The sequence below is a fragment of the Eschrichtius robustus genome, chromosome 15 (assembly GCF_028021215.1).
Source record: "Eschrichtius robustus isolate mEscRob2 chromosome 15, mEscRob2.pri, whole genome shotgun sequence".
Lineage (NCBI taxonomy): Eukaryota > Metazoa > Chordata > Mammalia > Artiodactyla > Eschrichtiidae > Eschrichtius > Eschrichtius robustus.
The window spans coordinates 11,031,530-11,608,245 of record NC_090838.1 but is presented as its reverse complement, the minus strand read 5'-3'; the positions used below and the strand labels follow the sequence as shown (position 1 = coordinate 11,608,245).

Below are 576,716 nucleotides of genomic sequence, written 5' to 3'. Positions count from 1 at the left end.
GACTCTTAACACAGGAAGGAGTGTTTTGCTTAAGTGAGCCGAAGGTACAGGAGCACAGAGAATAAAACCAAGGCCAAGTCATAGCAAGGAGCTCACCCAGCAGTCCACGATCTGCCGTTACCTGGGTGCTCTTTCATTGGCCTCACAGAGCGGAGGGCACTGGGGCCTGGGGTCTTTCTAGAGCTCCACGCTCCACAGATGGCTGCCTGCTGCAGAGGTGGTTAGTGCTCACCAAAGAGCCAAGTGCGCCTCTAGATTGCCCAAATCCCCTGCAGTTAGGTTGGGAACTGGGACTGGGGTCTGGCCAAGGGCATGCAGCTTAACCTAAACATCCTGAACAGCCCTCCCTCGACAGCTCCCTGGGAGGCCCCAGGTTCTCAATGGCATGAAGACAAGATGACCCACATCAGCCATGATCTTCACCAGGTTGTGAGCAGGGTCAAATGAGTGCCTTGGCATGAAAGAGTTTCGTCAGCTAGGAAGTATTATTTAGATGTGAGCAGATAATACAATTAAGGGTAATGATGGCGTCAGTTACAACAGTACTAGTGAAGATGGCAGTGGGATGAGTAACGGTGGCAGTTGGGTAGTAAGTCTAGAAGTCTCGGTTACGGGGGTGAGAGTAGCTAAGATGGCGGTGGAACCATGGTGGTGACAGTGGTAGCAGTGGTGGCGGTACAGTGGTGTGATGGTGACAACAGCAGGGGTGGTGACATATTTGCAAATATGCTAACATCTGTACAACAGTGCTAATAGCAATCACAGTGATGAAAGTAGCAGCAGTTTGAAACCTACATACATTCTAAGCAGTCAAGGAGAGGCCAGCAGGGCAGTGCTTGTGTCCTGCCCAGAGCTGGCCCTGTTTCTCCCATCCTTCACTCTGGACAATTATTTTAAGCATTTCATAGGCCTGGCCACTTTGACTCTTAGAAACCCTGTCCCCTTTTGAAAGAAACTGTTTGACATAATTCAAAATAAGAAAACATCTAGAAATCATCAGTGTTTTAGTCCATTTATGCTGCTATAACAAAATACCACAGACTGAGTGGCTTGTAAACAGAAGAAATTTGTTTCCATGGCCGACTTCTTGTTTTCTCAAAAGGTGGAAGGGGCAAGAGAGCTCTCTGGGGTCTCTTTTATAAGGCCACTAATCCCATTTATGAGGGCTCCACCCTCATGACCTCATTACCTCCCAAAGGCCCCACCTCTTAATACCATCACCTTGGGGGGTGGGGTAGGATTTCAACATATGAATTTTAGAAGGACACAGACATTTAATCTCTAGCAATCAGGCTTGCCAAAGTATATAATTCTAAAAGAACTGAATTGCAGCTATTTGTTTTATAGACTTCCGATTAAATACTTGTTAAATTCAATTTGGCTGTTTTCTTTACCTATTTGGGAGCAAATAAATTTTTCAGGCCTCAAACATTTCCATAGGCTCTTAAAAAGCCGATAGACCCTAGGCACCGTACCTATAGTGGCTAATGGTCAAAGCCACTCCGGCTCTGAAGGCTGTCCAATAAGGGAAAGAATAGATTATTTCTGCACCCATCCCAGGCCTTGAACTTGATTGACCCTAATTTGAGGAGGGTCCCAGAAATACATGGTGATAAAGGAAAAGGCCAAATATGGGCCCCTCTCAGTAATAACCAAGGTTCAGGAATGCCACAGGTGTGCACATGTACATACACGCAGGTGTACGTAAACATACAGGTTCCCACAGGCCCAGAGGTTGGAAGACCTGGCCCAGGGCTGTCATTACCTGAGACTGGCAAGTCAGGGCCTCCTGGGACCTGGGGGCACCTGGGTCCAGCCCGAATGGCTCAGGCCTGCCAAAAGGTTTCCAAAGCACTACGGGTCATAGTGTCTTCCTTGAGAAACAGCAACAAGTGTTGTCTTAAAGAGCAGCAAGAGAGAGAAGAGGCAACAAGTGGCAACAAGAGGTCTTGATCTCTGGCCTGAGCAGATGTTTCTGGCAAATGTCCCGCTGGGGAAGGGCCCCTGAGCCCTGGAGCCAGTTCGCAGATGGAGTCCTCAAGGTACGGAGCTGCTCAGGAGTCCAAAGGCACCGGAGAATTCAGGCGAGGTTCCGGGAAGAGCAACGCTCCAGTCAACTGGGAGCTGTCAGCCTCAAGAAGGTGCCGGCCTTGGCGAAGAATCCTCAAAGTCCACAGTCTTGTGACACCCCGAGAGAGTCTCTCATGCAAGGGGCCGCTGACAAGGGGAGCTGAAACACCTCTAAATGGCCAGCACAAGTGCTCATCGCTGGCCCGGAAAGTGAAGAAGTGAAAACTTGCCAATGGCGCCTGTTTCCTGCAAGGCAAGATCCAAACTCCTAAACATGGCATTCAGAGATGTCTGTAATTGGATACTTACCCTTATAAAAATTTTTAATCCAGCTTTCCCCAGGGTCAAGGGCCTCCCACTTATCCCTTTGCCTTTCCTCCTAAATCTCAACCACACTGAGCTATGTGTTCCTCCCACGACGAGCCCTGCATCTGTGCCTACCCATTCTTCAAGGACACTTCCTCCTTGAAGCCTACCATGATCTTCCCTTCTGCTAGGCTGTCTGCTGGGCATTTTGGGCATCTTTACATAATGGCAACTATTTTGTTGAACTGCAATTTTTTACTTATGTGTCTGTCACCACACAAGTGTGTGAGCTCCTCCAAACGGGAGTGTGTTATTCATTGAAGTGTCCTTTCCCTATGGTGGGTAAATGTGAGAGACATGAATGAAGAGTAAATATATTGACTGGTTAATACATGAAACTCTGAATGAATTATTGAAAGAGTGAGTGGAGGGGTAATTTATTTCAATAAGAGATGTTACTTTGTGCTATTAAGTCCCCTAAGAGCTCCCTGCATGAAAGGATTCCCCCTGCCTCTGAAGAGGGTTGGGAACACCCGTTAGAATGGCCAGAATCCGGGCACTGACACCACCAAATGCTGGCGAGGATGTGGAGCAGCAGGAACTCTCATTCACTGCTGGTGGGGATGCAGAATGGTTCAGCCGCTGTCCAAACTTCGGAAGACAGTTTGGCAGTTCTCACAAAATTAAATGTACTCTTACCATATGATCCAGCAGTTGTGCTCCTTGGTATGCACCCAAAGGAGATGAAAACTCATGTCCACACAAAAATCTGCTCATGGATGGTTTTAGCAGCTTTCTTCATAATTGCCGAAACTTGGAAGCAACCAAGATGTCCTTCAGTAGGTGACCAGATAAATAAACTATGGTACAGCCAGACAATGGAATATTATTCACCACTAAACAGAAGTTAGCTATTAAACCAAGAAAAGACACTGAAGAACCTTAAATGCATATTACTCAGTGAAAGAAGCCAATCTGCAAAGGCTGCACACTGTGTGATTCCAACTATATGACACTGTGGAAAAGGCAAAGCTGCGGAACCAATAAAAAGATCAGTGGTTGCCAGGCGGAGAGAGGTATGAAGAGGTGGAGAACAAAGGACGTTCAGGGCAGTGCAACTGCTCTGTCTGATGCTGTAATGAGGGAGACATGTCATTATACATTTGTCCAAAGCCACAGAATGTCCAACACTGAGAGCAAACCCTAATGTAAACCATGGACTTTTCGGGTGATTATAATGTGTCAATGTAGGTTTGTCACAATTAATTGTAACAAATGTGCCCCTTGTGTGAGCGATGCTGATAGCGGGGGAAGCTGTGGATGTGTAGGGGCAGGGGGCATATGGGAAACCTCTGTACCTACCTCTCAATTTTGCTGTGAATCTAAAACTCCTCTAAAAAATGAAGTCTTTAAAAAAAAAAAAAAAAAAAAGGAGAGGAGAGGGGACTCTTCTCCACCGGGGAGGGCCCCGGCGGGGCTGTGGAATGGCTTTGCAGCTGCCGCTAATTCTAACCATGTGCGGCGTGCTGGGCGGGCAGGCGGGTCACTTCATTACTTCGTGCTTAAGGAAATGCCTCCCGGCTCTGCACTTGCCTTTTTAAATTTCACAACCACTAAATCCACTCCCAGCATTTTTTTTTTTTTTTTATAGCGAATGAAAGTAGTATGGGGGCCCTGCCACAGAGTCGGTTCCATAGAGCAGCAGGACACAACTCAGGGGACCCCGGGCCACCCAAAGCTGCCTCTCCAAGGAGACCTTGAGCCATCCGCAGCAGCAGCCAAGCTGGGGTTAGAAAAAGATTCCTTCCGTAATTAAAGCCTGAGTCCTTTAATAGGTGACATACCTAAGAGCCCTCTACTAGAGACCACATGAATGTGGGCTGAAATTCTAACTTGGCCACTTGCAAGCAGGGACCAGTGACTTACCCACCACTGCCCCCAGCCCCCAGGCCCCGGTACTGCATGCTGGCTTCTCCTCTGTGAGTTCTTGGAGGGCTTTTTCTTCTATTTTGTCTTATATCCCCCAGGACCAGGCACAGTGCCCAGCCCATAGTTAACATGTAGTGAAAGCCTCTGGGCCATGGGTAACTCACAGGGTGGGAAGATGAAACGAGACGGTGGAGGAGAAGAGTCCTGGGGGGAGGAGGTGAACTCTGGGCTCAAGGAGACAGTCTTTGGAGACTCTTTTAGAGCCTAAAATCAGGCCACTTGGCTGTCCCTGCCTTCTGCCATGCACAACACCAGCACGGGCCACCATCCCCCATGCAAAGTGCAGATCAGAGGTCAGGGGTGTGGCCCCCATGCTCCACCTTCATATGACCCGGTGACTTCACGAAGCTCAATATGATCGCTACCTGGCCCTTCGCCAAAGGCTGGACACGGATTACATTGTCTAATCTTCACAGCAACCTCTAGAGCGGGGACCACGATCCCTATTTTACATATAAGGAAACTGACCCTCCAGAGGCCAGGCTCCCAGCAAGGCAGCCCAGGAAGCCGGCGGGCAGAGACAGCTTTTCAACCCTGTCCTCCTGGCCAACCCCAGGCTCTTGCTCTTACCAGGTCATTTGTGGGCTTTTCCGAATTTCCATCCCACATGGAAACCTACCTTTCTGGGAACTAAGTGTCCTGGAAATCACCTGCCCAGGGCCCTCCCAGTGGTTTACCTGAGTGACTGATGAACTGCCATCTGTCCAGCTCGCCCGGCTCCCAGCTCCGCAAGGTGGCCCAGGGGAGGGAGCCCCCGCGTCACCAGCAGGGCCTGGGTGCCGTGGGTCAGAGGGTCAGAGGCTGGTCCAGCCCTGGAGTGACCCAAACAAGAATGTCAGCTTGTAGCGTTGTTTCCTGGGCCTGGCCCCTGGGCTGGCAGTTCTACAAGCTGTGAACTTCCTTTGGTTTTAAACAGAGTAAAGAAGGAAAGGGGTTTTGCAGGTATTTACACCCCCTGGCTTAGCACCAAAGGATCAGCTCTGCTAAGTGCTCAGCTTTCCAACTTTTGCTCCCATAGCCCCCTCCGGCAACCGCATCTCCAGCCTGCAGACGAGGCTCACGCTGACCTCCATCCCTCCTGGGACTCTCTTCCCTCATCTTCTCACTGGACAAAACTCCTCTGAGCTTTCCCTGCTCAAGGGACTAAGGATACCCAGGTAAGTCAGACATGGTTCCAACCTCAAAGGAGGTCAATGTTAAGGGTTTCTCAGTCACAGGGCACTGGGCTACAACGCAATCTAATGATGAAACCGACTGCCTGCCTTCTTCTCTCCCGACCCTGCTGCCTTCCCAGCATGAAGTTTAGAGAGACTGTGCCGGATGTGAATGAGGAATGAAGGGAGAGGGAAGCCCGGCTTGGGGCAGACTTTGGCAATTTGGGAAACCGAGGGGGAGAGGGGCGTCATGAGTAAATGGCACATCTGGAACCAGGACCGCTCTCCAGAGAATGAGGAGTGGGGACCACCTGGAGGAGCTGCCGGCGCTATGAGAACTTGGGGGGCCATCAGCTGGGCCCCTTGAAGGCCACCACCCTGGATCTGTCCACCTCTAGAAAGCACGCTGGCCCACAGTGTCATAAAAGTGAGGCTTCAAGAAAAGGGAAGCCTCCTACACTGTTGGTGGGAATGTAAGCTGGTACAGCCGCCATGGAGGACACTATGGAGGTTCCTTAAAAAACTAAAAATAGAACTACTGTATGATCCAGCAATCCCACTCCTGGGCATATATCCAGAGAAAACTCTAATTCGAAAAGATACATGCACCCCAATGTTCATTGCAGCACTATTTACAATAGCCAAGACAAGGATGCAACCTAAATGTCCATCAACAGATGAATGGATAAAGAAGATGTGGTGCATATATACAATGGAATATTACTCAGCCATAAAACAGAACTAAATAATGCCATTTGCAGTAGCACGGATACAACTAGAGACTACTGTACTAAGTGAAGTAAGTCAGAAGGAGACAGACAAACACCATATGATATCACTTACATGTGGAATCTAAAATATGACCCAAATGAACTTATTTACAAAACAGAAACAGATTCACAGACATAAAAAACAAACTTATGGTTACCAAAGGAAAAAGAGGGAAAGGGATAAATTAGGAGATCAGGATTAGCAGATCAAACTACTATATGTAAAACAGATAAACAATAGGGACCTATTGTATAGCACAGGGAACTACATTCGATATCTTGTAATAACCTATAATGAAAAAGAATACATATTTATATATGTATAACTGAATCACTTTGCTGTACACCAGAAACTAACATAACATTGTAAATCAACTATACCTCCATTGAAATTTTAATTATTTATTTTCATAAAAGGAATTTTTAAAAAGTCAGGCCCCCAGATTCCAAACATAGCCGGAAGCTACAGCTCAAGGAGGATAGGGAGCCAGATCGCAAAGAGCCCCACCCACAGACCCAGGCTGTAGGGGGTCCCTAGCCATTGAGAGTGGCATCCTCTGGGCCAAGGCAACTCGCTCACCCTGAGTCTCGGCCCTCCCTCGCGCCCTAGACCTGTTCAAGTACCCGAGGCTCTGGGCTGCCCCGCCAGCCACTTAGCTCTGAGCCTGTTCACAGAGCCGTTCTTCCCAGGGCCGACTGGACCACTGGAGACTCACTCCAGGACCTAGGGTGTTTGGGGGGTTGCGGTGGACGGAGCTTGGACTTGATATCCGGAATGTTCGATGAGATGCTCTCCCATGGAGAGACAGTCAGGGTTGTGGGAAGAGAAGGGAAGCAGGCTGCAGGCCTGGGGCCTTCATTCTACTCTGACCGCAAGCCCCTTGAACCAGAGGAGAGACTATCTGCACAGCCCTCCTCTCCCCCCACTTCCTCCCCTCCCTGCTGGCTGCCACTTGCCAGGCAGCCAGCCCTTGCTAAGCAACCAGGAGCCGTTGGGCTGTTTCTCTCAGTTCCCTCCGGTTGCTGTGGAAGCTGTTTTAGAAAACCTTTCCTGCCAACAATCAGGGCTTTTTCCTCGGAGCCTGGTGGAGAGCGCCTTGCCTTTGGGGGGAGGGGCAGAGGCCGCAGAAGCACAGGCTCTCAGCTACCACCCTGCAGCTGTCAGTCCTCCCCAGCCCCAGCCCTTCCCCGGTCTCTACCTGATGCATCTGTCCTTCCCCAGAGGGACCCTGTCTCCTACCCCGTCCCCTTTGCCCTCTGGTTTCTAGCCAGGCCGTCTGTCCCTGGACTCCATGGTTTCACCCCGAGGGTATCAGATCCTCTGCCCGGAAGAGGTCGGGGATGAGAAAAACCTGTCCTCTGTCAGGCCTCAGGGTGAGATCCCTCCAAGCGTTCAGTTCTGTCCTGCTAAGATGGGCAACTCCCAGCACATCACTGCGCTAAGGCTGCCTCCGTCTCGTCTCTCGTGTTGTTAACGGTCCCTTTCTGCCAGCTGAGCTGAGCAAGCGCCAAGGCCCCAGCATGGGGAGGAGCACGTGGGAGAGTGTCCATCCCACCGCAGGGCTTCAGCAGACCCGTCTCACCAGGTGTTCTGGAAGACAGCGTCCTCTTTCCTCAAGAAGAAAGGGAATGCTTGCTGCCAGAGGGACCAGGTATTCCACAGAGGATCGGCCTTGGAGGGCAGGGAGGCTGAGACACGTGAGCATGTGCCCTGTGCCTTCTTCCACCCGGACGGCGAGGGGGACTTGAGAGCGTGGGATTCAGCGGGGGTTCAGGAGTGCCTGCCCCCGGATTGGGGGCACCTGCTGTCTCTGTGATCCTGGGCGAGGGGTTCCAGGGCGCTGAGCCTTGGTTTGCTCACATTTGAAATGGCAATGACAATTCCCACCCGATATTGCTGTGAGGGTGAAAGGGAGAGATCCCCAGCCTGGAGGAGGTACCCCGTCAGTGTGGATGCCCGTCGCTGTGAGAGCTCTGTACCTCTGGGCTGTCTGCAGTTGTGGACGGCGAGAATCAGAGCGGCCAGTGACCTGGAGCTCTAATCAAGCCTGATCACTTTATCTGTTCAATTAGAATGTGTGCTCGCAGAGTTAGTGAGACTTGTTCCCTTCCCGGCTGAGCTCTCAGCACCGGAGAGGGCCTGGGGTGAGGTGATGTCCAATGAGTATTTGTGGAATGGATGAATGTCATCTCAGAACCCAGCACAGAAGCCCTCCCACTCTGGGTCCTCATGCCCAGGTCCCCAAAGGCAAAGATTCTTGTTATAAACGGTGAAATTTTTTCAAAGATAAATAGTCCCATGGACCCATTTCTGAACACAGAATTGCTCAAATGAATAGAACAGCAAACAGAAAATAAAGAATAAAGAGTCAAAAGAGAAAAGGCCAGATGATATCAGGCTCCCTGGGTATCAGTTTGTGACGCTCCCTGCCGGCACCCCAAGGATGCGTCCCAGCACGAGGACAGATGACCCCACATGTGTAGCGGGGAGCTCCATTAATCACACCCGCCCCCTTCTTGGGTCATTGTGATTTCGGCCAAAAGCACCTGTTGAGGTCCGTTTTTCCTTCTCAAAAGAAAAATCAGAATTGCCATGCAAGAGAAGTAAAGCATGCTTGTTACAAAAAAAAAAAAATACTCCAATAATTGCAAAGTGGCTCAATTAAAATAACAAAAAGGCGATTGCAACCTATTTCTGGAAGAGTTTATTGTTAGAATTTTGCTTTGAATTTGAGATTGAAAAGCTTGAAGAGGGAAAAACCATAATGAATACAGGCTTTAAAGGGTTTCTTCAGTTTTAAAGAAACAACTCCGCCTCATATCTCAGATCCTAAAAGACCCAGTTGACTATTTGAAAAAAAAAATTTTTTTTTAAGACCCAGCCTCATACTCCTGAGAATCTCAGATTTTCAAAGCTGGAAAAGCCTCAGAGACCTCAAAGTCCAAAACTTCAGCCAATTCTTTAGTCCTCCTTGAAGTGATGAGAACAGGGGCTTTGAATTCAGACAGGCCTGGGTTCAAATCCCAGCTTTACCACTTGCTCGGGGAGCGGCTTCAGGCAAGACACACAACTGCTCTAAAACTCTAAGAACACTCCTCTGCAAAATGCTGATGACAATTCCTACCCTGCTGAGTTATGAAAAGGATCAGCGGACACAATATATACAAACCCGTAGAAAAGTGCCTGAGTGTTTTCTTGGGAAGAGTCATGGGGAGATCATCGGCGACAGGAGCCACAGAAGTTCCCAATATGCACGGGAACTGGATCTGGAGAAATAAACAAGAAATGGTATTCAACCAAGCGAGGCTTGGTCCTCTCTCCGATCCGCCAGGCGTATGGGTGTCCAGGCACAGCCCTGGGTCTGATACCAGCCTGACCGTGCCTATGCAGCCCACGCCCCACACCTGCCTCTCCTAAAGGGTAGCCCAGGTCCCACGTTGGTCGTGCAGGACCCTCACTGCCCACCCCCAATCCATTGCTTGTTCCTGCCCTCGCTACCACCTAGTTGAGCTCCCGACCTTGAAGCCCACCATCAACCTCCCTTCCTCTGCTCTCCCCGACCCTGCCCATTACCCATATGAAGGACCTGGGCTGTCCTCTAGGGAGCTCAGCTTGGCTCACCCTTCTTCTGCCAGTTTCCCCTGTGGCTTCAGGGAGCATGCCCTGTCCTAACCCAGCCTCGCTCTCACCCAACAGAGGCATTATTTTTTTGTCCGGTTTTAGTGTTTTCTCTTTTTTTTTTACTGAAGTATAGTTGATTTACAATGTTGTGTTAATTTCTGCTCTACAGCAAAGTGATTCAGTTACACATATATATGCATTCTTGTTCATATTTTTTCCATTATGGTTTATCACAGGATATTGAATATAGTTCCCCGTGCTATACAGTAGGACCCTGTTGTTTATCCATTCCAAACAACAGTTTGCATCTGCTAATCCCAAACTCCCCATCCATCCCTCCCCCCAGCAACCACAAGTCTATTCTCTCTGTCTGTGAGTCTGTTTCTGTTTTGTGAATAAGTTCATTTGTGTCATTTTTGGATTCAACATCTAAGTGATATCATATGATATTTGTCTTTTTCTTTCTGACTTACTTCACTTAATATGATAATCTCTAGGTTCATCCATGTTGCTGCACATGGCAGTATTTCGTTCTTTTTTATGGCTGAATATTATTCTATTGTATATATGTACCACATCTTCTCTATCCATTCAACAGAGGCATTATTGAATTTCTGCCTAGGAGGGGTAAGGGGTGGCAGTTTGTTGGGGGAGAAGGGGGTGACTGAGAGACTTGCCTTGAAGTGTCACCTACATATTTATGGCAGGTTTATTTGAGGGGTTACGGAGAAAGATGAGAGATTAAGAGGAGGTTGGACCCCACCCCCCACCATCCCTTCTACCATCATTGACTCCTGTCTGCCCTAGTCTTTAGAACCTTATTCACAACATCACTTCTGGATTGAGAGACTCATCCATTGTTCCTCAAACAGGAATGACAGAAAAGAAAGGAGCTAATACTTACCAAGCCCTAAGGAAAGAACTAACTGGTCCAGGCACTCTTCTGGGTGCTTTCATATTTGAGTAGCTAAAGAATTTGTCCCATGTCAGGTTAGCAGAGCTGGGATTGCATTGCCCAGCATTCTCCTCCCTACACACTTCACATTTAGGGTTGTCTACAGAAAACATTTTCAGGAGATCTGGAAGGTGGATGAAACCCCAGCCGTTCTGTTTGGCTCTGAAGGTGGTGGGACCAGACACTGTTGCTGCTCCCACGCTTTGTCACTGATCTGCGCGTCCATCTTGGTGGCCAGGGGTGGCAGCAGCTCCTGCTCCTCCAGCCTCTAGCGATCCCGGGTCAGATGCACGTGCCGTCATGTGGTGAAGGACACCAACTAACCCTGCAGGTCACCTGTGTCACCGAGGATGGAGCAGTGAGGCTGAGACACGGACCTACTTTCCTTGCTGGTTCCAGTTTGGCCTTATTCTCTCCTACATCACATCCATCCCTCCTGGCCCTGTTGGGGTCAAGCCCAGCACCCAGACTGCTTGACCAGCTCCCACAGTTACACAAAGTCTAATAAAGTCTAATTACTAATTTTTTTTTGAAGTTCTTATTCTATCTTCCTTACGGTGGCTCTGCTTTTTAAAGGAACTCCTAACTGATACAGTTAGTACAGTGTTATGTTAAGAAGGTGCCTTCTGGAACTTACCACTCTGTGTCTCAGTTTCTTCATCTGTGAAATGGGAACAAGTACTGACCTCATAAGGTGATTGTGAGGTTTAAATGACTTAATATGTGTAAGCCGCCTAGTATTTACCACCTCAGTGAGCGTTCTTATTACCATCACCTCAGATTGTCTTTAAAAACCCATGGTGAGGGGGCTTCCCTGGTGGCGCAGTGGTTGAGAATCTGCCTGCCAATGCAGGGGACACGGGTTCAAGCCCTGGTCTGGGAAGATCCCACATGCCGCGGAGCAACTAGGCCCATGAGCCACAATTACTGAGCCTGCGCGTCTGGAGCCTGTGCTCCGCAACAAGAGAGGCCGCGACAGTGAGAGGCCCGCGCACCGCGATGAAGAGTGGCCCCCACTTGCCACAACTAGAGAAAGCCCTCACACAGAAACAAAGACCCAACACAGCCATAAATAAATAAATAAATAAATAAATCCAAAGTTTAAAAAAAAAAAAAAACCCATGGTGAGATAGGAATATTGTTGTACTCGTAGTTCAGAAAGAGAGACTCAAAGATTACCTGACTTACCCAGGGTCACTTGGATGAGAAGTGACAGAGCTGGCATTCAATCCCAGGTCAGTTTGCTTCCAGACTGCACTAGACAGAATGTTCTCCCTTCCATCTCTTATCTCTAATCCACATGGGATGGTGTCTCTTTGGAAAGCTTCCAAGCCTCTCCTTTCATAAGGACTCAATCATTTTAATCAAGAATGAAAATATTCACATGAAAATACTCTCTTTAGGCAGATTCAAAGATTTTCAGAAGACATAATTTCCTTCTCAATATTGAATCCTTTTCTGAACACAGTATAATCCTTTTCTGAGCTTCACTCATGACTAATTTGGAATTTCAATTAATCCACAAATATTTATCAGCACTATTGTCTGTCCAATGTTGTGCTGTTGAAGAAACAGGCATCTGTGGTGTAGTGGGGAATCTACAGGACTTGATCTTGCAAGATCTACACTTGCCCATTCCCTCTGCAGTTTCCTCTCTGAAAAAAGAGTGATAAAGAGACCTACTTCTGTCTTAGTCAATACGGAGACCTACTTCTGTCTTAGTTATTTCAGCAGATTGAATGGTGGCTCCACAGTGATATGCCCAACATCTTAATACCCAGACCCTGTGAGTGTGAACAAATTTGGGAAAAGGGTCTTTGCAGAGGTAATTAAATTAAGGCTCTTGATATGGGTGGACCCTAAATTCAGTGACAAACGTTCTTATACGAGACAGAACAGGAGGAGGCATAGATAAAGAGGAGGAGAAGGTGGTGAGAACAGGAGGCAAAGATTAAAGTGATGCAGTCACAAGCCAAGGAACACCCAGAGCCACCAGAGGCTGGAAGAGAAAAGGAGGTTCTTCTCCAGAACATTCGGGGGGAGCACGACCCTGTCAACACCTTGGTTTCAGACTTCTGGCCTGTAGAACTGGGAGAGAGTAAATTTCTGCGGCTTAAAGTCATCAAATTTGTGGTGATTTTTTATGTCAGCCCTAAGACACTAATACAGTTATCTCTGCTATGCAACAAATCACCACAAACTTAGCAGCTTAAGACAACTTCTACTTGTCACGTACAGTTTGTCAATCGGGAGTCCAGAGACAGCATGACTGGATTCTCGTCTCAGGTTCTTGCGAGGGTGAAATCAAGATGTGAGCTGGCTGCATTCTCAGCTGGAGCTTGGGGTCCTCTTCAAAACCAGTTGTTGGCAGAGTTCAGAGTTCGACTTCTTGTGGTTGTAGGACTGAGGTCCACGTTCCTTGCTGGCTGTCAGCCAGGAACCACTCTCAGCCCTCAGAGGCCACTTGTATTCCCTGCCACCTGGCCCCCTCCATGGTCAAAGCCAGCAACGGTGAACCCTCTTCATGGCTAGTCCCTCTCACACTTCAAATCTCTGACTTACCCTCTGTGACCTCTAGACTCAGATGTAAAAAACTCACATGATTAGGTCAGTCCCACCCAGATCACCTCCCTTTTTTAGAGTCAATTCTGCCATATAACATATATGTGTCATAATGTAACCTAATCATCGGATCAAAAGCCATCATAATCAGAGGGCATTATGCTGGGTGTACACATCAGGAACAGGGATTTGGGGGACTATTTTTTCTTTTTCTGGGGGGCTACTTTAGAATTCTACCTACCACAGATAGGTATCAAGATTAAACATGATAATGGCTATGAAATTACCTTATAAATAATGATATGAAACAAATGTGAAAGATTATTACTTTTTAAAAATCTACACATTTTAAATAAGAAAAAAAGTCACATGGCATGGAATCTATTCTCTGGAAGAGACATGAGAACATAGAAGGAAGGAAAGCCTGGGTTAGGATCCAAAAGAGGCTATGAAGATGCACTGAAATGATAACAAAAGTCAACGCTAGGGACTGGTCTGAGTGTATCAACTTGATCCTCATGACAACCCTGTAAGGTGCTATTATTACAAACTCATTTTATAATATATTTTATAAATAAGAAAACTGAGTGCAGGGAAGTTATTTGTCCAAAGCAACGCACACTTAAGCAGTAACACCAGGAGTTAACCTCAAGGAGTCCAGCCTCAGAGGGTGTAGTCTTAACTGCTCAGCTGCACCTGCCTCTCTCGGAGGGGAAATAAACAAGAGTGAAGCTGGGAGTTTTGGGGGAGACACACCCAGCAGGTAGACAGGGAACTGGGTATCAGAGGGACTTAAGAGGACAAAGTAATGAATGGGATCGTGGGAGACAGGGAGTGTTCCAGCTGAGGGGTTCAACTTCACATAGGTACACATGCCTACAGATAACATAATGTACAATATTTGTAGAGTTGACAGAAAGCTGGGTCAGCCTATCTGAAATGAAGTTATTTTTGAAACTATGGCCAGTCAGCTCTGTGGACCTATGCATCCTCTGAAATCGATCCGGGGTTAAGTCAGCTTCATTTCTGGGGCACAAAAACATTCAGGAATCATGAACATAATGATTACATGGGGGATTGATCTAGTCACAGCTCCCCAGTGGCTTTAAATAACAATCCAAACCTCTAAGAGCAAGAGTATTGTGGGAGATTGTATTTCCTGAAGATGGTCACAGCAAGAGGTGCCATCCCTTGTGCTCTTCTTACAGTGTGACTTTGGGACCTGTGTTCCTGCTCCTGAGTATTGCTCTGTGACTGCTTGACCAAGAGAAACTGGTAGCTTCCAACCGCAGTCTTTGGGGATGCTTGTTCTTGAAACCCAGCCACCGTGATGTGAGGAAGCCCAATCTGCCCCGCGGAGAGGCCCAGGAAGCAACCCTCAGCACCAGCTGGCCAGCATGTGAACAAGTCGTCTTGAGATGAATTCTCCAGGTGCAGTTGAGTCACCCCAGCTGATGCCACATGGCACAGAGTTGAGCTGTCCATGGTGAGACCTGCCCAAAACATAGACATTAAACAAGCAAAAATCTTCTCTTGCAGGTCCCCAGGGGGCTTCAGTTATGTCTACAATATTCTACTTCTTTTTAAACATGAAACAAGTATAGAAAAATATTTGGATTTGACAGAGTTAGGTAGAAGACAAATATTTGCTATTCTTTGCACTTTTCGTATAAAAACCTTCATTAGCTCTATTTTTTTCTTTCTTTTCCTAAGACTATTTCATAAACCCTAAGGAATCAGATCTAATATACTTCATGTTCAAATGATTTCATTCAAAGATCATAATGTAGACAAGTGGTTTCTTGGTTTTTGGTACACTGACAAGTAATCTCAGGAAATCAGAGTATTAAAAATAGAATTGCTGGGGCTTCCCTGGTGGCGCAGTGGTTGAGAACCTGCCTGCCAATGCAGGGGACACGGGTTCGAGCCCTGGTCTGGGAAGATCCCACATGCCGCGGAGCAGCTAGGCCCGTGCGCCACAACTATTGAGGCTGCGCTCTGCAACAAGAGATGCCGCGACAGTGAGAGGCCCGCGCACCGCGATGAAGAGTGGCCCCCGCTTGCCACAACTAGAGAAAGCCCTCGCACAGAAACGAAGACCCAACACAGCCATAAATAAATAAATAAATAAATAAAATTATTAAAAAAAAAAAAGAGCAATGGGAAAGACAGCCAGCTGGGAAGAGAGGTAGCCCCTGGCATCTTCCCCATCACCACCAGGTGAGGCCCCCATGAGGAGAATAATTTACCTCTAAGAGAATCTGCAGCAACACTTTTCTTTTTTTTTTGCTACTTTAGGTAGAATAAAACTTAATGGAGACTAAGAATGACCCCTTGGATAGGCAGAGTTTCCTAAAACATGTCTTCCTGGTACTGAAAGAAGTTTAGGTCTATTACTCTCCTTGCAGTATTTCTCCAAAAATTCTCAAACTCATTTTAAATAATTTGATTACTTCTAGGTATCAGATTCCTAATGAATCCAGCCACGTTTTTCAAAAAGTAATAAGGAAAACCTAAATTTCTCTGGCTAGAGTTCTCCCAGAGGGGTAGGATATGGAATTCCTATGACTTCAGGGTTAGGCAAGGGCCCTGCAGGTCTGCCCCAACCTCCCAGCACTGGGATAATGGCAGTCCTGATGAGTGGGGCATAGGGTCATAGTGGCCATCAGACTGGAATGTGTCTGAGGGTTGAGACTCCTGCCCTAAGAGCTTGGAGTCCAAGCTCCCATTTTGACCCCAGCTGCTGCGACGGGGGGTAAATGACCTCCCTGCTCTGGGCTATAGTTTCTCCATGAGTAAAATGCAGTTGGTAAATACTGCCCTGCTTTCTTCCCTAGGCTACTGGGAGGCTCACAGTGACACGGGTGGCAAGTGTTCTGTTAACAGCAAAGAGATGCATAAATGCAAGCGGTAGTGATGGTGATGTTTCCATATTTGTACAGAAAACCAAAACACTAACATCTTTTGTCAGATAGAATGAAAATGATTGAAAGAATAAATGTATTTTTGACAAGCGATACCCCGCTGAGAAGAAATTTTAAGAGTAAGGCCTTGAAAAACATAGCCTCCCAGAGACATGTCCCAGCTTGGTGGTACACCAACTCTGAGATATTATGAACAGCTCTGCAAGCCATTAGCAGGGCTATGTCTGTGTTTGTAGTCACAATTGCTCTTTACTATAGATTCAATGTTTTGTAAAATATCAAATTGATATTTTTATACTACTACCAGATAAGACTAATATGTGTCTCTTTTCCTCCCTTTCTCCTCATCCTCTACCATCACCATTGCTGAATTGTAGAGTCTGAGATGTCTCACTGTGGCCAGAAGAATGAGAAGAAGATGGGGGAAATGGTCCAAAGCTGAACCCAGGGCCAGAGAAAGTCACTAAGGACCTGAAAGGTCACCATGGGCTAGGTTTGATGTATATTAAATTCAACTGAACAGAATTTATGCAGGTCACAATGAAGATGTTGAAGAATGATCTGATGAGGGCTCTTCCAAAAGCTCACAGTCTAGTGGAAAACACAAGATAAGTTACAACAACATTATATTTGCATTATACTTGCAAAGAGTCCTAAGAAAACTGCAGGTGATTCTTATTGCATGGAGATGGTATGGAGGGCTATTGGAAAACCACCAAGAGAAGGTAACATCTGAGCTGAACTTTAAACACTGAGGCAGCATATGCCAGTGAAATAAGGGACAGTTGAGGGTATCCCAGGCAGAGTAAACAGTATGAGCCAAGGCCTGGAAGCCTGGATGTGCATGGGATGCTTACATGAAAGCAGATGAAATATGTGTGATAGGTACAGGGGTGAGAGTGAGGGGTATATTGCTTAGGAATTATTACATTATGCTGCAGTGACAAAATCCCTCAAATCTCAGTTGTTTATAAGATCAAGAATTGGACAGGCTACATGTCCATCCCGGTCTGCTGTGGCCCTCCATGTCATCTTCACTCCAGGACCTTCACTGAAGGAAGAGCCACTGCCTAGAATTGCCCGTCCACTCTAGTAGGAGTGGCCACCTCAGGCTCTGTAATTTTCAATGGACACAAGTGGCTAGTGGCTACCATATTGGATGGCCTAGATATTATAGAACATTTCCATCACTGCAGAAGGTTCTACTGGACAACCTGGTCTAGGACAGGGCTTTGCAGACTATGGTCCATGAGCCAACCCAACCTGCTGCTTGTTTTCATAAATAAAGTTTTATTGCAACACAGTCATGCTCGTTCACTTGTGGATTACCTATGATTTCTTTCACATGGCAATGGTAGAGTTGAGAAGTGCCACAGAGATCATATAGCCCACAAACCTGAATGTATTTACAGAAAAAGTTTGTTGACGCCTGGTTTCAAACATTCCTCCAGTTGTCATGGCAGAAGGACAAAGCACTCCAGCCCATAGGTACCTCTGCTCACAATTCATTGGCCAAAACGAGTTGTTTGCCCCCAGCCAACCACAAGGGAGCCAGGAAGTGCAATATTTATCATTTGCCCAGAAGGAGGGGAAACTGGAAACATTTGGCACATTGCGACCACCACAGGGGGACAGGGCTGGAGGTAAGGCAGAAAGTAAACTCAGTGTAAAGGGCCCCGAGGTTTCAATGTTATGCTGAGAGGGACAGGGCATCGTCAGAGGAAAGGGCTGGCTCCATGAAGCAATCAGTCCCAGGGGGCTGTTGGAAATTGATGGGAGCGATCAATACTGGCAGAAAGGACAGAAGGACAGAAATGGGAGGAAGAGCTCAAGACACGATGGCTCCAGCTCTAGAAACTCTCACAGGTGTGGACTATTCCGCAGGAACCACAGCGCTGCCCTAGCCGGGTCGTAGCCCGTTCCCAAGGCAGCAGAATAATGACAGCAAACATTTATATGAGTACTTCCTGTGTGTCAGGCACTGTTTTAACCATTTAGCATATAGTCCCACATTTAAGCCTCTCAACAAGCCTATGAGGTTGGTATCATTTTATCCCCACTTTCCACACAAGGAAACCGAGGTTCAGAGGCTTAAGTGACCCGCCCAAGGTCACACAGCAAGGGAGCAGTGTCTGGCTGCTCAGGGGTCCCACGCTCAGAATAAAGTCCACCTGCAGCCTTCACTGCACACTGATCACTGGTCCAGCCATCCTTTGGGTCCCCTGATACGGCTCTGTGGACTCTGTAGAAAACTGCCCAAATTTACGGATTATGCGGACTGTTACCTTTTACTCTCCAAAACACATTAAGTGATTTCGTCTGGAAATGTTTTACAAGCCCCAATTACGCCTCCTACATCCCCTCCCCGGTACAGCCCAGGTCCCCAGCCAGGACTGTAAAAGAGCCTTTTCTTCTTTCTAAAGCCTCTTAACTCTCTGGCCCCGGAGCGGGCTGGTTCTCCCCAAGTCTGGGAAAAAGCAAAGCTCCCGTTCTGGCCCACGGGGAGATTTTAGACGGACCGTCATGTCTCAGCTCTGCTCTCCCTCTTTTCACGAGACTCTTTAATTAGGTTCAGAAACATGTTTATGATCCTGAGAACCAGCCCGTGTTATATTAGGCAAGTTCAAAGCTCCATTTCCCCCAGCAACTCTCAGAACATTTCAGTAAACTCAGAGGCCTGGCTCACAGCCAGCCCTGAACAAAATCAGACTGTGGGCGAACAGCACTTCCAGTACCCCCTGCTCTGGGCAGAAAGGCGGTGGGATTCGGGCTTGGACAGACGTAGGTTTTTATCCCAGCCCCTCCCTACTGGCCCAGTGACCTTGGACACATCACTTAACCTCTCTGAGCCTTGGCATTCTAATTTTGAGAATACAGGTTTATGTAGAATTTAGAGTGGGAGTCATCATGGCTATGGAGAATATGAGGGCTAAATGATGGATAAGGTTAGTTGCCTTCCCTCTTCCCTGCTGTGTGTCTTCCTGACCCCTCTAGGGGCCTGATGGGGCCAGGCCCTCAGGAGAGGTGGGCTGCCATCGTGAATGGGGGCCCAGATCCCACTCCCAGGTGGCTGAACTTACATTCTCCCTCCAGAGAGATGCTCTCCCCTCCCCCATGAGGACCTTGTTTCAAGCACGGGGACCTGGCACAGAAACCTCCGTGGTGTCAGAAATGTGTTTTTGCAGCCAGGGCACAACCCACATGCAGCAAACCCTGTCATAAAGTCACAACAGAACAGTGCACAGATTTCACAGACATGGTCTCAGCTCATCCTCAGTGCTCAGAAAAAGGGGCATGAGCCTTACTCTCATTTTACCCCTGATAAGACCAGGGCCCAGTGAAGAGCGAGAACTTGCCTAAGGTGTCCCGGTGAATCAGAAGCAGGACGAAGACTAGGACCCAGGTCAGAGCCAACCTAACCCCAAGCCATTCCTGGTCGTGGGACAGCACCCCCCCACCCCCTTCCTTCTCTGAGGTGGGAAAGTTGAGCAGAAGCGTTGGCAGTCACCTCCTGTGCAGGTCTAAGGTGATGTGCTGCTTGGTTTTGTTTTGGTTTTTTTTAATTTATTTCTTTATTTATTTTTGGGTGTGTTGGGTCTTCGTTTCTGTGAGAGGGCTTTCTCTAGTTGTGGCAAGTGGGGGCCACTCTTCATTGCGGTGCACGGGCCTCTCACTATCGCGGCTTCTCTTGTTGAGGAGCACAGGCTCCAGACGCGCAGGCTCAGCAATTGTGGCTCACGGGCCCAGTTGCTCCGCGGCATGTGGGATCTTCCCAGACCAGGGCTCGAACCCCTGTCCCCTGCATTGGCAGGCAAACTCTCAACCACTGCGCCACCAGGGAAGCCCGCTGCTTGGTTTTTATCGGCAGCCTCCCTTCCCTGGTCCCAAATGCGGAACATCCTTTAGGAACCAGAGAGCTCAGAGGGACCCAGCCTCTTGGACTCCTCTCCCCTCCATCCGTTTCCCCCCTAGAGCTCTTCCTCTGTCTCCCACGGACTGCACTTCCCATGAGCATGGGGCCCCTGGCTCCCCAGCCTGGGGTGTTTGGAGCCCCTCCACCTTCCTAGCACAGCCAGCAGCCCCCGCCCTCCTTCCCTGTCCCCTTTGGGCCTGAAGACGGCCACAGGGTGCCATGGAAAGAGCACTGGATAGAGGGTCCAAAGGCCTGGTTCTTAACTCAGCTCCACCACTGCTGACTTGCTGTGTGACCCTGGGAAACCGCCTCCCCCCCTGGGCTTCACACACCACATATTTCAAAGTAGATTCGGCCGAGGTATCTCTGAAGGCCCATTTAGATGTCATGCCCCAAATTACACAGCCAGGCCTCTTCGCCTCAGCCCAGGGGCCTTTCGTTCTGGCTCCATCACCACTGGACCTTGGCCCTAACACCCATCTATTCTAGAGAGTTTAGGAGGAAGAAGCCTAAGATGGGCTTTAGGGTTCTTTTACTGTACTACAGCCAAAACTCTCTTGGGAGATATGGAGATTTAAACCAAAAGAGTCCACCTGCATTTTAAGGTCATTTCTCGCGTGACGAACGCTGTGCAGGGTGGTGTGGCTTGAACTATTCTGTCGCGTAGGTGACTGTGTAAAGCACCAACACAGGAGGGCCTGGCACACAGGAGGGCTAGTATGTAGTCCTGCCCTTCCCTCTGCTTTGGGGACACGAGCAAGTCACCCAGCATGTCTGGGGCTCAGCCGTCTGTTCTGGAAAGTGGGCAGTTGGGCTTGACAATCTCCTGGAGCTTTTTTCCTTGAACCTGCTGTGTCTCTAAGACAAATACATAAAGTGGTGTGTGTCTTTCCCGTGAGTCTCTTTCCTTATTTTTTTTTTATAACAGTTTTGTTGAGATGTGATGCACATACGATACAATCCACCCACTTAAAATACATGACTCAGTGGTTTTTAGTATATTCGCAGAGTTATGCAAACATCCCTGCAATCAATTTCGATCATCACCCCCGAAACAAACCCCACACACATTAGCAGTCACTCCCCATCTCTCTCCAAACCCCCTCACCTAGGCTACCACTAATCTACTTTCTGTCCCTGTGGAATCGCCTCTTCTGGACATTTCCTATCAGTGGAGTCCCACGCTATGTTTTCTCTGGCGTCTGGCCTCTTTCACGGAGCGTAGGGTGTTCAAGGTTCATCCACGCTGCATCACGTCTCTCTCGCCTCCTCTGCCCCCGTTTCCTGGGCTCACCCTGCCTGCTCGCAGTAGGGCTGCAGCCTGTGGCCACTGGCTCACCTCTTTGTCAAGGCTTCCCAAACACCAGGCTCCCCTCCCTCTGGAATGTTCTCTCAGCTGCCCGTGCAGGCAGTCGGCACAAGGCCCCCTCAGCCCCCTGCCTCCTGCCCCAGGAAATACATTTCTCAGTTCTTTCCACAATTTGAAAGGTTTTAAGACAAACTGACCTGCTGTTGACAGCACTAATTCCTTTCTTCCTCTCCAATGCTCCTGTCTCTTCTCTCTCTTTTTTTTTTTTTCCCTCAAGGAATTTTTTTTTTTTTGATGTTGTGTGTATGGCTTTTCTCCCAGCCTCCAGCTGTCACTTTGGAATGGGGATTGATGGCAAGTAGCTCCTACTGGCTCCCGCTATATTCCAACTGCTTCATATACAGCATCTCGTGTACTCTCTGTGGGGCAGGCGTCAGCATTCCCACTTTATAAACGCAGACACTGAGGCTCAGGGAGACGCCGGGATTTCCCAAGGTCACCTCCAGCAAACAGCAGAGTCAGAATTGGACCCTTGTCTGTTTTGCTTATTCTGCCTCCCCGGGGAATAATGTTGGTGGCGGTTCTGACAATTTCTCCCGATGCCCTGGACACGACGGAACACACTGCAGAGTCCTGGGACAGTCACCACAGTGCACGTTCAAGTACATTGCTTGGAGAAGGCCACCCCAAATCCTCCCTGCAAGAAAGAGGCCACAAGAATAGCTTTACTGGTGTAAGTTCAGAGGGAGGTGTTTAAAGATCTGTTTCCTAGCACTCTGTTATAATCATCAGTGAAATAAACCATTGATACGCTTATTACTTATCTCTCTTCACTTTTTTCCTGGCTCCGAAGCCTTTGATGGTTCCCCATTGCCTATAGAAGCACTTCCAAACTTCCTTCACGTGGCACAAAAGGCCCTTCACGATCAGGGAAGCTACCATCTCTGACACAGGTTTCCTGTGATGCCCTCCCGCATCCTCATTTTCCACTTCCCAAAAACTTTCAAAAGAGTAACAGTAGGTAAAAAATATTTATCACCGAAGATTACGTACGTACATGGGAGGCGCTGGACTCTAACGTGGGCTCTAGGGGGAGCCAGGCAAGGAGGCTTCTTACCGTAGAAAATGGAGCCGAGGTTGTACCCTGGAGCCGCAGCCACAGAGGGATCCCAGGTTGATCAGGGCATGCTCAGATCCACGTGCTAGATCTGAAAGCATGGATCTGTGGCGAAATAGGTGAAAAGGTACAGAGGAGGTTGAGAAGCCGGGCCCTGCTGGTGGCCTCCATGTTACCTGTGAAGCAGCTGGCGACAGAGCTGCAGGGGGGATGGGGGATGTAGGTGAGGGTCAGTGAGAGGCAGCCCCAGTGAACTCGGCCCCAATTCCAGGGAGCCTAGACGGGGGCGGGGATTCAGGAGAACCTCAGAACCAGATCTCCAGCAGGAGAGGCAACATCTCAGCGGTTCTTCTGCAGGGCTGAGGCCTCCCACCAGGCAGCCGGGTCAGCCAGCCCTGAGGAGAAGACCAGGGAAAGCATTAAGTCATCTGTTTACACCATGTCCAGTTCTACCTCTGTTTTTCTCTCTCTGTATACAACTCTCGGCAGACGATTCCTGACTGTTACCCCTCAGGAACTTCCGGTTTCAGAGCCAGAGTCTCCGGCCGGGCCAGGGAGGAAGGACACGGGGCCTCATGAGACTCAGGGGACTGCCGGAACCCACACTTTGGTCAAGATCTTCCTTTCCAGTGGGGCCTGGAAATCCCCATTCCTGCCGCATCCCCAGCAAAGTCTTCTGCAGGCCTTCCGGGCCAGACTTCCGGCTGCCCCGGGGCGCCCCCAGCTTTATCTCCCCTGCACCCCTAAGCTTACCTTCTGGCTCAATCCAGGCAGCCCTTTCTTCATGGAACAGTGGAGAGAAACGTGGGCCAGAGTCAGGCCAGAGGGCTCGAGTCTCAACCCTGCCACTTACTAGCTATGACTTAGGAAATTAATCTCTCTGAGCCTCAATTTTCTTCTATTACAAGTAAAAAATAACCCTGACATTTGCAAAGTAGTCTCCACAAGTGGGGTGGGATCTGATATCTTGTCCCACCACCTACATAGAGCAGCAATCACCTGGGTTATTTAAAGGTGAGGAACAATGCGTGTGAAGGCCGGCTCAGGGCAAGCAGGGTGTGGTCGTTTTCCCATCCTTGTCTTCCTCCTCCCACACGTGCCTGTCCTGGGTCGTCACTCCTGGTTGGTCCCAGAACACCAGCTGATTCAGTCGCCTTGACGTCCTGGGGCTTTTCCAGGACAGGGAAAGGCTGTAAGTCAGCAACATACTGCCCCGACTTGTGTTTCTCTCTATATACTTTTTTCATAGCAATTGGTGTCCCTAACAGACTTTGCAGGTTTCAGAGAGAGCATTTGGCAAAGAGGTTTGTGTCATTCTATTCTCCTGTTAGCCCTGTGGGAAGATCGGGACATCAAGTGTGTGTTGAGTGAATAAATGAGCATAGACGCCTTCAAAGTCCTTAGAAGAGCATCAGATGGGCTGGCCTGGGGCGAGGAGCAGGAAGCCAGCCAGAGCTGGGGTCCGTTGGTGGTCTCTCGTGTTGACTAAAAAGAGCCAGCAAGCCTGTCCTCTGCCCTCCCTCTGTCCCTTCCCTACTCCCCCCCTCCCCTCCCCGCCCCATCCCGGTCTCCCCATTCCACCTCCACACTGGAGCCCCAGCCGTTTCCTACGGGGCCCCGGATCAGTTAACCCCAAGAACAACACAGCCGACAGCCCATCCTCATTTCCACAGGGGGGTCTGCCACCCAGATACCCTGCCACGCTCAGAAGATGCTCACAGCTGCTTTTATATTTTTAAACGATGCCCTGTCCCCACACGTTACTCCGAATGATGCTGCTTTGGCTGGGTGAAGAATTCTTTCTTTTCTTCCTAGACGGGAATTTGCAACGCCTGTTCTCAACCCACCCCCATCAGACTCGAGGGAAACGAATTCTGGGCATGCCTGCTTCTTCCAGCAAACCTCGCCTGATCCGAGGATAGTCATTAACTTATTTTTCTAAGTAATCCTCTGCTGAAAGCTGCGAGCCGCCTGTGGTGGACGAGAGCAGTGGTTTGCAAGCACAAAAGTACCGGAGGTGGAGCTTACGCCAGGACTGACAGCTTCCTGGGAGGACGGAGGGGCACAAAATGGGGTCTCGCTCCCAGAACAGGACACAGATAGCCATTTCGAATCAAGCTGCGTCCACATCATATGCTTTTGTCACCGCCTAGGGAGCTTTTCATCAGCCTGCTACTCACTCACGTTCAGATATTGGCTGTCAGCAGAGGCTTCTGCACTTATCAAATCAGATTAATGGTGGAAGCAGCCTCTAACCTATGTTCTAAAACACACGTCTTACTACACACCCTGCAGAAAATCCTGAAACCCAGTCCAACACCTAGAGTTATTTGACCAAATCCTTCGAGGCCTTCTTGCCCATTCTTTGCCCAAGCACATCCTCCAGTTTATCATCGCCTAATCCTATTAGGCTCCTGAAAGGCCAAAATACACTTGCACCAGCTGTTCCTTTACCTGAAGCATCCTTCCCTACTTTTCTGACAACAAATTCACACCAACTTTCACATATCCTGGCCAGAATTTGCTGCTCCAGAACACCTACCTCTGCCCCGTGACTTAGCATGTTGAAATTATTTGTGTTAGAGCTGACTCTCCTCCCACGCACCACCTGCCCCAATGAAACTGGCTCCCTCATCTCTGTTCCCCTAGAGCCTGCACGAGGTAGGTCTTGAGCCCCTGCTTGTTTGGTCATCGGAAGACTGAATGATTGAATGTGTCTCCCTGATCCGGGCACTGTGATAAGATGCTGTCACCTACAACGGTGAGAATAGAAGGTAAGTTTCAAGGCCCCAGGCCTCAAGGAGCATATGGAGATGTGGATTTATCAAAATTAAATAAGGATTACCCACAGTCAAAACAGAATACAATAAAAAATACAAGGGGATATGGGGCAGGTCTCCAGTCCTAGGTAGAGTTTCCAGGAAAGGACTTAATGCACACGTGCAAAGGAGTCCCACTTCACACAGAGCGCGTGCTCCTGGCCAAGTGGGCACCCAGATACAGTGGAGGAGGCCATCCCTGTGGACCAGGTGGTCAGGGAAGTCTTCCTGGAGGAGGTGGGGCTTGAGCTGGATCTTGAAGGATGGACTCAGAGACAGAGGACTTACAGCGACGGGGAACAGACGGAGCAGAGCAAACAGGTGGGAAAGGCAGTTGAGAAAACTACCCCCCAAAAGAAAAATACAAAAAACATTCACCTTAGTAGAGGGTTCTGTGAGCTGAGAAGCTGTTGTGGGGCTTTTCAGATCTTATGTTTTCTTTTTTTTTTTTAATTTCAAATGAAGTATGCAGAGCCTCAGGCCCCGATCCAGGGCCACTGCCACCAACCTTCCTGCTGATGGGCTGATGTAGCTGCCCTGAAACGCAAGGGGTAAAGCAAATTGCTTTTTAACATTTTGGTTTCAATTTAGTTTGAGCTATTTCTGCTTCACATTCTCCAGCGCCCTTTGCTAAAGTGTAGGACAGTGTAGGGGGCAAGGAAACAACATAAGCCGGCAGTCTCAAGTTCAAAACCTGACTCCACTTTTTTCCAGCCATGAGGCCTTGAGCATTACCATCACCACCATGACCGTCCTCATCACCATCATCCTCACCCTCATCATCAGTCCCATCTACCTAGTGCTGACTCTGTGCCAGACACTGTTCTAAGCCTCTACGACACCCCCGTATGATTTATTATCCCCATTTTACAGATGGGGAAACTGATGCACAGAGAATAAATAACTTTCCCAAAATCACCTGTAGTTAACAGTGGTAGAGCTGGGGTTTGAACCCAAGTGGTTTGACTCCATGGTCCTCATACTGAAACATGACGAGCCTCAGTCACCTCAACTATAAAGTGAGGATAACAATCAATAAATATTCATTGTCGCTGTGGCGTGACAGGAAGTTGTAATCATTCCCTGGTGTTCTTGAGAGTGAAAACAAAAACCCCTTTAATGTTTCCAGAAGCATCACCTTCTCCTGCTTCTAAGTGATTCAGATCGAGTCTCAGCATGAGTGGAATTTTTGGAGGGAAAAGTCATCCTTCGCATTCGCCTGTAACATTTTTCTTCTCAAGCATGCTTCTCAGAAGCCATTCTGTGCGTTCGCTGATTCCCTGCTACCCACAAGTTCTTTTCATCTCCCAACCCTCAACTGTCCCGACACGCAGCCTTTGATGGGCAAACATGCAAACAGCTGCTGCCTCAGAGAATTCCAGCCCGGAAGCCTCAGCGTGCCTTTTCCGATTTCTCCCTTTCGAATGTAGAAAAGCTTCCTGGAAGAGGCAGGGACTGTTTTAAACTAATGAGGCCTGGAGTTTTTGCTGTGCCTTTGCCTCATAGAGGAGGTGGTTTATCTTAAGACCACCAAGACTCTCTATTCTAGATCTTACCTGCAAAGTCCCCCTCTGAAAAAATGATGGGAGCAAGCTTGGCAGGCATGGAATCTTTTGCAAGCAAAGACACGTTCCTTCCATGTATGGAATTCAGTGCCTCCAGTAATAACAAACATGCAAATTGGTAGCATTTTCTTCTTGTTGCCTCCTAGGCACTGAGCACTGTTTGAGGTCATTCACAGACATTTTAATAGCATGATTATAATCTCTCTATGGATGAAGCACTCTTCCGAAGCCTGCCCCACCCCCATTTCACATATGAGGAAACTGGCATCTCCCTTCATTCAGTGACCCTATAAATAAACAACGCTCGGTGAATGGTCTAGGAAATGCTCTGCGTATCAGGGAAAATCATTCACCAAGACAAGCACGGATGTTACGAGCACTTCGCAGTAGAATATATTATCACCAGCTCAAGCATGACAATGCTCAGCCGCCCCAGACAAGGAAATATAAGCACAGGGATGAATGGGTAGTTTTCCCACGCCTCCCTTGCCTGCTCCCAAGGGCTGAGGCTGCCCAGAGAGAGAATCTGACCTCCTCCTCTCCTCCCTGGGGAGAGGTCGCTGTGTGGCTGTGCCTATAGACCACAAGGAGAATGGGCAGATGCAGGGCAAGCCTGGAGGGCCAGCTGTGGAGCACTGACTGCAGGGATTTGTGGATGTGTGGTTTACTACGGTATCCCCAGTGCCTAGATTCATGCCTGGCACACAGCAGGCACCCAGTAGATACTTATGGAATGAATGATGAATGAATGAATGGAGTTAAGTAACTTGCTGTCAGCTAGCAGAGTTGGAATTTGAACCCAGAATTACCTCTGGAGGTTTATCAGAGCAGCTATCTCCCAGGGATACCCAGGCATGGATGATACAGAGATGCCTGAAGACCCTTCACCTGCAAAGGAGAGACAGTGAGCAGATTGGCCTCATGGGAAGCCCATGGTCTTGTGACCAGAGCACTGGACGAGGTATCTGGAGACTCAGGCCCTGTTCCTGCCACTCCCATGCCTGGCTATGTGCCACTGGGCCAGTCTCTTCCCCTGTGTGGTCCTCACTTTACCCATAAATGGAATTCTTAATGTCTGCCTGCTCCCACAAAGAGAGTTGAACAAGATAAGGCATACAAAAGTGCTTTATTAATTGCAAAGGTAAATTAAATACCTATTGAGCCAAGCCCCCCTGGGCCTCAGTGTCCCCGACTCTAGGGTGACTCCATCACATAGGCAGCATAGTCTATATGAATCCCTGCACCCTCCAGGAATTGGTCAGTTCCCAACCTGTGCAACTGGACCCAGCAGTTCTAGATCAGGGTCTATTTTTGGTGGGAACATGAACTCAGTACTAGGGTGGGCAAGAAGATAGAAAGGCTGCCCCCTATCCCCAGGAGCTCTCAGGGAGGAGACACAGATTTCCAGGGAGTAGGGCTGGAGAAGTCTCCCTGGACCTCACCTGGTGAGCTGCCTGAAAAACGGTCCAACAGATCAGAGGACCAGAGGGAGGTTCTGCACCAGGAGACAAATTCTAGGGTATAGACAAGTTCTTCTCTATCCTCCAAACCCAGAGCTTTGCCTGCTTTTCTTCTTACCGAAGGATGGCTGAGTCCTTAGGTCAGTGGGAGGATGTGGGAGAGGCTGGGGAGGAAAGGCTCTCACTCTGCTGACTTCTGCCTGGCTCCCCCCCGCCTTCCAGCCCCCATCCCCACGCGCACACAGCCTCACAGTGTGGACGGGGCAGCTCAGAGTCAACCAGTCAGAGCCTGAGAGCCTGAGAGCAGAGGGGCCCACCCAGGGTCACCAGACTTGCAAGACAAGCTCTCAGCGCCAAACCTGGCTGTCATCGCTCCTGGTGATATCCTTCCGCTGCCCCATAACGGATTCTTGTGACCACTGGACGTCACTGGAACGCCCAGGGAGGAAACGTCACCCCCTGTCAAACCATCAAAACAAATTAAAACAGTTAAGAATCCTTTCATTGGCCCGTGGGTGAGATGGCTGGGATCTGGGAAAAACACTGCAGGGGGCTTCTCTGGCGACACCGCAGTTCACCCTGGAGGTCCCGGCGGCCACATCGTGCTCCCTGGGGGGCCTCGGCCCCGACACAGCCCATCACGCCTTCGGCCTCAGGGCTCGGTGCTCTCCATACCTGTTCTGACACCCACCCGTCGCTCTGATCACACCAGGCTGCTGCCATGTCACCTCCCGCACGGCGTCCGAAGGTCTTCCAGGGAAGCAGCGATTCTTGTTCAGACCTGACACCCGCTCCCGGGGCAGAGAGGTGAAGGCTCAGCTCCGCCTGCCCTGGGTGGCACCCCGCCTGTCTGGCCCGCGCCCCGCAAGTCAGGTGCAAACCTCGGCCCGACCCCCGCCCCGCCTCGCACCGGTGCCCCCCGGGCTGGCACGACATCAAGGTTCCATTCCAAGCGGCCCTCCGAGCCCCCGCACGTGGCCCCGGATCCCAGCCCCTCATTAGGCGGTGGCCGCTCTCACGTAAGCCCTTTAATGCGGTGCGATGGCATTTTTCAGGCTTCTTTTCAGAAGGAAAAAGTTAATAACGTGAAAGCTTTATTACCTCTCTCGTCCCTCCTGCGAGACATGCCCTTCGGTCCTGCAACGTGGGGCTAGTTAAGGCCACAGCCCGGGGTTTCCTTCTCTCTGGGAGTGAGTGTAATTACACACGTGGCCGGGCCAGGCAGTAAAGCGGCAACACACCCGGCCTCCGCCTCGGAGGCTGGAGGAGGCTGCCTAGGTGTCGGCCGCCCTGCCCGGGTCTGCAAAGCAGAAACATATGGGGAATCCATTACCTGCTCTACAAAGGAGGCGGCCTTGCTAATAAACGTATTTACTGGGTTAAATAAATATGCCGAGGGTTGTTAAAAGCCTGGCCTGTGACTTAAAGTCACCAACATTTTTCACTTGTCAGAAAGGGGCTTTTGGAAGCTTTCAGGCGGCCTGCCTTCCTTCCCATGTTTATGCATCCACTGTGCCCCCTCCGCTCCTCCTGACCACGGGAAAAGAAAGGGTCTTTGTCTAGTGGCGTGGAGACCCTACTGGTGGGGAGGCGGATACGCACAGGCTGTGTGTCCCGGGGGCCTGGGGAGTGGGGATCCTGCCTGGAGCTGGTACCTGGCGGAGCCGTGAGGCAAGACATCTTTCCATCTTATCGTCCGAGGAGAAGGCTCAGGCCAGATTTAGAAAACAGCATTCGGACAGAGAAAGATAAATAGCTTATGATAACACTTATATGTGAAATATAAAAAAATGAGACAAATGAACTTATTTACAAAACAGAAATAGACTCACAGACATGGAAAACAAATGTATGGTTACCAAAGGGGAAAGTGGGGGGGAGGGAGGGATAAATTAGGAGGTTGGGATTAACATATACACACGACTATATATAAAAGAGACAAACAACAAGGACCTCCTGTACAGCATAGGGAACTCTACTCAATACTCTGTAATAAGCTATATGGGAAAAGAATCTGAAAAAGAATAGATATACATATATGTATAATGGATTCATTTTGCTGTACACCTGAAAGTAACACAACATTGTAAATCAACTATACTTCAATAAAAAAACAAACACAGCATTCACCAACATGACACTGGAGTATTATAGAGGTTCATTGCTATGTCTTCTTTAACAAATAACATGGTAAAATTCACATGACATGAAATTTATCATTTTAACCATTTTAAAGTGTACGATTCAGTGGCATTTAGTACACTCATAATGTTGTGCAACCATCACTACTACCTGGGCGCAGAGCGCTCTCATAACCCCAAAAGGAAGCCTCGTGGCCATTACTCAGCCACTCCCCACTTTCCTCTCTCTCCCCCCAATCCTGACCATCACTAATCTACTTTCCATCGCTATGGATTTGGCTATTCTGGGACAATTCACATCAATGGAATCATACAATCTGTGACCTTTTGTGTCCTTCCCTTTCACCTATCATAATATTGTCAAGGTTCATCCATGGCAAAGCATGTACTTCATTCTGTTTTACGGCTGAACACTATTCCATTATATGGATAGACCACATTTTGTTTATTCATTCATCAGCTGATGAACATATGGGTTGTTTCCACCTTTTGGCTATTGTGAATAATGCTGCTGTGAATGTGTGCAAGCTTTGTCGGAACACCTGTTTTTCAATTCCTTTGGTGGAGACCTAGGAGTGGAGTTGGTGGGTCATATGGTAATTCTATGTTTAGCTGAGGAGCCGCCGAACTGTTTGCACCGTCCTTTGTACCCGGTTGGAAGCGGACGAACAAGGAGACATTTTTCATTCAAAATTTCCAGGTCTGAGAAGACACTGATGACCTTTACTAAGGTGAGAGAAGGCGAATAGCTGATGAGATCATACTCTGCCTCAGGCATCTAATTCCCACAGCCCCCCACTTGCTGTGGATTCTTCAGACTGTGGACTAATTTGCATTTTTTGCATCACCCCAGACATGAGGATGTAGAAGAAATGGCATGGTCCCCAGGGCCCCAAGAAGGTCTCTACAACCTGTTAAGTGGCATCCTATATAATGTCCCACAGCAGGGCAGCTGAGGGCCTGGTAGGCACCTGTCTGCTTTGCCTCCCAGGGAGCCTGTAGGAGAGGACATCCCAGGAGTCTCCACTGGGCTCCAGCCAAGGAAGTGCGTGGCTTCTGACATCACATACCCGTGGACACTGGTGTGAGCGTGGATACTGCGCTGGCCTATTTGTTCTTAACCAAAAGGGCTTATTATCCTCCAAAGGTGGATGTTATAACATTAAGATAATACTTGTTGGTTCTAGAAAGATGTTAAGTGGCGCACATATGCTACTTGTTCAGTGCTACTTGTTGTGTGTCTTTGACCTCACTTCTAGACCCTGTCAATGGGAAAAGAGTCCCAGTGAGAATTCTTGCTAGATCAAGTATTGGGTAATGGTTTCTATTTCCTGTTTGACCATATTATTTATTTTACCTTCTCCTCTAGATTTTAATGTCATACCCTCAGTAATTTCTCTCAGCATATTTTACCTTTATTTTTGTTTCTCGTAATCCTCTAGCTTCTTGTATGTCAGACACGCACACACACACCCCTCTGATGCCTGCGTGTGCCTCTGGTGACCAGACTTCACCTCTCTGACCACTAACCAGTCCCCACGGTCTGGCAGGTACGACGGCAGCAAAAGAAGGCATCTGGATTTTGGCATCACGAGACCTGGGCTTGAAACCCAACAGCAGGACTAACCGTGTCAGTATAGCTAAACAAGCTAAAAGACATAACCCATCTTAGTTTCCGTTTCCCCACCTGTAATGATAAGCAAATCGTGTAGGGTTCTTATGATAATTTAATTAAATAATGTCATTTCTAAAAGCCCAACGCCAAGTGTGGCACTTGGCTTAGTATGAGTAGTCGACATCCCATTTACTCGCTTATTTGGAGGAGAGAGAGGGTGTTGGAGGGGGGAGGGCAGTGCAAAGAAGAACAAAATACTTTAAACTGAAATTATGCCATGAAATTCAGAATGTGTTACTCCTGTATGTATATCATAGAGATCAACCTTTATTTAGACATTCTAACTTCATTACAACTTAATGCTATTGCACCCCAAATGGTGGATAATCAAAGGCACCTTTAAAGTTCAAGGGGGGTTGGCAAACTGATAAACTAAAAGTGCCACAAAATCTGGGGAGCTGCCTCCTGCCCTTAAGTCCCCGTAGGTGGGACAGAAAACCTTCAACAGCCTCCAGGCCATTGGGACTGGACACCACTTTCTGGCTTAGATCCACATTATTCTAATGCTCTCTTTGGAGTAAAACTAGTGAATTTTCTAAGGAAAATGCCTTCCTCTAGGAACAGAATAAGGAAAAAAGTAGAAAAGACCTTTTGAGATAATGAGCAGAAGTTTGCCATCAACTTGATGCATGTCGGATTCTCCAAAGATGAGCTGCATGCAGCAAACGCCCTTCTTTCAAGTCCTGTTTATGGTTGGTTAAGTGAGCAATGGAGTGATCTGTCACCTCCGCTCTCCAGCCCGTGAGCTGAGAGAGCAACAAGCCAATCTGATGTGAAATGATTTGGACAGTAAGTAAATAAATCCCACCTTGATAAGCTGGCCTCTGCCACAGCTCTTCCACAGGCCCTAAACATTTTGATGAGGGCTTCCCAGGGGGGAGGCCAGATACTCCTCTTCCCTGGAGGTCCCTGCAAAGAGAACCTCACCTCATCTGTGGACGATAGTTTAGGTGGAAGAGGGTAAGTGGGGAAAGGGGTGAACCAGGTGACCTTGTTAGGTCTTTTCCACCAAGGAGGCTTGAAGACAGTATTCAATTCCCATCAAAGGCAACTAACTCAACTTGGGAGTATGGGTTCAGCATAGGACTTGCACCAAATTTCTGGTCAGCTGATGCATTGAAGGACACACTGATTCATGGAGAGGGGGAGGAAGTTTCAAGGTTGCTTTGCCCAAGCAATTTTCATAAGTCTAATTACATGATCTCTCTGCTGTCTGAATGGCAGATTACTGGAGCAGGACATATAAACACCAGATCACCAGTTTATTGAGTAAGGTGTCTCTCTTCCTGTTTGGGGAATCTCCTGTGCTCTTGGTGGAAACATTTTTTTTTTCCCCAATGAGAGGTGGAAATGTTTTATTTATGTGCAGCTGTTCCTAGGTTTATACCTATTTTCTAATCACTAACCATTCTAAAACGTTGCCCCAAACCAAGAAGCCATTTCCTTTAAAATGACCCCAAACTAACTGCTTGCTTTGTTTTTTTTTGTTTTTGGTGGTTTTTTTTTAGTGTTTTGAACTACTCCAAGCTCTTTCCCGAGTTGAATCTCATTCAAAGCTGAGAGCTCTCCCTCGGCATAGTGGTTACGACCACGTACAATTCACAAGACAGCCAGATTGCCTGGATTTGAGTCCTGGCTCTATGTGTATCACTCATGTGACCCAGGGCAGGTTCTTTAGCTGCTCTATGCCTCATTTTCCTCATCTGTACAATGGGGATGATAATAATACCTAACTTGTTGGATTGTCCTGAAGCTTAATGAGCTCATCTATGTGAAGCGCTTACAATAGTGAGGGTTTGCTGTCTTTCTTGCAACGCACAGCAGATCAAAAGGTGATGAAGCAGATACAACCACTCCCTTTTGGCAAATGAAGAGACTAGAGATTTTCCAAGGCACATGATGAGGGGACAGCCAAGCTCAGGCTAGAGCCCAGGTGTCCTCCGCATCCCAGTGAGGGCTTTTCCCAGGCACCAAATTAGTGCTCAGCTACTACCTGATATTACCCAATATTGAGTAGGCCAATTGTGGTCCAAGGTTATTTATTACTGAAAATTCCAAGAGAGCTTTGCCTGAAAAATGAGAATTTCAGCTGTCAGGCAGGTCCACAAAGATGGGCCTCATCCCGCAAAGCTTTGGGGAGAATGGCCATGTCATACTCCCTCCTCTTCCTTTTCTGTTTGGATTTTGAATACAGTGGTAATTTTTGATATCGTTCTCTCTTTTTTTTTCCTTTTTTACTACTAAGAAATTCAGTTACTTTTCAGAAAGTTTGTTTCTTTAGATTATAACAGTAATACATTTTATAGTGTTGAAAATTGGTGAAGAAAAAAATTTTTTTAACTATGTACGATCCTATCACTCAGAGATAATCATTGTTTTGGTATATTCCTTTCATGTCTTTATTCTATGTATGTGATAAGTATACATGTGTTTGGGGTTTTTTTACGTAATTTGGATCTTGGTGGAGGTGATGGGAGTTGAGGGAGTGGTTTATGTAACATGTTACAAGCATTTTGTTTATTTACCTTTAATTGCTTTGGGGTTAATTCTTCAAAATATAGATAAAGTAGCAGAGTACAAGGGTTAAACACAAGGCAGCTTGGGTCTGAGTCCTGTCTCTGGCACTTATTAGCTGTGTGACCTCAGACAAGTTACTTAGCTTTACTGTGTCTCAGTTTTCACTGGGTAGGATAAGGATAATAATAGTACATGCCTCTGAGGGTTGACATGCTCATAGAATTGATTGAGTTAACGTTTGTACTCAAAAAATATTAGAAAGAAGTAATATAGGCATCAACTTGGAACTTGATGATTTTATTTTGTTAGTCTGGACTACAGCTACATTCCCTATAGGATTTTTTGGTTGCAAACAGCAGACACACAGGCCAATTTAAACCAAAAAAAAAGAAGCCTTAAAGGATATTAAGTAGGATACCCAGTCTTCCAATGGGAAGGAGGTTTAGATGATGACCACAACCATTGCTTGAGTACCTACTGTGTGCCAGACACAGTGGCTATTTTAGGCATGCTATCACCATCATTTCGTTTGCCCTAAGTTCCTTGTAGGAAATATTAGGTTCTTCTTCTACATAGTAGGAAAGTGAGTCTCAGAGGGATTAAATGACTTGCTCAAGTTCACACAACTGCGGAAATACTGGAACCAAGATTCAAACCCAGGCATGACCTACTCCACAGTGGAGCTCATTCATTCATTCATTCACTCACTCACTCATTCATTCATTCAGTATTATAGAGTGCTCCCTCTATGCTGGGCCAGGGGTTCTTTGTGAGCGCACAGAGGGGATCTCTGTCAGCATGGGGCTTACAATCTAGTGGGGGTGAAAGATGTTTGTCCAGTTATCACACGAATAAATGAGACATTGCAGCTGCAATGCAGGCTCTGAAGGAGAGGTCCAAGGTGCTCTGAGAACCTGTACTTGGGATTTGACCTTGACGAGAGGGCATGGAAGATGCCCTTGAGTAAGCAATGCTTGAGCTGAGATGGGAAGTGTGAGTAGAGTTCATGGGCCAAGGCCTGGCACCCCAGGAGGGATTCAGAAAGAGGAAACTGCAAAGTCTCTATGGGAGAAGGAAGCATGGAGTTGAGAGAGACTGACAGGTGGCGAAGAATGTATCCGAAATGGAGGAAAAGAGGGGAAGGATGGAGAGAGGGGAGATCAGTGAGAGGAAGGGGCAGCCTGTGTAAGGGTTCCAAGTTAATAAAGGAGCTTTGGCTTTCTCTTAAGGTCAACGGAAGTCATTAAAGAATTGAAAACAGGGCAATGGCACAGTTAGCCAAGGGATGGGGAGGGGTCGAGGATGATGCCGGGACTTTGGGCTTGTTTAACCGAGACAATGATGGTCTATTCGCTGACCTGGTGAATATTGGGGAGATTCAGATTTGAGAAGGGTGACTATCAGTTTAGTTTTGGGGTAAGTTTAATAAGTTTGAGGTGTCATTAAAATACCTCCCAAAAAAGATGTTAAAGAGGAAGATACAGAGGTGTGGAGTTACAAGGGAGGTCCGGGATGCAATTTTGTAAGCGGGCAGTGTCATCTGTGGATGAAGGCTACTGGCCTTTTGTCATTCTTTTGGGCTTTCCCTCATCTAAACCCACTTCTCATGTTTGGGAAATCCCTCGTCTTAGGAGGAAAAGCCCACTTCCCAGTGTAGAAGCTGAGAAGGCCCGCTTTGGGGATGACCTGCAATTTAGATCTAGGGCCATACCTCCCAGGACCTCTGTGGCCCTACAAGCTTCTGGTTTGGCTTGGCACTGAAGTAGCTCTTTCTGCCAGACAAGGGCAAGGCTTTCCCCATTTTATAGCTTGTTAAACCAAGGCGTAAACATCCCAAGAGAGGTGGTATGTGATTCACTAAGGAGAATGAGCTGGGGAAGGAGTCAGGAGGACTGGCTCTGCCACAGGGTGGCCATGTGGCCATGGATAAGCCGTCCCACTCCTGCTTCTGCCACGCCCCACTCCCACCCCTCCCACCGCAACCTACGTGAGGTTGTGGACCTCAGGGATCTCCAAGGCCCTTACTGCCGCTGGTAGATATGTACTCGCCCTTAGCAGCTTAAGGACAACCAGCCAGAGCAATCACCTTGTTAATTCAGACAGAGCAATTGTCTTACTGGTATGAGAAAGCAGATTTTATTTTCTGGCCCTGAATAATCGAGATTATTCATCCCCAAAGCTGTAAATACGCCACCCAAAATAGCAAAGCATTGAAAGAAGATGAGCTCATCAGCAGATTTAAAACAAAGTTCCCCCTTTTTTTTTTCTCATTAACAATAAGATTTTTTCTTTTATTCTACATTTTCCCTCAGTATGAACTTCACCTCATTTTGCTTACCTAAACGAATGTAATAAAACAGTCCCGGGGGGGTATGGTTACCGATAATTGAGACAAAGCAGAAGCAATTTGGGCCCTGAGAGGTTTTGCCTGCATAATAGACCAACGCTGTCCAATAGAACTTTCTGTGATGACAGACATTCTATCCTGTGCTGTAATTTAGTAGCTACTAACAACATGTGGCCAAGGCAATTAAACAACAGAATTTTACATTTTAATTAATATAAATGTAAACTGAAAGAACCACATGTGGCCAGTGGCTAATGTACTGGACAGGGCACTATATGTTTACAGCCAAGTGGACCTGACCATGGACACGCCTTCTGTCCCAATAAGGAGCCCCAGGGTAAATCTACATTTCCCGAGGTTAATCATTTGGAGCTTGGTTTGGGACAGGGGATCGGGGGACAGGAGCAGAATTCACTCTTTCCCAGTGCTGTGTGTGGGTTTATTAATTGTCTACATGATTGCTTTTGTGAAGGGACTACCTCTCTGAACCCAGAGTTAGGAGCTCTGAATTTGAAGGCATTTATTAGGCTTAAATTTATGTGGTGTGAAATCTGTTAGATCATTTGCTCGTCAGTGGGTTGTCTAGAAAAAAGGCCCATCTACAAAGGCTTTCCAGGGTGAGGGTCACTGGTGTAATAAGAAACATACCAACCCTGGCCTCCAGCGAAAGATTGTGTGCTTTCAAGTCAATTTGGAGTTTGTGAAGTGGCCTTTTGAAGACCTTGCCATTGGTAACGTTTCCTCTCTTATTAAGGAAAAGAGAGAGAGGCTGAGAGCACAATCATTTTTCACTCTGTTCAACTTAACCCAAAGGTAGAAGCCCCTCGTGGTTCACACTTGAGAGTGTGGAGCACGTGGTACAACCAGGCTGGGGTGGAACCTTCAAAGCTCATAGGCAGGTGCCGGGATGCAACGAGAAGGTCTGGTTAAAATGTGGACAAATCAAGCAATAGGACCGGTCAATCAACCCCGACGGTCAAAGGCATGGTGATATTCACTGCAGTTTATTAGAAGAAATAATCCATCTTGGTTTTGGAGATCAGCTCATTCATTCAACAAGCGCTGGCCATGGGCTACGTGCAGACTGTGAGCAAGGTGCTGGGGACATAAAGATGCAGAAGAGGCAGCTGCTGGCCCGAGGGCGGCTCCCGGTGCAAGGACAGGGGAGAAACCTGGATGAGAGGAGCTTCACCCCCAGGAGGGGCACAGACAGCCCAGTGGGGCATGTTATTTTTTATTTTTTTTTTACTTCATATTTCTGAAAATGTCCAAAACGTTTCAAGGGAAGGAAAATAGAATAAGGAAACTTTCTAAGTGCTCAGGGATTAATTGAATCTTTAACATTCTATACATTCACGGGGGGACAAGGGATCTTCATACCGATATAATTACCGAGGCCCTTCCCTCCAGGCTCAGCAATCCTGACTCACACCTTCTTCTGGGGCTTCTGCCTGATTCAAGAAATTGCTGCCCCAGGAGAGGACGGTGCCCCCCTCACGCTGCTGTGGGGCTGTGGTGTGCCCGGGACGCTCCCGGCCACGCTGGAGACATGTTCCTTCCACCTGATCGTGTAACGTGCTAAGTGCCAGAAGCACAAAAACTGTGGACGTTTCCGTGGGGTTGGAGGATGGCGTGTGCTGGGGAGGGGAGAGGCTGGACAATCAGGCCTTCGGTGCCCGGCCGGGGAGCCTGGAGGCCCCGGGAGGGGCACGAGCTCAGACTGTGTTAGGGGAAGAGCACGGTGGGCGAGCAGAGGCCACAGGCCCAGTTAGGGGGCCTTTGGGACAGTGCACGTGGGAACCTTGTCACTGAAGGCAGCGTGAGGCCGAGGGCAGGCGGAAGGAAGGAAGGGCGAGGACGCACAGGCCGAGGAGGCCGTTAGCGTCGCACCAGCTTTCTCCCAGCAAACCCCCAGCGCAGCCCCCCCGGCGCTGCCTTAATGCTAACCACCTGCCATCGGGGGCCTGATGCTGGCCAGGCCTCCTCGGGCACCTTTCATGTGACATTCCTCCCTCTTCAGCCTTCACAGGACGAGGGGTTACTGCCCGTGGCGCTGGAAGACGAGAAGCAGGCCCCGGGGGTGATGAGGGGGTCCACTGGGGACCCCGGCTTCCCCAGGGCAGGGGTCTCAGCTCCGGTTCCCACAGGATCCAGAGCTGCTGGAGCTGGATGGGAGGGGCGAAGGCCAAGGAGGTGGTTATTTGCGCTGTCATTTCGACGCCCAACCTGCAGCCACAGAACATCACCAAAAGGCCCAGAGAAGGTGACAACCGCCAGCTTTTCCGAGGGACCCCGAACAGACACCGACGGTCATGAGGCGTGAGCGGCACTGACGGATCCCTTCCGAGGATGCGCTTCACTTCTGCAGAGCACCTTTGCAAAACTGCTTGGTCTCCGGTCTCTCAAAACAGGGAGGGAATTCAACGTATTAGGCGTCACGACCAACACTGTCACTGTACAGGGAAAAATTATTCGAAGTTTATGGGTAATTTTAGGCATAAATCTCTTGGGGGTCTGGCAGTGCCAGATTCAAGTCCTAAGGCTGACACTTAAAGCCAAGTGACCTCGGCTTAATCATGGAACCTAATTCCTCAAGGGGCAGAGACAATCCTGCCTATTATCCGAGGGTTATGACGTTTCAGTGATGTGACGGCTGTGAAAACCTTCCTGGAGGGCCGGCGTGGGGAAGGGCCTCGCCTCTTCCAGGTGCCGACCATGCATCAGTGGGTGCCACACGCCATCCCAGCCCATCCCCAGACCACAGCTCAACGCCATTCTTTCCATCACTGTGTTACAAAGTGTGGTTATCTAACTTGCGATGTGCGGTCTCACATCACACAGCCAGGAAGTAGCCGCAAGTTTTGAATCTGAGGTCAGTCACCATCCACCCTTTCACAGGCCGCGTGCGAGTTAATTACTGTGGGGACCAGGTCCAAAGCTCCGCCGCAGGAGATCCTAGGTGGGGGGACGAAGCCTGGGAGGACTCAGTGTCTGGGTTCCCAGGCACCCCCCGAGGGCATGCAGGGAGGACCGGAGGGTGGTGTTGGATGTCTGTGGGAATTCTGAGTTCGCTGGTCACTTGGAACCGCCCCTCTCTGAGGGGTGATTTACACGTGGCAGCTCCGACGCTGCCCTGTTTGATCTCTGGCCTGAGCTCTGAGTGCATTTAGGCGGCCATCCTGCATCCACCCCGCAGGGCTCCCGTTACCCTCGTGGCCCGGCCCCGCAAAGGGAGGGGCCCTGACTATAGGCTCTGGTGGGCAGGCAGTTGGGGCAGAGGTAGGAGGGGGAAGGATGTTCTTCAGGACTATTTCCAGTGGGGCAGAAAGAACACAAGCTCTGAGTCAGATACCAAAGTTCTGAACTCAGGCCCAGACTTACCAGTTGGGAGGCTCTCGGGCATTTTTTGAAACGTCCCTGAGCCTCCGTTTCCTTACTTGTAAAGTGGAGGTGGTCCGGCCTGCTTTAAAGAGACCTGGGCTCAATAGGAATAGATAATGGGTCCAAGTCTCTGGTTCAGAGAAGCGCTCACTAAAAGGTGCCCATAATTTTGTTATTATTCAGTCAGGAAAACTAGCCCTGCGACAATAGCCCATCATCGGCCCCAGCTACTAGTTTGCACTAGTTAAATGAAAGGGAGTTTTCATTTAACAGGGCTTTTTTCGAGGTGGCAAGTCCCCAGATCCTTCCCGCCTGCCGAGGGCCACGCAGCCCAAGCTGGTTCTGGGCGAACTGACCTTTGGTTCTGACTCCGCCTCGGATCAGCGCACCCCAGCCCTCTGACCTGAAGCCCGTGCGGGAAGGTGGGGGGCCTGGGATGAGGCTCCCCTGACTCGGCTGCAGAGGTTCCCCAGGTCGGAAGCATCAGCGTGGTCACGTGGTGAGAGGCCTCAGCAATCCTCGCTTTTAATGCTTCAGGAGGCGACGGAGGGGCGCAGGAGAGCCTCACCGGGTAGCTGGCGAGCTGGCAGGGACGCCGCCTAGGAAGTTAGTCCTTTTCTAAAAGGAGGGAAAGCAGAGGCACGGCAGCCGTGGCAAAGCCGGCGCCATGAAACCACCGCTCTCTCAAATCCGGGCCCACGGGACTGGCTGGGAGACATCTGGGGCACGTGTAGCCCAGAGGGTGAACCTTAAAAGAAGGGACCCCTCGCTGTGGGAGGAGTTCGCTCCCAGCTGCCACCTCCCGGGCTTGGCGCACTCGTATGGGACACAGCACGCTTGAGCGCACAGCCGTCCTGAATACCTGGTCCCCGTCGGTTCCTTCATAGCCCGGTTTTGTGTCAGGACCCTGGTCTGTCCTTAAGTCCCTGCTGAGCGGACAACCCCGGCCCCCCAGCCCTTCTAAGTCTACGATTCCAGCTTTCCACGCTCTCCCAGGAGTTACCACAGTCTCCGTGTCCCCTCCCTGTGGCACATCCTTAGAGATGACACGGCCCTGCCCTTGAGCACAGGTTGGGGGCAAGGCCCAAGGTGGTGCCTGATGAGTGGCTGGGCGGAGAGAGGCAGAGGGAACACACGGGAACGGGGAGAGCGAGAGGAGCATGTGAGAGAACCACCACGTCCTACACAGGATGTCGGGCTCCGAGGGGCAGGCAGGAGAGAGGAGGCCGAGGTTCCAGGCCCCTCGGGCAGCTCCTGGAGGCACCCCGGGCAGCTCTGCGGCGAAGGGCGGCCACTCCTCAGGGGCCACAAGCTGTCGCATCTCCCGGGAAAGATGGGCCCAAGCTCAGACGGTCAGGACCGCTGTCCTTGGGAACTCCCTGGTGGCCTAGCTGCCAGGGCTTGGCGCTCTCACTGCCGTGGCCCGGGTTCAGTCCCTGGTTGGGGACCTGTGATCCCCCAAGCTGTGCTGCCCAGACAGAACAAAACGAAGTGAAGAAAAAAAAAAAAGACTCGTTGTCCTTCATGAGGGTGAGAAACCAAACAATTCGGGAGGATGGGAGCGGTGGGGACCCTGAGGTGCCGGCACCGCCGAGGTGCGCTCCAGCAGCGTCAGCCGCAGGTTTGGGCTCGAGATGCCAATTACCGTCCAAGAAGCGGACGACCTAATGGCTGGAACGGGGTGAAGGCTGAGGTGGAAAGGCGGCCGAGCTCCTAAGATTTGACGGCTGCCCCCACTCCAGGCCGCCCGCGGCTGCATGAATGGAGGTCCGATGTCCGGCTCCACGGAGGTGAGGGCGCTGCCTCGTTCCCCGCCAGCCACACCCCGCTCAGAGCACCGCGTCGGTCCTGGGCTCCATCTCCCATCACTTGAGCACATTCAGCGAAAAGCGACCAGGACGAGGAGGCCCTTGAAGTCACATTAAAGAGTAGAGGGGCCCTGGCCCTTTGGTCTGGGGAAAAGCCCAGTGGGGTGTATTTCTGAAGGACCTCATGGAGTGGAGAGAGACTTATCCGGTTTAGGCGGCGAGCCCGTGAGGAGCAGTGGAGAGAATGACAAGAGTCCACGTTTCAACGCGGAGTTAGAACTGGTCCAGCTGTGACGCCATGGCCTCACACAGAGCGAGATTCCCGTCCCTGGGAGCGTGCAGTGAAGATGAGCAAACGTCACGTGGAAGGCTGGGGAGAGTGGGCCTGCGCCGTGGAGGAGTGAATCCCTCTCCCTTTTCCGGCATCTTTGAGCTGAGATTCTGTGATTCTAGGAATTCTTCCGGTGGTGAACCCATAATGCAAGGTGTGCCTGTCTGGATGCAGAAAAACATCAGCCGCCAGGTTCTCCCTGCCGACCACGTGGACTGTGCAAGTTCACTGAGTCCAGGGAGCGGAGCCTCGGGTCCGCACCAGAGGTGATGTCACCCTGGAAACACGAGCACTCTAGTCCACACCTTTCCAGGTCACTGAGCTGTCCCTGCAGCAGGAAGAAGCATTTCCTGGCCCCGGTCTCCTCTCAGGGGTCCCCAGCTGGGTATCCTGTTTCTGGTGGGGCAGGGCATCCTGTGGCATCCCTGGGGCCTCCAGAGCCTCTTGGGGGGCGGGCCTGGCAGACCCCTCGGTGCCGGCTACAGACATCACAGTGTTTGCATAGCTGGGGAGTCAGGCTTCCCCGAGGACAACCTGAGGGGCTGCACATCCCATGCGGGGAGGAAGTGGAGCCCGGGTTCCAGAGAAGACCTCCCTGTTGTCCTGTCACCGCCCTCACTCCTCCTCAGCCAATTCTCTCATAAAACCCCTCTCCCAGTGTGTTTGACGCTGCCCCTAAAAACCTTACCCAGCGCCTGCCATCTGCCAGGCCACGCCATCAGTGGGAAGTTCACCACAGGGCAGGCTGGGTCTGTCCCTGAGGGGTTCTCTGTGTGGAGGGGGCTCGGTGCCCAGGGGCGCCAGGGTGTCTGCCCCCCAGGAGCCCGAGCACAGCAGCACAAAGCCAAGAGGACTGTGCTGGCTTGGCGCCGTCCACACTGGGGCCCCTCCTGAGGGGGATCGGTGGTCCCTCAGCTCTGAATTTAGGGAATTTAGGGCCTGAGTACATGGGGTGTGGTTTTTTTGGCCACAGGTCTTGAACTGACCAAAATCATAAAAGACAAAAAACACCTTAGGGAAGTAGGACAGACCGTCCAGATGATTTCGTCCAGTATGCAGATGGGGAAACTGAGGCACTGGTCAGGCTAGCTTTTTCTTCCTCTAGGTTCTGAAGCCCATTTCGGTCCCTTCCCTGAGCCAAGCCACCAGGCTCTGGGTGTCCATGGCGTAGGTCATTCCCGTCCCACAGGACATGCGGACACCCTGCCCTGGGGCGCCACCCAGCTCCCAGCTCGTCCTTGACAGCCCACTGGCAAATAACTCAGCTGAACGCAGGCAGATCAGACCCAACCACAAAGCCATGGGACTGAACGGGGTCCCGCTGTGGGATCAGTGAGGACAAAGACCACCAGCTTTGCCGTCAGAGAAGTCAAGGCTTCAGTCACCGGCCACAGGTGCTGGGTAAGTTATCTAATCCCTTTGACCCTCACCATTCTCATCAGTGAATGTCCGCCTCAATACTTACTACACCTGCCCATGCCTATTGTAGTGGATACTTGACGTCCAGTCACCCAGTCTTCATACCCCTTCCTCCTAACCACTGCACTCCAACTTCCCTTGGGGGACCATCTTCCTTCCTCATCCCTTTCATTTCCGGTGGGGGTCTGAGCTCTAGGGATGCAGCAAGAATGCAACCTGGGCCGGGCCAGCCATGCACCAAATACCCCAGCCACAGTGACTGGTCATGAGTGGGGCTATGATCTATATTGTTCAAATCATCATAAAATATCCGGGTCTTACACAAGAGCGGTTCTCTGCTTTGGCTGGACTCAGGGGCTCTGGGCCTGGGACCGATGGGAGGGGGGTCACCAGATGCAGCCTGAGAACGAAGCCACCTCAGAAAACAGCAGAGCCAAGGAGTGCAGAGAAACCGAGGCTCGTTGCCATCGGGTGAGCCCCAGGATCAAGTCCCGTCTGAGGCCACTCTGAGTCTGGGCTTCTTGGTTATGTAGGCTGGTACATTCCCTGTTAGGCTCAAGCCAGTTTGAGTTGCATTTGGTATCACTTGGAATCAGGAGGTTCCTAACTGATACATCTCTAAGTTTCTCATTTTCTCCTCATACCTTCTCAGCGAAGCAGGAATTGCTCAGAGGATATTTCCAAGGAGTTTTTGCTGTTGTTGCTGTGGTTCATGCTGGTATAGAGAACCGGTCGACACACACCTGCTTAAATAAGTAAACATTCCTATCTTGAAGTACTCACTCCTCCTAATCATCCTTCAAAATTTACCACTGTCACCTCTACCTAGAAGCTTTCCCTGAACTCTCCAACTTGCGCCCAGTGTTTTGGGCCCTCAGTGTTCTCTCTGCCATCATACTTGTGGATCCTACTTGTATTCTGTCTACTTGTCTATCTCCCGCACAGGAGGAGGAAAAGATCTGGGTATTAATCATTTAGGCATGCAAGGCATGAGCAGGTAGAATGAGGAGTAAGTGACTGATGAATGACACAATGGATGGGAAAAATTCACATGCATGGACACCAAAATCACATAACTCCACCATCAAATATATAAAGTGCATGTTGCAGAGGGTGTTAGTTGCCTCTCCAGTACCCAACTTTCCATTCTGACTCAGGCACAGAACCCCAAAATGCCTGGATAAGGAAGGAAAGAAGGAAGGAAGGAAGGAAGGGAGGAAGGGAGGGAAGGAAGGAGGAAAGGAGGAAGGAAGGAAGGGAGGAAGGGAGGGAAGGAAGGAGGAAAGGAGGAAGGGAGGGAGGGAGGAAGGAAGGGAGGGAGGGAGGAAGGAAGGAAGGAAAGGAGGAAGGAAGGAAGGAAAGGAGGAAGGAAGGAAGGAAGGAAAGAAGAGAAGAAAGGAGGAAAGGAGGAAGGGAGGAAGGAGAGAAAGAAAGAAGGAAAGAAAGAAAGGAAGGACGAAAGGAAAACAGAAGGAAAAAAGAAGGAAGGAAGAAAGAAGAAAGAGAAGAAAAGATAAAAACCTACTTGTTCTAGCCTCCCTTGCAGAGATGTGGCCTCTAGTTCTGACAGAGATGTAAATAGAAGTTGTTGGGTCAGACCTCTGGGAAGGCCCTTTAAAATCAGGTAGGGAGTTCCTTTTGCCCCTCCCTTTTTTCCCCCTTTCTGCTGTTCTAAGGGCACATGTGATGGCTGGAGCCCCAGCAGCAAGCTAAGCTCATGAGGCATCTCTGAGGTTGGAAGCTATGAACTAAGTATGGCAGAGCAGAAGGAACCTGGATCTCTGATGATGGAGGACCAACTATATCAGCTCCAGACTGCCTGCCTCCACATCTTTTTTATATTTAAAGTAAATAAATAAGTAAATAAGCAAGTAAGTAAGTAAATAAATATTTTGCGCTTAGGTCACCATTATTTTGAATACGCTACTGTATGTAAATGAACCTAATCCTGATGTACTATATCACCAAATTTTTACACTGATACTCATTGACAGTAGGTATTTCTTTTATTCTAATTATAAAAAGAAATTTTAAATCTATGTCCAACATTTGGCATAGTGCCTCTGTGCCAGATATCCTGAAGACACAGATATACAGAAGAGGAGAGGGAGATGTTTTATAATTGATTAAAATGCACGTACCAGTTCATCACTTTCCCTGGAAAAAAAAAAAAAAAAGGGAACCATTTTACTGATTTTATGGTGTGGAAAATTAGAGATTGTTAATTTTAAAGTTACAGTTAAAGCTTGTATTTCCTCATGTTAATTCTAGTCCCTTCTGCCCCATCGACAGCAGGTGGGAAGGCTCGGGGTGGTCAGAGTAATTCCTCAACGACTCCCTGCCATGGAGCCTGCGTGGATCAAAAGGCCAAGAGAATGAGGAGACTTTTCTCCTTCAAAATAGCTCCTCGGCCCCTTGAAATGAATGAGCAGCTTCTTTAACAGACTTTTCCCCCTGCCCCCGCTCACATTCCCCATGGTTGGTGAGGCAGAAAATTCACAAGAACAAAGCTCTTGCCCTAAAAAGATCTTCTTTTCACTTTAGGGTCAATTCCACATTGGAGGCTTCCAGAAGAGTCATCTTTAAATTAAGAAAAGGAAAAAAGGGGGCCCTTGCATAGAAGCCAAAAGGGAAATCACACACACGAAGGTGCCCAGCGCCCGCCCTCCTGCCTCGCACCACACACATATCCTTCGTGGGGACCCGTAAATAGAGCTCCTCAAGCAGGCTCCCACCACGCAGGGGTGCACCAGGAATCACTGAATCTGGGAGGCCAAAAAATGGGTTCATCTCCCTGCCCGCTGTGAGTCTTGGGCAACTTCTAGGGGCTTCATCTTGTCCTTCTGAAAAATGGGCAAACAGCCTGCACCCAGCCTTTCTCAGGTAGCAGAATGTCTGGCCAAAAAGATGTGCCATTTGTGAAGGCACTCTGCCTTCTCTCTGCCCCCCGGGACAGGTAGCCTTGTCACTCCAGCCTAAACACGTGGTAGCCTTCTGGCACATAATCTACCTGGGATCCCCTTCTCTCCACCAGCCTTTCAGGACGTATCAACATGCACTTGGGTTAATTAAAGTCAACATTCTTTACATTTCACCCCTTATAAAATGTCAGAAAGCCAGACTCCACCTGGAGCCCAGTCTGGCTCAGCTGGGGTGCCAGCGCCACACCCTTGCTCCTAATCTATCAGTCTGGGGACGAGATTCCACATCTGGGGCTCCCTGGGATCAGCTGCCCCCTCTGAGCTGGGCCGGCCCTCACCAGGAGTGGTACAGGATGGGGAGGGGTGGCCAAATCCTACTTCGCGCCCTGGGGCCAGGTCAAGGTGATCGAGTTTCTCACTTCAGTCAGAAACCCCATAACCCCTGGCTCCAAGGTAATAAACTCAATCTTGGGGCTTGAGCTGTAACACGGTTCATTTCTGGGCCAAATCCCTGAAGCTGAAAGGTTTATTTTTAAGGACAAGCAGTTTGCTGTTTTCAGCGTTTCTCATCAGAAATAGTGCAATTCAGCCCGATCTGCATTGGAAGCATAATTTATCATCTCACACAGATGGTTGACTAAGGATGGGGAGGAGGCTTACTTTCCATTTTAGTTCAGCAAACATTTCCTGAGCTCCTGCATGTGCCAGGCACAGAGCAAGGCACTGGGGATGCACAGATAGTAAGGCAGGCTGCTGGCCTTGAGACGCTCACAGTCTAGGTGGGAGACAGACCCCCAACCCCAGCTTTGGCATCAGAGAGTCCTATTGTCTATTGGACAATAGCCATTTACTACTGGGGTCATGCTGGGAAAATTACCTCACCTCTTTCTAGCTAAGGTTTGTCAAATTTGTCGATCTTTTCAAAAACACCAACTTCATGTTCTGTTCATTTCCTCTGTTGTTTTTCTATTTTCTGTTTCACTAATTTCCACTCTAATCTTTCTTATTTCCTTCCTTCTGCTTGCTTTGGGTTTAGTTTACTCTTTTTTTTTTCTTTTCAATGCCTTGAAGTGGATGGTTAGTGTATCTGTTTGAGATCTTTTTAATATAGTCACTCACAGCTATAAATTTCCCTCCAAGCACTGCTTTACCTACATCTCATATGATTTCCTATGCTACGTTTCCTTTTTCATTCATCTCCAAGTATTTTCTAATTTCCCTTTTGATTTCTTCTTTGACTCATTTGTTGTTTAGTATTGTGTTGTTTAATTTACACATATTTGTTATTTCTTTTATTGATTTCTAATTTTCTCCCATTGTGATTGAAGAATATATACAATTTCAATCTTTTTAAACATACTGAGGCTTGTTTCATGGCCTACTATGTGGTCTATCTTGGAGAATATTCCACGTGCACTTGAGAAGAATGTGTGTTCTGCTGTTGCTGGGTGAAGTGTTGTAGAGATATTTATTTCTCATCGGTTTATAGTGTTGTTCAAGTATCCTATTTCCTTGTTCATCTTCTGTCTAGTTGTTCTATCCACTGTTAAAAGTGGGGTATTGAAGTTTCCAATTATTATCGTTAACTATTACCTCCCCTCTTTGAACCTATGTTTCCTTAGAGGAAAATAATTATTCTTGCCTTGCAGAGGTGTAGAGACAAAAAAAAAAAAAAAAAAAAAAATGCAAAGCATGGTGGTACACCTACATGATGGATATTGCTGCTGTGTCTCAGAATGACTTGACAGAATAGAGGACAGTGGTCTTGAAGATTTCCTCCGAGAATAACCAGGTGGTTCTGGGTTAAGCCAGTACAGTCAGTCTGAAAAACATTAATCCTTCTTAAAGAGAAAGGTGAGGCTTGGAGTCTGTCTATTTCAGTGGCCTTGTATTCAGGATGGGCAGATCTCCTGTCCAAAAAATAAAAACTAAGTAGCTAACAAATGCTAACTTCTCATCCTTATTTTGCTAGCCAATGTCTAAAGTTCCTTCATAGAAATTTCTTGTGATAACTCATTTATCCATCCATCCATCCATCTTTCCTTCCTTCCTTCCTATTTCCTTCCTTCCAACAGAACAAATGTTTACTAAACGATCTTCTTGGGGTCACACTCTGGTCCAGGTACTGAGGATACTGAAATCAGACCTGCTGTAAAGGATCTACCCTATCTAGGAAGAGACCCTCACATGGAAGCAGGTAAATAAAAATGTAGGAATATAAATGTTACAATAAAGGAAGGAACAAAAGATTTGGAGGGCACAGAAGAGGAAGTGACCTGCCTAATGGGGAAAAGAGAAGAGGAGATCAAGACAGCTTCCCAACAAATGTTAACAAAACTGAAAAGAAGTTGTCGACAGAGGCTTGAGTTTCATAACCCTCTCTGCCCCTGCCAATCCTCTCAGGTAGGAGGGGACACATGGGAGGAAAAGGAGGAAGACAAGAGGATGTTACACAAAGTGAGTCATCCAGCCTCAAATAACCGAGAACTGCAAAGGCAGAAAGTTCTTGACTTGGAAGTTCGCCAACTTTAATGCTACAAAAATAACCGTGATGAATTCACATATTTCTCTGCAAGTATGGGTCCACCATAACACTGAAACCTCAGCCATAGGGTGTCGGAGCTTTGGGCCCCATACGTTCAAAATCATGCTCATGTTTTGGCCAAATTTTCTTGAAGAAATTAAAAGCTATCTTTTCCCATTGAAAGTGGTCCTGATCTTCTATCCTGTCCTGGCCATTCCTGCTCAGGGTTAAAAGTCAATAGAGGCCTTTTGGTTTTGGGGCTCAGTCTCCATAGAGTGGTCGTCACTGTCAGGTAAGTGGATAGACTCTTCCCCATGGCATGAAAAATAAGCTAATCAATATCTGTCATATGCCAACTATGGACACTGCAGGAAGAGAAAAGGGAGTATAGCCCAGAAACCCTTCCTGAGAAGTACTTTGGATCCACCTGAAGACACAGAGGGGGGGGAAGAGTAATGAAATCGTTTTTTAAAATTAAGAGCTATCTAAAGTATAAGGGCAAGACCAAGAGTAATGTACTGGAAGGCTTCCTAAAGGCAGAGCATAGAACCAAAAATCATAGATTCTGGAGCCCTGATTTAACCTTCTGGCCTCAGACTTAACCTTTCTGAACCTTGAATTCCTTATCTGCAAAAAAGAAAGAACATTGGCTCTTACATGAGGCTGCATATAAAATATCTGGCTCGTGGTTGGTATTCAAAAATGGGGTGTTCTCTTGCCCCCCACAAAGGAGGTAATAGTGACTCCGATGCCTGAGGCTGGGCGGAATCTGACAGGCAAAGGGAAGGCTGGAAGTCCTCCCAGGAGGCAATAGCAGCCAGCAGCAAGAACGACAGGGCGTAGTGGATACGCGCCTGCATTCCAGCGCTAGAGCCACTGCTCACTAGCCAGGTCATCTTAAGAAAATCACTCACCACTTGGAGCCTCAGTTTTCTCATCTGTAAAATGGAAACACTATTAGTACCTATCTTCTGGGGTTATGAGGGTTAATTGAGTTAAGATGAGTAAGCACTTAGAACAATACCTGGTAAATAGGGATGGGTCAATTAATGTTAGCTCTTGTTATACATGGAGGTAAGTGAGAAGACCAAGTTCAATGTGAATTGGTGAATAAAAGAAATAAGGCTAGGAAGGCTAGGACCAAATTTTAGAGGGCCTTAAGTGTCCAAGTTATTCTGGACTTAATTAAGGCAATAAAAGCCCATTTCAGGTTCTTGACTGGGGGTTGACACGAATTAATTATAAATTGAAATGGTGAAAATAAATGAATTCCTGTTGTGGTTTTAAATTATACCAGAAAAGGCTGTTCTTGAATAATGACTCAAGGCTCCTGCTTCCACCCCGCAAGATGTTATTCTTTGCAGAAAAGTAGAAAGCAAAGGACAGATCACGTTATCTGGTCATTGTTCCCACTCAGATCTCTCTTAACCTTCAATCCCATGAAGTCACTTGGTGGGCAGGGAGACTGGCACTTGGGGTGTCCGCTTATCATTTTGGCTTTTCAAAAAAGGAGGTGCAGCCACTTTCTGAAGTGACTAGGCTCATTGTTTGGGCTGCCTGTCTGAGCCCACACATCCTGCCCTCACCCCACCCCTTCCCACCCACGGGCAGGCCAAGTCAATTGGGGATCATCCCACAAATCTCCACCATGCTCTCAAAGGGCGATGCCGTTAATTCCTAGGATCACCGGATGAATGGCAGGAAGGTGAGTGGCGTTAACATGATACCCCATCGCACTGCGTTCAGATCTGGGCTTTTAGAGACAGGCAGAATCAAGGAAATGACTGAGGAAAAGCAGCCTGCGTTCTGGAGATGGTAATGAGAATGGCAATTAGAATAAATGCAATTCTGACACGTGTGGAAGTTCTTTTGTACAGAGAACTCCCGAATGCTGGGCCCAGGGTGCGGTGGTCCCATAAGTGCTTTGTAACAGGAGAAACCACTGCAGCACAAACCGTGTGAGGCCAACTCATGGGTAAAAAAAAAAAAAATCCTAATTCTCATCTCTTGGCCTTCAGGATCCAGAAAAAAAGACAACAGACTCTGACAGATGTAATGGGAAATAATTCCTTTGAATCTGTGATTTGCTTAGCAGAGAAAAAAAGGAAGTCAGGTAATCCTTAAGTGACCCCAAGTGGTAAAAATATCCCAGCAGAAGGGTTTAGGTCTTTGTGGGTATTCACAGTGTGACACTAACGCCACCTGGTGCACTTGGCTGGAAACGATAAGCCACGGACCCCAGAGAGCTGATGGAGGTAGAGGTGGGCCCTGCTGCCTTTGCGTCATTTCTCGTGGTGCTGGGTTGTGAGCCAACAGCGGGGAAATGAATAAAAAATTTATGGACGGAAGCATATAATAGAGTTTGTTATTACAACCAACAGAACTAACACCAATATTCTAAGTGAACGGTATTTAATGATATGGGTGTAATTCAATGTCTCCAAATTGCTAGCTTTTCAGAGCCAAACAAAATACCTCAAGCTTCCAGCCTGCGCGACTACCGCTGAGCCAATTCTCTCCCAAATATGTCTACGAAGTCGTGGGAGCGCCTGCTAAACCTGGTTGCCCTGAGCCTGACTGTCACCTTGCTGAGCTTTGGTTTGGACGACTGCTCCAGAGGGTTCTCTTGTCCCCTCCTGCCGTTACGTAACCATTTCCCACAGGACAGGGTCCTAACCAATTCCCCCGCCCTCCAGCGTCTCCCTGTCCAAACACGGACAGAACCCTCCTTTTACGACCCAAGTCATACTGACATACCTAATTGCCAACACCCTGAGCAATGCTTGAGGATTTCAGGGGAATCACATTGTAGGAAAGGAAAATCGAAACTCATCAGCAGACACAGTTGCTCCCACGAGACTCAGTTGATGCCGTACCTGCGGGCCATCACTCTCCACCTCCACACTCACCCTGGCGACTCCTATTCTGATCAGGGTTTCCCAAGCTAGACTCTCCTCCCTGAGACCCTAACCCACCACAAAAAGGAGAACGCCCTTACCATCCAATTATTGCCCTGCAGAGAGACAACCTCTGGCTGCCTCCTCAAAGTCCTACTTGGCAGTAGCAAGTATTTATCCTTTGGGATTTAAGTTAAGGCAACATAACAGCCAACAGCCAACCAAAGCCTTTTCTGGTGAACAGGATGAGTTACCAAGCTGGGGAACAAGATTTAAGGTACAATAATGAGTTGAGCCAATGATTTCCAGAGGCTTATAATGTGGCTCTGTGGAAAGCAGAGGAAATGGTTCAAATACAAACAAGTGGCAAAAAGAAAAAAAAAAAAAAAAATTAAAAGGCCAAATGGGTTTTGAAAAACTGAAGCATCCTTAAAAGATTTGTCTGAATCCCCAAAGTAACAATTTTGAAAGGAACTAAACTCATCTGGCGGCAAAATTTATTTTTAAAATAACCTTATTAGTTTCTCAAAAATGACAAATGGTACCACTTTTATCAAAGTTTTTCTCTACAATAACCTCTGCTGCATAGTATAATAGCAAGGGCTCCAGCATGAATCTAAACTATATTTAACTTTAAGACACGTATCAGCTGGGCCATGTGCAGAGGGCACACGATGATTTGCAGCAGGATCAAGAAACATCTGGCCAGGCCGTTTAAAGCAGCAGCTCTCAACGCATAAGCGCCGCCGGGGATACCAGGCCCCACCCCAGATTAATAAAATCAGAATTTCTGGAGGTGAAGTACAGATACTGGTATTTTCTTTTAAAGCTCCCTAAGGTGGTCCCAATGCACAGCCAGGGCTGAGAACCACTGACCTAAGGGAAGGAACCTCATTAAAGGCGGTGGACCAGCCCTGGAAGCCAGGCGATTCTAGTACTGCAAGCACCTCCCTCTCAGGTGTCCTTTTCAGTCATCTTGCTTGAGTCTTGGGGTAAAAGATTGCAGTGGGAATTAAAGATCTAAGAGCCATTTATCCGTAACAGCGTTTCCTGATGTGTAGTCTGAGGTCCATCTGCATCACGATCTTCAAAGGAATTTGTTAAAGTGCAGATTCCAGGCCCCACTTTAGACCTGGAGGTCTCTGCCTGTGACTTATAACTAGAAGTCAGGAGCATTGCTAGGAGCAGGTCCAGGCCTATCTGACTCCAGGTTCTTTCCAATTCCCTATCAACACTTTTGACCAGTACAAGTAGAATCTCTGTAAGAAAAATCAGAGCTTTAAATGGTTTTAATGAAAGGTAATTATTTAAATCCACAGGACGGAAAACAACAGTAAAAATTCCCCTGCCACTCCTCCCACCAAAGGAATCCTCCATCAATTACTCTGGAGTAGCAAAATACTATCCCTCCCTTTCCTTCCTGTTCCACTGCATTTTTTCCCTTTTAACAAATATTCCTTTTTCTCCCAAATAAGGTCACCTGGAAAAAAATTCCTGATAGATGTCAGCCTCTATAGGGAAATAATAAAAGTATTATATAAAGGAAACTACCCCAGATCTCATTTATATTTACCTACACATTTTTCATATTTTACATATCTCATTCAAGCTGCAATAAAGTATACAGCTCCCTCTTAAGTCAGAAGAATAAGGTGAAAAACTTGACTACGTAGTTTTGCCCATTTAGAATTGGCTGGGAACCAACTTTTATTTTTAAATCTGGACTGTTCTCGATCGCTGCCACACACACACTTCTACCTTAAAAAAAGAAAGAAAGAAGCTTTGCGCCTTATTTACAGTAAATTTGGATCCTTGTTTGTAGCATAAGGATGGCGGTGGGGCAGGAGCGGGGAGGGCGTGGAGACTAAGGAGTCATGTGCAAAGAAGCTGCCGGTCGGACATGCAGACCTCCACTCAGCACCAACTCACACAGCGCGTGGAGAGACAGGAGAAAAGCAAACTTTAAGTGCAACAAGTACTATTTCAGTTTGTAAAATAAGTTGTACAGAGTTCTTCCTATATTGTTAATGTGAATGTCGACCAGTACCACCCTTTCAGAAAGCAATCTGAAAATGACCCTGAAAAATCTTCGTAAGTTTCATTGGTTTTAATTCAAGAGTCCAGTTTCTAGGAATCCAGGTGAAGGAAACAATCCAAAAGATAGAACAAAGATGTTGACGGTAACACAGGACAACCGTAAACGGTGTAAATACCGTAAAATGTGGTATGAGTGCCTCTTATCTGCTGACTTTGGCTGAATGTTTAACATAATCCTGAGTGATGAGAATTATTTTCACCATTTTTATAAACAAAGAAACAAAAGCTTAGAGAGCTAAGGACCTCGCTTCGGTCACCCTGCTAGTAGGGTCAGAGCCGGATTCGCACCCGGGCTTGACATCTGAGATTCACGTCCTCTTCAGTTTCCCTCAAAGCTCATGAGTTACAGACCACAGCATTTTCAGTGGATTATGCAGCCATTAAAGTATTTATAACAAGAAAAATACTTACATTAAATGAAGATATAAACATTGTACATATGGTAAGATCTAAACTGTACACCAAAAAATTTACAGAAAAAAAGCAATGAGCCAAAATGTTGTTTAGTGGTGACTTTCTCTGCAAGAGGGAATATAAGTAAAAAAGTAGGGAAGGGTGGGGATTACTCTAACCTGAGTTCTCATTTCTGTTTATAATAGAAACATACGTGTTAAGAACCAGGTACGGAAAGGCTTTGGCAATCTATAACGAATCCCACTAGCTGGGGTCCATTAGAATCAGTTCTCTTACGGCAAACATCCCTGGGCAATGAAAGCATTTGGTCCTTCTATTTAGTATTCTGTGTTCTCTCTCGGGTGGCTCTGTCCGAAAAAGAAGCTCCCAGCATCTTCCAGATGAGCAATACGGTGGAGACATAACCCGGAGTTAGAGAAGCTCATTTAAGTTTATTCAAATTTGGATAGCAAAACAAAATCCCCAAACACAAAACCACTCCAGTCACTATGAAAAGTATAATTCTAACAGAGCTTGAAGGTAGCTTTGAAGAGAATGAATGGTGAACAGAAGACGAGATGGGTGACAAGGAGAATGTGCCGAGACTCATAAGACCTGAGGGCATGTCTATGAAGTGTTGAAGATGGGGCCGGTCTAGGCATTTCTGTGCAGAGGGGAGACTGACAGTAAGACATCTGTGAGTACACTCATAAATTCTTACACTACATAGTAGGCAGAGCTGACTCTGTGAGTCGGAAATACTAACATTTGCTGGTTAATATTTTAACATTTTCTGGACCTTCAGGTGCCTCTAGTGTCTGTGTTAACTGGGGACCTAAACATACCGTACCAGGCAGCCTCTGAGAGAGGGTGGCAGCTCTTCCGCAAGGCCACCCAGGTGCCCTCTGTCTCACTGCTCTGCCACTCCCCAAGGGTAACACTTCTCTCACGGGGGACACTGACTCACTAATACACCAGGTTCCAGCCTGAGGGGGGCGGGAAAGGGCAGGTGGAAAGGGCACGTGACACATCACCCATCTCATACCCCACTGACCAGAGCCTGGGAGGGACAGTCTCCAGCCAGGTAATCTAGTACCAACCGAAGCTCAGGAGGCTCCATTTCTAATAGGAAGGAGGGGCAATGAGCATCTCTCATGGCTCAGTGACCACAACATAACCAGAATTTAACAATCATTCACATCCTTAGCATTAATCGGAGGCTGAAGAATGGGCACCTGGAAGCAGGGACCCAGGGACTTCCCTGGCGGTCCAGTGGTTAGGACTCTGCGCTTCCACTGCAGGGGGCACAGGTTCAATCCTGGTCAGGGAACTAAGATCCCATGTCCCGTGCGGCGTGGCCTAAAAAAAAAATTTTTTTTAATTAATAAAAAATTTTCTTAAATAAAATGGAAGCAGGGACCCAGCATAAAGGGAAGGATTCATGGTGATGTGAGTGGAAAGTCAGGTCTCCAGGCAACCCCTCTACTGGTCTGATTACATGTCACTTCCTCTTTTAAAAACTCCATTGCCTGAGTAACGGCATTTAGACAGTACTTTGAGGAGAAAAACCAAATACCCCTCCCACGGACTCCCAGCTCTATCTAGAATTCCTCTCTAACCTCCCCATTTGGACCTGAGAATCTTCTTCCAAAGGGAGACCCAAGAGTAAAAGCTGAAACTAGGAAACCCAGGTTCTGGTCCCAGTTCTACCAACCGGGCTATGTGAACACGTACTCCTGGGAACTCAGTTTCTGTACCTACAACACAAGAACGTGAACAAGATCAGAAAGACCTCTTCCAGCTCTAATCATTTTTTAAAATTTATTTTATTTTTGGCTGTATTGGGTCTTTGTTGCTGCACGCAGGCTTTTCTCTAGTTGCGGCGAGCGGGGGTTACTCTTCATGGTGGTGTGAGGGCTTCTCATTGCAGTGGCTTCTCTTGTTGTGCAGCACGGGCTCTAGGCGCGCGGGCTTCTGTAGTTGTGGCGCGCAGGCTCAGTAGTTGTGGCTCGCGGGCTCTAGAGCACAGGCTCAGTAGTTGTGGCGCACGGGCTTAGTTGCTCCACAGCATGTGGGATCTTCCCAGACCAGGGCTCGAACCTGTGTCCCCTGCATTGGCAGGCGTATTCTTAACCACTGTGCCACCAGGGAAGCCCAGCTCTAATCTTAAATGCTCTAAATCTCAAGACTTTTCCTTGCCATTATATCAATTCAAAACTTGTTTCTAAAGCATTGATTAATGGGCATGAACACAGCAAGGAGGTGTCATCACATAGCTTTGAGATTGGTTATGGTAGTTCTAGGAAATCTCCAAAGACAGTGGTCTAATATGTATAAAATAGATAACTAATGAGAACCTGCTGTATGGCACAGGGAACTTTACTTAATGCTCTGTGATGACCTAAATGGGAAGGACATGCAGAAAAGAGGGGATATATGTATACATATAGCTGATTCACTTTGCTGTACAGTAGGAACTAACACAACATTGTAAAGCAACTATACCCCAATTTAAAAAAAAAAAGTTATGCCAAAGAAATATTATGCAAACATATGAATAACTGTGTAAAATTGTTCTCAGTATTGTTGAAACTAGTGACAAATTGGATTCACCCTAAGTATCCGGCAATAGAAGACTGTTAAAATAATATATGGAACACCCAAACAATAAAATACTATATAGCTATTAAATAATTTTTTTATAGAAATCTCTTTGCTTTATCTCTTCACTTGTTTTACTTCTGTATCAACATCTGGAAAATAATATATACAATGTAAAAAGTGTGTTTCCCTGGTGTTGGGATTTTGAGTAACTTTTATGTACTTCTTACTTACAGATAATGTATTATGTAATTTAAAAAAAAACTATGTAATATAAAAATAGAAAGATAACTAAATATATGGAAATACTTATTTTTAATAGCTGTTAATTAAGAAAAGTCACAAAAGTCACAAAAAAGCATTAATCTATTCTGTAAACCACCCCCGTTACTTGCTAAATAAAAGAAAAACTACTTGTTCTATGTAGTAGAAGTAAAACAAAAAAAAGCAAAGACCGTGGTCTAGATATAAGTGAAAGAATGGAATCCTCATAATCATTTCACATAAACTATGACTCAATATACTAGGTAATGGTTTTCCCACTGCTTACACAGTGAATTTCACTCAAGATTTTGTTTGAAGAAAATATCTCAGTGCTAAAAGATTTAAAAACCATCATATAAGAAATTGTAATAGCCTGCCTATGCTATTAAGGAATCTCTAGGGTAAGAATAATTTTCCCAAAGAAACTACTTTATAAATAAGAGTCAAAAGGTACAAAGCAACAATTCAACTGTATCTATATAAATTTTCCCTTTTCCTTCTGGTATTTTAGGCAAGAGGGTTTGAGGAAATGTATTTCAAAGAACGGCCTTTAAATTTAATTTTAAGACCTAGAGGGACATCAGAATAGTTTTATCTTTACAGTATGTATCACCTGGAAAGAAAGGTTCTTAAAAAGAAGATAAACCTTCAGAAATACATCTTCACTGTCACCATCACCAAATCAGTCATCAGTCCTTAGACACCGAACCTTTTCTAAGTCCCTAAAAAACTCTAGGGCTCCAAACTAACCCAGCTGTCCTTCCACCTTAGGATCATACACTTTTCCTTCACGTCACGACTCTTCTCTAGCTTCAGCATATACCGAGGCGACCGTGACCGTCTCAAGGCTGTCTCTATTTAGGACCACTTCTTGTGAAAATTCCACACAGGTCCTCTGCCGAACGCACATACCCATAAACTTTACTTCATAAACCCAGAGCTTTCTTGAAAAACTATAAAATAATTTTAAAATAAGACACAAACTTTCATGAAAATATAGTCATCATATTTATTATTTTCATTAGGTTGCCATTCTATGAAGAATTCCTAAGACTGATGTTTCTTGACATGCAAGAGTTATTAGCATTAATAGCTTAAGTTACTATAAATACTGCTGCTTGGAAGCAGTACAACTATTTTAGAGTTTTAAGACTATAGACTTTTATTATTCAAATCTTATTCAGTGTATGTTAAAATCAGAAGGTTCTGAACAACTGGTTAGGAAGGTAGCCAAGATGCAGGAAAGACGTCTGTGCCTCCTTTTCAAGGGCAGCCAGCTCTTGAACCGTAGGTGCCAAAATATCCACATGGCCTTTATAGTTTCCACCTGTATCACACGCACGAATCACAAAGTAATGTAAATGACATGCTTGAAATAACTTGTCAGCAATGCTTTGGCTCAATTATATCAATTTAAACGTTGCTCCTAGCAGTAAAAATGTACTACTGAGCAAGTTATCTACAAAACTGAGTTCTAAACGTGTTAAATCAATTAAAATAAACGATTAGGCCTTCCTTACTAACAGCTGTCCCAATACCCCTACCAACCCCTCCCCTATTCTCTTTTCCTTGGTTTAGAAACCACCAGTTTAGCCTGAATCTTTAAAAAATTTCAGGAACGAACGAAGACCATTGCAGGCAAAGGGAATAAATAGTATCCTGGGTTACCCCTTGTTCAAAATTACCATTATTCTCTTGTTTCCTAATAATTCCATAAATTTTCAACTACTCTTATGACATTAACACCTCAAGAGAAACAGCTAAGTTGCTGTCCATTCGCATAGAGATCACACAATACAAAATGCTGCAAGACAAGTATGAACAACGTGCTATAAGACTAATAAGGAGGGAATGATTAATATGCTAAAAATATACACTGAACATAAGGAAATGAAATACTCTCTTCTTAAACTGAAGCTCAAAAAAGGACACATTCACATTTAAAACAGAATTAAAAGTAATTCAAAGCTTACCACCAATAGTTCTTTTTTGACCATAGGTAACTTTCCCATCAAATTCATCCACTGGTACCTTTATATCTGGCTCAACCTGAGAAATGGTACAATTCAGATGTTCTTCTATCTCAGACAGCAACTAAGAAAGGGAGAGGAAATCAACAGAGCTGCGTTTTAACAGCATTAAATAAAACCAGGAAGGCTATCATACTTAGTATAAATGGAAGTAAGATTTCTGAAGAGATGAACTCACAAGTTACAATTTACGAACTACCATAACATAATCACTCATTAATTCTCACAATTCACAAATAGACAAGAGCTGATACATAACTTTTACAGATAAATGCAGTCTATTGCTACCAATTTTGATAAGACTCTGGGAGCCTTACCTGCATCTCATTGTACCATATGGTACAGCCGCCATCTTCCTTGAGTCTTGTGTTGTAACACCCTTTTCCACGGCTGCTACATACGTGGTACCAAACCTACGAAGGAAAAAAGATTAACGTGTACGGAGACTGAAACATGCTAGGTATCTTTGTTCTCAGTTAGTTTTTTAACATTTTCTGTCCTCAGAGCACAAGATAAAAATAGATTGCAGGTATGGTCTGTCACCCAGTTACTACCACTACTAGTAGCTCACTAACTAGGTCTTTTGAAAGAGTTATTTTTGAAAGGAATCCAAAAGTTTTCCTAAAACAGATGTCAATTATAGAAAGGAATTCTCAAATAAAAATAATGAGAAAAGTAAATACTGGAGAATGCTATATCAAGATTAGCATCAAAAATAAAGTTCAAATGTTTTCTATAAGATTTTTTTTTTGAATTTTTTTTAATAGATCTTTATTGGAGTATAATTGCTTCACAATAATGTGTTAGTTTCTGTTGTACACCAAAGTGAATCAGCCATATGCATACATATATCCCCATATCCCCTCCCTCTTGAGCCTCCCTCCCACCCTCCCTATCCCACCCCCCTAGGTCATCGCAAAGCACCGAGCCGATCTCCCCGTGCTATGCCGCTGCTTCCCACTAGCTATCTATTTTACATTCGGAAGTGTGTATATGTCGATGCTACTCTCACTTCGCCCCAGCTTCCCCCTCCCAGCCCAGTGTCCTCAAGTCCATCCTCTACGTCTACGTCTTTATTCCTGCCCTGCCACTAGGTTCATCAGTACCACAAAGCAAATAGCAAAAAGCAAAATGAACAAGTAGTTTGGGGAATGAGTGTGTGGGAGTTCCTTACTCTTGCAGCTTTTCTGTAAATCTGTATCAAATTACTGTATCAATTTATATCAAAATAATAAGTTAACCCTCTCTCCCATAAAAAGCCTACCATGGCATGATGCCAGAGAGGGTTTAAATACTTTTCACTGAAAATTATATGAAAGCTATTAGGGAAAATTACATTTCATATTTTTCCTTCCTAAACGTCATCCTACTAGTCGTCCATTCAATGAATAAAGGGAAAAAGATGCCATTAAAAAGCTCATTTATATTCCATACGCAACTGAATTCAATGTAAATGAAAAAATCAAACTGCTTCTATTTCCAACATCTAAAATAACGACACAAACAATGAATATAATACAGCACTGAAAAGATTACCTTCTCTTTTTCTGTTGCCACCAGGGAAATGGCCAGCCCCATCCTGAAAGATTTTAAAACTCTTTATTAGACTTTATTCCTGAAGCATAGAAGCTTAAAAAGGACAAAAAAAATGACAGAGTACCTTTCAGCTCTTCCTACTCTGCCGATTCGATGGACATAGTTTTGCTTTTCATCAGGCAAGGTGACATTTATAACTGCAAATAAAAACAATTACTACCAATTGACATTAGTTCCTAAAATTTTCAAACATATATGATGTTTGATGTTCTGAGTATTTCAAACATATTAAATGGTTTCCTTTGAATTCCATAAAATTCAAACTGCAAGCATAAAAACTTTCTTTTTACCATAAGGAACACCATGGATATCAATTCCTCTGGCGGCTACATCTGTGCAAATCAAGAATCTTACATCTCCTTTCTAAAGAGAACAGAGAGGAGAGAAAGGACTTTATTAGTATATATACTAAAAAACCCCCACAAATACCATCTTTCCACTAAATGAGACCTCTAATAACTAATGTATTCGTATCATATTAGTGGTCCAGTCATTCATAATTCACTGGAACAAGTATTGCATTTTTAAGTTATAATTTGCCGAAATATGACATTTAAGGTGAATAAATCAATGACTGGATTCATCTTTGCTTTTTTCACATAAAAGTTCTTAAACCATTGCTAAAATTTGGCTTCATCTTTAGAAATCCTGACTGGTAATTCAAAACATAAGACAGAATAAAATGTAAAAACATAAGCTTTACTTTTACCCTTGTATTAAAATAATTCAAAATACTAGATATTTTACCTCAAGGTTACACTTTTTGTGACAACAGATAAAATCCTAAAGAGACTGGGCCCCTGGTGTTCTCACCAAGAATATACCAATTAGCCTTCAGATGTCATTTGTGCTGCAAGGCACAGCAAAGTTAGAGATTTGGAGGGGGTTAGGGGCATACTGACTTCCGGTCCAACAAAATGCCAGGATAGAGAAGGGTGGCATAAATGCTGAAATGAGGCCATGTGATTTTTTTTTGTTTTTAATTAATTAACTTATTATTTTTGGCTACGTTGGGCCTTCATTGCTATGTGCAGGCTTTCTCTAGTTGCAGCGAGCGGGGGCTACTCTTTGTTGCGGTGTGCGGGTTTCTCATTGTGGTGGCTTCTCTTGTTGTGGAGCACGGGCTCTAGGTGCACAGGCTTCAGTAGTTGCAGCACATGGGCTCAGTAGTTGTGGCATGCGGGCCCTAGAGGGTGCGGGCTTCAGTAGTTGTGCCTCACAGGCTCTACAGCACAGGCTCAGTAGTTGTGGTGCACGGGCTTAGTTGCTCCATGGCATGTGGGATCTTCCCGGACCAGGTCTTGAACCTGTGTCCCCTGCCTTGCAAGGCAGATTCTTAACCACTGTGCCACCAGGGGAGCCCGCCCCCCCTTGTGATGTTTTAACATCCACACCAATTATGCTCAGCATGGAAACATAATCCAAAATTTTTAAGCCCAGTACTTCCTACCTTTTTTCATATTATGGGTCTGAGAGAAATGATATTTGTACTATACACTGGGTAAACACACTGTGATAAATGATGAGAATGCTTGTGGGTGGAGGCCACTGACCCTGAGTTCTAAATGGCTCAGCCCAACCCATCTACACCAAAAGCTATACAACCTGTTCATGTGCTGAAATCACTAAACTGTGACAGTCTACCCCAAATAATTCAAAATATATTTAATTCTACAAAACAGGTATTCTGATACCTGTCTCAATCTACAAATTAAGTTCCCTATGGGTATTGTTACAAATTATTTTAAAAAAAAAGGCTCACAGACATGATTTAACTATCTGATGGTACTTCTCTTAAAAATATCTACCTGAAAGAATTTAACTAAAGCTTCCTTAAGTTGGAAATTCTTATCAAGTAGTGTTGTGCTGATGGAGAACATGTAATTTACCATTTGACTGTTAAAGATGACAAAGCCCTGCTGTGATGAGGATATAAAAATAGGACAGAAGTATTTTGACATTTCTAGGACAAGAATTGCTTTAACAATATTAACTGGAACTGATTAAAACTAGATACAACTCCCCTCTTAAGTTTTAAGGAAATGCTGTCAACTAAATATCAGTACCTTGAATCTTTCCAAGTTTTGCTTCCTCTCATGAGGCTTTCTGTCACCATGAAGACAAACACATGAGAACTGGTGCCCCTTTTTATCAGGTCCTAATGAAAAGCACATTAAACAGTTAATCTTGGAAAAGATTACGACTAAGACTATGTCAAAAAACCCAGTAACATTTAGACTACCAGTTGGGGTATAATTCTATGGAAATCTATACCCCAACTTGTCATAAACCATGGTTAACACAATATCTGTCGTAGGTGAAATACCCTTAAAATGAACTCCATCAGCATTAAAACTGATTTGCTTTGAAGGACATTTTAAGTAACCTTTCCCAATCTGCAGTGGTAGTTCCTGTGTACACCAGGAACCTCACCTAACCCATGTAAAGCGAAGAACCAAAAAGTAAACAAAAGAGATTATTCTTGGAGGAACCAAAATAGGCATCAGGAAGTTCATGCCCTTACTAAAAGGCCATGATCACAAGCCTGCCCTCCTCGAGGTATTCTAAACAACTTAGTTACCTGGTTTCCTGGCCAAAGCAGATTAGAAACAGCAAACTGGAAGGATGGAGAAGTGGTATTTTAGAGGCAAGTGCAGTGGTAGCCAATCCCAAAAAAGAAAGTTTTCAAGTAGACACAGTAACAAAAAGCAGTGCAGTTCAGACCAGAGTAATAATAGTCACTGTGAGAAGTCTTTCAATTTTGCTATATGTTTGAGAATATAATAAGTGTTGGGAAAATATATAAAGTAAAAATAACCATTAACATTGACTATACTTGCTTTACCACATATCTATCCATCCTTCTATCAACTCACTTTTATATTTTTGATGCATTTCAAGGTAAACTGCAGGTATCAGTACACAGTTAAACATGCGTATCATTAACTAGAGTACAGTATTTGTTTAGGTTTGTTTTCTTGTTGAGGTTAAAGTTGCATACAAGGAAATGTACAAATCTTAAGTGTACACTTTCTGAGTTTTGACAAATGCATACACCCATGTAGCCCAAAGCCCTATCAAGATACAGAACACGAATATCATCCACAAAGTACCTTCATGCCCTTTCCCAGTTACCCACACTCCCACCTTCCTGGGGACAACCACTGTTCTGGTTTTTTTCTCATCATAGATTAGTTCTGACTCTTCTAGAACTTCACACAAATCAAATCATACAGCCTGTACTCTTGTGTAAGAATTCTTTCATTCAGCATAATGCTTCTGAGATTCACCCACCACTGTTGTGTCAATCAGCAGTCCATGCCTTTTCAGTGCTCAGTAGTAAGTATTCCACTGTACAGATATTTTGCATTTTGTTTAGCCATTCTCCTATTAATGGCCTCTTAGTGTACAGTTTGGGGCCATTATAAATGAAGTGCTATGACCATCTTGCACACATCCTTCATCAGTATATATTCTCACTTATCTTGGGCCAATACTTAGGAGCTGAATTGCTAGGCCATAAGACAGCAATGTTTAATTTTATAAAAAACTGTAAGACCTTTTACCTAAGTGACTGTACTTCAACAATGTATGAGAGCTCCGGTTTCTCCATATCCTCACCAAAATTTGGTGTTTTAAGTATTTTTGATCTAGTCACTCTGAGTGTACAATTGTACTACATTGTGATTTTATTTTGCATTTCTCTAATGACTGATTATACTGAACATTTTCTCAGGTTGGTTTATATATTTAATGCTAATTATAAGGAGCATAAAATTAGAATCATTATATCTTCATTGTAGATTGAATATTTTATTACATAGTGACCCTTTTTATTTCTAGTAATATTTCTGTCTTAAAGTCTATGACATCTCCATTAATACAGTTAGACCAATTATCTTTTAATTAATCTTTTAGCTGACACACACATATATTTTTTCATTCCCCTTCCTTTCAATCTATCCATGTCCTCAGGTTTTAGGTATGTTTCTTGTAAACAACATACAGCTATATTTTATCCAGTCTAACAATCTATGCTCTTCATCAGAAGACTTCAGTCCACTGATAAATACTATAGTGTTTACCCATACGCTCAGATTTTTCCACCAGCCAGCCGTTATTACTCTATAATTTCCAACTGCTCTGCTTTTTCTCATTTTTTCCCCCCTTCCTTTCTTACCTTTTTTTTTAGATTACGGGGTTTTTTTTCTCATTTATTGATTTAGAAGATATACATTCTATTATTTAATGATTACACTTGAAATTTTAACATTAATCAAAAACTCTACCCTTCTTCCAAATGATATAAGGGCCTTCGAATGCTGTGATTCATCTTCACTGTAGTGAAACTGTACCTATGTGCAAAATTATCTCATTGTTTTTCCTACATCGTTGCTTTAAAATCTGGGCATCCACGCTATACTGCATCAACATGAGACTAACAATCTATTAAGTGAGAAAATAAACACAATTTATTTCAAGCGAGGAAACACTACCTCCTCCCTGTTGCATAAAATACTGCTCCAAGTTATCACAGTCGATTTTGGTTCTACAGAAAATAATTGCTTGATCCATCTTGTGTTCCTTGATTGCTCGGACAGCATACTCCCCCTTCAGGATTTTAATAGCTTCAGACCACATCTCTTGAGTAACACAATAACAACAACAACAACAAAAAAAGAACAACAGAATTTCAATCTGAAATTGTCATGAACACACATAGTTACACAGACTCACTGCTTCACTCACCTAAAAAACTCTACTTTAATACAAGTATTACAGACAAAACCAAGAAATAAAAAGATAGGGTGAAATGGTGAGGTAATCCACTTGCTCATTTATTTTTGTTTCTCCTAATGTTTTTTATGCCAGTTTATGGGATACCAAAACACCTATAACCATACCTCTTATAAGGGAAAATGCACACGTACAAACACACACACACAAATAAACAGAAATACATACCCACAACAAAACTTTGTTCTTACCTCTCATTGAGAACTAATCATATTCTGCCTTGCATTAACTTCCCTAAATGCTCAATAAATGTTTACTCAATTACTTTAACCTCTTTAAAAAATAATAAATGTACTTTCTAAATCAATCTAAACACCAGAAAAAGTTCAAACTTCACTCTATGAAATAAATATTTTACGTCAAACCTAGTTAGTAACTTCTTAGTTGCCATCCTCCAAATGTCCATTTTTCAGTGTGAAGCTGGGCTATAGTTACTCTGCAACTATCTAATGCAAAATTTTCATTTTGTAATCCAACATATTTCTAAGGTCTCTCTAGTCATCTCTAATTGTAGTAAAAACTAAGCAAAACTTTTACAAGGAAAAATATATGAGGCAGTGAAACATTTTTATTTTATAAAATGCGTTCCCAGACAGTGGGATGATAGATTATCATTACTTTGACTATCAGTGTCCACTCCTCTCCAACAATAAGGCTGGCTGAGCAGACGCCTCATAAATTTGGAGCTACACGTAAAACTGAGTTCAAAGGAAGTGTCTTCAATCAAAATTTCAGACAATTCACCTTTTAGATACTTGTTAAAAATCTACCAATGAATCCAACTATGAACAAAATGCAGTCTAACCCTTGCCAATGATCCACTTGAGACATGTGATATCAGGCATGTGGCCTAATGGGTTTCAGGTCTCTTCTAGGTTCTCTAAACACGATCCTTGTATCATGCTGGATCTTCATATACCTTTGAAATATTATGTACCTGATACAAACTGTCTCAATTCTGCACAGAAGTATCTTCATTGAATCACTTAATTTTAGGCTTTTTAAAAACTGATAAATATTTAATGATATGGAGTTTCAGTATAGGAAGATAAAATAGTTCTGCAGATGGATAGTGGTGACGATTGCACAGTAGGAATGTACTCAATGCTACTGAATTGTACACTTACACACAAAAAGAATCATCTCAGGATCATTTCTGTATCTTTCACAGGGTTGTAGCTAAAGACATGTTCCTTTGTTACTCAATTGCCAGATATGAAGAATCTACATGACATTTCTCTTGGAATTCAGGGCTAAAATACAACCCGTAGCCAGAGAAATTTGCTGGCTTCCTGGAAAAATGAGAATTGTATAATACAAAATATTTGTGATTTGGATGCCAGGAGACTAATATCTTAAATTCAGTGATTAATATTCCTCTAAGTTGACTGATATCAGCTTTCCCCCCATTTTTAAATTATTTTTGTTCCTTTTATTTTCAGATTTCCTGTTCCTTCATGAGAGTAGACAGGGCATAAATTCAGTAAAACAGATCAATTCGTTTTCAAAACCTTTCCACACATTTTATTGACTCTTCTAACTTACCTGGACCGTTAGCACCAGGTCTTGTATTATCTTTTGCATGTACTTCATCAGTCTGTCAAAGGAAAGGATAAAAGAGAAGTGGGGAAGGGTTAAGTAATGATTCAGAACAGGTATATTTTATAAAGGGAGAACTGTATCTAACTTTAGATTGCATTTCAGACATACATCTTTATCATCTATAGGCAAAACCATTCTTCAGATTCAGAAAGACCCTTTATTAATTATAGGTCTAAGGCTAATCAATTTAAAATATAATAATAAAAAAGCAAAGGTGGTTTTCAAAACATTGTGTATTTAGAATAAGCGTACCCTTATTATATAAAGGTAAATCTAACAATGGTGAAAAAGTGAGATGATGAACTCATGAAACTGATATTTAGAAAAATAAGGCACATCAAGGAGATTCTAAAATACTACTAAAAATGGAAATCATTATATCAGAAATTAGACCTATATACACACAGGTAATCCTATTTATTTACAAAAACTATGTCAAGAAAGATGATCACAAAAGTAACTTTATATAGAGAGAAAAATAAAGTATGAGCCCATCACTTATTCCATACCTAATAGATCTAAACTCTTCTGGTCAATGTGCCAGACTGCTCTTTTCTTAAAGGTACAATGTCTGGTTGCTTTAAGCATCATGAAGAGCTCCAGGTTAAACTAGTTTATGAATGCTTTACTCTATACAAATGTGAACGTTATAAAGTACTTACCCTAATGTGGTTTTTCCCAAGCCTTTCCCAGAGTCTGTCAGCTTTGGGATTCACTGGGACAACAACATGGTGGACAGTATCTGGAACAGAATCTTCTCCTTTCAGATCAACCCAGGTGGGAAAGTGCATGATCTTCTCAGACAGTTTCTTCACATCAAAGGAGTGCAAAGTGGCTGAGCAAACAATCACCTAAGAATAGAAAAACCAAAATTTAGATAAGCTTTTATAGTAATAATGATTCTAGCATATGAATACAGATGTGGGGCACGAAGTACGCTAAGCCTGGAACCTAAGACAAGTTCAATACCTGACTCTGTAGCAACAACTAGTGGTGTGACTTTGGGTGGGTTAATCTCTCTGAGCTTCAGTCCCCTCACTGCCACAGAAATCATGCCAGCTATTCCTCAAGGTCCTACAAAAACTAAGTAAGATGAAAAGGTTTTTAAAAATCTAAAGCCATAAACTTGTCCCCTTCTCTTAAAAGCCTCTCCTCTTGAATTCTTCCTAAGAAAACAGAATGAGAAAGAGTAATATTTTAAGAAATAATTACTAAGGAAATAACTGTTTTTCAACAGTTCAAGACATTTCTCCTTCAAAGAGGAAGCAGTACTCAGAGTCTTGAATATAAACCCTAAATGCTCTGTAGAAAACAAAAATAACGATTAAGAATTTTTTACTTATAGTCTTCTGTTACACCTAAGTAATTTCCTCAAATTCCCTTCACCTTTATTTCTAAAAGCAGCTTGTAAGACTGTTTTCTTTGTGTGTACTACTTAATCAGGTAATGAAGAAAATGTTTCATACAGCAGTTAACGTAATCAGAAGACACTAAAATGTGAATGTAAAACAAAAAAAGTAAGCATTAATATGTAACAATTGTCTACATGTATTTTAAGATGCATTAGTTATTTCATACCTGAAGTCTTTTTCCATCAGAGGTAATCTGAGGAATCTGATTGTGAATCCTATTTATAAAATCAGAGTAACCTTGAGAAAGAAGCCCATCCTGCATGAGAAGCAAAGAAGAACATAAATTTTTTAATCAGTATCTAAATCTTTCTTTTCTAAATCAATTGCAAAATATAAGATATAGAAACTAATTCATACACATACATATCTCCATACTTTCAAAGTAATTATTTTCTACTGGATATTTAAAGACAAGTTGTAAATTCAACTTTAAAGCCCATGTGACTATAATATGAAAAAGCTGACAATAAATAACTCAAAAACCATACTCTGGTATTCTAAAATGAATACAAGAGTTAATAACTCCCACGTCTCCTTAAGAATACGACTCTAATATGAAAAAGCAAAGACCTTCAATGTTGAAAAACTACCTCATCTTGAAAATAACTTGGAACTATATCTCAAGAGCCCAAAACACATCAATGTAATTTGTAATGTGTAAAAAAAAAAAAAAAAAAAAATGTATGTACAAACAAGATAACTATTTGGAGTACAAAACAAACCTACATGTCTAGTAATAAGGGTGGTTAAATCAGCCATGAAGTGTGCATATAAGAGACCATTAGACAGCCTTTAAAAATTATTCATAAATAATGACATGAAATACTTATGTACCACATTTTTCTAAAAAAGATTTCCCAGATTCTACATAGCCTGACTGCAACTACATAAAATAGTATTTATTATAAATATAAGCAGTGAATGAAAATACACCAAACTGGTAACAGTATTTCTCTCTAGGTATCGGGATCATGACTAAATTGTATTTTTTCTTCATCATTTCACATATTTTATCCCCTAAAACATAAGCAAATATTTTTTTTAAAAGCATGAGTATATTTTAACATACAGCTTCATCCAGGACCAGGAATCTAACTTGGGATAAGTTCAGCTTTCCAGTTGACACCAAATCATCCAGTCTTCCTGGAGTGCCAACAACTATATCTACCTAAAAAATATCCAAAAAAAGCACCTTAAGAAAACTGAAGAACTATTGTAATCACCTTAGAATAGCAACCAACAATGGTCTACTTACAATAAAAACATGCATATTGAAGTAGTCATAGTCAACTTTAAATCTGAAAAGAAGGAGTTCTAGATAATGCTATATTATTAAACTTATATCTGGTTTGAAATTAATGTGAAGATTTTGGCAACTGATTGTAACATTTTAAACTGTTATAGACAGTCTAGTATATAAAATTTGTTTTCCAAGTGAAAAATCAAATGAATTTATAGGAACTCTGAAATTAAACCAGGATCCAAATCCCAGTTCCACCATTACCCAGCTGTGTGACCTCAACTTATTTAATCTCTTCTAGTTTCAATTTTCTCATTTTTTAAATGGGTAACATTTTGTGTTTTGGAAGACGGTTGTGACAATTAAGAGATGAGATATGTAGTGCAATTGATGCCCAGTGTGCCAGGTGCTTGATAAATTTGGTTATAATTAATAATGAAGATGACCTGACTAACCCAGGAAAAACAGCAATAATTACTATTTGTCAAGTGCTTATAATGAACATGTGCTGTGCTAACCTTTTACAGGTATTATATCATTTCATGTTACCACTAAGGAAAACACTACTATTATTAGTCCTGTTTTTAAATGAGGAGACTGAAGTTTAGAATTCTCAAGTCATAAGAACTTGGATGATACAGCTAGTAAGTACCCCAACTGGGATTCAAACTCAAAGTCCAAACATGAGAAAAGGTCTAATTCAAGTAAGAACAAGTTTTATTTAACTTTTTATTATAAAAATTTTAAGACATCTACAAAGAGAATATGAGCTGCCAACGCCAGTACACCCAATTAACCACATTTTCCATTCTCACACACACACATTTTAATCAAGTCCATGGTATAGTGATTAGGAACACAGGCTTTGAAGTAAGTTCCACCTATGAGTTGTAAGATCTGGGGCAAATTACTTAATATTTGGTATAAGCCCTCTTCCTAATCTGTAAAAATGGGGAAGAGGACCATCACAAAGGGCTATTGTGGGAACTGAATAAGAAAATGTATATAATGCACTTAGCAGGGCCTGGCCCATTTCTAGAAGGTAATCAATAAAGGATAAATATTTTTAAAGTGTGTATATGGATGTATGTGTGTGAGCACAATAAAGTATTATATAAAATCATTCAATAAATCAGACAATTCAAAACTTCTACTCTTTATCAACAGGCATAAAAAATGACTTCTTTTTCACTTGTGTTCTCCACTCCAGACTACAAACATAACTATCTCCTAACAAATTTATCACTATAGTCTCATTACTTCAATATCTCACCCCTTGAAAAACTGAAAAAGCACTGTGCTGAATGGACTTTCAATTTGATCCAGTAGAAGGCATTTAAACTCCCATAAAAAATGAAAGACATTTCTGAAGCTATTGCTTCAACTATGTTGATAACTGTAAGCAAGTCTCAGTTCAATCTAGAAAATACTGTCTGAAAATAAAACCCACTCAATGTATTAAGAATGTACTACGTGCCAAGCACTGTGCTGGACACAGCAATGAATACAATACCACTCTGGTTCTATGGGTAATGTCTCTTTACCAAAGGATTCTAACCCACTGTGTGAGTTTCCTCCCTCCTCAATTTCAGCAGGTAGTCAGCATGTAAACAGAAACTTGGTCTCTCAGGTTTAAAAAAAAAAGTCAAATTGGAAAAGCCTGAGAGAAACAGCTATATGACTTGGATAATAGCACCAACCACTTCTTCAGGCCTAACTGCACATGCTGCATAACTGTGCAACTTTAAAAGATTAAAAAAATTAAGTAGTTCTATTCTCTGACTCCAAAGCTGACTTCTGCCTGCAGCGTAAGACATAACACAGGGCTAACGGTGCCAGAGGATGGTGGGAGATAACAGAAGTAGAGAATGTAAGATGGAAGGAAGAGCAGAAAGAGAATATATTACATCCCCTAAGTAGAATGGAACTGAATCCTGCCAGGAAAGCTATGGAATAACACTCCCTTTACTTTGCCATTAGCTTCAGCCAGTACCAAATTTTACATCTGCCTGGCAAAAGCAGATCTAATTCCCTAAAAGCTCTGTAGCTGGACAATGTTTTACGTGGAAAATGAGTTTGGGTTTGAGGAACCAAGATAGGGAATGAACATATTAAATCTCTCTTACAACCATTAAAATATAGCAAATCAAACAAGAACATAACAAAGCTATGTTACTATCTTAGCATAGTATTAAGTACAGTAATGATTCCTTGCTCTTAATATGCCACACCAAGTCAAATCAAAACCATTCAGCATGAAATTTCATTTGACAGCAGCACCAAGGCAACTGAGGGGAGAACATATTTGCTCACCATAACCCCGTATCAAGCAGTTTAGATTAAATGATAAAATATTTAGGGAAGGAAATGAAAGAGAAGTTTGTAAGGACAAAGTTACTTCATACATACAACATATTTTATGAAGTGCTACCTGTACCTGAACTGACAGGCAGTTAAGAGTTTCCCCAGCTTCTTCCCCAGGAATGAGGATCACAGTCCGAGCTTCGTCCTCGGTAACAGCACAGCCTTTAAGACTTCCCCTCACACAAATCTGAACCCATCTCCCCTCCTACTAGAACCACTGCCTTACCATCCTTCAGCCTCCCCAAGGGATCACTGCCAAAACTACCTTCTCTGCAATCCACCTTATCTCTATTTCTATTCTTAACTCCAGCTGCTTCTTTTTCAATTATCCCCAGAGGAAATGACTCAATGCATGAAAATGCGAAGGAAATTCGCAGGTTCTCAAAAGATAAACCAAAAAAAATTCACATGTGTTGGAATTTTGCATGAGGTGCTTGGAAGCAACCACTATGCTGTACACTTTTGGGAAAAGAAAAGGCAGACTTGTGAGATGTTTCTGAACATGTATACACTCTCTTGACCTTGTTTAATTTCAGCCTCATTTGACTTTTCTTGAAACACAGCAGAACTATGTTGCCAAAATGACAACCCATAGTGTTACTTTTTAAAAATTAAAAGTACAACTTACCCCGTTATCCAAAACAGAGAGCTGATCCCGTGCTGCAACACCTCCAATTATCAGAAGCTCCCTGAAATAAATACCAGAATAATAATGTAGAAAAAGATTAAAGCCTGCTTTATTGTTTTTTATTCAGTTTTAGGGAGGTGGATATTAAAATTGAATAACTGAGGAAGAATCTACAATAAAGGTCTGGAGAAGGAAAGAAACAAGGCACTTAATGCACGGGAAAGTAACTGAGGAGAATGTGAAAGGTTGGAACCCAGAAAACATAAGTCCTCATCTACATACCTTTCTATATTAGGATAATTCCAGGTACCCCAAACTCTGGTTTCAATCAACCTTTATAGACACATGTGGTTGTATGTGTATAAAATATATACTCTGAAAGAATATATAAATATTAATTTTTAAAAGTTGCCTCCAGGTTGATAACCAAAAACTGGGGAATGGGGTGAAAGGAGACTTCCTTTGCACAGAATATCCTTTTGTGTTTGAATTTTTCTCACTCCAAATACTTCCAAAAATATGTTTAGATTAAAAAAGATTACTTTGGGACTTCCCTGGCAGTCCAGTGGTTAAGAATCCACCTCCCAATGCAGGGGACGCGGGTTCGATCCCTGGTCCGGGAACTAAGATCCCACAAGCCGCGGGGCAACTAAGCCCGCGTGCCACAACTACCGAGCACGTGGGCCACAACTAGAGAGCCCGCGTGACACAACTACAGAGCCCACGTGCCACAACTAGAGAGAAACCCGTGCGCTGCCACGAGGAGCCTGCGCCCCGCAACGGAGATCCTGTGGACCACAACTAAGACCCGACGCAGCCAAAAATAAATAATAAAATACACTCTCTAAAAAAAAAAAAAAAAAAATTGCCTTATGCCGAGACAATTCTATGGGGGGAAAGAACAGTCTTTTCAACAAACGGTGCTAGAACAAATGGATATGCACGTGCAAATGAATGAAGTTAAACCTCTTCCTTAGGCCACACATAAAAATAAATGCAAAATGAATCACAGACCTAAATATAAGACCTAAAACTACAAAACTCTTAGAAGAAAACATAAGAGTAAATTTTCATGATCTTGGGTTAGGCAAAGTCCCTTACAACACCAAAAGATGAACAAACAAAAAAGCAACAGATGAAAAAATAAATTGGACTTCATCAAAATTAAAAATTTTGTACTTCAAAGGACACTACCAAGAGAGTGAAAAAGCCCACAGAATCACAGAATGAGAGAAAATATTTGCAAATTATATATATCTAATCATAACACTACATGTATATATCTTACAACTCAACAATAAAAAGACAAATAACCCAACTGAAAAATGGGCAAAGAATCTGAACAGACTTTACAAATGGCCAGTAAGCACATGAAAAGATGTTCAACATGATTAGCTATTAGGGAAATACAAACCAAAACCACAATAAGATACCACTTCACACCCATTAGGAGGGCTATAACTGTAAAGACAGATAATAAGGTGAGGATGTGGAGAAACTGGAACCCTCACACATTACTAGTAGAAATGTAAAATAGTGTTGTCACTTTGGAAAACAGTTGCGTGGTTCCTGAAGATGTTAAACGTGAAGCTACTATATGATCCAGCAATTCCACTCCTGGATGTATATTCAGGAGAAATGGAAATGTATGTCCACACAGAAGTCTATATACTAATGTTCACAGCACAGCAGCCAAAAAGTGGAAACAACCCAAACATCCATAAACTAATGAGTGGATTAATAAATACGTGGTATATGTATACAGTGGAATACTTTTTGGCAATAAAAAGGAACTAAGTACTGATACATGCTATAACACTCATGAACTTTAAAAACATTATGGTAAATGAGAGAAGCCAGTCATGAAACAGCACACATTGGAACTGTCCAATTCCATTTATATAAAATGTCCAAAACAGGCAATTCTATATATGGAAAAGAGGTCACTGGCTGCCCAGGGATAGGCAGGTGTGAGGGAAATGGGAGTGGCTGCTAAAAGGTAGTGTTTCTTTTGAGGGTGATGAAAACGTTCTAAAATTGGTTTTGGTGGTCGCACAATTCTGTGAATATAATAAAAACTAAAACAACCTGTACACTTTAAAGAGTGAATCGTATGATATGTGAATTATATCTCACTATAGCTATTCTGTCTCCTTTTTATAAATAGCAGACAAAATTACTTCCTGAGGCAGCCAGACAACTTTCAATCAGAAGTAGCTATCAACTACCTTCGTTTATTAATTTTACTCTTATTTAATCAGTCATTTAAAAAATACCATAAAATCCTGGGAAAGTGGACGATGTTAACACTTAGTCTCATAAATTCTATGACTGATGAAAAGAAACAGCTTCACGGTTGCCTACTGTCATCTTAAGCGATTTATACAGTGTTTAAAAAAAAAAAAAAGGGCTTCCCTGGTGGCGCAGTGGTTGAGAGTCTGCCTGCCAATGCAGGGGGCACGGGTTCGAGCCCTGGCCTGGGAAGATCCCACATGCCGTGGAGCGGCTAGGCCCGTGAGCCACAATTGCTGAGCCTGCGCGTCTGGAGCCTGTGCTCTGCAATGGGAGAAGCCGCGATGGTGAGAGGCCCGCGCACCGCGATGAAGAGTGGCCCCCACTTGCCACAACTAGAGAAAGCCCTCACACAGAAACGAAGACCCAACACAGCCATAAATAAATTAATTAATTAAAAAAAAAGACTTTCTCTCTAAAAAAAAAAGCTTTCTAGCCTGTGAATGTCCATTACCTTGGCACCACTAGAGCCATGTTTCCTAAATCCGGTAACACCAGAGGCCAGATTGGTTACTTAAGAATCACCTGGAAGAGGAGAGGTGCCATTCTTCCTTAAAAAACAAAGAGCTCCAATTCCTATTCCCTGGAAAATCTGATTCAGTATATCCAGAGGAGGGACCAATAAATTTGTATTTTTAAATAAGGTCCCTTAGTTCCCAGGTTTGGTAACTATGGTCCTAAATCTATCATTTCTTCTATAAAACTTTACTCTTACCCACTTTCCTGATCAGATACATTTATTTCTACAAATCTGGCAGAAAACTACACATACACGTAACAATCTGTGCTTGTGTGCAAAGCACTGTAGGGTTGAGGAATGTAAAAGACCAGCCCCCCGTCTCATGGAGTGGAAAACTGAGTTGGGACGAGTAAAGCTATGCACATTTAAAACAAGAAACACTAACACATGACAGTGCATAGGGATTATGGGGAAGCAAACAGTCAGCCGTATCCGAGGAGGGAGAAAGGACCGGGCTGGCACCAACACGTTAGCTTCACAGAAAGACCAGGACTTGAGCTGGGTCTTCAAGGAAAAGGCTCATTTGTACTGAATACCGAAAGGAGTAACACAATTTTACCATCTTAGCAAATAAATTGATTTTGTCATCTATCTTCCCTTCCAGGCTTTGTCCAGATGCACGTTAATCTTTACACATAATTAGAGCACAAAAATCAACTTATATTAGCATTTTACATTCTTCCAAAAACACTCTCTTGTGAAGAGTTCTGAGTCTCTTCCACTAAGAAGCTGCTCTGGTGATGTACTCCTGTAGTGACTCTCCCTGTCGTATCCTTAAAGCATTTTATCACATTACTTTGGTTGTTTCTCTGCCTTCCACACTATCTCCACACTCCTGCACATAATTCTATAAAAGCAAAGATGAATTCTTGTTGTTATATCTTGATCCCTAGCCTAAGTCTTCACACATGGTAGGTATTCAAATAGTTACTGAAAGAGTGAAATGCATCAATCATCAAGACAAAATTAGGAATTATTTTACCTAAAAAGTTTTACTAAGTATAAATTTATCCCTGAATAAGTTTAACTTATGAGAAAGATCAACATTAAAAAGATGGGGGGCTTCCCTGGTGGCACAGTGGTTAAGAATCCGCCTGCCAATGCAGGGGACACGGGTTCAATCCCTGGTCCAGGAAGATCCCACATGCTGCGGAGCAACTAAGCCCGTGCGCCACAACTCCTGAGCCCGTGAGCCACAACTACTGAAGCCCGTGGCGCCTAGAGCCATGCTCCGCAACAAGAGAAGCCACCGCAATGAGAAGCCCACGCACGGCAACGAAGAGTAGCCCCCACTCGCCTCAACTAGAGAAAAGCCCGCGCACAGCAATGAAGACCCAACACAGTCGGAAAAAAAAAAAAGCTCAGACATCAAAATAAATAAGATTTTTAAAAATATAAATAAATAAATAGATGGGCCCACGGGACATCAATAATTCAGAGTTTCTGAAGTTAGATAGTGGTGATGGCTGCACAACCTTGTGACCATACACTAAAAACCACTGAATTGTACGCTTTAAATGGTGAATTTTATGGTGTGTGAATTATATTTCAGTAAGAAAAATTAATAAAAATCAAGTGTCAAATCAACTGACAGAGCAGTTTACTTATATGGTATGGCTTTCCTCAGATTAAAAGGGATTGCTGGGGCTTCCCTGGTGGCGCAGTGGTTGAGAATCTGCCTGCCAATGCAGGGGACACGGGTTCGAGCCCTGGTCCGGGAAGATCCCACATGCCGCGGAGCAACTGGGCCCGTGAGCCACAATTACTGAGCCTGCGCGTCTGGAGCCTGTGCTCCGCAACAAGAGAGGCCGCGACAGTGAGAGGCCCGCGCACCGCGATGAAGAGTGGCCCCCGCTTGCCGCAACTAGAGAAAGCCCTCGCACAGAAACGAAGACCCAACACAGCCATAAATAAATAAATAAATATTTAAAAAAAAAAAAAAAAAGGGATTGCTACTGAGCCAGAAGTTCCCCAAGATCACTAGACTTATGGTCCCCCCACAATGGCAGAAAGAGCCCTCGAACTGGAGTGACCAGTGTGAATGCCCACAGGGAAGATGGTCACCACTAGGAGACAGGCTAGAATTAACCTCACCAAGTCAGGTTTACCAACACACTAGACAGAGAGTGATACATTTTCTATGCAAATGAAGTGATGAAGCTAACATTAAATGAAATGTTCCCTTTAAAAAATTAATTTTTACTCTGATAACTGTTTTGCAAACCATGACTCTTATTTTATATAAGAGACACAGGAAAAATCTCAATTTACTTTTTTTTTTTTTTTTTTTTAAGAATATTTATTTATGGCTGCGTTGGGTCTTCGTTGCTGCGCATGGGCTTTCTCTAGTTGCGGCGAGCGGGGGCTGCTCTTCATTGCGGTGCGCAGGCTTCTCATTGTGGTGGTCACTCTTGTTGTGGAGCATGGGCTCTAGGCGCACGGGCTTCAGTAGTTGTGGCACACGGGCTCAGGAGTTGTGGCTCACAGGCTCTAGAGCGCAGGCTCAGTAGTTGTGGCACACGGGCTTAGTTGCTCTATGGCATGTGGGATCTTCCCAGACCAGGGCTCGAACCCGTGTCCCCTGCATTGGCAGTCGGATTCTTAACCACTGCACCACCAGGGAAGTCCCTCAATTTACTTTTTTTAATAGAACTCTTCTCACTTAAACAGTAGTTTTATATAGAAACTAATTGTTACTATATGTCAAAGTTAAATATATTTACAAACTCATACACATGCATATGTACACACGCTGAATTTCTACCTCATTTTTTTCCTACTTTACTCTTCTTCTGAAACACCTCAGACCTAAAGACAACAGGCATTTGAGCACAAAAGGAAGCTTTACCTTAATTTAGGATTATCGACATATTTCTTAAACTGCTTGACGTTATTCAAAGTTTGTTCAGCCAGCTCTCGGGAAGGTTCGACAATGAGAGCTTTTGGAGCATTGGGGAGAAACTTCGTTTGTGCTACCTGAGCATTACCTTAAGAAAATAAAGAAGATTAGAATACATTCAGATCACACCTCATGATACCTTGATTTGTAAAACACGAGCACAAATACTCCAGTATCAAAATTTTAAATAATTGTCAAGTGGTATAGGTGATAGTCAAACTAAACAAAATAAAGATTCTTAAAATGAACTACAGATTCTTTAAATCTACTTGCAGTAATTTTAATGGATTATATGCTTTGTGATAAATTAAATGAGCTATGAAATGTACTTTCTTTAAATAACTGGAAGCGATTAGGCAGCACAGTGGGGTGAGAGTGGGAGCTTTGGAGTCAGGCTGCTTGGATTTGGATTCAGTTCTACCACTTACTTGTCCTGTGACCTTGCGCAAGCGACTTCGAGTCCCTAATCCTCAAGTTCTTTGTCTATAAAGCTACCTTACAGGGTTGTTATGCAGACTAAATAATGCAGGTGAAGCACTTAACACAGTGCCATGGCACTTAATAAGCACACACATTATAAATACTGGATACCATCATCATCATGACCAGCTTCCCCAAAACACGTGAACTGAAACCAAATACTTGGGGTTTATGAATTAGGTTTTGAAACTGAATTTTACTGACATGTTCAATAAAGATGCATGACCAAACAGGCAAGGGGGGTATCTGTACCTCACTACAAGAAGCCTTACTTACTGGAGTTTTCAATACCCCATTCTTGAAATCTTTACCCTCTCAGGTGCTATACCTGTGTGCTGTGATTTGACAATGAAACTATCCGGTGCCTTGGAAAGGGCAACAAAACCATCTTTTGGTGGAAACTTAAATTCTTCTTCCCCGAAGTTGAATTTTAGTTCAGCATTCTAGCATTGAATAAAGGAGAAAATGAAAATGCTTAACCTAAGAGCAAACTAACCAATATGAAATAATGAAGATCAAAGTAGCTTATAATCACAGCAAAATGTCTCTAATTACCTTCAAAACACAGGCAGGAAAGAGGCCTTGGTTCTTCATATGTGGTGGTATTTCAAATGCCAGACCAAGGTCTTTTCCTTTAAGAAAAAAAAAAAAAGAGAGAAATTGCATTAAAACGACCAGAAAAGAACCTCCACACACTCACACCACCAAATCCACCAGCCTACACATATTCACACTCCCCCTCCTGTTACTGCAGATTAGCTGTGCTAATACCAACCTCTTCACTTTTTCACTTTACTCCTGAAATTGTCCCCTCTCCCCCGCTACAATTTTAATTATTCCCTTCCTACGGGATTGCTTCCAGTAGACACTTGAATTAGACAAACCTCCCTGAGCTCAAAACTTCCTCCATCTGTCCTTTATTTTTTCTTCTCCTTTTTGTAGTAAAACTGCCTGATTTCCATGTTGACTGTGTCCACCTCATTTCACTCCGTTCTCTGTTGAACTGATTCCCAATCAGGCTCCCCCTACACACCCCTCGCTCCACCGCAACAGCTCTTTGTCAAGCTCATTGATGATCTCCACTTGCCAAACACAGCAGTTCTCGTTCCTCATCTTTCTAGGCTAGACCCGTCAGCAGCACTGGACACCATGTGATCACTCCCTCCTCCGTCAAAAGCTTTCTTCACCTGAACTGCAGGACCGCAACCTCTTCTGGCTTCCCTCCTCATTCACTTCTGCTGGATTCTCCTCAATTTGCCAACTTCTAACCACAAGAATACCCTGGGGGCTTCCCTGGTGGCGCAGTGGTTGAGAATCTGCCTGCCAATGCAGGGGACACGGGTTCGAGCCCTGGTCTGGGAAGATCCCACATGCCGCGGAGCAAATAGGCCCGTGAGCCACAATTACTGAGCTTGCACGTCTGGAGCCTGTACTCCGCAACAAGAGAGGCCACGATAGTGAGAGGCCTGCGCACCGCGATGAAGAGTGGCCCCCGCTTGCCGCAATTAGAGAAAGCCCTCGCACAGAAACGAAGACCCAACACAGCCATAAATAAATAAATAAATAAAATTAAAAATTAAAAAAAAATAATAATAATTTAAAAAAAAAAAAAAAAAGAATACCCTGGGCCTCAGATCTCTCCTCTTCATTACCTACTCTCATTCCCTAGGTGCTCTCATCTAGACCTATGACTGGATCATAGATAAGCCAGTAACTCTCAAAGATGTATCAAAATCTCCAATTTTGATCCCTCCCCTGAAAGCTTAACTGTACATTTAACTACTTACTTGATTTCATCACTCAGATGTCTAATAAGTATCTCAAACTTAACTTGCCCCAAACAGAACTCTTAGCATCCAACTGGTTCCCTACTTATTGTCACCACCCAGTGTTTTCAACAAAGCAGCCACAGTGATTGTACTGTTAAACTGTTAAAGACAGATGATGCCAATTCTCTACTCAAAACCTAATGGCTTCCAATCTCAGTCAAAGTCTGTATCATAGCCTATAAGGTCCTATATGGCCTGGCCTCACCACCTCACTGACCTAAGATTCTACGACCCTCCCCCATGCTCAGTGTGCTCCAGACCCAATGGCCTCCTCACTGTTTAAATACCCCAAGCACGCTTTCATCTCAGGACCTTTGCAATTACTAGTCCCTCTGCCTGAAATACTCTTCCAAGATATTTCTACTCAAATGTCACCTTCTCAGAGAAGCCTTCTCTGACCACCCCAGAATGCTCTCCAACCCCTTACCCGGATTTATACTCTCCCTCTGTTCCCACCTAACATATATATTTGTCTGTCTCTCCCTATCAGTAGCTAAGCCCCACAAAAGTATACATAAATGTGTCTAGTCCATTTTCTGCTGTATCTCCAGCACCTAACAGCATGCCTGGCACACAGCAAATGCTCAATAAGTATTTGTTCAAAAGAAAGGCAGGGAGGAAGAGAAAGAAGACTGAAGATGGTGAGGAAATTTAAAAAATCACAAATAATGAATATCATATATACCCTCTAACAAAATGGTCCCTAGAAAGCTTACCATTTTTGGAGAATTTGACATGCCCTTTATCCATATCTAGGTAACATCCAATGGTATCATGCATAGTGAATTCCTAGAAAACCAAAAAGTCAAGTGCTGTTAATAAAAAGCAAAATTGAAAATAAGGTTAAAAGGTCAAATATAGCTGCATCCAAAGTATGTGTTAGTGTTGCATAATGCTTCCTTAAATTCTAATGTAGATTTTAAAAATGCCTAGTACAGCATATCATATACAATAGTAGAAGCATCAGACAGACCTTTTAGAAGCAACATGATATTAAGGCTCCTCCACATTACTAGAGATGTCGGCTACCACAACAAGTATATTTAGATTTAACATGATTCAAAATAAGAAATGAGAGCGACACAAGTATTAAAGTCCAAGCCAAAATCAAAATGGGGGGAACACAGAAAACAAAGTAATGTACTTTGGAGGGGCTAATAAATGGCACAAAAGAAAAATATTTTTCTCATTTTGTAACATTTCTTCACTGAAGTCCCAATCTGAACTTTCCATGGAAAATATTCAGAAAATTCACTTGAATTTCACAATCATTTCTATACCCTCAGTCATGTCATGAGTGATCAAGTAAGTATGCAGGAAAACTTACTAACACTATGATTATGTCGTTAATACAACTTACCTCTCCATAATTATCAAATTGTTTATTGTGAGATTTCTTTCCTGTTCCACCAAAGCCAAATCCAAACTTGTCAGTACCTAGATTTTAAAAGTATTTTATAAATGTGGTAAGAATAAAGTTAAAAGCACCATAAAAGTTCACAAGCTGAAGACAATTTGAAGCATCTACACAGTATTGTGTGGTACATATTAGTGCATACTAACTTTACTGACTTCATTCATACCCTTAACCTTATTCCTCCTGATTTTATGATGTTATAATATCTATTTTTTGGTACTTCAAATCTTTCTTGGAACAAGGAGGGTATAGGTAAATATTATTATTTCCATGTCTCTAAATATAAACTTTGTATGGTTAAGTTTACTATTTTGCTCCCCACTAAAATAAAATGTTAAAAATTCACAAATGTAAAACAACAAATTCAGTTTATTTTAGAAACACTTACCTAGGTCTAGGGAAGCCTGCATAGAAGACCACCCAACTCTGCACAATCCTTGGTCATGACACGATACTTCATAGTAGTGTTTCCCTGCAAGGGCAAAATACTTTGAGATTTATATAAATTATACACTTATGATTCATTTACCATGTAGCTACTTTCCCGTTGTTTCTGAATAACAATTTGTATCTTCCAAATGAAGAATTGTAGATCTTTTTGTAACATTAAAAATCTTTTCAGATCCTTGATTCAAAGCTACTTTAAAGAAAGTTCATGTATTAATACATCACCCCAAAAGTTCAGACAAGAACAAATGTTGTTTAAATACCTTTCGTTAATCCTTTAGTAGCTCTACATCCATGCCATTCCTTTACTTCTCTGCTCTGACAACAAAGACCATCTGACCCAATTGCTGGATTTGAGAAAAACACAGAAAACCATGTCAATACAGATTACATAAATCACGCATTCTGAAATAAGTATCGTTCAGTCTCGCTAATAAGATAATTCATTACTTGGTGCAATGTTCCAGGGACTGAGACTTGCTGATTCCTGAAGGATAGCAATGTCGTCCCCATGAGTAGCTGCCCTCATTCATCCCCTGGAGGGCTGTGGCTTACACTGAGGACTAGTTTCTCTACTGTTATCTGTTGGCTAGGACAGGATTTTACCACAACAATTCTAAAAAGGCATCAACAGAGCACCTAACCTGACTTGTACTACCGCAGCTGCATCACCAACACGTTTAGACAACTATTCTCTAGAGTCCTTTAAAGAAACGGATACTAAGGATGACGCAGCACCCACTCATCAATGCTTGTTGCTCTGATTTTATGCCGAAATTAGAGCTTGAGTGAATGCTACACTAAAAGAAAAACAGAAACTCTGGCTTGTTCCCTAATCCGTGGATCCAGAAACCATAAAGGGAAAGCAGGAAAAAGCCTGAACAAATAACCCTGTAGCTGTTATTTGCTAATATTAGGGCTCTAAAAGATGAAGTTCTATATTATACATCATAGTCAGTCATAGTGCTTATTGGTGCTTTTTGGCGTCAAGTAATGCATTTGGCTTTTGTCTGTACTGGAAACTATAACTTCTGTCCTGATTCAGGCTTGCAAATCATATTCGCCACCTGAATGCAGAAGAAATTTTTTAAAAAAGCATCTCGTCACACATTTTCCTTCACTTATAAGAAATTAAATTATTTATTCAAAGTATAAATTCTTATTCATGTGGGTACATTATATAAACCTCTGAACTTTTAAAAAAGTTCTCTGACAAGGGTAAATCATAAAAATTTTTGTATTTAAAATTCTTTATGCATATATACATATATAAACTTTTACATAAATTAGATATCACACGGTAGAGAGTAGCAGTATGGGGTTGTTTGTTTCTGTCATGATTCCTCAAGGCCCATTTACCTTTCTCTGCATCCTGATTTTCTTACTCATTGACACCTGGAGAAAATTCCTCCAAGTCAACTCTGCAGTTCTGACTTATTCTTCATAATGGCTACACAATAGTCCTTGGATACACCCTAATCTTTGTTTACCATTCTAGCAGTATCATTTACTTTGCTGGCAGTTTTTATCATTACAAATAATGTTGCATCGAACAGCTTTGAAAGTATATTCTTGCATACTGGCACTTTCATTCCAATGAGCTTGACCTTCCAGGAATATATGTTTTTTTAAATATTAACAGGTAATGCCAAACTCCTTTCCAGAGAGGCAGTAATCTGTAAGTCGGTTATCACCCTTTTGGATTCTTGCCAATCAGATGGGTATAAAACAACATTCACTGTAACTTTAATTTCCATTTCCCTGCTACCTGTAAACTTGACCTTTGTATGTTTATTGCCATTTGGATTTGGTTCTTCTGTGAACTGCCTATTCACATCCTTTGTCCATTTTCCAGATTGCTTATCTCTTTCTTACTAAAACAGGTAACACTTTATCTGCTGTCAACACAAGAACCCCTTACCAGTTTATAAGGATTCTTTATCTTTCCTCAACATTGCATTAAAAACAAGTTTCTGAATCACAAATGTGCTGCTAAAATCTATCCACTTACCAAAAGCAGATCCTCTATCATATGGGTTCATTTGCCATTTGTTCAGCACTAAGCAAATTAAAACAAGAAAAGTTAACCCCAAACAAACATAATTTAAAACATTCTACAAAAAATAAAGCAAATATTTTATATTTTATATGATATCTTAACTCCTCTAGATCCAATATGGTTTTACACACTATTTGGAATGTACGATTAAAATTGTTGCTGTTTTTATTAAAGGCAAAACTGAAACTGAAAACTGAAACAAGCCAAAAATAATAGTCACTGGCCCATCCAGGGCAACCTTTTCTGCTCACTTGCTTCAGTGCCTTTTTATTAGATGGCACTGATCTTTGTCATAACTATGAAAGCATTAATAAAATGAAGTTCTGGTGACTTCAATCATAACGAAAATAACCCACCAACATAGCAGAATCTAATTATCACTTTATCATTATCATTAAGAAAAGCAAGTCCTTTATTTTAAATAATTCATAAGTCACAAAATATTTTCCTCCTCACTTTTATGGGATTGGCATTTTCCTTTTCTAAAACATCTTAAGAGTCTGGATAATCAAAAAATCACAATAGCTAAAGAGAATGCTATGTGTTTTCAAGCCCAATTTCCACCCAAGGTAGAAATCTTTTCTAGGTTATTTCTGGTCAAATGATATCTATCATCTGCTTAAACACCTGAAATGATGGAGAAGTAACGTTCTCTTGAGGGTCTCTATCCATTGTGGGCTCAATCAAGCTACTAGGAATTAAACAGTATTTTCTAGAACAATTATTCTCTCTCCAGATCCCAACAATGATTTAACAATTATACCACCTCCCTTTTTTGTTTGTTTCTCCATGTTTAAATATCTAGCTTCCTTACTCCTAATAGGACATGATTTTTGGAACTACAACCATTCTGGTTACCCTTCTGTGGAAGCAGATAGAATCCTTCTCTTTCATCACTCTCTCTGATAAATGATGGTTTATAGTTGCTACAAATTCTGAGACTATTTTTAAACAGACTAATAGTCTAAATAGTTCATATCCATTATCTCACAATTCATTTACAAATGAGTTCATTCTACAAACTATGTAACACTGTTACTTTCAAACTACTGAGAAGAAAATGTTGATATGCCAGCTCACTCCACTTAAGCTTGCAATTTTGTCACAATCCTATTTTGTATCATGAAACAAAAGTGACTTAAAATATAACAAAACCATAGATTACTCAAGATAGAATGGAATTCAGAAACCATTTAATAAAAGCAACAAAATTTAAGGATGAGAAAACTAATGTAAGATTGCTCATGGCACAGACAGGACCAATCTCCATGGAGATAGGACTGAAAATAAGAAACTGACTTTAAAAGGTACACTTTACATTTCAACCTCCTGGGCTCCTTCTTTCTTACCTTAAAGGAAAATGCATGCCTCTTTTCCCTGTAGAAGGCAATATTTCCTACCACCATGGATTTATACTCTATCAACTATTTGTAAAATCTTTCCTTAATGCCTTTGTAAAATACTGTACCAATTTATCTTCAATATATGCATAAAAAGTTATCAGGTTAAGAAAAACATTAAAATAACTAAATATAATTTCTAAAATGCCAGTGTTTTCTCAAAGACAACACTGTTAGTATCTTAGGAGGGACAATCTTTCAGTGTTATGCTCTAAATGACATTTAGCAACGCTGGTTTCCAGGGCACCAAATGACAATACCATCCCCTGGATGTTGACAATAAAAATGCACACTCAAATTTCACATCTGGGGCTTCCCTGGTGGCGCAGTGGTTAAGAATCCACCAGCCAATGCAGCGGACACGGGTTCGATCCCTGGTCCGGGAAGATCCCACATGCCACGGAGCAACTAAGCCCGTGTGTCACAACTACTGAGCCCGCGTGCTGCAATTACTGAAGCCTGCGCACCTAGAGCTCATGCTCCACAACAAGAGAAGCCACCGCAGTGAGAAGCCCACGCATTGCAACAAAGAGTAGCTCGCCACAACTAGAGGAAGCCCGCACACAGCAACGAAGACCCAATGGAGCCAAAAATAAATAAATAAAATAAATTTATAAAAAAAAAAACTTCACATCTGTAAATGCCAGGAATGAGAATTACTAATTTATACAAAAGGAAATTAATAATATGCAAAAATTACCTGAAGCACCAGTTTTAATTGTCGTTTTTCCTTTTTTGCCTTCTTGTTGGTCTTTCAGAGTTTCATAAACTATCTGGATAACTGGAATACTGAAAGCCTAGCAAAGAAACAAGAGTTCTCTATATTAGCATTCAGATATCAGTGACAGTTCAATAATCAATATGAATTACAAAAATCATGCACGCACCTTAAATAATGACACATATTCCTGAGCACTGCTCCAATTTTCCCAAACCCAAAATACCAGTAAGATAACAAGAGTTGACTGAATGAAGGAAATAAGAACCAGCTGATAGCCCAAAACAATAAACAATCGGGACCCATAGAATGAACTAAACTAAAAAGGATAAATATTATTCTGACAAACCGTTTCTCTAGTCTAGGCCAACAGGAGATCAACCTCTATTTGCAACTTCTTTATCACTAGAGCCACTGCATTAAAATTCAGAAGTGAGTATAAATACTAAAGATACTGTAACTCTTTCTCCAAGACCAGTTTTAAACTATATTCTTAAAGCCATACTCTTATAAATCTTATTTCAGAATGAGCTGGCAACAAAAATATTGTTCTCTGTGGCAAGCAACCACTTTTTACATTTTGGAAGGAGGATATTTGATTAAATATTTCAAAGTAAAAACCACTGTTCAAAGTTGCTTTAAAAATCAACTCTTACGGGCTTCCCTGGTGGTGCAGTGCTTAAGAATCCGCCTGCCAATGCAGGGGACACAGGTTCAAGCCCTGGTCCAGGAAGATCCCACATGCTGCAGAGCAACTAAGCCCATGCACCACAACTACTGAGCCTGCGCTCTAGAGCCCGCGAGCCACAACTACTGAGCCCACGTGCCACAACGACTGAAGCCCATGTACCTAGAACCCGTGCTCCGCAACAAGAGAAGCCACTGCAATGAGCAGCCCATGCACCACAACAAAGAGTAGCCCCCCTTCACTGCAACTAGAGAAAGCCCACGTGCAGCAACGAAGACCCAACGCGGCCAAAAATAAGTAAATAAAATAAATTCATGAAAAATAAAATCAACTCTTACAAAGTAAGTCAATTTAAGTTTATTACTTACACCAGTTTTTCCACTTCCTGTTTCTGCAGCCTAAATGAAAAAGAAAAAAAAGTTTAAGTTGTCAGTTAAGGAAATCAAATTAATGTGATACCATATAGAAATCTTTAACAATTCACGAGCTACCTTTATTTCCACAGTGTCTCCAGATTATTCAGATTTCCTCATTCAACTTTATTGCCAATCTTGCCATTTCTCTTCCATTCCCTCAAAAATCTGTTCTCCCTTTTATTTTCCCATGGCTACCATTCAAATCTAAACCCTTATTATTCTAACCTAGATTGTTACAAAAGTATCCTAACAGTATCTCATGTCTTAGAGCTACACTACAAGCTGCTACCAAATCAGTCTTCATAAAAACACAATTCTAACCGTGCAACGCATCCCTGGTTAAACATTTCCAATGATCCACACTGCCAACAAACACCCAAATTCTTTAGTATGACACTTAAGAAAGGCCACAAATAATCTGACCCACTGTATACTTCCCATCTTATCTCAAGTTACACTCTCCACCCCAGACACATGTATTTTATGCTACCATTGAAGTGAATTACTCTGGGATCATATCCTGCATTCTCCTATTCACAGTTTGTGTTGATGTGCTCTCTACCTAGAGAGCATTCCTCCTTTATCTTCCCTTGTCCAAAATCTACTTCTTCCAAGCAGAGTCCTTTATGATTCCTCAAGCAGAAGGGTAACTGGACCCCACCTGAATCTTTTCATACTTTGCACCTCTCAGGCAGGTGTCACATTTTCCCTTGTATGACATTTATCCATGTACATGTCTTACTGTGGTACTGGGTTGAAGCTTCTGAAGGGCAAAGACTGCATTTTATTCACCTTTGTGTTCCCCACAACTTTTACCTAATTACTTCGAATGTAGCATAGGTATCTTAAATGTTTGTGAACAAATAAAATTGATTTGGTGAAAATACCATTTTTAAGCCTATGGAGTTCTTAAAGTGGGTCACAAACAGCCCCAGACTTGTGTTTCCCCAGCTTCCAACCACCTCACCACATTTAAACATACCATAAGGACATCACCTCCTCCTAGGATCAGGGGGATGGACTCAGCCTGGATATCAGTTGGGAGACTAAAAGAATCATATTTTGAAGAATTTTAGTTAGTTAAAAAAAAAAAAAAAGAATCACCTAAGCTAATTAAGACATGTTAAATTATAAACCTAAAAGAGAATTTTATTTGGTAAACACTACCAATCTTTTTCAGCTAAAAATATATCAACGTTTAGAAAGGAAACTCTATGATTTAAAGAATCACAGGAAAAAACTGAATTTCACTTACCCAACTGGGCCCAAAAATATTTGATAAAAACACTAACCACTATTTAAATTGAAAAACATTGTTGTCACAGGTACATTTAAGCTTTTAAAGATGGAGGTACTTACAGCCAATCCATCTCTTCCACAGCTTGAGCAATTTCAGGCATAACACCCATCTCTGAAAACAAAAATTAATTTTAAAAACTACACATACTAAACTTAAATCATATTGCTCTTAAAATTACTGTTCAATGGGGAAACAGGTTTGAAGCATAGCTCAGTTACATAGTATCTCTTGAGTATAAATTTTGGAGAAAGACTTGAGTTCAAATTCAAGCTCTCACTAGCAATGTGACCTTAGGCAAGCTATAAATAAACCTATTTCTTCACACAAAATGGAGCTAATATTGCTTATGTTGTAGGAATACAGGACGATTACAGATAATCATATGAATGCATCCAGCACATAGTTATCACTTAGTACCTAGTATCCACCAGTGAGTGTTTCCTCCCTATGACTGGTGAAAAATCTGCCAGAGTTGGAGAGAAAGTTCTAGACCAGTACCATGGTTGTTTCACCTAATGTGGAAATCATGTGCCTTGACTCTTTGAGGACCATGTGAATACCCTCAGCGATCTGAGAAAAATGAATAAGCAAGTAGAGAGAGCCCACATTTATAGGCAGTCATAATCAAAACTCTGGTAAACTGAAAAGGGAGGGGCTGCTGGTGAGAACTTGGGTTAACTGGAAATGTCAGCTGAAGAACTACTCTGTTCTTAGTTGTTCACATATTTAAGTAATTTACATCAAAGTGAATCCTAAATGAATAGATTGGGTTATTTCTGATTGGATTTTGAAATTTTATCACTTCTCAAATGAACTGTAGAGGGTACACATGGAATAATGAGTTGTATTACTTAAATCTCCTTTCCAAATAAGAAGTGATCTTTCTTTTAAGTCTGCATTTTTAAAATGTAGCTTTTATTATTGTTATCTTTACAAAAGTATATATTTCTCTTAAAAAATGAGCAACACTCAAATATACCCAAGCCCCAGAGATAATCTATTTGGAAATTTTGTATTTCTTGTAATCATTTGTGAAAAGGCATAAAATAAAACTACAATCCACTGCAAGAGTAGCTTTTTCTTTGCATCAGGTGAGAAGACACATACTAGCAATTAACAATAGACACAACACTAACATTTTGTATAGTAAACTAGTTAATATAAACATTGATGACATGGGAAAGTGTAAAAATCTTTTTCAAAAAGGCAGGCTCTCCTACCCCGAAGTCTCTGCAGAAAAATCCACAGATTGAAAATCTACTCGAGATCAAAAGTTGTATATCCAAGCTGACCTTTTTAAAAATTGCCCCCATTAAAGTCTAGGTGTATTCTCTCTCCTACAACGCAAATTGCTTAAAAAAAGGGAGTGATGGTCTTCAATATGCTGCATACAGAATACTGCAAGCTGAAGCTGCTTGTGAAACTATTCTATTGCAAGCAGCAACCACAGACAGCTTTCAGCAAACTCCAGGCAATTTCTTGTTCCATTCTGGTCATGTTTTCTGCAGGTTTGCTTTGAAACCATGTTTTCTTTAAACAGAACATTTTTAACACTCAAAAGAAAAATAGGAATATTCACGCTCTTTACTTCCACTTTTGTCTTTATTTCACATCACAGACTCTTCTAGTCCTTTACTCTAATATTCCTGAAATCTGTGCATGACTCCCAAAGAAGTGAACCTATAAAATGACAACCTGGAACTGCTCTACACACCTTGGCTCTGAAATCTTGTTTGAGGAGAGAGCTGGGGAAACAAAAACAGCTTCCAGGCTGAGCAGATTCCCCCTTGCCTATTATGAAATGCAACTAAAACAATCAGAAATCCTCTCTCACGACTAAAAAGTTGGAATTCCTAATGTTCTAATAGGAGAAAAATGAAGAAAGTACAATACTGTTATATCTGAAGTCATCTTAATAGATTAACAATATTAAAACATAGTAGCCCTAATTTGATACATTTATTGCTATATAAATGTACAACGTTTAGTCTGTAAGGCTTACTGCAACTTGTAAAACTGTGGATGTATAAAGGAAGGATGATAAAGGAAAAGAGAAAAACAACTGTCGGGTTAGGTAAGCCACCCAAAATTCCTGTTTGGAATAAAGGAGGGTATCATCCGCAAATAAACAACGATTTTCAAAATCTGTGATGGGCTCGTGTGTACGCGGACGAAAATGCTTTCCCTTTAGCTTAGATATTCAACGTTACTGTTGATATAATAGAGGTTAACAACAAATAAATATCAGGTTTGTGCCTGGAACTTTTAGTTTTGGAAGGGCCTGAAAAAAACTAGATGCACGATGGTCATTTCCAACTGACCCCTCCCCGCGCCCTGCTGCTTCTCGGCCAGGCCAAGCCCCTATCGGGCGCGGACAGAAAAGGGTTCGTGAGCACCACTGCCACGTCAAAGAGCAAGCGGCCGGGGCTCCGAGAGCGGCCGCAGCAACGCCGCCGCATCGCTCTCGCAGCCCCGGGTGTCCTGGCAGGACAGCCGAGTGAAGGGAAACTGGAAGGAGAGAAAGAAGAGAGCGAGCACGGGGAGGCCCAGCCCGGCCAGCACCTGGAGGGAAAGGCTCTCCCTGCAACACCGAGGCGCACCGATCGGGCCTCTCGCGCCGCCACTGATCCGCCCGCAGTGCGGGGACCGAGGGGACCGCCTTGGACAGCTCCCTCCTGTCCCGCGCGGCACCTGTCCGCCCCCGCCCCAAAGGCTCCCCTCCAGCCGGCCCAGGGCCGAGGCGTGCATCGGGCCGCCCGCTCCAGCCCCAGCTCCGCAGACGCACCGGAGAAGGCCGCCATCTTCGCCCCGTCCTCCGCGATTCAGCTCGCGGTCCCTCCCTCCGAAAGGACACGCGGCGCGGTAGCGGCCGGCGCTTCCGGCCCCCGCCCCCGGCCCGCGTGTGCCGCTTTCCAAGTCCCGGCAAGGACCCAGTTCCGAAAGAACTGTTCCGGCCAAAGAAAAGACCCGCCGCGGACCTCACGGCGCGGACCCAGTTCAGCTGCCCCTTGCTTTTCCTAAGTAGCCAGGACCCGTCATCATCAGACGTACTCAGAGTTACCTTCTATGTAGAGCATGCTATGTGTCATCAGGAGCACTTTTCCACATGCAAGGAAGCAGACGTTACGTGATGAGGGTCACACAGTGGCCCAGGCTGATCTGACAGCAAAACTGTGCCATCTCTGCTGCCTCACTCAGACCCCGCAGCCCCTTAGAGATAAGCAGGGCTTTGTGGTGTGTGAACAACCTGGAGAGAACGAACTGAATTCATCGCCCAGAAAACCAGCGCTAGTGAGCGCCTGGCACCCAACAGTCATTTACTAAATACTTTTGACCGATTTCGGTCTCCCAACCTCCCTTCCCCAGTGTTTGATGGAGTATTGATAATTTCACGTTTATTTGACGTCCTTACAGTTTGACTCTTCTCTTTGCAGAAAGATGGGAAAAGTAAATGAATGTTTAATCCTGCCAACAACTCTGTCCGATTGTATTAGCATCTTTAGACGAAGATACTAAGTTTCAGGAAAATTAAGTAACTTATCTAAAGCCATATAGCTATTGAATGGCAGCGTGGGATCTGAGCCACATCCGCCTAACTTCAGGGTCCGTGCTGTACCTAATGTGTAGCCTGCCCCAGAATGACATGAGAAAAGTCAAACCCTCAGGCAAGATGTTTTAGATGGACTTAGAACTACAACTTCTGGAGCCATACTCCCTGCGTTTGAATTCTAGCCCTGCCATTTGCTAGCTGTGTAACCTTGAACAAGTCTGGGCTTCAGTTTACTCATTTGTGAAATAACCATGAATAATAGTACCTATCTTGAAGGATTGGTATGAGGCTTGAATAAAATAGGTAAAGCACCACGTGCACAGCACGTGGTAACAGTATATGTGTTAGCTCTATTCTTATACTATTACATGTAATAGGATTCACCTAAAGTTCCAACAAGGACAATACAGTCAGGCCTGCCTGCAGCTTCGCACCTCCAGGGGGCACCATTCACATGATATTCTATATTCTCATTATATTTTGTATAAATTTATATGTGATACCCCCTGAGAGTTAGGCAATGTAGCAGTTCTGAATAGATGCCACGTACGCCGTATTTTTCCTCTGTCAAGGGACAAAGCATTTTCCAGGGGACTACTTGGAGGACTTTTGATCTCAGGAGTTTGGGAAGCAGAAGGCATGCTGTGAGAAGCTGTGACTAGAAGGCCCCAAGGCAGCAGGGCAGGAAAAGAGCCAGAGGGAAGAGAAGGCGGCTGTAGGAGCAGACCACTTTTCCAACAACTGTGGGGAAACATGTGTGACTTTTTCCACCCAGGGCTAACTGGACCTGTGGAGAGTGGACTTGAAGCTCTCTTCAAAGGGAACGTGCCCAGGACTTCCCTGGTGGTCCAGCGGTTAAGACTCCACACTTCCAATGCAGGGGGCGCAGTTTCGACCCCTGGTCAGGGAACTGAGATCCCACATGCCATGCAGCCAAAAAAAAAAAAAAGGGGGGAATGTGCCCAAGAAGGCTGCCTGCAGAAGCTAAATGATGCAGCAGACAGACCCCCAAAGGACCCTGTTTTATTCATACCTTTTAACCAGAGGACAGAAATCACCTGCTTCGTGGAAGTTGCATTTGGAGGATACCAGCAGAAGAATCTCCAAGAAACCAACAAAAAGTACCCCTGAGCTAAAAAAAAAAATCGACCTTGGGCATTATTGAGCCAGAGAGCGCCAGATTCAGATCACAAAGGCACCAGCCAAATAAAGGTGGGTCTCCTCCCTGCCCAGATTTTACCGCTCCCCAAGGGTCAGAAACAACAGCTAATGGTAGAGGGGAGAGCAGGAAAGAGATTGACTGCATCCTTCACCACATTGATAAACTGGGGAGGGAGGAAGCTGTCATTTTGGTTAAAGTTGTGAGTTATGATCATGACACTGGACCCAATAGTTTAATTACAGAAATGAGACTATAATTGTGATGAAAATAGCCAGGCAACATTTCGTTATCTGGGAGTGACCAGAAAAACTCTGGAAGATGCTGGAGATTCCATCTAGGTCAGAGGAAAAAATAGTCTCTAGAGAGGGTTTCAAGGTAACAGATAATGTTTTCTGCTCATTCCCTGTCAAGTTTAGCTTATTTAGTAAATATAATATGAGAGAGATATAATAATACCTTCAATAATGTGAATTGGGATATAATGTGATTGGCTCCCCTCTTTGGCAGGTAGGACAAGGCCAGGCAAAGAAGTGGCAGGCAGCCCCTTCATCCAACCAAGAGATAAATGATGGGTGTCCCCAGTCCAGTATCCTGCTGGTCCACTCTGCCCAAAACAGGCTGATTAAATGGGCACATACTATCAGGGAGACAGTCCTGGAATCCTTGCCTGGCTCCAGAAACCCACCTACATAAATCATTAGGTAGGAAGACAACCACCACTAGGTGGCGCCAAACTGCAGTTGATCCCGGTAAAGGTTGAAAGGGACGTAAAACTCCCAGCTGGGACTTTTCCCTGGACATTTATTTCTATAACCTCACAATAACCCAGCATCTTATTGGGTTGGGTAATTGGACCTTTTGGACCCATAGCCAATCACATATGGTGGAATTTTGCTGTATTATCCATACACCCAGAGAGATTGTGTTATGTATTGAATTTTCAAGTAAGCTGTACTATAGGCCACTGTAGACCAGATGGATTTGCAGCTACAAAGTCAGGCCTACGAAACAGGTCCTTGAGATACCCAGGCCCTTGAGAGTATAGAGAGGATTTCCTTAAAGAAAGAAAAAGAAAAAGAAAGATCTGACTGGCAGATACTCTTCGTGCTCTGCAATATGGACGTGGTACCTGGAAAGGCAGTGATGAGCCTTGAAGATGAAAGCTTCATGCTAAAGCTATTGAAGCAGAAAATAGGAGGAGCTTGGATCCTTGATGATGGTGGTGAGCTACCAGCCCAGGTCTGTCTGCCTCAAGACCTCTTGTGGCTGGAGAATGCGTTATGTAGTTGAGCCACTGTTAATTCTCTCTGGCTTGCCACCCAACACATACCTAACAGGTACAGAAAAGAAAGGAGATGAGAGATCCATCAGTATAGATTTTGTGTAATGAATCACTCAGAAAATTTTTTCAAATGTTCTGGAATAGAGCAATAAGAAACCTATCGAGGCTCCAAGATGGAGGCGACTTTGGCTTGAGTCATGAAGGCACCATCAAAAACAACCCTTGAGGAATTCTCTGGCGGTCCAGTGGTTAGGACTCCATGCTGCCACTGCAGGGGGCACAGATTCGATCCCTGGGCAGGGAACTAAGATCCCACATGCCGAGTGGCATGGCCAAAAAAAAAAAAAAAAATCACTTGAATTTAAAAAAAAACAGCCCTTGAATATATGGTCATTTCCTCACAACCAAAAATGAAGATGAAATGTGCCATACGTAATGGAGGATGTGAGCCTGAACCCAGCCTAGGGAATATAATTCAAATCAGGTTGTTTACTTTGTCCTTTCACTGGCACCCAGCCACACTCCCCAGTCCCTGTCCTGGCTCCTTCTGGGCCCTCGTTCCTAGCTCCTAAGGATCCAGCCACCACCAAGAGGGAAGCAGCAAGAGAGAGTTGTTTTAATGTAAAAGAAGTCAATTAGAAAATGCAATATCTTCATTACGTAGCCTCCCCCGCAAAATCCTTCCTCACGATACGTAATACAAACCCACTCACCATGCCACACAGGTAACCGCAACTCCTCCCTCCTCAAAGTTTCCCCAGGAAGTTTGCCCTCAGATCTATGTCTTAGGAGAACAGAGAACTTGGCATCACCTGCTCTGGATCTTGAATCTTGCTGTGAGCGGACATGGCCAACCTTCCATCAGGACACCCTCTCCACTTTGATATGGCTCTTGGTGGGTAAGACTCCTGATTCCATCTTCCTCAGGATGGCACACACCAGACCCTCCAAGTCTAGCCTCCTGCTTCCTGCCAGCATGTACCCTTGGGGTCATTTTACCCTCCAGCATGTCAAACTATATAGAATTCCTTGGGGATTCCCTGGCAGACGAGCGGTTAGGACTCCGTGCTTCCACTGCAGGGGGCACGTGTTCGGTCCCTGGTTGGGCTGCTGTGCAGCACAGCCAAATAAAAAAAAGAATATCAGAATTCCTCGCATACGGCAGGTTGCCTCTCACCGCTGTGTATTTCCAATGCTGTGTCCTCTCCCCAGAATAGCCTTCCCCTGTTAGTTTCACTTACCTATTGCTGAGTAATACCCCCAACTGAATACAACGACCAATTTATTGGTCATGATTCTGTGAGCCTGGAATGTGGGCAGGGCTTACCTGGCTGCCTCTTCTGTTCCACACGGCATGACCTGGGGTCATTCACTCGGCTGCATTCAGCTGGTGGGCTGGACTGGGAGGTCTGAAAAGACTTCACGCTCCTGGGTGGTGCCATGGGGCTCCCGGACACAGTCTTGCTCTCTCCACATGGCCACCTTGGACCTTCTCACAGCAGGATTAATCCCAGGGAAGACAGACTTCCTACATGGTAGCTGGGTTTCAAGAGGATAGGGCCCCAAAGTAGAAAGCCGAGGCTGCATATCTCAAGTCAGCTGTGGAAGTAGCCCAGTGTCACTTCTGCCAGATTCTATTGGTCAATACAAGTCACATGATCAGCACAGCCCAGATTCATGAGGAGCGGAAATAGGCTCTACCTCTTGATGCAAGGAATGGCAAAGAGTGTGCTGCCATCTGTAGTATACCACGCCTCTCTTCTTGGCAAACTCCTAATTATTATTCAGATTCAGCTAAGCTAGCAACTTGCAGCAAATCCTGCTTAATGCCAATCCCCAGCTAACAGATACTGCTAGTTTGCCCCAATGTTTATTTCTCTTTTTCCTTAAATTTCTGACTTTAAGCCAGATGTATGGCTTCCCAGAATAAAGACTCCACTTCCTAACCCCCCGGTAGCGGGGCCGTATGCCTGTGTTCTGGCCAGTGGCATATAAACAGAAGTGCCCTTAATGGAGTTGGTGCATCCTTCTTGCTCTTGCTTCGTCCTCTTGTTGGAATAGGGATGCAATGGCTGGGGTTTGAGCAGCCATATTGGACCATGAGAAGAAAGCCATGTACTGAGGATGGCAGAACAATAAGAGAGAGGTAGCTTGAGTCCCTGGCACCAAGGAACACCGTACCAGCCAGAACTGTGACTCTAGACTTATTATCACTCACACTTCTGTGGAGCAGGAATTCAGGAGCAGCTTGGCTGGGCATGTCCACTCAGAGCCATTCTTGCTGCTGTAGTCAAGCTGCTAGCCAGGTTTGCAATCATCTGAAGTCTAGGGGCAGGGGCGGGGTGGGAGTGGGGAAAGATCAGCTTGTAAAGGTCACTGGCTCTTATGACTGCGTGGTAATTAGCAGGAGGCCTCTGTCCTCCACTTGGACCTCTTCCAGGGCAGCTTGAACGTTCTCATGAGATGGTTGCTGGCACCCCCTACACCACCCACCTCTGCCACCGAAACCAGCGATCCTAGTAAACAAAGCAGAGCCAGTGATATCTTTTCCAGCCTAGCCATCAAAGTCACACTGCCACTTCTGCCATATCTCGTTGGTCACAGAGGGCTGTTCACAGGCATGAGACACACACAAAGGCATGAGGACCAGTGGATGAGGATAATTTAGGGACCGGCTTAGAGGTTGCCTTCCACACCCTCCCCCCGCTTCCCTAACAGACCCCTTATTTGTTCAAGTAGCAGGTGGCAATCCCTCAACAACAGGAAAAAGCCTGTTCATCCTCTGGGGTAAATCATGTTCCTTCCGGACCAGCCATTGTTGTCATTAATTTGTTGGCTTAGTCTACCCTGTTTTTCACAGTTTACCTGACTCAGAAAACAGTTTGGAGACAGCAAAGGCTCCTGTTTAAACATCCCCTTTTTTTCCCTCTGAATTTTCTACAGCTTCTGAGCTGAGCAACAATCATTGAATTTTATGCTTTTGTCAAAATAAGCTGTCAGAAACGGGTCCAGATCTATTAGAATGCAACATCATTCTCGCTGCCCCAGTGTTCACCTTATGGTACAGGGACCAGAGAGAGCCCAGCAAATGGACATAAATCCAGAGATCTATAATTCTCTATCCCCTGAAGAAGTGGCCATAAAGTCCATCACTCCAGATATATGGGAAGCAGAAGACAATGCACAACTCGGATGAGTTTCAGAGGGACTGTAAAACAGAAAAAGAGATCTTACTAACTGTGTCGGTCTCGTTATAAGCAAGCCAGGCGGGGACATGATTTATGGCTGGGTGCTGACTGGCCGGCAGGCGTGAACGTCACTCCGAACCCCCTGCCCGCCATCTCCTGTGCTCATCAGCTCCTGCCAGCGACGCCGATGGCTCGTGGGGAAATGGCTCCACACTTAGAGGCTGAGCAGGAGAACACAGCCTGGAGGTTGTGGGTGTTGAAGAACAGACTCTGCACCAGACAGATGTCCTGAATCCAGCTGCCCAGAATCTGCCGGGACCCCTGAGTTCTATTACCTGCAAAAGAGACACATTTTGCATCTGCACCCAGGGTACAGGCTTGCTTTCTCAGCCCCTCTCCCCGGGTCCTTGTTTTACTGCACTTCCTTCCTATCTGTGAAACTGATCACTTGTTAACAAGGTCTGTGATTTTTTTTTTTTTTTTTACTTTTTTTGGCCACACCACGCGGCTTGTCAGATTTTAGTTCCCCGACCAGGGATCGAACCTGGGCCCTCGGCAGTGAGAATGAGAAGTCCTAGCCACTGGATCACCAGCGAAATCCCCAAGGTCTGTGAATATTATTTGAAGCAGACTGAAACAAGACCACTTGCTATATTTAAAGAAGGAGGGGGTTGATAAAAAGGATGGTCAAGAATTCTTCAAAATGATTTATTCATATTGACAGACCCAGGGAGAAGATAAATCCATCTTCCTGTGGAATTCAATGTTCCACAGGGCCAAACGGAAGATTTTGGTTTGGAGTTCTGGTTTTGTGTTTCTGTTTGTTTGTTCTTAATAGCTGAAACAATCAGTCATTATCATAAGCCTGACATATTTTTTTCAGTTGCCTTCATAATAGAATTATGAAGTTCAAATAACAATTATGCAATTGCCAGGGAAAATCCAAAGATCTTTTTTCCGAGACAAATATAGGTTCTATATATACGTTACTCCAGTGGGCAAAGTCCATGTTGATGGGCAGGAGACATTCCGGGCAAAGTCCATTCTCCAAATCTTCACAGTTAATGACAGCTTTACTGTTCTTATTCCAGGTACATCAGGCATATAGCTAAATGATTGATAGATTATAGATAGATAGGACAGCATCCAAAGTGTATTGAAAATAGCTCATATTTGAGAGAGATTACCTAACAGGCTATTTAATTGCTCTGAGGCATATACTTTGAGTTCCTTTTGTTGCAGCTCTGTATCCTTTTGTGAAGTCATAACAGAAAAAAGAGGGCCATCAGAAAAATTATTTGCTCCAATTTTTTGTATTTTACAAAACTACGTTTGAAAAGAATATCCTCTTTGATTTTCAGGTTCTCTTATACAAAGACCTATAGGAAAAATTTCAATTTGAGTTTATTTAGCCTAGGTTAAAAAGAAAACATGCACAGAGCATATGCGACACATTTGCTCTCCCCAATCCCTTCTACATGCTCAGAACCCTTAGAAAGAAATTCACAGTCTGGGTAGAAAGCAGTTTCCTTTAGGAAATCAATACCATCCATTTTCCTTCAATCTCTGTACGGTCTCTGTTATATTATGATCTCAAATTGCCATGTTTTGTGTTATAGTCACCCATATAGATCTTCTTAAATCCTTTCAGATATAGCTCATAAGCAACATGAAAGCAAACGCTGTGATCTCCTAATCCCCTAATGCAGCACCTAGTACAAAGAGGGATTCTGTAAATATTTACTGAATAAATTAATAAAAGATATCAACATAAAAAAAAAGAATTCTTCAAAATGCCTGGAGGAAATAATCCTGAATATGGTGGAAATTTATTCTGCCTGGTCGTATAGTTTCCCCTGATGTTACAATAGCAAGACTGGGAATTCGTAAAGGCTGCTTCAAGTGTCTCTCTGAATAGTGATGTTCCAGTTACTATGACTGCATAAAAAACTACCCCAAAATGTAGTGGCATAAAAGCTTCATTTATTATGCTCGTAGATTCTGGGAGTGAGGACCCTGCACAGGGCACAGCAGGAAGGGCTTATCTCTGTTCCTCAGTAACTAGCACCCCAGCTGAAAGACTTGAAGGCTAGAGGTTAGAATCATTTGAAGGTTCCTTCACTCACGTGACACACTGATGCTCGTGACACAGAAACCCTAGCTGGGGCTGTTGGCCAGCTGTGGCCTCTCCATGTGGCCTGGGCTTTCTCATGACATGGTGGTTGTATTCCAAAAGCAGCATCCCAAGGACCCTGTGGTCTTTAATGACCAAGCTTCAGAGGTCAAGCAGTGTCACTTCCTCCTCTTTCTACTAATTGAGGCAGTTACAAAGGTCTGCTAGGTTAAAGGGGATCATAGATTCCACCATTTAAAGGGGGGAATGTCAACATTTCATTGTAAGAAAAGCACGTGGGACAGGGTATAAATTGGTGTGGCCAATTAGAGTTCTCCAGAGAAACAAAACCAATAGGATGTGTATATGTAGAGAAAGAGATTTATTTTAAGAAATTGGCTCATGCCATTATGGAGGTTGACAAGGTCAAAATCTACAGGGTGGACTGTCAGACTAGAGAACCAGGAGTTGCTGATAATGCAGTTCAAATCCAAAGACTGTCTGCTGGCAGTTTCCTCTTGCTTGGTGGAGGTCAGCCTTTTGTTCTATCAAGGCCTTCAACTGATTGGATGAGGCCCAACTTTACCCAGACAAGTTAACACATAAAATTAACCATCGCAAGTCCACCCCTTGTCAACTTGGCATCTCCTTAAACCACCCTTAATCTCAAAATAAAGATAATAACGAGGTCATACTTCTACCTAACATGATACAACTATCCTGTGTACGACTGAAAACTCACTAACCCTTTCTCCAGAGGAGGATGCAACATCCTTGCATGCTGTTTACTCTTGTTGATATCTTGTAACTTGAATACCATGATGTAAGGTTATCAATACTTAAATACTATGACATAAAATAAATACATCTTATGTTGCACGATAAAGAGATTTTACAAAGGGCAGGAAATGAAGCTATTTGTCGTGTGTGTGTAAATATATACATATGTGTATGGATATGAATCACACGTTCATAACAAAATAAGGAAGAAACACTCATGACAACTGTAGTCCACATTTCTGGAACTGGTCATGTGGCGGTAGCTGATATTTGTAATTACCTTCTTCCACTACCCATTTCATATCCCCTTGCCCTTGGGCCTCATGCCTTCATTATCACAATATCCCACTGATTAGAGACCAACTCTATTCCACGTGGAGGGAAATACACGAGGCATGAATGCAAGGAGGCTGGGATCATTGGAGGACAATTTTGGGGATGGGCTTCCACACCTGGAAATAACAAATATTTCTCCATTTTTCAGATGTCAAGTTCAAGTCATAAAGTGGATAGAAATAAGGCGAAAGTGTTCAGACCTGGACTAGATCAGGGAGGACTGTGTATGTCAGATTAAGCAGATTGGTTTCATCTGGTAGATGTGTGGCTTTCAACCTCAGTGTGCCCTCACCTGGAGGACTTGTCAAAATGAAGATGTGAGGCCCTCCCCAGAGTTTCCGATTCAGTAGGTCTGGGGTTAAACCTATCGTTTGCTTTTCTCACAAGTTTCCAGGCGACGCTATGCTGCTGATCGGGGGACTACAGTCTGAGAACCTCTGTTGTGGGTAAAGCAGATTTTAAGCAAGACAGTGATGTGACCAGATTTTTATTTTATTTTATGTAACTCTTTCTGGTGATTTTGTGAAGCATAGATTTGTGTAGGCCCCATAACAGGCTTTCAGCCATACACATAAGATATAACTGAAACTTGAACTAGGACAAAGAATGTCCGACTGGAAATGACAGGTAAGAGAAATATCATTAAATGTCCCGGTTTGATGGCTCTTTGGATTTGAGTGGGGTGGGGGGAGGAGGGAAGAGTGGAACTGGAGTAGACGGGAGAGGAAAAAAGGCCTTAGTACAACTCCCAAGTTTCTAGTATGGCTAAATGGGTGATGGCGTTAGCATCAATTGAGAAAAAAAGATGAAAGGAGGGGGCAGCAGGTTGGCAGGTGGTGGATATGCTGAATGGAGTTGGAAGGAAGGACTTCTACCGGAGGAGCCAGGAAGTACGTGGTTATATGAGTCTGAAGCCTGGAGGTAGAGACACGGATTTGAGGATCATCAGGAAATAGGTAGTGAGCCTGGGAATTGATGAGCTCCCCCAGAAAGTGGAGCAGGGAGCTAGGAGTGAGCCCTAGAGGGGTGCTTCTCCCCTCTACCATACATAGAAATCACCTGGGGATTCTGTTAAACTACAGACTCTGATGCAGCTGGTCTGGGGCGGGGCTTGAGATTCTGCATCTCTAACAAGCTCCCAGGGATGCCAAAGGTGCTGGTCTGAGCACCATTCCTGTAGTAACAGGGCTCTAGAGAACCCCAGCACGAGAGGGGCCAGAGCAGTGCAGAGAACTGGGAGAAAACTCTGAAGGAGATACGAAGTCAGAGAAGTATGAAGACAATTCAAAGAGTGCGTTATCACAGAAACACACTCTATTGTATTAAGAGAATAGACCTTCCAGGAGTTTACACAATTCTTAGTGTTAAATGTGTAGGGGAGGAAAAGTATCTGTTCCCTCTACCCATCTGAGGTTCATTGGCTGGGGCTCTGTCAATAAGACTGACAAAAGACAAATAAACAACAGAAAAGCAGCAACATTTATTAACACGTGCATCCCACACACAAGTGAGAGAACACAGAGAAAACTCAAAGGGATGGTTAGAACTTGGGTTTATATAGCATCTTAACAAAAGAGCAATACATTTTTAGAATAGTGACAAGACAAAGAAAAAGGACTTCAAATTTCTACGGGTGTGAATTGTAGGAAGGTAAATACGTGGGAGAACTAATGGAAGGTAAGGGCTAGTCAGCAAAGTTTGTTATGTAGATCCCTCTGGTGCTCTCTCTGGGCTGATAAGGGTCTAGAGTTGTCTCTGGTTATTAACTTCTGTTCTTCCTAGTAGAGAGGAGAAGGGGCCCCTTTTGAAAATGTATGTCCTGCTGTTGGGCAAATAGGGGAGGGCAGGGAGCTTCTCTTGTATCTACTTCTCCTCAATTGCCTTCAGCTCAAAATAATCCTTATGCCAAAGTGGCATACTTTGGGGTGGCATATTCTGGTCCCCTGTGAATGTTTGGACAGATTAGAAGAGGGTGGAATTAGAAGCCAATCTGCGGTAGGTTAAGGGCTAAATGGGAAGTGAGAACTTGCTATGAGCATAGACCGCTATTGTGAGAGGTTGGGATGAGGTGAAGAGAAGGTGGGTGAAAATTAGGAATGGATGTGGAGTGAAGAAACGGCTTTATGTTTTAATCCTAATCGTAGAAGAAACCCGGGTGGTTACAGGCTGAGGGTGTGTAGCCAGTAAAGAGGGGAATGTGGAAAGATGGGGATGCCCCCAAATTAAGCCCAGCTTCAGAGAAAGAAGAAGGGATTACGATGGATAAAGGGAATGGTTTTGATCAGGAGAAAGAGAGAAGCCTCATCTCTTTGCCATGGGTATTATCCCCACAGACCTGGCAGTCTGCAGTGACAGTGGTGTCCAGATGTGTACCTTGATTAATCTCACCGTCCAACATCCAGTTCTAGACAAAGAGAGACTTGCCCATGGGTCAGAGTTCAAGGATGATCAAGCCCTCGGGCCTGGCTTCCATTACTTCTTATCTACAGTAAAGTTTGAGGATCCCTGGTTTAAACGATACAGTATAAATATGCTTGCTATAAAGTTTTCTCCAAACAAGTGGTGATCTGGGCATAGCGCATATGCTCTGTCGACTGAAAAAAAAAAAGCACAACCAAAGAGTTGAGTATTATGTTTTATTTGGCGGACTTGCTGAGGACTTAAGCCCAGGAGACAGCCTCTCAGATTGCTCTGAGGGATGGCTCTGAAGAGATAAGGGAGAATCCAGGACATATAGGAGTTTTTGCAACAAAAACCAGGTAGTCAGAACATCAAAAATTACTGTTAATTAAGAAAAAACAAATGTCTCAAGTTAATGAATTTAGGGCTTTTCTGTATATGGGAAGATGCAAGAGTCTGGGCTCACTGAAATCATTCCTTTGATCTGCACCTTAACTATGTAGGACCAGTGTCCTGTTGTTTTCCATCCTGAATCTTCTCAGGGTGCACATTCAGAGGCAGCTGCAGTGGCTGATGGCTTGATGGCCGCAACATCCTTTGTTTACTGATACGGCAGGTGACATTCTTTGTCTACAGTTGTCTGTTTCAGCCTCTTTATGTTGAGGCATAAACATGATATTAACATCCAAAGAAAAAAAATGTCAAGAGAAGATGACATGTTTTGAACACAGAGTCGCAGGATTGCAGCCTCAGAGGGCTTTCAGGAGGCTGGGCTGCTGCCGGAGGGGGATGTGGAGCTTCTATGCTCCTCCATGTGGCCCCTCTGTCGCTTGCTGTCTTCTCTGGGGCTTCTCCTCTGGGCCTCTCTCTCTAGTAGGGTGGCCTAGCCTGGCCTTCATGGCAGCTCAGGAATCCAAGAGGGAGGAGAGGGAAGCTGCTAGACCTTCTTAAAGTCTGGACTCAGATTCAAGAGGAACCACTCACAGGCTCAGCACAGACTCAGAGGGAGGGGACTTTGCCCTATCAAAACTCATGACTGATTCCTCATCAGCTTCATTGAATCCATGTTCTCTCGGTTAATATTTCCATTGTAGGTTTCCATCGCAGGCAACTCGAGGATAAACTGAAGGACTTGACCATAATTTCGCTACAACCGTAGTAAAAGAAAAAAAGAAAAAATCATAGCTCATGAGCGGTTTATTTATTGAGAGAAATTTTCCTTGAGCCTGTATTATTTGCTGGAGAAAAGAAATGATTTCTTAAAGTTACAATCTCTCCTTTAAGCAAAAAGGGTTAATCTGTAACAGTTACAACATAACCATGAGTAATTCATGCAGTCAATAAAAATGTATTCAGAGCCTTCCTGCAAGCTGGGTTTGCAGCTGGATTAAAAAGCCATTGTCCCTGTCCTCAAAGAATTACAGCATTTTGGTATCATAGTTGCCTTTTGAATTTTTGAATTATCGGTGTTATTTGAGACTCCCTTGGTGTCCACAGTCTGTGGTCATGAATGGTAGTCATCATTGGAACATGAAACACTGTAATTTCACTGGTTTTGTTCCTGGTTGGTGACACGGGACCCTTCGTCATTTGTAAGATCCCCTACCAAATACTTCCAGGGAGACCCAGAGGCATCTTAAACATGTGGGCAAATGAGTCCATTCCTTTTGGATACTGCCAGTCACCTCCCCCTAGAGCCATTGTTGATCTGCTGTCTGTGGTCTGTGTGCCTGTGAGCTGCGTAGTTGTTTTTGGCAGAGCTGGGGAGAATGCCTTCCCCTTTGTGTTTCCTCTGTGAGGTTCAGAGTGTTTTATTTCAGGCAAATGAACAAACACCAAGAGTGCTTGCTAAAATACAAAAACGCCAAGAGTGCTTGCTAAACACCAAGAGTGCTTGCTAAAATATAAAAACAAATACTTAACTTTTAAAATGAATGGATGAGTTTGTCAGAAAGTAAAGGAAACCCAGAGTCCTGGCAATAGGCAGGAGAATACATGGAAGAAGCAAGCAGTGAAGTCGCCGGGTGCTTTAGGGACGCATTAGGGATGGAGCTCTGATTTCAGGGCTGACATAGAGGTGGGTGGGATGGGATAGGGGGCAGGGATTAAAGCCTTGGGCCTGTGAAAGGAGGGAAGTTGGATCACTGATCCCCTTGCATAAAAGTAGGACCCATGAAGAGCTACACAATTAAAAATACATCTCATAAAACGCAGACCGACAGCAGATAAACTTGTCTGTCCAGCCTGGAATATGAGTGGATATAAAGGTCTCTTTTGAGAATTTGTGACCACAGCCTGACCCTCTTGTAAGTCTGGGGGCTAAATTCACATTATTTGTAATATCTGAAATATAGATTCTTAAACCGGACCCAAGTCTCGCAGGTGCCTTTGCAAAAGTGAAGGCAAGTCTTCCCAGGGGGAAGGCACCCTCTAACCCAGGCCTCAAAAAATGCTCACAGATTGTATTCCAAAGCACATGAGTGAACAATCTCTCTCTCACACACACACACACACACACACACACACACACTACATAAGGAAATAAGCCACCATGAGCAAGACTCGGCAGGAAAAGAAAATCCTTAAAGGCTTCAGGTGTTAGAAATATCAGGTAGAGAATATGAATTATGTTTGATGTATTTCTAAAAGTAGGAATTGAAACATAAGTAAGAAATAATCAACTAACAAAATGACCAGCCTACTTGAATTTTAAAAAGAACTTCTAGAAATAAGATATATAATTGTTTATGAAAACCTTAGTGGAAAGATTAAATATAGACTAAACAGAGAAGTGAACAAGCGAACTGAGAGAGATGAAGAAATGATACTGAATACACAACACAAACACCCACAAAAATGTAAAGTGCAACATACGTCTAAAGAGAATGGTGTCCAGGCAACATTTGAAGAGGTAATGACCGATTAAAGGAGCAGGGAAGAAATTATATTCCAAACTTCTGAAATTACTCTTTATGAGACAAGGCGAGGTTGGAAGAGAGTATTGTGTGTGTGTGTGAAGTGCGTTGGGATGTGTATGTGAGTGTGTGGTTTTGTGTTAGCTTAATGATTATTGTACCATCTTATTCCAATGGGAGAATTTTCTCTTTATCCTCGTTTATGTTTGCTTATTTACTCTGTCCTTTCCTGTCTCAAATGGATAGTTTTCTTTATTTTTAAAATTCTATTCTATGGTTTGGAAGCTATGTGTTGTGTTTCTTTCAAAGAAAATATATAATTAACAGTATATTTTTCTATCAAAATTTGCAGTTATTTAGAATCTCCGTCCCGCTTCCAAATCAGAAAGGACTTTATCACACTATTTATTGGACTCTCTTTCCCATATCCCTTGATCGTGCTATCGAAAATTATAGATATATATTTTTTCCTAAAATTTTATTATGAAAGTTTTCACATATAGCAAATTTGAAAGAATTTTACAGTGGACACTCATGTACCCACCACTGAGATTCTATCATTCGTATTTTTCCACACTTGTTTTATGACGTCTCTTTCCATTTATTCATCCGATCTATCCATTAATTCATCTTACTTTTTGATGCTTCCAAGCACATTACAGATCATTTACCTTTGTTTTTAAACCAGACAAAAGAGCTATTCTTAGTAATAAGTCAATGGTTGATTAATTTACCTTTTTTTTTACTAATATTTTTGCTCACTTCTTACACTTGCTGCTCATTTTTGCATTTGTCACTGCATATGCCTCTGGTGAGGCTATTCCCCAGTTTGCTGTTCCATATGATTTGTGAGTGAGGAAAATGGGGGAAAGGGGCCTGTGTGAATTGGGCACTGAATTAGAGTAAATGAACTTTAAGCAAGGGGCTGGCGGTTTCTTCTTAGCTAATACCATGCTTGAACTTTATGACGTCTATTTGCCTGCCAAGAGATATTATGGCAGTCTTAGAATATTTATAGAAGGATTGACTGGGATTCTTCAGGCTTTCTGGAGGAAATAGAATGTCTTGGGTTGCTCTGCAAAGTATTTTCTTATTATGATGAAAATTCATTCTCATTGACTGGGATTCTTCAGGCTTTCTGGAGGAAATAGAATGTCTTGGGTTGCTCTGCAAAGTATTTTCTTATTATGATGAAAATTCATTCTCTTCATAAAGAGCTACCATTCAATACATAGTTTACCATTCAATCAAGTACAGATGTATGACATCTATAACAGGCAGCATTTAAATGTCCAAATTCAATTTTGCTATGCAATTTCAAATTTAAATGGAAGCAACTTCATATGATGAACTAATCTCAGAAGTCTCTAATAGGCAGAAGTGTAAAGGGTTAAATGCAGAATCATTAATGGCGTCTGGCTTCATGGGCTTTTTAGCTGATGGGAGTTAACCTGCTAAGCTCCTACTGAACCTATCACTTAATGATAGCTCTACTTGGAAGAATTAAGAGGATAAAAATGATTCTTTTATGTGAGATGTTGATAAGTAATTTTTGTCTGGTTCTAAGGTAGAAATGTCTATGGCCATCAGCAAAGTGGAGGAGAATTATATTTTAGTTCGGTTGAGGCATACTCAATACGCTGTGAGGATAGGAAGAAATGGGGAAATGTTCTGTCTTTTTTTTCCTTACCCTCATCAGAGGCTTATACAGACATCAGTTACTTCTCTTTAAAAGGGATATATCCCATTTAAAAAGGTACGCATTAAGGGGCAGGAAAGGAATAAAGACACAGACGTAGAGAATGGACTTGAGGACACGGGGAGGGGGAAAGGTAAGCTGGGACGAAGTGAGAGAGTGGCATGGACATATATACACTAACAAATGTAAAATAGATAGCTAGTGGGAAGCAGCTGCATAGCACAGGGAGATCAGCTCCGTTGCTTTGTGATCACCTAGAGGGGTGGGATAGGGAGGGTGGGAGGGAGATGCAAGAGGGAGGAGATATGGGGATATATGTATATGTATAGCTGATTCACTTTGTTATAAAGCAGAAACTAACACACTATTGTAAAGCAATTATACTCTAATAAAGATGTTAAAAAAATAATAGATATACAATAAATTTCATGCATTTAAATTGTACAATTTTATAAAAATAAAATAAAAAGGTACGCAAAAAAAAAGGGATATATCACAATACCTTCTCTATTAATAATTTGAACATTAGACAAAACAGTGTTTCGATTCTGGATCCACTATTACCTGTGTGTAACCTTGTTTGGGTGACAATGACTCAGAGCCTGAGTTTCCTCATTTGTACAGATATTAACCCTTTCCTTGCAGTGAAAAGGTATAACAAAGTACCTGGCACAGTGCTTGGAGCCATTATTGTAGCCATTATTATTATTATTATTATTATTATGCCTATTTTGGAATTGTCTCAATTTTTATTTCAGTCTTATTTCCTTAAGTAGCTCACAGAGTTACCATTTGTTTTGGTTATTTGGAAAACATAACTTTTCCTTTTAGAATGACTTATTCATGATTTAAAATATCTTTAAACCAGACTGGGACCTTCAGCTAAATTAAGAAGTTGGTTAGATGACCACGGTAATACATGGCAACCAAACTCTTATCTGTGACATATTTTATCCCCCCCACCGCTGACAGAACAGGTTGGTAGTACTCCCATCCCACATGTTGGAACTTCTGGTCATCCAAGACAGTTCATTTCCACTTTCTACCATCTAAATGCTCCCTGTGATGTGCTGTGGTGTGAAGGAAGGAGTGCATGACCAAGACCTGGAGAACTGTGTTTGAATTTTGGCTCTGTTGTGACCTTGAAGTTCTCTGAGTTTTCGTTCCTTTACCTGTGAAATGGGGATCTGAATCTCACCCCAGAGCTTCTGTTTATTCACATCAGCAGTGGCTGTGAGGATGAAAGGGCTCTGTAAGCCATGAATACTCTCAGTGTATTAATTAATAATACTGTCAATGTATTATTAACTAATAACTCGGAAGCAACATTGCAGACAGCCATACATTACAGATTCTAAATTAGGTAAATCTGCAAAATCCACTGGTAGATGTGTCAAGAGAGAAGTGGTTTCAAGGCACTGCAACTCAACTCAAATTAGCTTAAGGTGACTGTACTGGCTTGCTTACCTGGGAGGATGGAAGCACGCAGATGTCACTTGTTTCAGGCACGTTAATAGCAAATGAAGTCTCCCGCTCTCTGGTTTTCCTCTGCATGTTGGTTTCATTCTCTTACCATGCAGACAGTCTTTCCCTCTGTTGTGAGTACGATGGCTGTTGACAACTCCCAATCTGTGTTCTTCAAACTTTGTGATCCAAAAAGGAAAGGTGCTTTTTTCCTCCACTTAAATCTAATAAATAAATAAATAAATAAATAAATAAATAAATAAATAAATAATAAATAAATAAATAAATTGCAGGGAAGAATTCTCTGCCCAATGCTTGAAGTCAGGGGAATGGGGCACTTTGAGTGGGCAGACATGGATTAAGGAGACAGAGTTTGGGGACCGGCGGCCTCACGAGAATTTCCCAACTGAGTGAAGGAAGAGGCAGTTGGAGCAGTTCTCCAAAAGCATAAGGCCTGGGCAGACACAGCGACAGCTGTCACTATGAGCACGAGGGAGGAAGAAGAGGATTCTGATGAAGAGTCTTGCTGTCCTTATGAACTGCCCAAGGTCTCTTCATTACATCAGCCACTCTCCTGTTTACGGTCAGTGTGACCATCATTTCGGTTTGTCCAGGACAGTCCTATTTCATGGCTGTTTTCCTGGCATAATTATTAAAATCATCCCTTTTCATTTTCAAAAGTGTCTCAGGGAAGTCCCTGGCGGTCCAGTGGTTAAGACTCCACACTTCTATTGCGGGGGGCACGGGTTTGATCCCTGATCAGGGAACAGATCCTGCATGTCACGCAGCATGGCCAAAAAAAAAAAAAAATAGAGAGCGAGAAGTTCAAAAGTGTCTCAGTTTGGACAATTAATTAGTGACTGTAAATAAGACCCACTAGCTATTTGGCTTCAGTCACCCAACCCGTCTTAAATCATTACTCCTTTGACTCAGGTGAACTTTGACTTGTGCTTTGATCACCTCTCTGCCTTTTCTTTCCAACCCCAGTGCCTGATGGTCTCCATCTGGAGCTCTTCTCAGGACATACATATTCTTACCACCTTCTTCTGGTCACTTCACATTCTTCCCCTCCCAGGAATATTCTGGATTTTAAATGGTGGTGACGAAGACTTTATAATCTGCCTATCTGCTCCAAGCACCTCCGGTAGCAGAATCTTCCTTCCAGGAATTGCTCCAAGTTAAATGTCCAGTCACTTTCCAAATAGTCCTGTTTCTGCCAGTGCTTTTGTTTCTTTAGAATACAAGCCCCTCCTCAGAGGTCAGCCAGGCATGGCTTTATGTTTCCTGTTCTGGTGTGCAAATGATGATAAATGGGGTAAGGCTGAGGATGGATAAAGCAATGAACACAGTGTGATGATGGTGAAAGAAAAAGAAATTTTTGGTAATGCATTTGTGTTGGTCTCCCGCGAATACAGTCTAAGAAGGGAGCAACCTTTGTCAGCTTGGCCTGTTACCTCCCGGCTATGGTTGTGTCGATCAGGTGGAGGTAGAGAAGAAAATGAACGAAGTCGAACACAATCTCAATTTCTATCCGAGAAAGGGTGAGATAGGGAGGAGGAGTTATTTTGAGTTATTTGTAGTGTGGTGGATGGAGTTAGAGTCTGTCATACAGAGTGAAGTAAGTCAGAAAGAGAAAAACAAATACAGTATGCTAACACATATATATGGAATCTAAGGAAAAAAAAAGGTCATGAAGAACCTAGTGGCAAGACCGGAATAAAGACACAGACCTACTAGAGAATGGACTTTAGGATATGGGGAGGGGGAAGGGTAAGATGTGACAAAGTGAGAGAGTGGCATGGACATATATACACTACCAAACGTAAAATAGATAGCTAGTGGGAAGCAACCGCATAGCACAGGGAGATCAGCTTGGTGCTTTGTGACCACCTAGAGGGGTGGGATAGGGAGGGTGGGAGGGAGGGAGATGTAAGAGGGAAGAGATATGGGAACATATGTATATGTATAACTGATTCACTTTGTTATAAAGTAGAAACTAACACACCATTGTAAAGCAATTATACTCCAATAAAGATGTTAAAAAATAAAAATAAAAAATAAAAAAAAATTAAGAGCCAAGGAGACGAGGTGCACAGAAACGGGAGGGGGGAGTGTGGAGGCCCCGTATGTTCCAGGGTCCACCCCCAACACTGTATTCCGTCTGAGTGAATGGTGTTCCTACCCCTTCACCTTCTGCAGCACGTGATGTAAGAAGTGCTCCCTGAGGCTCTGCAACTTGCCAGCCCGAGTGGGGTGAGGAGAGGAGACGTCTGGTGTTTGCATTTGAAGATTTGATAAAAAGACACAGCTGCTGAGAAGAGAAGTACTTGGGGGAGACAATGTGTAAAAAAGGTTCTGGGGGTAGTTTTTCATTTATTCGACAAATAAAATATATTTGGCCTCTGCTCTGTGCCAGGCACTGTTATCAACTCTGGGGATTTGGCAGGCATGTATATAGCACCTGTGAGATAAAAGGAAAAAGATATATATTGGTCTCTGCCCCTGGTTCCTGGCACAGAGCTCCTGAAACCCTTGTAATTTCTTAAGTGGTAAGGATACTAGGAGCATCTCTTGTTCTAATATTTGTCTTTGACCCCAACCCTGACACAGGGCTCCTAAAATCCTTGTAAATTCCTAACTGATAAGTACTAGGAGCATCTTTTGTTCTAATGAGCCGACTCTGAGTGGGCTCCTGGATGGTGGCTGGTCACCAGAAAGACCAAGCAATGATTAGAAGCTTTGAATTGTTAGTTCCCCCACTCATCTTTCAGAGAGGGGAGAGGACTGGAAATGGAACTGATAATTGATCACACATTCATGAGGAATCTTCCATAAAATTCCCACCGGTAGGGGCTTCTGAGAGCTCCAGACCGGTGAATTTGTCCACACTGGGAGGATGACACACCCCACCTCCACGGGGACAGAAGCTCCTGTGCTCAGGACCCTCCCAGACCTCACCCTCTGTATCTCGTCATCTGGCTGTTCATCTGTATCCTTTAGCAAAAAACGTGTTTCCCGGAGTTTTGTGAGCTGCTCTATCTAGCAAGTTAATTGAACCCAAGGAGGGGGGCCTTTGGAATCTCCAGTCTACAGCCAGTTGGTCAGAAGCACAGGTGATAACCTGAGCTTTCTGACTGGCATCTGAAGTGTGTGTGTCTGTGAGGTGGGGTTAGTCTTTTGGGACTGAGCCCTTAACTTGTAGGATTGATACGATCTCCAGTTAGATAGTGCCAGAACTGAGCTGAATTCTTGGACACCAGCAGTTGTCCAAGATCTTGTTGGTGTGGGGAAAATCTCCACACACTTGGTGACCAGAAGTGTCAGAAGTGAAGAGCTTTGTGTACGAAGTGAAGGAGACTCCCAGGGAAGAAATACATTGTAGGGAAGATCCGGATTTTCCCTTACACAGGTGGAAAGCCGACGTTTTTCCATTTTAGCATCTGTATGTATACAGTAGAGCGCTCTGTTCTGGCAGAGTGAAAGTGAAAGGGGACAGACAATAAACAAATGTAATAAAATATAAATTATATTGCATTTTGGGTAATGACAAGTGTTATGAAAAGAATGTAGAGTGGGTAAGGGAGATCTGGAGGGCTGGAGTTCAGGGAGGGTGGTTACAAATTTAAAATGAGCGGTCAGGGTAGGCTTCAGAGAGAAGACGAGATCTGAGCAAAAACTTGGAGATGAGGGAGAGAGGCAAATATCTGGTAGAAGAGGGCTGTTCCCTCTTCCAAGGAGAGGGAACAGCCCTTGCCAAGTGCTTGAAGAGGATGTGTGTCTGGTGTGTTCAGAAACAGCAAGGCCAGTGTGGCTGAAGGTGGCCGTGGAGCAGGAGATGAGGTGAGAGAGGAAGCGGGAGCAGGCAGGGGATGCACGGCTTGCTTTGAGGTCATTTAACTTCGGGAGACACAGGAGGCCTAGGCTTCCCAGAGGAGGGTTTTAATTGCATCTCTGCCTGATGCGTCTTGATGGATATTATACACTATAACTTCTGCAAGGTATCTTCAGTATTTGTGTTTCTTTTGAATGTGACACAGTGCTAATTCCCTGGACACTGTGTATTCATTCAGGTTGCAATAGGCTCTGCTTACAGGGCAGGGCTTTTCACAGAGAGGCACCTGTTGAATGAAGGAATAAATAAATGAATGAACAAATGAGACTGGACCTCCAGGTAGATCCTCAACCTATTATTTCCACTTTATTGCCCCACACTCTTTCTGGACTTGGGCTCTAGTCAGCTGCCTGCGCTTTCAACTAGATATTTCTGCCTCTGTCTTTGCTCACCCCATTTCCAGCTACTTGAAAGGCTCTCACCAAACCCTCTCCACTTGATTCGAATTCCATCTGTTGTTGAAGACCCAGGATACGCTCCACTTCCTCCAGGAAGCCCCTCTAGACCCTCTGGCCTTCGTTGCCTTTTCTGAACTCCTATAGCATCATTCTTCTGATACCTTTCTTTTTTTTAATTTAAATTTTTTACTTTTTTTGGCTCTGCCGTGCAGCTTGAGGGGATCTTAGTTCCCCAACCAGGGATTGAACCTCAGGCCCACAGCAGTGAAAGCGCCGAGGCCTAACCACTGGACCACCCAGGGAATTCCCCTGATACCTTTCATTAGCTCAACATGTTGCACTGGATAACTTTTTCGTGTTTATTTAAAAACCGCTGTTCGCCCTCTTTATATCGGTTAGGCAACGAATACATAAATGCTAGATCTCAGGGATACGATCTGTTACTTTTGTTTTATAGAAGCTGACTGGATAGGAGAGGTTCAGACTTGGCTGACCTCACGCAATTAGTAAACAGGGAGTGCACCGGGACCAAGACCTAAGCGGTAGCCCAGACAAGCAATAGGCATTGTTCCACCTATTCACACAAGGGTTAACCCAGCATTTCCTTTCCACGCCCTGTTAACTCCACCCACTGCCCCGTGAACCAAAAGCGTAGCGGCCAGGGAAGCTTGTCCCTTGCGGGATGCCGTAGGGGCCCGCCCCCAGCTGCTCTGGGCCCGCCCTCAGCTGCTCTGGTCCGGCCAAACATGGCGGCCTCCGAGTCAGCGGCGGCTGTGAATGCAAGCACTGCGGAGGGCGAGGAGGAGACGATTCTCTATGACCTGTTGGTCAATACCGAGTGGCCCCCGGAGACAGAAGTACAGGTGAACCAGGCCCCTCCAGGGCTGAGGCCAGCTTGGTGCGGGCGCTGCCCCGGCAGAGCCACGTTGCAGTAGCCACGTAGGAGAGTGGAGCTGGGTGGGCGGGGGAGCAGGACTCGGCCGCTTATGCGGTCGCCCTGGCAACGGTACCGTGGGCTAGCGAGGGTCTGGGTCCCCCAAGTGGGATTTCCTGGGATTCCTCCTGGGCTCCAAATTAGGATGTTGGGGGGCGGAACCTCGGTCCCTGAGGCATGTACCTCCCCACGCTGGTTTTGTTTCACCGCTCCTACTTGGAGGGGAGGCACAGCGTTGGATTCGAGGGTCCTTCTCATATCTAGACTCTTGGTGGTCCCTTCCCGCGGTCCGGCTAGGACTGGGCAGGGCTGATCCTCATCTGAAGTGGGAGGATTTTCCAGGACCCTGCAGTCCATCTCAGCATCTGCTGGGCTGTCGTGGAGCGCGGTATCAAACCTTTGCTCCTACTTGGGCCTGAATTGCGCCGGTTCTTGTGTATTTCAGTAAATAAGCATTTAATGAGTGTATGTGTGTGTGCGTCCGTGTTCCAGACACTGTGCCAGGCGCTGGGCTTACAGAGGTGAATAGCTTTCGTGGTACTTGCAGTCCAGAGGGAAGACAGTGGAGTAAACGTTTTTCATCGCCTACCGTAATATGCGCTGTAATAGCGGTGTGAGCAAAATGCCTTGGGGAGTGAAGATTTATGAGCTACGGACCCGGCGTTGGGTTCTCTGTTAAAAAGGGGTCGTAGGGGTTGGTAATCTGGACCTTGGAGTTATTAGTTTCATAGAGAGGACCTCCCAGGCACAGAATGAAGAGTAAGAACCAGGAATCCACATTTATTCAACAGCTATTTTATGAGTCCCTAACGTGTGCCAGTCACTGCTTTTGGCTCAGAACACGCAGGAAGATCGGAAAGGACTTCTTCTAAAGATCATGGAGCCCAGCCCATATGAATTCTTATTTACAACATCTTTTCTGAGTTTCTTTACTGGAGAAAGTACTCATTCTCCTGCTTCTCTTGTAAAGTTTGTAGTTTTTCTTTAACCTTCCCACTGCAGTTTCTGCTTGTCTTGAATCATTTATTTTGTAGGCTGGCAGAGATCCTCATGTATTATTGTTTTTCAGGTATTTACTTAGTTTCTGTTTGTGTTGAACAATGTGACTACTTCGTAGCTTATGCAGCTAGGAAGTTGTTGCTGCTGCCATTGGTTGGATAAGGATAAGTTTCCGCGCGTTAGCATTCACTGGTTAAGTACAATAACGTTTCAGAGTGCTTAACATTATAAATTGATTAAAAAAAATAAGCACAGCATCAACTTACATTGAAACCTTGTAACACTCTTTTGTTTTTGTTCTGTTGATTTCAACTGAACTACAAGCTCTTGGAAGGCAGCTACATCTGACTCATCTTTATATCCCTCCCCCGGACTAAATTCTGTCTTACAGGAAGTGGATGATCAATTCATGTTTGTTGAATGAAATAACTTTTCTGTGCTTTTAAGCCATAACTGTCTGCACTTTATACTATTTAATACAGCAATTATATATCAGTGTGGATGTTAGTAGCATTTTCTCTATGGATATACAAGTATTCAGTAAATTTGCCTCCAGGCATGAGTTTATTAATCCATATGACCACTTTTCCTGCAAGCAAAACTCGTTTTAAGCCTCTGTAGCCCACCAAAATAGACTGTGTGGGACTGGCAACCAGTGTGGTCTTTGCCCTTGACTTCTTTTGTCTTGGCACTGGTGTTTTGATCTAGAAACATTTTCCAGTCTCAATCCTTGTCCTCCCTTGCAAAATTCATCCTGACAAATGCCTGTATCTCTGCTGTGTTCACTTTCACTCCCACTGTTTCTAGTCCTGCTTCTCTTTGCTTTGTTTCTATCTGTAAGTAGTTTTTTTTTTTTTTTTAATTTATTTATTTAGGCTGTGCCAGGTATTAGTTGTGGCATGCAGACTGTTAGGTGCGGCATGCATGCGGCCAACCAGGGATCGAACCTGGGTCCCCTGCATTGGGGGCGCAGAGTCTTACCCACTGGACCACCAGGGAAGTCCCTATAAGTAGCTTTTAAATACTGGTAACTTGTACCCAGTACTCTGAGTATTAGCAAAGAAATATAACTTATTGTATAAGTATTACTAGAAAATTCTCAAATGTGTTTGTTTTTGTTTTTCCATTTGCAGCCTAGAGGCAGCCGGAAACATGGCGCATCCTTTATCATCACAAAAGCAATCAGGGGTGAGTATAGCATATTTATTTTTCTACATATAATGATAACAGTTAGCAGATAATTTTTTTCTCATTCTTATTTTTTTCTATTCATAACTGTGCTGTTTTAGGAAGTTTAGGGATTTGAAAATGTGTTCTTCTGAGTTTTAATGTAGAGCCTGATTAAAAGTGAATAGCATAAATGTCACGTAAGTTTTATTTTGTAAAAAATGCATATATACATATATGATATATATGATATGTCTATATAAATATACATATGTGTGTATATACACATATGTATGCATATGTTTACACACATACATTTTTAATGCGGCTTAAAGTATGGCCTGAGTTTAACCATTATGGATGTGTTCTGGAAGAAATGAAGAAAATCAAACCCACTCAGAGAATCTACGGACATCGACGATGGAAAGAGAGTGACAGACCGTTTTAAGTGTTTTACATGATGTTTTAGATACATCTGTTTAGAGTCACTCAAATTACAAATTTGATTAGCCAGGACATTCGTTTAACTCCTGACAGACTTTATGTATGAGCTCACAAGATCTGAGAAAGTATTGAGCACTAGCCGATTAAGCTGGTGTTATGAGGGCTTTATGTATATTTATTGATGCAGTCCTTTACCAGACCAACAATGTAGCTGCTGTTACAGATTTCTGTTTTTAGATGGGGAAACTTGCCCAAGGTCATGCATTTGGAGTTTGGCTACATTTCTTTCTGGATCCAAAGCCCATACTTATTATACTGGGGAATTTCAGCTACTTATAAAGAGAAGGTTCAGTTTCAAAGGAGTTGAGTACTTGAAATTAACTCTAATTTTATCTTCTGATAAAGATAAAATACTTTTATCTTCTGTTACAAGAAATACTAGCATGTTCAATTTTCATTATCACAAATGTGAAATTTTGAAAACTTAGGAAATGTACACAAGTAATAAAATGTACAAAGTTTAGAGAATATAGACAACCACAAATTAGAATAAATAATTCCTCATTTTACCACCTGGAGATAATCTCTTATCCTTCAGACCTTTTGCTATGATACATACATAACCATGTGCACAGGTTCACACATATATACATTTTAAATGGAATCATATAAAACATTGCTTGTCCATAGTGTGTTAGAGATTTTGTTTCCCATGGACTTTCCCATTTTAGGCAATATTATTATTTTTTAAGTTTTCGCTATAAAGTGTAAAATGGTATCTTAACCTTTATACAAATACTTTGGTTTTAATGGGTGATTACTATGACTTCTACTCCATGGTTTTATCAAAGCCTCTTAGGAGAAATTTAGCATCTCAAACCACTTTAACTTGTTGTACTGTTAGGAGATACTTCAAAGATTTTTGAATAACACAAACTTGGGACTCAATATAAACCAATATATGATGTAAAAGTTATAGTGTATATTAGATTATATTTATTCTTGTCAAGAGTTGTATTCTCCATGTTTTGTTTTGTTTTGTGATGACTCAGTCTACAGTATATTTTAGATTTATTATCAATAAATCTAAAATTGAAAATGATTCCTAAAGAATAGCTCATTCATATTTGGCTTTGCTGTTTCTTTTTATTACAGATCGTTTATTATTTTTAAGCCAATATATCTGGTACAGGTGAGTCATGAATTCTTCAGAGAAACAGTATGAACAGTAAATACAAACAATATTATCCTATTTATGATTTAAGTTTTCAGAATTGAATCCCAGATTGTGATATGGGTACTGACATTCAGGTGAACCCAATTTATAAGGTAGACCTTTCAAACATTTGGCCTACCCTGACAAGATCCCTCAGTAAAAGTAGGGTACTTTTTGATCCCTTAGTCATTATTAGGAATATCTCATAACAATTTCTGCTTTCTCTGAGTGTTCTCAGCCTTATTTGAATGCCCACGTGATGGATCTGCGCTTGTGTATCTTTTTAAAAACCTTTTTGTTCTTATTGTTATGTCGACTCTTGTGGTCAATATTCATTCAGTTGCTATGCATCAGAGAAGGTTCTTTAGGTTTCAGTTCTTGGGAACTTCTTAAGTCTTTTGAATGTTAAGTGTGTTTTTAGGCCTGGCGCTAATATTCACCTTTTAAAGGAACAATGAAATGATTATTCTGACCAAGATGCATGTGTAGGAATTGTTTTATAGAATTACTTACCACAGGTTGCTTTTTACTCAAGGACATCTAATCTTAAAAGCTCCAGAGATAATAGAGTTCTGGTTCTATAAAAGGGACCTTTGGCTCTTCTCTGAGGTTAGCTCCAGTGCTTTTCTGCTTTTACTGTGTGTGTGTGTGTGTGTGTGTGTGTGTGTGCGTGTGTGCGTGTGCATAAATTAAATTTCTTATTGAATTTTATCTTATTTTTGGGGGTGTGGGGTGTGATAGAGAACTGAGTGAGTGAGAAGGTAGTAGTAGGGAGGGGAGTGTAAGAGGTAGGCTGTTTTTCCTGGGCTCACCGGGCTACACTTGGTAGTGCTGAGCACCCTTGGATAGGGATGGTAGAAGATATGGCTGTTTGGGTTACTCCTTGACAGTAAGTCCTTTTGTTATTTGTTAAGAAGGAGGACTTCCAAGAGCTCGCTCTGATACAAGCCTTGTCCAATGTGTAAACACCTTAAGATCAGGCATCAGGAGGTATGTTTCTCCCAAGAAGTCCCTTTCCTTGCATTGGCCACGTTGATCAGTGTACAGACTGTGAGCATACCGTGAGGTGATTATCTCGTCTTCCCTGTGGTACGTTTCTTTCAAAAAGCTTGTAGTTGAGTTTTTTGCTCTTGAGTTTATGGTAATTGTACCTAAAAGGTTTTGGGGCCAATATTTGTTTCAAGAGACTTTTTCTTTTCAGGTTTTTTTCTTTCAACCATGAAATACTATAAACAGACTGAGAATTATAGACAATAATATAATAAACCTGTTACGATTTCTGTCCACATCTGAATTAAAGCATTTGTTCCTTTTCTGCCGTATTTGCTTCTGATAGCCCTGTTTTTCTTTGTGTGCAAGACGTTACAGCTCAAGTCCTCTCCCCACACTCCGCCCAACCTTTGCCCCACCCTTCCGCTCCAGAGGGAATTATCATTCTCATGTTGATTGTATCATTCACATGCATGTTTCATCTTTATTATTTCTGTAACTATCTGATGGCATTAAATATTTTATGTTTTAAAAGTGAACATGAATATACTGAATGTAAATTACTAATATTTTTTATCCTATTTTGTGTTTTTATTATTTTTTTTCATTTTCCGGTCCCCACCCCCCAATCAAATTATTTTCTTTCTGCTTCTTTTCCACCTATTTTCTTGATTTCTTCGTGTGTTTCTTCTCTAATTTATCTCCTGATTCACGTGTGGTGGATCATTTCCTTATATACTTTGTGAACGATGCTCTCGTGAGCTTATGCCTGGGCATCTTGTGTCATGTGAGTAAAGTGAAATCGCAGTCCAATCTTGCATTCAGTAAAAGCTTGGGGTTTTGATTTTTTCATAGGTTTCATTCCCATCCCCCCACAGACCAGAATTCCAGGCGGAGATGAGATTCTTGAAGGTCTCCCTGGGCCTGTGGTGACGTTTGTCTAGTTCTCCTTTCTCTGATAGCACCGCCATTGGAGAGTCCTGGCCTTTGCAGGAGTCTCACCTCCAGCTGCTGTCCTTCCTGTGGCCCACAGCTCATTTCCTCTCCCAGGTGTTAACTCCTGTTTTGAGTTCTGTTTCTCTCTTTGTCCTGTACCCAATTCTGACTTTCAGTTCTCTTTGCATTTGTAGTTCTTGGAGATTTCTTTCTTGTGAGTTTAGCTGTACACTAGAATTTGTTTTCGTTAGAGTTGAGCCAGAATTTCTAGGTGTGCATTGCAGGAGGGGTTTCTTATAAGCTCATTCTGCTATGTTACTGGCACCCTCAGTATCTTTTCCTTAGAAAAAATAAAAAATTTATATCATTGAACACATCACCAGGTTTTTTTGGAAACAGAGAAATGTATGTGGTCAAGTTTCAGATATCCAATTAGTAACTTTTGGTTTTGGGTTTGCCAGTATTCAGTTTTTATATTCTAATGGAAAAAAATCCTTATCGCTCGCTATAGATCTATATGTTATTTATAATGTTTACCTACTTATATGTGGTTTCCATGATTAGATTTTAAGTTAGCTGATGTGTTGTGGTTTCAGCCCTGCACCTTTTTTGCTCCCTGATGGACTGGTTCGTTTGGTTAACAAACAAGTAAACTGGCATTTGGTACTTGCAAGGTAAGGATGCATAAAATTCACATAATGTTCCTCTACCTGGGTAACCATTTAAATTCCATTATGGATATTAATTTTGGGGTCCTTATGGCTTGCAGTCTTGATTTTTATTGTATATAAATTCCCTGCGTCTCATATGATTAGTATTGTTTAAATGTGTTAATTCAACTGTATTGAATTATTTTGTATGCTTTTTGTATCTATATACTCATCTAATTATAAAGTCAAAAGTTGGATAATTAAAGATGTGAACAAATTTGAAAATGATTTTAATTTCTTAAAATGATTCCATCTGTGGTGAAGACGGCTGCAAATACTCATAGGAATTTGTTTCTCTTTCTCTCCCATGAAAGCAATGGGAAACTTTTGGCTGCTGTTCAAGATCAGTGTGTGGATATCAGGTAACTGTTAATATTCATATTCAAAATTTCCCTTGAGAAAAGCTTTACCTAATTTATGAGAACTAAGATTTTTAAAGGGGGTATATTTAAAGGAATTTTATTATTAAGTCACATAATTTTGTAAGGTGTCAAGCATCAACTTATGCCAATAAAGGATGAAGGATGCTTTCTCAGAGTATGCCTTCTACTTCCCCAGATCACTCTGCTGTCTCCTGAGAAATTTTACTTTCTCAGTAGACAAAGGCATATCTTCCAGAACTCTGAAAATCACTCTTGCTTGACCAGTTACTGCTAAGACAGCTAAGCAGATGCTCAGGAAGGTATAAAAAAAATAGAGGTTGCTTTACTTGTTGGCATAAAGCTGTAGATGGAATATGGGTTTGCAAAACACTAAGGCTTCATGTTACTTGAGACCAGTGATACTCTGTCCTCTTGAGACGTCAGTGGCATTACACACATCTAGAAGAAGTCTCTAAGCTGGGCTTTCCATGATCTGCATTTTTAAGTAGTATATCAGTTGTGAAAGAAATAGCAACAATGACAACTAACTTAGGAAAACTAGTTTATTTTCTGGGAAATTATCAGCAGCAAACCAAATGTGTTGCATCTCTGGAAGTGGGGGCTACTCCTTTCTCCAGGGAAGCCCTAACTCTTGAGTCTCAAAAGATACGCACTGAGGCAGAAATTTCAGGATGCCTAGATACCAGTCAAAACTTTTTTCTACTACTTTATTATTGACTAAAACTAGTATTAATGAGCATTCAGTTGTTAGCACACTGGTTTTAGCTTTCTGCTTGTGAAATTTCTTCTTCCATTTATCCAAATGGAACTGGACCCCTCAACGTTTGCAGGAGTAGACAAGAGGGTTTGCCCCCATCAGGGCACCGACTTCAGATTGGGAGCCTCCGTGATCCGTCTTAAAACTATCAGGATAGAAATGATTGGCAATAATGACAGCCTTTCAGAACTTCATTTCTTCATCTGGCATGGCTTTAATAGGCAGGGCCCTTTTCTCTAAGAGCAGCAGTGAGCATCAGGTGGCACGGTGTTTGAACTGATGTTGTTCATAGAAATGGGCTGGCGTTTCCTACTCCATTTGCTGCAATGATGTCAAATTTTTTTTTTTTTTTTTGGAGAAATGTGCCCATCTGTGACTTCTTCATGTACAGCGGATAGTAATCAAAATTTCCATCTTCTTCCCCTGAAATGAGAACATTAATGGAATGATTTTAGGTGTTAGGGTTGGAATATGCACGTGGGGATGGGATTGATATTTAGGCTTGTGAAGGAGAGTTTGACAAAGGGTTTCTGTAACTTGTTAATAAAAATTGTGATGAGAAGAAAAAAATAATTGTTTGCTTTTATAAGAGCATTTGCTACTGGATTGCTAACGTGTAAAATAATATTTATAAAACTTATACATATATCCAGCTCTTTAGGAATTCACTCATGCATTTGAGATTAAGTGGTGAGGGAAGATTTCTGGGCAACAGAAGTGATGCTCATCAAGATCTTATTCATCTGGTCTGTAATTTGCAAAAAAGCTTTGTAACTTATTATATTCAAAGACTCTGGTATGGTGAAGAGTCAGCTGTCTCAGGAAGTCTTACAGGAACTCATTCCCAATGGATCCCCCTTCCCCTCATTGGTTAGGTGCTGAGCCTTTATGTTCCTATAATAATTAACACATTTATTATACTTAATGATAAGGTAATGCTAACAATGTTGGGCACCATTGTGTTTGTTTTTTTTTTTTTAACATCCACCATTGTGTTTTACATGTGTTAACTCAATCCTTGCAGAAGGCCTATGAGGTAGGTATAACTATTCTCTATTTTAGAAATAAGGAATCTGGCACAATATGGTTAAATAACTTGCCCAAGGATTTGAAATCAGCCATCGTAGCTTCGTTGTTCATGCTCTTATCTACAAATCTATACTACCTTTTGATCATGCCTTTTAGCCGTCTGTGCCCATATGCTTACATGTGGATTTCCCCCAGTATATTTAGGGCCACTGCTTTGCACAACTCCAGGGGGTGCCATTTGCTTGAAACTCAAGTGATGGAATTTGAAGTCTATGGCTCCATTATACTGTGTGTTCCTTGGAGGCACGGGCTGTCCTTTTTTCCTAGCACTTGTATATTTTCTTGGATGTAATAGGTGCTTAGTTTATGTTTAATGAGTAAGTGGTGTGTTTGCAAGTGGGATGGGGAAGCAGATGCTGGGAGGGCATAACAAGGCAAGCCCGCCGACTTGCTCGGAGTTGGCACTCAGTTGATTTTGTTGAAAATAGACAACCACACTTACTTTGCAGTAACCTGAAAGGAAGTGTCTTTGAACAAAGATACGGGATGGTGAGCAAAGAAAAAGGGCAAGGTAGATCCCCGAAGACAATGCTATGAATAGTGTCTGTGCCTGAATAATATTTAAGACGTTTGTTCTCTCTTCTCTGTACGTGTCTTCTCTACCGCAGTGAAGAGCACATACAATCCAAGTTGGCTCCAGAAGTAATAGTAGTGGGCACCCAGTATTCAGTAAATATTTGTTGATTGGATTAGAATATGAAAGATAATTACAGTATCTGGGGTTATTATTCAATGTTAGGAAGCAGTTATAAATGTGCAATGGTTTTTGTGGAAAACATGCAAAGCTGAAACACACTTTAGTTTAGGAGACAGCTCTGCCTTTTGCAGGATAGGACTAGGGCTGCTGTTCCCCAACTTTAGTTCTGTAGTGAGTGGCAGATGACTCTAGTAGCTTGCTCTAATATGGCATACTTAACCTGCTTGTGTGTGGCGCTCACATCGATGAAAAATGACTTGTGAATTGCCACTTTAATTTGTAATTTGGTGGTGGTTATGGATTATCTGGTTAATATATGTTTCTTTTATTCCTAGATAGTGAAGTAATATGTTATAAATATGGGAACTAATTAGAAACCATCACGGAATACAAAAAAAAGCATTAAAATAAGGGACTCTTATAAAAAAGGCACCTCCTTCCCCCAGTTTGCTCATCTATCTTAAGTGAATACATTCCGTGAAGTTTCGACAAAACAAATTTATGTCTCCCTCCCTCCCTCCCCTTTTCCAGCAAAAAGAGCAAACTATTATTTGTGATTATATTAAGGATGAAAGTAACGAACATTTACTTTGGTCTAGCTCCTGCTAATTTATATGTAATGTCTCATTTAATCTTTTCCCAAAGCTGTGAAGTTGCTGTTACTTATCCTGTGTTATTGAAAGGCAAATGAAATCATGTTGAATGTTGTGTCCAGGTTACACAGAGCGCTGAAATCAGGTCAAGTTGACTTCAGAGATCACGTCCCTTCTGCTGTAGTCCACATAGAGGCCTGATAGTCCAATTTCTTGAGGAAATTTATTTCCATATTTGTAACTGGATTTTGTTATAATATTTTAATAAATGGCTAAAAATCTTAAAGAGTCTGTAAAGTTTGTTTTAAAGGTAATGCTTAGTTATTTTACAAATATTAGAAAATACAGTTAAGTAATTACGAAAGAATAACAACAAATTTTACTGTCCAAAGTTGTCTACTATCAACATTTTGGTGTGTGTTCTTTGACACTTTTCTGTGTGTGTAAAAAAAAAATATATATAGATACATACTACATATATATATGTAGATGATGCTCTACATTCTATTTGATACCTTTTTCTTGATAACTTTTGAAAATTAATATATTGTCAGCATCTTTCCATGTCACGTATCATAATAGCGTAATATTTCATTGATTGTATATAGCAAAATCTAGTAATTAATCTCTTTATACTGGCTGTATTTTTCTCTTTCATAACTTAGGCTGCATTAATTGCCTTGATATCTGTGTATGTCTGTAATTATTTCCTAAGGATAACTTTGTAGAACTTAAATTGCTAGATCAAATACTATGGACATTAAAGTTTTGGATAATTATTACTAAATTCTTTTCTAGAAGGTTTACCAGTTTTCATTTTTGAAGATATAATAATTAGAATACTTTAGTATATATTTCAATATCACAGATATTAAGTAGGTCACTAATATAAATATGGTCACTTGTTAAAGCTATTTGACTTGTTAAAACAAGACTTTTCTCCCTAAGTGATTAAACTCTGTAATATGATATAGACCAGTGGTTCTTAACCAGGATCAATCTGTGGAGCTTTAAAAAAGTATTTTTGCTTGGGCCCCATCCCAGATTTGCCGAATCAGAGCCTTTGGGGATAGGGTCCGGGCATCTCTATTGTATTAAAATACTGTGCTTAAAATCACTTATGCTTGTATCACTAGATTCCTAATGTAGCTATGTTCCTAGTGAAATAAGGTTGGAAGAAAACATTGTCACCAATGAAAGGGTCTTACTTGAGGCACAAAACCATCCGTATGAGAGAAAGAATGATTTAGTGTTGTCTAGAGAAGTTGTCTGGTCTGTAAGTGTTTGTGATGTCTTATAGTACTACACAGTAGGGTTGTTATGGCAAAACTGTTGTCTTAATTTTACATATATTTTACAGGTCTGCAAAAGATGATTTTACATCTATTATTGGGAAATGTCAAGGTAAGAGTTTCCAAAATAGTCAAAAAACAAAAAATTCAAATCTGCAGCAGTTAATTTTTTTTTTAAAAAAACTCATTTATCTATCTATCTATTTATTTATTTTGGCTGCATTGGGTCTTCGTTGCTGCACGCGGGCTTTCTCTAGTTGCGGTGCGCGGGGGCTACTCTTTGTTGCAGTGCCCGGGCTTCTTGTGGTTTCTTCTCTTGTTGCGGAGCATGGGTTCTAGGTGTGTGGGCTTCAGTAGTTGCAGCACATGGGCTCAGTAGTTGTGGTGTGTGGGCTTCAGTCGTTGTGGCATGTGGGCTTCAGGAGTTGTGGCACGTGGGCTCAGTAGTTGTGGCTCGTGGGCTCCAGAGCGCAGGCTCAGTAGTTGTGGCACACGGGTTTAGTTGCTCCACGGCATGTGGGATCCTCCCGGACCAGGGATTGAACCCATGTCCCCTGCATTGGCAGGCGGATTCTCAACCACTGAGTCATCAGGGAAGTCCCAGCAGTTAATATTTCTTAAAAGTCAGAATAGATACTATTTATTGACAAGGATTATTATGACTTTTATTTATTTATAAATAATAAATAATTATTTATTAAAATAATTTTAAAGCATCTTAACTGATTTCTATTCTGTAAATGTTTTGCTTTAAGATCTGAATTTTGGAGAGATTTGAAATTGAAACTGTTTTACAAAAGTCTAAGCCAGTTTTGGGATAAAGTATTTGTAAGTGTCTATAGTCTTTTATTTTGAATTCAATGCAGAAAATAATTTGTAGATATGTTAGGAGTTGGTCAGTTATAGACTAGTAAAAATAATCTGGGATTTGATCATTGTTTGATACATGATTCAGCAAAAATTTACTGAGTATCATTTATGTATGTGAACCATTTTTCTGGGTCCTAGGGGTATGAGTGTGAGCAAAAAGGCATGGCCACTTACCTCACAAGGCATGCAGACAGTCAACTATATACTTACAGACTTTGGTAAATCTGATGAAGGAAAACTACAGAGCAGAGTGAGAGTTTAACCAGGGGTGTGAGATGAGATTGTTGAGAAAAAGTGACTTTTGGAAAGCAACCTTAAGAATGAGTAGAAGGTAGGAGAAGACAGGGGAGTGTTTTGATCTGTGGGAGCCACGTATGAAAAGGTTGGGGAACCATATGGGAGGAAAATAATTAAGTGGGTGCTGTTAGGTAAATGCATCTATTACTTATGTTTTATTTACAGGACCTCCAGTTCCATTTGTGTGACCTTGTGTTACTTTAACAGTGGAGTAGTTGTAGGAATCATCATGATGATAATCATGGTCATTGTGGTGATGACAACCACTTGTCATGTCCTTCCTGTGTGCCAGGCACTGCATTTAGTGCTTTACATGCACTTTTCCTCATTTACTTGGAAGAACATGGTATACATATTTTATCTTAAAGCAGCATTAGGGTAGAATAAGTAATCAACAGTGAAAGAGCAAGGAGAAGGGAGGCATTGGTAGTTTTGAAATCTACAAAATGGTGGTAAGACAGAGGATTCCCCCTGGCTGGTCTTAAGTTCCTGGTCAAAGGCAACATTAGTGGCCTAGGGCCAGTTTCCTTCTCATTTTTCTCATTCTCAGCTGTCCAGAAGTGTTCAGAAGATAAAAAATCAAATATTTTAAACATGTTTTCAGTCCCATATAAATGGTGATATTAATTCTACTAGTATGTCAGAATCGTTATTCTTATACAGTTCCACGTATACTAGTGGATAAACTAGTAGTAGAGTTCTTATGGAGTTAGCTTTACATATAGTGTATGTTGTCACTTAAAAGCAAATGTGAAATTTCCTACGTATTTTTATAAATTTACCTCCCCTTCTTAAAATCTGTTCCTTCTCTTCTGTTACTTGGAGAACCCTGCTCCCTCAGTACCCTGGTCAGTGGTACCATTATCTGTACCAAGCCAAAAATCTAGACCGTTTCTCTTCTTTTTCCTTCTCTCCCTTCTTTCTTACTTTGACAAATATTTATTTAGTTGCCACCATATGCCAGACACTATTATCCTAGGCAGTCTGTTTACAATGAGGAATAAGACACCGATTACCTAGATTTAAGGGTTTATAGTCCATCAGGGGAGAGAGAGAGAAATAATTCATTGCACTTATGCTGAGTGACACAGTGGAGAAGCCTCACCTTATCTTAACTTCACCACGTCCTGGGAATCTGTGTAAATGGCTCTTGCTTCCTGCTTGTGCACTTCAACCATCACAGCCCTGGTTCAGGCTCTTAACATTTTTTTACTTGGTTTCTTGCAACAGTCTCCTGACAAGGTTTTCTTCTATATGCCCTTCACTTATCAATACTTTACCCTGCTTGTCAAGTTGATCATTCTTCACTGAGAATTCTCTCAAGATTACCCTTCAAGTCTGGCTCCACTGCTTCCTAAATATTAACCTTGGACAAGTTACTTTACCTCTCCGAGCCTCAATTATCTGTAATACAGGCATAATCCTATAGAATGGGTTGTGGAAAAATGATGTGAGCTAATATATATAAGGCTCTTAGCATGATGTCTGACATACTAAGTACTTAGGAGGCATTAAGCTATTATTACTGTTACTAGTACTGTTATTCTGCCTAAAATCTTTCAGTTGTTCACTGTTGGCTATAGAATGCAGTTCATATTTTCTAGTTCAGGACACGAGTCAGCCTGTGTCTGTCCTGTAAGATACCCCTGTCATACGTCCTGTGATCTAGTATAAAGTACCTTGCAGTTTTCCATCCCCATTGTACTTTTCGTGCCTTGGTACAGATGGTTCCTTTAGCCTAGAAGCTCCCACCTTTATATTTAATGAATTAGTTCTGCATGTTTTAGTTCAAGCATCAGCTTTTTTTGGAAACCTTTTTTTTCTTGCCCTCTTCCTCATGATTTGTGCATTTTTCTTAATGTTTCTGTAGGACTTTTTGTACCTATGTCACTTCACTTAGCCTAATCTTTCCTTTTTAAATTGTTGACTTGCTTGTTTGATTCCTAATTAGATTGAAGGCAGGGCTTCTGCCTTACGCAACTTTTTTTTTCCATTCTTAGCGCCTAGCGTGGTGTCTGGCACATAGCAGGCACACGGTTTTTGACCTTATCAAGTGGATAATGGTAGTTGGGGACTATTAAAAAGATTTTTATGAATGAATCTATGAAAAAGTATATTTGCTTGTTTCTTGTGAGTTAATTTTGTAAGTTCATGAGTGTCTGTGTATGTATGAGTATATATATACATAATACATACGTATATATGTATGTATTTTGTATATATATATGGACATATATAAGTTTATGGGTAATTGTCATGACATTCATGTTTTCTATTCCTGTTGTACACAAGTGTGTATACATACCACAATTAGAACAATAAGGGTAGGTAGGAAGCCGTGTTTTCTTAGTATCTTTTAGAAAATAAATCGAAGGGGAGTAGTTTCTGTGAATTTCTAAACCTTGGGGCTTTAGCATTTTCTGAATTTGCTTCCTATAGTTTTTTCACCAGCACTTATTAAAGTGGACCAGGCTTGGCTTAAATAATATATAAGGATCAAGAAGTTCCGAGAAGAATAACTTGGGGGTATTCAATTGCCTTTTTTCCCAGTGCTTCCCTTTTGTTGGGTGAGGGCTTGGGGAGCCTGCAGTGGGCTTCTGAGAAGTGTGCTCGGAATGTTGGAGTGATTCAGACAGACAGCCCCTTTGAGCTTTGGCATTAGACCCTACTCTGAATCAGTAAGTAAACTGAGAAATCTGTAAGTTAACGTGAAATTGGGAAGATTAACTCTTCTGTATTTTACACAAATTGTAATATTTGTTAGAGCTTTTACTGTGTCCAGTTAATGTGGCAGCATGAGTGAGGTAATAATGCTTTAAGAACTGATGTTTTATTTTGTTGGCTTCTGAATGTGTGGATTTATGACTTTCATGCTGCATTAATGGCTTCTTTCCATTTCATGTAATGTGAGGTAGTGATCATTTGCTTATTATCTAACTCATCTTTATGGGAATAACTCTCATATGCCAAATGATATTTCCTGTGTATGCCTGGAGAGGAGGAGCCGGATTGTTGTTAAATGCGTTTTTGAAACTACATATCGTAGTCTGCAAACTGAAATAGGAGCTATTTGGTTCCACTTTGGTATTTTTCAGTTATTGTTTTATAAAATATATGCTGTTTGAGGATACTTTAAATGTGGATTGCAACTTGTTGGCTATGTTTGCCAGGCCATAAATAGTAATTCAGTCTTCTCTTTCTATCTTGAATAGTGACCTAAAAATAGCACATGGAATTAGACATTTTCAGAGCTGTGCTGCGTTAATCAGGAGATTTTTCTCGTATTTCTGATTTTGAGACACCATAAACCAGAGCTTCCTAATGCTGAGCAGCAGCTTGCCTAGTGTAGGTGGGCTGAGGTCCCATCAGCCCCCCAGTGGCCCGGTGGCCCTCTGACAGCGTGAGCTCAGGCTGGTTGCCTCCAGTTTCCAGCAACCTCATCAATTTACCCATAGGTGCCATACAAACATGATATTTTACGTGTGTCTTGACATGAAGAAGGTTGGGAAGCACAGACTGTTTGAAGCACCCAGAGTTTGAAATGAAACATTTCATTCTTGAACTGTGATTCAGGAGCCTCAGGTTATATGGTAACTATTTCTTTTCATAACTTTTAATAAATTTTTTTCCTGTTGAAAAAATAATGCACATTCTCAGTAAAAATTTTAGAAACTAAGAATGAGCAAAAAGTAGAAAATAAAAATAAGCATACTATCCAGAGATAAGTACTATTAACATTTCATGATCTGTTCTTTCAGACATTTTTCTGTAAGTGCTTGTTACTGTAGATATGCTCTGTGAAAGTAAAATGTTTTATAATCTGCTTTCTTCACTTAAAGATAGATTGTTAAGTCTTTTAGGTTGAAGTTCAAGAAGAACTTTCCGAAGTATCTTTTTTTAATGGATAGCTTCCTGAGTGTTAAGATGTAGGTCTCCCAATCATCCAAATTATCCAGAAAGTGCCTATAAATTTGATCTCTGAGGAGTAAGTACCTCAGTGTTATACTTGATTTCACAAGCAAGGTAGAACCATCATGAGGCCTTTGTGCAGGTAATTGTGTATAACATAGGTAGCAGATTATTACATCTATGTTCATGGAGCTATTGGTTTATAGATTTTTTTTTTTTTTTTTTTTTTTTGGTAATGTTTTTCTGGTTTGGTATTGGAGTAGCGCTGGTCTCAAAATAATGAGTTGACAAGTGTTCCTTCTTTTTTTGTTTTATGCAAGAGTTTGTGTAAAATTGGAATTATTTCTTAATTGTTTGATAGAATTCACCAGTGAAACTTGGAGTTTTGTGAGTAGGTTTTTAATTCCTAATTAAAATTTTAAAATAGATATAAAGCTTTTTAAAGTTTCAATTTCCTCTTCTTTCAGTTCCAGTTATTTTTATGGAATTTTCCCCTAAATTTTAGCATATATTGGCTTAAGGTTGTTTGTAGTACTTCCTTATTATCCTTTTATTGTCTGTCAGACCTGTAGTAATGTCCCTCTTTTGTTCTTGATATTGGTAATTTGTGTTCTCTCTCTTTTCTCTTGATCAGTCAGGCCAGAGTTTTATCAGTTTATTAATATTCAATAAAAATAGGTTTTGATTTCTTTTTCTGTTGTTTTCTTTTGATTTTTGCTTTTATCTATATTATTCCTTTCTTCTGCCTACTAGATTTAATTTGCTTATATTTGTCTAGATGGAATATGGAAATTTAGATCACTGACTTTAAACCTTTTTTCTTCTGTAAGCATTTAAGCTTGTTGTAATATAAGCATTTTTGTTATTGATATCTAATTCTGTTGTGGTCAGAGAACATATTCAATATGATTTTAACCTTTTAAACTTATTGAGACTTTATTTATGGCCGAGCATATGGTCTGTCTTCAAAAGAATTTGATTCTTGCATATGGTGCAGTTTTTAGGTATCGTGGTTTACAAATGTTAATTACAGTCAGTTGGATTAGAGCTGTTCAAATTTTTATATATGCTGATTTTCTGTCTAGCTGTTCTGTCATTTCCTGAGAGAGGAGGGTTGACATTTCCAAATATAATTGTGTATTTTATTTTACCCTTTAGTTCTATCTAAAGAAGGGGTTCTAGTTTATAGGTGCCTACACATATTATTTTGTCTTCTTGATGAAATGGCTCCTTTGCTGTGATGGAATGTCCCTTTCTATCTCCAGTAATACTCTTTGTCCTGGATTCTATTTTGTCTAATATTATTATAGTCGCTCTAGCTTTTTTATGATTAGCATTTGCATGACATATTTTTTTCTCTTCTTTTTCATTTATCTGTATTAAATGTACATGTCTTATAGAAAGCATATAATTTGAGTCATGCTTTTTTTTCAGTGTGACAGTTTCTGTCATTTAATTGTAATGTTTAGAACATTTACTTTTTTTTTTAAACATCTTTATTGGAGTATAATTGCTTTACAATGGTGTGTTAGTTTCTGCTTTATAACAAAGTGAATCAGCTATACGTATACATATATCCCCATATCTCTTCCCTCTCGCGTCTCCCTCCCACCCTCCCTATCCCACCCCTCTAGGTGGACACAAAGCACCGAGCTGATCTCCCTGTGCTATGCGCCTGCTTCCCACTAGCTAACTATTTTACATTTGGTACTGTATATATGTCCACGCCACTCTCGCACTTCATCCTAGCTTACCCTTCCCCCTCCCCGTTTCCTCAAGTCCATTCTCTACATCTGCGTCTTTATTCCTGTCCTGCCCCTAGCTTCTTCAGAACCATTTTTTTTTTTTTTTTTAGATTCCATATATATGTGTTAGCATACGATATTTGTTTTTCTCTTTCTGACTTACTTCACTCTGTATGACAGTCTCTAGGTCCATCCACCTCACTACAAATAACTCAATTTCGTTTCTTTTTATGGCTGAGTAATATTTCACTGTATATATGTGCCCCATCTTTATCCATTCATCTGTCGATGGACACTTAGGCTATTGTAAATAGAGCTGCAATGAACATTGTGGTACATGACTCTTTTTGAATTATGGTTTTCTCAGGGTATATGCCCAGTAGTGGGATTGCTGGGTCGTATGGTAATTCTGTTTTTAGTTTTTTAAGGAACCTCCATACTGTTCTCCATAGTGACTGTATCAATTTACATTCCCACGAACAGTGCAAACGGGTTCCCTTTTCTCCACACCTTCTCCAGCATTTATTGTTTGTAGATTTTTTGATGATGGCCATTCTGACCGGTGTGAGGTGATACCTCATTGTAGTTTTGATTTGCATTTCTCTAATGATTAGTGATGTTGAGCATCCTTTCATGTGTTTGTTGGCCATCTGTATATCTTCTTTGGAGAAATGTCTGTTTAGGTCTTCTGCCCATTTTTGGATTGGGTTGTTTGTTTTTTTGATACTGAGCTGCATGAGCTGCTTGTATATTTTGGAGATTAATAGAACATTTACAGTTAATGCAGTTATTGGACTGGTTAGGTTTTACCTTCTTATTTTTCTATTTGTCCTATCTCTTCTCTGTTTCCTTTTAGCATTTGTTCTGGGGTTTACAATGTGCATTTAAAAATTATTTTATTACACAGTGTACATCCATTCCCTCCTATTCCTTTGTACTGTTGTCAAACTTTTTATAAATGCTAAACTGCCACAGTATATCATTTATATTATAATTTTTGTCAAGTAACTTTTTAAGGAATTAAAAAACAAGGGTAAATCTTTTATTTTTCCTTCTATTTTCCGTTTCTGTTACTTTTCAACTTTTTCTTTCTGTAAAACTTTCCATTTGATAGTGTTTTCCTTCAACTTGAAGAAATTATTTAATATTTCTTGTAATGCAGGTCTGTTGATAAATTCTCTTATTGTTGGTCTGAAACCATCTTTGATTTTTGCCTTCATTTTTGTAAAATATTTTCTCTGGATATAGAATTCCAGGTTGACCTTTTTTTTTCTTTCAGCTGTTTAAAGATATCATTGCATTGTTTTGATGAGAAATCAGCAGTCATTGCTGTTATTGTTTCTGTAGGTAATGTGTCTTTTTTTTTCTAGCTGCTTCTAAGATTTTCTCTTCATCATTGATTTCAGAAATTTGGTTATCATGTGACTTGATTTTTTTCTAGTTTATCCTGCTTTAGGTTTATTGAGCCTCTAAGATCAGTGGATTCATAGATTTCATCACATTTGCAAAATTTATGGACATTATTTAAAATTCAAATAAAATTTCCTAACTTAGTCTCTTTTTTTAGGTATGGTGGGCGGCCTAGTCTGAAACTAGTTACTCTGGGTTTTTTTTTTTTTTTTTTTCTTTTAATTACAAAAGCAGTACATACTTTGAACAAATTCAAACAATGCAGAAGTAACAATATGATTGTTTTATCTGCTCAATTTGCGTTCTTCATAGAAACTTATATTAATGGTTTAATATAAAGCCTTCTTTGCTTATATGAACCTGTACATAGATGGATTGACTTTTTTTAGGTAAAAAAACAAGATCATCTTATGTATTTTGTTCTTTAGCTTGCTCCTGCACTTACTGTATTGATGATGTCTTTCCCAGTCAGTGTGCACAGGTGTAATCCATCCAGTCTTTTAAATGAAGCCACAGCGTTCCATTGTGAGAATGTGAACCACATTTTATTTATCTATTCCCCTCTTTGTAGAAATTTAGATTGTGTACGGCGGCTTGTTTTATTCTTTCTCTTCCCATCTTTGTCCCTTTCCCCCTCTAACAGCGCTGGAAAAGACATCCTGTTTGTCCATGGGTGTAGTGTACAAAATGTAGCTACTGCCATATTTCCTTCCTGAAAGTTATACTTATTATACAACCATGTAAAAGGTATGATTATAAAGCTATTTATTTTCTCCATTGTCAGCACCATATGTTACCTGTTCCTAAAATATTCATCAGGTTAGGCAGAGGGAAAAAAGCATCTCATTTCAATTTGCATGTGTTTAGTTATATGGTAAGGCATATGTTAAGTTGCTATTTTTTGTGTGTGTGTGAATTGTTAGATCATATCCTTTTGACTATATTCCTCTTGGATTATTTGACTTTTCCTTATTGACTATTTCCTTACTTGACTATTTCCTTATTATTTCTATATAGTATGAATGTTACCCTTTGTCATATATGTTGCAAATATTTTTCCCAATCCATTTGTCTTTTAAATGTGTTACAGTGTCTTTTTTTTCCGTGGAGCATTTTTTTTTTTTTTTTGGTAACTGCATTTGTCATTTTATTTTCCTTTGTAACTTCCAAGTTTTGTATGCTTTCCCCTTTCTTATTCTAGGATTTAAAAAATTTTCTCATATCTTCTACTAACACCTTAATTTCAAACATTTAAATATTTAGCTCCTCTGCATGGCTTCTAGCCCCACTAGTTTGCTCTTGCTCACTGGTTCTTGATGTAAAAGTCAAAGAATGTTTGGGAGAGAGTGTTCATTGAACCCTTGGTGATCGCCCCATGGTCATACCCAGCTGTTTTATGGCAGCACTGAGAATAAAACCCGGTGTTCCTTATTTGTAATTTTTTCCCTTTTCCATTTCTAATTTGGGTACATGAGCCCTGGATTGAAGTGTGCTCCTTTAGCACTTGAGTGCTGTTGTGTCCCAGCCGAGTACGAAATGCTGGTGATAAAGTTATGAACAATACGGACACAGCACCTGACATTTTGGAATTTATAGTTTAATGCGTAAGGCAGACAATAAAAAGTAGACAAATATATACTGATCTGGGATAAGAGCTGTGAAAGACATGAAATCATTGGAATGGAGAAGAACAACGGGGCCTCGAGGCCGCTTAGACAGGGTGGTCGGAGAACACTGCCTAAGCAAGCAAGATTTAAATTGAGACGTGAAAGATGGAAAGGAGCCAGGGACAGGTTCGGGGCAGAGTATTCCAGGCCGAGCAGACAGCGCTGACCGGAGCTCTAAGGTGGAAGCAAGCTCGGCAGTGGGGCAGGTTGAAGGGGCCGCAGCCAGTGCAGCATGAGCGCGGCTGTCAGTGGTTTCACCAGCAACGTGGCAGTTGTCACACTGCTGGTTAACTTTATCATCAGCCTGTTTGAATACTTTTCAGAAAACTCCGTTGACACTGGCTTTGTACAAATCTGTGCTGTTCGTTCCTCTCCAAAACCACACAGGGTGCTGGAAAAATCTGATGATAATGTCTTTACTTTCACATTGTTATGTGAAATCTTCTCTTGTAATGAAAACATATCTTTATCTGGGTCAAAACACATGCTGAGTTTTCTGGAGCTGCTGGTTATAACTGGAAGTAATAGTAAAAACAAAGTCCCTTCAGGTGGAACTTACTTCAGACAGATACAGAAGGTGGTACATAAATCTATTTATCCTCCTATCAAAATGAAGAGGAAAGATGTTATCGCAGGTAAAACAGAGACAATGGAAACATGTTGCTGTGTTTCTTTAGAACATGCATATTTTTCAGGGCATTAAGTTGTCCTCTTGCTGGTGTTTGTGTAGCATCTGTGTATTTGTGGGTCTTGAAGTATTGTGTTGTTTATCATTTTGTGCTTAGGTTTACTTCCAAGTTTCATTATTTTTTAAAGCTGAGGACAGAGAACTGATCTTTTTCTTCATTTTATTCCCACCTTTAAAAAATTGCTTTTCCAAAGTGTATGCAGTATTTCGTTAGGCTTTAATAAAATTCCCTAGACCCTCCTGTGTTCAGGGGCCTCTCTTGGCTTTTTTTGGCATGCTTTTTACCTTTGAAAAATAGTCAAAATGAAGAAACTCATTGACATCTGGTATACTTTTCCCATATACAGAACATATTTTACATATATTGCAGAGATGAGGGGGGTTTAAATTCTACAGTACCTCTGTTAGGTGGAGAGAAGACTTCAGTTATATAATTCACGTTTAATTGTTAGTCCCTGAGGAACGGTAAACCCTTAGCATTACCTTGCTCCATTACTATAGATTTTTCTGAGAGGCTGGGGCTTTGCTCATTAGTGAAACGTTAATCACTTTCTGTTCTAGGTCCTGGGATGGCAGTGTTGAGTAAGACATTGTCTCAGAGACTTGTGGGGGAAATAATCATGTAAACAACATCGTCTGATGTGATAAGTACTATGAGAGACTTTTGTACAGCATATTTGGGCACATAGAGGAGGGCAGTCAATTTTGAAGAGTGTCAAAGAAGGAAGAGGTGACAGTTTGTTACCACAGATGGTTTAACAAACAAGTACCCTTGGATTAGCATTGGAGATGAACATTCTAGGTAGAAGCAGCAATGTGCATGGAAGACACAGACTGGAGTATGCATGGTTTATTTGCCAGGTGGTTGTGTTATTGGTGGGTTATTAGGTGTATGATGGAGGAAGGGCGGGGAGGTGAATTGGAAAGCTCTGATGGGACCATTGGTGAAGGGCCTTTCATGTATATGGAGGAGTTTGGACTTGATTTTGTTGGAAATGGATAAACATTAGGGATTTTAAAGCAAGGGAAAGATGTGATCTCTTCATCTTTCTCTCTTACAAAGATAACTTCGGATACTATTGAGGAAGGATTAGAGGGGAAGAGCCTGAAGGTGGGAAGACCCGTTAGGAGGCTGTCATGAGAGTCTAAGTCAGAGATGATGAAGCCTGAATTGCGATATTAGCAGAGGAATAGAGAGAAGGCAATAAATTTCAGAAACATTTCTGAGTCAGTAATCCTCAGGCTAAATCCAGGCTCTGACTGAGGGGCCGTGTGTTGTAATGAAGTGCACACTGCACGGGAAGGCAGCATGCTTACGTTCTGGGTTTGTTCTGATCGTGACTCCTGGTGTCACCTTGAGGCTCCTAATCATTTGGAATTTTTGTTGGTAAAGGGAAGGCACTGGTCCTACCTGGCTCTTCAGTTCAGGGATTCTAATAAGGGGAAACAGGAGCAAAGGAAACATCAGAAACCTCAGACAAACCTAAAACAGTTCAGAGTTTCACAGCCCCTTTCTCTTTTGCAGCTGGTAGCCTTTCTATTGTTGTACTGAAAAATTCAGAACAGAAGAAAATACCGCTGTCGGATTATTAAGGTGTTGATTCTCAAAATCTTATAATTGTGTAATTGATTGAGAACAGTTCCTGATTCAGTTGCCTAATATACATATGTATTCTTTTCTCTTTCTAATTCTGTGTCAGTATAATCCCACTTTGTTTTTCTTTATCATCTATATTTGAAATACGTATTTAAAAGATCTCAGTCAAAATTTTCAGTTTTGTTTTTTTTTGCTTTTGGAGGAACTTAACTCACTGGATTGGAATAGTTTTCTGCTTAATCTTTATGCTTTTGATCTCTCGTAATTTCATAAGTATTTTGAGGTATATCATTCCTGAGCCTTTACCAGATGAGGGCTTGCTCAGCATTCAGCAGACCACTAGTGTCAGTAGACTTTACTTCTCAAGTAAGTGGGGCAAAGCTTGTCACGGTTTACATTTCCCACTCTTACTTGAAGTGGCTTTTTGGGAGCTGTTCTTTTCTACTGAACAGGAGTTTTAGAGACCCTTAGGAAATGATGTCGTACTTGAATACTCTCTTTAGCTGCAGGAACCATAGGTATTAACTATCCTGATAATGTTAAAAGCACTTCTTTTCTTTTCATTCTAGTTCCAAAAGACCCAAAACCCCAGTGGAGACGTGTGGCGTGGAGTTACGACTGCACCCTGCTGGCCTATGCTGAAAGCACGGGAACTGTGAGAGTGTTTGATCTCATGGGAAGTGAACTCTTTGTTATAATCCCGGTATGTACATACCTTAAACTGAAAACATATTTTTTTTGACTACCTTTCATGTATAGGTACTTGAATGAATGAATGTGATGAGAGAGGAACTATAAATGTAAATCAGAATAATAAGCTGTGAACTTAAGATGCTTAGATCTAGTTAGAGATGTATACGTTAAATATTTATTCTTTGCATTTTGTAATGCACTATCCAGACATAATCTACCATTATTATAAGGTGGTAGTAAGTAAATACTAAATAGAGGTGCAGAAAGCTGTTGTAAAGTTCCAGTGAAGGAAAGAAATCAATGGGCCTTTGCAAAGGAACCAGCCTGGGAGGAGTTAGAATTTGTTACCCTAAAGGGATAGAAACTGAAATGGAGAGTGGAGAAAAAAATTAATGGTGGTAATAACTTATATTTGTATAGTGCTTTGTATTTTATTAATGACTTTGATATACATTCCTGTTTAATATTCACAACACCCTTTGAGTAGATTGGGTACTTATTATCCTCATTTTACAGTTTAGAGAGCATAAATTGTGAGGAAGTGAAATGACTTTTCCCATGGTAATCCAGTTAATTAGTGTCTCTTTTAGGAATTCGTGCTCTTTACTTTGTATCCTCCTTCCTCAAGTGAACAGAATAAAGGTGCAGGTAGAACAATGGTTCTAACTCTGGCTGCATCTTAGAATCACCTGCAAAGCTTTATGAAGAAAAGAAAAAGAAAAACTAAACAAATTGCTGGGTTGCCCAGGCTCCCCCCACAGAGAGTCTGACTTAATTGATCTGAGTGGGCCCTGGACTTTAATAATGTTTCAAGTCTTTCAGCTGATTCTAATGAGAAGCTAGGCATGAGAACCAAGGATATAGAGAATGATTTTTGTTCAGAAATGAGTGGAAAAACTTGAAAAAGTACATTGGGCTCCTGTTATAGAAGTTCTGGGGAACCAAACTTAAGTAGGTTGAGTTACTGTTTTCTAGACTAGCATTGTCTAACAGAAATGTAATATGAGCTATATATGTGATCACGTGTGTAATTTAAAATTTGTTAGTAACATTAAGTTCAACAGGTGAAATTTATTTGATATATTTTATTTATTACAACATATCTAAAATGATTACATGTTGAAATGACAGTGTAAAAATGATTAATGAAATATTTCACATTCTTTCTTTGGTACTAAGTCTTTGAAATTTGGCATGTATTTTTATATTTATAGCATATCTCAATTTGGACTAGCCATGTATCAAGTGTTCAGTAGCTACATGTGACTACACTGTTTTATTGAGTGGTTCTAGACAATGAGGAGCCATTCAGGGTGGTAAACTTCGTTATGTGCTTCATTATGTGTACTAAGGTACACATGCCCTCCAGATCTTTAGCAAATATAGCCTGATATTTAGCTGATAGAAAAAGGCTGGCATTGAGTGAGTGTTTTAAGTGTCCTTCCCTTTAAATTGCTGATTAGGCAAATAGAAGTAACTGGAGGCATTTTTCGTTTTTTCTTTTCTTTCTTTCTTTTTTTTTTTTTAGCATTGGTTACTACTGGCAGTGGAAATTAACATTTGAGAGCTTATGTCTGAATTCTGTATCTTAGAATTCTTTGAGGCGGAATGATAGCATTAGTTTTTTTTTCTTCTTCTTTTTTTGCAATGGAAGTATAGTCTGAACAGAAACTCACCTACTAGGGGGGCATCTCACCCAAAGAGGCTGCTGTGGTTCCAGCCTGTGGTTGGGGGAGGGCTGGTCTAGAGTTGGGTATCTAGTTCTAGGCACTTTGGCTTACATGATTCTTCACATATGATCAATTCTGGGCTATCTTACTTAAAGGATACCTGGCAAGGCTAGTGTCTTGAATATCCTTCAATTATACATATGTTAACTTCTATCTAGTATCTTTTTAGTAACTTAATTTCCTCCTCTTTCACAGGCATCTAGTTTAGCAGGTGATCTGAGCTATGCCATTGCTGGGTTGATATTTTTAGAGTATAAAGCAAGTGCACAGTGGTCTGCAGAACTCTTGGTCATCAATTACCGAGGAGAACTTAGAAGCTACCTTGTAAGGTAAAAATGCACTTTACTTGGGATGCCCTGTTTGAAATAATGTTTATTTCTCTGCTTTAGTGTCAGATTTTGGTGCTTTTTTTTTCCTTTTAGCATTTTATTATGAAAAATTGCAAATATAAAAGGAAGGTTGAAAGACGTTTATAGTGAACTCTCATATACCTCCACTTAAATTCTTTTTTTTTTTTTTTTTGTTTTCAATTTTATTTATTTATTTATTTATGGCTGTGTTGGGTCTTCGTTTCTGTGCGAGGGCTTTCTCTAGTTGCGGCAAGTGGGGGCCACCCTTCATCGTGGTGCGCGGCCTCTCACTATCACAGCCTCTCTTGTTGCGGAGCACAGGCTCCAGACGCGCAGGCTCAGCAATTGTGGCTCATGGGCCCAGCCGCTCCGCGGCTCATGGGATCCTCCCAGACCAGGGCCCGAACCCGTGTCCCCTGCATTTGCAGGCAGATTCTCAACCACTGCGCCACCAGGGAAGCCCCTTAAATTCTATTTAGCATTTTACTATACTTGCTGTGTTGTATTTTGATCTATCTTTCTATCTGACCATTAATCAGTTCTATTTTTTAATATATTTCAGAGTCAGTACACATATACTTTAGCATGCATATCATTAATTAAAGTTCATTAATTCAAGTTCAATATTTGCTTATCGTTTTCTTTATTTGAAATAAAATTTGCCTGCAGTGAAGTGCACAGATCTTAAGTGTACCAGCCAGTGAGTTATGACGAATGCATACACTTGTGCAAGTCAAACCCCTGTCAAGATACAAAACATTACCATCATGCTAGAAAGTTCCCTCATGCCTCTTCCCAGTAAATCTTTGTCCACACCCACCCTCAGAGCAACGGCTGTTTATAATTTTTTTCCATCATAGATTAGTTTTGCCTGTTCTAGTGATTTACATTAATGGACTCATAGAGTATGTACTCTTTTGTCTAAGTCTTCTTTCATTCAGCTTATCTTGAGATTCATCCTTATTTTTACATGTATCTGTAATTTATTCTCTTTATGGCTGATTAGTATTTCATTGTATGAATATCTCATTTGTCTTAGTTTGGGTTGCTATAACAGAATACCATAAACTGGGTGGCTTATCAACAACAGAAATTTATTTCTGATAGTTCTGGAAGCTGGAAGTCTGAGATCAGGGTGCCAGCATGGTCAGGTTCTGGTGAGAGCCCTCTTCTGGGTTGCAGACTGCCGACTTCTCCTTGAATCCTCACATGGTGGAAAGAGAGCTAGTTAGCTCTCCAGCCTCTTCTTATAAGGACACTAATCCCATTCATGAGGGTTCCTTTCTTTTGCCCTAATAGATCCCAAAGACTCCTCCTCCAAGTACCATCACATTGGCATTAGGGTCTTATATGAATTTTGGGGTATACAGACATTGAATCTATGGGTGTCACAAACCTTCAGTCCATAACGCTCATGATTTGTTTATCCATTCTTCTATTGATGGACCTCTAAGTTTCTGGTTTCGTGAATAAGGCTGCTATGACTAATCTTGTACAAGTCTTTATGGATATGTGCTTTCATTTCTCTTGGGTCAGTATCTTTGAGTGGAATTGCTGAGTCATAGGGTGGATAGTTTGGTTTTACAAGAAATTGCCAGAGCTTTTTCAAAGTGGTTATATCATTCATATTCCTACTAATAATTTATCGGAGTTCTGGTAGTTTTATATCCTCAGCAGTATTTGGTGGTGTCTATCTTTTTAATTTTAAACATTTTAATGGGTATTTAGTGGTATCTCACTGTGGTTTAATGGTATTTATTTCTTATTTACCTTCTTGAATGTAGTGTTGGAACAAATCAGAGCTATCAAGAGAGTCACTGTTTCAGCTTCAGTAGTCATTATCCTCATGGAATCAACACGGCTATTTACCATCCTGGGCACAGGTAAGCAACTGTTTGCTCTCATATTTGCTGGAGTATTAGGTGGATGTAGAAGTCTTGGCACGGTTTCAGAAAGAAGAAGTTGTCCGTTCTGATTTTTATTTTGGTTTCTTTATTTCCTCCCCTTGTGTATAGTTATCCTAACGTCTGTAATATTGTTGCAGTCATCTTCTTCTTTTTTTTTTTTTTTTTTAAATTTATTATTTTTGGCTGCGTTGGGTCTTCGTTGCTGCACACAGGCTTTCTCTAGTTGCGGCAAGTGGGGGCTACTCTTCGTTGTGGTGCATGGGCTTCTCATTGTGGTGGCTTCTCTTGTTGTGGAACACAGGCTCTAGGCACGCGGGCTTCAGTAGTTGCAGCATGCGGGCTCAGTAGTTGCGGCACATGGGCTCAGTAGTTGTGGCTCGCAGGCTCTAGAGCACAGGCTCAGTAGTTGTGGCGCACGGGCTCAGTTGCTCCGCGGCATATGGGATCTTCCCAGACCAGGGATCGAACCCGTGTGCCCTGCATTCGCAGGCGGAGTGTTAACCACTGCGCCACCAGGGAAGTCCCTGTTGCAATCATCTTCTGAACATTCATGCTCATCTGTTTGGCAGACTGAGCTTCTCTTGAGTCCGATGGGGCACTGGGAATATTCATTGAGGAATATCTTCTCTCTTAGTTCTCTAAATCTTCTTTTTCTTATCGGTAAAATGAGGTTAATACATAACACATAGCATCGTTGAGAGAGTTAAAAAATAGTGCATGTGAAATGCCCTTGCATAGAAGGGCCTCAATAGATGGTCTTCCCTTTTCCTTTCCTTCTTTGCAAGTTAGGGCTGCATTGATTGCTGCATAGTTGATTCCTAGCACTACAGGCACAACTGTGGATTCAGTTCCAGACCCCTGCAATAAAGGGGATATTGCAATAAAGCAAGTCACATGAATTTTTTGATTTCCTAGTGCCTATAAAAGTATGTTTACACTATACTGTAGTCTGTTAAGTGTGCAGTAGTATTCTGTCTAAAAAAAATGTACATAGCTTAATGAAAAAATACAAAACGAAAAACAATTACAATAGTAACATCAGAGTTCACTGATCACAGATCACCATTAACAAATATAATAATAATGAAAAAGTTTGAAATATTGAGAGAATTACCAAAATGTGACACAGAGACATGAACCAATTGTTGTTGAAAAAGTGGTGCTGATAGACTTGCTCTGCACAAGGTTGCCACAAACCTTCAGTTTGTAAAAAAACCAAAACAAAACAAAAAACCCCCAAACAACGTAGTATCTGTAAAGTGCAATAAAGCGAAGCACAGTAAAATGAGGTGTGCCTGTATATTCCATTTCTCATATGTGCCACTTCTTCATTTATATATTTGCCATCTACATTGAGGGTTACCGAAAACTTTTCTACTTCCAGTGATTTCTCCCTTTCATTTTGTTATTTGAGAATGAAATTTACGTTTATTTTGTAAATTAGCCAAGCTAACTTTTTGGTTCTCTAAAAGGGAAGAATATCAAATTTTGAGTCAGACAAATCTAGCTTGAGTTCTGAATTTTGAGACTTATTCTCTTGGCAAGTCCTTAAACTCTCTGACCCTCAGTGTACTTAAGTTTTTTGATTGAAAATGTATGAAAGTTTTGTATTCTGTTCAATTATAGGTTTGTCCTTGTGTTTTTTAATTAATTAATTAATTAATTAAATTTATTTATTTTTGGCTGCGTTGGGTCTTTGCTGCTGCGCGCAGGCCGTCTCTAGTTGCGGCGAGCGGGGGTTACTCTTCGTTGCAGTGCGCGGGCTTCTCATTGCGGTGGCTTCTCATTGTGGAGCACGGGCTCTAGGCGCGCGGGCTTCAGTAGTTGCGGCATGGGGGCTCAGCAGTTGTGGCTCACGGACTCTAGAGTGCAGGCTCAGTAGTTGTGGCACACGGGCCTAGTTGCTCTGTGACATGTGGGATCTTCCCGGACCAGGGATCGAACCTGTGTCCCCTGCATTGGCAGGTGGATTCTTAACCACCGTGCCACCAGGGAGGCCCCTGTCCTTGTGTTTTGTTTGGAATTTTTATTCTGCACAAGAATACACACACACCTGCATACAGCTACACTGAAGTCCCGTTTATATTTCCTTGATCCCGTCCTCTCTGACCCTCTAGAGATAGCCACTGTCCTGAGTTTTGCTTATCATTCTCTTGCTTTCTTTATAGTTTTACCACTTATACATATTTAGTTATGAGTATATAAATGGAATCATACAGGAGACATACAAGTCTTGCTTTGTGACTTGCTTTTTGATGTATGTTGCTCTAGTTCATTCCTTTTTAAGTACTATTAGGATATTTCATTTTGTGAATAAATTGCCACATATTTATCCTTTCTCCAAATTTAGCTTGTTTCCAGTATCTTTTTGGTTATAAAAAAAAGTACTGTGGCAAAAATTATTGTGCATTTCTCTCACACATGTGCAAGAATTTCTGTAGGATATATAACTAGGAGTGGAATTGCTGAATTGTTGGGTAAATACATCTTCAACTTTACTAGATAATACGAATGTTTTCCAGAGTTGTTCTACCAATTTACAGTCCCATCAGCAGTGTATGAAAAGTTTCTGTTGTTTCATATTCTTACTAGCAGTCTTGATGATGTCAGACTTAAATATTTGCTGATCTAGTAGGTGTAAAAGAGTATCTCATTGTAGTTTTAATTTGAGTTTCTGTGATAACTGATGAGATTGAGAAACCTTTCATGTGATTGGCCATTCATATTTCTTATCTGTAGAATGCTTTTTTATATCATTTCTTATTTTTTTATTGGGTGTTTGATCTTGACATTCTTCTATAATCTGGATATTAATTCTGGGTTGATTATATGCATGATGAGTATCTTCTCCCAACATGTGACTTTTTTTTTCCTTATAATTTACGTTTTATTTTATGAATTATATCTGTACGTAGTTCCAAGTATTAAATAGTTTGAAAAACTGACTCCTCCACCCAATTTCTTGCTTTCCAAAGGTAACCACTTTTAGCTTATTTTATTTTATTTTTAAAAAATTTTTATTGGAGTATAGTTGATTTAAAATGTCGTGTTAGATTCTACTGTACAGCAAAGTGAATCAGTTATGCATATACATATATCCACTCTTTTTTAGATTCTTTTCCCATATAGCTCATTACAGAATATTGAGTAGAGTTCCCTGTGCTATACAGGAGGCCCTTATTAGTTATCTATTTTATTGTAGTATGTATATGTCAATCCTAATTTATCCCTCCCCACCCCCTTTCTCCCTGGTAACCATAAGTTTGTTTTTCACATCTGCAACTCTATTTCTGTTTTGTAAATAAGTTTATTTGTACCATTTTTTTGGGTTCCACATATAAATGATATCATATGATGTTTGTTTTTCTCTGTCTGACTTACTTCACAGTATGACAATCTCTAGGTCCATCCACATTGCTGCAAATGACATTATTTCATTCTTTTTTATGGCTGGGTAATATTCCATTGTGTATTTGTACCATATCTTTTTTAAACATTCCTCTGTCGATGGACATTTAGGTGCTTCCATGTCCTGGCTATAGTAAATAGTGCTTAGCTTATTTTAGTTGATTCCTTTGGCTATTTTGGTGAATCACGACCTTCTGTAACCTCCTAAGAAAGAATTCATGGGAAGTATATTTTTTGAGGGCTTGTATGTCTAAAGATGCTCTTGAGAATTCTAATGTTACTCTAGTGTAAAATCCATTTTTTTTTTTTTTTTTTGTCTATTTTTTTGGTCCCCCTTCTCTCTGAAAGCTGAGATTTTATTTTATATTTTCCCCCAGTGTTCTGAAATTTGACTGTGTTATGTCTTGGAGTAGGTTTTTTTTTTTTTTTTTTTTCAAATATCCATGGTATTGGCCATTCAGTTTGGATACTCACCTTTGGGAAAATTCACTGAATTATTTCTTTGATTATTTCTTCTCCTCTGTTCTGTTTCCTCTCTTCTCTCCAGAATGTCTATTATCTAGATATTGAGTATCCTGGACTCACTTTTAATTTTCTCATTCTCTTTTTTTCCCCTTTGTTGTTGTTGAAAAAGAGAAGTAAAAGATTATTTTAATTTTTTCTGTATAGCTATTAAGGAAGAAAGTAGTTTGAAGCACTTTTGATATCTATGATAAATATAATGAATTGATACATATGATCTTGTTTAGAAAAAAATCATATATTCTGGTTAATTTTTTCTGATTTATTTTTTATTTACTAATTCTGTGCCTCATCTCTTTTTAAAACTAGTCATTGTATTTTTAGTTTCATTTTTTATATTTCTCATTTCTAGAAGTTCTATGTAGTTATTTTAAGAATCTCTCTTAGGAAGGGAGAAAAAGGAACTGAAATGAGTATTCAGTGAGCCACTGGTTGTTTTGAGGATTCAATACATAGTAGATATTCAGGAAATGATAGCATTGAATAGATATAATACTATTAATTTTTACCTTTTGATTTGTGTAGATCCTGTCTTGAAGAGTCCGTTGGTATATCCTTAAGAAATTTGAAGATCAGTTTCAGAAGTCTATAACCAATTAAAAAATTTAAAAATTAGAAAAGAATTTTCTAAATACAATAAACTGAAATGCTAATAGACCTTTGTTTTACTTTAGATGAAGCTGAGTGATCACATTCAGAATAGAGTTCTTCACATTTTATAAAATTGAATGTAATTGTATAAGCTGCAAATAATTGTTTTCTTAAATCAAATATTTCTTTTGATGATAAAATAAACATAAGCATAAGAAAATTGTGTTTTTAAAAAAAATAAATTTATTTATTTATTTTTGGCTGCGTTAAGTCTTCGTTGCTGCGTGCGGGCTTTCTCTAGTTTTGGCGAGCGGCGGCTACTCTTCATTGCGGTGCGCGGGCTTCTCATTGTGGTGGCTTCTCTTGTTGCGGAGCATGGGCTCTAGGCACGCAGGCTTCAGTAGTTGTGGCACACAGGCTCAGTAGTTGTGGCTCGCGGGCTCTAGAGCGCAGGCTCAGTAGTTGTGGTGCACCAGCTTAGTTGCCCCGTGGCATGTGGGATCTTCCCGGAACAGGGCTAGAACCCGTGTCCCCTGCAATGGCAGGTGGATTCTTAACCACTGCGCCACCAGGGAAGTCCCTGTGTTGTTTTTTATTCTTGTCAACTTCTTATATAAAGTATGGCCTTTTAATGTTTGTTTTTATGTTTCAGATCTTGTATTTTCCTTGCATGGCTTCACTAATGTGTCTTCACTAAATTCTGCTGCTAGAAAGGGGATAGAATGTGTTTTGCTTTGACATGCTTAGTTCTCTGTTGTGAATTTTGCCAAGGCTAGACAGTGCATACTCACAGTGTCACCATATATTGCACCCATGAGACTCCAATTGCTGGTTTGATTTTTGTTGAGGGTGACCTATTTCTTTATGTTTACATCTTCTTTGATACCATGTTTTATTATATAAACCTCAAGCGAGGTTTGCTCTTTGCTCTTTTAAGGCCTTTTCTTGGTTTAGTTCAACTTATTTGTATTGTTTTAGTGCAGTTATTAATATCTTTCTCAGCACTTATATACATTAAAAAAATTAATCTATTGTCCCTTGAAAAGTATATGTGTTCTGTTAGAGGAATTGTCTGCCTGTATTAGTAAAGATTGATGAGGTGGAAAGTCTATTCTATTGTTACTTGGCCTTTCCATTACTGTCTTATTTATTGTGGCTTGCTGTGTGCAACGCAATGTTAGGTTTGTGGAAGATATAAAGATGGAGAGCAATCCTGACTTCAGGGTCTCATATTCTTGAATGAGAAATAATATACACCTATATGTATATGCATATGCGGTTGACCCTTGAATGACATGAGTTTGAGCTGCGCAGGTCCACTTATACATGGATTTTTTTCACTAAATACATGCTATCGGAATACATGATCTACGGTTGGTTGAGTATTACATGCACGTGTGGATAGAGAGGCCCGATTGTAAAGTTATACACAGAATTTTGACTGCTAGGGGTGGGGATTGGTGCCCCTAACCCCTGTGCTGTTCAGGGGTCAACTGTATATCTAATATATATATATATATATATATATATATATATATATATATATATATATATATATATATTTGTAATGTCAAATATATATATTTCTTTCTCTATTTAAATATGTGTGTGTGTATATATATATACACATACATACACATATATAACAGGATTACAAACTGGAAAGAAGTAAGGGCCTTAAAAGAGTGCACGTATAGTGATGTGGGGATCCAGATAAAGGAGATATTATTTCCTTGAAGGATCAGGGGAGTATGGCAGGTGGCATTAGGACTTACTTTGCAGAATGGATGTGACCTGGACATGACGGGTGTTCCAGACAAAGTGACATTGTGAACAGTGACAAGAGGCAGGAAGCCACAGTTTCTTTGTGGAAAATCTCAAGTGCTGCAGCTTGGCTGACACTGTAGGGTGTGTGTGGGAGGGGAGGAGAGGTGATAGTTGTGGTGGGAGAATGGGTGTGTGAAAGGCAGGTTGAGTTCAGGTAATTGGGAGCGTTAATTGGCTTTTCTGTTCTTTAAGGAACTCAGATTTTTGAGATGAGGAAACATATCAGCTGTGCTTTGAGGAATGTTGATTTAGTTTGGAGATACTAGTGGCTGGGTGACTCATAGGTGATAATACACTAGTTCAGGCCACAGGCAACTAGGGCCTATTCATTTTCATACATAGAATTACTATGTATACATATATATCGTATTTTGTTAATTTTTAAATTTTGATTAATAGATCTTATATTTCCAATTAAAATTTCAGATAATTGAAGGCAACAAATACATGCAGTGTACATTTAAGCAATAACATCTAGTATAAGAGCTCTGTTTGTCAATTGGTACCTCTCCATCTGTGGGCTCCTTGGATAAGTGACTAATTTCTTCAGTGGAGAAGAAAAATTACTATGTTTCTTTCTTTTGATTTTTCTCTTCCCTTTTTCTTCTCTTATATTTTGTATTCTTCTGCGCCACATTTTTCTGTTTTATTTTTCTTGTCTTTTTTAGAAGAGGTGCATTTTATATCTTAATCTTTTGCTGTTTTTTTGCTTTGTTTAGTTTATTTCACGATGACTATTCCGTTGTCTTGGTTTTTTACAAAGGTCAGTATTAGACTTCTTTTTTCCTAGCAGTATTTCAGGAGCGTAAGTGGGGTTCACTTGGGACCGTAGGTTTGAAATGATCATACATTCAATAGTTATTACATGATAATAACTTGTCATAAGTCAGGATTACCTTATTACTTCTTAAGCCTTTCAGTTTTTGACCTAGGATGTTAAGTACATAAAGGTATTTCTGGGGGAATGGTCTCAAAAATTTTGGAAAGGTAAGTACATTATGAAACCACAGGAGGAGGGCCTCTTCTTGGTTCTGCAATCATATACAATTTCTGATAGCAGTCAACTTGGAGATGGATGACTTCATTAAAGTTTCTGAATGAAAATTGTTATAAAGCAAGGAATATGTGTAAATGCCCTGTTGTGCATGACAAAAATGTTGCTAGGTTGTTTATATTTTCCATTATATGGTCTTTTTTTGAGGAAGGAAGCTGAAATATTCATCACATTTTTACTTATTTTTGGTTACTCTAGTAATGTGATCGTGTGATATTTACCCTCCACAAGGATTTTGTAAATGTGAAATATGTCAGCCAGAGTGGAGTTAGGATAAATTGGTAATATACAAACTCAAGGTTTTATGAAATTCACTGTTTTGCTTGATGCTGTGAGCACTATTGAAGAAGAGAAATTGGGGTGGTAAATTGGGTAATATGAAACAAAAATTAATTGAGAGGCTTTGGGATAAGCTCTATGGATTTGCTGATTTTGACTGTTTTCTTTTTACGTATTCTAACTCACAGCCTGGTGAATGCATTTTATCCTCTCCAGGCTATCTCATATTCCAGTTTTGCTCCCCCTCCTACACCTACCCCAACCCTTCCCTGCCTTCTGTTTTCGGTTTTCAGTGTCCTCTTTGTTGTGTTAGTTTTGGCTTACGTGGTACCCTGATTCCAGCTACGAGGAATCTCCTACCTCTGCATTCTTAGAGGGGATGATGTTTAAACTTGCAGTACCGGTGGGTACTGTGCTTGGTAGTGGAGATTCAGCTGTGGTGCCTGCCCTCTAGGAGTGTACGGTCTATTTTGGGAGTCATACATTCGTAAATAAGGGCACCCACGTAACGTGAGTAAGTTCAAATACAATACTTTATCTGTGTACGGTAGTCTCCCCTTATCCACGGGGCGTATGTTCCAAGACCCCCGGTGGATGCCTGAAATCACAGATAGTACTGAACCCTTCATATACTATGTTTTTTTTCTTATACATACGTACCTGTGATAGAGTTTAATTGATAAATTAGGCACAGTAAGAGAATATTTGAGTTGCCAACATCACTGTTCTTGTGCTAGGGGGCCGTTATGAAGTAAAATAAGGCTTTCGTGAACACAAGCACTGCAGAACCTCGGCAGTCCGTATCTGATAACGTGGATGGCTGTTAAGTGCCTAAAGTGTGAGGTGCACCGGCCAAAGGGAGGGTTCACCTCCTGGGCTGCATGGAGCAGGATGGGACGGGAAGGTGCAGGATTTCATTACACTACTCAGAATGGCGTGCAGTTTACAACTTATGACCTGTGTATTTCTGGAATTTTCCATTTAATATTTTTGGACTGCAGCTGACTGTGGGTAACTGGAATTGCAGGAGGCGAAACTGTGGATAAGTGGGACTACTGTATCCTGCTTTCAACAACTTTTTTTTTTTTGAGGTTTTGATCCTAATTTTATTGTAAATTTCTACAAGCAATATCTGACTTATTCAACTTTGAATCTCCAATAGTTCCTTGATAACTACACAAAGATAGTGTTTGAAGGTAACTTTTTCTAGATCCTGAATTACATCTCAACAAAGACAAAGGCTAGAAAACATGTCTCCTTTCTTGGGCCCTTTTGAGAAGCCACCCATTCTCAGAATCCTTGATGACTCTTTGATGCTAATTTTAAGTGTATAATTCCATGATTTTTAGTAAATGTATAGAGTTGTGCAAGCACTACTCCAGTCAATTTTAGAATATTTCCATTGTCCCTAAAGATCTCTCGTGCCTGTGAGTTTCGTGGAATGTAAATCACACCTCAGTAAAACTGTAAAAAATAAAGGAATGCGTAAGAAAGAAAAAAAAGATCCTTTAAGTGGGCTTTCATTTGAACACTTTTATCTTTTTTTAAATTAAAAAATTACTTTTAATTTATATACAGTAAAATTCACTCTTTTTGGTGTACATTGCTTTTTTAAAAAAATTTTATTGAAGTATAGTTGGTTTACAATGTTGTGTTAATTTCTTCTGTACAGCAGTGATTCAGTTATACATATACATACATATATATATTCTTTTTCATATTCTTTTCCATTATGGTTTCTCACAGGATATTGAATATAGTTCCGTATGATATACAGTAGGACCTTGTTGTTTATCCATCCCATACATAATAGTTTGCCTCTGCTAATCCCAAACTTCCATTCCTTCCCTCCCTTACTTCCCCTCCCTGTTGGCAACCATAAGTCTGTTCTCTATATCTGTGAGTCTGTTTTTGTTTCATAGATATGTTGATTTGTATCATATTTTAGAGTCCACATATAAGTGATACCATTTGGTATTTGTCTTTCTCTTTCTGACTTACTTCACTTAGTATGATGATATCTAGGTCCATCCGTGTTGCTGCACATGGCAGTATTTCATTCTTTTTGATGGCTGAGCAATATTCCATTGTATATGTATACACACCTTTATCCATTCATCTGCCGATGGACATTTAGGTTGTTTCCATATCTTGGCTATTGTAAATAGTGCTGCTATGAACATAAGGGTGCATGTATTTTTTTTTTGAATTATAGTTTTGTCTGGGTATATGCCCAGGAGTGGGATTGCTGGATCATATGGCAACTCTATTTTTAGATTTTTGAGGAACTTCCATGTTGTTTTCCGTAGTGGTTGCACCAATTTACATTTCCACCAACTGAACACTTTTATCTTTATGTTAAGGATACTAAGGTTTATGTTAAGAAAGATACCCGTGTTTCGTACAGTCTGTGGGGAAGAATCATGATTGATGAATCATGTATGTCATAGTTGTACAAAGGATGAATCTAAGCATTTGAGTGATTAATTTTTATCCTTTTAGTCAACTGTGTTAAGCCAGATACAGATTCCGCAGAAAGAACTCGAGACGTTTACAAGGAATAGTAAACTGTCATTTTGCCTATTAGTAGATTGCAATTAGGTAGGAGTGAACTGGCTAAAGAGTAGTTGGGTAATTGCATTCTCCTAAGTATGCACTGATAGGGATTGCTACTATTCTTGGGAAGGCTCAGAAGATGCAAGAGGAGATGTCTTTAGAAAGCTGTTAATTTTAGGCGAGACTGAGGAATACCTTTAAGTAATGGCATGTTGACGTGCTGAAGGGCTATGCTTTACGTATCCTGATTTGGTCATCTCATGGGGGCTTCTGATTTCCCCTAACCAACACTCAGCACTTTATGTTTTTAAATTTATTTATTTAATTTATTTTTGGCTGTGTTGGGTCTTCGTTGCTGCACGCGGGCTTTTCTCTAGTTGCGGCGAGCGGGGACTACTCTTTGTTGCGGTGCGCGGGCTTCTCGTTGCGGTGGCTTCTCGTTGTGGAGTGCAGGCTTCAGTGGTTGTGGCATGTGGGCTCAGTAGTCGTGGCTCGCGGGCTCTAGAGTGCAAGCTCAGTAGTTGTTGCGCCTGGGCTTAGTTGCTGCGCGGCATGTGGGATCTTCCCGGACCAGGGCTTGAACCCGTGTCCCCTGCATTGGCAGGCGGATTCGTAACCACTGCGCCACCAGGGAAGTCCCTCAGCATTTTAAATATGAGTCCTTTACACTCATGGGATAAAGGAGGTATTCCAAATAAATAACTAGTACTTAGTGGGGGGATCAAAAATGTTTTTCGTGTGAATGAGCTCTCATGAGGCCTGATGATGACTTCACTGGCACAAAATGGAAGGAAAACAGTCTTGGGCATAGAATGGGAAGGGGTGCAGTAGAGTACGCATAGGGGGCCACGATCTCTTCTTCATACATCACCCCTGTCTAGGGAAATGTCCATTGGTCCCACAAATGTTTAAATTATGTCTTGTGGAGGAGATAGTGTTGAGAGTGCCCTACTTAAAGGTTTACCCAAGGGCATAGGTAAATTTTGTTCTCCTCTTATAAGGTGTAAGATCCATCTAGACCTGTGAGATGCTTTTGGAAGCTAATCAGTGAGCCTTTATAGCCGTTACCTTGCCATAAAATTGCCCATCTTTCTCTCTGGTTCCTAAGGTCATATATATTCTGTGAGAATCAGGGCAGTGATGTGTAAATGATACACCCTATTGACAGCTGGAGGAGCAGTTGGGTGTAAATTACATTAGGAAGTTTTTCATAAGCCCTAGCTAGATAAGATTAATAATTTCATGAAGGATTGCTTCTAGAAAAGGAATGAGTACTGTAGTCCTGATCCTTGGTAATTATCTTCCACTGCAGTGAGAGAGTGTGTTCAGCCTTTGATAGTGTAGGGGCTGTTGACATTTGAGAGATGAATGCGCAGCCTTGTAGCTGGGAAGTATGAATGTCAGTAATCGAGTATATATTAACTTATATTAAGGAGCTTTTCATGTTGCCTTTAGAATTCTCATTCCTCCACTGTGAGAAAATTCTTCTTTCCCTGAGTTCAGGTTGGGTTTTTGAAGAGAAATAAAGAGGTGCTGTTGTCTGCACAGAAAGCTGCATTGTCTTGGCAGATGTGAAAGTCCTTAGGTGTGAATTAAGGGACTTGCTGAGCTTCACAGACTGATTTTTCTTTGTTTTTTCCCACAGGCATTTGTTTCTGGGGAGGCAGGGAAGTGGAGAGTCTTGGCCATATCCTGTGATCTGCTTTTATCCAGGATATGTTACAGATAGGTAGACACGTGAGACTCAGAAGTATCTTGGTCCTCAGCAGCCTCCGCCTGGCTGTCTTTTAAGAAGACAGTCTTCTTTATTAGTTTGACTTTTTTTTGCCTACCACTGAAAAAAATTAAATTATTTGGAAATCAGTTTTAACCCATCAGTCAGTCCTCTCTTTGGAGATTCTTTGATAGGAGGAGCTAGTTCTCATTATGTTACAGTTACATTTAAATGGGCCTTTGTAGACCTTAATAAAGTTTTTAATCTCTTCAGCCGGTAAATCAACCAATCTCCCTCCCTCCCTCTCACTTTCTCTCCGTCCCCCCCCAACCAGTGTTTTGGTTGTAGTTTAATCTGATAACTTTATATGTCAGTGAATTTCATTAATCTTGAGCAAGATATTTTGTACTTGGGTTATATGTTTTTCCCCCCTGATTTTAAGGACTACTCCACAGTCCCTCTGCAAAATTTATGGAAATGCAATTTTAAGAAGTAACTTGGGCCAGACTGAATTTCTTCTTATACTTGGAGTGATGCTAGCTGTTGTGGATCTCTCTTTGGAGTAGAGAGCTGAAAGAAGACTATTGAGTTATCTTAGGTTATTTTATAGGAATTAAGGAATGATGCTTAATTATGTTTTTTAAAAATTTTTATTGGAGTATAGTTGCTTTACAATGTGTTAGTTTCTACTGTACAGCAAAGTGAATCAGCTATACATATACAAATATCCCCACTTTTTTGGATTTCCTTCCCATTTAGGTCACCACAGAGCATTGAGTAGAGTTCTCTGTGCTATACTGTAGGTTCTCATTAGTTATCTACTTAATACATAGTATCAATAGTGTATATATGTCAATCCCTATCTCCCAATTCATCCCACCCCCGCCTTCCCCCTTGGTATCCATATATTTGTTCTCTATGTCTGTGTCTATTTCTGCTTTGTAAATAAGATCGTCTATACCAGTTTTTTCAGATTCCACATATATGCTATTAATTTTGTTTTATAGACAATTAGAAAATTAAAAAAATATATTTGTGATATGATAGAATGTGTACTGGATTAGGAGACAGGAAATCTGTGCTACTTATTAGCTCTGTAACCTCAAGTCATCATTCTTTTTGGACCACATTTTGCTGCTCTGCATTGGGCACAGACAGTAGATGGTGGTTTTAGCAAGCTGCTGAAGTACCAAGGGCATCCAATATAGACTACTAGGTAGCATTTAACAGCAAAATTGTGGCAGGGAGTTTGGTAGCAGGCATTACGAAAAGATTCATTGTCGGGGACAGCTGGCAGGCAACAGTTAGCAGGATTCAGTGGGGGGGAGGTAGGGTTCAAAGACAAGACTTATTTTCCTGAGAGAACAAGTTTGAGAAAGACTTCAAAAATTAAACTATCGGTATTGAAATAGAAGGTGAGAATTTGGTTTCAGAACCTGGACTGCTCTGAAATCAGGATTCAAAGTAGACATGGAACGGATCAGACAGAGGAATGCTGAACATATTATATTGTGCTTTTGCAGTGAAGTTGCCTAAATCCATCCTAATGATGGGGAGGGAGTTAAGTTTTTAGATGATGATCATTGTCATCAGCTGTGGATTGAGGGATGGCAACAGGGGCAGAGACATTCAAGAAATCCAAGATGAACAGAATTTTAAATATTGACCTAGTAAGATTTTTGTAGCAACGAATATTTAAGATCAAATTAGAATGAATTAAAATTGGGAACATTTCTATGATCCCAAGAGAAGAACGGCTTCTAGCTGTGAAGTAGTAGGTAACAGTTTTTGAGCCCTTACTTTGCCAGGCATGGTCTTAAGCACTTTTAATTTGGGGGCATGTAATTTTTTCTTCTTTCTTCCTTTCTTTGTTTTCCCCCTTCCTTGCTGGTTGTATGCCACAAGCCCATTGGTCATTGGACAGGGAACATACAAGAGTTTCTTGCTCTAGTATTTCAAATTCATTTCCTTGGCTTTAAGGAGTTTTAAACCACTAGATGGCAGATTTTTTTCAACAATTACTAGACTGAAGACCCTTCTTAATAAGCCAGTTATAACTCTTCTTGTAATCAATTTGTAGGGTCCCCTTTAGCTCTCCCAGGGCATCCAGATCACGTCTGGTGTGATGCGTGGGGCACACGTTCCATCCCTCCCTTCCTTTCCTCGGATGGGCCTGACCACCCTCTTCTCACTGCCTCTTGCTCTGCTCTGGCCTCTGCCTTTACTCCTGCTCATTTAATTCACTCCTTGTGTTTTCTGGCTCCATCACTTACAGTTTATTTTTCTTGTCTGATACCTACATTCCTGCTTTGAATTTTAGACTCTTAGAATGTCAGAGCTGGAAAAGAGTTTCATCCATCATTTGGCTCAGCCCCTTCATTTCTCAGGTGGGAGAACTGAAGCCTGGAGAGGTTAAGCCAAGGACGACGGGGGGCTCTGGGTCGGATTTATCTTCGTGCCCCTGCCGTTCTGGGCACATAGTACGCAGAGAGATGTTTCCTGAATGAAACAGCTGTGGTAAATGCTTTGAAGGATACAGACACAGTCTCTGTGTCCGAATGGCTTAACGTTTAGTGATGGAGGCATGATTTAAGTAACTGTTACCGTTTAGAAGGTAGCAGGTGATAATGTGTTTGGGAAGCGAGCAGGATAAACCATCCTGTATTGTTAAGGACCCTTCGAACTTTCTGCCCTGCTACCCCTGCTCGCCTTTCACAGGCTGGGAGCGCTCACTGCGTTTCTCACCATCCTCCCAGCACACCATTTACAGACTCGTCTCCGTGCTCTTGTACATCGTGTTCTCTTGGCTGAGCAGGCTCTTTACCTGATCCCTTTATCTGTTTGGGAAGCTGTTTAAAGGAGAAACCTTTCTCTGGTGTTAACCCTGTGAAGCCTTCCTTGACTTCTTCCTCCACGCAGTTAATTGGTCCTGAAGGCTGCTTTTGTGCCTAAGTCAGGGGTCCCTGCAGCAGTGGTCTGGGGTGGCTTGTCCTTCCCCTGGAGTGGACAGTGCTCGTTGTCGTTCTTGTGTATGAATATGTGTCCACAGCCATCTGAGAAAGGAGGGTGCCCCCGAGCCTCACGCCGTGGTTGGTACTAACGCACTGGGAGAGCTGAACACGACTCTACAAATTGATTCTGAGAATTAGAAGTGGTTTATTAAGCGAGCTCTTCATTTGTCTTGCACATTCCTGATTGCTTAGCACGTGGTTTGCTTTTATAAATTTTGATGGGATGAAGGAAACTAATATTACAGTTACTCTGTTGCAAAGGTATTTGAACCTGATACACCTGATTCCTAGACCCATGATTTTCCTATTGTCCACAAAATTTTCAGGTTGAAGATTATTGGGAAAGTTCTTTCTCCTACTCTCGTGTTTTTGTTAACGGGTAGTTTAAACTCCTACACATCAAGGGCTTTAGTCTTCAGAATTTAATATGTACTATAGAAATTCCATATTGCTTTATGTCTTTATAGAATAATTTAAAAGTAATCACTTGCTTCAGAATGTGATTCCTGAAGTAAGTACTTAAGAGCCAAATACTGTATATTTAAGGAGGCTTTGCTTACCACTGCATGTAAATATTTCTGGGTGGAGGAGCTTACTGCAACAGAAAATAACATTAGTGATTTGTTATTTTCTGCAGTATTGTCTGCGGTTTTAATTTTTGCAAAAATCTAGTGATCCTTTCAGTAGTAAGTCACAGAATGCTTAAGATGTAATTATTAACATATAAACAGCTTCAAAATGTCACAAAGCAAATGATATGCTAATTTCATTTTCAGTATTTGACTAGACTTGTGGGTTGATGCTAATCGTTACAGCCAGTTTACTGAATTTTTTTCTCTTGGACTTCATTAACTGGAAGAAATTTATGTACATAATTTGGGATACTGTATCTTGATTTTCCTCTTTTTAAGTTAGAAACAGAGAGAATAGTACAGGGAATGATTTAATGAACACCTAAGTACCTACTACCCAGCATTAACAAATATTGAGATTATATTTTTTACTTAAGGTGTGTGTGTATGTATGTGTATAGTTATACCCAGATATATAAATAAAAGAGAGACAATAGTACAGACAAAATTTCCTACTTCCATTCCTCTGTCTCACTTTCCCTTTCTAGAGGCAGCCTGCTATCATGGTTTTAGTGTGCGATCTTCCAATATGTATTTTTATATTTGTTCTTTTTACACTATATGTTTCCCTGAACAGTTTACTGAATTTATTTATCCCTTTTAAACATTTAAAATATTTCTAATATTTCTGCATTATAAATAGTGCTACATGAGGTATTCTTTTACCAAGAGATAAATATACCTGTGCAAGAATTTCTCTAGAGTTGTCTTAGAACTCTATTTGGGGTATTTTTTGGGAAGGGGTGCATTTTTTACATATTGTCATATCATCCTCCAAAATGATTACTACAGTCTTACCAATAGTTTTATGAGAGTTACTGTGTCTCTAAGCATAGAGGGTGGCTGGCATAAATCTTTGTTGCTTTGATCTGCATTTCTGGCTTTTGTATTTCTCTTCTTGTGACTTGCTTATTCTTTGTCCGTTTTTCTTTTGGGCTGGTTGTGGGAGATTTTTATGGATTCTGTCTGCTAAAACATATACTCTGTTAGCTTTATGTCTTATAAATAACTTCTCCTGGTGTGTGCCTTGTCTTTGCACCTTATGGAGAGGAATTTTAGATTTTAATGTGGTCAAATTTGAAGGAGAACATCTTAATGACACTAGAGTAGTTTACTTTACACTAGTAAAGTTTTTGACAGGTCAGGATGCACAAAGCACAAGCCATCAAGGGAAAGGTTATCAGTGTGAATGGCGTTGGCTCTTTTTAGAACTCTACTCTCCCATGTGAATTTTATATTGTCTAATTCCATTACATCAGTTTGTTCAGTTCCATAAGAAATTCTGTTAGGATTTTATTTGAAATTTCTTTCAATTTATAGATTAAGAAGAATTGGCATCTTTAAGGTATTGAGAGTTCATCAAAGAACATGGTATGTCTCTTTTTGCGTAACTCTGTGTCCTTTAGGAACATTTTGAAATTTTCTTCCTGATGTTTTCCTTTACGAGATTCTCGCCTTTGCGTTCTCTGCTGCCCTCTTTATCACTGTGACTCCCCACCCCTGTTACCAGGACCCTGTTCTTCTCCCTGCCTCACCTTCTCATATCTTACTGCTGAAACCTAGCAAGGGTGAGGACGGGCAAGGGGATGAGGGGGGTCTGTAACATGTTTCTCTCTGTGCTACTTCAGGAAAAAGTTGGAGCTTTAAATTCACTCACTCAGGAGACATTTATTGCATATATGGTGCTGGGCCTCGGACTTCTCTCATTTCCATTGACTGTTTTCAGTTTAGTTACGTGGTGTCACTTCACTTTGGCTGGAGTTGCCCAGGAAGCCTGTTCTAACACTGTGATCATGATGAAGAAGGTTTATTTACTAGGCCAGGCATCACTGCCAACCTGCTTTTGTTTTCCTAAATCACTTGTAGCTGAGCCCTGGTCAGCATTGAGTCCTGTGAATCAATAAAGTAATGGACCAAATTAACATCTTGAATTGGGATTGCTACCCCTTGGCACGTATAACTGAAGATAACCCTTCAGTAGATGTGGACTGTGTTATCTCCATATATGGCTATTATCTTCGCACCACTTAATTCTAGGCTCTCGGCTGTCCTTTCTTTTTATGTGCCCTTAATTAGAGAGTGAGCTTTTTGAATGCAGGGAGCATACCTTGTTCATCTCTGTATACTCAGTGCCCTGCACGTTGCCTGGCACACAATAGCTGCTGGTTACCCGTTTTGTGACTGTGTTGATGAGCACATCTCAGTGCCCCCTCCCTTTAAACACGAGTAAGCACACACATGACTGTCTGCACGGGTGAACACATGCACGGTCTCGTAGCTGCAGCATCAGTGTCCCAAAGCTGCCATACCATCTGGTGGGAGCAATACACGATTAGTTCCATCATTCTGCCTTCCTTCCACTTAACGCTTCAGTCTGGCGTGAATGGAGGAAAGGCTGTTTGGAAGCCGTTATTGAATCTTTTATTTTTATTTATCTTTTAATAGGTCTTTATTGGAGGATAATTGCGTCACAATACTGTGTTAGTTTCTGTTGTACAACAGAGTGAATCAGCCACATGCATACGTATATCCCCATATCCCCTCCCTCTTGAGTCTCCCTCCCACCCTCCCTATCCCACCCCTCTAGGTGGTCACAAGGCACCGAGCTGATCTCCCTGTGCTATGCGGCTGCTTCCCACTAGCTATTTTACACTTGGTAGTGTAGGTATGTCGATGCTACTCTCACTTCGCCCCAGCTTCCCCCTCCCCGCCCCGTGTCCTCAAGCCCATTCTCTATGTCTACGTCTTTATTCCTGCCCTGCCACTAGGTTCATCAAGTACCAGTTTTTTTTGTTTTTTTTTAGATTCCATATATATGTGTTAGCATTCGGTATTTGTTTTTCTCTTTCTGACTTCACTCTGTATGACAGACTCTAGGTCTATCCACCTCACTACAAATAACTCAATTTTGTTTCTTTTTATGGCTGAGTAATATTCCATTGTATATATATATGCCACATCTTCTTTAACCATTCATGTGTTGATGGACATTTAGGTTGCTTCCATGTCCTGGCTACTGTAAATACTGCTGCAGTGGACATTGTGGTACACGTCTCTTTGAATTATGGTTTTCTTAGGGTGTATGCCCAGTAGTGGGATTGCTGGGTCTCAAAAAGCTAAAAATAGAATCTCTTTTATTTTTAATCGAGCTTATCTTGTTGTAACCAATTTGATCTATTCATGGCCATGTTTATCAGAATTCATAGGGAGGAGGTGTCTTCTAGTATCAAGACCAGGAGATAAGAAGAAATCTGAAATCTCAGTTAGCTCTCCTTCCACAGTCAGGCAACGTAAAGTTTTATACATATATTTTAAAATCTGAAAATTAAATATGACATCTGTCCTCTCCATGACATAGTAGTGCAAACTAAATAGTAATGCTCAACCCCTTGAGAAAAGAATTATGTGGTTACTATAAAAAATATATATATTTATTTATACATGGTCAGTGTTGTACACTGAGTAGAGAAAAATTATTTCATTATCAGGATCTGCTTTATCCTGGCCCTTTAGAGATTTGTTTAATTCTCAAATAGTGTTTTATTTTTATTATAACAATAGGCTACTGCTTTTTAAAGATATGTTTTATGAGAATCACATGTTTTCCGTTTGAAAAAGTACTGTGACTATATTCAGAAATGTAGACACTCAAAATTACCTGTTTTGTTTCTATTTATTGAGAGGAGTTTTTCCTAACAAACTGACTTTTGAAAAAAAAGTTCCTTATGGAAAATTTGCAGCATGTTCACAGAATATACTGACTCCCTTGTGCCTGCCATTCAGTTTAGCAGTCGACTCGTGGCCAGCCTCATCTCATCTGTGGCCTCAGCCAAGCCTCCACCCTCCTGTGCCTAGAGTATCATGAAGTAAATTCTGGACAGCCTAGTATTTCCTCTGAATATTTCAGTGTGTATTTCTAAAAAATAAGGACTCTAAAAAAACATAAACATGAAACCATTGTCATATACAAAGATAATTAACAATAATTTGTCCATATCTTCAGATATCCAGACTGTGTTCTCTTTTAATTCATTGATCTGCTCTCCATTCTCTCCTCCTCTCTCACTCTTACAGAGAGAGAGAGAGAGAGAGAGAGAGAGAGAGAGAGAGAGTGTGTGTGTGTGTGTGTGTGTATGTGTGTTCGGAAGAGGCCAGGTCATTTATTCTGTAGTTTTCTACTGTGTAGATTTTTTAGATTCCCATTGTTTATTTATTTTTATTTATTTATTTTTAACATCTTTATTGGAGTATAATTGCTTTACAATGTTGTGTTAGTTTCTGCCGTATAATAAAGTGAATCAGCTATATGCATATGTATATCCCCATATCCTCTCCCTCTTGCGTCTCCCTCCCACCCTCCCTCCTTATCCCACCCCTCTAGGTGGTCACAGAGCACTGAGCTGATCTCCCTGTGCTATGCAGCTGCTTCCCACTAGCTATCTATTTTACATTTAGATTTGCCATTGTTTAGATTGCATCTTTGAAGTGTTGTTTGAAGTATTTTTCTTTTTTCAACTGTATTTTTTTCAAATTGGTAGTTAGAGCCAGAGGAATGATATGATTTTATCTGCATTAGGTCTACTTATTTTTTTTGAAATTGTTTTGGTGTAAAAATCATTTGAGCAGAATGGTTGCTATAGGCAAGTAATACTCGTACTCCTACCTTGACTTTGGACCAAAATCTCTTTTGCCCTGGTGAACAGGGTTAATTACGTGTTGGCACTGAGGACTGGCCGAGGGTGGAAATAGCCCAGCGGGTTGCTTCAAGCATCTTCTCAAAGTTTGTTGCTTATGATTTGCTGTGATGGAAACTTGTTAGACTATATATAAAAGCAGTAGGAAAAAGGCTTTGAGTGAAGGCTCAAGTTGTGTTTGTGAATAAAGCACATTTACATTACTTTATGAATTTTGAGACTTTGAGTTGGGCTAAGCTCTGTGGCTAAACCTAGAAGGGTTTTATGCAGTTTTGAAAGTTTTACATCTGAGAGTATATGTAGAGATGAGATTTTAAAAAATTATTATTGTTGTTTTTTTTTATTGTTAGCTTAGTTCAGAATAGGAACTAACATGGTGTTGTAGGTCACTTGTGCTTCAAAAACAGACTGACAGAAAGAGAGATCATTATGCTGTATACCTTAAGCTTATACAGTGCTGTATGTCAGTTATATGTCATTAAGAGTGAAGAAAAAGAGAAAGTTAGGAAGGTGGTCAGCTGAGAAGAGGGCAGTTGGTGGAATTAGAGACTGACAGGTTGTCTGAATTCCAGGGCTGGGAAATAAAGCAGGTGTGTGTTAGTTTTCTGTGGTTGCTCTAACAGATTACCACAAATTTAGGGGCTTAAAATAAATTTATGTTACATTTCTGGAGGTGAGAAGTCCGAAATGGGTCTCACTGCACTAAGATCAAGGTGTCAGCAGGGCTGTGTCCTCGCTGGAGGCTCAGGGGGACAATCTGTCTTCTTACCTTTGCCAGCTTCTAGAGCAGCACAGCTTCCTTGGCCCCTTCTAGCCTCAAAACCAGCAGTGACTGGGCGAAGCTCTTTCTCACATCACGTCACTGGGACACTGACTCTCCTGCTTCCCTCTTCTGCTTTTAAGGACTTTTGTGGTTATTTGGGCCACCTGGAAAATCCAGGATACTCTCCCTGTTTTAAGGTCATTTGCTTAGCAACCTTAAATCCACGTGATGCAACATGTTCACAGGTTCTAGAGATTAAGACATGGGCATCTTTGGGAGCCATTATTCTGCTTGCCCCACAAGGGAAGCAGAATTAACAGAGGACAGGTGTTGCTTTCTGCACTAACATGTAGAGCTCTGTCTGACTGCCCTTGATCATACCCTTCTACTGATGGTCTCAGCGGGCTATATTGAGTAACTCATGGTGTTACCTCATGAGGTACTTAGAATTATAGAAAATTTAAGCGTTATCATTGGTTAACATAACCATAAAACTAAGTCAGTCTTTTGATATGCCAACTCTGAGGAGTCTTAGGAAGTGTCACTTCCTTCCCCCTTTTGATTTCTATGCAGAAACTAAAATTTTTTAAGTTTTGATTTATCTATGAGCATGGTCTAGAAAAAGATAAGCACTAATTTGTTGTGTGAGGAAGTGCATCCTTTTTTTTTGACACAGTGGGGGCCTGGTGATGATAGGTATCAGGTACGTTTTGATGTAAAGGGAGCCTGATGTTGTTTTCTGTCATTTGGGATGGTGGTAGACTGTGTAGGGGGGAGCGTTGTGTGGACATGAGCAGAGAAACCTGGTCTTTTTCTTAAGCAGCAGGGAGTTTCCTGCCTGTAGGGAGGGTCTTTTTAAAAAAATTGAGACATTAAGAAGGATGTGGCTTCTCTCTTCTCTTCCTCCGTTGCCTTATTGTTATTGGGGACAACAAGTGTTTTCCTTTAATACATCAGAAGTTTTACTTTCAAACATTTTTCTTTTTTCTCTAGGTGATTATGATGTCTTACACGTTCCCTGCCAGATTTACTAAACATGACTTAACTTTAAAAATCATGACTGTTGGTTTCCATTATTAATCAGCTCAGTTTGTGTAGTGGCCACACAGTCTTTTAACTTTTAGTACTTGTTAGCCTGCTTGTGCTGTTGGTAACTGGCCTCTAATTGCAATGAAGTATAACAAACAGAAAAGTGCACCAGTCATGATGTACAGTCTTATTTCAGTATAGTTATTAGTGTCCCATCCACAGCAATCCCAGCTGTCATTTCTTTCTAGCATCTGTAATTGTGCCCTCATTGCTTCCGATGCACTGCTGTAACTAGTACATATGTGTCTATGTGAGGTGGCGTATCTGTTTATTAAAGTTTATTGGTGTTGATATAGTTCCTTAGATAGTCAGTGGCCAACCTGAAAACATTTTTTTTCTCATTTCTAAGTTCTCATCTGAGTTTCAGATGTTTGAATGTGTAAATGAAGGTGAAATTCTAGTTGAAAACCCATCTGGTTTTCTATTGGTTGTTTGCTCTAAAATATTTACCTTCTAGGATTAGTATATACTAATTTTATTTCAGTTTTCCTTGTGAAGGTTTCTGCTCTCTTTGTTTTGATGTTGTCTTGTTCCTATTTGTAATTTATCAATTCTTTTTATCTTTCTCTTTTTTAGACTTTTACTGGTCGGTGGATGTGAAACTGCTGAAGTGGGCATACCAACAGCTGCTAGCTGTGGACTCTCTGCCTGGAGAGTTCTTTCAGGATCACCTTATTATAAGCCGGTCACTCATGGTGGAGACAGGGTCACTGCAGTAAGTCTTAGTTGTGGTATTTCACTTTGCTAATAGGTCTTAGATAAGCCCTTCGTAAGATACAGAGAAGGAAACAATTTGCCTTAGATGAAGAAAGTAACCTAATGCAAATGAAATTTTAGGACTTCTTTCAAATATCAAATTTATCTAAAGCATGTTTTATTTAACTTGGGTCTCATTTTTAGTAAAAATATTTGCAGATATCAGAAAAACAGCCTAACAGTAATCCCGTTACTTGCGTTTGCTTATTTAGACATTAACATTTATTAAGTCCCTCTTGATGTGCTGGCAGCTGTTCTGAGTGCTGTTGCGTGTAGTAGCTCATTTAATTCTCAGTAACCCTTTGAGGTGGGTATTGTTAGTAGCCCCAGTCTGTTGATGAGGAAAGTGAAATTTAGCTGGGTCACCCCACTAGCAAGTGGCAGAATGAGGGTACAAACGCTGGCATGAGTTCCCGTTCAAGTTCTTAGCTGCCTTCGTACTTGCATTTTGTTCCATATTGATCAGTACTATTCGTCCAACCATTCATTTATTCATTCTTTAATTGAATTTCTGTTTTCTGTCAGTCACTCCTTTATGCTGTAATAGTCAGTATAGGCTAGGCTCTGTTGTGATAATAAAAACAGCCACATAAACAAACAAATGAACAATCCTGACATTTCTGTGGGTTACCCCATGACAGTGTGTTCCTTATTTGTGGCAAAGCCTGCTGTTGATATCATGACTACCCTGAACAACTTGTTCCAAGTGATGACTAAAGGAGATGTGGAGGCTGGTGACCTCTTGAGAACCCACTGTCTCAGTTTATGGCCTTAGGAGGGGGAGGAGAGGACTACAAGGTGGGACTTTTTAACTGTCTTACACCAGAGCTGACATCGCTTCTGCTCACGGTTCATTCACTGAAACTCATCATGTGGCCCCTCCTACCTTCAAGGGGCCTGGGAGGTAGTTTTCTGTGTGTTCAGAAAGGCAAGAAAAACTAGATATTAGTGAATATTAATTGTTTCTACCATATTGGCCACTCTGTGATAATATATATCTTGGTTTTTTTTGTATAAACTGTATGATCATAATTACGTACCCTGTGCTTAGCCTGATATTTGGTGGGCACTCAGATACAATATTTTTCTAATGAGAGAAGAAACCAAGAAATTAAGGTGAAACATGGTGTAAGTGAATGTGCTATGCTATTCCTATGAATGTATTTGTTCCATTATTTCTGCCTCAAAATATGTTGATTTCAAAATAATCCTGTAAAACAATGGTTAAACATTTGATGTTGAAGAAGAACTAGTGAAGAAGTACTTTTGAAAAGAAATCTTTAGCAATCATAGTAAGCTTCTGTTAATTATTTTCTTTAGTTTTTAGCATATACTGAAATATGTGATTGTGAATTTAACCCAACAAAGTAGTAGGTTTTTTTTTTTTTTAAATTAGTTCAACTTAATTGGTTCAATATGGCACCAGACCTTAAAACAGTTTATATTCATACATCAGTTTATACAGTACTGTGTCGTGTGCTTTTTCCTCCATTCATGGTCCCTCTACTCACTCTAGCACCCATTTATTCTCCCTGCAGGATCCAGTAAGGAGTCCAGTTTGAGTGTTATTAGCCACATTTCACAGATGAGGAGCCTAAGGCCCTGGGAGATCTTAACAACTAAAAACAGGGCAACAGGGGTGGAACCAGATTTTGTAGCTCCTCTTTAGCACTTTCCTCACTCCCCATGTGAAATTACATACATCTCATTGGCATTGTCAAATTTATGCTGTGATGATTATCCCATAATTTATTTTTTAAAAAAGAGTGAGTTAGCAGTTGGACATGTTATTTCATATTTGTTATAATTTAGTCATGTTCCTCTCTCCGATTTCACACCCAGCTTGTCGTTTTATATGTGAGATGTATCATGGCAGATCCTGAAAACAGTTTGAACAATTTTATCTCTTGACTCTGTCTGAGTGTGATGTCTACAGCTTAGCTCTGTCTGAGTGTGATGTCTGCAGCTTATTTTTTTATTTTTTAATTTTATTTTTGGCTGCGCCACGTGGCTTGCGGGATCTTAGTTCCCCAACCAGTGATTGAACCCGCGCCCTCAGCAGTGAAAGCGCCGAGTACTAACCACTGGACCGCCCGGGAGGTCCCTGTAGCTTATTTTTAAATGGTTCAGTCAAAAAATATTTTTTAAAAAGTATACATACACATACAGATAAAGCAAATGTGGCTAAATGTTAATAATTGGTGAACTCAGGTAAAAGGTACACTGGTATTTCATTGTGTAATCATTTCAACTTTTCAGTAGCTAGGAAATTTGTCAAAATTAAAGGTTGAGGGAAAAAAAAGAAAGAATTGGTAAGTATGGAGAATATAAGGTGAGAGAAAGTAGGCAAACTGTGAAGGGCCATTTCAATATGGTGTAACCAAGTATATTTGTGACAGAGTCTGGGACAGGGGAAGGCACGGAGGACTGTCACGTACTATGAAACCTTTTTTCACCGTGGCTTCTTTAAATTCTCCGTGCTTTCACTTTGCTCCTTACTGAAGTATTGGAATCTGCTCTGCTATGTATGGTCCTTCCCTCTCTGGCCTGAAGCTTCAGTATTGGAGTCTCTTAAAAGAAGATTGCTTGTGCAGTGACAAAATAAGTGGGGGGAAATACTGAATTGCAAATTGAGTGCTCCGCCGTATGATAAACTTCTTGAAATGCTGCAAGTGTACTTTAATTATGTTAGTGCCTTTTTAATGTGTCTCGCAGCTAAACGCACAATCATTCTGTGAAACCTTCCCCTACCTCAAAGTAATTTGAAACTATAAGATTAGTTCCTCTTGTCAGGTGGCAGATATTGTTTGCATCGAACCTCTTATTGTTTGTTTAAGGCTGCTCTTGTTTTTGGGTGGATATCCACCGAAAAATGCTGCTGACACATATATTCTCATCTCTCACAAGGCTGCTGGGTTGTAAACGAGGCTATGCAAAATTCCATATATACCTTGAGCAGAGTTTCCAAATTAATGTCCGTGTCATCTATAGGAGAGAGTTTTATTTATTCATTTGTTCAACATGAAATCACCGATGCAGGTATCAGAACATACAGGTAGCAACCCTCAAGGGGTTTACTGTACTGGAGGTACAGCTGTGCCCACAAATGAGGGCAAGAAGCTATAGCAGATACCAGGGGAGAGTTCAGTCACTGGGGGGAAGGAAGGAGCCCGGCTCAGGAGTCAGAAGGTTGGGATTGGAATTCTAGCTCAGCACCCACCACTGGTGTCTTAAGGCTCTTGCCAGGATCAAACGAGGTAATATACGTGAAGGCCGTTGATAAACAATAAAATGTTCTACAGTGTTAATTATTATCTATTTGTATTATTAAGGTGGAAATTTTGGAAAAAATGTATAAAAAATGAACAAAACTGACTATTTTTTGTTATCGATGCTGCTTCCTTTTCAGTATAGAATGTTGTTCTGGAAAGAACACAGGGTTTTTGAAATCCTGTTTCCCTGAGAAAACAGCAGGAATCAGAATATTTTCATAAGATCCTACCACCTGCCTACATATGCGCCTGATTTCCGAACCTTTCCTCTTGTTATTTCAGGTGAACTGCACTTGCGCCAGCCAAGGCCAGCTCCCCCGTTTGTCCTCTGGATCTCACACGTGCTAACTGAAGGATGTTTATCCACATCTTGACTCTTGCTGCCCATTAGGTTTATCAGCAAACAACATGCATTTATTTTTCCCATTGTAAAAACTCTTTAGTTTTAGGGGACTTAGAACCTACTAAATCCTGCTACCAGCCCATTTGTCCCTTTCCTTCAGCGTGTTCAAAAGTCATCTATACTTGATCCATTTCCAACTTTTCTTTTCTCCCTTGAATTCACTTGAATGGGGCTTTATCTCCGTGATTTCACTGAAACTGTCTTACTGATGTTATCAGTGCCCTCCAGTATTTTACCAGTTTATCAGTTTATTGGTATTCTTTAATTCCTACTAACTGCCTATACAACAATCAGTTGGTTGGTTTTATTTTCCCCTTTCCTTCTCCTTTTTCCTCCCTTTTCTAGTTGCATTATTTCTATTTTGTCAAAACACACAATATTTATACGATGGTTTCAACCCTCATCCTCATGTTTCTTTAGTCATGGGTGTTCATTTATGTATTTTAAAATGTTCACTGTCCCTTTGTTTGAAGTTTTCCCAGTCACCTCTTGGTTGGATGAAATTATCCTCTAACAGATGTTTTGAGAAGGGCTCATAGGTGAAGAGTTCCTTAAGTTCTTGTGTGTCAGAATTGTTTTTCATAGCCTGGACATTTGAAGGAAAACTTACCTGGATATAAAATCTTTGGTTTACCTGTTCTTTCACTGAACTTTAAAAGAACACTACGCTATTGTTGCTTTGCTTTGGATGTGGAATTTGAAAAGTTGATGCAAGTCAAATTATCTTCTCTTTGTATGTCACTTGGCCATTTTGTTTGGAGGCCTTGAGGATTTCCTTTATCTTTGAAATCTAGTATCCTTCCTGGAATATTTCTTGCAGTTGATTTTTCTGGGTTAATTTTCCCAGGTACCTGTTCACTCTTTCAATATATAGATTCAGGTCTTTTTTCATTTCTGGAAAGTTTTCTTAGACTATAATTTTTGGCAGTGGTTTTAGATTGACCTTAGTCCCCTTTGCTAGCTTGTCGCATCTGTCCTCCTGGACCCTGCAGTGTTTTTTCAGTCTGCTTTTGCTCACCACCAGCCGTGTGTCGGCCTGGGTAGGGGTGGGTGGGAGCGTGGGGATGGCAAGAGCAGTGGAGATGACACACTGGAGTTTGGTGGTTTTTCTCTTTCTACTTACAATGATTTTGAAGTTTGGGTTAACTTGATCTTCAAGTTAAGTGAGGGTGCGGTTTTCATGCAGATTTATTTTTCTCTTCTTGTATTTTCTTGTTTTTGGAGGAGATGTGGAGCTAGGCCGTCAGTAACATCTTCAGCTGCTCAGCAGTTCTGGTAGGAACGTTTTTAACCTCACCTTAAGAATACCGCACCCCCCCCCCCCCCCCCCCGCTTTGCCTTTTTCTTTTAAATTAAGGTAAAGTTCATATAACATAAAATGGACCATTAAATATTTTAAAGTGTACAGTTCAGTGGCATTTAGTACATTCACAGTGTTGTGCAACTGTCACCACTATCTAGGTCCAAGACATTTTCATCACCCCAAAGGGAAACACCAAACCCATTAAACAGTCACTCCCTTTTGTTCCCTCACCTCAGCTCCTGGCAATCACTGGTCTGCTTTCTGTTTCTATGGATTTACCTGTTTTGAAAATTTCATATAAATGGAATCATACAATATGAGACTTTTGTATCTGGCTTCTCTCATTTAGCAACATATTTTTGAGGTTCATCCAAATTTTAGTGTGCGTCAGTACTTCATTCCTTTTTATGACTGAATAATATTCCGTTGTATGGATATACTGCCTTTTGTTTATCCATTCTTTAGTTAGTGGACATTTGAGTTGTTTCTGTTTTTTATCTATTATGAATAATGTTGCTGTGAACATTTGTGTGTACAGGTATTTGTTTGAACACCTGTTTTCAGTTCTTTTGGGTATATACTTAGGATGGAATTTCTGGGTCGTATGGTAATTCCGTTTAACTTTTGAACAACCACCAGCCTGTTTTCCACAGTGGCTGTACCATTTTATGTTCCTGCCAGCAATGTACCAGTGTTCCAAATTCTCTACAACTTCAACAACGCTTATGTTCCATTTCTAAAAAATTATACACATCTCTCCCTCTTGCTTTAAGTATATTTCTTGAATCTAGAGACAAAAATAGTCTTGTTTTATTATTTCAAATACTTGTTTCTAAGTGATATTTTTTCTGGTATTTTTCAAGTATGGGATCAGTTTCTTCATGAATGAAATTTCTGTTGGGAGTATTGACCTTTTCCATAGTGATGCTAGGATAAAATGGTAACCTGGGCCAGCCTCATTTGAGAAGAGCCACTCATTAGATTCTAATTTGCATAGATTGTACTAGACTTGTTACATATGTATTTAAAAATACATTTGATTATGGGTACATTTTGTAAGATTTGTCACTTGTTGGATTTTTTTCCCCAAACAAAAACAAAATCTCACCAAGATTTCTGATACTTATTCATGATTTTCGTAACCATTTCTTAAAATACTAGATATGCTGTAGTTTTCATTTCATGATGAAAGGCCTTTAAACGATGAGGAAGCCTTCCATTGATCTTTTTTTTTGTGATGTGTGTCTATTTTGTAGGTACCAAAGACCCTGGGATTATTAAGGATGTTAAGTGGCAAGTTTTACAGTCGCCAGGGGCAAGAACAGGTAATACAAATGGGCTTAACCTTACAAAACATTTTCGCCAGGGTCGCCTTAAGGACAGAGTTGAATGAATCTTGAGTATTATAGATTTCCATCGGAATTTGCTCTTAATTATACATTACAGGGGTGTATGCCTTAATAAGAATTCATGGAGCTGTTCACTGAAGATTTGTGCATTTTACTATATATATCATTCTTATCTCAGTAAAGAAAATTAAAAAAAAAAAAAAATTAATGAATCTAGTCCTCTTGGATCTGGGGATATAGCCCAAAGAAGTCTCCTGGAATCATTATATATCTTTGAAGTTTCTTATTTTATCTTGTGAATTTTTGTATCCTTGTCCATAACATATCCCTTATGTTTGTTGGTTTTAAAATAAAAAAAGATTCCTTCCTAAATCTGAGATTATTGATGTTTCAAGAGGATGAGCCACATTGATCCTGGGCTTAACTGTTTTGTTCTTCAATAGGAGAAACATGGATCCATGGCAAAGATGCTTGGCAGTTTCATCCTGAATATACCGATATGCTTTGGCACTCTCTCTGAGGGAGATGGCTATAGTCATTCCCTCTACATGGCTCTCACAAGAGTCTTGACATACATGGGGCTTCAGATCATACTCCTTCCTGTTTTGGGGGGAATCAAACAAATTAATTTTCGTTTCTTCAATTTCTTAACTAAGGGAAATTGTAAGAAATATGGAAATTGTAAGAAATAGAACACGTATTCTCTTGCTGCATTTGTATTTAATATGTTTAAAATTTTGAGTCCTAGTTATTTCTGTGCCCTTGACTTCGACTAATTCACGTCTTCTGGGTTGGTTTGGCATTCTGTCTGTAGAATTGAGCAATAACACTACTCTTTACGTCTGGAAAGTCACTTTCAGTTTTAATCCCTTGTATGTTTACGGTTTTCCAGTTAGCATTCTCTTTAGTCATTTCAAGCAGTTTGTCTTCATCTTGCAGGTGAAGCACCATAAGCAAGACTAAATGCCTTGGCCTCTGCCATGTACTTTGTTCTTTCTAATTGACTGTGTTGCCTCTGTTGCTCTTTCTGTTACCATAATAGTGCATGAGAGCTTTACTTTGTTTTCCTCCCTGGATCCTTTCCCATTCTCTTTAATTCCATCTAAACAATAACTCTATCTTTAACAAATTTTAAAGGGTTCATTTTTTAATTCTTTTGATGATAAGTAATTATGTGGAGTTTCAGCATTTATTTATTCTTTTAGTCAGTCAGCAAGCACGCACTTTGAGCCAGCCGTGGTGTTAGAGCTGAGAATAAATAGATGAATAAAGTGCAGTGCGCGTCCTCAAGGAACCCTCAGTGTAGTGCGGGAGTCAGATGTAGAAGCAGCTGTAGAACAGGACAGTATGACGTGTTTCATAACCTGTCCTGTAATATGATATGAAGCGCCGTTGAGGTGCAGGGAGGGACCATTGAACTCTGGAGGTGATACTTGATTTGGAAGTGAGTAAGAGTTCCTCAGGCGGATAGGGGAAGGCTGGTTGTTTCCAGCCCGGGAGCAGCATGTGCAAAGTCCCGGAAGTGTCGCAGAACACTGCAGAACGCTCCGCTCTGCTGTGGGGTAGGATCCATGGTCTCTTATTGTTTGTGTTCCGTAGTTATTTTATTGGGACCAACATAGTTGTATTATGTTTAGAACAAGAATTATTTGGGGATTGATATATTGGTACATGACTTTCCTTTGTACCATATCCTTTACATATTAAATGCTGTTGTTTATTAGTTGATTTGGTATCTTAATAGGCAAATGTAACTCTCTTCAATCAGTATAAAATGTCCATCTTCTTTTTACTCTTTCTTACCTCCTGGGAACTCCAGATTCATGTTACCTTGCCTCCTGCTATTGGTTATTCTTTTGTGTGGAACTCAGCTCTTTCTTGTTTTTTATCGGTATCCTCTGTGATTGAACAGAAGGAGGGAGAAGGTAGCAACTAATTTCCTTACGTTTTGATCTTTCTTTTTGACACCTTGTACTGGAATCCTTAACTGTTTGGACTTTTTAAAAAGACTTTATGAAAGTAGTACTCTAAAATCAGGGCCTTTCAGTAAATATCTGAATGTTATATGAGTATCCTGTGTGTACTCAGTGGTTCCTAGCCCAGAAATAATTATGGGGTATAGATTTTTAGCACCATCATTTTAGACCTGACAGGTCTCATAGAGATTATCTAATAATTCCTTATTATTGTGAATACTTTCTAGCTTATAAGTCCTTTCGCATGATCTCGGAGGAAGCTTGCATTAATGGCATTATGATGCCTATTTTACTGATGAAGAAATTAAAGCCTCAAGAGAAATGGTTTTCCCAAACTCACCTACCTAGTGTCAGAGATGGGTTTGGTCTTGAGTTGGCTCTTGAGCTAGTGCTTTTTTTCACTACCTCTTGTTGGCTTTTGTCTAAACCCTTAGTTGGACAACTGAAGAAGCAGAAGCCAAGATATGTGGTACTTAAAAGTAGCCCAAGTTAAAAATTACCTATTATCTCAGAAAGAATGATCTTTTTTACTACTCAAGTTTGGCAGCACTTCTATTTCTCTTTTAAAATGTGTTATCTCTTAACTACTGCTAATTTTTTTTTTTTTAGTTAATTAATTTATTTATTTATGGCTGTGTTGGGTCTTCATTTCTGTGCGAGGGCTTTCTCTAGCTGTGGCAAGCGGGGGCCACTCTTCATCGCGGTGCGCGGGCCTCTCACTATCGCGGCCTCTCTTGTTGCGGAGCACAGGCTCCAGACGCGCAGGCTCAGCAATTGTGGCTCACGGGCCCAGTCGCTCCGCGGCACCTGGGATCCTCCCAGACCAGGGCTCGAACCCGTGTGTCCCCTGCATTGGCAGGCAGACTCTCAACCACTGCGCCACCAGGGAAGCCCAACTACTGCTAATTTTTAAAGAGGAACTGCTTTCCTATATAGTAACCACATGGTTAATATTTAGTTCATTTTGTTCTGTTCACTTGTCAGACTATAAAGTAGCAACGCTGATTGGATAGTATTAGAGGGAATATATATAAAATAGCTAAGGCGGTGATTGCTACCTTGCAGGCGCATGATAAATGATAGTGGTGGCTGCTCTTCTGATCTGTTAATTTCTTTGTATCCATAATCATAGAGCCAATAATTAGTAGTCTGTGGGTCCTTTTTAATTGTGGTTTAGTATACCCCAAATTTACATGATTCAAAATAATCAACTGCTGGTTGTCTGGCATATATTATCTTTTGAAGAGTATATGAATAATCAAAATTATTTGTTTTCTTTTGAGCTTCTCTTGTCACCAGAAAGTTTAACTTTATTTTTTATGTATTTTTAAAATTTTTTTGAGGTATAGTTGATTTACAATCTTGTGTGAATTTCTGCTGTAGAGCAAAGTGACTCAGTTATACGTATATGTATTTTCTTTTTCATATTCTTTTCCATTATGGCTTATCACAGGATATTGAATATAGTTCCCTGTGCTATACAGTAGGACCTTGTTGTTTATCCATCCTATGTGTAATAGTTTGCTTCTGCTAATCCTGAACTCCCCATCCTTCCTTCCTCCAGAAAGTTTAAATTTAAATCTTTTCCTTTATGCTTTGGGCTTTGAGGTCTTACGAAGTTCTTTCACATGCTGATATTGTAAAGATGTTCTGTGTTTTCTTTTAAAAGTTTCATGGTTTTGCTTTTCACCTGTAAGTTTTCAATCCATCTTGAATTTCTTTTTGTTGGATATAGTAGGAATCTAATTTATAATATGCTCTATGTGGCTAGTACCATTAATTCAGTGCTGTATTCTTTCCCAACTAATTTATATAATGCCATAATTTATATACTGCCACCATAATTTATATAATGTCTGTCAGGACAGACATTTACAGAGGGTACATTGTAGCTCTGTTTCTCTGCTCTCTTTTCTGTTTCATTGGTGTACATGTCTATCCTCATGACAATATCTCACAGTTTTAATAAACTAAAGTTTTATAATTAAAAAATAATTTTTTTGAAAAGGGTATTGGCTTGGAAACTTTTTTTTTTCTCCAAAGGCTTTTTTATTTCCTTCATACTTTTACAGTTTCCCCCCCCCTCAGGTTGTTAACCAGGCTTTTGAGGATGACTTTCTTTTGATTTGAAAATAGATTTCTGTTTATTCTTTGGGGTCAGACTTCTAAACTTCAGTGGGTTAGAACACCTACTGAATACCTTGAGGGCAGGGGTTTATGTTTGTTTTTGTCACTGCAGGTTCCCCAGAGTATAAAACAGTGCCTGGCATGTACTATGTATTATTGAATATGTAATATTCAGAAAATAATTGTCGAGCGTTGGAAGAGCAGTACTTAGAAATTCACCTTTGATTGAGCTGAGGTTTTTTTTCCTTTAACCGTATGTAGTAATTTAGAACATTTTGAATGTGTGCACTAGAATTCAGTACTTTGATTTTACTATAGCTTGTACATTTGAAAGGTATAATGAAATTGGAAATCACTCATTTTTAATTGTCCTATATAGATGATAGGCAGTTGAAGAAAGTGAGGCAATTTAAACTAATCTCAGTACAAAGGTCTGATATTTAACATTTAAAAAAAATCTCTCTTTTAGAAAGGACAGTTGAAAAGTTTCATTGCAGTGTTTGAGAGAAGACACAGTTCCTACCCCAAATATTGCTCCGGTAGTAGAAGGCTTTAATTAGTTTTTAATTAACACAAGATCAAATGGACATTTGAGCTAGTGTTTTCGTGTAAATGAGAAGTAGAAGTTAAAATAATGTTCACATTATTAATTTCAGTAGTATTTTGTTAGTATTACATTGCTACACAAAAGACTCAATGAAGTAAGGGAAGATATCTTTTGTAAAGTTTTAGGAAGGGATTTGAGATGAGGAGGTAAATAGGAGAATTGATAGTGAAGTTAATTAAAAGGGCCATAAATGAATGACTAATGTAAGAAGACAGTTTGCTGTGCAAAAAGATCTTTGTCAAGTCCTCTTCCTATGCCCCATGCTGTCTACCCAGGGATGCTAACTCACCAAGTGATCATTTAGCTAGACTACCTTTTAATGAAGTTAAAACCTTATGGCATAAATCGAAGCAGGTGGTAAGTGATAGTCACTGTCTTCTTTTTCTTTTCCTCACCTTTATTGAGATATAATTTACAAATGAAATTGTAAGATAGTTAAATTGATGATTTGATATAGGTACCTATACACTGTGAAAGGATTTTCCCCCATTGAGTTAATACGTACGTGCATCGCCTCACATATTTACTTTTTGTGTCTGTGTATATGTGTGAGAGCATTTAAATCCTACTCTTAACAAATTTCAATTATACAATACAGTGTTATCACCTGTAGTTACCAATGTCATACGTTAGATCCTCAGACTTTATTCATCGTATAACTGAAAGTTTGTACCCTTTCACCAACCTCTCCCTGTTCTTCCAACCCTCAGCCCCTGGTAGGCAAACACTGTTCTACTCACTGTTTTTATGATTTTGACTTTTTTTTTTTTTTAAGATTCTATGTATAAGTGATATCATGTAGTATTTGTCTTTTCGTATCTGGCTTATTTCACTTATCAAAATGCCCTCCAGTTTCATTCATGTTTTCGCAAATGACAGGATTTCCTTCTTTTTAAAGGCTGAGTAATATTCCATTGTGTGTGTGTATTCCATACCTTGGCTATTGTGAGTAATGCTGCAGTGAACTTGGGAGTGCAGGTATCTCTTTGAGATAATGTTTTCATTTCCTTTGGAAATATGCCCAGAAGTGGGATTGCTGGATCTTGCGGTAGTTCTATTTTTAATTTCTTGAGGAGACTCTGTTCTGTTTCTCGTGGTGACTATACCAGTTTACATTCTTACCAACAGTGTACAAGGGTTCCCTTTTCTCTATGTTCTCACCAGTGTTTATCATCTCTTGTCTCTTTTATAATAGCCATCCTAACAGTTGTGAGATGATATATGGTTGTTTTTGATTTGCATTTCCCTGATGATTAGTGATGTGGAGCAACTTTTCATGTACCTGTTGGCCATTTGTGTGTCTTCTTTGGAAAAATGTCTATTTAGATTCATTGCCCATTGTTAAATTGGATTATTTGTCTTTTGCTATTGAGTTGTATGAGTTTCTTGTATATCTTGGATATTAACCCCTTCTTGGTTATATGGTTTGCAGATATTTTCTCCCATTCCATAGGTTGCCTTTTCATTTTGCTGATAGTTTCCTTTGCTGTGTAGAAGCTTTTTAGATTGATGTATTCCCACTTGTTTTTGCTTTTGTTGCCTTTGCCTTCATGGCAAATCCAAGAAAATCATTGCCAAGACCAATGTCAAGAAGTTTACCCAACTCCATGCTTTCTCCAGAAGTTTTACAATTTCAGGTCTTATGTTCAAGTATTTCATCCATTTAGAGTTGACTTTTGTATATGGTGTAAATTAGGGGTCCATTTCATTCTTTTGCATGTGGTTATCCAGTTTTTCCAATATCATTTATTGAAGAGACTATTTTCCCCGTTGTGTATTCTTGGCTCCTTTGTTGTAAATTAATGGACCATATATGCTTGAGTTTATTTCTGGCCTCTCTATTCTGTTCCATTGACCTATGTATCTGTTTTTAATGCCAAGACCATACTGTTTTGATTATTATAGCTTTGTAATATAGTTTGAAACCTGGATGTATAATGCCTCTAGCTTTGTTCTTCTTTTTCAAGATTGCTTTGACTACTTGGGTCTTTTGTGGTACCATGCAAATTTTAGGATTGTTTTTTCTATTTCTGTAAAAAATGCCATTGGAATTTTGATAGAGGTTGCATTGAATCTGTAGATCACTTTGGGTAGTATGGATATTTTAGCAATAGCAATTCTTCCAATTCATGAATATGGAATTTCTTTCCATTTATTTGTGTCTTCTTCTATTTCTTTCATTAATGTTTTATAGTTTTCAGTGTATATCTCTCTCACTTCCTTGGTTAAATTTATTCCTAAGTATTTTACTCTTTTTGATGCTATTGTAAATGGGATTGTTTTCTTAATTTCTCTTTCCTAGAGTTCACTGTTATTGTATAGAAAAGCAACTGAATTCTGTATGTTGATTTTGTATCCTGCAATTTTACAAATTTATTTATTCTAACAGTTTTTTGGTGGAGTCATTAGGGTTTTCTATGTATAATATCATGTGATCTGCAAACAGAGCCAATCTTACTTCTTCCTTTCCAATTTGTGTGCCTTTTCTTTTTCTTGCCTAATTGCTCTGGCTAAGACTTTCTGTACCATGTTGAATAAAAATGGCAAGAGTGGGCATCCTTGTCTTGTTCCTCATCTTGGAGCTTTCCGCTTTTCCCTGCCAAGTTCTGTATTCTTGACCAACATTCCAACTGTTGAAATGATGATTAAAATGAAAATGGCATTCGTAGTTGAGAAATGTGAAAGAAATTCACAGACACATTTTAACCCAAGTGAAAATTACAGCTACATCTAAATTGTATTGCCTTTACAACTACTTAATTCAAATGGAGGAGAAGAGAACAAGATTGTTATTCACTTAAGCTGAGAAATCTTAATACAATATGAGGGGTTATGGTTCGAATGTTAGAAGTTTACTTTTATTGTGATGTACAGTTGATTGAAAAGCCATTCCCTCCTATTTCCAAAGCATACACTCCTGAATTCTCTTCCTTGCCAACCAGTAGGCATTCAGGTTTCCAAATACTGCAGACCCTGCTTACAGAATTTAGCATGGATTTTCTAACTGTGGCTTTACATCTTGTGTCACAGTTACTGTCAGGATAATAAATTACTTCCTGGGCCAGAAATACCCTGCATGCTATAGATAATTCAGAAAAGTTTCTGCAAATAAGAAGCAGAGTTTATATTTCAGAAGGAAATCACTGTGTTTCTAAAGTAACATAGGTGACTTGTCTGTGTCATCAGCTGGCTACAATTCAGTTGCTGCTAATAACCATATCTTCTTACTGTGCATATTTATGAAAGTTAAACAGATAACTTGGGACTTGAAAGAAATGTATACTTAATGTGTATGCATGTAATGTCTGAGATTTGCTTTAAAATCCTCCAGGGCACAAAGGCCCCTGAGGGCATTGTGGTGATTGGGGAATGACATGTGAGACAAGCTTGGAATGTTGATGTTTGTTTAAGGTGGTTGTTGGGCCCCTGGGTATTTATTATACTGCAATTTCTACTTTTGTGTGTGTGAGTGCAAATTTCTACAACAAAATGCTTATGGAAAGGAACGGTAAGTTTGCAGTGTGAATGTCATGGCATCCAATGAAACTAAGGGGATGAAGAAAAAAAAGCAAATGGTTAACATTTTAGTTAATGTATTTATTACTTAAGCATGGAGGAAGGATGGAAGGAAGGGAGGGAGGAATGAAAACAAAGGGAAATTTAGCATATTCACTCATTATTTCCCTGGTCATAATGCTGTTGTTAAATTATTCGCATTATTCAGTATACATTTTTTGGTTTGTTTTTTGTTGAAGAGATCGATAAACCTCCTACTTGCTTTCAAAGCACTTTTAGTGGGGTTGTTTAATGGAACGTATGGTGTACCTGCAGGTTACCCTACAGATGACACATGACTAATTGTTCAGGTGATGAAATAGTAAGGTATACTTGGTCATAATTTCTACTGAGGAGCATGCCTGTCACTACTAGGAAGGCTTTGGCCCAGGTGAGGGCAGTGATCATGGTGCCATCAGGGGACGTGGAGGCGGATGGAAGACTGCATCTGGTTCAGCTTTTGCTACTTACACTGAATGATGATCTTGGGCAAGTGTTGTAACCCTTCAGATCTTCAGTTTCGTCATCTGAAACTGTAAAGGATGGGTGGAGAGTTTTTTTTTTTCTTAATTAATTTATTTTATTTATTTTTATTTTTGGCTGTGTTGGGTCTTCATTACTGTGCGTGGGCTTTGTCTAGTTGCCGCGAGCGGGGGCTAGTCTTCGTTGCGGTGCGCAGGCTTCTCACTGCAGTGGCTTCTTTCGTTGCGGAGCACGGGCTCTAGGCGCATGGGCTTCAGTAGTTGTGGCTCGCAGGCTCTAGAGCGCAGGGTCAGTAGTTGTGGCGCCCGGGCTTAGTTGCTCCGCAGCATGTGGGATCTTCCTGGACCAGGGCAAAAACCTGTGTCCCCTGCCTTGGCAGGCAGATTCTTAACCACTGTGCCACCAGGGAAGCCCTGAGAGTTCTTTTAATTAATGCAAATCTATGCTTCGGAAGCACATTAATTAATGCAAATCTGTGCTTCGGAGGCCCATCTTGTGCAAAACCATAGAGCTAACTGACTTTAGAGTTGTGAAAGGAAGATGCCAGGCCCTTCATCTTCTACTCATTCCCCTGTCTCCATCACAGAGGAAAAGAGCTGAGGTATTTGAAATTTTGCTTAAAGTGCTTTTGCTTTTATTGCTTCTCCTTCCCAGGCACTTGTATTTTAGTCTTTCTTCCATTAAATTATGACACTGTGGGATAGACCTGTTACATCTCGTTGAAGTGATTTTAGTCCTCAGCGAGGAGATTAGCAGATGCTAATCCTCTTGTCTATCCACTCATGCGGCAATGTTCCTCACTTCCTGAAATCGTTCTCTTTGTTTTTGATGGCTAATGTGCCTTAGTCGTTTTCGACCTGAGGACTTAGACTCTGTCTACAAGAGGCCAGGTAGATAATATAGTGATAGATAGATAATATAGATAATAGATAGATAATAGGTAGATAATGTAGTGAATCGAACCTGTTGTAAACTATGGTTTTTCAGTATAGTCATCTTTAGTTTTCAGTTCTGCAGCTTTTGGCCTTAATCTTGGGGCCATAATAGAGAATGATGGGGGTTTTGGCTAACTGGAAAGCTTATGACCCTTTCAAGAGGGCATACACTACCTAGTCCCATCTGATTATTGCCATTTGGGCCCCGTGTTGCCAGATTTTCTAAATATTCGGGAGAAATATGGTAGTGGACTGCCATTTTCTGGTCTCTTTTATTTTTTGTGGGGAAACTACCTTAGACCCTGTTCTTAGTAAATGCTTGAGTGGGAAATAGGTCTTCAGTTAGTGTTTTTTCAGTTCTTCTGGTTCTGTTGTAGTTGGGAGGCAGGTAACATCTCTGCTCGGATGGTTCCTCTTGTGGTAACTGAGCAAACCTGGTATCCTCATGGGGAAGGACTGAGAGATTATCTGGAGAAGCAGAACTGGGAAGGCACGTCTTTCTCTGTGTACCCGGGGTTGGCCGTGTAAAGTCAGTGTGTTACAGAATGTCTCTGTTCTGTGGCAACACTTAGAATCCTTAAGTTGAATAATTTGCCAGCAGGTCTGGAATACCTTACACATGTAATGTGTTTCTTAAATTAAGGAATGCGTTTTCCTCCAGTCGGTCTTTTATTCCCATGACCATTTGGACCCTCTTTTCCTTCATCTCTCTCTTTCTCCCTCTCCGTTTCCTTCTTTTTCATAGCATGAATTTGTGGCCTGTCCATGGTATAGAATATTCCAGGCATTGTGTTCGCATAGAATCTTGTAAAGGTTCTTGTAAAGGTGTGTACCCAAAATTCAAGAAATTCTTAATTTTGTCAACATCCACTCATAAAAGATACTGAGAACTCATGGTAATCTATGTGTGATACAAAGGAATATTTTTATAATGCTCACATATTTGGGTTTTCGGTTATATGTAAATCGTAACACTATAAAGTAGATTTAAAAAAACTCCTTAAGGGCAAGAGTCCTGTTTTTTATATTCCGGAGCACATTTATAGTGTTCTGAAGCTGTCAGAATCCTTAGTTATGAGAGATCATTTATGATACGGCACCCCTAAAGAGTGTTAATTCTGAAAGTTATTTCTATTTGGCTACAAGTCTCTTGCTCTGACATTAATGTAATATAATTATTGTCTAGGATGGGATATTTAAGATGAGCCTTTCTCCGGATGGGACCCTCCTTGCAGCCATTCACTTCTCAGGAAAACTAAGCATCTGGGCCATTCCATCTCTGAAGCAGCAAGGGGAGTGGAATCAAAATGAGCAGGTGTGTCTCTTGATTATGATTATTCCTAGAATGATTCTCGCTTAAGGGTGAGTACTGACAATACTAATTTCATTTTGATGATATTCTACGTTTTAAAATGTAGCTCACAGCTATTACTTACTGTCATCATTCCAAAGCTGTCCTATTCTTTACTTAAATTATACTATTATCAGTGTAGTAGGACAAATGAAGAACAGAGTAGCACTCTGTGCTGATACGAATTTGTAGAGCAGGACGCTCTGTATCCTGAGTGTCATCTGTCCTTTGATCTCTGCATTTCCCCCTTTCTCACTGCAAAAATACAGAATGGAGATGTTAATTTTTCAGCAAAAGTTAACTAATATCAAAGATTTGAAGGGTCAGTATCGTAAAAAGGTTAGACTTCTTTCCAAATCTTGCAGTGCTAGTAATCCTGGGCTTCCTTAAGGTTGAAGGGAGTTATCTTCTCTTTACTCAAAAGGTAGATAGAGAAGATACGGAGAAAGGTAGAACTGTTCATTTTTTTAGTGTCTGGAAATAACAGGGTTTGAGAATTAAACAATTGAGTTGTTTAGTAACGGATAGTATCAATGTCTATTGTAATCTAAAATCAGGATGGGCAGGTAAGGTATAATGCTCATTTAATGCCACACATGTGATAGAGTGAAGATTTAAGAAAAATCTTCTCAATTAGATACAGCTTATGTTATAAATCTTTTACTCCTCTGAAGATGATTTTGCATGTCAGCACTTTGAGTGTTCTCCTTCCCTCACATCCCCATTCCACTTTCCTATAGGAGTATCCTATCACCAGCTTTGGTGGGTACTTCTGTGATCCTAAGAAAGGAGCATATTCCCTGCAAGGTCTGAATGGATCAAGGTCTTTTTATTAGCATTCTTTTGAATTTCATTTCATCAAACTGCACTATAAAAGAATTCTTAATAAGCAAACAGTATTTTGTATTTCTCAGAATAGAGGAAAAGAGAAAGGGGCTCTACATTTTCATACTCTTCACAGACTTAAATTTATTTGTTTTTGCTGTTCTTCAATTTTTTCTCTTAGACACAATTGTAGGAAGATTCCCTCCCGCTGCCTTCCCCGCCCCCTCCCCCCCCCCCCCCCCCCGCCCCAGTTCCTCACCATGTTGAATTTAATTTGGTCTCCACATCTCTGCTACTCTGTCTTACTTACTGGATCTAGATTTGTTCTAAATAGAAGAAAGAGATCCTCCTCAGTTATCAACCTCAGTAGCCAAATAGAGGGACATTCTTTCTGTCTCCTCTGAAATGAGAGCTAAGTTGACTTACATCTTCACTCTAGAAGTGGAGTGGACCAGCTCTCAAAACTGTTTTTTTTTAATGTATTCAGCTAGGCTCATCAGATAATTGATCCAGAAGGTACCGTGCATTTTTCATGGTTATCAATGTATAGTGTTAAGATACTTAGCTTTTGTTATTTGGGAAGACCCTGATGTTCTATTATATATGGGAAATTTTACATTTGAGCAAGTTTTTTCTTAAAAGGTGAACACTTTGAATATTAAAGTCATTTGGAATAGAAATATTGATCAAGTTTTGAAGCACACTTAATGTCTCATCTTGTGAGTGTCCTAGAATGTCGTACATATAGCATAAGGGCTATTAAAAAAAATTCATTAGTATGCTGTTTCGTTTTCTGAAATTCTGGATACCTTTTTTTTTTTTTTTTTTGCTTGCAAAGATAAACTGCATCTTTTGTAGTCCTTGTTGGCATATACTTGAATTTTTAACTGGTTAGACATTTTTATCATTAGTTGCCAATCAGTTTCATTATAATTCATTACTCTTTAGCTCATGAATGTTATTCACTGGGTTTTTATAATGATTCTATTAAAAACACAAAAATTGTTTAAAAATCTTGAAACTCAGGAATGAATAAATGTAAATATCTCAGTCGTTTGGAATAGGCCATCAGAAAGGTAATGTGACAAGAAAGGAAGGGAATTTGGAAATGGCAACAGAGATGCATGATGGGAGGACATGAGTTCAGGCCAGAAATTTGTCTCTAGTGTTGTCTTAGGGAGAGACTTTTGAACAGAGATATGCTGAGTTTAGAAGGCAGTTCATCAGGAATTGCTGAAGCCTGATTTTTCTGTTGTACCTCACAGAGTTTCCACCTTACCCCTGTGGCTCTGATTCAGTGCTCCTCCCACCCCTACAGTCTGCGGACAGACTGTATGATGATACAACTCCGCAAGCTAGTTGTATCTTTTATTATCATTTACACCTTTTTGGGCTTACCTATCAGTTTCTTCTGATTTGGTTGGTATAAATGATCTCCCTTGAATGCTTGAGTAAAGTGGAAAAAAAAAGGGATTTGGGGCTCACAAAGCTGAAAACCGTGGACCTGGTTGCCATCACCAAGGCTGCTCCGCACACCCTCATTCCAGAGCACTTCCCATCGCAGGCCAGTGGCTGCCAGCCCCTCCCTTTCCTGCTGCTGCTCAGCACCTGGAAAAACTAGCTGAATAGGACAGACTTTGCCCTCTCAGACCCCTGCCAGTGCTAGCCTCAAAGTAAATTTTTGTCCAAAGTTGAGAACAGGGAGGGCATTTCATTTTATCTATTCAAAGGTTGTGATCAAAAGGCAAAAACTCCTTCATTTAACCTGCCATCTTTTCCAGTCTGGTCATTATGCTGCTTTATACCTGCCCGCTGAACCCTCCTCTCCTGCTCCCTACTTTTGTCTAACCCTTTCTATTTTACTTTGTGAAACTTCATTCCATCATAAACAAACTCCTGTGAGGCTTCATCATTTTTCCAGAATGCTCTGCTCTCTTTTGATACATTTAATCTAGGCTTATAAAGCTCAGTAGGATCGAGGTACATGTACACATAGTCTTGCAGCTTTTATAAAATTTACTCTAATAGTAACCTATATTATTATTTACTGAGCACTAATTTTGTCTTAGGGTTTTTCAGCAAGTAAGCAGGAGAACTGAGATTTGATTTCATAGCTCTCTGGCTCTGATGTCCATGCTCTTTCCATGACCATGTGAGAAAATAAACACACTTTAAAAAAGGTGGGGAAAACCCTATTTGTTAGGTTTTTTTATTAGGCTTTATTTGATGTGACCTTTAAAACAGAGACAAATTCTTTTTCTCTGCGAATGTAACACGGATTTCTTCAGCCCTCTCAGATGTGTTGAACTCTTGAGCTAATTAGTGTGTACCAGATACTAGAATAAGTAATTGAGAAAGTCTGTCATTGGTAAACCCTTAACTTTATGATAGATATCATATCACAGCACTTACGATGTGGTGACATGAGGTGAGGGTGGTAACTCTTTGTCCAGCAAAAGAAGTTTGAACAACCATACTTTGAGTCTTTCACCTACATTCTGGGGATGAATCACATTGGATATTGGACATTTTAGATTTGACTTTAATGTATGAAGAGAGTCATTGAAATCTAGTGTACTAGTCAGATATAGAGAACAAACTAGTGGTTACCAGTAGTGAGAAGGAAGAGGGGAGGGGCAAGATATGGGCAGGGGATTAAGAGGTACAAGCTATTATGTATGAAATAAGCTACAAGGATATATTGTACAACACAGGGAATATAGCCAGTATTTTATAATAACTGTAAGTGGAGTATAACCTTTAAAAATTGTGAACCACTATGTTGTACACCTGTAACATATAATATTGTACATAAACTATACTTAAATAAAAATAATAGTGCATTAGAGTAAATGTTATAAAGCTTGCATGTTAACAGTGCTATCAAGAGTAGGTTGTTACTTTATTCAGAATAATTATCTTATAATAAAGTTCAAGTATTTGAATCTCTACCAAGTGCTACAGTAGAAAATGCAATAAGTCACAATCCTTGCCCTTAGGACATTCATAGTCTTGCAAGGGAAATTATAAACAAATTAATAAAGTAGCATGTTAATATTATGAAAAGATAAACTTGGAGGAATGGTGCATACTTGCAGTTGGTGGTGTTGGGGAGGAGGATTGTTGGGAATAGTGTTTGTGTAGTAAGGCTTGGCTATCAACAGCAATTTTCATCTCTCTCATTTACTTCACAAAAAACCCTGTTAAGTAAAAAATGTTTTTATACTCGTTTTAAGAGATGGGAATAGTGCTAAAAGAAGTTAACTTAGATCACTAAATGTTAGAATCAGTGTTCCATTTTGACTCAGGTCCTCTGACTTCGTAGGTCAAGACTTTTTTCCAGAGAATCTTCTTACAGCGCTTATATTTAGAAGTACGGACTTTAAGTGGGCAAATTGGGTACTAGTTAAGATGTTAATGGAAAACAGGGAGAGATAGCCCGTGTGGTTTATACGAATGACACCTGGAGTTGTGCAGTTCATTATGTAGAGACACTGGGAATGTGAAAATATTAATAAGCGAGAGGTATAATATTGTCACTTACCAAATGTATGGTGCCACTTTGTGTGCTCATCACTGGCTGAAAATCACTGAAGAACTCTTAAACAGCTGAAAAACACTTAAAACAGCTGCTCTTTTCTCATTCGTCCAGTTTAATCAAGTGACCTTGGGTCAGCCAGGTAGGACAGGCTTTGGATTTCTTTGTGGCTACTCTGGAAAATGAATGGAGAGGCAATTAGTTTAAAATAGAATATATAATATATAGTGTCTAGTTAGCTTATAACTTTACCTTAAACATTGCCTGAGAAAAATACTAATGTTCCTGTTGCACTATACAGACTTAAAGTCTTTTACCAAATTGTGAATTCAGCTCATCTGGGCCTTTCTTCAAGCAATACGCTACCTTATTAGTTTTCATAATATGCCTTTGTTTGAATGAGGATTTTCTCTGTAAAATCTAATGATTAAAGATAGTTTGGAAGTGCCCGTTCTGATTTACTTCTATCCAGTTTTTAGTTGATTAAATACTTTGGCTTTCATTGTCAATATGAAAATCCATCTGGCTCGAAATCTGTATTAAGTTTTGTTCATGTTTGGAATATATAGTAAAATTGCCAAACTGATTTTCATTGCAAACATTTCCCATATGTTATGTTTATATACTTACATGTCATTTTTGGCCTTAATTGTTCTCTGAGGAAGTTTTATTACTTGCTTATTTGTACTTACTTGGATGTAGTAGACACAAAACTAACCTTTTCCATTTGATTGTATTTTCTCTTTGACACATAGTAGGTACTGGCCTAATTTTGTTAAGTGGATGAATCAGTGAAGGATAAATGGGAAGATGACAGTTCATGTCATTAATCGTGATCTAAACCTGTACAGCTGTTTTCACAACTTCACTAGACTGTCAGCTCTTTGAGAAGAGGTGCTGAATTGAATATATGTTTCTTCCCTGAGAGCTAACAAAGGACTTGGTGTATTAAATACTAATAATAAATGTTTGTGGAATGAATAAACATTTAAAGGTTGCTTTTATGCTGTTGGCGACAAGGTTTCTGTTATATTTAGCTTCTAGCTGTAAAAAAACAAACAAACAAAAAGTCAGCAAATAAAATCCTTAAATCTGAAGAAAACAGATTTAAGCTCTATGCTTTAGCCATAATAGCCTCTCGGAACAAAATCTATAGCTGTATCCTTAGGACATCCTCCTCTAGGCTACTGCTGCCCTATAAAGTGAGGGCACCTGAGGCTGTTTTCAGACATACGGTAGCACGTCACGCAGAGAGGAGTGGTGTGGAGGCTGCCGCTCAGGATATATCAACGTAGTCCTGGGACTGAGTACCCCCCACCCCCCGCTTTCCTGGGGGTCTTGGGAGCTTGGGGATCCTGTCTTCAAAGTAGCAGCCTACAGAGTTTGATCAGATGTCACAAAGCACAGCCAGGTCATGGTTCTCCTCACAGAGTCCTTGGCTCTGAAGGGTGGTAAGTTGGGGCCAGTTTGAATAGTGTAAGGGGAGCAGTGGGAATGCCAGTGTAGAAAGCAGCAAGGGACAAGCCGTCAGGTTGCTGGTCTGGCAGGCCAACGCTGCCTGAGGCAGAGGCAAGTTTGGGATTTTGTTTGGGCTTCTTTCTTAAATATACTGTACAGATAATTTCATCAAACTCCCACATATTGTGAAGTTGAACGCTTAGTTCAGATATATAGACTGAATTGCTGTGTACTTCTCTAAGACAAAAGTACAGACAGGTATATACCCCAAAGAATTTAAAACGGGTAGTCAGACAAGTACATTCGCACACATGTTCACAGCAGCCGCAAGCTGGAAACAACCCAAATGTCTGTTAACAGAAGGATGGACAAATTGTGGTATATACTTGCGATAGAATATTATGCAGCCATAAAAAAGGAATGAACTACCAATCCATGCCACAACTTGGATGACCCTTGAGAACATTATGGTAAGTGAAAGAAGCCAGACACAAAAGGTTGTTTGAATTCATTTATACAAAATACCCAGAATAGGTAAATCCACAGAGATAGAGGGCACATTGGTGGTGGCTACGGCTGGGGAAAGAGGAAAGGGAGTAACTGCCTAATGCCTAAGCTTTATTTTGAAGGGATAAAAATGTTTTGGAACTAGATGGAGGTGGCAGACATTGTGAACGTACTAAATACCACTGAATTATTCATTTAAAAATGGTTAATTTTATGTTCATTTCACCACAATGAAAAAAAATGATTTCATTAATCCTCTCCTCCCCCCCAAACCCTAAAACAAACAAAAATGCATATAATTAGAATATGATGCCTTGTAGTCCCGTACTTTGACCTACTTTTTTTTCCTGAATAAGCTTAGCCTTTCCCTACCTGTGTCCTTCTGTGCACACTGTGGTCTCCCACTGGAACGTTGTCCTCCACCCATTTTCTACATCCAGGTCTTATCCAGCCATAAACATATATAACACCATCAGGCTTTCTTTGATCGTCTTGAACTCCCTTCATCTTTCTCAAGCCCGTATCCAATCTGATCTCTTGATCCTTTGAAGACCCTTAGCACTTTTATCTATACCTCTTTTTTGGGCAGTTATCAAATTTGACCTTGGGTTATAGTTAGTTATACCCATTTCTTAGCCATCTATGTGCTTGAGTATAGGGCATGTAATGTCTGATTTTTTTTTTTTCTTCTTTCTTTCATAGTGTAAGTGCACAGTATTCATTGACTAAATAGCAGAAGAAACCACACTTTTGAGAAGGTGTAGGAATATTTGTACTATGTCGACTAATTTTTCTATAGCTTAGACATTCTACTTAGAGCTCAGTGATTCAAAGGATTAATTAGTTCATTCCCTCATTCAGCATTTAACTACTGTGACAGGGGTGGGCACTGATAGATGTGGGAGTCCAGGGATGACTAACAGAGTCCTGGATGCAGAGGAACAAATCTTCACCTTGGGTTTAAAATTGGTTTCACAAGAGACACCCATTACCTAAGCAATCTACATGGAACAGTCTAGTCCCAGAGTGTGGAGACTGGCTCTACTAGACTGGTACTGCTTGTTCATACAGTCTAGTCCCAGAGTGTGGAGACTGGCTCTACTAGACTAGTACTGCTTGTTCATGGTTCTCTTGCTCATCATTAACTTTGATGAAGACAAGCACACTTTGAATTCTCAAAGTGCTTATGCCAATGAGATGACTTCTTTTTACATTTTTTTCTCAAGAGTTCTTGTTAAATTTCTTTGTGATCTATACGTCCTTAAATTTACCCAAGGCTGAATCGTAATTGTTGTTGTTCGTGGGGCTTAAAGTTCTAAAGTGTTATCCCATACTTTCCTGTGTACTCCAGAATGTATGTGGCGGGGCACACATGGCGTCACGTAAATAAATGCTGGCACGCCTCTGGTGCTGTTGGTGGAGGTGCAGCTGGTGGTTCGGAGCTACTGAAACTCCTAAGGTGCCTTTAATGGTCAAATAAGGTTTTAATTTAGTTGATTATTTTCAGTAATACGTACCTTATTCTAATTTTTTGAAACTTAATTTTTTTTTTTTTATACTTAAGGACAATCCATTTCTTTGCCTAGTATATAAATAGCCTTTTATGGCAACTTTTTTCTGATAAAGTTAGCGAATTATATCTTCTGTTCTCAGGGTCTGCTCTGAGCGACTTATAGTAGGGGAGAGCAGAAAGTTCTCTCAGGGTATGGAAAGAAATATCAGTTTTAATACCCTAACGTATAAGCCACTGATAAATTGGTAATAAAACATATATGCTTATTCTGTTGCATAAGATGAAAAAGCACATTTTGACATAAGTACAGCATCACTTTTTTTAGGCTTAAGATTTCAGATAACCCCCAATTGATATTTTGTTGTTTTTTCCCCCCATGCTATTGTGATTCTGGAGGTTATGGAATTAACGTGGGCCTGGGAAATGTCTGGCAGTGGCTTAATCTCTGTTGTTTTGTGATGCTTGAGAGATCGTGGTGTGTCCTGACGTTCACAAAGGTGGGCAGGACATTGTGTTGCCGTGAGATTAGACTGTGAATGTGTTGAATTTGAGGATTGCACGGTTATATTTTTTGACTTAGTACAATAGGTTTTCAGTCATAGAAAGTTAGAACTGGGGATGACACGGAAGTTGTGGAGTCCAACCTCAGAGCTGTGGGAACTGAGACCTGGAGGGTTGCTCGCCTTATGAGCGGCAGGGTAGCTCTTACATCCAGGCTGGTGTTTTAGTCACAACAGCATGGCTATCTTCCTCCCAGTGTGCAGGTGTGCGTGTGTGTGTGTGTGTGTGTGCAGAATTGTTAGTGTATCCTGCTTTCATTTGTATGAATTATATGCTTGCCATCACGGTTCTTATTCATGCTACTTTCTTCATTAAATTGAGTCACAATACTTGCATGTGCGCATCTTAGGTATAAGAACAATTGCTTTTCAAGATCTTGGAGAGGAATAGATTTCAACTAGGTGTAACTAAGAGATGAAAGGAAAGCATCATTTCTGTATTTTGTTAAAAAAGAAAAATCCAAAGTTCTTGATGATGTTCTCATAATTTTCTTACCTTGTTGATCCAAGAATTTATGTGCCTGTTTTTCAAATTCAGCCAGGCTATGATGACCTTAATCCTGATTGGAGACTCTCTACTGAGAAGAGAAAAAAAATCAAAGGTGAGTTTTATGATGTATGATGATTAAAACCTTAGGAGACTCGTGTTGTTTAATACAGGTGCTTTTTAGATGGTATGATACATGTAGGGGAGGGAAAACTCCTTTTCTTTCTACTATCCTAGGTTCTCTGGCTGGGGCTCTGTAAAATTAGATTGACAAAAGACAGATTAATAAGAGAAAAACAAGCAGAAGTTTATTAGCATGTACATTGAGTTTATACATGAAGGTACCCAGGGATGAGTAACTCCAAGGGATGGTTGGAAATTGGGCTTATACAGCATCTAAACAAAGAAACAGTAAATTTTTAGGGAAGTGACAAGACAAAGGAAAAGCAGTTGGAGTTTCTAGGAGTGGCAAATTGTGGGAAGGCAAATATGTGGGGAAAGTAATGGAAGATAAGCACTAGTTACTTAATGTAGATTCCTTCGGTGCTGTCTCTGGGCTCATAAGGGTCTAAATTTGTCTGCAGTGATGAACTCTTCTCCTTTGTGGTAGAGAGCGGAGAGGGGAGCAACTTTGTAAATTTATGTCCTACTTCTACGCAAATAGGTAGAGGGCAGGGAGCTTTTCTTGTGTCTGCTTCTTCTCAGTGGCCTCTAGCCCAAAATAATCATTATGCCACAGTGGCACATTTTGGGGTGGCATATTGAGCTACCCTACATATAAAAGTCTCTAGATACTTCTGCTTCACTTTGGAAGGAACACCAAGATTTCATAGGACGGGGACAAGGCAACAGATCCAGCTTTCTGACCCTCAGGTGTTAGTATTTTGAGTTTTCCCAAGGCTGAGGCAGAGCCTGTGGCATGCAGCATGGCTCTCCCTCCACAGGCCAGCGCGGAGATGGCACACTGAGTTCAAAGCTCGTAAGTGTACTCCTTTGTAAATGAGCACGGAGGGGATAGCAGAAAGGGATTCCTCAAAGGGTAAACTCTGAGTAGTTATCTCTGGGGCTGGGGTGCCCGTGTGGTATAGATGGTAGGTAATGAGAGGTTGGAGGGACTTTCTCTTTTCATACATCTCCATATCTAAGCTTTTTTTTTTTTTTTTTTTTTAGCAGTGAGCATGTATTACTTTTATAAATGGAAAAGAAACCCAGTATTTACATTTAATTAAAAGCAATAGTGATTATTTAATTGGTAGATTAGAATTAAAAACAAAAATTAAAATATTGAGTTACTTTGAGTAATTGGTTCCTTTTTCTTCAGGTGAAACTCCCCAAGTTAAACACTGCTGAATTTTTAAGTGTCTCCTATAAAATTAGTGATAGTTACAAGGTTCAAAATCTTTATTAAATTATGCTTCTAATTCACATTTAAAGACCCTGAAAGTATTGATTCGTTAATATCACGTGTCATGTTCATGTATTCGCTTTTGTTAAATAATCATCCGAAATACTCATTCAGAAAAACATTTTTGAGAAAAAATATACTTTGTCAAATTAGAAGGTTGACTGCATATTTAAATGATTTGCTCCTTTTCATCCCGCATTACATTAAGCTGTAAGCCTAGGAACACTGCTTTTCATGTTTTCTTGGAATTCCTTATTTATATAGATTGCTTTAGGCTTAAATCGGAAGAAAATGTTGAGTTGTCATGGTTTTTGTTTTTTAATTAAAATAATGAGTTATTCTCATGGAGTTAACCTCCTATTTTATTTTATTTTATTTTATTTTTAATTTGGCCATGCTGCATGGCTTCTGGGATCTTCGTTCCCCAAGCAGGGATCGAACTCGTGCCCACGGCAGTGAAAGTGCCCAGTCCTAACCACTGGACTGCCAGGGAATTCCATTAACCTCCTATTTTAAAATCTCTGTCTCCTTAGTCAAGTGTTTACATATATTTTAAAATTTATGGTGTACTTTGTATGTATTACCTTTAAACCTCGTCAGATCCTTAGTGGAACAAGTAAGGTATAAAAGGGCAATAAAATTATAGTAAATATCATGCCATTTCCTTTTGAATGCCTTAATTTGGTGAACCACAGTTCAGTTCTATCCACCCTCCCCCAACCCCTGAAATTCCTTTCTGGTCTTGAATATGTTTTCCTCTTTCTGATTAGTTGCAAGTATAGCGGAGGAAAAAGCTCTTTTTCCTACTACCCTACTAGATTCTCCAGCTGAGACCCAGTAAATTGGACTAACAAAAAGAAAAAAGCATACACATTTATTTAATATGTTTTAGGGACACAGGAACCTTCATAAGGAAATGAAGACCTGAGGAACAGTTAAACCTGATCAGTTTTATACTAGGTTGGGTGAAGAGTGGAAAGTTGTAGAAAGACATGAGAGACCAAAGGGTCTGAGCTAAGGGTAGTAGACTGGGAGGAACTTAGCAAGGCCTGTTTGTTTCCATTTTTCTTGGCTTCCCTCCGTCTTTGGAGTAAGGATGCTCCTTTCCTCTAGATATAAAAGAAGGTGCCTCTCACCTGAGGATCTCAGGACCTGCTCCAGAGGGAGGTCAGAGTTCTTCCTGAGTCTGCCATTTCTCAGTATACACCTACCTTTTTTTATATGTTGAAAATGGTGACGTATCTCTGAATATTTTTCATTTTTTGAGCAGAAAGACCTTCATATATTTACCTCTGCATCCCTAGAACTATGGACTTTGGCAAATTGTTGGCATTCAGATGTTCATTAAACAAATTACCATTCTGTATCTTCTACTTGAGTAAAAATCTGAGTGGTGACTTACATTTTATTTTTTCTTATTATTTGTCATACCTTTAGGACTCATATGGTTTTAAAATTGATTATTGGACTAAGTGTGTTGTATTTAAACCACATTGACGGATGGATTTGTATTGATTTACTTTTCCCCCCATCAGATAAAGAGTCCTTTTACCCACTGATAGATGTGAATTGGTGGGTGGACAGTGCAGTGATTTTGGCTCGCTGCTCTGGTGCTTTGACTGTTTCGTCGGTGAAGACTTTGAAGAATTTACTGGGAAAATCCTGTGAATGGTTTGAACCATCCCCTCAAGTCACTGCTACCCATGATGGGGGATTTTTAATTTTGGAGGTAATGCTTTCCCTTTTAAAGCAATCAGTGTGTTTGAGGGTAAACATTTATTACCCCCAAAATCTAAATATCTGATTTTAATTTTGGTTATCCCATTATTTAATCTTGTCTTTAAAAAGAAAAATTCGTTAATGGGATCAGAACTTGGGTGCAGTATAAAAAAGATCTATTGTTTAGACAATTTAAAAAATTGCATTTGTATAAGAATGAAGAACATTTATAGTCATTTTGCTCTCTGTAAAGCATTTCTTCCTCATTGACATGATAGCTTTTCTCTTTTCCTGGATTAGTTATCTTAAAAATATAAATAATACCACTACCTAAGAAATACAGTCTTTAACCTATTCCTATGAAATATGACAGCTTAAAACTTTTGGTTCTTTTATTAAGAAAAACTTGTTTATCATGACAAAAAATTTGAAAAGAGGCTAATATTTTAAAGTTATGTTTTGGTCATTTAAAATTATTTTAAGTCTTTCAAGGTAATGGCCTTCAATAGCCTTCACTTCAGTGCAGACTGACAAATGTCTTCTACCCTTAAGTTTGGTACCGAGTCTAAAGATGTTCTTTAAAGAGAACCAGGGCTTAAAATCGAAGGCAACTCTGTTAGGTCTGGAATGAAAGTTATCTTTAACAGGCAGCCTTCCGACTCAGAACTTTGTGAAGACATTGTTTAAAAGCTGGGGGAGGAGGAGGAGCTATTCTTGATAAAGCAAATAAATACCTTCATGTTCATGTTGCTAAATAGATGGAAAAAAATCATCTTTTCACAGCAGGTACAAAAATATCAAAAAGAAAGAAATTAACATTCTCAACTCCTTTATTTCCCTAAAATAATTACCAGGTATATATTTTACAAGACCGTATTAGTGACCTATTATTAAAACAGGCTTTAGTTTTAGAGATTTGGAGCCAATAACTTCTGTGCATATTTCTGGAGCTATTGATGTAAATATATAGCATTTGTTGTTGGGTTTCTTTGAATTCCGTTCTTAGTTTTAATCCCACGGCTGATGTAATGAATCAAACCAGAGTAGAGTTAAAAATATTTTTCTCATTGGCTCTAAAAACTTATCTTTAGTTCCTCACTATTCATTCAACATCTCCTTTTTCAATTCAGTGCGAGATTAAACTCGCCCCCAAACGATCTCGTTTGGAGACGAGGGCGGGAGAAGAAGGTGAAGGAGAAGAGGATTCGGATTCCGATCCGGAAATGTCTGCCAAGGCTCGCTACTTCGGTTATATAAAGCAGGGCTTGTACTTAGTGACCGAGATGGAGCGGTTCGCACCAGCCCGGAAACGCCTGCGAACCATTACTAAAAACTACCGCCTGGTGAGCCTGCGGTCTACGACCCCAGAGGAGCTCTACCAGAGGAAGGTGAGGGTGTCCCCTTACTGTCCACGGTCACAGCATCAGATTTGATTTGCCTCTATTGAGAAAAAAACTATTTTTTTTAATAAAGGAAGAAATTTAAAGAGGGATTGTTATTCTTGTTGACATCTTAGCCATGTCAGTATGATAAAGCTGCTGAGAATAATGCTGGTCTTTGTGCCTGAGCAGTCACAGTAAGGGCAGTGGATGGGAGGTGAGTTCGTGGGGACCGATTGTCCACTTGGTGGCTCTGCCCAGGTGTTCGCTCCACTTCGTGGTGGCCTTCAGCTCTCACTTCTTCTGTGTTGAAGTACAGCCATCTCCTCAGACTGCAGCAGATGAGGGAAGCCCTGCAGACTTGCTTTCTAGTCCGGGGTTTGCTTGGGAAGCAGATTTGATCAACGCTGAGTATGCCACGTGTTTGTGCTGCAGTGTCACAAGCGGAGTCCTGGACGAGGAGTCGGGCCGCCCTGCTCGTCCTGGTTTTGCCATTTTACTTTATAACCATGGGTATTTTACCTCTGTTTCTCATCTTTCTGTTAAAGCGCTTAAAAGAAATACTTGATCTATCTGCCCCTGGTCATGTTTGTGACCTTCTGGTGCCACAGTGCACATGAAGGTGGTTAGGAATGACCTACGCTGTCATCATTAATTCTATCATCATATTGACGCTGCAGACTGCTCGGTAATGTCACATTCCTGTTCCATTTCCTTGTCCAAAGATCGAAAATGAAGAGTATGAGGAAGCCTTGTCTCTGGCTCAGACCTACGGCCTGGATACTGACCTGGTGTATCAGAGGCAGTGGAGGAAGTCAGCTGTCAACATTGCTTCAATTCAGAATTACTTGGTATGTTTAAAATTTTTGGTAACGTGCAGTAAAATTCAAACTTACGGAATAACTTTTGGCTGTAGGGCTTCATATTAGAGTACTTTTCACTGCTGACTTTTCTATATGAAGTGTTTTATTCTACCTTGAAAAATTATATCAGGTTCTGTCGGCCCTGCAGCTGGACGTTGGTGCAGAAGACATGTGACCAAATATTCACTGATAAACCAGCCAACTGCCTGGTCTTGGCCTAATCCTTTCCCTTCATCTACCTCAGTTAACCTCTGTTCACCTCCATCAGTCAGGGTCCTGTCAGAAGTCAGGAACCACACAGTAATTTGAACAGGAACAGTTTTAATATGGAGAATTACTATTTTCTAGTAACGAGAGATTAACTATGTGAGGGCAAAGAGATCTCTAAGGAACACCCTGGGGCTGAACGGAACGTACCCAAGGAGGGAGCAAACTCGGAAGGGAGGGCTCCCCCTGGGCTGGGATTCAGGCTTCATTGGACAAAGAGTGGTTGCAGCACATTGGACGGAAGGGCATTCTCTGGAATGCCTGAGGCCACAGCTGGTCCATAGCAGCCAAGGCTGGCAGGCAGGGAAAGGTGGGATGGATGGGCCAGCTGGATGCCTGTTGCTAGGGTGGCCGTGAACTGAGGTTGGGGGGTCGGAAAACCCCAGGGGCTGCTAAGTAGGGAGCCCTCCGCCAGCATGAAGGCTGGTAGATAAGGAACCGTGGCCAGGACTGAAAAGAAAAAAATTCCCCCCAGAGTGTAGGCGAGCCTAGTTTAGGGAGCTTCCCCTTCAGGTGTCTGGGAGGGTTCGCTGGGGAGGAATCTGTCCATGGGACTGCAGCTGACACCAAGTGGGAAGTTGTCCTCCAAAGGAGGGAGGGGGAAGTAAGCACCACCAGATGTCGCCTGCCGGCATTGCCAAGACAGAGGAGCGGGAAGAACGGAACCAGCGCACATGTGGACCGGAGACCAGAGCCTCTTCCTCTGCAGTGGCCTCCAGCGCCCTCTGTTGACAAGGCTTAATATCGTGTCAGCCGCAAATGGGAAAGGCTGTTTATCCCATAGCTGGCTCTGAAGAGTACTTCTGAGGCTGAGAGTCAATAAATAGATAACTGTCATATCAAGCTTGCCAAATACCCCCTTTTTGCTTAAATCCTGCAGTTAAATCCTTCCTGCTATGTGCTGCCACAGCTAGAGTTACTATGTTGGCTGTTTATTTGAATCATTGGCACCTTTGTAAGGAAGTAGTTGGACTCATACCTATTTTTAGAAGGTGCTGACTTCTCGTGTGACATTTAGGAAGGCAAATACCTTTGCATTTAGGAATATTCTAAGAAGTGTTGGGAAATTTTCATGGTAGTTGTTTTCCCTAAAAATTCATGTACATGAGTAATTAAAAATAAATCAAAACGTAATCTGAAAAAGTTGTGTGTAAGAAGTTGATGCTTCAACCAAACAGGAAGATGAACTGTTAATACAAGTAAGATATCAGAGTTGAGAGCGCATGAAAGATTGTGAAATAAAGGAAGAAGACAAAGTGGCTTGTATTTTCTTTAGAATATCAGAACAGCAAACCTATATTATCTTTCTTTCTTTCTTTTGTGACTCAGGACAGTGAACTCATGAGTTCATGTATATCCACTTAACGGCCTTTTCTGTAACACGGTAGAAAGCAGATTTGGTCTCTGAAGGAGCTGACAAATGTTAGGAGAGACAAATTATGTACATTTTTTATTGGGGGAAATACTTAATTCGGCAGAATAAATAGGCAGTGAAGAGTAAAAGCACTATGCCAGGAATGGTAAAGGGGTACAGGAGTGGCATAAATATGGCCTTCGCTTTCAGGGAGCTTATAATCTTACCGAGAAGACAAGCTTTATGCCTTCATTATAGAAATGACCATGCAAGAAGATTGCAGACAAATGCTGTGGGAACCCAGTGAAGGTAGCAATCATTATAGACTCTGGTTATGGAAGTCTTCATATAGTGAAGATGTTTTGGGCAGGGGTTGGAAAGGATTCAAAGTAGAGCTAGAAGAGAGGAAGGCATTCTTAATGGGACAAGTTGTATGAGCAAATTAAAAGAAAATGAGCATGACTCATGAGGCAAGTGACTAAATCTGGCTTATTCATTGCTCTATTTTCATGGCACACAAAAAGTACTCAGTAAATATTTCCTGGATGAATGGCTCTGTAAGGAAACCAGTCTGTTGGATCTGAGATTCCATGATGGTGAACATTGGGGCATATTGATTAGAAAGATACATTGATTTGGGTTCAGGTGGGAAACCTTGCCAAAGGCAAGAGACTCCTGCAGTGTCCCAGTTGTTACGTGTCAGTGACATGGACTGATACGGAGGCCATAGATGTGGAGAAGGGGATGTGAGTTCAGAGACATTTGAGGAAAGAATTGATATGAAGGAATGTGTAAAGGAATGTGTAGGGTATGAGTCAGATTTTACCCTAAATTTGTATCCACAAGGACTCTTTCTAGGAAAGAGGGCAAGTCAGGAATTTTGAATGGAGTCAGAGGAAGCTGTTGGGAGGGAAGTACATATGGGCCCTCCGTCTTTCCAAGGAACAACATACCATGACTTTTTATGATCAAATTATCATCTGTGCTTTGGAATACATCTCATGGTCAAGTAAATACAGAACCTTGATGTGCTATGCCTCATTAGTTTTTGTTTCAAAGTTAAACATGTTTGTTACAAGAAGATCAATCTTGCCTTACTTCTTTATTTTCTACTCTTCTATACAGCCCAAATGCAAACTAAAGAGCAACTAAAACGTTTGGAAAGAGCTTTTTATGTTTCCAAAAAAGAGTACTGAACTTTGTGTTTCAGTGTGTTTCATTAGACGAAGAAAGAAAGCAGTTGGAATCACATGCCCTATACCCAGTCCTAATCACTGCTAGGAAAGTAGCTTTTTAATGTTGAGATGCTCTAGCAGCTGCTTGTGGCCAAGGTTTCAGGTAGCTCTACTCTCTTACGTATAGCTTTATAATTCTAGAAGGCAGTCCTCAGGTGCTCTCAGATGTCATGATTTCTTTAATGCCTCTGTTTTTTAATTTTCTCTATATCCAGAGTAAAATAAAGAAACGATCCTGGGTTCTTCATGAGTGCTTGGAAAGAGTTCCTGAAAATGTGGATGCTGCAAAAGAACTGCTTCAATATGGATTAAAAGGCACAGACCTGGAGGCTCTTTTAGCCATAGGGAAAGGAGCAGATGATGGCAGGTTGGTTCCGGAAAGATGTGGGTAGAAGTAAAGGTGACTTTGTGAAAACTTTTTAAGCTGAGACATTGGAAAGGGTAAACTTTTCTTTATTTAGGTTATTCTGCAATAAAGCAGTTGCCTTTGGTTAATGCTTTTTTATCTGAGGTCAGTTTTCTTTCCTTTAAGTTAAATACGTTTACATATGATAGCTTGATGCTAAGGAAAGAGCAAATTCTACAAACATTTATTGAATGCTGGCCGTTTCTAAGCTGTGAAGTTAAGGCGGCATGCGCCTAGGTGTGCTTACCGGTGAATTGAACCACTGTAGGCAAGTCTGAGCTTCATTCACTTACTTTATCTGTAGCATTGTGTCCTTCTTCAGAGAATTACCTTGATTAAGTTATATATCTTGTGAAATCACCTCATAAACTTTTTTTTTGAATTTTATTTTATTTTATTTATTTTTTTAAACAGCAGGTTCTTATTAGTTATCCATTTTATACATATTAGTGTCTACATGTCAATCCCAATCTCCCAGTTCATCCCGCCATCACCACCACCCCCCACCACCTTCCCCCTTTGGTGTCCATATGTTTGTTCTCTACATCTGTGTCTCAATTTCTGCCCTGCAAACCGGTTCATCTGTACCATTTTTCTAGGTTCCCCATATATGCGTTAATATACGATATTTGTTTTTCTCTTTCTGACTTACTTCACTCTGTATGACAGTCTCTAGATCCATCCACGTCTCTACAAATGACCCAATTTTGTTCCTTTTTATGGCTGAGTAATATTCCATTGTATATATGTACCACACCTTCTTTATCCATTCGTCTGTCGATGGGCATTTAGGTTGCTTCCATGACCTGGCTGTTGTAAATAGTGCTGCAGTGAACATTGGGGTGCATGTGTCGTTTTGAATTATGGTTTTCTCAGGGTATATGCCCAGTAATGGGATTGCTGAGTCATATGGTAGTTTTATTTTTAGTTTTTTGAGGAACCTCCATACTGTTCTCCATAGTAGCTGTATCAATTTACATTCCCACCAACAGTGCAAGAGGATTCCCTTCTCTCCACACCCTCTCCAGCATTTGTTGTTGGTAGATTTTCTGATGATGCCCATTCTAACTGGTGTGAGGTGATACCTCATTGTAGTTTTGATCTGCATTTCTCTAATAATTAGTGACGTTGAGCAGCTTTTCATGTGCGTCTTGGCCATCTGTATCTTCTTTGGAGAAATGTCTATTTAGGTCTTCTGCCCATTTTTGGATTGGGTTGTTTGTTTTTTTAATATTGAGCTGCATGAGATGTTTATATATTTTGGAGATTAATCCTTTGTCTGTTGATTCGTTTGCAAATATTTTCTCCCATTTTGAGGGCTGTCTTTTCATCTTGGTTGTAGTTTCCTTTGCTTTGCAAAAGTTTTTAAGTTTCATTAGGTCTCATTTGTTTATTTTTGTTTTTATTTCCATTACTCTAGGAGGTGGATCAAAAAAGATCTTGCTGTGATTTACGTCAAAGAGTGTTCTTCCTATGTTCTCCTCTAAGAGTTTTATAGTGTCCGGTCTTACATTTAGGTCTCGAATCCATTTTGAGTTTATTTTTGTGTATGGTGTTAGGGAGTGTTCTAATTTCATTCTTTTACATGTAGCTGTCCAGTTTTCCCAGTACCACTTATCGAAGAGACTGTCTTTTCTCTGTTATATATCCTTGCCTCCTTTGTCATAGATTAGTTGACCATAGGTGCGTGGGTTTATCTCTGGGCTTTCTATCCTGTTCCATTGATCTACATTTCTGTTTTTGTGCCAGTACCATATTGTCTTGATTACTGTAGCTTTGTAGTATAGTCTGAAGTCAGGGAGTCTGATTCTTCCTACTCCCATTTTTTTCCCTCAAGACCGCTTTGGCTATTTGGGGTCTTTTGTATCTCCATACAAATTTTAAGACTTTTTGTTCTAGTTCTGTAAAAAATGCCATTGGTAATTTGATAGGGATTGCATTGAATCTGTAGATTGCTTTGGGTAGGATAGTCATTTTCACAATATTGATTCTTCCAATCCAAGAACATGGTATATCTCTCCATCTGTTTGTATCATTTTTAATTTCTTTCATCAGTGTCTTATAGTTTTCTGCATACAGGTCTTTTGTCTCCTTAGGTAGGTTTATTCCTAGGTATTTTATTCTTTTTGTTGCAGTGGTAAATGGGAGTGTTTCCTTAATTTCTCTTTCAGATTTTTCGTCATTAGTGTATAGGAATGCAAGAGATTTCTGTGCATTAATTTTGTATCCTGCAACTTTACCAAATTCATTGATTAGCTCTAGTAGTTTTCTGGTGGCATCTTTAGGATTCTCTATGTATAGTATCATGTCATCTGCAAACAGTGACAGTTTTACTTCTTTTCCAATTTGTATTTCTTTTATTTCTTTTTCTTTCTGATTGCCGTGGCTAGGACTTCCAAAACTATGTTGAATAATAGTGGTGAGAGTGGACATCCTTGTCTTGTTCCTGATCTTAGAGGAAATGCTTTCAGTTTTTCACCACGGAGAATGATGTTTGCTGTGGGTTTGTCGTATATGGCCTTTATTATGTTGAGGTACGTTCCCTCTATGCCCACTTTCTGGAGAGTTTTTGTCATAAATTGGTGTTGAATTTTGTCAAAAGCTTTTCCTGCATCTATTGAGATGGTCATATGGTTTTTATTCTTCAATTTGTTAATATGGTGTATCACATTGATTGATTAGCATATATTGAAGAATCGTTGCATCCCTGGGATAAATCCCACTTGACAGTGGTGTATGATCCTTTTAATGTGTTGTTGGATTCTGTTTGCTAGTATTTTGTTGAGGATTTTTGCATCTATATTCATCAGTGATATTGGTCTGTAATTTTCTTTTTTTGTAGTGTCTTTGTCTGGCTTTGGTATCAGGGTGATGGTGGCCTTGTAGAATGAGTTTGGGAGTGTTCCTTCCTCTGGAGTTTTTTGGAAGAGTTTGAGAAGGATGGGTGTTAGCTCTTCTCTAAATGTTTGATAGAATTCACCTGTGAAGCCATCTGGTCCTAGACTTTTGTTTATTGGAAGGTTTTTAATCACAGTTTCAATTTCAGTGCTTGTGATTGGTCTGCTCATATTTTCTATTTCTTCCTGGTTCAGTCTTGGAAGGTTATACCTTTCTGAGAATTTGTGCATTTCTTCCAGGTTGTCCATTTTATTGGCATAGAGTTGCTTGTAGTAGTCTCTTAAGATGCTTTGTATTTCTCTGGTGTCTGTTGTAACTTCTCCTTTTTCATTTCTAATTTTATTGATTTGAGTCCTCTCCCTCTTTTTCTTGATGAGTCTGGCTAATGGTTTATCAATTTTGTTTACCTTCTCAAAGAACCAGCTTTTAGTTTTATTCATTTTTGCTATTCTTTGTTTCTTTGTCATTTATTTCTGCTCTGACCTTTATGATTTCTTTCCTTCTACTAACTTTGGGTTTTGTTTGTTCTTCTTTCTCTAGTTCCTTTAGGTATAAGGTTAGGTTGTTTATTTGAGATGTTTGTTGTTTCTTGAGGTAAGATTGTATTGCTATAAACTTCCCTCTTAGAACTGCCTTTGCTGCATCCCATAGGTTTTGGATCATCGTGTTTTCATTGTCATTTGTCTCTAGGTATTTTTGGATTTCTTCTTTGATTTCTTCAATGATCTCTTGATTATTTAGTAACGTATTGTTTAGCCTCCATGTGTTTGTGTTTTTTACGTTTTTTTCCCTGTAATTGATTTCTAATCTCATAGCATTGTGGTAGGAAAAGATGCTTGATATGATTTCCGTTTTCTTAAATTTCCCGAGGCTTGATTTGTGACCCAGGAGGTGATCTATCCTGGAGAATGTTCTGTGCGCACTTGAGAAGAAAGTGTAATCTGCTGTTTTTGGATGGAATGTCCTATAAGTATCAGTTAAATCTATCCGGTCTATTGTGTCATTTAAAGCTTGTGTTTCCTTATTAATTTTCTGTTTGGAAGATCTGTCCATTGGTGTAAGTGAGGTGTTAACGTCCCCCACTATTATTGTGTTACTGTTGATTTCCTCTTTTATAGCTTTTAGCAGTTGCTTTATGTATTGAGGTGCTCCTGTGTTGGGTGCATATATATTTATAATTGTTATATCTTCTTCTTGGATTGATCCCTTGATCATTATGTAGTGTCCTTCCTTGTCTCTTGTAACATTCTTTATTTTAAAGTCTATTTTATCTGATATGAGTATTGCTACTCCAGCTTCCTTTTGATTTCCCTTTGCATGGAATATCTTTTTCCATCCCCTCACTTTCAGTCTGTACGTGTCCCTAGGTCTGAAGTGGGTCTCTCATAGACAGCACATAAATGGGTCTTGTTTTTGTATCCATTCAGCGAGCCTGTGTCTTTTGGTTGGAGCATTTAATCCATTCACGTTTAAGGTAATTATCCATACGTATGTTCCTATTACCATTTTCTTAATTGTTTTGTGTTTGTTTTTGTAGGTCCTTTTCTTCTCTTGTGTTTCCCACTTAGAGAAGTTCCTTCAGCATTTGTTGTAGAGCTGGTTTGGTGATGCTGGTGCTCTTACCTTTTGCTTGTATGTAAAGCTTTTGATTTCTCCATCAAATCTTAATGAGATCCTTGCCCGGTAGAGTAATCTTGGTTGTAGGTTCTTCCCTTTCATCACTTTAAATATGTCAGGCCACTCCCTTCTGGCCTGTAGAGTTTCTTCTGAGAAATCAGCTGTTAACCTTATTGGAGTTCCCTTGTATGTTATTTGTCATTTTTCCCTTGCTGCTCTCAATAATTTTTCTTTGTCTTTAATTTTTGCCAGTTTGATTACTATGTGTCTTGGCATGTTTCTCCTTGGGTTTATCCTGTATGGGACTCTATGCCCTTCCTGGACTTGGGTGGCTGTTTCCTTTCCCATATTTGGGAACTTTTCGACTATAATCTCTTCAAATATTTTCTCAGTTCCTTTCTCTCTCTCTTCTCCTTCTGGGACCCCTATAATGCGAATGTTGTTGCGTTTAATGTTGTCCCAGAGGTCTCTTAGGCTGTCTTCATTTCTTTTCATTCTTTTTTCTTTATTCTGTTCCGCAGCAGTGAATTCCACCATTCTGTCTTCCAGGTCACTTATCCGTTCTTCTGCTCCAGTTATTCTGGTATTGATTCCTTCTAGTGTACTTTTCATTTCAGTTATTGTATTGTTCATCTCTGTTTGTTTGTTCTTTAATTCTTCTAGGTCTTTGTTAAACATTTCTTGCATTTTCTCAATCTTTGCCTCCATTCTTTTTCCAAGGTCCTGGATCATCTTCACTATCATTATTCTGAATTCTTTTTCTGGAAGGTTGCCTATCTCTACTTCATTTAGTTGTTTTTCTAGGGTTTTATTTTGTTCCTTCATCTGGTACATAGCCCTCTGCCTTTTCATCTTGTCTGTCTTTCTGTGAATGTGGTGTTTCTTCCACAGGCTGCAGGATTTTAATTCTTCTTGCTTCTGCTGTCTGCCCTCTGGTGGATGAGGCTATCTAAGAGGCTTGTGCGAGTTTCCTGATGGAAGGGACTGGTGGTTGGTAGAGCTGGCTGTTGCTCTGGTGGGCAGAGCTCAGTAAAACTTTAATCTGCTTGTCTGCTGATGGGTGGGCTGGATTCCCTCCCTGTTGGTTGTTTGGCCTGAGGCGAACCAACACTGGAGCCTACCCGGGCTTTTTGGTGGGGCTAATGGCAGACTCTGGGAGGCCTCATACCAAGGAGTACTTCCCAGAACTTCTGCTGCCAGTGTCCTTGTCCTCAGGGTGAGCCACAGCCACCCCCGCCTCTGCAGGGGACCCTCCAACACTAGCAGGTAGGTCTGGTTCAGTCTATTATGGGGTCACTGCTCCTTCCCCTGGGTCCCAGTGCGCACACTACTTTGTGTGTGCCCTCCAAGAGTGGAGTCTCTGTTTTCCCCAGTCCTGTTGAAGTCCTGCAATCAAATCCCGCTAGCCTTCAAAGTCTGATTCTCTAGGAATTCCCCCTCCAGTACTCTGGGAGGGACTCAGAACCTTCACTCCCGTGGGTGGACTTCTGTGGTATAATTGTTCTCCAGTTTGTGAGTCACCCACCCAGTGGTCATGGGATTTGATTTTATTGTGATCGTGCCTCTCCTACCATCTCACTGTGGCTTCTTTGTCTTTTGATGTGGGGTATCTTTTTTGGTGAGTTCCAGTGTCTTTCTGTTATTGATTGTTCAGCAGTTTGTTGTGATTCCTGTGCTCTCGCAAGAGGGAGTCACCTCATAAACTTTTAAGCACCCTACAAATGTCAGTTAATAACAGTAATAAAGTTATTTGACAAGGGCTGCTGTTCATCAAACATTTGGAACTTTTGGGGGAATATAAATGTGATAGTGTATTTGATAAGTAATTTAAATGAGACTGACATTCATTACCATTTTAAGACCTTAAATAGAAGTGATTCACATTGTAAACTCTGGCCAACGTTTTCTTCATAGGCTGTTTCACATTGGGTGACTATAACCTCCCATGTTTTCCTAAGCAGTTTTCATTTTCTTGATATTCGGAGTTTCTACATGTGATGATTACTGATGACTTTTTGCCCATCCTATGGATATAAATGAAAGATTCGGTTTGCTTATAATAAATAGCAAAAGCTTTCTTGCAAATAATTGGTTGTTTCTGTTTCTGCAGAAACCAATGCAATAAAATCAAAGTAGGAGGAGGTACTTCTTCACTATATGAAATTTAAAAAAATACACAGATTTGGGTTTTCTTTTTTTTTCACAGATTTACACTACTTGGTGAAATGGACATTGACGGTATCTCCTACGAGGAGTTTTCCCCAGCTGATGAAGAGCCTGCTGAGAAGAAAAAGGAGAAGGAGCTCAGGAAGAGACAAGAACTACTTAAATTAGTGAACTTTTCAAAGTAAATGATTTATTACTGTTCTTTTGGTAATTTCTTTAAAATAACTAGTAATCCAAGTGTGTTCTTTACTAGTGACAATTGCTGTACATTATTTCGGCAACTTAAATCAAATGCATTTAGTATTGTTTTACCCTTGTGCTTTTGTGTACTGTTCCATGAATTTGAGGCTTAATGGAATATTGATCATATTTATTCTATTTTAGATCTTAGAGAAATGTGCTTGTAGGTAAATATAAGTGGCCTAATACAGTTGTTCAAAACAGGTTAACACTGGAACAAAAGGAACTTTGCCGTTGTAGACTGAAATTATTAACCTACTTAGATCGACTCGCAACATATGAGGTAAGGAGTAGTTTTAATCAAACCAATTATGTTCATTTGATCTGTCATTATAAATGCTGAGGCTGCCTTCATATCTGATATTCTTGGTCTTTAGAACTATTTATGTGGGAAAAATTCATTTTGTATAGAAGCAGGTTCTCTCATACATCAGTTTTGGTAAAATTTAGAGATTCATGAAAGGCCAGAAGTTGCTTTGTTAGTCTAGGGAGTAGAAATGCGTTAGCCATCTCAGAGCATCTATGTTTCCTAGATTTATGATCCTTTTCATTTACTTTTATTTTACATTTAAACTTTAGGTTATGGCATATAGCTGTCTACAGTACCAAATTCAGTATACACTGGGTTTTAATAATCCTAATATGAATATTTCTGACTTGTTTAATTTTAATGATTTATTAGTGGTTTGAATTTAGTTGGTTAAACTTTGATCCTAATTATGGCCAGAGTTAGTCACTTGAACTTAAAGCATACTTCAGAATTGTTTCTTCAGGACCACAAACACAAATGTCCCATGTTGGGCATTTCAGTAGCACTCTGTACCATGAGATTTAGGTATTGTTAAAGGCATGAGAAGCATTTCATAAAATAGACATAGTTTAGATTGCTTTTTCACATGACCCTCATAGCTTACGTTACCCAGGATTTAGTATAAATTTCACACCTTTGAAATTTGACTTCATTTGCAGTTTACTTCCTCCATCTGTCTCAGCCTCCCTTCTGTGGGCACACCGTGGCTTTTGGTATTGGCACATAGCAGGGACTCAGTAAGCATCACATTTGATAACGTGATGCCCGTCCCCATAGTAATGGAGGTACTTAGTACTTGTGATGCCTGCAGACAAATAAAAGCATTTGATTCTCCAGCTGTTAATACAGTAGAATGTTTTCAAACAAAATACTAGTGACAAAAGAGGACTATTTCTCTGGTTATTAGTAAACATGGTAATTAGTATATCACTTCATACAAATAAGTTACAAAACATTCCTAATAGTTTTATCTGTAGTACAATTAGTTTGACTGTTGGATGGTCATATTATTTTAAAGCGTATCCTTTTATTATGTCCGAGTTCTGTGATACTGACGTAATATATAAAAGCATATTGTGAATTACTGATGTTGGTACAGATATAGTTTATTATTTTTTATACTTAGCTTTAGTTTCACTGATGAGATCTTAAAAAAAAAGTTCCATAAAATATTCAGAGTTTCACATTCCAGTTAATTTTATTTTATTATTTTTTAGTTATGGAATTGCTATTTCCTATTTGACAGTAGTAAGTGCATTTAATATTACATGATAATAGTGAAATATAAAGTATTTGTTGAGCCCACAAAAATGGAATTAAGTTAAGCTTTTGAAAAGTAGGTGAAGTTGATGAACTTGGCCGTTAAAACTTAGAAACGAAGATGTTCTGATACAAGGACTAACCAGCTAGATAGTGGTAGAGATAGGCATTGCATTTTAATCGTAGGGGATGGCTTATTTTATTAATTCTGTGATAAATTAGATAAAAATAGATTTATTTAAATTCTACACGAGTTCCTACTGTATGCCAAATATTATGCCAGTGCTGGTGGTAGAGAGATGAACAAGGAATAGTCCTTGTGCAGTCCTCATTATATGGGCAGTTAGTGATGATAATGAAGATATGAAGAATTGATGAGGGAGCATAATGGAGCAAAACATTAAATTTTTCCTGGGGATGTCCAAGAGGACTCTATGTAGGAAGTGATATTTCAACTAGTCCTTAAAAATAGGGAGGCTGACTTAGGGGGCTATGGGCCTACTATGCGGGGGGGCGGGATGCAAGCATAGAAGCTCCATAAGGGTAAGGGTCTTGTCTTGTTTGCTGCAGTATCACCAGAGCTCAGAACGAGACCTGGCTTGTTGAGGAGCTCAGGAAATATTTGAAGAAACCAGTAGTTAAGAGAATACCTTAAAAAATACCAGCACATTTGTTGAGGACTTACTGTTTGCCCGCCAGTGTCTTAGGTACTTAATTCAGATTATTTCTTGACAGCCCTTTGAGGCGGGTATTGTTATCCTCTCAGTTTTATGGATGTGAGGCTTAGAGAAGGTTAGTATTTTGTCTAAATAAATAGGAAGCAAGAACCTCCTCTGAACACCCTCTTTCTTCCCTCTTTCCTGTCTCAGTAAGTTAATGCAGTTAACAAATACTTATCGGCTATTTATTATGTGAAAGCCAGCATGCTAGGTATCTGGGGTTCAGCACAGACACAAGAGAAGTGAACCTGAAGTCATCCATTGTAGTGGGGAGAGGTATACTTGCCGTTGCTGTGGCTAACTCCTGTTTATTCTTTATGTTTCAGCTTTGGCGTCCCTTCTGGGAGGCCTTCCCTGTCCTCCCAGGACTAGTTTTAGCACCCTTCCTCTGTGTTTCCCTTTACCTGTTCTTATTGCTTGTTCGTCTTCCCTACTAGATTTTGAGCCACTTGGAGAGCAGGGAAACTGTATGATTGTTCATTGTATCACCACTGCCTATCACAGTGCCCCTTGCACATTATTGACACCTAATAAGTATCTGATTAAAGAATGAATGGTTCAATCTGCAATTTACATAGATCACTCCAGCAGCAGTAAAGTTAATCTAAAGTTCTCATACAGATATGACAGGTGCCCGTAGTACATAGCCATGTATAACTGTTGCTTATTTGATTTTACCAGGTGGTGGATTTTGGTTGTCCTACTGTAATTTTACTGCCTATTTCATTTACTTCTGGATTTTTTTTTTAACTTACAGCATTTATAAATATAGCCATTTTCCAAATAAAGACAAGAATACAGATGTAGTACTTTAGTTAACAGTTGAGAGTTTAATTAATTCAGGGCTTATTTATTTAGGTAGGCAGAGTTGTGATGGTTTTTAATATTTTCTTGTCACCCATATTTAAAAGCCTTTCCATTAAATCACTGTTTCCCCTCAGGAAATCCTCGGAGTGCCTCCTGCATCTGAACAGAGATATGATGCTGAATTCTTTAAGAAGTTCAGAAATCAGAATATTGTTCTCTCAGCAAGAACTTATGCTCGGGTAATTTCTTTTTTGTAAATAAAACAGTTATGGTTATTAACACTTTCTAAGTCTTTGAGCCATGCAGTTAATGTTATTGCATGCATATATCATTACATTTCCTTTTTGTGTTGTACTATATTAATAAATGTAGAGAAAATAGAATCATGTTAAAAAAATTTTTATTTATCATTCTGAGTTCTAAAAATAATTTTTAGAGCATTAGGTTGAGAAAAGTGATACAGACCTGGAAAAATCAGGAATCTTTCAAAGCACTTCATATCAGAACTGCATAAAAAAGTTAATTTTAAGGTTTTGAATGTTGTCATACAAAATCACTCCTTTATTTCTAAGGTTCACATTAGAAACTTTCCCTTGCCTTCTGTACAGGAAAGTAATGTACAAGCCCTAGAAATTCTGTTCACTTACCATGGATCTGACCTGCTTCCTCATCGCCTTGTGATTCTCTCCAATTTCCCAGAGACCACTTCTCCACATGAATATTCCGTTTTGCTCCCTGAAGCTTGGTATGTACTATGTTCACTGAATTTTACCTTTTTTCTAAGTAACAATTTTTGTTTCATGCTAAACATCTTAAATTAAAAAAAATTTAAAATGTAAACTATTTAAACTTTTTTTTCTGATTATAAAATTATTTCTAACTTATTTTTAAGTGATCCTGAGGCCAAACCAAAATGTGTCTAGCATAATAGGATTACTGTAACGTACGGAATGTGAACTTTACTTTTTTTTTTTTTTTTGGAAAGTCTTCTGTTACTAAAAAAAAAAAAAAAAAAGAAAAGAAAGTCTCCTAGCTTTATGGCTGTGTACTCAATATATACTGTTTTATGGTTAAGAACAGTTTTTAGGATAGCAGTATCTGTTTGAATTAGTTGTATCTTTTAGAAATTGAAGTGTAGTTCTGACAATATTAGGTTGTACGTCGAGGGAACCCAGGAATGTCCTGGGGATCCTACTTTTCTCCCTATGAAACTCCAGAGGCACAAAGACAGATGGGAAATCAAAGTACCTCTTTCCTATTATACTAATGCTCCTTATCTCAGTTGAAGGCTTTTTGATAATTGGGTTGTGACATGTGACATAGACTCTTAAGACCAGTGGAACCATTAAGACCCAGTTGTACCATCTGGTGGGCTTCCAAAGGCCAGAACATCACTTCCTGAGAATGAAGAAAAGAGAATATACAGTTGACCCTTGAACAACACAGGTTCAAACTGTGCAGTTCCACTCACACATGGACTTTTTTCAGTAGTAAATACTACAAGACGACATGATCCTCAGTTGGCTGAATCTGAGGGTGTGGAGCTGTGTGTACAGAGGATCCACGGGTACGGAGGGCTGACTATAAGTTATATAGGGGTTTTTTGACTGCATGGAGGGGTGGCACCCTTATCCTCCCTGTTGTTCCAGACTCAGCTGTGTTTGCCTCAGTGTGTAGCCCAGAGATGGGCAGGTCATCAACCCCAGGCCTGAATGCCACCTGGGAGTAGCATACCTTGCTTCTGTCTGACCACATAGAGGGAGAAGGCAAGAATATGTCCCTTTGTGAGACCTTTTATATCCGGTAAACTAGCCCACTAGTAAATGTGGCTCAGTCATTAATTGCATCCTTTCTGAATTTGTTTGCCCAATCTTAAAAAGAGTTGAGAGCCCCTGTCTTGCTTCCTCATGTTGCATACTTTTAGTAATAGGTGAATTGATCTGTATGAAATCTGCTTGTAAACTATAAAATACACTGTAAGGGATTATGACGGCTCTGATTGAAATCATTGTTACAGACTTTAGCTACTGGCAACTTACAGTGTTATGGGATGGAAACTGGGGATCATTTGGCTCCCTCATTCCTCCCCTGCACCTCCCCTGCATAGTTGTAGGCTTAGGTGTTGACGATAATGACCAGCATTTATACAGTCATTACTATGCATTTGGCACATACTTACATCCGGTCTCCCAACACTTTTGATATTATCTCTGTTATTATAGAAAGCTGAGATTTACAGAGGTTTAATAGCATATGAAACTTTATGTAAGTGCAGCCAGGATTTGAACCTATTTTTATTTATAGTTGTAGGTCGGTAAGCTCTAAAAATAGAAGTTATAAACTCCCTATTTTGCATTACTGTTAGTACTAAAATGTAATTCTTTGTTATGATAAAAGTGAGCAAAAAGAAAAAGCTTGGGATGTAACTTTCAAGCAGTTTCTTTTAGATCTGAATACTGATAAGTAAATGCAGTCTATAAATATGTATTTATAAATATTTCAGAATATAATTCATTTATTTTCTGCCTATTTGCAAAATAGATCTAATCTGAATGGAAATGACCTTTTCTACTGTACGTTGTCGGTATAGAGAAAAGGGCCACTGTCTTAACGTTTTTTCTAAAGGTGATTTCTCCTTAGATTTGAACTCATTTATTTGCGTTGTCTTCTGATGATTGCTTAGACAAACGTTTGATTTTAACCTGAAATTTCAGAACTGGTTTTTAGAATAGTTTTACAGTGCCCAGTGCTATATGTTATCTTTGAAAGCCCTATCTGTGGTTCCTTTATGGTGGCTGCCATAACTGATTTAAATGGCAGTAAATACTTCAGGTATGTCATTGCAGCAGAGGGTACTTAGATGTTATTTCAAATCTTTCTTGTGGGGTGTGTTGCTTAGACAAACTTGGAAACGACTGATTTCTTGTGAGTCCTTCAGTTATAATCATTTTAAATATATTGAGAAAATATAGATTTATTTTTTTGTTAATCTTTGTTTCTCAAGAAAGTCTTTCACATTGATTATATTTTTGCTGTAGTTAGAAAGACTGAGAAAGAACAATAGATTTTAACAGTAATGTCTTTTATGTGACTGCAAAGCAAAACCACAGTTATGTTTCAGGCATAGCCTCTTCTATGAGGTCTTCAGTAATTATTCCTTTCCCTGTATTCTCATAATTCTTTGTTCATTCTCGCAGTATAGCACTTTTTATTTTGTATTATAGTCAGTCATTTTTATTACTGCCTTTCTCCCCCTTGTCCTCTTCTTTAATAAACACCCAGCCTCAAACTCACTAACTCTTCAAGATGGAGGCCATCTCTTCCTGAGTTTTGGATCCTCAGGGCCCAGGTGTTTGTGTAGTGCTTCTCTAAAGTTGTTTGCTAACTGGATAAATTAGGTCCATTTTATGCCCATTTACAAAAGAGATGAAAAGATGTCCTGAAGGGATTGCAGCAGAATATGCTTTCACCTATTAACAAGGGAGGTGTCCAGGGAATGTTTCACCAAGGCTCCCACCGCCTTAAAGATTCAATTGCTGTTTTAGCCCATAGTTGAAGCCTGTACTCTTTTACCCTATTCAGAGTTTTACTCTAATGGACGTGGAGATCCATAAGATACAATCATAGGACTTATTTCCCTTTTTTAGGAAATATATTTTTTGAGTACTTGCTATTCATTTACAAATCACTTGGAAGCTTTGGGTCAGATGGACACAAAGTGTCTGATTGTTGGAATGTGAACACCCCTCACCATTTGACCGAGCCCCTTCTGCATGCCTGGCGCTATGGTAGGGGTCTTGAAATGAGTGAACACAGTTCCTCTTCAGCAGGAGTCATCAGGTATGGTTTACACGGGAACAGAAGTTCCTGCTTGCAGCATCATGCTTTCAAACTGGGGAAGAGATGAGTTGAAAAGACTCTAAATCTGCAGTCTTTTTTGCTTTCTCTCTTTTTCTCCTCAGTTACAATGTTTGCCAGCTCCTGAAATGATCTTGCCACTTCTTTGTTTACTGCCTCAGACAGCTGTAGAACTTTCTGTGTGCATGCCTTGTTTTTCTATGAGCGTATACATTGCTAAGTGGTAGAGCCTATATTTCATCCTGCTTTATCTTCTCTTCAGCCCGCCAACTTGTATTTTTCAAGTAATAATGACTTTTTAATTATCTGTTGAATTGATTGGGAACAAGTCACTAAGCTCTAAATGGACGGCTCCCAAACGCAGAATGACCGCGTAGCTCCCCGCTGCCTTCAGCTTGCTGTTGGGACACTTGGTACAGTGCCCTACTCTCTCCACTCTGCCACACTGGCAGTCCCACGAGCATGCCAGACCTTCCCTCCCCGCCCCCTTTAGGGCTTTTCAGGGTTAGTGTGCGCCCGCTGGGTGTGTCCTCCTGGATCTTCACGTGACCTGGTCTCTGCTCAGAGGCTCCCTCTTCAGAAAGGCCTTCCTCAGCCACGCTTCCCCACTGCTTCTGCCCCCTCCTCTCTCTTTGCCCTTATCTGAGTCTTCTTTTCTTCTAGCACTTATACCTAACATATTATATGGTTATTTATTTGTCTCCTTCAGTTTATCTGATCTTCCTTGGCCATTCTATTTAGAATTTTACCCTCACTTTATTTTTATTTATTTATTTTTGAATTATCCATTATAATTATAAAATTATCCATTTTATACATATCAGTATATATATGTCAGTCCCAATCTCCCAATTCATCCCACCACCCTTGGTGTCCATACATTTGTTCTCTACATCTGTGTCTCTATTTCTGCCCTGCAAACCGGTTCATCTGTACCATTTTTCCAGGTTCCACATATATGCATTAATATACGATAATTGTTTTTCTCTTTCTGACTTACTTCACTCTGTATGACAGTCTCTAGATCCATCCACATCTCTACAAATGACCCGATTTCGTTCCTTTTTATGGCTGAGTAATATTCCATTGTATATATGTACCACATCTTCTTTATCCATTCGTCTGTCGATGGGCATTTAGGTTGCTTCCATGACCTGGCTGTTGTAAATAGTGCTGCAGTGAACATTGGGGTGCATGTGTCTTTTTGAATTATGGTTTTCTCAGGGTATATGCCCAGTAATGGGATTGCTGAGTCATATGGTAGTTCTATTTTTAGTTTTTTGAGGAACCTCCATACTGTTCTCCGTAGTGGCCGTATCAATTTACATTCCCACCAACAGTGCAAGAGGGTTCCCTTCTCTCCACACCCTCTCCAGCATTTGTTGTTTGTAGATTTTCTGATGATGCCCATTCTAACCGGTGTGAAGTGATACCTCACTGCAGTTTTGATTTGCATTTCTCTAATAATTAGTGATGTTGAGCAGCTTTTCATGTGCTTCTTGGCCGTCTGTATGTCTTATTTGGAGAAATGTCTATTTAGGTCTTCTGCCCATTTTTGGATTGGGTTGTTTGTTTTTTTAATATTGAGCTGCATGAGCTGTTTATATATTTTGGAGATTAATCCTTTGTCCGTTGATTCGTTTGCATATATTTTCTCCCATTCTGAGGGTTGTCATTTCGTCATGTTTGTACTTTCCTTTGCTTTGCAAAAGCTTTTAAGTTTCATTAGGTCCCATTTGTTTATTTTTATTTCCATTACTCTAGGAGGTGGAACAAAAAAGATCTTTCTGTGATTTATGTCAAAGAGTGTTCTTCCTATGTTTTCCTCTAAGAGTTTTATACTCTCCGGTCTTACATTTAGGTCTCTAATCCATTTTGAGTTTATTTTTGTGTATGGTGTTAGGGAGTGTTCTAATTTCATTGTTTTACATGTAGCTGTCCAGTTTTCCCAGCACCACTTATTGAAGAGACTGTCTTTTCTCTCTTACCCTCACTTTAAATCCTCCTTTCCTGCTTTATTTTCTTCCTAGCTTAGGTCAGCCAGATAGTTGACCTTTCACCTACTCTGTTTTGAGATGCCATTGGCAGAATGTTTACCTTGGAATTTTTTTTTTTAACAACTTTATTTGAGTATAATTGCTTTACAATGGTGTGTTAACAAAGTGAATCAGCTATACATATACATATATCCCCATATCTCCTCCCTCTTGTGTATCCCTCCCACCCTCCCTATCCCACCCCTCTAGGTCGTCACAAAGCACCGAGCTGACGTCCCTGTACTATGCAGCTGCTTCCCACTAGCTATCTATTTTACATTTGGTAGTGTATATATGTCCATGCCATTCTCTCACTTTGTCCCAGCTTACCCTTCCCCCTCCCCGTGTCCTCAAGTCCATTCTGTACGTCTGCGTCTTCATTCCTGTCCTGCCCCTAGGTTCTTCAGAACCATTCTTTTTTTTAGATTCCATATATATGTGTGCCCTGGCTTTTAATGAAAGCTTGATTAACTAATTTTAATTGAACCAAATTTTATGATTATGATTGCTGGGAAACTTTGGTTTGTGTTATATTAGTGTTTTATATTGTCACTCTTAAATAATCGTATTTGACATTGATGAAGTGTGACCAAGTTGTATAAAACTTTGAAATTATATTATCTGTCATAGGTGATACATCTTTTTGTTAGCTACCTATCCTTAGTTTGTCATTGCTGTAAAACGTTCACATTTTATATTCTATTTGACTCTTTTAGTTTTGAAGTACAGAGGTGACATTTCTTACCATCTTTGTTAACTTTGACAATTTGTGGTAATAGAGGGGTTTTTTTGGTGAAAGAAAAAGAAATATATTTTTTGACTTCTAGTATTTTTAATGCTTATAGCATGTTTTAGGAAGTTTATTTAGATTTTTCATTTATGCCTTTTATTTTATTGGAAAACCTGACCAGAGTGATGAAAGCAGGCTAGCTTAAAAGGTTGTATTCAAAACAGTTGTCTGTTGAAATAATATAGCAGAGGGATAAGGACACTGGCTCTAGCTAGAGCCAAGTTGCCTAGATTTGTGATCTTGGACACGTTTTCTAACTGCACCTCAGTCTTCTCACCTGTAAAATGGGGATGATTATAGCACTTACTTCATAGCATTGTGAGAATGACCAAGTTAATGTATATAAAACACTGGGAATGGTGCTTGGCGCCAAGTCATTGCTACTTAAGCATTAGGAATTATTATTAATGCAGAATCCCATGCTAAGGCCTTGGCCATATATATGTTATATAATTATTATTTTAAACTTATTGGAATATTTTTATAGTTATGGAAAAGTTGCAAAGATAATACAGAAAGCTCCTGTACACCCCTCGCCTAGCTTCCTCTTCCTTCTTACATAATCATAGCACATTTGTCAAAACTAAGAAATTACTGCTGGAATAGTCCTGCATATAATGTGACATATGCATTCCTAAAAATCACTGCACTGTGCAGAATACTGCAGTGAGAACCACAGGGCTTATGGGGAGAATAGGGTTAGTGGAACAAAGTTAGGAATGTAGTAACAATCGTACTATAGTTTTACATATATTAAATGATTAAGAAACACGTAAATACTAAAATATGGCACTTAACCTTGACAAAGACCTGAAAAAGACTGCTTATGGAATTGAGTGTTGGAGCAGTTGCAGTTTGTGTGTTATTGGGAAGTGGAGGAGGGGGGTGATGAGAATTCCAGTGCAAAGTTGTAGCCCCAGATGTGGACTGGGGTGTGTCCTGATACATTCTGGGAACTGAGGCTGCTGCTGGATGTTTGGGGAGCGTGTGTGCATGCACATGTGAGCTGACGTGGCTTGGTTCAGCTGAGCGCAGTTTTCTGTGTTCACCTAATGTTTCTTGTGGATGGAATTGGGCATCAGCAAATGTGAAATTTGTTATGCTGAAGTTGTTCCATAATATATTAATTTATTGGAACAAGTTTGCATTTTGAAAACATTGCAGAACTGACCATATGTTACTATTAACTAAACTATGTATTTATTTGGATTTAAGGAGTGTTTCTCCTAATATCCTTTTTCTGTTGCAGTATCTGATCTAGGATACCACATTGCATTGAGACTTCATTTACTTTTAATATATGGAAATAAACTCTGTCATTCAGTATCTGTCACTCATGAAGTTCTTTGACACATATATTTATTACTAGACAGTGAAAATTGATCCTGGTATTTATATTCCTGGATCGCCTCCAGAATCGGCAAGGAAAGATTGAATTATATTTAGCGTATTTTGGTGTATTGCAATATTTAAAGCATTTTATAGTATAAGTAGCAACCTCTGTTGATGGAAATAGAGTATCCAGAACACCTCATTCTTTTCATCATCCTTGAAAAACTGTTTCTATAGCAACTTGGCAGTTTGTTTGCTTGTGAATATCTAAGTTTAGGTTATTTGATGATTGAAATTTTGACTGTGAAAAGCGTGCTATAGTATACAGATGGGCTGTGCTTATGTGAACTATGAAAATGTGTCTTAGACGTTTCCATTTTCTTTTCAGAGTTGGCGATTATTTGTATTATTTGCTGACTGACTTCTGGCCATTCTCTACCTTTAGTTCCACAGTAACTTATGTGACATATCATTAAGGCTGAAAATAAGAAGTGGCTGAGTGAAAAATGTTAAGTCACCAGTTGTTTAAATAGAATATGATGTCAACCTAATATTAGGTCTGTTTATAGTCGTCTCATATTCTCATACCTAGTCTCATATTCAGAAAGTGCTATTATCCTAGAGTGTAAAAAGCACTTACCCTGCCTTCATTTAGAAAAACCTTGCAAAACAGTCTGATAAATTGTGTGACAAACCAACTGGCAGAAGTTTCCTCCCTGTGACTTGCAGACCCAGGCCCTCTTTGTGCTGTGCATACTTTAACTCGTGTGTTTGTCCCTGGCATTTTATTCCCTTGCTAACCCTAAATCATTTCTGCTTTTCTCAGGCCTTTGTCCCTTTGGTGCCTCTCTACCCCGCTTGGTAATGCAACAGAAAATCCAGGGTCCCCAAGAATTTTCCCGTTTTCATTTTTCACTGGGAAATGTCATCGGGTAAATAAGTTTTGCATCCTTTTCTCCTCATTGATAAGTCTTTGTCACTCCCCCAAAACTAGAAGGCCATTGGGTGACAAATTTGGAGGATATTTTTGTTTTTAGAGGCTGCTAGTATCCCGTGGCGCGTTTTGTTTTGTTCGTTTGTTTTGTTTTCTATGACCGGACTAACATTCTCTCACAATCAGGTGCTATGAATATGCTGATGAATGCAGTGATGGGTAATGACTGCTGGATGAACAAATGGTAGTTATGTGAAGAAATTAGGAAAACACAAGGGGTCGGATGCAGCAAAGTAAATAAAGTGGACTCAGAAGCATTCTTTTTGAAACAATCTGGAAAGGAAACCTGTCTGACTTTTCATACTGAAAGCAAAGTAATTTACTAGTTGTGGTCTACAGTCGTCTTCAGAGTGAATATATGTATATCTTTAGTGTATTTCTGGATCATATCTTTGGCGTTGTATATTTTTGACTCTTTGTTAATCATAGGGACCATTAGGACCATTTGACCTTGATATACTTTTTATTTTATTAAAACAGTTTTTTAAGTTGTAAAATACATATAAAATTTACCATCTTAACCGTTTTTCAGTGTGCAGTTCAGTAGTGTTAAGTACATTCACATTGTTGTGCACTCAATTTCCAGAACCCTTTTTATCTTGGGAAACAAACTCTGTACCTATTAAATAACAACTCCCCATTTTTCTTTCACCCCAGCCCCTGACAACCACCATTTTACTTTTCGTTTTATGGATTTGACTATACAGTATTTGTCTTTTTGTGACTGGCATAATGTCCTCCAGCCATAATATGCTTTTAGTAAAATTAATATCACAAATAAGATTTAGAGTGGCTGGCCTCCCGTGGGCCATGTTTCTATTTATGCTGCGAAAGTATTTCTTAAATAAAGTAAAGGACAAAGATGAGTTCTAGTTCAGGATGGGATGTTACATCACCATTGTTGCCTGACTCCTTGTGGAGAGCCTTTTCTTTATCTTTCGGTGATGAAGAGGGCATCCAAATGAAGGGAGCTTCTAATATCACATCTAATACTTTGTTTTCTAAATCTTGGGTTTAAATAGCCAAATATGGAGACTTTTTCTGTTACTACAACAACATAAAATTTATGTCATAAAAGCAAAACATCAATATGCATTTTATTAAAATTTTCAGTAGGACAAACTTGATCTAGGTCAAATTAATATACCTTTTAACTTAAATCATATAAATCAAATAAAGAATTTACCTTGAAAAAGATCAGATGACATTATTCCCATTCTTCACAACTGAAAGGTAGATAGGAGTTTACTTTTTCCTACACTTCGAGTTTCAAATTAGTGATGTTTTGATATTTTACATTAGTTTGTGATTTTTTCAGAGATGAAATAATTTGAGCTTTTTCACTGAAGTCAAAGTTGACTCTAGGCAGCTTTCGATTCAGGAGGTAAGTTATTGTTTGGTTGATTTTTTGTTTTTTTCGTTTTTTCCTTGAAAGGCAACAGAAAACAGTACCAGAATCAATTACTGTTGGCTTAGTTTCATAGTTTTAAGGATATTCTGGAAGTTTTTCTCCCATAAGAAGCATATTACTGTAATGTTTCTTGTGAAGCGGATGTTGATTTTTGAATTTTAACTTTTTCAGTGAAATTTATAATTAATCATGAGTACATGTGAAACTGATTTAAAAATTGGAGCATTTCTAAATTGCTTTATACTATTTCATTTTCATTGAAAGAACAGTTTAAAAAAGGTGAATGAATCTATAAAATTTTGTGTTATTTCAATAAAAATTTAGGGAATAATTATGTACCATGTAAAGGCATTGTATTAGATTAAATAAGTGGATAGGTATATGAGTCAGATGTGGTCCCTGCCCACAGATAAATTAGAATCTAGTAGGGAAGATCAGACAGGTTAATTATAGATATAACTATCATAAAGTTAAAATATGTGTCATAGGAGGAGTATAAATGGCTTTAGAGATGGGAGAGATTAGTTTCTGTTACAAAGGAGGTAAATCAGGAAAGCCTTCTTGGTAGAGGTAAAGTTTGATCTAGGCCTTGAAGGTTAAGTGTGTTTTTGATGCTGGGAAGTTTGAATAGGAAAGAGTCATCTGTATAAATATTTAACCTGAAGTTGTTTCACCTACTTAGTCCTCACATATATGCTATCATTTAGTCACAGGGTACAAAAGATGTTCCCAATTAGCTTGTTAATTGGAAATGAATTAGTGCAGAGGTTTTCCAGTAAACAATTATGAATCTTTTTTTACTCATGTTTTTATGTAGCCCAGTCCTGATCATAAAGATCTCTTTTTTCTTCCTTGAAACGTTTAAAAAGCAGTTTTTATTGGTTTTTATTCTATTTCCACCATATGTTTTTTTTGTTGTTGTAATGAAATAGCACCTAAACTATAGCCTGGATGACGGAATAATTATGGAAAGATTGGGGCATTGCATTCACTTTCTTTTTTTTAATTAATTAATTTATTTATGGCTGTGTTGGGTCTTTGTTGCTGTGCGAGGGCTTTCTCTAGTTGCGGCAAGCGGGGGCCACTCTTCACCGCGGTGCGCGGGCCTCTCACTGTCGCGGCCTCTCTCTCGTTGCGGAGCACAGGCTCCGGACGCGCAGGCTCAGTAGTTGTGGCTCACAGGCCCAGTCGCTCCGCGGCATGTGGGATCTTCCCAGACCAGGGTTCGAACCCGTGTCCCCTGCATTAGCAGGCAGATTCTCAACCACTGCGCCACCAGGGAAGCCCCGCATTCACTTTTTTGATTCTCAAGGGAAACATAAAAGTGTTTCTTTATCCTTTAAAATTGAAAAATTGATTAGTTACCTAACCAAAATTCAATTCCCGTATGTGCAGTTTATTTCTGAGCTGCTGTGAGCAAAGAACAATAAATTGGTTTATATTCTAGGCTTGAAATAAGTATGTGGCCTTCTGCGGTGACTGTCATTAGAGAGAGGCGTGCAGGCAGCATGCTACAAAATGGGATAAGTTGGCAGTTTCTGAATCCAAGAATAACCTGGTGGTTGGATAGGAAAGGAAAGGCCTAAGAGCCTCCCTTGTCTGGGAGCAGGGTCTGGGGCTGGCAGTGGGAGAATTGCTTTGCATGTCTCCTGGCACTGTGGGCATCTTAGATTTCGACTTGACTAGTTCTTGTCTTTCTATTTATTTAAAGCAACAAAATAGATTTAGGGCAATTTTATTGATTATGAAAGTGGAAACAAATATTTTTTTAGAGTAATTTTTATGGACCTTGGAAAGTATGTTGGTATTTGTTATGTATTTGGTACTCTGAGAAGTATTATACTAAAGAAATGAAGGTGTAATGATTTACTAATTTATTTCCTCTGTCTTCGACAAACATTTCATGATTATGAAACTTTAAAAAAAAATTTACAAATGAATTTTATGATTCATATACAATTCTCATAGCATGTCTATGAGAAAAGCAGAAAAGGGATTATTATCCTGCTTTCAGGGAAAACATTTGAGAGGTATTAGAGAAGAAATATGTCCTGAAATTATTAAAAAAAAATTTTTTTAAATGCATCATTATTTTAGTGTATATATAGCTTTTGTCAAATGTTTTTAATGTGGCTTAATATAGTTTAAAGTTTATGATGTTTTTCTTCCAGTTTTATTGTGATGTAATTGACATATAGCACTGTATAAGTTTAAGGTATACAGCGTGATGTAAAGTTTATGACTTTATTTGAAATTTAAAAATCTCTGAGAAGGTACTATTTTCTTTTTAGCTTTTTTTTTTATATCCTTAAGGTTTTAATGAATTAATTTATTTATTTTCAGCTGTGTTGGGTCTTTGTTGCTGCACACGGGCTTTCTCTAGTTGCGGCGAGCGGGGGCTACTCTTCATTGCGGTGCGCGGGCTTCTCATCTTGGTGGCTTCTCTTTGTTGCGGTGCGCGGGCTTCTCATTTTGGTGGCTTCTCTTTGTTGCAGAGCACGGGCTCTAGGAGTATGGGCTTCAGTAGCTGTGGCTCGCAGGCTCTAGAGTGCAGGCTCAGTAGTTGTGACACACGGGCTTAGTTGCTCCATGGCATGTGGGATCTTCCCGGACCAGGGCTCGAACCCATGTCCCCTGCATTGGCAGGCGGATTCCTAACCGCTGCGCCACCAGGGAAGTCCCCCTATTTATTTTTTATTTTTTTTAAACTAATGCATTTTCCTAAAATTCTGTTACTAGATTCAGCATTACCTAGTGATACCAAATGATACTCTTTTCATGGAGATGAGATTTTTCTTTCATTATTCATTTTCTTCCAAACATTAAATACCTTGACCAATCATTTCAGAACATGGGATCTTTAAGTAGATTATAACATCTTCTGAATGGTCGAATTACCATTTGGGAAATAGTCTCTATAATTCTTTTTGATCACACAATGTCTTTTCCTGTCAAGATTTCATTAATATGTAAATACTTGCCTGTAACAGCAGTGAATCCCTTTATCACATGTATTTAATGAACATATAAATAACTCTGTGATGCACTTTTTCCAATTTCTGATACAGGCCAGCCTGTTTAAATATTGTGTTTGTAGTAAGTAAAAGTCTATTAAGAATCACATTGATCTTTTGTGGACAAAGCATCTGCATTATTTTAAGAAATGTTTTGACCTCAGTGTGTACCATTTTTTAATCCTAAAAGTTTAGATGCTATATGTAATAACCGTGGAAAAAAATCCATGATATGTACAAATGTTGGGATCGCATGCCTGGTATTGACACATATTTGATGTAGAGAAGCGATAGTATGGTACACTGGAAGGGGCAAGAGGCTTTCAGTCAGAAACATGGGTGTGTGTCCTGGTCCTGAACTTCCTAGCTGTGTTACTTTTGGGAAGTCACTTAGCTTCTCGGAACTTTAGTTTTGTCAAGTGTGAAATGGGGAAATTGTGGAGGGATTGTGATGGTTTAGTAACCTAAGAGATAATATTACCTAGCGCAGGCATTCAGTGTACAGCAGTGGTTGTGTTAATAGTGGATATGGCTGTAGCAGTAGCAGCAGCAGCAGTGTTTGGTACATGTCGATGGGAATGTCATAATAGATATATTTTAGTTTTAAGTGCATTAAGTAGGCTTTAAAAGACTGATGAATAAACAAAATGCAAAATTGTAGTAGGGAATATTCCTCCTTGATGACACCAGTGCTTTCATTTCTCATCTGTGACGGTACCCCTTTTCTGGTACCAGGTACCTGAGATTCCAGATTATTAATCAAAACTTGAGCATTGTTTCAAGTGAAGTTAAAGTTTTTAATTTCACTTTTTATTGACTTGTAGATGTAGGAAAATGAACAAATCATAAATGAGCAATTTGATGAACTGTCATAAAGTGAACAAGATTAAGAAACAGACATAACCAGCCTCCCTGTGCCCTCTCCTTTCACCCTCTTCTGGTCACCTCACCCAACAGAACCGCTACCCTGACTTAGAACATGACAGCTTAGTTTTGTCTGTTAAACATATGGAGTGGTTTATGAGGACTGTTTTACCTAAATTCTGGAAAAGCATAAAGAACTTTTCTCCTTAACAGAGATCAGATTTCTGATGTTCTTTAAATTAAATACCTCTCTTATTTTTCTAATGCTGGATGTACAATGACATTTTGGTTTTTTATATTTAAAGTGTGTTTGTTGTAGACAGAATATAGTTGAATCTTGCTGTTTTATCTAGCAATCTCTGCCTTTTAATTGGCGTGCTTAGACCATTTACAGGCAGACCTTGTTTTATTGCACTTTGCTTTATTGTGCTTCACAGATACTGTGTCTTTTACAGATTGAAGGTTTGTGGCAACCCTACATCAGGCAAGTCTATGGGCGCCATTTTTTCCAACAGCATTTGCTCACTTTGTGTCACATTTTGGTAATTTCTGCAATATTTCAAACTTTTTCATTATTATATTTGTTATATGATCTGTGATTAGTGATCTTTGATGTTACTGTTGCAAAAAGATTATGACTTGCTGAAGGTTCTAATGATGGTTAGCATTTTTTAGCAGGAAAGTGTTTTTTTAAAAATTTATTTAATTTATTATTTTTGGCTGCGTTGGGTCTTCGTTGTTGCACGCAGGCTTTCTCTAGTTGCTGCGAGCGGGGCTACTCTTTGTTGCGGTGCGCAGGCTTCTCATTACAGTGGCTTCTCTTGTTGCAGAGCACGGGCTCTGGGTGCACGGGCTTCAGTAACTGTGGCTCGCGGGCTCTAGAGCGCAGGCTCAGTAGAGCGTAGGCTCAGTAGTTGTGGCGCACGGGCTTAGTTGCTCCGCGGCATGTGGGATCTTCGCGGACTGGGGCTCGAACCTGTGTCCCCTGCATTGGCAGGCGGATTCTTAACTACTGCGCCACCAGAGAAGTCCCTTCAGGTTTATTCTGATTGTTGCTTATTGACTTTCTTGGATCTTCTGTGCTAAATTTAGGAAATTCATGCCTGTTACTTCTTCAGGTATTTTTCCTCTTCTTCCTCCCATCTCCAATATGCATACTCTTTACTGGGACTCCACTTACGTGTGTGTTAGCCACTTGATTTGTCTCACAGTTAACTTTTTTCTGTATTTTTCTCCTCTGTTTCATTTTGGATAGTTCCTATTACTATGTCTTTATAAACTTATGAATCTTTTCTTTTGCAGTGTCTGCTATTAATGACATCAGTGTGTTTTTCATTTTAGCTGCTGAATTTTTTATTCCTAGGAGTTAGATTTGGGTCTTTATTTTCTGTGTCTTTCCTTATCATGTTATTGGTGTTTCTTGGAAATTGATTATTCTCCTGGTTATGGGCCATAATTTCTTACTTTATTGCATACCTTGTATTTTTTATTGGGTGCCAGACATTTAGGTTTATTTATCTCACTAGTAGAGCTCGTATCTCAGTTGTTATGGAACATGCTTTGTCTTTTCCCCAATTCTGTTGGTTTATTCAATCACACCTCTGAGTTTCACCAGCTACCTTACTGTGTATACTAGAAGGTTAGCTTAGATCAGCTATACAGTTGATCTAAATAGGTTTCTGAATTTGTAATGGGGTAAATTAATCTGTATGTGTTTTTTTTTTTAATTTTTATTTATTTATTTATTTATTATTTATGGCTGTGTTGGGTCTTCGTTTCTGTGCGAGGGCCTTCTCCAGCTGCGGCAAGAGGGGGCCACTCTTCACCGCGGCGCGCGGGCCTCTCACCATCGCGGCCTCTCCCGTTGCGGAGCACAGGCTCCAGAGGCGCAGGCTCAGCAACTGTGGCTCACGGGCCCAGCTGCTCCGCGGCACGTGGGATCCTCCCAGACCAGGGCTCGAACCCGTGTCCCCTGCACTGGCAGGCAGACTCTCAACCACTGCGCCACCAAGGAAGCCCTGTGTGTGTTTTTTTAATCTGAAAATTATAGAACGTGATCTAGCAATGCAGATATAGAGGTATTTATTTTTTATTGTTTTCCTTGTGGATCATTTGGACTTTGTTTTTATTCCAGGGTCAATTCCCAGATCACTTTCTATACTTCCTGTCTCTGATTTTGTGAATGAGTGTTTATTACATAGTTAAGAATCTATATAAAAAAATGAGACTTATTTCCTTCAAATTCTCCAGTGTTTTGCTTTCATTCTCTTCCTACAGTCTCTAGTTTAACTTTGAAGCTCATCAGCAATAGAGATGTGTTAGAATAACTAGCACTGCAGACACCTACACCATTGTCTTCCCAACCACAGCCTGTGGAGTTGACCCCAGAGCCTCTCCCTCTTTATTTCCGGGGTGTTCATCTCTTCAGTTGTGGTTATTGTCAGTCTGCAGTGTAATTTGGCCTAGACTTAGAAGACTCATGATGAAAAGGCTGTAAATAGACTTGTACAGCAGTATCTCAGAGCAAACAGTCTTTATGCCTCTTCGTTTATTGAAAGCTTAGGACATTCCACATCTCTTTGTGCTTATTTATGCTCCTACACGCAGGCCAAGAGTCAGCTGTGGTCTACAGTATTGCAGTGTTGCTAATGGCATGGCTGCGAGATAGGGAGTCCTACAGTCCATTTTAGAAACTTTAAATCAGAAACTTTTGAATAAACCTCAGGTACATTATCAAAATCTTTAGTTACAGGGAAAGCATATGGATCTTGAGATGTAAATACCCCTGTGGTTTTTGGGTAGTTTTTGTTGTTTCATTTATTCAGATTTATCCATCTATCCTTCAGTCTGTCCATCATCCATTCATCCATTAAATATTTAGCGAGGTTTAAATGCATGCCAGGTATTGAACGAAGGATATAAAAATGACTAAAGCTTTGAAGGAGCTTACAGTTTAGTAAAGGAGCAAGACACAAATAATTGTAATTCAGTACACTGACAGCAGTAACAGAAATACACGCAGGGTTTAGTAATCTGGAAGAAAGTCTGGTAAGCTGCTTGGTCTGGGAACAGCAGAGAAGGTTTCAGTTTTTTTCCTGTAATGAACACTACATTGATTGACACAGTTAAAGATAACATTGTAAATATGCCTGCCATGAATCATACTACTGTTCTCTCCATTTAGATGAGGGTAATGTGCTTTCTTTTTCTTTTTCTTTTCATGTATCTTATATCCACATTTTTTTCTTCGTGCTGCCATTATACAGCTTGGTTTCTGAAGTACACATTTTTCTCTTTGAAGAGTTTTTCAGAAGTTAGAGTCACACAGTGCTTCCTTTCTTAAAGAAGTTATCTCATTAATTACTTGATTTAATCATTTTGCTGAGATCCTTCTTTAAGTTAGGTGCTGAGGGTATAAAGTGCTCATTCTGTGAAAGACATGTATACAGATAATGACAGTAGCAGTGCGATACATGCTGAAAGAGTTAGCTACACAGTCTTAGGTATGTAGTCTTCCTCTTAAATTGACTTTTATATTTTTCATTTATTGTTCATTTGTATCTTGACTAAATCTTATACTTCGAGTTCTTAAGAGTTTTCTTGTTATTTGTTTTTGAGAGCTCTGCTTTTAGAATTAAAGAATATCAGTGGATCTGTTTCTATTGATCATTGAATCATTTATTCATTCAGTAAGTCAATGATGATTTTTGAGCTCATAGAGTTTACTTACCTGCAAATTTATAATCATAATATTTAACTTATGGGGTGTTTGAGGATTAAATGAAATAATGCATTTATATAAATTTAGTTAAAATGATGATATATTATTGCTATGCATGTAACACTACTAGGAGTTGTGGTGGATGCAAAGGAATATTTACAAGAAAGGAAAATTTACTTTTAGTGGGGATACAAAATATGTACTAGGAAATTAAAGAACTTCATGAAAACATGAGACAAATGTACCACCTTATGTGTATTTTCATAAGGTTAAATAAGAGTAAATGCCAGATGAATTCTGCAGTTATTAGTAGTGAGAATTTAGAACAGGAAGAAAGCAATGCCTGGAATGGTCATAGAAACATCTGAGAGAAGTGGGAGTTTGAGCTGGAAGAGGTGGGGTTCAGATAAGTAGGACATCGTAGTGTCTGAGAGCACAGGCTCTGGAAACAGACTGCCTGGCTTCAAATACCAGCTGCAGCGTTTTAGTTGTGAGACTTCGGACAAGTTACTAAATAAATGTTTCTGTGTCTGTGTCTCCTCTATGGTAAAATGGGAAAGGATATTGTCTGTCTCTCAGGATTGCAGAATTTGTGTGTGTGTGTGTGTGTGTGTGTGTGTGTGTGTGTGTAATAGCTTAGAACTTTATAGTTGTTCTCACACATTATAAGCATTTTATAAGTGTCAGGTATAGGCTGGGCAACATTGGATAGCCTTATAGATGGTGTGTGAAATGTCCATTTAGTACAGGTCTGTAAGTAGGAATATGCAGGGATTTTGAAGGGTGACAATGAGGAAATCAATCTTCCTGTGGCTTCGGATCTGCATGGGCATTATTTATGCTGCTTTATTTGGTGATATGAATAAAAAGGAGATAAAAAACTCTTCTTTTCCTCTCTAATCCTTTTGTTCAAACTCTTAGCAGTACAACCTTATATAGGGTCAGGGTTTATAATGTACATTGATACAATTCATGAACATTTTGGTATATTTCATTAGTTTTATAGTTGATAAATTCAGTTGTCATATACTTTTATCTTTGTTGTGGGTCTTGTTGTCTTGAAGTAACATGAAATAAGGGCCTTACTGTTATTCTCTCTGCTGGTTCTGGGTCAGTCTAAGTAACACAGAACACAGAGTGAAATGGATTGGATTTCTCTCCTATTATCGATACATCCCTTTTGATAGTTGTGGACATGTAGTTTTGGGCTTCCCCGGTGTGAAGATAGTCCTCATCAATTCTTATTTGACTCTTATACCTCAGATCTTTCAGTATCATCACATTTAATATGTATTCTCTCTCGCTGAATGAAGTAATGGCAAACTTGAATATAAAGTTTGGTTGATTACTATAAATGAAAATTGTAATTCACCACTTTTAAGCTGAGCCCATTTTTTTTTTAAATTGAAGTATAGTTGATTTACAATGTTGTGTTAGTTTCAGGTGTATAGCAAAGTGATCCATACATATATATATTCTTTTTCAGATTCTTTTTCCTTATAGGTTATTACAAAATATTGAGTATAGTTCCCTGTGCTATACAGTAGGTCCTTGTTGGTTATCTGTTTTATATGTAGTAGTGTTATATGTTAATTCCAAACTCCTAATTTATCCTTCCCCCACCTTTCTCCTTTAGTAACTATAAGTTTGTTTTCTATGTCTGTGGGTCTATTTCTGTTTTGTAAATAAGTTCGTTTGTATCATTATCATCCACATATAAGTGATATTATATGATATTTGTCTTTGTCTGGCCTACTTCACTTAGTATGATAATCTCTAGGTCCATCCATCCAAATAATGTGTGCTGCAAATCACATTATTTCATTCTTTTTTATGGCTGAGTAATATTCCATTGTGTGTGTGTGTGTGTGTGTGTGTGTGTGTGTGTGTGTCTGTCTGTCTGTGTCTGTGTGTCTGTGTGTGTATATGTATACACACACACACCACATCTTTATCCATTCATCTGTTGGTGGACATTTAGGTTGCATCCTTGTCTTGGCTATTGTAAATAGTGCTGCAGTGAACATTGGGGTGCATGTATCTTTTCGACTTACGGTTTTCTTCAGACATATGCCCAGGAGTCGGATTGCTGGATCATATGGTAGATCTATTTTTAGATTTTTAAGGCCCCTGAATACTGTTCTCCATAGTGGCAGTACCAATTTACATTCCCGCCAGTAGTGTAGGAGGGTTCCTTTTTCTCAACACCCTCTCCAGCATTTATTATTTGTAGACTTTTTGATAGTGGCCATTCTGACCGGAGTGAGGTGATGCCTCATTTTTGTTTTGATATGCCTTTCTCTAATGATTAGGGATGCTGAGTATTTTTTCATGTGCCTGTTGGCCGTCTGTATGTCTTCTTTGGAGAAATGTCTATTTAGATCTTCTGCCCATTTTTTGATTGTTTTTTGTTTTTTTTGATATTGAGCTATATGAGCTGTTTGTGTATTTTGGAAATTAATCCCTGTCAGTGGCATCATTTGCAAATATTTTTTCCCATTCTGTAGGTTGTCTTTTTGTTTTGCTTATGGTTTCCTTTGCTGTGTAAAAGCTTTTTTTTTTTTTTAGAAATTCACGTTCGTTCGTTTATTTATTTATTTATTTATTTATTTATTTATTTATTTATTTTTGGCTGTGTTGGGTCTTCGTTTCTGTGCGAGGGCTTTCTCTAGTTGTGGCAAGCGGGGACCACTCTTCATCACGGTGCGCGGGCCTCTCACTATTGCGGCCTCTCTTGTTGCGGAGCACAGGCTCCAGACGCGCAGGCTCAGTAACTGTGGCTCACGGGCCCAGTTGCTCCGTGGCATGTGGGATCTTCCCAGCCCAGGGCTCGAACCCGTGTCCCCTGCATTGGCAGACAGATTCTCAACCACTGCGCCACCAGGGAAGCCCCTGTAAAAGCTTTTGAGTTTAATTAAGTCCCATTTAAAAAATTTTTGTTTTTATTTCCATTACTGTAGGAGATGGATCCAAAATTGCTGTGGTTTATGTCAAAGAGTGTTCTGCCTATGTTTTCCTCTAGGAGTTTTATAGTATCCGGTCTTACATTTAGGTCTTTAATTAATTTTGAATTTATTCTTGTATATGGTGTTAGAGAATGTCCTAATTTCATTCTTTCTCATATAGCTGTCTAGTTTCCCCAGCACCACTTATTGAAGAGGTTGTCCTTTCTTCATTGTAAATTCCTGCCTCCTTTGTTGTAGATTAATTGACCATAGGTGCATAGGTTAATTTTTGGAGACCATATTTTCCATAGGTGCAGCATTATAAATTCGAAAATCATCAGAAAAATAAATAAAAATGAAAAATATGCATTTATGCATATTTGTTATATGTATAACACCAAATGCTGAATGGAAGAAGTATTATTAAATTATTATTAAATTAAAATTATTATTTTTTAAAATATTGTTTTCTTGTTTAATGCAATGATGGATTTTAGAGAATTCAAATGATATGTTTACTGAGATAGCAAGACCATATCTTAATTCAAATGATTCTTTGATGGTGAAATGAAACAATATAATCTATAAGGAAATATTTAAAAATTAAAGTATAGTTGATTTAAAATATTATATTAGTTTCAGGTGTATAATTTAGTAATTCAGTGTTTTTATAGATTATAATCCACTTAAAGTTACTATAAAATATTGGCTAAATTCCCTATGCTGTACAATATATCATATGTTTTATTTATTACATAAAGTAGTTATGTAATAAATAGTAGTATGTTGTACCTTTTAATCCCCTACCCCTATCTTGCCTCTCCAAAAGAAATCCAAAACAATATTCCAGTGATTTATGTTAAGGAGTGTCCTGCCTATGTTTTCTTCTAAGAGTTTTATGGTTTCCAGTCTTACATTTAGGTCTTCAATCCATTTTGCATTTTTCTTTGTATATGGTGTGAAAAAATGTTCTAATTTTATTCTTTTACATGTAGCTGTCCAGTTTTCCCAGCACTACTTATTGAAGAGACTGTCTTTTTCATACTGTATATTCTTGCCTCCTTTGTCGAAGATTAATTGACCATATGTGTGTGGGCCTATTTCTGGACTCTCTGTTGTGTTGTATGGATCTATGTGTCTGTTTTTGTGCCAGTGCCATACTGTTTTGATTACTGTAGCTTTATAGTATAGTCTGAAGTCAGGGAGCAAGATACCTCTAGCTTTGTTCTTTTTTCTCAAGATTGCTTTGGCTATTCAGGGTCTTTTTTGGTTCCATATCAATTTTAGGATTATTTGTTCTAGTTCTGTAAAAAATGTCATGGGTATTTTGATAGGAATTGCATTAAATCTGTAGATCGCTTTGGATAATATGGACATTTTAACAGTATTAATTCTTCTAATACATAAACATGGGATACCTTTCCTTTCTTGTTATCATCTTCAATTTCCTTCATCAGTGTTTTATAGTTTTCAGAGTGTACATCTTTCACTTCCTTGGTTAAGTTTATTACTAGGTGTTTATTCTTTTTGGTGAAATTTAAACAGAATTGTTTTCTTGTTTTCTCTTATAGTTCATTATTAGTGTATAGAAGAGTAACAGATTTCTGTATATTAACTTTGTGTCCTGCAACTTTACTGAATTCATTCGTTAGTTCTATTAGTTTTTCTGGTGGAGACTTTAGGCTTTTCTATATGTAGTATCATGTCATCTTCAAATAGTGGCAATTTTACTTCTTCCCTTCCATTTTGGATGCCTTTTATTTCTTTTTCTTGTCTGGATGTTCTGTCCATTGATGTAAGTGGTGGGTTAAATTCCCCTACTGTTACGGTATTATTGTTAATTTCTCCCTTTATGTCTGTTAATACTTGCTCTGTATATTTAGGTGCTCCTATGTTAGGTGCTTATATGTTTACACATGTTATATCCTCTTCTTCGATTGACCCTTTTATTATTATGTGTTGCCCTTCTTTGTCTTTTTGTTATAAACTTCATTTTAAAGCCTACTTTGTCTGATAAGAGTTTGCTACACCAGCTTTCCTTTTGTTTCCGTTTACATGGAATATCTTTTTCCATTCTCTCCCTTTCAGTCTGTGTGCATCTTTAGCTCTGACCTAAGTCTCTTGCAGGCAACATATAGGTATGTCTTGTTTTTTTTTATCCAGTCACCCTATATCTTTTTTTTTTTTTAAACCATTTTAAAAAATTGAGGTATAGTTAATTTACAATGTTGTGTTAGTTTCAGGTGTACAGCAAAGTGATTGTTTACCTACATATGTATGTTCTTTTTCAGATTCTTTTCCATTATAGGTTATTGCCAGATATCAAATAAAGTTCCCTCTCCTATACAGTAGGTCCTTGTTGCTTCACCCTGTATCTTTTGATTGGAGCATTTGGTCCATTGACAATTAAAGTGACTACTGATAGATATACCCTTATTGCCATTTTGTTACTTGTTTTCTGGTTGTTTTTGTAGTTCTTCTCTGTTCTTTCCTTCTTTTAGTCTATTCCCTTTAGTGTTATAATTGTGTTCCTTTCTCTAGATTTTGTGTATCTGTTGTAGGCTTTAGATTTGTAGTTACCATGAGGTTCATATATGTTGACCTATAGCTATAGCTACTTTTTTTCAAACTGGTAGTCTTTTAAGTTCAAACACATTCTAAAAGATCTACGTTTTTTCATCCCCCCTCCATGTTTTGTGCTTTTGAGGTCGTATTTTATATCTCAGTTTCTAAGTAAGTAAGTCCCACTGATTTTTCAATACAGTTAAGGGGACTTGTCTTCCTGGTTTGGGACCACAGGGCTGGGTCGTCTAACATGTATCTCAAATCCCTCATTCCCTAGGGAGGATCCCTGACTCTCTGATATCCCCTTCCTCTTCTGTGTCCCCTTCTAGGGACACAGGTTCCGACCTGATCTCTTCTCCCTTCCTGCCCACCTCTGTGTGAATCTTTTTTTACAGCCTTGGTTGTAAATAGAAGCGATATTTTCTAGTCTCCAGGTTGTTTTCAGCTAGAGTTGCTCCACCTGTAGATGTATAGATATGTTTTTGATGAGTTCGTGGGGCAGGTGAGCTCAGCATCTTACTTCTCTGCCATCTTGATTTCCCCAGTCATAAAAATTATTACATAAATGTTTTGTTTGCTTTTTTAAAGATGTTATTCATTTTAGCTTATTCTTATTTAAGTATAGGCTGTTGAAAATGGGTTTGAGAATGCCTTTTTTTCCCTAGTGACTTGTAGCAAGGATAGGTATTCTTCATTTTTCGGAGGACCTTCAGTGTCTCTTCTTCAAAATTAGTCATTTGTTCAAGGGGCGGGTGATAGTGGTAGTGGTATAGGGGGGCAATTTTCATATCATTGATGTCTCTATTCATCCTTTGCCCCTTGTTTTGTTGACATTAAACACCTATGTGAATAGCATCCTTTCTCAACTATTTATAGCTAACTTCTCTGGAAATTTCTTCAATGGTTCTCTATTGGAGTTTGTGCCTTTCCCTCAAACTTTAATGATTTTATGACTAGTTTTCCTTAGAAATAATCAAATCATCCTTTGCTCATGATTAAATATTTATTTTCAAAGTTGATTGTAAGCATTTGGGAGAGAGATGATGCCTTGTGGAAATTGTTACTTATTACTACCTTATAAATCAGCTCCTCAAATTCTCTTGTTACTATTTGTTGCATTGGCCAGGTGCCTTATACCCAGTATGATGTCAGCAGAGTTTATTGCCATTGTTAGGCATTTGTAAATATAATCATTGGTATGATTCTTAATATGGTGTTACTATCTATCATAAAGTAGATCTTGAAATGACAGTCAGTCACATATGTCCTGTATTTCACTACACATGAAAAACCTTCTTGGTGGCATTAATAGTATTGATGGTTTTTATGATGGATGTACTTTTACTGTATACGAGGTACGATTCTGAAGGCTTTATATGTTCTAATTTGATCCTTCCCAAATTTAGATTCTTATCCCTGTTTCACTAATGAGGAAATTGAAGCACAGGCAGATTGGATAACTTGGTCAAGATTACATGGTTCTGCAGGGTGGCATCACAGTTCTAACACAGAGGTTAGACTTCTAAGAGCATGCTCCAATTATTCTGGATTAGAATCCAAGAAAACATTGCTCTAGTCCCATCTTCATTTTGGGCACATAATATTACAGTATTTACTAAATAGATGAGGCAGCTGGGTCCCAGAGATTAAATCAGTGGTGGAGGAGAAGTCAAATCTTAGTGTGGTGGTTTTTTTTTTTTTTTTCTTTGTTTGTTTTTAACTCTTGTTTCTCTTTTACACATTGCTAACATCTGAGAATACTGGTAAGTTTCAGGATATCTTATTAGCCAATTCTGTATTTTCTAAGTCACTTATTAATGAAATTGAATCCCACTGATCTGGAGGAGAACTCTGATGTCTTTACATTTTTTCTTTCAGACTTGGTGTTCTGAGTGATAACTAGCTTTTTAATTGGTTTCCCCTTGAATTTCTGATCAAGTTTGACTTATTCAGTGATGGTAATCACATGTAGTTTTACATGTAGGCCCAAATTATTATTATTTTTTGTCCTTTCTTTTCCAGAACATTTTCTTCTATGCTAAATAATAGACATAAATATAGCTTCACATCTTAAAACCAGTGCATGAAAGGTGGCAATTAGTAGTAACACACTGTCTGTTTAGCCTTTTGTTTCCAAGGCATAGAACACGAATAAAAGAACTTTTGTAAGTTTATCCCTGATAAAATTTCTTTGAAATAAAACATTTATATTTAGTGTGAGAAATAATTGGTGAGAGAATAGTTGAACATAATAGAACTTGTTATAGTCATTCCTTTTCTGCTGACAGATAAATGTAACCTTCAGATGAAACTGGCAAAGCTTATTGTTTGCCATAAAACAATGAGCAGGGCTCTAATGTAAAGAATCCTAAAATTAAACAAAAGCAGCCATTATTTTGTAAAGAGATAATTTAAGTTTACCATGTACTTGGTTTTTTTAGTGGGGATGATGCATTTAAATTCTAAGTCTCCCCTAGCAAAACGGAAACAAGAGAAGAAAAAGATGAAATAAAGCGTATATAAATGTTATTTTGTGTTTATAGAACTTTAGATTCAAAGTATAAGTTTTGCAACTAACCAAACTTTCTACAGTTCTTTAGAAGGAACAGTTTGTGTTTTCTAGGTTTTTTTAACCACATTTTCACCTAATCCACTTAGTGATTAATTTACATGGCTAATATATATATATTTTTTAAAATTAATTAATTAATTAATTAATTAATTTTTGGCTGTGTTGGGTCTTCGTTTCTGTGCGAGGGCTTTCTCTAGTTGCGGCAAGCGGGGGCCACTCTTCACCGCGGTGCGCGGGCCTCTCACTATCGCGGCCTCTCTTGTTGCGGAGCACAGGCTCCAGACGCGCAGGCTCAGTAACTGTGGCTCACGGGCCCAGTCGCTCCGTGGCATGTGGGATCTTCCCAGCCCAGGGCTCGAACCCGTGTCCCCTGCATTGGCAGGCAGATTCTCAACCACTGTGCCACCAGGGAAGCCCCATGGCTAATATTTTTGTTGGGAACAGAATTAATGAAAACGTTTTCCTCTGAATTTTATTAAGCATTTTATCATTCTGTTTACTTTATGAAAGAATAAGTAGCCAAAATATGGGCATAGTAAAGATGGTAATGATAGAACTAATCAATTATTTTGAAGTGTAAAAAATGGTCAGATTTTGGAAAATATGTATTCTGAAATCATTTTTCCCCCATAAGTGTAACGTGACATGTTAAATAATCTAGATTGTAGATGTATACCATCACCAGTATAGCTTGCCCTTTCATCAGGATAATAATCTATATCAGGAAAGTATTCTTGTTCTCACTGTCATATCTACAGATTCCATATAAATATAACTCCTTGATGTATCTGTAAGTCCTTTTATTGCTCTATTCCAATTTTGAATTTTTGTGATACTTGTGAGATCACTCTAAAAAAATCTTTGTTGTGCTGTCAATTAATTAACTCAGTTGACACATTATTTTAGAGTCTGCTAAATGTCAGGCACTATTTTAGGTTTGAAGATATGGCAATAGACAAAACAAACAAGAATTCTGCCCTTAGGAAACTCATGAAAGAATGCTCAACATCATTAATCATTAGAGAAATGCAAATCAAAACTACAATGAGATGCCACCTCACACCAGTCAGAATGGCCATCATCAAAAAATCTACAAACAATAAATGCTGGAGAGGGTGTGGAGAAAAGGGAACCCTCTTGCACTGTTGGTGGGAATGTAAATTGATACAGCCACTATGGAGAACAGTATGGAAGTTCCTTAAAACACTAAAAATAGAACTACCATATGACCCAGCAATCCCACTACTGGGCATATACCCTGAGAAAACCATAATTCAAAAGGAGTCATATACCACAATGTTCACTGCAGTACTGTTCACAATAGCCAGGACATGGAAGCAACCTAAGTGTCCATCGACAGATGAATGGATAAAGAAGATGTGGCACATATATACAATGGAATATTACTCAACCATAAAAAGAAACGAAATTGAGTTATTTGTAGTCAGGTGGATGGACCTAGAGTCTGTCATACAGAGTGAAGTAAGTCAGAAAGAGAAAAACAAATACTGTATGCTAACACATATATATGGAATCTAAAAAAAAAAAAAAGTGGTCATGAAGAACCTAGGGGCAGGATGGGAATAAAGATGCAGACCTACTAGAGAATGGACTTGAGGACACGGGGAGGGGGAAGGGTAAGCTGGGAGAAAGTGAAAGAGTGGCATGGACATATATATACTACCAAATGTAAAACTGATAGCTAGTGGGAAGCAGGTCCATAGCACAGGGACATCAGCTCGGTGCTTTGTGACCACCTAGAGGGGTGGGATAGGGAGGGTGGGAGGGAGGGAGACACAAGAGGGAAGAGATATGGGGGGATATATATATATATATATATATATATATATATATATATATATATATATATATATGTGTGTATAGCTGATTCACTGTTATAAAGCAGAAACTAACACACCACTGTAAAGCAATTATACTCCAATAAAGATGTTAAAAAAAAAAAAAAAGAAAGGAAAAGAAATTTATGTTCTGACTGGGGAAGAGGTCCTGTCTGTTTCTTAAACACTATCATTTGATTTATGATAAAGAGCTTATGGTGTTTTTATAGCAAGCATTTTAAACTCCTAAAATTTGTTTGAAAATAATTTGCTTTGTAGAAGCATCCTGGAAGAAAATCAAAGAGCAGAAAGGTTTATTTTATTTTATTTAATTAATTAATTAATTTATTTTTTATGTAAGTGTTGATGATGAAGCCATATTTGGTAGAATTTAGTTTCATGAGACTAGTACTAGTGATCTAATGGTGTCAAGATTGGTTTTATATTTCAGTTTAAATGTGTCCTTCAGATATGCGTGTAAAAGGTCCTTATTGGGTCGTCTGAATTAAAGTTTGGGAAGGTTCATATTGCCCTCTACCTGCTGTGCACAATCTAACTGGTACCTCTGTCTAACCTGGTGACTACCTACTAGCCGGAAGGGTAAGCTTTGGATTCTAACTGTTGAGCTGTGTTTGAATCCTTGGCTCTGTCATTTATCGACTTTATGAGGAGGGGCAAGTTAACCCGGGCCTCAGTGTTCTCATTATAACACGAGGAAGATAATATCACCTACATTAGGTAGGACTAAATTAGGTATTGCATATTACAAGCATTTCATCCTGTCTGGTCCGTAGTGAGAGATCAATAAATATTAAAGATTATGCTATTGCTGATCGTTGCTGATATATTACTACTAGTATTCTTATCGTTAAATCAGTGGTGATCAGCACATTGAGAAACATGTTGAAACATTTAGTTGTGCTGTGCCTTAAAAATGCAGCAAAACTGCATTATTAACTTGGGACTCTATTAGGCCTACTTTTTGGAGTGAGCCTCAGAGCAGAACTTGTCTTTAATGTGTGTTTTGGTAAAAATAGGCATGTTTTCTTACCCATTTCTGTTTACTGAAGCTTGACAAAGTTTTACAATTTTCTAGTCTTTAAATACCAAATAAATGTTATTTTGCTGAGAGACCCACACCGTTACTAATCATTTTAGTAATAATTCTTGTATCTAATACATACTTGGTATAGAAGATACAAATCTCAACTTGTGATAACATTTTTCTTAATTTTTTGGAAAACATTTTGTGTAGCTTGTGGAACCGTGTCTGCTTTAATTAGAAAAGGCAGGAATAGTTTGGTATGTTATTTTTTTTCCTTGTTCCTCAGTTCATTGGTACAATTTATTTTCATGTTGGAAGAGTGAGCATTATTATCATCATTGTATCCAAATGTTATCTTTTCTACTTTTCAGTGATCTGTGATAAAATATGAGTTACTGATGTGGAAGAAAATAAAATAGTTTTTACTTGGTGACAAATGAAGTAGTGTGACAGTGGCACCCATAGTGAACACTGTAATCGTCTTCATGACTCTGCAGTTTAACCCATGAACTCACAGGCCTTCAAAAATGTATCTCTGGTACATAGTTTGCTAGGACATTACATGCTAGCTAAAAAGCAGGTAAAATACTGTGTTTTAAAAATATGATGTAATACATTTCTTATTGTGAATATCTAATGGGGAACTTTGAATTCGGATACTTTGCACCAATGATAATGACTTCAAAGGGGATGCTGTTGGTAGATGAATTAGCCCTGATCATTTCCAGATCTTTTTAGCTTCTCTTTTCCTTGTAACCGCCCCCCCTCGGTGGTCTCCTGTTCCATTTTACGTGAAGACTAATCTCTTTACTTACATAATTTCTAAACGCTTATGAAGCATTTTTTGTGCAAGGCATGTTTCATAACTTAGTAAGATAAGAAATTGCAAAACATAACCTCATAATGTACAAAAGTGCAGTCCTTTCTCTGGGGCGATGATAAATTTTAGGAAGTGCTACTGTTGATCCTCAAATATGAGGTAAGATGTTTTATTGAACTGTAAAAGCAAGGCAATTGAAATTTGTTTTTCGAATTTTTGGCTTCATTCTTAATTCAGGATGTTTCCGTTGTTTTCATGGATTTATGGAATATTAGGGCTAAAAGGTACTTTAGAGGTAATGTTTGAAGTGCTTCACTTTAGAAAGTCACGTGTGAAAGACTGCGTAGCTGGTTAACAGGTGGATGCATTTATGTTTCCCTTGTCTCCTGGTGCAGAGCACATTGCTCTGCTGTGTTACTTTACTGTCTTTACCTCACTCTTCCTTTTTAATTTATTCTTAATTCCACCCAATGAGGACTTGTCTTTTCCTCTTAAGACTCTCCTTCTGTCATTTGTTAGTGATATTTTTTTACCTGCAGAATTATTTCTTCACTCTGGATATTACCTGTCCTCTAGGTCGAGGCTGTCCAACATAGGAGCCACCAGCCACATGTGGCTATTTAAATTTTAAATAAAACTGATTAAAATTAAATAATATTTAAGGTTTCTTCCTTCGTATCAGTGTCACATTTCAAGTGGTTAATACAGGTACATGTAGCTTAGTGGTTACTGTATTGGATAGCACAGTTAGAGGACATTTCTGTGATCACAGGAAGTTAGATTATAAGCTGTTTGAGGGCAAGGGACCATTTATGTGAGCATTAAGAACATAAAATATGGACTTTCGATAAGTATTTTAGAATGTGTGAATGAAAACATACCCATACCATCCTTTAGATTTTTTTCCAAATTTTTTGTTTTGAATTTTTCTTTTCTTTTGAACCATTTTACGATCAAAGAGAAATCAGCAATTTGGTATTTTTTATTTACGTATTGTATATGATATGTATCACGTACCACTTACCATACCATAAACAGGAATCTTGTAGGTTTAAGGTTATAGGGATACTTTTGCATCATGTTCCTTGTGTTGCCACTCATTGAGGTAATGTGTATTTTAAATACTTATGCTTTTTTTTTTTTTAATTTTAAGTTATGACGGTGACTCCTTGATGATCATTCCTTGGCATGAACATAAACACCGAGATAAAGATTGGTGTGAGGAGTTGGAGTGCAGGTAAGAAAGAGCCAGCGTGAAAGCTCTTCATTTCTTTCTGGTATGGCTGAATAGAAGGCCCTGTGCAGGTGGTGTTGGTGGATGGTCATTTATTTGATGGTGGCCCTGCTTGAGAGTTTGAGTGAAGTTTTTTTAAAAACTTGACTTTACTCAAGTTATGTTAAAAGTTCTTTTTTTTTTTTTATCTTTTTGAAAATTTATTTATTTATTTATTTATTTTTGGCTGTGTTGGGTCTTCGTTTCTGTGTGAGGGCTTTCTTTAGTTGTGGCGAGCGGGGGCCACTCTTCATCGCGGTGTGCGGGCCTCTCGCTGTCGCGGCCTCTCTTGTTGCAGAGCACAGGCTCCAGACACGCAGGCTCAGTAGTTGTGGCGCATGGGCTTAGCTGCTCCGCGGCATGTGGGATCTTCCCAGACCAGGGCTCGAACCCGTGTCCCCTGCATTGGCAGGCAGATTCTCAACCACTGAGCCACCAGGGAAGCCCTAAAAGTTCTTTTAATGGAAAAATGTTAAGTGCTCCAAAGGAATTATTCTACAAGTGGTCCTTGTATAACAACTCTTTTCATTTTGGGGTATTCCTTTTTACTCTTTGACATATACAGGTATATTTTTCGTAGTTGTTTTTGATATGTGTGCAATTTTGTTCTTGATTCAGTTTTAATTTTCACTTTTATAAGACTTAACCATGGAAAGCCTCAGAACATGGAGGCATCAGGTCCCACAGAAGGGGGTGGGAGATGAGGTGTGGGGCTGAAATTCCTGATGAGGAGCATTGGAATCCCTTTATCCCGCACTCCTCAAAGTCAGGTGAATACTCCCTGCTCATTTTACATTTGATATGAATCATCTTATGCGTTTGGATTTTTTAAGAACTGTGTGTATGAACTATCTGTCTGATAAATGTTAAATAAAAACCCTAACCAGTAGTATGATCATTGCAAGTGAAAAATTTTTTTAACTTTTTATTTTATATTGGAGTAGAGCCGATTAACAATGTTGTGATAGTTTCAGGTGCACAGCAAAGCAACTCAGCCATACATATACATGTATCCATTCTCCCCCAGACTCCCCTCCCAGCCAGGCTGCCACATAACAATGAGCAAAGTTCCCTGTGCTATACAGTAGGTCTTTGTTGGTTATCCTTTTTAAATATAGCAGTGTGTACATGTCAATCCCACCCTTCCTCCCCACTGTAACCATAAGTTCATTCTCTAAGTCTGTGAGTCTGTTATGTAAATATGTTCATTTGTATCATTTCTTTTTAGATTCCACATATAATCATACGTTATTTCTCTTTCTCTGTCTGACTTACTTCACTCAGTATGACAATCTCTAGGTCCATCCATTTTGCTGCAAATGACATTATTTCATTCTTTTTTATGGCTGAGTAACATTCCATTGTATATATGTACCACATCTTCTTTATCCATTCCTCTGTCAATGGACATTTAGGTTACTTCCATGTCTTGGCTATTGTAAACAGTGCTGCAATGAACACTGGGGTGCATGCATCCTTTTGGACCATGTTTTTCTCCAGATATGTGTCCAGGAATGGGATTGCAGGGATCATATGGTAGCTCTATTTTCAGTGTTTTAAGGAACCTCCATACTGTTCTCCATAGTGGCTGCACCAATTTACATTCTCACCAACGGTGTAGGAGAGTTCCCTTCTCTCCACACCCTCCTCAGCATTTACTGTTTGTGGATTTTTTGATGATAGCCATTTTTGACTGGTGTGAGGTGATATATCATTGTAGTTTTTTTTTTTTTTTTTTTTCATTGTAGTTTTGATTTGCATTTCTCTACTCGTTAGCGATGTTGAACATCTTTTCATGTGCCTCTTGGCCATCTCTATGTCTTCCTTGGAAAAATGTCTATTTAGATCTTCTGCCCATTTTTTGATTGGGTAGTTTGTTTTGATGAGATTAAGCCACATGAGCTTTTTGTAGATTTTGGAGACTAATGTGTTCTTGGTCACATCGTTTGCAAATATTTTCTCCCAATCTGTGGGTTGTCTTTTCATTTTGTTTATGGTTTCCTTTGCTGTGCAAAAGCTTTTGAGTTTAATTAGGTCCCATTTGTTTATTTTTGTTTTTATTTCCATTACTCTGGGAGACAGATCAGAAAAGATATTGCTGCGATTTATGTCAGAGAGTGTTCTGCGTATGTTTTCCTCTGGGAGTTTTATAGTGTCTGGTCTCACATTTAGGTCCTTAATCCACTTTTGAGCTTATTTTTGTGTATGGTGTTAAAGAATGATCTAATTTCGTTTTTTTACATGTAGCTGTCCAGTTTTCCCAGCACCATTTGTTGAAGAGACTGTCTTTCCACCATTGTATAGTCTTGCCTCCTCTGTCGTAGATTAATTGACCACAGGTGCCTGGGTTTATTTCTGGGCTTTCTACCCTGTTCCATTGATCTATAGTTCTATTTTTGTACCAGTGCCGTACTATTTTGATGACTATAGCTTTGTAGTATAGTCTGAAGTCAGGGAGCCTGATTCCTCCAGCTCCATTTTTCTTTCTCAAGATTGCTTTGGCTATTTGGAGTATTTTGTGTCTCCATAAAAATTTTAAGATTTTTTTGTTCTAGTTCTGTGAAAAATGCCATTGGTATTTTGATAAGAATTGCAGTGAATCTGTAGATTGCCTTGGGTAGTATAGTCATTTTGACAATATTTATTCTTCCATTCCAAGAACATGGTATATCTTTCCATCTGTTTGTGTCTTCTTTGATTTCTTTCATTAGCGTCTTATAGTTTTCGGAGTACAGGTCTTTTGTCTCCTTAGGTAGGTTTATTCCTGGGTATTTTATTCTTTTTGTTGCAGTGGTGAATGGGAGTGTTTCCTTAATTTCTCTTTCTGATTTTTCATTGTTAGTGTATAGTGTATAGTGCAAGAGACTTCTGTGCGTTAATTTTGTAGCCTGCAGCTTTACCAAATTCATTGATGAGCTCTAGTAGTTTTCTGGCAGAGTTAGGGATTTTCTATGTATAGTATCATGTCATCTGCAAACAGTGACAGTTTAACTTCTTCTTTTCCAACTTGGATTCCTTTTATTTCTTTTTTCCTCTCATTGCCATAGTTAGGACTTCCAAAACTATGTTGAATAAAAGTCGTGAGAGTGGGCATCCTTGTCTTGTTCCTGATCTTAGAGGAAATGCTTTCAGCTTTTCACCATCGAGTATGATGCTAGCTGTAGGTTTGTCGTATATGGCCTTTATTATGTTGAGGTAGGTTCCCTCTGTGCCCACTTTCTGGAGAGTTTTTATTATAAATGGGTGTTGAATTTTGTCAAAAATCTTTTCTGCATCTATTGAGATGATCACATGGTTTTTATTCTTCAATTTGTTGATGTGGTGTATTAGGCTGATTGATTTGCAGATATTGAAAAATCCTTGCATCCCTGGGATAAATCCCACTTGATCATGGTGTGTGATCCTTCTAATGTATTGTTGGATTTGAATTGCTAGTATTTTGTTGAGGATTTTTGCATCTATGTTCGTCAGTGTTATTGGCCTGTAATTTTCTTTTTTAGTGGTATCTTTGTCTGGTTTTTGTATCAGGATAATGGTGGCCTCATAGAATGAGTTTGAGAGCTTTCCTGCAAGTGAAATTTGGAAGCTTTCTTCATGTTGGCACTAATGTTGGCAGTTTCCTTTCATTTTGTATCTTTCACTTTTGATATCTGAGTTAATGGAATATGTAACTCTTAGTTACCTTTTTCTCTCTGATGGCTTTTATTGTAATAGCAATTGAATGTCCTGCTGTGTTTTTGCTATTATTTGCTTTTAAAAAATTATTTTTTGAAATTTTTTATTAAAGTTGTATATAGTTGCAAATAGATTAAAGATTTAAAATTTTCTGCAAATCTTGTTTAAAAAAAAAAAAAGCAACAACCAAAACCCATACTCCTTTGTTCCCCTTCCTTATATCGTGCTCTCCAGGAGTAACTTCTTTCACTTCGTTTAAAGGATTGTTCTGATATTTACTCCAATCTCTGAGTAACATAATTGTATAGCTACCCCTTGAATTTTTTGGTTCTGGCCGTTATCTGTGGACTTGCTTCAGTGGAAGATAATGGTTTAGTTTCTTTTTACTCCATATACTCCGTTCCTCCTTGAGTGTTTATGTGACCCCCTCTCCCCTTTAAAAATCTTCTACTGTCATTTCAGTAGAGTTTCAGGAAAAAGTGGAGCTTAATGCATGGTATGTATCAGCCCTATTTAACTAGAAGTCCACAATTGCCAGTTGTAATGAGAGATAGAAGATGGATATAAGTTGGAAAAGGTGGGAGGTTGATGCCAGTGGATACGGCGGAGGGAAGGTGTGTGATCCTGTTGCCCACAGTTCTCTCAGTTTAAGATGGTGCTTTTGACAGAGCAGCCCTGTTCCATTCACCTGATGCTTCCCAGTTCTCCTTAGCCTGTGCCTTTTTATGATTCTAACAAGGAGATGAAAGGATTAAGGGCATTTCTTCTCAGACCAAGCACAGCAAGCTAAGTTGTAAGCAAAACTTGCTGTGCTGGAACTCCTAAAACTATAAAAATGAAAAGCTAGGAAAAGTTTGACAGAAGAAAAGATGCTTTTGAAGGTGATACAAACTTTCCCAGATCATTTCTTTTTTTAATCCATTTTATTGCCTCCCCCACCTCCCCCAACGATTACTCCCACCCTGTACCCCTATGTCTGGCAACCGCCAGTCTGTTCTCTGTATCTATAAGGGTGGTTATAGGATATCTCATGGCTTTTTCATTTACAGTTGACCCTTGAACAACGCAGGGGTTAGGGGTGCCGACCCTCTGTGAACTCAGAGGTTTGCCTATAATTTATAATCGGCCCTCCCTCCGTAGCCGTGGTTCCCCATCCGTGGATTCAGCCGCCCACAGATGGCGTAGTACTACGGTATTTATTATTTAAAAAAACCTGTATGTGAGTGAAGCCACACTGTTCAAACCCATGTTGTTCAAAGGTCTACTGTAATTAATTCTGTCCTCTGCTAGATTCAAGAACACTGAAGGAAGAAAAACATGCAGTCTGTGTACTCATGAAGTATGTAACCTAGCAGGAAAGGTGCTGCTGCTCTAAATTACTAATGTGATGCGTGTTTTGAAAGAGAAGTGCAGGGGCCACTGGGAGCACATAGTAGGGAGATCTAAACTTGGTGGAGGTCAAGGAGGTTTTCCCTGGGAAGTGGTATGAAACCTGAGACTTGAAGGATGAATAGGATTTAGCTTAGCAGAGAGTGAGTTTGGCGAATGAGGGGAAGGAGTGTTCCAAGCAGAGGGAAGACTGTTTGAAAGGCGCAAGGCGAGGTCCCCTTTAAGGACTGAAAATAAGACCTGGATTGTTGAAGTATACAGGACAAAAGTGACATTGGGATCAAGGTGAGGCTAGAATATTTTAAGGCAGATGACAAGCTACAAAAGGAGGCATGGGGATGATATAATCATGTTTCTGTTTTATAAAAGACAACTGTATTACGTCGAGATAGCATGAATTCAGTTTTGATCTTGTTGCATTTGAAATGCCTGAGAAACATCTAAGAGCATATAGAAGGACGATTTTGGAGCTTTCAAGTGAAGTCTGGGTTAGGCGTAAAAATATGGTGGTCAATTTATATTGTAGCATTGAAGGGGAGACCTAGAGAGAGTAGAGTGAGAAGACAGGAGAGCTGGAGAATTTGGAAGAGCTGTTATTTAATGGTCAGCTGGAGGAGGATATTCTAGCCAAGATGACTGAAAAGGAGCAGCCAGAAAGATGGGACATGTATAGCTTGACGGTATGGCACGACAGTATGACATGCTGGAACGAAAGACAAGCATGTTTCTAGAAGGAGAAAATGGTTAAATTCTGTGAAACAGTGCTGAGAGGGAAATAGATAAGGACTGAAAAAAGTATCAAAGGAACTCAAAGTTGCTTGTGGGTATTTTTCCCCTGAAATGGGAAGATTTCAGGGGAAGGGATGTGACTTTTATGTGGCAGTGATGGGGAAGAATCACTGGTCAGAATGTTAATGACGGTTGTGAGTCTTGTTAAATAAAGGACTACCAATTGTAAGCACAGTAGGTTGTCTAAGTCACGTTGATTAAACACCCAAATATTTGTCAGCTTTGGGTGTGGTCATGTATTATAACTGCTAGTAATTCCAGTGAAAATAATACCTGTAAGTAAAAATTAAGCACCTGCTCCGGGCCAGACAGCGTTCTCTGCATACTTTATCTATATTATTTTGAATATTCTTGCATGGTATTATTCCCATTTTTGATATGAGTAAAATGAATCTTAGACGAGTTTTAACTAATTTATGCAAGGTTTCACAGCTTTCAGTGATGGAATTGCACCTCAGTTCTGACTCTGAAGCCCATTGCCTTATAATAGTAATAATAATAACCACTTGTCATTTACTGACTTACTTTAGATGAATGAATATCCCTAATGGAACACGGCCTTTTCCCCTATTTCTATCTGAAATATCTTACTTTAAGTTAATTTTTTTTTTTTTTTTTGGTTCTTAACCATCGAAGGCAATTGGCCACGATCGTCCTCGTAAAAGCTCCTCATAATTTGTGATCCCTGTGATGTTTTCCCTGGGTATCTTCCTCTTGACGTCGTTTCCTTTTCACTCTTGATGGCACATAGTATAGAGTAGTTCCTTATTTTGCATATTTCAGTACATTACTATGTTGCTGATACCTACTGAAGTTATATTATCAACAAAAATAAGGCATATTTCCTCTTATTTTTATGAATGTGGAAAACAAGACTTCTTAATTCATATTTGGATCAGAATCACCTGGGGGTGTTTTTTACTAAACTAGGCCTGGCTGGCATCACAGGTCATTGTGACTTAGTAGACCTGTGGCAGTTACCCAGCCATGTGCATTTTAAAGCTACCGTGGGTGATTCTGATTTTATTTAATACTTATTTGATTGATTTGTGGCATAGTTTTTTTGATTTATTGTCTATTCTGATTTTTTTAAATTGGGAAAACTAATAGGAAACTAAATTAAGCATCCCCCAAATTTCCCATTTATCTTGTAAGTGCGCAGATACATATAGGAAAACACACACAAACACACCCACCCACGCATACGTACATACATACTGCCAGTCTCAGTAATGGCTCTCTCCACATGTCTGTCTCTGTCTCCCTCTCTGTCTTTCACAAAATTATAATTTCCCCTAGCATTTCAATCAGTTATTAATTGTTCTTTTTGTGCTTTGCAGAATGGTGATTGAGCCGAGTCTCCCAGATGAAAGTGAGTTCTTGTACGCTGCACAGCCTGAGTTGCTGAGGTTCAGGACATCCCAGCTTGCAGTAGAGAAGGTTATGGACTGGTATCAGAGCAGAGCGGAGGAAATAGAGCATTATGCTCTGCAGGTGAGGCCGGCAGTGCTGTGTCAGATCCTTCGCATTCAGTGCATGTTTTGGCTGCTGACAGCAGTGCCAGGGATTCTGTATATATTGATAGTTTGCAAGGGACGAAATGAAAATTTTTTATTACTTTCATTCATTTATTCTTTGCTTCAGAAGCTTTTGTGGTATTCTTTTTTTTTTTGGATTCCTAAAGAGCAAATACATATAACAAAAGCTGTTCGAAACCTTTCTTTAAAATGTAAGCTGCAAAATATGTACATACTGATCCAGATTTTATATACATGCTTAATAGGCTTAATACCATTTTAAGTCGAAAGATTGTATCAACATAGAAATGCTTGATTATTCCCCTGTTATATTGCATGAATGCAGTGGATTGTTATTTTGCTTTCCAGGAACCCTGTTTGAGGGTCTGTTTCTAAGGCTTTCCTGAAGTCCAAGCCTGATTTCCCTCAGTTCCCATGTGCCTTTACTGAGATGTGTAACAGCTTCATCAGAGGGGGGTGTAGAAGAGAGAGATGAGGGTTGTACTGTAGCTTAGGAGATCTAAATAGGAATCTGGACTCTTCTGCTAATAGACCTGGTGACTCTAGACCTGCTACCTACCCTTTCTGTACCTTGGTTTTTTCAGGGGGTGAGTTCTTACACTGGAGTCAGTGATAACAAATAAAATGTACAGGAGAGAACATTAAAAATTCTTCCAATTGAGTTCCCTGCAAATGTAAGCAAAAGTTGTCTTCATCCTAGAGAACAGAAGTTGGCAGTTCGGAGCAAAGAACGGCAGAATGGCCTTTGAAATCTCATTCAGCTCTATGGCTATACCACCCTGAACACGCCCTATCTCACCTGAAATCTCATTCAGGGTCTGGCCAGTGGGTGTCTTTTTCATTCTACTTGCAGTTTTGGCTTTGGGCTTCCTGTCCTACCATCAGTTTTTCATTTGTCAGGAAGGGTGATTTCAGAAGGTCTGATGAACAGCTGTATTGCAGGAAGGAATAAACCCCCTTGTTTAAATTTCTGCTTAGTGTATCTGGCACAGCCCTGTGTCTCCATTTGATAGCCTTCTTGAATTTCTGCTTAATCTAATTCCTATTTTTAGTATTCATAGAATTGACGAATTATTTACTGGAGCTGATGGGAATATTATAGATCAAACTTTTTAGAGGATGGCCAAGAATATTTATAATTGACTTTTCAGGTTTTTGAAGATGGCTAAGGACATTTGAAAAAATGTTTAGAATTCTAAGGTACCAGAATGAAAAGAATCTCTGGAGGGGATCCAGTCTAATTCTCTGCGTTATAGATAGACAAACTAAGGTCCACAGGAAAGAAAGTGAACAGCTTGCTCAGGGACACACAGTAGCAGAGCCAGACAACATACAGGTCTCTGCATAGTTTTTCTTATAGAGTCCATATAAAAATGGACAATTACACAAATCTTAATGACTGAAAGCAAGATAAATTAATCCAAAAAAGTGGATCTCAGTTCTCAGACCCATTGTATTTTTTCTGTAGCAAATATTTCATAATACTTCCTTATTATCCTGATGTGAAAATCATGGACATGCCTTATTTGCAGAAATAATTTCCAAAAAATTAATATAATGACTTAACTGTGATATATGGGATAAATAAAATATGTAAACGCGTGGTCATGAGTACACTAAAAAAGTGACTAAAGTCAGTGAGAAATCACTTTGAACAAGATAGCTGACATTGCAGACAGATTGAGGTGTATTGAATTAAACACTACAGATTGCTGTCTGGGGTGTGAACAACTCATGGTAAATATTTTTTTCAGGGTGTTGGCAGGTAGGCAGGGATTAGGACAAGGTGGTTGTGTGGGACTGCCCTGCACACTGTGGAATGTCTGTCATCCCTGGCTTCCACCCTTGAATGTTAGTAAGTTCCACTAATACTTGGGAAAGACAGAAATGCTTCCTCAGATTTTCGGAGCGCCTCCTGGTGGACAGTTCTGCTCCCATTGAGAACTGTAGTCTTAGACCAGCATCACGCATCTGGAAATGACCAGTTCATATCAGTCACGTTAAGCAAAGGCATTATTACTTTGCTGATTCAGGAGAAACTCACCTGTAAGTAATTGATGAAGAAAGCTCTTAAGTGAGTCAAAAAGGTGCATTTTTGGTAGTTTGTACAGGCAAATGTAGGTTGTATACTGTGTAGCAGACATCTTTTAAGATGGATGGCATCATTTGATTTACAGGAGTTTACAAACACGTAGTTTACTATTGTCTCTGGCTAACAAGAGAAGGGATTCTGTTTGGATCAGTTTTGTCTGAGCACTTTGTGGTTTTTAGCTGAACTTCTAGATATAACACTTGTTATTTCTTGCCTTTTTGATAGTAGCCATTGTAATGAGCATGAGGTGATATCTCATTGTGGTTTTGATTTGCATTTTCCTAATTATTAGTGATTTTGGACATCTTTTCATATGCCTGTTGGCCCTTTGTATGTCTTCTTTGGAAAAATGTCTATTCAGCTCCTCTGCCTATATTTTTTATTTTTTGAATTTTTGAATTTTATTTTATTTATTTTTTATACAGCAGGTTCTTATTACTTATCTATTTTATACATATTAGTGTATACATGTCAATCCCAATCTCCCAGTTCATCCCACCCCCACCTCCCCTGCCACTTTCCCCCGCTTGGTGTCCATACATTTGTTCTCTACATCTGTGTCTCTATTTCTGCCCTGCAGACCGGTTCATCTGTACCATTTTTCTCGGTTCCACATATATGCGTTAATATATGATATTTGTTTTTCTCTTTCTGACTTACTTCATTCTTTATGATAGTCTCTAGATCCATCCACGTCTCTACAAATGGCCTGATTTCATTCCTTTTTATGGCTGAGTAATATTCCATTTTATATATGTACCACATCTTTATCCATTCATCTGTCGATGGGCATTTAGGTTGCTTCCATGACCTGGCTATTGTAAATATTGCTGCAGTGAACATTGGGGTGCATGTGTCTTTTTGAATTATGGTTTTCTCTGGGTATATGCCCAATAGTGGGATTGCTGGGTCATATGGTAATTCTATTTTTAGCTTTTTAAGGAACCTCCATACTGTTCTCCATAGTGGCTGTATCAATTTACATTCCCACTAACAGTGCAAGAGGGTTCCTGCATTCTTATTTATTTCACACTTAGCTGATGTACAGCGTATGAGAAAACATCATTCTAAGGCCCTGTGATAAAAGAGATGAGGAAGAGAGCATTATGACTTCTGCCATAAGACACTGAATTTTATGGGAGTGGCAAGCATTCAAGTCATATACTATTATATTAAACATAACTTTTTAAGTTCTATAATAAAGGTACAAAGAGAAATGTTGGTAGAAGACTAAGGAAAGGACAGATAATCTGACAAATAACAGGCGAAAGCATTTATGGAGAAGTATTGAAAATAGGTGTTGATGATAATGATTATGATAGCAACTAATATTCCATGCGGTGCTCACATCCGACAGGATGCACTGTTATAGGTACTCTACATATGTGATTTCCTTCAATCCTTGTCACCCTAGGAGATTAGTGCTTTCCTATTCCCATGATATATACTCACACTGAGGCACGAAAGTGTTAAAAAAAGAAAATGTCATTCAAGGTCACAGACCTAGCATGTAAGGGTGCTAGGATTTGATCCCAAGTAGACTGGATCCAGAGTCCCTGTTCGTAAGCTCAACTAGGGGTAGACAGAGGAATGTGCACTTTTTCTTATGCCGAAGTCATGCAGAGAGTCAGTAAGATTCTTCAGTGCTGAGTCACCTCCAATTTCCAAAGACAGTGGAGACAGTGGCAGAACACATAGGGCACATTGGGAGGAAGCTGCCTCGGGCACTCATGGTTACATTTTGCCAGTTCCAGGAACTCAAATATGACAGAGAGAAAAGAGAAGAACGATATTTTCAAACTTTGCCTTGTGAGTTAGATAAAGAAGACCTACAAAGTGTGATTAGATAGGTAGCCTTTTCCTAAAATCTCTTGTCTAATTTTTAACATGGTATATTCAGTATACAGTTAGAAATGTACTTCTCTGTCTGTTCAAGACATTTCTGTCTTGGGGGTTTCCTTTCAATAAGAGGACATACTCACATGTGTATCACCAAATGATATCACCTATTAACTTCTTCATAGAAATGAGTTGGCCTAAGGCCAGAATGTAGCAAGGGACCATCAGGTAGGTTATCTGCAGTTGCAGAAGCTCCAAGAACAAAAAGACGGGTTGTAGAAGCCTCCAAAAGCTTTTCACATGCCCGAAGGAAAGAACATGAGCTTTGAAGACAGAGATACATGCTTAGAATATAGGAGTACCTTTATCACACTAGCTTCAGGTTACTCAAGCGTGACAGTGTGTGATAAAAAGATAACCTATTGCACAATAATATTTGAGATCCTCCTGTCCTTACCTGACTCTTTAGAAGGAAAAGTAAGTGGGAGCAGTTCAGAAATCACTTTACTCAATGGAACCTGGGTAGTCAGCGTAGCACAAAGGAAAAAAAAAACACCTCAATCATAATCAAAAGCAAGGTTTGTCAGTGCTTCCTTTTGTTAGTAAAGTTTTACTGGAACACAGCCACACCCATTCATTTAAGTATGGCCTGTGTTGATTTTCTGTTACAGTGGCAGAGTTGAACAACTGTGGCAGGGCTCATAAGTCTAAAATATTCACTGTCTGGCTCTTTAGAAAACTTTGCATCCCCTGCTCTGAAAAAATCTAGAATAGCTATGTTGCCTCACACAATACATTAAGCATTGGAATCAGCAAATGGGAGCCCATAAGCCCCTATGAATTGTTTTATGACCATAGGACATATGAAAAAAGCGAAGTGCATTTCTGAAATTCCTCACTGACAACAACTCTGAAGCCGTATATACGATTTCTAGTTTCTTTTTCTTTTCTTTTCTTATTTTTTAACATCTTTATTGGAGTATAATTGCTTTAAAATGGTGTGTTAGTTTCTGCTTTATCACAAAGTGAATCAGTTATACAAAAACATTTGTTCCCATATCTCTTCCCTCTTGTGTCTCCCTCCCTCCCACCCTCCCTATCCCACCCCTCTAGGTCACAAAGCACAGAGCTGATCTCCCTGTGCTATTCCGTTGCTTCCGACTAGCTATCTATTTTACGTTTGGTAGTGTATATATGTCCGTGGCACTCTCTCACTTTGTCACAGCTTACCCTTCCCCCTCCCCATATCCTCAAGTCCATTCTCTAGTAGGTCTGTGTCTTTATTCCCGTCTTGCCACTAGGTTCTTCATGACCTTTTTTTTTTTTTTTTTTTCTTAGATTCCATATATATGTGTTAGCATACGGTATTTCTTTTTCTCTTTCTGACTTACTTCACTCTGTGTGACAGACTCTAACTCCATCCACCTCACTACAAATACCTCCATTTCGTTTCTTTTTATGGCTGAGTAATATTCCATTGTAGATATGTGCCACATCTTCTTTATCCATTCAACTGTCGATGGACACTTAGGTTGCTTCCATGTCCTGGCTATTGTACATAGAGCTGCAATGAACATTTTGGTACATGACTCTTTTTGAATTATGGTTTTCTCAGGGTATATGCCCAGTAGTGGGATTGCTGGGTCATATGGTAGTTCTGTTTTTAGTGTTTTAAGGAACCTCCATACTGTTCTCCATAGTGGCTGTATCAATTTACGTTCCCACCAACAGTGCAAGAGTGTTCCCTTTTCTCCACACCTTCTGCAGCATTTATTGTTTGTAGATTTTTTGATGATGGCCATTCTGACCGGTGTGTGATGATATCTCATTGTAGTTTTGGTTTGCATTTCTCTAATGATTAATGATGCTGAGCATTCTTTCATGTGTTTGTTGGCAATCTGTATATCTTCTTTGGAGAACTGTCTATTTAGGTCTTCTGCCCAATTTTGGATTGGGTTGTTTGGTTTTTTGATATGGAGCTGCATGAGCTGCTTGTAAATTTTGGAGATTAATCCTTTGTCAGTTGCTTCATTTGCAAATATCTTCTCCCATTCTGAGGGTTGTCTTTTCGTCTTGTTTATGGTTTCCTTTGCTGTGCAAAAGCTTTTAAGTTTCATTAGGTCCCATTTGTTTATTTTTGTTTTTATTTCCATTTCTCTAGGAGGTGGGTCAAAAAGGATCTTGCTGTGATTTATGTCATAGAGCATTCTGCCTATGTTTTCCTCTAAGAATTTTGTAGTGTCTGGCCTTACATTTAGGTTTTTAATCCATTTTGAGTTTATTTTTGTGTATGTTGCTGGGGAGTGTTCTAATTTCATTCTTTCACATGTAGTTGTCCAGTTTTCCCAGCATCACTAATCGAAGAGGCTGTCTTTTCTCCATTGTATATTCTTGCCTCCTTCATCAAAAATAAGGTGACCATATGTGCGTGGGTTTATCTCTGGATTTTCTATTCTGTTCCATTGATCTATAATTCTGTTTTTGTGCCAGTACCATACTGTCTTGATTACTGTAGCTTTGTAGTATAGTCTGAAGTCTGGGAGCCTGCTTCTTCCAGCTCCGTTTTTCTTTCTCAAGATTGCTCTGGCTATTCGGGGTGTTTTGTATTTCTCTGCCTATATTTTAATTGGGTATTTGTTTTTTGTGTTGTTGATCTGTGTGAGTTCTTTATATATTTTGGATATTAACCCTTTATCAGATACATGATTTTCAAATATCCTCTTCCATTTGGTAGGTTGTATTTTCATTTTGTCAGTGGTTCCCTTTGTTGCACAGAGGCTTTTTAGTTTGATATGGTCCCACTTGTTTATTTTTGCTTTTGTTTCCCTTGCCTGAGGAGACAGATCCAGAAAGATATTGCTAGAATAATGTCAGAGAGTGTACTGCCTATGTTTTCTTCTAGGAGTCTTAGGGTTTCAGGTCTTACATTCAAGTCTTTAATCTGTTTTGAATTGATTTTTGTGTATAATGTGAAATAGTGGTCTAGTTTCATTCTTTTGCGTGTGGCTGTCCAGTTTTTCCAACACCATTTATTGGAGAGACTCTCTTCTCTCCATTGTGTCTTCTTTGCTCCTTTGCCAGAAATTAGTTGTCCATATATATGTGGATTTATTTTTAGACTCTTAATTCTGTTTTATTGATCTATGTGTCTGGTTTTCTGCCAATACCAGTTTTAGTGTTTAATGACTGAAATTTGGGTTACAAAATATTTATTCAGGTTTTTAAAAAATAGCACTAACAAAAAGAAAAAGGCCTATACTGGAATGCAAAATAAGTTATCATTTTTTACACTTATCTTTTTTCTTTCTTTCTTTTATTAATACTTTATTTTTTAGAGGAGCTTTAGGTTTATAGAAAAATTGAGTAGAAAGTACAGAGTTCCCATATAGTCCCCTCACTTTCTGCCCTACCCGCTAGTTATCCCTATTATTAACATCTTGCATTTGAGTGGTATGTTAGTTACACTTGATGAATCAAGATGTCTTTCAGCGGGCAAATGGATAAATAAACAGTGGTACATCCACACAATGGAATATTACTCAACTCTAAAAAAGAAATGAGCAATCAAACCATGAAAAGGTGCGGAGGAACCTTAAATGCGTATTACTAAGTTAACGAAACCAGTCTGAAAAGGCTATATACTGTTTGATTCCCATTATGTGACATTCTGGAAAAGGAAAAATGATGGAAACAGTAAAAAGATCAGTGATTGCCAGGGCTTGGTGGTAGAGGGATGAATAGATGGAACACAGAGAATTTTTAAGGCAGTGAAAATACTCTGTATGATACCATAATGATGGATACCTGTCAGTCTACTTTGGTCTAAACACACAGAAAGTAAACACCAGGAGTGAACCCTAATGTAAACTGTGAACACTGAGTGATCATGGTGTGTCAGTGTAGGTTCATTGATTGTAACAAAGGTGCTACCTTGCTGGGGGATGTTGGTAACGGGGGAGGCTGTGCATGTGTGGGGACCGGGGGGATGTGGGGAATCTCTGTACTTTCTGCTCATTTTTGCTGTCAACCTAAAACTGCTCTAAAAAAGAAAGTCTGTTAAAAATAAAAACAAAGTTAGCACTTTCTGAAATATAATTTTTTAAGTCTAATTATAATTCCTAGACATCTTGATTTCTGTTTTAGTAATCAAGAATAATTATAAAGATTTGCCGTGCACCTGAAACTATCACAAAATTGTTAATCGGCAGTACCCCAATATAAAATAAAAAGTTTAAAAAAATGAATAATTATAAAGAAAGGAAAGTGATTTGGGGGTGCTTTATTTAGTTGGCTGTATACGCTTTCATCTCTTTGATTTATTTAAAAACACTTATAATAGGGGTATTGTTCTTTAGCTTCATTTTATGTATTGATGTTTCACGTGGCTTATGCGATAATCAAAGTGGTATCTGACATAGTTTTATCTTTTTCATTTTTACAGGTTAAACTGATGTAGTACTACTTCTTCCTTAGCGCCTATAAATGGCTTTTGGAAATCTTGTTTGTTGGTTTAGGAAAATGTGTACATATAGTGGTGAAATTTATCTATTGGGGGCTTGGGGTATGTGGTATAATTCTGTAAGTTGTAACAGAACCTACTTTAAGGTGTCAGTAATTTGATTTTCAAACATTTTCACTTCAGTGATTATTTTGGAAAGCAACAACGTCAAAGTTGATATTAGAAACACAGATCTGGATCGCAAAATTGGTTGAGTGTGTTACAAATTGCTAATGTGCTATGTGTTCAAACTATTGCACAAAGTTGTGTTTTACATATCAAGTTTCTTCATACTTTATGAGATTTTCTGAGTTTTTAAGAACTTGGTATACAGGTAGATGTGGCTTTTCCGACATTAATTGTCCTTTTGTTAAGGTATTGCCGGATCCCTTCCCTTTTGCCTCATGCCTTATCTACCTGTAGTTTCCCCTCTTATTTTTATTTGCGCCACTCTTTTCAACTGAACATGCAGTTCTTCTTTTTTCACCTCTTCACCTGTTAATCCCTGAGTCCTGGAAGGGCTTTGGGTGGATCTGTGATATCGCTTGGCATTTTTTCTTTGTGCCGTGTGACTGTTTCCTCTCCCCTTTTCCTCCTTTCCTCGCACCAACGCTTCCCTCATCATTCTCAGCAGTGATTTTGCTTTGTATTTCATGGGGAAAGTTGAGAAATCACTTCCATTTGCCCCACTCTTTCCAGCTTTCTCACAGGAGAGGTCTCTCTTGCATTCTCCTGAACTGGGGGTTAAGGCCATGTTAGATGATCTTGCTGTCAATCAGAATATGTCCATTTTATAAACCTGATCAAGTGATGGGAGTGAAATTGCTGTGTATTGAGCATCTGCAGAAAGATTATTCTTTGTTTTGTTGTAAGGGAGGTCTAAATAGTTGAATTGGGACAGAGAAGGTTGAATTAATCAGAGTTAATCGTTCAGCAAGAGTTTATTGAATGTCGTCTATAGGGAGGACTTGTGGAAGGAGAGGTACTGTACAGGGCTATGGAAGCCAAGCATTCTTTTTGGGGCAGAGTGGTATAGTGAAAATAGGCTAATTTGACATTATCACTACCTAGCTATGTTTTTTCTTTCTTGCTTGTTAATGTTCTGAGAATTAAATAGACAAATATATGTAAACTGCTCAGTAAACTGTAATGCTCTACGAATTGAAGATGGTTGTCTTTCTTTTATTTTTATTTTCAGTATTTCTTGGTGATTATTTGATTCTTTTGGGACAGTTTGGTGCTGATACATTTCATAAAGAAGTCTGATGTTTTTGTACTGAATAAAAAAGTATGTAGTAATGCAGTTTTATATAAAATGATTATAAGGATTATTGCTAGATTCTATACTAGAGGCTTTTACTTTAGAATATATGGAAAAGAAAGATATACTACTCACAGACTTACTGTTGCCTTTCCATTTTAGGTTGACTGTGCATTGTCACTTATTCGACTTGGAATGGAGCGGAATATTCCTGGTTTGCTGGTTCTCTGCGATAATTTGGTTACTCTGGAAGCATTGGTTTATGAAGCAGGGTGTGATTTAACCCTAACCTTGAAAGAACTCCAGCAGATGAAAGACATTGAAAAACTAAGATTACTGATGAGTAGTGTAGGTTTTATTTTAAAACTTTCTTTTTAACTATTCTATATGTACTTTGATTAATATGTGTCTCAAGCCAAAGATGTAGTGTCCTTCAAACCAGAGAACTTAGTCAATAAAGGAAGGTTTCTTGACTTAAAAAAAATAAATCAAGTTTTATGAATAAATTACTGAAGGCATCCAAAACCATTTTGGCTGGTTTTGTACCTTCTTTGCCCTGCATTCATACTTATCTGTATATGACTTTCTTCCCCCCTTCTATCGAGGCATATTTAAATTAGCTGTCATTCTCGTAATCATGTTTCTAATCCTTCACTTTGTTAAAATTCCCAACTACTTGTATATTCAGATGATTGGCTGGCGGGTTGTATGAAGAAAACATCTTGGCTTCAGGGTTTGTATGTGTAGGAGAATTTGCCCGGCCATTCTTAGATTTTTGGGGGGGTCACTCGGGGGAGAAAGTACAGTCTCCAAAGTTAGGAACCGATTTCTACTGGCCCACTTTTCCTCTCTTTCTCATGCCTGTCACCATCTTTTTTCCTCGTTATCAATCCCCCTTTTCTCTTTCCCTCTGTCCCCACCTTCGTTTTCTCTTACTAATTTCTTTTCCCTATGATCCACCAGTGAAAATTGAGTTGTGTTACATGCAAGATGCCTCTTAAGAGATTCAGGTGTTGTATCTCCTGGGATAAAGAAGAGAAGGGATTGTATAATTTCAGGGATAAGGAGTAAGATTATGTGTGTCATTTGGAGTTTCGTGAAGGTGGATGTGAAGGGGTAAAACAAACAGAAGAAGAGGAAAAGGGTGGAAGAGAATCTGGGATTTCTCAAGTAGCTCCTTTCTAGAGCTTCTTTGTGTGTATCTCTCTCTGTCCTTTTCTCTTTCACACTCTCTGTCGGCCTATTCCCCGCCCCACCCCGCCCCGCCCCGACTCTTTTTACACATACACATACACACACTTTGGGGATAGAATCTCTCTTTGCTCTGGAAGACCTCAGGGCTGAGCAGCTGCAGCAGCGTGCTTGTCTTCCAGAGCTGGGCTTAGGCTGTCAGGGCCCCCAGGGTGGTCGTGGTGCTAAAGAGATGGGCCACAGCGCTCTTGCTGCTGTTGGCTCTACCAGCCCCAGGCAGAAGGTGATTCTCCTGTTGCCTCTCAGTCTCCTTGTGAGGTGTGAATTGGAAAGTTTTAGAAAGTGTTGGGCTTTCATTGTTTCACATGAGTCTGATTATCCTTGAGCTTTAACTTGTCTGTTATTATCAGGTATTTAATTTAACGCGTGTTTGTTTTGGTGAATTACATTTTCAGTGTTCTGAGGACAATTATGTGACAAGTGCCTACCAATGGATGGTCCCCTTTCTTCATCGTTGTGAGAAACAGTCTCCTGGTGTGGCTAATGAGCTATTAAAGGAATATTTAGTAACTTTAGCTAAAGGAGACTTAAAATTTCCCCTGAAGATATTTCAGCATTCCAAGCCTGATGTAAGTAGAAACTTTAACATCTTAAAAAATCTCTGTACTTTTTCCCCTACAGAATTAGGTTTTATTTACAAATTTTTTAACACTAGGCTTTGCAAGTAATTTCTCTTTAAACGGAAGAAGTGGTTATCATTTTATTCTTTAAAAATGTTTTAGCAGTTTAGTCCAAAAATTTTTTGGAAGTTTTTAAGATTGTGTTTACCTTGATTGATTTACTCCAAAGTTTGTTGACTCTTTACTACGTTGTGGAAACTGGCAATACCAAAAAGACTAATAATTGAAAGGTATTGAATTCTTACTATAGGCAGGCACTTTACAAGTGTTAACTCATTTAATCCTTGTAACAATCCTATGATGTAGATATTTTGATTATATTACTATTACAGGAAAAGAAAATCGTGATACAGAGTGGTTAGGCAATTGCCCGGGGTCACAGTAAGGAGTGGAACCTTGGGTTCAAACATAGGTTTTCTAGTTTCCCAGCTGTGTTCTTAACCATTATGCTTTAATGTAACACCAATAGAAGAAGAAGAAAAAACTTCTACCCTTGAGGACCTTCAAAATATTTATTAAAATTTTTAGGATCCCATAAGAAGATCTTATAATTATTCTTAATAACTTTTATATTTGCTTAAGACTGACCTATCTATCTATCTATCATCTATCTATCTATCTATCTATCTTTTTTATAGAAATCAAATAGTTGTTCAGATTTACTGCTGATAAATCGTTTTGTTAAGTGCGGGTTACTTTTGAAATGTAAATAACCTCTTAATTTAACCATAAATCAAATATACTGTTTCAAGGGATAGTGGCTCCCTTTCCATTGGAGGGGACGCAAGCAGTATGGCGTAGTCACTCGAGGCACTGACTTTGTAGTGAGAGTTAAAGCATTAGGTTGGGATTCAAGCAGAGCATTGAAGGCCCCTTCTAATCCTAAATTCTAATTGAACGTACTCCTTGTACTAGCTTTTGTTAGCAATTTGATGTCCTCTAAGGTATATGGTCATAGACCATTATAATCAAGATGAAAAGGAAAGCATTGCTTAGTTAATCTCACACATTTTTTGGTTTCTGGAAAGGCTGTCTGTCAGAAATATCTCTGTTCATTGGCTATTTAAAGTTTTCCATCTTCTCATAAGCAGTTTCCATTTAGTATTCTGATTTTAAATTTGGGGTGGTTTACTATGAGCCGAGGGTGGGTTGCTTATGACAGCAGAATGCTATGTGAGAAGCAGGGTGGGTTGAATATGAATGTTTTATGAGGAAGAAAGAAGTGACTTTAAATTCTTTCCAGCAATCTTGTTTGCGATCCTTCTTCCTTACAGAGTCTTGTAAATCCTTTGTATATAGTCAGCTTTTTGTTGTTTTTACTTGGCAATTTAGCATGTGCCTTTTGAATAAAATATATAGCCATTTGCCTTTCTTGAAATATGTCAAAATCAAAGCAGAGAATAATGGTGTTGCTGGGCTCTTCCTTTCCAATCCACCCTCTCTATTTCTATCGATGTTATCTTTCCACAGCACAAATTTGATCATGTCATGAGCTACAGAAAATCTCTGGTGACCTACCATTGCCCGCAGGGTAAATGTTAGGCTCTCTTAAGTGGCGTGGAAGGTTCTTTGCGGTCTGCTTCTAGTCTACCTCTTCAGCCTCATTTCCCTTCATGAATGCACTGGTTTACCCACACTAACTTTTCACCTCTTCACCCTGTCAGGTTCTTTCATGCCTTTTTGTGTTCTGTGAGCCTATTTCCTTTGCTTGTGGTAATCGGGCCCCTTTCCTTCATTTAACCAATACTTGCCTACCCTTCAGGACCCTGCTGTCCAAGACTCCCTGTGCTGTGCAACCTCCGGGGACTTATCTGTGCTAGGGTGGGCCTTGTAGCTGCCTCTAGAATAACGCATGTCTCACTGTGCTGTCATTGCTTGCTCAAGTTTGTCTCTCCCTCTCTTTGTTTCCTGGGTCTGTCCTCTCTGTCTCCGGTGTCTCTGTACTGCCAGGGACTAGCCCAGTGCCGTGTAGAGAGCAAGTGCTCAGTGCATTTTGGCACGGCAAATGAAGGCATGAATGATTAACTCTGGGTTTCATTATCATGCTTTAGATCACTTGATTACATTTATTTGCTGTGCTAGGATTGTCCTTGGAGCATTGTTTTTATTTTATTTTCCTTGACTGTTCGCAAAAAGAATTTACCTTGGATCTGCCATGAATCATGCACAAGGTATTTTTAGTGCTATAAAAGGAGCCATGATTTCTGTATCCAACAGCTTAGGTTAAGGTATGCTGCATTAACAAATGACCCTGCAATCTAAGTAGTTGACAACAGCAAACGTTCATTTCTCACAAGTGTCATGTAGGCTGTGGTTGGGCTTCTGCTGTGTTCCATGTCTTGTTCATTCCAGGACTCAGGCTGAAAGAACAGTCCCCTTTTCTAACTTGTGGCACAGGAAAAAGAACAAAGTAGAACCACTCGGTGGCTCTTAAAGCTTAGCTCCCAGTGCCTCAGATTACTCCCTCTCACATTTCACAGGCTGAAGGCTCTGTGGCCACACCTGGTGTTAATGGGGCAGGGAAGAACAGTCCTCTACTAGAAAGGGAGGAGCGAATAATGGGAACAATAAGACAAATACAAATTTGGCTTTTCAACTATCTCATGTGTTTCAAACTCTTCCTCTCTTTTATAACATCCTGATTTTAAGCACTCATTTCTGATTTTAAGCCATTGCTCTTTGCTTGAATCCCTCTTTGGGAAGTGAAACTTGTGAAGTAACTTGGGCAAGTCTGGATAGAGATGACTTGGGAATAAAATATTCTACCTTCTTGTATCGTTTTCTGTCTTTTATACTTTTTTTTTTTAATGCATTTGTGCATCAGAACTATATGGATTAAAAAGAAAACAATTTTCTAGGCCCAACCCAGATATAATAGATTAGAATTTGGGGGAATATGGAATATGCCACTCTTGTTTTTGCTGTTCCCACCATTCTCGTATGGTGAAGGTCACTTTAATCTGATCGGGTATTGAGCTGTTTCAGGTTTCAAAAAGACTGTCCTATTTCCAGTTCTCCCGTATTCCTAGAGTGTGGTCCTTTGGGGGTCCAAATTAGAAGTATTGGATACTTACTAGGCCCTTCTGCTTGTAGATACCAGACTGTATTCCAGTAATGGGGACAAATGGGAAAGTCTCCTTAACACTGTAAACTCTCAGCTGCAATTTCCTGTTGGCCTACTTTGGGCCCACACTCCTTAGGAAATTGAAAAGTGCCTCTAGGACTGTGCTGTCCAGTACGGTAGCCACTAGCCATGTGTGGTTATATAAATTAAAATATAAAATTGAAAACTGTTACCCAGTCTCACTAGTTTTCTATGCTATTCCCAGTATTTTACAATTACAAACAGTGCTACAACGAGTAACCTGATTATATTTATTTTGTACTATTGGCATATCTTCAGGGTATGTTCCTGCAAGGGGATTCCGGGCTCTGAAGGGAGGTTTGTGTTGGTATTACCACATTTCTCTCCAGACGGGTTGTTCCAATTTACATTTCCACCAGCACTGTGTGAGCATGGCTCTTTCTCCACAACTCTGCAGACATAATTTGTTGTCATATTTAAAACATTTTGCCACCGTGATAGGTGAAAAATTACATTTCAGTGTTGTTTTAATTTGTACTTCTCTAAATATGAGTGAATTTGAACATTTTCTCATATGCTTGAGAGGCATTGTCATTTTTGTGAATTGTCCATTCCTGCCTTTTCCCCATTTTTCACTTTGATTTTTGTTTCTTTGTGCCTTAACTTTTAGAAATTCATATATATTAGTGTAATTAGTCCTTTTTCTGTGGTTTCTATTGTGAAAATTTCACCCAGTGGGTAGGTTGTCTCTTGACTTTGTTTATGGCGTATTATGCCATGCAAAATCTTTTACAGTTTATTTTTTGTGTAATCAAACTGAGCAATTTTTTTTTTTAAATTGCTTCTGTATTTTGAGGCATGGTGAGAAAGCCTTTTCCTATTACAAGGTTAAAGAAGAAATCACTCATGTTTTCTTCTAGTACTTGTATGGCTTTATTTTTATGTTTAGACCCCTAATCTATTTGGAGTGTGTTCTTTTGCAGGGTGTGAGATATGGATCTATTTTATGTTTTCCCTAATGCTACCTAGTTGTTGCAATACCATTTATTAAAAAGTTTATCTGTACCTGAGTGATTTGAGATGCCACCTTTGTCATATACAAAATTTCCATTTGTTTTGAGTCTAATTCTAGAGTTTCTCTATTGTTTTATTGGTCTGTTTGTCCATATACTAAGTACCACACTGTTTTAATTATAGAGATTTTGTAGTGTGTTTTTAAAGTCTGGTATGGGTAGTATTCCTTTGTAGTGTTTTCTTCCCCCCAGTTTTTTTTTTTTTTTTTTTTAATTTATGGCTGTGTTGGGTCTTCGTTTCTGTGCGAGGGCTTTCTCTAGTTGTGGCAAGCGGGGGCCACTCTTCATCGCGGTGCGCGGGCCTCTCACTGTCGTGGCCTCTCTTATTGCGGAGCACAGGCTCCAGACGCGCAGGCTCAGTAATTGTGGCTCACGGGCCCAGTTGGCTCCGCGGCATGTGGGATCTTCCCAGACCAGGGCTCGAACCCGTGTCCCCTGCATTGGCAGGCAGATCTCAACCACTGCGCCACCAGGGAAGCCCCCCCCCAGTTTTTTAAAAGTTATTCTTGTATATATTTTTTTCTATCTGAACTTCAGTATAATGTTCAGTCACCCTATTCAAGAATAGGGGGCATCATTCTATTTCTTCATATCTTTCTTAGTGCCTTTCAGGAATGTTTAAAATTTTTCCTTATATAGGTTTTGCACATTTCTTGTTAAATCTGTTCCTAACCACTTAATTTTCTGTTTACATTACAAATTGAGTTTTATTTACCCTCATTTTCTCTAACTTTATTGTTTGTGTATAGGAAAGTTATTGATTTTTGTATGATAATTTTCAGTGATTCTTTCACTGTTTCACTGATTTCTTTTGTTGCTTGTTTCTCTGGGGTTTCCCAAGTATTCTATCTTAACATCTGTTGTTCTTTTTCTAGTTGTCTACTAGTGCATAATTTTAAGACCTTTTAAAAGAAATTATGACTTTGTTACATTTTACCTTGCTATGCAATATGGGAGATAATTTGCTGCCCCTGGTGGGGAAGATTTATTGATTTCTTGGAAAGTCCTAAATGGGCTCCCTTCTGTTAGCTTGAGGTGGGACAAATGATGGTTTAATAGTGACCACTGAGATATTAGTACAGGAATAATGAGAGTAAAAGGAAGTGTGTCTTACTGTATGAAGTTGGACATCTGTAGAGAGTCTAATAGGACAACAGTGAAAAGTATCTTAATGTGAGCATTATGATTCACATACACAGTAGATTGTATTAAGAAGGATATGCTGAGTGGCATAGGAAGAGAACAGAAAGGTGCCATAGGAGTACAGAGAGGAGAAAGAATTCATGTAGAGAGTAGTATGAGGATTTATTCATTGGACCAGCATTTATCAAGTATAAGCAAGAGACTCTGGAAATCTGGGGAAGTCCAATTGAAGTCAGCCAAATGGACATAAAACTGGATTATTCGGGAGGTTTTAGGGACTAAGGTTTTAAGAAGTTCCTTGAGAAGACATTCCAGGTAGGAGTAGAATAAGACAAGGGGACGTAATCAGACTAATGCCATGTTTAGATAAAGGCAAATTACTTAACCTGAGTGAATTAAAACTGTGAGCAGAGAGGTAGCGGTTCATAGGACTGGAAAAGTGGGTGGGCACCAGGCCATGAAGGAGCCTGAGTGGAAGGCAGAAAGTTTACTCTTTACCTTTCACATTGAAGGTCTACTAAAGGGTTTTGAACATACCTGATCAAATAGGGACTCTAGAACATTTAACTTTCAAGCGACACTTCAACGTCTCAGGGAGGGAAAGACAGGAAGCAGGAAGATGGAGGGAAACATCAAGGGCTATGGCTTCTGTTTCAGCCGGTTTCCCACGTTGTGCCTTGACTGAAACTGGTTTCCGTTTTTTCATCTTCCTCAGATGCTTCCTGACCATGTTTTTTTATTACCATTTTTTTTTATTGTTTATTACTATATTTTTCCTCAGACTCTTCCGTTCTTCCATACGTGAAGCTCTTCTGCAGGATCGTGAGAGCTAACACTTACCTTAGGCTCTGGAGCCACTTGCCTGCTTTCAGATCCTGGCTTGACCGTGACCAGCTCTGTGCCTTGAGCAAGTTGTTCATCCCCTCAGTGCCTCGATTTTCCCTTTATGTAAAATAGAAATGATACTAGCACTAACCTTACAGGATTCTTTTGAGGATTTGTGAATTAATGCACTTAAAGCACTTAGAAACAGTACCTGGCACACAGTAAGAAAATGGGAAAAGCTAGCTATTTTCGTTAATTTTTTTTTTTTAACATCTTTATTGGAGTATAATTGCTTTACAATGGTGTGTTAGTTTCTGCTTTACTGACACTCTTGTTGTACCCTGCTTGTCCCTATTTCACCAGTTTGTCACTTTGCAACCTTGGATAACTAACTTTGTCAAATGTTGATGTCAAATTAATGATATATTTCTTAATACCTTGAAGAAATCCTTTAACCCAAGTACTTTAGAAAACTTTACTTCCCTGATAACCTTATTAAGTTTTCCTCTTTCCATCCATTTCTTCTTCTCGTCCATTGATGTGGTTTTTCTACTGAGAAAATGCCTTTGTTTGGCAGCTTCTCTTCATCACTTTCCTCTCTGTTTTGTGAGTTTCTACTAAAATGTTGAAAAGTAGTAGATGGTTATTATGGAAATCATCTTAAGCTTATTTTGTTGTTGTAAAGGGCTCTAAGAAATAGTTTCAAACTTCTATTTTGGTTTCGTGGTGGTAATAACATAAGCATTCTACATGGATTCATTTATTTAATCCTCACAACAATGCTATTAAGAAGATGTTAATATTCCAGTTTTATAGATGAGAAAAACAAGGCACAAATCTGTTATTTTTATATCCCAGAAAATACTTTAAGAATGGGTCTCTGTTGTTTACAATGGGAAAGTGACCCCCAATAGCCATTTTTCTGCATCAGAAATATGGAGTGTATTTTGGGATATGAATATTACCTCATTACAATGCGACTTCTTTCGAATAGAATGTCAATACTGTTGTGTTAAATGACTAATACATAATGCATACTGAAAAATAGTAGGTTTGAACATTTCTGAATATTAGTTAAGGAATTTTACATATTTTTGTGATTGAAACACATAAAATTTGGTTTTAGGGTTAGAAATGTTGTTTTTAATGAATTGCCTTTTTAGTTCACTGTGTTTCTTCTATCTACTTTATCTTGAATGGGTCATGAATTGAAGAATCTGTTTTCAGCAGATGCAAAGCTTATGGGTACAAAGTTTCTTTTCTTGCTGATTCTGTAATTAAAATGCAATTTCATTTAGAATAATTAAAGACCCCAGAAGTCTGTAAGCTAAAGGAAAAACCAAGATTTGTTTCTGCAGCTGATTAATTGTACTATTTAATATTCTATTGACAGTGGTACTGGGATATGGCAAAATGGAATGTAAATCTATTGACATTTAGCACAACATGTTTTATTTCTCTAGTTGCAGCAAAAAATTATTCCTGATCAGGACCAACTGATGGCAGTAGCACTAGAATGCATCTATAGCTGTGAACGAAATGACCAGCTAGCTCTTTGCTATGACGTATTAGAATGTCTGCCACAAAGAGGATATGGGTAAGAACCCACAGTGTGCCTTTGTTATGGTTGTGTCTTTTTACTCTAACAGTTAAAATGAAGATGTTGCTTCTCTGAATGTTCATTATAGAGAATTTTGGGAATATAAAGAAGAAAATGAGATCATGTGCAAACCTGTTGCCTCGAGATAGACACTTGTTTTTCTAACAGTATATAGGACGTCACTAAATTTTGTTAACCTTGATAATTATCCATTAAAAAGCAAGCAAGAATATCACTACCACCACAACAAAAAGTACTCTCTTAAGTGGATAGACGGTGATATCTCTTTGTTTAAAATTGTGTTTCTAATTAAGCTTTTTCCTTATTTATGGGCTAGTTGTATTTTTTCTATGAATTGTTTGTTCTTGGCCCTTGCCCAGAGTAAAACTTCTAAGTAATAATGTACGGATATACATACCTCATTTAGTGGTATGCAAATCAGATTTATATTTTCTCTTTGGAAGTCACATAACAATCATTCCTTTAATCACTCTTTTAACACATAGTACATATTATAAATTTCATATCTGGAGAAGTTAATAACAGCACATGGAAAAGCACTGAATGAAAAATCGGTGGGCCTGTTTCTAAGCCTTTGTGACTACAGCTGAGTCATGTAACTTCTCTGGTCATCAGTTTCCTCATTTGCAAAATCAGGTGTTTAGACAAGAAGTCTTCCTCATGCTTTGTTTTCTTCTTCTCCTCTCGCTTTCTTCTTTTCTCTCTCTCTTTTCCTTCCAAGGAAATATTTATTTTTTCGTGTGAAATGAATGATAGAAGTCACTTGATTTTGCAAGCCAATGTGGAATAATTGTTTCACGTAGTCATTAATAGCATTGAAATCAGGTGAAAAATTGATGGGGAAGGGATATTTGCATGGTACCAAAGTATTAACCTTTAGCAAATATATATATATTTTTTTGTAATTTCAAAGGGGAAATTTACCTTTATAAAGTCTAAGTCTGACTGCCGTCACCTTTGATCAAGTTATCAAATATGGCATCACTTACAATCAGGCAGCCTAGCCATATGTGCCTCCTGGTGAGAAGCAGTATGAAGTAAAATTACTTACCCTGAATCTAATCAATCCTTTAAGCCAAACTTCTAGTTTACAGTCAATGTAGGGAATAAGAGAACAAGTTAAATAACACCATGAAGAAAAAAACCAGATAAATACAGACTGTGAGATATTCTACAGGTCATATTGTCTTTTCACTTTGAAAAGTCAGTGACATGGAGAAAAACAAATTGGTGAGGATGAGGAGGTGCTATTATAAAATCGTGAAGTCCAAGAGAACATGATCCCCTTCTAATTTTTAACCATAAAATAAATAATGTATGTACTAGTTAAAATCAGGGTACAGGAAGACTTGTAATTGATAAAAAACTATTGGTTGCTCTCCTTCCTCATCCTTTGATACCTGTCTTCTAAAAGTAAACACTCATTATAGATCATGATTTTCTTCTTGACTTTGCCTGCCTCCTTTAAAATATTATGCTCACGTTGCTATTTATTGATTTTACAATTTTAGATGATTATTGACTTCCTTTCATTGACGCCTACCCTTCCCCCATACCTACTTCTCTTAACCATTTTTTCAGTATAGTCAAAGTGGTATTTCTATCTTATGATTATGTATATACTGTTTACACAGAGCTAGGTATGATTATATTTCCTTTTTATGCAACTTTTTGCTTTTCGTGGATTGAATAATTTCCTTTTTTGTCATTGTTTTTTGTTTCCATTTACCTCCCTCACTCTTCTGACAGAAGTGTAAAATTCCTTTTCAAGGTCAAAAATATCTAGTAATCTCTCCTTTCTCTTTTCACTCTATGTCTCTCTCTCTCTCTCTTACTTTTGAAACATCTTTCTTAGAATTGTCTTTTCTCTTCCTTTGATATGAATTGTTCTCTACTCGGCTGTACAGCGTTCATCGTTGGACTTTTGTTTGCATCTCTCTTGTGTTGCATATTGCATTTCTGGGATTATTATCTTTCCCTTTCTTTACTTATTCCCTCATTTTGATGGGACATAATCTTGAATAGCTTCCTGTCAAATGTTGCATGGAGGCATTTTTATTTTAAGACTATCACATGTCAAAAAAGTATCATAATTGCATCCTTACACTTGATGGAAGGCTTGGCTGTGTATGGAATTCTAGGTTTCTGATCCTTTTCCTTGTGAGTTTCGAAGGCATCACTCTTGTCTTCTCCTTTCAGTGTTGTTGAGAAGTCCAAGGCCATTATATGGCTTTTTCCTCCCCTTTTTGGAATACTTCAGTACCTTCCCTTCATTTCTAATGTTCTGAAATATCATAAGGATGTGTTTTATTCTGAGTCTAAATTTATCATTGTTCATTTAAATCGTGTATTTCAACCTGGAAACTCATGTCCTTCAAACTGTTGGGAAATTTTCTTATATTTTTTTCCTGTTAAGTTTCCTTGATAAGTTTATTTGCATGTCCTTCTTTTTTCTCATTTTTGTACATTTTAAATTTATTTACTGCCCTTTTTCCCATGTTTTGATCTTTTGTTAAGTGATCTGGGAGATTTCTATAGTTTTATCTTGTAATCCGTATTTTGAATTTAAAATTTATTTTGGCTTTCTTATTTAAATTCCAAGAACTTTTTCTCATTCACTTTCAAACAAAATAATATCCTGCTCTTGTTTCACAGATGCACAAATTCATTTCTACACCCTGCATTAACCCTTACCCCACCGTGCTCTCTGATTTTTCATATTCTGTTTGTTTGCATCTCTGTTTTTACTGTGAGGACCTTTCCTCCATGTCTAGTGATTCTTGGCCATTAATTTATATCTAAGATACTAAAAGTTGATTGGATGCCTGTTGGCAAGCTGAAGGCTTTTCATTATAGGAGTCCTTGGGAAATTGCCTTATATGTGAGCAGCTAGATTGTCAATCTTGCTTCAGTTTTGATTTTGGGGGGTGGGGTAAGGTAATCTTAGATTCTGTGTATTATGTTACAGAAATGTTGGGTGGTTTGTAGATCCTGATTATTCATCTCTTCTCATTAAGAGTCTAAGTACTGACCCCCAAGAAAGAAAGCAGTTAGCCTTGTTACTGGTAAAGCTAAATGGAGACTGTACTACTGGTTAATACTTCCCTTCCTCAGTCCAGGTTTAGGGAATCTTCATGTAGGAAGAGTTATAATCACAGCATCTATTTATTACCCAAACCTGTACAGATAGGACCACAAGCTCCCTCTCATCCTTAGTGAAGAGCAGCAAGTGTACCTCTGGGAACCGTGGGCCTTCAGTAGGCAACAAAGGGCTGGTAACATGGATTGTATTAACAGTTTTTTAGCAAACTGTCATTACTCATCATTTAAAAACCTCAGCCCAGTGGATGTCAGAATATCAGTAGTCAAGGTGCTCTTCCCAGAGGGTGACAAGAGATGCAGAATCCTCTTCTTAACAAGCACCTCAGAGATCAGAAATGGTGGGGAGTTTCTTCCTTAAATGGTCTAGATGGGTAATTTGATGGTCCCTCTGCCCACTTGATGCCCCTTGGTTGTCCTTGAATCATCTAGGTAAAATCATTGACTTCCAACTGACATGTGCAATTTTTAAAAATAAATGTGTTAGACTTAGTTCTTCAGTAAGATCAAATAAGCATAAATATCAATTAGAGCTTATCTATTAACTTTTAAATAGTAATTTGCCTACCATGAGGAGATAGTCATTATATCAACTGAATGATGATATTAAAAGAACATTTTTTATGTAGACATTATAATGAGAGGATGAGTATATTTGTTTTCAAAGAATGTGTAGGTTAAGAAATGCCTCTTTTGTGTATGCGTGGCTGAAAGCTTTTTTTTGGCTTCAGATTAATGGTTTCTGATCTAACAGATTTTTTTTTGGTAAACATAAAAAATAGCATGGTACTCTTTTGTTGTTCCATTTATTTCTTAATGACTGTATTTCATAATTATAATTTTCTAAATAATTTGCAATTATAAATTAGCCTAGTATTAAAATATAGGCCTTCAAAATACTCTGGTTCTCTTTGCTCCTTGTGCCAACTTTGTCAATTCACGTTCTCCCAGTGATCAGTCGTTTATTTTTAGTGGTTAAATGGTTGTTATTTACCAAATGGTTAACTGTGTATTTTTTCACTATTTAGGAAATTAAATTTTTGTACATCTTACCTATGCAGCACATTTCATCTGGCTGAAAAAAATCTTTAGTCATTATGTTTGTGAATGTCAGTTCACAAAGGAAGAACTCTATATTCTGAAAATCAGTGACAAATGTTTATTGTAGAGTTACAAAATGATAATTTAAAAAATATTGTTTCTGAATGAGTATGTTAATTGAAGTTATCTCCGATGAATGATCTATTTTTTTTTTTTTTTTGAAGGACTTTAAGTGGAATATACCCTAATTTATCACTCTACTCCAAGGCCTGAAACTTGGTTTAAAAAGATAGTATAATCTTTGTAAATTGCATAAAATAATTGCCACATAGATTTAGACCAGGACAGATTGATAGTTTTAAAAATAGTGAGTGAGACCTTTGTGTTCAAGTAGGTAATTTTTAATTTTCCAAGTCCAGATAAAGATTTTTATTTAGCTTTCTTATTAAATCCTAAGATCTTGCTGGAATTCAGGTGAATCATTGGTTGAAAGGCACCTGAGAGTGTCAGGTACAGTGGTTCTCAGTTGAGAGTCGTCCCTCCAAGGTTGGGACACAGAATTGCAGAGGGTGGCAGAGGGCTTTTATAGCAGTTGCTTAACTTTTCTACCAAATCCTTTGCACTCGTACGTGCGTTGTGCCGTGCTAAATCTACCCTATCAGCCGCGTTTTTATTAGTTTATGATCTTTTTCATGGTAATGTTTCTCCTAGTCCCCCGTCTACTTTTTTCCTGAGAAAGGAAAAAGGAAAAGTGCTTCTTATCTCCACTCCCGGTAGGAATTATCTGTATGATGGCTATGTACTTCTCTTTCGTTTTAAAATATTGCAGTGGAGGCAGAGTGAATGATGACGTGGGAGAAGTCCCCTGAGTATATAGAATCCTAATGGAAAAGTCCTAGGGGAGTCACAGGTGGAATAGATAGGACTAGGAGAAAGCCAGCGTGCAGGGCCATGGTTCCTAATCTGTTTTATTGGTTAAAAGAAGAGAAATAAATGATGGCTTTATTGTTTACCACTTCTTTAAAGAAAGACTACAACTGATTTATAATTCTTTTTTGCTTTTAGCAGAACTGAACTAAAAGTTCTTAGGAAAATAGTTGCCCATATCTCACTAGTCTGTAATAGAGAATATTGTTATATTCCAGTATTTTTTATCTTAATCTCTTTTGAGTCATGAAAGATGCTGAATGAGTGTAGGAGGTAAGACTGACCTTTTACTGGACAGGGTGTTACTGTCATATATTAAGTACAAGGGAAACATCACTTTTTTTTTTTTTTTTAAACTTAAGTGAGTTTAGTATTTCAGGTAAAAAGTTACTACTAAAACCTAATTTTAATTCTTTTCTCTTAATCCTTTAGTCAGAAGACAGAGGTAACCACAGCTCTTCATGACATGGTAGACCAACTGGAACACATTCTCAGGTGAGAAAAATGACGATCTTTTGGTTCTATGCTGATTAAGGAGGTCTGTCCAAGAAATGTTACCTTAAATATGCCTAGTGATCATTTCCAGTTTGACCTAATATTCGTTTGACTCTCTTAGGAGTGAATTTTCTTAATAATGAATATAATACTAGCTTATTTTAGCAGAATGCTACAGCAATGAGAACATGGACTTTGAAGACTAGTAGAACTGTGTTCAAATCTAGGTGTTGTAACTTACTAGCTGTGTGATCTTTGAGCCTAGGGTTTTCTTAGCTATAATATCTACCTTGAGATGTGAAATTGATACTAGATAAAGCATTTAAAGTACCTCACACATAGTAGGTAAATAAGAAATATTAGTTCCTTCAGCAGTTATTACGTCCATCAGCAAACAATGTTTATTATAACCCTAACTTTCCTTTTTGGGTTATACTACATTTGATTGACTATCTGGGTTATATTATATTAGTGACTCTAGCAATATTCTTTACTGTGAAAATGAAGCATTTAACTGTCTCTTTTGGAGACTGAAAATTTCTAATTTGCTATTCAGGAAGTTTAATATTGTTTACTAGTGTTCATTTTTATATGTATATATAATGTGCTTGTGTGTAATTTTTAAATATTTGCATTAAAAATGAAATTTGAGGACTAATAAACTTTGTTCTTCCAATATATAATTATAGAAATTATAGGTAATAACATCACTTGATAGTGGTAATATGTAAAGTATAAGAATTTGGGAATCTACTAATTCGATGTCCCTCTCTTCTCCCCAGCCTCCCTGAAAAATTGAGCATAGTTTGAACAAAGCTTAATGGGTTAAGTCAGTATAGATTCATTCCTTACAAATCTGCATGGTTTCCTTTTTTCCCCTAATGAAATTGAAAAGAGCTTTCTCCAGGAAATACAGTATAATAAACATAATGCATTTCATAAAAAATTATTTCATAATACACATCATTTATTTCACCATACGTTCCTGGGTGTAACCATGGGTTGTCTTGATAGTCAAATTATGCTCTCAGTACCTCAAGGAAACAGTAACACCCTTTAGGTTTCTGGATGATACCCAGGTCTTTCACTGTTCACCTTAATTTACTAACCTTTTAAAAGGAGAACTCTTTTTTCCAGTTCCACCTCATGGCCATTAATAGTTGATAAATGTTTTAGTGTCTATAATGTCAGGTGACATGACCCATGGAACTTATCTTTATGAAGAGTTACTGAATTTTGTCTGACCTCTCTTTAAGCCCAGTAGTGGTTAATTCATAAATGTGAGATTTGGTGAGACAGAAAAGGTGTGTATACAGTGCTGATAATTATGGAATAGGATATCTCAAGAAGATCCACATGAGAACAGAAATCTTATTTGTTTGTTTATAGAATGGATTCTTGAGGGAGATTGAGCCTTATGGGGTTTCTGTGGTTTTCCAACCCTAAAATTCTTTGCTTATTGCTTTTCTAGCAGCCTTGCCTATAACAGAATACTCACGAAGGTTGTTAAGAGTGAAAGTTGGGTATTGCAATTATGGATTTGTCTTATTTTGCTGACTTGATGCTCTTAGAGCACAGGAAAATTGTAAAAAAAAAGATTTTGAGATAAGGATATGCCAGGCTTTTTAAAAAATGTTAACTTATCCCAAGTATATTGTAATAAAAGTCAGTAGGGGAAATAAGATTTGATATATAATTATTAGCTTTTTTTTGCTGAGAATTAATGTAATGTGTAAAATTTGGTCATTCTTTATGCTACTTTTTTTTTAAATACTTTTAACACCTAAGTGCTACTTACGTGTTTAAGATTCTTAGAGCTTTTTTGTTTGGTAGCAAGACTTATTTAAACATTTTTCTTTTTACTTAACAGTGTGTCAGAGATTTTGGAGAAACATGGACTTGAGAAACCAATTTCATATGTTAAAAATACTCAGTCTAGCTCAGAAGAGGCACAGAAGCTGATGGTTAGATTGACCAGGCACACCGGTCGTAAGTGAGTAATAATATTAATTGATAATTGTATGTGATTAAGAAAAAGTACGACTTTTTTTCTTTTTCTGACTACATTGGGTTATAATTGACCAACAGTAAATTGCACATATTTAAGGTATAGAATATGATAAGTTTTGATATACGTATATACCCATGAAGCCATCACCTCGTCAAAATAATGAATGTATCCATCACCCCTAAAAGCTTTCTCTTGCTCATTTATAATCCCCTCCCTCCTTCTGCTTCTCCTCATTACACCCCCATCCCCTCCCCAGGCTATCACTGATCTATTTTCTGTCTCTATATCGTGCTTTGCATTTCCTAGAATTTTATGTAAATGGAGTCATAACAGTATGCACTTTGTTTGTTTGTTTGGCTTCTTTCACTCAGCATAGTTATTTTGTGATTCATCCGTGTTGTATCATGGATCAGTAGTTTATTCCATTTTGTTTGTTGACTAGTATTCCGTTGATGGATTTATTGCACTTTGTTTATCTATTCACTTGTTGGTGGACATTTGGTTTATTTTGAGTCTTGGCTTTTACAAATATAGCTGCTATGAATATTCATGTACAAGCCTTTGTATGGACATGCGCTTTCATTGCTTCTGGATAAATCCATAAGAGTGGAATGGCAGGATCATATGGTAGGTGGATGGTTAACTTTTCAGAAAACTGCCAAACTGTCTTCCAAAGCATTTTATTTTTTAATCAGTCTTTTAGGAGCGTTCCAGTTTCTCTACGTGCTTGTCAGTACTTGCTATGGTCAGTCTTTTAAAGTTTAGTTATTTTAATAGGTATGTTATGGTATCTAATTTTGGTTTAATTGCTTTCTCCAGTGAGTAATAACGTTGAGCATCTTTTTATGTGGTTATTTGACATCAGTGTATCTTCTTAGATCATTTTAAAAATTGGGTTTTTGTATTCTTTACGGATTTTGAGAGTTCTCTTATATATTCAGGATACAAGTCCTTTATTAGATATGTGCTTTGTAAAGATTTTCTCCTATCTACGCCCTATCTTTTCATTCTCGTACCTGTGTCTTTTGAAGGGCATACTTTATAAATTTTGATGAGGTCCAGTTTATCAATTTGTTCTTTGTGCTTTTGATGTCATGTTAAGAAACTTTTGGCACAAAGATTTCCTCCTGCCATTTTTAGTAAAATTTTTAGTCTTAACATTTTACAATCAGTTTCATGGCCCATTTTGAAAGTTCATTTTTGTTTATTGTTCAAGGTATAGATTATTTTTTTTTAATATCTGAATATTCCAGCATCATTTGTTGAAAAGACTGTCCTTTCTGTACTGAATTACATTTGCATCTTTGTTGAATATCAGTTTTCCATATTATGGGGGCCTATTTTGGGGTTCTTTATTTTGATCCATTGATCTGTTTGTCTATCATTCCTCTAATAACCATCCTGTATTATTTATTATAGATTTATAGTAATTCTTAAAATAATTGTAGATTTATAGGAAGTCTTAAAATTCTCTCTTTATCTCTGTCTCTTTCAACAGTTTACTATAGTTATTGATTTATGTGCCTTATGTTCCCTTCAAAATCATAAGCTTATCTAAGGCAAGTGTTACAGTCACCAAACATCTAATTTGGAACCTTACATATCATTGGCCCTCTCTCAGTAATTATTAAATGAATAATTTAGAAGGTTTTGACAATTTTAAGTCTTAAACTTTCTTTATAGCTATAAACGATGGGTCAATATTTCCCATCATGTTGGCTCTAGTCAAGAACCTACTCTTCAGTAAGAAAGCCTCACTGTTGCTGCTAGATTACCTGCTGTCTTTCCACTGAATCCCTCAAATACTTCTAAAGTCCTTGCAGTTAATTTCTACTTATGGCATTCTACTTACTGTGAATATGTAAGAGAGTACGGCCTCTTTTTTCAAGGTAGTCAACTTGAAATGAATCTTAATTATTTCATATATGCTACTATGGCTTGGCCTTCAGCACCTATCGAATTTTCTTATGCAATGTTCTAAATGGTGGCGGATTTCACTGACTGTCACAAATCAGGTTTTACTATCTTGAGTGCAATACTATTTCTCGCTGGAAAACACACCTCCATTCCAAAGCTGTAACTAATACATCATGTTTGTATTCAGGTATTTCCCTGTCAATTTGCACACCTCTTGTATAGTGCCTCCAGGTTCTTCTCTTGGTTCTTATTTACTGCATGTATTCTAAGAAGACCTTTGGAAATAATGTCTTATAATTTATTTTAATTAGAACCTGTACTTAAGGCTAGCCATGTGTGAGAAAACATTAATACCATCTGTCCCAGTGTTGCTGGCTTCTAGAAGTACAGCTGGGCTGCGAGAACTTGAATTCAGCTAGACAGTGCCCAGGTCTGATTTTATGAAGCTGGTGCAAGATGGACACTCACTTTTTCAAACATTTTGCTACTTTTCTGCCTGCGAGCCAAATTTGAAAGAGTCCTTTAATTCTTTGAAGCCCACCCAAAGAGTTCACGTACCGAAGTCTAAATAATGGAAGCACTTCAGGGATTATCCTTGAAGACTTGCAAATATATCAGTTTGTTTTGTGTATTTGTATGCTGGAAAAAAAAATGTATTCTCTTAAGCTTTATTACATATCAGATAGAAATAATTGTTCATTTTGTGTAGCAAATAGAAAATGCTATAAGCAAATGAAGCATATGGTTATTAAAAATTTTAGGTGAAAAAAATTCCTGAAGACTAGAATTTTTGCAGGAAAGATCCCAAATGCATAATTTTTCCATAGCAATACTATTAAACACAGTCTATTTGCCCTGTTTTTAATGCATAAGAAAGAAAATGATGCGTGGAAAAGGAACACCCAGTTGGTATTTGACAAACAGAAAACAAAACCAAACCTACCCTTTTCAAACAATGAGATTCATGATTATGTAGAACTTCAAGACTAGAAAATAAACATAAATGATGATTCCAAACTCACACATATTCAACAAAGATGAACTTTTGAGAGAGGTAGAGAGAATTACAACACATTCTCCCTCCTACTAGACAATATTAGTGGTTGTGTATGTGACTACAGAAAAACAAACAGATGTGTTTGTGACTTCCAGATTCATTCATTCACACTTGTTGAATACTACTTTGTACCAGAAAAATATGGGGAGTGTCTTTTCATGAATTCTAGTTTAAGTTAATTATCATAATATACAAAAAAGGAAACTGAAGCTCAAAGAAATTAAGAAATTTATTCAAATCCATACAGGTAACTGAGCTTGTTTTTATACTCAGGAAAAATCTTGTTTCATTGTCTGTGTTTTTTCAAAATTAATCTCATCTCTTCCTTAGCATTCTTTGAGATTCTCTTTAAGTGAGAAATCTGAAATTCAGGAATACTAAATGTAGTCACGCAGCTAATATGTGACTCTCTGTGACATTGTTAACAAAACCGTTTCCCCTGTTGCAGGAGAATCTGAACCACTGATTCTCTAACTCTGTAAGTCTGGATACTAACATGAAATGGTATTTGATCAACTAGATAGTGTAGGCCTCACTACTTCATCTCTGATTGGGAAATTGCTCCTAGAGGAACTGTGTAAATGAACTAGAAAACCTGGTAGGGGCTTGAAGCTTTGGTTTTCCCATGTGTGGTCACTGGCTTATCCTTGAGGGGACCCTGAAAACTATGCCTATGGAATTGTTACAAAAGGTAACAGCTCGGTGCTTTGTGACCACCTAGAGGGGTGGGGTAGGGAGGGTGGGAGGAGGGAGACGCAAGAGGGAGGAGATATGGGGATATATGTATACGCATGGCTGATTCACTTTGTTATACAGCAGAAACTAACACACCATTGTAAAGCAGTTATACGCCAATAAAGATGTTAAAAAAAAAAAAAAAAGAGGTACTGACTTTTGTGGGGAATGAAGCTTCTTCCTAAGCCAGAAAGGAACTGCAGCTACCGTACAGTACAGGGCTTGTCGTACCTGGGCTGGCACCTGGGCTGTCGCCTGGATGGGAGAGAACCCCCGCAGTGCTCTATCCCAGGCTCTGTGGACTGCCGCAAGGAGTCCCACTGAGAGGAACCACTGGGGCTGCCCGGCTGGCCAGCTGTGCTTCCCGCCTCCAGACATGCCAGGTGTGGCCCCTGTTGCCTTCTGGGTCTGCATGTGTGGTTGAAGTTAAGAACATACCCTGCTGGCGACTGCAGAGTGATGAAGATGGAATTTGAAACTCATTCTCCTGTCTCCAAGTGCTTTTTCTGCTATATCACAGCTGCTTTATCTTACTTTACCGTGTGCTTTATTTTACCTTAGAAACTCATAGCTTGTTTACCTTTGCCATTATCAGTTTTGTGTCTAGGCAGCCTATGGCAGAGGCCGCTCTGGCGACATCTCTGGCATTGATGCGTCGCCGCCCAACTTCTCCCTCTATCTTTAATCAAAGTTTTTGTCCTGGAAATTCAAATGAGATCTATTTCTCTTGATCATCTGGGAGCTGTGTGGCATATAGAATAGTGGTACCAATTTTTTTTCCTTTTGACCAATTGGAGAGAGCAGCTTCATGAATTATTTTCTTTTTTACCCCCAGGCAGCCTCCTGTCAGTGAGTCGCATTGGAGAATGTTGCTGCAAGACATGTTAACTATGCAGCAGAATGTTTACACCTGTCTAGACTCTGATACTTGCTATGAGGTAACTCTGCATATGTAAATATTTCCTTTTAATTTTGTAATTTTGGTTGTTACATTTTGTTGATTGGATACAAGATGATGACCGTAAGTTTCACTGTAAGTAATAGGATTGAATTATTGAATAATATTCAACAGCTGGTAATTGAGTGGTGCTTTAGAGTTTGAGCACTTTCATACATAACTTATCTTCTTTGTTCATTGCAACACCATTTATTTAGTGGGTTAATTCTCAGCTGGAAAACTCCGAATTGTACGTGGCTCCTCTCTCTTCCATAGTTTTGGTGGTCACTAAAATTTGATTCATGTGCCTGAGAAGAGTCTTCCAAATCTGTCCTCTCTTCATCTCTGCTAAATTGTTGTAATCCTCCAAACTTGTTTCCCTACTTCCATTATCTCTTCCTCATTTACACGGAAGAGAGTATTCTTCTAAAACAGACCTTTTCATGACACTCCCCTTCTTAAAATGCGCTGCTTGTTCCATAGCTACAGTTAGAAAGTAACCGTATTTCTTAGCCTGGCATAGAAAGCCACGGGCAGATTCCAGCCACCCTGGTCCATTCTCGCCTCTGACGCTCCCCGCCATGTGCCCTGTGCTCCAGCAGTGCCAAATCTGTCATGAATTCCTCCACTCACGATGCTGTTTCCTGTTTCTGTGACTTTGTACACATTATTCCCTTTGCCTGGAATATATTCCTCTTTTTTAAATTTGAAAATTGCTGATAACTTTTAGCATTCAGCTCACTAATCATGCCCTCTAGGATGCCTTCCTTTGTCCTTTGATATAACTTGTCTCTATTACAGCCTTTCTTTCGAATGCGATGACTTGTTTGTTTCTGTGTGTGTTTCTTCCCTTTGGTCATTAGCTCCTAGGTAGGCATTATCATATCATGTTCATCCTCAGCTCCCCCAGGGCATATTATAGTGTCTGGAACATAAAGGATACTTAAGGATGGTGAGTTGACTAGGAGTGTAACTTAGGAGAATTTAATCCTTATTTTGGAAGGTATGTGTATTACCACCAAGTTACTCTTGCTGTGTATGGAAAAATGATCCAGCTAACCCATCTTTAATGAGACACAGTTTCAAAGAGGTTCCCGTTTGAATTTGCCTGTCAGACAAGCCAGATCAGAATCGTGTGGAATATTTCTTGTGTTGCTCTGCTGTGACATCACGAAGCATAACCCGTTGATAAAATGAGAGTTATAAAATAGGTCTCTGTTTTGTGAAATTGGTTGGTATTTTAATTTAAGGTAGTTTTAACAGAAGAGCGCTAATATAGACTGTTGAGAAATGAGTGGTTTTATATTTGAACTTCAGGTTTTTATGTGCTTGATGAGTGTAAAGTTTATATTGATGATTACACTCTCAGACCACGTACAGCTGCCAGTAACTTCACCTTTGTATCTAAAGCAAAACTTGAAATTCAGTTTCAGGAGAAAATAATCTATATGCACATGGGGTCCGAAATCTTACTGTCATTAGTAACACTGCTTGAAGTAGTGTTTTCAAGTGGGAGTAGCGTTATTTCCTGGTACTTTCTGATTCTGATTGAAAAATAAGCATGAAGTATATTACACTTGAACTCGCTCCTGTGTAGAGTCTATCATAACAACTTGACGTATTAAATTGTTTCAGTTATATTTTAACACCTTTGTATTAGGCTTTGATATTTTAATGACTTCGCGCTGTTAGTCTTTCTCCTTTGAGAAAACATTTGAAAGCATATTATAACTGTCCTGAACCAATTCTAGAAGGTAATACAGATTTGGCAAACTTACATTTTAAAATATTTTAGTGATGTTTAAATTATGCTATATTGTCTTACTGACCTGTGGCCCCTGTATTCAGTTTTGCTGTCATTGGAGAATAATTTTAAATCTCATTGGCATAATTTTGATAAGGTGCAAGATTTCTATACAGCCTGTAGAGCAGAAATCTATATGGTTCATTTCAGCAAAACCTTTAAAATATTAGAGTGAGTGAATTTTATTTTTCAGTATTGGGCATTGACTCTTTATGGCTTACCTGAATAAACCAAAGGAATAGAGAAATTGTTACATCTAAGTCATTTTGGTCACATGGAGCAAGCCATTTTCACCTGTCATATAAGCGATTAGGGTTACTCACTGATAATTTGCTTTCTGTCACAATATGGATTTTATAGCAGATCTCTCGTAGGTATTAGTAATTTTATCCTTATCAGTCATTTTAGGAAAGGCCTGTCTAAAAATGTCTTCTCCAGAAGCCTAGAAACAAGTGAAAATAAGGGAGTCCTATGAAAATTGGGTCACAATATGGATTTTATAGCAGATCTCTCGTAGGTATTAGTAATTTTATCCTTATCAGTCATTTTAGGAAAGGCCTGTCTAAAAATGTCTTCTCCAGAAGCCTAGAAACAAGTGAAAATAAGGGAGTCCTATGAAAATTGGGTAGCCTTCCTAATTATAAGGAAACTCTTGCTTCTCCATGAAATCTACTTTTTATCTCTTGCTTCTTTTTCTGTGTTATCCTCATCCAACAGTGGCATGATAGGAAAGAACATTCTTGGGGAAGTTCTTGTGCTATTTATACATTGACGCTATTAGTGTGGGTTTAAAGGGAGCTCTTTAATAGGACTTTTTTGGATTAAGTAGATAATCTCAATTATAGAATAAATTTTATGTTAATTGATGCTGTTAGTTGCCTTGTAAAATACAATGACATTTGCATAACTGCCTTCCATCAGTGGCTTTTGTTTTATTTAAATAGTTTTTAAATTGCAGATTAGAAAAAAATGTTATGTGGTGTATTGTAATTCTAGTGACTAGGTGTAAGAACATTTGTAGCTTGGGTGTTTAGTTTATGAGACTGACTTCAGATGCTTTAAACAGTCATTAATTATGTGTATCATATTCAAAGATTTTCTTTTAAAAAATTGAAATGTTATAAATACTTTAAGCAGAGTGTGGGACAGTATGTCTAATGGATCCTGTTTTTAATATGTATGAACTTTGGATATTTTACTCAAATATTTTTTGTAACACATTAAAATATTTTGCTTACCATTGGTTTGTTCGGTTAAATTATTTCTTCTTCTTCCTAAAAGAGGGATTTTTTTATTGAGGTGACATTCACATAACATAATACTAACCATTTTAAAGTGTGCTTCATTGTCATTTAGTACATTCATAAATATTGTGCAACCTTTACCTGTAGGATGGATGTATTTTTTTAAAATTTATTTCACTTGGATATCAGAGTCTCCATTTTGTCAAGAACTGAGTCCTCCCTCTTTAAGCACTAATTCCAGTTTCTTCTTTTTCCCAGATATTTACAGAGAGCCTTCTGTGTTCCAGTCGCCTTGAAAATATCCACCTGGCTGGGCAGATGATGCACTGCAGTGCTTGTTCAATAAATCCACCAACTAGTGTAACCCATAAAGGAAAAACCCAGTACAGGGTCAGTTATGAAAAAAGTATTGACTTGGTTTTGGCTGCCAGCAGAGAGTACTTCAATTCTTCTACCAGCCTCACTGACAGCTGCATGGATCTGGCCAGGTAGAGAAACTCTGTATTCTCTGTAAGAGGGAGGAGGGAAGTCAGAATATACAAACTTTATTGTTGGTTTTATTCTCTACCTCACAAAATATGTTATCACAAGTACAGATTGACTTTACTATATGGGACACTGTTATTTATTGCTTGAATATAGAATGAAAACTTAATTGCATCATAAGTATTTATCAACTTCCTTGTGACCCTTTTTCTCTAGCACACTTTCCCACAGTCATTCTAGATGATTATCTATAAGGTTATAACTTTTCTTCTATTGGAAGAGATTCAAGTGGTAGCCAGCAAATTCAAGTTCTGGAAAATTTCAACACATTAGGTTGTGTCTATATCTTTTACATGGCTTCTGCTCTGATGAGATGATAAAGCTCAAAAGTCCCTTCCAGGTGGAAATTTCTGGACTCTGAATCCTGTTCCTCTCTTAGCCTGTTGTACAGGAAAGTTTGTGTTCCTCTTTTTACTATTGATTCTTAGGAGCTTTTTTTGCATATGGGACACGTGCCCTTTGCCTCTCTTAATGGTTAAACTGTGTTGCCAAGTTTTTATAATATACAATTTATCTTTCAAATGGCTATTGTGAATTTTTAAAAAATTTGGTTGTTATTCTTTTTTCTGTCTTTTGTGTCATCCTTTGAAAGACCTTTAATTCCCAAGGCCATTAAAATAGTTTTTCGTATTGTTTTTTTACTACTTTGGTGGTTTTATTTTTGCATGGAAATTTTAGGCCCATTTGGAATTTATTTTGATGTAAAGATTGTGGTAGTTGTTTAGAGTTACTTTTCCCCTCAAATAACTGCTAGTTGTTTCGACTCTAGCAAAACTTAAAGGTAACTTTTTTCCCCCAGTGATATCTTATCACAGAAAGAATCATGTTTTCTCAAGCCATATTATTGAACTTGACAAAGTTGTTTAAAATAGTTAGTAAATTTTTTCCTTCTCTCCCAAGGGATAGTATTTCTATTTCAGATGATGAAAATATAAGATAGAACAACTGGGAGTTGTGTTTGACCTAAATCTTTTTGACAGATGCTTCTAGAGATCATTTCTTAAACTACACAGTACTTGCAGTATTTGCCTTTCATCCATCTCCTTTTCTCCTACAAGGACACACCTTAATTTAAAAAAGATGTCATATGTGTATAATGTGTCACCAAACTGATTGAGACCTGTGAGCCCAGATGTATTTAATTGTTTACAGTTTTATTGAAATAGAAAATAGCTCATCCATTCTTATTGATTAAATTACTATTTATTTACTAGTTTTTTTTTAAAATTGAGGTAGCAGTACATCCACAAGATAAAATATTTAAAAATACACAAAGGATACATACGGAAGATGTCTTTCTCCTCATTCGAGTTCCTATAACTTTATCCCTCAGTTATATTTTTAATCAGTTTCCTGTGTATCCTTCCGGAATACCTTATTAAAAGTTACCCCCTTCTTTCTTAAATCACAAATAAGTGTATACTACTTTTACCTATCTTTCTGTGTCTTGTTTTATTCACTTACGATCTATATTATCTATATTGTGGTTTTTCCATGTGAATACATATAGGTTTGTTTTATTCCTTTTTGATGGTTGTAGACTATTCCATTGCTTGACTTTTATACAATTTATTTAATTAGTTCCTGATTTAGTGTATTTTATTTTAAAAAGACTGTGGTAGTGAGCATCTATAATTATGTCTGGGCATGTGAGAGCCTATCTCTAGTATAAATTCCTAGAACTGGGATTTCTGGGTTCAAAGTGCAGTTAGAATTTTGGTAGATGCCACAAATAGGTTGTATACTGTTTATCCTTGAACCAGTAGTAAGTATGTGTCCGTGTTCATCTGATTTAAATCCCCAAATTTTGCAAGAGCGAGCTAGGCCTATATCTGTCGCTTGATCATGTAGGTAGATCCTGGGGCCTAGATATTTTCATGTGATGGTCCATGATTTTAGCATTGTTAGCTCTTCATGGCCTGATCTCTACCTGTCTTTCTAGTCTCATGCCCCACTGTTCCTCTCCATGCACCTTTCAGAAAATAGGTTTATTGTTAACTACAGTATTTATTAAGTATACTTTCTCTGAATTTAAAAAAATTTGCTTAAAATACTCCATAGGTATCACAAATTCATAGATTATCAAATCACTTTCATCTGTATTTATCTCAGTACTACATCACCAACTGATTGTTTCTGATCAGAAAAATGTCTCTTGTGCAGTTTCTTAGGTTATTCCTTTTCCTTTGAGAGACAAAATTGTGACCGAATCAAGACATTTCTGTTTTCCTTAAAAGAATAGCTGGAAATTAACTGTATTCCTTCTGTTTTTTTAAATCCTTTTTACATGATCATTATCTTTTGAGTCAACAGTAAACAGAGCACTAAACCCAGAGCTAACGTATCTTGCTTTATACTGTGCTACCTTACGTACTATCAGCATAACTCTGCGCAAATTGCTTCACCTCTGAGCTTCAATTCTGGCTTCCTTAAAAAGCAGATGGTGATATTTGCCTGTCTCACAGGCTTGCTGTGAGGATTAAATAAGATATCAGAAAGCCTCTAGCAGAATACCTGGAAGGAAGTTGGTTTTTGATAAATGTGTTGGATCTCTATGTTGTTGATCATAGAAAGGCAACTTAGCTGAACATATGTTACTTTTCCTTCTTAAAAATGAATTTCTCCTAGGTGCTGCTTACAGCTGATAACAGATAGACCCGCTGCCATTCAAGAGGAGCTAGATCTTATCCAAGCCCTGGGGTGCCTCGAAGAATTTGGGGTAAAGATTCTGCCTTTGCAAGGTGAGTTTTCTATGTAGTCTTGCACTATTATTAACTTATTTTTCATTAGTTCACTAATGTTCCCTTTTAGGTTTTTAACTAAAGAGTACTTTTGGTCATTGAGTCCATTAGCAATAGATTCCGCCCTCTGTCCTATTTTTCAATAACAATACAGCAGTGAGGCTATTGGATAAAAGCAAAAATAGAAATTGGGGAATATGGCTGAGTATTTAGCGTACTTGAAATCTTAGTAATACACCACGCTTAGGGCAACAAGCAAAAAACCAGACTTGAGCGTTCCAGTAAAAGGGAGTTTAGAGAAAATGACGACCCATTGCCATGTGTAGTTTCAGTTTCCCCCCTAATTTTATTGGGCTAGAAAGAGTGCTAACAGTAAGGAAATCAGCTTATTAGAGTTCTAAACCTAGAGTTTCTCTAAGAAGAATATGAGAATTCATCAAACAAGGCCGTTGAAGCATCTGTGAAAACCCGGGCTTTTAGGTGCACAGAATGATGATAATATCTGTAAGTGTTGTTTTGAAAATCAGGTTAGAAATACGTAGAAAGTACCTTTCTCATCGTTACTGAATCTGAAATGTCGAAGTAGTGATACACATTTTCTTAAAGATATATATACTAGGAGAAAAACACATAAAACAGCAGCTGTCGAGGTAAAAAACCCAATTTTTTGATTGAGAAAAGTTATGAAAAAGTTTGAAGTATATCGTATCAGTTAGTTTTTGTTAGACTGTCCTATAGTAAAAAAAAAAAAAAAAAAAACAACTCAAAAATCTCATTGTGATATGATAAGTTTAAACCTGGCATTGTAGCAGCAGAGGCAAAAGATCAGGAATCCCATGATGATGACTCTTAAGCATTTGCTTAGAAGTGGCATATGTCACTTCCACTCACATTTCATTGCCATGGAAGTCACATGGCCAACCTGAAAGTTAGTGAGGTGGGTATTTGTGACATGAAAACAATACAGTCTGCGGAAGCTATACTCAGATTAGATATGAGCCGTCCTGATTGTGAAGTAACTGAAGTCTACATCTACCTTATATTTTAGAGTAAAGGCCACCCCAGGATTACTGTACTAGCACTTGCATGAATAGCTATCTTGAAATAGCCCAATACACACCAAAGTATTTATGGGTAAAGAGACATGATATTTGCAAATGGTTCAGGAAAAATAGATGTGTGTAGATACATATGTTTATGTGTATATATGCATGTGTTTGGGGGGAGGGTGGAAGGGCATGCATGATTGCAAGTGTGAATGGAGCAAATGATTAACAATTGGTTGATCTTGGAAAAAACTGTAGAGGAGTTCTTTGTACCATTCTTGCAAGCTTTCTGTGAGTATGAAATTTAATCATAATAAAAACTTACTCCCCACCCCCCCCCCCCCCCAAAAAAAAGCCTATTCCAAAGAAAAACTACTACCTTTCTCCTTTATATCCACAATCCCTGGGCCCCCTCCCACCTACCTAGAAGAAGTTTTGGGGGAAAATAGGATGTATGTTATATAGCCATGGATTTAGGAATGGATAAAAGAATGAAGGTGTGAAAAATATTTAAGGAGCTGGATTGAATTCAGGTCCCATCACTTTCAGTGACCTTAGCCAAAGTACTTAATCTTTCTGCACCTCAGTTTCTTCCCCTGTGGATAATAGTACCTGTCTTGTTAGGTTCTGCCTTGTAGGATTAACACACATAAAGCACCTACAACAGTGCCTAGGGCATAGGTCATACTCATTTCATGTCAACTACTATCATGATAATTGTTATTGTTGTATTTACTGGGTCCCAGCTTCCCAGGTAGTGCCATGTTTCTTAAAAGTTAACACCTCTATCCTGAATAGATACCATTTCTTCCTAGCATATATATAATACTCTTTAACTCAAGTTTTTTTTTTCCCCCCCTCTAAGTGTGCTTAATTACCTCATAGTGTGAATTAGTGTGATCAGACATGTTTTATTTTCCTAACATCTAGCTTAAGTGAGAGGATTGGGACTGTTTTTAGAGAAAGGTTAATAAATTGGATCAGTGAGCGCTTTGAGGACTCCTGCCCTCCAAACTGGTATGATGTGGTGGATGTAGAAGATGGATATTTGGAACACGGACTGGATTTTAGGGGGTTGAGGTAAGGTGGCGAGACTGGTGTACCAGGAAGTATGTGAAGTTTTCAAAGACAGATACCACCTTCTTTAAAATTTTCCCTAAGTCCTGACCTGGCACTTGAAAAGGTGACACTTTTTCTTAGCTTCAGAATGCCAGTTCATTTGCTGTGTTTCAGAAGTTTGGTGATAAAGAAAAGATCCATGCTCTACATTATTTATTCAGAAGCAACAGTAACTTTACTGTTTTTTAAAAAATGTGTCTTTTACTTAATTCTTATTGATCTGGGGGTTAACACAGTTTTCATTTTGTTTGGTTGCCATAACAAAGTGTTATGTCCCTGGTCACAAGTCTACAGTATGTCTTTCTTTGTAGTGCGACTGTGCTCTGATCGGATCGGCCTCATCAAGGAGTGTATTTGCCAGTCTCCGATGTGCTACAAGCAATCTACCAAACTGCTGGGCCTGGCTGAGCTGCTGAGGGTAGCAGGTAAGTTTTGAATGCTAAACTGCAGAGTACGGATCTGTGTTATTCTCGACATCACCTAGGCAAACGTTGGAATATGTGCTTCTAGGTGTCAGAGCAGCTGCTTTTGGGCAAGGATTTGTCTTTCCTAGAAAGGGTTGGTGTGTTATAAAACTGTGTACCTGTATTGGGCTGCTTGGACCTTCTGTTCTTCAAACGAGGGCAGGCTTATTTGGGGTGCCACGAAGTGGTTTCGAGGTCAGAAACAGAAGTCAGGGTTACCATTCATAACCAGAAAACTGAAAAGGAGGACCAGCCAGCCGTACCAGTTCAGCTTCAATGTTGACATTTGGTGTGATATTTTTGATCCTGAATTATTTCGTAGAAAAACGTATGCCTTTACTATTTGGTCAGGTTTTCACATGTGTTATTTCATTTTCTGTTAAATGGTGGTGTTGATGATATATTCTTCCTATTTTACGAGGGAAATTGAAGATCAGAGAAGTTAAGTATCTTGCTCAGCAGGGTTAAATAGCAGACCATGGCTTTCAAGAAAAGTCTTTCTGACTCTGCACTTCATGTTTTGCACTATTCTGCTTACCAATCTTTTAATACTTTTCTTTTGTATTTTTGACTTATCCAATATGTATCCCACCTGATGGACATCGTCAAGTGGGTTCTCATCTTCTTAAACAGATTTTAAATGTGCAGCTTAAATTTTTCAAATGGATCCAGCACAATTTTGTGACAGTTACCTTCCCGTTTCAACTAAAAGAATAAACACGAACCCCCTGCTGACTTGAAACACTAGTTATCTGTACTACACGTGTCTGTCTGTTTGCTAAGTGGTCTTCCTTTGGGGCACCATCCATCTCCCAGCCCATGTGATCCCGGGAGACTTGCCAATCAAGATGCTTTGCCACAGTTGTTGGCCACAATATTCTATCCACCAGCCAGTTCAGGGATGACCATGTGACTCAAACAGAACCAATCAAAATCTTTCCTGATGCTTGATATATAAACACAGGAAGACAGAGGCTCTTTCTTCCTTTCCAAATGAAAGTCATAAGGATACAACCTTGGGGATGCTGGCAGTCATTTATCTGATCAGTTTTCTGAAAATAAATCCATTTGAGAGAGAGAAAGAAAATACCCCAATGATATCCTACATGCCTCTGGGTCTAATCCTGCCTAAAGAGACTTCTAACCCCAGAATTCTTTTACTTAAATTGAGATAAATTCCATTTTTAGCTTAAAAAAAAGTAAAGAGGATTTTTGTTTATTTTGAGCTTTAAAAAATATATATTTAGTATATTTAGTGGACGCACTTATTAATGTTTTAAAATTTTTATGTGTAGAACTCCTCTTCTTAAGGCCTGTAGTTTTAGTAAATTTTATTGTGTCAGTTGTCCTTCTCTAGCCTATCCAAAAGCATAACACTAGCATCTTCACCTTTGGACTTGCAGCAGCCTGGGAAGGGTGCTGACACTGTGACTGGGGCCAGGCATCCATCGTGAGGCATCTCAGATGGCTGCGGAGAAATTGGGTGTGGAGTCAGAAGACTGGTCCACTCCTGACTGTCCCGTTCATTTGCTAAATGACTCAAGCTTCAGTTTCTGCACCTGGAAAATAGGAATGACACCCCCCTTGCTTCACCTGCCAGATTATAAGAGACCCACACGAGTTAATGCATATAGAAGCACTTTGTAAACTTTGAAGCACTCTGATCATCAGGGAAGAATTTCACAAGGATCCAGTTCATAGAAACGAATGAAGCAGTCAGGGATGCCGTCTGCATCTTCCATGTACCTGCCCACTAGGATTAATTTCCGTTTTTGTCTTTGTGGCGTTGACATAGAAACGGGAAGATCAGTGATCTTGGCAAACCTGCATTTATAATGGTATGAACATTCTTCTTCAGTCCTGCAGAGCACATTTATATGGACCACATGGTGTTCAGACTGCTTTTCTTCCTTGCAGCTATTTTAGTTCTCGTATTTGGAACCATCTCAACTTGGCCACCTCTATTTCACAAACTTTAATGTGGAATCTGTATTATAACTTCAGTGCAGTATCATTAAAAAATAAGACTAGTATCTACATTTCATTCAACATAGTGTTTTTATTGTGAGCCCCCTGAGTACACATAATAGCTAATACGTACCCGTGACTGCTGTGTGCCAGTTCCCTTCTGTGCCCTTTTAACGTACTAGCTCTTTTGCTGTGCACAACAGCCTCTTACTAGCCACATTTTACAGATGGGGAAATAGAGGCCTGAGAGAGCTAAAGTAATATCACTTTGTCAGGTACTTTGGATACAGGGTTCTGTTACACACCTGTTGCCCTCTGGGGATTTAGAATCTTAGAGGTCTGCGGAAGCAGTGAATTATGCTGCATCGTGGGGTGTGATGGTAGCACATGGCTTCTGTAAACAAATGTTATAGAACTTGAAGAAAGGCAATTCTAATATTTTGCTGGGGGTGGAGTGGTATTAAGGAAGGGATCACAGGCAGGTGACATGTATCTGAAGCTTATAGAATGTTATAGTTATTTATTGCTGCTTTACAAACCACCCCCAAACTTAGTAGCTTAAAATAACAACAGTCACGTCTTTTTATTTCTCCCAGTTCTGGTGGTTGACTGGGCAGTTCAGGGTCTTTTATGAAATTGCAGTCAGATATAGCAGCTAGGGATGGGCTCATCTCAAAGCCTGCTTTATTCACATGTCTGGCATCTGGGCTGAGAAGATTTTTTAAGAAGCCGGGGAATGGAGTAGCTAGGGCTTTCTCTTCTCTGTGGTTTCTCCTTATTGTCTTTCCTTATGGTGTTCTCAGACTACCCAGATTTCCTACGTGGCTGAGGGATCCCAGAGTCAGCATCCCAACAGAAACCAGCAAAACTTCATGTCATTTTTTCTATAATTTAGCTCTGGAATTTGGGTAGCTTCATTTCCATTGTGTCTCATTCACAGAAGCAGTCACACAGGCCCTCCCAAGTTCAAGGGAAATAGTTAAGTTGACTGGGCCTGGGTGATCTGCTCCTGAGCTGGCTTCCATAGCTGTTGGAAAAGGCCTCCATTGCTCCCTGGCTGGTGGTGAGAGGCCTCAGCTCCTTGCCCCGTGGAGCTCTCCATAGGGCTTCCTGAGTGTCCTTTTAACATGGCAATTCCTGGGTTTCTCCTAGAGCAGTTGATCTGTGAGAGAGCAGGGCGGATTCCATAATGCTTTTTATGACCAATCTTGTAAGTCACACACTGTCGTTTACAGCATGTTCTGTTTGTTAGAAGTAAATCACTAGTCAGCCCCCATTCAAGGGGAGAAGCATTAAGCTCCATCTTTAGAAGGGAGTATCAAAGAATTTGTGGACAAAGTTTAAATTATATTTCATATACTCAAGGCTTTGTCAGGCTACCATTAGTATTTTCTTCAGACTAAACATCTGGATCATTTTCTTTAATAGATTTCTAGTCTGGCTATACTCCTGGCTGTTCTCCTGGTGAATTTTGTTTTGTTTGTAGGATTTTTCTAGACATCAGTCTTTTCAAGCCTATTTTTGCTTATGTTTTTCCTTTTAACCACCTGCTCAGATTGCCTGATGTACAAATTAACTTTATCACAATGAAACTATAAAATTTAAGTCCATTTTACTTTGTGCTTAAGTTTTTTCCCCTTTTATTTGTCATTTATTAATTATAATTAGAACATTCAAAGGGTAACATTTTTAAATAAATAGGAAAAATATTTAAATCCCCTATTGGGAGGAAAACTTTTCCTCTACCCACTTAGATTGGAATGGCTGGTCTGGTGGTGAATACATACATACATACATACATATACATGTATCATTAGGGTATAGCTGATTTACAGTGTTGTGGTAGTTTCGCGTGTGCAGCAAAGTGATTGAGTTATACATGTACATATATTCATTCTTTTTCAGATTCTTTTCTCATATAGGTTGTCACAGAGTATCGAGTAGAGTTCCTTGTGCTATACAGTAGGTCCTTGTTGGTTATCTATCTTATATATAGTAGTTACTGTGTTTGTGTTTATCCCAGGCTTCTGATTTATCCGTCCCGTACCATGTTTCCCCTTTGGTAACCATAAGTTTGTTTTCGATATCTGTAAGTCTGTTTCTGTTTTGTAAATGAGTTCTTTTGTTTCCTTGTTTTTAAAAATTAGATTCCACATATGAGTGATATCATATGATATTTGTTTTTCTGTGTCTGACTTCACTAAGTATGATAATCTCTAGGTCCATCCATGTTGCTGCAAGTGGCATTATTTCATTCTTTATTATGGCTGAGTAATATTCCATTGTATATGTGTACCACATCTTCTTTATCCATTCCTCTTTTGATGGACATTTAAGTTGCTTCCATGTCCTGGCTATTGTAAATAGTGCTGCAGTGAACAACGGGGGCGCATGTATCCTTTCAGATTATGGTTTTCTCTGGATATATGCCCAGGAGTGGGATTGCTGGATCATATGGTAGTTCTATTTTTAGTTTTTTAAGGAGCCTCCATACTGTTCTCCATAGTGGTTGTACCAATTTACTTTCAGTCTGAGGCTGATATTAATCATTGATCACTTAGGAGACTGAGAGAGAATTCTATGATTAATAAATAGATTGGAAGTTCTAATTGGCCATGACCTTTTCTCCTATAATCTTATAAAAATCAGTCTAATCTCTGTTTTTTATTTTGGAATTAATTTAGAAAGATAGTGTTAAGGAGCTCCTCTATCAATTGATACTGCCCAAATCAGTAAGTCATTTGCATGTGTTTACAGGTGAAGACCCAGAAGAAAGACGTGGACAGGTTCTAATCCTTCTAGTAGAGCAAGCACTTCGTTTCCATGACTACAAAGCTGCCAATGTGCATTGTCAGGAGCTGATGGCCACAGGTGAAGTAGATACTAAACACTTTGCTCATGTCCTCTTTACATGGTGAATAATGGAAGAGGTCTGTTTTGAAATCAGTTGGCCTAATCGGTAAGCCAACCACATTGTGTTCATAAGCCTTGAGAAATGTTTTGTGAGTACTGATAAGCATGTATTCCATGCGCTTGTATATTAATATAAATACTTTAATGGGCTCAAGGGTTATATTTTATCTGAGATATGGTTGCTTTCCATTCCATATTAAAAACAGGCTCATAATTTTAATAACAATTTAAAAATATTTTAATGCCTTTTTATGTATTTGTCATATAAAAGAAAATGTAAAAAATTTGAAGTATCTATAATTTGTGACTAAATTGTCAGTATTTCTATTCTTTAATTTTTTTAAGAGATAGCATAATGCTTTTCAAATTAATGTTGAGTAATTGGGAAGTAGTTTGCAACCCTAAAATTTTCCATATTGAAATTATAACTCAAATCTCTGGAGGATAAGCAGGTTTTATTGTGGAATAATTTCTCTGTTAAAGAATACATTTCCCAGAGGGGTAGGAAGTGATGTTGTCTTATTACAGGCTCTGTGCTAAATGATCTGCTTTTTGTAGCTGTGTCTGACTGTGTGAAAACTCAGGCACATCTGTTTACCCCATTGTCTGTGCATTCCTAGTGAGTGGTTATGAATGTAGTGCTTCACTTCATGGTAACTCTTGGGGCTGTGCACTGATGATATGTATACTTTCTGTATGTATACTGTCAAAAGAAAAAAAAATATTCTGACACTTGTTACAAATGGTAAGGAAGACTTTATTCATGAATTTTGCAAGGCGGGGAGAGAACAGGTTCAACTCCAAATACAGAAAAGGCAGCTGGGAATTTACCACTGAGGAGCAGGTCGAGGGGGTCAACAATGGGTGAAAAGTGATAGGGATGGGACATCGAGAGTAGGGGGATTGGTACTAAACCGACTTAACAGGATTCTTGCTGATGGCAGGCCAGGGTGGTCAGATACCAAGGGTGAGAGATTCTCTCCGGACTGACTTGGCAGGATTCTTGATAAAACTGGGTTATACAGGTTCAGCAGGGACTGGGCCAAGGTATAGGCCTCCTTGAGAAGAGGGCTCAGAGAAGCCTGAATCAAGTTTTGTCAAGGAGAGAGTCTGGCAATACATCTATGAAAATGTTGAAAACTCTGGGAAAAAGCTTAACGCTTTATAACTGCAGCATTAGAAAACTGGTTTCGTGAAAGAACTGTGTTCTGTAATATTAACCTGGTGATTTTGCAACGTTAAGTTCAGAATAATTATGGCATTCTGGATAATCATTGTTGTCTTAATTTATTACCGCTCACTTGGAGAGCTTTGTAATAATTTTATTCCTATAAGGATGGTACCTGGATTAATTTTGACTCTGTATATTTAGAAAAAAGGCCTACTTTCTAACTGGAATGCCTTCAGATAAGAATAAAAGTGCATTTTAAGAATTCACAGTATAAGCTTGCATAGGATAAAACTCTGCTGGTTTCAGGGGCTGACTGTATTTTTGGCACTGTCCTTGGATCTCTATAAAGTGAATGATTCTGTGTAGCTCTCTATAATCATTTCTCTTTATCTAGGCTTTGCAGTGTATAAATACAGCTTTTAAATACAGGTTGTTTTTAAATAAAGATTGTTCAGTTCTTCTAACAAGCCAATGAAGGAGGAATTATTATTATTATTGTCTTTTAGTGCTGAAGGATGTGTGTATGATACTTGGAACTTTCTCAAGCTCACACAGGTGCTTGGGCCATACCCTCAAGTCTTTCTGAATTCAGATACCCAGTCTTTTACTCAACGTCAAAGCTCAGTAGATTATTTGTAGCGTTGTCAGGTAATCTAAAATTTAACATAGTTTATTAGAAGAATTTGTCTGGAGCAGCACTGAACTTTCTAGCCAATAAACTCACCTAATCTTTCTTTTCTAGTTTCAGATCTGTATGTGCTTCTGCTTATATAATAATATGCATCACTAATGACTGACTTTGCTTTGGTAACATAAGACCTAAGCAGAAAGCCGTTTCTCATGTTAGATTAAGGATTTTTTCTTCTAGTGAAAATCAGTTTGTTTTTTCTTGCCCTTTTTCCAGGTTATTCTAAAAGTTGGGACGTTTGTAGCCAGTTAGGACAATCAGCAGGTTACCAGGACTTGGCCACTCGTCAAGAGCTCATAGCTTTTGCTTTGACACATTGCCCTCCTAGCAGCATTGAACTTCTTTTGGCTGCCAGCAGCTCTCTGAAGACAGAAGTAAGTGTTCCCAATAAAGTAAGTGCCCCTGAACTGTACGAAGTATTTTGTTGAGTCTGTGGATTTGGGATTTGTGCTCTTTTTTTTTCAGCGCTGTGAAAATTTTAATTTATGGAAGAAAATAGTCTGTCACTTATATGAAAAGGGATTCGAAGATGTTAGGATATAAATTAGTGTTGTTGGCTTTATTACAGTAAAGAAGAAAGGGTACAGGTATGAGAAAAAAAGAAAGTATATTAGGAAATAAATTATTGAATATAATGGGGAAAGTTCGTGCTGTCAAGAATAAAATATATAAGAAGTGGTCCTGTACAATATATTTGAAACCATATGAATTAAAACCAGTGATGGCACCATCCGCTTAGAAGTCCTCTGGAAATGGCAGGATATGGGCTTTGGTTAGAGAGAAGCTGAATTTCCTAAAATTCACAGGCTAAATCTGTGTCAGGGGAGATGGTGCTCTGGTTTGGAAATACAGTACTGTTAAATGCTGTTAAATACGTGAAGAGATTCTGGAAATCACATTTTCGTATATCAGGTTTTTCACACTTGATTCTGATCCTGAAACTGTGGTTGCATCCTTGTGAAGGTGTTCATGAAGTCCCATAGTAAGCCTGTTACCACAAAGCAGTCGTTAGGAAATAGTGTTGTTTTTTTTTTTTTCCTCAAAAGAGTACTTTTTAAATTTCAAGGCTACATTGTAAAATGAGGCAAATTTTAAAACAATTGTTCTTTTTTCAGATTCTTTATCAAAGAGTGAATTTCCAAATCCATCCAGAAGGAGTAGAGAGTATCAGTGTGTCACCATTGATGAGTAAAGTGCTACAAGAGGTGAGTCAGGGTGAGAGGGAGGAGTTTGAAAGGTGGTTGTGAGAGGAATGAAACAGTCGCCTTTGTGTGTGTGTGTGTGTGTGAAGACTGTTCTTTTAAACTTTTTTTGTGTGTGAAATATAACATATAGAAAAATACACAAAACAAAGATGTCCAGGTATCATAAAGTATCATAAAGAAAACATCCATGAAACCATCACATAGATGAAGAAATAGCTCATGGCAGGCCTTCCGCAGGTCCCCTCACGCCCTTCTAACTCTTCTCTCTCCTTCCAGAGATCCTGACTCATCCCAATAACTAGATCCATGTGCGTTTTGTTCTTGTGTTAAAACAACTTTAAAAGCTATCACACCCCTCCCAGTATGATAGTTTAATTTTCCCCGTTTTTGTACTTTATGGAAATAGTTACACTCAATATTATGTTTGTGAGGTCCGTCCATGCTATTATATGTGTTGTAGTTGACTCATTGTTACTGCTGTATAGAAATTTATTGCTATATGCATATATTCCAGTTTATCCTTTCTAATGTTGACTGACATTGGTTTGTTTTCAGTTTTGGTTACTAAAAATAATGCTGCATCATCATTCTGTATGTGTTTCTAGTGCACATGTGCAGACCTTTCTCTCTGGCGTGGACCTACCTAGCCCTGGAAGTCTGCATTATTAGATAAATGTGTACGTTCCACCTCAGTCGATAATCCCAAATCATTTTCTAAAGGGGTTTTACCCGTTGCACTCTCAACAGCAGTGTCTGGGATTGCCATTTGCTCCAATCCAGCACCTTGGCATGGGTGGTTTTCTAAATTTTACCAATTCTCTTAAGTGTTTAGTGACAGCTTTTTGTGATTTTGATTTGCATTTTCCTGATTACTAATGAGATGGACTTATCTCAGGAGAGGTCCTCTTTAGTGAAGTTCCTATTCAGTTCTCTTGTCCATTTTCTATTGAATTTTAATCCCTTTTCCCTTTCCTCATTGAAATTCTTATGAATAAAATTTGTCTGGACCCATTAAGTATGTATGAGTCTCAGGAGAGTTCATCCTGGGAGAGGAAGGAGGAAGCATGTACTCACTGAAACCTCCCTCTTGTTGGTCAGCCTTTGCTCCATGGAATTTAACTTTTTATGACTATTTGTAGCAACATAGAATTGGCACTTTTTTAGGTCAAAGACAGTAGCTATTCCTGATATTCTAACTAGATCAATTTAGAGATGATAATCCTCTTTATAGATTGGTTTCCACAGGATTCCTTTAAATGGTAAGCTTCACTTTCAAAGTGTAAAATGTCATTCAGTTTTCTAGTAACTATTTTGGAAGACATCTGTTGTGATAAGTGAGCTACACCTAATCTTTTTTTTGTTTTTATGTGTTTTTTGTTTGTTTGTTTGCCTTATATTTCCATACATTGACTTAATTTTTAATTTTTTTTGCGATATAGTTGATGTATAATATTATGTAATATAAGGCAAAAAATAGTGATTGACAATTTTTAAAGGTTATACTCTATTTATAGTTATTATTAAATATTGGCTATATTCCCAGTGCTATATAATATATCTTTGTAGCTTATTTATTTTATACCTAATAGTTAGTACCTCTTAATCCATTACCTTTATATTCCCCTCCCCCTGCTCTCTCCTCACTCATAACCACTAGTTTTTTCTCTATACCTGTGAGTCTGTTTCCTTTTTGTTATATTTATTAGTTTGTTGTATTTTTTAGATTCCACATATAAGTGATATCATGCAGTATTTGTCCTTCTCTGACTTATTTCATTTAGCATAACGCCCTCCAAGTCCACCCATGTTGTTGCAAATGGCAGAATTCCATTCCTTTTTATGACTGAGTAGTATCCATTGTGTGTGTGTGTGTGTGTGTGTGTGTGTGTGTGTGTGTACACACCACATCTTCTTTATAAATTGGCTGTATCCATCTTGCCGAACTCACCTGTAGTTGTATACTGTGTAGTTACTTTTAGAACTCTGGTACAAAGCTTCAATTGTGGAATCTATTAATAGAGTTAGGGAATAGTTAGCTTTGCCTACAGTGGAATATGTACAATTACTTCATTTCCATAATTCATTCTTTTATATGAAAGTTCAGTTTGACAAACATTTATTGAATACACATGTGCATCCCCAGTTCAGTGCTAAGTGATCTCAGGATCTCAAAGAAGTTTGTAATGTGATTTTTGGCCCTTAAGGATTTTTCTCCTAGTCCTCCTGTAGTGGTGACTCCAGGACAGCACTGACCAATAGAATTTTCTACAGTGAGGGAAATATTCTGTATCTCCACCGTCCAGTGTGGTAGCCACTAGTCACATGTAGCTATTGAGTACATGGAATAAAGGTAGTGCAACTAAGGAATCAAATTTAAAAATTTTTTTTGATTTTATTTAAGTTAATTTTACTAGCCACACAAGGCTCCTGGGTACCAGATTGGAGATCACCGTTCTAGAAGGTGAGATATTCAGAGGAGGGTTGTGTTCTGCAGTCAACACTGCAGATAGTGGACTTTTTTTTTATTACTGTTGTTACACTCTCTTTGAACTGAAGTCATAGCATTTTCCAGGGGCCTGGAGTGGTGTAGGTGCATTTTGTCCTTTGGCGTGTTTTGACTTGTTGTATTGATTAGTTTCTGTTCGGTTTTCTCTTACTGGATATGAAAGCACATTAAATTCTATGGTGTTTTCTCCATGGGATTCAAAACAGTTCTTATATTGGGGAGTTGGCAAATTTTACCATTTTTCAAGGTCCAATGGAAGACCTGCTTTTCATGAGATCTTTAATCCCCATTTTTGTACCTTTTGAACCTCTGATCCTTCCCCACTTGTTCAGCCGTATCACCCACTGTCTCTACAGCCTCCTCTCTTTTCATGCCTTCCAAACATGTGCTGTGTTCCAGTCACACTGAAGTTACCCCATTCTCGGAGTAGGCTCTCTCACAGCTTTGGTGTTATTTAGGGTTCTCTTTGCCTGTCCTGCCCTTCTTGTCTTGTGCTCTTGTCATCTTCCTGCCCTCTTGATCCCATCTAAGCTGTCGTTTTCTTTATCAAGCTTTCCTGAGTCCCCATTGTTCCCTCTTTCATATGCCCCAAGCATCTCACATCATTGTATCAGCACGTGTGTGGTACGGTTTGGTGTGCGTGGTACGGTTTGGTATGTGTGGCAACGGGAAGTATGTCATTTACCTTTGTACTCTCTCCATGGAGTGCTTGTCACAGAGTGACTGCCTAGTAAATGTTTAATGAAGCTAATTTGGAAACTCCCACTGCAAAAAGATTAGTGTGTGGTAAAAATGAATTAGTAGATTTTAGCCTAAAAATACAGGGAATTTCCAGTTTAACTCATACGTGTGTGCTCTGGTTGCCATTGAGGTCCTGTTGTATTTCGGCCACTGTAAGGGGAGTATCATTTCTCTGTTTAGTAGAGAATGGCACCACGTTTTTGCTGAGTTCAGCTCCATAAGCTTATTCTGAATCCCCATCCTTCTTTATAGAATCCATGAAAAGCCTTTTGTGGCTTTCGGGTTTCCTATTTTCTGCTTCTCTGATGAATTAGAAAGTGTCAGCCCGGCCCCTTGGTAGCCTCTTTGGAGTAGAGCCTGCTGTGTCACCAGAAGTGGGCACTTACTGCTCCATTAAAATTCCTTCAGTAAACGTAGGAGGCCGCCAGCAGTCCTCCACAGGAGCCACTGAGCGAGGAAAAGGAATTCTTCCCAAATGATTGTCTGTTTTTGTCTTTTTTTTTTTTTAGCGCCTTAAAAGCTTTCCGGTCTTCCTTTTTCCTCTTCCAACAAGCTGTAATAGATCTAGATCTCATGAAGTGCTAATCCAAGCCCTCAGTGAACACATGATGGCTTTGATTCATGAAGCACATTTCAGAATATTATAGCTACTATTATTAGATTAAAATGCAGTGCTTAGCCATAAGATGCCGTGTGTTACACATTAACAGTAGATGTAATAACCACATTAAATTATAACTCATAAATGAGAGCTGACTGTATATGTAATCTGCTTAATGCCCAAGACTTTCATTACTCAGTTGTGATAATAATGATTTTTACTTATGTATCCAAGCGAAGAAAAGATGTTAAGTGCTGTTCTGTTGCATTTGCATTAGTACAAGTGGAGCATACAAGTTCGAAGATATTGGCTGTTGTCTCGGTGAACAAGATATTTGTTTTTAAATAGAACCAAATGCATAATTTGTGAATAACTACCAAATCAGAGATTTCTAGTTTCTTATTAATGTTGGTTATTGTGTTTTTTTAGATGTAACAGTATTCCACCACTTAGAGTGTATTAACATTTTGTTTAGTTAGTATTAGTTATATCACGTAGCCAATAGTGTTTTCCCCAGATAAATCTAATTAGAGTTGGAAATGGATAATATACAAGGTTCCCATTAAAAAATCATTTTCACTGTGGGAATTCTTGTTATGAACGTTTTAAGTGGCTGCAGATTTATACAACTGGACTAATTAATGTTTAGAATTGAGGCATGGGCTAAGCATAGAGCTATTTTGAATTTATAAATGGATTATTTAGAAATACTGAAATAAAAGCAAGCAAATGACAGTTGTATTTCAGTACCACGGACAACCCTTTCTTTTCCCCTTCACCAGTTGATGGACGTTTAAGTTGTTTGCACTCTTTAGCTATCATGAATAATGCTGCTGTGAACATTGGTATACAAGTCTTTGTATGGAAATATGTTTTGATTTCTCATGTAGGTATCTGGGAGTGGAACTGAAGGATTGTATGGTGTATATGTGTTAAATATTGGAAGAAATTGCCAAATTGTTTTCCAAAGTGGCTGCACCAGGAAGTATTAAGGTTCCAGTTTCTTCATATCCTTGCTAACACTTATTCTTGACTGGCTTTTTGCTTAAAGCAATTCTTATAGGTGTGTGTGGTGTCTCATTATCATTTTGGTATGTGTTTCCAAATAACTAATGATAATGAGCATATTTTCATGTGCTTATTGGCCATTTCTATACCTTCTTTGGTGAAACGGCTATAAATATATTCCCCATTTTTTAACTGTGTCGTCATCTCCTTACTAAGTCATAAGGGTTTTTGCTGTTGTTGTTGTTTTTAAACTCTTGGATACAAGTTGTTGGATGTGTGTTTTGAAAATATTTTTCTCTCAGTGTGTGATTTGACTTTTTACTTTAACGGTGACTTTTGACTTTCTTAACGGTGACTTTTGAAGTGCAAAAGCTTTTAATATTGCTGAAGTCCAGTTTATTAACATTTTCTTTTATTGCTTGTGCTTTTGGTGTTGTATCTAAGAAATCTGTGCCTAACTTAAGGTTGTGAAGATTTACTCCTGTGCTTTTTTCCTAAGAGTTTTATAGTTTTAGCTTTTATATTTATTGATAAATAAGTAATAATGAACCACTTTTTGTATGAGATCAAAGTATAGGCTTGAGGAATATCCACATACAGAAAGATGGATTCGAACTTTACCTCATATCATAAACAAAAAAATGGACTTGATAGGATCATATTTGTTTTTTCTTTTATGTGATATCTTGTTCCTTCTTAAAGGATTTTAAATCTTATATTGCACAAAGATACACATTAATATTATGAAGTTTAAAATGATTTCATCTGAAGTGGATTTTTGTTAAAATTATTGCCTTAGTAATTTTCATTTTTCCAGATGTTTTGAAATTTTGGTTTGCAAGCTTGTTTTGAGCCCTCCCATTAAGTTTAATTTTTTTTTTTTGGCCATGCAGCGCGGCACGTGAGATCTTAGTTCCCTGACCAGAGATGAAACCCGTGTCCCCCTGCAGTGGAATCATAGAGTCTTAACCACTGGACCGCCAGGAAAGTCCTCATTCAGTTTAATCTTTATTTCCCTAGACCCTCCTTAAGGATTCTGTAGTTTTGTGGTTTCCTCCTTTCTAATCCCTTGGTGCTTCAGTCCAGAACCACATCCTAGAGTAGCTTTTCACTTGGGACTCCCTCCCCCTGTACTAGTGAGGATGTGAGAAATACAGACATGGAACCAGTGATGGTTTGGCCCAGTTCCTTTGGGCTCTGATTCTAGTTCTCTGCCTCCACCGGCCCACAGCTTCATGAAATAAATATAAATACATAACCCCAGGCAGTGAGCCAGGCTGAAGTTCTCCCTCTTACAGGGAATCCTTTTAATTCCCAGTTCTTCTCTGAGAAGGAGGACCTGGCAGCCATTGCCAGCATCTGAATTCTGAGCCCCCAAATGTTGAACTCTATAAAGTTGAGTGTCTCTTACCTCTTTTTTCTATTATTCTCAGTATTTTGGAGCATGGTGAACATATTGCAACATAATTCATGACTCCATCTTGACTGGAATGTGTAATGTTTTCTTTAATTACAAATATAGTACAGGCTTCTATTTTAACAATCTGCTTATAGGGATTGTTAGGAATTCAGATAATATAGGAGTTCAGATAATCAATATAATCTGGCATACTTTATTTCTTGAAAGTGAAAAAAAAAAAGATATGTGAAACACTTATGAAAAAATACCGACATCTGTTAATTTTTGATAAGACATACATGTATATTTGTGGTAACTTTGGTCTTTCTGATTTTTTTAAAATATAAAAATAATCAATAATACATTGATACGTAAGTTCTCTCTCTCTCCCCATTCTATGTATCCCACTGCTCAGAGGTAAACATTTTAAAGTTTATATATATCTTTCCAGACTTTTTCTGAGCATAGACAGATTTTCTGTATAGCTCCCCTCTGTCTCCTGGAGGACTATTATTTTATTCTTTAAACTAAAATGGATTTGTACTGCATATATTATTTTGGAGCTTGCTTTTTTTCATATAATGATATGTCATGGACATCTGACCTTGTCATTGCATATAGACCATTTATGTCATGGTGTAACAGTGGTCCTTGAATATGTATGTAGCATGATTTATTTGTCTTTTCCTTTGCGTTTCAACTTTTGGATTGGGCCCAGTTTTCCTCTATTTTGGACTGAACTGCACTGAGCATGTTATGTACACATCTTTGCATATTCGTGCTAGTATCGCCCTGGGATAAAATGGGAGAAATGGGCTCCTGAGAGAGACAGTTGCCTGTTTCTTGCGGTCTGTCCTCCATAACTTTGTGTAAGTGCTGCCTAAAAAATTGGGCATGGAAAAAGAAAATAAAAATATACTCCATATACCTCTATTTTTCCTAACTACAGTTCTCTTAATCTGGATCCAAGAATGCTAGAAGATTCAAAAAGGGTTCAGTCCCTAAAGCCCCTGAAATAGTGTGTCAAATTTGTTGTGTTAGTATGTGTCTGTTTGTGACTTTGTGTGTTCATGTATGTACACATGCATGTGCATTCAGTTTTCTGGGGAAAGCAGTTACAGCTTTCATTAGAAATGTATAGTGGGCTATGACTCCCAAAGATGAGAACATCTAAACTGTAGCCTGGCCTGTTAATTAGCAGATGAACTGAAGCAGAGTCAGACTTTAGAGTGATTTACAACACGGGGTATTTTTCTACTGCTTCTTCTCATAAATAGTTCCAGAAGTAGTATCACCAGTAATAAGGGTTGCATTCTTAATATTTCGAATTCAGGATGAAATTTGCTATATGTAAGTGTTAGGTGCAGGGAAGTACTTTGGATTATTTACAGATACGTTGGAGGAGAGAGGGTAGTGGCTGAGCTCAGTTTGAGCTCTGTTTGTGATCCTTACCTAGGTTATGGGTACCACCAGCTCTGTTCTCAGCTGGCAAACAGGTTTCTCAGAAATTAGCCCTCAAATTACCAGATACCAGGGAGAGCAGCTCCTAAATAGATTACTATAGTAATTGATCAACAAGAATTGTTTCTGTAAGCCACGCTTGATGTATGGAACTGTCCTTGTTCTTGTGAACCTGTTTGGTTATGTTGTCTATTGTAGGACTTGGAAAATACTATTAGTGCTTAGGAAGTTAACCTTTGAGCTGTGTAACACTTGACATTAATGAGATTTCATGTTAAATTTTATGCTGGGAGTTGTTGACTTGGTTTGGGGGATTAATCTATTTCTGCTGTTATACACTCTAAATTAATTAGCAGTGTGCAACCATGAATATAAAAATTGCCAGTAGTAATCATTTCAGGAGTAAATTTTGCCTAACCTCTTTTTGCTTTCCCTGTTACGTGGAGTTGAAAGAAAACTGTTTTCCTCATTAATGCCTCTGGTTACACTGTAATCTTGGTAGACTGCCCCCAATTTAAATGCTTCTTCTGCAGTCTAAATGAGCCTTTTATTTTACTTTCTCTTTTGTAATTCTTATAAGGGAGGAATCTCTCACAGAAGATCCTTTTATCATGTACATTTCTGTGCATTGGAATTTCATCTATCTTCTGAAACAAACTTTTCAGTTTCCATGTTTAAAACTTTCTATCTTGAGTTAGCCAATCCATATGAACAGAGTAAAGTTTAGGTTTATTTTATGAAATGGAATAATTGTTTTATAGCCTGTAGTTTTTGATATTTTTCAGTTGATTTGATTTTCCTCTGAACGAAGTTGTATCCTGCTTAAGTGCCATATTTCTTACCATGTTTATATTTTTAGTTCTATACTTGGATTAGTTGATAACATTCAAATCATTCAGTATGCCCTCTCAATTAAGAAGATTCTAAAGATGGACCAGAATTGAAAATGTGACATGAAATCTTATTTGAATAACATTTAGCTACTGTAGGCATAACATGTTAGGGTTTAGAAAATGTTTCTTCAAACATTTAAATAGTACAGTAATATCAGACTTCTTATTCATATCTACAGATACAAACAATAGATTAGGAATTTTCACATACCCTGAGCATTTAGTAATGAATAAACATGGCCTCTGCCCTTGAAAAACTACTGTCTAGGTGAGAAGACAGACAGAAAAATCATAATGTCAGTATATTATGATACGTGCATTAAAAGTATGCATATAATGCTATGAGTGCAAAGTACACTGTCTTAACAGGATTTTGCTGACAGCAAAAATGCCACATTTCAAGGAAAATATAGAGGAACTTCTTTGCAGCCTTGGAGTAGGAAAAGACTTCTTGCAAAAAATACTAATCATAAAGTTAAAAAACTGATAAATTGGACTAATTTAGAAGTTTAAAAACTTCTTTTAATCAAGACACTGTTAAGGCAATGAAAAAATAATCTGCAGAATAATAGAAGATATTCATAATTCATATATCTAATAAGGGCTATGTATCCAGAATATATTAAAAAACTCCTGCAAATGCATAAGAAAGACAGACAACCAACAGAAGAATGGGCAGAAGACTTGAACAGGCACTTCACAAAGGAGGACATTCAAGTGACCAATAAGTACAGGAAAAAGTATCCAACTTCATTAGTCATGGAGAGATGCAAATTAAAACCATAAAGAAGTCCCATCATATACTCACTAGAACTGCTAAAATGAAAAAGACAAGAGATACCATGTGTTGGCATGGATATGGTGCAACCAGAACTCTTATAATTGCTGGTTAGAGTATGAATTGGCATAATCATTTTAGAAAGTGTTTGGCACTATTTACTAAGTTTGGGCATTTGCACACTCTATAGCAGTTCCACTACTAGGTATATACCCAGAAATGCAAATGTTCACCAAAAGATAATTACTAGCATGTTCAGGGCAGCACTATTGCTGTTAGGTCCAAATTAGAGAGTACCCAACTGCTCATCCATAGAAGGAAGGATAAATAAGTTCTGATTTATTCACACAAAGCAGTAGCATTACATTAGCAATGTAATAGTGTTACACTAACAATGAGTTGGACAATCTTCGACTACTCACAAGAGTATGAATGTATTTATGTTGCATGAAAGAAATCAGACACAAAGAGTACATGATTCCGTTCATATAAAGTATAAAAATAGGCAGATTTAATTTATGCTGCTGGAAGTCAGGAAAGTGTTTATCTTGGCAGTGATGGTGGCTGGAAGAGAGCACAAGAGGGGGTGTATCTGGGTAACTGCTGGTGTGCTGTTTCTCAGCCTCGGTGCTGGTTACATGGGTAACTGCTGGTGTGCTGTTTCTCAGCCTCGGTGCTGGTTACATGGGTAACTGCTGGTGTGCTGTTTCTCAGCCTCGGTGCTGGTTACATGGGTAACTGCTGGTGTGCTGTTTCTCAGCCTCGGTGCTGGTTACATGGGTGTGTTAAAACTTACCTAGCTGTACTCTTAAATGTACGCATTTTAAAATATATCTTATACTTCAATGAAAAGATTTTTAAAGAAAGATCCCTATGCCTGGATTAAGGACAGGAAGGGAGAAGACATGCTGGCAGTATTGTCTGTGCATCATGGGATTGTGAATAAATATTATGTCTTTTTTCCCTATTCTTTTAAATTTTTCAAACCACCTTTATCAGATTGTGGTAGTTTTATAATGCAGAAGAATAAATTAACTTAAATATATATGCTTGCTTGTGTGTAACATATTGCCAGTGGGTGAAACCCCTGCAGAGAGCAAGTGGACCGCACGTCTGGAGAGCCAGACCTGGTTGAGAAGAGAGGAGACACCGCCGGCCAGTTGTCTATGGGCGGCATATTCAACTTGATTCGTCTGCAGTTTACTTTCGTCTCAAATGGTATTCCAGTACCCACTCAGCAGTGCTATTGTACGTTTAGGAATGACCATTGAAGCACCTTGCTCAGTACCTGGCACATAGTTAGCATTTGATAAACAGTAGCCATTATGATTCTTATATATTATAAACAAGAGTCTTAGACAGTACTCTCGGTAAATAATGTGTCTAGATCTCCCTTATTACTTTTTGTGAACCTGGTCCTATGTTCCTCGACAACTTGCATTGCTCATTTTTACCTTTATTGCATCTAACCCTGTTTAACAGATCGTTTTTTTCCCCCATGTTTTTTTTTTTTTTTTTTTTTCTCCCAGCCTTTCACTAAGACTCAGCTTGATGACCATCTACTTTCTTTTTCAGATGTTTGGATTCAGAATCCTTGAATTTCTCTGCTTATCTGACTTACCTCAGGCTCTTTTCACCTTTAGAAGAAATAGAAATAAAAACATTTAAACTTAATATATGTATTCAGATGCAAATATACCTTATGGAAACTTCCTCTATTCCCAGCATCACTGCCTTAATTCTTGGACTAACACATCAGTCTCCTAAGTGGATTCCTGTTCCTGGAATAATATTTCTAAAGCACAAATCTAATTACGTTATTCCCTTTGTTTAAAGCCTTTCAGTGGTGTCCCATCTGTCCAGGTGATGATGGAGGTACTTCGGTGTGGTCAGTAGGTCTCTTGCTGGTCTTGCCTCCGCCTGCCTTTCATCCTCATATGCCCTGCCCTTCGTCTTTGTGTGCCCTTTTCTACACCTTCACTGAATCAACTTAAATTTCCTTCAGTTTGCCCTGCTGTTTCATGCCTTTTATTTACATAAGTCTACCTGAAATCATCACCATTTCTTCTTTGGAAGCCTTAAGTTCTTTCCTGCTGAAATATTGCTTTCTGTGTGAAGCTCTCTATGCTTGTGCCTCTAGGCAGAGGACGTGTGACCTCTCTTTATGCTCCCATAGTACTTTATGTGTACCTCTGTTACAGAAGCTGATTATTATTCTGCAGTGGTTTGTCTATGTCTCTGCCTCTCTTTCTAGTTTCTGAGCTCCCTGAGGGCAGAGACTCTGCCTTCCTTGTTTTTGTCACCTTATTGCCTAGTATAATATAGTATAACATCAAATAGGAGTCACTCGGTGAGTATTTGCCGAGCAGGTGAATGAATTCTGATTAGTTTCTGTTTTTTTCCCAGGTGTAGCTTTCTAAGTAATTAAAAAATATAACATAAATTGAGATGCTTACTATATTTTACATATATTAACATGTATACACACATATTTATATTTGTATCTCTCTGTGTATATATATGCATGTATAGAGAGGGAAAGGGAGAAAGAGAATGTCTAGTTACTGCAGATTCCTTCCGAGACTTATTTCTGGCAAAGAACTATTTTTGGCAGTGTTATTCAGAGAGGGACATGTATATACGGTACTAGTTCTCCTCAGTGCAGAGTTTTACTGGGGGCAAAAGCTTAGAAGCAGAATGAAGCAGAACCTACAGGAATGCACAGCTTTCAGTAGCCCAGATGAGCCTGCAGGGTGACGTGCGCACTGAGGAGCTGCCCAGCGGGAAGAGGCCCTGCCACCACGACGCGGGACGGGAGTTGGAGGCACCACCTACACCGCCGCGTAACAGCGGAAGCTCCTTGGCTGGGGTTGTGACCGTGTTAGAAAAGAGGGGCCTCCGGAGTGCAGGAGCTGAAATCAGCTTGCTTCTCTTCTAAGTCAGACGTGATGAGCCAAGCTGTCTGTGCTACTAAAGTGGAGAAGAAATGAGCCTCCTGCCATCTTCTCAAATAGTGAAGAAGTTAAGGAAAGACTTATAGTGATGCTACCATTAAAACAACTATTTTTGGTTTTTGAGTTCCCTTGCAGTTTTTATGCCCAGCATACACATAAGGCACTTTGTAAAGCCCTGGCACATAGCAAGCTTTCAAGACGTGGCAGCTATCGTTAAGATGGCTCTTGTAGGGAGAATTATGTTTTTTCCTATGTCGGTCTTTCTACCCTGTCCTTTCAGTAGTGTTGATAATGAGCTTCAGTCTTTCATTCGGTCTCCCTAACCCCATCCCCCAACCCCCCAGGCACGCAGAGGAGAGGGTCCTTAACCTTCCCGATTGCTGAAATTGAGAGAAAGAACTGAGACTCTAAGACGCAGCCTCCCTGGGTTCCCTCCTGGTTTTGCCTATCAATAGGAGGGTGCATTCTGCTCTAGTTTTTGTGCCTTGAAGTTAAACACATGTGGGCTGTTTTATTTACTTGCTTACTTAGGCTCTGAGTCTTTACAGTCCGGTGTGTTGTAGGTTAGCAGCACGTCTCAGTTTGGAGTAGCTGCATTTCCGGTGTGCAGTGGCCCTGTGTAGCTGCCAGCTGCTGGGTTGGACAGCACAGGTTCAGGGCAGTTCTGGAAGTTTGCTTGGCCCAGTGTTCTACTGCTGGGCTGCTATGATTATTTTCCTTAGATGTGTCTTCTCTGTAGACTCAACTCCTCCTTGGAAAAGTTACTCCAAGATGTAGACTCGCAGAAAGATTTGAACCTCGTTAACGACTGGAGGTTTAAGCCATATTCTCCACTCCAGAATAAAGGGGATGCTGCTGATCTTTCTGATTCCTGCCTGTATTTTTTTTTATTTGTTTTAATTAATCATGATTCAGTTGTAGGTAACAGAAAACATTCTAGCTGTTATAAACAGAAGAGGACTTTTTTTTTTTTTTTTTTAATGAGAGTTAGAGTCTTACAAAATCTTTCAAAGGGACCGGAGGAGCAGGCTTTGGTGTGTTTTTAAGAGTAACTACTGGAAAAATATTGAGGCGCTTGCCTGCTACAGGAGCCAACGTCTGCCATAAAAAGTTGGGAAATCAGAAAGCCACTCCTTATCAGCTGGCTCCAGTGCTACACTGACTCTACCAAGATGCCAGCCAGCAAAATTGTAGTCCTTACTGTCCTTTACCGCCGTGAAACCAGGATCTGGGCACTGCTGGTACTTCTATAACCACTACTGCAAAAAAGCAACTAGGACGACCAGAAAAGAAAAAAAAAAAAAGAAGAAAAGTTAGGTATACTGCTTGCCAGTAGAAAGGCACAGTAATAACAAAAGTATGGTCTCTACTGTAGTTTCACCTCGCAAATTTTATGCCGTGGGTGCACCTGTTTGAGGAAACTAGGTCGTGTGTGGAGTGTCAGCCATAAGGAGTCTGGGAAACGTAGTCTTCAGCTTTTCAGCTTCTAGCAACACAGTCTGTAAGGCGTCTGGAACAGAGTCGGGTGAAACAAGCTTCAGTATCTGCCACGAAATCTGAATTCCAGGAGAAGTGCTGTTTTTTATTTGCACCTGAACTCCAAGCAGTTATTTTTAGCATGGTTGCCCTTATATACAATCAATTTAACATGATTTTTTCTTTTTTAACATATCATCCTTTTTTCTGTGTTGTTTTCATAATTAAATTATAATTTATATTGCATTGAGTCCAGAAAGCCCATAGGAAACAGAGGTTTAAAAAATTTTTTTTAATTGAGATACACTCGACATACATTATTGTGTAAGTTTAAGGTGTGTAATATATTGATTTGATATACTAATATTGCAGTATAGTTGCCATTGTAGCATTAGCTGACACCTCTGTTGCATCACATAATTATCACTTCTTCTAGTGCTGGGACACAATTTTTTTTCATGTTAAAAAATTAGAAAATCTTTTGAGAAAACCAACAGCAAAGTAGGTAAATTGTAAGTGTCGGTTAATAAGCTTAAATACATTTCCCTTTAGCAGTAAGAATAAAATTCAAATGCTTTTCTAGAAATTATTAAGTATCCTAACATGATGTAGTCATTTTCTTTTACTGCTGTGTTACTATAATTTAGCAGCTTTAAAACAATGCAAATTGATTTCTTATAATTCCCATAGGACAGAAACCTGGCAGGCTTGGGTGGATTTCTGCTTAGAGTCTCAGCCAAAATCAAGGTGCCGGCAGGGCTGTGTTGTTTTCTGGAGGCTCTAGAGGAGAATTTGTTTCCATGCTCATTCATGTTGTTGACAGAATGTAATTCCTTGTGTTTGTAAGACTGAGGTCCTCATTGCCTTGCTGGCTGTCACCTGAAGTTTCTTCTCAGCTTCTAGATGCTTCTCGCATTCTTTAGCTTATGGCCCCCTCGCTCCATCTTCGAGGCCAGCAATGATGGGTTGAATCCCCTCATGCTTCACACCTCTCCTGCCTCTTCCCCCATGGCATCTCTGTGACCCTAGCTGGGAAAGATTCTCTGCTTTAAAGGCTCACGTGATTAGGTTAGTTCCACTCAGATAATTCAAGATTATCTCTTCACCTCAAGGTCTGTGTCCTTAATTATATCTGCAAAGGCCCTTTGCCATGTAATGTAATATACTTGCAGGTTCCGGGGATTAGGATATAGACGTTTTTTGGGGGGGGGGGGCCATAATTCTACCAACCAGATATGGCAACTGTCAGGTTGGTCTAAAATGGTGAATTTGTCCTAAGTGTTTGTTGTGTGATGATGTCTTGGTAATTATTGAGTGATTATATGATTTATCATTTTCTATTACTTAAATAACATATTAATGAATGATGTGATACAGACCTAAATAGCCAAATTAAACTATTCTTCTATTATTGACAAGAAAGCTATTTAAATTGCAAGACTAGACCTTAATTTTTCTTTCCTTTAACTGGGATACGACAGAAAAAATAAGTAGAAGTAGACAGATACTAAACCAAAAACTTGGCCTTTGTAGAACAAATTTATCTTTCTTTGATCAAAAGCAGATGTAGTTGCTGTCATTTCTGTTTAAACAAATGTTAATGTATTGGCATTTTCCTCCACATGGAATCTCTTGGGTTAGTAAATGGAGAGTTTGAATTTTAGCTGATTGCTTCAAGATTGGCAGGAGGTTCCACATTATAAACCTTTTAAATACTAATAATCATCCACTTGTTTACATGAAAAACAAAATGCCTTTCAACATTTAAAGGTGGATCATCTGAATCTTCTATATTTGTCTGGGTCACAGTAGCACTGTTCAAATGAATATTTCTTAATGAATCTAAATAATAAATACTTTAAAATGTCTTGTCAAAGAAACAAACATGAGTATCTCATTGGAGGATATTATATTGGTAAAAAAATGATGAACCCATTATTTGCCTTATAAATATTTCTTTGACTAATGCAATAAGATGTATTTTCCTTTACCGAATTTTCTTTTGTAAATGATTTGAGGCGGTACAATATGCTAATAGTGCTTTGTTTCACATTTTTTTGTTACTGGCAAAGGTGGATTTTTAGATCTATTTGTCTCCTTGTGACTTCCCACGTTTTTGCTCTTGGCATTTTCTTTTTTTTAACATAGGATGAAGTAAGTGTCCCAGGCAGCAACTCAGCTGACCTGTTCCACTGGACCACTGCTACCACCATGAAAGTCCTTTCCAACACCACGACCACCACCAGGGCTGTGCTGCAGGCCGTCAGCGATGGGCAGTGGTGGAAGAAGTCATTGACTTACCTTCGACCCCTTCAAGTAAGCAATGCATCTTGCTTTTTTAATTCATTTGGTGTGGTTTACATCAGTTCATTAGCATGCTCTTCAGTTGGTTTCACTGTTGTTACAGCTTTATCTTCTTTGGATTATTAAAATAATCTCTTAAGAAGTCTAGGCCTCGCATCAGAGAGGGAATGAGTAATTGATTTTATGGAATGTAATATACTACCATACAATACTTGCAAAAGACACTGATACGGATTTAAGTACGGTTTGGTTTATATGTCAGAATTGAAGTTTACTGGGATGAAAAGGAAAATGATGTTTATCAAGGCTCTCTCTCTTTTGCTATGTTTCTATAGGCCAGTAGTGGAAGAGAAGTGCTAGGAGCCAGCCTGGGGGCTGTCTTAGTTCTCTCGAGCTGCTGTGACAAAATATCGTAGACTGGGTGGTTTAAGCAGCAGACAGTTATTTCTCACAGTTCTGGAAACCGGGGAGTCCAAGATCCAGGCGCTGGCAGATTTAGTATTTGATGCAGGCCTGCTTCCTGGTTCATAGACCACCATCTATTTGCTGTGTCCTCACATGGCAAAAGGGGTGAGAGACGTCTCTGGAGTCTCTTTTATAAGGGCACTAATCTCATTCCCGAGGGTTCTGCCATCATGACCGAATCACCTACCAAAGGCCCCACCTCTTAATACTATTACCCTGGGGTTAGGATTTCAACATATGAATTTGGGGCAGGGGGCACAAACATTCAGTCTTTAGTAGGGCCTTTAGGTAAAGAGAACGGTTTAACCGATTTTTTCACGTATTCTGCAAGTAGAGGTCAATACAAGCAGTAGAACAACTGAGTTTGCTTTCTGTGACATCTTAACCCACTGTGTCCCTGCTGTCTTCTCTGCATTCTCACACTGCCATCCATCCTTTAATCTCACACTGGAAAACTAAGAGGAAAAAGAAACATGTGCCTTTTTATAAATGCACCCTGAACATTTGAGTATCTTATTTATTAATTCATTCTGCAAATACTTACAGGCATTTTCCTTGTGTCAGATAATGTGCTCATCCCTGGGAAAAGAGTGGGGAAATTCTTCAGTCTAATTCCCTTCCCTTGTGTAACCTGTATCCCAGTGGAGGAGACAAAGAAACCAACAGATACAATATTTATATAATAATGAAATGGCAGGTGGTAATGAGTACTATGAAGGTAACTATGTACTATGAAGATAAGCAAGGTCAGGGAATAGTGAGTGATACCCGGGGGAGTGAAGTTCTGATTAGGGAAGTTAGTTTCTCAGAAGAGGAATCACTCTGAGCAGAAAGCTGATTGAGCCGAGTAGGGCAAGTACATTTTGAAGGAATGTGCTTGACATCTTTGCAGGACAGAAAGGAGGCCAAAGTAAGTGGGAGCAGAGTGATGAGTGGGAAGAATGGTAGGAGATGAGATCAGAGAGGTGGTGAAGAGGCCCACCACGTAAAGCCTTCCGTAGACTGTGGTAAGGACCACACATTTTGTTCTCAGCAACACGGAAAGCTGTTGGAAAATTCCGACAATGCAGTTGTGTGATCCAACTTTACTTTTCATAAGTTTATTTAACTTCTGTGTAGAGAGCCGTCAGTAGTGAGTCAGGAGTGAAGCAAAAAGACGGATCTCTCTTCCAGGACTCCAGGTGAGAGATGTTGGTGGTTTGGGTTAGGGTAGCCATGAAGGAAGTGGGAAGTGTTTGGTTTGGGGATGTATTTTGTGGACCTGATGATGGTCTGAATGTGGGATATGCAAGAAAGAGAACTAAGGATGATTGCCCAGAAGAAACCACTTACTGACATGCAGTGGGCTTGACTTTGGGTTAAGTCTGTGCATCTCTCATCATTTCATGTATCACACTGAATTATGATTAGGGTTACTTTTCTGTCTCACCTGTTGGGGTGTTTTGAGGGTTTATGTCTTAGGTAAAATGTTTAATACTGTGCCTAATATATAGTTTCTATTAAGTGTCAGTTGTAACTTTTAACATCATTTGCAGCAGGAGCTTGATTGTTTCCTGAGGCTATGCTTGGCCTAAAGTAAGTGCTCAATAAACTTTGGAGGAATGGGTGAATATCTTCTACTTGCCTTTTCCAATAAGGGGCTCTTTACAATCTATTTGAGGAGAGCAAAACATAAAGACAGTTAACCATGGTAGGGATACTATAATACGGCTAATGAGGAATACTGGTGACCAGTCTTATGAAGGCATCTGTGTGGGTTGTAGTTGTGGAGGAGGTGGGAGTGGTGAAGGCAGCCCAGTCGTACCTTGTCTGCATCTGGTGCAGTTTCAGCAGGTGCGGTCTGAGGTGGGCCTGGAAGGAGAGGTGGGCAGTTAGCGTGGACCATTACCCTCATAATGGAAGAAAGGCATAGAGGCCGGTAGGATGCATAAAGTAGATGGTTTAATTGGTGTGGAGAGTTAGTCTTTAAAGCTAATTAACATTTAATAAATTTGAATGTTATTCTATGCAGTTGAGATTGAATACTGTTGACTGCATTATTCAGAGCTACTGAAGGATTTTGGAGCAAGGGAACAGTATGTACAGAATGATGTTTTGGAAAGGTTATTCTGACTGTTGTATAGAATGTTGGCCATGTGTGTAACACCGATTGCTTCGATGTTCCTGATTCAGTGATATCAAAGTGACCAGGAAAATCGAAAGGCCCTTCAGGGTAAGGTTGAAGTGCTGTGCTTAGAATGTGGTGATTATTCTTACATCCTCCGCTGGGTATCGGTGTCACTCTGACACTCTCTCTTTGGATCACACAGTGCACATTGATGAGTTTCTCCTGAAATCTATTTGTTCTGTCTTCCATCCTTTCCTCCTCCACCTCCCCTCCCAGGTCTCTTTCTTTTTATCCAGTGTTCTTCACTTTGTTCTGTTTAGGGACAAGAATTTGGTGGTGCTTATCGAATTGGAACCAGAGCCAATGAAGGCCTAGAAAAACAAGGCTGTCATCCTTTTTACGAATCTGTCATCTCCAATCCCTTTGTTGTAGAGGTAAGGTACAGTGTGCCTAAGAACACAGATTTAACTGTCATGGTGTTGTGGGCATTTTACAGTGAACAAAACTTACAATTTTCCTGAAAATGTACTTCTTTTGCTTTGTTCTTACTCATGTTGTTCATTGGTTTTATGTGATTTGTTTCATATACATTACAACATGTTATGAGACTAAAATCAATTTATAATTTTACATAAAATAGTATGCTTTAGTAAGTGAGAAGCTATAATTCAAGTTACCAGAAGATAAAATTCCTATCATTATGTTTTCTAAGAATATCTTTATAGAGAAAAAGACACCCTACCAAATGGTGTAACTGCTTCTTTTGTCTAGTCTGAAGTGACCTATGACACCTATCAGCATGTCCCGGTGGAAAGCTTTGCAGAAGTATTGCTGAGAACTGGGAAACTGGCAGAGACTAAAACTGAAGGAGAAGAAGTATTTCCAACAACAGAAGGTATGAAAGAAGGTTCTAGTTCCCCGACAGTGTGTAACTCATATTAGGAGAATAATAGATGAGACTGTATAAATGAATGAGAGTTGGGAAAAACAATAATATTTTCAGTAATTTTGAATAGCTTAACTTGACACCATCATTTATACATTTATTCATTGATTTAAATCATTTATGGAGTATCTACTCTTCTGGATACTTACTAATTGAGGATTTAAAAGGTAAATAAGATATAATTCCTATCTTTAGGTTGCTAATTATGTAAAGTGATTCTTATAGTGAATGATATAAAGTGCTCAATAGATATTTCCTTTTTTCCTGCTTTTATGGATTAATTAAGAACGTTAAAGTGCTTGTTTTCAGGGAATGTAGATGTATATTTCACCTTAAGAATTTTCTGCATGGTGACATACCTTTTTTCCATGTGAAATTTTTTGAAAAGAATGAAATGTATGCAAGTTTACCAAAGACAACTTGCCATTTGTACTTTTTTCCTCTTTAGCCTCCTTCTTTTCAAGGTTCCAGGGTAATTGCCTTGACTTTTTTTGTTTTTTTTCAATTTTCCCTCTCTCTCTGCTCTACCATCCTTAGTGGGTACCTCAGGATTTAAAGGCTACTGGGGCTCCATCTATCTTGTCTATATTCCAGGCATCAGTAAGGAGGAAAGCGGGGGGTAGGAAAACAGTTTTCTTGGCAGTCCTGTCCAGGACTTCCGCTTACCTATTACTGGCTACATCTAACTGCCAGTGAGCCTGGACGATGCTGTCTCTTAATGGAGCACATTGCTGTGTGGAATAAAACTTGGAGAAATGTGTGTGGGGAATAGAACTGCCATGTTCCCAGAAACCTGATGCTATAACTTATCTTTAGATCATTCTTTCTTTTTTTTTTTAAATTTATTTTTATATTTTTTTATTGTTTTTGGTTGTGTTGGGTCTTCGTTTCTGTGCGAGGGCTTTCTCTAGTTGCGGCGAGCGGGGGCCGCTCTTCATCGCGGTGCGCGGGCCTCTCGCTATCGCGGCCTCTCTCGTTGCGGAGCACAGGCTCCAGACGCGCACGCTCAGTAGTTGTGGCTCACGGGCCCAGTTGCTCTGCGGCATGTGGGATCTTCCCAGACCAGGGCTCGAACCCGTGTCCTCTGCATTGGCAGGCAGATTCTCAACCACTGCGCCACCAGGGAAGCCCTAGATCATTCTTTCAATCAATATTTACATGCAGTTGGGAAGAGAGGAAGCAAATACCATTTCCCTGTCCACTGTGCAGAGCCCTTGGATACTGGAGGTTTTTCCAAAGCATACCATTTTTCTTCAGTTCTGAGATGCATGTGATCATCTGTAGTTTTTCTATCTTATCATTTCTGAAGTCAGGGTAAAGTCACAGCTGATGAGTACGTTTATGTTTCTTTTTTTTCTCCAAAAAGCTATTATTAAATTCATGACATCCTACAAATGACATTGAACATATATGAAGAGTATAGTTGCATTGCTGTTTCCCCTTTTAATTATCATTTATTACTTCTTTTCTTTAAAAAAAATTGTCTCTAGTTATTCGTGGGTTAAATTATGATTGATTATCGGGATAGCTTATGCAGATAAAATCTAAGAGCCTAAGAAATTACTGGGTTAGACATGGAAGTATCATCTGTTAATTGGCATAATAAAGGACTGAAATAATAACCGGAATTTGGAAACACTGACTCATGTAATATCTTAATTTAGAATTTAGCTTATGACATATATATGTGAATTTGCATACCTCTCATACAGAAGGTATGCCTTACGAAAAGGCAAAAGAATGGAATCACATGCTAAGGGTTTGAAAGATGGCTGCATCCTTAAGTAGGCCCCTTCACACTGGTTTCTCAGTTTACTAAGGCTTCTGCTATTTTCCCGACCTGTTTTTGGAGAGGGGTGGAGAGTAGTTGAGCATAAGGCCCTGGTGGGGCACAGATTTCTGGGTTAGCCTGTCCCCTCTTTTCATAGCGTTCTTACAGTACTTGATCATCTTTGCTGTAGTTGGTAACTGAATGATGAGGTGCCAAAACGACCTCGAAGCATGAAGCAGATAGAGGTGTTCTGGAGGAGCTGTGTGGATCAGGGTGACACACTGAATGATGAACCAGGGGGTCCCCTCCGGTTCCCTTTCTCACCATGTGTACGTTACTCATTGAAGCCGTGGTCCTTGAGCCACCTGTGCGCCAGTTGCTGTCCTTGTACTTGGAATACAGAGTCGAAGAAGACACTCTTTTCATCTTCAGTGGGCTTGCAGTTGAGTGAGGAGACAAATTTATGTGTAAGCGCTAAGACAGGCAAACGCAAGAGGCATTGAGATGACAGGCGTATGACGGCTAAGAGGGCGTGTGAGAGGCTTCCTGGAGCCGGTGGTATTTGACCTGAGTTTTGAAGGATGAATAAGAGTATAGTAGATGAAAAAGGGGGGAATTTGAGAGGGAGATGTGTTGGGAGAGGGAGAAGGGGGATATTTTAGATAGAGGGAAGAAGATGCACAGAAGCGAAGAAGATAGACATCATGATTTTTCAGGGATTTGTGTGTTACTCTAATACCCGGAGAGGAGAGACAGTGTGGGCAACCAGTGAAGAAATGAGGCAGCAGTTGGCTGGAAGGAACGTGGGTGCTGAGTTAAACACTTTTTTTTTTTTTTAATTTTTATTTATTTATTTATTTATTTATGGCTGTGTTGGGTCTTCGTTTCTGTGCGAGGGCTTTCTCTAGTTGCGGCGAGCGGGGGCCACTCTTCATCGCGGTGCGCGGGCCTCTCACTGTCGCAGCCTCTCTTGTTGCGGAGCACAGGCTCCAGACGCGCAGGCTCAGTAATTGTGGCTCACGGGCCCAGCCGCTCCGCGGCATGTGGGATCTTCCCAGACCAGGGCTCGAACCCGTGTCCCCTGCATCGGCGGGCAGATTCTCAACCACTGCGCCACCAGGGAAGCCCTGAGTTAAACATTTTAAATGAACCTGCTGCTGAATGCTGTGGGGATTTCAAGCAGAAGAATATTGTTCAGTTTCCTTATCTGTACAATGGGCATAACGGCCTATATGTTCCACCCCTGGATTGTTGCTCTTTAGTGATGACGATGGGGCCCCGTCTGCGCACCTTTTCCTGAAGGCTAGTCCTGCCCTGCACTGACTTCCTTGCCATTGATCATCTCGTACTTTAGTCCATCCAATTATGATTTCACCTTGTTTTCAAGGCCTGCTGCCATAGCTCTCCGTCCTGGTTGCACATTCGAATCACTTAGGGTATTTTTAAGAAATACTGAAGCCTGGGATCCAATGTAGACCATTTATTTCAGAATCCCTGAAGTGGGGTCCAAACACATCAGATATCTTTTACAGTTCCTCAGGCAATTCAGTTGTGAAACCATGGTTAAGACCCTTTGGATGTTTCACGTAAGATAATAGATTCTCTCCAACCGTCATATGTCTGTTCTTCAAACTCTGACTCACTTGCTTCCTGGCAGCCTGGAGAAAGCCACCTGTATCTTTTATGTCTGTGTCTGGTCTTTTAAGCTTAAGGGTCGTATCCCGAGTGCTGTATCTATTTCTAACACTTTTACCAGGGTTTTCTATGTGATAGGTGCAAAATCAGTGTCTCTTCACAATGATGAGGGTAGGTACAGTACATGCATGATAGTTATTGGGACAGGAATTGAGACTATGCTTTTGGTGAATCTGAATCCAAGTTCCCAGAGACATGTGTTCTATTCTTAGTACTGTAGTGTCTGTGAGATTTTAGTGAGATTTTAAGTATTTACTTTCTGCCCCAGTGTTTCTTCAAATTGTCCTTTTTGACAGATTTTAATATTCCATCATGGGAAAGAACCCAAGTCCATTAAAATATTAAAAAAAAATTTTTTTCTAATATTGTTGAATTGAATGGGAAAAACATTTCAGAGTACCTACTGTGTATATTAAGAATGGTACTTTTTAAATATAGAGGTGATTTTAATATAAATCATCCCTTTAATTTACATTTGGGTTTATGAATTTATGAAGAATTTTCATAAACTATCACATTTGATATCTCTTTTTTTTTGCAGATAAACAGGTGACTTTATTATAAAGTAGGTACAAATAAAATGTGATCTTATAGGTCTGATACATTAGAATACTAGACGTTTCATGTTTTTGAAAAGTACATTTAGATATTTATTCCTAACCCTTGAAATTTGTAAGAAGTCAGTCAACAGACTATGGCCATACCCTTCCCTGAATGCCTTTTGTTGCATCTGTTAAATGGCGTTCTGAGTTGAATGAACCTTACATGTATGGTGTATCTCTTTTTTTTCCCTTCCAATTGTGTTGAGATATAATTGGCATATAGCACTGTATGAGTTTAAGGTGTCCAGCGTAATGATCTGACTTACATACGTCACGAAATGATTATCACAATAAGTTTAGTGAGCACTCATTATCTCATATAGATAGGAAGTAAAGGAAAAATTAAAAAAATATTTTTCCTTGTGATGAGAACTCTTAGGATTTACCCTCTTAATAACTTTCCTATGTAATATACAGCAGTGTTGATATATCAATCATGTTGTACATTGCATTCCTAGTACTTATTTATAAGTGGAAGTTTGTACTGCTTTTTAACTAGTTTCATCTAATTCTCCGTCCCTCTACCCCCTGCCTCTGGTAACCACAAATCTGATCTCTTTTTCAATGAGTTTGCTTGTTTTTGAAATATAATTGACCTACAACACTGTCAGTTCCTGGTATACAGCATAGTGATTTGATACTTCTGTATATTACAAAATGATCACCATGTTTGATTTCTCTTGATAATGCTAATATATTTGAGACAGATATCTTTGGCTATTTTATAATACCAAATATTTGTCAGAAAGTCAGCAGATTTGATGAATGATATAGGTTAAATGACCCAAATTAAAAATCGTAAAAATGTGACTCCTGACTTTGGTTCAGAAGTAGGTCATGGTACAAATTAAACTTCCCAACATGAGCTGACTTTTCAGAATTTTTTAATAAAGTTGATGAAAAGGTTTTTATGGAGACTAGCTGAAGAAAACTCATCATTATTTATTTAGCTAAATGAATGATTTAATGGCTAATGATTTCCAAATCAATAATATGGGCAGCCTTCCTCTGTGAATTTAGTTCTGGAATTAAATTTATCATAGAGTGCTTTCCAGAGGCACTTCCTTTGCAGAGAATTAGTGCTTGGAGGCTTACACGTAGATTTCCTCTGATTTTGGCTGTATAACTTGTTTAGAAAATGCATTGTATTCAAGGTTAGAGAATAAGCACTGCAAATTAAATTCATACACACTGCTAAATGTAGGGCAGGCCTTTTTTGGGCGGGGGGGAAACTTAAATGGTAATGTAAAATCACTGTGACCCAGTCTGTGGCCAGCCTGACATCTGGCGGATCCCAGTGAAACCCCGTGGGATCTGGTCTACTTCAGATCCTCGTTGATAATTTTGTCCTGCGTCGCATCAGATGGCTGACAGATTCAAACTCTGAGAAGCTTCCCGTATGTGGGGGCTTGATTTCCACTTTGCAAGAATAATTGAGCCTCAGTGAGGGCTGCTGGGAAAGTTTGGGTGGTGTGAAGTGCGGGCAGCTGTCGTGTCTCTCCCCACTCCCCTCCCCACTGGTCCCTCCACCATCAGCTGCCTTCAACAATTCAGTTATTAGTCAGGAGGGGTTCTGGGTTGTAGGGACTGATGAGCTGTGATCTGGCTATGGAGGAAGAAGATGTCACAAGATGACTTCAACAGTTGTGTTAAGGATTAGGGAAGAGATATGATCCCTTCCCTTTCAACCTGGGGACGTAGGGGACTGTGGTATACCCGATGCCAGTGATTGTGGTCTTTCTAGTCTTGGAGCAGCGGGGAGGTCATGGGCTTTGTGTGGCCGGAAACTCAGCTGCCGTAGTGCTGGAGACGAGGCACGTGTATACTTGTCTACAAGGATCTTTCAGGTAACCCCATTTGGGAAAAAAAAATAACTGATGGGGAGCTTGAGCATTTGGCACTGTTTTCAGAGAGGATTTTTTTCTCTTTTCTTCCCCAGATATTTAATTAAGGAAACTTTCAAATGCACAGAAAAGTTGAGAAGATTCTGCAGTGAACTCCCGTATACTTCTCCACCTAGATTCTACAGCGAACATTTTACTATACTTGCTCTGGTCCATCCACCAAATCCAGCTTCTTTGCTGACACGTTTCAAAGTTGTCGGCATGATTACACTTCACCCCTTGACACTGCACTGTGCATATCTTTAACTAGAGTCAGTATTTCTTACTTTTTTGTGAGATAACATCTACAAACAATGAAATACAAAAATCTTAAGTGTAGACGTAAGGTTGGTGAGTTTTGACAAGTGCAGCACCTTGTGTAACCCTGACTCCTCTCAAGATACGGAACATTTCTATCACCCCAGAAAGTCGGTGCCTCTTTCCTGAAAACCCCCACCCCACACTCCCAGTCAGGTGACTAATGTTTGGATTTTCCCCTGCTGTAGATTAGTTTTGACTGTTCTAGAATTCATTCAGTGGAATCATACAGCATGTGTTCTTTTGTGTAAAACTTGAGATTTATCTGCATCTATCAGTAGGTTTTTTTTTCTTTCTTCTCTCTTTTTTTTTTTTAACAAAGTTGTTTTTTTAAAAAATTTATTTATTTTATTTATTTATTTTTGGCTGTGTTGGGTCTTCATTGCTGTGCGGGGGCTTTCTCTAGTTGCAGCGAGCGGGGGCTACTCTTCATTGCGGCGTGCAGGCTTCTCATTGAGGTGGCTTCTCTTGTTGTGGAGCATGGGCTCTAGGTGCGTGGGCTTCAGTAGTTGTGGCGCGTGGGCTCAGTAGTTGTGGCTCGTGGGCTCTAGAGCACAGGCTCAGTAGTTGTGGCACATGGGCTTAGTTGCTCCACGACATGTGGGATCTTCCCGGACCAGGGCTCGAACCCATGTCCGCTGCATTGGCAGGCAGATTCTTAACCACGGCGCCACCAAGGAAGCCCTCTTTTTTTGTTTTTTAATGACTGAGAAGTATTCCATTGTATGAATATACCACAGTTTACCCATTCTTCTGTTAAGGGACATGAAGGCTTTTTCCAGTTGATGGTTATTATGAAAAAGCTGCTGTGAACTCTTGTACAGTGTTTTTGTGGGCCTGTGTTTTTACTTCTCTGGGATAACTATGTAAGGGTAGAATTGCTGGGCCAAAGATTATGGATTTGTTTAGTTTTATAAGAAACTATCAGACCTCTCTTACTTGTCAGCTGTTGTGGTTTTTCTGGGCTCTGGTTCTTTAAGACTTCAGGTTCTCTATCTGAATTTTACCTGCCTGGCAAGGAACAGACAGGAGCTTGCCCTCAGGATAGAAGCTGTAAAAATGGGAAATCACCAGTGCCATTTCATTTTTCCAAATGGCATCTACCCTCCAGTTTCTGTCTGCTTTCAGTGCCTCTCCAGTGCCTTCCGATACTTGCCTTTTGTGCTTTATCCAGAGTTTATAGTTTTCATCTGCACAAGGACTGTACCAGTAACAGAACCCAGTCACAGAAGAATTTAAATAGAATTTATTATTCTGGATTTCGCTGGAGTTCATCCTATGGCAGTGGGGCAAAAGTCTGAGTCATAGTTCCCCAGAGAGGGGAGACAGCCCAGGTGCCTTTCTCTTAGGATTAATCCTGAGGAGTCAATTCATATGAGTGAAGGCTTACCCTGTGGAGTGGATTTTGGACTTACCCCAACCTTAAGGGATCTTCATCTTGTGTAGTTGAAATAGATGTCAAGAAGCCTCTTGAGAAATGGGCCAAATGGATATTCACGTGGGTGAGTTGTGCCAGCTAAATAGCAGTCCTGGTCGAGTTGCTGCAATGAGGACTTGGCTTAGATTGAGAATTTGAAAAACACGTGGCAATTCGGCAACAGCTATGAAAATTATGGCTGCGGGTATTGTTTAACCTAATAATTCTGCTTCTAGGAATTTATCCTATGAATTCACACACATGAGAAATATGGCATATGTTCATTGCTCGCAATAGCATAATATTGTCGACAGCCTGATACATATTGACAAGAAGAGATATCTTATTTTGTATCTCTTGTTTCCTGTCTGTATTAGTCAGCTTGGGCTGCCATAACAAAATACCATAGACCAAGTGGCTTAAACAACAGAAATTTAGTCTCACGGTTTGGAGACTGGAAATCAGGGTGCCAGCATTTTGGGGTTCTGGTAGTGATCTCTTCCTGGCTAGCACATGGCTGTCTTCTCACTGTGTCTTTACATCAGGACAGAGAGAGAGGGTGGGAGGGAGGGAGGGGGGAGAGAGAGTAGAGTGTTTACAAGTAAGCTCTGATGTCTCCTCTTATAAGGGCACTAATCCCATCATGAGGATCCCACTCCTCATGACCTCATCTAACCCTAATTACTACCCAAAGGCCCCATCTCCAAATACCCTCACGTTGAGGGCTGGGGCTTCAACATATAAATTTGGGGGAGTCACAAACATTTGGTTCATAACACTGTCTTTACAGATTAACTGCCTTTCTGAGTTTAGGTGATTTACATAGCTTTCCAAGCCTATGTAAAAACAAGTTAATACTGTATTCTTTGCAGAGTTTTTTGTGGCACTTAGAGCGAATTTATACAAAGCATATATCTCATATCTGGCTCATCAAAGCAGATTTTTTTTTAAAATAGGTATTTTCATTTTACGATAATAATAACTATTATTATTGTTATATAGAGGAATGGCATGAGCACTTTCTTTATAGAGAGTTTGCATTATAGGTCATTTGAATGTCAGATTAATTTGGCTGGGGGATAGGGTAGAGATAATATCAGTTAAAACCATAAGTTACAGCTGGCCCATATTTATGAAGGCCTTGAGGGCTAAATAAGAAATCTAGCTTTCCTTCTTTAGGGAATGGGAAACCATTGAAGGTAGGATTGTGTGTGTGTGCGTGTATGTGTTTTCAGCTGGAGAGAGACATGATTACACAGTACTTAATGAACTTTACTATAAAATTAGGATGAAACTACTATTTTAAGGATGGATTGGAAGGAGAAAGACTGAAGGCATCAGGTAGAGTTGGGGGGTTGTTGAAAGAGTCCAGGTTTTGAACACTGACAAGCTAAACTAGAGTTTGTGGCAGTGAAAATAGAAAGTATGTGTGAAAGAGTTCTTTAGAAATAATTCAACAGGATTTGATGACTGCCTGAATGTTGGGAGCGGAGAGGAGAGTAAAGTCCAAGATGACTCTGGGGTTTTATGTTTGTCTCACTGGGAGAATAGTGTACTATTTTTAGAAATATGAAAGATACTGGGTACAGAACGATTAACTGGAAAACCTTGTGCAGTAAGTCAGTGGTGGGTCTTAGCTTTGATCCCGTAACTTTCTGGTTCTGAAGATGGTTCCCCTCCTGCTGTATCATTCTGCCTGATTTTGTAGGCCAGGGATTCATTGTACATTTATAGATGTTGTAGTTGTTGTTCTGAAATGTACCCAGAGTCTGGTTTTATTCAGGTGTGGTCAGACACCCAGACATGAAAATGATTGCCATGAAGGAAGTTTATACTCACCAATCCCTAGAAAGAGAAGACAACAGCAAGCCACCTGGGCCACATGGGGAGGCACTCAGGTCATCTGGAGGCAGAAGGCATGAGGCCAGAGTATGGGTTTTCGTGGGAAGGAACAGGAGAGGTGTGGTAGGCACGCTTGAGCAAGCTTACGATGGAGAGGTTGAATAACCTGGTGGACTCTGGGCTATGGGATGGTCTCTGGCTGACCGGCGCCTGGCCCTGAGGTGATCAGGGCGAGGTAATATTGCCTCTGTAGTGTAAAAGCCAGAGAGAGAGGGGGTGGTTCAGAGAAGTGGCTCTGAACTGGTTGGTTTGTAGATCAAAGGCGTGCTCACCGGGAAGCCGCCTGCTCTGCCTGCCAAGTGACTAGCCCTGGGAGGGCAGTCTCACCAGGATCGTCACGACCCCCCCAGTGTCAGAGCATTAGAAAATGCAGAAAAGTTTGAAATGATGAACACATTTGTATGTGTGAAATAAAACCTATGTGGATATTATTCACTTGGAGCAAATATTTGTATTTTAAAGTGATTATTTTCACTGCTTGGTGAAAGTAGCAGTGATGATTCTTTGGACTCCTCTGAGGGTGATTTTTGTCATTACTTTTAGCTCATGGAAATTAACTACTTCTTTTCTCTTTTGCCTGCTGAAAGCTTTGTATTCAGTGATATATGTTCAAGAAATGCTAGTGACCATCTTGTGAGTTGTATCTGTGAAATAATATAACTATTTAAAAAATAAACCTACTGGAACTTATGTATTCAGATGGAGATTCTCTCTCTCAAAGGCATCTTCTGGGAACTACGCGTTTGTTCCAACCATGCTGTCATGGCTCTTTTTTGTTGTTTTTGTTTTTTGTTGGGTTGTCTTCCTTTTGCAATTTCCTTCAGGGTCTGTAGCATATGCTTAGGAAAATCTTCAGTGGTAGCATATTTTTTCATCCCTTGAGGGTGCTTTGGTTTTTGGAAATAGCCAAATGCACATTAAATGGAGTGAAAGATTGAGTTGATGACAGGATTTAAAAAAAAAAAAAAAAAAAAAAAGTCTGACTGGAAGACAGTCAGTCTTGGGACTGGTTTTCCCAGGCAGGCCTCAGACCGGCCCTAACCACAACTCTGAGAGGGAGAGGGGTGGTCCTCTGCTAGCTGGAGCCTCAGCCACTCACTTGAAATAAGGGCTCCTGAGCCCTGAGGAGACAGGGCTGTTTTTTGATGAGCGGGTTTAGATATACTTGTTCGAAAATTGGCCTCTTTTGTGCATAAGGAAGGGAAGTATCTGAAGAAAATAAGAACGGGGGTGGAAAAAAACTAAATAAGGTTGCAGTTGTAGGTCATCTCATAAAAAAAGCAAAAAAGAAAGGCAATTAATAGGGAAGAATTATTAGTATGTGAAACTACTGGATTTTGTTTTTTCTCCAAATGAAAGGTCCCGCAGACAGCTGGGCAGGTATTAAATGGTAAAGTACATAAGGCAGACATAAGCCAAAATGGCAACCCTGGGGTTGTGTGTGTGTTTCTATGTGTGTTTGTATGGTGTGCAATTTCTAGACTCTAAGTAAGTCTTTCTCAGAAGTACAGGATTTTCAGCAGACTAAGCTTACATGCTTCTTCTTCCTTCATCTTCTGTTGTCCAAAATGTATAACTTAACTCCTTCATCCTTCAGTTTTGATAGTGTCCTAGAATACATTCGGCGATTTTGTAACTCTTCTTTGCTCTCATACTTGTTTGTATAAAATTTGATTTGGGCCCTTTGCATTGCATTTTTAAATTATTTATTTGAAGACTTTTTCTGGTCTTAGTGTGTTTACTCTGAAAGGGCAGGAACTCTGATTCTTATTTTAGAGCAATATCGGGTTCAGAGGAAGTTCTCATTGATACTGAGTGAAGGGCTGAATGTGGAAACGGGCCTTGAAATGAGCAGCTTTTGATCAGAAAACATCTCTAAAACAGTACAATGCCTTGGGAGGCCTGAAGCTGACTGGTGGTTCAAGTTGGTTTATGAGATTTGGAGAACACAGAGGAAATGCGTATCTAGAGAACTCTTTGCAGAGGCACAGTGGAGAAAGCTCAGTTTCTTCCCCCATAAATCATGCGCAGGACATGCTGAGTTTTAGGTCAGCCTCTGACGCTTCAGCCGCTTACACCTGGCTCCTCACTGCACACCCAGCCCCCTGCTCAGATGGTCAGCCAAGCTCAGATTATATGAGTGGCTTTAAATTTTAGTTCAAGTAAGACACAATTAGGAAGGTAAATCTTCTGGGAAAAAATTACATGGTGTATTGACGAAGTGAAATATTTACTTTGAATTATTTAAATACTGTTTACCTTCATTAGTGAAGGTTAGGAGAGTCCATTCTTTAAAAATAAAAGATTTACATTGTGATTACAATGACTACCTGGTAATTGTCACTTAAGACCCTAAATGGAATACCTCCTTATTAATATAAAATGGATATAAACACAGATGTTATGGGCAGTGTTCTCTCCTTTATTAAAGCCATGACATTGATAGGTCGTTGCTTATATAAAAATTTTTGTGGAAAAGTTGTAGATGGTTGGGATATTTTAAGGTGTTCTATAATCAAAGCAAGAGACTGGTTCTCTTTTTGTGGAGTGTGGTGAAGAGAACAAACAAAACCATGTATCGTAATTGTAGTAATCGGAAGATTTATCCTAAATCTGCACTCACAAAAAGCTGTGTTGCTCTCATCGTTAATGCTCAGATGGTCATTTTCTACAGTAGTTGTCATTGATATCCAGAATTTTATAGCTTGGTCTGGGTCTTGAAAACCAAAAGATTAGCTGGCAGAAACCATCCTCACTGATCTATTTGCACTCAGACTTTGTAGCTGCACTAATAGGGTTTTCTCTTGTGTAAGTAACAGCATAATTTGAGTTAAGGCAAGGTTATCATTTAACATAGTTTCGTATAGTCTGTTATTTCTATGGTGCTGAACAGACTTTCATAAAGGATCTTAAAGAGTTCTCTGAAACGCATTACTGTTGAAATCATAAAGGACTAAAGTCATGACACTTAGTAACTATGAATGTCGCATGGATCCTCTAATAAAATAATGCAATATATATATGTTTTTTCTACATTCAGTTCTCTTGCAGCTGGCAAGCGATGCTTTACCAAATGATATGACCTTGGCTCTTGCTTATCTCCTTGCCTTACCGCAGGTAAGTTTACCCTTACCAAGAAAGGAGGACTTAAAGATGAATAGACTAAAAGCCTTTACTGGGGATTTTCACCAGTAAATTGTTTATCATATGTTTCACTTCCTTCTTGTTGTTCTTGCAAGATGGAAGGACTGTGGTCAGTACCCGGAAAGTAAATTCTGCAACGTTAGCTGAAATGTTGATTTTAAAATCGACTTTCACGTGCACAGGATCTGCCGTTATAATGTCTTCTGAATTTTAATGTAGTCTCATGAAGATGAGCTTGAGCTTGAGTTGATATGATAGAAGCTTTGAACCAAAATTCTACAGTACGGACTAGAAATATAATGGTTTATGATGGTTGTGCTAATTTCCTTTCAGCTGAGCTCTTTTTCTCGTGCTCCTTTCTAGGTGTTAGATGCCAACAGGTGCTTTGAAAAGCAGTCCCGCTCTGCTCTCTCTCTCCAGCTGGCAGCCTATTACTATAGCCTACAGATCTACGCCCGGTTGGCTCCATGTTTCAGGGACAAGTGCCATCCTCTTTACAGGGTGAGTCCTCATGGTTTCCACTTTGTTAATGAGCAGGGTTAAGCTTTTCTAAAGTAGTTCAAACACGTTTACCTCTTTGGAGGGACTGATGCACTTTGTATTCAGAGTGCTTTGTATTCCCAGTGGCTGACAGCCTTTGCCTTTTCTGTGTTAGACGTAGTTGCTTTTCCAGGAATTAATAAGAAGTAGAGTTTCTAATATTCATTGTGAATGCTGATTCATCCCCTAACTTTTCTGTCATTTATTTTATGTTACAGCATTCTTAGGAAAGGCTAAAGGAGAGGAGAAATGGAGAGTTGGCTTTTTAACTCACTTCTCAAGAGGAAGATGGCTCTGTCTAATTTAGGACAGTAGGCAATGTAGTTCTTTGAACGGTGCTGCACTTTTATTTATTTTTAAGCCAGAGAGATATGAGAGTAGTAATTATGCAGATGAAATGTTGAGATACACTGTGCCTACTTGCCACCAAGCTTCTGACACTTTTATTTAACTTTATTGTTAATTTCTGAGTGAGAGCACCTAAGCGTGGCCTCAAGTTACATGTGCCTTGTTTTGTGGACACAGAAGTGTTCCAGATGCCGCTGGAAAATGGAAGCCCTGTAGGTTTACTTGTATACACCACCTTTAGTCATCAGTGTTTGGAAATTATTTCCTTTTTATACTGGACATTTTAAGAGAATTACCACTTTAGGAGTAGGTAAGCAAATAGGTCAGACTTTCAAATCCACTCTGTGCACAAATCCAAGGTTCAGTTTTTACTGAGGCAGGATTCTTCCTCCCCAACCCAAAGTAGGCTATGAAGAAATAATTTCACATGAGTATCAAAGTTCTAGCTGCCTCCACCATCCAAAGCATATCTAAGAACCTATAAGTATGTGAAAACATTCCATTCGTGGCAAAATCTATGGCTCTCATTCATCAGTTTTTATTTAAAAAGAGGAAGGTGGGTGGGGGAACCCTCTGCCACGCAGATTACTCTCCCAAGGGCTTCATCATCGTCAGTGGGTATTGTTCTCAGGAATAGGTATATTAGGATGAAATTGGCCAAGAAAAGGACTGTTTCTTTCTCTTTTATTAGCCAGTTGATGTATTACTTTATTTCGGAAATTTTGAATTTATTTTTTTGTTTTCGATAGCTACTGCTGCTTTGTACAGTACTTTTATCCTATACTCTAGTAATTTTCCTTTGTTTTGCTTTTATATCACAGGGATGTTTTTATGTGAAATAAGGAATTGACCTACTGTGTTATACATTGAGGGAAAGAAGTGATTATATAGGTGGAAGTGTGGCAGGTTTATTTCTGGAACAGCGTACTTACTTAATGTCTTTCTTACTCTATTCAGTTGGATGGCTGGCAAAGAGTATTCATGGCGTTTGCTGGTGTCTGCTTTTAAATGTCCTTATCTTTTCAGTAGTACGTACACAAGTGCTGGATAATTGGCTCAGGACTCCCATGTAGTATGTACTGTTTCCATGTGTGTGATCTGTATTAAGGTCACACTGCATGCCCAACACTGTGTTCCACCTTTCACAAATACAGAGGATTGAAAGGCCACTCGGTCAGCTGGTCTAGCCCTAAACCCCGCCCCGAGCACCTTATGTGTGCCGTGGCCTCTGAGCGAGTCTTGGGATGAGAAGGTGGTTATGGCTGTCTGACCTCAGCGAACTCACCACTTACCGTAAATCCATGTGAGACAGTTACGTAAAGGTGGATTAGAGGAGCTAGCTGCAGGTGAGAGGACTGGGACCCCTCGCCCCACAGACCACGTGTTCAGACTGCGACAGAAGCCAAAGAGCTGGCTGCAGAGCCGCATTTTGGCCTGATCTTCGGTTTCATTACCTAAAAACTTAAAGTAGTCCTCTTGAAGGAAAATTCTAGTACAGTCTGTATTTTTCCTGTTTTCCCCGATAGTAAATTACTTTGAACCGAAAATTAAAAGTCCCAGATCCTGTATTGTCTTTGAGAGAGGTAAGGTAGGAGAAAACCATTAAATTCCATCCCAGCTTTTCTATCTGGCAGTCACTGTTTCCCACTTCAGATACTGAAGTCGCTCTGTAAGAAACCCCACTTAAGATTTCTGTGACTAAAGCGTGCAGAGAGAGGAAGCAGAACCTTGACAGATGAGGGTTAGAAGTAAAGGTGTGTCCATCTTGGTTTCTTCTGTATTCCCAACGGAAAGTATGAGTGTTTTATTTTCAGGTCTTATATTTTACACATCCTTTCATCGATCCAGCATTTATTGACTGCCTGCTGTGAAGGACATAGAGCCTAGTGTTATAGTGTGAAGAATAATGAAATCGGATTCCTGCCCTTTTCTACCCTTTACACCAATTTCTGTTTCTTCCTTTCATCTTGTGTCAACCCACCATCACTGCCCTTTAGCTCTTGGTCTTGTTCCTGTCACCGTTCTCCTGTCAAACTGTTCTTTCCTTTGAAGATGTCCCTTGGAGGTCTCCTGCCTCACCCTAGGCCTTGGCCTCGGATTCCTGGTTGTTGGAATACTCACCCACCCTGTGACGTGGTTCCTGACACCTGTAGCCGTTCCCTTTCTGGGCCCAGTAGCGTAAGGCAGCTGCTGGTCAGGGTCATTGCTTCGGGAAGCAGCATTAAAGCCTAGTGCAAATAGAAGCCAGCGAGGTTCATGTGGCCCAGTGGTGATGCCTCAACACATGACTTCTAATGTCTCAGCTGCTCCAAACAGAAACAGATGTGCCCTCTGATAGCATTAAGATGGCACACGGCTAGGTCACAAGCCAGCTAATTCTCCAGAGACTTCTTGGCAACTCTATGGAAAGCATTTGGTTGTTAGTCTGAAAGGTGAGATGAAGAGTGAAAAATGCAATCAAACGTCATTGTCTCTTCCTTTTTGTTGCTTTTGCATCTTTTTCCAAGCATCTGTCAGAGAAGCCTTTCCAAAATGGAGGTCTGGTCATCCTCCCTTGCGTCTGCAGTCCTTCAGTGATTTCCTGTTGCCCCAGCAAGGTGGTCTGGCCTCTGTCTGTTTCTGCAACTTCATGTTCCTTCACTCCAGCCGTACCAAGCTGCTTAAATTTCTCAGCCAGCCCGTGTGTTCTCTGTTCTTTGCATTCGGTATGTTGTCCTCTTTTGCCTATAATGTTTCCCCAGCATTTCTTTGCTTAGCACTTGGTTCAGGTCTTACGTCACCAAGGCATGGTTCCTACCACTTGCCACCATTCTGTCGTGCTCCCAAGCTGTGTTGGATGCTCCTGTATGCACGTTTGTACTGCCCTTTACTTACCTCGTAACGTTTATACTCACTCTATTACTTTGAATTTATCTACTTTCATCTCACTAGAAAATGAACTGTTCGAGACCAGTGTCTGTGTTGTATTTATTGTTTTCCTCATTGCTTAGAGCAGGACCTGAAATATCAAGGGTAGTAAACAAATGTTCCCTGGGTGGATTACTGAAAATTAATAATTCTTCAGTACATATGAAATAATTGAATTATGTGTGTGTTTATCAAATGTTTGTCAGATGACTACTTATGCCAGGGAGTATTCTAGATCCTGGGGAGACGGTCGTGAGCAAAGTATATGTAAAAACCGTTGCCCTTTTCAGATTTACATTCCGCTGAGGAAGGGGCACCATAAACAAAATAAGTAAATAAAATGTATACTTTATTAGATTATGATAAGACCTTTGAAAACAAAGAAGAAAGTTAAGGACTGTGTGTGTAGAATACAAGTTAAACAGGCTCAGGAAAGACCTCAATTGAGAAGGTGACCTTTGAGTAACGAAAAGGACGAGCATAGCACCAGAAAGATGGAGGGGAAGAATGTTCCAGATGGAGGGGTGGGATCTGTAACAGAGGAATTGAGGTATCCCTGTCCCAACATATGAACTGTGGTGTTTTTTCACAAGATATTTAAGAAAGTATTAAAATGTCTCCCTATAAAACTCAAGGCTCGGAAGTGTTGCCTGACTGCAGAGGAAAAGCATAGAATTAGGGTCTGTGACCAGACTTCATTGTGACCGGGTGGGGTCTCTTCTCTCTGGCTGGGAAGGTGTCAGGAGGGGGGTGACAGTGGCAGGCTGCGTGGGGGCTTGTGAACGGGAGTTGTCAGGGGACAGCAGGAAGGTCAGACTAACCCTGGGAAGGCATTGGCTGTCTTAGTACCTTTCACATTCCTTCTGCCGCTTGATCCGCCGAGCAGCCCCATGTTGCAGAAAGGAAGACACAGAGAAATGCGGTTGCTTGCTCAGGTTGCTCCGGGAGACGGTGACAGCTGTCACTTAGAGCTCCTGATCCCGGTCTTTACCTGCCTTTTACTTGGATGTGCTGCCGCCCGAGCTTTGTTTCGGAAGCAGCGTGTCCCTGTGTTTCGGACCTGAGTGATCTCTGGCTCACCGTTCCTAACGGGTCATTCCCAGGAGGATGTTTTCACGTGCTCTGCGGTGGCTACCGGCTAAAATCGCTGCTCCCGTGTGTGGCAGGGAAGCCCCTTGGAGAACTGGCGGCTGTTCCTCACCCCGCCGGCCGTGACCCTGACACTAGCTCATTTGAAGTCTACACTCCAGCTGTTCAGAATGTATATTCCTCTTAATTTAACATCCATCCCCACACCTCTGTGCCTGTGCAGATGTAATTCTCCTGCCTGAAATACCTCCTTCTTCTTCCCACTGTCAATAGGTAAGTCTGAGCTCAAAAGAGCTCTCCTCTGCTGCCTCAGCAGATACCGGCCTGAAATAATTTTTTTTTTTCATTTATTTCTTACCTTTATAATTATTGCAAATGCATCTTTTTTTAAAGTTGTAGTATAGTTAATTTCCGTCTCTCACGGCTCTCCTCCAGACACCCACTGGAGTGGTTCTTTTAGGCTATGGTAGCTGATGCACGTCTGTCTTCTCGCCACGTGGTAATCTTGTTGAGGGCAGGAATCCCATCTTCGCTGAACCCCCAGGACTTCACCCACTGCAGTTACTCAGTGACTGTTTATTGGCATGTGAATAAGTTGAGGAATCATTCCAGCTGCTGTGGTTCGGACAACCTTCAGTTTTACAGTTTGGAGTCCTGACCCCTCACGGATGGGCACGTTAGCTGGACGTTTTAAGTATGTTTGCGTTGTCCATTGACTACCTAATGACTCATTATTTGAGTCTTTTCAGCATCTCCCCCTGTATAAAACGGCACTGCTGGGTTTGGAATTAGATATGACAAACTCCTGATGAATCATCCTGGAAACTGAAATCAAAGTGGTTTCAATTCGTTGTCCACACATAATAACACTCTGTGAAGCTTAGCTTCCACTTGATTGTCAGTTCAGCTTGTTTCTATTTTCACATTTTCTCCTTCCACCCCCTGTAGTTCTGAGTTGCTAGAATAACTTAGGTAGATTACTAGGTTTGAATAAAAGTACTGATATAATTTGTGGTGTTATTTCTGATAAAAAGCATGTGCATCTTGACGGGAAGCACATCCCGAGTCAGCCACACCTGGCAGCAAACCTGGATGAGCTTTGGAGCAGCCCACTGGGCGTTCATGTTTCTTTTTAGAGACCTATAATGATGATTGGCAAATGGTCACTTGCAGAGAATTTTCTCTTCTAGTATTTGTCCTAATTAACTTTTTATGTTAATGCACACATGACAAAAAACCTCAAATGATGAAAATAGGATAAAACAAAAAGTATTTCCCTTTTGTCTACTTCCAGAAATAGTTTAAGGATATGCGTATTTATGTAATAACTTTTTATGCAAATATGAGTAAACTATACACATTTTTCTGTACCTTGATTTTTTTTCATTTATATCTTACCTTTGTAATTATTGTAAATGCATCTTTTTTAAAAAATTGAAGTGTAGTTAATTTACAATGTTGTGTTAGTTTCTGGTGTACACACGTGATTCAGTTATACATACATACACACACATACATAAATATTCTTGTTCATATTCTTTTCCATCATAGGTTACTACAAGATACTGAATATAGTTCCCTGTGCTATACAGTAGGACCTTGTTCTTTATCTATTTTATATATAGTAGTTTGTTTCTGCTAATCCCAAACTCCTAATTTATCCATCCCCACGTAAATGCATCTTGAAGTGTGATTTCTGCATCATTCTTTTTAAAAAGTCTCAGAAAATAAAATCAGTTAAAAATGGAAACGTGTCTTCTAGTTTTATATGCTAGAGAAGCAAACCCAGCAGGGGATGAAATTCAAAACTTTATGGTAAACTATTTCTAAAATGTGTTTTCTTAAGCTACTAATTGAATATACGAAGTAGAATATTATCTCAAGCAAATAACAACCCTAGAGGGGAAACATACCACCTGTTCAAAACTTTCCAAACAATATTACCAAGAAATGGAGACTTTTAAGCCTGAATGGATTTATTACCTCTTCTAGTAAGTAGTAGATGAAATCATCCAGCATTTTGGTGTCATAAATATTTATGTACATTTTGTTTTTACAGGGACTTGACCATATTCTTTAAAGAAATCGTATTTTTTTTTTTCACCCCATAGAAGAACTGCATTGCCAAATTTGGGGGAAAAAATTAGAGTAATTTAACTCTCTACACTTTTTAAATTTTTGATGCCTTTTTATGTTTTCAGTTTTTGCAGTATCTTTTTGATACCGAATATGGGAGATTCTGAAGCTACCCATAACGTCCTTCAAAGGCTTCTTAGAGGCCAGGAGCTTTCATACCCATGGATCATATCATTGAAATTAGGCGGGAAAGAGAGGGAGAGAGGTTTGAATATACTCTGCACACAGAAATTAGTGACTTCAGGTGTGAGTCTGGACGTGGAGCGTTGGGGGAGCCCCGCTGGCAGGATAGGGAGGAAGGGCCTGATGGAGTGGGGTGCCCCCGAGGCCAGAGGCCAGGGGGCTGGGCTCACGTCCTCGCTGCAGGATCCCGGCTCAGGACGCCTGCCATGCAGGTTGCCATCTGTAAAACAGCAACAGCAGTCTGCTGTGCCCATCACTGGGTTGGTATGAGGGTCAAATGAAAATCACGTGAAAGTGCTTTAGAAACTTTAATGCGGTACCCTTGTGCCGTGAATGAATGAATGAATGTATGAAATGAAGTGTTGGGCTGCGTAGAGGATGCTTTTGGAATATTTTTAGAGAAATTGTGATCAGCTCAGGGGAAGAATTATTATTAAAATTTAAATCATACATTGGAAGTAATCATGACCAGTAAACTTCCTGAGGGAAGGGGTAGAAGCTAGTAGTGATGATGGTAAGACGAGAAATTTGCACGGAAAGCCGGAACTCACAACATGCCCATCCATCTACTCTCATTCAGTTTTTGTGAAGATTCTATCAGAGAGAAATTGCCTCCGTTTTAATAATGGAAAACCTGAAGCTCAGGAAGGAGGAACCAGCAGTCCAGGTTCTTTGATGCCAATTCCTATGTTTTTTCCTCATAGCTAATTTTCTTTGTTTTGGGAAGATTTTGAAAGAATTAGTGTCATGTTTTACCCAATAAATCAAAGTATTGAAAATATTCCTACACATTTAACAAATGTTTGATCCATAACCTTCAAGACCTATCATCAAGGAATTAATAGAATGCCCCTTTTCACCACCTTATTAGGATGGAAATTTAAAAGGAGGTATATTTATATCAAGAGGTTGAACAGAAAATGATATTCTAGCATCTTTCTGTTCTAAATCTCTCTCCGTTATTCTTAGAGAAGACAGAATGCTTGGAAACACAGCTCAAACCAGGATCTCCAGTTGAACACCTACCATCGTGTGTCCTCTGTGATCATTTGTATTTACACATGTGTGTATATGTGTAAAAGGGATGAGAGGGAGGATGTCTGTGTTAAAAAAATAGGTCAGTCCTGATGTAATATAGAATGACAGCATTAAGTCCATCATTGAAAGTTGATCATCTGTAAAAGGACTCAAATGCCAAATCTCATTTACATTTGGTGGGAGCTATGTGTACATTGATCTTATCAAGATTCTTATAATTTTAAGAGATACCCCTCCCTGCACAACAAATATAAAGGGCTGGTTCTTGGGCGACGTTATGCCTGGGAGTCATATCCTGCCCTGCCACCTACCCTGCATGGCCTTAGTCAAGCTACTCACCTCCTTACCCATCTTAAAGAGGATAGTACTAGTAGACTCTGGTGTCCCAAGATTGTTAGTATTAAATGAGATTCAGTTCATATATATTTAGCACTATGTCTGTTCCATACCGAAGACTGAAATATTAGGTATTTGTTCTTAAATGTTTCTTAGAAAAGTGAACACATTTGATGCACAGAGAATGTGAAGTAAAAATTATTCAGAGGGGCTAGACAATTTCTACTTAGTAAAGGAGAAGGGATGAAAGTTGTTTAAACTGTGTAGGGGCCTACTGGCTATAATTTGTTGGTCTGAAATTGTATTTTTAACAAAGAAATCTGTTCTGATGTTTAGTGGAGGCATCAATGAGATGAGATGTAGAACTTCCCCAGTTCCACACCTGGAGGGATTTACAAGGTTTTATTTTATTTTCATGTTTGAATTCTTATACATTCATAGGATTTTAGCCTTAGAAAGGTGATCATCTTGTGATACTCCTTTGTTCTACATCTGAAGAAACTGAGCCCCAGAAGAGTCAGAAGTGTCCATTGCTCCCTCTAAGGAGTTTCCAGCATTCTTGTTTGTGATTCTATAATGGTTCTTATACTCAGGTGCCTTCTGTGAGTTGTTTATGTGTACATCTTTGACAATCACTAGTTTTAGTTTCTTGGGAGTAAGCTCTGGGCCCAATTTTCTTTCATATAATAATAGAGAAAAAGACATTCTAAAATATTTTATTTGTGCCTCCCAACAAACCACGAGGATGGTGTGCTTGTTGACTCTCTTATAGATGAGGAAACAGAGACATGATGTAACTTGCCTCAAATTGCATCTCTGCTAACTGAAGGATCTGGAATATAAACTAGTATTACTAACTTAAAAGCTACAACTGCTGTTCAGTGTGTCTCCGTTTTACTCCACACCTGATTTGTTCAAGAAACTCTAATGTGCTCTAGGAAAGACAAATCCACTAAGTACCCATGGTCTCTGCCTGCTGGAAGCTGTGTTTTAATACTTATAAGAGAAGGCAATGTAAAGTATGCAGTAGAGGTACAATTAAAGTGTAACTGGTGTATACCTTTGAGTAAATTCCATAATCCCTTTCATTTTTGGAGCACCTGCTAAAGGCCAGGTCTTGGTTTGTGTATTTTGTGTGTGTGTGTGTGTGTGTGTGTGTGTGTGTGTGTATATGGTCTCTTAGGCTTTGTGAAACCATGCAAGCTATATATATTGCCATTTTATAGATGAGACAATCAAATTTGTAGTTGTTAAGTAACTTGCACAAGGTCATCCAGCTAGTAACTTCTCTGTGTCCACGCTTATTACACTCTGCCATGCCATTTTCTTCATTCGCAAAAGGAGAGAATAGGTATTTTTTGCCACATATGAAAATGAAGGTTGTATGTGGAGACTTGAAACTCTCTATAAGATAAAGAAAAGCCAATGTAAATGTTAGTATTAGCAATTATGCTCATTATTGGTATGTGCTGCCATTTTGGAGCTTAACTCTCTACCTGGTTTGGGGATTTGTTTCATACAAAGAGAATAGAAATGAGATCATATATATAGTCCACTCTCCCAATACAGGGACCAAGTCCTTGAGATGCCGGAAAGCAAAAAGTGAAAAAATGAATGTGGAGCAATAGCTGTGAGAAACCCTTGGGCGAGGGGAGGTGGTCGATTGCACGAGTGGGGGTGGGAGTCACACTCAGAGATGGACGGCCTGGCTATAGCCTCTCCTGCAAAGCGCGTCGGGCAACTGGAGGCTGAGGACTTTCGCCTGAAACCACAGGGCCAGAGTGTATATGGAAGGAAGGCTTCCTCACAGTTTTGATGAACGTGGGTTTGCTGGTGGAGTGCAAAACCGACACAAAGAGCTCCCTGAAAGAACACCTACAGAAGAGCTCTCCTGCTGCCCTGAAACCCTGGTCACTGGATATTTGCTTCTGCTCTCTCTCTTCCTAGGCAGGAGAGTGCTATCTAGATGAGGTGTGAGAAGAGCAGGCAACAGCAGAGCGCACCAGGGTGCAGAGCCGGTGTAGACGGGCTGGCTGGCCCCCAGCAGCGTCCCTCTACCAGACAGCTTCAGAGGGGGCTTTGCCCCGGTGGGCGGTTCAGGGTGGTGCCTCAGGGCTTCAGTCCGTAAGTAGGAGGGGGTTGGGTTAAATGACAGCCGTAGAGGCACTGAGGGCTGAGTCATGGGGTCTCCATTGCCAGAAGTACCAGCTGTATGCAGCTTATTCCGAAATCATTTCTAATTGCAGTTAGATCAGCTTTATTCACTCCATCTTCCCATCAGGTCTTAGCCATCCAGGCTTAGCACATACTCTCCCCTTTACCAGAATTTGTCTCCCTATTTTTTTGCTGGCCTTTTTACTTCTGATACCTGAGCAGTTAGCCTAGAAATTAACTCTTCCAAGAAGACCTCCTTGATACGTGCCCAAGTCCCACTCCTCTGCATTCCCATAGCACCCTGTGCTTACTTGTATCACACCATTTTATAATTGTTTGCTTGATTGTCTCTCCTCATAGACTGAATTCTTGGAGGAAAGGGTCACATCTTAGTACATCACCTGGTACATAATAGGTGCACAAAAAATACTTGTTGAATGAATGACAGATGGTGTTATAGCTGCTTACTTTGGAGCATTAGTTTTCAAACCCACGTCTTTTGACTTGAGACACGTATCTGTGGTTTTTGAGAGTAAGACTCAGTGTCTGCCTAGGGGTAGGGAAAAAATTGAGTAAGGTTGACTTTTTCTTAAATCCACCTGCTGGAATCCAAGAAGATTTCTTTAATTGGTTTTTATCGGTGCTCCCAGATTGTTCCTTAATAGGATCAAGAGAGAATGTCAGGCTAGGTTAGGTAATATGGACTCGACATTGACAAATCTCACGTGTAGCTCAGAATAATGGCTTACACATTAGAAATGCTGATGGCTTACGGTAATTAGATGTGTTTCTGAAAACCAGAGGTAGATTCTGGAGTTTTCTTCCTAATTTGCTGGTATTAAAATATGCGCCATATTTTCCCAGAAATTGGGAGGGATTGAGTTCATGTTGTTCACATATTAGGTAACTCCAGAATCATGGCTGCATTGCTGTTGCTTTGTTGACACCCGGACCAACTCTAATATAAATAAACGTGGTTGGTTAACCACTTATTTTCCTTTCCTGTCAGCTGTTCAGTTCTGGGTTTTGTTCTGTTGGAATAATTGTATTGTTGTTAAAGAAAATGCTAGAATTAAGGAACAGTATCCCATTGAGCCCCAAACTGAGCAGAGTGAAAATTGGTTGCATACTTTCTTATGAAACTAGAAAAATTTATGATTTCAGGAACAGGGATGGGGTTTTTTCCCCTCACTTACCCCTGGAGAAAACATTCTTCTACCTAGCTATTTAGGCATTTCTCGTGGAATCATTGAACTGCAGCTCTTTGTTATTGAGAACACTTAGATGGTCCAAAGAAAATTTATCTAGGGGCAGTGATGATAAAAATTACTTCCAGGGTGAATTATTATAAATGATCAGATAATTGGGGAAGAGATCTGGTATAGGATGATGGTAGTTGGAAAAGCAAGCATACATTATTCTTTAAGTGGGTGGAGATTTTTAAGGCGGAAGAGCAGAGCGGGAGTCCAGAAACCCGCTCCTAGAGTCAGTTCTGTGTCCCGTCTTTGTGGTCTGCAAAATGTGCCGCCTCTGCAATTGACTCCTAAGGGTGGTTGTCAGCCTTGATTGAATGGCAGCAGCGTGAAGGGTCAAACAGGTGCCCCGGCAGACGTGATCTTCTTCCCACTGTTACTCTTTTTTTTTTTTTTAAATTAGTCTTTTTGTTACTCATAGGCCGACCCCAAAGAGCTAATCAAGATGGTCACCAGGCATGTGACTCGATACGGGCAGGAAGCCTGGCCCGAGGAGCTCGCTGCACTGACCAAGCAGTTGCAGTACTACAACGAACGCCTCCTGGACTTCACTCAGGCTCAGATCCTCCAGGGCCTGCGGAAGGGTGTGGACGTGCAGCGGTTCACTGCAGATGACCAGTACAAACGGGAAACCATCCTCGGTCTGGCAGAGTAAGGAGTACCTTCGTCTCATAAAGGGATGGATTTAAAACGTACAAGAACAAGTTGAGTTATCAGGACTATTAATCCCCATCCTCTGAAGACGCACATTCATGGTTGCTATAAACAGGGCTTTCCCCTCTTCTTCCTATCCTGTGAGGGACGTGTGTGTCTTCCCAAATGGATTAGTCATGCAGACAGTATTTTGAGCCTGCAGATTTAAGTAGTAAGGATGGGAATTATTAAAAAAGCTTCCCATGATTTTGATAATCCAATACCAGTACCGTGTTAGACGTGATAGAGTGTGATCAGGGGTGAAAAGTGTCAAGCGTACTATAGAAATTTAAAAACAAGGTTCCGTCTTATTCCTGGCTAGAATCTCACTTTGCTACCACATGGCCGTTTAGTTTCCTCAGTATGTTAAAAGTTAGGTACCGTTGGCTTAATACAAGAGGAGGGACTGAGTGTTATGGGTCCAGGACACCTTTTTCTGTCCTGGGTTTCTAGAGAAAGAAGAGCTAACCACTTGAGCCCTTTCTCCTGTTCGAGGCCTGTAGCAGCTGCCATTTTTTCCTTTGTCCCTTACCACTCTCGAGAGAAAAGCAAGCCCTTGAGTGAGATGGCAGTACGGTTGGGAAGGTCCCTTTCTAGGTATGGAATTCCCCTTGGTTTTAATACTCGTCTTCATTTTTTGTTTTAGTTCAAATGAGTTCAGATCAAATGAGAATTACATGTCAAATGGTGGGAAAGTGAAAAAAATTTTTTTTTAAAATGTGTTTACCCACAATGGTTATTAAGTTAGAGGTATGTTTTGTTTTTAACACCCCAATTTGTGGAGTGCTTATCACGGGCCAGGAACTGTGTTAGGTGCTCTGTAAAGTTTATTTTATAAACATCTTTTAATCCTTAAAGATAACTCTATGACATAAAATGTTGTTATCCCCATCTTACAGCTAAAGAACATGAGGCTTATTGATATAAAGTAAGTGGCCCAAGTTTATGCAGGTGGTAAAGATCACAGCTGTGACTTTAACCTTGATCTGCCACATGCCAGAGGCATCACATCTTCAACACCATGTGCCCTCCCCGCACTGCTTGATTGAATTCTCAAGGAAGCACTGGTATGCAGTTCAGTCTAGGCTTCCAGCCCTTGAAACGAGGTTACATTGTGCTTACGTTTAACGATTATTTCTCTCTCCTGATAAGTTACCGTAAAATAACAAAGATAGGCTTGGTTATGGTAGTGGTGTATGCTATTTTTCATCATTATTCTTAAATCTTAAAGAAAGTGGCAAAGTAACCTTGGTACTCTGTAATAGTTTTATATTAGCCTGGGCTTCTTTCCTACTAGAAGACACCCCAGATTCTCTAGAGTGAGGCGGGGAACAGAGAGATCAAAGCGAGAGAGTAGGAATAACCTATAGCAGAATTAAGTTAAGAAGAGAAATACAGAATTTTTTTTTTTCTCTTCCCCTCTGTTCTCCTGGAGGTTCATAATTTCATAGGGTCATTTAATGTCCAATTTGAAAGTGACCAAAGAGATCATTTAATCCAACCTCCTTACTTTTGGAAGAGGAATCTGAGAACCACAGAGCTTTAAAGCATTGTTCAAGGTTACACAGCCAGGAGTTGAGCCTGGACTTCCTATTTCCATGTCCAGTGGGCGTTTTCTTTGGGCATTTGGTAATCCTTGGTGCCATGCTCATGGTTTCTTAGAAGAGAGGTTACTATGCAGAATAAAAGTTGTTAAGGCATGCCTTACATCATCAATTACATTTTGCTCGGTCTTTGTCTTTTCTTTTTAAGTATCCAGCTGGCATATGCTATTTGAAGTATGTCCTAGAGGACAAATATATGCTTTTGATAAATATATAATAGAATCTTCTCCACAGTCTGTTGGTTAGAAAAATATACAGCAGTCTTTAGATGGCTTGTTTAAAATGTCTCAAAGTGTCTGTGGGTTTTCTGAGTTAGCAGTTCTGACTTGGAGATGGCATTTTAGCATCTCACATACAAGAATCCTCAAAGGACCTGCTTCCTTCTGTTTTATAGCTCCACCTTCAAATGTGACTATTCTCTATTTTCTTCCTAATTGTATGTCCACTTTAATGGCAGTTGTTTTCTGTGAGTGCATTATAGTTGTTGTCCTTTGTTGTCTGTGTATCTTAGTTATTACATTCTCAGTGGTTAGGGTGACTTTGAGGAGAACAGAGTATAGTTTGGTTAGTTCCCACTTTTATCAGATAATAAGGATGTGAATACTTAATGACCATGTACCTGGTGTCAGGCACTGTGCCAGACTCCCACAATAGGAAGAGTGAGCTGCTAATGGTCCCTATTCTCCAGGAATTCTCATCTATCATGTGGATATTGGTATTCAATAAGTACTTTAAGAAAAATTTTTTTTAAAATTAATTAATTAATTTATTTTTGGCTGCGGTGGGTCTTCGTTGCTGCGTGTGGGCTTTCTCTAGTTGTGGTGAGCGGGGGCTACTCTTCATTGTGGTGCGAGGGCTTCTCATTGCGGTGGCTTCTCTTGTTGCGGAGCATGGGCTCTAGGCATGAGGGCTTCAGTAGTTGTGGCACGTGGGCTCAGTAGTTGTGGCTCGCGGGCTCTAGAGCACAGGCTTAGTAGTTGTGGCGCACGGGATTAGTTGCTCCGCGGCATGTGGGATCTTCCTTGGCCAGGGCTCAGAACCTTGTTTACTGTCCGATCTTCAGCTCAGATTGGTCACTCTCTCGTCTCCATCCTCACAGTATTTTGTAGCGTTTCTTTTAGCACTCCCCCCATTCTGTTTGATTCCTGGTTCACATTTCACATCCTCCATTAGGCTGTAAGTTCCTCAAGAAATAACTTACTTGTTTTTATGTCCTCAGCAGCTAGCACAATAGCTGGCCCAATGTAGAAAACAAAAATCTGTTGAGTGACTAACTGTGCTTTCTCAAATATCTATCTGTGGGGTAGGGATCCATTTCCTTCCCACTGCTTTTTGACTGTAAGCTCTGGTATCTCGATCAGAATTTTTTGATCTCACTACATTTTGGACTGGGTCATTCTTTGTTGTGGGAAGGCTGTTCTGAGCACTGTAGGATGGTCGGCAGCCTCCCTGACCTCTACCTGCTGGATGCCAGCAGCTCTCTCCTTTTCCTCACCCACTGTGACAATCAAAAATGTCTCCAGACGTTGTCAAATGTCCCCTGGGAGACAAAACCACCCTTGATTGAGGTCCACTGATCTAGACAATTCCTTGGTCAATTGCAATGCACCACAGAGAAAAAAGAGCATTAAAATTCCTTGGGTGTACTTTTCCTGAATTACTGTGAAATGTCTTATTAAGGAGTGTGCTGGCTGCACCCCTCTCAGCTGGAGAGCGGTCCTAATGAGCATCTTCTTTGCTGATTAAGGTCATGTGTTTCTCTCCTCCCCCTTCCCTCTGGCTGATGGACGTTCGTGAAGGACGCTTGAGGAGAACGTCTACAGCATTGCTCTTTCTCTGGCCCAGCGCTACAGTGTCTCCTGTTGGGAAGTTTTCATGACCCATTTGGAGTTCCTGTTCACCGACAGTGGGTAAGCACACAACTCTTATGCAAGTTTATTTCCATGTCTTTCTTTTCAGAGTCTATTTTAAAGGAATCTTGAAGTCGTACTGTTCAATTTCACTTTTCCTTTTGAGCTGTAGTAGACCAGTGTCTTTGTACAGTCTCTCTTCATATGTCTCTGACATACCAATATGCTAACAGTAGTCTTAGTTTTTGTTTTTCAGTAATAATAGTCCTGAGTTTGAGACTTTAATTCACTCATTTATTCAAAGATATTTATTGACAATCTCTTGTGTACTAGGAACAGTGTTAGGCACTAGGGTTAAAATAGTCAGTAAATTTCAGCTGTCTTGGAACTCATAGTCTATGGTGGGAGACAGATTATAATTGAATAATGACATAGCAACTGTGAAATTAAAGCTGTGATAGGCACCGTGTAAGAGAGCCCAAATAGGGGATTTGGCATAGTTAGGGAAGGCTTTCCTGAAGAAGTAACTCTTGAGCTGACACCTAAATAGTGACTCAAAATTAAGTACACTACGAGGAGATGGGAAGCATTTTCTAGGGAGGCAAAACAGTTGAGTGCAAAAGCCCTTTGACAAGATGGAACATGGTGTCTGTGAGCCTAACAGATGGGTAGTATGGTGACACCCTGAGAGTCACTGGAGCACGGGGTGAGATGGGGCTGCTGAGAACCTGGAAACCAGACCTTGCAGCCAGACCGTACAGGCGCTATCCAGGGCTGTGGGCTCTTTCCTAAGAGTAATAGGAAGGTATTTAAAGATTCTGGTAAAAGAGAGGGAGGTAATATGATCAGATTTGCATTTTGATAAGATCACTATGGCGACCATGTTGAGGAAAGATTTTAGGGAGGCCAGCGTAGACATATATGGACCAGTTCGGGAGCTATGACCCGCAGGACAGGTGACCATAGCCTGGAGTAGGGCTTTGAAAGTACAGGAGAGGTGAGAGTGGGTTTCAGAGATACCTGGAAGGTGAAATAAATGGTAATAAATAAATTGATTAATAAGGATAAACTAGCTATGGAGGTGAGTGAAAGGAGAAGGGTCAAGAATTATCTCCAGGATTTTACTTGGTCTGCCTTTTGGACAGTGACATCATTTGAGACAGAAAACACTAGTTAAGGACACAAGGTATTTCAGGGGAGGGTGAGGAAAAGGCAAAGGAATGGAAAAGTTATACACATTGAAATTCCCAAGAGGAAAGGTCAAGTAGACAGTGCATCTTACAGATCTGGAATTCAAAAGAGAAGGTGGAGCTGGAGATACTAATTTGGGAGCCATGTGCACATAGATGATAAATAAGCTATGTTGTGGGTGTGCTTTGGGTGATGAACATAGAATGAGAAAAGGAGAAGGACTTACGACAGACCTTGGGGACCTTCCACAGTTAGTGGTAGAGGAGGAGCTGCTAGCAAAAGGGACAAAAAGAGGGATCAAGAGGAAGGGCTCTTGTTCTAGGGAAGCCATGGGAAGGAATAGTTTCAAGAAGTGAGGGTAGTATTGAATGGTCAAGACCTGCTTATAATTCATCATCTTTAATTTTTATTAATATCTTTGAAATTCTACCCTCTACGTTTTAGTATTTATGAAATTGCTACATGGGTAATAGTGTTATCTATGATAAATATTGTACTGACTTCACCATTTTTGAGGCATAGAAATATGTTGAAATAAATGTTTCTTTTTTTTTTTTTTAATTTATTTAATTATGGCTGTGTTGGGTCTTCGTTTCTGTGCGAGGGCTTTCTCTAGTTGTGGCAAGCGGGGGCCAGTCTTCATCGCGGTGCACGGGCCTCTCACTATCGCAGCCTCTCTTGTTGCGGAGCACAGGCTCCAGACGCGCAGGCTCAGTAATTGTGGCTCACGGGCCTAGTTGCTCCGCGGCATGTGGGATCCTCCCAGACCAGGGCTCGAACCCGTGTGTCCCCTGCATTGGCAGGCAGATTCTCAACCACTGCGCCACCAGGGAAGCCCCCAAATAAATGTTTCTTATTATATGCATATTGGCGTAAAAAAATCTTGGCATTTTATTAAATATCTTTTTCCTTTTGTTGAATGTTACATAAAAGGTTGTCATATCTGTACAAACAGGATGCGCCATTGGTCTCTGAATATATTATAAATTATCAGGTACTCTAGTAACGTGCAGGACTGTTCCCAGCATATCATTATACCTGATAGTGGTATGATTATACAGACACACGGAAATTACAAAAGCAGGAAATCATTACCTCCTGTTTTGTCATTACTTGTGAGTGACAAAACACCTAATATTGATTTAGCAAGTGGTGTTTGGTGCTTCATGTTCTTTACTTAAAAGCCTGTTGTTTGCCTTACTATTCAGTCCAGCTTAGTAACACAAGTATTAAAGATCAGCCTTGTTAGTACAATAGAAATTGCCCAATATTTACTTGTTGAGTCAATGCCAGTGGGAAGTTAATAGGTCAGAGCTACAAGAAAAATAATGTTCTGTACCTTAGGGTTTTGTATTACTGTTCCTTTAAAAAAGTCATCTTCCCCCCTGAAGTTTGTTTTTCCTGTAATTTTACATTCTCCTTCCTCTTGGTTGGATTTGGAGGTATTTCCTCGTCTCACCAAATGTACAGATAAGCAAACACACAGGTTGGGTGAGGCAGCATTGTGCAATAGAGCAGAAGCCTTCCAATCAAGAAACCTAGAGCAAATCCTGTGTCTCTCCAGCTGTGTGTCCCTGCACAAGAGAATTCAGTTCTCTGAAACTCCTTTTCCTTTACTCTAAGTGAGGTGTCATAAAAATTAAATGACTTCCTGGTGAAATATCAAACCTACGGTACCTGACACATGATCCATCATTAATGGTAGTTTATTCCTGGAATTTCACTCCTGTAAGAAAGAGATAATTGTCGTAAACACCCAAACTTGAGTTCCTGGTCTCCTTTTTCCCCTTATTCTTCTGCATTTTCTTTTTTATTCTTGGTAGTTTTCAACATCAGTGATGGCTTTGAGTGGCTGTGTACACCTGGAGTCGGCTCCCTCTGGCGGACACTGGTTCTCCCAGGGTGTGTTCAGCAACCTGAGCTCAGGGCTGATTTCTCACTCACTGCAGCCTTCACAGCCCTCTTCACCTCTAGACTGTTCTAGACACTTTGGTGCATCTTAGAGACAACAATTAACTACCAGTGACGGCATGGGTTTTGGAATCAGGCCACATTTCAGGATCCAGCTCTGCTGCACATAACCCCAACTGTGTACCTGGGCACGTCTCTTAATCCTCTTGAGTCACTGTTTTCTCAGTTAAGTGGCCCATCATCCCCACCTGGTATGGTTGTAGAGATTAGAGAAAACCTGTGGAAAGCGTATAGCCGGGTAGCTCTTTAATACTGTCGAGATGATTCCTGTTACTGTTCTTGCCGGTTCTGCTGACTCCATGTGTGTCTTTAAGTTTTGAAGATGGGATCATTTTGAAATGGCAGAGGCTGCTTCTAGCTGATAGAGTAGTACCACATTTGTTTATTCATTAAATATTATTATTAGCTTTTTCCTAGTACCTTTGTGTTCCAAGCATAGGTTTAAATGCTGAACAAGACAGACACATCCTTACCTTTATAGAGCTTATATTCTAATTGGGGAGACCCCCATCACACACACACACACACACACACAGTTAAAAACAACTAAAAAATAAATCGCTGGTCATACTAAGTACCGTAAAGGAAATGCACAAGGAGCAGATAGGAAAGGCCTCTCTTGGACGTAAAAAGAGCTCACTATTGGAGAACGGAAGAAAAGGCATTTCAGGCAGAGGGAATGCGTTTCAGGCATTTCGGGAACAGGGACGTTCTTGGCATTTTTGAGTCACTGCAGGAACGCCTTTGTGGCTGGAGCGCTTGGAGCCTAGTGGGCAAAGGCCTACATAAGGGCCAGAAGGACCTCTCACTGTCAGCCTTGATAACACCCCATCTGTTCCTTCTTATTCAAACAGCAGACCTGAAGGCCACACATCCTACATTTTCATTTCACTCTACTAGGTTCTTTTCCATCACCCAGGGGATTAGTTACCCGAGTGATTTTGCTTGGGTGGCAGAGATCGTGATGCCTCCTCATCTCTGCTGGTTAGTCCAGTGGTGCCTCTTTCAGGCCCCTGGGAAGGGACTCTGGCTGTGCTGTGCTGTTCTGCACAGTCCATTTCATATTCCCTGGTAGGAGTCTTTGGGTCTCAAGTATAAGGATGGGCAAAGCATGCTGTAGCTGTGGGAGGTGAATGAACTCTAATGCGTCTCCCTTTTCCTGCGTTGAAGCAGGAGTGACACAGAATCTCTGCCTGAGGGTTGCTGTTGCTCAGAGTCAGGCTTGTGTCCAGATTGTCACATGGTAAAGAATTCTCAATTCTGGCCTTCTCTTCTGGACTTAGTTGAGGAGCTTGAGAATAGTTGGTGTGTAGAGAGGGGATTGAAGGCAACTTAGCTTCTTAAAAGTATGTTATAACATTGAAAAAGAAGACAAGTAAAAATTCAAACCAGGAAAAATCCATTTAGAGTAGGAAGGCTGAATGTAGACATTCAGGTCGTAGGTCTTACTTATTTTTTAAAATTGAGCCAGACATAAAATTTTGACCTTTCTTTGGCCGACAGGACCGTGATCCTGATCATGCCCGAGACTGTGATTCGTGTTGTACATAAGAAAAAATCTTCCAGTCCTAAAAATGGAAGAACTGATTCCTACCATCACCAAAATGGAAGCAATTGTTTCCATGTGTCTGCAGCCTTCCTTTCCATGTTGTTAAGGCCACTTTTCCCCCAGATAGGAAAAAATTCCTGACTCTGGCACAAAACGTAATAAGCAAAAAGATGCATTTTGGGGCCCGTTTTTGTCTTGTGGAAAGTGCACAGTCTTTGGATCCTGCAGGTCTGGGTTTAAATCGTGGCTCTGTGACCTCCTTCTAGTGTGTACGTGGTGGGCAAGTTGTTTCATCTCTCTATTCCTAAGTTTCCTCCTCTGCAAAATGAGTGTTCTTATTCCATTTTGCAGAACTGCCCTGAGATTTGAGAGATTTATACAAAATGCCTGACATGTATTAGATGCTCAAAGGAAAAAAAAAGTAGTTGCTATTGTTAATTCCGGAAACAGACCCGATTTACTGAACTCACCCTCTGACCGCTATCAGCCTAACATGGCAAATCTGATTTTTTAACAATTATTTTTCAGGACAGTGTGGGTATCAGTTATAATATACCTGCTTTGTGAGAATTAAATGAGATGACATAGTACTTAACGTACAAGGTGTGTTCAGGAAATGATGCCTATTGCTGTTTCTGTGCTACGGTGTCTTTTAAAATATTTTTTTGTTGGAGAGGTAATAATATGAGACTACATAAACCAGTCAGAATTGACATTTTATGAGAAATGAAAAAGCTTAAGGGGTCAGGGTTGTCCTTATGGAGGAGACGAAACCTAGTCACATGGGCTTCTTTCCACGTCACTACTCTGTCCACAGAAAACGTTCCACAAAGGAACTCACCAAGTATTAGTGTGACAAGAAACAGACTCCAAGGTACTCATTATTGATCCTCTCATCAACTGTGTAGGTGACCTTGCAAAGTTAAAGTTCATTGTTTGGTTTGCAAAGACACTTGGCTAAAATGTTGGAAAAACTGGAAAAGGCCATGATTATTTTTTTTACCATGTTTCCCCCGCATAATCACATATTCAGCTGTCAGGCAGCACTGCAGGTCAAGTCTGCCACATCAAGTTCATTCTGAGGCATTTGTGTGGCAAATATCTTGGACTGTTTCCCTCAGGTCGGAGTAGTTGTGATTTAGAGGGTAGAATTGTGTCTTCGCACAGGAATCAGTGGTGGAGGCCTATTCACCCATGGTCATGGTCATTCATGTGGATTTCTGTATCTTCACACTTTTAGGATTAGTCTTTGGGGGAAATGCTTAGAAGTTTCTGCATCTGAGCTGTGTGGACCAGGGGACCCCATCCCTTTGCTCTCTCCAGCCTTTCCCAGGAGCTCTCTCCCTCTCGCCTTCTTTCTCTCCTCTTCAGTCAACTCATGGAATTGTATCAGTATTATCACTCAGTCTCAGACTGAGTAAAGTAAAATGCATTTAAATATATTTGTTTCCCTCCATGAACATAAGTCCTTTCAATTCATGCTGTTCTTGAATCACATTTTTGGCTGATTGACAACTCGAAGCCATTACAGAGTCCCTTAATCATGGGATTAGTACTAATAACTTATTCCTTGTGCCTTTAGTACAACTAATGCTAATTTTCTTCTTGTAGTTAGTCTCTGAAAGTTAAATTTGCACCATATATATACTTATATATATATGTGTGTGTATATACATATATGTGTATATATATATTTATATATGTGTGTGTGTGTATATATATATATATGTATATATATATATATATACATATATATATATATATTAGTTGCCTTATAGCTAAAGCTTAGAAAAACCACTTAAACAGTTGTTAAGGGTAACCATTGATTTGATCAGTGAAAAGTCCACAGTAGTTTCATGGTATTTCTTCCTACTCTCTTGAATGTGGGCTCTTTGGAATTGTCTTCTAAGCAGAGATTTCATTTCTCGTTCCAAAAGGAAGATAACAGCATCTTTCGATGGGAACTATTAAAATGGGTTATCAATTACTGGCATCTATGAAAGATCTTAGTACCTTGTAATTTACTGAAGAGGGAGGTTTTCGTGTTTATCATGTGTCAGTAAAAGTATTCCAGTATCTCTCGTCGCAAGATAATTAGGGAAAATTGCACATCAGGCAAACTAAACTGCAGGCACAGAAGAATAGGTGGGTGGGCGAGGGGGGAAAGTAACATTGACTGAGAGAGACTGTATTCAGAATCAAGTCGAACACAGATGGACTAAAGCTGTTGTGGTTTAGCCATTGTCCATTGTGTAGATGAGTCTCAGACACTCTGCTTGCCAGGGGATAGCAGTGAAGTGTGACAGGAGAACTCTTTTAGATTACTGCCCCTGAGAGAGAACTACTGTCTGTCACAGAAAGAATCCTGGTTTTGAAATGGTTGTTAGTGAGGGCGCTTACGCTGCATTGGTTGACGGCTGCTTTGTGACTAGGTGAGCGGCCCCAGCCATGCAGAGTCCGGACAGATCTGGACGCTCGGTCTTAGGCGTCACTTAACCTCTCTGATGGCTGTCTCTCACTCGCCTGCCGCAGTAATCCGTGGGATAAGTGCAGGGTTTCTTTCCTCTTCCATCGGGCATGTCGCTCTGATTGCAAGTCTTTGTCAACATGAATCATCTTAACGGGATGACGCAGTTTCTTATTTCCTTCTTCACTGCGTTGTTTTCAGACTTCACTTTGCAAATTATGAAGGAACATCAGGAATTCTGTGACTTTCATATGCCACTGGGTGTACAGTACGGGGGTACCCTGGAGATATTGCAGGTTTGGTTACAGACCACTGCAGTAAAGCCAGTATCACAATAAAGCTAGTACATGAAGGTTTTTGTTTCCCAGTGCATATAAAAGTTACATTTACACTATACTGTAGTCTATTAAGTGTGCGAAAATATGTCTAAAAAACATGTGCAGACCTTAATTAAAAGATACCTTATTGCTAAAACAATGCCCAATTACAATAGGAACATCAAAGATCACTGATCACAGATCACCGTAACAGATATAATAATAAAGAAAAAGTTTGAAATATTGCGAGAATTACCAAAATATGACACAGAGACACGAAGTGAACAAACTCTGTTGGAAAAATGGCACCAGTGGACTTGCTTGACCCAGGGGTGCCACCAACCTTCCATTTGTAAAAAAAAAAAAAAAAATGCAATGTCTGTGAAGCGCAATAAAGCAAAGCACAATATAAAACGAGGTCTGCCTGTATCTTTCAGGCGTGACCTTGCGTTCTTCGAATAGTGATAGTATCCAAAGAGTTTTGAAATAGCCGTCCATTTATACTCACTATTTCCTGTACAGGCCTTGTGCTTTCTTGTCTTGATACTTTTGTTCATATTTTTTCTGCTTCATTCCTTTCTACAATACCAAGCTCAAGTACTTCTCTCAGTAAGCCTTCTGGTGTCATCGATATCTACCTCCTCTGAAGTGACAGCTTTAGTGACCCCACTCGTAACTGGAATATAATTGCATGTCCTTTGTCAGCCCACACTATTATTCTGCAGTGTTTTTTAAGTATGTATAATGCAACTGGATTTCCACACTGCTGGATGAGAGCTCTGTGTTGTAACTCTACACCCTCCCCAGTGCTGAGCACAGGGCCTTGTCCGTAGAGGACACCTAAGTTTTTGTTCATTCTCCCATCTATTTGGCATTCATAAGGCACATGTCGAGTGTTTCCTTTGCACCACACACTGGTGCTTGGTACTGAGAAGCTAAAGCGGAAGAAGATGTGGTATCATCTTTGCCATCAAGTGGTACATGGTCTAGTGAGGGAGACAGGCAAAGTAATAAATAGTTAAAGCATGTTATGAATAGATGGATAATCTGGGACATTTTTATAGACCAGGGACATTTTTATAGATAGGGATATTTTTGTAAATGTTTGAACCGTGTCTTAATAGAAAAATAGGATTTCTCTTGAAGTGAAAGTTAAAAGAGCATTTTTGAATTGCTTGATATTTTGACTTTATAAATCGCTGCTGTTACCCCAAGTATTATCACATCCTGATACAAATTTTAAAGTATATTATGTATTAACTTTACGTAAAACAAAAACATGTCTTGGCACTTAGGGGGAATGCCAATAAACAGGGTATCGTATTTCAGAAGAGCTGCTTTTAAACGATATGAAACCTAACTTTGATCCTGTCAGAGGTCTCACTTCCTGCTCCCAGGTACTTTCATTGCTGCTCTACGAACCCTGGAAGCTGGGAGTTTCTGTTAGTGCCAAAGGCCGCTTGAAGGCCTCTTACGGTTAGAAAGCTTGAAACTCATCCCGCGTGGGACATTGGGATTATGCTGGGCAGGAGGCACGGTGTTCTGTCCAGGGAGAAGCATGAGACCAAAATTAAGCCCTCCCCGTTACCCAAAAAAACACAAACTGATCAACCAAACAGAAGTCCTTAAATGTTTTTTTCAAGAGTTTAACCTTAAATGACTTTAAAAAAAAAAGCATTATAAAAACAGCTAAGTCAGGATGAAAATATTGATACGTGCTTTATCCAAGTGGCATTCGTTACTACAGATAATTCAAGTGAAAGTGCAAGTATCTCTTCTTTTCTATTTTAATTCTGTTTGAACACAGTATCAAGGTTACGTCTACTATCAGTTCAAGCCTCTTTGATATAAAATTTATGCCTAAAAGTTGGGGTTGTTTCTTCACTTCTCTATTTCCTAAATTCCTAAAATAATAAATTTGTTTACATTTCTATAATGAAGCTCAGGTTTTAAATTTTTCTTGTGATATGAATAAATAATGCATAGTAGAAGGTGACAGATCTGGGTTCATTTCCTAGCTAGTAAGCACTGGGCAGTTCTCTGTAGAGAACTACAGGGTACTGTAGACCCGCATGAGACAACATGAAAATCATATAGTACCATTTGAAACACATTTGTTTCCCTTTATATAAACTACCTGCACACACTGCTGGTTTCCTGTCTTTGATTAGGCAGCAAGAAGGGATTTGTAAGAAGTAGCCTTTCTTCCTAGGTTTCCAAAAAAAAAAAACAAAAAACAACCATGTTGTTTAATAAAGGAACCCAATCTTACCGATCTTAACATACTTTCTTTGTCCTTAATTTCAGTCTGTCCACAGTAGAAATTGAAAACCGAGCCCAGGCCCTTCATCTCTTCGAGACGTTGAAGACCAACCCCGAAGCCTTTCACAAGCACATGGTCAAGTATATCTACCCCACGATTGATGGCTTTGATCATGAAAGACTGCTGTATTATTTCACTCTGCTGGAAAGCTGTGGCTGTGCAGATTTGGGGAGATACACCATTAAACCAGAAACCCACATTCGGCTGCTAAAGAAATTTAAGGTAGTTGCATCAGGTAAGTTAATCATTTTCCTGCTTGAACTCATTCTTTAAATTTAATCTAGGGCAGTTTTCTATATACAATCCTGTTCCTGCATTGTGGCTGGCATAACTGTGAAACCACCGTATTTTTATGCTAATAGACTTTATTCTGTCTCCAACTCCTTTACTTACTGTTGAGGGAATTAAATACTGGAGAAACTTAAGTCACACAGTGACTTATCGCAGACCTGGTACTAAAATCCAAAGTTTCTGACTAGTACACCAAAGGTTTTTTCCCTGCTTCCACTGGTTATATTTTATCTACATAAATGACAAGGCTGAGACACTTCCCAATAGGCAATTTGGCAGAATTTCACTTAAGTGGACCGACATGTTTAAAGTATGTATGGAACCCTTAAAATAAGAGCCTTTGAATCTTTGATAAATTGTGGAAATCTTTAGAATGGTGTCTGTGTGTCTTTAGCTCATAACTAAGAAATTAACCGTGTTAATACCTCTCAAATCTGTACGATACTTTACAATTTACAAGGCACTTGCAAAGCTGCATTCATCTGCTATTCGTAACAATTGTGAGTATTTACTTCAGTTTATCAGTGGTTTACTGAGTAGCTGAATTAGACCCTGGACTAGACACAGAGGAAAGGAGTAAGATTCAATCCCTGCCTTCAGGTAGTTGATGAGATACTAGATGAATAACAAATGAATATAGTGCAGTGTGGTGAGCGCACGGATAGAAGACATAGGTGCCATGGGGGGATTGAAGAAGCGAGGAGATATTGCCATCTCCAGGGTACAAATGAGGACACTGGGGCTCACAGCAGTTGAGTGACCTGTTCAGGGTCGCACAGTTGGTTAAGTTGCAGGCAGCGATTGGAACTCAGATCTTCTGATGGATCTCAGTGACAAACGAAGCTGTGCTGTAACTAAATCTTTTCATTCAGCCACGCAGAGGGGCTGTGTGTGTATTTGAAAGCTCCTGTATGGTTATCTTGGAATGAACTACTCTCTTTTTTTCCCCTTTTCTTTCCGATAGGTCTTAATTACAAAAAGCTGACAGATGAAAACATGAATCCTCTTGAGGCATTGGAGCCAGTCCTTTCAAGTCAAAATATCTTATCCATCTCCAAACTTGTTCCCAAAATCCCTGAAAAGGGTGGGCGCATGCTTTCCCCAAGCTCCCTGTACACCATCTGGTTACAGAAGTTGTTCTGGACTGGAGACCCTCACCTCATTAAACAAGTCCCGGCGTCCTCCCCCGAGTGGCTGTGTGCCTATGACGTCTGCATGAAGTACTTTGATCGTCTCCTCCCAGGTCACCTCATCACTGTGGTGGATGCAGTGACCTTTTCTCCAAAAGCTGTGACCAAGGTAACCAAAAAGATAAGAGTTTAAAGTAGATTGGCCGCTTTAGAAGAAATGAAAATTGCTCTTACATTCTGTCGATTTTGTTTTTATTTGCTTTCTTGAAATAGGGAATACTTACATGTTTGGCAGTTTTGTTTTTTGTCAAGCCTGAGGTATTTTAATTGGGAGATCATTTTCCTCTATCACAGTTGTGCAAGTAATATAAATCAGCCTTAACTGTTCTAATTTGCAAGTACATTTTGTTCATGTTATAGTTCTCATAATATGTCATTTTATAGTAAATAGTCCATCGTGTTCTCTCCAATTGACGAGTGGAAAGAACCTCCAGTGCCAAGCCCACATTACTTGCACTCAGAGCCAGGCTAACAACTTAGCGACGATTAAATCCAGGTCTTAAAAAAGTTTCACGTGAACGCTACGTAGTACATGACTTGGTGGTAGAATTACCCATGTGAGTCTGTGTGGCAATTTCCAATGTCCGCTCCATGCCCAGGTCTGAGCCCTTAAATTGGACTCTAATTTCTCCTCTCGATCCTTCAACATTGTAGAGTTTCACACAAAATAGATAATGTGGGTTCTTCTCCTCCCCTTCTTGCCCTCTCACCCAGACACCACTATGCAACAAATGTGAATTTCTCATTGCTTGGACACAGGGCATCATCTCTCCTAGAAAATCTCCCAGCCGCTGGTCTCAACTGCTGAACTGCATTGCGTTTGGAACTTCCTTTCATTTTCTCTTCCCTGCCTTTGCTGCTGCCTTCTCTTTCCCCCAAGTTGGCAAGTCTGCCCAGGACCCTATCCCATGAGTTTTTATTATGGCTATTATTATCATGAAAATTGAATGTAGAGGCTAAGAATCCACTGCTATAAAGAGGAGATAATCATTTTTGTTGTTTTTAAGGAAAAAAGTAAGGATGATTGTAAAGGGATGTAGCGTGATGTATTTGAAAAGAGCACGGGTTTAGAGTCATATGGCTTTGAACTTTGAACCTGCCACTTAACCAGCTCCGTGGTTTAGCCTCAGGAATCTCTGTTAACTTCTGCCTTCTTCAGGCAGAGGCAGTGACTGAGGAATCTTGAAATAGATGATAGTATTATCCTACTTTTAATAGGTGAGGAAACGGAGGTTCAGCAAAGTTAATTTGGTAATAGAGGAGCCACAATTTCAACTCAAGGAGGCTTATTCCAGGGTCTTTGCTCTTAACCACTGAATGGTACTATTTCTAAGAAGTCATAGAACCAACAGCTAGAGTCAAGGGGCCTGGAGCCTTTGTAGGGACCATGGGAGAACAGTGGGGCCAGAGAGCCCCAAGCATTTTCAGTCCAAGCGGAGCACCCTGTCTCGGGATGTTTCCAGAGCGGGGCTGAGTCTAAATGAGGAAAGCCCGGCAGGAACCTCGCATTGTCTGGGGAAAGACAGGAGTCCAGCAAATATTGGGTGAATCTCCAAGGATGAGAAGAGGTTTGAGTCCAAGTAAGTACTAGCAGTGCCAGAAGTACGTACTGGAGGGAAGGGGCTGAACCAGGCAGGGAGGTGAAATCCAAGGAAATGGCTCCAGAGCTGGGACCTGTGAACCGGCTGAAGGAGCTTGACAAACAACCTGACTGGCCAGGAAGATGGAGGGGCCCAGGGTGAAGGAGGTTTTACATGTTTTATATGAGGGCAGAGACAAAGCCCAGCATGGCCAGCCAGGGCCACGTGCTAATTGTGAGCACGGATATGGGGTGGACAGACAGCCTAGACTTTCCGACAGCAATTATTTACTCCTGATTAAACAAACTTAGGAGTTGGCTGTAGAGTCGACTCGGTTTTAGTTGGTGTTTATGATGTTTTAAGTTACAGCACCTTCTCATCACCTTAGTTTCTTAATTGTATATCTTTAAGATGCCCTCCAACCACGAGAAAATGTATGACACAGTTGTTTGTGGACATGTGTGCATTTTTTCCTGAGGTAAAGATGCATAGCTGACCCAGTAGGGATTGAGTCAGTTAATTGTGGCATTGCTTTCTCTTAGCTCAGATGGTGTAATTCTCAGCAAGATATTCTTTTACTGTAAACTATGTTAAGAGGTAGTTTTCTACTAAGTCAAATAAGGTATAGAAAAGTGAGAGAGATAAATTAATTTGATATCTTTAGTCCAGCTTTATATTTGTTCTCATTTTATTAATTGGCAAGCTTTAAATTTTCCATTCAGAGAGGGAAAGTATAAAGTTTAGATACAATGCATGTTTGTTTGAAATCACACAGTGCTATTCTAGAGAGAGAGAGAGTATAAAATTCATATTGAAATACAACCCTCACATGTCAGAGGACACATTTGGAAAAGGAAATGCGGCTGGATGTGGCCAAGTTTGCAAAACACCAGATGTTGCCACAGCTTGTACATGGTGTTAAAAATGTAGAATAAGTGTGTACTACTCAAATATAGTGTGCAGTTTTCAAACGTTTACCCACATCTAATTCAGAGCCAAACTTTTGGAAAGCACTGGTGAACATCCAGAGTGCCTAACGAGAACAGTAAGCAATCAATTCAGAGAGGAATATCCCCACAGCCTGAATTTAGTACCCATTCCATAATGAAATAAGCCAGAGGAGGCTCTTTGCCTTCATGGTAATCGTCGTTTGCACTAGCAGAATTTGTAGAAATCCTGGGGAGAATATTCACAAAGCATCATATGTCATGTAGGCCAAGAGTGAATTTGCACGGCATTCGAGGTGATGAATATGCAGAAGGGAAAAGAATACAAATGTTTAAAGTGCATTGGCTCCAATTCTGAATTGTTGCGTTTCAGTTGAGTTAGGTCAGAGTTGCTCTCCTATTGCTTTTCCGATGCAGTACTTAGAAACATTTTTGTAGAAGGGTCAGAGAACAAGTTAGTGAGTTAGAAATCAGGTAAGTGGTCGACAAAGCTGAAATGCAGGTCAGAACACTATTTGCCTGGTTCAGATATGATGTGGTTAGATAAGGGGGTGCTTGCATGTAACCCCAGCCTTCGTGTTTTACACTCAACACTCGCTCTCAATTGCTGGTATAGCTACATCCAAAAATAAGGACGTGGAGAATCCTCCTCCTACTTAGGAAATGCTACTAAGAAGTTGGCCCGAATCCTTCTTTAAAAACCCCAGGTAATCACAGAAGTAGAAGAGGTCTTCTAGTATCCTAGAACCCTGATGCTTCTCAACCTGGAATTGGGTAGGCGTTTACCACCCTCTCCCCACCCCATGTGCACCCTGTGTTTCAGCTCCTACCATTTGTTTTTGATGGGAATATATCTCCTTTGAGTTAGAGCAGAAAAATTCTTGAGAACCTCTTCTCTAGTCTGACCTCTGACCTTCAAGTGTCATTTCTATTGATAATTAAGCCACTGCTTCTGCTTCTATATTTATGTATGCGCACACACACACACACACACACACACACACACGTATAAGGAATCTTTCTTTTTCTTCTTATATTTCCCACTTTTTGGTTCTGCCTTCTGAAGCTGTGGAAACAGCATAAAGGCATCTCTTTTTCATATGACTGTTCAAATTCTTGAACTAGGCTACTATTTCCTCCCTTATTCTATTGTCTAGACTACTTGCTAGAGGAATAAATTTATCTAGACTACTTGCTGGAAGAATAAATTTGTCTTAAAAACCATGATATGATCTAAAACTAAAATTTATTTCATAAGTTTAAGTCTCAATCAAAAGGCTGCATTGTAGCTGTAACTTCAGTGTCTTTCCGGTGCTAATACTGTCTTTTCACTAAGGATGGGAGTGCATTTTTCACCATCATGAGCAACTGGTGTCTGAAATCTATATAAAAATGTTTAGATAAGGCATATTTCCTAACTGCATGGCATAATATATGACTTTCTGATGCATAAATCAGATGCATATTATGTAGATTCACTAAGTATTTAGGCATTACTGTGTGCCACATTACAATATTAGTTGCCATTGGAGACATCAAGATGTAAAAGACATGCCCGTAAGAAACCTAAAATGAAGGATTTCTTTTCTTTACAGTAAAATTATTATAATTGAGAGTTACACTCCCGGTGAAATTAGAAGTTCCTTGAGGGCAAGGATGTTGCCTTTTATCTCAAATGCTCCAGTGCCTAGCATAGTATAAAGTAGGGACTCCTCAGTGTGGTTTTTCAAATAATTATTATCGTAGATTGGCTATTCTTAAATCTTTTGATCTTTGGATGCCTTAATATTCTTAAAAATTGTTGAGGACCCTAAAAAGCTTTTGTTTATGTAATATCTGTTGATATTTGGCATATTAGAAATTAAAACCAAGACATTTTAAAAATATTTGTTTAATTCATTTATAGGTTAATTCATACATAGGTCCATTTATAGGTTGACATGAATGGCATCTCTTGATGGAAAATGGAAATATAGCATTTCAAAAAGAAAAAAATAATGAAAGTGACATCATTTTACAGTCACATGTCTGGCTTAATAGAACACAGCTGGGTTCTCGCGTTTGTTTCTGTATTCAATTTTTGTCGTTTTGGTTGAAGAAAATGAAGAGCTTTCAGCCTTACACAGATACAAGGTAGAAAAGGGAGGAGTGCTTTAATAGCCTATGGTGTCATTTTGGGTGTTCTTTGATGCTACTGTGAAACTCAACAAATGATAGATTCTTAAAGACTAGGTGTAGTGTGGAATCAGAAACCCTATCCTTGATCTTTCTGTGCTCTATTATATTAAAACTGTTGTTCTGGATTGCACTTTGATTGGATCTTTTACCCACGTATGATTTGGAATATAATGCATTCGGCGTTTGGAAAATTGGCTCGCTGAGTTATACAAATCATCCAAATGTTGATACAGTGCATTATACGTTATCAACAAAGTCACATGGGTTATTCTGAACGCCCATCTTATCCAGTGAGTTTTTAAGTATTGGGAAGTTGTCAAGGTCACAGTGGTAGGTACAAATTTTCCAAAACTCTAATTTTTGCTTGAAAGCTTCAATTGTATCATTGGCAACAAATACTGTGAGTTATTTTCCTGGAAGTGACACGCTCACTTTGTTCACATTGGAGAAAATGTTTGCCACGTATTCGAGCCTGAATAGCTGTAGTTTGTCTACCTGTTGTTCTTTCAAGCACAAATGGTAATGCGTGCCAAAGCAGCTGCTTCAGCTACTCATGACTCAGACAGTCACACAAATGCTTTTTCCTGACTACGCTTCAGTACACAGTGAGATGTTTCATGTGTATCTCTCAGTTCTTCACTTAGATGTGCACTCAGTGGTTGAGATTTAATAAAATCAATCATTTTTACTCCTTCATCAAGAACATTCTCAAGTGAAATGCCAGTGGAGAACACAGTGACACTTAGTACATTTTGGTGCCACTCCCTTGATTGTGCAAAGTCCCCACAGTTTTATCCACCATTGCTTTTTCACCATCATATAAGTGTCAACATAGTGAAAAAAGGTAAATAATGTTTTAGTGGTAAAAGTCAAAAAGGTGAACAATTTTGACTTTGCAGACCTCTTGAAAGAGTCATGGACTCTTGTGGTTTGTGGACCACACTTTGAGAACCACTGTCGTAGGGTATTGTTTCCAAAACGACAGCCAACCTTGATGCCCACATGAAAGAGCATTTCAACTTCCTAAATGTTTGTAATTTAAATAATAATGAAGATATGTCTGGTAAGTGCATAAAGGATTGTCTTAAAATTTCAGTTTCTCAAAATAGTTTGATTTCTAATCAGCTTTCCAGATGTGGATGTGTCAGAAAGAATTTGAAAATGTAAATGGAATGTGTACATGGTAATATCATTATATCATCCTTTGAATTTATGAGCTTGCAATATATTTTTTCCTTCTACAGATTTCCTTTTATAATTTTTTAGCTAATATTTATTTTTTAATATTACTCAAGCTCAGCAGGGAGTTCTCTGGGAGAGACGTATAAGAAAAGAGAAGGGGTTCAGAGTAAGGGTGCAGCTCCTGCAGGGCACTCCTTCAACCTGGTGTCCTCAGCTTTATTCCCAGGTCAGGATCTCAGCTCAAAGAAGAGGTGATTTTTTTTCTGGGGCCTGGATGCAATAGAGTATGAGGATGGTGCTTAATCGTGGTTCCACCCCGCCTTCACTCGTAGCCCCTTCTAGAATTCAGAGAGATGAAAATAAATATCAACAATAAATAAATATTGTTGGAAAAGCTGGAATTGGGGAGCATGGCCTGGATCTGCAGCCCAGTGGTCTGTCTTTCACAAAAGTTCACACTTGTTTGAAATTTGACTAGTTAGAGCTGCTGTAGAAAGTAATTCTAGAGGGAAGCCAAGGATGAGTGCACACTGAGGACAGGCGGGGCCGACGGGGAGTAGCCGCGTTACACGTGGCTTTGAAGTCTGCTCTCCTCCTGTGGGGAGGAATAAGGAGGGGAGAGATGCCAGAAGTGCTCTTCCTATGGTTTCTGCCTGTTGGTTGGAGTGAAAGTTTTCTCCTCATAATGGAAAGATGAGGAGAGGGCAATGGGCGTTTTGTTTCCTTAACTAATTCAGCTTAATAATGAAACCTCTTGCCAGTGAGGGGAGAAAGGAGTCCAGGGTCTGTCGGGACCTGGTCCTGACGTCCCCTCTTCCTGGGGCCACACCTCTTGTACCTATGAGTCTCGCGGCGTGTCCTCCTGGGATCAGTAGTGGCAGCGGCACAGCTTGTGCTTCTGAAAACTCTGAGATAGGTCAGAAGAGCACAGTCTTCTGACTCCCTGCGGACTAGGCTAAAAATCTACTCTCTCTTCTATTTCCTATCTCACATTTTGCCCAACTGGAATGATGATTAAAACTCATCAGAAGTTAAGCAACAAGCTTAAATGAGAGTAGAAATATGCCAAGTATTACAGGTCAGCAACTTTAAAACGGCCCAAATTTAAATTCTCATTGTTAAATTCCCAGGAAGAAACTGACATCCTTAAGATCAGATCCTCTTGCCCTTTTAGTTAAAGTTCAATTACATCAAAATCCAAAATTCATAAGTTCAACAAAAGTAAAGTTCAAAGATGATATTCCTGGTTTCTGCTCTGTCTTAGCCAGAGAGGTCTGAGTTAGGTGTCTGGGTAATATCAGGTTCCTTCAGCAGAATATACCTTCTTACACTTGAGGAGTATAGCTTCTTCAGAAAATCTGAAGTTAAGTTAATCCCACCCGAAGTTTTCCATGCATCTCATTTTTTAAAACTCTAAAAGAAAATGAGAAAAAAATTAAAACAGTTTCAGCGTCAGCTCCATTGCTGTGTAATTTAGGAAACTCAAGGGAATCACCAGCCCTGAAACAGCCAAGTGAAACAAGGTTCCTGAATCCTGTTCTTAGTTCAATCCAAATACACATTCCTAGAATGCTGGAGAACAGGGAGGTGGCTTGGTGGTGTGGGAGCAGAGGAGAGTCGGCAGAGAAAAGCTTACTGAGTTTAGCTTTGCCAGCATATCAGGTCAAACCAGTTGTCTAGAGCTTGGTTGGGCAGGTCTCCCATCAAGGGGTTCAATGCGGTGTGTGTTCTCCAGATGGAGGAAGGGAAAATACCCATCCAGACTGTCTGCTCTCTGAGACTGACTTATTTTACATGTCCCTGCCTGCAGTCACTCTGCCTTCCTAACGTCCATTTCCCCATTTAAGCTCTGTGTTCCTCCAGTTAAGTGTCTCGGTGGCCACTGTCTCTGTCTTATTGCTATGGAATCCCACTTGTCTCAGAATCCTGGTTCCCTGGGGAGCTTTGCCACTCATGCCCATGTTTGTTTCTGCTGAAAACCATCTGCAGTAGATCTCTCAACTGAAATCAGTGTAGATGTTTTTGAAACCTGTGCCCCTAAGGACCTGGAGAGGACTGTTACCTTTGCTTTGTGCTTGCATCTGAATTGTATGCTTGTGCTCCTTCCATGGGCATAGAAGTATTTCTATCATATCTTTGGGGTTTGATGGGGAAAGAGCAATAAATAGCATCTTGTCTTCCCAAGTTGCAATCAGTTAAGAGATAGAGGGATCAGCTAGATGGAAACTAAAGTCACTTTATTGTTGAGAGGATTGGAGTGTCGACCATGGCTTGATTTTCCATGGTCAGCCTTCCTCATACTTGCTCCCTGCCCAGATCTTCAGACAACCCTGCCAAGCACAAGGATAGATCTGGAGAGCATGTGTGCTTTCTCAGAAGGGCTGCCTCGCAACTTGATTCCCGCTCATGGGACCCAGAGAGGTGGACTCCGGATTAGTGCTGTCTAATAGAACTGTGATGTGAACCACTTGTGGAATTTGAAATTTTCTAGTAGTCACATTAAGCAAAGAAACACAAAATAGGTGAAATTGTCCTAAATATTACCATTTCAACATGTAACCAGTATAAAAATATGAATGAGATATTTTAACATTCTTGTTTTTGCATACTCTTTGCCATCTGTTGTGTACTCAGTACCTGTCAACATAGACTAGCCACATTTCAAATGCTCAATAGCCACATGAATGTATTGGACAGATAATGCTTCTCTGGAACCAAAGTCCGCGGTTTACCCTTTTGTCTCACAAACGTTTACCACTGAAAGGACAAGAGCAGAAGAAAAGTGTACTCTCCTCACAGGCAGATCTCAAAAAGAAAGGGAAGGGACTAGCCACCCATCATCAGTTTCTTCATCAGCTGTCACTCCTCCTCCCCCAGGAGTGCAAGGTGAAGAGAGGAGCAGGACTTACCTCCTCGGGACCCATCGGGGGGACTTCCTGCTTTACGGGCCCAGGTAGGAGCTGCAGAGGAGGAGAAAATGGTTCCTGCCACACATACTAAATGAATGTCAGGCTAAAAATAAATTAAAGACCTTAGGAGTTATCTGTCATCTGCGGAAGTCACGGTACGTGCCATGTAATAATAGTAGTAATAGCTCCCATTTATCGTTCACTGATTATGTACCGGGCACTGGTTCTCCACTTGACCTTATCTCCAGTAATCATCACAGTAGCCCTGCAATGTAGGTATTACATCTCAGTTTGAAATGAGCAAACTGAAGGTTAGAGGTTAAGTAATTTGTTCAAGGTCAGAAGCAAGTTAGTAGCTGAGTCAGAATTCCAATCCTAGTCTTATCTGTTTAGTGTTAGAGGTCTTCAGCAAATGATAATCCTTCTTCCTTAGACAGGCGCCCACTATTTTCTGAGGCAACTTGTTCATTTATTGGATATGTTTATGTTTTTCTCTTATATGGGGTCCACGTCTGCCCCTTTGATCTGGGGTCCACGTCTGCCCCTTTGATCTGTCCTCCTTTCTGTAACAACAAGAAATAGAACCACTTCCTTCCTTGCTCTTTGGGAAGTGGAATAAAAATACCATATATCCTCCAAGACTTTCATCCCTCATTTCTTCTTTATTCCTCAAATAACCTGGATTTCATGTGTTTCAATTAAAATCACCTTCACCTTGACACAATTTATGTGTTCCTCCTTAAAAATTTTTTTTTAAAAAAAGGGAAAAAAACCACCTCCATGTATTAGTTTTCTAGTGCAGTTGTTACTAATTATCACACACCTAGAAACTTAATACAGATTTATTGTCTTAAACTTCTGTAGGTGAGAAGTCAGACAAGGGTCTCAGTGGGCTAAAATCCAGGTGCAGGAAAGCCTATATTGCTTTCTGGAGGCTCCAGGGGAGAATCCAATGGTGAGAGGCTGTCTTCCTTCTTTGGCTCATGGCCCCTTTCCTCCATCTTCAAAGCCAACAACGTTGCATCTCTCTGATTCTCTGTCTTCACATATTTCTCTCTGACCAAAGCCAGGAAGAGTTCTCACTTTGAAGGATTCATATGATGAGAGGGGAGCCTATGTGGATAATCCAGGATACTCTCCCCATCGCAGGGACTGTACCAGCAATCACATCAGCAAAGTCCCTTTGCCATGTACGGTGGCGTGTTCAGAGATCCCAAGGATTAGGATGTACACATCTTTGGGGACCATAATTCTGCCTACCTATACTTTTATATATAATAAGGTTTTAGACATTTTATAAGACTTTATAATAAGGTTTTATAAAAAGACTGAAGTTTAAACCAAAATGGAAAAATGATAAAAAGTATTGAAAAATATTTAACTCAAAGCTGATGTACTGCCATAATACATACATACCCTTTTTTTATATGTAAGTAAATGGAGTTTAGTTTATTCAAGATAAGACATATTTACTTTAAAGACAAATAAACTACATGCACCTCTATTTCTAATTACTGGTAAATGTATATCTCCACATTGATCTTTATGTATAATTATCAGAGTATACATTACAGCAATGCATGAAGATCTTTTGATCTTCATAAGTTTTTAAATTGAAAGGATATATATCAAATGCATGTTTGTCTCAGAAGACACTATTTCTTTTTTTTTTTTAATAACATCTTTATTGGAGTATAATTGCTTTACAATGGTGTGTTAGTTTCTGCTTTATAACAAAGTGAATCAGTTATACATATACATATGTTCCCATATCTCTTCCCTCTTGCATCTCCCTCCCTCCCACCCTCCCTATCCCACCCCTCTAGGTGGTCACAAAGCACTGAGCTGATCTCCCTGTGCTATGCGGTTGCTTCCCACTAGCTATCTATTTTACGTTTGGTAGTGTATATATGTCCATGGCACTCTCTCACTTTGTCACATCTTACCCCTCCCCCTCCCCATATCCTCAAGTCCATTCTCTGGTAGGTCTGTGTCTTTATTCCCGTCTTGCCACTAGGTTCTTCATGACCTTTTTTTTTTTTTTTTTTTCCCTTAGATTCCATATATATGTGTTAGCATACGGTATTTGTTTTTCTCTTTCTGACTTACTTCACTCTGTATGACAGACTCTAACTCCATCCACCTCATTACAAATACTTCCATTTCGTTTCTTTTTATGGCTGAGTAATATGAAAAATCAGAAGACACTATTTCTGAAGCTCCTATTCCTGAGTGGAAAGTGGCATTCCCATGTATTTTTTAAGACTATTTTTTTAGAGCAGTTTTAGGTTCACAGCAAAATTGAGAGGAAGGTACGGAGGTTTCCCAGCTGCCCCTCCCCTACACGTGCATAATCTCCCCCATTATCAACATTCCTCACTAGAAGGTACTTTTTTTTTTTTTTAAACAATTGATAAACCTACATTAACATCATTATCACCCAAAGTCCGCAGTTTACCTTAGGGTTCACTCTTAGTGTTGCACATTCTATAGGTGTGGATGGATGTACAATGGCATGTATTATCTATCCATCATTATAATATCAGTATTTTCATTGCCCTAAGGATCCTCTGTGCTCTACCTATTCATGCCCCACCCCTAACCCCTGGCAACCACTGATCTTTTTACTGTGTCCATATTTTTACCTCTTTTAGAGTGTGGTATAGTCTATTTATTTATATAGACTATAGCTCATATAGTCATAAACTACATAGCCTTTTCAGATTGGCTTCTTTCACGTAGTAATATGCATTTGCAGTTCTCCATGTCTTTTCATAGCTTGATAGTTCATTTCTTTTTAGTGCTGAATAATATTCCATTGTGTAGATATACCAGTTTATTTATCCATTCACTTACTGTAGGACATCTTGGCACTTCTGAGTTTTGGTAATTATGAATAAAGCTGCTGTAAACATTAATGTGCAGGTTTTTATGTGGACATAAGTTTTCAACCCCTTTGGATGAATAATAAGGAGTTCAGTTATATGGTAAGAGTATGTTTAATTTTGTAAGCAACTTCCAAACTGTCTTCCAAGGTGGTTTTACCATTTTTCATTCCCACCAGCAATGAATGAGAGTTCTTGTTGCTCCACATCCTTGTCAGCATTTAGTGGTGTCAGGGTTCTGGATTTTGGCCATTCTTATAGGTGTGTAGTGGTATCTCACCGTTGTTTTAATTTGCATTTCCCTGAGGATATATGATATAGAGCATCTTCTTATATGCTTATTTGCCATCTGTATATATTCTTTTTTTTTTTTAATTGGTTTATTTTATTTATTTATTTTTGGCTGTGTTGGGTCTTCGTTGCTGCTCACGGGCTTTCTCTAACTGAGGAAAGCAGGGGCTACTCTTCGTTGCGGTGCGCGGGCTTCTCATCGTGGTGGCTTCTCTTGTTGCGGAGCACAGGCTCTAGGCAGGTGGGCTTCAGTAGTTGCGGCTCGTTGGCTCTAGAGCACAGGCTCGGTAGTTGTGGTGCACAGGCTTAGCTGCTCCATGGCATGTGGGATCTTCCCAGACCAGGGTTCGAACCCTTGTCCCCTGCATTGGCAGGCGGATTCTCAACCACTGTGCCACCAGGGAAGCCCTGCCATCTGTATCTATTCTTTGTGAGATGTCTTTTAAGGTCTTTGGCCCATTTTCTGCTTGGGTTGTTTGTTTTCTTTTTGTTCTTTGTATATTTTATATAAAAGTACTTTATTAGATGTATCTTTTGCAAATAATTTCTTTCAGTCTGTAGCTTGTCTCTCACTTCCTTGACATTGTGTTTCGCAGAGCAAAAGTTTTTAATTTTAATGAAGTCTAGCTATCAGTTATTTTTTTATGGATTGTGCCTTTAGTGTTATATAGCCCCACTCAAGGTCATCTAGATTTTCTCCTATGTAATCCTTTAGGAATTTTTAGTTTTGTGTTTTACGTTTAAGTACATGGTCCATTTTGAGTTAATTTTTGTGAAGGATGTAAGTCTGTGTTTAAGATTGATTTTTTGGCATGTGGATGTCCAGTTGTTCTAGCACCATTTGTTGAAAAGACTGTCTTTGCTCCATTGTATTGCCTTTGCTCCTTTGTCCAAGATCAGTCAACTGTATTTAAGTGGGGGCATACTCATGTTATCCTTTTTTTCCCCTAAATTTTGTGGTGTTTATGGTTGCTATTTTATAATCATACTAAACTTGACTACAAAGCATTACATTTACTCAGTTTTACAAGATGACTAAATGTTAACTCATAATTTTTTTTCCTAATCTCATAATAAGTATTTTGCTCATTTATCTCTGGTTTTGGTGTAGTCATCATTTGACTCCTTTGATTCTGAACTGAGTGAGTTTTATTCATTCCAAATTCATTCAGGAACTGTTTATGTGAGCACATTTTCAGTGCCATTGTCCTATGTGCTCTAAACAAATAAAAGACTGCCAACCTCCTTGCCCTTGAGAGGCTCACAGTTGATGGGAAAAATGTATGCATGCGTATCAAATGAACTATAATTTAATGTAAGAAGTACCATTAAGGATATTAATAAATGCTGTGTGTACAAAGGAAGAGATAATCAATAAATATTTATTGAATGCCCTCTATGTTCCAGGCATATATTTGTTAATAATGCTACCTAATAGTGATTATTTCAAGGTTTTTAAATGTGCAATATATACTACTCTCATCTGACCTTCAGCTAGCCTGTGTGTATTATTATAGTTGTAAGCATTATCCTTCCATTCCTGTTCTTGAGTGCCTTTGCTTTTAAAGAACCATTTTCTTTTATTTTCCAAGGTGAGAGTTTAGTTTGATAAGCATATCCTATCTTGACAAAAATGCAAAAAGCCAGGAGCTTAGGAAATAGGCAAAGAAGAGCCAATCTAAAAAGGAATTGTTTTTTTTTTAGATTCCATATATATGTGTTAGCATACGGTGTTTGTTTTTCTCTTTCTGACTTACTTCACTCTGTATGACAGAGTCTAGGTCCATCCACCTCACTACAGATAACTCAATTTCGTTTCTTTTTATGGCTGAGTAACATTCCATTGTGTATATGTGCCACATCTTCTTTATCCATTCATCTGTCGATGGACACTTAGGTTGCTTCCATGTCCTGGCTGTTGTAAACAGAGCCGCAATGAACGTTGTGGTACATGACTCTTTTTGAATTATGGTTTTCTCAGGGTGTATGCCCAGTAGTGGGATTGCTGGGTCGTATGGTAGTTCTATTTTTTAGTTTTTTAAGGAACCTCCATACTGTTCTCCAGAGTGGCTGTAAGATGTTTAAAAAAAAGGCATTTTCCAAGTGAGTTGAAAATCATACTGTTATTCAGATATTCAATAAATATGTATTGAGTTCATACTAAAAAAAAATAAAAGAAATAAAAAGAAATTGTTTTTCCAGTGTGATTGTCCAAGGCACACAATAAAGGGAGCAGGTAGAACACTTGAAGGATAAGAGAATACAGGTTTTGAAATGTGATATGATGTAACAGAATTTACTCATAAACAAAATATAGACAGTCCTATGAAAAATGATCTTCTGTTACAAGACTCTAAGGAAAAGAAAGGCTCTCCTGTTAAAGGTTTTACATGGTCTTTATTTGTCCTACTTGCCCTTTTTCCATTTATTAAAAGTAAAAATCCATATGTTCCCAGAGAAGTTGGGAACAGGATCTCTCCAAGTGTGGATCATTGGCTAATATGTTCATTCATTGACCAAATATTTATTGAGTGCTGGGAAGGACAGCCCCTAAGATGGCCCTTAATGATCCCTACCTTCCAGTATTTAATCCCTTGTGTAATCCCCTCCCCTTGAGTGTGGGCTGGACTTGTTAATTTACTTTTAACCAGCAGAATACATACAGTAAAAGTGATGGGACACCATTTACAGAATTAAGTTATAAAAAGACCGTGGCTTCTTTCTTGGATGCTCTCTCTTCTTCTTGGATCATTCACTCTTGGGGAATCCAGGTGCCCTGTTGTGAAGAGCCCCACGTGGCAGGAGACCAAGGACGCTAATAACCATGTGAGTAAACATTGCCGTGCATCTCTTCCTGCCACCCAACCAAGTCATCAGATGAAACCACCAGCTGAAACCACCGGATGAAACAACCAGATGAAATCCTGGCCAGTGGTTCGATTATAACCTCGTGAGAGATTTTAATCCAGAGACACCTCGCCAAGCCACACCAGATTCATGATTCATAGGAACTGAGAGATAATCAATGTCTTAAGCTTCTGAATTTGGATAATTTGTTATACAAGAATGGAAAATCAACATCAGCGCCTACTATGTATCCACAGGTGTTCTCAGTGCTGGGTATATAGCACTAAACAGCACAGACAAACATCTCTGACCTTAGGGAACCTGCACCAGGGAGAGGTGGAAATGGGTCAGTAAACAAAATGATTAAGTTCAGACATGTGAAATGGTAGTAAGTTCAAGAGAAAAATAAACCTGGAAGGATTCAGAAGTGCAAGACAGCAGGACTGCTGCAATTTAAAATAAGATGGTTGAAGAAGACCTCACTGAGAAAGTAATATTTGAGCAAAGAGCTTAAGGAAGTAAGGCAGCAGCAAGCTGTTGCTTATTGAAGGGAAGATGGACTAGGAAGTGGAAAGGCCTGATAGGGAGCATGTGGGGCTTGTTTGAGGAACGGCGAGGAGGCCAGGTGACTGCAGTGGAATGGGAGACAGAGCAGTGGGAGGGGATGCTAGGACCCGGGCAGCTTGGACAGGGTCTCCTATGAATGAGACCCATTGGAGAATTGTGATCGGACCTGGCATTGACACAGGGTCACTCTGCTGCTGTATTGAAAGTATTATAGGAGGTAATGGTAGAAGTAAGGAGACAGAGCTTAGGAGGCAGCTGCAGTTTTCTCAGTCAAAGATGAGGGTGGTAGCAGTGACAGTGGTGAGAAGTGGTCAAATTCTGGATTTATTCGGAAGATAGAGCCAAAGGGATTTGCTGATGGATTTGATGTGGAATGTGGGAAAATGTTAATAATTCAGGATGGTGTCAAGATTGTTGGTCTGAATAACTGGAAAGGTGGATTTGCCATTTACTAAGATTGGGAAGGAGCAGCTTTTGGGGTCAGATCAGGAGTTTTTGCTGTTGGCTTGACTTTTAAAATTGACGTGACTTTCTGTTAGAGTACACCATTGGAAGAAGATGGGTGATGGGTACATGGGACCTCTCTGTACTATTTAGCAATGTCTCATAACTATTTCAAAATAAAGAGGTTTTTTGTTTTTTGTTTTTTTTTTAAAGAGTGATATGGCTTTTAAACACCCAAGTCCAGCTGTTGACAGGCAGTTGTATATATGACTCTGAAGTTCAGCAGAAAAGCCTGGGCTGCAGAAATACATTTGGGGATTGTCAGTGTAGAAAAGAGTCAAAACCAGGTGGCTGGATGAGACTCCCAAGGGAGTGAGTTAGGTAGAAGAGAGGAGAATAGAGGATGAAGGCCCAGGGCTCTCCAGTATTAAGGGTCAAGGATGATGAGGAACCAACAAAGACTGACAAGAAGAGTTTTAAGATTTAAAAAATATAACAATATTTTTATTCATTAATGGAAAAAACATAGGAAGACAAGGGGAGAATTTCTGAGCTAAGTGGTGGCAGTGGATGGGACCTAGAGCCCAGGCGGAACAGTTGGCCTTTGGCAGGATCCCTGTCACTTTCCCGTGACGGCGGGAGGGAGGCAGAGCTGCTGATGGGCACAGCTGCAGGGAGATGGATAGATACGGGGGAGGGAGATGGTAGACATTCTTTTCTGGCTGCTTCTATTTTCTCAGTCATCGAGGAGGCAAAGAAATGAGCTGAGTGTAAGTGTAAAGGAGGGAGTGTTGGAGATTTGAGAGAGGAGAAGGGACAGAGCAATCATTTAGGAGAATGGGAAAAGAGACAGGGAATTGTGGTAAGATTGCTGGGCCCTTAAGGGCATCATAATGAGCTCCTCATCCAGTTTTCAACGTAGCTCTACTTATGAACTCTCAGCGTTAACAAGTCTGCTGTTCTTTGAATCTTCATGCGTTGGACAAACCTACCTCCCCTCCAGTGCCTGGGCTTTTCCTGTACTTTATCCCATCAAGTCATCCTTTTGCCAGGTGCCTGTTTTTAATCCTTAATCAGACTTATATATCATAAAATATAGATGAAAATTTTTCCTTTTCAATTCATCAGTTTCTTTATTATGAGGTACACATATTAGGATTCCTTACCTAAATGATTTAATAACAGCATAGTAATTTGAACCATGCTTGACTCATAGTAAAGGTTACAATAAATATTTGCTACTATTGTTAATACTGTTGTTGCTACTGCTTTTGCTTTTATTGAGCGCTAGGCTAGTCCTGCGGTGAGAGCCCAAAGGACATTTGAGATATGGTCTCTGCTTCCAGTGGGCTTACAGTCTAGGAATACAAGGCAGACATTCATATAAACAGAGCAAGGAATACAAGGAAGCATGAAAGTAGACACTGAATTTGAGTGTGATAATTTCCTCACACATTAGGACATTTGACATTGGCAGATATCCCATGGGGGTGGTTATGAAGCAAGTATTATCATCTCTAGCCTGAAAATGAGATTCCTAAAGGACGATTGTCCAAAGTTTAATAAACAGTCAGTGTCCAATCCCCTTTTCACATCCAGGTCTCCTGATTGCAAATTCGATGTTGATTGCATGACACTATTCTGTTTTAGGAGTTGAAAAGAGAAGAAGGGCAGCAGACATAAGTAAAATCCAGGACATAATTAAGTATTTTGCATGTTCATAAAACGTCTGTCTTACCTTTGATAAGTTGGAAAGTTTGTTTGACCCGGATGGACCATGCATTATTCCCAGAGACTATCAGTGGAGTTTGCGTGTAATGTGGAAAGTGAGCAAGCCGGTGACTGCTGGGAACGGCAGCACGGGTTGGAGAAGGGGGTTAAGGAGAGGAAGGGAAGTAGCATCTGAGTGTTAGTATGTGCCAGGTGCTGTACAGGCGTCATCTCGTAAACTCTGTGTAACAACCATGTGGGGTGGGCGATGCCACCCTTTTTTGTGGAAAGCTTAGGCTCAGGGCAGTTTAGGGACTTACCCTAGACGGCTAGCATATCTATAAGTGGTGGAGCCAGGATTTGAACCTCATTCTGTCATATTCTGAAACCTTGTCCTAAGCATGCGGTTTATACAAAAGCTGTAGCTCTATTTTACAGAATCATTTTAGACTTCGCTCATTCACTATGCTTTAAATAATCTGACTTAAACTGATAGCGTTACATATATAGAGGCTAGCAGGGCAGCTCGGGGACCGTCATTAGAAAGACAGAACTGAGGTGGTTCTGGGAGGGCAGCAACCTGCAAATGGCTCCATATGTAAAGCATTTGAAAGGATAAGCTGACATGACCTGGGGATCAGCTTCAGCTTCCCAGTACCCCGTAGATCTTACCTGTAAACGCATGCATGGCACAGACTGGAACTGTGCATCGTGCCTGGGGTTAGCAGTGGGTGCGAGCTCAGAGGCTGACGTCTTTCTAGGGCAGACGGACCTGTGTGCTCCGTGCTTCACAACTATGGACGGTTTGGTTCTTTCGGGCCATAAGGAACCCGTACACTCTGGTTACTGCAGCTACTGGGTCATTATAGTAAGAGTAACAAGGTGGCAACACTGAGACTATGAGTGAAAGGAAACCATCTCAGTGAGCAGGGCTCCCCAGACAGCTGACGGGTGATGACACGAAGGCGTGAACCTGCTCACCCACGCACACGCACACACTCACGCACACACACACGTGCTCACATTAGAATTTCCCACGAGAGGAACCTTTCTGGTTGCGTATCATGATCCACTGTAGAGCAGCCCTGTCTGACGGCCACCCCCAAGGTCATTGTCCAGCCTCCCTGCGGCTGCCTTCAGCTGCAGGGCTAGCCCCTGGACCTATCAGCTGTGGTCAGACTCGGGAGAGGTTTGTTGCCAAGCAGATAACCTATTTTTAACAGGCCCCTTCTGACCGCTTCCTCAAAGAGGGATTGTGGGTATGGCATGCATTCTACAGGTCATGCGTGTGACCTGTAGAAGAAGCCTAAGAATTAGCCCTTAGATGTCTGTCAGCATCACCCTGTAACAGTAAGGGGAACTAATGTTTCCTTCTGAAAGTCTGTCACAGTCATCTAGGCTGCACCTAAATACGGGTGTCGATTAGCCATCTCACTCTCCACATCCAGCCTTCCAACAAGATACTGTAAGAAGAGGAAGACGATATTTATTGTAATATTACTGTGAATTGTCCTGCAGCTCTGTGAAGTACTTTTGCCACCGTTTTAACAGACCAGAAAGTTAAGGCTCAAGGAAGTTAAATAACCGCTCCAGTGTCTTATGAGCTGCAAGTAACCAAGTCAGGATTCATATACAGGCCTGCCCCCCAGATCTTGCTTTCCGCTGCCTCCCTCGCCTGAGGAATTTGGCTGCAAAAGCCCATCTGGGGTGATCGTGATTATTGGCTTGACCGGCAAGCTGAAAACTCATTCTCTGTTTGTGCTTGGAAGATTATTTCAAATTGACTGAGGTAACAATTTCGTGAGAGAAATTGAAAGTTGGCCAAAGGACCGTGTTCTCAGTCCAATCGTAAGTGATAAAGCCTCTGCTCTGAGGAGGAGTCCGGTGGGCGCTGAACTGCCGTGTGTTTCTGCCGCCCTTGCGGGTCTCTCCGTGAATAATGCGCAAGAAGGAATACACAGCTCCTTCCTGGGAAGCTTGTGGGCTCTAAATTCACAGGTGGTGGACGTCTTGGGGAAGACAGAGGAATAAATCAACAATCTCAGAATAATGTGCAGCAAATACCAAAGCGTATTTTAACATTAAAAAAAAAAGCAGAGAGGGACAAGGAGTCTGAAAATCACCTCCCTACTGAAATGCTCTTCTCCCTCTGGCTGCCTTCATAGTCGAGTTGTTTGTTGTTTAACCATATATCTTCAGTGATGTGGGCTCCCTCTACTCCTCCGTTCTTTGTTCATCCTAGGAGCCCTCCTCTCATTTAAGTACATTTTAAACTTATAAGCAGATTTATTTTCCAATTGCCATCTTATGAATACTTTCTCTAGCCTGTGCGGCAAAGGGATTTATAATGAAAACCCATGCCCTCTCCTCTCAGCTGGTGCCAAACGCTTTTTAAGTCTTGGTACCCAAAGGAAGATCCCTGTCTAATTGCAGCCATCTCAGGATGCTGGTTGTTTTTGCCTGCCTGACAGTCAGGGGGAACGCTTCATAGATGGAGATGGTAAACAAATAAATTAGTGAAAGATTCATAATCGATGTGATAGATGGCTTGTAATGTGGTATCATTAAGGTAGAAATGGTCAATAGTTGAGGTGATGAGACCAGCCAGGAAAGGCCCCGTAGTAGAAGAGGTATTAGAGCCGAGTCTTAACAAATGAGGATGTTTGTCATGAGTACCACAGAGGGAAAGATTAGTAGAGGAGGAGCATTCCAGATAGATTTGGCAGTTTTAGTAAAGGCATGGAATAATCTAGTACCTTCAGTTGACTACAAGACATGTGATATAAATAGAAGTGTCTTGATGAGGCTAGAGAGATAAGGAAGGGCCTGGTAATGAATGAAAACTCTTATATACCTGACTAAAGGTTTTAGACTATCCTGAGGATGGATCAATTAGACATAAATTTTAAGCTGGGTAGTGACATTGTCAGAGTCTTACTTTAGAAAGATCACCTTGGTGATGACGGGAGGAAAGAACAGAAGACATACCAGCTTGGAAACGGGGAAGCTCCAGTGTGAAGGCCATTGCAGTATTTTGTGGGAGAGATGATGATGGAGCAAAGAGGCATTGATACCAAACTCACTCGATTTGTGATCATTACTGTAGTGCAGGCATGTGTGCTATATCTCTGTTTTAATAATGAATTTCTATATACATCCTTTGAGGATACTATTTAACCTTTCGGTCACTGAGTCACCTAGCAAAGTTCCTTAAGCATAGTGTAACCAGTTTTTTGTCCCGCGTACATCATCTGATGAGGGATTTTTCATGCCACCCATATGTGTAGAAGACTATGAGGGATTGATGCCACTTATCAAATGATAAAATTTCCATGAGGAGAACAGAGTAAAACAATTTTAAATTAACATCGACCCAGGAAAATCTGGGAAATTCCCTACATTAATATTGTGGCCTCTCAACATATTGAATTAAATCTTGATAGATCTTAGACACATTGTGAAGTTCTTTGAATGGTAGCAGGGTGATGAATAAAGAGACAGGTTTGTAGTTAGACCTTCCTGAGTTCCCATCAGGCTTGACCTTGGAGAAATTACTCTTACCTTCTGAGTTTTCTCCTCTATATAATGGGGAACAATAATTACTACTATATAAATATAGATTAATTTTAGAATGTTTTTAGACACAAATGAAAATCCAATTAAATTAGTTTAACTGAGCAGAAAATTTACTGGCTCATGTAACTCAAAGGCCCAGAGGTGGGCCTGACTTCAGGGTTGGCTGATTCAGCAGTGGGTGGTCATCAGGGAGCCAATTTCTTTCCATCTCTTTTCTCTGCTGTCTATGGTATTAGCGCCACGCTCCAGGCTCTTTGCGTCAGTGCACTGATTTGCGGAAACGGGCTACATTGCTTCCTAGTCTACATCCACCAGATAGGGTGAAAGAACTTCGTGAAGGCACCAAACGGGAAGTCAGAGCTTTTTACTGGTTCGATTACCCCTGAACCGATTCCTGGGGCTCTTGGTATGTCAGGTACTGATTACCTTCAACCCATTGTACCTGAACTAACCACTGTGGAGAGAGGCATGCGATCACTATGAATGGTCTAACTCCATCAGGACTAACCCTGAGCAGCCCTGAGTCAGTCCTACACCCACTGCATGGTCAGCTTCTATTAGACAAGGTATTGAGTGGGCGTAAGGGAGACCAGCACAATATCTGGAACACGTACCTTGGATAACTCTTGTGAGGATTAAATAAAATAGCAAGTATAAAGATCTTGGTGTCAGTAGGTACTCAGTACTGGTCAGTTCCCCTTCTGTTTTTCTTCATCCCTCTTTCTGTTTTACTCTTTCCTAGAAGGTAAAACGACATTTGAATTCCTTTCAGCCCGATTTCAAACATCTAGCAGTAGTTCAGGTTGATTTTTAATGATACTAAATAGTCGTGAGTGTTGGAATAAGATCTGAATTTTCATATTTACACTTGGCTTTGCTATAAATTCAGTAGATCTACTTAAAATGCTCTTAATAATAACAATTTGTGTTGTGTATCCCATGCATACATATGATAGGAAAAGGTTTTTAAACGGAAAATGTGAATGAATGCTTTCCTAGCCACAGTGGATAGTAGCCTTCATTACTGATTGCAGGAACATTCCATCTCATTTCTAACATTCTTCAAGGCCCTCTCCGTTAAGATAAAGGTGACCTTCAAGCTGTTGAAAAACTTGGGGATGTATTACCTGATGTGACTGCTGAAAGTGAATAGTGAAAAAGATAGGACCATTTACACTTTGCTGAAGAATAATAATATTACTGTAATTATTGTACAAGGCAAGGCAAAAGGTAAAGATAAAGTGGCCTCTGTCTGGCATCATTCATTTTTATTATATAAGCAATTGATAGGTAAAGCAGAGGAGCAAAATTGTAAGGTTGATTTTGTTGTTAAGTATATAATTCAGTGTGACAAAACCTGCATTCTTACTTTTGTGCTTGAATATCTCGTTAACTATATTAAAGCAAAACTTTTTAAACTTGTCAATTTCATTTCCTGTTGGATAACGTTTAAGGTACTATTTCATAATATTCTATATTTACAATTTTAAAACAGTACTGTAAATGTTAGACTAAGCACTGAGAGTATAAAAATGAATAAGATATGGGTCCTGCTCTGATGGATCTCATAATCTAGGAAGGAAAGTAGACATAGAAATAAAGCATACATATAACATTCAGCGTCAGCAGAGAGAGAGATTAACATTATGTTGTCAGTAAAACATAAAGGGATTTCTTTTTTATTGAAGTCAGTTAAATCTAACTTAGATAATTTGATACCTTGTTGGTAGCCTTGAACTTTGCTGACCCCTGCAAGTCATCCCGTCATCACTGGAGCAGATTTGCAGGTGCTTTACAAACTATGAGTTACAGCCCATTAGTGGATCCTGTAATTAGAGTGTTGTGATCAGCATTAAAACCAAACAAACTGGAAAGAACACTAGACGGTAGATTAATATCAGATACCAGATTGTACCTCACCACAGTCGGGGTTATATTGTTTCACGAAACTTTGGTTGGCTTTTAATATATGCATACATTTCAATGCATATATATTGTGATACTGAGTTTTGATATACAATGTGTTTCTTACTATGGGTCTTGGGCAGAATTGTTTGGGAGCTGCTCGGTCAACTGACAGGCGTCCGGCTGCACGTGTGTAACTTGGGCAGCCAGCACAGGACAACGTGTGTTTTTTGGTTCTTCTTTGTTTATCATTTAAATCCCAAACTTCCTTCTTCTTTTTTTTTTTTTTAATTTAATTTTTTTTTTTATATTAGGGTATAGGTGATTTACAATGTTGTGTTAGCTTCAGGTGTACAGCAATGTAATTCAGTTATACATGTACGTGTATCCATTCTTTTTCAGATTCTTTTCCCATACAGGTTATTACGGAGTACTGAGTAGAGTTCCCTGTGCTGTACAGTAGGTCCTTGTTGATTATCTATTTTATACAGAGTAGTGTGTATATGTCAGTCCCAACCTCCTAATTTATCCCTCCCCCCCACCTTTCCCCTGTGGTAACCATAAGTTTGTTTTCAAAGTCTGTGAGTCTGTTTCTGTTTTGTAAGTAAGTTCATCTGTATCATCTTTTTAGACTCCACATACAAGCGATATCATATGATATCTGTCTTTCTATGTCTGACTGACTTCCCTTAGTATGATCATCTCTAGGCACGTCCATGTAAAAACTGCCTTCTCCTTTCATCCTTCCCCCAGCCTGTCTAGACACTCGCAGTGACCTTCTAACCTAACTGCCCCTCAGCCTCCGGTCCTGGGAGCTATCTCCAGCCACAGCCCGCATTCACCACCAGCCACCTGGAATTAACCAGGAGGAACCTGTGCGAAACGCAGGTTTCTTTCCACCAACGCCAGTGCCTCCCCCAGCCTCACAGAGAGTCAGTGAGTATAAGGAGGGCTCAGGAATCTGCTTTTTTAAAGTAGCGCTCAGTTGAATTCAATATAGGTGGTCTAAAACTCGCACTTCAGGGAAGCAGTGCTCCAAAGCAGTGGACTTCACTTCTTACTCATGGACCTCAGAGGATTTAAAATAACCCGGTTGTCCTCTCACACACTTGATGGCTTGGTCTGTTCTAGCTCTATAACAAAATGCCACAGGCTGGGTAGCTTATAAACAACAGAAATTTATTGCTTTCACTTCTGGAGGCTGGAAGTCCAAGATAAAGGTACCAGCGTGGTCGAGTTCTGGTGAGAGCCCTTTTTGTAGGCACCTTCTCACTGTGTCCTCGCATGGCAGAAGGGGATAGGGATCTTTCTGGAGCCTCTTGTACAAGGCACTAATTTCATTAATAAGGGCTCCACCCTCGTGACTTACGCACCTCCCACAGTCCCCACCATGCATACCATCACCTCTGGGGTTAGGATTTCAATGCATGAATTTTGAGGGATACAAACATGGGGGTTCAAGTCCCGATCTGGGTTTTAGCTGGGTTCAAGTCCCGGCCCGTAAGTTAAAGTCCCAATGTGAGTTGTGAGGTTTCAACAGGGCTCTAAGATTATTTTTTAAAAATGACTCCATATTGGGTTATTGTTTCAGTTATTGCAGTATATATTAGAACAACATAGATATGTTAACTTTTGATAAATAAGCATTAATTACGAAAAAATTGTATTTAAAATGTACCTCTTAATGAGATGGGTAGGGCTTTAAACGTTGTTTCTAATTAGTTTATGTGCCCATGGCTGACTCTTACTATTGCTAGATTGATATTGCATTCAACATCGGTTCTTTCCATTTTACATTTTTATAGGTATGAATAGTTTGAAACTTTGTTCACAGTGGATGGGCAAGGAGCTTTGTCATAGCAGTGCCACTCGATTCTTTGAATGCCCTCAAGGTTATCAGCCAAAAAATCACATAGCAATCTATTGTTAAAAATCATTTGTAATGATTTCTCAACTGACAACTCAATTAGATCTTTCATAAATTTTTTTGAAAGCAAAGAATTGAAAACCTTCTGACGTGCAAAAAGAAATGTGTTATCCAGATGTGGGAGTCCTGTCACACACCAGGACTTGAATTGTCCCATCATTTGGTGTTCTGGAGCTTTTCAGACTCCAGGACAGTGTATCAGAGTCTGATTCAAGAAGGATGCAGGGCATGTCTTTCTTGTGTAAGCAGAGGAAGGCCTGCGGTAAAAGAGAATAGGCCTGACACTCTGACCTCCAGCACGTTCTCAAGGCCAGTCTTAGGAAAGAGTATTTAGAGAAGGTAAAAGTTTAGGAACTGATTCCCTTAAAATTATCTGCACCTGTGTACCCTTCAAAAAGGCTTTGTGACTGGGGCACACACACCCCAGTTTGAAGACCACTGGCCTGAAGGAAAATGTAAGTTTCCCAACGTGGCGCCTGTGGTGACCCTAGCCCTCCTTTGTGTCCTTTCTCTGCAGGACAGTCTCTTGCCTGAACACACACAGACTTTCCACTTACACCAAGGGCTCTTCCTTACCCCTAGAACTGTGATTTTCCATGGGAGTGAGATTGAAGGAAGAAGAGTGTCTAACTTTTCTTGGCAGTGGGACTGAGGGCGTGCTATGAGGGGATCAGATTCCCGGCATCTTTTGATCTTTTTCAGAAGGGATGCTTCCTCTTTTCCCAAATATACTGATAGCTGATGCCCCGCCTCCACTGTTCCACCCCCATGAGACTTCTCGAGGTGGTGAGCCACTGCTTTTGGTGGGAGTATGTTCTATCCCTCAGGTGTTTTGGAGTACCATAGAAGGTTGAGAGTCACAGTCATAGAACATTCCCTTTTTAAAGTCCCCATGCTGCACTCTCTGCTGAAATTCACCTCACCCGCTTCTTCCACAGAATCCTTGCTCATCCTTCAAGTCCTGGTTTAGGTGCCACCTCCTCTTTAAAGACTTCCTTCCTTGCCTTCCTAAGACAGATGCTTTTTCTTGCATCCACGTAGTTAGTTTATACTTCTGTCACATTTTATAAATGCTTACTTTTGTGTTTGGTTTTTCCATTAGGAGGTATGTTCTTCAAAGGTAGAGATTGTGTTTTAATTTCCCTTTGTATCCCCTGTGCCCAGACCAGGCCTAGCACATGGTAAGTGTTGGAGTGTTTGTGCTTGAAGAGGAGGAGGGAGAGATGAAAGAAAAGTAGGGTGAGGTTTTAAGTAGAACCCCAAAAGAAAGCTATCCATCTGTCCTTTGTTAGTCCAAGAAAATTTTTTCAATCTCTCAAATTAACTGTGATGTTAGAAAAAATGTAAAATAATTTTGCTCTTGATTTTCCCGTTATTTTACATAGCTGCTATTAGCAGTGTGAACAGTAGGTAAACCCTGATTTGTCCAGCTGACTCTGTAGGTAGCATCTGGCTTTCCTTAAGTCACTTGCCATTTCCTAAATATCAGCCCTATCTCCAAAGTCACACTATATTCATTTTTAAAAGAAAGAATAGTATCTGCTTTGCGAGATTTATCTGCCTTAAAGTACCTGCACGCCAGGAAAGTTGTCTTGGTGAATTTTGAATCAAGCCATGCCTGACAACGACAGCACTGATCGTGTCACTCGTCTGCATAAGCTCCTTCCTTTCGTGGCTTCCCAGGCATGAGGGTGACAGAGAGCAGTCCTGTCGCCCGGCACACAGGCCCTTCGTGTTGGGCCACCGCTTCTCCCTGCCTCAGGCTCTGGCGGGCCTTTACTTGCAGGCTGCGTCCCGGCCATGCCGATTTACCCGCAGCGTCCCCACTTGCCCCCTGTAACCTGGGGACCTCTTGAAGTTCTTCTTCTCCTGTCTTCGTGCCTGCTCGCTCCTGATGACTCTCCTTAGAGGTGGCCTCCCTCAGCAAACCTGCCTTCCGTCCCCTCGCTCACTTCCAGCCGGGACGCAGCGCCCCTCGGAGGCTCTCTGCGGCAGGTCGCGTTTACCCTCCCGCACCTGGATAAGTAAGGATCCTGCTTCCGTATAATGCCTTTTATCTCTCTGTCTTTCCAACCAGAGTTTAACATCCCTAGGGGCCGGGAGCTGATCTGACTTTGCCTGTGTCGCCAGCGCCCAGCCCGAGGCGGATGTAGAGCGCCTTCACTGGGTGGACGTCAGTGAATAAACTCAGAGGCATCGCCGTTTCATGTCCTTGTGCCCTTCCTGCGTGTCTTCCGGTCACTGCCAACTGGCGTTGTCCCGAGAGCGCACATCTGGCCCTGAGGTTCTCGCGTCAAGTTCTCTAAAATGTTGCAATTTTAGTCCCGTAGGGCCATCTTACCGGGACAGGACACTGCGGTCCCTGGTAAATTGGAGCCTTTTGGTGCATTCTGGACCACAGGTTTCTAGGGACATGTTGAGAACATGTTATTTCATTGCACTTTTTTTTTTTTTTAAACATCTTTATTGGAGTATAATTGCTTTACCATGTTGTGTTAGTTTCTGCTTTCTAACAAAGTGACTCAGCTATAAGTATACATATATCCCCATATCTCCTCCCTCTTGCGTCTCCCTCCCTCCCACCCTCCCTATCCCACCCCTCTAGGGGGTCACAGAGCCCCGAGCTGATCTCCCTGTGCTATGTGGCTGCTTCCCACTAGCTACCTATTTTACATTTGATAGTGTATATATGTCCATGCCACTTCTCCCCTGTATGTTGAGCAGAGTTGTTTAGTAATTTAGTAGCTATTTTCTGTTTGTCTACAATGTGCTAGACATTATATTAGGTGCTAGGGATACAGAGATTTAAAAAGCACAGTGTCTACCCTGAAGGATCACATTGTTTAGTCAGGGAAATGTACAAGTAACCAGCCGATTTTAACAGTGTAATGCTTTCTTTGATACAGGTAAGCTTTAAAAGGAACACGTAGCAGGAGATGATGTTAGGGACGGCATCTCAAAGGAGTGAACCCTGAGCTGACTCTGGAAGGACAGACAAAGGCAGGCTTGAGAAGGGATGACAGTTTTTTCTCAGATACCTTAAGACTGGTTTTTATATCTTCTTAAAGGACTGTGAGAACTAGCCAGACAACCAACCAACCAAGAGAATGTGTAACAGAGACTGTATGTGCCCTGCAAAGCCTACCATTTTTCTATCTGGCCCTTTCCACCCCTGCTCTGTCTAAAGTGCTCACTAGTGGTTATACACATGTCATAAGCTTTCCTGCTTCTGCAACTCTGCTTTTGCTATTCTGTCTTTTTGAAATGTTGTCATTCATCCGTTCATTCCTTTATACATTCAACAAATTTGTTATGTATGAGCCACCATTCTGAGTTCTGGGAAGACAGCAGTGACAGTCAGACCGTAAGCAAATAGAAACACAGCATGCCAGTTGTGAAGAAAAAGTAACGCAGGGTAAGGAGAAAGACGCCAAGTGAGGACGGAGGATGTGGCAGCTCTTACTCAGTAGTCAGGGAAGCCTCGGATAAGGCGATGTTTGTGCCGAGTCCTGAGGGAAGCACAGGAATGAGCCCTGAGGATACCTGGGAGAAGAACATTTCAGGCAGAGGGACCAACAAGTGCAAAGGCTCTGCGGGCCTGCAGGGAGGTGAGTGTCTTAGGAGTGGGCTGAGAGTGGGAGGGAGGCGGGATACAGGCTTAGAGAGGTGGGGTGAGGTGAAGGGCAAATCGTATAGGGCCTAGTAGGGCTTTGAAGCCTTGATTTTATTCATGCTCTGTGAGAGCCTGTGACCAGGCAGACGTGACCGAGTGGCATCTGTGTGACGCGCAGTGAAGGGGAGCCCTGACTTGGTAACCACGGGATCTGAACTGCGACTTTTACTCTCCTCACTCTCATAATGAACCCAAACGTACCACCCAGCCTCTGTGGGGCTCGGTCTTTCCATCCACATAATGGGGGCGTAGGGAGGTCTGTTGAACTAAACACAAGTTCTAGTATCTTGTATTTCTCAGTCACAGAAAGGAATTCACAGTTTATTTAGGGGAAGAGATAGTAATGGAACTAATACTTGCCAGTCAGTGGTAGCTTCTGATTTTGTTTCATGTCATGGGTGCTGGGAGGCAGCCATCAGGTAAGGAGTGGGGACCACAGAACTTGTTTGGAAGCCACGTTTGCAAAGCAAATACTTAGTTACAATTCAGTGAAAGCAGTACTTTCCTAAAGATCCTTTTACCAATATGTATATGGGATTAAGAAAATGCCATCTCTTATAAAGCATTAATCTTGCGTGGAATGACTTGGAGGGAGCTGATGGGAAATGGAGGGTGGGGGAGGTTTGTTGATTGGTGTGGTCACTGGTGCCGTGTATTGACGCCTGCGCCTACTTTTCAGAATACCCAGAGACGGACCATGACAGATTTTAAGAAGTAATAGGAAAGATAACATTTTGTCCTAGGACTCTTTATCTGTTATTGTTGTTGTTGTTGTTGTTTTTAAATCAACACAAAGTCCTTTTAAGGCTCTAGTACAAGTGTGCTTGAGTAGTTGACAAGAGACTGAATTCCAGGGTCCAGAGCAGCACAAATCAGCAGGGCCTAAAAAGAACCCAGAATGGCTCAGAGGTATGTGGTGCCTCCATCGAAATGGGTTAAGTTTAAACTTAATTTTGCATTCTTGAGGCCAAGTGAACTTAACATATTAAATATTAGAAAAATATAACCCTTGCATACCTATCAGAGTGGCTGTCACATATCAGAATTCAGTAAACAGTTGGTGAGTAAATGAGCGAATACAACATTATTATAGAAAATTTAGAAAGTTGAGAAGAACAGAATTGCTCATGATCCCAACACTTTAACATAGTGGTCACCAATAGTGTGTGTGTGTGTGTGTGTGTGTGTGTGTGTATTCAGCCACATGCACAGGTATAGTTCAGATTTTAATGTAAGCATGGTATAAATAGTTTTATGATTTCTGATTCCTAAAATTGAACATTTTATGATAACCATTTTCCAAACGGCTATACTGTTTTTATAATTCTAATTTTAATGGCTGCATAATATTCTATCTAGTAATTTATCATAAGCTAGTTACATATCTCATATTATCAGACAATTAGATTGCTTTTGAAGTTTTATTTTTATGTTCTTCTTCCAGTTAAAATCTTCATTCCTATACTGTTTTCTTCTTTTGAATTATTTCCTTATAATAAATGATCAGAACTGGTTGTAGAATTGACTCCTCATTTTTTCACTGTAACCAGTAATCTATTTGACTTTTAGTTTCATCATGACACCACCTGCTTTGGGGTATTAGCACTTAAAAAACTGTATTTGCTCATTTAGTAGTGCAAGTGATACCTCCCTATTTTTGTTTTCTTCATGGAAGAAAAACCAGTATAGCAAAAGTCCTATTCACTAAAGTTGTACGTATTAAAATTTTACTTTTGTTCTCTCTACCACATTAATATCTTTTAAATATGCCATGTGTAATGATGTAGGGTGATTTGTCTCACTTTTGTTCAATTCCTGTTCTTTTTGTTTGTTTGTTTGTTAAAGCTATCTGTGGAAGCACGTAAAGAAATGACTGGAAAGGCTATTAAGACAGTCAAACATTTTATTGAGAAGCCAAGGAAAAGAAATTCAGAAGAAGACATTCAGGAGGCTAGTGATTCTAAGATGACCTATGCAGATGCCTTGAATCACCTGGAGAAGTCACTGGCTCACCTGGAAACCCTCAGCCACAGCTTCATTGTTTCTCTGAAGAATAGTGAGCGGGTAATAAAACGCAGACTTCTTCTGTGTGCTCACTCACTCAGATAATATCAGTGTATTCTTTCATTTATCCTTTAAAGCTACATTCGTAGTTTTGATAGGGTTTTCAGTCTTGCAGATTTTTTTTTCAATAACCTTTTTTTTTATTGAGGTATAGTTAATTTACAATGTTGGGTTAGTTTCAGGTGTACAGCAAAGTGATTCAGTTTTATTTAGATATAAATATATATATATATACACTCACACACACGTGTGCGTGTGTGTGTGTGTATCCTTTTTTCAGACTCTTTTCCATTATAGGTTGTTACAGCACATTGAATATAGTTCCCTGTGCTATACAGTAGGTCCTCGTTATTTATCTGTTTTATATATAGTAGTGTGTATATGTTAATCTTAAACTCCTAATTTACTCCCCCCCTCCAAATCTTGCAGATAATGGTCTTAAATCTTTATCCTTTAACCTCTTCATTATCCCTTGATTGTCAATTCAGTTTTCGCTTCTTTAAAAAGAATTTTAGGGCTTCCCTGGTGGCGCAGTGGTTGAGAATCTGCCTGCCAATGCAGGGGACACGGGTTCGAGCCCTGGTCTGGGAAGATCCCACATGCCGCGGAGCAACTGGGCCCGTGAGCCACAATTACTGAGCCTGCGCGTCTGGAGCCTGTGCTCCGCAACAAGAGAGGCCGCGATAGTGAGAGGCCCGCGCACCGCGATGAAGAGTGGCCCCCGCTCGCCGCAACTGGAGAAAGCCCTTGCACAGAAACGAAGACCCAACACAGCCATAAATAAATAAATAAAATTTAAAAAAAAAAAAAAAAAGAATTTTAGGCCACTTAACACAATTGATAACTTGGGGAGGAAGGACGTGAGGAGGTGAGAGGGGTGGGAGAAGGGGACCCGGGATGGGTGTCTGGGGTGAGAAAGTGGTTGCTAAAGCTGAGAAATGATGAAGACTATGGTTCTCAAGCTCTACTTCTAGCTGGTAGATGTTTTGCTGTCCAATTGAATAATGATATATTTTTTCCCCCCTAATCTTCAGAAGAATTCAGAAATAGCCATCCATACCTGCTTCAACAGTTTTTTAAAAAAAATTATATGTACTCATCCTGTTTTTATGTTGCATTTTCCAGTATAACTTCAATATTGATACGACTTTTTTTGGCTAATAAAGTTGTTCCTAGTTGGTTTCTTGCTGAGACCCTCATGGTGTCTCAGAAAGCACCCCATGAGAGTCGGGAGCCCCTGCCATGGTGAGGTTTGGGGACCAGGGTGTTGGGACTAATGAGGAAACCCGCTGTAGCCTTTGGAGCTTTTCTTCAGTATTGTCACAGTCATGGAAATTTTAATATTCTTTTCCATAACTTAAAAGTTGACAAATCAGTAAGTAAATGATTTTCATCTAGGTGAAAACAGTGTTTAGGTATATAAAAAAAAATTCCATTTGCCCTTTAATGCTATGGTGAATGAACCTATAAGTGGCCACTCACCTCCTCTTTTATTTTTCTTAAACCCTACAAGTTTATTGAATTGTATTCTTGGCTTGTAAAAAATATTCCTGACCAGAAAGATCAGTCAGTGGAGAGGAGTCCAGATAATGAACAAATGGAAGACTTCAAAATATGTATGAGACACAGAAATGTAAGCCCCTCATGCAAAAGATAATGGGAAGAATTCAGAAGTCTGATAGCACTTTTACTTCATTCTGTACTTTACAGCGCCTGTTAGGCTATCTGATGCATAATATTAAATAATGGTATGAGCAGTGTAGAAGCCTTTGCAGGGAGCAGATTGGCTTTTCCAATCTTGATTTTATCCTGTTGATATTTACATTTCTATAATCAATAATTATAAGAACTAGGGTAAAATTTGGATCTTCAGGTAAAAGTGATTTATACTTACTAGTATAAAACTTTTAAAATACGTATTCATTTTTCTAATCAAGTATTCTATATTCATATCTGGAGAACTGTCATTACTCTCCTTGGAATAAGTATTGTCTTTCAGTGGCTAGAGTAGTGTGTATGGGGCCAAGGGGGTTATTAACAAAATCAGCCATTTGCTTCAGCTAGATTTAAAGGTACCAAATAGCTACTTGGAAATGTCAGACCGTGGATGGTCCGTAATAGGAGCCTCTTCTGATTCCTAAATTGAACATTATATGATTTTGTTAAGGCGCCTTTCAGAGCAAACACTGGAAATAACTTCAACCTCATATATTTGTCCCTTTTAAGTTCAGGCCTTGATTTTAACCTCTTTATATATACTGCGTGAAAGAACATCTTATATACTCAAGAAGGTTAGTGCAATTTCAATTACAGGCCATTGGGGCCTCAATTTCCTCTTGTCTCAGTAGGGACACTAGTAATTGCCCTGCCTAACTCACAGACTTTTTTTTTTTTTTTTTTTTTTTTTAATAGAAAGTTTAAAAAACAATGGGGAGAATAGTAAAATGAAATCTCATGTGCCCAACTCCCAGCTTCCACAGTTACCAAAATGTGACCAATCTTATTTCACGCCTACCCCTACCTACCCTTACTACGCTCCTGTGGATCATTTTAAAGAAAAATCCAGTCATCTTTTCATTTTATCCACAAGTCCTTCCATATCTATTTCTAAAAGATACGTTTAAACTTAACCACTACAGCATTACCAGTAAAAAAGGTAATAGTAATTCTTCAATATCATCAAATGTCCAGTTAATGTTTAGATTTCCACATGGTTGTTTTGAAAGACAAAGCAGTTATACTGACAATTACTTGTGAAAGTTGGGAAGTGTTATTAACATCAAGTGGCCGTATTTGGTATGCTGAACAGTGGTAGCTGGTGTCCTATTTCTTAAATTATTTGTTGTCATGTTAGTTTGTACAGTATTATCAAAGAGGGGCAGGCAGTGTGGAGTGGGAGAGTGCAGTGGGGAAAGTAGAATCTCGGATTCTAATCCTAAGATCCATTAATGGCTGGCTGTGTGACTTTGGACACGTTACTTCACATCTTTGGTCTTCTATTTCCCTTTTGGTAAAGTGGAGCTAATTAAAAAACTCCTTGTGGGATAATGATAAACATTAAATTAGATGACATATGTACAATACCTGGGTTTACATAGTTGATGCTTAATAGGTTATAATTGTTATGTGGTTATAGCACAATAATAATAATAGAGAAATTTGCCCTTAATGAGCATTACTTTGTGCCTAACATTGTGCTAAAGGACTGATTTTTATATTATTGAATGTTTATGACATCCTCTATTCGTAAGAAATGATTGTCCTCATCCTCGTTTTATAGATACTGGAAATTTGAGATCACAATGGCTTACTAATTAAAGCGAGGATTGCACTTAAGCCTGGGTGGCCCTGGAGACCAACCTCTTAACAACCCCTACGTATTCCTCCATGTGGTGTTTGTGGTCATAGTGTACTTGGTTTGAGAGCTTCTAAGTATATTTCGCTCTGTCCATGTAGACATGTAATTCCTAGTTGATATTTACATGTTGAATTCCATATGTTTGCAGGAAACGCTGCAGAAATATAGTTACCTCTATGATCTGTCTCGGTCAGAAAAAGGGAAAGTTCAGGATCAAGCCGTGGCCATGTGTTTAGACGGTCAGCCTCTAAGAATGATTCAACAGCTGCTAGAGGTGGCCGTTGGCCCTCTTGACATCTCACCTAAGGATGTAGTACACAGTGCAATAACGAAAATCATCTCTGCGTTGAGGTAAGATATAAAATAGTCATTGAGGAAAACCTGAGCTGATATTTTGCCAGTAATGTGCTTGTTTCACGGTTGTTAGAAAGGTAAAATATCATCATGTATGTAGGAGCATTTTATAAAGTATGATGTACTTTATAAAAAGTGAGAGATTATGATTAGACTTCTCAGTCTCATGTCTTAAAATATCTTGTGAATGGAGAACCATGGAAATGTTCTTTGGTCCTGTGTGTAACATGACATTGGTCCTGTGTGTAACATGCCAAGAAGCTAGCTAACTTCTGGGTAGACCCTCTCCCCCACCCAGATAATTCTTGAAATAAGGGAAAGGCCAAAATGGCATGTGAAGCAGGTTGCTAAGTGTCAGACTGTCATGTGACTTCAGTGCGGATTTTCAGAGCTTGTCTCTTCTAATTCCCCTTCTTAGTAGCAGTGGGAAACCAGTTCCCAGAAGTTTCTTTTGAAGTACACAAGGCAAGGTTAATCATATACTGAAGAAGTTGGACATGTGTTAAGTATCTTAGGACATTATTTACCTGCAATTAATGGCATAAAACTGACAATTGAGAAATTCTAGCTTTCTGTCGATAGGCTGGTATCTTTGTAGGAATACATCCAAGGGGATTAGGAAAGAGGGAAAGTTGAGCTAAGAAAATAATGAGGCTTCAAGTGCTTTCTGTGAATAATGCAATTAGCCTAAAAGATTTAGTTGTGTTTAAATTATTCTTCTTTTAAGCATTCTTTGTAATTCTGTGTTGCTCTTGAGGAACTTTTTGATTAAATGCGTGTCAATTCTCAGCAGCTGAACTGAAATCAAATGAGTCTTCATCAGTTTAATTACCCAGCTTCATCTGGTTTTCACCTTAGTGCTCTGACGTATCTGGTAATGTTATATACAGGGAGAGAAATAAAATAGTGTAACACTTTTTAGAAATCGCAAATGTGAAATGAATAAAGCTTTATTCTATTACGAGCTTATTATGTTTTGGTGGTGGTGGTGATTATAAGAGCCACTTTCCTCTTTCAAATGATGACAGATAATTGTTTGCCATGTTTTGTACCTTTTTGATTCAGTTATCTTTTATTATTTGTTAAGTCAAGGCTTAGATGAAGCTCACAAAAACAAAAATTTGAAAAATTACTGCTTTGAATATAATTCAGTTTATTTTTCAAAAATTGTACATTTTCATATAATTAAAATATGATATATTTTTACATTTATAAAATTCTGACGTAAATTATACTCCTTTCTCTTTCCCTGTGCCCAGTTCTACTGCTGAAGATTTTGTTCTGATCTAATAAATGTTAGACTTAGTGCACAGAAGACATTCAATAAAAATGAATTAAATCTTTCAGTAGTGGGAGGAAGGGGAACTTCAGTTCACCTGCCTCTTTTTCAAAGGAAAGCAAATTGCTATTGACTATGTCTGTAACATTTACCTTTTAGAAAGTTAGTGAAATTTAGTAGGCATAAAATGACAAAGACATGAACATACTGAATCCAGCAGTTGGTTTAAATCATATAACTTAAACTATTCAAAAACTCATCTAAAACTTCTCTTTCCTCTGTTACATTTTCAGAATTCAGTAGAGTTCCAGACATATGCATTTGTAGAATGGGCATATAATAGGGCCTGTCTCATGGGCTGTTGGGATTATTAAATGTCAGGATGTATGTGAAGCACTTAGCAGTGCCTGCTACCTAGTAAGTACCATGTAAATATTAGTGTTTTGAAAAAAAGGCCAGCTGGAGAATTTAGATTATTATATACTTAATGCTTAAAATAGCTCATATTTGTAATGCCCATTGAGTATTTCTTTGAATTTTTGGATGACAGAATGCAAGTAGATTTTCTTACTCTCTCTTTTTCCTTTTTTTCCCCCTTTTCCTCTACTCTCGGTAGGAAAACAAACCTATATCAGACTGTGAGCTCCTTAAAGGCAGAGGTTTCATCTCCACATCCTTAGCACACGGTATAGGATTTGGTACCCTTGTGGGCTGCATATACCACGAACGGCTATGAGCTGGCGGTATATGCTGTGCCGAGATCCAGCTGGATTCATCCGCGTGTAAATGCCCCACTTGTTTCTGAGGCTTGAGCCATCCTGTTCTGATTCCCTTCCTCTTTCTGTCTCTCCCTTCGCAGTGGAGGCAGTGCTGACCTCGGAGGGCCGGCGGACCCTCTCCGCGTCCTGGAAGGGGTTGTTGCAGCCGTCCACGCCAGTGTGAGCGAAGGGTAAGGCTGGAGCAGTTTGTGGGTCTCACTGAACGGTGTTCCTCAGAGTCCTAGCATTACTTTTAATGTCCATGTTTATGAAGCTTCCATGACTTAAGCCTCTTTTCTAGGCGGTTCTGAAGGAAGAGCTGAGGGCTTTCTGGAGATGCGTTTTCCCAGCTGTACTCTTAGCCCATCAGCTCCAGCAGGACCCTCTCCTGCTCTCCTGGGCCCTGCTGGCCTCAGAGAGTGTGGTCTCTTCCCACCTCCTTCTGAGGGCGGCCGGGGAGTGGAAACTGCTCTGCTTCTTAGGAGAGCAGGGGTTTACGTCTCCAGGAGGTTAAGTGTACTGATTAAGTATGGAAACTCCGAGAGTGTGTATGTTATTTTAAAAAAACTTTATGTATGTTAAATCTGTCTTGTCTGAGGACTGAGAGTTGTAGAGGCTTTATAAGTCTAGGAATGTGTGTGTCTCCGAACCATTTTAAGAAAGAATCTTTCATTCAGGTGCATTGGTAGTCGTAGTAGGAATAACAGCAACAGCGAAATGGCAGTTACATATTTCCCAGAGTGGACGAAGATCTTTCGTATGTCTGGTATCCATGGCAGTGCTGTAAGGCCTCACCCCCATTTCCTTTGATACAATAGTGATGAAGCGTATTTGAGAAACGCCCTCGTAGTCCGTTCAGTAATATTGTCTTTATTTGCGTATTGCCTTCCGGTTACTGTTCAGGTACAGGTACATTTCTACACGATTTCAATCAAAATGTATGAACACTTCTCTCTTCTGTTTTAGTTACTTGCTATTGGAACTCTTTCCATTGATCTTTGTAGATTTAGTGGTTATGATTTTTGACGCCTGCATATGTGGTTGCCATTGTCAGATGAGGAGAGAAAGTCTGGGAGAGAGGAGTTGACTTGCCCAGAGTCAGAGGCCTAGGAAATAGAGCCAGGAGTCCGGTCTGCCCCTGCGTCATGATTTAGGGCTCAGATGCCTTTATAGAATGTCTCCACGCATCGCTTTGGGCCCACGGTTTGAGTGAAAGAACGTAGGATAAGCCATATGGCTGGGTCTGGCCACCATGGCAAGCAGGGCCCTCGACCTACTGTGCCTTTTACTTTGCACGTTTTTTCTAAACTCCTTTGCTTGTGGGTCTTTAAATGGTAAGGAAGCCACAGCTGTGGCTAACGTGGGCTTCTTATTCTAAAAAGAAATGTCACTGTTCTGCACGTTTAGTGTGTGTCATGTTCCGTGCTCGGTCACGAACAGTTAGTTCTGGGTAGGAGGAGCTCAGAGTCTTACAGGGGAGACCAGCTTGCCTGCGCTCCCAGTTACCATGCAATAGAGTGGTCAGCGCTGTGCAGAAAGCAAGGTGGAGGGAGTGGCTTATTCTGCCCGGGGAGGTTAGGGCAGGATCCACACGGGGCGGCACTGGAGCTGGTCTGTGACGTCTGAGCCTGCGAGAAGGAGGAGGTGTAGTCCAGGCTGGGGACACCGCTTCAACAGGGCAGGTGCAGCAGATAGCAGGGTGGGCAGAGATGCTACGTGGGAAACCCTCAGCCACTTTCTAGAGGGTCCATCGAGCGGCTGCCGTTCCGGTCACAGCCCATCAGTCGGTTCTCCGCTCCCCGCTCCCCGCTCCCCTGTGAGCCGTCGCACAGTGGCTGTCAGGTACCCGGACCCGGATCCGGGCCTCACGTGATGAGAGGGATGTTCACGGGCACTGCTTTAAGCCCCTTCCAGTGGGGTCTCTCAGTCTCGTCCCACTGGGAACATCTCAAAAAATTAGAAGGCAGTGTTTTTCTTAGTGTATTTCCAGCCAGATATACAGAAGAATACAACTTGGGTCACTTGAATACAGACTGTTTTTTTAAGCTTCGATTTCCAAAGAGGAAGACGTTGGGGAATGGAGAATCAGAACAAGATCTTACTTTTCATCCCAGAGACACAGAATAACAAAGGATCCTTAACAACAACATAAAACTTAAGTGAACTTGTTTTTTTTTTTTTTGCTTAAAAAAGAAAAAGAGGAAGACAGACAAAGTCATAACTTTTATTCCTGGCAAGTGTTCTGTGAATGTGGCCAGTTAAACCTGACACCCTTGGCTTCAGTTCTCCTCCCTGAGAGCGTGTCCACCAGAGTCACAGGGGAGAGTCGCTCTGCCTTTTCTAGGTAGTTCCCGGGGAGCGGGGTCTTCAGAGTGACATGGGGATTTAAACTCTTTTAAAGTAATGCTCCAGGATTGGCAGATACAAACTATTATATGTAAAATAGGTAAACAACAAGGTCCTACTGCATAGCACAGGGAACTATATTCAATATCCTGTGATAAATCATAATGGAAAAGAATCTGAAAAAGAACATATGAATGTATGTATAACTGAATCACCTTGCTGTACACCTGAAACTAACACAACATTGTAAATCAGCTATACTTCAATTAAAAAAATCAAATAAATAAAGATAGAGTAACGCTCTTGGCTCACTCGCTCATTACTTGGTCTGACATGACTGACTAACCCTCTAGGAGGCCACGCCAGGCTTGTGTGCCCCTAACCCTCCCTCAGTCCCAGCCCTGTAATGTGAACACCCATTGCCCACTATGGCATCTGTTTAAACGGCAAATCATCTCTCTTCATACACATTGTCAGCTGTCACAAACACACACGTGTGCGCGCACACACACACACACACACGTATATATATCCATATGCTCTTAGGTGAGGCATACACCATCCCATAATATTCCTGGCAGAGAGATTGAAAAGTCAGAATTATGGTGTGTGTATTAATGGGTACCACCAAGAGTTCAGTTTTGTGTTTAATTTTTAGACAGTTTATGCCTTCCTCAGCATGTCCTCCTTTGACTTTTTATATTGGTACAGATATCATCTACCTTTTAACTGCAGCTCCCGCCTCTCCCGTGAAGCCCCCTTTCCCTCTTCGTCTACCTGTGCTAAGGGTGAACGACGTGAAACCACAGCACCTGGGCAGGTGCCAGTGGAGCCAGCAGCCAGCTGTGCAGGCAGACTTCCTTCTAAGTTTAGCCACATTCTTGCTTCTAGATATCAGGATTAAGTCTTCTAGGGGTTTGAAATAGTGTCAAAAACCTTTCTTTTTTTAAAAATATCTTTATGGAGTATAATTGCTTTACAATGTTGTGTTACTTTCTGCTGTATAACAAAGTGAATCAGTTATACATATACATATGTTCCCATATCTCTTCCCTCTTACGTCTCCCTCCCTCCCGCCCTCCCTATCCCACCCCTCTAGGTGGTCACAGAGCACCGAGCTGATCTCCCTGTGCTATGCAGCTGCTTCCCACTAGCTATCTATTCTACATTTGGTAGTGTGTATATGTCAGTGCTACTCTCTCACTTCGTTCCAACTTACCCTTCCCCCTCCCCGTGTCCTCAAGTCCATTCTCTACATCTGCATCTTTATTCCTGTCCTGCCCCTAGGTTCATCAGAACATTTTTTTTTTTTTTTTAGATTCCATATATATGCGTTAGCATACAGTATTTGTTTTTCTTTTTCTGACTTACTTCACTCTGTATGACAGACTCGAGGTCCATGCACCTCACTACAAATAACTCAATTTCATTTCTTTTTATGGCTGAGTAATATGCCATTGTATATATGTGCCACATCTTCTTTATCCATTCATCTGTCGATGGACACTTAGGTTGCTTCCATGTCCTGGCTATTGTAAATAGAGCTGCTATGAACATGGTGGTACATGACTCTTCTTGAATTATGGTTTTCTCAGGGTATATGCCCAGTAGTGGGATTGCCGGCTCATATGGTAGTTCTGTTTTTAGTTTTTTAGGGAACCTCCATACTGTTTTCCATAGTGGCTATATCAACTTACATTCCCAACAACAGTGCCAAGAGGGTTCCCTTCTCTCCACACCCTCTCCATCATTTGTCGTTTGTAGATTTTTTGATGATGGCCATTCTGACTGGTATGAGGTGATACCTCATTGTAGTTTTGATTTGCATTTCTCTAATGATTAGTGATGTTGAGCATCCTTTCACGTGTTTGTTGGCAATCTATATATCTTCTTTGGAGAAATGTCTATTTAGGTCTTCTGCCCATTTCTGAATTGGGTTGTTTGTTTTTTTGTTATTGAGCTGCATGAGCTGCTTGTATATTTTGGAGATTAATCCTTTGTCAGTTGCTTCATGTGCAAATATTTTCTCCCAATCTGAGGGTTGTCTTTTCATCTTGTTTATGGTTTCCTTTGCTGTGCAAAAGCTTTTAAGTTTCATTGGGTCCCATTTGTTTTTGTTTTTATTTCCATTTCTCTAGGAGGTGGGTCAAAAAGGATCTTGCTGTGATTTATGTCATAGAGTGTTCTGCCTATGTTTTCCTCTAAGAGTTTTATAGTGTCTGGCCTTACATTTAGGTCTTTAATCCATTTTGAGTTTATTTTGGGTGTGGTGTTAGGGAGTGTTCTAATTTCATTCTTTTACATGTAGCTGTCCAGTTTTCCCAGCACCACTTATTGAAGAGGCTGTCTTTTCTCCATTGTATATTCTTGCCTCCTTTATCAAAGATAAGGTGACCATAGGTGCGTGGGTTTATCTCTGGGCTTTCTATCCTGTTCCATTGATCTATATTTCTGTTTTTGTGCCAGTACCATACTGTCTTGATTACTGTAGCTTTGTAGTATAGTCTGAAGTCCGGGAGCTCGATTCCTCCAGCTCTGTTTTTCTTTCTCAAGATTGCTTTGGCTATTTGGGGACTTTTGTGTTTCCATACAAATTGTGAATTTTTTTTGTTCTAGTTCTGTGAAAAATGCCATTGTTACTTTGATAGGGATTGCATTGAATCTGTAGATTGCTTTGGGTAGTATAGTCATTTTCACAATGTTGATTCTTTCAATCCAAGAACATGGTATATCTCTCCATCTGTTTGTATCATCCTTAATTTCTTTCATCAGTGTCTTATAGTTTTCTGCATACAGGTCTTTTGTCTCCTTAGGTAGGTTTATTACTAGATATTTTATTCTTTTTGTTGCAATGCTAAATGGGAGTGTTTCCTTAATTTCTCTTTCGGATTTTTCATCATTAGGGTATAGGAATGCAAGAGATTTCTGTGCATTAATTTTGTATCCTGCTACTCTACCAAATTCATTGATTAGCTCTAGTAGTTTTCTGGTAGCATCTTTAGGATTCTCTATGTATAGTATCATGTCATCTGCAAACAGTGACAGTTTGACTTCTTCTTTTTTGATTTGGATTCCTTTTATTTCTTTTTCTTCTCTGATTGCTGTGGCTAAACTACCAAAACTATGTTGAATAATAGTGGTGAGAGTGGGCAACCTTGTCTTGTTCCTGATCTTTGAGGAAATGGTTTCAGTTTTTCACCATTGAGAATGATGTTGGCTGTGGGTTTGTTATATATGGCCTTTATTATGTTGAGGTAGGTTCCCTCTATGCCTACTTTCTAGAGAGTTTTTATCATAAATGGGTGTTGAATTTTGTTGAAAGCTTTTTCTGCACCTATTAAGATGATCATATGGTTTTTCTCCTTCAATTTGTTAATATGGTTTATCACATTGATAGATTTGCGTATATTGAAGAATCCTTGCATTCCTGGGATAAACCCCACTTGATCATGGTGTATGATCCGTTTAATGTGCTGTGTTGGATTCTGTTTGCTAGTATTTTGTTGAGGATTTTTGCATCTATGTGCATCAGTGATACTGGCCTGTAGTTTTCTTTCTTTGTGACATCTTTTTCTGGTTTTGGTATCAGGGTGATGGTGGCCTCGTAGAATGAGTTTGGGAGTGTTCCTCCCTCTGCTATATTTTGGAAGAGTTTGAGAAGGATAGGTGTTACCTCTTCTCTAAATGTTTGATGGAGTTCTCCTGTGAAGCCATCTGGTCCTGGGCTTTTGTTTGTTGGAAGGTTTTTAATCACAGTCTCAATTTCAGTGCTTGTGATTGGTCTGTTTATATTTTCTGTTTCTTCCTGGTTCAGTGTCGGAAAGTTGTGCTTTTCTAAGAATTTGTCCATTTCTTCCAGGTTGTCCATTTTATTGGCGTATAGTTGCTTGTAGTAATCTCTCATCATCCTTTGTATTTCTGCAGTGTCAGTTGTTACTTCTCCTTTTTCATTTCTAATTCTACTGATTTTCTTCTTCTCCCTTTTTTTCTTGATGAGTCTGGCTAATGGGTTATCAATTTTGTTTATCTTCTCAAAGAACCAACTTTTAGTTTTATTGATCTATGCTATTGTTTCCTTCATTTGTTTTTAATTTATTTTGATCTGATCTTTATGATTTCTTTCCTTCTGCTAACTTTAGGGTTTTTTGGTGCTTCTTTCTTTAATTGCTTTAGGTGTAAGGTTAGGTTGTTTATTTGAGATGTTTCTTGTCCCTTGAGGTAGGATTGCATTGCTATAAACTTCCCTCTTAGAACTGCTTTTGCTGCATCCCATAGGTTTTGGGTCATCGTGTTTTCATTGTCATTTGTTTCTAAGTATGTTTTGATTTCCTCTTTGACTTGTTCAGTGATCTCTTGGTTATTTACTAGCGTATTGTTTAGCCTCCATGTGTTTGTATTTTTTACAGTTTTTTTTCCTGTGATTGATATCTAGTCTCATAACATTGTGGTCGGAGAAGATACTTGATACGATTTCAATTTTCTTAAATTTACCAAGGCTTGATTTGTGACCCAAGATATGATCTATCCTGGAGAATGTTCCATGAGCACTTGAGAAAGAAAGTGTATTCTCTTGTTTTGAGATGGAATGTTCTGTAAATATCAATTAAGTCCATCTTATTTAATGTATCATTTAAAGCTTGTGTTTCCGTATTTATTTTCATTTTGGTTGATCTGTCCATTGGTGAAATTGGGGTGTTAAAGTCCCCTACTATAATTGTGCTACTGTCGATTTCCCCTTTTATGGCTGTTAGCATTTGCCTTATGTATTGAGGTGCTCCTATGTTGGGTGCATAAATATTTACAATTGTTATATCTTCTTCTTGGATTGATTCCCTTGATCATTATGTAGTGTCCTTCTTTGTCTCTTGTAATAGTCTTCATTTTAAAGTCTATTTTGTCTGATATGAGAACTGGTACTCCAGCTTTCTTTTGATTTCCATTTGTATGGAATATCTTTTTCCATCCCCTCACTTTCAGTCTGTAGGTGTCCCTAGGTCTGAAGTGGGTCTCTTGTAGACAGCATATATATATGGCTATTGTTTTTGTGTCCATTCAGCCAGTCTTTGTCTTTTGGTTGGAGCACTTAATCCATTTACATTTAAGGTAGTTATGTATGTTCCTGGTACTGTTTTCTTAATTGTTTTGGGTTTTTTTTTTTAACGTCTTTATTGGAGTATAATTGCTTTACAATGGTGTGTTAGTTTCTGCTTTATAACAAAGTGAATCAGCTATACATATACATATATCCCCATATCTCCTCCCTCTTGTTTTAGTAGGTCTTTTCCATCTCTTGTGTTTCCTGCCTAGAGAAGTTCCTTTAGCATTTGTTGTAGACCTGGTTTGGTGGTGCTGAAGTCTCTTAGCTTTTGCTTGTCTGTAAAGCTTTTGATTTCTCTGTCGAATCTGAATGAGATCCTTGCCCGGTAGAGTAATCTTGGTTGTAGGTTCTTCCCTTTCATCACTTTAAATATGTCCTGTCACTCCCTTCTGGCTTGCAGAGTTTCTGCTGGAAGATCAGCGGTTAACCTTATGGGGATTCCCTTGTATATTATTTGTTGCTTTTCCCTTGCTGCTTTTAATACCTTTTCTTTGTATTTAATTTTTGATAGTTTGATTCATATGTGTCTTGGTTTGTTTCTCCTTGGATTTTTCCTGTGTGGGACTTCTCTGCAGTTCCTGGACTTGATTGACTCTTTCCTTTCCCATGTTAGGGAAGTTTTCAATTATAATCTCTTCAAATATTTTCTCAGAACCTTTCTTTTTCTCTTCCTCTTCTGGGACCCCTATAATTTGAATGTTGGTACGTTTAATGTTGTCCCAGAGGTCTCTGAGACTGTCCTCAATTTTTTTCATTCTTTTTTCTTTATTCTGCTCTGTGGTAGTTATTTCCACTATTTTATCTTCCAGGTCACTTATCCATTCTTCTTCCTCAGTTATTCTGCTATTGATTCCTTCTAGAGATTTTTAATTTCATTCACTATGTTGTTCATCATTGTTTGTTTGCTCTTTAGTTCTTCTAGGTCCTTGTTAAACGTTTCTTTTATTTTCTACATTCTATTTCCAAGATTTCTGGTTCATCTTTACTATCATTACTCTGAATTCTTCTTCAGGTAGGCTGCCTCTTTCCTCTTCATTTGTTTGGTCTGGTGGGTTTTTACCTTGTTCCTTCATCTGCTGCATATTTCTCTGTCTTCTCATTTTGTTTCACTTACTGTGTTTGGGGTCTCCTTTCTGCAGGCTGCAGGTTCATAGTTTCCGTTGTTTTTGGTGTCTGCCTCCGGTGGGTGAGGTTGGTTCAGTGGCTTTTGTAGGCTTCCTGGTGGAGGGGACTGGTGCCCGTGTTCTGGTGGGTGGGGCTGGATCTTGTATTTCTGGTGGGCAGGGCTGCGTCTGGTGGTATGTTTTGGGGTGAACTTCGTATGATTTTATGCAGCCTCTCTGCTAATGGGTGGAGTTGTGTTCCTGTCTTGCTAGTTGTTTTACATGGGGCTTCCAGCACTGGAGTTTGCTGGCCGTTGGGTGGAGCTGGGTCATAGCATTGAGACGGAGGTCTCTGGGAGAACTCTCAGCGATTGATAATAACGTGGGGCCGGGTGGTCTCTGCTGGTCCAGTGTCCTGAATTTGTCTCTCCCACCTCAGAGGCTCAGGCCTGACACCCGGCCGGAGCACCAAGACCCTGTCAGCCACCTGGCAAAATTTCCCCTACAGATCACGGACTTCATATATACCACATGTCTTCTAATACAGCTGCTGGACTGGTCTTTTTCCACGTGTAGATCAGCATCCTGCTTCTTCAGAAAACTGTGCTGCACCCAGACGCCAGTGCTCATTCACATGGTTCTCTCCCCGCCCTCCTCCGGCACTGCCGAAGCTGCTCTTTCCTGTCGGGCCCGGGACCCGGTAGGCCTTCTGAGAGTGCCCTCGGGGCGGCGCCTCTACTCTGACATGTTGACTTCCAAATGGAAAAATCCTTCCTTTGTGTGAATAAAGGTGGCCTTCGAGGTCCAGGTTTCAGGGAACTGGCCCACAGTCCCCAGGATGGTCGCGGCTTTGGCCGGTGGGGCCCCTCCAGGGCCGGCAGCCTCAGTGAGGCTGCCCTCCCCTGCGGCTCCAGGGCAGCTCCGTGGCAGTGGAGGGGAGAGACCCCGAGCCAGGAATTCCAGCTGTGCCGAAACGCGGGCTCCATTCTGTCAAAAACCTTTTGTTTAAGAAAAAAAAATTTATCTTATTGAAGTATAATTAATTTACAATGTTGTGTTTCTGGTGTACAGCAAAGTGATTCAGTTATACATCATACATATATATATATATATATATATATATATATATATATATATATATATATATATATATATATATATATATATATATATATATACACATACACACACACGCATATATTCTTTTTCATATTCTTTTCCCTTATGGTTTATTACAGGATATTAAATATAGTTCCCTGTGCTATACAGTAGGACCTTGTGGTTTATCCATTCTCTATATAATTGTTTGCATCTGCTAATCCCAAACTCCCAATCCATCCCTCCCCACCCCACTCCCACGTGGGAACCACTAGTCTGTCCTCTATGTCTGTGAGTCTGTTTCTGAGAAAAACCTTTTATAACATCTACAATTAAAGGTGAGATTACAATAATTAATTATTCAGAGGCTTGTGCCTATTAAATTTATTTTATGAGCGTGTATGTTTTTTCCCATTACAGATGTACCTCAGGGATATTGAGAGTGTGGTTCCAGACCACCACAATAAAATGAATATCACAATAAAAAGCAAGTCACACAAAATGTTTTGGTTTTTCGGTGTATATAAAAGTTATGTTTATACTGTACTGTTGTCTATTAATTGTACAAAAGCATTATGTCTAAAAAAATTGTGCATACCTTAATTAAAAAATACTTTATTGCTAAAAAATGCCAAAACATTTACAATAGGAATATCAAAGATCACTGATCACAGATCACCATAACAAATATAATAATAATGAAAAAGTTTCAAATATTGTGAGAATTACCAAAATGTGTTACAGAGACATGAATTGAGAAAATGCTTTTGGAAAAATGGCATCAGTAGACTTGCTCAATGCAGGGTGGCCACCAATTTGTTAAAAAAAAGAGACAGTGTCTAAGTGAAATAAAGTGAAGTGTAATCAGGTGAAGTGTGCCTGTATTTATGTATATCTGTAACATATTTTGAGAGTATATTTTAAATTTCTAGTTTGTGTTAAGGATTAGTTTATTAGTTTGCCTAGGGAAAAGTTTCAGAAAATTCAACAGCTAAAATTATAGTGTTCTAAAATAATATACCCGTTAAACCAGGAACTAAGAAAATACCTTGATGCGTTTTAAAAACAAAAATCTAATGAACATCCATTACTTATTCTTATTTAACAACTCACTCAGTCCTCAGAACCACCCTATCATATTACTATTATTGTCATCTCCATTTTACAGATGAGGAAATGAAGGTCAGACAGGTTTTGTAGCTTGTCTGGGGTCGCCCAGATAAAGACGTGTTGTGAATTTCTCTTACCGTATCTCATCTTTTTCTGACATTAAAGAGCCTGCAATGGACTGTTAAGGCAGTGCTTCTCACACGTCATTCTGTTTAGGAATTGCCCAGGGATCTTGTTAAAATTCAAATTTTACTTGGGTAGGTGTAGGTAGCGCCTGAGATTCTGCGTTCCAACCAGCTCCCAAGTGCCCCGTAGTCCGTGGACTGAACTTTGCAAGGTCTTAAGGCATTACTTTCCTCCATTTTCTCGCCTCTTCCACCTCCTTCTCTCTGCCTTGGCCTTATTTCCTTTTCTACTCCCTGCCTTCATATACCTTTAAAAAATTTCCTAACAGAAATGACCCACAAGTGTGAACCAGTATATTAGTGATTCTCAAAAGGATGTACAGAAATAAATCCACTCAGAAAACAGATAATTAATGAGGAATTCCTCTGTGCACCATTCGAAGAGGGAGAAAGATTTCCTTCAAAACTATTGAGTATTTTAGGACTCTTTGTTTAAATTGCTGCTTAATCACAGTAGCAGCTTCAGCTGTCTTAAAGCTTCGTGTATATTGAACAGTGTCAGATCATTCAGGCTTCATTGAGCTCTTTGGAGTTACCTAGGGACTTCACATTATTTTTAAAGCACACAAAAGACCCCGCCCCCCCCCCCCAAAAAAAAAAAGAAAAGAAAAAGAAAGCCCACTAGAGCAAATTGAATCCAGTTTCTTCTTCCTCTTCCCGCTCCGTGAGGCAGAGTGAATCATCAGATAATCTCCAGGTACCCCCAGTGCCTGAGCCCTCTGTTCTGTGATATGAACCCTGCTGGAAGCCATGGTCGCTGACCCGGAGGGTGGATCCACTCTACCACTGCAGTGTTCCTCGGGGCCACCTAAGGCCATACTTATGACTTCACAGCTGCCATTTCTGCCGCATTACAGTGAGATGTGTCCATGTTTCTATTGATGAATGAACCTCAAGAAGATCTTCTGATTGGCATACATTTGAGAGCAGCCGCAAAGACGTTGTTAGTATTTACTTACCAAAAGTTAAGATTTGAGATTGGAATTCTGCACACACCAAAATTATTGCCTTTGTAGGAATTTGTCTTTTAATATAACTTGATTATGATAATTATTTGAAAAAAATCACGCTTTTTATACTACTGCAATGCCATTAACACGTTATGCATTCATTTGTTTTCAGTTCCCTTTTACTCTTTTGTCAGGTGCCCCAGTTGTTTCACGAGAGCTGATGAATAGAAGACATTGTCCTGGGAAATGTCTGCTACACCCAGTTCCATGTGTAGTGAGGAAAGTGTGCGCAGTGTGTGGATCAGTTCCTTAACTGAGTTCAGGGACCTACCCAGAATATGAGCACTTAACGTCTCTCACTGTTCGCTCGCTCACATTTACTTGCTTTCCACCCCGGGCCCACCCACCTGCCTGTCCTTCTCTCTCTGTCTAGCCTAGCATGTTACAGATCAGTTTGCAAACTCATTTCCTACTGAGGCCAGGCAGGTAATGGAAATGAGCAAGGTGGATGGGGCTTAAGGGAAGGTAGGAAGTGTGAAGGCTGAGGGGTACTTGAGAGCTCAGGAGGCCTTACCTAAGGGAAGCAGCTGCCAGTGAGTCCTTATCTTCCAGCATTTAAAGGGGAGCTACGTTGTTAAGAGAGTGGATCCTAAGAGATCTCATCACAAGAAAAAAACCATTTTTTTCTTTTTCCTTTTTGTATCTATATGAGATCATGGCTTTTCACTAAACTTACTATGGTAATCTTCACAATATATGTAAGTCAAATCATTATGCTGTACACCTTAAACTTACACAGTGCTGTATGTCAATTATATCTCAATAAAGCGGGAGAAAAAAAGAAGGGCTGGTAAATCTTCATTGTGTAAAATTTTTAAATTTTGAAACATTGGTATATACTGTGTGAGCCAATACAAAATGCTGGCTGCTGGTTTATAACTTCAATCCAGAAGATTGGACAAAGTGACCTTCTGTTCCCTTCAGGCATCCCAATTCTATGACATTTATATTTACAAGAAATCACAAAGGTCTATGTTTGTCTTGTTTGAATGCAGTCTTTCCTTCTCCCATTCTCAAATAAGAACAATAATTTTATTTTGTGTAGTGCATCATGATATATAAAGTGCTTTTCGTATTTACTGTCTCTTTTAATAGACCATAATCATTTAAGTTCAAGGTTGGGTTATCTTCATACGTTTATGCCATGCAGAATCTGCAAGCTCTTATACAAAGGATCAGCTTGTTAATATTCTCAGAATCTGTCTTTTTTCTTTGATTCAATAATTGCCTTTGTTTAGTTGGCATTTCTTTTCCGTTCCTTTGTAGTTTTGTGAATATCCTCTTATACTACCTTACTTACCTAGTAGAACATCATATTCTCAAATTAATCATTCAGTGAACCTAGTTTTGTTGTCATTGTTGCTGCTGTTGTTCTCTTCTGTTAGTAGAACTACTCGTATATTTCAGAAGACTCCTTATCTTTTGGGCCCAAACTGATTGTGTGAATGTGTGTGTGTTTCCTTTAGTAGTTAATTTTTTTTAAAAAAATAGTGTACTGAATTACCCTGTGTAGTATAATAACCTTCCCCCACCACAGAAATCCTCATTATAGGGAAAGAGGTAGAAGCAAATGTCTGTGTATTTGCAATGAAACTGAGATACTTTTCTCTATTACCTATTTTATATCTTTTTAAAATCATTTGTATATCTCTTTTATAATAAGGTAAAAATGTTTTGAAATCATGTTCTCTTTTTATTCCTAAGCTCATTAAACCCTCTCCTTGCCTCCATAAAATGCTATAAAAATGGAATCATTTTCCTTCCCATTCTGGTTTTTTTTTTACATTGTAAAAGTCGTAATTGGGGGCTACCCAGGTGGCGCAGTGGTTAAGAATCCGCCTGCCAATTCAGGAGACACGGGCTCAAGCCCTGGTCCGGGAAGATCCCACATGCCACGGAGCAACTAAGCCCGTGCGCCACAACTACTGAGCCTGTGTGCCACAGCTACTGAAGCCCGTGAGCCTAGAGCCCGTGCTCTGCAACAGCAGAAGCCACCGCAATGAGAAGCCTGCGCACCGCAGCTAAGAGTAGCCCCCACTCGCCACAAGTAGAGAAAGCCCACACACAGCAACGAAGACCCAACGCAGCCATAAATAAATAAATAAATATATTTAAAAAAGAAAGTCGCAATTGGTTATTTTTTACCCACCTGCTTATCTTGAAAAATTTCAAACCCACAGAAAAGTTGCAAAGATTGAAAAATAATGACTATATTCTCTTCCCCTTGATTCACCAATTGTTGACATTCTATCACAATTCTAACATTCTGTTTTTCTTTCTCTGCCTCTGTATATGTGTGTGTGTATATTTGCCGAATCATAAGAAAGACTACGAATTTTAAAAACTCAAATTGAAATTAAAATGTAAACTATTTTGCAGCTAAAAACTTTAGGAGATACTGTCTAGTCGATTTCCTGGACAGCTTTTCCTACAGAGCTGCCTTTCATTTCTGTGCAGTCTTATTGAGCGCAAATGTTCACAGTATACATAGCCAAGCTCATCTATAACATAGTGCTTCTAGAACACAATGTTTCTGTTTTAGGAATGAGTTTTCGTAATTTTATTATGTATTTGAAGTATCAACCAAAACTTAGAGCAGTTTTTTCCAAAATGTCCAATGTTATCAACTGCACAGCAAGTTGTCAGGTAAAAGGAATCTAAATGTAATGACTTGGAAAACGCTGTGATAATAATCTCTCTGTATCACATCAGTACCTGAATAATTTTAATCTACTGCCACAGTGTTCTGGAATTTGCCCCCATTTGGTTCAATAACATTGCATAGTGATTGACAAGGCAGTAGGATAGTCCAAGTTCAAATATTGGCTCCACGACTTACTGTGTGACTGTGGACAAGTTATTAAACGTCTCTTTGGTTGCTTCCTCATCTACAAACTGGAGATGATAACAGAATACATGAAAAAGATAGTGACGATGAAGTGATGTAATTCATGGCACACAGTAAGCTTTCATAGTTTATTATTAACAGTTTTCATTCTTGTTCACTGTATGCAGGTCTTGCATTATTTTTGTAACTTCCATCTGGTCTTCTTGACTCCAGCTTCTTCCCATTCTAGCTCATCCTACCTGCTCCCCTCTTGGCACTTGGGTGACAGGGTCAAAAATATCAGCTTCTTATTATGTGAAATTGGCTTGGACTCAAAGCCCAAAATGTACTTTAATCTTCTTTTCTCTTGAATTACACTTAATTTGACCAGTGTAGGCCTCACCCAAAGGGCGTGCCCCGGCCTGCACACCTCTCTAAGCCCTAACATGACTATGATATTTCACTGCTCAGAAACCCTCCATCATTCCCATTCCACACCATGTAAGACCAATGTCCTCAATAATCATTGCTGCCACTAATTGAATTTCTTCGTTATGTGCCAGATAATGTATTATGTGCTTTATTATTTCATTTTATGTATTTCATTCTCAGCCACTTCACAAGTAAGGGGTCATTATCTATCTCCAATTTACAAATAAGACACTGAGGCTCAGAACCATTAAGTGACTTCTTGGTCAGTGTAGTGCTGTCAGGAAGTGGTCATTCTGGGAACGGAATCTGGGCTGACGCCTGCAAAGCCTGTGCTTTCAGAGCTTGAAGGTGCGCCACCTTTTCAGCCTGTGTGCGAGCTCCTGGTTATCCAGGTCAGGAGACCTGTCCTCTCTTTGCTGTCTCCTCTGATTGACCCCCAGACAGCTGTGCTTTTATTGCTCCCTGAACATGCTGTGTCCTTTGAAATCTTGAACTTTTTTTTTTCCCTTGCTCTTCTCTTTATCTGGATTATATTTTCCCACCTTTCTACTTAATGTGCCTTCCATTTGCCCTTTGTGATCTGGTTCAGAGGCCACGTCCTCTGTGAAGCCTTCCCTGATGTTACTCACTCTTTCTTCAAAACAATTGTTCACATTTATATTATGTTAATATTTAGAGAATAGTCATTTGTGAAGTCTTTCTGTTTCATTGTATTATTATTCTTTGAAGGCACAGATCATATAATTGTTCATCCCTGATCATCCAGTACAAACTAGTACTCTGTTGATGTTGATAATAAAATGATGATGATTATTCGGATGATGGTTACTGTTTATTAAATCCTTCCTCTGTGCCACATACAATTCTGGGTACTTTATATAAGTTATCTTGGTTGCAAAGACTCCAAGAGACACACTTTCAGGACCTTTGTCTACTTAACTGTAAAACGGGAATGATGACATTTCATGATTTTTATTGAGAGTTGTTAGGAAAAGATTCATAGGTCCATCAAATTCCAAAATAATACTCTTTCCACTACACAATACTGTCTGTTTGCTTTGCAAGTAGTAGATATCCAGGAAATATTTATAGCATTCTGCTTCTTTTGCACCCCAGTTTTGACATTTCTGATACATATTAAGAGTGACACTCATAGGTAAAACTAACAAATGTCTTTGTAAATTTAGGAAATGTTTGAACCAATTGTCCATGGCACTTTGTAATTTATTCCTAAATACAAATAACTAACTTTGGTTTTTTTAAATTTAAATTGCCCTGAAATTGTATTGGCAAGTATATTAAAGAATGCACACTGAGAGAAATACTCAGTGGTATTGTAGAGTTTTTTGTTTTTTGTTTTTAAACTTTGGGTTTATTTTATTTATTTATTTATTTATTTATTTATTTATTTATTTATTTATTTATTTATGCCTGTGTTGGGTCTTCGTTTCTGTGCGAGGGCTTTCTCTAGTTGTGGCAAGTGGGGGCCACTCTTCATTGCGGTGCGCGGGCCTCTCACTATCGCGGCCTCTCCTGTTGCGGAGCACAGGCTCCAGACGCGCAGGCTCAGTAATTGTGGCTCATGCGCCTAGTCGCTCCGCGGCATGTGGGATCTTCCCAGACCAGGGCTCGAACCCGTGTCCCCTGCATTGGCAGGCAGATTCTCAACCACTGCGCCACCAGGGAAGCCCCCTATTGTGGAGTTTTATTCTCAGAAGTTTTAAAAAAATTTTATGTGGTCTTGTTAGTTCATGGAATTTGGAACTTGATGTGGGTGATGTATTGGTGAAAGCCTAAGGATCTGGTTATAAAAGGATCTATATAATTCAGTGCTTTAGCCTGGATCTCTAGGGCCTTGTGGAAGTGAGACTTCTGTATGAGTGACCTCTTAACAGTCATCGATAGTAGTAATTCATCGACATCATCATCAAATAAGTTGTTTTCCTAAGATGGTCCATTTGGGATTATAAGTGAAAAGATTCTAGTACTGGATAGAAAGTTGTACAAATGTCCCCTTTGACAAATCCTTTTAGACCTCCCAGTTCTTTAATAATCACACATTCATATTTTATTTTTAAGGTAGTATCAAATTTGATACTCTAACCCCTTATTTAAATTCTATCACAGAAAAATAGTAGAAAGAACATGGACTTTGGGGTCATACTGCACTAGTATAGTTGTTGTGGGCATATACTATCACTTCCATGAAGCCTGTTTCCTCATCTATAAAATGGAATTTACATATACAGCATGTTGACTATAGTTAACAATATATATTTGGAAGTTACTAAGAGAGATCTTAAAAGTTCTCATCTCAAGAAAAAAAAATTTGTAACTATATCAGATGATGGATGTTAACTGAACTTACTGTGGTAGTTATTTTGCAGAATATACATAAATCATGACGTTGTACACCTTAAACTAATACAATGTTATATGCCAATTATATCTCAATAAAACTGAAAAAAATTTCAATAAAATATGTACAAATTAAATATGTTTACTTTGTATAGTTATTGTCAAACTAGTAATAGTTTATATAAAATTACTGAATGATGCCTGGCACTATTAGTATCATTAGTAGAAATAAACCATACTTTTTTCTTTTTCTTTGAATTCAAAGTTATTAACTAGTTGATGAGATAAGCCATTCATGATAATTGTATTACAAGAGTTATTTTGTTTGCCAAGACTAAAATAATAATATTTCAATCAAAGATTTTTTCCAGATGCCTACCTGGTTATCCAAGACTCTAGCACCCTCCTATGTGAACTATTATCAATAGAAACAGTTATCACTCTAAAGCAGTGTTCTAATGAAAACTGTTTGATTTGGAAATCTTTAATTTTGCCCATTGAGCTAGTCGTCAATTCAATTCAATAAAAAGAGAGTCTTTTAAGCCCTGGGAACTGGATGGGCATGGGCATAACATCTTCATAGAACTTTGAAATAAGCCGTGCTTCTTAGTAAACTTTGCTTAAGAAATGGAGTAGCTAAGAACATATTGATTATTTTTATCTGCTTTCTGTAACTCATTTGAATATGGTACTGTTTAACTATCACATGCATTTTACATAGTTTTTAAACACCTAATGTGGTTTGCTTTAAGCCATTTAAAACCTACATTTTTCCTCGCAGTAGAAAAAAAAATAAAGTCACCCAACAAACAGTTGTTTAGATCAGTCACCTCATTTGATTACTGGAATTAGAAACTACTAAGTCTTTTTTTTTCTTTTTAATCTAACCCTTGATTTTGCAGAGAACAGCTGGTGTCCTCTGAGGACCTGCTGGAGTGGCTGCGGCCTTTCTGTGCTGACGACGCCTGGCCCGTGAGGCCCCGTATTCAAGTGCTGCAGATTCTGGGACAGTCGTTTCACCTGACCGAGGAGGATGGCAAGCTCCTTGTGTTCTTTAGAACGGAGGCCATCCTCAAAGCCACTTGGCCCCAGAGACAGGTAAGGGAGCGTCTGACTGCTCATTTCTTGATTACTTTAAACCACCTTCAGGTGAATAGTCAGCTTGCTAATGCAAACTTCCCAGTGTGTTCATCAGTCCAACTATGTAGTAGTTAAATATGTGCAACAAATTTTGTTTTTATTTTTCCGTAGGTTTGAATATGCATAGTAGATGATGCCTCAGTCACCTAACATGTGTATCTAATTTTTCTCTTCATAGGATGCAGTCAGGATTTTTCATAGTATCCGTTAATTATGGCAGCTCACCCTTTCCCTGGAGAAACGCAGATCTAAGTGGAAATTCAGTGTGCAGTATAGCTATTTCATTTCTTTTATGCTCTGCCCAGGCACTAAAATGCCCTCCCTTCTCTTCTGTATGCAGACAGACAAAATGCAGCAGACACACGAGATCTTTGGTTTCTCCATATCATCCTTCAGGGCTCACTCAGTCCATCACCTCTCTGGACCCTTCCCTGACCATTTCAAACTTAATTAATTGAACCTTGAGGTCCACACATTTGATCTATTATTATTATTATTATTACTGCTGTTATTACTACTAGTAAAAGTTTTGTCTCCCCACTACCTGAAAACTGAGAAACCCTGGAGGATATACCTATCATTTTTCAAATCCCTCAAAGTATGCTGTGCACACATTCAGAGCTTAAATGCTTGTTGATTGAGTAAGTGGAAATGCCAATTCCTAAATCAAAGGAATACGGTGGCTGTTGAATTTTGGCTTAGATTCTAAACTGATGCGTCCTGAAAGCGTAGGATCTAAGAGTCAGCACTTAATCAAGTGCTTTAGCTTGCAGAGTAGACTGCAGGCCAATAGAAGTTAGAAAATAAGACTTCCTAGGTTAATCTAGTCTGCAAAAGAGTTTCCTGGAAGTCTGATTCCAACTCAATTTACCTTCTAATTTTAAAGCTTTGCTTTATAATTTCTGTTTGTTTCCTTATTATTTCATTTAAAGAACAATGAACTTCTTTTTAAAAAGAACCAAATATTAAGGATATCTCGAGACTCTTCTCAGAGCTTCTTTAGAATTACCTCATATATTCTCATTTCCCTCTGTGAGAGAAACAGGTAAATACTGTTATCTATTCTTCAGAGTTAGGGAATTTGAGATTCAAACAAGATGGACTTATCAAAGATTCTCTAATCTTGCCAAACTGCTGAAATGGATTGTATTAAAAGTCACCAATATCTGAATAATACTCTCTGAAGCATCATGACCATATCACATTATTTAGTCTCAGCATTTTGCTTTGCATTGCATCAAGAGACCACTAACAGGCTTTTTCAAGAGCAGTGTGTGAACACTAATGCAATGGGCTATGACATATACTCCAGGCCCCTGGCATAGTGAATGCTCGAGGTGTGCTTGTTTTCAGCAGACCCGAAGTTTCCCATAGCATCTCGGAGGTAAGCTCCAAACTAGGTCGCGTTATTTTTGCCGTGTGGAACCTTAAGTGCTGACTCATCCTGAAACAAATGGAAGCTCTGACTTTTATGTACTTTTCTGACAGAACCTCCATTTTTCAAGTTCTCAGCCTTTTTCAGTTGCATCTTCCTTGATGCCTCTATCCTGGCAGGACGATGAGGCCGGCTTCTGTGGTTGGAGCCTCACTTCATGTCGGATCTGTGCACCGGGAATGTTATGAAGCAACGTGGAAACTGGGAAAAGAAGAAAATATCCATCTTACCTGTTGTGTTGAAACATTAGAACATACACTTTGATATTTGGGTCTAAACGCTTCAGAAATAATATAAGTATAACCACTATTTCTTCTTTTAAGTTTTCCTTGATGTTCCAGTTATTCAGAGAACAAGTTGCAGCTTTTAGATGACTTCAGTGACTTCTGGCTATTTCTGAGATTTTAATTTCATCTTAGCTGAACTTTTTCCAAAGACAGTATTTAAGGGAGCTTAGCTTTGTCAAGAATGCTTTTCCATGCACTTTTCTAGACTGACTTGACTTTAATTTCACTGAATACAAACTGTTGTCTCTCATTTGCAAAGTCTGTCTGCTGCTCCTCGTTTCACCACTGTTTCCTCTGGTGGTGTGAACTTTTCAGGCCCTCAAAAAACATCTCTCCAGGATGTCTCTTGACTTTAGTAAAAGTCATCTCATGTCTCCTTCGCTTTTTAGATTTTCTACCTCCTCTTACTTTCCCTCTGTATAAGAACAATTTCCTGGTCCTTGGAAGCTAATGATCTGAGTTTCTTAAAGTATTTGGTAGTGGAAATAAGGAAACTACCATACATTTAGGTCTTTAATCCATTTTGAGTTTATTTTTGTATAAGTTGTGAGAAAATGTTCTAATTTCATTTTTTTACATGTGGCTGGTAAGGATGTGGAGAAAAGAGAACCCTAGCACACTGTTGGTGGGTGTGTAAATTGGGGCAGCCACTATGGAAAGCAGTATGGGGGTTCCTCAAAAAATTAAAAATAGAACTACCATATGATCCCACAGTTCCACTCCTGGGTATATATCCAAAAAGAATGAAAATACTAATTCGAAAAGATACATGCATGTCAGTGTCCATAACAGCACTAATTACAATAACCAAGATGTGGAAGTAACCTAAGTGTCTGTCAGCAGTCGAATGGATAAAGAAAATGTGAGATACATAGATCTACAGATACATGTCTCCAGTGGCACATTACTAGGCCATACAAAAGAATGAAATCCTGCCATTTACAGCGTCACAGATGGATCTGGAGGGTATTATGCTTAGTGAAATATTAGGTTGGCCAAAAAGGTTGAATTTTGGCCTTTTTCCGTAAGATGTAACAAAAAACCTGAACGAACTTTTTGGCCAACCCAGTAAGTCAGAGAATGACAAACACTGTATGTTGTCGCTTTTGTGTGGAATCTAAAAAATAAAACAAATGGATATTGCAAAACAGAAACAGACTCATAGGTACAGAGAACAAACTAATGGCTGCCAGAGGGGAGAGCGGTAGGGAGAGGGCAAGATAAGTGAAGGGGATTAAGAGGTACAAGCTGTTAGGTATAAAACAAATGAGTTACAAGGATGTAATGTACAGCACAGGGAATATAGCCAATATTTTACAATAACTGTATATGGAGTATAATCTATAAAAATAGCGAATCATTATGTCATACACTTCAAACTAATACAACATTGCAAGTCAACTATGCTTCAATTAAAAAGAAAAAAAAAACTACCATAGTGGCTTAATTATGTTATTCGTTTGTAGACTTCTTCAAAATAAGTTAAATCGCTGAGTGTCTCCTCCTCCTCCTCCTCCTTTAAAAGTTAAGTATTCTATGTCAGCCTGGCATTGCTTATTCAAATCTATTTTGGAGGGCAAGTGAATTTGGTAGGGGAACGCTGCCTTATAAATAGCTGTTTGCTATTTGGAAAATGAATGCAAAAAATTTGTAGCATCAGAATGGAAGTAGCAACAACTTCTGGAATGCTGTAGAACTATGCCCATAGTTTAAATTTGAGGTAGTCTCCATTACTGTTTTTAAAAAACTGTGTTACCTCTCACTAGACCAGTAGAAAGATTGGGGCGCTGGTGGACAAATCACATGCATGTCTCTCCATCCTCCCTCCACTGTTGTTTATGATCTTGGAGAAGATTCTTAAACTGTGAGCCTTGGCTGCTTGGTATGTAAAATGGAGCCTTGAACCGGAGGAGACAGAGGATGGTTTGCTCACCTCTGTCATTTCTTCGACACACATTAAACTGTCATCTTCATCTCCATATCCCAAACACCTAGAAGACCCCAAAATGTTGATTGCACGGGCTCTCATTTTCTTAATTTCTCCCTATCTCCTTTTCCATCCTCAAAGGTAATATTAAGGATAGAGACAGAGTCTTACAGTGTAAAGATAAGAATAGGTAATGACATTGCAATGTTCAATTACCAGAAAATGTGGGACTGCTACTTTCACTGAGGCTGGTAATCCTCTTTGGCAGACTTTGCATACATCAAATAAGGACTTAATATTTAATTATCCTCAAGGTGCCCAAAGTAGTGATCCCACAAATCAATGTGTTGCTGGGAAACCAGCCAGCTCCTGCAAAATTAAACACACAGTCTGTGGAGCCTGCTACCTCACTGGTTCCCAGAGAGACAGCGATTTCTAGTTTTCTAATGATTAGTTAACAGAATTAAACATTCAGGGGCCCTCATTTTTCAACAGCTTGAAAGGCCTTCGTTTCCATCCCAGAAATGTGCCCCAGCTTGGCGGGCAGCAGGGAGACAGAGGGAGGGGAGGGAGGAATGTAGAGGGGGCGGGGAATGAATGTAATGTGTTAATTCCCTTGGTACAATGTATCTGAGTTTTTCAGGTTTGGTAATTTTCGAGTTAACTGGTACATGAAAAATATGGGTCAGAATACTGATGTTTCCTTAAAAAATTCCATACCCCATCACCTCAGTTTTTTTTTTCTGTTTTTATGTAAAAAAGAACATGTGGCTTAGAGTTTCATTTCACTTTGTAAAATTTCAGTCTGTCTGAATTTGTGGTTGTAAGTGATCAACAGAAAGAATTAGTTTAAGACAACTTCTAACCTCATTACAAATTCATGTATACATGGAAGGATACATTAGCCCTTCTCGTCAGAGGCCAGCTTGGCTTCATTTGCCAAAACATCAACAAAATGCTCACTTCCTTGTCAGACAGAGCTCCGACAAAGATCAGTAGGAAAAGTTAAGTGTACAAAGCTATATTTAGTTCCTTACAGAAGAATTACTGTTACCTTAAATGTCTTCAAAGCTGAGACTCATTGCCATAAAGGATTTTCTTAAATATAGGATAATATTTGATGTTAAAAATATGTGTTCACACGAATACTTCTCTAATAGCCATGAAATCACAAATTCCTAGAACTAGAAGACACGTTCAAAAGCATCCGTGGTCAGTAGTCACATTTTATAGGAGGGATGTGGATGTCCGAAAAGGAAGAAGTTCCGTCCTCAGATTTTAGCATAAATGTCACCCTTTCCAAAGTGACTACATCACCCAGTCACAACCTATTTTATGAGCATTTTTCCCTTCTAATCACTTACCCCTGTCTGCTAACTTCTTCCCCTCTATCTGTCTGTCTATTTATTATGTGATGTCTTTCTTCTTCCATTAGAATATAAATTCCATGAGAACAGGGGTCTTACAGACACTCAGTAAATATTTGTCGAATAAATGAATATTAAATCTTAAAAAACATGTCCAGGGTCACCTTTAAAGTGGCAAGGCCGAGACTCCTGACATTCAGTCCGACGTTCTTGCCATGAATGATGGTTAGACCATGCTGCTTCCCCCTTACATGCAAATAAAATGATTTGCTTGGAATAATGCAACTGTTCCCTTAGAGAGTGGCCTGGTGCTTTTAGATTGATACTATTTTGTATTAACTTGCGGTATTTTGCCGATGGTGATTTCTGACCAGCTAGTTGCTTCTCACGTGGAAGCAAACAAATCACAAGCCCGTTTGTCCAAATATGAGCAAGAGATCAATGTGCCTTTTTCCTAAAATGATTAAAGTTAAGCGAGCATCCGTGTTACTGGGTTCTGCAAATGTCTGGAGACCTCGAGAAGGTCCTTCCTTATGAATCATGGGTTCTCCCTTTAAAGACTTCACCCTCTTGTCACTGGCATCACTGGGGGAAGATAAGGAGACTGTGGAATGTGTCTGTCCTACGTGCACATCGCTGCACTTCATCTTTAAAACAGCCTTGCAGAGTAGTTACCATTCGCTGTGTTTTAGATGAGGTCACGTGACCTAGAAGATGCGGTTACATGACCTACCTACCCAGCTTGTGAGCTATAGAACTGGAGTTCAAATCCAGCTCTGTGTGATCTGGAAGGCTGTGTTCTTTTTGGCCCTATGGTACTCCTCTGCCTATTTGCCAGGGGAATACATTCAGCAGTAACATTTCGGTAGCATGCTCTGCTGTCCTTTTCTCTTCCCACTGTCACTTTATGTGGATTGGATGTGATTAAGTGTGAGAAGTCAGGAGTTTGATTCAGAGAACAGAAAACATTGCTTCATCTTTTAGCATTTTTCACTCTCTCAATACACAGCATTATATGTGTTAATTGCTGCTCAGTTAAAACATTCTGAAAAATGTGCCTAATAACTGCTGTTTGAACTGTACACTGTGTGAAATAGTCATCGAAGATTCTTCAAGCGTAGATTATGCACCGTTCACTGTGTACTCTCTGGGGTTAGAAAAAGAGACAAAGCAGGTGGTAGTAAAGCGTTTGGGCTCTTCACCAGGTAGACCTGCATTCAAATCCCAGTTTCACCACTGACTAGCTCTGGGGACTTGAACAGTTACTGACCCTCTTACAACCTCAGTTTCCTCATGTGTAAAATGGGAATAATATGTGTGAGGGTTAAATGGAATCACACATGCTAAGCTCTGACTCCGGTCCCGGTAGATGGACGCTGTTGGTGTGGGGACTCCGATCCGATGGAGAATGTAGATTTGTGAACCAAGAAGTAAATAAGTGCTTCGGTGCTGTGGTAGAAGTCTGCATGGTGCGTGGGCTCAGGAGGGCAGGTAGCTGTTCTGTCTGGAGGTGGTGAGGAAGACTGCTCTGAGGAGGGCATTCTTGACCTGAGTTCAGCACAGCTGGGTGTACGGTGTGGAAGCAAGAGCCACTGGGAGATGAAACTGGAGAGAAGCAGGTCAGACGGTGGAGACGCCCCAGTGTCCTGCTCAGCTTTTACCTCAGTGACACTAAGGCCTCCAGGAAAATTGGTGCCCAGGAAGCAGCGTGATCAGATCCGGGCTTTAGGAGAAGCCCTCTGACCTCTGCGTGAACACGGGACTGGAGGGGCACCAGTTAGGGGACAAAGGCTGTGGTCAAGTTGCCTGACCTTGGCCCTGAACTCTGTATCAGCTTCAAAGATGGAAGAGGATAGAAAAGGGAGCTGAAGGAGTTTCTACCAGTGGACTCGGTGACTGCTTGGGTGCGGGGGATGAGACACGAGGCCAGTGCCTTTCTGATTTCTGCGAAAGTTACCAGGGAGGAAGTGGTGCTCCTTAACTAGCCAGGAAATACAGAAGAACCCGGTTTTGTGGAGAAAGACACGAAGTTCAGGGCTGTCAGTAGTGTGTTTTAAATCTCAACAGCACTGTTTTGGGGAGTGGGAGTGAAACAGGGAGGCCCTGTTTACCCCCTTCGCGCAGGCAGAGTGTCCTCATGGCCGTACGTGGGTCTTAGTTCACAGCTACCACCTCCTGGGAAATAAACTTGAGTTTAGTAAATGTCACTGGATGGGGACGGCTTTGACGCCAGCACAGGGCACCCTTCTCCCGGGGTCTGCTCAGGTCCCAGTTGGCTTTGTTTGTAGTGGGACAGTTATATCCAAGTGCCCTTTGCTTAGTGGCCGTTGTGCTCCCAAGGAGCTGCACTGCTATTGTCTCTTCATTCCTCTAATGCATTAGAGGGAGAAGTTGAAGAAAAACACGGGGAAGGAAGCAGGAGAAATACAAGTGTTTGAATATCGGAGAGTGGTGCGGATATGAGGTAGTTGGACATAACTTCTCTAATTTTTTTAACTTTTCATTTTGAAAATTTTATATTTGATACCAAAAATATTATGTCAACTGTACAAAGAATTTTACATACTCTTCATGTAGGTTCACCAAATATTACCATCTCAGATGACTACAGCTAACACTGATGCAATACCTCATCTTTTGTACCCATCATTCAGATTTTGTCAGTCGGCCGGCCCACTGATGTTTTTTTCTGATACGAGTCCAATGCAGGTCACACATTGCACTTAATGCCATGTCTCCTTAGGGTCCCGTAATCTGAAATGGTTCCTCATTCTTTTTTTCCCCCCCCTTTTATGACCTTGACATTTTTTAAAAAGCACTGGCCAATTATTTTGTAAAATGCCACTAAATTTGACTTTGTCTGAGTTTTGTTCGTGTATTCAAGTTGTGCATTTTTGGTGAGAATACCACAGAAGTGATTTTGGGTCCTTCCCAGTACGTTCTTAGGAGATATACGGTACTGTTGTGTTCCTTTACTGACCTTGTTCGTTTTGATCACTTGATTGAGGTGGTGTCAACCATATTTCTTCTATATAAAATTATCTTTTTTCCCTTTGGGATTAATAAATGTCTTGTGTTGAGGTACTTTGAGATTGTGTAAGCCCTGTTTCTCACCATACTTTCACCAGCTAATTTTAGCATGCATTGATGACTGTTGCCTGAGTTAATGATCACTTATTAACTGGTGTCTCCCAAATGGTATTTTTTATCATTTGTTCTCCCCCGTATGTATTTATTCATTTATTCATTTATTTATTTATTTACATCACTACAAGCTCAAGGATTCTCATTTTGTTCTGTGGTTGTAATCTATTACTATCACCATTTTAATGCTTTGCTCAAATTATCTCAGATTTTTCCATTGGGAACCTTTCAGCTTTTCTTCTGCATCCTTTTGACTTGTGCCAATCCCATCACTTTTTGAACCACAGATGTTCGAGACCCTCTTACACTTTCCTTGCCTGAATCTGGATTCAGTCATTGACTTTAAAGAGCTTGATTTTTTTAATAAAGAATGACATTTAGAAGCCAAGACTCGGGTGCTAGGTGTACTCATTGATGCAGTGGTATTATAGCTTCTAGATCCTCTTAGGGGACAGAGCACACATATGTCTACATCTATTTTTATGTCTGTCTATATTCATTTAAAAAACCGTGAGTTTGGGGCTTCCCTGGTGGTGCAGTGGTTGGGAGTCTGCCTGCCAATGCAGGGGACACGGGTTCGAGCCCTGGTCCGGGAAGATCCCACATGCCGCGGGGCAACTGGGCCCGTGAGCCACAATTACTGAGCCTGCGCGTCTGGAGCCTGTGCTCCGCAGCAAGAGAGGCCGCGATAGTGAGAGGCCCGCGCACCGCGATGAAGAGTGGCCCCCACTTGCCGCAACTAGAGAAAGCCCTCGCACAGAAACGAAGACCCAACACAGCCAAAAATAAATAAATAAATTAATTAATTAAAAAAAAAACCAAGCAAACCATGAGTTTGTGTTGATCCTTCCAATTCCAATCCAGTTCCACACAGTTTAGTCTTCTCTCCTTCCTTATTTGTGAACTCCTTTCTCTGTCAGTGAGAAACTTGACTCTCATTATCCACAGTGTATTTATTTATTTGCTTAATCCTAGAGTACACATAAAGTAGTTATGGAAATTCCAGCCAACTTACTAGCTAGAATATTTGTGTAGAGCTCTTTTTGTCTTTAACCTTAGAGTAATAGTACTCAAAAATCTTTTTTCAAGGTTACTTCTCCTTCCCTCTCTCTCTCCGTCTCTCCCCTTCTCTCTCTCTCTCTTTCACACACACACACACACACACACACACACACACACACAAACCACCTCCACTGTGATTTGCTTATTCATTTATAGTATAGATAGATTAATTTTATTTCTATTTGTATGGTTTTTGCTCTTCGTGTTTATTTCAATTATGGATCCACTTTTTGAATATGTGAAACATTTACATGGAATGTGAGAGATCATTCTTTGGAGTTTGGTGTTCTTTCTTTTTCACTTACGATACTTTGAAGTTTAGACACTCTTGGCCTGTAATTGTGCTGAATGTATGGGTTTTATGTAGTTTTATTTGTTCTTGTTCTTTTTGTTTTGGAGGATATGTAGGTATTCTATATATAGAATATATAGGAGGCCACATAACTCAATGGCCACCATTTTCTTCTACTACACATAATTCTCTGGATAACTTCCAACTGTAATAAAAATAGATTCAAAATAAAAACTCTGGTCATTACAGCAGAAATCTGTTTTTCCTTCAGCTGAGAAGATGCTTCACATACTATCAGTTTTCATGTTTTTTAGGGCCATCTATGAACCAAACATTAGGCTTTGTATGTGTATCTTATCATTCAAACCTCATAATAACCCTTTTTTAAAAAAAAAAATAATAAAAACATTTACTAGAAATTATGTTTTCCTACATCCCTACAGGTGGAAGATTTTGTCCATAGAGAAATTGCAATCAGTTGTTTACAATTGATGTTTACATGGGGATATTAGCATATTTAAAATGTTTTCAGACAAAATGAGCAGAATGTACACACAACATGCAAACAACATCCCATTTTTAAAAGATGCAGTGACTGGAATAAATTTTAGGATGTATATTGGATAGATAATTCTGTATTATGCAACATTTGAAATTAGCCGTGTTGGCAAAAAAGATGTTTCAGTGTGGACTTCCATGATTCCGGTCAAGGACGAGTGAATGGTGGAACATTTCATTAAACACAGAACAATAGAGAAGCTGATTATAAGGCAAAGTCATGGATCCATTTTTTTAATGAGGAATTTTGTTGCTTACATAATTATCAAGGCAGCCAAATTAGCATATTTACAAGAAAAAAAGGAAATTTCCTAAATCACAGGAAGATTTTGACACAGGTCTCCCTGTGATATCGTTATGAAACTGATACAAATCATAATAACCCTTTTTTTGTGTGTGTGTGTTTTTTTCTAATTTATTTTTATTTATTTATTTATTTATTTTTGGCTGTGTTGGGTCTTCGTTTCTGTGCGAGGGCTTTCTCCAGTTGCGGCAAGCGGGGGCCACTCTTCATCGCGGTGCACGGGCCTCTCACTATCGCGGCCTCTCTTGTTGGGGAGCACAGGCTCCAGACGCGCAGGCTCAGTAGTTGTGGCTCACGGGCCCAGTTGCTCCGCGGCACGTGGGATCTTCCCAGACCAGGGCTCGAACCCGTGTCCCCTGCATTGGCAGGCAGACTCTCAACCACTGCACCACCAGGGAAGCCCCCATAATAACCCTTTTGATGGAGGTGATCTTATCATTCCATTCAACACATGAGCAAATAGGCTCAGAGTAGTTAAGAAATCTTTATAGTACCTCTGCTAAAACATTGCAGAATGATGTATAATAATGAACTACCAATACTGTGGCTGCCATAGTAGCTCAATGTTAGTTAACTCAGTGTTAGATACCTATACAGGTGTGTGTGTATGTATGTATATTGTCCTGTATTATGTTATATATTATGTTATATTATTCTCAAAGTACCCTGATAGGTTAGGTATTATTACCTTATTTTTACAAATGAAAACACTAGGGCTTGGTGAGGTATTTTTACATGGTCACAGAGCTATGAGGTGGCAGGGCCAGTATTCCACCTGAGTCTGAATGATACACTACAGTGAAAGCATTTCCAGCTCCATGAATTATTCTATTAATACCTTATCAACATTAACTAAAAAACAAAATCTGGCCTTAAAAAATTGGCTTGTATAGCAGTTCTTTAAAGTAAACGTGTATTTATGGAGGCTCATATGGCATGATTGATTATTTGTCCTAGAGAAAAAATTTGTAAGGCAAATCTTACTTCTTATTTTAAAACAGAATATTTTCCCCCTCTCATATGTCTCATTTAAAAATGTTTTCATTAAATATTATATTTAGCCATGTGAAAATATGTATTATGTATTGAAGTTACAACAGCACTTATGGGGAGTGATTATGGAATGCTTTATTGTGTAATTTCTATCTTTGGAGATACAATAAAATAAGTAGGCTGTAGAACATGGCTCATAAGTGTGGTTGCTAGCTTTTTGTGTATGTTTATGTGTTTATGCACCCCACATACAGCCTCAAACATCTGGAAAACCCTTTGGAACTTAATTCTTTCACTGGGTTTCCCCCCATCCCAAGGGCATGTTTGCTGTGCCCTAGGAGAGACTTTTTATGGCAGTTGAGAACCATTTATTCCTGAGGAGTTCACAAATAGGCACTCATTTTCCTAATATACCTTAGGAGAGAAGCAGAGGCTAAATGTTTGTGCTCATCACCAGACCTAGAGGCAAAGGTGGGAAATAATTCAATCTCTCGTTTCTTTGTTCCTTATCAGTACACCCTTCCTGTGGTAGATATTCTTCCCTCTGCATGGGCTAGGGAAGGTTGTTTGAACCTTCAGGCTGTCTCAACAACACATTTTGCCTTTTTTATAAGCAGTGCAAGATATAGTACTTATGAAATTCTCCCAATAGCTACATCTATTCTTTAGTTCTCTGCCATAGAAATGGGAAAATCTCCTAGAAGATAGCTATCCTACTTTTAGTATTTAAACTTTAGTCCTATTTCCACAATTTTATGTTTTCTATTTAATAAAACTTATACTCAGAAATGGACATGATCATAATTTACGTTCTGTTTATATTCTCTTATCTAAGAATAATAATCAATTACTATAATTAATAATAATAATACTGTTTACTGAGTACTTAGTGTGTGCCAGATACTGGTCTAAGCACTGCTGAGATTGGTGGGGTAGTCTAACAGCTTCTGACTAAGTCCAGCAGAAGCTTATGACTTTTTTGTCTTCTAAAAATTGGACTTTCCTTCACCAGAGATCTTGGTTAGACCCAGTGGACACAACAGACAGTGTTGGCCACCAGAAACCTTATAAAAGGAGTAGCTGTAACATACAAGGGTCTAGTATTCTAGAGACCATTTCTGTCACCTTTTCATATTTCTGTATATCTGTTGAAGTAGGGATTTTTGTTTGTTTTGTATTTTGAAGCCCTGTGTACAGAAAGCTCAGTCTGACTTTACTGTGTTCGTGAATGGAGTTGCCTTGGTAACTTTAAATCAGGTGTCATCATACGAGCCTTTTAGAACAGCTCATAAACTCACATTCAAGATAGGAATATGGGGATTAATGATACTACTATCAGTAATAATCCTCTACATGTTGGTAATTTTCTTCTATTTATAAAGTACTTTCATATGCATTAATACCTTGTTCATGTTTACAAATATCTGAAGGTAAGGTAAGCTGCTATCAGTGCCTACAGGAAGGTGCCGATTTCAGGAGAGGTGCCTCAGTTTAAGATAGTCATGTTCACTTTCAAGCAGCCACAGAGAAATTTAAGGTTAAAGCTGTTCTCATCTGAGCGTAAGTGACTCAGTCCACTTTTTCAAGGACAGTGGCTCTCTGTCTGATACGGAGGCTGCAGCTGCTTGACAGACTGACTTACCGCAAGGGCTAAAGTCACCCAATTCAGTGAGGAGAGAAACATCACTTTCAGAGACAAAAGGGAAAGAAATATTCTTAGGTTTGAGTCACATTCGAATTTTGCCCTTTAAAATCCTGTGATATTTCGTTACTGGTGTCAGTATGGAGTCGTCACCAACTCTACGGTGCCTGTAAAATAGTGAACATTTTCACCCCCTGCTCACTGGGGAAGGGACAGAGGTGTTAAAACACATACATGTTCCTTTTGTTTTCACTGGGAAAAAGGACAGAATAAAACAAAGTGTAGGAAAAAAATAGCAATTTCTCTCAATTTTATTTTTACTGATATTTGGGAGGCATGCTTAAGAGTCATTTCAAATACTTTAATTGTTGCACAAGTAAATGAGATTTTAAAAAGAGATAAAAGTTAACCCATGGTTCCATTATCCTAAAATAGCCATGTTTCTTTGTATTCTTTTTCTGTCCTGCCTAATCTATAGGCATAATTCTTGTTAGAAGAAATCATAGCACACATCCAGCTTTCTGCTTTTTTATATCTAGCGTATTATGTAGATGATAATATAAATAATACCCATCACTTATTGTGTGCCTACCATGTGCCAGCCTCTTGCTAGCTATCTTATTCATATCCTCTTATTTAATGTTCACAACCATGATATAAATATGAAGGATCTTCATCTTAACAAAAGAGGAAATTAAGCCTCAGAAAGGTCCAGTAATGTCTCCAAAATAAACATTTTTCTGTATTACTTTGACTTTACCAACACTATTTTAAAAGCTGCACATTTAATTTAATTGCCCTTTATTATTTATTTTAGAGTCTCCTTATGTGGTATGTTATGAAGTATGTTATGAAGTCCTTATGAAGTATATTGGAGCATTTGATAGCCACCTACAGTTAGTTTTTCCTCTCTTTTAAAATACATTCTATAGTCATTTCATATTCTGTTTGGACACCGAAGTCATTTCTCTGTACCTCTTATACTTTCATGAAATATATTTAGATGCTGGGAATATATATTTCAATGCGGACTGCAGTACTTCTCAGAAAAGAGAGAATCTCATTCTTTCGTAGGTCCACATTCATGCTCAGCCAGGTGCCTTGTTTTGGGGTATTTTAGGGAATTTTAGTTCGCATGATATTAATATAAATCACATGCTCTCACAACCTCTGTAAGCCTCTGAGATGTGTTTGCTTTAACTTTTATTGTCTCAGAGCAATACTTCTCTTCCTAAATTGTTTTTTAGATAATTTGTCAGATTTATGACATCATGATTTTCTTCAACTGGAAGTTGTTTAAATTTTTTTTTACCATTAATGAGCACTATTACTAGTTGTGATATGAAAATATATTGGGACAAAACCATCTTATAGAAAGTAAGTAGATAACATCAATATTTTTATTATATTTTTTATCAAAAAATGTGTATTGATCATTTGCTGTGCTTCATGTCCTCTGCTGATCACTAGGATTTTAACTATAGCTGACTTTTTTAACATTGAAAATTTGAAGGCATTTTCATTAAAATTAAAACCAAAACAAGAATGCCCAATATCATTATTATTTTTCAGCATCCTAGTCAATGTAGTAAGACAAGAAACAGAAGTAGGAGCTGTAACTTTTTAAAAAGTCAAAATTACCATTATTGTAGATTGTATCATCCTAATGTCTGGAAAACCCAAGAAAAAATACTGAAAATGACTAGAAGTAATAAGTGAAACTTATTATAAGGGCTAAAATCAATGAAAGAAGAATACATAGTATATGTGAAAATAACTCAAGTCATTGGTATAGGGGCTTAATATATGTGGGTCTAATTATAAAGACGTACCTTTTTAAACTTAGTGTGTCATCATTTTCTTAAATAAATTTTGCAGTAAATATTACTCTTCAAAAGAAGAAGTATTAACTCTTTGATCATCTAGAAAACCATGTTTAGGAACCTTCACTTAATACTCTTTTCTAAAGAACAGAGTTTGGCATTAAGATAGACTAGTCTTGGACTCTTTCCCAGCAGGGTGGGTTGTAAACATCTCAAAAAACTGCTGAGAGGCAATTCTCCATGGATTTCTCACGTTTCTCCAAGTCTTATGAGCCGAGGCACTTTGCTTATCCCTGGATCTTCACGGTTTTCTCTTATGTTTTTTTTTCCTAAAGCTTTATAGTTTTACATTTAACATTTAATACATTTAAATCTCTTATCAACTTTGAATAATTTTTGCATTAAGTGTAAGGTTTGGGTTGAGGTTTATTTCCCTTTTATGCCTGTGGATATCCATTTCCTCCAGCACCATTTGTTGAAAACACTATCTGGCCTCCATTGAAATGCTTATGCCCTTGGTCAAAAACAAGTTGGGCATATTCGCTGCTGGGTTCTCTGTTCTGTTCTTTTGATCTTTGTCTCTATCCTTCTACCAATACCACTTATCTCTCTTACTGTAGCTAAATAATAAATCTCAATATCAAGTAGAGTTATTCCTCCCCACTTTATTCTTCTTTGTCAAGATAGTTTTAGCTATTCTAGGGAATGTCTTTCCATTTACATTTTATAAAAGCTTGTCTAAATCTACAAAAAACCATTCTGGGATTTTGATAGACATTGTATTAAACCTGTAGATCAGTCTAGAGAGAATTGACATCTTTACTAGGTTGAGTCTTTCCATCCATGAACACAGTGTATCTCTTCATTTATTGATTTCTTTCATCAGTATTTTATATTTTTTTAGGATATATATCCTGAACGTATAAATTTTAAAATTTTCTTTGAAACAATTATAAATGGTATTATGTTTTTATTGTCAGTTTTCACTTGTTCATTGTTAGTATATAGAAATGAGGTTGATTTTTCTGTGTTGATTTTGTCCTGTGCCTTTGCTGACTCATTCATTAGTACTAGGGGTTTTTTTGTTTTGTTTTTTTTTAGTAGATCTCTTGAATTTTCTATGTAGACAACCATGTTATCTGCAAATAGAATTTTATTTTTTTCTTTCTAATATGTATGCCTTTTATTTATTTTTCTTGCCTTATTGCAGTGGCTAGAACTCCTAGTATGATGCTAAATAAGAGTGGTAGGAGTGGACTTCCTTGTCTTGGAGTATAATGTGGAACTATCACTTCTGTTTGGGCCACTTTACCTTTCTGCTTTTAAATATCATTGCCTTGGGACTTCCCTGGCGGTCCAGTGGTTAAGACTTTGCCTTCCAATGCAGGGGGTGCGGGTTCGATCCCTGGTCGGGGAGCTAAGATCCCACATGCCTCGTGGCCAAAAAACCAAAACATAAAACAGAAGCAATATTGTAACAAATCAATAAAAGACTAAAGAAAAAAAAAAAATGGTCCACATCAAAAAAAAAAAAAAAATCTTAAATATCATTGCCTTGATTATCAGTTGGTGTTATAATCTTTGCTTTAATCATCAAATATAATTTAGAAAATTTATATTAAAAAGTATAGTCTATTGTATTTACCCATATTTCTGCTCTTTGTATTCTACATTCTTCCTTCTGATGTTCCAAATTTCCTTCTTCTATCATTTCCTTTCTGTCTGAAGAGCTTCCTTTAGCTAGTCGTTAAGATGAGGGCTGTTGGTAACAGATTCTTTTAGTTTTCCTTATCTGAAAATGTTTGTGTTTTCCTTTTTTTCCTAAAGGGTGGTTTTTCTGTATATAGAATTTTCAATTGACAGTTCTTTTAACACTTGAAGAATATTGTGCCACTTCTTTCTGGCCTCCATGGTTTCAGATGATTAATCCAGTTATTCAAATTGTTGTTCTTTCTTAGGTAATGTGTTATTCTGGCTGTTTTCAAGATATTATCCCTTGTCTTTTGTTTTCAAGAGTTTAATTGGGTTGTGTCTTGGAATGGATTTCTTTGGGCTTACCCTTTTTGGGGTTAGCTCAGCTTCTTGAACCTGTAGATTCATATCTTCCACCAAATTTGAGAAGCTTTTAGATATTATTTCTTAAAATACTCTTTCAGCTCCACTTTCTTTCTCCCTTTCTTCTGGAATTCTGAGAAATGACCTTACCTGGGATGTCTTCTGTTTCTAGGTGAGGAGTCAGGAAACACTGGGTCTGAGTGTCTTCCTTCTGTTGATGAAGGAACACCAGATACCCTCCTGCTGCGTTGTTCCTCCAGTCCTAGGGTCCCAAACTAGTTTGCTTTCTTTTTTACCACCTTTAAGAGTTCTCCTTTGGTATCTCATTATTTTCATAGTTTGTAGTTGTGCTTAGCAGAGAGGAGTAGGGAAAAATGGGTCAAAGCCATTTTGTCCAAGCTGGAAGTTCCTTGTATATGTTTATCTTTTATATTTCTTTATACAAAAATTCATTTTGAGTTTTAGTTACCAGAATTTATTTTTAAAGCCTTATAGACATGATAAACAAGAGAAGCTTATGTTATTTTGGTAAGTTTTGATAAATTTAGATATTTTAATATGTGGACACAAGTCCTAGATGAACACTTGTATATCAGAGTATATAATGATATCCAACAAAGTATATTCTTTATCATGTGTTAAAAAAAAAAAAACATGTGCTCAAGTTTATTTTTAGGCCCATTTTCTTCTCATATAAGGTAAAGCTTTCGTAGCTACAGCGATAGAATTTAAAACTGCTTTCTTAAGAGCTGAGTAATAACAATTTGACATCCTTTTTGATAACAAGGGAGTATGCAAGTGTCCATACACAAAATGGATAATTGTGTTAAGTTACTACATTTTTCACATTTATATTTTAAACATGTGTGTCAATGCTCTGAAAAATAAGTTACTAATAATTGAAATGATTAGTGAGGATTCAGAAGAAAATGTTTCCTGACAAAGCCATACTCTTAAAATTCTGTGTACATGTGAGAAAGACATTGTACAAAAAACTTATTAGCAAACACATTTTTTAAAATGGAAACTAATATTTGTACACTAATATAAAAACAAACAGAAAGAGATCTAATTTATAGCCTCTAGTTTCTCTTTCCTTCCCTTATGATACAGTTCTTGCCCTAAAAATTTACAAGCTATTATAGTTTCTGAAAAGAAAGAAATCTAAATGATATTGAAAACATGAGTCACTTTTTCCCAGTCTCTTCATTTTCGTGATATGGCTGCATTTCATGTAAAGGAGAATCATCTTGTTATTAATTATACTGCAGTTAATTAAAGAAACTGGAATATTGGCACTGCTGGGAGACATAGCATTCAATTGTTTAAAAAATATTTTTTTAAGCACAAAACCTTCTCTACAAATAAACTCAGATTATAACTCAGAAAGAAGAAAGCAGCCATTTACCCTGCTGCAGACCTCCAGACACCTCCTTAGAACTTCTGGGACATCAGGGATTTTTGGAACCCATTTTTCAGACGAGGAAAAATGAGATTCAAAACAAGGGACTTTATTGAAATCACATAGCTGACCACAAGGCATCATCGGTTGAAACATAATGTCAATACTCATGCTACCTCTGGGTCTTTTTTAGTGATTTCCTTTTGGTGGGATCTTTTTTTTAAACCTTACATCTATCTCCAATAAAAAAAGAACCGCCAAAAATTTATGGTAACTCCATGAATATTTAATATAATTCTGTGTTACAAGATTTTATAAATAAATTATCTTCATTCATTCATTTGTATATCCAATCATTATTTCATTCGTTCACTGAATAAGTACTATGCATTTACTCTATATCAGGCATTATTTTAAGTAGTGGGGATAAACCAGTGAAGAAATAAGTTTCTGTTTTCTCAAACAAATATGCAATATGTCACATACTTGTAAGTGCTAAGAAGGAAAATAAAGCAAGGTGAGGGAGGTAGATAGGGGTGGGGGAATGCTACTTTGGGGGGGGGGTAGTTACGCAGTGAGTTCCCTCAAAAAGTGACATTTGAGAGATTTGAAAGAAATGAGAGAATGAGCCATGCAGGTATCTGAAGAAAGAATGTGCCAGGCAGAGGAAGCAGATCAGAGTTCCCCAGGTGGAAGCGGGAGTGATGAATGCACAGAGCGCCTGGAAGGCCCCGAGGCTGGAGAGGAATTGAAGGTGGTGAGGTCAGATAATGACAGATGGATGTCTTGAGTTTGAGAGGGTTTTTTTTTTTAAACCTTTCTTTATAAATAGGCAAGAAAATATTGCCAAACTCCCAATTAGACCACTAATTTAAATAATTCAAAGCTTCTCTAGCTTACTGAGTCCTCTAGCTTCAGAACATCCTGATCTGAGTATAATTATATATCAGCTCTGCTGCTTGCTAGCCGTGTTACCAGGACAGATAAGCCTGTTTCTTCATCTGTAAATTGAGGTTAATAATACCTGTGCAGTTCTCCATCAAAACTGTTGTAAGGATCAGCTAACTTACTGTATTATAAAATTATTTTAAAAACAAGAAAAAGCTTTTGGGTTATTATTCTGTGGAAGAATGACATGGGGCTTTAAGTCAGGTCTTGAAGGATCTGAATGGTCACTGTGTGAGCAAGACTCCACATGGTAATTACCAATAATTTCATTGTACATATCAACTTTTGTGAAAATGCAGAATTCATGGTATAACTTTTTCAGGTGACTGCTGGGGTCAGAGCCAGGGTGACCATTAAATCAAATGTTTTGGAAACATGCATTAGTATAGACAATTTAGCAAATATATAGGTAACCATCTATTCTCATTATCCTTTCAGAATATCATCATCTGAGTCCAAATATAGAGAATCTATGTTGAGAGAGGCTAGGAAACAAGAGAACCAGCTTTTGGCTTACTTTTATATTTAAAACTGCTTTCTAACTTCAAATAGCAAACATTTTATTCACAGAGGTGTTGGGATTATGACTTGCCTGAGGACTGCCTCAATGTAAAAGAAGTATCATTTGGTTATTGAATGAGAGGAAAAATTGTATTTTTAGTTGACAGACTTCTTTTGCATTAGGAATGGAGATGTGAATAAAAGTTATTTTACTTTATTTTGATTTATAGCAAAAAAAAAATCCGTGTCAAATGTACTTTAGTAAAATCTTTACTTTCAAATTACAGAAATTTTCTAGACAACGTGAAGACTTAGCAATAGTCATTCTAAAATGAAAATTAGCAATGCAGGATAATTTAAACTAAAAACATTGGCTAACGTTGAGTATGGTGAACTATGATAATTTCACATGAAACAGCTCAGTATTTTAGCATAACATACATTGAATGCCAATAAGCCAGTTATATGGAAGTCTACTTGTTTGAATTTATTTTGCTAAAGAATGTTAAGAACCTTCCTGTGACTTCGTTCTAAACAATTTTTAACATAGATGTTTGAAGTTGGGTAAAACGTAGAGCTTTTGAAGGTTTTTTGGCGAGTAGGGGTGGGGAGATGTTGTTGGATTTCCCCTTGGCACACTGTAAACGTTTCCAAAAGAGCATTTAATCAAAATAATCAAATTTGAATTTTTCCGGAAAGCAATTCCGTGGCCTTTGCTGTGGGTTTCAGGTGTGTGTTCCGCCTTCCAGGTGGACGTAACTGACACAGAGGATGAAGAGAAGCGCTATTCGCTCTTTGTGGAGCTCCTGGAGGCCAGTCACCGAGAGGTCGAGTTCCAGCACCTGGCTTTGCTCCTGCAGGCTTGGCCCCCTGTGAAACGGGAATATACGTGAGTATTAACATAAAAGTAGACTTCTATTTATCTAGACTCTAGGTTTAAAAAATCACTACCTTCAGAAGAGCCAATGAAAGAAATATATAAAATCAATATAAACCTTTAGGTGAAATTAGAATTGTTTTTCTTGAGATATCACAGTTTCTTTCCATTTCTCCTGACCCCTAAAGCCAAATATTTTATCCAGAAATAGAGACAATGCTTGATAATAACATCTGATTTAGAATGTCAGCAAAATAATTTTGTGCCAGTATTTTCACCAGGAAATGTTTGGACGCTCTTTTAACACGGCTTACAATGCTAACTTGAGAATCCATGGGGAATAAATTGATAATTTCCGTTTATTGAGAACACACAGTGTTATGTGCGATTGACATACACGGTCCAGTCACACAGCAAAAGCTACACGGGAAGGTGCTGTGATCTAATTTTACAGATGACAACATGGAAGCTCAGAAGTTAAACAGCTTCGGGCAGCACCTGGCCCTGAGGCGGAGGAGACAGAGTTCCAACAGCTGCTGGAACCTCCAGCGCCCGTGCCGATGCTGTGTGTCAGGCTGAGGCTGCAGCCGCCACTAGCGCCGCCCCGGTAGTCACGCAGCCCCCGTGCTGCCAGCCAAGGAGTCCTGCGGAAGAAGCGGCCGGACTTCCTCTGAGCACACGTGCTGTCTGTCAAGAACTGCTGCTCCTCTTGGCAAAAAACAGGAGCATCCGCGCTTCTGTTGCGAACGTCTCGGAGGCCAGGACTCGCCTTGCTCCTCCCGCGTCAGCCAGCACTTTGTGCACCCAGACCAGTACACGTCTCCACACCTCAGATGGTAAAAGAAGGATGTTTTCTCGAAAATAAATGATTCCGTGAGCAGTTTAGGAGCGCTAAGGAACATCTGGGCAAGCCTCTCTACCTTCACCCGCGGACGAGACCGTTAGGAATTCCTGAAGCAAACCAAGGAGAGGGGCATTTTGGTTTGGCTTGGTTTTTTAACCAAGTGTTTTCAGAAAGGCAAGAAGCGTCTCTTCGATCTCCAGCATCTGTGGCAGCGATGGCATGCTGACATCTGTGCTTGAGCACAGGTTCTTACCTTCACTCTGTGAAACCGTGCAGTGCAAGTTCCCACATCATAAAAGCTTTAGTTTCACTTGTGACAGTACCTTGAAACAGCATTTCCATTTGGTTCCCAATTACCTTGGCAGAGCTGCCTCAGGACCTGAGGGTGCTTGTTAAAAACAGAGTCCCGGGGCTTCCCTGGTGGCACAGTGGTTGAGAATCCGCCTGCCAATGCAGGGGACACGGGTTCGAGCCCTGGTCTGGGAAGATCCCACATGCCGCGGAGCAACTGGGCCCGTGAGCCACAACTGCTGAGCCTGCGCGTCTGGAGCCTGTGCTCCGCAACGAGAGGCCGCGATAGCGAGAGGCCCGCGCACCGCGATGAAGAGTGGCCCCCGCTCGCCGCAACTAGAGAAAGCCCTCGCACAGAAACGAAGACCCAACACAGCCAAAAATAAATAAATAAATTAATTAATTAATTTAAAAAAAAAAAAAAAAACAGAGTCCCGTGCTTGGCTTGCCAAGTCCAACTCTCGGTACCGGGGCCTGGGCCTCAGTTTCTAAACAGCTCCTAGGAGATGATAATGGGAAATAGATGTGGGACCCACTCATTACATTGTCAGTAATACTTCCCTTTTTTAGAAGATCATGAGGGTTGAATTATAGATTTCTTCATACACTCAAAATGGATCTCTGAGTCTAAAGAGAATTTTTCAAATTGAAAGTATGATACTTCTAGTAGATTAGTTAACTGTGGTTCTACAGTTTCTTTTACTTTTGGAACACTGACCATTGCAAATCACTCACTTACCCACAAGAAGCAAACTCAGCTTACTTAAAACACTTACTGCATTTAAAACATTTAATGCATTTGTAGACAAAAAGATACTCATTTTCAAAGATATATTCTTGCTTTTGTAGTCCTGTGTGAAATTTGTAAGTTGCTAATAACCTGTGTTTTACAGACTTCCTTTATGAAATCATTAGCATCAGAACCAAGCATTACCAGTCTACTTAACCCTCTTACCAGCTGTGTCTCCTCTACCTAAGAGATAACCTGTTATGCATACATATTTGACTTAATAATAAGTCAAAGTCCATTTCTGCTTCTTTCCTGGCTCAAATTGGTGTTTTAGCACAGGATAACGTATGAGGGAACACTTAAAACAGGTCCTTAAAAGTACTTGTGAATACTTTTTTTCCCCCAGACAATCCAACGTATGACTCCAGCACTTCCAAAACAACCAAAAAAGGGGAGGGGAGCGGGGGCAGCGGGGAGGGAAGGATAGTGTGGCAGTGACTGAATGTTGCCAATCAACGTGATAAAGTCAAACATTTGACTTTCAAGAAGTTTGCTTGATCCACATGACTGCTAATTTACTGGTACCAACTTTGGATTTTTGGTTTTCGTCCCTTGTAGGAACACGTATGGAAAGCATAATAGATTTGCATTAGGGAAGATCTGTAGTTTTCCTCCAGTGTGTCACAGCTGGCTGGTGTAAAATACATTTTTTTTAACTTTTTATTTTATACTGGAGTATAGTTGATTAACAATGTTGTGATAGTTTTAGGCATACAGCAAAGTGATCCAGTTATACATATACATGTATCCTTTTTCAAATTCTTTTCCCATTTAGGTTGTTACATAATACTGAGCAGAGTTCCCTGTGCTATACAGTAGGTCCTTGTTGGTTATCCATTTTAAATACAGCAGTGTGAATCTAAAAAGAAATGGTGCAGCTGAACTTATTTACAAAACAGAAACAGACTCACAGACTTAGAGAACAAACTTATGGTTACCAGAGGGGAAGGGTAGGGGGAAGGGATAGTTAGGGAGTTTGGGATTGACCTGGACACACTGGAAAATATGTTTTGATAGTTGTTGTCAAAGCCACGGGGATGCATTGTGCAATTCTGCTTCAGGGAGGTGGCCTGTTAGGGAAAACCCCAGGAGAACTGAATCCAGACTTTAAAGAGGAAAGCAGAGGGCGAGTCCTCTAGTGTACGAAGACTCATCCGTCAACCAGACGCTCTCTGAGCTTTGTTTGTACCTTGAAATAAGCAGCATTCGTTGTCCTCACAAGTTGTTAGTTTGAGCTGAGACACAAAGTCTTTGCCAAAGGCTAGTATTCTGAGTCCCCTTGTTGTTGCACGTGATGTTTTTCTCAGGCACAAGGACTCTTGAAACTCACTTGTCTTGAGACTCACTTGTCTCTTGAAATATAAATCATGATGTTTTTATGAAGTCAGCGTAGCGGCTGCCAGAGAAGGGAAACAAAAAGGCAAACTTTTGTGCTTTTGTGTCTCAGAAATAAGAGAAGTAAATAGTAAGATGTGCCTGCTATTGAGAGTGATACTTCACAATGACAAACGTCATTCATTAAGCAATGCAAGCCTGCAAGGAAAACATTACATTGCCTTTTCGCAGTGAGAAGAACCAAGGCCCAGAAAGGTTGGGTGGCCTCCCCAGAACCATACAACTGGGCTGAGAGTGTATAAGTCACTTCTGTGACTCGCGCAAGCGGTCAGGGAGCCAGAATGTCAGCCTGAATTGCTGGGCTTCAAAGCAGTCTGTGCTGGTCGGCGTCCACCCACTGGCTCCACGCTGCTGGGACACTTGTCCATAGCACAGCAAGCTCTTTCCCCTCTGTGGGCTGGTATCTCTTCTCCAAGATAGACGTGAAGGAACACATCATGCAGATTATGATTGCAATTTGCCAAAAGCATTTTACTTGAAAAAGTGGGATTTCTTTTCTGTTTTAAAATTCCTTATCACAATTGTTATAAGTTTCATCGTTTCCCATGCCTTGCATTTTTCTCCCTTCGAACCAGCGTAACCAGTAATCCGTGGGTGCGACTGGCCACAGCAATGCTAACCCGATGTACGGTGGAGAACAAGGAAGGGCTGGGGAATGAAGTTTTGAAAATCTGCCGCTCTTTGTATAACACCGAACAGATGCTCCCTGCAGAGGTGAGTGGGTATTTCAGGTGGCTTTCCTGGGGGATATCCCTGTCCTTTTCCCAGCTCTTTGGTATAAACATTACCAGTGACTGTACTTGGGGAACATTTAGCTTAAGTTACCGGTAGGTAAAGTAAAGCCTGTAATTTGTGACAGATCAAATAAAGAAAAACAGGGCTAAAAGGATTCTTTGAGGTCATTTCCTCTTTGTTGGAGCTCTGAAGCAGTTTTCCTTTTACAAGTCCCAGAGTAGAACGCAGTTTTCTGGGTTTTTTGGGTGCCCTTTTATGTCTAACTCAAGTTTCTGTTCTAAGAGGTCACGGTAGCTCAAGCGTCCTGTCTGGCTGACCCAGGCCACTTGGTGACATAGCAGCTACCTTAGCACTCCTCGGCAGGTAACCAGCCACTCTGATTTTCACATACTTTTTTGACATCATTGTAATAAGATTGCATAACCACAATATTTATTCTCTGTAAACATGGTAAAAACTCAGCCACCTCCATGTTGACCTTGTTCTCTATTTGATCCCATAATATGACTGTCCCAGAGATACTTGTGTAATATATATGTAAATTTGTACATTCTAAAATAAGCACATATTAACTACAGCCCCCTGCTGTGGATCTGACCTCAGCAATGTATTGTTTGAACACTTTACATGTCTTAAATTTAAGCATTTGGATAATGGCACTAAACTGAATAATTGGTTTTTGAGTTTCTACCACTTAGCAGATAAACTTGAAAATAAAATTGTAAATATGATTCTTTGAATCTTCATTGTAATCACTCAAGGAAAATATTCTCATTATGAATGCACATTTAATGAATTGTTTTCTGAATGAAGGACTGGCTAAGTGTTCTTTGTTTGAATTTAAAATACTGTGTCCATTTAAAGACGTCTTCAACCACCAGAATGACAAAATTATTCTATAAAATATTTAAAGTACCAGCACCAAAGATAACTTCCCCTTACTCCAGTAGCCTGTGATTTGCTTGTATCAGATACTTATCTACCTGTGATGGGCTCTGCTATATTGTGAGTACCTGGAGGGTAGGAACCATGGCTGTAGCATCTCTGTTTCACCCAAGGCAGGATTCAGCATACTGCAGATTCAGCATACTGCAGAGAGTGGGGACTCAACACACTGTATTACCCCCACCAGGGTAAGTAAATAACATGGGTTTCATCTCTGCCTTAACATAAGCTAAGATCAAGCATTGTTAGATTAGGACCAAACACCAGAAGTGTCCTACTGTCAGTTCTATTGAATCTAGGTTAGGAAAACATTATGTAGGATCTCTGGACCTCCACTTTCTCGTCTCTGAAACAAGGGGTTAGACCACATGACCTCAGCGGGGACTCTTGTTTTGACTGTTCTGTGAGGTCTCCAGTCCTGGGAGGAGTGTGAACTGAGGCTCTCTCTTCACTTCTTCATCCGTAGCACTTAGTTCACTGCCTCTCATGAGTCCATCATTCTCTTGGGGTGAGGAGTGAGGTACTGGATTGAGCCCCATTTTGAAGTAGGTCATTATCGCTTCTCTGTTGCAATTTGATGAGATGAAAGATCATCCTCAAGAGTTCTGTTGCCACAGTGACTTTTCTTCATTTTTCTTTGCTACTTTCCATATTTTATTTGGGTACACATGTAGATTTTTTTTCTTAGGATGCCATGATTGAAGGAACCTTGCAAATGTCGTGTACTATTTTTATTAATCACTAAATTTGCTCAAATGTGAATTAGAATTGTTACCAAGGAAGGAACAGTATTATCATAAAATGGAAATGTCTTGTTAAGTTTATTCTACCACACTTGGAATCTACATAGTCTCATTTCAGACTTCCATGAGATTTAACATCACTATGGCAGTAAAATTATCCATGACTCACTTTTTTTTTACTCCAGTACCTTTGGTTGCCCTACTGCACAGTGTGTGAAATGCATTTGCCTGATTATCTCTGACGGGACTTAAAGGGCCTTACTTTTTCCTTCATCCCCATGTCCCGTCCTCCTACCAAGTTCCCGTATGTAGAGATTTTTTTCTTTGTGGCTCTTTTCACGATCGCCTCCTGTTGCTCGTGGTACTTGTTTACTTATGGCCGCAATGGTTTTGCTGATGGAAAATATTAGAGAAAGATAAAATCACTGTTTCTCACAGGTCATGTGTCCCACAGTCTTGAAAGTTACATATCCTCCTTCTCAGCTTCTATCCATGGCAATGCGTGCAGCGTCCTCAGGAGCGGGGTACCTGTAGAACCAGAAATTGGCAACTTGGCATAAAACAAGTTCCTGGCATTTAGATGTAAAATCCCAAGTTCCATGTACTTGTGGCTGCCCCCGAGGGTCCCTGCGGAGGCACAGCAGGAGCTCGCGTGGCAGGCGCTGCGGCGGGTGTGTGGGAGCTCGCCCCCCAGCTCACGAGTGAGCCCAGCTGACCCCGGCTTCTCAGTCTTAGTGTGATCGTTCTCTCTCAGGGCTGAGGCACTCCTGAGGACGTCAAGAGCTTGATTTTTCGGATCGACGACACCCACCCCTGCACACCTTGTGCGCCACGCTCTTGCTGTGGGCCCTGCCACACCTTTAGGTGCTGGATACCCCAGGACCAGTGGGAGGGTGGCGTGAGGACAGAAGGACCGCTGGTGGACCGGTCCCGTTGTTCTGACAACCATCAGCCACAGGGCCCAGGGCATCGCCATAAACCCCAGTCCACAGGGAGGACCAGCGCCCAGGGTTCTGGTCTGGCTCTGGGCCCCATCCCACCTGCTCCTCTGTAGTCAAGGCCTCTCGTTGTTGTTCTGTGTCCTGATGGCCAGACAGGTTTGAGCTGCGAACGTACCATATAAGGTGTTTTGTGGTTCCCTTTGCTACTTTGACCTTTCCTGCAGCTCCCAAAATCCCTTTATAAACATCCTAATAAACTGTCCTCTTGTAACACAGGGGAAAATACCTGGTGGGTATAGTATAGTCCTTAATTACAAGTACGTACTTAGCCAGTAACTGTTAGCTAGGAGATAAAAAGCACTCAGTAGCTCTCATAAAATGAATTCTTGCATTCCTGGGTGTCCTTGTCTGGCGGTGGGATATCTAGCCATTATGCCTGCTCAAAGGGGTGTATAGGTTATTTCCATAAATTTTTCATCAAAGCTAAGATCAGCCAAGTGATATGCTTCTTCCAAATATCAGAAATTACTGAGAAATACCTATTTACCAATTACTGATAACTTATTGAATAAGCATATATGAGAGTTAAGAGAGAGAATACAAATAATTTGGGGTACAGTATGTACTAAGCAAGTTTGGAATACAGAGAAGGAAAAACCTTCTTGCCCTCAAGTGAGGCAGATAGACGAATGATTACAATAATAGAAGATGACAGATAACGTAGGAAATATTCAACGAGGTATAGCCAGAATATAGGAGCGCCAAACCTGGGACATCAGAGGTACCATCACGGGGAATGGAATTTTCTTGTGCCTTTGTAAGCTGAGACCTAACGATGAGTAGGGGTTAATCAAAGAGAGAGAGGCAGCAAAGGTTACATCGTGTGCGAAGACCCACACTCTCTCCTGCACCCTCCACTGTGGTAGCCACGGGCCACAGGTGGGTATGAAAATCAAGCTTAAGTGAAATTGAATAAAATTAAAAATGCAGTTTCTCAGTTGCAGTAGCCACATCTCAAATGCTCACAAGCCCCACGTGGCCCGCGGCTGCCCTGCTGCACGGCGCAGCTCTGGGCATCCTGTGGTGAGAGGAGGGTCTCCCGGGCGGGCGCTGCTCTCGGAGGACTGTGCAGGGTGGGAGGGCGAGGCCGTAAGGCTACAGGGGGAGGGCAGAGGAAGCAGGTGGGTGCGTGGCAGCTGGGCTAGACTCTCACGCACGGGAGTTTGTATTTCGTCTTCCCAAATGTTTTCTGCAGGTTTTGGCATCCCAGATTAAAAATCCACATTTCTCTTTGGCCCAGATGCTGGGTGAGAGGCCTCTGTATGCGGCATGTGCCTTAAGGCACGCAGAGCTCTTTCCTGAGTGAGAATCCGTGTTTGAAGTACACATTTTACAGAACTGTTACCCAGCCGATATTGATCATGTTCACGTGGGTTTGGGGGGCACAGCCTTGCAGTCTGATTTCCAGCAGTGGCCCGCTGGGTGCAAGCTAATACAAGACAGTGAGTGGAATTCCAAAGAGACCTTTATCCCAAGCTTTTAAGTAGGGCTTCTTTATGTCAGCCTTCTTTTATCTACTCTTTATAATAATGTAAAGGAATTATGAAAATGTCACACATTTGAGTTTTTCTCCTCCGATGTGCTCCTGTTGGAGTAGCACAAGGGGAAGATCGTCCCACACAGGGCGGTGATCCCCAGTTCTTTCAAAAACAGCCCTCGCTTTATATAATGAGGCTGCACTCATTGTCCGGTCTTTGGTCCAAGTGTTCTGTTCTTCACGTTACAGCTGAAGTCGGGACACCGAGGGAACATGTAACCCAGCAGGGAAAAATAGCTTGAAAATTTATTTTCTATACTTTTATACTTTTGTTGTGAAAGGTTATCATTTGTTATCTTATAGAAAAGCCTGCTCTCTGATGGCAGGTTCAGCCAGCGTAAAAAAAGAGCCGCGAATAAAATGCAAATATGTCTGTGACGATCTAAATCCATTTTCATTTTTCTGGACCACAGATAGTTTTCATGAAGATGGAACATCTTAAATATATCAAGCATCCAGTTTACATTGACATTAGCTACAAACAGGTTTTAAAAGATGTGAATTGCTGATTTCCTTTGTTACAGTGGGTGATAGATATTTTTGATAATGTTAACAATTGACAATAGTTTTTATTGTTAAGCGTCTAGTATATGCTAGCATTGTACATTATTATTCACTAATACTTATTCACACACACACACACACACACACCCACCCCACACTGCAGAGTAGATACAGTTTACCTCTGTTTTACTTGGGAGGAAACTAGGGCTCTGAGAGTTTAGGAAAATAAATTCCAGTCCTATATCCATCCATCGGGATCCTATGCAGCCATTAAACTAGCAACGTTGTAGATGAATATCTGATACTTGGAAAGATTTTATGAATAGACGGTGAAGTGAGTGAAACAGGTACCAAACACTAAATCAGGGTGGTCCCATGTGTGCATTTTGTACAAACACAGACACACACTCATAGGAAAAGGTGTGGAAAGACACAAGCAGAATCATGCCAGCGCTTCGATGCGCTTCCTTTCCTTCTCACTCACAAAGTTGCCCTTGTGGTTCCAGGGTGTGAAGGAGCTGTGCTCACTGCTGCTACACCAGGCCCTGCTGCTCCCATCTCTGAAGCTTCTCCTCGAGAGCCAAGACGAGCATCTGCACGCCATGGCCCTGGACCACGTCACCGCCATTGCTAAGGTGCTCCCTGCGGAATTTCTTAAGTTTCAGAGAAATGAATTAGTATTGCCATTCTCATCAAGAACAACCGTGATTTACTCAGGACTGTTATATCTCCACTCTGACCACAATAGCTGTTTCTGTTTGTCTAAGCAGTAGATATTTGTTTATTTTACAAACATTCACTAAACTCTTCCCATGAACCACACTCTGGGTTTAGGTGCCGAGAATACAAATCCAGACCATGAAGCATTTTCTCTAGAGAAGCAGTGTATTAGTCTCTTTAAGAAAATGTCAAAGCAGCCTGGGGCTAGCGGACTAGTCCTTGCCACTTGAAATCTTGGTTGAGGAGCTCCTGGCATCAAGCAGGTTTTCTGTGCCTGCATGTGTTTGGCTATCTACTAATTACAGGTGAGAAAGAGTCGTGTTTCCTGGCACCGTCGGAAATCTCAAGCTCGTGTTTCCTCTGGCGGCCGACACCACCACTGAAGCCCCTCCTGGCTTGAGGAATGGGGGGCTAGTGTCAAGGCTGGAGAGTCCTCCCTCAAGGCTGTTGCCTTGTTATCATGATTAAGGAAGAAACTTTCAATTCCCTTTTTAAATGTTACACTTTAGGATTAGATAGCTCAGGGTTGTGTTTAATGAATTTGCATTGTATGATCCTTACTGAAACCCTTCTGCAGGGCGATCATTCTTTCATTTGAAGCGTGTATGTGTGTGCTTTAACAGAAATATAAGAGGATGTCTTCTAGGGACCAGAGAGGGCAGAAGGATCCTGGAGCAGTGGTGCAGTGAAGAGAGTGATGAAAAGATGCATGGATGTACAATTTTGTTAATGACGAAGGATGCAGAAAGCAGAACATAATTGCATTTGGAAACAGTAATAATGAACAAAATGAGAAAAACCTAGTGCCTTTATTCATTTAGGTGTATTTTCAAAATAATGTAAAGTTTCTGTAAAGATTTTGTGTTGATAAAAATGCCCTTCGTTATCACTGATAGTTGAGCATAACAAGGGCCTTTCTAGAAACTAGACTGAAGTAGGGAATTGAGGGGACTTGTCCAGTGGTAACCTCCCTGTCTCTCTGTGCTGAAATATGAGTTGCATAATGTTGGGAATTTACAAGAAACTAAGAACTGCAGTGAGATTTTCTTTTTTCTTAGCTGATTTTTAATTGCAAATCCAAGACATCAGGAAGAAGGGAAAACTGGAGAAAATCAGGCTGCATACTTTCAGTGTCTTTTTTCCCTCACCACCCTTGTAACGTATTCATATCTCTGCTCAGGTCTTCCCACTAAAACTTGCCATGGGCCCCTTTGAGAATAAAACAGTGATGTATTAAACATTGCCGTTCCCTGTTCATCCTGTGTAGGGCATTCCTGACACACTCCTGAATCCCATAGGCGAGCGTGTCAGTTTCCATTTTTAAAGCTTCTTTATCTCAAATGCATCAGAACCGCAACTAGAAGGGAGGCTCCCTAACTTTGTGAAGCAGCCCTGCCGCCTGCCACACACCCCTGCATACACGCATGTGCACACGCACACGGGCACACACCCTCAAAATAAGAAATCAAATGGGAATGTTGCATCACCCAAGTCATTTTTAAATGGCACTAGTTTCCCTCCATAACACTCTGATCTGCACGTTTGACGTGCAGCACTGTGCTAAAAGTCTGTGGGTGGTTCGCCTAGGGTTGTGATGAGAACACCCAGAACCTCTGTGGCCTTCAGGTGCGAAAATCAAAGCCAGAGGTGTAAATTGCTGAGGTAAGTCACTTACCTACCACTGAGACCCTTGCTTTTAGGAATTCAGTAATGACACTGACTTGTAACTTCTCTGCTCTAAGTTGAGTACTCACCTTAGGCTGGCCCATCTGTGACCTTCAAGTGTGTTCATGGAAGCTTTTGCATCCTCCAGAGAGATAAAGTGTTGCAGATTCTTCCAGTTTTTAAACATTTTTTAACTTTTTATTTTGAGATAATTTTACGTTCACATTTGGTTGTAGAAAATAACAGCAAGATGTTTTGTACCCTTCACCCAGTTTCCCCAAGCGGTAACATCTTGCATGACTGTAGTATAATTATCACCAAGACGTTGGCAGTGATACAATCTCTGGGCCTTATTTGGATTTCACAGTTTGACGTGCCCTGGTGTGTGTGTGTCTGTGCGTAAAGTTCTATGCAGTATTGCCACCTGGGGATTCACGTGACTACAGTGAAGATCCAGAGCAGCTCCGTCACAAGGATGCCCCAGGCCACCCCTTACAGCCACAGCCACCCCCTCCTCCCCCACCCACCCAGCAGCCAGTGGCAGCTGCTGAGCTGTTCTCCATCTCTGTAATTTTGTCGTTTCAAGAGTGCGATATAAATGAAAAGAAATTACTATAATTTATCATTGCTCTCCCAGCACCATTAAAAAATCATGTTATACTTTTCTAAGGGAAGAGTTTCATTGGGCCTTTTTGCAGGGCTCCTGTCAAGCTATTTTAAATCATACTTGGTATTACAGTGAAAAATATGAAATGTTGGCTTTCTTTTTTTGTGTTTATTTTGCTATTCACTCTGTCCATTACTGGGGGGCCCTGAGTTCATCAGTAACTCGTTTCTGCCCTTTTGGTTGTTGACGGTAATCCCTGTTGACATTAAAAACAAAAACAAACACAAAAACAAAAAACATCTGTCAAAGGAACTCCTCTGATGGGCAATTGTTCCTGCACAGTGCGTGGATCCAGGCAGAAAAACGCCTCCACTTGCCCGCTGATAGCTTGTATTATCCCGCTATTTGTTATAAGATACTGACAGCTTTATAGGTGTTTACATTTAAAAGGATGGTACTTAATGCTGATGCCAGAGGTTATACCAGCTTCTCCTCCAACAGCGGTGCTCACTTATTTCTCTAAGCTTTTTCTGAAATTGCAAGCCTCTGGTAAATGACCAACAGCCTCTTTCCTAGGCCAGAAGTAGAAAGGCCTTCTTAGAGATTATGTCGCTGATGAATAATTAAAACCCTGGTGTGGTCCTGCCTGCCAGATCTCCCTCTCCATCAGCCTTGGTGAGATTTAGAGCTCACCTTCAAAACCTTCTTCTCTGCAAGAAGTATATTCCTTGCTGGTGGGTTTGAATCTCATCTCTGGGATACTTTCTACCAGGTGGAAGTCTCTTGACTCATTCCATCAAAGTAAGCAGATATGTATTTACAATAGCTTCATAGACTGAAACATTTCCCGATTCATAATTCTAGATGTGTGGTTGCTTCTGCTCTTCACGGCTTCGTCCTTTTTAGTACTGCTCGGTGCCTCTGCCCGACGCCACATCGCAGGGGCTGTCCTGGACCACGTGCCTATTAAAAGAATCATTCATGGAAGGGTTTAAGACCTTTGGCACCTAATTAAGTGTTTCTCCCTGATGCTAGTAATAACTATCTTCCAGTTCCAACTGTGCCAGGTATTATAATAGGAACATCCTGACCTTCTCTTTTTAATAATCCTCTGGAAAGATACCATTTCTGGTTTCGCAGATGAAAACACTGAGACTCAGAGGTCATACGGCTAGTGAGTAGCCTGACCTGAAATTGAAACCCTGGATCCAGCGTTCAGAGCCTGCACTTGACCACGCCGCTTCTTTTGACCTAACTGAGTGGGCTCTCTGATATTGGAAAAGGGTTATCTCCACAGAGAAGTGAACTTGCTGAAAGCATCTTAAACCATATAGTATCAACACTGAAAAGAATAGCGCAGAGCTAGTTCGACAGCTTGCCCGGTATAGGGCTTCCTTTTTCAAATCCGCTAAGTCACTGGGCCCTGGTCCAGCCCGGCTAGGGGTGGGGAGCCGACCACTCGCTGGGCGCTCTGTGCTGTGCTTTGAAAGCCCTAATGAGAGAGCACCTCTGGAATGAAGCCTGCAGCCTCTAACTTGAACATGTGGATCTCAGTTCTGCCCGGTGCAACTGCTTCCACAACACAGTCCTTCATGGTTTTAATAAATGTGATTCTTATCTCCTTTAATTTTGCCATGAAGGCGCTGGAGCCTACAACATTACTCACAGTGACCAGTGTCCAGGTTGGAGGGAGAGCTTTAAAGATTCTCAGAAAAGCATGCTTGGATTAACACGTTTACAGTCGACCCTTGAACAGCACAGGGCTTAATCCACGTGTACGTTAGGCTTGGCCCTCTGTATCCTCTGAATCCACATCTGAGGTTCCTCCACATCCGTGGATTCAACCAACGAGGGACTGTGCAGTGCCGTAGTATTTCCTACTGAAAAAAAATCCGCGTGTAAGTGGCCCAGCACAGTTCAGACCCACGTTGTTCAAGGGCCAACATGTATATAAAACCGGGAAACCTTCCTTTCTTTGTTCCTCCTTTAACTCAATCCAGATTTCCAACAAGGACCTCCCTGGTGAGCATCTGTCCCTGCTGTAGCCCTCCCGTGATACTGCCTTCTCGTGTTGAAGTCAGGCTTACACGTGTCCCTCCTGGCCTCAGCATGCTGTGATAACAGGGACCTTGGGCTGGGCTCCTAACAACCCTGTTTGGTGTCTGCAAAGCCCTTCTTTTGTTTTGGCCCTTATGTCAGCTGGTTTTCTTCTAAGCGTTATCCAAACCAGGTTAGGCTGAAGCGATCCAGTCATGCAAAGAAGGATCAAGTGAGTGTTTTCCTGTATCTCTTACAGATACCAATTGACATTAAACTGACGTGTTTTTTTTTAACATCTTTATTGGAGTATAATTGCTTTACAATGGTGTGTTAGTTTCTGCTGTATAACAGAGTGAATCAGCTATATGTATACAGATATCCCCGCATCCCCTCCCTCTTGCGTCTCCCTCCCTCCCACCCTCCCTATGCCACCCCTCTAGGTGGTCACAAAGCACCGAGCTGATCTCCCTGTGCTATGCGGCTGCTTCCCACTAGCTATCTATTTTACGTTTGGTAGTGTATATATGTCCATGCCACTCTCTCTCTTCGTCCCAGCTTACCCTTCCCCCTCCCCGAGTCCTCAAGTCCATTCTCTACGAAACTGACCTATTTTTACAATCACTGTTCTTTTGTCTCTTTTAGTACCAGGCTCTTCTTCTCAGAATTTTGGGCATATCTACTTATTTCTAAATACGATTTTAACTTGTACATACCTAGACATGTTGCTTTCACCCATCTTCCTTCATCCTCAGCTGGTAGTTGGTCTTCTCAGTGAAGGAAGCTCTGCAACAGAATATCTCCCAATAGTCTCAGCTGGTTGCCTCTAGCGACAGGCAGCTCACTCCCTATGGGCTAACCTATTAGATTTCTAGACAGCTCTGGTGGGTGGCTGCCTTACTTAGTGTGAACAGACGTATAAAGTACCATTGTGCATAGGCTGGTACTGTGTGCTGCAGTGAGGAATGGGCAGGACATTTGTAAAGATGAAATAAAATACCATCCCTCTGTGTAGAGGAACTATCTCATCAGGAGATTGACATATGAAATAATAACACAAGGAATTAAGCAAAGTAGAAAGGGAGCAAGTACAGAGTTTGGAACTAGCCAAACTCAGGGCCCCAGAATGGGTCATAGAGGTGACCAAGCTTGAATCTTCAAAGATTCTCTCCCATTGTTACATCCTCAGTCAGAGGACTGTCCTAATTTTGAATTGAGAAGAGGTATGTGTACTACTAAATCCCACGCCAGGAATAGGGCTGATGGTGTGCCGAGAAATGGAGTCTGAATGTCATGCAAATAAATAGAGAAAACAAAAAGTTACCTGCAGGCATTTTTCTTATTCCAAGTATACACTGCTGTTGCCCTTTTATTTTTCTGCACTTGTAGTTGATATATTTAATAACTTTTATTAGTAATAGTATATGTAGCAGTGAGACAAATATCCTTCCCTAAAGTAAACGGTGAAATAATATTAAATAATCTTCTTTAAAGTAATTGAAATGAGGTCCTGCATGCGTTAGGCTACTAGGATTTCAGCTTCTCTCCTTACTGTGATTACTCTTAGCTTCGTATAGATTCGTAAAATTACTCTTAGCTTCGTATAGATTCATAAAGATTTAATTCAGAGAAGGTTCATTACCTATTGTTGAAACAGGAATTAAGCAGTTAACATTTTAATGGCTTGCAAGACAGTAGTGCTTTGTGCTTTAATAAGTTTTTTTCCCCAAGATCTGCAAAGTTTCATTTATTCTCAAAAATTAATCACCGAACAAAAAAAAAAAATCACTGACAGAGAAGGCAAGCCTTTTACTCATTGTATGATATATGTAAGGCCTTCTTCTTCTATGCTTTATTCCTGATTTGTTTGACTGTAATAGCTCCAGCCATTTACTGAACTTGAACTCTATACCAGGCATTGTGCTAGGCAGTTAAAAACATAGATTATCTCAACCCCTGTCTGTTGTCTGTATTTCACATGTGGAAACTGGGGCCTGGAGAGATTATCCTTAACAAGGTCATACATCTATGTAGCTAAAAAGCCAGGATTGGAAATTGGTCTCTCACCCAAAAGCCTGTCTGCTTTCTCTTCACAAGACGACTACTTCGCACTCTAATTCAAAGTTATTTGATCAGAGGAATTAAATCAACTAATCCTCCTGGACTTCTCACATATTTATTTCAAGCATCCAACTGACTCCAAAAATGACCGAATATATTTTCTTCCTCAAGCCCTTAAAGCACCAATCCAGCCAATGTCAGGGATGCGTGATTTTCCCCAGACCATATACCAAAGTGATTCCCGACCAATTGAAAAGTTAAGATATTTTTAAAATCAGAAAATTATATATATGTATATGTATATACACACACACACACACACACACACACATACACATACACGCGTACATATCAGATCCTTCAAGCAAGTATAGCTTCTAAGCTTTAAAGCAATAGGAAAAGAATCATAAAGGAACAGATCCTTTCCTGATGATATAAAAATGTAAAACTTCTACAAGACAACAAGTAACCAAAACAGAATTGCAAACAACAGATTAGAATGTCCACTACATCAGTAACTAAAGTCAAATTTAATATTTAAGTTATACAAAGAACTCCTTCACATGTGGAAAATGATGTTGAAACTCGAGTTAATGAGCAAAGGATTTGATCCTTCCCACAAGAAAAAAATAAAAATGACAGGAAATGTATGGAAAAAATTCATTCTTGCAAATAAACAAATTGAAGTAGAATCATCTTTGAGGTCCCTATGCATATCTCCTAAATTAGCAACATGAGTTTCTTTTCAAAATAATAACATCCAAAGCTGAGAAGTTTGCAGTGGAACTGACGCACTCCTCCCCTGATAGCACCACTGTGAGCTGGACGGCCCACGTCCCTGGGTGACTACACTGCTCTCACATCCTCAGCCAAGAATTGTTTCAGATGCTTTGCCCCATGTATTAGTCTGCTCAGGCTGCCATAACGAAGTACCACAGACTGAGCAACTTACACCCTAGAGATTTGTTTTCTTGCAATCCTGGAGGCCCAGAGTCCAAGATCAAGGTGTCAGCGGGATTGATTTCTTCTGAGGCCTCTCTCCTTGACTTGTAGATGGTTGCTTCCCCCCCGTGTCCGCATGTGGTTGCCTCTGGGTTTATGTGTGTGTGTCATCTTCTCTTCTTATAAAGACACCAATGAAACTGGATTAGGATTCACCCAAATGACTCATTAAACCTTATTTACCTCTTTAAAGGCCCTATCTCCAAATACAGTCACATTCTCATGTATTGGGGGTTAGGACTTCAACATATGAATTTGGGGGGATACATGTCATCCCATAAGACCCCAGTTATACCTCTCCTAATAACTTATTTTAAGGAGATAATTCAAATAAAGAAAGGATGTGTGTAAAAACCATTCACTTGTAGTGTTTCAATAATATCAAATGATTATAAATAGCTATTTATAGCAGGGGAAGTTAAATAACTTGTTCAATAGACTACTTCGCAGCCATTAAACTTTTTAGGAATGAAAACTGTGTGAAAATAGTTTTTAAAAATTCTCAGCATATGAGAAAAGTAGGTACAAATGTCACAGGATTGATTGTGAAAATATATTTGCATATGGATAATTACTAGAGAGAAAAGGTGGATAAAATAATTTTCTTGTGGTGATCCTGATACAGAAGACTTCTTTCTTTTTTAAAACCATTTCTATTTTTTTCTTTTTATTTCAAAAAGATAAATCAAGCAGGTTGAATGAGTAATTCTAACTGGTAAGACAGGTGTAGGCTTCTGTGGTAGGTAGTACCAGATGATTAGTGGCTTAAGTTAGGATTTTAGTCAAAAACAGGAAAAACGAAGACCAGCTGAGGCTTGACAAATTAACGTAGCAGCTCCACGATGTCGCGATGATGCCAGGAGCTTCGCTGTGCTGAGGAGGAGGACTCAGGCTGGCCTTGGTGGCCCGGAGGCAGGGGCTTGGTGTGTGGGGAGGAGTGGCTTTGGCTGCCTGTGACCTCGGGCAATCCTTTCCTTCTCTGACCCTCAGGCTCCTCTTCGTCAAAACGCAGTTGTTGGAATGGGTCCTTAGAAAGGCCTTCTCTTCCTTTCTGTATTCTTTCATTCTCTGTTTTGTCCCAAATATGTACAGAATAAATGTCTATGCAGTGTTTTCCCTGCACATGACAATTATAAAGTATACTCTGGCCATTCTGTACATCTTGCAAAGAGCCAGAATCAGGTGGAAGGCCAGAGAGAGGAAGCAAAGTCAGCCCCTTCATTTTCCCAGCATTTGATTATGAGGGGCTAAACCAGAATTTCCCCCACGCCCTCCCCTGGCCACGGCCCAGGCTCAGTGGAGGTCCGCAGTCTCTGCCTCTGCCTCTCCCTAGGGAACCTCTGAGCGGGCCAGGACCACAGGGGAAATGTCGGAGTCCACTTCCGTGACTTCAGCCTTAGGCTTCCTCAGCCGGGAGAGTAGACGGAGAGCTCTTGGAGGGTGGACACCCACCCTGCCTTAGGACACGGGCAGTTATCCGGAAGGCACATCCAGCGGGAAACCAATTTTCAGGATGTCATTGCGCTGGAGAGAAGCAAACAGAAGAGGGGATCAGAGCAGCCGCAGCTGCTGGCATTGACAGAACCCCTGTCGCCTCCTCGAGCTGGAAAAATCCATCATTCCCTTTCTAGGAGCCTTTCAGGCCCCCAGAGGGAGGGTGCGTGAGTCAACAGAAAGAATAATAAAGGTGTCCTAGCCTTGAAGACTTATTCAGGGCAGCAAAGAAAGTATCGCCCTGCAGTGTTTGGACGCTGAGACTTTTATCCACGTATTTTATCAAACATTTGCCTGTAGCATCCTGGCACACACTCTGTTCTCTCCTGGAGGGTTAGGTGGAAGGATTCTTTATTTTTAACAGTGAACCAAACTAACAACACGCACAGTCACTCAGCTGCCACTCGTGCGCGTGTGTGTGTGTGCACGCTCACACGAGCGTGTGTCGAGGCTGCGGTGTACCGTGAAAGGATGCGAGCTTCGAAGTAACTCATTCTTCACGTATTCATTCCACAGATCTTGCTGAGCTCCTCCCATGAGGCCCACGCTCTTCTGGGCCTGGGGCTGCAGGGTGAACAGAGGACACACCATCTCTGCTCTGGAGGAGCTCGTAGTCTGGGTCGGGGGGGAACAAACAGTAAACGCACGGTCTAGTCCGAGCTGAGGGCTCCTGGGCAGCTCACCGTGGAGCAGCCTTTTGATGCTTGACACACGGCTCTGGCCTCACTGAGCCTCAGTTTATGCGTCTGTCAAATGAGATCAGAACTGTCTTAAAGGGACGTTTTAAGGCTTACAGAGAAGGTGCCTCAGCGGCACGTGAGGGCCTCTCGGGAAGTGGCAGGCAGCGTGCTGGGGTTCAGGTCCTGGTTCCCTACTCTGGAGCAAAAGAGAAAGGAGGGAAAGAAGACATGCAGAACCTTCGTAAGCAGCCCCCGGTGGGGAGGATGGAAAGCTCTTCTGCTACTTTCAGCAGCAGAAAAGCTGGTCTTGTACCAGTTGCCTTTGTCACCACCTCTAAAAACGAAAACAAACAAAAAGTGGGAAATCGAGTTCAACCTCAGAGTCTTCGTGAGTCAGAGGTGGGTGAGCGGAATGTAACTGCTGATGCAATGAGAGGCTGAAGAAAAGACGCCCAGAGTTTGCAGGACTCTCCAGTTCTGAGTCTAGAATCTCGTTCAGTCGCGTACGTGTGCACTTTACAAAAATGTGACAGGGTTCAGCGAGGTAGGTTCATTCAACCATTTAATGAGTGCGAATTAAACTGGATGCTGAAATGAAAGGGCACCAGCCCCCCGTGCCCTCAAGAAGCTCCCAGGACGGTAGGAAGGCAGCCAGACCAAGCACGGTAATACAGCCCGGAGAGGCGTGTGTACGGCGTCCTGGAGTGTGGGGCGAGGGGGGTCAGCTTGGCCAGGAGATCTAGGGGAAATGTCACCAAGAAGATGGCACTGGAGCTGACATCTTTGTGGGGTTTTGAAGGATCACTGGTTGGTAGGCAAGATAGGCACCGTCTGGTAGTGGGCAGTAACTTTTATTCTCGGGAACTTCTTTTGTTTTAATCCTTGGCAGCCAGTCGACACCCTTGACCTTCTTGTCTCCAGTAGCCTTTCCTCCTTGTCACAGAGCACTCACGCCGTGTACAGTGACGTAGTAGAGTTGGTCCAAACATGAGATAATTGGTTTTGAAATGCCACATTATTTCTGTGGTTACTATACCCAAAACTATTAAAAGTGCGCAGTGACATGAAGAAGAAGCTGTCGTGAAGCTGTTTTATGACACCCCAATGTAAATGAGAAGCTCTGAATTTTGGTCTGTGATTCGTGTTGACTTGATTCCTTATGAAAATATGGATAATAATAAAACAGAAAAATATAAGCTAAGTGTCAAAGCCATGGAAAACCATGCATAGGCCAAGAAGATAAGACCAGGGAGAAAGTACAGAAAATATGCAACTGAAAGAGCACAGAAAACTTGTTTTAAAAAGGTGAGTTTTGTGCTAAGCTTTCTAGAGGCTTAAGCAAGAATAGCTTTTAAACACCTCCTGTCGGTTATCCTATTTACAACAGTGGGGTCGATGGATGTACTTTCTCAGTGGAGTAGAAAAAGGGTTTTCTTGTTCCGAAAAGAATTTTTTTCACAGGGATCTACATAAAGGAGAGGTTTGAGGTTAAGGAATATGGACCATGGTGAAGCACAAATAAAATGGTAAATGTGGTTGTTAACAAGCTCGAGCTTTGAAGTCATGACTGACCTCTATTCAGACTCTGGCTCCACAGTTTACCGACCACGATGTTAAGCGAAATTCTTACCCATCAGTTTCCTAATCTGTGAAGTCAGGAGGTTAAAGTGCTGGCTTGACAGGGCGGACCGAGAGGACCCAGTGAAGGAGGACATGTCCGGCGTTTAGCACAACTTCTGACACTCGATGTGGGAGCCGCCACCGTGATCCCAGGGGGTCTTGGTACGTGGCCATGTCTTACGTGAAAAGGAGACCGGGTCTGTCGTCCCGTGTGTGTGACGCCAGAGACGCTCGTGCCCTGTGTGTGCTTCTCGGAGCAGGCGCTGTTAGCCAGGGTAAAGGGGTTTCTGATGACAAAGGCAGCAGGGCAGCGCCCAGCACACCCGCGGGGCTGTGTCTGTGTCTGCTGGTGGGGAGTCAGCAACGCCCACCCCTCACGTCTGCCTGTCTTACTTCTTGCAGGTGAATGATTCAAACTGCGACCGAGAACTTCTCTCCCTGCTCCTGGACGCCAAGCTCTTGGTGAAGTGCGTCTCCACTCCCTTCTACCCACGTCTCGTCGAGCACCTCTTGGCCAGCCCCCAGCAAGGGCGCTGGGATGCGGAGGAGCTGGCCAGACACCTGCGGGCCGCCGGCCACGAGGCCGAAGCCGGGTCACTCCTCCTGGCCGCGCGGGGCACCCATCGGGCCCTGAGGACCTTCCGCACAGCCCTGGGTGCAGCGCAGCGCTGGCTGTGAGCACGCCCGCCCGCGGCCGCCGCCGTCACCGGTCTCAGCTCCCTGGGGGAAGAGCCTCCAGAGCCCAATGCTGTTTCCAGAGGCAACACGTGTACCTGTCAGTTGTTCCCAGTGGTTTCAGCGAATTGCAAATAAAGCTGTATATAAACGATGAGCAAGCGGCCATTTTTTTTTTTTAACTTTTTTTTCTTTCTTATAGCGACTGGTGAACGTACTTTCCTACTAAGAGAGACTGGACTCTTCTTATTTATTTATTTATTTTGTGAACCGTCTCTCCTGATAGAATACAATTAATACAGTGTCTAAAACTGCAGTTCAGGCCATGGGCTGTGGTGGTGGTGGAAGGGGAGAGCTTGTGGAATGGCCCGTGGCTGGAGCACGTCCTGGACGGAGGAAGGACGGACCTGGAGTCACGTGTCAGGTTAGTTATGCGACTTTGGGCAAAGTACTCCCTCTCGGAGCCTTAGTCTGTCCTGTAGAAAATGAGAGTTGTGTTATTTATCTCACAGGTTGCTGTGTGTCATGTGAGGCTCTGTCAGATACTTAGCAGGGGCCCAGGAAATGTTACCTCTTTCCCCGCTTCACTCATGCAGATGAATTGTGATTTGAAGGCCACAGGTAGATGATCGATACCAGCACACGAGGGCTGCCTATTGATTAGGGGCCTCCAAACCTATCAGCATCTCCGTAGAAGGCTGACAGGTTTGCATGTCCGTAGAACCTCTGTAACCGGGGGATGGGCTGACAGAGCCAGCCAGGATTGGCTGTCAGGGGTCACTGACTAACACACAGCCAATCATAACAGGGGCGTGGATAGCAACACCCTTGGGAAAACCAACACAGAAAGGGAATTCCCTGCACAGGACCATAAGGACCCCAACACATAACTCGCTGGCACTTGCTTCCACTGCAGAAGTGTGTGCTTGAAGGTGAAGGTTCTTGGCTGGAAGTCCTGGGCTTAGCTCTTGTGAAAACCTCACACCAGGTTCAACCCACAGCAACTATCCCTAGGCAGCAGTTGGCAGGGAGCAAACTCCGTGAGTAAAGGACCATCGGAGGATCCGTCTGATGCACACTGGTCTTTACCACGACCCTAAAGAAATATTTGGAGAGAGAGAAGGTGGCCGTGTATTCATAGGAATGTTTAGTCTAGATAGATAATGTCATCTAGGACAATCCTTTAGTACAATGAATAATTTTTAATTAGTTTAAGTAATGTAGAAAGGCTGCCTCTGGGCAATTTCCATATTGCTCTGTCAGAGCCAGTGGGCTGAGTGTTACGTGGCTCACTGAGCGTTGTTGACGTGTGGCGTATTGGGACAGCCTAGTCTCCACCTTTCCTCCCCACACTCCCACCACTGCCACACACATACCTGGTTGGGTCCACCCTCTCTGTAAGAGTAAGTTCACTTCACCTCACTTCACCTGTCACCATTAACATCACCATCATCATCACCATCACCATCATCATCACCATCACCATCATCATCATCATCATCATCATTAACATCATCATCACCATCACCATCATCATCACCATCACCATCATCATCATCATCATCACCATCACCATCATCATCATCATCACCATCACCATCACCATCACCATCATCATCATCATCATCATTAACATCATCATCATCATCATCATCATCATTAACATCATCATCACCATCACGATCATCATCATTATCATCATCACTGTCATCATCACCATCATCACCACCATCATCTTCACCATCACTATCATCACTGGCTTCATTTCATTTCTGCTCCTATGGGTGGAGCTAGAGTCTTCTGACAGGAATAAGTTTTTGTCATCTTTGGAGGAAGACTTGCTGTCATAAAAGCTCACTCCGCTGACTTCTGACCAGTTGTCTATTCCAGGATTGAGTTCCTTGCCTGAACCTTCAGCAGCACCTGGAATCTGGGAATGGCTTGTACAAGCTTCTGAAATACTTCTGAGGAAAAGGCTCAGCGTAATTCTTCCAAGTTAGATAACATCTGTCCAGACTGACCCCCGAGGTCACAAAGGTCTTCCTAGAACTGTGGTGCTACCAGCTGTACAGATGGCATTAATCCGGCTAGGAAGCATGCCTACTGGCAACTTGGGTTTTCTCTAACCTTACAGCCGACTTCCATCCTTTCAACTGATTGTAAACAAAGTAAGCAGTATTCTGAGATAACATAGTCCATTTCAGTGGAATCCATCCAGAGATGTTTTTCTTCTAATTGCAGAATTAGAGGCCTTAGACATCAGTATTGCATCCCGACTATATAAATCTATAAATGAGGCCCAGAGGGCGCCAGGCCAACAGTGAGTGTGGGTCTCCACATCCAAGCCACCCACCCCGAAATGCTTATGAGGAAGGGATTCCCTCGTATAACCTACGTTGCTCTGATCTGACTCACGTCCTTGCTTATCAGAAACCAAATTTCCAAGATTTGAACACTTTCTATGGGGAAAAAAAAGCAAAGAAATAAAGGGAATAATTCCAGATTCATGTCAATTGCCTAAATACTCTAGAAGACTGAGCTGGTCTTTAGAATATTGTGTTGGTATTTAGATGTTAACCATAATGTTAAAGAAGTAATATGTTGTATTTCTTATCGTAAAAACCTTGCCCCAGACCTTTCTCTTTGAAAACAAAGAGTAAGAAAGGGATGCTCTGGCCCTCACTCACTCACGCTCAGGTTTCGTGGCCTTGCTTGCCTGGAAAGTGGACGCCAGAGTGAGCGGAGTAGGGAGAGAGCCTTTGGTGTTGGATGGCCTAGGTGCGAAGACCATGAGACCTCCGGTCAAACCACTTCCTGTCTCAGCCTCATTTTCTCATGCATGAGTCGGGCTAATCATGCCTTTCCAGGTATTTGCAGTTCAACAAGATAATGCCATTGCACCGCAGCCGCCCGGTGTGCCCTGCGCCCTGCTGGAGCCCCGCTCCACCAAGGACCTCTTCTCTCTGACAACGGTGCTGGGCCCCTGCTTCGGCTGCAGAAATTCTCTCCCGAACGTATACCCCAAGCTCTAAGTGCACTCACCCATTTCATCCTCATGACAACCTTATAGGGGGAAATGAGGTACAGAGAGGGTAAGTAATTTGTCCAAGGACACAAAGCCAGCAAGTAATGGAACCACGATGCCGTCGTAGGTCATCTGACTCAGAGCCTAGCCCTTGGCCGTGATGCTGTATGAGCTGTATTAGCTCCAGTCCTCACAGCTCTTCAGGTGCTCGGCTGAGGGACCTGGGCGAGTTTCCTGGAGGGCATGTGAATGACACTAGGCCATGTTTCCCATCCCTCCCTTCCATTCACGAACCGATGATATTGTGGCACAGGGGGCTGTGAAATGCCCTTTGAGTCTTTCACCTGCCCACTGACGTCCCAGCCTTCTGAAAGGTGGGGCGCCCTTCACCTCTCTGCTCAAGAGCCCTAATCCTGAGACGTACAGACTCCCCCGCTTCTCCCAGAAGACCCCGGAGCCTTCGTTCAAACCTTCCCTAGTGTTCCAGATTTCCCAGAAGGTGCAGTAGGTTAGACCACCATTTATTAACATTCTCTGTAGACAGTTACCATGGCCTCACGCAGCTTTACTACAACGAGGACGTGTAAAGTGTTAACAGCTACGTTGAAGGTCTTCGGGCCCAGTGGGTAACAATCAGGGCTGCGCCTTAGAATCACCCGAGGAGAATTTAAACCAGACTGATGCCAAGTCCCCAACCCAACCCTGACCAATTAAACTAGAACATGTAGGGGTGAGGCCCACGTGATGTTAAATCGCAGCCAGTTGAGGGAGCAGGATTTATGTCTTTGGCTTCTCGTCTCTCTTGGCCGTGTCTCTGGCCCCTTTCTCCAGGCCAGTCCCGCTCCAGAAGGCTTGGCTGGTCAAGGAGGAGGCCGGTGGTCTCCGGCTGGGAGTGGCCTGTCAAGGCCGGTTCTCTTCCTGCGTCTCCCCCAGCGCTCACCTGCAGGTGAGCAGGGGCCAGCTTTAAAAGGAAGGGAGCAATTTAAAGAGAAGTGAAAAGGCCCATCACTTATTTAACCTGCAGCTAAATTTAGGCTTGGAGTTGAGGTGGGTCCCTGTGTCTGTTCCGTTTCCCCCTCACCTTGAATACTGGGTCTTATCTTTTTGGAAAGAAAACTCATTACCATCAGTGTAGCAGGAGAGCATTCAAACGCAGTTTTGCCCTATTCTTTGGAGAGAGGCTGCCTTTTTCTCCAGTTAACTGTACACGCAGCCGCTCTCTCCTCTCATTTATCTCCTACAGCTGGGGATTTAGTAGCTCTTCTTTTTTTTTTATAAATTTATTTATTTATTTATGGCTGCATTGGGTCTTTTTTTTTTTTAGTTTATTTTTGGCTGCATTGGGTCTTGGTTGCTGTGCGCAGGCTTCTCTAGTTGCGGCGAGCGGGGGCTGCTCTTCATTACGGTGCGCGGGCTTCTCACTGTGGTGGCTTCTCGTTGCGGAGCACGGGCTCTAGGCGCGTGGGCTCAGTAGTTGTGGCTCGTGGGCTCTAGAGTGCAGGCTCAGTAGCTGTGGCGCACGGGCTTAATTGCTCCAGGGCATGTGGGATCTTCCCGGACCAGGGCTCGAACCCGTGTCCCCTGCACTGGCAGGCGGATTCTTAACCACTGCACCACCAGGGAAACCCAGTATCTCTTCTTAATAACTCCAAACTCATAAACTGAAGATGGCTTCGAAAACAGGAGAATAGGAAAATAGAGTACTGGGCGCTCACGGGCTTAAGAGGAAGAAAAGGAGGCTTCCTGTTTGAGGATCCATCCTTGGGATTTTCTCTTCACCGCCAGAGGGAGCCATGAGAAGCGGGGCTTGGTTTCCTATTGTTCTAATGAATCCAGAGTCCTGACTCAGAGACTCAGCTGCAAACTTGGAGAACAACCGCTCACAGCTGAGAGCTGGGGAATGAGGCGCATCAAACTGTTAGGAGTGAAATGAAGAACAGCTTGGATTCTGATGCTGGAGGTAAGTCCCTGGAGGTGGGGTCTCCTCCCAGTGGTTGTTGGAGTTCTGCACGGGTGCCTCAGGCTCAAGAAGCAGGTTTCAGAAACCAAAGCCCTGGACAAAGGTCAGGGGGTGAGAGAAGCTGAAGGGTGTGAGATTCACCAGCCCTGGAGGGGCTCTGGGGGTGGGGGGATCCTGATGCGTAACTAACCAAGCCCGGGAGGTGGGTTTCACTCTCCGACAGGGACCCCTCAGCCTGGCTAATGGAACTGTGTTGTCTGGGCCAGCAACCTGCTTGTTGCCGAGGCAGCGAGGTTTATGAGAACGCGCTGGATGGGGTCAGGGATCTGGGTTTGAGAGCCTACCTTGGCTAATTTATGACCCTGGCAGCGTCACTCCTTGCCTTTCTCTGTATCTGTTTCCTGTCTACACCTCTCCGCTGCTGTGAGGCTGAGATTCATTGGGGAGCTCTTCCTCCGGGGCCTGGGGGCTGGGGAGGGGGGTCAGGATGAGGCGCCTGGCTGGAGCCTGTGAAAGCTGTGCAGAAGGTCCACCTCTAGACGGGTGCATCTGCACAGGTGTGGCCAGGGAGCAGCCTCTGAGAGCCGCAGGTGCCATCCCTAATCTCCCTCTGGTGCTCTCTTTGGCACTTGAATAGTCAAGGGCTCCCCACTGCGCCTGAGTTGGGCTGAGGATTTAAATGGGCATTCGACTGCCTGAGGATGGTGGCTCTGGCTCCTGCCCCTTCAAGTTGCCTGTCCTGTGGCAGAGCTGCAGGCCAGTGGCTGAATGGCCCAGGCTCAGGAGCCAAAGCCACCCTGTTCCTGGGAAAGAAGTGCCACCCAAACCCTGCCCGTTTCTCTCTTAGGAAAGAGATTGACTTTCTTATCTCGATACTTGAAGTTCACGTCAACACCACCAGCTACATCTCAGTGTTCTCCATGCCGTGCCTCCGTCCTTCATCTCCCTGTGTCCAAGTTAGTCCTATTTACAACTTATTTCTTCCCAGGAGATGGGAGAAGGCCTTCTCCTGTCATTTGGTCGATTTGCTTGTAGCCCATTTTTTGAAAACAATTTTATTGGCGTATAGTAGATTTACAATGTTGTGTTAGTTTCAGGTGTACAGCAAAGTGAATCAGTTATACATATAGGCACTCTTTTTATTTTTTTTTAGATTCTTTTCCCATACAGGCCATTACAGAGTATTGAGTAGAGTTCCCTGTGCTATACAGCAGGTTCTTATTAGTTATCTATTTTATATACAGTAGTGTGTATATGTCAATCCCAATGTCACAATTTATCCCCCCCATCCCCTGGTTTGTAGCCCATTTCTAACAACTCCTTTGTTGTAAATGGAAGAAGACGTTTTGCTCTTCACTAGTACTAGCAATAAAAATAATAGAAGGTACTATTTATTGAGCACTTATATGTGTGCAATTTCTCGTAGATACATTAACAGTTATCCACAAACCACTCCAGTGAGGAAAGTGATATTATTCTCCATTTATACATGAGAAAACCAACTCGGAGGGGTGAATTGACTTGCCTAAGGTCTCCCTACAAGGGAGGGTCAGGATTTGAACTCACGTCAACCTGATTCCAAAGCTCAACTTTTGCACAACACCGTAATTCTTGAGAATTCCGGCTCTTTGTGCCCGGCTAATAGTCTCAACAGCCATGCACTTTGATAAAAGGGGTCAACCACGGCCAGAGGGTCAGGAACCAATTGTCTCCTCGTGTAAAGAGATGATCCAAAATGTATCCGGGCTCTGTTAGGCAAAAGAGAAATTCTCTGAACCCTTTCATGTTAACTTCCTACTAAAGCAAAAGTTTTTATCATCCTGCCCTAGAGAAGGGATGTTCCCATTTAGAAAAAAAAAAGACCTTCTACTTCCAGGTAACCCCGCAGAGTTGGGAGAAAGCCCAGCTTTCCCACGCTTAACTTCGGTCAGAGCTCCATCCGTGTGCCACCCTTTATCTTTCAAACTCTCTCTGGATAGTAGGTGGGAAGAGACTGGCCCCTTTGTGAGGGAGCAGGAAATCAGGGACGTGGACGGGAGGGACCCTTGGCGGTAGGGCGCCTGGTCCCGCTTCCCACCTGCCCTGCTGGGACCCCCCGCTCCAGTGCGTCTGGCAGGTCCTGCAGCCTCTGCCTGAAGGTTGTCGCACAGAGCAGCTTGTCCCCGGGGCGGCAGCGTTAGCTGTTTGGAAGTTCCGTCTTTTGTGAGCTGCGATACCTCCTCCCAGCCATAGGGAGCTGCTGCGGTCCACGGGCTGCCCGGGCGTTTCCGGGTTGTGGGGGACGCCTGCAGTCATGCTCTCTTGAACACCACCGAGCCCACCCTTTCTCTCATCACCTTCACCCACACCGTGTTGGGCCAAGTCCCTGAATGTTCTTGAAGCTGCCTCTCTACTACAGCAGACACAGAGACCCCCCCCCCATCTTCACCTGGTTCCCACCCTGTCCTGCCTGGTCTCCTTCCCTGCAGTCTCTCTACTCCAGGGCCCCTCCCTGCAAGCACCAGAACCATCTTCCTAAACTTATCGGGTCTTGTCCTCCCCCAGCTGAAAGCCCTCCAGTGGCTCTCCTGGTCTACAAGAGAAGCTCCTTAGCGATATAATCAAAGCCTTTATGTCATGTTTGGATTAGTGGCTATTTTTTATGTAACTTGCAACATCCTTTATAGGTATATCTTCACAATAACCTCATTGCTGGATATTATTATTTTTAATGCATTTTACAGGGCACAGTGAGGCTCACAGGTTAAACAGTATCTGCAAATCACGTAGTCAGGAGGTGGGAGATCTGAGATCTGAACGTTGTGGTCTCGGAGGCTCAAACTTCTATTCCGTGTCCCAAGCAGTGTGTGTGTGTGTGTGTGTGTGTGTGTGTGTGTGTGTGTTTTAATTGTGGTAAAAAAATACCATAAAATTTACCATTTAACAGTTTCTACGAGTACAGTTCAGTAGTGTTAAGTATATTCACATTGTTGTGCAACTAATCTCCAGACCTTTTCTATCTCGCAGAACTGAAATTCTACACCCATTAAACAACTCCCCGTGTCCCCTCTCCCCAGCCCCTGGCAACCAGCATTCTGCTTTCTGTCGCTATAGCTGTGACAGTTCTAGGAACCTCATGAGTGGAATCACACACTATTTGGCTTATTTTGCTCAAGGTTCATCCAGGTTGTAACATATTTCAGAATTTCCCTCCTTTTTAAAGGCTGAATGATATTCCATTGTATGTATATACATACGATGGGCAAGTGTGTTTTTGTTTTTTTGAAGAGTGGTCAGCCTCATAGTATCTTGTTCACCATCTTCATTTATTCCAAAGCATAGGACTGTTCATGACAAGCTCTGCACGGGAAAGCATTCTGGGCTCTGGATGGCAGGTGCCCCAGTGAAGCCAAGATTAAACCCAAGAGAGAGGCTGAGCTGGTGCACTCGCATGGCCCTGCCCCGGAAGTTCCCACCATGAATGGAGTCTGGGAGTCCAACCTATGGAGTGGCAGCTGCCCCAGTTTAAGCATCCTTAGCAGACAGGTGGACAGTGCCCTTCCCTGGTTTGAGTCCTGGGGGAGGATCCCCTGCTTTGTAATTCCTGGTTTATTAGAGTAAATCCCGGGGGTGGGGTGGGGCTTAGGCATCTTTGCTCATCCTGCCGAAACCATCTTCCCTGGGACCACGCATCATCTCCTTTCACGCTGACAACTCTGAGGTGGGTCAAATCAGCCCCCAACTTGCCACTGAGGAAACTGAGGCAAAGAGAAGTTAAGTCACCCAGCTTGTGAGTGGTAGAGCTCTCCCACCTAAATCTAACTCCTAGTTCCCTGGGGGCCAGGATGTCGCTGGTGTTCCCTTAGGTGAATGTGGCCTGCTAGGTGTTTCAGGGATGTGGACGGACATACCCCACCCCGCCCCCATGCCCCATTTCCTCCCTCCTGTTCCTGATGCCTCTTCCAAGGGGTGGAGGCATTCAGGTCCCAGGAGCAGTGACGGAAGATACCCTGAGAGAAGGGCACAGTGATTGCTGCCGCACCAAACTAGGGTCTCCACAGCCTCGGACAGCATGGGAGGTGGGGGACCTGTGGGTGCTATTGACAGAGGACAGCTCAGAGGGGGAAGGGGAATTGCTCACTCTCATAACCAAACTCAGAAAGGGCAGGGTCAGAGGGCCTCCGGGAACCCTGGATCTAGGGACTCAGATGCCTGCACGAGTCCCTCTCTCATTTCTTACCAACAGTCGCTGAGTCCTCTGCCTGCCGGTTTCACTTCCAGGTCCCACAGGTGGGCCTTCTCCACGTGGCAGGGTTCATGGGCTTAATGTCTGGGCCACCCAAGAGGAAAGGGAGCCTTCCCTGCCCCTCCCACCGACAGGTGGACCCCGGGGACGGGCTCTGGGTGGGTCGGCGCTGCAGGGAGCAGGCCCTGTTACCAGCAGAAGCAGGAGAGGCGTTGGGGACCTGGGGTCTGGCAGCCGCCCTCGTTCAGGTCTCTAGAGGCGACAGGGCACAGGTATCTGGGCGCCTCGAGAGGGGGACTGGGAGGTCTGTGCAGCAGAGACACAATTTCTTCCAGTTGGGATGTTCACTGAGTGGCAGCCTGGTGCAGAAGGAAGGACAGATCGAGGAGCAGCTACGAGGTGGGTCACCCCAGGCAGGAGCCTTCGTGTGTGTCTGTTGCTGGCATTAGGTGGCCTCTCTCACCCCGTGACCTCTCTCACTTTTAGACTTGCTGAAAGGGAGAGAGAAGCAACCCCACTCCCTTGGCCTTGTCATTCCTCTCAGGAGCACCTGCAGGAGTTGCCATGGCGACGGGATCCTGCAGCCCTGCTCTTCTGGGCCCCGGGATTATTAGCTCCTCGCCATCTCTTAACCGCGAGTTCTGGGGCCCAGAGAGTTTGTCAGAAAAGGGTAATTGCTGCCGAAGTTCAGGACTCCTGGTCCCAGAGGCGGCCTGATGCTGGCCCGTCCCAGGGGATGGAGGTTACCGGGATCAGTGCCATTGCTCAGGACCTCAGCTCACGGGATGACCTTGCAGGGCAGGTGCAGCAAAGTCCTGACAGGCTCCCGGCTTCCTGTGGGCGCTGTTCCCGCCGCCTGGGCGTGCGGAGTTGGGGGGGCTGTGCACCAGGAGTGGGATCGTTCCTATTCTTCTTCCTCAGAGCTTACGCGGCACATCCCCAGCCTTGGATTCTCAAAACAGCAGTGCGAGGTAAATACTGTTATCCTCATTTTACAGGTGAGGAAACAGGTGAAGACAGGTTTAAGTGACATACCCAAGGTCACCCTGCATGTGAGCAGCAGAGGTGAGAATGGGACCTCTGGGTATTTTCCATCCAGATCCATCCCTCTTTCCATTATGTTCCTCTGTCCTCCCCCTCCCCCAATCCTCATGACCGCACTTGGGCTTATCTAAGTGACACTTGCAGACCAGGTCTTACCTCAAGGAGCAAAAATGGGCTTTCAATGCAGCTTTCTATGAAATATTTAGATATTTTGCTTCTGATGGGAAGAAAGGACAGCTATGTTTCTTGGTGCTTAGTCAGTATCGTCAGACCTGTGGGAGGGGAATTCTGGGGGGAATTCTGGGTGGTGATGAAGTGGTCCAGGAAGCAGAGGTAGGTGACGGGGTTGTGCTATGAAGATGCTCAGAACAGGCGCTGGGAGCTGTAGGGGGCTCGGAGCTGGTGGGGGGGGGGGCGCCCGGATCTGTGTGGGGTTGTTTGTCTGGTTTAGAAGGTCAAGGCTGAGGCTTCCGCCTAAGGTGTATTATAATTCTACACTCTACGTAGTGGGTAGAATCTTTTTTCAGTTAATAGATTAAGCAAAGTCACCTGTTGGGTCTTGGGGCCGTGCTGATTTGGACTTGGAATTGATCTCTTATTATCACCTGGTCCTGGGTTAATGGCTGTGGGAAATACGGAGCTGAACATGACGTGACTTTGGCCTCAGACAGCTTACACTAGAGAAGGAGAGGTGCCTTAGGGAGTGATTTCCTGGGGTGGGCACACATTAGAACAAAGGTCTTAACTTGGAGATCTGCTGATCCCTGGGGTTGCATGGCTGGGCTTCAGGGGGAGTCCAGGAAATCCCTGAAGTTGCATGCAAAATTGTGCAGTGTGTATGAGAGTGTGTGTGTGTGTGTGTGTGTGTGTGTGTGTGTGTGTGTGTGTGTGTGTGTGTGTGTGTGTGTGTGTGTGAGGGGGAGGATGCCCGTGGCTTTCTCTGGATTCTCAAAAATCCAGAAAGGTTAAGAGACACTGAATAAGAACCTTTTTGAGGGTGACATAAGTGGCTGGATTCAAGACACGAAGCTCATTATAAATTATGTTCTGTAGAGTCTGTGCACAGCGCTGAGACTGTGCGAAGAAAGACAGCCGCAGCAGTCAGTGGACTTGAACTCAATTCCACAGGCCAGGTTAGCGTCACACACAGACAACCACACACCTGTGCCCGGTGACCTGTCCCCCTGCCCGGTCGGAGAGACCCCATCCCCCCACCTACTGTGGGAAGAGGTCTGGGAAGTGGGGTGCAGGCCCGCGCACAAGTATTGTTCTGGTTACAGCGCAAACAGCGCCATCTTTCTCAGCACCGCTGCCCTCCCACAGAGAACAGCCTTCTCTTGCCTCAGCTGGCTCAGCTCAAGGAAACAAAAAGAACTCAGAAGGCAACAGATTTGGGGCCGGAAACGGTTGCTTTTTACGCTTGTTAAGCGTCTAGTGAGATTCAGAATAAAACCCACCACTGTGAAAGAAACTATGAAGTAAAAGGAGCTTTTGTTACCCGGGGTTCTGCCTTGTTCGAGACACTTACCTTTCCATTGTGAACCATAAACCTCCTGCGTGCCATGGCACCGGGAAACGCCCGGCAATGAGTTGTTGATTTCTCCTCCTGGACCATCTGGGCCGCCAAGCCGGGACCTGTAGGAATGTTTACGTGGTGGAAAGGGAACAGAGGAACGGGCTGAAACTTTTTCAACAGTTTTATGCATGTATGACAATTACTTCTGCAGGAAGAAGGAAGATTCACTACGTCTAGAAATGCAGAGCCTTGCGAATACCGTGCCGTAAAGCCCAGCGTCCGGAGCGCGGCCCGGCTTGAGGCGGGTAACTCTGCTTTCCAGAGCCCAGGCACGCCATCTGCTACCAGATTCAGAAAAGGGGGTCCACCTCCCCTGGAAGCCGTGGGGCATGGCACCGGGTCCCTGGGGAAATGGGACAGAGTGTGGGGAAGGAGGGAGGCGTCCTCAGTTGCCAGGGTGCTGGTCTTGGGAACTTCCCACCGCAGTGGATTAGATGGGGACCAGCCTCTCTCTCACTGAAGTCCTGGGCGCACGCCCTCTTTCCCAGTACATGACCTGTCAGGCCTTCTGGCAGGTGAGTCCTTACTGCCTTGAAGGAAAAGAGAAGCTCTTGTCGGAGACATAGGGGAAAGGGACTGACAAACATTTATTGAGCCCCTACTATGTGCCAGTCAAGCTTTTAGGCACTTGACATACATATTTTTCTCTAGAACTTAAATTCCTCTGGGAGGTGGAGATTTTCATCCTTATTTATAGATGGAAAATGGAGTATCAGCGAGACTGAGGGCTCCCCCAAAGATTTTCAGGTCGTTAAGTGACAGAGCCCAAAAGCTAACTTTTTTTTGCTATATGGTGTTCTAATATTTTGGAAATTTAACTACTCTGCAGCTGCAAATTTGTAATCACTTCAGGCACTGGAAAGGGTCTGAGGGATCACCCAATTCAACCATCTTCTTAGCGTGGGGATCCCTTAGAGTTAACAGAGCAGCCTCTGCTGACGTGTTTCCCCGGCTCCATCATTGGCTAGACCGGGTCACTGGAAAATTCACCAGGTCTGCTACCCTCCTGGGGTCCATGGCTGAAGTGCTAGAACCCGAGGGAACTGGCAGTAATAAATGCAAGGTCGGCTCGGTGACTCGGCTCTGGGGGCTTTTAGGTCAAGAGGATCCTGTGTTGGGACAGGGCTGGGCCCAGGTCTCATTCACAGGAGAGACGGAAGTTTGCTGAGTAGAGTAGCTGCTCAACAAATCCTCCCTGATGGAACCATACGAGGAAGTGGAAGACACACAGCAAGTGAGAATGAAATGCAGTCATTCCTCCCAGACCCCAGAAACAAGCTTTCCAGCAGGAGCTGTCTGCAGAACTCTGCGGCGAGCTGCCAGAAGTCCCAGCTGAGAAGCAGCCCCCAAACCACTGTGTCTCTGAGGCCCCTCTGAGGGGAAAAGGAGGAAAGCAACCCTGTCTAGCTGCAACGTCTTTCTCCCCACGGAGGCCCTATGAACAGCCCGGCAAACTTGCTCCAAGCCCAGCAGTGAGCTGGGGCTATAATGTCATGAAACTCATTTCCATCTGTCAACTTCTTTAATTAGGTGGGGAATTTCATCAACAGTGTGTGGACCTAGAGAGTACCCAATCCATCATGTTTCAAGCTTGGAGTAAACCAAAATAAAAATATGCCAACTTGCAAGCTGATAGACCAACCCAGCCTGGGTGCTTTAAAATCATTGCGACTGAACGAGGATTCTGAGTAATAACCTGTGCACCGCGTGCCAGAGCTGGTGTGATGTGCTCACGGCACTTTATTTCTATCCAGGCTTCGGAGTGCCAGCATCAAATCCTGCCGTCTGCACGAAATGCTACCAGCCTCAAGAGTCCTTTATTTCCAAACTCCTAAAATGCTAACACACATTAGTAGAGCAATTTTTAGTTTATAAAATGCTTTTATGGACATCCTCTTGTTTAATTTATGACTTACAACCTCTCTGTAACTCGTAACCTCTCTATAAAAATTATCCTCACTTTATGTAGAGGGCGGGCAAGAGTTAGAGAGGTAAAATGCATTTCCCAAGGTCACACAGGTGGTAATTGGCTAATAAATCCTTGCGTTTGGGTCTTCTCACTTTAGATCCTAACACTATACCTCTAGAGCAATGCTGGCCGGTGTTATCGTGAATGTTAGTTGAATACCTCTAGTGATGGGGAGCTCACTCTCAGAGAATCTCATTGCGCTGTTGAACAGCTCTGACTGAAAGTGGAGGCAAATCTGTCTCCATACAAAACCCACTCATGGGACCTGCAGGAGCAACGCAGGGCTTGTCTGCTTTCCCACAGACAGCCTTACAGCCCCACCGTGAACGGCACCTCAGACTACAGCATGCGGCTCATCCTTCCTCGTCTTGCTAGAAAAAAGAAAGGATTTTATCAAGGGTTTTGCTCAGACAAGCTAAACTCTGTCCATAACACATTTCTAAGGTGAGCTGGGCAACATGGGCATCACTGATCAAACCCACACACCATCTGCCTGATCCCCATTGATAGATTTCTGCCAGCAATTGACGTCGAGCTAACGGGGCTGCAGTTTCTGAATTTTTGCCTGCCCGCACTTTTGGAAGTTATTCTCCATTTTTTTCTTACCTCAGGTGGCTCTGAAAGCCCTGGCAATTTCCTTCAGCCTTTTGGAGTGTAATCTGCGTGAGCCTAGAAACCGCCCTTGAACCATCTGGCTCTCATGTATTCTCTCCTGTCTTGCCGTGGATCTCGACCCCGCCTTCTGTCTGTCTACCTTTGCTGCTTGTAGAGACGGTTCTCACTGGAGAAGTTGTAAACTGGAAAAGTTAGACCTTGAACCCAGACCTCTCTGACTTGGGTTCCATTGTTCTTGCCCTGTACCATGTGCATGCCCTCTGAGCTCCCACTTCCCTGCTCAGCTACCCACCCCTGGGTGAAGAAAGCCCCATTTTCATTTTATAGACAGTTGACAGTGAGTCCCACACGGGGCCATGAGCATTGAACTTGGTGGGCTTTGCTCTAAGAAAATCTGTGCCCCAGGCCCCCCTCCAGCGATGCCTGAATGAATAGGCTTGCAAACTTAGGGTTAAAGTTTGTGACTCTAACCTTATGGTTAGCCCTAAAGGACCTGAGGCTTGGTAAGTCAGGAAGGCTTCCTGGAGCAGGTGATGTTTGGGGCAAATTGTAACTTGCTGACCAGGATCCATCCAGGCTAATGGCCACCCAGCTACAAACCTTAATGCCAGGTACATCATCCGTGCTCAAAAAACTGGATTGATGGGCAGCAAAGATTTGGGTCTAAGATGGTTTTCTCTTTCTTAAAATGGGAGAATAAACAATGGAATCTCCCTTAGTCATTGTATCTGGTTGCTGTGAATTTAGGTAAAGAAATAAATCTCTAAGCTGTGAATTTAGATAAAGAAATACATCTCAAATGTCTAGGCTACAGGTTCTATTTTGTAAAATTCCATCTGTCACCACTTGTGATGAAGTCAGGATTTCATACTTCTTTTGATCTAGTCAAGGCTGGAGTCAGGCCTGAGCTGAGACCTCAACCACTGCCCTGTGTGGAACCGCAGGGGCTGGGCTTAGCTTTCAAGTAGGCAACTTGCTGGAGAGGAATTCCTTCCATTTATGATGCCAGGCTCGGGGGCCTGGGATAATCCTGTCTAGCTTTCAAGGCCCAGGTCGGGTCCCCTCGTCCAGTAAGCCCCCAGCGATCGCTGGAGCCGCCCTCAGTCCTGTGCCACATGGGCGCTGCCCTCGGCCTGCAGTGGCCTCCCCTCGCCTCTTTGTCTTGTTCTCCAGAACTGAGGTCATGCGTTACATCCTCCTGGGAGCTTTTATGGACACCCACCCCCGCCGACTGGCTTTAGGGCCCTGCTCCTCACCTTTGTCCAACGTGTTTTTGTTGCAGGGACCCTGGTTATCAACTGTCTGTCCCCCACTAACTGGGGCCTCCTCAGCAACAGGACCTGGGCCTGACTGTCCCTGGGCCTCCAGCACACGGCATCGCGTGGGAACGGCTGCTGTGCCTCGAGGTCTCTGGCTGTGCTCAGGTCAGTGGTCAGCTGCTTTCTGGCTGTCCCATGTGTCGGTCTCCACCCACAGCTGGATCCCAGGGCCTCACGGACCAGTCGGAGGGCTCTCAGCATCCCTCCTGCCCTCGGCCCAGAGCTGGGTACCAGGAGGAGCTCATTTCTTAGACTGAATATTTCGAGTCTGGAAACATATACCTTCACCTCTGCCTTTTTTCATTCTTTTTCAAAATCGGTATTTAGACTAGCTTTGGGCCCCAGGTAAAACCTGCCAGGTTTCTCCTCATCTGAGCCTGCTGTCTTATGTTTAAACTCAACAGGAGAGCCGGGCAATGAATTGGTTGCTCCTAATTCACTCACGAAGTGATGCGATAATTATGTCTCTCAAGGTCCCCAGCAACCTCGGCACGTCTGGGGGCTGCGGGAACGGGGGGCGGTGAGTGCAGGTGGGCTCAGAGCTGCCTCTGCTGAGCGGTAAGGGGGCAAATATCTTAAATATGTTCTGTCCGAGGATTTGATCAGTCATGGGCTAGGGTTGGAAGGGGCCTTTGTCATCCAGCATTCTCTCTCCAAGCAGATTTCCTGAAAAACAGTGTGGTCAGCCCCAGGGGAACATATGTGCAGGGGCCGGGCCGCAAAGCCTTCATTCTGAGCAATGCCTCCCTTTTCTGGAGTGCACGCCTGTCTCCCAGTGACTTCTCCTCGCCTGCCAGCTCTGCCCTCCAGGGTGACACAGGGCAGGTGGTTTCCTTGTGCTTGGGGGACTGGTCTGTAGATGCTTGGACACATTTCCCTGGGAACCTTCTTGGCTCCTAATGCGTAGAACAAGGGATGGTCCTGAGAGCCTCGACAGGTCAGGCGCTGGAGGGACAGATAGACCCTCCCCTGGCCTAGAAGAGCTGCAGGGGCAGGCAGCCAGCTGAACTGCACGTCGGGGGAAGCAGGTTCCTCAATGGAGGGGACGCTGAGCCGCGTTCCCTCCGCTGCGGCCCCACAGTCCTGCTGTCCCCCTGAGCACTGTGTAGGGGGCACCCTTACCCTCGCCCCGCCCTCTCGTCTCAGGGGTTCCGACACCACGTGGGACTGCCTGCTGGGCCCGGCCCGCAGGGAGGGGGCAGCCCTGTTCATCTGCTCTGCTGCAGGGCTCTGTGCTCTGTGACGTGCTCCCCGCTATCCCCGCTGCCTGGGCTCTCGCTGCATCCCAGGCTCTGGTCGGCTTGGTGGGTGCGTTCTCACTGAGAGGGCGGGGTCGTCACTCACCTGCCCTTTGGTCCCCACCGCCACTTCTCAGGCCCTTGTAGGGAGCAGCTCCAAGACCATATCCACCATCCATTTCTGACTGCGGATGCTGGGCTTTTTCTTAGTTATCTTTTTAAACGACCCGTATCAGGATTCTGCCTTCTGCCGTACGTCATCACAAAGGTCTCCCTGGTCTTACAGAAGTCGTGCATCACATTTTATTCTGAAGTTAACATGACCTCTATTATTATACTTGAATAGATGTTATATTTAACACTTTAAGTGCTTCCTATGTTTTAGGCAGGGTTTCAAATACCCATTTAACTCTCACCACAACCCTATGACACAGGTGCCATTATTATTCCATTGCACTGATGGAGAGGTTGAGGCACAGGGCCTTTAAGTAACGTGCCTCAGGTCACACAGCTAGGGAGTGGTGAAACTGAGATCCAGACCGGGCAGGCTGGTTCCTGAGTTTGAGAGCCTAACCTTTACTTTCTAGTGATCCAAGGCAGCAAGGATGTTTGTCTGTTTTATCCATTCCAGTACCTAAAACAGTATCTAGTTCATCATAGATATTCAATGAATACTTGTTGAATGGGCAACTAGATGACTGAATAAATAAACAATTGGTGTCTCCAACGTGGGGACTTTCACAGGAAGTGTTCAGCTTCTCTTTAGATCATTGGTTCTCGAACTTCAGGTGCATCAGAATCCCCTGGAGGGCCTGGTGAAAGCCAGAAGGCCGCCCCACTCCTCAGAACCTCGATCCAGTAGGTCAACCCTGAGATTTGCATTTCTGAAAGTTGCCAGGTACTGCTGATGCTACACGTGGGGGGACCCCACTTTGAGAAGCACTGGCCGAGAGTAAAATCCCATCACACTTTTGCAGCAGCAATGGTGCTGACAGGAGCTGGAGCTTCGGTAAGAAGGCAGGAGCCAGTTACCCAGGGCCCTCTGGTCGCCCACACTCAGGACGGAGGTTCACCCCAGACTCAGACTTTCCTGTTTGTGCAGCATGAGGCTGGCCGCAGGCCTGCCTCTTTCCAGCAGCCTCAGCTGGTCTGAATCGTTTCAGCACCAAGTCTCAACCGGGACACCAGATGCAGAGTGGAGATTAATTTATAACAGTAGCTGCCATTTACAAATCACCTGCTATACGCTAGGCATGGACACACACATACACTCATATACATACTCATACGCACACACATACACACATATGTCTGCATTTTTGCTGTGACAGCATATAAGTGGCTCTAAAAATCCTTGGGTTCTTCAAAATTGCATAATAAAGATTATCAGCCTTATAGGAAAATAAGCTTAAAGGCAGAGTACTCAAAACCTACAGTGACCGAAAAACTGAAGAAACCATAAGAATGAGTAATCAAAGCACCAGCAGAGTATTTAGCTAGAACTTCACTGGTATTTGCACCCAGCAACAGAAGCAACCTGTTCTTTGCAGCCTTAAACTTGGGGCATGTGCATTCTCCATCGAGACTAGGTTCTGGAGACCCTTTTTTATCCAAATTAAACATCTACTCCAGGTGTAGCTTTCTTTTCTTTCTCCACTGTTTTTTTTTTTTAAATTAATTTATTTATTTATTTTTGGCTGTGTTGGGTCTTCGTTTCTGTGCGAGGGCTTTCTCCAGTTGTGGTGTGTGGGGGCCACTCTTCATCGCGGTGCGCGGGCCTCTCACCATCGCGGCCTCTCTTGTCGCGGAGCACAGGCTCCAGACACGCAGGTTCAGTACTTGTGGCTCACGGGCCCACTTGCTCCGCGGCATGTGGGATCTTCCCAGACCAGGGCTCGAACCCGTGTCCCCTGCATTGGCAGGCAGACTCTCAACCACTGCGCCACCAGGGAAGCCCCAATCCACTGTTTTAATAGAGGGATTTGGCTCCGCTCACAGCTTCACCAGATAGCTTAACCTCTTGGAAAGCTTAGCTGTTCTAGTAGCTTCTAGGCCAACCACTTTGCGGTAAAGAAAGGCACTTCTGCAAATTGTCGGCTTTCGTCCGCCGGCCTGCATGTATTGCTGTGGCCTTCTCTTTAACTGTGAGAAAGTTCGCCCGCGTCGCTTCAACACTGTGATGCACCGAAAACAAATCTCACGAAGCAACACGACCTCCTGCGTTGTAACAGTGGGGACTGGTTCCTGGCAGAATCGGATTTGAACCCAGAGCTGGCTGATTGCAAAGTCTGCACTTTCTCTGTTCTGCTGCCTTTATTAATGCTGATGCAAAGGCAAGGCCAGCGCGCGCTGCTGTGGCTGCAGGGCCACGCCTCTGCCTTGACGGGCTCTTGAGGGCCCGGCTTGTGTGCTGCCCTCAGGGCCTCGCCCAGCCCGGTGCTCAGGCTGGCTTTTATGAATGGAATCATATTGGGGTCGGTAGTAGCAAAAAGAGTCAAACGTGGAAGAGACTCCTTTGGTGAACAAATGTCATGTTTTCATTACCTAGGTTAGCAGGTTGGGGGGGTTTAGGGGAGAGACATGTTTGACACTGTGTCTGTGGCAGTGGGGAGAGTTCTGGAAATGGCCCTGGTGTTCACGGCCCAGGACAGTTTGCCAAGGGGGCCAGCACCCAGGTGGTGAGGAGCTGGGGCAGAGGTGCTTCCTGGGCTGTGGCCACGCTGCACGATTCGTGGGAGGCGTGTCGTCTTGTGACACAGCGTGTGCACGTGTGTAGGAGAGTGACCATGGGGGCCCTGGGACCAGGCCACGGTGGAGACGATGGTCTGACCAAGGGTGGCTGGAGGCAGGTCACCACCACGGCCACACCTCTGAGGGCTGCAGAAGGGGCAGCTGTGGCCCATGTGGCCCCAAGGGCAGGATGCCGCCCCTGCCCAGGGTGAGGGGAGCATCCATGAAGTGACCTGAGCGCCCAGTCTGGCCCTTGTTCTGAAGTTGTTTGGGAATTTCACTCCATTAATCAGTGCCATGTCTTCTTTGCCCTGTGATCTGAAGCAGTCAGTGGTTGAGAGTCAGACAGAGTCCAGCCCACAGCCCCACAGACACTCATTTGCTGCGTGACCCCGGGCTCCCCGGGCCTCAGATCTCCCGTTTGTAAAATGAGGGTAGTAATTGACTCAGCGGGGTCCTTGGAGCCTTAAATGAGGTAAGGAATTCTAGAAGGTTGCTGAGCACGTGTTCCAACCTCGTGGGAGGCATAAAGGGGTAGATCACAACATCGGGCTCCCGGAAGCTTCTATCTGAGGTGCAGGAGACACTCTGAAAGCAGAAAATCATCCCGCACACATTGCGTTGGTTTGTCTCTTTCCTGGAATTCGTGCTCAACAACTGCTTGTTTTTGGTGGGATGGTCGGGCAGGATGAATGTTTGGGTGTCCTCCTCTCAACCTCTAGACATGAAACCTGTTAGAAAAATGGAGGAATGATTCTTCTCAAGTTTCAACCTTTTCTTTATTCTCATCTGTGTGCCAGATGTAGGTTCAAAAAGTAAAACCAAGATGCTCTCCAGGTATCTGGACAGTGGGTGTTTATTTTAGCCCACGCTCCCCCTTCCTCATCCTCTTCAGATGGATGAAGTTGAAGAGGAAAAAGACAGGAAGCTTTTCCAGCTGGCAACCTGGGACGAGCTCCCCCAGAGAATGGGATGCATTTAGAGGTTTTAGCAAGGCTGGACAGGATTACTGACAGGAAGGGTGCCCATCTGCAGAGCTGGCAGGTGTCTCTTCAGAATGGAGGGTGGCCAATGACATGTCTCTCAAATGCTTGCCTGTCAGCCCTGCCGAGGTGAGCATCTTTAGCTCCTGGATGAATCGCCGCCTCACTGTGGCAGTACCAGCCAAGCACACCCGACATCATTGACGGGAGCCTTATTTGGCTTTAATGGTGATGAATTTCTGGCTGAGAAAGGCACACGCCTGTCCCAGGATGTGACATTCATTTTGCTGCATGCAGCCCACACACCTGTGCCTGCAGACAGAGCCCAGCAGGCCGCGCAGGTAGAGGTTGACAAGCAGCGAGGCTGGGTCCCTCTGGTTTGTCCTGTTCTCTCCTCCCTGCTGCTGGGTCTCTGTCCCCCCACCCCGGATTTTTGGTGCATCTGCAAGTGTCTAAAGGCTCGGTTGCTGAGGGGGTCACCCCCAGCCAGCCCTTTCGGAACATTATCATTGCTGAAGCCACTGGGCCCCAACACAGGGCCAGAGACGCCTGCTTGTTCTGCCTTCAGTGACTGGAGGTGATTCCGGATTTATTCTCTGACATGAATTTAGTGATTGTAAATGTCACAGCCTCACACTGTTTTTAAATATGTTCATGACGTCAGAGTCAATGGGAATTTGAATTTCAAGAGCTTGTTATTTCTCTTCCTGTTATTTCCAGGAAGAGAAAAAAAACCATACAGATGTGATAACATCTGGGTTTCCATGGTGCCCGAATCAGTCATGCTGGGCAAGAAGTCTTCTCTAGCACCCACTCCCCTTTCCTGTTGAGGGGCAGGTTTTACCTGGTAAAGGGGACACAAGTTTTGAGTTCTTGCCTCTCCATTTGGCCTAAGTATAGAGATCGTCCCTTATAAAAAAAGATCGTCCGTTATAAAAAAAAACAAGCTTTGCTGATAATCGATTCTGTTAACATCATACATAAAATATCTTGGTTCTTCATCCAAATGAGTCTAGCCTTCATGAAACCAACTTGCAAACACCTTCCCCCACTGCAGTTGGAGGCATTAGATGAAGTTATTTAAAACAGAATGACATCATCCCAAGCCTCTAGAATATGGTTTAGAAGTAGATCAAGGGATAAGCGCCCTCCACCTACTTGGAGTGGAGCAGAAAGAACAGTGGAGTCGGAGGCCTGGGCTTCAATCCTAGTTCTACCACTGATGGTAAATCCTGAATCTCCCTGAGCCTCACTGTTCTCATCTATAAAATGGGAACAATGGTCGCTACCTCATGAGTCACCAGGATTCAACGAACCAGCGTGTGTCAAAGTGCTGAGCTCAGGGAAAACACTCCACACACAGGTGCTGAGTCTGAAGAGGGAAAAGGTCACAGTAGAGGGTTGTGCCAGCTCAAAACTCAAAATTGTGGAAACTTACAGAGGGAGAGGATGGGAAAGGAGAGAGGGAAGAGGAGGGAGAGTACAGGGAGAGGGGAGGATGGAAGAGAGAGACAGAGAGAGACAGAGATAGAGAGAGAGCCGATTCATCCAGAAAAAATCCTGAGAGGCATTTCCTCCAAAAGAAATATTTTTCACAGAAATAAGACCATTTCAAACTGCACCAAAAGTAATAGTTTACATTTATTGACCACTTCCTAAATCCCAGATCCTGCACATCTCTCCTGGTGAAGATTCCGTCTGGTCTCCTACCTGGGGTAGGTATAAACCTGGCTGTGGGTTAAGACTCCAGAGCTTTCCTAAGAAATGTTTTATTTTCAACCTTAATGTGAATGTGTTATACAATTTAATGCCCTGAGCAACCCTATTTAGTAGGACTGTAAAATGAAATGCATTTCATATACATTTTCACTTTATTTCTGGATTCTCATGACTACCTTTTAGGTCACAGCTGAAGTTGAGAGGCATCTGCCCCAAGGACCCCACCCAGCATCATCACCTAGGATCATGCAGGATTCCTGCTGAATTTGCCATTGGATCACTGCAGATCTTCCTGAAATGGAAAAATAATAATCCTTCCTATTTGAATAGTGTTTCCTTATATTTGTCAGATGTTTTCTGCACAGAATTTTATATAACCCTGAACAAGGCCCTGTAAGATAGATATCAACATCATTGCCATTTACAAAAGGAGCCTGAGTCCCATAGAGGTTAAATGACTTGTTTGAGGTCACTAAATGGTAACACTCTATAATCCCAGGAAATCTGGTGTTCCCTTCCCCTTCGCTGTGTCCCAGTTGCTAATGTTGCATTACAAACCACCCCAAACAAAGCTGTCAGACAACCACCCATGTATTATGTTCACAGATTCCCCAGGGTCAGGAATTTGGAAAGGTCACAGTGGGAAGGACTGTTTCTGCTCCATGCTGTCTAGAGCCCCTGCTGGGAAGACTGGAAGGTCGGGGTGACTTGACAGCTAGAAACTAGAATTATCTGAAAGCTCACCGCTCATTTTCCTCATAGTTGAGGCTGGCTGTTGGCTGGAACAGCCAGTGAGGGCTATTGGCCACAGCACTGACACATGGCCTCTCCATGTGGCTGCTTGGGCTTCCTCACAGCATGGTGGCTGACTTTCAAGAGCAAGTGTCCCAAAACGAACTGAGCAGACAGAGGTCATATCACCTTTATGACCTGGTCTTGGAAGTCACATAGCATCACTCCCACCATAGCCACAGACCTGCCCAGATTCATGGAGAGAGAAAATAGAGCTCAGTCTGTGGGAGGAATGTCAAAGTCACATCAGGATGACTTTGGGAAGCAGGCTTGTTGATGTCAGGAGGGCTTTGGGAGAGGTTCTCTGGGAGAAAAAAATGCAACCCCTCTCCTTGGTGCCTCCCCCATACCTTCTGTTCTTAGAAGAAGGACTGTTTGGAGAGGTGAGGACCCTTGCTCCGTTTGCCAGGACATGGTCTCTTATATGTGATTCATGAATGGGGCTAAAACATAGTGATTGCAGCAGGCAGCCGGAATTTCCGGTTTCTAAAATATCTTATTCCTGCCCAATTCCACAGAGGATCTGAGGTGGTTTTCCATATAGTGCGTGCACACAAACACACACACACCAGACACACACATACACACGTCACAGAAGATCAAAAAAGTAAAAAAAAAAAATCAGAAAGTAAAAAACTAACCCACATCAAAATCACATTTACTGTCTTAAAATCATCCTTAAACAGTGACTGAACACTGGGTCAAGCTCTGAGCTTCCTCAACTCAAGGCAGAAGAACGAGGAATGTTTGTGAAATTAGAGGTCCTTAGTGCTCTGCACTCTTCCCCGTTCCCCATTGCTTTTCCCAAGATTGCAGGCAGCTGTCTACCCCAGGCTCTCTGGTAGTTTTAAAAACTTCTTATTTTTAAAAAAGATGATAATGGCCTATGTTCTTGACATTTCAGAGGAAAAAGTCAATTGGAGAGGAACAGCTGGGTCATTGTCAGGCCATGGTCGAAGCCTCGCATGAGAGGCAGAACATCCCTCCTTGTCTTGTGTCTCACACTGGCCTTTTCCCCGAAATCCATGCCAGGGCACTTGAGCAGAATCAGTACCCACCTCCTACCCTCCACGAACTAACAAAAACTCAGCAGAAAAATTAAGATGTGAAAAATGTTTGACATCTCAAAGGCAAACGGGAGAAAACTAAAACCTGCCTTCTCTTTCTCTTTTTCCTTTAAGGAAAAGGTGAATTGTTTGAGTGACTTCTTTGTTTCACGCTGAGCTAAGTAATGTGGCTTAATTATCCCGCTCTTTCTTCTTCACAGCTTCTAAATGCTCTTTATTATTTGATTGAGTCTATTTCAGCGACTGCACAAAAGTGATACATTCTGAGTCTGGAGAAATTAGCCATGAAATGAACATCTCCTGAATATTGCTATTGTCTTTTCTGTTTCTTGGTGTATGTATTTATTTAATATTGTTTTGAAGACACAAAAGGTCTGCGGGTTCAGTTCCGAGGTCTCAGCTCAAAGGAGAACCAGGAGCCTGGGGTTCCCTCGCAGGTGTGTGGCCTGGGAATCTGCTTCTAGATCCCTCTCTCTGTTATTACACCAGGCTGTTCCCAAGGATGAATGGGGTAGAATTTGGAAAGCACAGAGCCCAGGTCCTGGTGCAGAGTAAAATGCTCCATGAGTTCTAATCATTACTCTTGCCAAAGGCAAATCAAATCGGATTACATCCCCCTTCTACCTAAAATGCTTCATGGACCCCCTTCCAAACGTCATACCTCGACCTTCCCCACCTTCCATGATCTGGACCCTCCTTACCTCTCCAGAACCATCCTTGGGCTCCTCCCTTAAGCCTCACTGAACCTCTTTCAGATTCTAGAAAGCTCTGGACTCTTTTTCTCCGAGGGGAGGAACAGCACTTGCTGTTTCCTCTACCTGAAATTTTCGTTCCTTCTCTTGTCCTCCACCTGACTAACTGCCACCCACCCTCCAATCTCTGCTCAGGTGTGACCTCCTCCATTCCCAAATCTGGGTCAGGTCTCTAGCCCGTGCTCTGCCCCGCGGCCCTGCCCTTCCCTGTACTTGCCCTTGTCAGACAAGGCTCTGATGCTGGGTTATCTTGTGTCGGGGGCAGTGTTGGTAGTGGTGGTGGCAGGCTTATTCTGGGTCCTAAGACTTATTCTGGAATCTTGGTGAGTAGCTGTGAGCACGTTTCTCCTCTGGGGGGTAGTAAAGTGAATTTCCCTGGCCAAAGATGATGCTTTCCTTCCAAAGAGAAATCTCCAGAGAGGCTTTTTAGTTACATAAAGGCCCTCCTCCCATTGTTCTTGGAGAAAACTAAAGGAGCCATGAACCTGTATGCAGATGTTTTATTCAGAAAAGTTTTTCTGCTTGGAATAGTAAATTGCAGTAATTGTAAATTACAGGAATTGTAAATTGCAGGGTATTGCTGAGCCAGAGCTATGTTCTAAGAAGCGCCTGCCTTTTTGTCTCATCTCTTGGTTCTGCTCGATATGGGATGGACTTTGGTGCAAGAGTTTCTTGACCTGGGGGAGGTGAAGTTTCTTATTCACAGTAGTTTTTAGCAGATAATCAGGACTAAGGTCTTGAGTGGCACCGAAAGACAAGCAGGTGTATCTCATCCTATAAGCAACTTCGAAGTCTGAAAGAAGAGTTTCTCCCTGCTTGGAGTGAAAGCAGAAATCAGGGACTCCACTACCCAGGGTCACAGTGCTTCGATACTTTCTGGATAATTACAGTCTTCCTGTTGCCGAAATCCGGCCTCTGTACATTGGTGCTGGATTAAATCTCGGTGAGAGTTTGGGGTGAAGTAGAAAGAAATAGCTTTATTGCTTTGCCAGGCACAGGGGGCCACAGTGGGCTCATGCCCTCAAGACTGTGTGGACATCCTGCCCTAGAGGGGAGTACTGAGGAGTCTTACAGTGTTCAAAGATCAGGGCGTGATCAGCTCGTGGACATTCTTCTGATTGGTTGGTGGTGAGGTCATCAGGGGTCAACATCATTAACCTTCTGGTTCCAGCTGGTCTGGGGTCTGCATGCCTGTGGGCAGCAGACAGTTAACTTCTCCCACCTGGTGGGGCTTTCAGCATCTGCAAAACAGCTCAAAGGACACGGCTCAGAATATTATCTGTAGCCCTTGAGGAGGAACGAAAAGTCCTTGACTTTGTTTAATGGCTAAAGTATTATTATTTTGTCTTGCTTGACTCTTTTCCTTTCTTTCTGCATTTTCTCACTTTTCCGATTAAAGTGATTCTTTGACTAAAGTTTTTCTGCAGACAAAAGGCAGGCAGAGGACACGGGTGGGGTTCTGTTCTGGGAAGACCTCATAGGGTCCTGATCGGTTACATTCCCCATACTGCCCCCACGCCCGGAATGCTCACCTCTTCACACCCTCCCCCCAACTGCTCCCCCTACTTCTTGCCTCTCTGTATACCCGTAAAGAAGGGCCACAAGGGCCACTACAACTTTGGCTCCCCCGAGACCCCTAGGATGGATGCTCTGTCACTGCTGAAGGGCCAGGTGCCACCAAGGACCCACCTCATCTCCAAGACAGCGTCACAACAGCAGCTGGCTCGCCTGCCTGGGACACTGTCAGGTTCAAGAAGGAGTAGCAATTATTATTAATGTCAAACTCACTGCCTCCCGAGGAATAGATAAGCAAGCATCTATTGCTTATGCAATAGATAAGCATCCAAGTCTCATGCCAGACTGTCTGAGACCACCTGAGGAGCAAACCTCACTGCCCCTCCTGAACTTGAGAATATCGCCTTGAGATCTTGATGGCGTAAGAGCTCCTGAAGGAGAAATCTTTCATGATGATGCTTTATGCTGACAACAGCTCTAAATTAGAGGGTGCAGCTGACTGAAATGAGCTTAATTTTCCATACAAATGTGGGCTCTTGGAAAGAAATTACATTTTTCAGGTCGAAAATCTATTTTATCTCCCCTAATTAGGAGAATATGTAAAGCAAGAGAGGGGAATGGTGTTCAATTTGCCATAAAAAGCAAGCCCAGTAGTTTATAAGATCACGCTTTCCAAACAAGCTCTGGCCCATTAGAGGGGATCATACATAATTCAGGACCCACTTGTTACTGCGTGTATCATGCAAATTCTCTCAAATTACATATCGAAAAAAATGAGGTTCATCTTCCAGCTTTAAATAGACTATTAGAAAAAGGGGTAGATAGAAAAGCCATAAGGAAGCAAATGATTTAAGTGGCATCAGTGTGAATTTAGGATGCGGAGGCTTGAAGGAAAGAGGGAAAAGGCCTCGGCTCTGAGCCCCACTTTAAGATCATTAAGATCGAGCCCAGCAGGTAACATTGTTTACACCTCTGTCTGCTTAGCAAAGATGTCTCTCCCATCCGAAGTGGGGACCCTTCCATTCTGGGTGCTTCTTGTTTCTGAGATCATCTGAATATTGACCTTTCAGGAAGTTCTCTTCTTGGACCTTAGAGGCGTGTGTGTGTGTGTGTGTGAGTGATGGGTGAGACCGAGAGAGAGACAGACAGACAGACTTGGGCAGTTGGAGCTTCTGTAACAAAGTACGATACTGGGCGGCTTATAAACAACAGACATTTATTTCTCACGGTTCTGGAGGCTGGAAGTCTGCAATCAGCGTAGCAGCATGGCTGGGTTCTGGTGAGAGCCCTCTTCCAGGCTGTAGACCGCTGACATCTTGTTGTATGTTCACATGGCAGAAAGAGTGAAGAGCTGAGGTCCCTTTTCTAAGGACACTGATCTCATTCCTGAGGGCTCCACCCTCATGACCTAAATTACATCCCAAAACCCCTACCTCCAAATACCAACAGATTGGTGATCAGGGTTTACACATGGATTTGGGGTTGAGGGCACACAAACATTCAGTCCATAACAAGAGCTCAGAGGAGGCAGGGTCAGTTTGCCTGGTGAGATTGGCCCAACCAATTGTCCAGGTGCTGAGCAAGGCCCTGGGATCGTCAAGGTGAGAGGAAGGAGTCTGGGCAGGAAAGGTGCTTCAGAGAAGGCAGGGCTTGAGCGAGGCTCTGGAAGAGGGGACGGATTGAGATGCGCACAGGGTAGGCAGCGCACTGAGGAGGGGGGAATGCTGCCCGAGACAGAGAGAAAGACAGACAGACAGACGGACACAGAGAGAACCTTGTGTCTGGCCAGCGGGAGAGGATGAAAATGCCTTCCGTGGGCAGCTGGCACTGCCAGAGATGCTCCCAGATACGGGAGGTGGAGCCCTTTGATGACAAGACGTGGCCGCCTCCTCTCCTAACAGGCGACTCTTCTGCGCCCCGTTCTCTGCTGCGATGCCACCTGGACAGGCAAAGGAGCAGCGCAGTGGCCCTTGGAATTGGCTCCTGAAGTTTCCTCTGAGGTGACCAGTAAGCCCGACGAGGCCGTGTGCAACCCGGGAGTTTAACGGCGCAGTTAAACAAACTTCTCCGGCAAGCACTTGGGCGGGGAGTAATTGAGATTTAAATAATGAAGCCTCCCTGGGTAAGTTAGACGCGAAATACAATTGAAGAGGAGCTTCGCTGAGGCCGGGCCGGGCCGGGGAGACACAGCGCGTGCGCCAGTGGTGATGCGAAGCCAGGAAGAGGCAGGGCGCCCCTTGGGCTTTGGGCCCCCAGTTCCTCCTGCTCCAATGGCCGGCTCCTGGGTCCTGGGAACTGGGTTCCCCTCGTTTCCCTGACCCGTTTCCTTCTACCTTCAAGTCTCATTTCAATCATAGCTCCTCCCCACTGCACCTGCCACGGCCTTAATCATCTTCCCGCTGGGTTCCTGCAGGCGTCTCCCGGCCAGTCACCCACTCCGGGCTCTTTCCGGCTTTGCCAGAATTTAACTTCTCGAAAACAGCCCCAGAAGCGTCACCGAGCTTTGCCTCAGTGTGGACTCAAGGCCTTCCCCGCTGTGACTTTTCCAACCTTATTTCCTACTCTCCCTCCGGCCTTTGGCTCCTGTAGAAGCGAGCTCCCTGAGCCCACATTTCCCCTACAGCATGCCGCCTCCGTGCCTTTGCACACCCAGGAATGGCTTTCCCTCCCCAGGCCATCTTCTAGGCCGGTTATATCTCCTCCACGAAGCACCCCTTGGGCTCTCCCAACCAGAATGACTGTGTCCCACTGTGTAGGCTGGTTATGTGTGGGTGCATGTTGGAGGAGGTCCCGGAGACGGTGGGACTGATCACCAGTTGACCTGTGAGCCGGACCTGGGCTCCTCACCCGCTCCCTGTCCTTGGAATGTAGTTCTGCCCACGGGTCCCACAGTGGGAGCCATCTGCAAGGACGCACGCAGCCCTGAGAGAGCCGGGTGTTGCTGAGGCCACCTGGGCTGAATATGTGACTAAATCCAGTCAAGGCCTCTCTACAAACTGTGAAGATTCTGGCATCAGCTGCAGAGATCTACTCGATTTGCGGCACCCGAAACAGGCCTGGTATGTAAATCCTCTTGCTTACTAAACCTGCCGCCCAACAATCTGGGGTGGTCTGACTCTTTCTTCGGCTTCTCCTTGCCGAGGGGCCAGTTTGGGGCTTCACCCTGGGACTCCCTGGGTTTTGAACCAACAGTGTGTCTCACCCCTTCTTAGGTTCCCAGGTTCTTGGACTAGGGACTGCCTGATTCGATGCCCTAAACTGCAAGTGTCCAGTGACTGCAATGTTTGGGGTGGGAAGTGGTACGATCCCTTAGCCAAAAGCCCAGGGAACAAACGTGCTGTGGAATTTAGAATTTTTCAGATTTTGGAAGGAGTACAGTGCATTTATTCTACATCGTGTAACAGCTACAGTAGGTCTGGGGTAGTTCCCTGTAGTCAAATATGTTCATGTTTCTGCAGTGAAAGTGGGAATATTCGTATTAAAAGGGATAAAAACGGTATTCAGTTAAGTGCGGGTCAGGTTTTGACCAAATAAGTTGAGAAAAAGTTTTCTGAGCTTTGTTGATATTGGAACTGAGGTTAAGGGATTGCGGACCTGTTTTCCCCGAGGAATTCCCTTAGGTGCTCTCCAGGGATGCTGCTGGAGAGGAGAAAGGAGCTTTGTTTATGCACTTTCCCAGGCTGACTGGAGAGTAATTCAAACTTAGCTTGTATCACATAGATCCGTCTGTAAGTAGAGAAGGTTCAGCCGAACGGAGACTTGCAACTGTCAAGGTGTATATGGAGCATTGGTGGCCTCAAGAAATCCTTCTGCAATCACGTGCACGTTGGTGGGTGGGGTTGGAGAGGTGTGTCCAGGTGCCACGGGGTGATGGCTGCACCCCCAGCATGTGACTTGGGGGACCACATCGCCAGGCTTTGGGACGGTTCCCCTCTGACACCACATCTACCATCACCTTTGTATGATAATCCAGTCATTGCACTTTAAAAACCAAAGCTGTCTGGAAAGGTTAGATAAAAAGGTAGGTACAGGTGATTAAGAGAAAAAATGTAAGTCCCTGGGTGAGACGGTAGAGATGTCGAGGTGGGTCTTAAAAGAAAAAGAACCTTAATATCGAGGAATCCTTGCTGGGCCCAGGTAACCTAGATACCACCTCTCAAAGAAAATACAGATCTGTTTCCTCGCTGGGCCTCCGTGGCTTTCAAGTCACAGCTTCTAGGATTTATTACAGGTCATTAACTGCTGTGCTCTGACACAAGGAAGAAGTGAGAAGATTAAAGTAACAGCTGGGGCTGTTGAGAAATAATTTGGCCTGTCTTTGTTGCTGCGAATGTGCTGTTAAACCATTATCCCCTGTTAATTCTCGCTGTAACTTTGGGGAGGAAGATTATTATCCAAGTGGCAGGAATTTCTCAATGAATTCTGTATAGTCAGATTTTGAGTGACTAAGAGTTTGAGATGCATTTCTTAGGTAAATTAGAACTTAGGTAGGCAAGGCCCTGGGTCAGCACCTGCTATATAATTTGTCGTCCAATGCAAAATGGAAATGCAGGGCCAGTTGTTCAAAAGTTACTAAGTTTCAAGATAGTGAAATCGCAAAGCTTTCAAACAAGCTTGGGGCCCTTTTGAAGCCGGGATCCTGGGTGAACACGTGGGTCACATGCCCATGACGCTGGCCTTGCGCCAGGGCCTTCTGAAACTTTAGAGGAGGTATGGTTTAGTAGAAAATCAAGGCGCTGTATTCAAGCCAGACAAGCCTGCGATCAATTCTCAGTTTTGCATTTTATTGGTTTGACCTCGGACAGCGGGGCGGGGCCTCTATTTCTTCCTTTGTAAAGTGGAGCTAGCAAAACTAGTTGCGCGGTGATACTGGAATGATGACAAGAAAGAAAGTTTGTGGAGTGTTTAGCATGTGGTACCTAACAAGAACTCAACAAATCTTAGTTCTGCAGCACTGGTGCTGGTGCCCTGCGGCATCCTCTCACCCGTCCCTCTTCAGTACCTAGTTGCTGACTTCCCAAATGCCAGCACCTGCGTTTCTAGCCTGGTGGATTCTCTCTTGCTGCTGCCAGAGAATTAATCACCGCCACCACCCTTTGTCATCCCTCAAGCAGGCACTGAGGAAATATGGTGGATCAATGCCCCAGCATCCCTAGCTGCTGAGGTGGGATGGCTCTGACTTGTGTGTCTTTTCACGGGCTCCCAGAGTTCCCCCAGGGGGACTAAGCTGGCTCGATTACACGGTCCTGTTTGGCCACCTTCCCTTCCCTGTTGTCCTCCCCACTCCTCTGCCCTGCACCTGGTCTCAGGGTCTGCTTCTACGGGAGCCCATTCTTTGACGAGGTCCCACTCCTTCTCCTTTCCTTAGTGAGAGGGATGGAGAAGATGTAGAAAGCAGGGGGTACGGGTGTCGGCCCCACTGGCTCCCGCAGCTGAGTCAGTATTGAAAGGCTATGTCTGACCTGATGTAATAACCAAAGGGGAAATTGAGAGGGCATGGACTGGGTCCAATAGCCGCCATGACTCAGAGCCCTCTGGGCTGGCACTGTGCCCTGATGCCCCCCAGGTTGCCTCAGTGGGGTGCCAGCTCTGGGCCATTCCTGGGGGTGGGGATGGTCACTGAGTGGTTCCACTTCTGCCATGAAAGTGCTGGGCTGGAGCCCAGGAGTGATCCAGAGTTCCAGCACCCAGATTCCATCCTCCACTGCTTTTGGCCAGACAGGGCACTTGGGTCCTGTCATTCCACAGTAGGATCCAATGAAAACCCCAGAACTTTCCTCATTCTGGCCTTGGCCTCAGCAGGTTCTGGCTGAGGCTGCTGTTCTGTAGAGTCTGTGGGTCGGAAGCAGGGCCACTCGGATCCTTGGTGGCGGGCCATTCTTCAAGCTTGTCAGTGTTTATCTTACAGTGGATGTTTGCGTATAGAGGGTTTCAAGATTTGTTTTCAGATTCTTTTTTTAAAATCTCTGCTTCACTCAGTTTTATGTGTCGTGTTCTTGGAATGGTTTTGGAAAGCTCTGTTTCTTCTTTCTTTGTTGGTTCACTGCGTTCCTCTGGTAACATTTCCAGTCCTAATACTCTTCCTCCTCCTCATCCTTTCTTCCTTCTTCTTTCTCCACCTCCTGTTGGGGAGGGGGTATAAGTGCCTCAGTCTTCCCTTAGAGCAGCAGATCTTAACCACTGTTATGCCATGGGTCCCTTTAGTGGTCTGATGACGCCTAGGGACCCCTTCTCAAAGTAATGATTCTTAACGCACAAAATAAAACACGTAGGATAACAAAATGTAAAACATAAATATTGTTTTATTACACTTATATATTATATCTATGTACCTATATGATACATCTATATATGTAGATATATATAACAATATATTTAACTTTTAAACCCCCCATTTGTGATCTAATACAACATGTGCTTTCTTTTAATGAATTTAATAACCCAATCTAGTATAGATATAATATCTTCCATAAGTTTGAAATAGCAGCGGGTGTACACAATGTTTTGATATATCTGCAACAACTGTAGTATAATATAAAAATATCTGCATGTCTATTGGTGACAAAGCTGCATTACTATTTATACCACTCTGGTTTATTGCTTACTTTCATAACTGAAAGGAATGCTAAATTTCAGTTAGAAATGAATGAAAATGAAGGTATAATTTTTTTCCCCCCATTCATGTTCTTAGAATGCCTTCATTCAATCCATGGACCCTTGTAAAAAGCAGTTGTCCTAGAGTCTGAAGTGTACCCCAAACATTTCCCTGCTAACCGTGATGAGAGGAATCATCTCTCTGCTTCCTTCCTCCAAGGCAGAACTGGGGCTGATGTGAGTGTGTCGCAGGGCTGTTCCCCTTCTGTCAGCTGAGTACAAACCAATATCATTCTTGGTCATGGCAGCCGTGGTGGGCCTCAGACTTTAGCTACGGAGAGGATTTAAGGATTTTGGCTAAAATGCACTGAGAGAGAAAAGATGTATTATGCTTGTTCTTTAGGATGGTAAACCAGGTCACGGTCCCAGAAGGCAATTCCGCTAGGAACAAAGATTGCCCATGAGGAGAACCCACCTCTCACAGTGGGAGACATATGGACTGGCTGGAAATCAACAGATAATTGTATCTCATCCCCATTTGGCTTTCTTTCAAGACAGAAGATGAATTAGTGAGCAAAATTTTTGGCTGAATGAAACATAGATGTTTTTGAAGTCAAAAAAGAATAAAAGAGGTGGAGAGATGCTGTGAATAGGCCATTAGAGAGTGACAAAAGGCGTCCTATTGGGGGAAGGGTCACATGCAGAAAGAAACACTCAGTCCCAGAGATACCACGTGTGGGAAAAAACAAAGCTCCAGGCATTCGTGGTGGAGAGGAAGGAAGCTGTGGGCTGCCAGGGTCCCTCGCCCACATGTTTTTTGGTTTTTTTAATAAATTTATTTATTTATTTTTGGCTGTGTTGTGTCTTCGTTGCTGCGCATGGGCTTTCTCTAGTTGTGGCAAGCCGGGGCTACACTTCATTGCGGTGTGCGGGCTTCTCATGGCGGCGGATTCTCTTGTTGCAGAGCACGGGCTCTAGGCATGCGGGCTTCAGTAGTTGTGGCTCGTGGGCTCAGTAGTTGTGGCACATGGGTTCAGTAGTTGTGGCTCGCGGGCTCTAGAGCGCAGGCTCAGTAGTTGTGGCTCACGGGCTTAGTTGCTCCGTGGCATGTGGGATCTTCCCGGACCAGGGCTCGAACCCGTGTCCCCTGCATTGGCAGGCGGTTTCTTAACCACTGTGCCATGAGGGAAGTCCCCCATATGTTTTTTTAAAAATTGAAGTATACTTGATATACAATATCATATTAGTTTCAGGTGTACAACATAGTGATTCAATATTTTTATAGATTATTCTCCACTTAAGCGGATTGTTCTCCACTTATTCTCCACTTATTACAACATACCAGCCATATTCCCTGTGCTGTACAATATATCCTGGCAGCTTATTTACTTTACACATAATAGTTTGCACCTCTTAATCCCATATCCCTATCTTGCCCCTCCCCACTTACCTCTCCCCACTGGTAACCAATGTTTTTTTCTCTATATCTGTATTTTCTGTTTTATTTATTCATTTGTTTTATTTTTAGATTCCACATATAAATGATAACAGAGTACTGGGCTTTGACTTATTTCACTAAGTATAATTCCTTCGAGGTCCATCCTTGTTGTTGCAAATGGCGGAGTTTCATTCTGTTTTATGACTACTATTCCATCATGTATGTATGCCACGTCTTCTTTATCCATTCATCTGTTGATGGGATGGGTACTTAGGCTGCTTCCATATCTCGGCTATTGTAAATAGTGCTGCTATGAACATCAGGGTACATGCATCTTTTTGAATTAACATTTTGTTTTCTTTGGATATATACCCAGCTGTGGAATTGCTGGATCATACGGTAGTTGTATTTTCCTATGTCGGCCACATTGACGTGTAGAATGCCAAAGTAGAGTATGCCAGGATCCCTGCTCTTAAAGGGGAAAATGCAAAGGAAACGTTTTGGGTTTAAATCCTAAAACCTTCACTTCACATCTGGGAACTTTCAAGGAGCCATAAACCTCACTGAGCCTCACTTTCCTTACCTGAAAAATAAGAATAAGACGGCTTTATACTTCCGAGAGTTGTGAGGATGAACCCATCCCTTCTTACCCCTGGACACACCTGGAGTGGAAAGAACACAGGTGTGGGGTGGGACAGGTGTAGGTACATTAATTATCTCTCTGAACATCAGTCTCTTTGGCTGTAAAATGGGGATAAAAACAATATCCACGTTGTAGTTGTGTTGTGGGTATTAAATGTGATAAAGAATGTTTGCTAACCAATACCCTGGCATGGAACAGGCACTGAATAATTAAAGTGAAAGAAGGAATGTGTTCATTGTTAACGCCTGCTAAGCTGGTTTGATTTCCCTAGTGTAACCGGCACATTCAGATTCTAAGAGGTCAGTCGGCTGACACCCTGTCCTCTCCCACTTCCCCCTTGAAGGCCCTACGCTCGGCTTTAAACATTTTTGGTCATCAGAACCTCTAGGAACAGGTGCGGCCGCCCACCTCTCTCCACGGGTAACGACGGTGGGATTGGGAGTCAGGCGTCCTGCGTTGCTGTCCCAGCTGCCACTTCCTGGCTGGTGAACTTTTGTTAGTTTTCTCGTCTGTAAAAGGGCAGCGATTTCTATTTGCAGAGGTGTGGGGATGGATGGTGTAAGGTGATAAAGCATCAGGGACCCAGCAGGGGCTCAGTTCTGCAGCGAGCCTCTGTGGGGACAGCCTACACTTGCGACCAAGGTCCCTTTGTTTCCTGCGTCCCAGCCCTGACCACAGCCAAGTGACCTATCAGTGAGTGACCAGCAGCACTGCCAAACCACGTGGAAATGGATTCTCAAAAAACCCAGTCGGTTTTAGTGTTGACTTGAGTGTTATCTTTATTGCCAGTAATAATGTAACAGTGGGTGAGAGTACCAGCCTCAAAGTGGATTTGAGCAACTCTAGCTCTGAGGTTAGCTTCAAGATCTTGGGCCAGTTATTTCTCCTAAGTTTTAGGTTCCTCATCTGTAAAATATAGATATAACAGCCTCTACCCGGCAGGATTATTGTGGGGAAGAAAAGTGAGAAAGCACATGAAACAGTTTAACAGAATCACTCGTATTCAGCGCTTAATACACGTTCGCTATCTCACGCTCGTTATATTCTTGTGGATCTAAGACTTTAGAGAAGCCAACCACAGTATGTAGCATTATTTTTGTGATGAAAATGCCTTCTAGCTACCCCACCTTCCACAGAAAGTGGGGCTGGGGGCTTGTCCTGGGCTCTCAAACCTCATTCGCAGGAAGGGCCACCAGGCCCCAACTGCACAGGTGCTCCCAGTGGCTGATGGCACCGTCCACTTTACATTAACAAGCAGGACCGGGCTGAGCCCCACAGAGCAGGGTTCCTCTTGCTTGAAGCTCCTTTTTACCGTGAGCCCTTTCCCTGGAGTTGGGACACCCCACACACCGTGCAGGAACCCAGGGGACCCCCAAGGGGAGAATAATTTTAGGGAAACCTCACCACACCTTTTTCATACTCCCTATAGGGGTCCCTGCCTCACCCTGATAAAGAGCAAATGCCCCAAGGAGGGCTGGGGTCCTGCAGAAAGATGACACACCTGGAGGCAGGTAGGCTATAGCAGCCACCTAGGAAGCTCTCAGGTGTTACCTGCTTAACAAATACAAAACATTGACCATGCCCAGGCACTGCTCTGACTATTTCACAAAAATTAACTCAATTCATCCTGGAAACCACATTATGAGGTAAAGGCTATCATCATCCCCATTGACTGAGGAGGAAACAAAAGCCCAGGCAGGTCAGATAAGTGGTCCAAGGTTCAGCATGGGTCAGGGGTGAGCCGGGAGTCAGGCCCACGCCGCCTGTGGTAGCTACTTTAAAGAAAGGGAGGCTGCGTTTCCCATCGGACCCTTGGGCAGAAGCACCTTCACCCACATCCAGGGGAAGAAGTGATGAATAGTGATGACAGCTTATCTCCAACTCCCGGGGATGACGGGGCCATGCCACACGGCGCCACCCAGGACCCCAGCCGGATTTCCTGACCAGACCTCTGCCCTCTACTGCACCCCAGCCTGTCACTTAATAGCCGAGCCTCCGTGTCTTGATCCATAAAATGGGGCGATGGTGTTGTCCACCACACAGACCTGCGGTGAGGGTCAGTGGTGCTGGCGTGTACGTGAGAGCCTTTGGTCCCCGAGACCCCGCGCACGGTGGTGGCCATGTTCATTGATGGCAGGGGGGTCCCTGCCAGGCGATCCCGCCTCCGCCGTGACTCCCCGCTCTCAGCCCGTCTGCGGCTGAACCGGAGACCCTGCCCTCCCTCCTCTTCCTGCTCGGCCCCCCAGGCTTGGCCAGAGCACAGAGGACCCCTCTTTGCTGAGTCTGAAACCCCTCTGTGATGAGAGTTACCCTCCGGGTCCGTTGCTGATTCTTCATCCCTCCTTCCCTCTCTGACCTCACACTCTGCACGCCCCATGCTGTGCCTCTGTTTTTCTGGAACCCTGACTCCAAACCATGGATCCCCCACTTCTTCTCTGTTTTAGTTATTCATTGCTGCTTAACAGACTACCCCAGAAGGCCATGGCTGAAAACAACCAGGTTTATGATTTCTCAGGATTCTGTGGGTCAGGAACTCGGGCAGGGTGGGGAGGGGACGGCTCACCTCTGTCCCCTGTGATGTCTGCCAGGATCGGAACAAAGCAGCCAGCTTCTTTGCTTGTTTGGCCCCTTGGCCAGGAAGGCTGGGCTCGGCCGGGATTCTGCGTGTCTGTGTCATCTCCGTGGCCACTCTGCGTGGCCTCTCCATGGCAGCCCTCCAGCAGGGCAGCCAGACTTTGTACGTGGACCTGGAGCCTCAGGGTCCCCACTTCACAGAGCAGGGCTGTCAGGTCTCCCTGAGACCTAGGCCTGGAGCTGGCAGAGTGTCTGTCCCGCCACCTTCCATTGGTTAAACTGAGTCCCGCTCAGCCCAGATATGAGGAGATGGGGCGCAGTGTAAGCCAGGTGGCGAGTGTGGGCAGCGGTGGCTCAGCAGGTGACACTGGAGCCCGGCCACCCCCTCTCTGTGTCCTTTAATGCTGACGATGGTTGAGAATACACCTGGATGCTTGTTTCTAACCTACACAGAAACTTGCCCAAGACTTTCCACAATGAACTTCACTGGTAAACTCGCGCTCGCCCCAGCCGCCCCTGAAATTCCTGATTAATGACCGTCACCGGCCAGGAGCCAGTGGTAACAGGAGGCTTGGTGATCAGTAGTCTAGGGCTCGGCTCAGGCCCTGGAAGCCGCCTCTGCTCAGCTGACAGAGTCAGATAGGCTTTCTGAGAGCCAGCGCCCGAGCAGTGAAGGACTTGGGCGAGTCCATAACAAATCGTTTCTTTTTTCTTGTAAATAAAGCCTGTCCTGATGAACCCAGGGGACAGTCTGCTAGCAGAGCGCTGCTGTCTTGCTCGTCTTCCTGCACAGCCCAATCCCAGCTGCTGGAAGGGCTTCCTGGGTGCAGAGCAGGGTATCAAGACCCAGCAAGTGCAAGGCCTGTGCGCCTGAGCACACTCTGTCCTTTCGAGAGGATGGGGGCTGGGGCAGATCTGGACAGGCCAAGGGCGGCACCCGCAGGGCAGGGGAGCGGAGGAGGGGACGCATAGTCCGTGCTCCCAGGGCAGCGTTTCCCAGACTGTGCTCCTAGTGACGCCAGCCCTGAGGATGAGAAGGGGGGCTACTCCCCAAAAGGGGTCCCCAGCCATGAGTCTAGGAAAAGCACACCTTCTAATGGTTTTCTTAGAGTGAATCGGCACATCAGCATACCAAAGGCTCTGAGAAGGCCTGCAGTTAGGGAACATGTCCAAATCTGCTTGAAAAACATACTCCCAGATTGTGTCAGAGATTCTCCTTCTCAGGATAAGTTTCAAGACTAGCCTTCTGGAGAGCGTGTTTTGCAAGGGCTTCCTCTGGGAAACCGGGGAGGCCCAGCCCAGCCCTCAGATGCAGAAGGAAGAGCTGGGCCCCGAGCAGGAGAAAAGGCGAGGGTCCCTGCAAGGTAGGGCCTGGAGCTGATGAGTCTGGGCAAGAGGTGGAGCGGATTCCAGAAAGTGGCCTGAGATGCCCAGGCTTCATTTCCTGTCTGCCAGGGAGGCCAGTCTGGCTTCAAGTGCAGAGATCTTTTGAGCAGGCTCCATTGCCCCCATAAGTATGATCCTGGAGGGGGTTGGGCATCTTCTTCACCCAGACCTCTGAGCCCCAAGTGGCTGTGTGTGACCCCACCCTGCACAGCCCCAGATGACCACGTTTGCCCCGCGAGGTCTGATACAAATTGCAGGGGGGCATGACACCCGTACTGCGTCCAATTGACGGAGCATAGCATTGAAAATGGAGATGCTTTAGCATTGGATGGGGAAGAGAGAAAAAAGAAAGCAAGAGAGAGAGAGAGAAACTAATTATTCAACTTTTCCAAATCTCCTTCGCTAGAATGGGAAAATGAGTTTCACATACATATTTAATGTGATTTTTTTCTTTTTTTATAAAGAAATCCAACCTATATATGTATGAAATTAAAAGTTCCTGAAAGGTAGCTGGTTTAATTGCATCTTTAAAAAATCCTGAGAGTTTTTCTTCAGCCAGTGTGATGTAATAATCCTTTTACTCCTTACCTTCTTCTGAGAGGTTCGAAAATAAATAGGGTGTGAGAGTATTTTGTAAACCATAAAACGCTGCACGCGTGTCGGTTATCAATATCCTATTGCTACTACTGATGCCTTTTGTCATGGACCGAATGTTTGTGTCACCCCAGAATTCATATTATCGATAGAAACCCTAATCCCCAATGTGAATATATTTGGAGATAGGGCCTTTGATGAGGTGATAAAGGTTAAACGATGTCCTAAAAGTGGGGCCCTAATCTGATAGGGCTGGTACCTTTATAAGAAGAGGAAGAAACACAGGAGATCTCTTTCTGTGCACACTCAGAGGAAAAGCCATGTGAGGATGCAGTGAGAAGGTGGCTGTCTGCACACCTGGAAGAGAGCCCTCACCAGGAACTGAACTGGCCAGCACTTCTATCTTGGACTTTTTTTTTTTTTCCTTTCCTTCTTCCAACATTATATGACCTTTAAGCTTTTTATTTTGGTCCCCATCCTTCATGCTAGAGGCTTTCCTCAAATTTCTGCTTATCTCTGGTTGTCTGCTAATATTTAAGAGTGGACTTCAAAGTGAAATGGAGTTTTCTCTGTGGATTTGTGTTGGGGAGAGGGCTTGTCAACAAGTGGAACTGTTGCAAACTCACCTCATCATTGGGGTACCCTGGCTGTCATATGATTAGGTCTCTTCTTTTGAGTTGATCCCATTCCCCAGAGAAGTGCCCTCTAATCTCCTGCATGGGAGGTATTTTGCTGGACAGAGAAAGGGGTCAGAGGGTTCCCGTGTTTGCTATGTAGACTCTGAGTAGTACCCCTGCTTACAGCCTGTGTCCCTTACGCTGGCAAACAGGCTGTAACTTCTCTGGTTCAATTTCTGTTGAACTAACTTTGTCTCCGTTCTTGTCCATCTTTGTGCATTTATGCAGGAGTACTTTACATGTACTACTCCCCATCAGCATATGTATTAAATGTTAGTACGGCTTGTTTTTTATTTATTTTTTTAAGAAAATTATAAATAGAAGTTCTAATATTTCCTTCCCATACCCAAATAAATCATCTTGTATACCACTTCCCTGGGGTTTGTGCATCTGATCCAGAGATTGAATATGCCTTCATTGGACCTGGTACCTTCTCATCCTGGACTCCCATAAATATTCATCTCTACAGTTCTTGGGTACAGCTACCCTTAAGCCTCTCCTCCAGCTTCAGAAATTAATTGACTTCTCTTATTTCGGTTGGTACCCTTTACTAGTCCCTTTGACTCTGTGGATTCATACTTTAAGAATTCTTTAATTGTCATTTCAATGACCTTTTGAGGGGGAAAGGGATTAACACATGTGTTCCATCTGCCAGAAGTACATTTTAGCAATTAACAATGTAAACAGAAAAGCATAAACATTTAAACCACTTAAGTATTTTAAAAACCTCACATCACTGAAAGATCTCTTATTTCCAAAGCACCTTAGGACATATTTCTTCATGACAGCATCTTACGGGATAAGTAGCAGAGAGATTATTATCCTCGTTATGGGGGCAAGGCTGAGACCTAGAGTAGTTATGTGATACAGCAGTGGGACAGGGTCAGACAGAAACGTATGACTCCTAGTTGTTGCTGTTGTTTTAATCCCACACACTGGCCATGAACTCAAGGAATATTCTGCATTTTTCCAAGAATGGCAATTCTGTGGGATTCAAGCACGTTATCGCTTATTGACGGACACTAAAGGCTATGATATACAGAGGGCACCCCATTTTGTATGAGCAGAGGCTTTTAGTTGACTATAGAAATGTAAACATGACCCTTCTAATGCATTTTTAATAGTCTCTATTTCTGGACATTAGCCAAAGTTTGCATCTTTAGCGGTAACAGATTTGCTGTACAGGCCAATTCCTCCTTTAAGAATTCTTCTAAAGATTTGAACTTAACCCCAACCGTTTCCTTTATTTCCTTATTCCAGTGAATTGATTCTCCAGTAGGTGAGTTCTGAGGTCTGTGTGGAGGGGTATTTACTTCCCAGTAGGTGAGTTCTGAGGTCTCTGTGGAGGGGTATTTACTTCGCTTTAATCGATCGGATTACCTTGGTCAGCATACAGGTTGATATTATGCTCTACCTTAACCTCAACCTCACTTGGCTGCTTGGATGTTGAGTTAAAAACCATTTCTCACACACAGACTGAAAAAAACTGACTGCTTCCTTCATGCTCATTATTCATAGGTAGTATTTCAGCCTGACAGGCCGTAGACAATCAATTATAAATTTCAAAAACATGAACTCCACGCTGGTAGGTATATTAGTTGTGGTAAGTAGTAATATCGTTGTGCTTGTCCCAGGTCAGGTCCAGCCAGGGTTTCTGCCTCTGTAACCATCTTTCCCCCTCTCCCTGGAGTTCCTTTACTCCAATATGGTCACTCAGCCTTTCCTGAACAAGACACTTTTAGACATTAGAAGGATGTAAGTAACTCTTTATCTATTTTTTTGGGGGGGAGGGGGGTTCAACACCCAGTCCTCTTTGCTGAGTCAATAAATAAAAGCAAGATGGTGTCATGAAAAAAAATGCAAAATTTTTTGGGCTAGATAAAACTTGGGCATGTATTCCATATCTGTCCTTACAAGCTATAGGAGCTTAGGTGAGTCATTCACCTTCTATGAGCCTCAGTGTACTTACTCAAAGAGAGAGAATGATTATACCCCTATTGATGGGTGGTCAAAAAATTAAATGAGGTAAATTAAAAATACGTAGCATACACTTACATATAAAGTTAAACATATACTTACCACATGACCCAACAATTCAATTCCTTGGAAGCTACCCAAGAGAAAAAGAACAAGTGTTTACATAAAGACTTATACACAAATATTGATAAGAGTTTTATTAATAATAACTTCAAGTGGAAATAACCCAAAAGTCCATCAATGGGCCAGTGAATAAGCAAATTATGAGATATTCCTACAGTGGAATTCTAGTCAGCAATAAAAAGAATGAACTGTTGATATATGCTACATTATTCTTAAAATAATGATGATTTTTGAAAACATTATGCTGAGAAAAAGGAGCCAGACACAAAAGACTGCGTACAGTGTGATTCTGTTTGTAACTCTTGGAGAGAAAAATCTAATCAGTAGTGACTGAAGTCAAATCAGTGGTAACCTGGGGCCAGGGTGGGGGTGGGGATTGACTGGAGAGAGGAATCTTTGGGTGATAGAAATGTTTCCATATCTTGATTTTGTGGGGTAGTTACTTGGGTATACACATTTGTCAAATTTACCAAACTGTATGCTGAAAATGTGTGCATTTTACTGTATGTAAATGATGACTTAATAAAATAAATTTTTAAAAATGTCTGGCACAGTGCCTGACATGTAGTAAGTACTCAGTAAGTGTTGCTTCTCTTCTGTCTTTGGTTGGTGCTCAGGGAAAACGGCACTGCATGTCCCTGCCTTGGGCTCCGTCTTGTGAGAGGCACAGAAACAGATGTGTTCATTGCCCCTCCTGGGTTCCTCTGACCTCTCTGTGCACTACAGCTATCTTAGTCTGTTTGCTCTGCTATAACAATACCATAGCTAGGTGGCTTAAACCACAGAAATTTATTTTCTCACAGTTCTGGAAGGTAGGAAGTTCAAGATCAAGGTTCCTGCCAATTTATTTTCTGGTGAGAGCTCTCTTCCTGGCTTACAGATGGCTGCCTCTTTCTGTGCCCTCACATGGCCTTTCCTTGTTGTGTGCACATGGAGACAGAGATCTCTCTCTTCCCCCCCCCTTTTAAGGCCACTAATCCTATTGGACTAGGACCCCACCCTTCTGACCTTGATTAACCTTAATTACCTCTTAAAAACTCCATCTCCAAATACAGTCAAATTAGGGGTTAGAGCTTCAACATATGAATTTGAAGAGGACACATAGCATACCCTGTGTCTGAAGTTTCTCCCCCTGGGATTACAGAAGGATACTCTCTCCCTGCTATTGGCAGTCTGGACATGCTGGGGAGCAGCCTTTGGGAGTAGCCCTCAAATATGTATTTCTGGAAGTTGGTGTATAAATACCCCAGCTCTCACACCCCTCAGGTGGACTCTTAGGGGCGTGTTTTATACCATTTCCCAGAGTTTTCCCTTGGCATGAAGAACCAGTCACCTCCTGGTAACTGGCTTAACACAATACTTTTTATTGACTGCCTCACTTTCCTGTACCACTAGCCCACTCCCATTCCAGTGTTCCCTCTACCTGCCAAATAAACCATTTAAACTTGAATCCTTATCTCAGGATCAAAATCTGGGAGAATCTAAAAAAAAGACAGTGACACACATTTGTACAGGTAACTGTAATTTGAGTCAGGCTGGAAAAAATGTCCAACAAATGTTCATATCTCAAGCCATGGGCAGAGGGATTAATTGTGGAAGAGAGAGTTATTCTGACATAGGGATCAGAGACAGTTCTTGGAAGAGGTGGGGTGAACTGGGCCTTGAAAGATGCTTGTGACTTTGACAGGGAACTCTTACAGGACCCAGAGAGAGAAAGGAGGAAGGGAGGGAGGGAGAAAGAGAAAGAGATATTGAGATAATGAGATAATGACAGAGAGAAAGAGAGAATATTGTGGGAAGGAGATTGAACATAACATTTGGTGAGCACCTATGCTGTGGCAGACACTGGCTAAGAGCTGGGTATACAGAGCTGGGTGACACCCAGTGCCTATGCTCAAGGATGTCATGTCTAGTGGGGGAGTGAGGTGATTAATAGATAATGAACTTGTCACATTGCCCTGTGATTTGATGCATCATTTCCTAAGTGTTGTGGGTTCCCAGAGGTTTTCCAATGTCAGGCATCCCGAGAGAGCCCTCAACGTGTAGCTCCCTCACACCAAGGTTCCAACAAGAGGGAAAACTCAGCTTTTGAAAAAACTCTCCACGGGCACAACTCCAAAATTCAGTACAGAGTCCATAGTCTTGTTTTAATGGCTTTGGCTAAATTCATGTTCAGCATTTGATTTAGAGCTTGCAGTGTTAATATTTTGTGCATAGGGCCAATTCTCTGGTGATTTTAATATTTCATATATCGACTGATTTAACTTTTAATAGTATCCAAAGCCATCTCATTAGATGACAGTGCTGAAAGAGTGCTGCTGTAATAGCTGTCCTGTTGCTGGAATAAATTCAATTTGGACAGATGTAGCCCAAGGCAAAAGGCAATCATGATCTCTGAAATATTTTGTCATCCTCTATTACAAACAAATCTTAGCCTTCCCTGTGTGTGTGACTTGGACATGAAAGACATGAAAGACAATTCTCCAAAGATCTTGGGGGACCAAGGGAGAAATATGACCTGGACATGGCCAATGGTCATTGTCACGTTAAACGGTACATGTGTGCTGTGTCCCTGTCACAACCATAGTTGGGCAGTTCTTAGAGGATTGTGGTTGTACCTGATTAATCTCCAAATCCCCAGTATCTTGCAAAATTTTTGATACAAGGTGGAGATTTATTAAATGTTTGAATTCAATGGGACCTGAATTTTTCTTTCCAGGCACCAGAGACTTCTGTCCTTGCTCCTGAACTGTTTACCAGTTTTTAAACAATGTCTTTGATGACATTTTCTGATCCTTTTATGGTAGTAAGCTGGGATGGGCCACAGAAACATTGGGTGAAAAAATCAGTACACTATCAAAAAGATTTTTCTATGCTGAGACATCCTCAATCTAATTAAAAAAATGTAGCAGATAAATGATCTTGTAACATTGTTTGCTCCTGGAAAGCAAAGACTGTGTTTTATTTCTGTATCTCCAGAGTGCAGAAGAATGTTGAGTACAGGTTAGGTGGACAATTAATGATTCTTGAAAGAATGCCTAATTACAAGTCCTGCATTCCATCCGAAAGTCAGCTTCTCACAAGTACACAATGGGGGAGATAGGAAAGGCATGAGTTAGCTGCTGCATGAAAGAAAAATATCTAAGCTCTTTAGTTGCTAATCGGCTCAGTAATTGTAGACTTATACTGATACTTACATGGTCCTCAAAACAGCTAACTTTTCATTTGGCCGCGTGATGTAAGGAAGTTGTTCAGACCATGGAGGTGACAGTCCAGCTCTGATCAGACCATATTTGCACCTCTTCCTTTGGTTCTGGGACCTGTTCCAGGCTCTCTCTATTAAATTCTTGGAAGAAAACTCTCAGATGAAAAAAATATAGCTTCTCTGGGGATATAGAAATATAAGTTTGCTTATTCATTTAATCTGAAAATATTTATTGAGCAGCTTCTCTGTGCCAGGGGTCTCAGTGATACAGAGGAATGTAAGACATTGTCCTTCATCCCAAGGAATTTACAATATAATAGTGGGGTCAGATAGAGGACTATTACACAAAGTGAAGACCTTTAGGAAAAACCTAGGACAGTGTAGGGCAAAGAGTAAGAGCCTACAGTATGCACTTTGAATGAGCAGAATAAAAGTTCCCAAACTTTAATGTGTGTGAGAATCACCTGCCAGAGAATCAGTAGGTTTGGGAATTCAGAGTTTAAGATGTTCCTCAGGTGATAATGATGATGTTGAATACAGACCTCACTTTTAGGGTGAGGCATCAGTAAAGTTTTTCAGTAAGAAACTTGACATGAGTATTAGGGTTCTCCAGAGAAACAGAACCAATAGGATATATAAACATATATTTATTATGAGGAATAGACTCATGAGACTATGAAGGCTTAGAAGTCCCACCATCAGCTACTGGAGACCCAGGGAAGCCAACAGTGTAATTCTAGTTCAAAGGCCTGGAACCAGGGGATCCGACGGCATAAATCCCAGTCCAAGGGCAGGAGAAGACCTGTGTTCTAGCTCAAGCAGACGGACAGGGAAGGAATGAATCCTCCCTTCCTCCTATTTTTGTTCTATTCAGGCCCTCAGTAGATTGGACGGTGCCCACCCACATGGGGGAGGGTGATCTACTTTACTGCATCCATTGATTCAAATGCTCATCTCATCCAGAAACATCCTCATAGACACACCCAGAAATAATGTCTAATCTGGGAAGGCTGTGATGTAGTCAAGCTGACACATAAAATAACCTTCACAATATGTGGAGGGGGGAGTGGGGGCGTGGGTAGGGAAGACTGAAAGTTCAGAGGGAAGGTTAAAACTAGGGCTGTGTTGGGAGCAGTCACATGTGAGACTGATTTGCTTCCTCCTCACTTATGATCAGGGTGATTCTGTTGGCTGGTTGGCCAGCTGGGCAAGCCATTCCTCCCTCCCTTCTGTCCTTTCCCCTCCTTCCCTCCCTCCCTTCCCCCTCCTCCCTTCCCCCTCCTCCCTTCCTTCCTTCTCCCTCCCTCCCTCCTTCCCTCCCTCCTCAGTGCTCCACATACAACCCTCCAAAAGCTGTAAACCCTGACAAATAAGACCTTGGATATTGGATAGATTGATTTTTGGTTCAAGGCCCATGAATTCCCTGGCTAGAGAAGAGGGCCAGATAATGGTAGATGCAAGGAGGACGCTTCGGAGCTTGTCACGACATATTCTTTTGCTCTTTCCAACCGTTCCAAATTAGTCTGATGTGAAGACAAACATTAGTCATGGGGGGATGGGGAGAGGGAGCAAAGAGCTGTCTTTGGGTAGTTTCAACCCATAATCAAGCCAACTCCTTCTCGAATGCTGGAAAGAGCTTGTGGTAAGAGTAGTGGACGATCACTTCAAGTCCCTTGGGTTCACAAGGGACTCACAGATCCTCTCTCTCTTCATCAGACCTGTGGGAGCCTATATTCTAGACACCATGGAGCTGCAAGTCTGAGCTAGAGGTCTGCCCTGTTGGAACTCACTGTTGGGTAGGGGAATTTAGATAAGAGTGGAAATACCTGTATTATCAGGTAGGAAGAACCCAGCATGGCTCAGCACCTGACCCTTCTTGAATATTGTTGAGTGAATGTATATATGAATACCACTTGGTTCCCCCATCCCTCAAGCACTGAGTAATAGGGATGGGATGTACTGGTGGGTGGAGAGGGTCTTCTATTCATGGATGCTGGCCTGACCTACTTGCCTGGACCAGCTCCTCCCACCTCACCCCCTCCTTGTAGTCGTCCCAGCCACTCACCTCACCACTTGTTCTCCCATCTCCCCACACACTTGGTGCTCATTATTGCCTTCTTGATTTTGAACTTGAGTCTTCTGTCATGATGCTGGGCTTTTACTGCCTGTCCCACCTTGGGTGATAGCCCTCCTGACACCTAGGACCCTCCTCCGTTAGAATCGCCCCAACACATTCTGTGGACCCAGGTAGTTGAAGGGAAGTAGAACCCACCTCCAACCAAGGGCTTAGAGAAAGCATTGTGGAAGGGACCTTTGGACTGGGTCTTAAAGGGCAGGTCACTTCACCTTGTAAGAGCAAGAGAAATGGCCCATAAAGTCACGCCGAGGCATCCCTGCCCTGATGATCCCCACCCTCAGAAATGGATTGTACACTCAGCACCCCTCGAATTAGTTACTGAAGAGTGAGATTCACTGTCTTGGAACCCAGCTCTCCTTCTACCCTCTCTCATCTTGCAGGAAAATGAGTTTCTACAGGATCCTGCTATAGAAAGGGCAACATCCTCTCCTTTGCTCTAGGCCCACCCCCATCTGATTCTGAAGGAATATTAAGATTGGATAAAGAAATTTGTGTTTCTCCATCCATGATTTAGTTGCAATCATGATTTAGGTGCTACTCTTGCTTTAAAGCTCACCCCTTCAATAAACCCATACCTGCCCCTCCCCTACTGCACATTCAGATGGGATGAAAATCCTAACTTTTTTCTATGTGTTCATTTATTTATAATTCATATATGTATTACTATACTGTATATATATTATTAACTTATATGTACTTATAAATATACTACTATACTATACCTTATATATGTCGTATTATATATAATATAAACATATAAGTAATTTATATATGTATTATCTTATGTAATAGACACAAAAATAGAAAATTTAAAAGTGTGATATCAATATGACATAGATAATAATATTCTAAATTACATTACAAAAAGCCTTTTTTGCTGCCACAGGAATTAGTAATAATATTTTAAAGTAAGTATTAAGATTGGATATGCTTCATTATTTCTGAAATTTTAACACTAGATGATACAGCAAGGTATTGAAGTTTGAAGCTCAGTCTAAAAAAAATGCTTAATTTTACTGGCTGCCAGAGTTGTAAAGGAATCCTCACAAATAGGTGTCGATCCAAATGGAAGAGGGCATTTGTGGCTGTGTTTACTTAATTATGATTCTCATTTGTCAACGCCATCCATCAATTATGCAAAGCTTTTTATTGAAATTGGGCGAGTAAATTTCCATCTTCCTGGTGTCAGGCATTTCTTCTTGCAAACTAATTGGAAGGTATTTCATTTTTACATTTTTAAACAAGTGGGTCCCAAACCCATTGAAACTTCATTTGGAAGATTTTTAAGCAGGCTGGAGACTTCTGTTTTAAGTGTGCATATGTAAACGTTATTATAGTTGATAACCAAGTGTATTGGCAAGAAAACACATCGTGATGGAAACTCTTTCAAAAATGCTCTTCTGCACCTGAATTTCTTTGGAAAAGAGTTACTTCATCACTCACTCTTGACCTTGAAGGGTCAAATTAAATGTGTTTATTTTTTAAAAAATATCTACCTGTGGCACACTGCTGAGAGCCACTTATCATCACAGGAAAGGTTATACCCTGTCTCTTTGTAAAGGAAAGCTGCCTCTCGCATTTTCTAGTTCATTCAATAACTATTTCAAGTACATTGGGTGTTCCAAAGGAAGGTCACGGTCATACCTTATATTATCATGAAGTTTTGTGAAAATCCTACTATTCAAATACCCTTTTCCTTTTATATTTAATTGCATCAATGGTATTCTGTGGCACTGTGTGCACCTCTAGCTTATATTTCTTTGCTGTGATAACCTGAATGATGCCGTGAATGCATTTCATGTGTGACACTAGCTCTGTAACCCCACTCTGGAATCTCTTTTCAATTTTAGTGGTTGTGTTTCTACAGTGTTCCTGTAAAACACAGTTACTGTTACAGATTTAATTGTTGAGACTGTATCTTCTTCAATAACTTTCATGGTTCATATAAAGTAGTTCTCCACGTGTCATTCCAGGTCACTACATCAGGGACCCCAGAAAGGACACTGCACAATGTTAGGGGCACACATCACATAGACTACAATGTGTGTGATGTCTTCTGGAGTGTGCAGTGTACAACCTGGACAACTGTATGAGTCACTAGAATAAAATACCTCAAATCTAAATCCATAAAATGGGACATGTCAGAAACATCTGCACTTTAATTCAACTGCCTGGCAAAACATTGATATTACATAAATAATCATTTTCCCCAAATTTTCCCACATAAAAATTTTTGGGTGTCTTCCAAATGTATTTCTGACAAAGAATGCAATTTAATTTATCGCCATTTTTCCATATTGTAGCTCTGTGTAATTTCACCCCTGTTGTTGCAGCAGGAAAAATGAGAAATTCTTAAAAATCCCGTATTCTGGATGCTTTACACTTTAAAAGCCAAGCCTATGTGTGTTTAGGGTATATGGGTTATCTTTATAATAGTGGCTGGAAAGTCACATTTCAAACAGAACCTTGTAATTTAAATGGTTTTTGGGGGGCTGACTTCCTCTGTAATTTGATTAGAATGTCATCATTGTAGAGTATCATCATACCACCTTGCACTGTGGATGAAAAAAATTCATACTCAGAAGTACCAACTTTTCCTTTTCTTGTCTACTTGTGCCTGTATTACTATATTATCTTCACCTGGATATTTCTTTCTTTCTTTCTTTTTAAAATTTATTTATTTATTTTTGGCTGCATTGGGTCTTTGTTGCTGCGTGTGGGCTTTCTCTAGTTGTGGCGAGCGGGGGCTACTCTTCGTTGAGGTGCGCAGGCTTCTCCTTGCGATGGCTTGTCTTGTTGTGGAGCACGGGCTCTAGGCACGCGGGCTTCAGTAGTTGTGGCACATGGGCTTAGTTGCTCCACGGCATGTGGGATCTTCCAGGACCAGGGCTTGAACCCGTGTCCCCTGCATTGGCAGGCGGATTCTTAACCACTGCGCCACCAGGGAAGCCCCACCTGGATATTTCTTTGCAGAAAATTTTTTAAACCATTTGTCCATTTTCAAATAAACACTAGATAATACAACCTATAACTTAACTGGGTACACACAAAATACAATAGATGGCAAAATAATTTACAATACAGTGAAATTATCAACAAAGCACGGACATCACCGTCAAGCCATCTTGTTGGGGAATTCTGTTTCCCAACAGGATTCCATGTGTCCTAGACACATGGTCATATGACATATGAATTGAATAGGGTGCCAGGGTCATTCGGAGCATTGACTTAGTACAATGTAAATTCTTTCTTATTTTTTAAGATAAGTAAATAAAAACAGAAGTTTTATACTCTCCTCTGTCAACATTACAGGATGGCTATATCGCATCTCAGAAATCACTGAGATTAAATAACTTCTTCCTCTGTGGTCCCACTTGTACCTGTAGTTAAAAAAACAGAGTTAAACTTTTCTTTATAGTACAGTTACATGTGCCCATTGTAGGATATCTGGAAACTAGAGAAAAGTATAAAAATAAAAATAATCTACGCTAATACCCCCTCAGAAAGGATCACCTAAAATCTTGGTATATACCCCTCCAAGCTCTTCTTGGGTATTTAAAAAAATAGAGTTAGTATTATACTGTTTATATAATATTGTATCTCAAATTTTCACTTAACAGTAAGTTTCTGTATTTTTAGCAACTCCCCGTAAATATTTTGGTAATATTTGGTAAATATTTTGTAGATATTTTGCTAGCGTAGAAAACTAACACAGGCTTTGGGGCCAGCTTGTCCTGGGTGAGGGTCCTGGCTTTTCCCACTAATCAGCCAGGTATCACTGGATGAATGACCCAGCCCGAGTCCCAGCTCACTCTTTTATGAAATAAGAGAAATAATACCTAACATTAGAGATTAAGTCAGATAATAGATATAATACAGGGTATGTCCAATAGATGGTTATTATTATTTAGCAGAGACTGGCCAAATCTGGCCTGCCATCTGTTTTTGTCAATAAAGTTTTATTGGAACACAGCCTTACTCATTCCTTTATGCATTATTTATGGCTGCTTTTGCTCTATAAAAACAGAGTTACGTAGTTGTGACAGAGACCCTGTGATCTACAGAGACTAAAATATTTACTAGTTTATACACTTTACAGAAAAAGTTTGACAACCCCTGTTATATAATATTATCACCATTTACTCTTCATAGTGCTATAAACTTGAACAGAACTCCCTCTCAGTCTCCACTATGGCCTGGGGGCTCTGTGGCCTCAGGGGCCTGACCAGGGGTGCCCTTTGACTTCCCTACCCAGCAGCCATCCCTTTGATAAGAGCATTTTCAGGAAAGGCAGGAAGTGCCAGAGAATTCACAAGCCCACCCAGTAGCCCTCAACCAGTGATGGACAGGAGGTGCTATATAAATACCCCAGCTGCAACCCCAACTCGGGTGGGCTAACTCTGTCCCAGCCTCCAGAGCTGCCCAGGGGATTAAACTGTAACGGCTTGGTTTGGCAACTTACTTCCGTCTCTTTCCTATCTTCCCTGTGGTGTTTCCTGGGATCACCTCCCAGTCAATTCCTTGCTCCAAATCCTTGTCTCAGGCTCTGCTTTGAGATGCTCCTGATTTCTTCCTTCCATAGCCCATCTCCCATGTCTCTCTCTCAAAAGATAACTTTGTTCATTTCCACCATGTTGGGATGGTAGTAAACAGATAAGAGGCAGGTCATAAAAAAGTTTTTATTGTGGATGAAGTGGTTGATCACCTACAAGACCCAGGGTGAATTGCTCAGGGGACAAACCCTCAGATTGACCCACTGCCCCTTCTCTGCACCTTCCCTGCCCTGTTGACTGCTCTGAGTGTCTCGGGCACTTGGTGGCATGGCATCTTCCTGTCTGTGGGTGGTGACAGTCCTTGGAACCGGACACTGGAGATTGCATGGGGAGAGTTAGAGGATGCTCCTGAAACACGTGAAGATATAGGAGGAGGACTTATGTAATGAAGGACTGTTTCTGAGCATCCAGCAACATCAAAGTTCATGCTGTGTTTTCTCATTTCTTATTTGTTTTGCAGAGAGTTTTTCTGCAGCCCACAGAATGGCTTCAATGAGGGCCAGTAAGGATGGCATTCTGAGCCCAAGGGACTGGGTCTGAGCTTCAGCTGTGGGCTTGACTCAACAGCAGGAAGGGCTGTTAATTACCTAATCTGTCTTTGTCTCTATTAGATCAGCTGGTAAATTGGGGAGCAACAGTGCATCTTGTTTTAAAGGGCCAGTTGGCCTTGAAAAAGCAAAGTAATGAAGGTGGGGCTTGGAAAACCTTTGGGTTAAGGGCAACTGTTCAGGCGTGTGTGTGTGTGAGCTGAGCTGCTGTTTTTTTCAACCAAAGCTCTCAGGAAAGGTAGGGTTGACAGAGCCCACACATCTAAAGACTAGGTTACAAGCTTTGTGTCTTGGCATAGACCAATTGACTCCTGGCCTGGTGCCTCAGGCCAGATCTGAGACGCCTCTAGGGGGAGACACTCGTGGGGCTCCCCATCCAGCCTCAGAGCGCATGTGCCCGCATGGGGCCTGGGTGGCTCCGGGGCCAGGGAAGCCTGGGCAGTCCTTCCCTGCTCTTCCTCCAGGACGGGTGCGAGCAGCCTCCTGCAGTGTCTCCGAGACATGGTCAGACGCTGTGATCTTCCTGCCCTCTGATGCGGGTAGGTGTGAAGAATGGCAGTCAGTGTGGTGATGTCAGCTTTCAGGGGAAGGTTATGTTCCCATGCCAGGGCCTGGCCACTGCCTAGACAAACGGCCATGGTCATCAAAGGAGTAAGAGGGGTTTTAATGCTTAGAGGGAAGGTTCTCCTCACTCCCCACCTCTGGGTAATCGGGGGTTGGCGGTGGGAAAGAGGCCCGGGCAAGGTAGGGGACAGGGCAGAGGCTCCTTCGAGCCTGTGCGTGGACAGCTGGGGAAGCAGGTGGGCAGGGGCTGTGTGCCTGGTTCCCAGTCAGACTCGAGCCAGGAGATGACAGCTTTAAAAAGTAAACTTTGAAAATACGCTCATCATTGAAAATGATGTACACATGGAAAAGTTAAAAGAAGAAAAAAAAAATCATTCTATTTCCAAACCAAAGACAACTTTTAACATTTTAACATTGTCTTAGTGGTCTTAAAAAAAAAAAAATCTCATTTTGAAAACATAGTTGAAATAATATCGTAGGCAGTTCTGCATTTTTTTCATATTATAACATAAACGTTTCTTCACTTCACTAAAACATTTTTAAAACAATTTTAATGGTCTTATAATATCCTGATAAAATGGAAGTACTGTGTATCAGTGAGGGTCCAGTGGAAAATAGAAACACTCTAAGTATTTTAATAGAAAGAGTTGCCAGCAGGGAATTGGTTCCATGGGTGAAGAAAGAGCCAGGGAGGCAAAGCCAAGCAGAGGATGGAAGGGGCAGCCCAGAGATGAACAGCAGCAGAATCTGCTTCCAGCCCGAGGGCCGGACGGACAAGGGAAGGGAATGCTGTTACCTCTAGAAGCGGGGACCGTAGGGCGGGAGCTAGAGCAGTTCTAGAGACTGCAGAGGAGATGCGGTCACACTAGAGATGCTACAGGAAGCAGAGATAGAGGGGGAGATGCCCAGGTGCCTCCTCCTTCCCGCCTTCCACCTTGCAGCAGTGTCTCTCATGGGCTAAACCTGACAGTGGCCCCTTCCTTGCTCTAGACCTTCACTGGCTCCCATTACCCACAGTATAAAAAGTAAACTCCTTGCTCTGCTATAAAGGCCCTTCCCAGTCTGACTCCAGCTTAAATGTCCATCCCGCCGTCTCCTGTCTCTGCCCCCTACTCCCCATGAAAAGTCCCAGTTCTAAGCCCACCAGACTTTTCATTGTTTCCTTTAATGCCTCTGTGCCTTCGTACAAGCTGTTCCTGCATCCTGGAATGCCCTTCTTACCCTTGTCCGCCTGATGAGATCCATTCACCCTTCTAGACCCAGCTCAACCGTTACTTTGTCTGTGAAGCCCTCCCTCACCCCTTCTCTGGGGCAGATGTAGTGGGATCTTCAGCGACACCGGTGTCCCACCTCGTCTGGGGCATTCCCGGCGGTATGTGTCTATCTGTCCCCCCACTAGACTGTGCACTCCTTCGTGGTCGGGGCCCCATTGAGTTCCTTTTGGCAGCTTTTACCCCCGTGTGCCCTGGTACAGGGTGAGCGCTCAGGGGAGAACAGCTGAATGTTTGAAAATGCTGTTTTCCTAGATCTATAGCTATTGACCCGGAGGGCCGTTAAGTGAGAAAAACAAATCGCAGAGTAATACATGTGAAATGCCCTGATTTTAATAAAAACAAACAATGACACCGCCTATATAAGTTTTGTGAGCATGGAGGAAATTGTGGGAAGATGCATGCCAGGCTGACTCCCGTTGGCTACCTTACAAGGGGTGAGCTACCACGGCTGTAGGGAAGATTAGTTTTTACTGTACCTTTTAGTAGTGTTTTGAAAATTATGGGGCACTCATGTTACCTTTTTAATTTTTGAGAAGGAATTCATATTAAAAGTTTAGATAATATGAAAAGAAAATTATGGTTTCCTCCTTAGAATTTGGCTGGGTCCACATTACCTCATTCCCCTCTTTCTGGAAACTTCCTGGACCCTGGATTCTGTGATGGGGACCCATCGGCTCTCAGTTCCATCCCTCTGCTTAGACTGGGGTCCCCTCTGGAGGAGAGCTCTGCAGAGGGGGCTGAGGGGGGGAAGGCTGAGGAGGAAATCTTCACACAGTCTTTGGACCCCATCAGTCCCCAAACTCTAAGCTCAAAAAATTCAGTCCTTGACTCCCAGGCTGAACTTAAAGTGAGAGGCTGGGCTTAGCTTCCGTTACAAATGTCCTGAGCCACGCAGGCTCTTAAGAAAATTGATTCAGCCCCAGGCTTAATCCCTGAGGTGCATTTTTTCCCCCAAGACATCAAGTTCATGGCTCTGCGATATCTGATTTAGATGTTTGGAAAATGTATTCTTTGACAAGGCTTAATTAAAGTGGATTGCACCTATATGGGAACATTTTACAATTTCCATAACAAACACTATTATTACCAGGAGCAATGTATTTTTTTTGTTCTATCGATGTCTTTTCTAGTGATGTCATAAAAAGAAGATTATGACTTCTCATTATGAGACAGATGGAGGAGAAGACGCATTTTGATTACCAGAGAGGGGAGAATGTCCTTTCCAAACAGTTACCTTAATAGCCAGCGAGGGCTGCCCTGGACGTGAACGGGAGGTCCAGGCAAATGACTTTTTTATGGGCCTTGCTTTATTGCAGCTTCCTTTTGTACATTTTAAAACGAGATCCATCAAATGTGAAGCTGAGTTTTCAGTCTGGCTAGAAACGAAGGTTCCACAGATTGTTACGTCTTTCTGAAACTATTATTAAATATTAACAAAATTCACTTTCTGCCTCTCAATTTAGCAACAAGAAGCTGGCTTTCCTTTAAAAATGCGTTATAATTAAATAACAGTTTACATTTATAAAGTATTGTGAGAATCATCCATTTTTTTCTTTTTAAAAATATTTTGTATTATAAGAGTCATACATTTTCATGGTAATAAATTGGGAAAACAGTCATTCTCTATATTAAAAAAAAATAGCCAGTTTTACCTACCCAGGATGGGCATTTTTGTCGTATCTTTAAATAATTGTTTTAAACACCCTTTTATTTATTTTCTTCAGCTTTATGGCGGTATAACTGACAAATAAAAATATGTATATTTAAGGCATACGACACGATGTTTTGACATATTGCAAAATGATTATCACAATCAAGTTATTAACATTTTTATGACCTCATAGTGTTACCATTAGTGTGCGTGTGCGTGTTTAGAAGATTCGATTTAAGATCTATCCTTTTAGAAAATTTCAAGAATAGTACAATATTGTCCACTATCATCATCACCATGCTGTACATTAGATCTCCAGAACTTATTCATCCTGCATAACTGAAACTCTGTACACTTTAATCAACATCTCCCAATTTCTCCATCCCCCCAGTCCCTGGTAAACACCATTTTTCATGGCTTCATGATATTTAACCTTGGATTTTAATATAATTTATTTAACCGATTCTCTAATGGTGGACATGAATTCTTTTCAAGTTGTTCATCCGTGTAAATAACACCATGATAAACTTCCTTATAGAAAATCTTTGTCCGTCTTGCTGATTAGTCTAGAGTTAACTCTGGAAGTGAAATTACTGGGTCTGAGTGTTTAAACATATTGCCAACTAGCTTTCCAGAAAGTCTGTACCAATTTATACTTCATATAAGAACACATAATGTGTATCTTGAACATGTTTATTAACCTTCGCCAGGCAGAAATACCTTCTTATTTTAGGCTCTTTTCCTTGATTACAGCTGTAATTGGGGCAGTGGAGGCGTCTGGGCCAGCTCATGGGGGGCCTCGAACGTCCTTGGTGCCAGGGATCAACACTTCGCTCTGTTTGAGGGACATTTTAGAATAATTCCATTGAAATTCTGTGCTTTGGGTCAAAATACAGTGATGTGTTTATGGAGTTTTTCTTGCTTCCTCCTCGCCATCAGAATTACCAGTGACGATCTGCACACCTAAAAGGGGATTAGACCTCCTGTGATTTCCATTTGACTTAAGAAATAATCATGTCATCTACAAATCCGTGAAGCCCAGGGTAGACATTATTTTTTAAGCTGACTTCATATAGAGTCAACTACAGATTGAGCAGATTATGTTTTTAGTTCAGGCTAATTATCCGTGAATTAGGCACCCTGGAGGATGTGCTGGCCACATCCATAGTCAGGGAGCATCGAGCCAGGCGAGGGAAGCACATCCCTGAAGAAACAGGGAACTTCAGAGACATGGCCGAAAGGCCGGAGGGAAAACTCTGGCTCGTAACATATTTGTGGAACTAAATGGGGGGACAAAAAGCGGAAACAATTAATTCATTTCTCTGGGAGCTAATTGACGAACCTTTACCTGAACTTTCCAAATCTCTTCCTTTGTTTCAAGTCCAATGCTCATTGTGTTTTGCATACCTAACTAATTAGAACATGCATTTCCTTACTTTGCCAAGTGTACGTAATTGATCATGCTGGGCTCCTGAAACCATCTTAGGTAAGTTTTTTGAAATACATGCAAATTGACTTGCCACCAGTGATGCAGTTCAACAATGGAATCCAGGAGTCCTAGGAAAAGGTTTGGAAGTGTACTTTCCTTTACTTGGTGATTATTAAAGTCACCAAGGGGTTAGGTGCTCATTTTACTGATAGACAGTTGAAATAATGAAGCAGTATGCGGTGTATTTGAAATTTCTGGGAAAAGTTCACACCTTGCTACAGGTGTGGTCATTGAACTAGCTGGCCTCTGCAGAAGTGCTCACGTGTCCCTGTCACAAGGCAGCCCGGGCAGCTCACTCTCCTCACCGAGGCCCTGTCTCAGCAAGGCTGGTGCTCTATTGCCCAACAGACAGCCTGGACCCAGGCTTGGGACACCCAAAACAGGGCACCACAAAAATGAAGAAAGTTTCAATTTCATGGACTTATCCAGAATTTTTCAACCTTAGATATCTAGGAAAAGCTATTTTGACTTTCTCATAGCATAAGTTTTGTTTGTGTTAGAATTTGGAGTGTGTTTTGAATAACAGACATGGGTAAGGACGGGGAGCAGGGTACCATAATTTTTTCAGAGCTTAGGGTCACTAAATGATTTAGCTGGATGCAGTGTCAGCTAGAGGATTCTGTGCAGGATGAGATGACCAATAAATTTATCTCTCCAGAATCTCGCAGTGTAGGCCTTACAAAGCTGGAGTGTGAAAACCATTTGAAATGCCTTTTATCCAATGCTACAGAGCTCCCAAATGAAGCCTTTTTGCTTCCTGTGGCTTTTCCAAATAAGGAGTGAGATTTTATTAGTATAAACGTCAATGTAAATATGCATCTGGGTGTCAGGCCTGTTAGCTACTTACCCAGAGGGATTTTACAGCCTCAGGTGGGTTCTCTCCAGTGCTGGAAACAGAATGAGATGAGACCAGGCTTTCCTATTTTAATTACTTTTCTATTTGGAGCAATTTCAAAGATTTCTTGTTAATTTTCAACAGCAGGGTTTGAGGGTAAATGTGAAGGGATGCTCTTTTCATTTCTCTTTGGGTTTTCTAGCTTGCTTGAGCCAGATGGCTGTCCTGCAGCTGTTCCATGGAAAACACTGTGCCCATACAGGGCTACCAGATTATTAATGCTGGGATCAGCCGGTCACATTCTGTTTTGGTCCATATGCACATGTCTTATGTCAAGGTTATCTAATACTTTACACTGATGGAAACCAAGGCTGAGCTGGGGAAATCTTTATGGAGCCCAAGTGATTCACCCACAGAGGTCAGAATTACCTGCATGTAGGTGATTCGACCTGATGCAAGAGAGCTGAAAGTAGAGACTCAGCTCTGTAAGTTCCCAGATGACTAAAATGATACGTTGTCACACTCAGACAGGCATAAAGAGACAGACGCACAGGGAGAAAAGGCAGTGAGAGGAGGGGCCTATGCTGGGCTCCATGTGCTTAGGCCCCATCCTCTGGGCCAGAGGTCACAGGTCGGAGGCCCACCTGCCACCTTCTGCCCACAGACACATGTTTCTGGCAGAAAGTTTAAAAATCTTGACTCAGTTCTCAACCTTTTTTTTTTTTTTTTTTTTTTTTTTTTTTTTTTTTTTTAAATTTATTTATTTATTTATTTATGGCTGTGTTGGGTCTTCGTTTCTGTGTGAGGGCTTTCTCTAGTCATGGCAAGTGGGGGCCACTCTTCATCGCGGTGCGCAGGCCTCTTACTATCGTGGCCTCTCGTTGCGGAGCACAGGCTCCAGATGCGCAGGCTCAGTAATTGCGGCTCACGGGCCCAGTTGCTCCGCAGCATGTGGGATCTTCCCAGACCAGGGCTCGAACCCGCATCCCCTGCATTGGCAGGCAGATTCTCAACCACTGCGCCACCAGGGAAGCCCTCAACCTTTTTTTAAAAGGTAGTGATTTCATATAAAATTCTGACTTTCAGGGTTTTTTTTGAAAAATTCCTGGTAACATAGCCTATCTGTGCCCATAGCAACCATTTCTGGAACTGCGTGGGGACCACTCTCGGTGTACCCACCAGAGCCCTTTTCACTCTGTATCGTGCCCCCTCCCCTTCCTGCACCCAGCCTTGCTTACTCCATTACCTGCCTGACCTCTGTGTGTCTGAGCTGTGACCTTGGCTCTAAAGAGATGCTGTAAACACCAGTCTGGGCAAATCTCACGTCTTTTGTCCTGCCCAGGCCTCAGTTTTCCCACATGTACAAAGAAGAATTGGATGAGAGAGGGTCCAGAGTCTCTCCCAACTCTCCCATTTTGTGATTCTGGAATGATTAGGAATTTTCAAATAATTATTTGGGGTATATATTAAAAGCCAATTCCATTTCTTTGGCTTGCAGAGTTCTGAAATTCATGAAACACAAAGCCATTTGTAATTTGATCTCGTGACACCAAGGCTTCCAGTAGCTTGGAACATTCTGGGGAGAATGGAAGGGGTAGTTTTGCTGTCGGATTAGTCTCACATTTTAAACCAGCCAGGAGGCTGCAGGGACGGGCTATGGGCAGGTAGGCACCCTTGCTCTGTGCTTGTCTGGTGCCGTTTGTATGAATTCCAGCATGGGTCTATTGAGCCCTGTTGGTTTTACAGGCCTGTCTCTTGGCCTGAATCTGGGTATATTCTCTTCCATCACAATCCATTTCTGGGATGAGGGAACACTGGACCAGGAATTAGCCCATCTGGATCCTTGTCTTGAATCTGTCGTGGACTCATTGCTTCATCCCGCTCACATCCCTTTCCATTTCCACCTCTGAGATTGGAAGAAATTTCTTCAAGCTCTGACATTCTGTGGTCCTAAAGTTCATCCTGTGCTTCCATGGGGGACATCAAGGGAAAGCCCCCAGAAGTTGCTAGGCCTGCTTGCAGACAGCATGTCGGGAACAGGCCACAGAGCAGCAGGGGGTCCTGAGTGAGCTGTGGCCACTGGTGTCAAGAAACTTTTCATCTAGTGGGAAAGATAAAGCATATACTTAAGACTCTACCATAGGAGAAGAAATAAATGTCTTTCGTCTCCTTTTTCTCCACTTTTAAAGGTCTTTCATGTCCAACATCTAGGCCTTTGAAGTGAAACAGAAAGAAATAAATTAAAAAGAAATCCAGAAAAATAGGAAATGGGGTTAAATTTCCCCTGTCAGATTTATTTTTCTGAAATATAGGTCCTATGACATACTCAAAAATTCTCTGTCCCTGGGGTGGGTTTGGATCGAGTTCAAATTCTTTGGCGGGCCCTGTCCCCTTTGGCATGACGGCCTTCTGCATCCTCACCAGGGAGAGGAATCCTGACTCTTGGCCCTGACCTCCCCTCCACCTCCCTATTCCTGCTGGACCTGCCACCCCGACCCTCCGTCTGCACAGACCCAGGCCTGTTCCTGGGCGCAGGTTGCTTCTCCTCAAGGCTTGCCCGCTCTGTGTGTTTTGTCCCTCAGGCTCTAGTACAGACTATTTAACCCCAGAGTTAATACTTTGAGTCCCTGCCACTGGAGCTTTGGACCTCGGGCACTCAGTAAATATTTGTTGTGTGAATAAATGAAGGAGTGAATAAATGAAAGGCAAGCTAAAGGGAATAAATGTTCCCCAGGCCAGGGTGGACCAGCTCTCATACAGCGTGACATCTCTCCTGCTTCCACCAACTTCTCCCCAGCTGGCTGGCATACCCTCTGTCCTGTTATCAGGACGGCCAGCGAGCAGTCCCTAATCCAACGCATGTAGGACTGGCCAGTGTCTCTTCCAGGCTGAAAGAGACCTGATGTTCAAGTTTGTCTTTTTTTGATGCCTTAGAAGGTGAGTTCTCTGAGGACATTTGCTGTTTTCCTTCCTCTAGGTGCACTGCTGTAGGGGAGAGCCAGGCCTGTCATTTTGTCTTCCTTAACTGTAATAACTGCAGCCAAACATCATTCGTCTGACTGGTTAGGGATGAAGGGCAGACTAAAGAAGGAGAAAGGCTGGCCACGCACATCACATTCGGGAAACCCACAGTTTATCTGCTCTAACTACTCCTTACTATGTGACCAATATTGCCTAGAAGTTACTCAAATTCCTGTTTTAATGAATAGACAAGAACAGTCTTTAGTAACTGTATGCGACAGAATTCTCCACAGAAACAGAACCCATAGGAGAGCTGGTGGTTTAGATCCAGTATAAGACCCGCAGGCTTGAGACCTAGAAAGAGCTGAGTTTTTAGTTCAGTTTGAGTCCAAAGGCAGGAAAAAAAAAATGAGTCCCAGTTCAAAGGCCACCAGGCGGGAGTTTCCTCTTACTCAGCCTTTTTGTTCTATTCAGGCCTTCAAATGAAGCCCACCCACGGTAGGGAGGACAATCTACTTTATTCATCTTCCGAATTAAATGTTAATCTCATCCCAGAACACCCTTCCAGAAACAGAATAAGGCCTGATCCAATATCGGGGCACCCTGTAGCCAGTCTTATTGACATGTAAAAGTCACCCTCACAGGAAGCAAATCAATAGATTTTTGTATAATGAATAATTTTTAAGTGGTTTACAGAGCTTGAGCCTATCTTGTTCTGTTTTACATTGTCTAAATGTTCTGCAATTTCATCTTCACCATGAATGAACCTACTTCTCAGACCATTGAAAAGGGGGAGAGAAAGGGAGGGAAGGGTGGGTAGCGAGTGGTGAGGGGCACACATGCCTCTGTAAGGCATCCCCCCTTGTTTGCATGAGAATGTGAGTCAGCTTTTCCTGAGACCAGCTTGGCAGATGGAGGGTACCTGGCTTTCATGAGATTTTGGAGGCTGTGTTTCGTCTTCAGGAACCAGAATTGAGAAAGCATGGGGGACTTCCAGGAGATAATTGAGAGGCAGCAAAACAGATTTTATCTCCAACACTCTGGGCTATTTCTAATACTGGTTTTACTGAGAACAAGCCACTTGTATAATGGGTTAATTAATTACTGATAGGTATATTTGATTGAACGTTGCTTCTGTGATAAAATAAAGTGCTCACCATGTATTATTTATTATACTAGATATTTTATATGTTTTCTTATTTGATCCAACCAGCCAACCTACTGTCTGCATTTTTGTCTCCATTTTACAGATGTTAAAACTGAGGTTCAGGGACACTAAGCCACTTGTGCCAGGTTGCAGAGCTGGTACACGTGGAACTGAAACTGACATGTTGATCGTTCTGACCCCAAAGCCCATGCTCCCCAACCTCCGTGGTTCTCACCTTTGTGAGAACATGCTGGTTTTTATACGGGCTGAGCAGTCATTCCCAGGGGCCTCTTAATGGAGTCCCTCCCCTCCCCCGATATACCCACACAAATTTGGAAGGACTATGCTTTTGTTGTGTTGGATGAAAATGGTTTGATGATTCTGTGTGTTATGTTGGTAAAAGCAGGCTCTACCTGTATCAAACATCCATTCTTTCCTCATCACAGCATTATTCTGAGACAGGATAAAATTGCAGGAGAGGGCAAACAATTTTAGCTCACAACAATTTTCAATTTTAGAACACTTTTGCAAATAGTGCTGAAGGAGGTACGTATTCCACGTGGAATAGAAGAGGACATTTTGTTCCATCCAAACAAACCTGGAAAAAAAAAAAAAAAAAAAAAAGAACAAAACCCCAGCTTTTATTTAAAAAGTTTAAAAGGCTGCTGCTGTGGACTTAGCCATCAGATTTGGGTATCCACGCTGTGTCCTGCGTGGGACTACACAACAGGGAGTTAGAGAGGAAAGGAAGGCAGGCACTGCCCTAGTGAGTGATGGACTTAGAGGGCTCGTGTGCAGGAAACAGAAACCAGCTCAAATGCCCCAGGATAGCGGGGTCTTGGAAAGAAAGAGTTCAGCCAGGTCCCGCGGGTGGGGGGGGAACATTGGGAAAGGGCTGGTCGCTCCACCTCAAGTGTTTTCCACGACCTCCCTCTGCTCTACCCCGCACACCTGCTCCATTCTTGACAGGGATGCTTTCCTACTAACTAGTTGCCATGTCCACCACAGGGAGACGCATGTAAATGAAAATGCTCCAAAGGATGAATAACTCCTTGGAAGTGGGGGAAACGTCCATTAACTTTCTGTGTAGCTTGTCCAATCTCTCATCTTCAATTCTTACACGACCTGGGCTTGAATGCCGCCTCCTATGTATGAGCTGACTTGGGCAAGTTCTTGTCCCCCTTCTAAGTCTCAAGTCCCCGTAGTTGTAAAGTGGAGATGAAGGCTTCTAGCACATATACTTGCTGGGAGGAGTAAATGAAAGCACCCTTGCAAAGAGCTTAGGAGATACCTAATAAATAATAGCTCTTATGCCTTTAATAGCTCTTATGCCTTTTATAGCTCTCTCTAAGTTTGGGGAAGTGAGCTCTTGGGTCCAGGGTACTGGCTGGGTGGGCTGATGCAAACCCTGGTCCCCAGAGGCCTGGGCTTGTTTGGGTGGGGTCTCCACTCAGGGAAGCTTGGAGAGAAGGGGGCAAGAGAGAGAATGTGAGAGCATAGCTGAGAAGGGGTGCCGGGAGCCAAACTGGGTCAGGAACTGCAGATGCCAAAAGCAGAGTGGACCTGAATTAAAGGCCCAGAGAGAATGGAAGTGACCTTCCAGATGTGAGATTTGTGAGTCAAGGTCGTCAGCTATCACCTGATTCAGAACAGGAAATGAGCTAGTGGTGTTGGAAGATCTATTAGGACCATGACCAAATCTCTGCTGTATCTCTAGCCCCTAGGTCAATGCTCAGCTTGTAATAGTGACTCCACAAACATATGTTAAATGAATGAATTAATGAGTGAATGGCAGAGAGGGTAAAGACTGGCATACGATCATTGTCAGAGCAAGTAGAACAGATGAGGGCCTAAGGAACTGTGTGATGTGGTCATGGGTGGTGCTAGACCCAGGACATAGCTGAGGGCTCAGGGGCAGAACCAGGTAAGTTGGTGCAATAATAACACCATCACTGCCACCCTCATCTTATTAATAGCTACCATTTTTGAGTACTTTTTGGGGGACCAGATTCTATATTCAATTGGCTTGTTTATGTAGTTATTGCTATCCCCCTGTGAGATGGATAGCATTATCTTCATCTCATAGATGTGGAAACCGAGGCTGAGAGGTTAAAAAGCCTTTCTGCAGATTACAAATCTAGTGCGTAGACAAGCTGTGATTCAAGCCCACATGCCCCCGACTCCCAGCTATGCCCTTAGTCGCGTTGTTGTGCCGTCTGCCAAAATGCAACCTCCCAGAGTGGACAGAAATGGCCAGGTTTCCAGGTGGCAGCCCAAGTCTCAAACAGTTTGGGCTCTGTGACCCATCTGGTCAGAGCCGACCTGTGTTGATGCAGGGAACTGAGGGCAGTTGTCTAACGGGCTGAGTGGGACAGTTTGGGCTCTGGGTTCATGAAGAAAGGGCCCATGACCATAACTGTACAGGATGGGGGAGAGGGAGAGGCCCCGGCCCACTGAGCACCTCTCTCTAGTGAGGAAGCCCCGAGAAGGATGTGGCTGCATTGTGAGCAGGTCTCTCCAGGATGGGATTTTGGGTAGCAAGTTTGGATGAAGAGGTCACGGGACAGAAGAGCACATGGGTGTCAGGAAAGCCAGTGGACTGTTGACTGTGCTGGAGTCAGAGGCCTTGGCTGGGTGTACTGGCTAGTTCTTGTAACATCATAGTAAGTAAATAAATAAATATGGCCTGTGAGCTAGCTCCCTATCTATCTATTTATCTATCTATATATCTATGATCTATCTATTCATCTAGTTATCACCTATCTATCTCTATCTCTCTCTTTGTCATCTATCTACATTTATCTATTATCTATCTACCCATCCATCTATTTATTATCTATCTATCATTTATCTATTATCTGTCTATCTATCTCTACCTATCCCTATGTGTCATCTATCTATCTATCCATTTATCACCTATCTATCTATTTATTATCTATCTATCTATCTATCTATCTATCTATCTATCTATCTATCCTGAGGATCTCAGTGAAGAGCGAGGGGGTCTGTGAACAACTTGAGAGGACTTAATTCCAAGTGAACAGTCTTCAACACACTTCCCCTGGAGATATCTCCCTGGAACCCCCAGAAGTAACTTGGGGAAACTTAAGAGTAAAAGGTAAAGATTCAGCCATTGTACAGGTAGGGGTGGCATGCTAGTCAAAATCCTAAATTAAAGTTTCCATGACCCCATTGCTAGTCACAGGCCAGTGAGACCCAGGGATGCCTGAGTTCACAAGGAAAATGGTTTTGGCTTTGCTTGGCTGAGCTAGGGACCGTGGGTATTGATGTGGAAACATCACTGAGAGACAGAGATAATTCCAGGGGAAAACGTCAGCCTCCCTAGCATGACAGTCCTTTTCTATCTGAAGGATTAAAGGTGCCTGTGAATACGCAAATCAGTCAACGTGATACACCATATTAACAAATTGAAGGAGAAAAACCATATGATAATCTCAATAGATGCAGAAATAGCTTTCGACAAAATTCAACACCCATTTATGATAAAAACTCTCCAGAAAGTAGGCATAGAGGGAACGTACCTCAACATAATAAAGGCCATATATGACAAACCCACAGCCAACATCGTTTTCAATGGTGAAAAACTGAAACCATTTCCACTAAGATCAGGCACAAGACAAGGTTGACCACTCTCACCACTATTACTCAGCATAGTTTTGGAAGTTTTAGCCACCGCAATCGGAGATGAAAAAGAAAAGGAATCCAAATCGGAAAAGAAGAAGTAAAACTGTCACTGTTTGCAGATGACATGATACTATACATAGAGAATCCTAAAGATGCTACCAGAAAACCACTAGAGCTAATCAATGAATTTGGTAAAGTAGCAGGATACAAAATTTGTGCACAGAAATCTCTTGCATTCCTATACACTAATGATGAAAAATCTGAAAGAGAAATTAAGGAAACACTCCCATTTACCACTGCAACAAACAGAATAAAATACCTAGGAATAAACCTGCCTAAGGAGACAAAAGACCTGTATGCAGAAAACTGTAAGACACTGATGAAAGAAATTAATGATGATACAAACAGATGGAGAGATATACCATGTTCTTGGATTGGAAGAATCAACATTGTGAAAATGACTCTACTACCCAAAGCAATCTACAGATTCAATGCAATCCCTATCAAACTACCAGTGGCATTTTTCACAGAACTAGAACAAAAAATTTCACAATTTCTATGGAAACACAAAAGACCCCAAATAGCCAAAGCAATCTTGAGAAAGAAAAATGGAGCTGGAGGAACCAGGCTCCCTGACTTCAGACTATACTACAAAGCTACAGCAATCAAGACAGTATGGTACTGGCACAAAAACAGAAATGTAGATCAATGGAACAGGATAGAAAGCCCAGAGATAAACCCACACACATATGGTCACCTTATATTCGATAAAGGAGGCAAGAATATACAATGGAGAAAAGACAGCGTCTTCAATAAGGTGGTGCTGGGAAAACTGGACAGCTACATGTAAAAGAATGAAATTAGAACACTCCCTAACACCATACCCAAAATAAACTCAAAATGGATTAAAGACCTAAATGTAAGGCCAGACACTATAAAACTCTTAGAGGAAAACATAGGCAGAACCTCTATGACATAAATCACAGACAGATCCTTTTTGACCCACCTCCTAGAGAAATGGAAATAAAAACAAAAACAAATGGGACCCAATGAAACTTAAAAGCTTTTGCACAGGAAAGGAAACCATAAAAAAGATGAAAAGACAACCCTCAGATTGGGAGAAAATATTTGCACATGAAGCAACTGACAAAGGATTAATCTCCAAAATATACAAGCAGCTCATGCAGCTCAGTATCAAAAAAACAAACAACCCAATCCAGAAATGGGCAGAAGACCTAAATAGACATTTCTCCAAAGAAGATATACAGATTGCCAACAAACACATGAAAGGATGCTCAACATCACTAATCATTAGAGAAATGCAAATCAAAACTACAACGAGGTATCACCTCACACCGGTCAGAATGGCAATCATCAAAGAAGCTACAAACAATAAATGCTGGAGAGGGTGTCAAGAAAAGGGGACCCTTTTGCACTGTTGGTGGGAATGTAAATTGATACAGCCACTATGTAGAACCGTATGGAGGTTCCTTAAAAAACTAAAAATAGAACTACCATATGAGCCAGCAATCCCACTACTGGGCATATACCCTGAGAAAACCATAATTCAAAGTCATGTACCACAATGTTCATTGCAGCTCTATTTACAATAGCCAGGACATGGAAGCAACCTAAGTGGCCACTGACAGATGAATGGATAAAGAAGGTGTGTCACATATGTACAATGGAATATTACTCAGCCATAAAAAGAAACGAAATTGAGTTATTTGTTGTGAGGTGGAGGGATCTAGAGACTGTCATACAGAGTGAAGTAAGTCAGAAAGAGAAAAACAAATACCGCATGCTAATGCATATATATGGAATCTAAAAAAAATAGTTCCGAAGAACCTAGGGGCAGGACAGGAATAAAGATGCAGACATAGAGAATGGACTTGAGGACATGGGGAGAGGGAAGGGTAAGCTGAGACGAAGTGAGAGAGTGGCATTGACATACATACACTGCCAAATGTAAAATAGATAGCTAGTGGGAAGGAGCTGCATAGCACAGGGAGATCAGCTCGGTGCTTTGTGACCACCTAGAGGGGTGGGATAGGGAGGGTGGGAGGGAGACGCAAGAGGGAGGGGATATGGGGATATATGTATACGTATAGCTGATTCACTTTGTTATACAGCAGAAACTAACACACCATTGTAAAGCAATTGTACTCCAATAAAGATGTTAAAAAAAAGAAACCTAAAAAAAATTTAAAAAAATAAAGGTGGCTGTGAATTCTTTGGCAGCCCTCCCACCAAAAGGTGGGGTTTATATCTCCACCTTTTGCCTCTGAGTGGGCTTTGTGACCAATAGACTAGGGTAGAAATGGTGTTACTGAGGAATCAGAGGCTTATGCTTCCTGGCTCTTTGAACCCTCTGAGAACTTCGAGCCATCACAGAAGGTGTCTGACTACCCTGAGACCATGGTGCTGGAAAGGTCACGTGATGCCTCTTCAGGCTAGCTGTACCCAGCCTTCCAGCCAACCCCCCTGCGCACCAGACATGGGAGTGAAGCCATCTGGTCCTCCTGACCAGCCCTTCCGCCCACCGAATTCCACTGAATGATTTCAGTTGATGCCATACGGAGCAGAAGATGTATCCAGCTGAGCTTCGCCCAAGTTCTTGACCCATAAAATCATGAGCTATAATAAAATGCTTGCCTTTTTTCTCTTTAAGCCACTGAGTTGTGGAATAATTGGAATAACTTGTTAATGAGGTCATAGATAACTAGAGCAGTCATCCTGCAGATCTCTTTTTTGCCCCAGTTGGCGAGGGCTTCAAGTGTGGGTCATGAGTACCACGTTTCTAGAGAGGAGAGGAGGTGTCATTGGCACATGAGAGCATTTAGGGATGGTGTTGCTCTGAAGTTGAATCTTTGTGGATGAGGCCATATTCTCATCAGCTCGGTTCTGGTAAATTATGTTGAGATGCACGTGAGCCCTTTGGGCTTAAAATGACTGGGTTGACCGTGATGGTTCAGGACTTCTGGAGGAGAAAGGACCGCCTCTTCCAGCTGAGAGCCTGCCAAGTCCACTAGTGCTGAAAAAGAAGGCCAGTTTGCCTGCGTGGCTGGGGCATTGCCAGGGTGTCCTGGTGGATAGGAGTGGCTTCTGGGGCAGAGGGCCTGGCTTGCTCTCTTTGGCCCCTTCATCTTCTATGAACCTCTAGGGTGGCATTGAGGTGTTCTGTTCTTTATTTTTTATCAGAGTCAGACAATGGAAAGAAAAGAACTGCTGCTTTGCCAATATTATAGCGGTAGAAAACCATGCCATGTAGTTTGAATTATTGTATACATCACTCTTTCCATAAGTGTTTATTGGCTCTGTTCTCTCTGCTTGGCCATTGGAGCTAGGGAGTAGTTCTACAGAGATGACCAAGATGCAGTTCTGCCCTCAAAGAGCTCCTGTCTGCTAGAGGGCTAAGCCAAGCAAGAGAATTGCATCGCAGGGCATGAGTGCCACCTGGAGGACCGGGCCAAGGGTGGCAGAAGCCCGGGGAGTATGGTGACATCCTCTGAGAACCTGGGAATGGATTGGACACACCAGATACAATAGGAACCGGAGCTCTTTCAAAATGAAAAGAGCTTCAGAAGTTGAGTGCCACTTTAGAGGTCACGGCAGGGGTGATGGTGAGAGGTTCAGGTTAGTAACGGATGCAGAGAAGGTCCTGTGTCCTTGGGAATTTGTGTGGAAAGGAGTGAAGGTGGTAGATCCTGACAGATCCCTCCAGGGGCCTCAGAAGTGAGCGATGACTTCTACTTGATTTCTTAGGGACCTGAAAGTGAGAGTGATGATGGTGAGGTATCTTTATGGATTGCTCACTGCATGCTTCAACCTCTTCTAAATTCCCAAACATTTATGACGGTGGACATATCATTCCCATTTTACAGATGAGGAAACTGAGGTTTAGAGAAACTGAATGTTTTGATTAAGGTCACCCAACTAGTTAGTGTCTGGACTAGGTTTCCACCCCAGTCTGTTTCAAAATTTCACATTTCCTCTTTTCAGAAGAATCAAACTTGGAGTTAAAGCCTCTGAGATTAATCTGGTCCTTTGTCATTTTATAGTTTCAGAGTCAGATTAACCAGGCTTTGGAGGGGATTGTGAGGTTGCCTACACAGTCCAACTATAACTTAAAACTTCATTGCACTTTTCCTGCTTGAGAGGAGTTTAGAACAGAGGTTGTAGAAATGACCTTCACTTCTATGCAGTTTTCTGTCTCACAGATCTTGATCACTGTAACAAATTGCAGTACATTTTCCTTTTTTTACTCCTTATATGATGCCCATTTTCTCAAGTCTCCCTCCACCTTCAGTAGGATTGAAAGTTATTGGGACACAGAATTGTATATTCTCTCTCATCCTGATTTTATTGTGTGGCCAAGAAGACCAGAAGGAAATACATCCAAATGTTAAAAGTCATCATCTCTGGGTTATGGAATAACTACTGATTTGTATGCCTGTGTTTATTCTTTCTTCTGTACGGTCTGAGCTTTTTCCAATGAAAAGCCCATTATTTGGAAAAGTCTCAGTACAGGCTGGCAGTTGGCAATTCAGATCAAGAGCCCTCAAATCCTGTCTCCACCCTGGAGGTCCAGGGCCAGGGTCCTCTTCCCCTGGGGAGAGCTGGGGAATGGGTGAAGTTGACAGAGATCAAAGCCCTCCTTTTGCGTAATTCACGTGCACGTCTTTGTGAGTGCTGAGTGGAGGTGTTATCTCCTCACCCTGTCCTCAGAGATGTTGGAAAAGATTAAAGAGGCAAAGTTCACAAGCTTCTTTGAGCTTTCTAGAAGGAAGAACTGATGTAAGACAAAGCATTATTTCTTCTAGCAGTAAAAGAGGGTGCCCTTAAGGAGAATGCGTTATGCCAGCTTTATTGATATTATATTGTTCATAATAGTAATACTGTGATGCCCCCACTGGGCTAATTCCCATCGCAGCACCCACAGTGAAACTGCCATCTGACCGTGTTACTCCCCTGTCAGGGCTTCCTTTTGCCTGCAGAATAAAATTCAATTCTGTGTTAAAGGAATATAGATTATCTCCTGACACTCTCTGCTCTCAGCACTCAGCCCCAGCAAGTCCAACTATATCTTGGGGCCTTTGTAGATGCCTGGACCTATGTCCAAAATGTCTTTTCTCCTCTTGTATGCCTTGAAAACTCCTATGCAACCTTCGAAACCATGATCCAGAGACCTCCTCTATGAAGCCTTCCCAGCTCTCTCTTCTCCTCTGGAATGCATCACACACTTCAGTGCTACATCAGTACCTCCCACTATTACATGAAACACAATGGGCTGCTTTTATTTACTCACTTTTCTGTGTTCCCAACTGGGCTGCGAACGCTTTGAGGGAAGGGGTGCTATCTTATTCATCACTGCCTCCCAGTTTCCGGCAAATGACTGGCACAGAGGATTCAAACCAAAGAAGTCTATTGAACTGAATGCTGCATGGTTGGCTGTATGTGATAGAAACATCAGGGTCCTAGCGGTGTAAGCCTTCAAACAACTCATAGAGGAGGGAAAAGTCTTGACATAAAAATAGACATTTCTCTGAGTAATTTATAACTTGATTGCATAGCATAAATAAGGTTGTTTTGTTTTATCCTTGCTTGTTGGAATTGCGATGCAACAATCCTAGCACTTTCTATGAAGAGCTCTGAGCCATTGTGAAATATTTCTCCATCACTCGATGAAACAGTGACTGAAAAGAAATGAAGTCACAGCTGAGATGACCAGAGGTACAACTGCGTGCACAGTCAATGGCCTTGGAAGTCAGAACCGATGGGCAGCCAGAAATGTTCTGCCAGGCTGCTGTAGGGTAAGGGGCATTTTGAAGGAAGCCACTGGGGACAACTCAATTGTGGACTTGGTCAACAGTGACAAAGGGATCTGAGAACCTGATGCTACAGTGAAATGGAGACCATCTCAGATATGCAAGCCACTTCAGACGGGACTTGGGCTTAGTGGACAACCGAGAATTGGCCTCTAAGGTTATTGGAAAGCAACCTGTGTTTCTGTCACCAGGTCCCATCCCCTCTCTCCCTTGTCAAATATCCCATGCCAGGTCCCAGTCCAAGTCTGATGCTGGGAGAGACATTTTATAAAGATATTTTAGATAATCTCATCTTCCTGGTACCGGCTAAATTTCAGCCTCCTCCAATTTAGCATGGCTGAGAGGGCACATCTTCAGGAGAAAGAAGGCACGTTGACCTGCATCGTTCTTCCTTGATTCTGAGAAATTCTAGATTCTCTTTTGCTCAACAGACTTCTTTTTTTTTGATGTTTTAAATATTCCCTGACCAGATTCCTGGGCATTCCATGCCAATCCTCAAAACTTTTGTATCAGATAAGATGAAGCAAACACACTCATGTTTTCAACGTTTGCTGTTGCTGTGGAATGGAGGGGAGAGACTGTCCCAGGCTTTTAGCTCCAAGGACCCCCGTGTCTAATCGGGGCGGTTATTAGAATAGAGGTTTAGGATAGAGGTGCTCTTTATGAAGAGATCTGACCCCTCAAAGGCACCTCAAAGAACTGATCAGATACTTAAAGACAGAGGGCACAGTGGCAGATTTGTAATTCTCTATCTTTAAACATCTCTGTTTTAAAAGTAATAAATGCTGGTTTTGCTTGGGAAAAACCTCAATTAGCACAAATTTATACAAAGGAAAATGTAAAACACTCATTGTTCCCAATTTTACCAACCAACTCCATTCCCCAGAGGTGATCACTGGCAACAGTTTTCAGTGGATCCTTCCTGGCATTTTTTATGCGTGTGTGTGTGTGTGTGTGTGTGTGTGTGTATGACAATAGTTTTGGTCCATAAATGGCATCATAGTATACACAGTATATCAGAATCCCACTAGGAAACAAATGACACACTCTATTGAGGGTAATTTCCAGAAAGTTCAGTTAGTTGCAAAGGGGTTAGTTACAAAGAGATGGGTGATACTTTGGGGAACCACACAAGACAGAGCAGGAAATGGGAGCCAATAGTAACAGAGGTGGCCCCAGCCTCCGGCTGAAGGAATGAGGGGAAGGAATAGTTACTGAAATGAGAAGGAGAAAGTTGAGTGAACACTGCTTTTTGGCTGGGGGTGCACGGCCAGCCTGAGGCATCCTTGCCATGAGGGAGCCAGGGGGATACATCCTTGGACCTCTCTCTCCTCTACTACCTCTGGTCTGCTATTGGGGCTGCCCCGTGGCAGATGCCAACAGGAAGCCAGAGGGCAGGTCTGCTGATGTGGTCCATACAAGCTGTCTCCAAGGGCAAAGGGCAGGATGCAGGAGAGTGGAGAGTGCATCTCTCTCTAGCACACATGCTGTTCTGCAACTTGCTTTTTCATTATGTAACAATTTTTCATTGATATATTGTCATTTAAAATACGACCCCATAGTATTCAACTGTATAGGTCTGCCATGAATTATTTATCTAATTTCCTACCAAAAACCATTCAGGTTATATCAGGTTGTTTTCTATTACTGACAATGGCCCAATGGACATTTTTGTAGATTAATTTTTGTGTAGTTGTACCAGTTTATCAGCAAAATTAATCCCTTGAAGTAGAATTATTGGTTTGAAGAGTATGTGTATTTTAAATGGATAGAGATTCTATCAAATTACCCAGACTTATGTTCCGCCATCAGCTTTTTGCTACACCCTCGCTAACACTGGATATTGTCCATCCTTTAAATCCTCGCCATTCTCATAGGAAAACAGGGTGTATGGGATTTCTTTCACTGTGAGTTCAGTTGACCATTTTTATATGTTCTCTGACAACTTTAGTGTGTGTGTGTGTGTGTGTGTCTGTGTGAGCACGCTGCTTGAAATCTGTTACTTGTCTATTTGTTGTGGGTTTAAGTTTTTCCATATTAGTTTGTAAGAGATCTTTGTCTATTAAGGAAATTCACCCTGTATCTGTTCCATGAATTGCAAACCTGTCCCCCCACACACAACTTTGTTTGACTTTTGACTTTACATCCCCTCCCCTTCCCGCCCCCCGCCATGGCTATCTTAAAGATATTTATTTTTACCATATCTAATTTGTTGATATTTTTCTTTATGACTTCTTGTTTTCATAGCTTGCTTGAAAAGATTTCCTTCATTATGAGATTATAAACATATTGTTTTCTTTCCTCTGTTTCTTTTTTTCTTTCCTTCCTCCCTTCCTTCCTTCCTTCCTTCCTTCCTTCCTTCCTTCCTTCCCTCCTTTCTTTCTTTCTTTCTTTCTTTCTTTCTTTCTTTCTTTCTTTCTTTCTTTCTTTCTTTCTTTCTTTCTTTCTTTCTTTCTTTCTTTCTTTCTTTCTTTCTTTCTTTCTTTCTTTCTTTCTTTCTATCTTCAATCCAATTGGAATTAATTTCTATATAGGAATCCAGCCTAGTTTTATGAACTAACTGGCCACTTGTCCCCCCACACTGTTGATTAAATCAGCTTTTTTTTTTTTTTTAAATCATTGGTTTGAAATACTTCCTTTAACATTGCACAAGTTTTCTTAAGGACTTGGGTTTATTTTTCAGCTCTTTGAGCTATTCTGTTCTCTCTATTCCTGAACCAACACTAAAATGTTTTGATTACTATAGTTCATAAAATATTTTAATATCTGGTGTTATCTTCCTTATTCTTCACCAGAGATTTTTCTGATTTTCCCTGAGTTTTTCAAGTGTTTTCTTCCCAAAGAACTATAAAATCACTAAGTCTAGTTCTAAAAATATCCTGTTGAAATTGTGACAAACACTAGCAAATTATTTTAGTGATATAGGTACAGAGATATTAACAGCAGCTGTGTGTGAAGGGAAAAAGAATTGGGAGGCTGAATGCCTATTAACAAGTTGATACATTCAAACACATAAAATGCATCAGTGAAAAATATGTATTGGTGTTATCTGCATCCATATGAATGAGTCTCCCAAGCATAATAGTAAGTAAAAAAGATCAAGTCACAGAGGAAAAGGAAAACAGTGTTATACAATACATGTATGTCTCCATGTGCGTGTGTGCCTGCATGCATGTGTGTGTGTGTGTATAACATGAAAAAGTATATTTTGCTTAATAATACTTATTTAAACAGTACAAAGTGAAAAAATGCATGGAAATTATAAACGCAAATTCAGGGTCATGACTACTCACAGTGGGGCAGGGAGGGGATATAGCCCAGGGGTAGGCTCAGGTGTCTTCATCAACGTTGATATTGTTTTATCTCCTGCTAATGCAAGGATACAAGAGAGTGTATTATATTCTTCTTTATACTTTTTTTTGTGTCTTAGCTGTCAATAATTCTTTTTTAATTAAAAAGGTCTACTGAGTACATAAAATAAGTCATAAATAAAATGGGAAGCTGCACTTGTTCTCAGATGAGAAATGTCAATGTCAGAGTCTTTTCCTTTCCCTGTGACTCTTAGTTAGGTGGTATATTTGTCATTTTCCTTACTGCTTTGTATGGAGACTATTTAAATATTTATGTAATTATATGTTTATAAGACTATAAATACAAAACCAAGGTTGAAATAGGAAAATATTCACCTGATTCTTTAAAGAGGAACTCCTACTCTATAGAAGAAATCCTAAAGGATCAAATGGGTTTGACTAGATAAAAAGTTTTAAGCATCTTCCATATAACCAAAACATTATAAAAAATTCAAAAGACAAATGAGAAATTAGAAAAATATTTATAATAATATGGTAAAGGATTCATACACTTGATATATAAAAATGTTCACACTAATCAATAAGAAAACCCTAAAACTCTAGTGAACGCAGTGAGAAATTCACTGAAGAATAAATACAAATGGCCAATTAACAAATAAAGCAAGCTGGCTGTACTAAAGTTAATTAAAACAACAAGGTGAGTATTTGTTTAACTCTTAAATAAACAAAGATTAAAGATAAAAATATTAGCCAGAGCTATGAGGCAGGTACTCTCATACACTGCTAGTGGGAGTTTTATCGGGTAAAATTTTGGAAAGTAATGAGAAAATATCTCCAGAGCCTCAAGACAAATAACTCTGAAACAGTAATCCCTTCTAGAGATCCATCCTGAGAAAGTAGGCAGAAAACTTCAAATATTCATTTGCGTGGACATCCATCCTCGTTTGCATGTTTATTAACTCTACAAACTCTTCAAGGACAAAGATTCAGTCACTTCACTTTTTCCTGGGTAAAGTTTTCATTACATCTTGTGGCTCTCATTCCCACCTCCAGCTGAGAAAAACTGTGTAGAGAGGGAGTAGTGTTCTTACCTTCAGAAGCAAAAGGGTGATAGATGCTTATTTCTTGTTTGGGAGGAAATGAGTCCCCTTAAACTCATGAAACATGGATTTCTCCTTAAACTCAGGAGAAATCCATGTCCTCCCTCTAGTGTAACCTGAAGGCATGTGGTATCCTGTTTCTGCTTGGTGGTTTTCTGAGAAGTTCACCCAGCATCTGCTATGGTTTGAAGCAGGGTTTCTCCACCTCAGCACCACTGATGTTTGGGGCTGGGTAATTCTTAGTTGTGGGGGCTGTCTTGTGAATTGCGGGGTACACAGCATCCCTGGCCTCTACCCACTAGATACCGATGGATGACAAAGAGTCATGACAAACAAAAATGCCTCTGGACAGTTCTGAATGTTCCCTGGCGGTTGAGAACCCCTGGTTTAAAGAGTTCTTCCTGGGGGAGTAGGTCTCTTCTTCCTCTGGGCTGGGGACAGAAACCCTTCTTCTGGGTAGAGGAGTGTTGATCTGACATCCTAAGAAGAGCATGTGGGGTGGAATTCCATTGGCGGGACCAACTTGGGGAAACGCTACCTGCCATGCCCACTTTGGTACTAACCTGCTGTGTTCCCCCTTTCTTCCTCCCACCCCCAGCTGTGTGTTCTTGAATCACAGCTGCCAAAATGAAGAATCTGAGCTAGAATCCCTCTATCTTCTCCCAAAAAAGCTTCACTTTGATCTGTTTTACATTTTGGTCTTTCAAATAAGTGTTGTAACAACGTAATCGGGTGTAGGTATGACGAACTGGTGCCCTGAGAAATGATGCCTGTTCTGGGATGGCTGTGTGGGCCCTTAGGATAAGGGCTCACCCCAGTGTGAAGGAGGCTGGAGTTTTCCATGGCAGCGACTTGGTGGTCCTAGTGGAGAGCCGTTAGCCCTAGGGCAGGAAACTTGATTGACCTTTGGCCTGGCCCACACTGAAGGGTCTAGACTGGGAGGCCCAGGGGCGCCACAGAATGTGCTCTGCTTGTGTGGGTGAGCTGGCATGGAGCCAACAGTGCCCAGTTGACTTTTTGATTTTCAGGGGCAGCCACTGTGGAGTCCTCTAGCCTAAACGCGGATGTATTTGAGTTTAATTCTCACTGCAAGACGGGCCAGGATGGACCCCAGGTCACAGAAAGAGCTGATCAAGGCCCACTAGGGGCCTCAGGGCCATCATCCGTCCAAGGGAGGAACTGGGCCTGTTGGGAGCTAGAGTGGAGGGACCAGAGAGACTTAGTTTAGAGCCATCCTTTTGGTGCCTCGGTTTCCCCAGGATGAGAAATTTACAGACATAACTAAGAAACCGCATCACAAGTAGGCCCATGGGGGAGAGCAAGTCAGGAGACAGCTGGGTTCCACTTTTAAAAATGAATTAGTTTTTTAAATAAAGGATATTTCCAGGGGACACTGCAGCTCTGAGATCCTCATGGTGGAGGTCCTCACAAAAGGTAGGACACATGGATCAGAAGACTGTTCCTCATGGACTTTATAAAAGGGGTCCCAGTTACCTCCAATTCATCTATGCATGACTGGCTTCCCTAGTGTAATGATAGTGCTCATCTACTGTTCATTTTACAAGCACTCACAAACGAGGCCAAACATTGGTCTGTCTTTGCTCTTTCACGCATGTTTTATGTAGATGTTGTCACAAAGGAAAAACATCCTTGAAAAGTTATTTTGTTTTCCTCCCTCAACATGACGGAAGATTTTACAGAGATGAGGTGAGCAATACCTCCTGACTTTTAATCCTTTGAAATTTGAAAAGTAGTTTGCGTAGTGTCATTTGCCATCTTTGCTCTTTTCCAGATCTGTTGTTTTTTTTTTTTTTCTCTTTTTGAGCCTAACTGAAACCATGATAAGATCTGCAGTTCCCACAGTGAGTATGACTTCAGAGCTCATTGGTCTGAAAGATGGAGATCTTTCAGTAAAAGCACGCATTAGCGTGAGTTCTGAAGGTAATCATTTCAAGATGGAGTGTTGAGAGCCACTCTGGGTTTTTGTCATGACGGAGGGAATCTCTTCTCCGGGCAACTTGACAATTTCCAAAGCAGCTTCACTGCTGGGCAGGGTAATCAGGAGCTATTTTAGGGAGTCCTGAGCTTCCTGCTGCAAGAGTTTTGACAAATTGGACAAAAAGAGCCTAAATGCACGTGTCCTCATATGCTTTTTTGTCAATTGTAGATAAGGGGATGTGTCCAGAATTTACAAGATCCAGGAACAGGCACTCCTTCTCAGGTGTGGTCTCTGGATGGGGCTGCCGGCAATTCGGCTTGTTGTTTAGAAAAGCAAGTCCAAACCTTTTTTTTTTTTTTTAGATTCCATATATATGTGTTAGCATATGGTATTTGTTTTTCTCTTTCTGACTTACATCACTCTGTATGACAGACTCTAGGTCCATCCACCTCACTACACTATGAAATGTAAAATAGATAGCTAGTGGGAAGCAGCTGCATCACACAGGGAGATCAGCTCGGTGCTTTGTGACCACCTAGAGGGGTGGGATAGGGAGGGTGGGAGGGAGACGCAAGAGGGAGGGGATATGGGGATATATGGATACGTATAGCTGATTCACTTTGTTATACAGCAGAAACTAACACATCATTGTAAAGCAATTATACTCCAATAAAGATGTTAAAAAAAAACTAATCATAACAAAAAAAAAGCAAGTCAAATCTACTATACGTCAACTGAAAATAAAGAGATGAATATATTATATATTATATATTATATCTTGCCCAGGAAAAGAGACTGGATTCAAGCCCACATGGTGAGTTTGGACTGTTAAAAAAATATTATTCTCACCCTGGTTAAAGATGGTTAGAAAGACTTCATTCAAGGAACCACTGCAATGGGGTTCTGCAGTAGGGGAGAGAGGCTGGGCTCAACTCTAGATCAAAGTAGGGGTTTATAGCCAAGGAGTGGGTCGGGTGGTCAGTGGATGGAAAATTACCAAGAGGGTAGGGGGATTCTTGCTAAACTGACCTAGATTCTTGCTGAGGGCAGGCCAGGATGACCAGATGTCACTTAGGAGGATACAGGGGGATTAGGAATTTGATCAAATATTGAGAGTGATGAGATATTACAGGGATATTACTCTCACTAAACTGAGGTAGCAGGTTTCTTGCTCTTGAGGACAAGGCCCAAGGATGTGACCCAGTGGAGGAAGGGCTTACAGGAGCCTGCCTAAAGTTGAGTTAAGGATAGTCTTTGTCAGTACTCACCACTTCCGCCACTCATCCAGATGTGGGAGAAGACCCTCACTAGAGATTTAGGCCCAGAACCTTCCAAGGAAGCATATGCTGAGCACATATGTTCCTCCATTTCTCCAGAAGTGTCTTTCTTCCTGCTTTGAATGCTCCTTAATTGTGGCTGCCCTGTAATTCAGCATCTGTGAATGTGCCAGTCATTATAGGTATTTTACCCACATTAACGCATTAATGTTTACAGCAGTGTAGGCTAAGACTAGGCAGAAGTAGATGTTTCAAATGTGAAAAAAACTGTAAGAAAACTAAGGTCCAGAGAGTTTAAGTGACACACAGCTGGTAAATGTCAGATCTACTCTTCCAATCCAGGGCTCTCTTACTTCCAAAGTCCATAACTTTAGATCATTCTGCCTCATTCTAAATCTGTGTTCACAATTAACGTACATGTATCCTTGATTCTAGGATTAATTCTCATGATTTTCAATGTGCTCAAATTCAGGAACTTGGAGGCTGAAGTCATCCCCTCTTTCTTCTCTATCTCCCTGCTTCCCCTTCTACTGCTTAGAGGAGAAAGGACAAATAAAAGATAGTTTCATGTTCTATATACCTTATGTATTAGTCTGCTCGAGATGCTGTAACAAAATACTACAGACGGGGAGGCTTAAACAACAGAAATTTATTTTCTCACAGTTCTGGAGGCTGGAAGTTCAAGATCAAGGTGTCGGCAGGTTGATTTCTTCCAAGGCCTCTTTCCTTGGCTTGTAGATGGCTGTCTCCTCGTTGTGTTTTCACATGGCCTTTCCTCTATGTGCTCACTCCTGGTGTCTCTCCCTCTTCTTATAAGGACAACAGTCCTATTGGATTAGGGCCCCACCCATATGACCTCATTTAACCTTAATTACCTCTTTAAAGACCAGACTGTATCTCCAAACATATATTCTGAGATGTACAGGGGGTTAGCACTTCAACATTTGAATTTTGCAGGGACGCAGTTCAGTCCATAACACCTTATCTATTTAAAAAATCAGTTGTGAAAGATGCAAAGATGAAAAAGACCTTCTCTTCATCCTCCAGGAGCTTACAGTCTAGATGCCGATACCTAAAGAAACAGAGGGACCACTGAGTGATTTTGTAGCGCAAAGGAGAGTCAGGCTACTGTGGGCTATAGCAGTTAAAGAAGGCTTCTGGGAGGAGGCAACATGCAGGGGACCTTGAAAGATGCATACACATTTCTAGAAACCCAAAGAAGAGTCTAAAAATTAGATAGATGTGAGAAGTCAGCCCTCAATCTAATGTAATTCTGGAAGCAATTCCTAGGCATCTACTCTTCTGCATGTATTGAGCTGAAGGTTGGGAATATAAAAACTAGGATTTGCCCTTGACTTGCCCACAACCCAGAAGGGTGATTTTAGAGCAATTCTAGGGTTGATAATACGTTAGACAGGGAAGTCTGCAGCCCAGCCCAGCCATTTGAAGTTGGCTTGTGGGAACAGCTGGGGAGATGTGTCACTTATGGACCCAGTGTTGGATACAGGTGGCAGTGTTTGTGCTTATCACCTCAGCTCCATTCTGGTTTTCCTGAAGTGTCCCTCTTTGCCTAAGCCTAGCAGCCCTTCCCTGTCCACATTGTTTTGATTGAATACTTCTGTCTTCTGTTTAGTTTACATATTGTTCAGATTTTGAGTGGCAGGACTTTGTCTTTTTATGTTTTGCTGTTTGCAGAGTTCACTCTGCATGTGTGATGCCCCTTCGAAGACATGAATGTTAATCAGAGTTTGGGTTCCAGCCACAACAGGTTTTGACCTGACAGCGTCTAAATCCTGAAAATATTTGAAATCAGAATGTAAACCCATTGTCCTCACATCTCTAATTTCCATTAATTGCTCTAATATGCTGGTTCCTCTTTTTGACTGCATGCCCTTTAGAAGAAAATCATTGACACATTAATTACAGCTTTCATCTGGAGGTTCGAGCATTTCTAAACATTTATTTGAATTTCAGGCCAAACAGGGGGATAATTGCCTATAAAAGGATTGTGCTGGGTTAGATACTGAGATGGGGTTTTCAGATATCCTTCCTCCAGTATAAAGAGCCCAGTTGGAAGCCCAGGCATCTCATCACTCTGTGCAGCTTGACCAAGTCCATTTTCTGTGTGGTGATAACACAGGATAATAGATGGTACATCGAGAGGTAACCTTCAAGCTCAATGGCTAAGACATCCTTTCTGGTCCAAAGTTGTGGCAGGTGAGATTGCAAAGCCTGGGTCATAGAGAAATGCTAAAGGATGCCAGCAACTGGGGCAGCAGTAACTCAGCTTTATTCTCCTACAGTGAATCCCAGAAGGACCTATTCTGTCGATACGGGGTGACAGCAGTGTTAACTAGAACTGTGGATGGCCAAACTTAATTCCAGCCGTTGGAGCCTGGCTGGGGCTGCCCTCCTTTTAAAGGCCTAGAGAGTGCTTTCGGGGTGTCGGCTGTCCATCTTAGAGGGAGGGGCTGATGGTCACTGTCTCACTTCATGTTGGGCCCCTGGCTTTCTTTCTCCCTGCCAAGCCCTCCTGACTTGTGTACATTTTTGCAGGTTTCATCATGTAACACTTTTCTTTAAAATTTCTTTAATGTTTACTTATTTTCCCCTGTGAAACCACAGATGGGGAATTACAAACTGAGGGTTTTAGCGATGTACACAAAAAGGAATTTTGCAAACAAATGGTTTCCATAAACAAACACTGAGATTGTTTCTTCCTGGCCTGTCACCACCCACATAACCGGGAGGGAGTTGGAAGACAGCCTTCCAGCCTTCCAGAGCACTCTGATGGAGCTCCTGGCTGGAACAGGATTCTCCACTTGGTGAATTTCTCTTGGGGGCCGTACTTACCACTAAACAGGTGAATGGAGCACAGGACTGGGAGCAAGAACTGTGGGTTCTCACCTCATCCACTGTGTCCTACATGACCTTGGGGATGTCAGCCCACGTGGGCCTCGTCTCCACCAACACCCACTACATTCTAATGCAATCACATACATTCATATAGGTAATGGCTACCACTCTAAACTACCATATATCAAATACTTACAATGTGCTAAACAGTAGGTTAGCCAATTTAGGTATATGATTTAATCTTCACAGCAACTTTGAAAATTAGTTATTATGCTGATCGGAGAAGTAGCTTGCCCAAACTCAAGAAGCTAGTAAGAAAAACCACAGACCCAGAATGTCATTTGGACTCCAAAGCTTTTGCTCTTTTCTCCATACTAAGCTGCCCCTCAGTGATCATCTTAGACCCAGTTGGGTTCAAACGTGTGTGCGCCTGTATGTGGGTGTGTGCACACAAACATGCCTGTAAGCACGTGTGTGTATGTAGTGTTTGCCACGGGGGGAGCCAGTTTTGTGTCTCTGGTCCCAAATCCCCCAGGACACAGTTTTATCATTTTATCCTAAGCCCTGGACCATCCTTTATAGCCTCTCTCAGAAGCGTGTCTTCATGGTTTTACTGTTTTAATTTTCTGTATCGATGAGAGTATTGTGATTTTTTTGCACTGTTTTATATTTTATATGGAATTGAGCCCAATTTACAGATCATAAATTATATAGCTGATTTCTTATACTTTTGAGAGCCCTGTACCGTGTGTGAAAGTTATACTATTTTTGTTTTGTGGGCAGTAAGGGGAGTGGGCATGTGCCTCTCTTATCTGTTGCTGAAGCTCTGCCCAGCGATATCTCATTTAATCCTCCCTGCAAACTCTGAGATCAGAATTACGATAATCGCTCCAGTTTTACAGCTGAAAACACTAAGGCTCAGAGAGGTTACAGGGCTGAACTCAAATTACCCATCAGGAAAGGTGAAGACCTGGGATTCCCTCGGCTTGAAGTCCTGTCCTCCTCCTGCTGCCCCAGCCGGCTGGTCATGCTTCCACTTCCAAGGCCGGGAGGACGGCAGGGCCCCTAGAGAGGGAAAGACGTGGTCCGCTCCATGAGTGCCAGGATCAAGGAGGGAGCACACAGGGGCTCAGCAGGCCCTGTGCTGTGTCCTCCCCTTGTTTCAATAGAATATGGTCTTCACGCAGACAGTCCGATGTAGTCCGCTGAGTTCATTACATCAAGAGCTCTCTCTGTGCTGCTCTCACTGAAGGAAAATGTCACAGATGCACAGCTGGCGGCCCTGAGACTTGAGCTGCATGGGGACACTGGTGAAGAAGAACTGCCAGCAGATGGGGAATGTTTCCTGAGAACATCACAGGGGTGGGGGGCAGAGTACAACCCAAATCCACATCCTTTACATTGCACTTTACGCTTGCTTTTCAAAGCAAGCTCACTGATCTTCATTTTGATGCTTTATGGTATGGGGTACGGTCTTCCTCCTTTTATAGATGACGGAACAGAGGCCCAGTGAGGTTCGGTGACTCATTCAGCATCACCCAGCAAGTGTGGGATGCCGGGAGCTTACTCTTGATTAGGTGATTGTGTGACGTGTGAAATGACCAGCCTTCTCCACGGAGCTGCTGTTGTGTAGTGGCCACACTGCCACCCTTCCCATCAGAGCTCATGATTAAAACATCCTAGTTCGTGATGAAAAATACACACTTTCCCATGGCTCAGCCTTTTTGCCATGGTCTGGCTCTGAGGACTGGGTTGATCTCCTTTAGGTTGAACTGAAATCCCCCCTTTCATCCTAATTCAGGCCCCCAGAGCTTCACAGAATAAGTTTTCAGTGAACTTCCTCTCTTCTCCAGGGCCAACATCTCTGATTTCTTCAGTCTGTTCTTACAGCAAGAATCTCAATCCCGAGTGCCTTCTCTGGATGATTTCTGGATGCGCGTATCGTGACGAGCCTTCAGTTCCCTGGGTCAGGTCTAATCAGGCCAGCGCCCAGGGAGAACTCTGCGGCTGTGTCAGACCCCCTGGTGCTCTAGGTGAGACAGTCTCTGAAGAGGACACGCCCCTCCATCCCACACAGGCCGGTTTCCTGCCAGGGCTCTCTGCTGGTCCTGGAGGCATCTGTCTTCCTCACTACAGGTGAGCTCTGCGAGGACGGGCCTCCCCCGCCCACCCCACACACCTGTGAGCTCCATCCACAGTAGGAGGGATTACTGAACGTAGGTTATGCGCCAGTTGTCGTCCGGGTTCTAAGGAGGCGAGACACAGTGAGATGTTGTTCTAACAACCGTTTTCCTCCATCTGTGGAGCACATTCGAGTTTACAGATTGTTTCCACATCCGTCTTCTCACAATGACCCACGTCTCCCAGCCCGATTTAGTGGTGAAATCAACGTTGACCCCAGCCTGGTGATAGGTTTTGCCAAAGTCAGGGATGAGAAAAATAGGGGGATGCTCAAAACAGGGGCCAAAGAAAAAGCGATTGAGGTGTGGCGGTTCCGAGGCTGGTGGGGACGACACCGTTGCTCACACACGGGCAGGTGTTGGAAGCAAGGGCTTTGGGAAGAGGAGTCCTGAAGACAAGAGCAAAGGAATCCTGAGGGATCCCGGTGCTGCTTAAAACAGGCTGGCCTTCCCGGTCTGCTTTCGTGTGTTCCCTGCTTGTGGCATGTGGGTCAACATATTACCGAACGCAAGTCCATGTGCCCGTCTCACAGGGAGGCCAGACAAACTGAAACGTCAGAGTTTGGATCAGAGAAAAGATTATTGCAAGGCCACGCCAGGAGAATGGGTGACTCCTGCTCAGAAAACCCCAGACTTCCCCAACGGGTTTCAGCAAAGCATTATTAAAGGTCAAGTGACGGAGGGGGGAGTCCCAGGGTGTGTGATTAGCTCACGCGCAATTCTCTGATTGGTTGATGTTGAGGTATCAGGGGGTTAACATTATCAATCCTTAGGCGCCAGTAGGTCTGGGGGCTATGTGCTCAGGATCATCAAGTAGTTAATTCCTTCCATTTGGTGGTGGTTTTTAGCATCTGAAAAACGCAGGAAATATTCATGAGATTATCTGGGTAATTCAGAGGGGAGCTGCAGCAGGGGAACTGGGGGAGGGGTCTGTCCGCGGAAGGCGCCATAGGGTCAGGGGTGCAATGTATGACAATGCGAGGATATTAACCACCTTTTACAGATGAGGAAAGGTGGAGATTCCTGGCCAGTTGTGAAAGTAGTAGTCGATAGAACCAGAATAGAATTCTGGCCTCTGACCCCCTAATCCCAGCCACTTTCTATTACCCTGGAGCCATTTCTACAAGGACTTCATCTTTCTTCCCAACCACAGTGACCTAGATTACAATAAACTGCCTGTGCATTAAATGCTCTGTACTGTCATGCTGGGCTTGAGAATTAGGAACTTAAACCCTTTGTCCTTTATATGTTTAGCCTGTTAAAAATGTCAACAGCTGCTCACTTAATGATCTGTGGTTTTTTAATTTTTTTGGATTCAAAGCAGAAGCCAAATATTTTTTAAAATTTGTGTGTATTTCTTGTTAGATAATAAATTCTAGGGTTTCTCAACCTTCACACTGTTGACACTTTGCTGTTGACACTTCGGACTGGATAATTCTTTGTCGTGGAGGGTGTCCTGTGCCTTGTGGGATGTTTAGCCATACCTCTGGCTTCTACCCACTGAAGGCCAGCATGTTCTCTCTACCCCGCCCCTCCGCCCCGCAGCTGTGACAATCAAAATGAATTCAGACATCACCAAACATTCTCTAGGGGGCAAAATTGCCTCCTACATTGAGAATCACGGATCTATTCACATGATTGCCGATGTAAAGATGTAAAAGATACTGACTGCAGGGTTAGCCTCTCTTCCTCTTCTGCCCAACCACTGAGCTCCTCACCAACGTTTTTTGTTTTACACTTGGTGTTTTGGGTTTTTACAAGAAGCCACGCTGGTCACTGCTGAGTGCACACAGGCCTTGTGTAAGGAAAGCTGAAGGGAAGGATAGACACAGAGAAGGTGAGGACACAGAGAAGCTGAAGCTGGCCTCAGCTGCCTGGGGCTGAGGCCAGCTGCTCTCGACTGGGTTTGCAAACTTTGGCAAATGTCCGCAAAAGGGAAAATGAGAGCAGGATCCAATTCTGTGCAATTTACCCTGTCTTGAAAAACAAAAGGAAACAAACAACAATAAACTGGTTCACTGTTTCTCAGAAGTGAGATGTTTCTTCTTGCCCTTGGCTCACCCAACCGTCCCCTGTGGCTTAGCCGAACGCCACTGTCTCTCCAGCTGCTCTGTAGCTAGTATCTTAGGTCTGCAAAGGGTCTTCCTGGCTAACCAAGAAAAATGCGTGCACATTATTATTCTCTCAACAAGCTTCCCCAAGCACGAGCACTTCCATTGGGCAGATGAAGAAATGGAGTCTCTTAAGAGTCCATATTTCCTTTTGATTTTAATGAAAAAAACCTTTCACTCAGTCTTGACTATACAGAAAAGTTATGAGTGCAGTGCAAGACACTTCTGTTTCCCCAAACCACTTGAGAGTAGGTTGCTGACCTGCTGCCCCATCACATCGGATTGCTTTAGTGTGTGTTTCCTACAGACAAGGACAGTCTTCCACATGAACAAAATCATAAAATTAACATCGATGCTTTGTGCTCTTGTCAATCCACAATCCCATTTGAGTTTTGCCACTTGCCCCAGCGACGTCTTTTAGGGCAAATGCATTTAGTTTAGAGTCACTTGGTGTGCTTACTTGGACGGTCGCCTTCGTCTCCTTGGGTCTGGAACCATTCCTCCATTTCTCTTGACTCTAATGACCTTGACACTTTTGAAGATTTCAGGCCTGTTACTTTGTTGACTGTCCATCAGTTTAGGTTTGTCTAATGTTTCCTCATGAGCAGATTCAGGTTATGCATCTTTGGCAGGAATATGACAGAGGCAATGCTCTGTCTTGAGGCCAGTTTCTTCAAGCATCTTATGTTTCCAAAGTGTTCCTTTTAAAGGAGAATGGTATTTGCAAGCCGGATTTTGGGTGCTAGTGGTGCTTATTGCTGCTATGTAGAACATTTATAGTTACAGATAAAAAATAAATAGTTAACCTGCTGTATAAAAAAATAAAATAAAATTCAGAAATTAAAAAAAAAATAGTTATACCTGTGTGTAGTATATGAGTTACACATACGTACACGCATTCCCTAGCCATGTCCATTAAGAGGATCTAGGAAGACTAACAGCATAATTTTAGCAATTTTTTAAACTTTAATAATGTCGGAAGCAAAAATACCGTAAAGTTACAAAAATCATTATTTGAAAGTTTATTTAAATCTCTTTTACGCTTATTTCGTTTAGAAAGTTATGAATAATAAGTTTTTAATTTTTTTGGCCAATGTTTTCCATCTTCAGGAGGACTGAGCAAATGAAAACTCGGCAGTTCAAAATTCACAAAGTAAACACCTGTAAAAGACATGTAAATAATTAATTTTTCAAATGATGTGTTTCGGAAGTTTGCAGTGTTTATACTCGGAAGTTATTAAAGCTTAAAACGACAACCTACATTCTGGGACCTGCGGGATGTTGAAAACCATAAATTCACACAATAGGTATAATTCCAAGCTAACAGAAAACATTCTTTCTAGATTTCTCCCTTCCCATGTTTGTAACTCCCTTCTCTAAAAGTGAGAAATCTCCCATAATGGTAATATGTGTTTTTTTTTTTTTTTAACATCTTAATTGGAGTACAATTGCTTTACAATGGTGTGTTAGTTTCTGCTTTATAACAAAGTGAATCAGTTATACATATACATATGTTCCCATATTTCTTCCCTCTTGCATCTCCCTCCCTCCCACCCTCCCTCTCCCACCCCTCTAGGTGGTCACAAAGCACAGAGTTGATCTCCCTGTGCTATGCGGCTGCTTCCCACTAGCTATCTATTTTACGTTTGGTAGTGTATATATGTCCATGCCACTCTCTCACTTTGTCACATCTTACCCTTCCCCCTCCCCATATCCTCAAGTCCATTCTCTAGTAGGTCTGTGTCTTTATTCCCGTCTTGCCACTAGGTTCTTCATGACCTTTTTTTTTTTTTCCCCTTAGATTCCATATATATGTGTTAGCATACGGTATTTGTTTTTCTCTTTCTGACTTACTTCACTCTGTATGACAGACTCTAACTCCATCCACCTCACTACAACTAACTCAATTTCGTTTCTTTTTATGGTTGAGTAATATTCCATTGTATATGTGTTTTTATTTTGTCAACCCCTGTAGGTAACCAACCTCCCACACTTGCCGTCTCTCGCCCGCAGGGGCTCCCTGCCCTCCCGGGTTCCAGCTCCCCCACGCTGGGCTGCGCTGCTGCCCAAGGCTCAGACTCGGACTTGCTGCCCTTGGCCCTCCCTCACCATCCCGAAGGGATGCTTTCCTCGCCCTTCTCTGGCCCCCCTGCCCCTCAAGGGGGCGCTGCCTGTCCTCCCCCCCCTCACCCTGCACCTTGCTCAGCCCCACCCAATGGCTTTAGGACCGAATTGTTCAGGAAGAGAAGGAGGAAGATGAACAGGAGGAAGAGGAAGGGCTCTTGAGGTGACATTTCCCCCACTGCGCTGCACCACTCTCTCTGAGAAGCCACTGCTGCTTCCTGGTGTAAGAGCACCACTGGTGTTCTTACCTGGGTCTCACTCTTCTTCTGGGTCTCACTCTTCTCCATCCTCCAGCAGTGGATAACCCTCTGATCATGTCTTCTTTCTTTTTTTTTTTTTTTTTAGTAAATTTATTTATTTTATTTATTTATTTTTGGCTGCGTGGGGTCTTCGTTGCTGTGCACGGGCTTTCTCTAGTTGCAGTAAGTGGGGGCTACTTTTTGTTGAGGTGCGCGGGCTTCTTATTGCGGTGGCTTCTCTTGTTGTGGCGTACAGGCTCAAGGCATGCGGGCTTCAGTCATTGTGGCGCACGGGCTCAGTAGTTGCGGCTCGCGGGCTCTAGAGCACAGGCTCAGTAGTTGCGACACGTGGGCTTAGTTGCTCCGCGGCATGTGGGATCTTCCTGGACCAGGGCTTGAACCCACGTCCCCTGCATTGGCAGGCGGACTCTTAACCATTCATTCCCAAGACAGGGAAGCCCATGTCTTCTTTCATGAAACTCTCTCCTCCTTTGGCTTCAAAATCTCCACTCTCTTCCGGTATTTCTTCCATTGTATCTCCACTGGATTCTTCTTAAACTTTTGACTGTTCTTTTCCTCCACTCACCCCAGAAGTGTTGGCGCTTGCTCATGAGTCATCCTTGCTTTCCTTTTCTTCTCATTAGACACCATTTCAAGTGATCTCATCGCCAGGTCACACAGATAGCAGTGGATGAATATCATTTACCCAGTGCCAGATGTAATGAGTGACATGTCCCCAAATCGGAAGCTGTGTCTTAGTTAAACGGTTAACTCCCTTTGCTACAGAGCTTTCAGAAGCCTGTTAACATCCTAATGAACATCTGAATCTTCAAGAGTGATCATCTAAGTTCCAAACGTATTTGGCCTCCAAAATTTTTCTTTTGTTTTTGCTATTGGGGTTTCTGTTAACACTTTGTAAAAACATGGGTGTTCAGTGGAGCACAGTGTAGAAAGTACTGTGTTAAAGTGTTGTTTAAAGGGTGCTCCGGAGGACATTACCAGGAACGCACATTGCGTGGCAACCTCAGCTGGACCAATCTGAATCTACTCTCATGACCTAATCACCGACCAAAGGCCCCACCTCCTAATACCATCACACAGGGGAGTAGGTTTCAATATATGAATTTTGGGAGGGACACATTCAGTTCTCTAGCAGTTAGTATTTTACTTATTTCACCTTTGCTTTCTCAAATTTCACAGGTCATTCGTTTATTAGAGAGAAACGTGGCATACCCCTAAAGTAATTTTAAAATCAGTGTACATATCTAAACATTTTAATCATACTTATAAAGAGATGCAAATGACATAATTTCTGGCTTCCTGTAAAATATTGACATTTTATAATAAAAACATTCCATCCCTTCTTTTAATGTATTTAATGGAATGTAAAAACCATAGTGACTTTATACTTAACCATCATTCATTAAAAAAAAATACAATACATGAATTATTTTTTAACAGTTGCAAATTTACATTGTTCCTTCTTCTTGACATTGTATTTCCATTTCTCTTCCCCTTCAAAATTTTAAATTAACATAATATAGTTTTACACTTAAAAGTTTCTTATTAATCATCCCATCATATGTCCCTGCAACAAAAATATGTACATAATTTGCAATATAATTTGTACATTCCCTTAATTATTAAACTCTGAAGCATTAACTTTTTTTTTTTTTCCACACACACACACACTGTATTTTATTTTTACAAGAGATAGATAGACTGACACCAAGCATTGTACATGGATGACCACAACAAAAGCAACGATGATTGCAATTACCAAACATGAAACACACTCATACTATGTCATAATATTGACATTCAGTCCAGTAATCCTCCACTGTAACAGCTCCTTTACTTTGCAGTGCAAAATTGATTTGTATATTCTTTGCCTCTGAGTCCTTGTGGGATTTTTTTTTTTTTTAATTCAGACAGAAAGTCACAAAAATTATACTCATCCTCATCAGTTCACTCAGTCCCATGTAATTAATTTTTTTTTCCATCTTGATCTTTTGTTAGCACTTTTATGAGTTCATCAGTTTTTCATTAGAGTTCTGAAAATGCTTATTCATTCAGTTCAGCAGTACAGTCAGTTACCAGAAACCTGTACTTGTCAGAGTCTTTTCCATGAATTTCTTGAAGATGAAACCCTTTTATAGGAACATATTTGCAAAAGCATCAGAGTACACCCAGAACTGTCTGTAAATGACAAAAGACTTAAAAATGACCACAGTTAAAGATTTGATGAAAGTTCATAATAATGCAGTTGACAAGAAAATTAGTTATTTCTGCGATATACATTTTAAAGTAATAACTAGGATTATTACTTATAACATTATACCAGAACATATAAGATTTTTAGAAATTTCATGTAGTGTCTGAAACATTTATATTAATATATTTCCATACATATTTCCATACAAATACAAATATAAGATTTTTAGAAATTTCATGTAATGTCTGAAACATTTATATTAACATATTTCCATACATATTTCCATACAAATACAAATATAAGATTTTTAGAAATTTCATGTAATGTCTGAAACATTTATATTAACATATTTCCATACAAATAACCCAATGAAAGTTTAGTATTAGTTGTTTTGTTTGTTTGTTTTTTTATACTGCAGGTTCTTATTAGGCATCAATTTTATACACATCAGTGTATACATGTCAATCCCAATCGCCCAATTCAGCACACCACCATCCCCACCCCACCGCAGTTTTCCCCCCTTGGTGTCCATATGTCCATTCTCTACATCTGTGTCTCAACTTCTGCCCTGCAAACTGGCTCATCTGTACCATTTTTCTAGGTTCCACATACATGCATTAATATACGATATTTGTTTTTCTCTTTCTGACTTACTTCACTCTGTATGACAGTCTCTAGATCCATCCACTTCTCAACAAATGACTCAATTTCGTTCCTTTTTATGGCTGAGTAATATTCCATTGTATATATGTACCACAACTTCTTTATCCATTCGTCTGTTGATGGGCATTTAGGTTGCTTCCATGACCTGGCTATTGTAAATAGTGCTGCAATGAACATTCGGGTGCATGTGTCTTTTTGAATTACGGTTTTCTCTGGGTATATGCCCAGTAGTGGGATTGCTGGGTCATATGGTAATTCTATTTTTAGTTTTTTAAGGAACCTCCATATTGTTCTCCATAGTGGCTGTATCAATTTACATTCCCACCAACAGTGCAACAGGGTTCCCTTTTCTCCACACCCTCTCCAGCATTTGTTGTTTGTAGATTTTCTGATGATGCCCATTCTAACAGGAGTGAGGTGATACCTCATTGTAGTTTTGATTTGCATTTCTCTAATAATTAGTGATGTTGAGCATCTTTTCATGTGCTTCGTGGCCGTCTGTATGTCTTCTTTGGAGAAATGTCTATTTAGGTCTTCTGCCCATTTTTGGATTGGGGTGTTTGTTTCTTTAATATTGAGCTGAATGAGCTGTTTATATATTTTGGAGATTAATCCTGTGTCCGTTGATTCGTTTGCAAATATTTTCTCCCATTCTGAGGGTTGTCTTTTCATCTTGTTTGTGGTTTCCTTTGCTGTGCAAAAGCTTTGAAGTTTCATTAGGTCCCATTTGTTTATTTTTGTTTTTATTTCCATTACTCTAGGAGGTGGATCAAAAAAGATCTTGCTGTGCTTTATGTCGAAGAGTGTTCTTCCTATGTTTTCCTCTAAGAGTTTTATAGTGTCCAGTCTTATATTTAGGTCTCTAATCCATTTTGAGTTTATTTTTGTGTATGGTGTTAGGGAGTATTCTAATTTCATTCTTTTACATGTAGCTGTCCAGTTTACCCAGCACCACTTATTGAAGAGACTGTCTTTTCTCCATTGTATATCTTTGCCTCCTTTGTCATAGATTAGTTGACCATAGGTGCGTGGGTTAATCTCTGGGCTTTCTATCTTGTTCCATTGATCTATGTTTCTGTTTTTGTGCCAGTACCATATTGTCTTGATTACTGTAGCTTTGTAGTAGAGTCTGAAGTCAGGGAGTCTGATTCCTCCAGCTCCATGTTTTTCCCTCAAGACTGCTTTGGCTATTCGGGGTCTTTTGTGTCTCCATACAAATTTTAAGATGATTTGTTCTAGCTCCGTAAAAAATGCCATTGGTAATTTGATAGGGATTGCATTGAATCTGTAGATTGCTTTGGGTAGTATACTCATTTTCACAATGTTGATTCTTCCAATCCAAGAACATGGTATATCTCTCCATCTGTTGGTATCATCTTTAATTTCTTTCATCAGTGTCTTATAGTTTTCTGCATACAGGTCTTTTGTCTCCCTAGGTAGGTTTATTCCTAGGTATTTTATTCTTTTTGTTGCAATGGTAAATGGGAGTGTTTCCATAATTTCTCTTTCAGATCTTTCATCATTAGTGTATAGGAATGCAAGAGATTTCTGTGCATTAATTTTGTATCCTGCAACTTTACCATATTCATTAATTAGCTCTAGCAGTTTTCTGGTGGCAGTTTTAGGATTCTCTATGTATAGTATCGTGTCATCCGCAAACAGTGACAGTTTTACTTCTTCTTTTCCAATTTGTATTCCTTTTATTTCTTTTTCTTCTCTGATTGCCGTGGCTAGGACTTCCAGAACTATGTTGAATAATAGTGGTGAGAGTGGACATCCTTGTCTCGTTCCTGATCTTAGAGGAAATGCTTTCAGTTTTTCACCATTGAGAATGATGTTTGCTGTGGGTTTGTCATATATGGCCTTTATTATGTTGAGGTAGGTTCCCTCTATGCCCACTTTCTGGAGAGTTTTTATCATAAATGGGTGTTGAATTTTGTCAAAAGCTTTTTCTGCATCTATTGAGATGATCATATGGTTTTTCTCCTTCAATTTGTTAATATGGTGTATCACATTGATTGATTTGCATATATTGAAGAATCCTTGCATCCCTGGGATAAATCCCACTTGATCGTGGTGTATGATCCTTTTAATGTGTTGTTGGATTCTGTTTGCTAGTATTTTGTTGAGGATTTTTGCATCTATATTCATCAGTGATATTGTCTGTAATTTTCTTTTTTTGTAGTGTCTTTGTCTGGTTTTGGTATCAGGGTGATGGTGGCCTCATAGAATGAGTTTGGGAGTGTTCCTTCCTCTGCAATTTTTTGGAAGAGTTTGAGAAGGATGGGTGTTAGCTCTTCTCTAAATGTTTGATAGAATTCACCTGTGAAGCCATCTGGTCCTGGACTTTTGTTTGTTGGAAGATTTTTAATCACAGTTTCAATTTCATTACTTGTGATTGGTCTGTTCATATTTTCTGTTTCTTCCTGGTTTAGTCTTGGAAGGTTATACCTTTCTAAAAATGTGTCCATTTCTTCCAGGTTGTCCATTTTATTGGCATAAAGTTGCTTGTAGTAGTCTCTTAGGATGCTTTGTATTTCTGCGGTGTCGTAACTTCTCCTTTTTCATTTCTGATTTTATTGATTTGAGTCCTCTCCCTCTTTTTCTTGATGAGTCTGTCTAATGGCTTATCAATTTTGTTTATCTTCTCAAAGAACCAACTTTTAGTTTTATTGATCTTTGCTATTGTTTTCTTTGTTTCTATTTCATTTATTTCTGCTCTGATCTTTATGATTTCTTTCCTTCTGCTAACTTTGGGTTTTGTTTGTTCTTCTTTCTCTAGTTTCTTTAGGTGTAAGGTTAGATTGTTTACTTGAGATTTTTCTTGTTTCTTTATGTAGGCTTGTATAGCTATAAACTTCCCTCTTAGAACTGCTTTCGCTGCATCCCATAGGTTTTGGGTCGTCGTGTTTTCATTGTCATTTGTCTCTAGGTATTTTTTTATTTCCTCTTTGATTTCTTCAGTGATCTCTTGGTTATTTAGTAACGTATTGTTTAGCCTCCATGTGTTTGTCTTTTTTACGTTTTTTTCCCTGTAATTCATTTCTAATCTCATAGCGTTGTGGTCAGAAAAGATGCTTGATATGATTTCAATTTTCTTAAATTTACTGAGGCTTGATTTGTGACCCAAGATGTGATCTATCCTGGAGAATGTTCCATGCGCACTTGAGAAGAACGTGTAATCTGCTGTTTTTGGATGGAATGTCCTATATATATCAATTAAATCTATCTGGTCTATTGTGTCATTTAAAGCTTCTGTTTCCTTATTTATTTTCATTTTGGATGATCTGTCCATTGGTGTAAGTGAGGTGTTAAAGTCCCCCACTATTATTGTGTTACTGTCAATTTCCTCTTTTATAGCTTTTAGCAGTTGCCTTATGTATTGAGGTGCTCCTATGTTGGGTGCATATATATTTATAATTGTTATATCTTCTTCTTGGATTGATCCCTGGATCATTATGTAGTGTCCTTCCTTGTCTCTTGTAACATTCTTTATTTTAAAGTCTATTTTATCTGATATGAGTATAGCTACTCCAGCTTTCTTTTGATTTCCATTTGCATGGAATATCTTTTTCCATCCCCTCACTTTCAGTCTGTATGTGTCCCTAGGTCTAAAGTGGGTCTCTTGTAGACAGCATATATATGGGTCTTGTTTTTGTATCCATTCAGCCAGTCTATGTCTTTTGGTTGGGGCATTTAATCCATTCACGTTTAAGGTAATTATCGATATGTATGTTCCTATGACCATTTTCTTAATTGTTTTGGGTTTGTTTTTGTAGGTCCTTTTCTTCTCTTGTGTTTCCCACTTAGAGAAGTTCCTTTAGCATTTGTTGTAGAGCTGGTTTGGTGGTGCTGAATTCTCTTAGCTTTTGCTTGTCTGTAAAGCTTTTGATTTCTCCATCAAATCTAAATGAGATCCTTGCCGGGTAGAGTAATCTTGGTTGTAGGTTCTTCCCTTTCATCACTTTAAGTATATCATGCCACTCCCTTCTGGCTTGCAGAGTGTCTGCTGAGAAATCAGCTGTTAACCTTATGGGAGTTCCCTTGTATGTTATTTGTCGTTTTTCCCTTGCTGCTTTCAATAATTTTTCTTTGTCTTTAATTTTTGCCACTTTGATTACTATGTGTCTCGGCGTGTTTCTCCTTGGGTTTATCCTGTATGGGACTCTCTGCGCTTCCTGGACTTGGGTGGCTATTTCCTTTCCCATGTTAGGGAAGTTTTCGACTATAATCTCTTCAAATATTTTCTCTGGTCCTTTCTCTCTCTCTTCTCCTTCTGGGACCCCTATAATGCGAATGTTGTTGCGTTTAATGTTGTCCCAGAGGTCTCTTAGGCTGTCTTCATTTCTTTTCATTCTTTTTTCTTTAGTCTGTTCCGCAGCAGTGAATTCCACCATTCTGTCTTCCAGGTCACTTATCCGTTCTTCTGCCTCAGTTATTCTGCTATTGATTCCTTCTAGTGTAGTTTTCATTTCAGTTATTGTATTGGTCATCTCTGTTTGTTTGTTCTTTAATTCTTCTAGGTCTTTGTTAAACATTTCTTGCATCTTCTCGATCTTTGCCTCCATTCTTATTCCGAGGTCCTGGATCATCTTCACTATCATTATTCTGAATTCTTTTTCTGGAAGGTTGCCTATCTCCACTTCATTTAGTTGTTTTTCTGGGGTTTTTTCTTGTTCCTTCATCTGGTACATAGCCCTCTGCCTTTTCATCTTGTCTATCTTTCTGTAACTGTGGTTTTTGGTCCACAGGCTGCAGGATTGTAGTTTTTCTTGCTTCTCAACATTTTTTTCTATATTGGATTACTGTTATAATTATTTTTAGTATGCAATTTATCAGTATATACACATATGTATATGTATATATGCATAGCAAATTTGTCTACTTATTAACTAAATGTGAAAAGTAAATTTTACTGGGAGTTGTGTTTGTGAGATGGACCGGAATTGTTCATAGCGCCATGATTCTAGGGGGCAATTAAGTGTTGCAATATCTCTTTGTTTTGTGCTCCAGAGGCAGCTTAGCATGGGGAGATTTCAGCTGGGCAAGAGGCACATCCTTGTTTTGTATGATGGGAGAAGGACGGATGTGAAGGGGGGGGTGGGAGATGAGAGCCACCACGATGCCAGCCTCTACTGTGGCGTGTCTAGGACCTCCCGAGGCATCACACTTCAGCCTGAAAGCACACAGGTATGACTAGGTACATAAATGTCCCCCTGGAAAGAGAGGTGCTGTATTTATTGCTTGCTTTTGCATCTCATTACCTAGTAGGCTTCTTTTTCCTCACCACTTTGTCTGATGGGATCGCTTAGTGGCTGCGGGTATTTTAAGTACCAGTCTCTGTACCGAGCATTAGAGGGACAAAGGTGAATCAAACCTGGCCCCTGCTGACCAGATATTCACAATCAAGAAGGGAGATGTGAGAAGTCCACTGTCACTGTAGTACAGTGATGGGAGCTTATAGGAGGACAGGAGTGCATTTATGGCTGGGGGACAAGAAAGAAAGTTTTCATGGGAAAGACCTCCTTTTAATTGGCCCTTGCAAAAGTGGGTAGGGTTTGAACATTCTGAGAGGGTAGGAAAGAACACTTCTAGAAAAGTCAAGGAGGACAAAATAAATCTGGGTCACTCCTTAATTGGTGTCTGCCATCCATCAATCACTGACTTGATCAAAGTCCCACAGTAACAATCAGGATGGCATCAAGTGATATGTGATAAAATGCCTGAGACAAATATAGGTGCTTTAATTGCAATACACATTAAAGCAATTAACCTAATCATGGTGATGGTGGGAGACTGCATCTCTCTCTAAAGTGCAGTCATCTGCAGTGTAAAATAATAACATCTCTTTCTGGCTTCTTATTTTTGTGCTTTTGACATGAACAACAACTCGGGAAGCAGGTTTTATTATTATTTTCATTAAAAAGGAAACCAAGGCCTTTGGAGGGTGAGGTCTTTTGCCTCAGGAGCACAGCTGGGAAATGACCAAGCTAGAATTCACAACCAGGTGTGTCTGACTCCGAGTCCTGTGCTCTGGCCAGCAATTTGTTACTGGCCTCTTTCTCTTGTACCTCCGTGAAATCCCAGCGCAGCTATAAATTCTGTGCACAATTCACCTGGCAGGTTCCCTTCGTACAATTCACCTGGCAGGTTCCCTTCACACAATTCTGTTTGCGTCGCTGACTGATGCATGGCTGGTTCTGCAGCTGTTATCTCGGTGGTTGTGACTGGCCGAGGGTGGCTGCTTGGACAGCAGACAGCCGGAGAAGAAGCCACTGTCTCGGGGACACACCTCAGAGGATGTGTTCATTGTGCAGCCATCAAGTGACTGTTGAGTGCATCCTTAGTAATTCTATCATTCCCTTAGTCATTCAACAAGCATTTATTGAGATCCATTATTTGCAAGACTCTCCGCTAGGTCCTGGAAACATAAAAAGAAAATGCTCAATACAGGGGCTTAGCAGGGAGGGGGGAATTCAGACCAGGAGACCCTGAACACGACAGTGTGGAGGAAAACCAGGGCTGGGCAGATCCAGAGTGCCCTGACCCCACTTCCCTAGATTTCTATCACCCCCTACCTCCTTCCTTCATCCCTAGTCTCATTTTCTTTTCATGAGCCTGTGCTCAGTATTATGATCTCTGTTTATGGACATGAGAACTGAGGCTCAGGTTAGAGAACTTGCCCAGGTACAGATAGATAGATGGTCAAGGTGGAAACCCAAATGAACCCAGATTCGAGACGTCTGTCTGGGCTGGGGTCTATCCAGCAGCTACATTTGCACAAACCCTTCTCATCCTGATTTTGTTTGTTTCTGAGCTGAGCTGAGTTATGTTTACCCCATTTTCTGTGCATAGCTATATTCATATGCTTTGCTGCAGAACTGCCACTGTTTGATGGTGGGGTGCTTGGTTGTTGCCTGAGACCCAGCTGGGTGTTACATGATAGACATTATGTGCCCTCCATCCCTTTCTAAAATAGGAAAACTTGTAATTTTGCAGGCCCAAAGGTTTTGGATCAAAGATTGTGGACCTCTTGCAGATAACCTAGTTTTTAAAAAAAGTGTTTTTTTGTTGTTGTTGTTGTTTGTTTTTTTGTTTTTAAAGAAGTATATATAAAATGTAGTGGGAATTAGAAAAGGGAGGCTGCTTTCTGTTTTGAGGTTGTGTTGGGGATGGTGTCTAGGGCTGCATTACTGGAGTGCAGTGGCTTGAATGAGATGGGAAACAAGTCACAGAGACCCCACGTGTGGAAGAAAATTGGAGTTTTGGATAATTCAGATGATGCAACAGAGGTGCAGAGGAGAGGGAACTGGCCCGAGGCCACACGTCGATTTGAATTGCAGGTGGGACTAAAATCTAGGTCTAGGGGCTCCAGGCCAGGACGCCTAAGGCCTCCAGCTCCGTGGCCCAGGGCTGGGCCAGGCGGGCTGCCAGGAGCAGACAGCCCACATCCCCAGCGCCTCGGGCTTGACACGTGCGCATGGCAGCTCTCGTCTTTTGTCAGTTCCCTAGGCGTCGGACTGGTGGCCCCGGGCCTGTCACCGGCTTGTTTACAAGCGCCCCACTGCTCAGCGCGTGGCCTGCCTTGTGGTCCCTCCAGGGCTCTCTTCAGGCTCTCCACCAGCCGCTGCCCCCTCGGTTGGGAATTCAGCACCATTTCAGAGAGAAAATTGCCTCGGGTGTTGTTGTAGATTCACAGGCCCAGGCGCTGCCGACACGCTGGGAGGAGGGTCGTTTCCAGGACCCTTGGAAGCCCCCATGGCCCACAAACCCCCTTCTCCGGGCTGAGCTCAGAGGGGCCACGCCCACGAGGTTTGATTGGTTGAGCGTTGCCTGAGCAGCAGGGATGCTCGCGCCGCAGGAGGTGGGAGGGAGCCGCAACGCAAGGCCCAGAGAGGACGTCGAGAAAGCAGGAGAGACGAGGCAGCCTGCGCAGTGGGGGACTGAAGGAGGTCTGGCAGGAGGGAGCGGTGTGGCCCTTCGGGGGCCTGTAACGTGGCACCGGGGAGGCTGAGCGCAGGTGGCACCTGAGCTCTCGGCAGGCAGGTGACTGGCGTCTGGGAGCCGCGGTGCAGGTGACAGGGCTGCAGCTGCAGGTGGGCAGTCCCGGACAGCGCTGGCACGCGAGGCAGCCGCGCAGGTTTGGACACAGGCTCAGGCATTCGGAACAGTTTACAGTTCTTTAAACAGCACGTGCGCTCTTCGCTTCCGGCTTCTTTCCAGCCTGCACAGCCCGTCACCTGACCAGCTCCTGCCTTTCCTCAGGAATTCAGCTAAGACGTCGCCTCCCTGAAGACGGCTCCTCGGCCTGCTCCTGGCTGCTCCTCCTCTGTGGCCCCCAGAGCCCCCTTCTTTCTGCCACGCGCTCAACACAGGGCCTTCTGATCGCCCGTAATTGCTCAGGCAGAGCTCGCTGACGGAGGGAACTTGTCTGGTGCGATTCAGCCCTAACGTGCGGACAGCACCTCAGTGTACGACTCGGGATGCGTGTGTTGATCAAGGAGGACAGGGACCAGGGCGGGACCGGCTGTGGTCTCAGGAACGAGGAAGGAGCCACGTTGTTGAGGCCAGTCCCAGGTCAGGGGGACCAGAGCCCGGTGACTGGGAGGTGGTCTCTGGTTCCTGAGCCGGGTTGCCTTCAGTCTGACCTGGGATGGGACAGGAGTCAGCGCTTGCTGTGGGACCGAGGCCGCCGGTGGTCCTCAGGGGGAGGGAGGAGGGAGCCAGAGTCGGTTCCGGGCAGAGCCTCAAGCCGCCTGCTTTCTCATGTTAGAAATTCCGTTGCTGCTGTTTGGCGCTTTTGGCTTTGAGAAAACTTGGGGGCTGAGCTGATGGAAGGTGGGTGCGCTGTGAGGTCGATGGAGAGAAAAGGTAGGGCTGCTTCTCACGTGGGCCCGGGCATGTGCCTTGCACTTTGAGGGATTTGAGGGCAGGGAGAGAGCCTCAGGCTCGGATGGACGTGGGACGGAAGTGTGTGGCAGTCGTGCTTTGCCCTCTCCCCTCCTCAGCCCTCCCCTCCCCGCTGCAGGGGGCACTTCACTCTGGGTACCAGCTCAGTCCTTCCCTGGCTCTAGGGCCCATTTACTACCCCTAGTTCTTGGTACTTTCAAGCTCCAAAAGGGCAGGGACAATGTCTGTCTTTCTGCCTGCACTGTCCTTACTGCTGGGCAGAGTCCTTGGCACAGAGAAGATTCCAGTAGCCATTTGCTGGATACAAGATTAAAGAATGATAGGCAGCTACTGACTGCCTCCTGTGAGCCAGGAACCGTGCTAAGCATCTTATGTAAGTTTTCTAATGTAAACTGTGCGAAAGGCTTTGAGGTCAGTATCCCTGTGTTACAGCTAGGAATCTAGGCCAGAAACGTTAGGTAACTTGACCGATGTCACACAGCCAGGAAGTCACGGAGCTGCGATGGCAGCCAGGTCTGCTCTACTTGTTCCCGCTGCCTGGTCCGCTGCACCTGCCTCTGCTAAGGCGGGACTGAGGCTTAGAACCTGAGCCATCCTTGTCTCCTTTCTCTTTGTTCACTATTTTCAGGCGATAAAACAATCCTTTCTATTCTGCCTTCATCATGTCCCTCAACTCTTTCTCTCTTAATCATACTGCAGCACCCCGGGGAGACCCTGAGGGCTTTGCCTCTGGACTCCATGGCCCCCATGTGAGCCCCTACCTCAGTCCATCCTGCTGGAGAAATTCACCTCCTTAGAGCATCTCCCCTGCTCAGAAACCAGGAGTGCAAGCTCCCCCAGCTCCCAGCCAGCAGTCAGAACTTCCGCCAGCAGACGCCCAGCTTTCTCCTCCTGCTCAACCCATACCCCGTGACCAGTCCATAGGTCTTTCTGGAGCCTCTTTATGGACTTGCTTCCTTCCTTTCCATCACCTCTCAGAACCAGGCCCTTCAAGGCCCAGTAACCTCCTTGGTGACCTTTACTAACACTCCTAGTGTAGAGTTTGTCATTAGTTAAATCCATCTCCGCTCAGCACTTTCCAGATTATCATTAGTGCAGAGTTACCTAGAATAACTCTTTTCCCCTGCCATGGACTGACTCTGACTCTCTTCTTCTGCACTACTAATTAAAAATGAACTCAAAATAAAATGACTGTCAGTATTAAAGTGGCAAAAAATAAAATAAATAAAGTGAAAATGTAATGTCTTCTCCATTTCCACGCAGTAGCAGCAGCTTCTTGTTATTCCAGAAGGGAAGCTTTCTGTCTGCCTTCAAATTATTCTCATTTTTAATTGCCTGTGGAGTCTAAAAAACCAGGAAGGTTAGAAGTTTGTGTTTGTTGGGTCTAAGTGATAAGTGCCCCCAAATTCTATAATTATGTGCGTACTGTGGTTAAAAGAGATTTCTCTGAGTTAGATTTATGATGATCGTTTTTAAGTTTGTTTTTTTTTTAAAGTTTTAAGATCTACGTGAATTGGAATAAGACATTCCCATTAAGCTAACTTTTTAGCTTATTCAAATTAAGCCTTAAGAACTAAAATAAAAATTAGCCATACAAAGATATGAATCCAGCTTCCACCCCAGGACACAGAGGGCTGAAAGGAGTACTACTAACCACCAATGCAATGAAAAAGAGTGGGCCTATTTCAAGTTCATGACTGTTTTTGAGACTATCAGAGAGCTGAGGGCATAGAGGTAACACCCTGTAGGAAATCTAAGGAGAGACCGTGCCCTCAGGGAGAGAAGATGTGAACACGTACTCACCTGGGAGAGACACGAGTAAGAGGATGTCTGCTAGAAGAGCTGACAGATTGGTGAAGGCTGGGTGTGGGCTGGTGGGACAGAGGGAAACCTCTGCAGCTGCTGAAACTGGGGGCCTGTCTCCTCTTAGAGACGTTTCCCGCAAGGCCTATGAACCCCATCTATTTCATAGATCTGAGTGAGGGAAACTGCAGCCATGTGGGAGAGATGAGAAACTCTGCCCCAGCCTCTCTCCACCTGCGCTACAGAACAAGAGCCCTAATCTGGGGCCCTGGGGAAGGGCCACTATGCTGTCCATGGTCACTGGGGAAAACTCAGGAGAGTAGCTGAAGAAAGGGAGTGGGGAGGACCACTCCTCCTTGGGGAAGGGAAGGATCAGGTGCTGAGCCCACAACTGCAGAAGAGAGGAAGCAGGAACACCTAGAAGGCCACACTCCAGGAACCCAGGGATGAGGTACAGGCCTGAGGTTAATTCCTAATGAGAATTACAGAGATGGCCCCTTCCCACCCCTATCCGCACCACCACCCTAAGGAGATTTCAGTGACAAATAGAGCAGAATACTGTTGGAAAAAGGATAGGAGAGGACAAGAATATGGAAGGAGACCCTTTCTGAGTCACAGCACAAAAGGAAGAGCAAACTCAGAATCAAACAGACATTGCCCTGGTAAACCCTAGACACAAGCTGTCTCTGTAGGACTTCTGAAGACTGTGATGTGCTGAAGGTAACTATAGCAACAATAAATCTCAGCCCAGCCCCTGACACTAGAGACCTAGCCAAAGGAAAGGCATACCCATTTCTAGACATAGAAGCTATTTACCTCAGTCTCTCCTGTCCTACACATTCATGTCTTGCTTTCAACAAAAAAATCACAAGGTGTTTGAAAAGGCAAGAAAAAGCAACACCTCCACCCCCCCCAAAAAAAAAAATCCCAAACAGCAATCATCAGAACCCAACACAGGTATGACACAGATGTAGGGACTATCTGACAGGGAATTTAAATAGCTATGATTAATAAGCTGGAGGCCCAGATGGTTTCATGGTGAATAACACCAAACATTTAAGGAAGAGATAATATCAATTCTACACACATTCTTCCAGAAAATAGAAAAGGGAACACTTCTAAACTGACTTTATAAGGTTAGCATCACCCTAGAATCCCATGAACATAGAGGCAACAATCCTCAAGAAAATACTAGTAAGTCAAAGTGTTCAATACATAAAAGGGTAATACATCATGACCGAGTGGGACTCATCTCCAGAATGCAATATTGGTTTAACATTTGGAGTTCGAACAATGTAATTCACTTATTAAGATGCTAAAGAATACAAACTCTATATGATCATCTCAATAGAGACATGAAGAGCATTTGGGAAAATTAAACACCTATTCATGATACAAACTTAGGCAATTTAGGAATAGAAGGGAACTTCCTTCACCTAATAAAGAGTGGCAGGGGATTCCAGGATCAAATGCAGTCTGTAATGAATGAATCTAACTGTATACAATTATATGACACAACCTCAGTGGAGGTGGTGGGGAATAAGGACCTAAGAAACTTTGGAAAATAGTGGTTTGCCTGGATGTTATAAGGTTAAAGGCAGAAAAGAACTACTGATCAACACTGTACTCTGATTGGTAAGTTTGTTTCTCACAGGGTATAGGTTAGCAATTCTGAAACTACATGTCTGCTAAGTTTTAACAGATAAGTACATAAACTGTAGCTAATGAGAGCAGAGTTTCTCACTCTCAGAGAAAGAAAATACAAATAAGCAAGAGGCACTGAAGATTAGAATGAACCATGAGTTGCTGGATTAGATTTAGAGATATCAATATGAACTCATGTTTATTTTGATGTGTCAGTGTGTGTACAGCTAGATAGTTACAGAAATAATTACAGGTGTGTATATATTGTTACAGAAAAAATTATTCTAAAGCTGATTAAAAATGGTAAGGAAGACTTTATTAGGACTATTGCAATAGGGGTAGTTCAGTAGAGGAGAGAGATCGGGCTCAACTCTGAATACAGCAAAGACAGCTGGAGACATATAGCCAACAGAGCGAGGGGGTCAGTGGATGGAAAATTACTAAGAGGATATATCGAGGGTAGAGGATTCTTGCTAAACTGACCCAACAGGATTCTTGCTAAAGGCATGTCAAGAACTTAGATATCAAACGTGGAGGGTAAGCAACTTGACCAGATATCAAGGGTGATTAGATATCAAGAAACCTTGCAGGATTCTTTGCTAAGACTGGGCTGGGTAGGCCAAAGGTCAGGATGGGGATAAGGTCAAGATCTAGTCAAGAAGAGGGCCCAGAGGAGCCCAACAAGAGTTTGGTCGAGGAGAGTTTTGTCAGCATACGTGAACTACTATATGTGAACTACTATACATACAACTATTTCCTAGCTCTGCCTGCTGAGAAAGCCTACAAGCAGGGACACCTCAGTAGCAATGAGCACACCCAGCTCCCAGGTACTGCTTGCTAAATACTACTCTCCAGCAAAAGGAACCAGGGCTCCTTGGAGAAACGGCTGAATCTAGGGCTGGGACAGGGAGAGAAAAGGAAACTAATACACTGATTTGACTGAGTAAATAGGGGAGAAGGGGCAAATCTTCCTTATAGAAGAGTTCTAATTAATAAATGTATAAGGAATAAAAAAATAAAAAAGTTGCTATTAGAGCAATGCAGTTATGATAGCTACAGTCAAGATCAATTGATACATTCTAAAATTCATCAGTGAAACTTTAAGGAGAAACAGGACATTTGCATAGGCACAAAGTATCTCTTCACATATTTACTAATTACTGTGGTGTTTTTTACATATGACTACAAATTCTTTGATGCTTCTCTCCAGAAAGCAGAGCTTAATACCTATTTCCTTGAGTGTGGGCTGGACTTAGTGACTAGCTTTTAGCAAATAGAGAACAGTAAGGGAAAGTCAGACAGCACCTTCATCAAGTGACTAAGGTTACACTCAGCAGTCATAAGTCATGTTGATCACATGTCCCTAATATGATGATGTGATAAGGACATCCCATCTTGTGGTATCCTCTCCCCAAATCCAGAACTTCAGTCTAATCAACAACATCCCACAGATGCCACATCATATCTTGGATTGGATTCTGGAACAGAAAAAAGGGCATTCCTGGAAAAACTGAGAAAATTCTATAAAATCTGTGGTTTAATATCAATTTAATTTCTTAGTTTTGATAAATGGACCAAAGTTTTGTAACATTAGAGGAAGCTGGTTGAAAGGTATAGGGAAAACTCTGGACTATCTTTCATATCTTCGGTATATAGAAAATTATTTCCAAATGAAAAGTGTCAAAAAAGATATTGGCTTCTTATAGGGAAAATATAGTGGACGTTATAGATAAAGGATATGGCCAACAGGCCAAAGATGTTTCTGGATCAGAGCACACATTTCAGAACCAGAACACATGGATTCAAGCCCTTCCCTTACACTCACTATTGTTTTCTTTTCCTGGGAAGGTCACTCAATACCTCTGAGCCTCAATTTGCTCATTTATGAAATGTGAAATAATAATGCTGTAGGGCAAACAGGGGATTAGATCTAAGTGCTGGATTAGGTTCAAGGATTAGATTCAAATGAGAGAGGCCAAGATGGTAGTAAGTATAACTGTCATGCAATTATCTACCCATGTTCAAGTTCTGAATCTTTCCAGAGGAACCTGCTGACCACAGCATAAGGTGGGCCGGGTGGTATCATTGTCTCTTGCACAGTGAACAACGACACCTAGTAAGTTAGCATCAGCTTGTTTAATGAATGGATATACTTTCATCCCTGTAGTAATTATATTAATTTATTATTTTCTGCCTTGTGTTGAAAGTAATTTGACGAGGAGAACCCCCATCTCACAGGTAAGGATAAAGACTTGTGCAAAGTCCTTTATGAAGGTGGAGGCAAAGCTCAGCCCCAGATTCTTGAGAATTCTCCAGAATTCTTTGGAATTAGCATTTTCTGTCTTGGTAACCAAGACCGTTCCTCTGACCTCAAGTTCCTTATTGTAAGATGGGGGCTTGGCAGACACAGCTCTGGTATAGTTAAGAGTAATCACAACGAGGAGATCAGGGTAGCCCTGAAGCCTCTGGTGAGCCAGTGCATCTTCAGGGCAGTGATAATAAAGCACTACTGCCCCGTGAATGTCCACTACGTGCCTGGAGCGTCGCCCTGTAAGGTTGTGATAACTCCTGGTGGGAACTCTGCAGTAATCGGTGTCTGTTCCATTCTCTGTCTCTACCCTAGCCCCCTCCCAGGGTGTTGTCATCTCAGACCCAAGAACTCCTTTCTCTTTATTTTCATCAGTACCTCCATTGCCCCAGGACCTCAGACTCAGCTGCCCGCGTTACTGAGGCTGGGGTCCTAGAAACCATTCTAGATGGTTCATACCATGCCGAGAAGGGCTGGATGCTTGAGCTGATGCAGCATTTGAGAAGACTCAGGTTTTGGAGTGGAGGATCCAGGGTTTGCTGGCTGTGCCACGCTGGAAAACCCACTTAACCATTCTGAGCTTCAGTGACCTCCTCTGTAACTGGATTAATAGAACCCAAGTCATCAAAGTGCAGTGAGGATTAACTGAGATAATTCGCGTGAAATGATCTTGAAACAGTCCTTTCTTCCCCAGCCCAGAGTAGCAGGGATTTGGAAGAAAAACTAGAAACAGGAATATCTTTATCTGAAACCCACTACATGTGGGTTTCTGGCGGTTGCCAGATGTTGGGAAAGGCATTTTTGAGTGGCGGTGTGAGAAACACTTTTCCATCCTCCCAGATCACAGAATGAAACACAATGCAGGACCATTTCGACCCGTGTTACAGGGGGTTGGGGAAATGGCCACACACATGCAGAGAATGGTTCCCCTCTCTGTGCCTCCTCAGCATTTTGTTCAGACCGTACCGTCCCGTCCTCCCACACTGTTCTAGAATCCTTTATTTTCCCTGATGTTTCTCTGTTAGACTGTGAGCTCAGGATTTTCAGCTCCCAGCACAGGGCCTGACCCAGCGTTGGTGGTCAATTAGTGCCCCCTGGATTGATTCATCTAAGTGGAATGCCCCAGGAAAGTTGGAAAATACATGATTGAGATCTTGATATTTATTTTGGGAGAAGATCATGTTTAGAAATTGATCAGTCTTTGCTAATTGGGCAGAATGGGCTCTTTCCTTTGAAATCTGATTTCGATACCTCATCTCTTGGGGAGCTCCTATTAGCATGTGACATTTCATTAGTGTGTGCTAGCCTTTATTATGTTAATTATGTTTTTGGTGCTAGCCAGTGCATTTTTGTTTCATTTCCAACAGAAGGCTAAATGTTGAAAGCAACACATGGGTCACATTTATCTTATATGGGAAGCATCTTGCTGTCCTTCGGTGAAAATAATTGCTAGATTAAATAGAAGCATGGACAATAGAGTAACCTTCTGCCTCTTTATCGTTATTTACAGTTTAGAAAATGAGGTCATCTCAGTAAAACCTCACAACCACTCTGTGAGGTAGGCAGGCCTTGATTATCACCCCCATTGTTCAGATGAGGAAATTGAGTCTTAGGTAAGTAAAGTGAGTTGCTGAACATCTGAGTCAGGACAAAAGGTCTGGTGTTCCAACTCAGAGGGTAATCTTTTTCTCTACATTCTCCCTGGTCACCCTAAAGACGAACTCTGCCTTTCTAGCTATTCTGTGAAATCTTAATTCCATACTCCACTGAGCCCCTTGTTAGTACGTTTTGCTGCAGATTGCATTTATTTTTCTGCTTTATGGAAATCCTCATTAATACAGTTTTGCTGTTCATTCTTCTGTATGTGTAATGTCAATTGGCTAGAATATAGCTGAAATAATTGGACTGTGGGGCTTCTGAGCTGGGAGTTTATTGTCAAGTCAGCTGTCACGGATGCCTCCGCAATGTGGGGAACTCAACCATGCAAAGAACTTTTTACCTGCAAATCCTGCAGCATCAGCATATTAACAGGTAGCCTTACAGAATGCTAATTTTGTCATTTGGAATCTAAAAAATCGGAAACACAACTAGAGAACTGTCTAAATTTTACGTAGAAGCAAAGGAAAATTTAAAAATGTTCTCTCTATTCAGCCTAACCCTTTATGAGAAAGTCAGAGTGAGAACTTCTCCGTTCCCTCATCTGTGAGCTTTGTTCACTGATTTTATCATTTATCCATACACTCAGTCACCATTCACTGTTCGTCTGCTCCGTACCAGGCACTCAGGCACGTGCTGGGAATAGAAAGTTTAACAAGAGTATCTCTGTCCAGGTGCCTCATGTTCTCAGACTGTGGGCACAGGGAGCCTTTACAGTGGGGGGCTTTTTATCACCACAGAGGTATGAACAGGAGCCCTGGTGGCCCAGCGTGGGATGAGGTCAGGGGCATCCTCTTCTGGGGGAGACACTGAGCTGAGTGTCAAAGGGCAGGCTGGCCTGTAGAGGGCCACCAGTCCCCCTGGAGGAACTAGACTTAGAACCCAGGTTTTCTAACTCTTGGGGAATTTTTAAGTCCTTTGTAACACCATGGTCTCCCTAACAAAGACATCCTGGGATAAGGGGTGGAGGGAGGGGGTGGGCTTTTGTGCATAAGAAGCAGTACATATAAAGGCACAGGGGCCTGACACAGGGTGACAACTTGTGGGCACATCATGCCCTTTGAAATTGCTGAGGTTTAGGAGACCTCAGCGAGGGGTGAGGATGGAGAGCTATAGGCAGAGGCCGGGGCCAGGAGAGCCCCGTGGCCTGACTCAAGAAGGTCACGTAGGTCTTGCTTAATCTGTGGATCATGGGGAGATACCGAAGGGCTTTTAGCAGGAGTTGACATCTGACTCTGAGAAAGCTCGTTCAGGCAGAGAGATGGAGGGAGGGAGAAGAGGCCTCACAAGAAAGACAGAGCAGGCCAGGACAGACACAGCACTCGTGCAGGTGCACTGCTCAGCCAGAGGTCCTCGGAAGGCAGAGCCACAGGACTTGGAGCTGGACCAGATTGTGGCGGCCCAAGGCATGCCTGGAGGGAACACCCCAGTTTTGCTGCCTGCAGACTGTGTGACCTTGTGCATTGTGCCTGTTTTCTCTGAACCCCCAACTCCTCGTCCGTCGGATGAGTCTAGCCATCCCTACTCTGCCTCCTTGAGGATTCCTGAGGTGAGCCAGTGAAGAAGCAAGCCAGGGTGCCATCTAAATGGTCAAGTGCTGTCAAATGGAATGTGCTATGGTCACTGAATTCAGGGGGTGGCAAAATCTGTCTCGATGCCTGTTTTTGTAAATAAAGTTTTATTGGAACACAGGTGCATGCATTTGTTGATGTATTGTCTTGGCTGCTTTCACACTAGGATGGCAGAGTTGAGTAGTTGAGACAGAAACGGCATGGCCCTAAAATATTTATTATCTGGCCCTTTACTGAAAATGTTTGCTGGCTTCTGGTTTAAGTCATGGGTTATCGGTCCTGCCAAATTTAATTAGTAATTGACATGGGGAAATCCCAGAATCTCTTCCATTTATTGATTTGACTGTGGTTGCTCAGGAGGCTGGGGTTCCTGTGGTCGTCTGGCTTCCTGGACCTGGCTTGCAATGATTTCTTGTAAGGAAGGGGGTATACTCAACTTTGCAGCCTTTGCCAAGCTCCTCTCTTGTAGAAAACACACGTGGCGTTTGCTAGTGTCATTTAGTTGGTTTCATGTTGGGTCAACGCCTTAGAAGAAATGCAGAGCAGACTGGTGCCAACAGGCTTCCTGTGAATCCCACATAAAACATTTGCATTTCTTTTCTCTTCCATTCTTTCCTGGTAGTTATTTTAGCCTGATTGTTTTTCATTTCACTTCTTCCCTGATTTCCTGGAGTAATTCTGTCTCTTTACTTCCCTCTCCCAGTAATTTTCTTTCTTTGATTCCAATTAACAACGTGTATAGTAATAAGTAGAAACCTAACCAAATTATGGTCATTATTGCTGCATGACTCAGCTCCAGCCAGCACGTGACATTGTCACTTCTTTGGTTCAAGCTATTCTTGACACTCCTTTGCCTTTTCTTGTGCAGAGGATGGCAATTATACATTTATAGATGGATCGGAACTGAGGAAAAAGGCCACCAGCCTTCAGGTGTGGCCCCCTGCTTCTTATTCTCTTTCTTACAAAAGAAACCAATTTGGACTAAGTTTCTATGTTAGGCTGCCAGCAATTCTTGGCTCTGGAAATATCAGGAGGATTTAGAAGCTGCACGTGCTACTAAATATTGTCTGTGTTTAAAGCAAATAGAGAAACACGTGAAGCACAAACACAAATCACCTTCATTTCTCACTTCACTTTCACTCGCTAAAGGACAGTCTCTTCCGAAGCCAACTTCAGAATGTGTGCTCTCAACTGTGAAAATGGGCCCACCTTCCCAGACCTTATTTCCATGTAGTATCCAAGAGGAAAAAAAAAAAGGAAAAAATAGAACATCGGTGCTGGCAGAGCCCTTGGAAGCAGCACAGCCAAGACTTCTCACTGTGCAGATGGTATAGGGGCCCAGATGTGCTGTGCTCGTTTATTTATTTATTTGAAACAACCAGCGGGCAGCTGCTGGGCGGCAGAGATTTCTTCATTTGTTCAGGATTCATTTGTTTCTCTGTCTGATGTACAGTCGAAGATGACTTCCTGCCACTGTCCTGAGCTGGTTACCCGACCTGGATGCCCCTCCCATGTCCCAGCCACCAGGCACGTTCTCCGTCCCAGGCTCACTTCTCCTGGTCCACCCCAGAAGGATTTATTCCCCTTTCAACAGCTACTGTCTCCCTCAGGGATTTCTCCACCTCTTACAAGTGGGATCCTGCCACCTCAGCCCTCTGGCCCTCCTGCCCTAGAGCTGCTTTTGTTGTAAGGGTTTTTATGGAAGAAGGCACAGATGTAGGGAACAGATGTGGGAGAGCAAAAGTGCTCCTGAATCTCAGAATTTGTCCAGTTGTTTGCTCTGGTCTGTGACTCCTGATTTCCCCTGGAGATGGACCCAGATTTCTGCATGGATAGCTGCCTATTTCTTTGATTCCCGGGGAGGTCCTTGAACCTGCCATTGTGGAGGCTCAGCTCTGCCTTCCTCCAGAAAGTCCTCTCTATTCTCATCCAGGTCTGGAGACCATCACGGTGAGGTGTGGACCAGTAGTCCTAACAGAAGTGAGATATGCCCTCTGGTCAGGGAACACGAGGTGGTTCCGTTTGACTTGAGTAAAGAGTGATGTGAATATTGGAATAAGGGGCTTGACTTTATTCGAAGGGGGACCCCTATGGAAGGATTTGGGGTAGGGGCTGACATGATCAAAGCTAAACTTTGGTAAATTTCACCTGCCAGTGATGTGTAAATTAGATTACAGGGGATTAAGCCTGGGGGATTAAGCCTGGAGAGGGAAACTTAATTAGGCAGTAGTTCAAGGAAAACTAACTGATAAAAGAGAAACGAAGACTTTGAGACCTGTGAGAGTTAAACTGAATTAATCCCCAGGCAAGGCAGGGACACCCTCACCATCAGAGGGAATAGCCAGCAAGGGATGGAGGCCTTCAGTTTCGCTGTCGGAGAATGATGCAGGGGCGGCTCTGAGCCCTGGGATTTCTTAGAGAGAAGGGAGTCTGAGGGAGAGCAGCCCTTGTGAAGAATCTCCTAGACCAAAGGTGAGGCTAGGGCTCATAAAGGCAAAAACTCAAGTGCGACAAGGAAGCCTGGGTGGTGGGTTTAAAGAAGCCCACCTGAAGTCAGTTCAGGATCGGCTGTTGTCGTGAGCCGGCTGCCCGTTGCTGAGCCCCACGTCTGTTTGCTGAGTCTGGATGGCACAAGTTCACCATCAGGCTGCTGGTCCTGACCAGTTTTCTCGGAAGACTTTGCTCTGATTCCTTCTTTGGAGCCCTGATTCCTGGCTGTTTTACCCTCTGAGGGTTCAAGGTCATACTGGGCAAGTCTGTATGCACATGCTCAAGACTCGGCAAAGATTTGCTTTATCAGAACAAACCATCAGAAACCTTGGACTAATCAGAGATTCCTAGACGGCTGTGATTTGGGCTCTGTGTGACCCTGGGCAAGTCACCATAACCTCTTTTTAAGCATCAGTTCCCACCCCCACCCCCACCGTAATAAAACTTATTTTGTTGGGGTCCGGTGAGGATTAAATGAGATAAAAAATGTATTGAATGTGTGTCAATACCTGACACACAGAAGGCATGCGGTAGGCACATAGTAAATGCTGACAAGGAGTATGATTGTGCAATGGGGGAAAGCACTCCAAGACGATCGAGACCTCCTTGTTGGAATCCTGCTTCTTGCAGGTACTCCAAGCTCCAGGACAGTACCTTTCAAAGGCCTTGAGCTGGGTCAGCCTGCAGGGGGCAGCACAGAGTGATTCCCTTCCTAATTCCACGCTCACCAGTCTTCTCTCTCTGCCCATCGGCCCTTCTCCCCAGAGACGGAGGAGATGAATCAATCACCTTCTTGAAGAGGCAGTGCTCACCTCACCCCCTGCCTGGCCCGTTACAAGATTTAAGCTGTCATTTAATTTGTTCCACATTAAGTGCAGACACCTTTAGCAGAGCTTGGAGGAGGGGCTGGGAAGGAAGATACAAAGTCAGGAGGCGACTGGCTTCCAGAGCAGCCTTTTCTGAGTTCTCCTGGCCCTCAGATGCTGCAGGGAGGAATTGGTTTCCAGCAGCGACAAGGGCATCTGAGCCAGGGATGGGACCTGGCCACAGGCTCAGGGAGGGGGCCAACTGAGTGCGAAGGCTATGAGCAGGGCTCTGCTGCATTGGATTTGTTTTAAAGTCACAGCTTTCTGGAAACCCTTCACCTTATGTTAGCTTCCCCTGAAATGCTTATCTTAAAAGTTCTGGCTTGTGCACAAAATATTGAGCTGTGCTGTATCCCTCTTGACTCCTGGGATGGGATTTGAAGTAATCAGCCTTTGAATTTCCAGGAGCCCTTAATCTTCTTTGACCCACATGGAGCCACAGATTAGCCTGTGAAAAATGTAACTATTTCTTTAAATTCTTCCCTGGTTTATGTCTATGGGAACTTTGAATCATAGAATGTTTCTGAGCTGAAGGCACCTAAGGGGTTGTTAGCACAGGAAGATGAGACCCACCTTCCAATTGTCTCCATTTTCAACCGATTTGTTCAGTGTGCAACTGCAGCAACAGTGCTAGTGTGCCCACTGTGTGCTCGGCACTTTCCTTACATTTAATCCTCCACGTGGCTTCCTGAGACTGGTATTAATGTTTCCATTTTACAGATTAGGAAACTAAGTTCAGTGAAGATAAGTCACTTGTCCAAAGCCACCAACTAATCAGATTCAGGGTCTGTATTCAAATTTAGTTCCTCTGCTTCTGCTATTCCAATTTTTGCAAAAAGTTAGTCAGTGCTACAAATGTGGATTCATAGTGTCTTCTATGGAACCAGGAGCCAGAGCAGAGGTGGATCTATCCTAAGGCCAATGAAGATAAAGCTTTAGGGCCCCTCATACCATGTTAACGTGATCAGGTCTTTCTGTAAAATCTACAAAAGTAAGAGATTGTATCTGCCATTGGTTAAGAACATTGTCTCTTTTCACTCTGATTTCCACCCTGTTTTCTACTCCATCATACGCCCCCCTTGGGTCAGGCGGCATGGAACGGCTGTGGGCCTTTCTGGGATAGGCTAGAGGAGACTTGATTTGGGGGATACATTTGTTTGGGCTCAGTGGGATATATTCACTTGGTCCCAGTCACTCTCGGGGATAAATTACTGTTGCTTGTCTTGGGGGATGTCACTGTGCTGACTCACCTGGTATTAGGACATAAAGGTGTAGGGGCAGAGGCCATATGAACATGTCCCATGGCACCAGCCATCAGACCTGGTTGGGTGATGCAGGAGAAACACCATATGAAATGCACAGAACTAGGAGCTCGTCTGTGGGAAATTCTTCCAACCTTGAGATGTGTAAACCTCCAAGTGGGAGGTTTGGTACTGATCTAATGGTCAAATGGAAGTTCTCTCCTATTGAGAATATAGTCTATAATGTATACAATTATAAATTCACTATAGTTCTGTTATTTGATGGGAATCATGTGAAATGGAATTTCTCAGAATACCTGTATTTGTAGAGTACAAACCCACAGAAGTATCACAGTCAGCAACTCTGTCTGTGTGTAAAGTCACATGTTTCATGTATCCCAACTACTACTAATAAAAAAGAAGTTTTAATCAATCATACTGGAGGAAAGATGGAATTAATTTTTTAATGGTCTTATGTAAATATGTTTAGCAAATCATTGTCATATGAAAAGAGGATCAAAGAGGGTGCAGCCCCAAAATGTAGAACAAAAGATTGTAGAGGTGTATCAGGCAGATGATTAGAGATAAGAGAACTATGTTGTTTTCTAGATTTCGTGATATTTATCCTATTTGTCCACTTTCTAAAATTTGCAATTTGGAATCATTTATTTCCAATTCCAAATAATTATTCATTTTAACTTCATTTTGATTTATTATTTTGTATTATTTTTCGAATAGAGGACCCCTCACATTGTAAAAGTTCCAGATTTCAGATAAAGAACATCCACTCCTGGCTACAGAGCAATTTTGTAAACTGTGAAATGCTGTGAACGTGTTGGTAGCAGTAGTGCTAGGCCTCGTAGGTGGAGACAGGGTGGGATGGGGCAGGGAGATACGGAGAAGAGTAGGATTTGGTCTCTACTCCCAAAAAAGTTAGAAATGGGGTGACTGGCCAAAGTGGGAGAGACCATTAGGAGACTCTAACTGGTCCCATCACAGAAGGAAACACGAGGTTGTGTGGGACCAGAGACTGTGCAACATACCTCAGGTCCCCTCTTGCCCTCTTGGAGCCCAAATGCCAGCCTTTATAAATGAAGGGTCCTGAGGGCAAGATCTCAGTTGGGGTCCAGAGGCTTTAGTGGTGGAGGAAGGAGAGTGATTACAACTCTCACCACAGAGAAGAACAAAGCACCTGCATGAATCTGAGCTCCAGAAAAATACTGATAACTTCTGTCCCTTTGGTGTTGACATTTGGAGGATCAAATTGACTCTTTGTGTTCCCTCTCACCCCAGAAACCTTCCCATACTCTAGGCTCCTGTCAAGGTCTGCTCTTCCAGGGCCTTCCTTGTTTGCTCAGCCTCCACAGACCTCCTGCAGGTACTCCGGTTGTCTTTCCTACTTGGGTTCCTCCTCGGGTACTCAGTCTCTCCTACCACTTGTCAGCTGGGTGCTCTTGGACAACTCACAACCTCTCTGAGACTCAGGTTTCACATCTGCAAGATATGGATGGACAGGCTTCAAATAGGCCCTGCCCTCTCTTCCTAAAGACTTGAAGTGCGTACCGAATGGGCGGTGGGAAGAAAGCATTTGGTGAGCGGTAAGTGGTAAAGCTCACTGTGTGTGATTCTCTGTATTTATATCAAAGTATGTCAAATCCTCCCAGTTGTGCCTGGAATGGGCACAGCATTCATGATCGTAAGCCCCCTGCAGCTCTTGCCCAGAGTAGGTGCTCACCCAAGATTTGGGGGGTGACCAGGTGGAACGTGACTCAGTTTCTGGAGTCAGACCTGAGCTGGAAGTTGTGTTGTCTTATTATCCTTGTGACCTTGAGGAATGTACTTGATCTTGCAGGGCTTCCGTTTCTTTTTTATCAAATGGGAAGGAAAAATAATTACTTTAGAGAACAGTTGAGGGAATTAATGAGGAAATGTGTATAAAGTGCCTTGTGTACCTCCTGGCACATCATCTGTTAAATTTTGCTTTTGCTGTTGTATTTGGAAAATCTTATAAAAATACTTACTAGTATTTATTTCATACAGTGACTCTGCTAGGCACCAAACATGAATAGGACTCAAGGCCAATGACCATCAGGAACGTACAAATGATAAAACAAAAATGGGATAACATTTAAAAAATACAACATATTGGAAAAATCTAAAATATTGGGACTATCAAGTGTTAGAAAGGGCACAGAAAAACAACTCCTCTCATTTATTGCTGGTGGCAGTAGAAACTGAATTCTCGGAGAGCAATTTCACAGTTTCTACTTACACTGAAAATATGCATACACTTTTAATTCAGTAATCCAGCCTCTCGGTGTTTACCCTAAGGAAACACTTACATATGTAAATTATGAAAGATTTACAAGAGTTTTCACGGCAGCATTGTTTATAAGAGTGAAAAATTGGTCCAGCTTTTCCTCTCATCCATCATCCAACTCCAGGGGTAGGCCAGATGTGGGTAGTTTGCCAAGAGTCTTCTACCTCATTGTGCACGAGGACTTGGCATTCACTGTCTTGGTGCTTCAGCCAAGGCTCAGATCGAAGGACCTCCATGCAGGATCCACTAAGAACATAGCATAGCCCAACTGAGACATGGATCCCAGACTGTAGTGCCTTTGAGGTTATTTACGGTCCTTAAATACTTGTCTTCAAAAATGAGACCACTGAGGCCCAGAGATGCTAAACAACTTGTCCAAGCTCACACACAGCTCTTTAGTGACAGAGCTGGCAGATAATTATACGAGGTCGTTGGTTGGTAACAACGCTTGTAGCTCTCAATCTCATGTCAATTATAATAAATTCTAAGCATGAGCTTCTGTATACTTTTTGATTGATAGTGATTGATATATTGGTATAGAATCTATACATGATATGAAAACATTTGAGAATATACCTTCTCCTTCTATACTTGTAATCAAATGATGGCGTGTAGGCTTAGTGGCAGATCTGAGACTCAAAACTAGGTTTCTGAGGCAGGTGAGCAGCAAAGAACAAGCCTGGTCTGTATTCTCAGGGATCTGAAGTCACGCCTGAAAAGCCAGTGTGACACACACAATCTCCAGCTATGGTTCTCAACTCGGGGGCATCGGCACTGTCTGGAGACACTTTGGGTTGTTATAACTGGGAGGGGAAGGGGTGCTACTGGCATCTAGTGGGTAGAGGCCAAGGATACTGCTAAGCATCCTACATGCTCACAACAAAGAGTCATTTGACCCAAAATGCCAACAGTGCCAGGGCTGAGAAGTGCTTCTAAGCGCATGAAATGCTAAAAGCTGTATGAATGACTGTACACCAGAAATTCAGAGGTGGAAACGGTCAGGGCGTGAGCAGGAATCCTATCTGTAAACCTCACCCCCTGCAACACACACACACACACACACACACACACACGGAGCATTGCCTCTCTTGTCTTTCCTTCCGTCCTGGCAGAGACAGGGGTTCCCACATCTGCTCCATCCTCCTTCTTGGAGTGGCATCTGGAAAGGAAACCACCACCAAGGCCAGGATGGGGTTAAGGAGCTCCTGGGTCAATTCATCAGTGTTCAGGGGATGTTGTAGAGGGCGCTTCAGAAAATTCCTGATTTGGATTTTCCTTCCTCAAAGCTCTGCTGGTCATTCCTCTGCTTTAAAAGCCCCAGTGCTTCCAACTCATGCATGACTGTGGCCCACAGAGTTCTGACTCTGACCCTCTCTCCCCTTCCCCCACTCTTGCTGTCCCCTGACTGTCGTTCCCCTTGTGCCACCACTCTGAACCAGCTGTTGGGGAACCTGGCCCACTCTTTTTCACTGCTAAGACCTTTCATGTGATTATTATGCTTAAAATATCAAAGAAATATATATATTTATAATATCAAATAAATATTTGATATTTATAATATTTATAATAAATATATTTATAACACAAAGAATCAATTTGATCCTCCAAATTATATTATAATATTTATATTTATAATATTTATAATATCAAATATAATATCAAATAAAAATATATTTTTATTAAAATATCAATATCAAATATCAAAAATTATGCTTAAAAATATCAACTTCCCCTTTTCCCAGAAGATGATTTTCTGAAGATAACAGACAGATGCTTAAATTAATTAAGAGCAGAAACAGCATGATGAAGAGTTTCCTCCCTGGTGACCTGTGGAGGCTGTGAGCCTGAATTTTTTTTTTTTTTTTTATGCTAAAAAGGTTACCTTTCAAAAGACAAATTACTAGCATTTTTTGAAGAATGGATCCTTTAGAATACCATTCTTCCTGAATTCCCAGCTCTCATTTGCGAGAATACTGCAAATATTGGACTTGAGAGTCTGAGTTGGAAGCATCTAGTGCCTCCCCCTCCCTTCCTGTTTCCCTCCCCCTGTTGCCCCCTCCCCTTTATTTGACAGGTAATGCTGGGAAGGGCCCTGACCAAAACTCTCAGGCAGTCAATGGCAGAGGCGGGCAGCAAGACAGGTCTGCACTCTGCCTGTTTCCTCTCCACCCTTAGCTCTTTGGTCTTGGTGGCATCATTGACCATCTCTGATCTTCTTCCTCTGATATCTGCAAAACTCAGGGTGGAAATAGATGCAAGCTCACTCCTTTCACTCAGTGTGGCATTTGTTCCTGAGTGGTCTCCATGAATACCAAGGCCTGCTCCCTCCATCCTTCTTTTATTCTTTTCTTTTTTTAAATAAAAATGTGGATTAACATATACACACTATTGGGACTTCCCTAGCGATCCAGTGGTTAAGACTCTGCTTCCAATGCAAGGGGGCACATGTTTGATCCCTGGTTGGGGAACTAGATCCCACATGCTGTGCGGCGCGGCCAAAAATATATATACACGCTACTGTATATAAAATAGGTAAACAACAAGGACGTACTATATAGCACAGAGAATTATACTCAATATCTTGTAATAACCTGTCATGGAAGAGAATGTAAAAAAAGAATATATATATAAGAAAAATATATATATATGTGTACATATATATATATATGTGAATCACTTTGTTGTACATTTGAAACTAACACGACATTGTAAATTAACTACATTTCGATTAAAAAAATTTTTTTAAATGTGTATATTTAAGGTATACAACATGATGATTTGATATACGTATACACAGTAGAATGATTACTGCAGTCAAGCTAATGAACATATCACCTCCTCCTATAGTTACCTTTTTTTGGTGATGAAAACACTTGAAATCTAATCTCTTGGCAAACTTCCAATGTTTAGTGCAGTACCATTAGCTAGAGTCATCATCTTCTTTTCTCTTTGACTCTGCTTCCCCACCTCCCATCCCGCTCTGTGCTACGTCACTTGATGAAACCTTACTAGGACACACACAAGAACACTAACACACACCAGAATATTTTGACCAGACACCATCAGCCCTTCTTGTGTATTTCTCACTGCAAAACACGCAGGAGTGTACTTCCAAGGCCTGGTAATAGTTTTCTTCAAATTCCTTTATCTCTCCCAAGAGTTTGCTGAAATTACTCTAGTTAGACTTCTGTATTTTACCTCATTTCCCCCTCTTTCTAATGCCAAGGTCCCTCTTTTCTTTTGTTACTATCAAGCTTCATCTATAGAGTGAGGATAATGATGGTGAAACAGCCTGAAGGCAGAGAGTCTGTACCAGACAATCATTTTCAGCTTATTTTGGTAAGATTTATAATTCAATCATGGTTCTAAGGGTAGTCACACCTTTGGGAAAAGGCACTTTGGTGAGAATTTGTAGCTGGACCCTCCTAGTGGGACCTTCTTCCTCAGGCCAGTCTCACCGCCTGTTTCTTAGAAAGTCTTTAAGTTCTCTATAAGGTTTAAAAGCAGTATTTTACAATCAACCACCCTTTGTTATGAATCCTTTCAGAGTTGAGTAAAGATCAACAAGCATTCATTTTCTCACTCAGCAAATGTTTCCTGAGCATCTGTGTCATAGTAGGCTCTGAGGCTGCAGATATGAACCAGAAAGAATTGTATCTTTCTGATGCCTATGGACTAATAAGGGA

At 41.2% G+C, this 576,716-nt stretch overlaps 2 protein-coding genes across 3 annotated transcripts; one reads left to right on the top strand and one right to left on the bottom strand.

Moving 5' to 3' along the window:
- Positions 1-58,855: 58,855 nt before the first annotated feature.
- DDX1 (DEAD-box helicase 1) lies at positions 58,856-92,877 on the bottom strand. The gene is made up of 26 exons (XM_068564266.1): positions 92,771-92,877; positions 90,045-90,096; positions 89,668-89,731; positions 88,638-88,667; positions 87,564-87,660; positions 85,416-85,463; positions 83,668-83,751; positions 83,346-83,429; positions 82,901-82,977; positions 82,257-82,329; positions 80,267-80,343; positions 80,040-80,154; positions 79,181-79,319; positions 73,521-73,581; positions 70,358-70,456; positions 69,455-69,544; positions 68,539-68,727; positions 67,820-67,871; positions 65,974-66,120; positions 63,544-63,635; positions 61,768-61,840; positions 61,542-61,614; positions 61,418-61,460; positions 60,199-60,294; positions 59,825-59,945; positions 58,856-59,178 (listed from the first exon to the last, which is right to left on the bottom strand). Exons 1-26 carry the CDS (start codon positions 92,784-92,786, stop codon positions 59,048-59,050), a joined length of 2,223 nt encoding a protein of 740 aa, XP_068420367.1. The 5' UTR covers positions 92,787-92,877; the 3' UTR covers positions 58,856-59,047.
- A 23,013-nt stretch (positions 92,878-115,890) lies between these two features.
- Positions 115,891-455,991, top strand: NBAS (NBAS subunit of NRZ tethering complex). Of its 2 annotated transcripts, XM_068564081.1 has the most exons (52): positions 115,891-116,027; positions 118,231-118,285; positions 119,864-119,900; positions 122,447-122,524; positions 122,875-122,922; positions 127,440-127,483; positions 140,124-140,257; positions 142,173-142,306; positions 144,112-144,210; positions 166,951-167,089; positions 173,365-173,433; positions 184,327-184,455; positions 193,431-193,494; positions 196,320-196,513; positions 197,634-197,891; positions 198,608-198,733; positions 201,817-201,968; positions 208,729-208,869; positions 209,133-209,211; positions 212,159-212,263; positions 212,633-212,769; positions 242,983-243,066; positions 250,296-250,449; positions 260,346-260,531; positions 261,830-262,003; positions 269,644-269,777; positions 275,301-275,363; positions 277,234-277,356; positions 281,919-282,021; positions 285,327-285,556; positions 288,243-288,355; positions 290,832-290,945; positions 295,710-295,823; positions 297,941-298,098; positions 298,840-298,929; positions 314,895-315,062; positions 317,943-318,056; positions 318,394-318,517; positions 331,197-331,273; positions 331,664-331,801; positions 343,706-343,935; positions 347,381-347,491; positions 357,234-357,484; positions 358,505-358,839; positions 389,197-389,415; positions 392,922-393,124; positions 395,266-395,355; positions 413,634-413,829; positions 434,361-434,500; positions 438,384-438,522; positions 443,780-443,908; positions 455,562-455,991. In XM_068564081.1, exons 1-52 carry the CDS (start codon positions 115,911-115,913, stop codon positions 455,835-455,837), a joined length of 7,119 nt encoding a protein of 2,372 aa, XP_068420182.1. In that variant the 5' UTR covers positions 115,891-115,910; the 3' UTR covers positions 455,838-455,991. The 2 variants fall into 2 exon arrangements, with proteins under 2 accessions (XP_068420182.1, XP_068420183.1); XM_068564082.1 differs by lacking the exon at positions 173,365-173,433.
- The last annotated feature ends 120,725 nt before the right edge of the window (positions 455,992-576,716 follow it).

Bases quoted from the DNA above. Each gene is read 5' to 3' on its own strand.
- NBAS (XM_068564081.1), top strand. From the start codon at position 115,911: ATGGCGGCCTCCGAGTCAGCGGCGGCTGTGAATGCAAGCACTGCGGAG. The intron at 260,532-261,829 runs GTAGGTTTTATT...TTACATTTTCAG, and splicing joins TAAGATTACTGATGAGTAGT to TGTTCTGAGGACAATTATGT. The intron at 395,356-413,633 runs GTAAGGCTGGAG...TTGATTTTGCAG, and splicing joins CACGCCAGTGTGAGCGAAGG to AGAACAGCTGGTGTCCTCTG.
- DDX1 (XM_068564266.1), bottom strand. The intron at 82,330-82,900 runs GTAAGTTGTATT...TTGGTTTTCTAG, and splicing joins AATTTGATAATTATGGAGAG to GAATTCACTATGCATGATAC. The intron at 66,121-67,819 runs GTAAGTTAGAAG...GTGTTACTCAAG, and splicing joins ACCTGGTGCTAACGGTCCAG to AGATGTGGTCTGAAGCTATT.